General features: G+C 51.4%; 40 protein-coding genes, 1 long non-coding RNA gene, 3 other non-coding genes and 1 pseudogene across 147 annotated transcripts; 21 read left to right on the forward strand and 24 right to left on the reverse strand.

Moving 5' to 3' along the window:
- Positions 1–1275: 1275 nt before the first annotated feature.
- LY6G6F (lymphocyte antigen 6 family member G6F) lies at positions 1276–4003 on the forward strand. Its single transcript, XM_067752577.1, is given in 6 exon segments — positions 1276–1333; positions 1839–2168; positions 2253–2516; positions 3382–3537; positions 3679–3745; positions 3879–4003. Coding segments are annotated over 6 exon segments (900 nt in total). The 3' UTR covers positions 3904–4003.
- Positions 4004–5718: 1715 nt separating this feature from the next.
- LOC137231835 (lymphocyte antigen 6G6e-like) lies at positions 5719–7306 on the reverse strand. The gene is given in 4 exon segments (XM_067752587.1): positions 5719–5868; positions 5871–6146; positions 6253–6378; positions 7074–7306. Coding segments are annotated over 4 exon segments (489 nt in total). The 5' UTR covers positions 7132–7306; the 3' UTR covers positions 5719–5839.
- A 1494-nt stretch (positions 7307–8800) lies between these two features.
- LY6G6D (lymphocyte antigen 6 family member G6D) lies at positions 8801–11362 on the forward strand. Its single transcript, XM_067752584.1, is given in 3 exon segments — positions 8801–8952; positions 8955–9113; positions 10282–11362. Coding segments are annotated over 3 exon segments (522 nt in total). The 5' UTR covers positions 8801–8813; the 3' UTR covers positions 10506–11362.
- A 2-nt stretch (positions 11363–11364) lies between these two features.
- On the reverse strand, positions 11365–14134 carry LY6G6C (lymphocyte antigen 6 family member G6C). The gene is made up of 3 exons (XM_067752585.1): positions 13977–14134; positions 12488–12598; positions 11365–12033 (listed from the first exon to the last, which is right to left on the reverse strand). Exons 1-3 carry the CDS (start codon positions 14026–14028, stop codon positions 11819–11821), a joined length of 378 nt encoding a protein of 125 aa, XP_067608686.1. The 5' UTR covers positions 14029–14134; the 3' UTR covers positions 11365–11818.
- A 1659-nt stretch (positions 14135–15793) lies between these two features.
- Positions 15794–19149, forward strand: MPIG6B (megakaryocyte and platelet inhibitory receptor G6b). The gene is given in 6 exon segments (XM_067752586.1): positions 15794–16149; positions 16152–16518; positions 16677–16767; positions 17128–17168; positions 17299–17378; positions 17508–19149. Coding segments are annotated over 6 exon segments (1044 nt in total). The 5' UTR covers positions 15794–15891; the 3' UTR covers positions 17715–19149.
- A 356-nt stretch (positions 19150–19505) lies between these two features.
- On the reverse strand, positions 19506–22854 carry DDAH2 (DDAH family member 2, ADMA-independent). 4 transcript variants are annotated; one of them, XM_067752576.1, is made up of 7 exons: positions 22622–22854; positions 21420–21783; positions 21205–21304; positions 21006–21079; positions 20709–20828; positions 20076–20169; positions 19506–19830 (listed from the first exon to the last, which is right to left on the reverse strand). In XM_067752576.1, the coding sequence occupies exons 2-7, from the start codon at positions 21714–21716 to the stop codon at positions 19811–19813; spliced, it is 705 nt and encodes a 234-aa protein (XP_067608677.1). In that variant the 5' UTR covers positions 21717–21783; positions 22622–22854; the 3' UTR covers positions 19506–19810. The 4 variants fall into 4 exon arrangements, with proteins under 4 accessions (XP_067608677.1, XP_067608674.1, XP_067608676.1 ...); XM_067752573.1 differs by having other exon boundaries at positions 20020–20169; positions 22622–22853; XM_067752575.1 differs by lacking the exon at positions 22622–22854 and adding an exon at positions 22221–22467 and having other exon boundaries at positions 20020–20169.
- Positions 22855–23511: 657 nt separating this feature from the next.
- On the reverse strand, positions 23512–28567 carry CLIC1 (chloride intracellular channel 1). 2 transcript variants are annotated; one of them, XM_067752578.1, is made up of 6 exons: positions 28333–28567; positions 26111–26220; positions 25792–25917; positions 25528–25634; positions 24875–25056; positions 23512–23909 (listed from the first exon to the last, which is right to left on the reverse strand). In XM_067752578.1, the coding sequence occupies exons 1-6, from the start codon at positions 28369–28371 to the stop codon at positions 23748–23750; spliced, it is 726 nt and encodes a 241-aa protein (XP_067608679.1). In that variant the 5' UTR covers positions 28372–28567; the 3' UTR covers positions 23512–23747. The 2 variants fall into 2 exon arrangements, with proteins under 2 accessions (XP_067608679.1, XP_067608680.1); XM_067752579.1 differs by lacking the exon at positions 28333–28567 and adding an exon at positions 27886–28087.
- A 3093-nt stretch (positions 28568–31660) lies between these two features.
- On the forward strand, positions 31661–49218 carry MSH5 (mutS homolog 5). Of its 29 annotated transcripts, none has more exons than XM_067752552.1 (26): positions 31661–31729; positions 32139–32289; positions 32577–32700; positions 33155–33235; positions 33421–33483; positions 34196–34317; positions 34504–34613; positions 34870–34905; positions 35229–35311; positions 36441–36486; positions 36803–36967; positions 39609–39747; positions 39863–39925; positions 44643–44771; positions 45069–45141; positions 45302–45411; positions 45648–45728; positions 45961–46048; positions 46299–46488; positions 46594–46720; positions 47135–47284; positions 47631–47708; positions 47910–48053; positions 48255–48392; positions 48667–48740; positions 48963–49218. In XM_067752552.1, exons 2-26 carry the CDS (start codon positions 32152–32154, stop codon positions 49072–49074), a joined length of 2664 nt encoding a protein of 887 aa, XP_067608653.1. In that variant the 5' UTR covers positions 31661–31729; positions 32139–32151; the 3' UTR covers positions 49075–49218. The 29 variants fall into 29 exon arrangements, 19 of the variants coding, with proteins under 19 accessions (XP_067608653.1, XP_067608654.1, XP_067608652.1 ...); XM_067752553.1 differs by having other exon boundaries at positions 31711–31773; XM_067752551.1 differs by lacking the exon at positions 31661–31729 and adding an exon at positions 31751–31908.
- A 151-nt stretch (positions 49219–49369) lies between these two features.
- On the forward strand, positions 49370–51924 carry SAPCD1 (suppressor APC domain containing 1). 2 transcript variants are annotated; one of them, XM_067752583.1, is made up of 5 exons: positions 49370–49715; positions 49968–50108; positions 50611–50706; positions 50807–50896; positions 50991–51924. In XM_067752583.1, the coding sequence occupies exons 1-5, from the start codon at positions 49602–49604 to the stop codon at positions 51084–51086; spliced, it is 537 nt and encodes a 178-aa protein (XP_067608684.1). In that variant the 5' UTR covers positions 49370–49601; the 3' UTR covers positions 51087–51924. The 2 variants fall into 2 exon arrangements, with proteins under 2 accessions (XP_067608684.1, XP_067608683.1); XM_067752582.1 differs by having other exon boundaries at positions 50807–51924.
- VWA7 (von Willebrand factor A domain containing 7) lies at positions 50696–61500 on the reverse strand. Of its 8 annotated transcripts, none has more exons than XR_010946744.1 (16): positions 60587–61007; positions 59981–60262; positions 59398–59494; positions 58690–58800; positions 58034–58229; positions 57750–57919; positions 56022–56134; positions 55411–55527; positions 54733–54918; positions 54137–54269; positions 53866–54018; positions 53663–53755; positions 52803–53325; positions 52426–52600; positions 52091–52320; positions 50696–51324 (listed from the first exon to the last, which is right to left on the reverse strand). XR_010946744.1 is itself a non-coding variant. In XM_067752546.1 (16 exons), exons 2-16 carry the CDS (start codon positions 60824–60826, stop codon positions 52147–52149), a joined length of 2763 nt encoding a protein of 920 aa, XP_067608647.1. In that variant the 5' UTR covers positions 60827–60841; positions 61120–61500; the 3' UTR covers positions 50696–52146. The 8 variants fall into 8 exon arrangements, 7 of the variants coding, with proteins under 7 accessions (XP_067608647.1, XP_067608646.1, XP_067608648.1 ...); XM_067752546.1 differs by adding an exon at positions 61120–61500 and having other exon boundaries at positions 50696–52320; positions 60587–60841; XM_067752545.1 differs by adding an exon at positions 61120–61500 and having other exon boundaries at positions 50696–52320; positions 60587–60858.
- Positions 61501–61606: 106 nt separating this feature from the next.
- VARS1 (valyl-tRNA synthetase 1) lies at positions 61607–75748 on the reverse strand. 3 transcript variants are annotated; one of them, XR_010946742.1, is made up of 31 exons: positions 75473–75748; positions 74858–75279; positions 73503–73637; positions 73269–73407; positions 72914–73038; positions 72744–72831; positions 72440–72540; positions 72177–72304; positions 68688–68852; positions 68359–68440; positions 67747–67866; positions 67559–67667; positions 67372–67466; positions 67044–67134; positions 66666–66790; positions 66478–66581; positions 66234–66392; positions 66030–66120; positions 65813–65918; positions 65665–65735; positions 65450–65575; positions 65044–65148; positions 64893–64961; positions 64734–64812; positions 64484–64611; positions 63946–64101; positions 63606–63812; positions 63410–63521; positions 63234–63314; positions 62989–63144; positions 61607–61751 (listed from the first exon to the last, which is right to left on the reverse strand). XR_010946742.1 is itself a non-coding variant. In XM_067752542.1 (30 exons), the coding sequence occupies exons 2-30, from the start codon at positions 75242–75244 to the stop codon at positions 61683–61685; spliced, it is 3798 nt and encodes a 1265-aa protein (XP_067608643.1). In that variant the 5' UTR covers positions 75245–75279; positions 75473–75746; the 3' UTR covers positions 61607–61682. The 3 variants fall into 3 exon arrangements, 2 of the variants coding, with proteins under 2 accessions (XP_067608643.1, XP_067608644.1); XM_067752542.1 differs by having other exon boundaries at positions 62989–63314; positions 75473–75746; XM_067752543.1 differs by having other exon boundaries at positions 62989–63314; positions 72744–72828; positions 75473–75745.
- A 759-nt stretch (positions 75749–76507) lies between these two features.
- On the reverse strand, positions 76508–80983 carry LSM2 (LSM2 homolog, U6 small nuclear RNA and mRNA degradation associated). Its single transcript, XM_067752581.1, has 5 exons — positions 80567–80983; positions 79877–79944; positions 77274–77304; positions 77096–77155; positions 76508–76986 (listed from the first exon to the last, which is right to left on the reverse strand). Exons 1-5 carry the CDS (start codon positions 80966–80968, stop codon positions 76861–76863), a joined length of 687 nt encoding a protein of 228 aa, XP_067608682.1. The 5' UTR covers positions 80969–80983; the 3' UTR covers positions 76508–76860.
- Positions 80984–81637: 654 nt separating this feature from the next.
- On the reverse strand, positions 81638–96695 carry LOC137231836 (heat shock 70 kDa protein 1-like). Of its 4 annotated transcripts, none has more exons than XM_067752590.1 (2): positions 96077–96695; positions 81638–84149 (listed from the first exon to the last, which is right to left on the reverse strand). In XM_067752590.1, the coding sequence occupies exon 2, from the start codon at positions 84134–84136 to the stop codon at positions 82211–82213; it is 1926 nt and encodes a 641-aa protein (XP_067608691.1). In that variant the 5' UTR covers positions 84137–84149; positions 96077–96695; the 3' UTR covers positions 81638–82210. The 4 variants fall into 4 exon arrangements, with proteins under 4 accessions (XP_067608691.1, XP_067608693.1, XP_067608690.1 ...); XM_067752592.1 differs by lacking the exon at positions 96077–96695 and adding an exon at positions 85699–85820; XM_067752589.1 differs by lacking the exon at positions 96077–96695 and adding an exon at positions 85307–85401.
- On the forward strand, positions 85803–88235 carry LOC137231837 (heat shock 70 kDa protein 1B). Its single transcript, XM_067752593.1, has one exon. It carries the CDS (start codon positions 86021–86023, stop codon positions 87944–87946), a length of 1926 nt encoding a protein of 641 aa, XP_067608694.1. The 5' UTR covers positions 85803–86020; the 3' UTR covers positions 87947–88235.
- Positions 96696–96804: 109 nt separating the features above from the next.
- Positions 96805–99287, forward strand: LOC137231838 (heat shock 70 kDa protein 1B). The gene has a single exon (XM_067752594.1). The coding sequence runs from the start codon at positions 97005–97007 to the stop codon at positions 98928–98930; it is 1926 nt and encodes a 641-aa protein (XP_067608695.1). The 5' UTR covers positions 96805–97004; the 3' UTR covers positions 98931–99287.
- A 3335-nt stretch (positions 99288–102622) lies between these two features.
- Positions 102623–126583, reverse strand: NEU1 (neuraminidase 1). Of its 3 annotated transcripts, none has more exons than XM_067752595.1 (7): positions 126225–126583; positions 125594–125786; positions 124614–124876; positions 123822–124004; positions 123412–123634; positions 109939–110081; positions 102623–107878 (listed from the first exon to the last, which is right to left on the reverse strand). In XM_067752595.1, the coding sequence occupies exons 1-7, from the start codon at positions 126384–126386 to the stop codon at positions 107678–107680; spliced, it is 1368 nt and encodes a 455-aa protein (XP_067608696.1). In that variant the 5' UTR covers positions 126387–126583; the 3' UTR covers positions 102623–107677. The 3 variants fall into 3 exon arrangements, 2 of the variants coding, with proteins under 2 accessions (XP_067608696.1, XP_067608697.1); XR_010946755.1 differs by lacking the exons at positions 102623–107878; positions 109939–110081 and adding exons at positions 115491–115940; positions 122104–123306 and having other exon boundaries at positions 126225–126576; XM_067752596.1 differs by lacking the exons at positions 102623–107878; positions 109939–110081 and adding an exon at positions 118050–123306 and having other exon boundaries at positions 126225–126576.
- On the forward strand, positions 104072–104134 carry LOC137233181 (small nucleolar RNA SNORD48). The gene has a single exon (XR_010947347.1). It is a non-coding gene; the product is annotated as a small nucleolar RNA SNORD48 (small nucleolar RNA).
- LOC137233180 (small nucleolar RNA SNORD52) lies at positions 104556–104622 on the forward strand. The gene has a single exon (XR_010947346.1). It is a non-coding gene; the product is annotated as a small nucleolar RNA SNORD52 (small nucleolar RNA).
- On the forward strand, positions 104959–105028 carry LOC137233195 (small nucleolar RNA ZL8). The gene has a single exon (XR_010947359.1). It is a non-coding gene; the product is annotated as a small nucleolar RNA ZL8 (small nucleolar RNA).
- Positions 126584–126823: 240 nt separating the features above from the next.
- SLC44A4 (solute carrier family 44 member 4) lies at positions 126824–140387 on the reverse strand. The gene is made up of 21 exons (XM_067755746.1): positions 140354–140387; positions 138693–138741; positions 138154–138227; positions 137941–138019; positions 136889–136988; positions 136681–136806; positions 136465–136525; positions 134848–134932; positions 134681–134764; positions 134169–134404; positions 133980–134079; positions 133385–133477; positions 133013–133115; positions 128877–129130; positions 128710–128804; positions 128487–128590; positions 128302–128375; positions 128023–128093; positions 127830–127924; positions 127630–127714; positions 126824–127038 (listed from the first exon to the last, which is right to left on the reverse strand). Exons 1-21 carry the CDS (start codon positions 140385–140387, stop codon positions 126920–126922), a joined length of 2121 nt encoding a protein of 706 aa, XP_067611847.1. The 3' UTR covers positions 126824–126919.
- A 499-nt stretch (positions 140388–140886) lies between these two features.
- Positions 140887–155475, reverse strand: EHMT2 (euchromatic histone lysine methyltransferase 2). Of its 9 annotated transcripts, XM_067752603.1 has the most exons (28): positions 155377–155475; positions 154664–154730; positions 154349–154567; positions 154000–154253; positions 153242–153326; positions 153113–153153; positions 152738–152893; positions 150538–150675; positions 150303–150417; positions 150044–150145; positions 149675–149823; positions 149447–149590; positions 149125–149360; positions 148862–149044; positions 148656–148738; positions 148077–148183; positions 147874–147996; positions 147685–147786; positions 145782–145886; positions 145529–145683; positions 145276–145443; positions 144725–144869; positions 144270–144347; positions 143779–143894; positions 143588–143674; positions 142008–142086; positions 141693–141868; positions 140887–141368 (listed from the first exon to the last, which is right to left on the reverse strand). In XM_067752603.1, exons 1-28 carry the CDS (start codon positions 155416–155418, stop codon positions 141188–141190), a joined length of 3636 nt encoding a protein of 1211 aa, XP_067608704.1. In that variant the 5' UTR covers positions 155419–155475; the 3' UTR covers positions 140887–141187. The 9 variants fall into 9 exon arrangements, 7 of the variants coding, with proteins under 7 accessions (XP_067608704.1, XP_067608706.1, XP_067608703.1 ...); XM_067752605.1 differs by lacking the exon at positions 150044–150145; XM_067752602.1 differs by lacking the exon at positions 155377–155475 and having other exon boundaries at positions 154664–154962.
- A 1293-nt stretch (positions 155476–156768) lies between these two features.
- On the reverse strand, positions 156769–159878 carry ZBTB12 (zinc finger and BTB domain containing 12). The gene is given in 3 exon segments (XM_067752616.1): positions 156769–158075; positions 158077–159035; positions 159538–159878. Coding segments are annotated over 2 exon segments (1380 nt in total). The 5' UTR covers positions 159016–159035; positions 159538–159878; the 3' UTR covers positions 156769–157634.
- An 18615-nt stretch (positions 159879–178493) lies between these two features.
- C2 (complement C2) lies at positions 178494–191170 on the forward strand. Its single transcript, XM_067752611.1, has 18 exons — positions 178494–178839; positions 179001–179210; positions 180441–180626; positions 182451–182624; positions 182705–182803; positions 182997–183130; positions 184235–184373; positions 184987–185127; positions 185950–186039; positions 188750–188890; positions 189015–189109; positions 189206–189317; positions 189435–189600; positions 189711–189787; positions 189929–190020; positions 190225–190351; positions 190524–190573; positions 190724–191170. Exons 1-18 carry the CDS (start codon positions 178794–178796, stop codon positions 190898–190900), a joined length of 2256 nt encoding a protein of 751 aa, XP_067608712.1. The 5' UTR covers positions 178494–178793; the 3' UTR covers positions 190901–191170.
- Positions 191171–191587: 417 nt separating this feature from the next.
- Positions 191588–197713, forward strand: CFB (complement factor B). Its single transcript, XM_067752613.1, has 18 exons — positions 191588–191772; positions 191870–192103; positions 192532–192717; positions 192854–193027; positions 193248–193349; positions 193461–193597; positions 193902–194040; positions 194364–194495; positions 194776–194877; positions 194968–195105; positions 195616–195713; positions 195850–195967; positions 196189–196342; positions 196451–196527; positions 196738–196850; positions 196951–197083; positions 197164–197213; positions 197515–197713. The coding sequence occupies exons 1-18, from the start codon at positions 191709–191711 to the stop codon at positions 197659–197661; spliced, it is 2298 nt and encodes a 765-aa protein (XP_067608714.1). The 5' UTR covers positions 191588–191708; the 3' UTR covers positions 197662–197713.
- Positions 197714–197717: 4 nt separating this feature from the next.
- Positions 197718–203743, reverse strand: NELFE (negative elongation factor complex member E). Of its 2 annotated transcripts, XM_067752622.1 has the most exons (11): positions 203586–203743; positions 203067–203149; positions 201629–201698; positions 201382–201527; positions 200849–200923; positions 200684–200721; positions 200185–200498; positions 199918–200062; positions 199704–199758; positions 199353–199455; positions 197718–198030 (listed from the first exon to the last, which is right to left on the reverse strand). In XM_067752622.1, the coding sequence occupies exons 2-11, from the start codon at positions 203139–203141 to the stop codon at positions 197933–197935; spliced, it is 1119 nt and encodes a 372-aa protein (XP_067608723.1). In that variant the 5' UTR covers positions 203142–203149; positions 203586–203743; the 3' UTR covers positions 197718–197932. The 2 variants fall into 2 exon arrangements, with proteins under 2 accessions (XP_067608723.1, XP_067608722.1); XM_067752621.1 differs by lacking the exon at positions 199704–199758.
- Positions 203744–203766: 23 nt separating this feature from the next.
- Positions 203767–213752, forward strand: SKIC2 (SKI2 subunit of superkiller complex). Its single transcript, XM_067752610.1, has 28 exons — positions 203767–203885; positions 203963–204066; positions 204887–204996; positions 205096–205213; positions 205305–205419; positions 205524–205598; positions 205895–205948; positions 206053–206243; positions 206411–206539; positions 206758–206903; positions 207256–207402; positions 207534–207618; positions 207800–207906; positions 208242–208388; positions 208463–208559; positions 208744–208956; positions 209039–209149; positions 210261–210491; positions 210820–210957; positions 211108–211245; positions 211387–211491; positions 211833–211980; positions 212076–212202; positions 212323–212533; positions 212684–212794; positions 212871–213089; positions 213273–213413; positions 213509–213752. The coding sequence occupies exons 1-28, from the start codon at positions 203864–203866 to the stop codon at positions 213707–213709; spliced, it is 3741 nt and encodes a 1246-aa protein (XP_067608711.1). The 5' UTR covers positions 203767–203863; the 3' UTR covers positions 213710–213752.
- A 56-nt stretch (positions 213753–213808) lies between these two features.
- Positions 213809–216188, reverse strand: DXO (decapping exoribonuclease). Of its 4 annotated transcripts, none has more exons than XR_010946759.1 (7): positions 215918–216188; positions 215312–215713; positions 214913–215148; positions 214606–214825; positions 214347–214482; positions 214103–214226; positions 213809–214017 (listed from the first exon to the last, which is right to left on the reverse strand). XR_010946759.1 is itself a non-coding variant. In XM_067752619.1 (7 exons), exons 2-7 carry the CDS (start codon positions 215665–215667, stop codon positions 213867–213869), a joined length of 1194 nt encoding a protein of 397 aa, XP_067608720.1. In that variant the 5' UTR covers positions 215668–215673; positions 215918–216187; the 3' UTR covers positions 213809–213866. The 4 variants fall into 4 exon arrangements, 3 of the variants coding, with proteins under 3 accessions (XP_067608720.1, XP_067608719.1, XP_067608721.1); XM_067752619.1 differs by having other exon boundaries at positions 214103–214197; positions 215312–215673; positions 215918–216187; XM_067752618.1 differs by having other exon boundaries at positions 214103–214197; positions 215918–216187.
- Positions 216189–216304: 116 nt separating this feature from the next.
- On the forward strand, positions 216305–222796 carry STK19 (serine/threonine kinase 19). 2 transcript variants are annotated; one of them, XM_067752623.1, is made up of 7 exons: positions 216308–216555; positions 216713–216849; positions 220424–220519; positions 220809–220948; positions 221799–221896; positions 222008–222155; positions 222357–222796. In XM_067752623.1, the coding sequence occupies exons 1-7, from the start codon at positions 216456–216458 to the stop codon at positions 222400–222402; spliced, it is 765 nt and encodes a 254-aa protein (XP_067608724.1). In that variant the 5' UTR covers positions 216308–216455; the 3' UTR covers positions 222403–222796. The 2 variants fall into 2 exon arrangements, with proteins under 2 accessions (XP_067608725.1, XP_067608724.1); XM_067752624.1 differs by lacking the exon at positions 220424–220519 and having other exon boundaries at positions 216305–216555.
- A 126-nt stretch (positions 222797–222922) lies between these two features.
- Positions 222923–237967, forward strand: LOC137231841 (complement C4-A-like). 2 transcript variants are annotated; one of them, XM_067752601.1, is made up of 41 exons: positions 223389–223535; positions 223677–223878; positions 224083–224275; positions 224474–224544; positions 224629–224717; positions 224924–225006; positions 225190–225286; positions 225457–225562; positions 225675–225807; positions 226811–226926; positions 227037–227213; positions 227331–227513; positions 227644–227829; positions 228001–228159; positions 228426–228552; positions 228728–228802; positions 229079–229276; positions 229367–229478; positions 229571–229641; positions 229906–230045; positions 230154–230363; positions 230609–230660; positions 230762–230851; positions 231001–231210; positions 231390–231465; positions 231631–231787; positions 231888–232001; positions 232097–232268; positions 232480–232712; positions 232788–232955; positions 233325–233384; positions 234204–234297; positions 234375–234561; positions 234679–234769; positions 234903–234977; positions 236375–236477; positions 236614–236703; positions 236786–236884; positions 237052–237135; positions 237418–237550; positions 237696–237967. In XM_067752601.1, exons 1-41 carry the CDS (start codon positions 223471–223473, stop codon positions 237835–237837), a joined length of 5223 nt encoding a protein of 1740 aa, XP_067608702.1. In that variant the 5' UTR covers positions 223389–223470; the 3' UTR covers positions 237838–237967. The 2 variants fall into 2 exon arrangements, 1 of the variants encoding a protein (XP_067608702.1); XR_010946756.1 differs by lacking the exons at positions 234679–234769; positions 236614–236703; positions 236786–236884; ... (1 more) ...; positions 237418–237550; positions 237696–237967 and having other exon boundaries at positions 222923–223535; positions 236375–236414.
- A 136-nt stretch (positions 237968–238103) lies between these two features.
- Positions 238104–243393, forward strand: CYP21A2 (cytochrome P450 family 21 subfamily A member 2). 2 transcript variants are annotated; one of them, XM_067752614.1, is made up of 10 exons: positions 238104–240994; positions 241081–241170; positions 241287–241441; positions 241527–241622; positions 241730–241831; positions 241933–242019; positions 242195–242395; positions 242657–242835; positions 242917–243020; positions 243112–243393. In XM_067752614.1, the coding sequence occupies exons 1-10, from the start codon at positions 240787–240789 to the stop codon at positions 243375–243377; spliced, it is 1488 nt and encodes a 495-aa protein (XP_067608715.1). In that variant the 5' UTR covers positions 238104–240786; the 3' UTR covers positions 243378–243393. The 2 variants fall into 2 exon arrangements, with proteins under 2 accessions (XP_067608715.1, XP_067608716.1); XM_067752615.1 differs by lacking the exon at positions 238104–240994 and having other exon boundaries at positions 241114–241132.
- A 12-nt stretch (positions 243394–243405) lies between these two features.
- TNXB (tenascin XB) lies at positions 243406–302893 on the reverse strand. Of its 3 annotated transcripts, XM_067752598.1 has the most exons (42): positions 302757–302893; positions 294344–294754; positions 292227–293966; positions 291646–291761; positions 287953–288109; positions 287506–287769; positions 285932–286684; positions 284428–284796; positions 283148–283441; positions 281231–281521; positions 280572–280877; positions 278648–278980; positions 277937–278257; positions 274401–274706; positions 266185–266484; positions 264602–264889; positions 264032–264328; positions 263197–263511; positions 262748–263071; positions 262037–262357; positions 259764–260060; positions 257717–258049; positions 257006–257326; positions 254863–255195; positions 252499–252822; positions 251792–252112; positions 250885–251172; positions 250243–250521; positions 248658–248945; positions 247331–247654; positions 246677–247012; positions 246270–246392; positions 246017–246160; positions 245704–245823; positions 245456–245599; positions 245236–245366; positions 244979–245111; positions 244733–244884; positions 244546–244642; positions 244293–244454; positions 244042–244205; positions 243406–243696 (listed from the first exon to the last, which is right to left on the reverse strand). In XM_067752598.1, exons 2-42 carry the CDS (start codon positions 294744–294746, stop codon positions 243595–243597), a joined length of 12414 nt encoding a protein of 4137 aa, XP_067608699.1. In that variant the 5' UTR covers positions 294747–294754; positions 302757–302893; the 3' UTR covers positions 243406–243594. The 3 variants fall into 3 exon arrangements, with proteins under 3 accessions (XP_067608699.1, XP_067608701.1, XP_067608700.1); XM_067752600.1 differs by lacking the exon at positions 285932–286684; XM_067752599.1 differs by lacking the exons at positions 257717–258049; positions 259764–260060; positions 262037–262357.
- On the forward strand, positions 301492–305658 carry LOC137231853 (uncharacterized). 5 transcript variants are annotated; one of them, XR_010946761.1, is made up of 6 exons: positions 301492–301578; positions 301977–302133; positions 302240–302996; positions 303733–303823; positions 304145–304640; positions 305417–305658. It is a non-coding gene; the product is annotated as an uncharacterized lncRNA (long non-coding RNA). The 5 variants fall into 5 exon arrangements; XR_010946762.1 differs by lacking the exon at positions 301492–301578 and having other exon boundaries at positions 301875–302133; positions 302240–302489; positions 302892–302996; XR_010946760.1 differs by lacking the exon at positions 301492–301578 and having other exon boundaries at positions 301875–302133.
- Positions 305659–308968: 3310 nt separating this feature from the next.
- On the reverse strand, positions 308969–318772 carry ATF6B (activating transcription factor 6 beta). The gene is given in 19 exon segments (XM_067752612.1): positions 308969–309456; positions 309459–309665; positions 310186–310270; positions 310412–310523; positions 310743–310813; positions 311017–311098; positions 311284–311391; positions 311553–311732; positions 312185–312276; positions 312369–312554; positions 313217–313350; positions 313512–313643; positions 313734–313869; positions 314010–314095; positions 316998–317133; positions 317656–317747; positions 317998–318076; positions 318215–318294; positions 318668–318772. Coding segments are annotated over 19 exon segments (2100 nt in total). The 5' UTR covers positions 318750–318772; the 3' UTR covers positions 308969–309436.
- A 546-nt stretch (positions 318773–319318) lies between these two features.
- Positions 319319–320789, reverse strand: FKBPL (FKBP prolyl isomerase like). Its single transcript, XM_067755816.1, has 2 exons — positions 320625–320789; positions 319319–320452 (listed from the first exon to the last, which is right to left on the reverse strand). Exon 2 carries the CDS (start codon positions 320376–320378, stop codon positions 319344–319346), a length of 1035 nt encoding a protein of 344 aa, XP_067611917.1. The 5' UTR covers positions 320379–320452; positions 320625–320789; the 3' UTR covers positions 319319–319343.
- Positions 320790–332512: 11723 nt separating this feature from the next.
- On the reverse strand, positions 332513–335925 carry PRRT1 (proline rich transmembrane protein 1). Its single transcript, XM_067752659.1, has 4 exons — positions 335769–335925; positions 334323–334858; positions 333783–333968; positions 332513–333605 (listed from the first exon to the last, which is right to left on the reverse strand). The coding sequence occupies exons 1-4, from the start codon at positions 335785–335787 to the stop codon at positions 333429–333431; spliced, it is 918 nt and encodes a 305-aa protein (XP_067608760.1). The 5' UTR covers positions 335788–335925; the 3' UTR covers positions 332513–333428.
- A 1599-nt stretch (positions 335926–337524) lies between these two features.
- On the forward strand, positions 337525–346847 carry PPT2 (palmitoyl-protein thioesterase 2). 13 transcript variants are annotated; one of them, XR_010946765.1, is made up of 10 exons: positions 337526–338195; positions 338681–338893; positions 339137–339290; positions 339755–339850; positions 339944–340051; positions 340852–340935; positions 341055–341139; positions 341415–342995; positions 344175–344229; positions 344410–344491. XR_010946765.1 is itself a non-coding variant. In XM_067752652.1 (10 exons), the coding sequence occupies exons 1-9, from the start codon at positions 338061–338063 to the stop codon at positions 346171–346173; spliced, it is 984 nt and encodes a 327-aa protein (XP_067608753.1). In that variant the 5' UTR covers positions 337527–338060; the 3' UTR covers positions 346174–346199; positions 346719–346847. The 13 variants fall into 13 exon arrangements, 10 of the variants coding, with proteins under 10 accessions (XP_067608752.1, XP_067608753.1, XP_067608751.1 ...); XM_067752652.1 differs by lacking the exons at positions 341415–342995; positions 344410–344491 and adding exons at positions 346120–346199; positions 346719–346847 and having other exon boundaries at positions 337527–338195; XM_067752651.1 differs by lacking the exons at positions 341415–342995; positions 344410–344491 and adding an exon at positions 346120–346248.
- EGFL8 (EGF like domain multiple 8) lies at positions 346722–348950 on the forward strand. Of its 7 annotated transcripts, XM_067752646.1 has the most exons (8): positions 346722–346847; positions 347061–347183; positions 347291–347403; positions 347504–347599; positions 347706–347876; positions 347967–348046; positions 348124–348277; positions 348577–348950. In XM_067752646.1, the coding sequence occupies exons 1-8, from the start codon at positions 346747–346749 to the stop codon at positions 348624–348626; spliced, it is 888 nt and encodes a 295-aa protein (XP_067608747.1). In that variant the 5' UTR covers positions 346722–346746; the 3' UTR covers positions 348627–348950. The 7 variants fall into 7 exon arrangements, with proteins under 7 accessions (XP_067608747.1, XP_067608742.1, XP_067608745.1 ...); XM_067752641.1 differs by having other exon boundaries at positions 347291–347599; positions 347722–347876; positions 348124–348950; XM_067752644.1 differs by lacking the exon at positions 346722–346847 and having other exon boundaries at positions 346936–347183; positions 347291–347599; positions 347722–347876.
- On the reverse strand, positions 348882–358358 carry AGPAT1 (1-acylglycerol-3-phosphate O-acyltransferase 1). 5 transcript variants are annotated; one of them, XM_067752665.1, is made up of 7 exons: positions 358226–358358; positions 351912–352108; positions 351529–351662; positions 351082–351257; positions 350831–350926; positions 350634–350706; positions 348882–350119 (listed from the first exon to the last, which is right to left on the reverse strand). In XM_067752665.1, the coding sequence occupies exons 2-7, from the start codon at positions 352097–352099 to the stop codon at positions 349935–349937; spliced, it is 852 nt and encodes a 283-aa protein (XP_067608766.1). In that variant the 5' UTR covers positions 352100–352108; positions 358226–358358; the 3' UTR covers positions 348882–349934. The 5 variants fall into 5 exon arrangements, with proteins under 5 accessions (XP_067608766.1, XP_067608765.1, XP_067608763.1 ...); XM_067752664.1 differs by lacking the exon at positions 358226–358358 and adding an exon at positions 357766–357990; XM_067752662.1 differs by lacking the exon at positions 358226–358358 and adding an exon at positions 357434–357580.
- A 330-nt stretch (positions 358359–358688) lies between these two features.
- Positions 358689–361092, forward strand: RNF5 (ring finger protein 5). Of its 2 annotated transcripts, XM_067752666.1 has the most exons (6): positions 358689–358876; positions 359831–359849; positions 359946–360058; positions 360168–360222; positions 360299–360416; positions 360522–361092. In XM_067752666.1, the coding sequence occupies exons 1-6, from the start codon at positions 358737–358739 to the stop codon at positions 360617–360619; spliced, it is 543 nt and encodes a 180-aa protein (XP_067608767.1). In that variant the 5' UTR covers positions 358689–358736; the 3' UTR covers positions 360620–361092. The 2 variants fall into 2 exon arrangements, with proteins under 2 accessions (XP_067608767.1, XP_067608768.1); XM_067752667.1 differs by lacking the exon at positions 359831–359849 and having other exon boundaries at positions 358737–358876.
- A 171-nt stretch (positions 361093–361263) lies between these two features.
- On the reverse strand, positions 361264–364796 carry AGER (advanced glycosylation end-product specific receptor). 7 transcript variants are annotated; one of them, XM_067752635.1, is made up of 11 exons: positions 364381–364796; positions 364088–364194; positions 363746–363938; positions 363505–363569; positions 363308–363395; positions 362997–363212; positions 362756–362886; positions 362196–362337; positions 361894–361920; positions 361651–361777; positions 361264–361528 (listed from the first exon to the last, which is right to left on the reverse strand). In XM_067752635.1, exons 1-11 carry the CDS (start codon positions 364430–364432, stop codon positions 361429–361431), a joined length of 1248 nt encoding a protein of 415 aa, XP_067608736.1. In that variant the 5' UTR covers positions 364433–364796; the 3' UTR covers positions 361264–361428. The 7 variants fall into 7 exon arrangements, with proteins under 7 accessions (XP_067608736.1, XP_067608735.1, XP_067608734.1 ...); XM_067752634.1 differs by having other exon boundaries at positions 362979–363212; XM_067752633.1 differs by having other exon boundaries at positions 363030–363212; positions 364381–364447.
- A 136-nt stretch (positions 364797–364932) lies between these two features.
- Positions 364933–370147, reverse strand: PBX2 (PBX homeobox 2). Its single transcript, XM_067752648.1, has 9 exons — positions 369912–370147; positions 368840–368913; positions 368353–368600; positions 368063–368253; positions 367746–367881; positions 367473–367626; positions 366997–367085; positions 366788–366874; positions 364933–366665 (listed from the first exon to the last, which is right to left on the reverse strand). Exons 1-9 carry the CDS (start codon positions 370130–370132, stop codon positions 366573–366575), a joined length of 1293 nt encoding a protein of 430 aa, XP_067608749.1. The 5' UTR covers positions 370133–370147; the 3' UTR covers positions 364933–366572.
- GPSM3 (G protein signaling modulator 3) lies at positions 368920–373232 on the reverse strand. 2 transcript variants are annotated; one of them, XR_010946768.1, is made up of 5 exons: positions 372864–373040; positions 372549–372657; positions 372140–372339; positions 371562–371891; positions 368920–369881 (listed from the first exon to the last, which is right to left on the reverse strand). XR_010946768.1 is itself a non-coding variant. In XM_067752668.1 (5 exons), exons 2-5 carry the CDS (start codon positions 372903–372905, stop codon positions 371754–371756), a joined length of 489 nt encoding a protein of 162 aa, XP_067608769.1. In that variant the 5' UTR covers positions 372906–372908; positions 373143–373232; the 3' UTR covers positions 371119–371753. The 2 variants fall into 2 exon arrangements, 1 of the variants encoding a protein (XP_067608769.1); XM_067752668.1 differs by lacking the exon at positions 368920–369881 and adding an exon at positions 373143–373232 and having other exon boundaries at positions 371119–371891; positions 372864–372908.
- A 1123-nt stretch (positions 373233–374355) lies between these two features.
- NOTCH4 (notch receptor 4) lies at positions 374356–397398 on the reverse strand. 6 transcript variants are annotated; one of them, XM_067752626.1, is made up of 30 exons: positions 397190–397396; positions 396307–396388; positions 395828–396120; positions 393876–394223; positions 393654–393767; positions 393311–393547; positions 393038–393193; positions 392384–392578; positions 390604–390717; positions 389413–389526; positions 389201–389323; positions 388189–388348; positions 387379–387524; positions 386866–387018; positions 386528–386645; positions 386202–386289; positions 385685–385838; positions 384186–384370; positions 381970–382222; positions 381608–381720; positions 380111–380634; positions 379156–379539; positions 378872–379047; positions 378110–378329; positions 377849–377930; positions 377612–377750; positions 376802–377097; positions 376412–376559; positions 375766–375863; positions 374356–375597 (listed from the first exon to the last, which is right to left on the reverse strand). In XM_067752626.1, the coding sequence occupies exons 1-30, from the start codon at positions 397254–397256 to the stop codon at positions 374908–374910; spliced, it is 5970 nt and encodes a 1989-aa protein (XP_067608727.1). In that variant the 5' UTR covers positions 397257–397396; the 3' UTR covers positions 374356–374907. The 6 variants fall into 6 exon arrangements, with proteins under 6 accessions (XP_067608727.1, XP_067608726.1, XP_067608730.1 ...); XM_067752625.1 differs by having other exon boundaries at positions 393654–393776; XM_067752629.1 differs by lacking the exon at positions 393876–394223 and having other exon boundaries at positions 393654–393776.
- Positions 397399–412877: 15479 nt separating this feature from the next.
- Positions 412878–424793, forward strand: LOC137232880 (butyrophilin-like protein 1). The gene is made up of 10 exons (XM_067755747.1): positions 412878–412943; positions 413188–413319; positions 414877–414942; positions 415882–416239; positions 418564–418845; positions 418961–419161; positions 419430–419450; positions 419544–419570; positions 420648–420674; positions 424759–424793. The coding sequence occupies exons 1-10, from the start codon at positions 412878–412880 to the stop codon at positions 424791–424793; spliced, it is 1215 nt and encodes a 404-aa protein (XP_067611848.1).
- Positions 424794–454053: 29260 nt separating this feature from the next.
- Positions 454054–461178, reverse strand: LOC137232881 (sorting nexin-3 pseudogene; annotated as a pseudogene).
- Between the last annotated feature and the right edge of the window lie 87656 nt (positions 461179–548834).

The following is a 548834-nucleotide window of genomic DNA, read 5'->3' on the forward strand; positions in this document are numbered from 1 at the left end:
CTTTTGTGTGTTTTTGCACTTTATGTAAATGAATCATACAGTACGTGCCCTTTGTTTCTGGCTTCTTTACTCTCATCATGTTTGTGGGATTCAACCTTGTTGCATGTCATTGTGGTTTGTTCATTCTAATTGCTATCAAGTGTTCCGTTATGTGAATATACCACAGTTTATTTAGCCAATATACAGTTGTACATTAGATATAGTCTTTGGTATGCATGAAATAGTTCATCAAAAACAATTTTTAAAAAATAGCCTTTAAAGATTAATAACACATTGGGACTTCCCTGGTGGCACAGTGGTTAAGAATCCGCCTGCCAACGCAGGGGACACAGGTTCGATCCCTCGTCTGGGAAGATCCCACATGCCGCGGAGCAACTAAGCCCGTGCGCCACAACTACTGAAGCCCGCGCACCTAGATCCCGTGCTCCGCAAGAAGAGAAGCCACTGCAATGAGAAGCCTGCGCACTGCAACGAAGAGTAGCCCCCGCTTGCCACAACTAGAGAAAGCCCGCGCTTAGCAACGAAGACCCAGAGCAGCCAAAAATAAAAATTAATTAATTAATTAATTTAAAAAATAAAGAAATGCTTTACCAGGAGCCTTTTTTTTTAAATAAATAAATAACACATTCAAAACTATTAGAGCAATATGAAGAGCTGCCTTAAGAGAGTCCTTCCTGAGGCAAAGGGATGAATCAGTGAATTCTCCAGGCCCCTGCTATCCTTCTCCTTGAGTAATAACTTAATATACTCATCAGGGGCTCAGAAGAAGTCTGTGATGTGCCAGGCAGCCACAGAGAAAGTCATTCTAAGTCCTTTAGGGAGTACTGACTGGATGTGCAGTCTTGCGCTGGGTTCCCTGGAAACCAATATGAAGACTCAGCTTCTTCCCTCATGGCTGGTGTCTCTTGGGCTGGAGGAGAGAATACGGAATGTACTTCCAGACTGATGGGAGGTGGACAGCCGTGACCCCTTCTGCACAGGCTTCTTCTTAGCTCATAGAGTCTTTTTTCTGAGTCCTTCAGCTGGTGTGGAGTCTGAAGGGTGAAGAGGTCATCTTTGGAGTGGCCTGAACTTGGTCTTCTCCCTCTTGGCACAGAAAGGTGGTTGTCACTTTTTCCCCCATTAGACATGCAGCTGGGCTTTATCTCCCCAGCATTCCCATCCCCTTCAAAGGCCCATGTCACTCCAGACTAGGGAGTATGGGCCTTTATCTGGGCTCTGTTTCCTCCCTGGGGATAGCAGGTCCCAGGCAAGAGAACTTGGTAAGCTCTCCCCATGGCTGACTTATTCCTCCTCCTTCTGTGCCTACATGGGCTCCCCCAGGCCGCTGCAGGTAAGGAGCAGGAGTTGAAGGGTCCTTCACCTATTCACAGGGCTGGGAGGGACTGCTGCTGTTTCTCCTTAGCGGCCTGGGGAAGGCATCTGTCTCAAGAAGATAGATTTACCCCAGTTGACCTCCCCCTGCCTCTAATACTGGGAAAGATCCAGAGTCAGCGAGGGTCCAGGTCAGGTACAGTTTCCTTTAGAAAATAAGAACGGACAAGTGAATGCTCATCCAGAAGAGGAGAAACAAAAGGGAGGGGGATGGGCATTTGTCAACTATTCCAGCCTTTTCCCTCTTGCCCTCAGATTCCCTCACTTGCCAGGAGAGGTGGGGAAAGCCCCGCCCTCTTCTCTCCACCTTACTTTTTTGTTGCTGTCACTCGAGAAAAGTGCTCACAGTCAGGCCCAGTGCTGGGGGGGACCCCAGAAGGGGAAGAAGCCAGGGGTAGGAGGTTGACGGGTGGGGTTGTTGACCTGATGGAGGTCTCTGGTCTCACACAGCCCCCTCCCCACAGACAACATCCAGGCCATCTATGTGGCATTGGGGGAGGCAATGGAGCTGCCATGTCCTTCACCACCCACCCTGGATGGAGACGAATTTCTGTCCTGGTTCCGCAGTCCTGCAACAGGCTCCTCCACTGCTTTAGTGGCCCACGTCCAAGTAGCCAGGCCAGCCCCAGACCCTGGGAAGACTGGAAGGGAATCCAGGCTCAAACTCCTGGGAAACAACTCTCTGTGGCTGGAAGGGTCCAAGGAGGGAGACGCTGGGCGGTACTGGTGCGCCGTGCTGGGTCACCGCCACAAGTACCAGAACTGGAGGGTGTATGATGTCTCCGTGCTCAGAGGTGAGTGGGGAGCATGCAGATCAGGGGCCACTGGGAAGCAGGGAAGCCCAGACAAAGAACTGAGGAGTCCCTCTCTCCCTCCAGGATCCCAGTTCTCTGCGAGGGCTGCAGATGGATCCCCCTGCTCTATCCTCCTGTGCTCTGTGGTCCCCACCAGACGCCTGGACTCTGTGACCTGGCTGGAGGGGAAGGGTCCTGTGAGGGGGCGTGTGCAGTCCTTCTGGGGTGATGGAGCTGCCCTGCTCTTGGTGTGTCCTGGGGAGGGGCTTCCTGAGCCCAGGGGACGTAGACCAAGAAACATCCGCTGCCTCATGCCTCAGAACAAAGGGGTCAGCTTTAGCCTGGCAGGTAAACTGATGGACACTAAGGGAAGGGATGTTGCCTCCGACACATCCCGCACTGCTAGCTAGGGGAGGGGGCGAATCTGTTATTGGCTGTTTTTATCCTCCGCTGCCTGGAGGAGGAGGGCTTTTTTCTCACTGACTGAATCTGTAACAGAGAAGGGGGCTGGTTAAGCCAGCTTTCTGATGGAATAGACCATCAGTCAAGAGGGAGAAGAGGAATTCTGGTGGAATATACCTTTGTTTAGAAATAGGATAATCTATGACCTTTGTGGAATATCCCTTAGCAGTGAGGAAGAAGGTAAGAATTATTGCTGGGGCGGTTGTCTTTTGAAGAAAGGATATATGCACTGATGTTATAATGGCCCATTGATGGTGGAGGCAGAAGGAGAAAAAATATATAATTGTTTTACAATAAGAAGTCCATTATACAGAGAAGGAATGCTATTGGATGTAGAACAACCCATTTACAAGGCAGGAGGGAGGAGCAAATGACCATTATTTTCGTAAGCAGAGGCCAACTAACAGGCAGTGACTGGGTTCTATTTCCCTCTACATCCTCACACCTAGTCTGGGGTCTGGCATGTGGTGGGCACTCAGCAAATACCTGTGGAGTGGATGAATGGAAGAATGAATAAACACAAGGCATTTTCTTTTTTTCTTAAAAGGGTGGATTACTGTGAAGGGCTTGAGGAAAAAATCCCAGTTATGGCTGGTGGTCCACCCTGGAGTTAGCCATCCATGTGTAGCCAGGGGGGCATCACCACTCTCTATCAATGTTGGTTTATGGGATCAGGGTGAGAGGCCTGGAAACAGGCAAAATGGGGCGGTGGATATTGGGGGCAAGGAAGCCTTCTTTTGGAAGAGCCCAGCAGACTATGGGGGAAAGCCTTTCTTTGGGGCATGAGGGACAGAGTGGGGTGCACCCTGGATCCTGATGCTGCTGCTCATAGTGGGCCAGGGGTTCACCATCGTGGTCCTCAGCGTCATGCTCTGGAGGCGGAGGGTCCAGGGGACTAAGCACAGAAGTGAGTCCCTCCTTCCCAGAGGGGTGGGCTCATATCTTGCCTCTATACCCTGTCTTCTCTAGGGGAGGAGGGGAGTAAGGAATATAGCTCTGAGTTATCTGTGACTTCTCTGCCACACCTCATATGGCTCTTTCTCCCCAGATGCCTCGTTTCCTCAGTTCAAACCCGAGATCCAGGTCTATGAGAACATCCATTTGGCCCATCTCAGGTGAGGAACAACTAGGGGGCAGAGGCTTAAATCCCAGAGGAGACTGAGGTTGGGGTGGGGATGGGATGCTGGTTCCTGAGGACGTGGAGAATAGAAGTATCCTTAATGTCTTTCCACTTTGCAAAACCCACAGGCCACCTGCCCCTAAGACCAGGTGATCTCAACGACATCTGCTGGGAAGTGTGACCTGCTGTCTCCCTGGCCATCTGGCACCTGAAAGATTCCCGAAAACCTTGGCAAGCGGGCAGGGGCTGGGAGTGCTACTTCACAGTCCAGCTGATCTCCAGCAGCCAAGCTTTCTCTGTGTGTGTGTGTGTGTGTGTGTGTGTGTGTGTGTGTGTGTGTGTGAAGGGGCTGGGGGCTGAAGGAAAGGAGAAGCATTATTCTGTGATGTCACCTATGAAAAGTGTGGTTTCCTGTCTCACAGAAGCCAGTGGAGGGGTGGCCCTGAGCCTGCAGTACCATGGGGTTGAGGGGAGCTTGGGGTAGCTGGAAGGGGTTGAGGAGGAGTGGGGATGAAGAAAAGAGACAGAGGAATCCAGAGACTTGAGCAGTGGTGGAGAATCAGTTATGGGGGAACCAAAGGACAAATGGGGGAAACTGAAGAAGAGAGAAGGGAAGAGGCCCAAGTCAGGGTAAAGGGAAAGAGATGGAGAGAGAGAGAGAACAAATAGAAGTACAAAGTGGGAGGACTGAGGGACAGAGAGAATGGAAAGAAGACTCAACTTGCCTCTAAATTAAGCCAGATCCCCACCCCTGTCTCATCCTCGCAAAGAAAAGAAATTGAGAGAGAAGCACCTCTAATCAGACCCCAGACTTCCTCAGATGGAAGTGGAGGGAACTGAGTCAGGATGGGGGTACCTGTGCCCCCCCTTATCCTAGGCGCTCCACTGTGGCATCCGGAGCAGGGAGCAGCTTACCACCCTGACATCCTGGGGGCCCCTGGGCAGGAGTGTCCACCGTGCTGGGTGGGCGAATTCCCTGGTGGGGTGAGTAATTGGGCCCTGCGTGCTTGGCTGTCAGTGAACCAGGACAAGTCTGGGCTGGTGAAGCGGGGGAGGGCACCGGTGCTCCCAGCTCCTAGCCTCACACAGAAATGAGCTGGTCTCCCGGCCATACCCTCACCACTCCACGAGGGGCCCCTCTGTGTGTCTACTCAAGCTTAGGCTTCACTGGAGAAAAGCTTTCTCAGAAGTCTTACCTAAAGCCTTCACGCTGCAGTGGCTTAAGCTAAGTTAACGGCAAGAAGGAGGATATCAATGACAGATGGAGGATGATGTGAAAGTTGTGGTTCACGTGCCAGCACCCCAGCCCAACCCACCAAGCAGGTATAGTTTGCTGTTAGAGCACATGTGTGTGCGCATGCACACACACACACACACACACACACACACACACAGACACACAGACATGGAGCAGTGTTACTGAACTCCCAGATAGTACTTTTTTTTTTTTTTTTTTGCGGTACACGGGCCTCTCACTGTTGTGGCCTCTCCTGCTGCGGAGCACAGGCTCTGGTCGCACAGGCTCAGCGGCCATGACTCACGGGCCCAGCCGCTCCGCGGCATGTGGGATCTTCCCAGACCGGGGCACGAACCCGTGTCCCCTGCATCGGCAGGCGGACTCTCAACCACTGCCTCACCAGGGAACCAGAGTCCAGCAGGCGGACTATCAACCACTGCGCCACCAGGGAACCAGAGTCCAGCAGGCGGACTCTCAACCCCTGCTCCCCAGATAGCACTTTTATTATATTTACTCTTCATAGTTCCCCAAGCCCTCCTTACTGACCTATGAAATTAATCTCTCCTAGCAGGACCCTCATCCTCATCACACCTGGTGCCCCTTCGATCCCCTTGCCTGGGACCCACAGCTCTGTCAAACGCCTGCCTTGCCAGAGGGCTGGGGCTGAGAGACTGCATCAGCCACAGACATTTAGAAAAGACTGGAGATTTAGAACAGGTGTTCTGTATGAGGCTGGGCTCCGGGTAGGTGCCTCTGGGCAGGAAGAGGCTAGAGCAGTGCCTGTAGGAATCGGGTTTGGGGAGGGGTCCGTGAAGGTGCTGGGCCCAAGGGGTGTGAGGTCTCTGTACAAGATCAGGTTCTTGGGCAGATCTCAGAAGTGTCTGTGCAGGTGTTTCCAGGGCCATGGCGATAGTGGAAGAGTCTTGGGCTGCAGGCTGGTGGAGGAGGTGGGCTCCCCAGGTGAGGCTGGCCACGAGGATGAGCGGGGTGATAAGGAGGAGCCTGGGGAGCCGATGCGGCATGGTGGCTGCATCGCACAGGTCCTGCTCGCAGCAGTGGTGCCGAGGAGTGTAGGAGAGTGACCGGTAGGTGGCATGGCCCTGCAGAGAGCGCCGGGTCCTTGGGAGGCAGGCTTTCCGCTCGATGACCTCACTGTTCTATGGGACAAAGAGGGGATGCTGAGGCAGGGCAGGAAGGAGGCAAGGGCCAGGAGGCCACAGGAAAGGCAGGACGGATGGCGGTGGGGAAGGCCTAGGGAGTCCTCCCTGAGGTACCAATACTGATGCCACAAACTTCATCATCCTGACACTCGGTAGGAACAGGGTAGCAGGGTTTGGCGAAGTTGCAGGTGTAACAGTGGAGCCGTCTCCGGGCAGGGGAAGTGGCGAGACCTGTGGGGTCGGTGGAGATCAGGCAGGGAGGAGAGGCAAACAGGACAGGTGAGAGGCTGAGCCCAGATTTGAGAACGGGATGCACAGACAGAGGTGATACACAAAGTGGGGAGAGAGGAGCAGTGATGTGGAGGGAAAAATAGACAGAAATAGAAAAAGAGACACAGAGAAGGGAGGGGGGATAATACAGGAAAAGGAAACGACGCAGAGGCACGAGGGATACAGGGAGTGTGAGAGACACACAGACATGAACAGAAGCCAAGAGAATCAGAGATGAGCACAGAGAATGACACAAAAAACCAGGCCGGGACGGGGAGGGGTTGCCAGTGAAGGAGTTAAGCAGATGGTGCTAAGTCAGATGAGAAAATAGGAATTAACATTGACCAAGGGGCCCAGCAAAGAAACAGGAGGTGAGATAAGGGTCAGGGGAGACAGAGGCTTGTCAAAGATGCCACAGGAAAGAGACAGTTATTCTCAAATGCCTTTGAAAGGAAATTTTTCTTGTTCCACCTCATCAGGCTGTCCTGAGACCATTCCCAGTAGCTTTTCTTTCCAAAACCCCTACAACTCCCTCCTTGGCATTTCTCAGCACCCTCTCCGCCACCCCCCACCCCCAGACCTCAGGCTCCTCCACAAGCCCCTGCCAGCACCACCACCCCACCCTGCACCCAGCCCCCAAGGATTCCCCAGCCCACCCTTATCCAGTGCCCCACCGAGGAACAGAATGCAGAGGAAGATGCTGGAGGTGCCCATGGCTGGACCCGGGGCTCAGGAGTCTGGGAGAATGTGACCTGCACCCAGAGATCCTAGAGTTGGAGAGATGGAGCATCTGAGTGAGACAGGGAGGGAGCAGTAAACAAACACACCTAGGGAGTGAATCTGAGGGTGGGGGACCAGATTTGGCAGACTGACAGAGCAGGGACCCTGTTCTCACAATTCTCACATCCTCCCTGTCTCCTACTAGAGCCTGCTCTTGCCTTAAGGGTGTTCTCCATTCCCGCAGCGTTGGTCTGTTACTCTTAGCTGCGTCTGTCGCTCCTGAACCGCTGTCTGTCAGCGTCTGTCACTTCCCCTCCTACTCCTTTCCCTCCCTCCCCTTGTCTCAAGCTGTTCTTTGCTCTCTCATCTCCTTGTTTTTGTTTCTCTGTCTTTTGTCCTTCTGTGCATTTAAGTCTGTCAAGGTCACTCTCCTTGACCTTGAGCCCCGGCCCAGAGTTGGCGAGCGGTGTTTGAGTGTGGGCTCAACAATCCCCCACCCACCGGCCCACACACAGAGCCCAGCTGCAGCTGCATAAGGGAGGACGCCGCCCAGCTTCCCATTCCTTTGATCCCCCCAAGCCTCAACATTCTTACCCCGTAATTATCTCTCCCAGCCTTACTGCATTAGAGGAAGGAATCATGGGTGCGGCCAGAGGGACTGATGTGTTTCCACCGGTGCAGGGATGAGGGTCAGAAAGACCAGGAAGGAAGGCAACGATAAGATTTGGGGAGTACGGGTGGTAGAGTCTGGAAGACGGGGGCTTAAGAGATTGGGGAGAAGAGCTGCACCTGGGGAATCAGGGCAGAACGTACTGGGAGTAAGAGGCAGACAGGGTGGGGGAGATGTGAGGTGGAGGTGAGGCAGAGGAGACACAGTTATCCACTGAGCAGCAGTTTTCAAAACATTTGTCTCAGGACCTCTTTACACGCAAAAATTACTGAACACCCCAAAGAGCTTTTCTAATGTAAGTTATATCAATATTTGCTATATGAGAAATAGAAACAGAATATTTTAATAGGTTCATTTAAAAATAAAAAAACAATAAACTATTACGTGTTAACAAAGCATAGTTTTGCGAAAAATAATTCCTTTCCCAACAGTACAGTGGGAAGAGTGGCACGGCTTTACCCTTTGGGGAATCTATTTAATGTTGGGCTTAATAGAAGAACTAGAAGATGGCTGGGTTTTCACATCTGCTTCTGCATTCAACCTGTTGGGATTTGTTGTTTTGATTGAAGTATCTGAAGAAAATCTGACAGATATGTAGTTGGAAGAGGAAGACGGTGGAGGACCCTCTAAAAGGGCCTTAGGGACCCGCAGGAGGTCTGGGGCCACCGTCTTAGAATTGTTCCTGAGATGGAAGAGTTTGGGGATGCCAGAGGATGCTGAGAGCTCTTTCTCCTGTGGGGGCCCCTCCCTGTCCCCACTGGGGCCCCGGTGGCTGCTGGAGGAGTCTCTTTCCTCCCTTTTTATTGCCCTATAAAGCCCAAGGCAAGCACAACTGGAGAAATCCCGCGCGCAGCAACGAAGACCCAATGCAGCCAAAAATAAATAAATAAAATAAATAAATTTTTTTTTTAAAAAGCCCAAGGCAAGGGGGGTAAAAGGCTGGCAGAGCAGGGCCAGGGAGGCGGGTGGGCGGGAGGGAGAGGCGCTACAGACACAGGCAGACACAATGAACCCCCTGTTTGCTGGGATCCCGCTCAGCGCCCTGCTGTGGGCTGCCTTGGGTAAGGAGGCAGCCAAGGCGCCTGTCACAAAGGCCCGTCGCCCTGTGCCAGCCGCCCCCCACCCCCGCCCAGTTCCAGCACCTCTTCTCTCCTGCCAGGAAACCGCAAGCGGTGCTATGACTGCGGTGGAGGCCCCAGCGGCTCCTGCAAAGAGACCATGACCACTTGCGGCCAGGGCAAACGCTGCGGCTTCCTGGAGGGCAAACCCCAACCAGACCTGAGACAGACCAAGCCATCTGGAAACCGTGAGTCCTCCGTTTGTCCCCCTGCCTCCAGCCCCTACTACTTCAGTCCTTCTGGCTTCCAGAACCTTCCAGGCTCAGTCTGGCTCTGGGCAGATGGTGCCGCTGTCAGAGTGGAGCGGTCTGTAGCCCCTTCTGGCTCCTGGCACTGAGCCCCTGGAAGCCCGCTGTCTGTGTGGCCCCACCCCCTCCTCTTTACCCTCCAGAAAGACTCTCAGAGGCCCATTCACTCACAAATGGGTGAAAAGCTCCCTTGAAGGCAGGGACCGAAACATTCAGCCAAACTTCAACTTGCAGGCATCAGCTAAGGACCAGGGAGGTATGTGTGTGTGTGTATTCTAATTTTTTTTGTTTCTAAATAATTTTAGGTTGACAGAAAAGTTAATTTTATTAGAAAAATAGTACAGATCAGTACTGTATAGCCTCACCCAGTTTCCTCTAATGTTAATGTCTTATATAACCATAGTACAATTAGCAAAATCAGAAAATAACACCGGTACAGTACAACTAACTAACCTACAGACCTTACTCAATTTAGCCAGTCGTCCCACTGATGTCCTTTTTCTGATCCAGGACCCACACCAGGATCCTACATTGCCTTTAGCTCTCCTGTCTTCTTAGTTGTCCCCACTCTGGGACAGTTCTGAGTCTTCCTTTGATTCCATGATCTTGACATTTTTGAAGAGTCCTGATGAGTTATTTTATAGAACGTCCCGCAATTTGGATTACCTGATATTTTCTCATGATTAGACTGAGGTCGTGAGCTTTTGGCAAGAAGTGATGTTGGTCCCTTTCAGTGCATCCCATCAGGGATTCACTTGGTTTCAGGGAGGTGTTTTTTTTTTTTTTTTTTGCGGTACATGGGCCTCTCACTGCCGTGGTCTTTCCCGTTGCGGAGCACAGGCTCCGGACGCGCAGGCTCAGCGGCTGTGGCTCACGGGCCCAGCTGCTCTGCGGCATGTGGGATCCTCCCGGACCGGGGCACGAACCCGTGTCCCCTGCATCGGCAGGCGGACTCTCAACCACTGCGCCACCAGGGAAGCCCGACAGGGAGGTGTTTTTTGAGGGGGCAGAGGATCCCTTTGGGCTCCTTGGAATCACATCTGCTCTGCCCCAGAAGGCAAGTCCTCAAGCCAGGACTCCAACAGCCCAATCTCATTCTCTCTCTCAGCCTCAGTGACCTTGATTCATCACCATGCAGCCTGCGTGGCGGCCCATCATTGCAGTCGAGTGGAAACAGAGGTGGTGGGAGACGTGACTTATATGACCCACAGGGACTGCTGCGTCTGCGACCTGTGCAACAGTGCTGTGGCGAGCACTGCAGCCCCCGCGTGCATCGTGGCTGCAGGGGTCACCGCCCTAGCCTGGCTCTTGCCAGGACTGTGGAGAGGGTAGTGGGAGTAGGGGAAGACAAGGGAGCAAGGGAACAAAGGGGATCTGAGGTGAGAAGATAAACACTCCTCTGTGAGCCATTAAAATCTACCGACCACTCTAGAGCTGACTGGAAAATTCCATATTTTGTTGATGGGAGGGCTGATGGAGTAATGTGGGGCAACCAGGCTCTAGTTTAGGGGTTATCAAGGATCAGTGGACTTAGTTGCAATGGTGCACTGCTTAACCAACTAAACCCCAAAGGACAATGGAGAATCTGCCCTATGTGACTCCTGCACCCTGTTGCTAGGGAGAATCTTCCTTAGCAACGAGGATCACTGAGGGGAGCAGGCTCTGGGCTGAGTGGGGGCCACCAGGAATCAATGAGCCTTGTTGTCTGGGCTTGTTCCCCTTCCCCGCATTTGCAACTTGGCTCCCAATATGACTACTTGGAATTGAGAAAGGAAATGTAAGCACTGTGATAGGAGGGTGGCTTGGTGCCCCACATACTGGGCCAGGTGAGGCCTCTGGATCTAACCTGAGGGACTGAGGCCTGGAAGAGGGTCCCAGGTCCCATCCCCATGCAACTCTGCTACCCTTTCTGAGGAGCCCTCAAGCCAGACTGCACCTCTTTCTTGGCAGTACGTCAGAGGTGTGGCCTAAATTTAAGGTAAATATTGCTTCTCCAAACACTGGGCCCTGTACGCCACCCCCCAGACACTGGAAGAGAGGATGGAAGCCTGCAAAACCTGTTTTTCCGTCTGCCCCAGCCCAGCGTCTGAGAGAAACTCCCTGAAGGGTTCTTGGGTGAGTGGTGAGTGTGAGGGCTGAGAGTGTTATTTCCTGGGAGGGCGCCTCTGACAATAGATCTTCTGATACACAATTGATCATATACAGACATTTATTACTCAAAATGGAAAGGGGTGAGCAAGGGGATGAGGTACGTATGGGAGCCAGGGTTTGGAGAATCAGCTCATACAGTGAGGTCATCAGGTCCTTCCTGGGAGCCTTCACTGGGGACAGGACAGAAACCCCATTTCAGGCCCAGATTCCAATCCCTCCTCACATAGGGCACAGGGGAGTTCAGGAGGCAAATTGCGGAGCCCTTCTAGGAGACGATGGAGGATCTGGAGTGGTGTCAAGGGAAATGGAAAGAGACTCCAGAGAAGCAGAGTGGAGGGTGTGGGATGGAAGGATGGATCGGGGGACCACCGTCTAATTAAAGAAATGTGAAGGGTCTGGAGAAATGCTTTTCTGAGCAAAAGGAAGCAGAGGATACGAAGACACAAGAAGAGAGGCTAAGGCAGGTAGGAGGAGGGGCAGCCATGGAGCAAGTCTCAGTGCAACAGCCAGAGGCTAAGGCCAGCCAAGGAGGTAAGGAGGACAAGGGCCAGGGCCGGGGTGGGCCGAGGGGCTGGGTTATTGCAGTTGTCCTTGTTGCAGCAGGTGGTGTTATAGGTCAGGCCTAGCTTGTGGTTGGTTTGGTTGAAGGCCTCTCGACAGGGCTCTTCTGGTGTGCCACAGCGTAGGTTGGAGAAAACCCACATCTTCCCTGGGGTTAGGAGGGGGCAGTGGGGACAGTTAAGATGGGCACCTGGCATTCCTGTGTCCACCTCCCCACCCGTGCACCCCACCCAGGCTTCCTTCCTTCCCAACTCTGCCCTTGGCCTTCCCCTTCTGTATCTCTTCTCAGTCTGACCTTTCTCCTGCACTTCCTTACCCTGCCCCTCACCCCAATCCTGGTCCTATCACTTGCTGCCCATGACGCTTTGGACCTGTTACTGTCTCTTTTTGAGGCTGTTTTCTCAGTATAATAATAGCACCCACACTTCATAGGGCTGTCATGAGCATTAATTGAAACAATCCTCGTAAAGACATAGGATGGTGCCTGGCACGTAATAATCCTTGGCCAAATATTATCACTGATGTAATTCTCTGTTCCACCTCAGCCCCAGCCATAGAGTCTCCCACTGGGCCTCTCTCCCCACTGAAGAAAGGAATGTTACCGAGGTACACATTTGTTGTCAGGCATTGCTGTCCTGGTTCCAGGTGGCAGGACTGCCGGTCCACACAGCCCAGCAAAGGGACCTTGTAGCAGGAGTGACAGCGAATGTCAGCTGGGAAGACACAAGTCGGGCTGAAGTGACGGAATGTCTGACTCACCTGGGGATGAGCCCAGCTGGTGGGCACGGTGGAGAAGAGCCAATCAAGTAGGTATTCTGACCTGTTTGTTCTGGTAGGGACAGAGAGGGTGAGTGATGCAGAAAAAATGCAAGTTGGGTGAGGGTGGAGTTGCTCTGTGAATGGCCCACACCCTAAATATCTTCCTTCACTCCACCCCATCTGGAGATGAGTCGAGAGATGCAGAGTTACCAACAATGGGGCTGGGGACAGATGAAATGTGAGAATACCACGGGGAAGGAATGGAGGTGGCGAGGGAGGAGATGAAGGAATTCAGAAGAGGTCACAGATGGAGTCTTGAAATAGGAAGAAACCTTAAAAGTAAAAATCATGGTGGTTACAACACTTGCAGAAATGGCTTGGAACTTGAGGCTGGCAAGAAAGCCACCTGGGGCCAGATTAGCAATGTATTCTTCACCTCCTGGGGCCGCCAAGAGCATGGGAAGAGGAACCAGACTTGAACTGAATCCTCCCACCCCAGTAGCTCTCTGACAGAAAGGAGAAGTATCTGGGAGACAGATCATCAGAATCCATCCGAGCACTTTGCCAAAATGGAGAGGATGGGTGCAGAAAGGCAGAAGGTGGCACCCCGAACGTTTCTGCCGCATCCGATTCAAGGTTTGAGGGACGGAAGGGTTCAGTCAGTCGGTGGAGGAGCCTGGTGACTGCACCTCAGTGAAACCCACCTCACCCTGGGGGTGAGCAACCTTGGCATTCCCTCCCTAGAAGGCCGGGAAATCTCCCTGGTTCCCTGGGAGGTTCTGAGAGGTCACTGGAGCCCTCCAGAAAGCTTGTGTTCCTGGAGGTATGCACCTCAGGGAGGAGCAGGGGGGCGATCTAGGAAAGGCCACTGCTCGAGGGACTGAGCACAAAGTCCCTGATGGAGTAGATGGGAGGAGGGGTCGCAAAAGAAGCCCCAGACTGGTTGCCTAGATTTCTGGGAGGACGCCCTGGCTGAGTGCAGGTGGTGAGAGGAGAAAGCAGGTAAGCTGGATCCTGGAGAGTTCTGTATCAGCGTGGGGCTGGCAGGGGAACTGGATATCAGGGTTTCCAAGGAGTGGGGAACAGGGGACCTGGAACCCTGGGCAGGTTAGAAGAGTGCGTCTTGGAGGTGGGGAAGAGTCGGAAGATGGAGACACGGGTCCTTGAGAAACAGAGCAAGGACCCTGTCACAGCGGGGCACAGGAGAGCTGAGCCAGTTGGGTCTGGGGGCGCTTGGGATCTTGAGTAGCGGGTAGTGTAGGGCAGTGCCTGGGGCAGGGTGTAAAAGTCCTAACCAGGTGAACCAGGTCCTCGGGGCCCCCAGGTGCTCACCTGAGACCCAGCAGAGCAGAGAAGACAAGGTGATCAGCAGAAGGCCTTTCATGGTGAGGGTCCTGAGAACGGTAGCAACAGCAGCAGCTGACAGAGTAGAATTCCAGGGATCCTGCTCTGGGAGTTGAGTGGCCTTTTTGGAATTTATAGCCACAACAGTCCCGCCCTACCTGGCCTCTGGGGGCCCCTCCTTCCCCATTTAGGGACGGGCTAAGCAGGACCCAGTGGGGCAGTAGGGATGGGGATGGCAGAGAGAGGTGGGGAGGGTAGGTAGGTGCACTAGTGGCCAACTCCATTTTGGTTCTTGGTTTCAGTCCAAGACACACCCTCCTGGCCCCCAGGAGTAACATCCCTGTCTGCCCAGTCCTCTGAAGAAGTATCACCAAAGGCCCCTGTGATGTTACAGTGGCTGTCGTGGTGGCAGTGTCTGCTGGTTCCTGGGAAATGGACAATGGGGTGTGGCCCAAGCTGACTGCAAAATTTTGCTCCCTGGGGGGCATTGGTAGGGGTATGTGGGCAGAAATTGAGCACCAAATTAATCTCAGTCCACTTAGTTTTCCCAACCCCTCCTCAGCCACAGGATGGAGGAGTACGATTTGTGATGTGACCAAGAGCTTCTGTGATGTCAAAGCAGCAGAGGCATGGGCTGGAGCTGCCTGTTAGGGAGGGGCTGCCTCAGGCCCCCTGAAGGTTCTCAGGACCTCATCCTGACTCCACCTGGGCTTGGCCTGGCCTTGGGTGCTCCAGTGCAGTGAGGGCTGATGAAGTCCTGGGTGTGGGGCTGTGCACCTGCTCCAAAGCACCTCCCCAATCAAAACCTGCCAATTTGGGCGGGCCACCTTGGGCCGGGAGGGACGAAGTGGGCACAGAGGGGTGAGGTAGCAGCTAAAATAAGAATAGAAATAGTAATAATGGCAAGCATATAGTACTCCTATGTCTTTGCCATTGTTCTAGGCATTTACTGGGTATGACTTTATTTAGTTCTCACAATACTCTGCGAGGTAGGTGCTTTTATTCCCATTTTACAGATGAGCAAGCAGGCCCAGAAAGGTTAAGCGACTTGCGCACATCACGCAGCTAGAAGGTGAAGTCGAGATTTGAATTCAGACAGCCAAGATCCAGAAACTGTGGTGTTCCCGGCAACTGCTATGCTTCAAGAGTTAAAGTCAAGGGCTTCCCGGGCGGCGCAGTGGTTGAGAGTCTGCCTGCCGATGCAAGGGACACGGGTTCGTGCCTCGGTCCAGGAAGATCCCACATGCCGCGGAGCAGCTGGGCCCATGAGCCATGGCCGCTGAGCCTGTGCGTCCGGAGCCTGTGCTCCACAACGGGAGAGGTCACAACAGTGAGAGGCCCGCGTACCGCAAAAAAAAAACCCAAACCAACCCTTGGGGACTTCTCAGGTATAATAGTATCGTAGGACTTCCCTGGTGGCACAGTGGTTGAGAATCTGCCTGCTAATGCAGGGGACACGGGTTCGAGCTCTGGTCTGGGAAGGTCCCACATGTGGCTCAGGCCCGTAAGCCACAACTGCTGAGCCTGCGCATCTGGAGCCTGTGCTCCGCAACAAGAGAGGCCGCGATAGTGAGAGGCCCGCGCACCGCGAAGAGTGGCCCCCGCTCGGTGCAACTAGAGAAGGCCCTCGCACAGAAACAAAGACCCAACACAGCCAAAAAAAAGAGTTAAAGTCTGCTAAAGTGCTTGTGTAAAGGGCCCCAGCATGAATTCTAAGTGAGCATTGGTTGAGGGCTGTGAACCTGCCTGCAAGGATTCCCAGAGGGATGTGGGCAGCTGGTGGCCCCTCCCCCACCCCTTATCGGAGCCCCCAGACCTGCGGTCTCCCCCTTCACCCCCCTCTGATTTCCCTCCGGTCTCCTTCGCTGATTCACTGGCCTCCTCTTCCCACCACATCGCAGCCATGGCCTTGGTTCTGCAGCTGCTGCCGCTGCTGCTGTCGAGGGCCCAGGGGAACCCCGGGGGTAAGCCATCCCAGGAAAGTCGGAATGGGCGAGGAAAGACTGAGGCAGGAGGAGGAGGAGACCCGGTGCGGGTAGTGGGGGGGATGAGATGTGTATGGGAAGATCCAGGCTGGCGGGAGGGTAGAGGAGAGGGAAAAGGCGTAAGGGGGAGGGGCGTCTTGCTCTGTGGACTTGCCTTGACCACCGTCCCCCGCAACCCCCTCCCCCGCCTCCCCTAGCTTCACTGGACGGTCACCCCGGGGACCGGGTGAATCTCTCCTGCGTAGGGGTCTCGCAACCCACCCGCTGGGTCTGGGCACCTAGATTCCCGGCTTGCAAAGGCTTGTCCAAAGGACGCCGCGCGATCTTGTTGGCCTCACCGAACGGGACCCCCACCGTGTCTCCCGTCCAGCCCTTTGCTGGCCGCCTACGTGCCCTGGACCTTGATATCCGGCGGCTGGAGCTAATCCTGAGCGCGGGGGACTCGGGCACCTTTATCTGCAAGGGCCGCCAAGAGAACGAGAGCCGTACGGAGCTTCACGTGCTGGGGGACCGGGCCTATTGCAGAGCTCCGGGGCCTACCCACGGTAGGTCCAGGCCTTCACACAAAGGGGACCTAACTCAGACACACGCCCCCGTCAGGGAGGAAGCCTGGTCTGGGGGTTCCTGAGTGGGGGAGCTAGCTCTCTGTCCCCGCACCCTGACCTCGGCATCCACCGCTACCCCGCTTCCAACGTTCCCGCAGGGTCCGTGTATCCCCAGACTCTAATCCCGCTGCTGGGCGCTGGGCTGGTGCTGGGACTCGGAGTACTGGGCTGGGCCTGTTGGCTGCGCAGGTGAGCTCTAGGGGCGGGGCCTGGTTGAAAGGCTCTCGACCAGAGGCGGGAGGGGCAGCCCCAGAACTTTCGCGGGCCAAAACTACATCGGGAGCCCTCGGGTGTGGTTCGGAGACGAATGGGGGAGGTCGGAACTTGCGGGCGAGGCCATGGGCTGGTGGGTGGAGCCCTAGCTAAGGAAGCCAAGCTAGAGGCCGAGCTGGCTCCAAGCGTGGGCGGAACTATCTGTGCGGGTGGGAACCTAGGTTGTTTTGCTGGTCAGAGCCGGCCTGTTGCTGGGTTGTTGTTGGCGCGTCCTGGGGCCCAGAACAAGCGAGACAAGATTAGTGGTTCTTAGAGACTCTTATCCATCCCTTACAGGCGCTCGCCCCCTCACCCGCCTCGACCACCCCCCAGATTTGGTGAGACTAACTCCACCCCATTTGCCTTCCCCGCACATTCCCCACCCAATTCCTGAGTCTGAGCCCTTGCTGGGAGCAGACAAGTTGGTCACCTTCTCTCAATCCTTCAGCTCTGTCCCCCCCCACATAGTTCCATTCGTGAAAGCGGAGCCCCAGAGGCCAGTAGAGGAGGAAGAGCCCAAGATTGCAGGGGACCTGGACCAGGAGCCGGTAAAGGTTTGGGGGTGGGATGGGGGCTGGCCAGAATCCGTGAGTAAAGTGGACCAAGAAAGACAGAGGCTTGGATCCCCAAGGGAGTCAGACATCTGAGACCCTCCTACCTTCCTCCCCACCTTTCAGAGCCTGCTCTACGCAGACCTGGATCATACGGCCCTCAGAAGATCCTGCCGACTGTCCCCAGTGGTCCCTGCTGATGCCTCCACCACCTATGCGGTTGTAGTTCGAAAGGAAGCCCTTACTACCTCACAAGCTGGGGGCTCCCAGCTCTCCATAACACCCCTCCCCTTCTTGGCCCTTCACCTGGAAAAGGAAGGCACCATGGGATAGAAATGAGCACTAGACTGGGAGTCAGGAGACGGAGGATCCAGGCTATCTCTGCTGCTGATTTTGGTCCCCATCTCTCACACAGCTTTCAGGTCTCCTTCACCACTGATGTCCTTAAACCTGATCAAGCCCTGTCTCCCTATCTTAAGACATCAACAGCTCCTAGATTTTTGCCCTCTCTTCCCTTCTCTCCACAGTCAAGCTCTTTGAACCAAGGGCCTACACCTGTCTCTTCCATTTTTCTCTTCACTCCACTCCCACTGCTCACGTGCTCGCCATGAGATTGCCAGTGATGTCCTAATAACCACACCCACTAGACATTTATTAGCATTCATCTGGCTTGGCCTTTGATCGCTCTTATTTAAGCTGTTTTTCTTTAATGCTGTTGTCTTCCTTCTGGACTCCTCATCCTTGCTCCCTACCCCTGCAGTATTCTCCACCATTCCAGGTTTGTCTTTTTCTTTATCTGCCTTCTCCCTCTCCTGGGATGCTGTCATCCACAGCCAGTCCTCAGCCTTTTTCTGTGCAAGCAACATCCATAACTCTCTCCAGTTCAGATCTCTGATACGAGATTTCCAAACTGTCCCTCAGACATCCCTGCCTGGCTGGCCCTAGGCATTCTGCACACAGCAGGTCCAAAAGCCAACTCACTGTCATCTCCCAAGCCACTTACCTAATCCTTCCTCCTCTGCATTCTCTCTTGATCAACCCCATTGCCCAAGCCAGAAATGGAGAGTCATGTAGACCTCCTTCCTCTCACTCCCACAAGATAAACCAAGTCCTGTCTTTCTATTTTAATGTCACTGTCAAATCCACACCCTTTTCACACCCAGCACTGCCACCTGAATGTACTCTTTATTTCCTCCCTGGATTACCCATAGCCCCACCTCATCCTCCTGCCCTTGTTCTCCTCCCTGAAACTAGAGGTATTCTCCCCAAATGCTAACCTGCTCCTGACAGCCTATATTTCAGCAGTATTTCAGCTCTGGACCCATGGGCCTCAGCTTTGGGTTCAAGGTGCTACAGTACTCTACTTACTCTCCAGGCTCATCTCTGTCACTCAGTGCCTAGAACGGGACAGCCTTAGAGAAATTCTCCCCAGCCCCCAAATGCGCCTTTGCCCAGTGCAATTCCTTCTTCCTGGATTAGCCTTTGCCTCCTCCCCACTATCTGCCTGGCTAATTCTTATTTATCCTCAGGACTCAGTTCAAGTGTAGCCTTTGCTGGGAAGCTATTTCTGACCCACTTTGCCCACCCCTGCATACACTCTGATGCCCTACAGAGCCCCCTTATTTCTCTCATAGCAACAGCCTCCTGTGAATTGTTCCATTACAACCTGTATTTCAATTTATAAGAAATTTTCACGTGAGTCCCCTGATATCAGGAGACTGACCCTTTTTATATCACCGCTAAGCCTCAGTAAATGAGTGAAAATGAATATCCCTGGAAATGTCATTTCCTCCTATCAACTAGGGATGGGCTGTTGATCTCCCAGTCTCTGAATCATCTGACATTTAGATAAATTCAGTGAGTGATTCACCCATATTTTTTCTCTGCCCTGTACATGCTCCCCATCATAGAAATTCTGTCCTGTCCGTCTTGTGCCCAAGCAGCTATGACAGGGCTGGACAATGAGTCAGTGAGCACTGAATGATGAATGAAGGAGGCCTGATGAATGAAGGAGGTTTGATGAATGAAGGAGGCCTCCTTCCCAGCACTGACCCCAACCTCAGGTTTCAGCCCTGCCCTTGACCCCCTGCCCCAGTAAGACACCAGTCGCAGCCCAGTCGCAGCCCGGTCTAAAAGGTCAGTTCTGTTTTATTAGTTCTTGAGGAGAGGATTCACCCAGTGACCTCCATCCTTTTTCTCACTCTATGCCCTCCCCCTACCTTGGGGCCATCTCCCCACTACTACCTATTCACTGTCCTCTATCTAACCTTCCTTCCCCTTCTACTCCTATGCCACCCTGCCCCTGGTCAGCCAGGACCCCAAGGCCAGGCTCTCAGCTGTGGGGGCGTGTGCTGAGCACCAGGCAGAGGGAGCTGAGCCCAGCGCCTGCCTTCTCCAGTTCCGAGCAGGACACAGGTACCAGGGTGACGTCAGAGAGCTTCTGCAGTGCCTGCAGGGAGGACAGTGTGTGGGGAGAAGGGAGTAAGACCCCAAGGCCCACAGCCAGGGCCCCATTTCAGCCAGCTAGAGTGGCCCCACCCTGGCTTCTAGAAAAGGTACCCCTTCTTCCTCCCACTAGGGAGGCCTGAGCCCCATTTCTCTGGTTGTTGTTGGTGGTGGAGCTCCTGCCTTCTCTCACCTCCTGGCTGTTGGGCAGGTCCCCGCCTCCACGGTGCAGGAGGAAAGGGGGCATACCAGGCAGCCCAGGACGCAGAAAGAGACAGTCAGCCGCTGCATCATCTGGGAGGGTCAGGGAGGCATAGGGGTGATCCGTCAACACTGCCATTGCCTGGGGGAGAGGAGAGAGGAAGCATGCAAGGCTCAGAGCCTCTCCACAACTGAGTCCGGCTGCCCTACCACTGCTAAGGGCTGGGGACAGAGTTACATTATTGTGGAATAATAATGACAGCAATCACATAGCACTTACTATGTGTCAGGCACTAAGTGCTTTAATTAACTTGTCTAATTTCCACCTCGGACTCACACGCAGTTCTTTCCACCTGCTACCCACTTCTCCCCTACTTCAGATCCCACGGGTCGGTCCTGTCCATCCTTCAAGACACAGCTTGGGTGCCCTTTAGGGAGTTTCTTGAAACTCGGGAAAACGGTGTTAATTGCCCCTGTTCCTCCGTGTTGCAGCTGTCTGTCCCGTTTATAATAACTTCTTGTTTTCACACGTGTTTTCACATAGATGGACAGCTCCATGAGGGTAGGGGTTGGAGTTAATTCTCAGAGCCTCCCAACTCCCCGCCTCCCAGGCCCGGAGCCACGCCCACTTTTGTTGGCCGCGCCCCAACCTGCCCCACCCCAGCCCCAACCCCTTCTCACCCTGACAGCTTTTTGGGCAGCCTCGCTGCTACCTGCCACCACAGTGCGGGGTCCCCCCATGCCGCAGAGGCCACGCAGGTGGGAGGGGCTCGAGACCGGCACCGTGGAGACGGCAAAGTCCTAAGGGGAACAAGGGAAAGTATTCAGGGACGCGGGAAGGGTGAGAGGATACCCTCAAACACAGGCTGCTCTCAGCCTCTTCCTCCTCAGCGCGGCCCGCCCCGCGCCCCCGCCCAGGTCCCTCAGACCCCCATCCGCTCCCTGCTCCCCCCATCCAAGGCTGGTCCCGCTCCTCACCCGGAACGTGTCCGCCACGATCTCAGCTCCTCGGTGATTAGTCCACCTGGAGAGGCCTACGAAAAACTCCCGGCCTGAGCCCAGGGAGGCCGTCGAGGTATGAGGCGGGAGTGGGTTGGAAACAAGGCCCGAGATGGCCCAGTCTCCCAAAGTCTGCTTCCCTGTGCCAAGCCCCAGGGTGCAGGCATCCCAGCCTCACCGGTGAAGAGAACATCAGTGCCATCCAGCGTCGCGTTCTCGTCCCCCATCTCCACAATTCGGAGCCCCAGGTCCTGGAGGGCTTTGCGGACGCCATCGACCTTAGGGCAGGAAAAGAGGGCGCGAAGCGGAGACATTCCCACCCCCATTCTTCCCTTAAGCCCCAGACGTCCAGATCCTCCCGTCCCCCTACCCCACCCGTGCCCAGGCGCTCACCTCCGGCCTGCGGGCGGGGCTCCAGGGCCGCGTGATTAGGGCCGTATCCCCTTGGATCACAGCGGTGTCACCAAGCAGCGGTCCCAGCGGCAGCGACTCTTCAGGAGGCAGTTCTAATAGCTGCAGCCCCAATCGCTGCCTCAGTTTACCCCCCAGCACCCCATGCTCCCTCTGAGCTTTGGCTAGGTCCAGAGCCGGAAGGCCAGCCCCCGCACCCTCCCCCGACGCCAGGCTCTCCGGGACCCCCCGGATCAGGGCATGGGAACAGCGGCCCAGCCCCTCCCCTGGCGTCCCCATCCCATCCACACAGACGCCCCCTCCGGCTGCGCTGATTTCTCAGTTGTCTCTTTTTAACTTCACCTGTCTGGGAGAAGAAACAGAACGGGGGTAGGCAGAGAGAGACATGCAAAGAAGGGCATAGGGGGATGGTTAAAAGCGCCCGGGTCTTCCTCCTGCCATCTCCGGGCGCCCCTCCCACTCCGCCCCACCCCCTCCAGACCTTCCTCTCCTGCCGACCCCACTCCACCCCGCATCCTCGCGGGTCTGCTGCTTTAGGGGAAGTCCGAGGAACGAGATCGGGATCGCTAGTCTCCAAAACACCTGTTGCCCCTGCTCGGGGTCTTCGAGAGGTCCCTGCCGGGCGCCCCTCTTGGCAGCCGCTAGGATGCGCTCACTCCCAAAAAATGCAGCGGCCCCGCCCCCTTAACCCTCTGCTGCTCGCTGCCTTAGGGACTCGAAGTGCGGCGAGGAGCCCACAAGGGTTATGGGACAGGAGGAGACAGCTGGGGAGAGAGTCAGGACCTGGGGGATGAAAGTCCTGGGTGTCCGAACGAGAACGGGAGAGAGGGACAAGGAGGGAGGAATTAGAGCCTAAGGAGTTAAACATCCTCTCTACCCTGGCCGGTCACTCCGTTCCTAGCGCGACCCAGTGTAAACCAGACTGAGTCCCGGAGGACTGGGAGAGGTCTAAAACTAAATCCGAGGGGCGGGGAAAAGGGGGGGCGTGGTTCTGGGGAGCAGGCACCGCTCCGGGCGCCAGGACCGGGTGCCCCAGTCTCCCGATCCATCTTCCCCAAAGTCCACCCCGACTCAGCTCCGCACGCAAATGTCGACCCTCTGCACTGTCCGGCGCAGGCACGGGCCCAGCACCCCCAAACTCCCCCCACACACACGGTCCGAGGAGCACCTCCCACCAGACTCACCTCCTGCGGCCACCCCCACTCTTGCAGCTCTGTGCTCTTGGCTGGGCCCCCACCCCCTGAGGACAGAGTTGGTGAAGAAGAGAGTCCTAGTCTTCAAGCCTAGGGGATTGGAGCTTTGGCTTTGAGGGGTCCCCGGGTAGGCGCGCTCAAGTACTACAGTGGGTCGGGGGCGCGACGGTCTGGCGGCTCCGGGGCATTGTCTAAGCGGGACGGGGCGGGGCTCCTCGATGTCACGCCCATTCCGCCCTGCTTTGCCGCGCCCACTCCACCCCGACTGCGCCCCCCCTTCTCGGAATTCGGCCCCGCCCCACGAGCTCTGCCCAGACCCACCCAGATCTGGTCGGCTCTGGCGGCTGGGCCGCGAGTGCTACATGGAGCACAAAACAGCGCTACGGTGGACCCGCACTAAAAATGGCAGCCCCGTCACAAGCACCCCTCTTCTAAATTCCCGGTTTCTGCCAGGAGTTCGAGGTCATTGACCCACTCTTCATTCCGTGTTGCTCACACTTCAAGTCCCCTTTGTGTAAAAACACTAGATTTTCTTTTTTCCTTTAAAATTATTTATTTATGTTTGGCTGCGTTGGGTCTTCATCGATATGCGCGGGCTTTCTCTAGTTGCGGAGCAGGGGCTGCTATTCTTTGTTGCGGTGCGCGGGCTTCTCATTGCGGTGGCTTCTCTTGTTGCGGGAGCACCGGCTCTAGGCGCGCGGGCTTCAGTAGTTTTTGCACCCGGGCTCACAGGCTCTGGAGCACAGGCTCGGTAGTTGTGGCGCACAGGCTTAGCTGCTCCGTGGCATGTGGGATTTTCCCGGACCAAGGCTCGAACCCATGTTCCCTGCATTGCCAGGTGGATTCTTAACCACTGTACCACCAGGGAAGTCCCAAAGCACTAGATTTTCATTCTGTACTTTATTACTGAAATACGTTGTCCTACCCACCCCATAGTAAAAATCTCACCCAGATCCCCCCTCCTTTCTCCTCATCCCCCCCAGCAAGCCCTGCACAGGTGCTCCAGGATTCTATGCCCACTGGCCATTTTGGAGTGTGTCCATTGGGTAACCATGTGGAAACCACCCAGGGCCTTTGTGGAGAAAATGGAGGGGGGCGAGGGAGCTCCAGGAGGGGCTTATTTGAGGGCCTTGGCCACTTGCTCATAGGCCAGCTCGATCTCCTCATCATCTGGACAGGTGGAGGCAAACTCTTCCCGAGCATAGGCATTGCGCAGGTACCTATGCACTCCCCGAAACACATCCGGAATGGAGAATCCTCGGTACTTCTTACATACCACCTAGGGGTGGGGAGAGGAGAACCAGTAGGTTTAGCTTCAGGAAAGTGACATTGGCTGCCATGCTCTTGGTCTTTCCCTTATCCCAAGGCTTCATGATAAAATCCAGGCATTCAAGTAGGTCCACTATCTGGTTTCTCTTCCGATGATTCTTATCTCCCATATAAATCATCTTCAATCATCTTTCTTAACTCCTCACTGTCTTGTAAGGCCTTCACCCATCCTCTCCGCTTACTGAAATCCTGGCCATTTATAACCAGCCCCTTTTCAGGCCACCCCAGTCCATGGTGCTAGTTTTCCCCTCTTGATTTTGAAATATAATTCACAAACCATAAAACTCTCCTCTTGAATTTCCACAGCAACTTTTTTCTACTTTTCATTTGGCTTTTAATCATGTATTATTAATCATGTGAATGTTTTATCTTCTCAGCTAGATTTCAGATCCTTTGAGGGCAAGGACCAATCACCACATATCTTGTCTTTCCGTGCCTAGTACAGAGATTTTCAGTACACAGTTCTGCAGCAGACTGACACTGGGCCCACATTTCAGAAACTAAACCGTAGCTTTGAACTATGACAAAAACACGGGAACCAGCAGTTTTCATCTTCCACAAGAGGAAGTGGAGACTGAAGCTATAGATTTAAAACTTTGATTTTAGGAAAAGCCTGCTCTCTGATCTGGGGATCTGGGAATGACAGAGACAGGAAGAGCATTCTTGAAAGTAACACTGGGATGTGTTACCCTAGGCCAGTCTGTTTGCACCCACACCTTGCATCGTGGAATGTAATTCTCTCAAGTAGTGGTCTTGCCAGCAAAGACAGCAGAGAAGGAATGGGGTGGTGTCTGCTATTGAAAACCACCCTAAGAAAGAAAGCACCTTTGGAGTGATTGTCATGGGAAGCCTGCGTGGGAGACCCTTAAAGAGCCACCCCAGCGACCACCCTCTCCTCCCGCAGTGGCCACTCACCTGTACTATGTGGAGCTTTGGCAACAGGTTGCAGTCAGCCAGAGTGAGCTCATTGCCGTCCAGAAACTTCCTCTGAGAGATGCCCTCATCCTCAGCGCTGGTCTCATCTACTTCATCTGGGAGAGGGCATGTCAAGTAATTGTCTAAAACTTTCAGGGCTTTCAGGAGTCCCTTCTCCAGGTCTGTGCAAGAGAAGGGAGTTGGTAAGAACATCAGAAGACTGACAGAGTCCAAGAAGGCCCATGAGGGGGTGAACACTAATGGTGAGGCCAGTCCAAAATAATAATAGCTAACACTAGTGTAGTTCATTTTCTCTGTGTTATTCTAAGCAATTTACACACAAAAACTCATTTAATTCTCACATCAACCCATGAAGTAGGTACTGTTATCCTCATTTTATAGATCTGGAAATGGATGTACAGAGAAGTTCAATGAATTCCCCAAAGTCACACAGCTACTAGAATTTGTACTCAGGTCATCTGGATCTAGAGTCTCTCTCTCTCTCTCTCTCTCTCACTGACTCTCTTTTTTTTTTTTTTTTTAATTGAAGTAAGATTTGCCAGCATTCAGGGTATCTGAATGTCCAGGTGCCCCTAATCACTGGATCTTTCCTATTCCTCCTAGGACCCAGGCCTCCAACCCACAAGACTCACTATCATTGAGAGCTGGGTTTGAATTCTTGATGTAGGCAGAGAATTTGGCAAATATGTCCAGCCCAGCTGTGTTGGATTCAGGGTTCAGAGCTGCCAGCTTGGGGTACCTGGAAGCCAATGGGACAAACAGGATAAGATATCTTCTGAGGAGGAACCTCAGCTCCCCTGCCACAGCCCCACCACCATCTCTGTTTTTCATTTCTTCAACCTCTCTCTCCCAGAGTCTCCCAGCTCCCCTACTCCCCTTTCCAAGTTCCTCTATACCTGGGAGGGCACAGCACCGCCTCCAGAAATTCCTCAATCTTGTTGGTGTCTGTGTGCACTTCAGTGCCATACAGCAGGAATGGGAGCTGCCCTCCTGGGCACAGCTTCTGCACCGTCTCAGTCCGCCTGGAGGAGAGACCAGGCATTAAGACAGGAAAAGGGAGTTAGGGAGACCCAGAAAGGAGAGATGGAGACACATGGAAAAGAGACTCCTGATAGAGGGGAAAACAGTTCAGGATGGAAGGACTCAGGTGGGTGAGTGTGTAAGTGTGCATGTGTGTGTGCACAAGGGAGTTTAGAGGAACAGAAGTGCACCTACCTTTTGGTGTCAACAGTGGTGACATTGAAGGTGACTCCCTTGAGCCAGAGCACCATGAACAGTCTCTGGGAGAAGGGGCAGTTCCCGATCTTGGCCCCATCACTGCCAGCCTGGAAAGCAACCCCCAGCCCAAGGTTAGGCCTGGTGCACCCCACTCATCCCCAGGCCATTCTCTGCATCTCCTACTCCCAGACCTAGCTGGTTTCTGCCTAGTCATGACACATACTCAGTCTCACCGCTAAAAGCACCCCTCCAGAACTGGGCTCTCTACCCTGGGGTCTGGGTCAAACCTAAGATGCAGAGAGTATCTTCTGCAAAGGTAGGCTTCTGGTTCCCCAGAGAGTTGAGGACGGATGGAGGTAGGCAGAGGGAATGGGCTTTGGAGAACTTGGAGGATTTGGACCCTAGAGAGGGAACACTAATGGTGATGTAGTTAGTTTTCTCTGTACTATCCTAAGCACTTCACATACAAAAACTCATTTAATTCTCACATCCACCCATGAAATAACGCCTAGAGAGGGACTTTGGTGAGGCTAGAGTTGTGGGCTAGAGGCCTGGATTCCTGAATGGAGTAGAGCCTGAGAACAGGAGAGGTGGGGCAGGGTTTGGCAGCAGGAGTTCTGGTTCCCTATACCTCTACCCAAGCAGCTGGGTGGGGAGTCAAGGGGCTCAGAGCCTCGTCCTAGAGATGTGGAGGGCCTTGCAGAGGGGGGCTGCCCTCTAATCTGCAAGTAGTGACCTCATCCCCCAAAGGACACCTCCCCGTTAGCTGAGGGTGATTCATCTCACTGTGTCTCCGGTCTCAGCAGCTTCCTTCCTGGCAAGCAGTGGGGGCAGGGACCTGTGAGGCTGGTCCCTGGGCAGCGAAGGCCAGGGCCTGGGCAGCGAAGGCCACCTCCCTCTTCCCTGGGCACAGCTGGGGTTTCCCAGGACAAGTCCCCTGGCTCTGGATAATCTTCCTCACACAGGACCCAGGGCTGGAATCTCTAGAGCGCAGACTCACCCAGGAGTAAAGATAAAAATAGCCCCCGAGGCAAGTGTGAGAGTGAGTTGGGGACCACACCTAAGGGGGTCGACCCAGGCATGGCTGAGGGAGAGGGAATGGCTACCGGAGAAGCCCCAGCATAAAGGAGAGGGAGAAACGGGCTGGAACACACAAAGGCTAGATGAACAAAAGCGGGGAAGTGGAGAGAAAGGAGGCAGGAAAGCGAAGGGTGGGGAGAATGTGTGAACCGGGAGTTACCGACGGAGGGGGAGGTCGCTAAAGGGAGGGAGGGGCACAAAGAAGAGATCCAGAGAGGGGAGAGAATGCAGTGCTAGTGGGGAAGGGAGCGGGGAGGAAACGGCAGCCTGCGGTTTCGATATGCAAATGCCTTGGGACCACCTCTCCTCATCCACACCCGCAGAGAGCACAGAGCTGGGGCGACTCTTTTTCTTCTGTTTTTGTAACCCCCAAACCCTAAACGCCCTAACTCAGCTCTCCTCCTTCTGCTCTCTCCCCATCTACCCTCGCGGTAGCCACAACTCAACTCTCATCTCCTCGCCACCACCCTTTCTCTCGCTTCTCCAAGTCCTCAGAACACTCATTCTCGACCCCATCACCTCTCTGAGCCAGCTTCTGGAACTCTACTCCCCCTCTCCCGTCTCTTTCCACCCCACCAATTCTTCCCAGTTCACCTGGTCCCACTCCCAGGCCTCCGGACCACACCCTCTTCCTTGAAACCTCCCCCGCCCCGACACCCCCCCATCCAAGTCTCCCCCACTATGCTCCTCACCCTCTGATCTTCTTGTAGGGCCCTCATCCGGATGTTTCCCTCTGTCCCACCCAAAGCCTGTAGGTCTCCTGCTGCCCCCTTCTCTCTCGGTCCTCCTATCAGCTGTCCCCCCACACCCACTCCCGTCAATCTTCTCAGCTCCTGGGAACCCTCCCTTTTCTCTACTTTCCTGTCCTTCAGGCTGCTGGAAACTTGCAGTTCTACAAACTTTTCAGGGTTGAGCCTAGATTTCTCATTACCCACGCACACATCAATTGTCTTCCCCTCCCAAACCCCGGCCACCACCACCCCAGGCCCCTGCCACACACGCCCTAAAGACTGCACGTGGGCTTGGGGGTGGGGATCAAAGAGAAAAGGGATTAGGGAGTTAAGGCTAGAGCTGGGGAAAAGTGCAAGTTGCCTTCCAGTAACTCGGAGGGGGGCCTAGGAGGGAGAAGGTGTTCTTACCTTCACGAACAATTCGACCTGCGGTTGTTCTTCGGCCATGGTTGCGACGGGGACCAGGAAGCGGCCGTCTCTGGGGGAACTGGGAGGGGGCGGGGCCAGGGAGAAGGCGGTCTCACAGAAAAGATTCTCTCCCCCAGACCTGGGACTACTCGCCCTGCAGCACCGCAAGAGCCCGATCAGACACGCTCACTCCAGACGCGGCCTTTCGACCAGTCCAGCGTACTCCACACCCAGCGGATCTAGCTCTACCCCCTCCTGGGCTGGATCTGGGAGCTGACTCACGGACCGCCCCGCCCTGAACCTGCGGAGGGGACAGGCGCGGGGGCGGAACACGATGACCTAGGGAGTGGGCCCGGAGGGGTGAGCCTCAGGTCTCCCAGATGATGGGGAAGGGGGTGTTGAGGAGAGGGAATCCTGGGAAACTTCTTGTGTCCCTGCCAGTCTCCTTGAACAAGGGACTTTTTTCTGCCTCAGTTTCCCTGCTTCATTAATCAGATTACACTCCCACTCAACCCTCACACAAGAAATCTGACACCGACTGCTTGAGCACGTCCCTGAGGGCCCAGAAAGGGAATAAATTATAGAAGGGAAAGGTGGTCCTTTATTACTTTCTCCAAGTTCCCTCGGAACTCCAGTCCAAATTCTGGGTTGCTAGGACTGTGGCCCAGGAGAGGGACTTGCAAGTGGAAGCCTGGGTTGGAGGAAGAGAGCGGTGAGAGGTAGGGCAGGGGTGGGGAAAGGAGATAACCAGGCCTTGTGCTGGGGAAACCGGAAGCTGAGCCAAGGGGCTTCATCACTGGCGGAGGTACTCTCCCGCTCCGTAGCCTGGTCAGCTTTAATGCTTCTACTTCTGCCCCCCGCCACCCCGGTCTGGGGCCCTTTCCTGTGCCCCTTGCCCTTTTATCACTGACGGGTTGCCTTGGAGTTAGGGTGGAAGCATGGGGTTATTATGGCCCCAGAGTAGAGCTGCACCGATGCTAGGGGCTGGTGGTAGTTGGTCCTATCATGGGGGAAAAAAGTGAAGATCAGACAGAATAGTGTGAGTGGAGTTCTCAGAAGGACTAAGGACTCCGCAACAAGAGAAGCCACCGCAATGAGAAGACCGCACGCACAAATGAAGACCCAATGCAGCCAAAAATAAATAAATACATAAAGAAAGAAAGAAAGAAGTAGGGAGGACAGAGGAAGAAGAGCTCTCTCCCTCCCTCCCCAATAACCTTGATTTTGGAGGTTCTATCAAACCCTTTATGATCTGCTGAAAAATAGCCCAAAAATATGTCCTCCAGACTGGACATATGCCAGCCTCCACATTTGAATCTCTCTCCTATCCAGCCATCCCTTTCTTCCTCACCACCCTCTGTCTAACAGGACACCTACAGTTTCAGAAAATCATGGTGGAATGCAAGGACATAGGAGCAAAACAGGGCTTGAAACTTAAAGAAAGGGAGAGAGTTGGGGGAGGAGGGGGTGGAGTGAAGAGAGGTGCTGGAACCAGCAGTTAGCGGTTTCCTCTCATGCTTCCTCTTCTGTGGGTTTTCTCCTCCATGGAGGAAGGCCTTTCTCTGTCCTCCTCACAGAGGGGATATATTTGGTGTTTGCTCCCTTGAATTGTAACATCTGATAAGGATGTAGAATGATTCAACGAGTATGTGTTTGTTGGTGGGGAGTCTCCTCCAGGGTGACCCTCAAAATCTGCACACATGACCCCTTCCATCTGAGGAAGGGAGGTCAAAGCAGCGCTACTTCTCAGGGTCCTTTTCTGCTCCAGCTGGTCCATGTCCACCAGAGAATCTGCCCCACAAAAGTCTCCCTTCTGGGAGAAGCCTCAGGCAAATGGGGCCAGCCCTGAGCTCAGACAGGTTTGACAGCTTCTCCCCTGCCTCTCTTTCCCTACAGCTTTTATAGCTAGAGCTGCCTTGATCAATATTGACTTTGGCTAGCTGGCATGGCTACCCACAAAGTATTTTTCCTTAACTTCTCAGGTAACAACAGGTAATGCTGCCCTCTCCTGGTACCATCCATCAGTGCCGCATGGGTTTGAAGCCAGGGGCTATACCCCCAAATCCTGCATCAAAGAAGTTTCCCTCCCATCTCAATCTCCTTGCCCCTGCTTTTCTCCTATCTCAGTATCTCCCCTTTTCTTCCCCAGCCTTTCTTTCCACTCCCTCCCCTTCCTCAGGTTGGTAAACCGGTCCCTAATCTCTTCCCACCCCAGATTGGAACGTGTGTCCCTCCCCAACACTCCTTAGAGCTGTCACCTGGCCTCCTTCAGGTTTCCATAGCCCCATTGCTAAACAATTTGCCAGGGGTAACCATTAACCTAGCCGTTAACTCACTCCCCCACCTTTCTCACTAGAAGGGATTTTCCAATCATTGGTTAGCAGAGCCAGGTTACCATCTTTCCTAAGCTCTTGGGTGGGATCTCCGCATCTCAGAGTACCCAGAACAAAGCTGGGGGTGAAGATGTATTTTAAGAGGTGTTTTTAAAAGTATATGATTGTTTATTTCTTTCTCCTTCACTATCTCCTTGCTTCTCCTCCCCTCAGACACACACACTCAAAAATTAGGCTCATGGAGTAGGGATTTAATTACGTTCCCTGTTTTGAGTCCACCACCTGGCCCAGAATGAATGAATGACACCCTTCGGTCCTTAGGGGTGTGTGTGTGTGTGTGTGTGTGTGTGTGTGTGTGTGTGTGTGTGTCGAATGCTTCCAACTTCTCTTGGGGCGCTGAAATTATTAATTAGGCCCTGTGGTGTCCCTATGGGAGTGATCATACTCTGCACCCAGGAAACAGGCAAAGGTGGGCTGAGATAGGAGTCTCGCTTATTTCCGCTTATTTATTTAAAACACTCACGTAGTTCTTACTATGTTTGCCAGGCACTGTTCTAAGCTCATTATAAATATTAAGTTAGAATTGTTGGCATAGGTTGAATTAATGTTGCTTATCTCCACTCTCCAGAAAAAACAAAAACAAAAACAAAAACCGCCCCAAAACGTGTCTCTGTTCCTTTAAGGTCGGCCTCCTCTCCAGATTACCCAACGCCCCTAGACCCGTTCCGCGGGCTCTGACTCCAGCTCTGCTAAGGACCTTCTCACAGGCTCCACCCCGTGTCAATCAAGGGCCAGAGGCCCGGTTGCTAGGCAACAGCAGAGGGCGGGAAGTTTGAACGTTCTGGCACCGCCCCATATGCGAATAGGCCAGTCATCGTCCAGCCTTCTCTGCGGTCCCCTCCTCCCTCTCGCTCTGTTGGATCTCTAGGCAGGATCCGGGTCTCTTCGACCAATAGCGGCTAAGAAGGCGGGGCGTGTGCGCGCGCACCCCGCCCTCGCGTCGGCGCACCCTCCCGCAGGCCCGCGGCGTTTAGTGACGCGGTCTCGCGCACGTCGCGACCCAGGTGACTGAAAAGGCGGGAAAACGCCGCGAGCTGTCCGCAACTGGGTGGGGAAGTCAAGAGCGTGAGGCTGTGATCTTGGGGGCTTGGTTGGCAGGGGCGGAGAGAGGAGGCGTGCAAAACTTGTCCCACAGGACCCTCAGACTGTCTCCAAATACAACCTCCGCGTGACAGGAATAAGGGTGGGGCGAGTGGTGTTTTCCACAGTCTGTACTTTAGTTAAATACCCGAGAAGTCGCCCCTCCAGATGCCCTGCACCTGTGACCACAGCTCTCGAAGGCCCTAGCAGCCCTGCCCCTCAGCCCTCTCCCATTAGTTCTCAGTGGAGTTGCATTTCTGTGCGCCCCGCGACCCCCGCCTCCTCGCGGGTGAGATCTCGCTCCTGAACCGCCTTCATTTGCTTCATCCACAGAGCCTCCAAGGCCATGGCCTCCGTAGGAGCGACCCCAGGCAGGACGCCGCAGGGACCGGGACCCAGGGAGGCCTCGGCCAGCTTCCCCAGCCCGGCCCCAGTGCCGGAGCCCCGGGAGGCCGAGGAGGAGGACGAGGAGGAGCCCGCGGAGGTCTGGGGGCGGGGTGGAGAGGCGATGTCTGAGGGGCCAGAGCTCGAATCTGGAGAGCAGGGAGTTGATAGGAACGTCTGATTGGTAGCCTGTAACGGGGCTGGGAACAAGAGAGGGGCCAGTCACTTCCCTCCGCTGAATGTCGCTTTCACATTGACTGAATGGGGGTGACGATGCCTATCTCAGAGAGTTGATAAAATAATTAAAATTAAATAAGGCATGCCTCAACCCTGCACTTAACGAGTGGTTGGTTCAAATATTAGTTTCCTTTCTTCCTTGCCGGACAGATTCATCTGTGTGTGCTGTGGAGCTCAGGGTACCTGGGCATTGCCTACTATGACACTAGTGACTCCACCATCTACTTTATGCCAGATGCCCCAGACCACGAGAGCCTCCAGCTGCTCCAGAGAGGTGAGGACGGAACTAGGAATTCCTCTCTGGGATTAGAAGCGTATTTCACTCGTAGGTCCTTACCTGACTCAATCTATTTTTATTAGTTGACTCCTAGAGGCCCCCTTTGTTGTTTTTAGGAATTCATCTCATTATTCACAAATGTACCAGGAGCTGGAGATACGGTCCTGGGCAAATCAGTCATGTCTGTCCTTTAAGGGTCTACAGTCTAGTGATAATCTCCTGGGCACCCCTCTTCCCTCCCACCACCCCATCAGTCTTACTACTCCTTCCTTTTCTAATCTCATGTCTGACTCCGACTTATGCTCCCAATGTGGGGGGCACTCCCTACTCTTAGAGGGAGGAAATAAGTTTCTGAGGGGTGAAGGGAGATAGCAAGGGGAGGGCTACGGGTTCCCTCTTAGTCAAAAGATAAAGATCCTTGAACTCATTTGGTCTCCATTCTCATTCCGAGTTCTGGATGAAATCGATCCCCAGTCTGTTGTCACGAGCGCCAAACAGGATGAGAATATGACTCGGTTTCTGGGGAAGCTTGGTAAGGACTGGGTAAGGGAGAGAGGGAAAATGGGGAAGGACTAAATTATGGAATGTTCCAGGAGACTAAAGGGTCTTGGGGGGAGCTACAGCCAGGAGACCAGAATTGGGTGAGAGGGAAAGTGGGACAGCGGCAGAAGGACTGAGATGTACAGACTGATGGCTCTTTCTTTGCCTCCCTCACAGCCTCCCAAGAGCACAGAGAGCCTAAGAGACCTGAAATCATACTTTTGCCAAGTGTGGATTTTGGTATCTCCTCCCTTTTGCTTTGCCCAATCCCCCATCCCGGTTTTCTGACCCTTTCTCCTAACTCCACCTTCATCATCAGAGGTCTCCCCTCAGCCCTATCTCATTCTAAACCTTTGTGTTCTTCAAGCCCCATGACCAGTCTCCCCACGATCTCTCCTAATCCCTAGCCTTTAATAACCTGCAGCTTAGGCTTGTCTAGGGATGAGTGCCTTCCGTGAGAAGAGGGAGTAGTAACACTTTTTGGTCAGCTTTGATTGTTGGCATTTTCCCCTTTAAGCCAAAGCCATTTACCCATTAAAAAAAAAAAAAAGGCACTGTCTCAGTGACCTCGTTCATCTAGAAGACACTTCCATAACCTTCCCGGGTTTTGCAAAAAGGACAGGGAATGTTCTATCCTAAATTAGATGTTAGGGCATTCATGTTATTAGTTCCTCTGTTAATATGATTTTTTTGACCCCAAGTCCCCAATTCCAGACAGATATCTTACTCTCCTGAGCCATTTATCTTTCTCAGTTTATGTTCCCAGCCAACCCTTTTTAAAGTGTATGTAGAATAAAGAGTCTGAAAATTTGGCTCTTGTCTCAGCTTTCCATTAGCTGCCTGTGTGAATTTGGCAAGCCACATCATCTCTCTTGCTTCTGTTTTCTCATTCTTAAAATAAGGTGAAGAATCGGGCTATAAGATCTTTCCCTCCCTTCTTCCCTCAAAATAGGCCTGGAGATAAGCAAACAGCGCCTCCTTTCTGGAAACTACTCCTTCATACCAGACTCCATGACCGCCACTGAGAAAATCCTCTTCCTCTCCTCCATCATCCCCTTTGACTGCCTCCTCACGGTGAGATGGGTCCCGCAAGGTAAGGGCTGGGTTGCAGCAGGTTAGAGAAAGGCACAAGCACCTGGAGACTAGGTTTGAGTCCTGGGAGATACTAGCCCAGCCCTGGAAAATAATAGTTTTCCCTGGTGTCGTCCAGCCTCCAAGACGTTGGGATTTACCCCACCTCCATTACTGATCCCCTCCTAGGTTCGAGCACTTGGAGGGCTGCTGAAGTTCTTGGGTCGAAGAAGAATCGGGGTTGAACTGGAAGACTATAACGTCAGCATCCCCATCCTAGGCTTTAAGAAATTTGCGTTGTAGGTCATTTACCCTAACCTCAACCAAAGTAAAGTGGGATTGGGAGGCCTGGAAAGTAAGACGGGATGGGGGGCATTGGCAGTGACCCATCTGGTAAAGTGCTCTAGGACACACAGGAACTCCTGAGGGTGTGGAGCTCTGGGGAGAAAACTGAGACAGTACTCTTGAAGGAGAGCTAAGCGGGTATAACTTAAGAATGAACTCACACCTCACATACCCCAGCCACCTTCCTTTCTGCTTGTTTTCTGTCCTCAGGACACATCTGGTGAGCATAGATCAAGACACTTACAGGTAAGGAGATGGAGGCAGGCTGTCATCTTTGGGGAGGGAGAAGGATTAAGCTTAATGCTGTAATAATCCTTAACGGGGCTCCAATTTCTTTAATCCTGGGGCTATTAAGAGCTCTCTCCCTGAAGGAAAGAGAAGGGGGGTGAGGGGAGAGAAGAAGAAAAGCACAAAGTGTCACCCTCCTTTTCTAAAGGGAGAAACTGAGGCAGAGAGCAGTGAGGGACAAACCTTACATCAAGACTTCATCTCAGGAGGTGTTCCCAATCCCCATTCCATTTTCTCAATTGCCTTTTAAAATACAAATTACCCTAATTTCTCCCTGATAGTGTTCTGCAGATATTTAAGAGTGAGCCTCACCCCTCAGTGTACAAAGTGGCCAGTGGACTCAAGGAGGGGCTCAGCCTCTTTGGTAGGTTTGCCCCCTCCCTCATCCCACACTACACAGGCCTGCCAGAAAAACAGCTGCCTCCAAAGATGTATCCCAGTCCCTCTCTTTCCACTTCACCCCATTGCCAGCTGTCTCTTCTGCTCCAATCCAGCTTCTTTTTTTTTTTTCTTAATTTTTTAAATTTTTGGCTGCCTTGGGTCTTCGTTGCTGCACTCAGGCTTTCTCTAGTTGCAGCAAACGGGGGCTGCTCTTCACTGCAGTGCGCGGGCTTCTCATTGTGGTGGCTTCTCTTGTTGTGGAGCACGGGCTTTAGGCGCGGGGGCTTCAGTATTTGCCACGCGTGGGCTCAGTAGTTGTAGCTCGCGGGTTCTATAGCGCAGGCTCAGTAGTTGTGGTGCACGGGCTTAGTTGCTCTGCGGCATGTGGGATCTTTCCAGATCAGAGCTCGAACCCGTGTCCCCTGCATTGGCAGGTGGATTCTTAACCACTGCGCTACCAAGGATGTCCCAATCCAGCTTTATTATCCTCTTTGTACCCTCCCTCAGTTTGGGCATCTTCCTGAAACCTTGTCCAGTATAGTTGTCCAGTGTCATTTGCGTATCATTTCTTACTCTACCAATTCCATGTTTATTCCTTGGGTTTGTATGAATATTTCTACTAGTGGTGTACCTGTCTAGGGACTTTGGGAGGCCCTATGTATAGAGGAGAGTTATATAACTGTATAACTCCCATGTTTGCTTTGCATAGAGTCTTTATCTCTTATAGTTTCAGGCTTTAGGGTGTATTGGGGACATCACCCCAGGTAACCACATGGTTTCACCGTGCATCTCAGTGGGTTGTGTCTAATGTTTACGTGTATGTGTTGGGCTTTTTGTGAGTCTAATTATGCCTGCTCTGCATATTTTTCTGGCTGAGTGTTCCTGTGAGTGCCCATTCCTCCCCCAAGCCCATGTAAGGTAATCCCGGCTCAGACTTGTGGCCACACTCTGGCTTTGGCTGCCTTTGTGTCCTGTATCTGGGGAACGCTCCCCAGGCCAGCCAGCTGAACACCCAAACCTCTGACCCTGATGCCTCAGCTTAGACACATCCATACATTCCTTTCCCTGACCCTGCTTATAACAGGCTCACTCCATACCCCAACTCCCAACAGGAATCCTCAACAGATGCCGCTGTAAGTGGGGAGAGAAACTGCTCAGGTGAGTAAGAGTCACACACGTGCTACAGGTTAATGCAGGCAATCTGTAGACTCAAACACACCACCCTTAGTAGTAATGAAAACAACTGCCCTTTCCTGAGTGCTGGCTAAATGCATTTAATCCTTACAACGACCCCACGTGGTAGCTAGTGTTATTCTCATTTTACGTTGTCAGCACAGGTGCACATGTACCCACTGATGATACACGGACTTTCACACATACACGCAGCAGAAGCAGAATCACAAGACAGCAATGTACACATGGTAATATCTTTTTTTTTTTTTTTTTGCGGTACGCGGGCCCCTCACTGCCGCAGCCTCTCCCGCCGCAGAGCACAGGCTCCAGATGCGCAGGCCCAGTGGCCACGGCCCATGGGCCCAGCCGCTCCGCGGCACGTGGGATCCTCCCGGACCGGGGCACAAACCCGTGTCCCCTGCATGGCAGGCGGACTCCCAACCACTGCGCCACCAGGGAAGCCCCGGTAATATCTTTAATTATTAAAAACACACTTCAAATTTGAGCTGTTCTCTGAGGACTCTCAAATTTGTATCTCTAGTTCCGAGCTCCATACGTGGAATGCTCTTTGCACATCATCGCCACCTGCAATTTCCACAGGCAGCTCAAACTCAGAGCATCCAAACTGACACCCACTGGCCCTGTTCCTCTTCCTGCATTCCCTTTTCTGGTTAATGGCATTGCTGGCAATATAGCTTCTCAAGCTCTGAACCTTGGATTGATGCTTCTCCCTCACCCCCCATATTCAATTATTCCCTGAGACCTATTGATTCTATCCAGAAATGTCTCTCAGCCATCCCCTTCTCCCTCTTTCCTCTCCTCTAATTCTGGCTATCTTCATTTCTAACCTGGAGCATTGCATTCACCTTCAAATTGGTCTCTCTGCCTCTAAACGCTTCTTTTTCCAATCTGTTCTTCATTCCAAAATAGAGGTCTGAGCATGTCACTCCCCCACCCCCTTTTTTTTAAGCTTAAGTAGAAACAAAACATAAACCTCAGGAGGTTTCCGCATTACCTGCATAATTAAGGGTCGCATCTTTAGCAGTATGGCATTCAGGGCCCCTCAATTTTAATTTCCAGGCTTACCTCCTCATACCCATGTTTTGTTTTGTTTTGTTTTGTTTTTTCGGCCGTGCGGCTTATGGGATCTTAGTTCCCCACCGAGGGATTAAACCCAGGCCCTCAGCAGTGAAGGTGCGGAGTACTAACCACTGGACCGCCAGGGAATCCCCCCTCAAGCCCTGTTAATGCTGTTCCCTCTGGAAAGTCTTTCCCCTGCTCTCCACCTGTCAAAATCTTACATCCTCTTGCAACCCAACTATCACCTTTCTGGTGAAGCTTTCACAGGCACCTCTGAGGAGACTGACGTGCACTTTGCTGTGTGGTCACATAGTGCTTGTTTATATTTTCTAGTTGCACTATCACAGCAGGTTGGAATTAGTTGGTGAATCTACTTGCCCTCATAGCTGTGAGTGAACTCTATGCAGTGGCCCATTCCTGTTAGCTCAGCACATGGCCTTGTATGCAGTAGAATGCAAACACACTGGTTACATCATCTCTAAAAACTCAGGAAACCTTTGCTAGCCTGCAGGTGTACAATCTTTTCCCCATGCCACCTGCCCTGCAATGTATGTCTTTTGGAGGTTAATTTAGCATTATCTCTGAGGCCATCTCCAGGTAATTGGCGGGGTGATTTAATTACCTCGAAGTTCTCTAGTGCTTCAGGCGCAGATCTGTAGTCTCAACCAGGGATGAAAGGGAAGGAATTCTCAAAGGAGAAGAGAACTGAGTTAAAGGTGAGGGAGGGGTGCAGATTCCTTAGATAGGATCCTGCAGGGCATAGAATCACAATCTGATGATCAGACAGGGCACCTGGAAGGTGACTAAATGTCACAGTATGCTCTAAAGAGCACTGTCCTAGCAGTCTGGAGACCTGAGTTTGAGATCCAGTTGTACTTCTTACTAGCTGCATGACTTTGGACAATTTGCTTACCTTCTAAGGGCCTCATCCCCTCAGCTGACTTGAGTCTGGCTCGACTAAGACCTCCAGGCACTCGAAGTACATGAGTCAGAGCTACCCAGGTGTTTTATAAGAAAGTCTGATGAGGCTCGTGCTCTCCAGGTGGGGAGGGTATTCACAGACTGGCCCACACTGCCTCAGACACCTCTGCTCCTTTGTGGCCAAGGAGCAGAGGTGCCTAAAACCCACCCTCGAATCCACATGAGTCTTCCACTTCATTCTAACCTGGGGTGTTCTAACCCAGGGTAACTGGCCGTAGACTACAGTGTGAGATACACATCCTTAGGCCCCAGTGTCTCCACAGGTTGGCTCTTACACAAAATGATATGCCTAATGGCTTGCTCTAATGTGGGAAAGAATCCATGGGCTCCCAGGTCCTTGTAGAATCTCACACTCTTCATAGCCATAGGGAGATAGGGATACCCAGAATTAGACCAACACAGATGAGACATTTATTTCTGTATAATAATTTAATTTATTAGGAAATAACCTCAGACACAGAAAAGGTAATAATAATATAAACCTCTGTGTTTCCACTAGCCAATTTAAAAATAAGACAACGTTATTGAAGCCCTTTAAGTATCTCTACCCAATACTTTCTTCTCTGCAGGGATGAACATTATCACGAATTGAGGACTTATTCTACATGGAACAGTTATATACTTTCACAGGAAGAACATGAAAAGACATGAATGTCTGTGCTATTTCACAGCTAAATACGGATATACAAACTCTTTCTGACTCACTCCTACTCAGCTGCAGAGAGAGCTAGAGTGTTGGCATTCATATGCCTCAACACACTGCTCTCCCTCTAAAATATTGACAAACTCCATCACATAGCCACATGGAATGACACATGGTCATATCCATCAAAACCGAGATACACACAGTTGTGCTCGCATCCAGAGATTTTCAGTAGATGCAAGTAAACACACCTGCATAGATAGGACACTGTACTTACCAGTGCAGATACATATCGCCACAATCCCCAGGGACCTCCAAATGCACATTTTTCACAAATTGAGATCAAGACAGTGATGAGAACAGAGGTAATTTCTGGTCTCCTCACTCCAACCCTCACTTCCAGGCTATGGTTCACACGTCCAACCCAGGACCTGGAGGAACTAAATTCCCGTCTGGATGTCATTCAGTTTTTCCTGTTACCCCAGAATCTGGACATGGCTCAGATGCTGCATCGATTGCTGGGTCACATCAAGAACGTGCCTGTGAGCTCGGGGTTGGGGGCAGGGAGGTGGGGAAGGAGGTGAGGGATGCTGGGCATCTTGAGGGGCATTAGGGTGGGAGAAGGAAAACAGCGGCTGTCTCCTTGTTTGACTCTAGCTGATTCTTAAACGCATGAAGTTGTCCCACACCAAGGTCAGTGACTGGCAGGTTCTCTACAAGGTAAGACCTCCCTTCTTGAATCTAGAAGTCCAGGTTAAGACCCCCAGCATGTGTTCCAAATCCTCTTTACTCTCGTCACCCGGTCCAACTTTATCCCAACACCTTTAAAAAAACTTTGCACTGTGGAAATTGTCAAAAAAAATTTAGAGAGAATAATACAAAGAACTCCCATGTACCCACCATGTAGCTTTAACACTTTGACTCATACAAATGTTGTTTCATGTATATCTTCTCTCACTTTCCTTTTCCTGTATTATTGTGAAGCAGTTCCCAGCCATCATATCATTTCACCCATAAATATTTCAATATGCTTTCTAAAAGAAAATTATTTTTAAAAAAGAATAACAATGCCATTATCTTATCTAAAAATTAATGTAATTCTTTAATATTAATTATCTCATGTTTAAATTTCTATTCATCTCGTAAATGTAATGATTTTTTAAAATTACAGTTTGTTTAATTAGGATCAAAATATGTTCATATAGCGATGGGATGATGTCTTTTTGAATCTCCTTTATGGGTTCCTTCTCCATTTCACCATTCTCTCTCTCTCTCTCTCTCTCTCTCTCTCTCTCTCTCCCTCTCCTCCTCCTCCTCTCTTCCCCTCTCCCCGCCTCTCCATATATATATCTTTTCCCCCTTGCAACATATTTGTTGCAGAAGCTGGATTATTTGTCCGACAGAGTTTTCCTTAGCCTGCATTTCACTGATTACATTCCCTGTTTTGTTTGTTTTTTTTTTTTTTTTTTGCAGTACGCGGGCCCCTTGCTGTTGTGGCCTCTCCCGTTGCGGAGCACAGGCTCCGGACGCGCAGGCTCAGCGGCCATGGCTCACGGGCCCAGCCGCTCCGCGGCATGTGGGATCTTCCCGGATGGGGGCACGAACCCGTGTCCCCTGCATTGGCAGGCGGACTCTCAACCACTGCGTCACCAGGGAAGCCCACATTCCCTGTTTTTGACATGTTTCTCTCTCTTCTAGAATTTCTGTAAATTAATAGTTGAATCTAGAAGCTTGCTCAGGTTCAAGTTTAATTTTTTTCAATAGTGTTTCATAAATGGAGGAACATAATGTCAGTATGTCTGACTCATTTTGTGATGATAGCAGTCTTTGATGTTTAATAATTAAGTCCATTAGTTCTTTAGAGATTGCAAAGTAGTGTTATTCTAATTCTGTCATTCTTTCTTCATTTATTAGAATGTTTCTGGAAGGAAGACTTCCTCTCATCTACTCTTTGGTTACCTAGTGATATCACAGAACATTGCTTGATTTTTCCCCCTGATTTTATCTGTCCAGCTATCAGCAAATACGAAATTAGTTCCATAATCCTCCAAGGCAACCAATGAGTTTTTTTGGTTGCTGTTGTTGTTTTAGTATCATTACAAACTTACAGATTTCTTCCTGCTTCAGGCCACTGCATTTTTAATCTTTACACATGTTCGAGATATTCCATCTTTGGCCAATGGGAGCCTCTTCATGTTGGCTTCTGAGTCCTTTAACATGACACTAGTAGACTTGGATAACTTCCCCACTCTCTGGTTTGACAAGATGTACCAGATATACCACTTACATGTACCGGTTCTGACCTGGAACCAGACATTTCTCTGAGGAGCCCTGGTTCCTTTTAGTGAGAAATGGTATTTCTGTATACCATGGTGAGTGCTAGAGGGTACTCAGCATGTTTGGATTATTGCTTGTAGGCCTTTTCTGTGGACAGATCTAGAAACTTGAAAAAAAATAAAATACATGATAAATTAGTACTGACATCACCTATTTATTTTATTTTAGTTTTTTAGATATTCAGAGATCACTATATCTATATTCTTTTTTTAATTAATTTTTTTGAGTATAGTCGATTTACAATATTGTGTTAGTTTCTGCTGTATAGCAAAGTGAATCAGTTATACATAAATATATATCCACTCTTTTTTAGATTCTTTACCCATTTAGGTCATTACAGAGTATTGAGTAGAGTTCCCTGTGCTATACAGTAGGTTCTTATTAGTTATCTATTTTATATATAGTAGTGTGTATATGTCAGTCCCAATCTCCCAATTTATCCCTCCCCCACCGTTTCCCCCTTGGTAACCATTAGTTTGTTTTCTACATCTGTGACATCACCTATTTAAATTCAGCACCACAGGGTTCTTACCTTGTATATTCCATTTTTATCCTCTTCAGTATTTCCTTCTTCCATACTGGAGATTCTGTGTCTCAATAACACTAGGAATGAGAAAATCAAAGTATCACTTATTTGCTTTTTCCTACATTACATCCACAACAATCTTAGAATAGCAATATCACCATTACTACCAAAACTATATGATTATTGAACACTATTTAACATTTTTTGGGGGGAAGGAGGGATAGTTCTTTCTGTTCTCCCTAGGGATATACAGTCAAATTGCTGTGTTTTAGTCACTATTTCAAGTGGTTATGTCACTATCTGGGTATACATTATGTTCATTTGTTTCATTCTTTTTTTGATTTTTAATAATTGCTTCTTAAAATTTAATCTTATAATTATGTAGAATATTTACACAGTTCCAAAGTCAAATCTCCCAAACAAGGTATAGTCAATTAATTGTAACTTCTATCCCTTTCCCCTCTCTCCACCTATAGATAACCTTTAAAAAAAACTTTTTTTGGCTTAAATAAGTTTATCTTTTATAGAAAAGGATAAAAATAAGCAGTCCGTGATTGTTGGGTGGTTTCATAAAGTCCTCAGTGACCCAGTCTCCTTCTGTCTTCCTGTTCTGCCATCCTCAGCATGTGGCTTCTACCACTAGCTCAAGATAGCAATGTGAATTCCAGCTGTAACATCTGCTTTCCAGCTACTACTCCTCCACCGCTATTCGAAGTTTCCAGTGACTCTCTGAAGTTTCTCTGTGCATGGTTTCAGTTTTCAGCTTTTTTGCTGCAGCAGCTGCTGTAGTTCTATTCCCAGTGAATTTGAGGTTCTTGATGTCTCATTGCAGAAAGAATTCAGTGAGAAACAAAGGTATAGTTAAGAAGTGGATTTATTTAGAGAGAAACACACTCCACAGAGTGTGGGCCATCTCAGAATGCGAGAGAGCCTAAAAAAATTTTTTTTAATTTAAGTTTATTTATTTATTTTTGGCTGCATCGGGTCTTTGTTGCTGCGCATGGGCTTCCTCTAGTTGCGGCGAACGGGGGCTACTCTTCGTTGCGGTGCACGGGCTTCTCATTGCGGTGGCTTCTCTTGTTGCAGAGCACGGGCTCTGGGTGCGCAGGCTTCAGTAGTTGTGGCATGCAGGCTCAGTAGTTGTGGCTCATGGGCTCTTGCGTGCAGGCTCAGTAGTTGTGGCGCACGTGCTTAGTTGTTCCGTGGCATGTGGGATCTTCCCCGACCAGGGCTCGAACCCGTGTCCCCTGCATTGGCAGGCGGATTCTTAACCACTGTGCCACCAGGGAAGCCCTCTACAGTATATTTACCTAACATGTAAAGTAGTTTCAGTTTTATTTTACGTGAGCAGATGTGTGTGACTATTTGTATATTCCCTCCCACTACTTAACATTTATCCTTGGCTTCAGCCAGGCCAGGCTCCGCGTTCAAGCACTCTGCCTGGGAGACCCACCATATTCCTGCTCAGGATAGCATGGTGGTTAAAAGCCAGACACCTGGGCTCAATTCCCAGCTCATCTATTTACTCTCTGTGAGACCTTGAGCAAATTGTGTTACCTCTTTGTGCTTCAGGTTGCTCACCTGTAAAATGGAGTCATGCTAGTCCCCATCTCCTAGGATTATTTTGAGAATTGAATGAAATTAACACATGTAAAAAGTTTAGAATATTGCCTGGCGGGTAGTAAACATTCAATAAGTGTTAGTTCTTATTCCTACCTCTATTCATTTGCCCATGCTCTTGCCCCCACCCAGAATACCCTTCTCCCTTTGGAATTGCCTTATTCAAGACCAAGCTTATTTCTTTTTCTCTGCAAAGATATCCCAACTATTTTAGCCCATATTAGTCTTATTCTCTGAACTTCCTTAGTAATTTTAGTCAGTTTCACAACTTGGTCAATCTTTTTTGTGGGTAGTCATTGTTTTTGTTGTTTGTTTCCATCATGGCTAGATTATAAACTCTTTGGTTTATACACTTTATATATCCTCTGTCACAGAGTGAGGCTCAGTCAGTGTCCTTTGGATTGGGTTTATCCACTCAGTCTAATCCCTGTTTAGAGCAGCCACCTCAGGTCACTGACTTGCACGCTGGAGAATTAATTCTCGGTGACTCTCACCCATCCCCTCTTCCTGCTGTCTCTTACCCAAATGCTGTCATTGCCCCTTCTGCTCATTTACTTCTTCTCTGCCTTTCATATCCCTATTTCTCTTTCTCCTTCCTCTGTACAAACTTCTCTCTTGGGATATTGTACAAATCTCTTTCAAAGCAACTACCACTTTATTTTTAAATCTTCTGGGTGTATTTGTCTTCCTTACTAGACCACGAGCCCATCTAGGACAAGGGACCCAGTTGTCTTTGTTGTCTTTGGAGCCTTAGTGTTTAGTGTGGTGCCTGGTGAAGAGTTCTGCAGATACCATTTTCTCTCTCACTGTTTCTTTTTTGCATTTGAGATCTTCTCTCTGTCTCTGTTATTGTGTTTTTCCCTATTGGTCTTTGTTCTTCTCAGTCCATCCCTGTCCCCTCGCCTAAGCCCGGCCTGGGTATGGGCCACCCTCCTCTGTCCATTTCTCCTACAGACAGTGTACAGTGCCCTGGGCCTGAGGGATGCTTGCCGCTCCCTGCCCCAGTCCATTCAGCTCTTTCGGGACATTGCCCAAGAGTTCTCTGATGACCTACACCACATTGCCAGCCTCATTGGGAAAGTGGTGAGTGGAAGGAAAGAGGCAGAGCTCCTGGGAAACTAGGGGAGGGATGGGTTTGGGTAATAGAGAACGACGGGGCTCTGGGGAATGTGGTGTGGAAGATGGGGATGCATGGGAGACACTGAGGTCAGCTGGATGACCAAGGGATGGGATGGTGAGAGGAGATGGCAAAATATCAGGGATCTGCTTGGGGGCTTGGAGGGTTAGGGTTGAAGCAGGGACTGAAGGGGCCCAAGTAGAGGTGAGGAACAGGACGAGATGGTGCTGGATGTAAAGAACCTGGACTTCTTGTCTCCTCAGGTGGACTTTGAGGGCAGTCTTGCTGAAAATCGCTTCACAGTCCTCCCCAACATAGATCCTGAAATTGATGAGAGTGAGTGTTAGGTGTACGGATGGGCCTATGAGCCCTGAAACATGAGCCTGCCCAGTGATGGGGTACCATTCTCAGTAGGCGGCCACTACAACTGGGGATAATCATCACAACCAGAGCAGGAACCTTACTTTTGATATCCACGTGTCTTTCACCCTCCTAGAAAAACGAAGGCTGACAGGACTTCCCAGTTTCCTCACTGAGGTGGCTCGGAAGGAGCTGGAGAATCTGGACCCCCGTATTCCTTCATGCAGTGTCATCTACATCCCTCTGGTGAGGGCAGGAGGGTGGGTGTGCTCCCCAGGGGTTTTTTAGGGGGACATTAGGCTTATGAAGGACACATTAGTAGATAAGAAAACCCTGGAGAAATCTGAAGAACATGAATACTTTTTGGTGGCTTTAGCCCCCTGAGGGAAGCATTGGGGGATATAGGGGACTCTGGCTTCCTCTAAGGAAAGAAAGTGCCCAGTACATCACTCTCTGCTTTCTCTCTTTTCTACTCTCCGCAGATTGGCTTCCTTCTTTGTATTCCCCGCCTGCCTTCCATGGTGGAGACCAGTGACTTCGAGATTGAGGGTCTGGACTTCATGGTGAGACCCTTGACCTCTGTAGGGGTTGATAAGGAAAGTGAATGAGCAGCTGAGAGGAGGGCCTTACCCCATCAGCACTGCCCAATGTGGGATCCCTCTTCTGTTGTTTTACTCTGATCTTTACCAGCTCTGAGACAAAGGAGAAAGAAATCAAGGTCAGGGCTGGAGCGGGGGTTAGATAGGATGAGGATCGAGAGAAGCAAAGCCCATAGCTTTGAACCCTTGTATCCAGTTCCTCTCAGAGGAGAAGCTTCACTATCGTAGTGCTCGAACCAAGGAGCTGGATGCATTGCTGGGGGACCTGCACTGCGACATCCGGGGTGAGGAGAAGCGAGTGGCTGGAGCGGAGCGGGCAGCATGGAGATGATTCTGATAGGCTCCTTTCCTTCCTGCCATTGCTCTCTCTTTCTCTCTCTCTCTTTCTCTCTCTGACTCTGTCTTTTCTGAATGTCTCTGGGTATTTCAGATGGTATCTGCAAGCCTGTTTCTGGGTCCCTCTGCTGGCCTCTTTGTCTCTCCTTCACTTTCCCCTGGAGCTGACCCCCAGCTCCCTCCCTTACCTGCCCCCAGACCAGGAAACCCTGCTGATGTACCAGCTGCAGTGTCAGGTGCTGGCACGGGCAGCTGTCTTGACCCAGGTGTTGGACCTCGCCTCCCGCCTGGACGTCCTCTTGGCTCTTGCCAGTGCCGCCCGGGACTATGGCTACTCAAGGCCCCGTTACTCCCCACGGCTCCTTGGGGTACGAATCCAGAATGGCAGGTGAGAACAGAAAAGGGTGGAGGCATAGACAAGAGGGGCCCAAAGGCCCCATCTTCTGCATCCACAGGCCATGTGCAAGGTACCTCTCCACCCACTCCACTGCAGGCATCCTCTGATGGAGCTCTGTGCCCGAACCTTCGTGCCCAACTCCGCAGAATGCGGGGGGTACAAAGGGAGGGTCAAAGTCATCACTGGACCCAACTCCTCAGGGAAGAGCATATACCTCAAACAGGTAGAGGAATCCCTACAAACTGGGCCTCTGGAATGTTCTCCATTGTCTCCATCCCCCACCTGCCAGTCAACCCAGGTCCCTACAGCTCTTCTCCCTGTGTTCTGACCCCAGCTGTCATGAAAAGACCATAGCCCACACCCGCCGCTCCTCTTCCTCGCAAGTTCTCATTCTCTACCTGAGGGAGAGCCATGCTCTAATGATCGTTCCATGGCCTGAATTCTCCTCCCCCACCTCTGAATTAAAGTGTGCCTTTGCTCACTCCCTGCCCTTTACTGATTCTAAAGCGAGCAGAAGGGGCTGTGATCTTCTATTAAACTGTGTCCATCTCTCTTGATCTATTGTTCTCCCCTCAGTTTAGCCTCACCTTCACCTCAGCCACACGAGGCACCGGGCCCTGTCTCCTCCCCTATTCAGGTAGGCTTGATCACATTCATGGCCCTGGTGGGCAGCTTTGTGCCAGCAGAGGAAGCCGAAATCGGGGCAGTAGATGCCATCTTCACCCGAATCCATAGCTGTGAATCCATCTCCCTTGGCCTCTCTACCTTCATGATCGACCTCAACCAGGTCAAAAGGAGGATGGGTTGGGGGAGGGGGATAATGGGGAAGGAACCCTACCCGTGAAAAATGTCAGGAAAAACGTTCCTTCTGCCTGCTCTCTAAACTAGGGGCAGGGAGCACCCAATTCAGAGACCAGGAGAATCAATACTGCGAACCTTTATCTATCCCCGGCTTTGTGTGAGGCACTGTTGGCAATGAAAGGATGAACAAAACATGTGTCTCGCCGTTAAAGAACTTGCAGTCCTGTTGGGTGGACACATACACAAGCAGCTTTACTGCCAGGCAGACTGTGGTCAGTGCATTACAGGCCTCGAATGTTTCTGAAACTATCCCTTGTCCACCTGGTACCCAGCAGGTGGCGAAAGCAGTGAACAATGCCACCGAGCGGTCGCTGGTCCTTATTGATGAATTCGGAAAGGGAACCAACACGGTAAGGGGAGAAGCTGTTGAGGATCTAAGGAGGGGAAAATGAAGGAGGGCTAAGGAACAAGAGGGTGCGGCTGCGCCTCTGGAAAAGAATAGGGGTGTGTGGGTAGAAAAGAAACAGTGTGAGGCGGGAGAGGCCTGGCAGGAGGAGAGGGGTGCACGGGGCACCTGTGGTTCCACAGCCTCACCGCTGCCCTCTGCACAGGTGGATGGTCTCGCGCTTCTAGCGGCCGTGATCCGACACTGGCTGGCGCTTGGGCCCACGTGCCCCCACATCTTCGTGGCCACCAACTTTCTGAGCCTCATTCAGCTACAGCTGCTGCCACAGGGGCCCCTCGTGCAGTATTTGGTGAGGAACCAATCCAGCTCCTTAGGGGCCCCTAGGCCGAGCATTTCCCAGAGCTGGGAACTGGCTTCTCCGTCAGAACAGGGGCTCCTTGAGCACAGGGACCACGTCCCTTCCTGTTTCTCACTCTCCACAGCAACTGACCAAGGGACTGGGGCAGGAAGCAGAATGACTGATAACATTCCCCTTTTATTCTCTTTTAAGACCATGGAGACCTGTGAAGATGGGAATGACCTTGTCTTCTTCTATCAGGTTTGCGAAGGTGTTGCCAATGCCAGCCATGCCTCCCACACAGCTGCCCAGGCTGGGCTTCCTGAGAAGCTCGTTGCTCGTGGCAAGGAGGTGAGGTCCAAACAGCAGCCACCTCCGCCAGGGCTCCCTTCCACCGTCCCTGCTTCTCCGAGGGGCCTGGATTCTGACCTACTCTCTCCTCTTACCCAACACCCACTCCCACCCCTGCCCCTTCCTGCTTCTCCGAGGGGCCTGGATTCTGACCCTACAACACCCACTCCCACCCCTGCCCCTTCCTGCTTCTCCGAGGGGCCTGGATTCTGACCCTACTCTCTCCTCTTACCCAACACCCACTCCCACCCCTGCCCCTTCCTCCTTGTCCTAGGTCTCAGACTTGATCTGCAGTGGAAAGCCCATCAAGCCTGTCAAGGAGCTGCTAAAGGAGAAACAAATGGAAAAGTGAGTGCAGGCCCAGGGTCCTTGTTCTCTCTAGCATGTTCTGCAGCTCTTCTACCCCTTTCAGGGACTCAGACAGTCTCTTGCCCTTTAAAGATTCAAAATTTCTTCCTGCAATTTCTAAATTCTCAAGGTCTCGGGTTTCCTGTGCTGCATCCTCTTCCCTCTGCTCAGGGATTCTGTTATCCATGCTTCCATAAATCTCACTGTTCTCTCTCCCCTCAGTTGCCAGATGTTAGTAGACAAGTTTCTGAAACTGGATTTGGAAGATCCCAGTCTGGACCTGGACATTTTCATGAGACAGGAAGTGCTGCCTGCTGCCGCCACCATCCTCTGAGAGTCTTCCCTGGGCTCTCCTCCACATCCCAAACCCCGGGAGGCTGCCAGGCCCTCTTTGTTTCCTTACCTCCTTCACACCCAGAGTTCTCAGTTTCCCTGGAAATTTTGTTTCATGTTAGTAATAAAGTTTATTTTGGAGAAAGTTATTGTTTCCTTAGACGAGCCAAAACAAAACAAGAGAGTAGGAAAGAGATGAAAGAGGAAGCAGCAGGCCACAGAGGGACCTGCCCTGCCTCATTAAAAATAAAGTATCACTGCTGGAGGGAGGCCCTCGGGTTCTACCCAGGGGGACTTTATGAGAACCAACCACTTCAACAGACCCTACAAAAACAGATGAGAGAGAAGACAGGAGCCCAAGGGAGATGTTCTTTCCCCTCAAAGTAGGAACACCTCAGCCTGAGACAGACCCAGCAGGAAGGGCTCTGGGAGGCTGAAAGACTAGGCAGGACCGGTGCAAGGCTGGGGGAAAGGGAGGGACCAGCCCTGCACCAGTGGGTGTGGCTCCACCCTTCCCACCTCAGAGCCATGGGGAGCCGGGGTCCTGGTGGGCTGCCCCTGGTGCAGGCCCCCTACACGGTTCTGCTGCTGCCACTGGAGACAAGCCGCCAAGACCCAGGGGCCCAGCGCTTCTTCCTCTGGGTGAGTATCAGTCCCGCAAGAGGTCCCGGGAAAGCCCCTCTCCCTAGATCAGTCTCCTGCAATTCCACTCAATTTTGAGGACTCGTAAGTTCAGCCCCTTGCTTTCCCTTGCCCTCCAGGTCCTCAGTGGCCAGTCTGGGTTCACACTCAGTGACCAGATAGTGAACTGAACCACGGGTTAAGAGTAAGGGCCATGCATGGCCCAGAACCCTGCTGTGGAGTGAGTCAGCCTCTGCTTCTTGCCTTTTTCAGCTGCAGAGGATGCAGGCTCTGGAGCGGGAACAGGATGCCCTGTGGCAGGGGCTGGAGCTGCTGGAGCATAGCCAGGCCTGGTATGAGGGCCGTCTGAGGGAGGCCCAGCAACAGCAGCTATATCTGGGGGCCCTTGGTGAGGTATGGGGCTGACCCATGGTATGTGGGGGCAGGGGTAGCAGGGACGTGTGGACACAGCCTGACACCATCCTGGAAAGGCAAGAGTTAATGGACAGGGATCATCAATTGGAAGCAGCATTGTAATGACAGGATGCCACCAAGTGTTAGGTCGGTTCATTGTTGGGCCTAGAGGAGGCTGGTCTGCATTCCATTCAGAGGGACACAATTTGGCTCACTCCATGGAGATGGGGGAGTGGTCTGGATTGTTCCAGTGAGTCAGGGATGGACAGCAGGGAGGATCCAAAGAATAGAGAAAGCGGGTACTATGCTATTTGAGGGGGTTGGAGGAACTGGACTACTGAAGAGATGGAGTGGAGAGTACTGGAATTTCCCACCTGCCTGGCAGGGAACTGGGATGAGGGGATCCAGATGGAGGAGAGGAATGACCTGTGGTGATAGGAGAAGAGTGGCAGATGGTACTCGAGCTTTCACCACGTTGTCTGCCTCTAACTCCTCCTTTTAGAATTTTCCAACAGATTTACACTCAGAGCCTGGTGGCCCCCAGTTAGTCCAGATTCAAAAGGTGAACATCTGTTTGCAGAATCTGATTCAGGGGAAGGTGAGTTTATTGTTTTTCGTTTACTCTTGGGAAGTGGGGGTAAAGAGGGGACTTGGGGTCAGCACTGGTCTAACAAAACAACGAATTCCCCCCCCAACAGTTCTCCCCACATCCCCTGAACAAAGATAGTTCCTGCGCCACCCAGGACTGGAAGGGAAGGCCAAGGAAGCAGAAAGTGTGGCAGCAACACGTAAGCAGTAGAGGAGTGGGGGGAGGGCGGAAGCCCTGGCCCTCAGTGGGAGGGAGGGCACAGACACCCAGACTGTCTCCCTCCTCTTCTCCAGGTAGTATCAAGGCAGCAGAAAGGAGTCACTAAGCCAAAGGGGGAAATGGCTCAGCCAGGCTGCCCCAATGGACGGAGGGGCCCTACCCGTGTCTAATGTCTCCTCTGGTTCCCCTCAGTTGTGCTGGCAAGGCTGAGTGAGAACCCCCAGCCTCCTTATTCTGCTTCTTGACTCAATAGCTAAATGGCTCCAGGTGGCAGGTCAACTGAAATCCTGACATCTTGCTGTGAAATTTCCTCTCCACTCCTGAAAACTTCCATTTCGTCTTTTTGGTATCTTACGCTCTCACTCTTCCCTATATGATGTGCATAAGTGATCTTTCTTTGAAATCTCTCTGGGGAAAAGACATGTTTATTGGCACTGTCCTTTAACTTTAAATACAAAAATAAAATATAAGCATCTCCAGAATTTCAAAAATAAAATAGAAGCGTCTCCAGAATTTCAATAAAAGCAATTCTATAAATAACACTTTTCAGTAGGAGGTGGGGTACCCTCCTCCCCACTTCCAATCTTAGTCACTGCCCCATGTATCTTCCCCTCTACCTGAGCTTGGGAGAGCATGAATAAGTAGTGGAATAAAGATGCTACAGAGGGCTTCCCTGGTGGTGCAGTGGTTAAGAATCCACCTGCCAATGCAGGTGACACGGGTTCGAGCCCTGGTCCGGGAAGATCCCACATGCCACGGAGCAACTAAGCCCGTGTGCCACAACTACTGAGCCTGTGCTCTAGAGCCCGCAAGCCACAACTACTGAAGCCCGCGTGCGTAGAGCCCGTGCTCTGCAACAAGAGAAGCCACCGCAATGAGAAGCCTATGCACCACAACAAAGAGTAGCCCCAGCTCGCCGCAACTAGAGAGAGCCCGTGCTCAGCAACAAAGACCCAATGCAGCCAAAAAAAAAAAAAAAAGATGCTACAGAGAAATAGAAAGCAACTTTCTCCAAAAATGAGTCTGGTTTGTTTCCCACAAGGGTTAGGGAAAGTGCATTGTGGGAAAATCCATTGCCTTCTATCCCAATCTTGGAAGGGCCAAGTGCATGAGAAGGAAACCCTCCAACCCACCTGGGAGAGGTAGGGTCCGGAGGCCCATGTTACCTTCTTACCAATGGGGCAAGATGGCAAACGGTGCCGGAGACCCATCCCTCTAGGGGCTGTTGCGTCACCAGGAGGCCAGGCCTAGCAGGAGCAGCACCGCTCCAACTGTGCCCCACCAGGGGTTGCCCACCAGCCCTCCCCCAGCCCTGCCCGGAGTCACCAAGGTGGAAAGATGAAAGGCAGGGCTGGTGGTTGTGAGGACAGGGTCAGTCGAGTGGACGGGGGCAGGGAGCTGGTCCTGGGGAGAAGAGGGAGAGGCTGTCAGGGTGGCTGCACCCAAATAAGTCTGCAGCGCCCTCCCCTCACCTTGCCTATCCTGCAATGGAAAGTGGGGGCACCTCACCTGCGGGGTGGGGCCCCGCACCAGGAGCCGGAGGAAGGTATGGGTGGGGGGTACTGTGCTGGCTTCTCGATCCATCGCGGTCACAGTCACCATCACCACGGAGTCTGAGGCGGCTGTGTCTGGTACCTTCAGCCACAGGCACCCCCAGGCGGACTCGTTCTGTTCCAGGCGAACCCTGGGGAGTGGATGCCAAAGTCCGGCTGAAGCCGCAGGCTCTGAATAGCCGAAAGCCAAGGGGTGGAGCTAAGCGCAGTCTGGGAGGGGAGCGAGGAATCTGAGCGCCAATTCGAAAGAGCCAGAGGAGCGAGTACCAGATCCCATGCCCTGGGAATAGAAAGATGGGACAAGAAGGGAGCAGGAGGTTTCAGGGGCTTCACCTGGAGAGGTTGGAGGTGAGAGCGAAGCTGGGGTTGACGGATGTCCTAAGATCGAGATCCTGAGGGCCCGAGAAGCTGGCAATGCGGAGGCTGAGCGGGGCCTCGGTGCCCGGCGCCAGGAAACCCGGGGGACCACTGAGCTGCGGAGGAGGGCCGGTCAGGGGAGGAGCAGCAGGCCCTGTTCTCTCCAGCCGCAGCCGCACCTTCCGCTGGCATCTCACCTCCAGAAGGACAGGAACTACAGCACAGGGCTGGGGGGCCACCCGGTGCAGGCCCTGCCCCACTCCGTCCTGGCCAATCAGCTCCAGAGAGAAGGGTCCCGCGGTGGACAGAAGCGTAGGCGGTAGCGAGGCAGCGAGGAGACCTCGCTCCCGGGGTCCCATGGGCTCCAAAGGCACCCGGCCCAGCTCAGCACCGTGCGGGACCCCTCGAAGGACGACGTGGGAGAAATGCGGCAGAGGATCTCCAGGGTTTCCTCTGGAGCCCAGCCCTGTCACTTCTACCAGCAGCTGGGTCTGGAGACCTGGGACAGGGGAGGGGAGGAAAGAACAGTGGCTGCGTGAGGTTTGGAGACAAGGAGAAAAGCATGAACAGCTTTGAATAGGGGTTAGTTCTCGGGGTATGGATGGGGAAAAGGGGTTACCTCTACGGGTATTGATGGCGAGGGCCAGGAGGGAGTGCTGGGATGCTGGAAATGTTCTATAGCTTGAACTGAATGACGGTTATTTTTTATTATATAAAATCCACCCAGCTGTACACTGAAGTTTAGTACACCTTATTAAATGTTATAACTCAATGAAAAGCTACATATATAATTTATATATATACACAAAGCAAGTTAGGGGTGGGGACAGATGTACCTGCAACTGGTTGAGTCAGGGGGTAGAGGCCAGGGTGGGGTCCATCCTCCATGGGGATCCCAAAGTGGAAGAGGAAATCCAGGGAGGTCTGGGCTGAGGGAGGGCGAAGGCAGTCAGAGACCTTCCAGAGATGAACGTGACTCATATTGCTCTCTGAGCTCTGCAGTCTCCCCTTCCTTTCCCAGGAATATCTCCCTCCTTACCTTGCACTCTCACCCGGGGGGTACCCTTGGCTGTGACCTGGATCTCCCAGGTTCCTGTCTGCAGGGGGTCATTCATGCGCACCATCCAGAACTGCCCGAAGCGGCGAGTATGACCTAGAGGCCCCTCACCTTCCTCCTGGCCCTGGGAGACCCCTGGATGGGTATTGGGGGCAAGAGATTGTCACAGGAGAATTCCTTTCCCTTAGTACATTACCCCTCATTCTCCAGTCTCCATTCTTGCCTCCGCCTTGAGACACACACATGGAAGTACCTGCAGGGTTTCTGATCCAGAAGCTGCTGACCTCCCCATGGATCCGGACTGTGACCCTCTGGAGCAGCCCATCCACACTGAACACAAGTGGCCTCTCAGGCACCACAACAGGAGGCTCCAGGGGAAGGGTCACCTTGAGGGGGCAGGACCGAAAAATGGGGGGAAGATAAGGCATGGAATGAGGTGGGAACAAAGACAGGAGAAAGAAAGGTAGAGACAGAAAAAAACTAAGTAACACATGGGATACCAGTGAGAGAGGAAGGACCAGGGATAAAGCTATGATCAATGACAAAGTTGGAGGCAAGGGATTAAGGATGAGGTAACCACTTCTTGCCCCCCTTAAAAGATGGCAGGACTTCCTAGAGTAGCCGTGAAGACAGAATACTGGAGGCCAAGACTGAGGGTGGTAGTACTAATGTGGAAGGAGCAGTGTAGAAGGTGGGCAGCTGTGGATCTCGGAGGGAAAGAAACTTCCTTTCCCACCCTCTGTCTAGAATGGCAACTCAGCAATGGGAGCCATTTGCTTTCTTCTACAAGAAAGAGAAATGCAGTGTCACCATCGTCCCCTCAGTTCTGAGCTGAGCCCCCACACTTACCAGGTCAGCTACGCTGTCCCCAACAATGGCTGCCACATCCTGAATGTACTGGTCTTTGGTGAAGATCACCTCTCCTCCTGAGGCCAGCGCCACCGCTTCATACGGCTCAAAACGCAGAGGGGACAAGACCTCACGCCGAGGTCGGCCCTGAACCCTAGATGGGTCTTCAGTCAACAGGAATGTGACCTGTGCCCAGAAGAAAGGCCAGGACTTGAAGTTTCCATTTGCCATCTACCATTGTAAATAAGGATCTCCTGTGCTCAAGCTTTCTACAGAGCTGATGATTGGTGGTAAATTCTCTGTCTACCCTCTGGCTGCTACAGCAGGGTCTCCCAGTGACACAACCCCTGGGCTTCAATTAGAAGTTGCCATTCCCTGTAACTGTCACCATACGTCATCCACATAGTGGATTGCTGGCAGCCAAATCTCCAGTTCTTCAAACGGTTTATTGGGGGCAGATTCATATAAGAATTCAGCATCATTAAGGGTAGGGCCTTCCACTCTTTAGTATTGTTAAAGGGATCTGGAAATGTTATACTCATGGTTCACTTCTCCCACCTCCAAGCCAAGTCTGGTTTAACCACCCTAGTGTGAGTGTGACCCTTGTAATGAGAGTTGTCCTGCAGTTTCCCACATCCCCGGGTAGCTAACACTGAGTCTCCCACCAGCTATGCTTACTCTGCAACGCCGCTCCTGAGTCAGAGATTCCACCCGGTTGGTGAGAAAGGCATCCTTGGGGGAGGCGTCAGTGAAGACGAAGATGTCTGAGAGTGGAGGTGTGTGTTGCAGGGCCAGCTGACAGGGGAGGGAAAAAACTGGTGTTAAAAAATGGCAGCAGTGGGACTTCCCTGGTGGCACAGTGGATAAGACTCCACGCTCCCAGTGCAGGGGGCCGGGTCTCGATCCCTGGTCAGGGAACTAGATCCGACATGCATGCCGCAACAAAAAGTTCACATGCCACAACTAAGGAGCCTGCCTGCCGCAATTGAGGAGCCCATGTGCCGCAACTAAGGAGCAGGTGAGCCGCAACTAAGGAGCCCACCTGCCACAACTAAGACCTGGCACAACCAAATAACTTTAAAAAAAAGTGGCGGCAGTAGGGGAATGGGCAGAGCAAGGGAGGGCAGAGTAGAAGGCAATACGGCCCTGGAACCTGGAGTGAAGCGAGTGGGACTAGGTTCTGAAGATGGGGTGGAGGGATGAGGTCCCAGGGAAGCTCTAAGCTCCCTTGATGGTGGGGCCTGGAAAGGGGTGGCGGGAGAAGAAGGGAAGGGGTGGGGAGGGCAGACCTCCAGGGCTGACAGGCACATCTCGGGCTCATCTCCACCTCCCAAGGCATGTATCTCATTGAGTTGTTGCCAGAAGCTGTCAGGGTCACTGGTTGTAAAGACGGGGCCAAACCCTGGGAAAGGAGAAAGGAGATTGAGATAAGTGAGAGGAGGGCTCCCCTCATTCCCACCCATGGGCATCTCCCCAGTCAAGGAGCCCCGCTGTGCTCCTTGGGTGGACAAGTATTGAGATAACAATATTCCTTTATATTTATACTGACAGGGTAGAACAAGGCAGGGGCTAGGTACCTCTGGTGGGAAAGTGGACCTCATTTCCTCACAAAATGGTGGCACTTCCTGTGGTCCTGAGTGGGCCTTTTTGGGTATATGTGTAACTATAAAAAACAACCGAGGGGACTTCCCTGGTGGCTCAGTGGTTAAGAATCTGCCTGCCAATGCAGGGGACATGGGTACGATCCCTGGTCTGGGAAGATCCCACATGCTGCCGAGCAACTAAGCCCGTGTGCCACAATTACTGAGACTGCGCTCTAGAGCCTGCGAGCCAAATCTACTAAGCCCACGCACCACAACTACTGAAGCCCGCACGCCTAGAGCCCGTGCTCTGCAACAAAGAGAAGCCACCATAATGAGAAGCCCGCGCACTGCAACGAGGAGTAGCCCCCCGCTCGCCACAACTAGAGAAAGCCCGTGCACAGCAACGAAGACCCGACGCAGCCAAAAAAAAAAAAAAGCCAACATAGATAACCAACAAGGACCCACTGTATAGCACAGGGAACTATACTCAATATCTGGTAATAACTTATAATGGAAAAGAAACTGAAAAAGAATATATATAACTGAATCACTTTGCTGGACACCTGAAACGTTGTAAATCAACTATACTTCAACTAAAAAACAACAACAAAAAAAACTGCGTCCTCAGTTTCCTCACAGAAAAGACAGAGAAATAATAGTACCTACCTCAGAGAGGGTTATTGGGTGATTAAATGAGTTGATTTTGTAAATCTTAGAATAGTGCTTTGACACATAATAAGTGCTAAATTCTTAATTATTCACTTACTTGTACCTTTATCAAATATGTGATAAACCCCTTTTGAATGTCAGCTACTATGAGATTTATATATGCAGATTAGACTCAAACCCTGCCCTTAGGGAATTCTCAATCCAAATTTTATTTGATGATCATTTTGACCCTGGGAGATAGGCGGGATAAGGCAAGTACTAATCCACTTTATGGTTGATGAAATTGAGGAAAGAGAGGTTAAACAATCAGCCTAAGTACACACAGTAAGTGCTGGTCAACCCAGGCCAGATGATCTGACTTCTAATTTAGTGGGGAGAGGAATATGATGTAACTAGCTGTCTTAGACATTTCACAGAGGCCTGGACCCACCAACCCGCCCCCCATCTTCATCCCAACCTCTGTCTACAGGAAGTGGAGAGAACTGAAAATGACTTACTAGAATGGAAGCCTAAGAAAGCAGAGGCTACTCGCCTAAGCACCCATAATGATTAAACTCATATGGAAAGTGCTGTCCTGTTGGAAGCAGTAGAAGAAGTGCTGATTGTTTCCAATATGCACACAAGTACCAGTAAAGACTCACTCAGGACCCTAGGAAGAGCCTCCCTTTTATTATGGAAATGAAGCCATTAGGCCCACTTCCCTACCAGTGGCATTTATCCCTTGCCCTGGACTTCCCTCCACTATTCCTGCCAGACCCCAGTTACCTGGGTCATGGAAAGGCACCAGGACATAGTGGGTGGGCTCCATGGGGCCACCCCGTCGCTGCTCCACAATGTGGCGAGCCTGGATTTTGGCAGCATTGATCTCCTCGCCCATACTTCCTGTGGTATCCAGGACGAAGCTCAGGCTGGAGGCTGGGGTGATGTCCAGCAGCCTGGGAAGCAGGCCAGAGATACAGTGAAGGGTCTGCACACTTGTCCCCAGGCCCTGGTTTCTCAACTCTGGAGCACCTACCTATTAAGGAGCCCATCCCCAGGAGGCCACTCACCTGGAGAAACCCCTGTCTCCCAGGCGGCTTCGCAGGAGGCTGAAGGCCTGGATGGAGGCCAGAAGGGCCAGGTTTGCAGCCTGGAGGTGCAGCATGTGGTGTGGGGAGAAGCCTGGGGATGTGCTATCCTTGTTGATGCCTCCCCGTGGTGGCTGGGAGCTGCTCTGGTCAAAATGGCCCCCATGGCTACATTTCCCTGGGTTGGGGAAAGGGATCTGGAGGGTGGAGGTAAAAAACCCACTGCCTCCTAATAAAACGAGGCCCTCTCTGACCTGCCCTGACCCTCTCACTCCTCAGCAAAGGATAAGCAGAAAATTATGATATTTTGCAGAGGGCAAATCTGGAGTAAATCTGGAATGATTAGTTACCAAAGCACACGGTAGATCCCTCGATCCCTCCAGTTAGTCCCCAAAAGCTGCCCTCGGGCACTGAAGTCTTATCGGCAATGTGAGAAGCTGCTCCCACCACCCCAACAATCACGGCCACCTCAGTGGGCCTTCATCCACCCGCTCCCCTCCCAGCATCCTCTCCTTCTTCCAAGAAGTGATGCCATAGGAAATAGGACAAGGGCTACAGGACTGAGGTCCCTAGGGACAGGGTCAGGGGAGAGGAAGTGACTTTCTCCCCTTACTTCTGGGGGCTTTCCTGTCTGGTACCTGGAGGTTTGGAGGGATGAGTTCCAAAGTAGCCAGAGGTGAGGAGTGTGAAGCCCAGCAAATTCCCAGGGCAGCTCCACTCGTCACAGTCGGAGCAGGTAGGATCGTCCACTGGGAAGAGAGGGCAAGGGTCTGGCACCCAAGATTCTGCTGCCCCTGACCTTTACCCCTGTCCACCCGAACTTCTTCAGCTTCTCCTCTCAACTGGAACAAGGTAAAAGCCCCTAGGTACCCTTTGCTGGTACCCTTCCAGGCTTTCTGAACTAAAACGTGGAGCTCCTGGCTGGCAATGAGACCTAATATTTGAGACTGGGACTGTGCTAGAAAACCCGGAAGTGGCGGGGGGACCAATCCTACGGGAGTGTGCCCTCTGTGAGCTGTGGACAGGAAGTGAAACTGTACTAGACAGGAGGCAGCTTCCGGGTCACAGTTCAGTTGGAAGGATGAGGGGACTGAGAGAGAAAGCCCCCCGTGTGATCCAGTGCGGGGAGGAAGCCACGTGAAAGACAGAGAACTCCCTGACGTCGCAGATCTGGTCCTGGCCCTGTCCTCTGCTGCGTGACCTTGGGGAAGCAGCTGACTGGCCTTTGGCTGAACCGAGGGACCGCACAGGTGGTTCCAGAGATGAAGCCATGTTGCACCCTATTCGACCCCAGGATGCGAGGCGGCTCTGTGGGCTCACCCTCACCAGTGGGGTCCCGGCCGTACCTTGCGCCAGGTTCCGCAGCCCCTGCCTTGGCCAGAGGAGGTGAGGGTGTGGCTGCTGCTCCCCCAGTTCGACCCAGTTGCTGTGACTGTAGAAATCCTGGTCCCAAGAGAAAGGAGAAGGGGAAGAAGCACTAGCTCACTGTTCTCACCGTCTCCAGCCCTGACTCCCCTTCCTCCCAGTTCCCCAGCCTGAAAGCCTCCTCCACCCTGCTACGCCCCAGACACCCCAAGTCCCCTCCACTGCTCTCTCCCTTGCCCAGAATAGAGCTCGGCCGAAGTGGGAGCCTCCCACGTTTCTTCCCATCTCACTCAGAGCCCAGCCAGAGGCCTTTCAGTGGCCTGCACGGCCCACCTCTTGACCTCAGCACCTTCACCTGCTCCAGCCGCCAATGCCTCCCGGCTGTTCCCACAGGAAGCTGCCAGTTTGGAGGCGGGGACTAGGGAATAGCCCCAGGGCCTTGGCAAGCAGCGCCCCAGCCCCTTCTAGAGTAGGGGGAGGCATGGCTAAGGAGGCACCATTCAGGAGACAGGAAGACTGGAAACGAAGACCCCTCTGACCACAACCCACCAACTCTGTCCTCACCTGCAAGGCATGAAGCGCAGCCCCGAGGCGCTGGCGGGCCAGGCTGTGGTCAAGGGCTCTGGCCGCCACCACAGTCTCCCCTAGAGCTCCCACCAGGCGTGCGCGCCCCTGGCCCAGCCGCTCGGCATCAAAGTGCAAGTCAGGGTCATTCCTGGAAGTCGGCAGGAAGTCCTGGGCGGCATTGGCACGAGACACCTCTCCTAAGGCTGCTCGGAACCGCCGGGAAGGAGACCCAGGTCCGAAGTAGGCGGCAAAGAGGTTGTCGGCAAGGAGAGTGCGGCCCTGGAGGGTGGTAGGGGGCAGGGGTTCCAGGGAAGCCCCTTGGATCGGACCACCGCCTACATTTCCTCAGCTCTGTCACTCCAGGCCGGGTGTGGGAGGAATTGAGGGTGCTGGGCCCTACAAGGGAGGGGCAATCCTGGACATTCCTAAGGAGGGGGACTCCTGACTGTAGGACCAGGACTCCTGGGTATTGTTGATGTCAGGAGGGGAGGAGGGAATGTGTGCGTGGGGTCCCTTCTCTGGGCAAGCAGGACCCTCAAGTAGTATAAGTCCCCCAGAATGGGGGAATCCACCTGGGATGTGACCGGACCCAGGGACGCTCACCAGGAAGTCCTCAAGGCGAAGGGGGGGCCGACCTGGGGGCGGCTGCTCCAGGAAGAGCTGCAGGGTGACGTTGAGTGCCGCCTCCTCGGTCAGGTCCTGGTGGGTGATGGAGCCGGGGGCAGCCAGGAGGCTCCAGATATTGGGGAAGAAGGCAGATGCGGGGGCCAGCAGTAGCTGCAGCTGCAGCAACAGCAGCAGTGAGGGGCCCAGGTGGGACAGGGGCTCGTCCGTGGGGAGCATAGCTGAGACATGGACCTGGGGAACAGAAGGCTCTCCAGAGAGCAGGAAGCAGCAGAGATTTCAGGGCAGGCCCGGCTCTGTCTCCATGGGCACCTGCTTTGGCCCCTTAACTGGCTTCCCCGCCCTCTCCCTTCAATCATCCGGACAACCTGAGGGCCTCTCAGACCAATAGAGACTTACACCTGCAGGGGAAGGGTCTGAGGCTCCTCCCCCACCACCGCACCGCCCCCCACCCCACCCCTCGGCTAACGCCCCCATGCGGAGGAAGTCTCCTCTCTAGGCCTCTCCCCTACCTGGTTGCTGGGTTCTCCAGGCAGGGCCGGGGGGGGGGGCGGGAGGGGGAGCAGGGTGTCACAGGGCACTTAGGTCAGAGTTATAATTAACCTAGGCCGGATTCAGTGGAGGGAGGGAGAGGGAGGCCCCGGCAGGGTGTGGGCAGGACAGGCGGCTCCTGGCCCCTCTGCTCCGGCCTGCCCAAGGCCACAAGCAGCAGTCAGCACCAGGGCGGGCCTCCCACGGCTGGATGGCTGGCTGGCCGCAGTGCGGAGGTGAGGGAAGAGCTGGGAGGAGGAGGCAGCAGGAGGGGGGAGCTAGCAGCGTGACTCAGGCCTGGCTCAGGGCCAGGGCCAGACCCAGAGAGACGCACCTCTCTACCCGCAAGGACCCAGTGCCTCACGCCCAGCCTGCTGCCCTCCTGTTCACGTTGGCACCTCAGAGGATTCAGGAACCCAGCGCCTCAGCACCCCGTCCCCAGCCCCACCACACACAGCCAAGAGATGGTTTTGTGGCAAAATATTTTATTGCTGCCATCCCCAAGGTGGAACACTGGGAGTTACGAGGGTTGGAGTTGGGTGTATCACAGCATCTTCTGAAATAGGGAGATGGCCTCATCGACCTTCCTGAGCTCTGCTTCTGTCTGCTGGAGCTGAGGGTGGAAAAGGGGGTGAGTGGTGAGACCCAGGGCCAAGAGAAGAGAACCCCAAAGGCCCACAGGAGCAGAGAGGTCAGGGACTTCCCTGGTGGCTCAGTGGTTAAGAATCCACCTGCCAATGCAAGGGACACGGGTTTGACCCCTGGTCCGGGAAGATCCCACATGGCGCAGAGCGACTAAGCCCGTGCGCCACAACTACTGAGCGTGCGTTCTAGAGCCTGTGAGCCACAACTACTGAGCCCACGTGCCAAAACTACTGAAGCCTGCACGCCTAGAGCCCGAGCTCTGCAACAAGAGAAGCCACCGCGACGAGAAGGCCGCGTGCCGCAACCAAGAATAGCCCCCGCTCGCGGCAACTAGAGAAAAGCCCGCGCGCAGCCACGAAGACCCAACGCAGCCGAAAATAAATAAATTTATATATGAAAAAAAAAGAGCAGAGGGGTCAGAGTTGGAAAGATGGGTGAGGACCACGGGCAGGGAGTAGTCTGGGGGAACTGTGTGCTTGGCTAGCCTGCTTCCCCCTAATTCCCCACCTCCCTGTTCTCTTCCACCATCACTGGTCTGCTGGGTCCTGTCTTTTCCCAGAGTGGTCCATTCCCAAAGACAAAGGGGCTTCAGAGCTCATGTGTGCCACCCAGTGGCTCAGCCCCAGCCAGTGACTGGGGAAGCAGAGCACAGTGGTTAGGAACAGAGGCTCTGGAAGATGGTGTTGGTAATACTGCCCTGCCATGAGAGGGCTACCGGGACAATCACGTGAGACAACCTGCTCAGCCGCCGAGGCTCTGTAACTCCTCGCCTCCACTCATGTCTCTTTTTGTCCCTGTGGTTGCCTCCACTCATGTTTCTCTTTTTGTCCCTGTGGTTTACCCCATGGCTCCTCCCTGCAGGGGTCCCAGGTGATCTGCTAAGCTTCCTGACTGTATTGGGTCAGTCCCTATCCCAGCCCCCCGGCATGTGGATACCAAGTTCTGGGAAGCGGGTGGTGCACGAGGGGTCTGACTGTGAGGAAGGATGGATGGATGGTCTGCTTCCATCTTCAACTTGCTGTGTGACCCTGGACTGTGCCCCTGCCCTGGCTGTTCTTCATGTGTGAGAGCGGGGATTACATGGTCCCACCTGCTCCTCCATGGATTGCCTGGGGACCGGCAGAGCAGGCGCAGGAGGGGGTTTGATGGTGGGGGGAGTGATGGGGTGGGAAATGGGGACGGAGACGCCCACCCACACCACACACCTTGGCTTCATCTGCCTCCTGGACTTTGAGGGGCACCTTGACAGCGTAGCCCGAGGCAGCGCGGCGTTCCCGTAGACGCTGGGCCTGCCGCTGTGCCTCACTGCGCTTGGCCTGCAGTTTGCCCAGCTCCCGGGCCGGCTCTACCAGGCCCTGCAGCTGCAGGTGGACAGAGCAGCGGTCAGAAGCCAGGGCCACAGCGCAGCCCTGGGGTGCAGGAGCCCCCAGCGCCAGGACAGCCACTATACCCGCGCTGGCCAGCGTCTGCACATAGCCCGACACTGCTGATGCCAGGGCGCCTGTGGCCTCATCAGCCACTTCCAGGAAACCTGCGTGGGAGGGAGAAAGGAGACGAGACAGCCACACTGGACACGGGTCCCAGAGTGGGCTGAGGGGACGGGGGACGCGGGGGCCTGAGGCTCACAGTCGGGCCGGATCCGGGTGAGGTTGTAGTCGGCACGCAGGGAGCGCACGGCTCGAGTGATGCTCAGGGCCAGCTCGAAGGCGCCTTCCGCCTCAGGGTCCTTCCAGGAGCACTGTGGGGTGGAGGAGCGGGTGAGGGAAGCTGGGGGCTGGCTCTGCACAGCTACCCGGAGCCCGCGCCAGGCCACACCCCATACCTCCGAGGGCTCCGGGTAGGAGGTAACGCAGAGGCTAGGGGGAGCTTGTGGCGTGCGCCGGGGCAGCCTCTGGAACAGCTCCTCGGTCACAAAGGGCATGAAGGGCGAGAGCAGCCGCAGGCCGACGTCCAGGCAGGTGTAGAGGGTCTGGCGGGCGTGCTCGGCCGCCACCTGGTCCACCCCACTCAGCACAGGCTTCAGGCACTCCTGGGGAGGGGGAGGCACAGGGCTCAGGGCTGGGGAGGCCTGGCTTCCAGCCCTCGCTGAACTGCTGAGGACGGGGAGGGGGACAGGCTGGCTCAGGTCTCATGCCAACCCCGGCCCCTCGGCCCCTCCTCACCAGGTACACATCACAGAGCTCGTAGAGCCAGAAGCTGTACTGGGCGGTGGTGACAGCTGGGAAGTCGTAGGCCTGGAAACCCTGGTTGCTGAGCCTCACAGCTTCGGTCAGCCGGCTGCGGATCCAGCGGTCCACCAGGCTCCCGCGGCCTCCAGGCTTGGGGGGAAGCACCGTATCAGGCGGGGGGCCACCACATGCCCAGGCGGAGGGGAGCCAGAACCCCATGGGAACGGGAACCATGGGGAAATCTGCATTCCAGGAGCCTGATGGGTCCAAAGCAACCACCATGTGCCCAGTGCCTGGGGGAGAAGGGGTAGGCCCCCCGCCACCTTGTGGGAGGACCACAGTGCCTGAGGCTCTCCTGATGACAATCTGTCCCTATATCCTTCTGTCCCCTCAGCTAGACAGAGGCTCCTTGGGGGCAGGAGCCGGGCTTCCTGACTCTGTGGCTACAACCCTGAAACAGCATGGGCCGTGCTTGATGGCAAGGATGCAACCTGTGTGGGTGCTGCCCACCTCGCGCCTACCAGGCCCTCACCTCAGAGGTGGGTGAGGGCACAAAATCCTTCCCCAGGCCACGGAGGGCAAACTTGGTGGCGTTCCAGAGCTTGTTGCAGAAATGGCGGTACCCCAGTATCCGGTTCACATCCAGGTTGATGTCGCGGCCTGGGTGGAGGGGCAGCGTGAGTCCGCACCGCTCTCCCTCCCAGCTCGCGCCCAGGGCAGAGGAGAGAGCTGTGCCTCAGGGAAGGAGGACGACGCAGCTGAGACAGGTTTAGGGGCCGTACCCTGGGACGTGTAGGCGCACAGTCCAAACCGGAGAGCATCGGTGCCACACTCAGGGATCCCCGCCGGGAAATCTGCCTTCTGCGGGGAAGGAGTGAGCGTCCTGAGCCAGCCTCACCTGCCTTCTGCCCGAACTCCAGCCCCAGGCCCACCCTCTGTACCTGCCCTTCTTTAGCCTTTTCCACCTCGCTGGGATCCAGGTTGCTGTTCAGTAACTGGTCGTGGAGGCCCTGAGGGTGAGGTGGGAGTAGTCAGAGGCCCGCGGCCACCACCCCACAGCCCTTCCCGGCCTGAGCCCGCGTCCAGCCCCACCTGCAGGGAGACTCCGTGGATAACGTCCAGGGGGTCAATGACGTTGCCTAGAGACTTGCTCATCTTCCGGCCGTGGGCATCCCGCACGATGGCGTGGAGGTAGACCTGTGAGGCAGGGAAGGGAAGGCCTGTGGGGATGTCTCCCCACCTAGACCCCAATGCCTGTCCCCCTACCCCTACCTCTGGTTTGCCCTCCTCTGAACCTCAGGCCCCTCGGTGTCCCTGCCAGCCCCTTCAGTGCCTTCGTGTGAATTAGAAGTGCTCCTTCCTCTAGGAAACTGGGGTGCAGAATCACCTAGTAGGGCCCAGGTGGCTTTGAGACCCCACAAGCCTCCTTGGCCAGGCCCACCCACAGCTGCCCGGGTGAGGGAGGGGACAGTGGGAGGGGTCTCAGCAGTCTCCACACCTCTCTGAAGGGCAGCCTGCCAGTGAGCTTCAGGCCAAGCATGACCATCCTGGCCACCCAGAAGAAGAGGATATCGTGGCCCGTCTCCAGCAGCGTCCCCGGGTAGAACACACTCAGATCTTCTGACTGGGGGCAGAGCAGGGCGTGAGTGACGGGGAGCCAGGCACCCACCCCCACGACTCCCACCCCACCCTGCGCTGGCCCCGGGAACGTACCTGGTTGGGCCAGCCCAGGATGGAGAAGGGGAAGAGGCCAGAGGAGAACCAGGTGTCCAGTACGTCTTCATCTGAGGGGGGCCAGAGGTCAGACGGGGTGGAGGTGAGGATCAGCCCCCACTGCCCCCACCCCAAGGCCCCGCCTTGCCTTGCTGGAGACTGATCTTGTCCGGGGACACTCCGAACTCCTCGGCTGCCTTCTCCAGAGCCTCGGCCTTGGTGCGCCCGCTCACCCAGTACCGCCCATCAGGGTCCTGCCACAGGTGGAGTGAGTATCCAATGGGGCACCTCTCCCCCCACCAAGATCCAATGAACCCAGAGCCCCCTCGAGGTGTGCCAGTACCCAGCCCTGGCCCAGTTCTCACCTCCCCTGGGGGTACAGCTGGGTCACTGACAGTGACGAAATAGGCTGGAATGCGATGGCCCCACCACAGCTGCCGGGAGATGCACCAGTCCCTGCAAGTGGCAGGGGGAGGAGAGGGAATGAAGGAAGGGCAGGAGGTGCCTGTCCTCTGCCCCGCTCGGCCCCTTGCCCAGTCGCCATCCCCACATCGAGGGGCCTGACGCACCTGATGTTGTCCATCCAGGCATGCCATGTGCGTTGATGGGCCTCGGGCAGGATGCGGAGGTCGCCCCGTGTCACAGCAGCGCTGGCGGCCTGAGCCATCTCCCCACAGCGCACGTACCACTGCGGCCGCAGGAGAGGCTCCACCACATCCTTGGAGCGGCTGCAGGTACGTGTGGGTGGGGAAGCTGGGTGGTGAGCACCCCGAGAAACCCGTCCCCGCCCCCTTCCCTGGCCTCCACCCTCACTTGCAAAGTGGCACCACCATGGGGTTGTCCTCAGTGCCACGGAACAGTCCCCGCTCCTTCAGCGCCGCCAACACTGCCTTTCTGGCCTCAAACCTGGGCAGGCCCTGGATGTGAGACAGGTTCTGTCACGGCCGTGCCAGGTACCCCGCCGTCTCCTGAGCCAGCCACCACGCCCCAGGCAGTCTCACCAGGAAAGGTGGGGGCACGTTGACAAGGGCCCCTTGGGCGTCCATGATGCTGATGGCCTCCAGCCCATGCCGCTGCCCAACCTCATAGTCATTCTGGTCGTGTGCAGGGGTGATCTTCACCGCGCCTGGGGTGTGCGCCGGGGTGCCAGGGTCACGAGGGACTCAGAAGAGTCTCTGCCCACACGCACCCCCCCTTTTGCCGACGGATGTGGCTCTCAGACCACCCCTGTCCCCCATCCCGCTCACACAGTCCCCTGAGAAGCAGCCCAACTCCTGCCTGCTCAGGTGAAGCTTATTTTTTTCTTTGAAAGGGGAGACGGACAGCAGGAGCGTGCCTCGTGGCTCCTTCCTCTCCCCACAGGACAGCCCCGTGCTCACCTGTGCCGAACTCCATGTCCACAAAATCATCGAAGATGACGGGGAGGCTCCGAGGCACGAACGGGTGGGTCACGCTCTTCCCCTTCAGGTGCTGGGGACAGAGGGAGATGCCGAAAACGCACGAAGGGCTGCACCCGCCTCCCTCCTACGCAGGGTCCTGGCTTTCTAACACCCAAATTCCATCTACACGTCCAGAAAACAGCCAGCAGATGAGTTTCTGATCCAATTTCTCTCATCAGCTGGGCGCTCAGCACCCATCCCCCCACGTAGCGTGGGGGCCCCTTCAGCCAGCATTCATCCCCCGACTGCGGGCAGCACACCGCCGCACCTGGTATCTGGGGTCTTTGGGGTGCACGGCTACGGCCACGTCTCCCAGCATCGTCTCAATCCGAGTTGTTGCCACCAGCACCTCCTCGTCGCTGTCTGGGGGGACAGGAGGCCTTGTGGGCTCAGCGCTGGGCCCTTCCCACCCCCCAGCCAACCCAGCCCAGGACCCTGGTACCCCTGGCTCCTACCTGAGCCTTGGACCTTGTAAGCAAAGGAGACGAGGACCCCAAACTCCACCTTCTCCTTGTAGCCAGGCACAGAGAGCAGTGTGCGGCCTGTCAACTCCTTCTTATCCACCTGTGAGGCGGAGATTAAGAAGAGTGGCCCAGGGACTGAGGGTGGAGATGGGGAGAGCCAGGGGAGGGAAGGGGCACACCTCGATGTCCGAGATGGCAGAGTTGAGGGTGCAGGACCAGTTGACAAGGCGGGTACTACGGTAGATGACTCCTTCCTCATGGAGCTGGACAAAGGCCTCCGTCACGGCTGCTGACAGTTTCTAGGGGGGAATAGAGATGGGCCAGAGATGGGCCTTGGTGTCAAGGCAGCAGGGGCCAGTGAGACCCGGCTGGCCCAGAGCCCCACTGCCCGGCACACAGACCCCTTTAGGGGCTAGAGGAGAGAAATACTTTTCTTGAGGGGGAGAGGGCACTATGGGAACACAGATTGGCAACAGCCTGGTGATACTGTAGATGGCAGGGAAACCACTCAGCTAGGGACAGGTGCTAATGCAGAAAATCCTGGGGGTTCAGGCTCCAGGGGAGGGTGAGGCCCCACCATGTGCCACTGGAAGGAATCTGAGCTCCTAAGGTAGGTGACAGGTAACACAAAGGGCCATGACACGGGGTAGAAAGTGGCATTTGCAGCTGAGCCCTAGTGGTTTCCTATGAGTGGGCCACCTCTTGGGGGAGGGCCCTGGGCATATGCTCTCTTCCGTGGGGAGCTTCCTACTCCTACCCCAGCCCCGAGACCCGCCCCTATTCCTACTCACAGGATCCATGGTGAAACAGGCTCGATTCCAGTCCAAGGAGCTGCCAAGCTTCTTCAGCTGGTGGTAAATCCGGTCACCTTTCCTGGAAGTGGACAGAAAGGCCGGGATCAGCGTTCAGGCCTGGGCTGGAGGGAAACACCAGGCAGCTAATGGGGCAGAATATGGGGATCACTCATCCCTCTGAAACGGACGTTGTCCCTGGGGCCAAATGACCCTCAGCCTCTGTGGGAGGGTCTGACCCTGCAGCCAGGGTTGCAGGTGACAGAGATCTTATCTGGACAGGGGACAGGGAGGCAGGGCTGTGATGTCTGCAGGGACGCTGCACTCACTCCTCCTTCCACTTCCAGACCTCCCGCAGAAAGGCCTCTCGGCCCAGCTGGTGCCGACTCAGCCCCTGCTCCCGCCAGAGTTTCTTCTCCACCACCACCTGGGTGGCAATGCCCGCGTGGTCACAGCCAGGATTCCACAGGGTGGTCTCCCCGCGCATGCGGTGCCTGTGGGAGGAGCACGGAGGAGCAGAGGTGAGCAGGCAGTAGAGCTGCCCCGAAGGAAGAAGGGACTCCAGGCAGGCAGTCGGTGAACTTGAGAAAGAGAGGGGCGATGGGGCAGGACTCTCCCAACTCTAAAATCACTGTCAGACAGAGATATGTGAGGACAGCCAAGGCAATTTGGCAAAAGAAGGACAAAGAGGAGGCTCTCGCCCAGCTAGATATCAACACATGTGAGAAAGTTACGATTATTAAAAGAAGTTTTCACAGGAACTAGGAACAAAGTTATAGATTAAGGAAACAAAACAGTGACTGGAAACAGATTCAAGCATATTTAGTATTTGTTAAAGGTGGCATTTCATATCAGTGGAGAAAGGACAAACTATTCAATAAATTTGTTTGGGACACTAGCTAATTGGTTGGAAAAATCGCCCTACTTCCCCAAAGCCACAAAAATAAACTTATTTACTTTAAAATAAATCTAGGGCTTCCCTGGTGGCGCAGTGGTTGAGAGTCCGCCTGCTGATGCAGCGGACACGGGTTCGTGCCCCGGTCCAGGAGGATCCCACATGCCGCGGAGCGGCTGGGCCCGTGAGCCATGGCCGCTGAGCCTGCGCGTCCGGAGCCTGTGCTCCGCAACGGGAGAGGCCACAACAATGAGAGGCCCGCGTACCACAAAAAAAAAAAAAAAAATTAATTAATTAAAAAAATCTAAATTTAGTTTAATTCTAATTTAGTTAAAAAGAAAAACCGTCAACTTTAAAAAACAAAACTATAAGAAAAGCATTAGAAAATGGTATCGTTTCCAAAAATTAAAAAAAAGAAGAAAATAATAGGTGATTGATCATGTTTGTAACTTGGAGGCAGGAGAGATTTTCTTTAACAAGACAGTAAACATTAAGTCAAAGAACATTGGTAAACTGACTAGGTTAAAACATAAAACCTCAGAACAATAAAATCTCTGAGTTGAAATTCAAGGACTAGACTATTTTGGAGAAAATGACTGAAAGCTAGTAATATTTCAGGGAATTAATCAGGGGATGAATTAGAGAAATAGAGATGGTAGTATCGTGAGTCTTCACCTACCATATTCTGGTACAAGTAAATGCAGTTTACTCTTAATCAAGCTCTGTGCTGATGTGGCCCATGAAGCATTAAACTGTAATGAACTTTTTTTTTTTTTTTGCGGTACGCGGGCCTCTCATTGTTGTGGCCTCTCCCGTTGCGGAGCACAGGCTCAGGACGCGCAGGCTCAGCGGTCACGGCTGACAGGCCCAGCCACTCCACGGCATGTGGGATCTTCCCGGACCGGGGCACGAACCCGTGTCCCCTGCATCGGCAGGTGGACTCTCAACCACTGCGCCACCAGGGAAGCCCCTGTAATGAACTTTTTGGTGACCTTTGAGAAGTACATTTTAAAGTAGGAGAGAGGACCAAATTAATGTCAGCTATTATTACTGTTATTAAAAAATGATACATGTTGGGCTTCCCTGGTGGCGCAGTGAAATAACAGCCATAGGTATCTATGATTCTAAAACACTGACGTGAATCTATTCCAGTTAAGTAATGGGAGTTTCTAATATTTGATTTAAACCATGCTCATTAGAAAAAAATGTTAGCTTAAGTGTTTCGTAAGAAGTGTTAAACCTTTCCTCACGTAAATAATCTGGCTGTTATATGTATTTAACACAACTCTGTTTTTCCAACTCTTCATTCCTTGCAAAATGCTAAGTCTGACGTATCCCAGTGCCCTGAGCAGAGCTGGCACATGGTTATGTCCTGTAAATATTTTTGACCAATTAATTGAGCTAAGTAGGACACTAGAAAAACTTCTCAAAATTTAAAATATAATAAATAAACCCTAGTTTCAATAGATAAAATGCTGTTTTAAAATATTTTTTAAAAGAAATTCGTCACCTGAAATATTAGCCTTTGTGGTTGTTAACTAGTCAAAATATTAACAGTGGGGGAAAAAAGTCAACTGCTAGAACAGGAGAAAATGTTTATAACATATATAACAACAACAAAAAAAATCAATAGCCAAAATGTATACATACACTCTATAAAGAATCTTCTCACGAAACAATTAAAAAAGTAAACAAACAAACAAAGAACAATAGAAAGATGGGCAAACAACAGGTTCAGACAATACATATAAAGAGAAATCTGACTGGCCAGGATACATGAAGAGACACAGCCTCACTAGTAATCAGCAGTAACAGAAATAACCATTTTCCCCCCCATCAGATTGGCAAAACAAAGACAGATAATGTCCAGGGTTGGCAGGGGCACACCTCACATGCAACTCATGGAGTATAAACTGGTAAAGCCGTTTTGGAGGGCAACTTGCCAGCTTCTATTTGTACTCAATAAAGGCAGGCCCCTTGGACACAGAGATTTCACTTCTTGGTATCTACGCCAGAGATATGCTTCCACAGGAGCTTGAGAAAGCATGTATAGGAAATGTGCATTCCAGCAGTTTTCAACAGAGAAAAATTAGGAACATCCATTAATAAAAAGTGACACCAGGGCTCCCCTGGTGGTGCAGTGGTTGAGAGTCTGCCTGCCGATGCAGGGGACACGGGTTCGTGCCCCGGTCCGGGAAGATCCCACATGCCGCGGCGTGGCTGGGCCCGTGAGCCATGGCCTCTGAGCCGGCACGTCTGGGGCCTGTGCTCCGCAACGGGAGAGGCCACAACAGTGAGAGGCCCGCGTACCAAAAAAAAAAAAAAAAAAGTGACACCATTATGTAGAGCCACACTAAGGAGCAATGAGGAGAATCAAGTCAGTCTACATATAAGAATGAGGAAAAATCTCTAGATAAACTGTTAGGAGTAAGAAAAAAGTTATAAAATAACAAGTTTGGTGTGAGCCCTTTATGTTACAGAAAAGAAAAACCCATTTACCAAAAGGAAAACTACACATTTCTATGGGTACACGTACATGTGAGCAAATAGGAAAGATCTGGAAAGATACACATCCAAGTGATGCCAATGCTGTGTGCTAATTCTTAGGAGGAAGTAAATCTGGAGGAGGGTGGTCAAAGAAACTTGAAGTTTTAAATTTCTTACAAGAATATATTCACATATTTCTTGCTAAATTCAAAATAATGTTATTTTTAGTGGCAAGAGAAGAGAGTCTGCAAGTGGAAGTGCTGGTTACTTGACCAGGAGAGGATGCTAAGTCATCAGATGGGAGTGACCCAGAGAGAAGTGTAGCACCACCAGGGGACAGAGCTGAGGGCCCCAGTCGGCAAAGAGAAGGGAACCACAGGAGTGTGGAGCCAGAGAAGGCAGAGGGAACCAGTTGGAGGGGAGGACGGGAGCTCACCATCGGGTCAGGGAGTCCTGGATGGCGTTGGTGAGCGCGTGGCCCAGGTGCAGAGAGCCTGTCACGTTGGGGGGTGGAATGCACATCATGAAGATGCCCCGAGGATTTGGTGCTGACACACTGGAACGCTGACGGGGAGGAAGGATGGGTACTTACTAAGGCCTCATGTCACCTCTTCTGGTCTGCTCCCAGGCAATGTATCCTTCAGCCCTGTCCTTCCCCGCCCCCATCCCCTCCAGGCCTGGGCAGCAGTGCCCACTCACCCCATACTCGGGCCTGAAGAAGCCCTGCTGCTCCCACCAAGGGTACCAGGCAGCCTCCACATACTGAGGGCTGTAGGAGTCAGGCATGGTGCCACTGACATCTGAGGGTGAGGAAGGGAAGGGTCAGAGCTGAGGCTGGGAGCAGCTGGGAAGGGGACGAAGGGCCAGCAGAGAAGGACCTGGGACTCTGCAAATCCTCACTAAGCAAAGTAGTGGGAGCAAGGACAGAGCAAAAGGCGTAAAAAGAGAAGAGACAAGGAGGGTAGACGTGAAGAGAGGAGGTCTCTCTTCCCCCTCCTAGTACCTTTCTTTTCTCCAGGTGGGGTTGGGAGGTCATAGGTAATGACCCCAGGATCCCGTTTCTCCCTCTTCTCTGGTTTTGGCTTCTTCTGCTTGGGAGGGAAAGGATATAGGCCCAGATACCAGCCGCTCACCATGGAACCAACCCTCCATCCAGCTCCACCAGCCTCTCACCTCCCCAGGGGGTGGCTGCTGCTGTTGGACCTTCTGCTTCTGTTGGAATTTCTCTAGCTTCTCCCGTTTCTTTGCCTCTTTCTTGAGTTGAGCAGCTGTCTTTGGGGGTGCAGGGACCTCAGAGCCTGGAAAGAGGCACAGAAATGCAGACCTGCTGGGGACCCTCTGTGAAGAGTGCTATTACGTCTCAGATGGCCTATTTCAGCTGCCCAAAGGCTCCCCCGTGCTGACCTCCCACCTACCCCCGCCCAGCTCCTGTCCCAGTGATTCTGCTATTCCTAAGAGACAAAAGAAAGTGAGCTGCATGAAAGGCCCCAGAGGAACCCCTTCGCTCCCATCCTCCATGCTTCCTCACCTGGCTGTTGGGAGAGAGGCCTGGCCCCTGAATACACAGCCACCTCTCCCAGCACGGCCCGGAATTCTGGCTGCTGGACACATGTGATAAACCAGCGAGTGACATTACCCCAAATCCGGCGGGCAGAGGGGTCCAGGACCTGGGGTGGGGAAAAGAAATGAACTATCCTTACTCACCCTATAGTGAGGTCTAAGGGAACCTGCCCTCATTCTTCCCCAAGCCCCAGTGACTCACATAACGGAAAGGCAGCAGCAAAGCTGTGACAGCCGCCAGGTCAGCCAGAGTGGGGGCCTCTCCAGCCAAGTAGGTGTGCAGCCGAAGCCACTCTTCCAAGGGGCTCAGGGCCCTGCCCAGGGCCGCAAGTGCAGCCTAACAGGAAGGAAAAGGGGTATGAGATAAGGCTCGGCCCACCTCAATCCCCAGCCCCATTCAATCCATTTGGCCTTCCATTCCCACGAATCACGTTTCTTCTTCACTGAAATGATCATAATAAAAATACTTCCCATTCATTCAATAAATTCCTACTGAACACTTTTTTTTTTTTTTTTGGCCATACCACGCAGCATGCGGGATCTTAGTTCCCCAAAGAGGGCTCGAACCCGCGCCCCAGGCAGTGGAAGCGTGGAGTCTTAACCACTGGACTGCCTACTAAACACTTATATGTCAGATACAATATACTAAGCACAGGAAGTTAAAGGTTACATGAAGCAACACAGTAACTGCTTCAACAAATATTTTTTAAGTACTTACTGCATGCCAGGCCTTCTCTAATGAATGAGGAGACAATATGAACAGATGGAGCCTCTGACCTGTTGAAATTTACATTCTAGGGGCGGAGACAATAAATGTGCAAATATATAATGTATTACCCTATTTTCCTCCTAAGTGCTATGAAGAAAAATAAATGAAGCTGAGGGGGAGAGAGAATTCCAATGAGGGGGGCCGCTATTTACATAGGGTAGTCAGGATATGAGGGAGCAAACCAGGATCTAAGTCATATATTCATTTCATTCATTCATTCATTCAAAAAATACTAGATATCCACCATGTCCTCAATACTCTGCAAGGAGGTGGTGTTATAAGGGCAGTAAGGCACAGCTCCACTCAAGAAGAATTTAATTATAATCTGGTGTGATTCTCTCTCCTTTCTCCTACTTCCCTTCTTCCTCATTTCATTTCTCCTCCATCTTCTCCCAGCAACTGTCATCTCTCCAGGCCTGACTGCCTCTCCTCATCTCTCCTTCACCCAATCTTTTCCTACAATTCACAGTAACCTCTAACTAACCTCATCAGTTTCAGATTCATCAAACGCTTACTCTGAGACTTTAAAACACCTGGCACTAGATTATGTGCTCTGCACACATCTTTTCAACTTCTCAACATGTTCTCAATTTTTGTTTTCATAGACATAGAAAGACCAAGGCTCAAAGAGTTTAAGAAAGCTACCCAAGATTACCATAGCAGGTGGCAATCTGGAATACGATCAATTTTTTTCTACGTCTGACATGCTGAGTTCCTGGCTCACCATCCATTCCAAGTCTTGCTTCCTTCTTCTAAATTTCCCCCTTCCCCTCTGCGCTTCTTCTCACCTGGGGGTCCTGGCCAGAGCTTCGGAGTCCCAGGGCTGGCAGCGTTGCCCCACAGGCAGCTGGTATCAGCTCCGTGTCTGCGTAACTGACCCACTGTTGGACGAGGACGGCTGCCCGACTACCCCCAGGGCCCCCCAGGCCTGCTGGCCACAGCAGCTGGGCCACAGCAGTGGCCCCCCACACCCAGAGCCCACCGGGCCCCTGTTCCAGGGCGGGCAGGCGGGGTGGCGGAAAGGGACTCCTGCTGGTCGGGGGCGGCTGGAGACAGATGCGGGGGTGGGCTCCTCCCCATCCCGGACCCTCCCCATGCTCCCCGTAGCGAGCAGCTATAAGGGCTCGGAGGCTGGGGAAGGCATCGGGGTGAGGAGAGACGTAGAGAACGGACATGGTTATGCAGGAGGTCCGAACGAGGTGGAAAAACCCTAAGGAGAAAGAGACAGGGTAAGACCAAGGGACCCAGGAATCTGATTGGACTTCAAGAGCCGAGGACCCAGCTCTCGGAGTGGCAATGACAGTGGGGAACTTCCCGTGACCGCGGGCCCTCGGGGAGTGTGGGAAGCTCGTAAGAACCCCTCAGCGGCCGGCAGGACGCGGGTTCGGGATGTATGTACGTACTGGAGGGAGGTGGTCACACTGAGCCTGGTATCCACCTCATAGCCGGGCGCCGGCCGAAGCTGGACTGGTCTGGCGGCTGGAGCCGGGGAGTCCAGCGGGCGTCGACGGCGGGCAGTTGTCCGGGCGACCGTAGCTCCCTGCGACAGCAGCCCGGGCCGTCGGCGCCCACGTGTGACTGCAAGCGTTTCCGGGCCCGCGGGTCCTGGCGGGGGCAGCCGTGCCCCGCCTGAGTGTGCGGGCGCTGCCCTGGCCCGACCCTGGCCCGGGGACCGCGCCGCCCGCCGCACACCGCGCTCCGGAGGAACAGCGAGGGGCGCGGGCGCGGGCACGGGGTGGCGACGCGCCCGGGAACCGCGCTCCCGTCAGGCACCGCCGCGGGCACCCCGCGCGGGTCCTCGGCCGGGCGGGAGGGCGGTGCCGAGCGGGCAGCTGGGGAAGCGGCAGGGAGGGCGGCTCCTGACGCGGACGCGGGTCTATTTGGCGAAGGTCCCTGGTGTCCAGGTCCTCCCTGGTCCTCATTTCCTCCTATGTGGGAAGAGGGAGTCACGCTGGATGGCCTCTAAGGTCCCTTCATGCTGAGAACTCATATCTGTAGCGGCAACTCTTGTTCGCTAAACGAGTGAAAGTTAATTTCCAGTTACAACTCTCCACAGTATTTTGTCACTTGTATTTATTTATCTGCAATAGATATTGGGAAAGAGTGTACTGGTTTGGCTGGGCTGAGGAAGAAATCCAGCAGCATTAAACGCATTTTGGTGTCTCATTAGCTTTCATGGTAGTAGGACAGCAAGCACTCATAGGTACGGGATAAGCAAAAGGCTGCGATAGGTAGGCCATTTAAGTAGGGGAATGTTCAGGAAACACGTGTGGTCTAATTGAGGTAATGATATGGTTTATACCAAGGAGAGTAGCAGCAGATAATGCCGGGATGGGGTGGATTCTTGGCTGGGGTAATGAGAGTAACAGGGCTTGGATGAACTTAGCACCCCTTTCCCATTCTCCAGCCCCCTTCCCAAAACACACACAGAACCAGAATTTGCGTCATAAATTTTATTCCCGATGCGGGACAGATTTCTTCCATCCCCAAAATGAATCACGTGCTACCCTGGAGAGATCTGGGAGATCTTCCCACCATCTCCAGGGAAGAAGTGAGAAAGGCAGGTGCTGGGGCCAGGGAAGGCTTCGCAGTTCCCAGCCTACTTTTCCTCCCCTTCTCAACAGAGGATAGCTGCTCCCTACTATTATTCCTCTCATCCACATCCCTTAAAAAAAAAAAAGCCTTTGCTATGTAGAAACAAACAACACCTCAAGTATGGGAGGGAGGCCTCCCGGGCTGGGACATGAGGTTAAGGGTCACCAGTGGAAGGAGGGGAAGGGAGGAGGAACCATCACTGCTTCTGCTGCAGGGCCTCCTTCCTTGCCGCATCCTGTAGCAACTGTGTGTCGACCTCATCTGCTGGCAGCTGCACATAGCGAACTACTGAGCCCCGGATGAAGCAGTTCTTCACTGATAACTGGACAAAGATAGACAAATGTGAAAACACCCTTAAAAAATGTCCTCTATCCACCCAGGGACCTCCTGCTTTGAGAGGTGTTTGCTCTTTTCTACCATCCACAACTCACCATGTGAGGGTATTTCTCAGGGTCTGTGACACTGATGTCAGTTAGTTTGATGTTGAGATACTAAGAAAAGAAGATGAACACCATCATTAGAACTAGAGACAAGATGAATGTACGCAGCCCTTAACCTCTCCCATCTCCTTCCCCAAGACCCCATTCAGGGCCCTTACTATATTCTCACCTGATCCACAGAATGGAGGGTTCCACAGATGCTGTCAGGGGCAGAGAGAGGGTAAAACCCAATTAGTTTATACCAAAGTCAACACAGAGGTGACTGCAGAGCAGGGATAAGAGCATGGTTGGGGGGAAATAAAGGACTTGAGGTGGGCTTCCCTGGTGGCGCAGTGGTTGAGAGTCCGCCTGCCAATGCAGGGGACACGGGTTTGTGCCCCGGTCCGGGAGGATCCCACATGCCGCGGAGCGGCTGGGCCCATGGACCATGGCCGCTGAGCCTGCGCGTCCGGAGCCTGTGCTCCGCAGCGAAAGAGGCCACAGCAGTGAAAGGCCCACGTACCGCAAAAAAAAAAAAAAAAAAAAATCCTTACCTTGCCAAAATTCAAGTTGTCAGTTCTCTGTTGGCCCTAATTTTTGTAAAATTCTAAGTGTCTGAAATCCAGTGTCTGAGACCAACTGCCTCAGTGGTGGTTTTACCACATCCCTGGCTGCTAAAAAACTTTTGACAGCGCCTTATCACCAACTGCAGCAATGCAATAACTTTCAGGAATTGCATAAGGTGGTAACATTTCATTCAGTCCCTTTAGAATGAGATATTTAGGACAAAAGTGGTCTGACAACCAGCACAAGAGAAAGAGCTCTTCTCCCACCCCAATGGATTACCTTTGAATCTTTTAAGTCCTTGATTTAGGATCTGGGGCTATAACATAACAGTTATTCTTGCCATGTGGAAGACCCAGGAAGAAGAGGAAAATCAAAAAACAAGTCATCTCACAGAATTGCTGAGGGTAGTTGTGCTTTCCACACTTGTCTCTATATGGACCCAATCTATCAATATATGCCATCAATACCACATGCATTGTCAGTGCCATAAATCGAAATCTCTGATCTAAAAGGCAAATTCCTTGCCTCACCATTCCCTGCCATGTCAATGCCTCCCCCACTAAGAAATTATCTCACATAGAAATAAAGAAGAAACCATTGGGGAGAGAATACATTCATTCAAACTTTCTAAAGGACAATCAGGTAGTATGTATCAATATTTTAAATGTACATTTCACTTAAAGGATTTTTTTCTAGTGAAATGAGATGTATACAAAGATGTACGCATGAGGATGTTCAGGGCAGTATCATTTATAAAAGCAAATAATTGGAAACAGCCTAAGTGTCCAAAAGCAAGGTTTTGGTTAAATTAGTTCTAGCCAGCTAAGAAAAATGCCATTCAGACATTAAGAACGTTAAAACGCTAAACATCAACTTTATTGACATGGAAAATATCTGCAACATACCATTAGGTGAAAGCAAGTTTCACAACTGCATAGAAACTATCACCCTGTTTTTAATTTTTAAAAAGGGGTCGGGGGGGCAGACAGAATGGGATTTAAGTTCTGGCTTTGTCTTTTAGTATTTGTGTAGACTTAACCAAGTTTCTTAACCTATCCAAGCTTCAGTTTCCTCATGTGTAAAACAGGAACAATAGTATATATCATGTAGAGGTGTTCTGAGAATTAAATGCGTTAACAAATGTAAAGGATTCAGAGTAGTTCTTAGCCTCTAGGAGGTTCTCAAATGTTGGCTATGTTTTTTTCCTTCAGCACACATTTATTAAGCACCTACTATATATTGATACCAGGCCCGTGCTGGACATTAGTTACACAGTGGTGAGCTTAAGCATGGTCTTGGCCCTGTAGGAAAGATAGATCCTAAACAGTAAATACATTTCTATGAAATCACAATTTGAGAAGCCACTAGGAAGAAAAAAAGACTCTTTGACAGAAGAGTCTATTTGGCTAGGGACTTCCCTGGAGGTCCAGTAGTTTAAGACTCCATGCTTCCAATGCAGGGGGTACAGGATCAATCCCTGGTGGGGGAACTAAGATACCACATGCTGCGTGGCACGGCCAAAAAAAAAAAAAAAAGAAAGAAAAGGAAGCGTCTACTTGGCTAGAAGAAGAAGAACCAGGAAAGTCCAAGGATACAGCATTTAATCCAACTCCTGAAAAATGACTACAAGCTAATGATACAAGGGGATAGGGGATGTAAAAGCAGTGTAGACAGAAGGGGCTGCATGGGTCTTCTGTTTATATTTTCTTCAACAAAAAGGAGATAATGCCACATATACTATTCTGCAACAGCTTTCCATATTAATACATCTCATTTCTATGTGAACAGCTATATTATATGGAAATACCACAATCTAACGCATTCCCTGTTTATGGCTATTTTAATTTTTCCCCCAACTTTTGGCTACTACTACTACAAAAAAAATCTACCAACATCTTGGTACATACATCTTTACTTGAGGAACCGATACTTACATTTCTAGAAGTTGGGTCAAAGGAGTATATAATCAGAAAAACAAAACTACGTTTTGTAAAAAATGTTATTGATGCGTCTGCCCTGTCTTCTCTCTAGTACTTACTACTTACATACTTTGTATTTTTTTCCAGTACAAGATACAACTCCTCAGCTAATCTGTAAGCTTGAGGCACAAGTCATTTATTTCCTTTGTATCCCTCCCACCTTGCCTAGCCCTCAAATACTTGTTAAAGAAGTTCCAGGGCGCTGGGCACATCCACCCCCTACAGACTTGGCAGAGCAGGCACCTACCTCAGGTCATTCTTGAGTTCCACGACCACATCCTTGCCCACAAGGGACTTGAAAAAGGAATAGAAGAGCTATTGGGCGAGAGGGGGAAAACCATCATATGGGAAGGGACATGGTAAGAGGCGTGTCCCCCTGCTAGTATTACCAAATACTGGTATTGGGATCCCCGCCACATTTCTGGCAGTTCTCAAAACTTCACAGGAAGGAACACTCGGATGAACAGCTGGAGCCCAGATGATTATGCACACTACCTCGAGCCCCTGACATAAAGCCCCGAGAGAGGCTCTGCGCTACACACCTCGGGCTCGTCTCTCAACGGACGACCTCTCCTAGGGTCCTGTCCACGCCTCCCAGAGAACTGTAGAAAGTATTCCACCCGCACCCGCACCCTCCCGGAGCCTGTTCTCCGTCAGGGAAATGATCCTTGAGGTCTAGCTGTTCCTACTGCGGTCTCCGCCGACTCTCTCTGTTTTTTTTTTCCTTTTTTCTCATGGGGGAAAAAAAAATCCTATTTGCTTCCAGGTCTCTCCTCAAAGAACTTGAGGCGCAGGAACTAAGGATGGAGGGAAAAGTCCTAGGGCCCAATGCCAGTCCAGAAGAACAAAGCCCCCAGAGGGACCCCCGCCCCGCCCCCAATCGTCTCAACCGCCCGCGCTCCCCGAGGGCGCCCCCTTGTGACGTCACGGTACCTACCATGGTGCTTGCGCCGCTGGGCGCCCGCCGGACCGGGAGAGCAAGGGCCGGGTGCAGTGGACCGAAGGCCTGGCGGCAACTGGAACGCGAACCCGCGCGTGGGGCGGGGCGGGGTCGCGCAGGCGCTGCGGGAAGCACCGCGGAGAGCTCCGAGGGGTGGAGGACAGCGCCCCGCGGGCTCGCGGCTCGGGGAGGGTGGGGGGGATAGAGCCGAGGGGAACGCCAAAGCCGGGAAAAGGGCGGAGCTTCCCGCCTTCGACTTCCTCCCGGAGTGGCAGGCTCCCACCGCGCAGGCGCGGGCCCCAGCTGCTGCACGAGCGTCGGGGAGGGCGCCTCAACGCCTCTCAGGGGTTTTTGTTCCTTTCTATGACAATAAGTACAGTTCCAGCATGATTTGCTCATGCTCTAAAGATACTTCCTATTGCAAACTGCTGGGGAGCTTGTGAAAACCCATGATGATTTGTACACTTTTCTATGTATGTTACACTTTGATAAAAGTAAAGAAAAAAAAATGTTGAGAAGTCCCGGAGATGAGGAGCCTGCGCACATATCTCGATTTTATCAAAGGTTCCCAGTAAAGATATTACTCTCTCGGTCCACATTTCTTTTACGGTTTTGCCTAGGACTGTCCTGTAAAGGACTGAGTAAAACCAAACAGTCTGGCTCGGGGCTAGAAATACCCATTCTAAAATTGTCACTTAAAAAATATTTCCCTCTCAAACAGAAAGGGACACAAATGCAGTTACACAGTTACACGTACTTCTATACTCGGGTCCCCAAGGCTTTATAAGTATGCGATATTATGCCACAATAAGTGAAAATATTTTTTAAAGGAATAAGATTGTAATACATCTTCCATTTCTCATCTTGCATAAAAGTACACATTTGTTAGGAGTTTGTTGTAGAAATATTTTCAGCATGTAAAGGACTGTAATAATGAACTCTGTGAGTGCACAGACGCTGGATCTCCTAGGCCCCACCTGTAAGTGACATCAGGACATCAAGCAGAAGTTTGGGCCCTCACCACCGCCCCACCCACCCACCCCTGGAAGCAGCTGAACCCTAAGCACAGAAATCAGTCTATCACTGAATATAAGCAGTAACTAATTAGCAACTACTCTAACTGGGGCTAAAGGTGCCTGATGATCAAAAGTTGTCTTTTCTTGAAACAACTAGCTCATGAAAATTCAAATACTTTGGCCTTATCAGCTTAATCATTCACAATTAGCTCACAAACAGACCACAAATGGTCTCTCCAGGAGCTCTCCTTTTCCCTACTTTACAAGATACACTCACAGTCTAAAAATACCAGCAGTAATTTGCTTTAGGAACAAATTTACTGAGGGACAGATAACCATCCACACAGGAAGAAGAAAGTTGGGGAGGCTGGAAATAAATAACAGACATTCAAATTCTTCAAATGGTTCAGAGAGAGGCCTAGTTTTCCTAAGAGTCTCAATCCAGAGTCAGAAACAGGATGTTGGAGTGTGAAGAGATGGTATATGAGACTCCTCTTTCAGAATCCAAAAGGTATGGTAACTTAGCTTCAGGTCCAGTCGATTCAGGAATCATAACCATGTATAAAGATGAGGGGAACAAAATTCATCTTAGAGGCACCCTAGAACCCTCCAGCTCCAGAAAAGATTAATCTACTTCTTCAATGGTGGGGCCTGTGGCAGCCCTTCCAGGTGTATACCCTGTTGCACAGGAAGGCCCAGTGCATCCTCCCTGGTAGACCTTTGTGATGACTGGGTTACACACCTGCTCCAATTCCTTTCTCTTATGATCAAACTCATCTTTCTCAGCCAGTTGATTGGCCTCCAGCCATGAAAGGACCTCACTGCATTTACTCAGTATTTTCTTCTTATCAGACTCATTAATCTTGCCCTGTAGACCTTCATCACTCACAGCACTCTTCATGTTAAAAGCATAGGATTCTAAGGCATTTTTTGCAGCAATTTTCTCTCTCTGGACCTCATCCTCAGCTTTATATTTCTCAGCATCCAGAACCATGTGCTCGATCTCCTCCTTGCTCAGCCGGCCCTTGTCGTTGGTGATGGTGATCTTGTTAGCCTTGCCTGTGCTCTTGTCCATGGCTGTTACACTGAGAATACCGTTAGCATCGATGTCAAAGGTTACGTCGATCTGGGGCACTCCCCTGGGTGCAGGAGGGATTCCACTCAGATCAAAGCGCCCCAGCAGGTTGTTGTCCCGCGTCATGGCCCTCTCACCCTCGTACACCTGGATCAGCACGCCGGGCTGGTTATCTGAGTAGGTGGTGAAGATCTGCGTCTGCTTGGTGGGGATGGTGGAGTTGCGCTTGATCAGGACAGTCATGACACCCCCAGCTGTCTCCAACCCTAAGGACAGGGGAGCCACGTCCAACAAAAGCATGTCCTGTACCTTTTCAGACTTATCCCCCATCAAAATGGCTGCCTGTACTGCAGCCCCATAGGCAACTGCCTCATCGGGGTTGATGCTGTTGTTGAGATCACGACCATTAAAGTAGTCCTGCAATAGCCTCTGAACCTTAGGGATGCGGGTGGAGCCCCCTACTAAAACAATGTCATGGACTTTAGCCTTATTCATCTTGGCATCCCGAAGAGCCTTTTCCACAGGCTCCAGTGTGCCCCTAAACAGGTCTGCACACAACTCTTCAAACCGGGCTCTGGTGATGGATGTGTAGAAGTCAAAGCCTTCATAAAGTGAATCAATTTCCAAGTTGGCCTGGGTGCTGGACGACAGGGTCCTCTTGGCCCTCTCGCAGGCAGTGCGCAGCCGCCTCACCGCCCGCTTGTTCTGGCTGATGTCCTTCTTATGTTTCCTCTTGAACTCTTCTACAAAGTGGCTCACAAGCCTGTTGTCAAAATCCTCTCCACCCAGGTGGGTGTCCCCAGCTGTGGCCTTTACCTCAAAAATCCCATCATCTATGGTCAGGATGGACACATCAAATGTGCCTCCACCCAGATCAAAGATCAGGACATGTCGCTCTCCCTGCCCTGCTTTATCTAAGCCATAGGCAATGGCAGCAGCTGTGGGTTCATTGATAATTCTTAGCACATTGAGACCTGCAATCACACCTGCATCCTTGGTGGCCTGGCGTTGAGAGTCATTGAAGTACGCTGGCACGGTGATCACAGCATTGGTGACATTGTGGCCCAAAAAAGCCTCAGCAGTCTCCTTCATCTTAGTCAGTACCATAGAAGAGATTTCCTCAGGGTAGAAAACTTTTTTCTCCCCTTTGTAGGACACCGTTACCTTGGGCTTGCCTCCTTCATTGATTACTTGGAAAGGCCAAAGTTTCATATCTGACTGCACTACAGGATCATTAAATTTCCTGCCGATCAGCCGTTTGGCATCAAAGACAGTGTTCTGCGGATTCATGGCTACCTGGTTCTTGGCCGCGTCACCGATGAGCCGCTCGGTGTCCGTGAAGGCCACGTAGCTGGGGGTGGTGCGGTTGCCCTGATCGTTGGCGATGATCTCTACTTTGCCGTGCTGGAACACCCCCACGCAGGAGTAGGTTGTGCCCAGGTCGATGCCAATGGCCGTTCCCTTAGCAGAAGCCATGGTTTTCCTAGGCCTGTGGGAAAAGAATGAGATAAAATTTCAGAGAGAACTTTTAATTTTTATTTATTTTTAATTGTGGTAAAATACACACAACATGAAATTTACCATCTGAACCATTTTTCGGCATACAGTTCAGTAGTAAGTCCATTCACATTGTTGCCCAACCACTCTACAGAGTTTTTTATCTCTCAAAACAAATTCTATACTCATTAAACAACTCCCCATTTCCCCCCTCCTCCAAGCCCTTGGAAACCATTAGCCTACTAGTGGTTTTCCTTTTGGCCTACTTTTTGTCTCTCAGAATTTGACTACTCTAGGTACCTCACATTAGCGGAATTACACACTATTTTTCTTTTTGTGACTGGCTTATTTAACTTACCATAATATCCTAGAAGTTCATCTATTTTACAACGTGTCAGAATTTCCTTTTTACGGCTGAATAATTTTCATTGTATGTATATACCACATTTCTTTATTCATTCCTTCTGTGGCACTTGGGCTGCTTCCACCTTATGGCTATTGTGAATAATCCTGCCACATACTGTGTGTGCAAACATCTCTTCCAGACAAGGTTATGTACAAGGTAGACAGAAGAACTCCTAGCCACCTCCTAGGACAGCGTCATAATGCTGTTTTCAATTTCTCACAGGGCCAGACTCAACTGTCCTGTTCCTCTGTCTGTGACTTTTTTTATTCTGGCATTGTACCTGCCTCCTGCTGAACTCTGATTATTTGAAGTTCTTGTCTCCACAGGAGACATCAGTCACATGGGTTTAGCAACCCTGCTGATCGCCTTTTACCCTCTATTAGGGATTGGTGGGAGTACATTTGGGCCAGTCTGAAGACGGCTGCTAGGAACCCAATCAAGCCCTCATGAGTTTTCTCGGGTGAGGTGGTGCTCTCAAAGGCTGTCTCTTTCTCTAATCTTCTTCCAAATAAAAAACTGTTATCTGGAGACAATAACAGACCAGCTCCTTCACTTTTTTCTGGCAGCTCTAACCAATCCCAGCCACCTTGGCGGTCCTTAAACGATCCCCCTTCCCTGGCTGGCCCACATCCCCATACCTTAGATTTAAACAAACTAGAGAACTTTCCCAGCACTTCCTCAAACAAGGACTTATTCGTCTTGCCTATTCCCAGCCCATTCCAATCAGAGTACTCGTGGCTCACCTAGTGTCCCACCGCCTTCGATGCAGTTTGATACGGTTCGTTTTGCGGAGCGCCTATAACTTGGGGCTCCCTCAATATCCAAACTGCACAGCCAGTGTCCCCCCACCCCCCACCCGCCCTGCCCTACAACTTTGAGCAGGGCCCAGACAGGTTATCCTGACTCCCTACTAGCCCATGAGGTCAGACGCAGCATCTCCATTGTAACGCAACTGCGTGGACTACGTCAACGCCCCCGGCCCCCCTCCGAAGCCGCCAGCTCCTCCCACTCCTTCCCCACCCACTGCCCCCTCCCCCAGCCAGTGCCAGCCAGCAAGCCCCAGAAGAGTCTGGAGAGTTCTGGGAGCGGCAACACTCAGGGCGCTGATTGGTCCCAGAAAGCCGGGGGGCAGGACCTGAGGAGAAACTCCTGGAATATTCCCGACCCAGCAGCACACTGAGCTCGGTGATTGGCTGAGGAGGGAAAAGGCGGAGCTTGATGAAAAACTATAAATACAGAGCAGCCCTCAGAGAAACTGCAAGTCCGGAGAGACCTGCTAGGATTTGTGTGGTTGGTGAGCGCAGCTTCCGCGGAGACGCTATCTGCGAGGACTACCCCGAGCAGAGCCCGCGCGTTCAATTTTCGGAATCCGAAAGAACCGAGCTCCTCGTCGCTGAACTCGTTGGCCGTTTTCAGGTCTGAAGTTCGTTGCGGAGCCGAGAGGACAGGACACCGGCATGGCGAAAAGCACGGCCATTGGCATCGATCTGGGCACCACCTACTCCTGCGTGGGGGTGTTCCAGCACGGCAAAGTAGAGATCATCGCCAACGATCAGGGCAACCGCACCACCCCCAGCTACGTGGCCTTCACGGACACCGAGCGGCTCATCGGCGACGCGGCCAAGAACCAGGTGGCGCTGAACCCACAGAACACCGTGTTCGACGCGAAGCGGCTGATCGGCCGCAAGTTTGGCGACCCTGTGGTGCAGTCGGACATGAAGCACTGGCCTTTCCGGGTGATCAACGACGGTGACAAGCCCAAGGTGCAGGTGAGCTACAAGGGGGAGACCAAGGCGTTCTACCCCGAGGAGATCTCGTCGATGGTGCTGACCAAGATGAAGGAGATCGCCGAGGCGTACCTGGGCCACCCGGTAAGCAACGCGGTGATCACTGTGCCGGCCTACTTCAACGACTCGCAGCGCCAGGCCACCAAGGATGCCGGGGTGATCGCGGGGCTGAACGTGCTGAGGATCATCAACGAGCCCACGGCTGCCGCCATCGCCTACGGCCTGGACCGGACGGGCAAGGGGGAGCGCAACGTGCTCATCTTTGACCTGGGCGGGGGCACGTTCGACGTGTCCATCCTGACGATCGACGACGGCATCTTCGAGGTGAAGGCCACGGCCGGGGACACCCACCTGGGTGGGGAGGACTTCGACAACAGGCTGGTGAACCACTTCGTGGAGGAGTTCAAGAGGAAGCACAAGAAGGACATCAGTCAGAACAAGCGGGCCGTGAGGCGACTGCGCACCGCCTGCGAGAGGGCCAAGAGGACCCTGTCGTCCAGCACCCAGGCCAGCCTGGAGATCGATTCCCTGTTCGAGGGCATCGACTTCTACACGTCCATCACCAGGGCGCGGTTCGAAGAGCTGTGCTCGGACCTGTTCCGGAGCACCCTGGAGCCCGTGGAGAAGGCTCTGCGCGACGCCAAGCTGGACAAGGCTCAGGTCCACGACCTGGTCCTGGTGGGGGGCTCCACCCGCATCCCCAAGGTGCAGAAGCTGCTGCAGGACTTCTTCAATGGGCGCGACCTCAACAAGAGCATCAACCCCGACGAGGCGGTGGCCTATGGGGCGGCGGTGCAGGCAGCCATCCTGATGGGAGACAAGTCTGAGAACGTGCAGGACCTGCTGCTGCTGGACGTGGCTCCCCTGTCGCTGGGGCTGGAGACGGCTGGGGGCGTGATGACTGCCCTGATCAAGCGCAACTCCACCATCCCCACCAAGCAGACGCAGATCTTCACCACCTATTCGGACAACCAGCCCGGCGTGCTGATCCAGGTGTACGAGGGCGAGAGGGCCATGACGCGGGACAACAACCTGCTGGGGCGCTTCGAGCTGAGCGGCATCCCACCGGCGCCCAGGGGAGTGCCCCAGATCGAGGTGACCTTCGACATCGACGCCAATGGCATTCTGAACGTCACGGCCATGGACAAGAGCACGGGCAAGGCCAACAAGATCACCATCACCAACGACAAGGGCCGGCTGAGCAAGGAGGAGATCGAGCGCATGGTGCAGGAGGCGGAGAAGTACAAAGCCGAGGACGAGGTCCAGCGCGAGAGGGTGTCTGCCAAGAACGCCCTGGAGTCGTACGCCTTCAACATGAAGAGCGCCGTGGAGGATGAGGGGCTGAAGGGCAAGATCAGCGAGGCCGACAAGAAGAAGGTGCTGGACAAGTGCCAGGAGGTGATTTCGTGGCTGGACGCCAACACCTTGGCCGAGAAGGACGAGTTTGAGCACAAGAGGAAGGAGCTGGAGCAGGTGTGTAACCCCATCATCAGCAGACTGTACCAGGGGGCGGGTGGCCCCGGGGCTGGCGGCTTTGGGGCCCAGGCCCCTAAAGGGGGCTCTGGATCTGGCCCCACCATTGAGGAGGTGGATTAGGAATCTTTCCCCAGGTCGTTCATGTTTATGGAGACAGTTGGGATCCAAGATTTTGCATTGCCTTACGTATATGCCTTTCATCAGTTATCAGCTATGCAAGTTGTTTGCAAAGTTGAACTGTGTCTCTTTGTGAAGTTATGAGTTGTTTTTCAGCGTGTGAGTGTAAAGATGAATGTATACTGCCATCTTCTGTCAATTTTCTGCTTTGTAATACTCATGCCAAACTCAGGCTTCCCCCCCACACTTTTTAACTGATTACTTCAAAGTAAATAAACTCAGAAGAATTCGAGTGATGTCTGTCTCTGTTTTATTTTGAGGGCAGAAGGGTCTGCATAGGTTCTCTTTCTTACATAATGGCAATTTGCCTCTTAGATAAGGTCAGGGATCTGGAAAGTAAGGATATGTATTGTATTGTGACACACGTCTTTTAGGCAAATAGTATTCTTGGGAGATACAAAACTGCGAATTTGAATGCTTTGGGTTTGGTGGGTCCAGAGAAAATGTTAAGAGGTACGGCCATGGTGGCCTCACGGTGGCTGAGGGGGTAGAGGCTTTAAGGGTGGCCTCAAAAGGAGCTTGTGCGTGGGAGCGTTCTGGAGAAGCAGCCAAATAGAGGCAGTTGGATTGGAAGGTCATGGCTCCTGCTTCCTGTGAGTACACGTGATACGTTAGAGCCCTGTTACTTAATCTGGATTCAGCATGAAAGAGAGGCTAAATCGGCAGTGAAGAGATGTGAGTTCAAGCAATGGCTTGACTAGTTATGCATGAATGCATTCTCCACTGTGATCCCTAGTTCTCATATTTTAGAATGGAAGGGTTTGGCCTCATGCCTCAATCTATATTTCTTATTTCTGAAAAAATGCTGAGATAAACATGCCACATTTCCAGCAGTGGTTACCTACATTTTAAGTATCCCAGTGAGTACCTTAGGGAGGTGTCATAGTTTCATGCCCCAGCAGGGGGACCCCAGTATTTCAGTGCTCTTACCTACCGGGCACTGTACAGGGGCCTTTTAGGTGTTTATGAATTCTCATTCCACTGCACTGAGTATAGGTGGTGTTTGACTTCCACAGGTGAACATATGGGGAGACTTAAAAGTTACTGGCTTAACTAAAATTTATTTCAAGGTTAAAAAAAATCAGTTCAGCAAAGATGTTGAACCTGGATTCCAACTCTGGGTTTATTGGTTTTTGCCCTGCTGCCCCAAGTCCACAGGGCTTTGTGTGTGCATGTCTGGTTCTGGGTTATGTTTCTACTCTGGATTTCACAATCAGTATTCTTTCTGCTTTAACTCTGTATGATCGAAACAATTATGTCAGATAAACAATAGGGTTGATGACAGAGGTTTAGTATTTGTTTATTTTGAAGAGTGATAGAAAAAACTTGCAGCCCTGTACCAGGAAGACTTACCACAGACTTGCTTCCCCTTGAGATGCTTCATACGCTAGCTGCTAGCATCCTAGAAGTAATCTCCTCCACAGCCTCTTTGTTGGAGAAGGCCTGGCACAATCCTCAAGGCTTGGGGAGTGAGCCCTTTTAAAAGTCAGTTGTGTCTGGGGTTTACAAAGATTTTGGAACTAGGTAGTGGTGGTGATTGCATAACATGGGAATGGGCTAGGTACCACTAAGTTGTACACTTTAAAATGGTTCATTTTATGTTATGTGAATTTACTTCGCCAAAAGCAGAAAAAAAAAATTGTGTCAACATTCTATAAAAGCATTTTGTGAATTTGTATACTTCAAGGCCCACCAAACCTTTCACTAAATACTTGCCTTTGAAGAAAATCCAATATTATGGGAATAACATGTATAGGTAGACCTTGCCCTGCAAGTTTGGAAATGGAAATGCTTAGACTTACAGGACAGTTTGTAAAGACACGTTTAATCCTCAGGGTAGTTGAACTGTAGCGCTGTGGAGTCTAGCCACAATGTAAGTCAACCTTTATGGGGGTATGCATTTGCTACAGGACCTCCTCTACCCCATAGAGCTGCAGTAACATTTGCGACTGTCATCTGCACACAACACAGTAACTCTTCAAGCAGCCACTACCACTACTTTAGGGGGAGGTAGCAAGGGTTGGGGGAGGGTGGGTGGAAAAGGGTGGAGACTGGGAAGGACCTAAGAAACACCTTTGATAGAGAGGTTAGGGAAATCTCCAGAAATTACCTTGGAGAAAATGAGTTCCTATGGCTAAATCAGTTAAGGTTATTGAGGGTGTTTTATTGATACTAAGAAGTCAGTATGTTATTGCCTTGATAACATATACCCTTGCACGGAGTACTTTGAAAATAATCACTTTTTAAGTTCCAGATGAAGCTGAGGGAATTGCAGAACTCGCAAAGAGAATGCAATGCCATCCCTGGAGAAAGTGGTGTTTTGGGTAGTAGCAGGAACTTTGGGGGAGAGGAGGTGCATCGAGATAACTGTAGATGAGGAAAGAGTTTTTTAAATTTAACACCTTCCCTAATTCCAATCTCACCTGTCTCCCTATGCCAGCCCTCAGAAGGCAGGTGGCTATGGTAATGCGACTAATTTTATGTCTTTTAAATCCAAGATATTGTGTGATTAGTAACATACATACTGTTACTCCTGGTGTTTAACAGGGTTCTGTCATCAAAAATGAAGAAAAGATACCAAAACAACAAAAACGTTTATAAATGTGAAAGAAGTGGGCAGAAGCATGGGCTTTCAGTTAAAAGAGGTTGTTTCAGGTGAAAAACCAATATTGGCGATTTCTGAGGGGGAGGTCCTCACGCTAGGAATAAGAAACGGTAACTGTCATCATACTTTACGCCAACTGATCGCCTTAAATCCGCCCCCGAGGGTCACCCGTAAAGTATCCAGTGCAGTTCTGTGAGAGCAACCCCACCAGCCCCCTCGCCCTCTCCTAGCTCCAGCTCATTTAGAGACGTTAAGGGATCACGTAGCGCTGCGAATTCGGGATGCCGAGGTCAACCCGCCCCACCCCGCGGGCCCCTGTCCAGCCCAGCAGAGGATCGGAGCAGAGGGCACAGAGGGGCAAACAGGGTGGGAAGGCGGGGGAGTGCGGAAGGCCAGAATCACCCCCGAGGGTCTTCAACCATTTTACCCCTCGAAACGTCCCCACGAGAACCAGGGACTAGAGTCGGGTGGGGAAGCGGCAGAGACAAGCCAGCAAGCTCCCATCTATGGCCTGTCCTTGCACAGGGCGGTGGGGCCTTCTCCCGTCTGGCCACCCAGTTCATCCGGCTTCCTAGTATCAGTTACGAACCTTTCCAGTGTTTTCATCCAATAAATTAGCGAGTTCGAGTGAAACTCTAAAGGTCTCTCCTTTCTTTACTTCTTTAATCCCATTTTGAAAAAACAACCGAAAAACGCCGGCACCGGACAGGCAGCTCCGCGGCCAGCCCTACCGTCAGGCCCCGCCCCGCCCCATTTTCTCGGGGTCTTAGGGCTTCTGGCTCCTTGCCCCCGTTTCAGGCTGTGCCAGGAACTTTCTGGAGTTCTCTGGGCTCGAAGGCGGGGACTGACTCGTAGGAACAGCCCTTAACAAACAAACTGCCCCACCCATGTCTCCCTACCCCCCAACCCCACTCTAGGATATCAAGCTTAGTCACGGCTCTACATTTAGTTTCCAGGAGATTCTTTGAACTGGGTGCCAGCCTAGCCTTACTAACGGGGCTCCCCCTCCTTTCCCCTCATAACAACCGACCAGTCTGGGATGAAGGGAAGAAGAGACGGTTCTGGGAGAAGCTGGAAGGGTGGGGTGGGGGTGGGGCGATGGGGGAGATGGTTGCGAGTCAGAAGCAACAGCCTGGAGGGGAATACCTGCTGGTCACACACCCCCCATGGTGCCCAAGATGCGGGCAGAGCCCTGACATTCACGCTTAACTATCTTCTATGGCCATTTGTTTTCTTCTTTTTAGAGTGAAAGGGTAAGGTCTACGTGCCAGCATCGGGAGGAGTCCAAAATAGAAAGTATGAGGACATGTAGGTTCAGTCACTGGTTCTGTAATTATCTGTCTAGGTGACCAGACCAAGCCACTAAATCTCTGCTCTTTTGTGCTTGTGTTTGAAAATGTAAAGGTTTGGCTGAAGGGCTCTGCCTAAAAATCTTAAGATAGTTTCTATGGTAAACTGAAAGTAATACTATAGTCCTGGTATTAACCCCCCACCTTCAGTAAGAATGATTGAGATATAACAGACCTGAGAGGGTGTGGGACCCCAACAAAAGAAGGGAGAAGGGAGCAAACTTTTGAACACTACTCTGTCACTGACACTGAACTAAGGCCTTATAAGTATTATCCTTGTAGTCGTCATCCTATGAAATAGTTAATTCTAATTTAGAGATACAGAGATGTGTAATTTAGTTAACTTACAAGTACTTCATTGTGAAAGAAAGAAAAACAGCTTCAACAACGAAGTAGAGTCCAGATGCAAACCCAGGTTTTTTTCCATGCTGCTGGAAATTAGCAGGGTTCCCAGGTCTTTGAAGCCTTTGCCATTTGATGGTTAAAAATGCCTGGCTCATAAAAAGAAACGAAATTGAGCTGTTTGTAATGAGGTGGATAGACCTAGAGTCTGTCATACAGAGTGAAGTAAGTCAGAAAGAGAGAGACAAATACCGTATGCTAACACATGTATATGGAATTTAAGGGGAAAAAAATGTCATGAAGAACCTAGGGATAAGACAGGAAAAAAGACACAGACCTACTAGAGAATGGACTTGAGGATATGGGGAGGGGGAAGGGTAAACTGTGGCAAAGCGAGAGAGAGGCATGGACATATATACACTACCAAACGTAAGGTAGATAGCTAGTGGGAAGCAGCCGCAAAGCACAGGGAGACCAGCTCGGTGCTTTGTGACCGCCTGGAGGGGTGGGATAGGGAGGGTGGGAGGGAGGGAGACGCAAGCGGGAAGAGATATGGGAACACATGTATATATATAACTGATTCACTTTGTTATAGAGCAGAAACCAACACACCACCGTAAAGCAATTATACTCTAATAAAGATGTAAAAAAAAAAAAATCCTGGCTCTAGGTTTCATATCAGTTATCTCTTTTGCGTTCTTCTGATAAACCTAGAATTATACTATCTTTTAAAACAAATAGAATTGAGGAGAAAACGATACTGTTTGAAAAACTGTAGGAAAAAGGAGAGAAGAAACAAGATCCCGCAGCCTCGGGGTGAGAAAGGTTCCCCTCCCCCAAGCTTCCTGTCGCCGGCGGTCAGCTTTCTTGGCACTCTCTCTCCCATCCCCCACCCTTAAATTTTACCTGACAGCCCGTCAGGCTTGGGGAAACTGAGCCTTGATCCTTCCAAACACCAAACCCGATAAAAACCTAATTTCAAAGCTAATCAAATTAAAGTTCTGAAAAATCTCTTGGGGTTCATATAATCTCCTTAGACACCAAGTAAACCGGTAACTGAGTTTCTGCATTCGGAAGTGTCCAGTGCAAAAGGAAAGACAAAATTCAGGAGACTCTCCCCTTGTAGGAAATGGAAAAGGAATACAGATGCTTAGGTTTACAGGCCAGTCCACAGAGAGAAACTTAATGCAAAAGGTAGGTCAAATACGATGTGCGGCTGACTACCCGATTCAAGAAAAACAGCATTTTCGAGTGGCTTTTTTTCTGCTAAGCCAGCAGCCACAAGATTTGAGGCCCTCTCACATCCTCTACCTGCCTGGCAGTGGAGACAATGATACCCTTTGCTTCAAACCAACAGAGGAATACAATTGCAAATTTGGAGAGAAGGAAAGAGTGAATCCAGAAGTGCTGCTGGTAGCAGCTGATGGTGAGGAAGCTTCCAGAAGGAGGGGGTGAGGTTAAGGGTCTCTGGAAGTGTTCCTATACTGGGCAGCTAAGATGTAAGTTTGGGGAATCCCCAGCCAGATATTGCATAAAGAAATGGAAAATTCCTGAACTTTGGCCAGTTTGACTAGATTAAGGAGGTGATTCATTAGGGGGTCACATCTGAAAGTAAAAAAAGTTATCACCTACCTGCACAGAGAAAGACACACAGGTTTGTTAAAGCAATCTTTTTGCAACATCAGTTTAGTTTAGCCTGAGCAAATTACAGAATAAACAAATGAATACCCTTGGATTCCAGGAAAAGGTGTTTTGATGGACAGGTGTGTGTGTAAAGAATGCCAATTGAGCAAAAGTGTTCAAAAGCGAGATTTCTTCCCTTCATCAGAAACTGCCTGCTGGGCTTCCCTGGTGGCGTAGTGGTTAAGAATCCACCTGCCAAAGCAGAGGACTCGGGTTCGAGCCCTGGTCGGGGAAGACCCCACATGCTGCAGAACAACAAAGCCCATGCGCCACAACTACTGAGCCTGTGTTCTAGAGCCTGCGAGCCACAACTGTTGAGCCCACGTGCCACAACTATTGAAGCCTGCACACCTAGAGCCCATGCTCCCAACAACAGAAGCCACCCAATGAGAAGCCCGCGTACCACAACGAAGAGTAGCTCCCCGTAACTAGAGAGAGCCCCCGCTCAGCAACGAAGACCCAACACAGCCAAAAATAAATAAATAAATAGATTTATATTAAAAAAAAAAAAGAGGAATCTGCCTGCCAATGCAGGGGACATAGGTTCATGCCCACATGCCGTCGAGCAACTGAGCCCGTGCGCTACAACTACTGAGCCTGTGCTCTAGAGCCCGTGTTCCACAACGAGAGAAGCCACCACAATGAGAAGCCCGCGCAGCACAACAAAGAGTAGCCCCCGCTCACCGCAACTAGAGAAAAGCTTGCGCTCAGCAATGAAGACCCAAAGCAACCAAAATAAATAAACAAATAGAAAAAAACCCCTGCCTCCTCCCACTTGTGCTCTTATGTTTTCTATGCTCAAGACATGTGAGTACAGCAATGAGTCTATTTTTCTATGGGTTGTGAACCCCGCACTGTTCCTTTAATGTCCCTCAAATTTTCATTTTAGCCGCCTAACAAGGGGTCTGGCATTTCACACAAAGGATGAAGAAACAAGGCCAAAACAAATTACCAAATATAAAATTGTATCTAAAACAGGAAGAAAGGTAACGCACAGAAAGTTGAAATCCAGGCTAAAAAACTAAGTGGAAGAATTACGTGCAGAGCAAATAATGTGAAGTTTTAAAGGAGCTAGAATCTGGGTCCCGCCAACCTCTCCCACTTTACAGCACCATCCCGACCAGTTTGCTTTTAAGTGAGCCACCTGCCAACCTGCTGTAGCATATGATGCTGTTAAAGAGGAGTGAACATTCCCGCCCCGCCCTCGCAGGCTCATCACCACATCACATTTATTTTAAAGCGGTGGACAGCCTAGAGGCTGCAAGTGACAAGGCAGAAGGCCGAATTCCGGACTCAGATTAATCCTGGCACCACCAATCATCCGAGGCTGAACCGGGAATGAAGAAGGCAGAAAGGGGCATCCCTGGTGGCGCAGTGGTAGAGAGTCCGCCTGCCGATGCCGGGGACACGGGTTCGTGCCCCGGTCCGGGAAGATCCCACATGCCGCGGAGCGGCTGGGCCCGTGAGCCATGGCCGCTGAGCCTCCGCGTCCGAAGCCTGTGCTCCGCAACGGGAGAGGCCACAATAGCGAGCAGGCCCGCGTACCCAAAAAAAAAAAAAAAAAAAAAGAAGGCATAAAGGAAACAGGGGGGTGGCCCGGAACACAGGCTGGGAAAGATGAGGAACTGGGAGAAGCCCCAAAGGCCTAATGATAGCTGAATTTCTTTCTTTTTTTTTTTTTTTCTTTCTTTTTTTTTTTTTTTTTGCGGCACACGGGCCTCTGTTGCGGAGCACAGGCTCCGGATGCGCAGGCTCAGCGGCCATGGCTCACGGGCTCAGCCGCTCCGCGGGATGATGTGGGATCATCCGCGGGATGATGTGGGATCTTCCCGGACCGGGGAAGGAACCCGTGTCCCCTGCATCAGCAGGCAGACTCTCTACCACTGCGCCACCAGGGAAGCCCGATAGCTGAATTTCTATAGAGATCATTTTTCTTTCTCAAGTCCCAGTCCAGCCCGAGGAAAACGGGAGCGATTCTGGGCGGGGACAGGGGCGCGGTGGATCCAACCCTGCCCTTCCCTCCCCACGCCCCTGACCGAACGCGTCCCTTTTAAGGCGTTGGGAACTTCTCCAATTTAAGAACCGTCTGTTTACCTGATTACTTTTCTTTTGAAAATTCAAATTCTCCCATCCCCAGATATTCCATCCATATAGGGCTAAAGATGACGCCAAAACTATACTTCATTATCTCTTTCCTTGTCCGTCCTACTTTAAAAATAAGATGGGAAAAACGCCGGGAGGGCCAAAGCAATTCTCAGGCAGCCTGGCCCCTCCGCGAACCGGTCCAAACGTGGCTGCTTCCATCAGCGTCAGGCTCCAATCAGCGTCTCTTTGGGCCACAGATACCCCACCCTCTTAGAGAAACTCCGGATCTTTCTGTAATTTGGGTCTCCCCGGAATCGTGTACCCCCTAATCCTACTTTAAACAACCAAACTTATTTGAGCCCCACGAGCCTCTCACCGCCCTACTTATTACAAGCCTAGGACTCATCCTTCCGGTCGACAGCCAACTACTTGGCAGGCGGCTCACCAGGGAAACGGAGACTGTGTGGGCGGAGTCAACAACGACTCTTCCCAGGGCCTCTCCCCCCTCCCCTTAGGACTCCCGTTTCCTCCAGCGAATCCGAGAAGAGTCTGGAGAGTTCTGGGAGGGGTGGCACCCACGGGGCTGATTGGTCCCAGAAAACCAGGGGGCAGGACCTGAGGAGAAACCCCTGGAATATTCCCGACCCGGCAGCCACACTGAGCTCGGTGATTGGCTGAGGAGGGAAAAGGCGGAGCTTGTTGAAAAATTATAAACACAGAGCTGCCCTCAGAGAAACGGCGAGCCTTGAGAGAGCTACTAAGATTCGTGTGGTTGGTGAGAGCAGCTTCTGCAGACACACTCTTTGCGAACACCACCCCGAGCGGCACCGGCGCGTTCGGTTTCGGAATCCGAAAGAACCGAGCTCCTCGTCGCTGAACTCGTTGGCCGTTTTCAGGTCTGAAGTTCGTTGCGGAGCCGAGAGGACAGGACACCGGCATGGCGAAAAGCACGGCCATTGGCATCGATCTGGGCACCACCTACTCCTGCGTGGGGGTGTTCCAGCACGGCAAAGTAGAGATCATCGCCAACGATCAGGGCAACCGCACCACCCCCAGCTACGTGGCCTTCACGGACACCGAACGGCTCATCGGCGACGCGGCCAAGAACCAGGTGGCGCTGAACCCACAGAACACCGTGTTCGACGCGAAGCGGCTGATCGGCCGCAAGTTTGGCGACCCTGTGGTGCAGTCGGACATGAAGCACTGGCCTTTCCGGGTGATCAACGACGGTGACAAGCCCAAGGTGCAGGTGAGCTACAAGGGGGAGACCAAGGCGTTCTACCCCGAGGAGATCTCGTCGATGGTGCTGACCAAGATGAAGGAGATCGCCGAGGCGTACCTGGGCCACCCGGTAAGCAACGCGGTGATCACTGTGCCGGCCTACTTCAACGACTCGCAGCGCCAGGCCACCAAGGATGCCGGGGTGATCGCGGGGCTGAACGTGCTGAGGATCATCAACGAGCCCACGGCTGCCGCCATCGCCTACGGCCTGGACCGGACGGGCAAGGGGGAGCGCAACGTGCTCATCTTTGACCTGGGCGGGGGCACGTTCGACGTGTCCATCCTGACGATCGACGACGGCATCTTCGAGGTGAAGGCCACGGCCGGGGACACCCACCTGGGTGGGGAGGACTTCGACAACAGGCTGGTGAACCACTTCGTGGAGGAGTTCAAGAGGAAGCACAAGAAGGACATCAGCCAGAACAAGCGGGCCGTGAGGCGACTGCGCACCGCCTGCGAGAGGGCCAAGAGGACCCTGTCGTCCAGCACCCAGGCCAGCCTGGAGATCGATTCCCTGTTCGAGGGCATCGACTTCTACACGTCCATCACCAGGGCGCGGTTCGAAGAGCTGTGCTCGGACCTGTTCCGGAGCACCCTGGAGCCCGTGGAGAAGGCTCTGCGCGACGCCAAGCTGGACAAGGCTCAGGTCCACGACCTGGTCCTGGTGGGGGGCTCCACCCGCATCCCCAAGGTGCAGAAGCTGCTGCAGGACTTCTTCAATGGGCGCGACCTCAACAAGAGCATCAACCCCGACGAGGCGGTGGCCTATGGGGCGGCGGTGCAGGCAGCCATCCTGATGGGAGACAAGTCTGAGAACGTGCAGGACCTGCTGCTGCTGGACGTGGCTCCCCTGTCGCTGGGGCTGGAGACGGCTGGGGGCGTGATGACTGCCCTGATCAAGCGCAACTCCACCATCCCCACCAAGCAGACGCAGATCTTCACCACCTATTCGGACAACCAGCCCGGCGTGCTGATCCAGGTGTACGAGGGCGAGAGGGCCATGACGCGGGACAACAACCTGCTGGGGCGCTTCGAGCTGAGCGGCATCCCACCGGCGCCCAGGGGAGTGCCCCAGATCGAGGTGACCTTCGACATCGACGCCAATGGCATCCTGAACGTCACGGCCATGGACAAGAGCACGGGCAAGGCCAACAAGATCACCATCACCAACGACAAGGGCCGGCTGAGCAAGGAGGAGATCGAGCGCATGGTGCAGGAGGCGGAGAAGTACAAAGCCGAGGACGAGGTCCAGCGCGAGAGGGTGTCTGCCAAGAACGCCCTGGAGTCGTACGCTTTCAACATGAAGAGCGCCGTGGAGGATGAGGGGCTGAAGGGCAAGATCAGCGAGGCCGACAAGAAGAAGGTGCTGGACAAGTGCCAGGAGGTGATTTCGTGGCTGGACGCCAACACCTTGGCCGAGAAGGACGAGTTTGAGCACAAGAGGAAGGAGCTGGAGCAGGTGTGTAACCCCATCATCAGCGGACTGTACCAGGGGGCGGGTGGCCCCGGGGCTGGCGGCTTTGGGGCCCAGGCCCCTAAAGGGGGCTCTGGATCTGGCCCCACCATTGAGGAGGTGGATTAGGGGACTTACTATTGTTTCCCTGTATTCCCCTTTCAGACAGAGGAGACCCAAGGACCTTGGTTATTTCCCTGTATGTTAGTCCGCTACTATATCAGTTCATTCTAAGGTTAGCTTTTAACCTTTAATAATTAGCTTGCTTGTCTTTGTTATTTCTGTATGCTATAACCAATGTGTTCACCACAATTATTTGCGTTTCATGTAAGTTGGTAGTGTAAGGGGCGCTTTCCTTTTTTTTTCCCCCTGTCAAATGGATTAACACTGCCACCTTCTGTCCTATATTTTGCTTTGTAAACATACCAAAACTCATGGAATTAAAAATGTGTATGCTTAAGGAATAAGAATAAAATGTTAAATATGTATGTCTGCTTTTATTTGGGGAGAGATAATAGTTTCTTCTCTGAAATGCATAGACCATGAAAGGGCTGTACTTCTGAAGAGAGTATCATACGTATTTGGAGCCGTGGGTATGGCTGTTTTTGTTGGGACTTTATTGTAGGTGGTAAATCACATCCATGACAGAAAACAAATTCCAAGTGCCCATTTTGATTGGGGTGGGGTTTGTTTTAGGTACAAGTAGGGATGGGAGCTGCCGTAGGGTTTTGGGGAGGAGAGATTGTTGTGGTGTTAAAGGCAGTGTTGAGAGGGGTTCATGGTTCCTTAGGGTCTTGCACTCACTGTGTGCAGAGCTGTTCATTTCTTACTAGACCTGTGAGTCTTCCAGTCTTTTATTTATGAATTTAGGGGTGGACAAAACAGTAAAAATGAGATGCAGATTCATACTCTGTTTTATAAATCCCAGTTGAGTGAGTTAGTGCAAATTATTTAGCCTCTTAGTTTTGGTTGCCTCCTTTCAAAATAAAGCATTTGTCTGAATGGCCTCAGTTCCAAAGATCTAGATCATTTTGAGCAGAAATGTGCTGTAGGAAAGCAACATGTTCAACGAAGGTCACTGGAGCTGCAGTTATTCAACTGAGGGTCTGGGGGAGTGAGATACTGAGAGTTGGGGGGCATGGCAATAAAGAGGAATGGGCCAGGCACTGCACCTGTTTCTCTGAGTCACTCCAGTAATCCTCAGTTGTTCTCATCACACCACCCTCTAACTTAGGTATTGTAAAGTTTCTTTTTCATAGGTAGCCATGTGGAGGTGGTCACTTAAGCTATATCCAGAGCAAAACTAGGGAGGAACAAGTGATGATCTGGGGGCCAGGGTTTTTTCACACTGCCTGAACACTGGGGCTAGTGTGGGTGGTTCCTGTCTGGCTGTAAGTGGTGGTTTTACCCCAGTTTTAACAATCAGTAGCCTTTTTGTTCTTTTCATGGACAGTCTCAAAACAAAAGCAACTTAATAGCACATTTAATTATGAACGAAGAGGAAATAAAAGCTGCGCAGCATAGATCTGGGAAGACGGGGAGATGGGCGTTCCTCCCACACAAGCCCTTCCTTTCCTAGGGGCTGCTTCTCACTGGAGCAGTTAAACATCCTTAACATTTCCTCTAGCCTGATAAATCCCAACCTTCTTTTTCCAAAAACTGAGCCTGGGAATATCTACTCCAGAATCAAATTAAAGTTCCCTGTGTTTTATCTTTCAATAAATCCTTCCTCTCTGGGAAACTGAAACATCTTAGGAATGACAAAGTATGGGAAGCCTTGTAAAAGAAAAGCTTGTAAAGGAAATAGTATAGTTTTGGTTCCTGGGCCAATTCTCAAAGGCCGGTCTTACTTACAAGATAGGTGAACGGTAATATTATAGGCTCTGACCATAGCATGTAGTATGTGCAGTTTAACTGCTGCAGCAGCAGAAATTGGGGGCTTGCTTAACTTTTAAAAAATTTAACCAGTCAGGCAATAGACGGAATAAACCTTGGTAACTTCAAATCATTGGAGCCATGGTTCTCCAGCCCAGTGGTATATTGAGATCATTTGGGAAGCTAAAGAAATACTGATACCAGTCCCGCAAGAGTCAGGCCAAGAAATTGGCCTGGAAGTAGGCCAACTAATTGTATAGAATTAAAATTGTCTCAGTGTTTCAGCCAAAGTTGAGAAAAAGCCACTGCACCAGATGATTATGTTTTTAGAGGTATGGGGACCCAAGAGAGGCAGGACAGGAAGGTGTCAGTGCTTCCAGGAGCAGCAGCTGGTGGCAAGGGGCTTTCTGCTGTGAACCAGAGCTGGAAGCCTTCCAAGGCCTTAAAGTGTTGAATCACTGGCAGCAGCAGTGATGATAAAGGTTAGGGAAATCGCCAGCAACGGTTTAACGGGCCAAAGAGAATTCCTGAAGCTGGGCCAACTACTTTCATGAGTCCTCATTAGGGAAATGGTTCATTAAAAGCAACATCACGAAATTCCCTGGTCTCCCAGTGGTTAGGACTCGGCGCTTTCACTGCGGGCCTGGGTTCAATCCTAAGATCTTGCAAGCGGCGCAGCACAGCCAATAAAAACAGCCACTTTAGAATATGAGAAGTCATCACCTACCTGTACATATACACTTCCTGAAACTTAAAGTCATTTTGCAACATCAACCACAGGTGGAACTCAACCACTGGGAGCTGAGAAATATGTCAAATAAACAGATGAATACTATAGGATTCTTGGAAGAGGTTTTCTAAAAATACTTATTTTCGGCTGCGCCGAGTCTTCGTGGCGGCACATGGGATCTTTGTTGCGGCATGTTTAGTTAAATTCATTAACTTGAAATGTCTGGTTTTCTTTTTTTTTAATTTAATTGTATTTATTTTTTATACAGCAGGTTCTTATTAGTTATCTATTTTATACATATTAGTGTATATATGTCAATCCCAATCTCCCAGTTCATCCCACCACCATCTCCCCTGCCACTTTCCCCCGTTGGTGTCCATACGTTTGTTCTCTACATCTGTGTCTCTATTTCTGCCCTGCAAACCGGTTCATCTGTACCATTTTTCTAGGTTCCACATATATGCGTTTATATACGATATTTCTTTTTCTCTTTCTGAGTTACTTCACTCTGTATGACAGACTCTAGATCCACCCACGTCTCTACAAGTGACCCAATTTCATTCCTTTTTATGGCTAAGTAATATTCCATTGTATATCTGTACCACATCTTCCTTATCCATTCGTCTGTCGATGGGCATTTAGGTTGCTTCCATGTCCTGGCTATTGTAAATAGTACTGCAATGAACATTGGGGTGCATGTGTCTTTTTGAATTATGGTTTTCTCTGGGTATATGCCCAATAGTGGGATTGCTGGATCATATGGTAAGGCTATTTTTAGTTTTTTAAGGAACCTCCACACTGTTCTCAATAGTGGACATATATACACTACCAAATGTAAAATAGATAGCTAGTAGGAAGCAGGCCACCTAGCACAGGGAGATCAGCTCTGTGCTTTGTGTCCACCTAGAGGGGTGGGATAGGGAGGGTGGGAGGGAGAAGCAAGAGAGAGGAGATATGGGGATATATGTATATGTATAGCTGATTCACTTTTTATAAAGCAGAAACTAACACACCATTGTAAAGCAATTATACTCCAATAAAGATGTTAAAAAAAAAAGCTACAATGAGGTATCAACTCACACCAGTTAGGATGGGAATCATCAGAAAGTCTACAAACAACAAATGCTGGAGAGGGTGTGGAGGAAAGGGAACCCTCTTGCACTGTTGGTGAGAATGTAAATAGATACAGCCACTATGGAGAACAGTATGGAGGTTCTTTAATTATTTTAATTAATTAATTTTTTATTTTTTGGCTGCACTGGGTCTTCTCTGCTGCGTGAGGGCTTTCTCTAGTTGCAGCAATCGGGGTCTACTCTTCGTTGTGGTGCGCGGGCTTCTCATTGTGGTGGCTTTTTCTTGTTGCAGAACACGGGCTCTAGGGGCACGGGCTTCAGTAGCTGTGGCACGCAGGCTCTAGACCACACGCTCAGTAGTTGTGGCGCAGGGGCTTAGTTGCTCCCCGGCATATGGGATCTTCCTGGACCAGGGATCAAACCCGTGTCCCCTGCATTGGCAGGCAGACTCTTTACCACTGCGCCACCAGGGAAATCCCTAGTTTTCTCTAATTGACAGTAATCTTATGAAGTGCCGACTACCCGATCTTTCTCGCAAAAACTCTTACGTAGCCTGGCTCCTCCCTTACCTCTTCAGGGCTGAGAGGCTGCGACCTGGGCCTAAGTCCTCAGTTTTATCCACCAAATAAAACAGATTCTCAACGTTTAGGTCGTGCATTTTTTTTCAGTGGACACAATTATACCTTAATAAAGGTGCTTAAAAAAAAAAAGGACAGGAAGTTTAATGTACCTGACAGGTCTTGCAAATTCAGATTTCGCTGGCTAGACAGAGCAGGGTGACAGTCCCTTGGTGTGACCCCCGAATCCAAACCGGGACAAGTGAGAACTAGAGAGTAGTCCTTTGGTTACACAAGCAGGGACTAGACCATCTGGGAGGCCATCCAGGAAGAGCGTTCAGCTGCGCGCGCACCTGGCAGCGTCGGGGACGTTCTCCGGCCTGGCCAGTAAAGTCGCCTGTTTTTTGTTTTTCAAAATTCACAAAACATCTCCGAATATTTGCCCAGAAGAATGTGAAACGTTCACTCATGGCCTCTCTTTCACTTAACTTTAGTCTTGTTTGGACAAGCTATGGGGAAAATTCTGAGGGTCGAGACAGGCATCTCAGAAGACAGCTATAGGCCCGTCAGGCCCCGACGCCACGCCGCCGTAAATAAAAGGCCTGGCCCAGGCCTCGTTGTTCTCTTTGTGCAGTGAACTCGTGGATGGGGAAGATGGTGGGTTTGGGATCCGCGTGGCGGCAGCTGTGCAACCTTCCGAGAGGAAGGCGACCGCCTGCGCCGTCTTTGCACAGCTGCCGGCGTACAGGTACCTCAGTACCTCAGGGCCGTGTTGGACACTGAGGGGACCGAAGTCTCGGGCTGAGCAGGATGAAGTATCATTACAGACTAGAATTTCTGATGTCTCTGTGACTCCACTGCTTGGAACTGACCCGGCCCAGGGCAGGGAGACTCGTCTGGTAGTCGCCCTGGCTTCTGCTAACTCACTGGTTTCTTCCCAGGCCCCTGATTCTCGAAGGAGGGTCCGCAGCGCCTCGAAGGTGAGTGGATTGTGCGATACGGAGTGGCTCGTGGTTGTCCTGGAGGAGGATGGGGGGTGATGATGATCCCAGGTGATTCTGAGTGTCTCGCTGACGCCATCACCGCAGCGCGCTGAGCACCTCCATCCCCCGGGTTGGGATCCCTAGTATTTGGCCTCGGGGAAGCCACTTATTCGTGTGTCTCGTTTCTCCATTAGGGGTTTAAGACGTTCACCGGTGTGTTATTTTTGAATAAAGGTGAGTGTTAGGTGTGCGGGCGCTCTTAGTATCTCTCACGTTTTTAACTCCCCAAAGTTTTGTTTAAGCCTTGCTACACCTGTTTTGTCCACTTGTTTTTCTACTATAAACTACCTTGCATGCTGGGCCTCCTTGATGGAGCTGTTCTCCGCAGTTCTAAATTTGTTTCCTACTCCTTTTCTCTCCAGAACTTCCCATCCCTGAATTCTTAATTTGCTAGGTCCTTGTACTGGGGCTGTTGTCTTTGAATGTTGTAGATTCCTTCCCATAATGGCTTCCCTTGATCCAGGTCTCCCTAAATTGGGGATGATGATTTCTCAGACTAGAGTCTCTGATGCTGATTCTGATGTCAAAATTAATTTCTGACTCATTTGGGGAACTGGATACTTGGAGTTTTGAGAGGAGCCAATGGGAGGGCTGTAACTCTGCTTGTATTTCTCATTGGTGGTCCTGCTTTCATCTTTCTAGCTTGAGAGCTTTGGAAGCCCAGCAGGGGCAGTGCCCCTTCACAGAGATTCAGGGATAGCCTGGTGACTGAAGGCCTAAAGTTTGGAATTTTCCTCTTGGAGAAGTGCTGTTGGGATAGCTGGGATGCCCAGGTAATGGTTCCTGCCACTTCATCAACAAGCTGTGACAAGAAGTGGAGAGTAGCGTGCCTTCTACCTGGGTACTGTGGTAAGTCTCTTGCTGGTTTTTCTACCAGCTCCAGAGTGGTGATGGTGACCTGGTTGGACTAGAGTCTCTGAGGATCTTTGAAACCACCTGATTCACTCTATGCTTCTTTCCACACTGTGTGGCAATTCCCCTGCCCACCCAGACTTTTCTTTTTTTAAAGTAAAACTGGTATATAACTACATTAGTTTCAGGACCATAACGTTTTGTACATTTATGTACACTAGAAAGCGATCACCACCATAAATCTAGTCACCGTGCAGTTGATCCTTTTTGCCTAACCACCTTTCCCTCTGATAACTACCAACCTGTCCCCGTATCTATGATTCATGCTTTTTTTATTTTTAATTTTTTTATTTTTTGCGGTATGCGGGCCTCTCACTGCTGTGGGCTCTCCCGCTGCGGAGCGCAGGCTCAGCGGCCATGGCTCACGAGCCCAGCCGCTCCGCGGCATGTGGGATCTCCCCGGACCGGGGCATGAACCCCTGTCCCCTGCATCGGCAGGTGGACTCTCAACCACTGCGCCACCGGGGAAGCCCCATGCTTTTTTTTTTTTTTTTAATTTTATTTATTTATTTATTTATGGCTGTGTTAGGTCTTCGTTTCTGTGCGAGGGCTTTCTCTAGTTGCGGCAACTGGGGGCCACTCCTCATTGCAGTGCGCGGGCCTCTCACTATCACGGCCTCTCTTTGCAGAGCACAAGCTCCAGACGCGCAGGCTCAGTAGTTGTGGCTCACGGGCCTAGTTGCTCCACTGTATGTGGAATCTTCCCAGACCAGGGCTCGAACCCGTGTCCCCTGCATTGGCGGGCAGACTCTCAACCACTGTGCCACCAGGGAAGCCCTAGATTAATGCTTTACTGCCAGTCGCTTGCATGTTACTAATATGTGTTGCTTTTATGAAATTTTAGAATTTTGCTGACACAAAGGATATTCTTTACCTGGTGTCGGACAGATCCTTGGAACTTTCCTGCATTAACCCGCGTGAGCAGCTGTCAATCTCCTGGGGTGGAGGAGACTGCCTAGAAATTTGGGGACCAAAATCAATTAGGTGGCCTTTACTTCGTCTTACCCAAAAGACTCCAATAAAATATTTTAAAGCAAATAAAAAATAGATTGGTCTCAGTGAAAACAAGACGGTACAGAAAGGTTTAGGGACATGAAAGGTTAACCACCAGTGAATGAGCATCACAGTTGACATCTAGCTGTACCTCTTGCAGCCACATACAAAAAGTAGATTTGCCAATGTTAAGGATTTCTAGATTGATTGTGGTAGTATTCTTATATTTGAGATTTTTATTACGCCATTGACACAGACATCCAATTTGCCTTTTAATCAATTGGTGAAAACATAGGTTGTCCAGATACATTTTAAAAGAATATACTGGTGGTTGCCAGGGGCAGGGAATGAGGAAATGAAGAGTTGCTGTTCAATGGGTATAGAGTTTCCATTTTAGAAGATGAAAAGAGTTTACGGGGATGGATGGTGGTGATGGTTGCTCAATGTGATGAATGTGTTTGTTACCACTGAACTTTATGCTTAAAAGTGGTAAAGATGGGGGAGGGGATAGATTGGAAGATTAGGATTGACACATACATGCTACTACATATAAAAAAGGTAACTAATAAAGAGCTATTGTATAGCACAGGGGACTCTACTGAATACTCTGTAATGGCCTATATGGGAAAAGAATTTAACAAAAAAGTGGATATATGTATACCTGATTCACTTCGCTGTATACCTGAAACTAACATGACATTGTAAATCAACTATACCCCAATAAAAAATTTTTAAAAAATGGTAAAGATGGTAAATTTCATGTGTATTTCACTGCAGTAAAAAAAAAAAAAAATGGGGGAAAAGCATACTCTGCTCCTATTTGTCATCTTCATAAAGGAGATTTCCCCACCAGCGTGTAAAGAGTATGTTGCTGTAAGGCTGTATTGTACATTAGCCAGCTTCTGGTAAGGGGGCATTTGAGTTCCTGGTCATGGTATATACCAGTGCTGATTCCCTATTAATTTGCACCCATTTGAAGTTGTGTTGTAGAATACATTTCCAAAAGTAGAATTTCAGAGTCAAAGGATTTGGGCATTTAAAGTAATGATGTATGTTCCATAAAGTTGTCCCAGTTTATACTCGTAACAGCAGTCTCCTTCAGAGTGCCTGTTTCTCTACCTGCCATCACTACTCCAGGTGGATTGTACCAGTTTGTGTACCTAATAATTCATTTTTTAAAAAATAATTCATCTTTTAAATACTGCACATCTTTTGCATCTGTTTTCCTATGGAACGTTTCCATCTTGGTCCCCACTCAGCAAAGATTTTTTCCAACTTTTATTTTCCTTAATCGTCTCTGCCAGGCCTTTTTTTTTTTCCGTCCTTGAAATTGCCCTGTTTGGTACTCTCTACAGGACACAGTTACCTGCTCCCATTGCTATTCCCTGACCACGGGTTCTGTATAATCTTAGCAGCCACCATATATTTAGTGCTTTGGTCTGTCCTAGGCTTTTTATGTGTTTCACTTCATTGAATCCTTAAAACCTTGCAAAGTAGATATGTATCTACCCTACCTTGCAAGCAAGGAGAGGAAAGCTCAGGGATGTTAAATTTGCTTAAGGTCACAGAGGTAGGAGGTACTGAGGCCCCTGGGCTGGACACTGGTGTTTGTCAAGTGGAGTAAAATTGAAGCTCGGTTCTCACCCAGACACTCAAGGACAAAGCAAGTGGCAGAAGCTGAGCTCTGCTGAAGTTAAGAGATAAGATGACCACTCCTGAGGTCAAGGTAAACTTCGCTGTCTACACATGAGCAGGAAGGCTCCTTGGGGGTCAAAAAGGGAGGGGGCACCACCCCATAATAAGTGTGGACATACCCCGCACAGGCCTCTGCAGTGGAATCCATCTTGGCAAAAAGCTGCACTCGCATCTTGGGGAGGGTCCTAGGACTGGTCAGCTGTGAAAAAAGAAAACGATAATTGGCTAAAGGTAACCAAAGACCCGGAAGACCCGTCCTATATGTGATTTAAATCGCCCTTTTCGCTACTCCTCAGAGAGGATGCCCATATCCTTTCTCTCCGTGTATTTCTGCCTTGCTTCTGTCTTAAATAAACTGTTTCTCTGTGTGCTGTTCTCCCAATTGTGTTGTGTCTCTAATAATAAACTTTGTATCTGTTCTTACAGTTTTTGCCTCCTTGAAACATTCTTGCTTTCAAATGGGGCAAGAGCCAGGGAACTTTGCTTCTAGCCTCTAGCCACTGGTGGACTAGCTGCTAGGTTCTATTCCCGGGCAGGAACTAAGATCTCTCTTCAGGACCACTCACTGGTCTCTCCAAGGTCAGTGTCAGTCAGGATTCAAATTCCTTTCTGTCTAGTATATAATATACCTACGGCCTAGCTTTAAACATTTCCAATAACTGAAGCAAACCTTTCTTTGATTCTGTTTTTCTTTTTCTCCCTCCCACTCAGAGGATGTCACCCAGATGAATTGTGGCTGTATCATTCTTTGGCTTTGTACTCTGATTTCAATGCGTCCCTAAAATATTGTTTGGTTTTGTATTTTGTATCTTTTTGAGCTTCATAAATACGGACTAATACTCCACGTAGTTACGTTGCAGCTTGGTTCTTTTTTGTTCACATACTTCCCTATAGTTTAGATTCTACACTTCCAAACACATTTCTGCCCATTTTTATTTAGGCAAAAAACAATTCCAGGTTGACGGGTGTCTCTGGGTAGCGTACATGAGGACTTGCATTTGTAAGTGCATTTTTCTAGGGCGACAGTATCACACACGAAGCACAGGGGACTGGTTAAGATGTAGGGAGCCAGACTGAATACTTACAGCTGTTCAACTTTGGCTGAGTTACTTAGGCACTCTATTTCCTCATTTGTAAATGGATAAAAGCATACCTACGCTTACGGAGTTGTTAGGTTTAACTATATGTAAATGCACTTAAAACTGCCTAACATAGAAAGCCTTATTTAGGCATTAGCTACAATTAGATTATTCCAAATAGCTTAGACATTAGCTAACATAGCCTAGTCAGTACCTCATCCAGTTTTCCTTAGTCCTTGACATGACTATAAAATGGTCAACTTCATTTCTTGTCCATAGGGTCTCTTCTGCATTCTCTTGCCCTTATTTGTATGATCCAAGTCCTGCCCTAGGTGTTCAGACCCTCCTTCCTGTGTCAGTCCCAGGTTTAGAGTATAAGACTGAGGGACTTCCATGGTGGTGCAGTGGTTGAGAATCCAGGGGACAAGGGTTTGATCTGATCCCTGGTCCAGGAGGATCCCACATGTCACGGAACAACTGGGCCCGTGCGCGACAACTCCTGAACCTGTGCTCTAGAGCCCGTGAGCCACACTGCTGAAGCCTGCACACCTAGAGCCCGTGCTCCACAGCAAGAGAAGCCACTGCAATAAGAAGGCCATGAGCCGCAACCAAAGAGTAGCCCCCGCTCACCGCAACTAGAGAAAGCCTGCGTGCAGCAACGAAGACCCAACGCAGCCATGAATGAATGAATGAATGAATGAATGAATTAAAAAAAACTGATTGAGCTACAGCCATGGTGAAGATGGTCACGTGAACTTTTCTTAATTCCAGGCATGGAAATCACTTTGCAGTCCTCTCATTCTTGAGCCCCACAGCCTCTTCACAGGGGTGACAGTGATTTGATAAGACCCCTACCCCAAAGCACACTGAATCTTCTTCACCCCCAGGAGCACTTTCAGAAGTAACCAGTCCTCCCAACCCACTAGGCAGATCTCACAACTCTCTAAAATTAATCTACGCAGAGCCTGGCCTGCCATCTCAGCTACTGAAGACCGTGAGCCTCCCAGGCCTGTTTCCCCAGGCCTCTCATCCCTGGAATCCTTAGCAACTGGCTAGTGCGCAAGCCCCTCCAGAATGATACCTCTACCTACCTGTTGCTTGTGCCCGAACCCTCGGAGTCTCCGTGAGTCCTGTTTGCATATTCTATATCCAATTTGTCAGCAAATCATGCTGGCGATACCTTAACACCAAAATTTGGCCGCATCTCACAACCCTGCTGCTCCTTGACTCTGGTGGGATCCACCATCGGCTCACTTCGCTCCTCTGTGTGATGCAACAGCCTCCAACAAAGCTTCTGGATATAATTTGGTTTGTGAGGAAATCCTAGAACCAAGAAATAAAAACTGTTTTGGACATTGTTTGCAGGAATATAACTTTATAGAATCCCTTTGGAAAACAGTTTAGCAGTACCTACTAAAAAGGAGGCATGCTCTCTTCAACCCAGTGTTTCCACTTCTGGTCATGCACCCTAAACACTCACATACAGATACAAGGATTAATATACACATCCTTGATAGTACTGTTGGTTAAGGGGGAGAAAAAAAGGAAACCAAGTGTTCTCCAATAGGGAAATGGGGGTATATTCGTAAAATACACCATGTGTTACATGCACCAGTAGGATGACTAGCATACCAGAATGGATTAATCTCACAATGTGAAGAAAGAAAGCAGATGACAGAAAAACAGTATGTCATGCTTAAAACATTTACCACTAAACAATATATTGTTTAAAGTTCCTAAGTTCCTACTGTATAGCACAGTATATTCAATATCCTGTGATAAACCGGATAGAAAAGAATATGAAAAGGAATATATATATATATATATATAAAACAATCACTTTGCTGTAGAGCAGACATTAACACAACATTGTAAATCAACCATACTTCAATAAAATAAATTAAAAATATATACATATTGTTTGGAGTTAAGTATCATAGTAAAAACAAAAAGAAATGCATAGCACTGGGGCTTCCATGGTGGCGCAGTGGTTGAGAATCCACCTGACAATTCAGGGGACATGGGTTCGATCCCTGGTCCAGGAGGATCCCACATGTCGCGGAGCAACTAAGCCTGTGTGCCACAACTACTGAGCCTGTGCTCTAGAGCCCGTGAGCCACAACTCCTGAAGCCCACGCGCCTACAGCCCGTGCTCCACAATGAGAGAAGCCACCACAATGAGAAGCCTGCGCACTGCAACGAAGACCCAACACAGCCAAAAATAAAAAAATAAATAAATTTATATATATATAAAAAGAAATGTATAGGATTGCTAAATGCTAAATTCAAGATGGGGTGGGCAGGGACAGTGATATATTCAAGGAGGTGTATAGTCAAGGAGGCTCTATGGGAGCTCGTTGTGTAATTCATATTTTCATATGTCAAACTACTTCTGAATAACTTAAAAAACAATGTTTGGGACCTGTGAATCCCAGAGGGCTGAGCACAGGCAAAAGCTTAAGTCAGCCCCAGGGACACCTCCAGACACAGGGAGCTCCCTTGGAAGACAACCGTTCTCAAGATGAGCCAGAACATCCCCAGGAGAACAAGTCAGGAGTCGCAATAACAGGTGACTTTACAACTAAGAAACTCAGATGACAGCACGCTTGGAGACTGAAGATGTTCAAAGAGATAAAGGGGCTCATTCAATCCATTGTGCAGAAGAGGGCATTATAAAGTAGCAGATGGGTTTGAAAAGGAAACAAGTAGCAATTCTAGAATTGAAATAAACAGGTAAATTCATAAGAAGCACAACAAACAGGTTAAATAACAGACCAACTGGATAGAGAATTAGTGAACTGGAAGAAGAAATCATCCATAATGTGGAGCAGAGAAAACAGAGATGAATATGAAAAGGAGTTTTTAGGAAGGGTGAAGTGAGATGCTCCAACATTTGGCATTGTTGCCTTCACCTTGCTGGTTTGTTAGAATGCTGCAGCCAGAACAGGCGCAGGCACCATGGTTAGCTCTGTGCAGTGGCATCTATGGGCATCTGGCTGTGAGAAGCTCAGGGCCATCTATTACTTTGTTTATTGTAGTACTTTCTCGACCATTAACATCCTACTTGCCCAAGACAGTCTTTCAATTGTGTTATTTCCCAAAGAGTAAGGACAGAGAGATTATCCTAAGGGTTAAAGTACCTGCTGATGCTTAAAACGTTAAATTTTATTGCCCCCAGTCAGGTGAATCTCAGGTGGAAATGGATCACATTCCAGGCTGGCTATTGCCTGTCATTAAACCATTAAATTCTAAACATAGTGAAGATAGAGATGTCAGCCAATAATCAAACCCAGTTATGTGCTGATGGGTAACAACATGGGAGAGGGAGCTGTCTTTAAAGGGCCTTGCATCAATGGGGGCACCACCCTGGATTGGGAGCCTCCCGTTTCCCAGCACGCAGAGAGAGGCCTTGCTCCACAGTGGGTTGATTTCTTCTACAGGAGGCTGAGCAACCATTACAAAAGATTGCTTTTTAAACTTTTTATCAGGAGACTTTTCAAACAATAGGAAGAATGTAAACACCCATACACCCACCACCTAATCCAACAATTGTCAACATTTTTCCATATTTGAAAATATGGCAAATGGCAAAAATATATACTAAATTATATATGTGCATATATACATATACATACATATAAATATAAAATATATATATTTAGCGGCTCATTTCAATGTGAATTATAGAGATCATGACATTTTATGCTTAAATATTTCAGCATGCATATCCACAATCTAAGGACGTTTACCTGCATATATACTTTTTTTTTTTTTTGTGAGGCTTGCAGGATCTTTTTTTTTTTAATATATAAATTTATTTATTTATTTTATTTTTGACTGCGTTGGGTCTTTCCCTGTGTGTAGGCTTTCTCTGGTTGCAGTGAACGGGGGCTACTCTTTGTTGCGGTGCTCGGGCTTCTCACTGTGGTGGCTTCTCTTGTTGCAGAGCATGGGCTCTAGGCTCGCAGGCTTCGGTAGTTGCAGCACGCGGGCTCAGTAGTTGTGGCTCGCGGCCTCCAGAGCGCAGGCTCAGTAGTTGTGGCGCACAGGCTTAGTTGCTCTGTGGCATGTGGGATCTTCCTGGACCAGGGCTCGAACCCGTGTCCCCTGCACTGGCAGGCGGATTCTTAACCACTGTGCCACCAGGGAAGTCCTACAATACTATTATACCTGAGAAAATTAATAATTCCTAATATTACTTAATAGTTAAATCAATACTCAAATTTTTTCAACTGTTCCCCAGATATCTTTTATGGTAATTGTTCTTTTTTTTTTTTTTTTGCGGTACTTGGGCCTCTCACTGTTGTGGCCTCTCCCGTTGTGGAGCACAGGCTCCGGACGCGGCTCACGGGCTCAGCCGCTCCGCAGCCTGTGGGATCTTTCTGGACCGGGGCATGAACCCGTGTCCCCTACATCGGCAGGCGGACTCTCAACCACTGCGCCACCAGGGAAGCCCGCTAATTGTTCTTTTAAAGAGCCAGTATTAATTGATTCAAGGATCAAGCACTTTCTTTTACTGTTATATCTTGTTAGTCTCTCTCTTTTTTTAATCTTTACTTATTTACTTTCTTATTTTTGGTTGTGTTGGGTCTTCATTGCGGCAGGCAGGGTCTCCGTTGCGGCACGCGGGCTCTTCGTTGTGGCGCACGGGCTTTTCTCTAGTTGTGGCGTGCGGGTTTTCTCTCTCTAGTTGTGGTACACGGGCTTAGTTGCCCCGTGGCATGTGGGATCCTAGTTCCCCGACCAGGTATCGAACCTGTGTCCTCTGCATTGGAAGGTGGATTCTTTACCACTGGACCACCAGGGAAGTCCCTTGTTAGTCTCTTGATTCTAGAACAGTCCCCTTCTTTCTGTGACAATGATCCTTTGAAGAGACTAGGCCAGTTGTCTTGTAGAACATTCCACATGTTGGCTTCATCTAACTGTGCTCTCTTGGTGTTTTTAACTTGTTCCTCAACTTTCTGCATTTTCTTTAACCTGGAAGTTATACTTAAAGGACTAATTAGATTTTTTTTTTTTTTTGGCTGCACCACACAGCCTGCGGGATCTTAGCTCCCCAACCAGGGATCAAACCACTGGACCACCAGGGAATTCCCTTAAAGACCTAATTAGATTCTGATTACATGGTTTGGGCAAGAATACTTCATGAACGACACCATGTATGGCTGCTGTAACAAATTACCACAAACTTGGTGGTTTAAAGCAACAGATATTTATTCCTTCACAATGCTGGAGGCCAGAAGTTCAAAACAGTTTCACTGGGCAAAAATCAAGGTGTCCACAGGACCTTGCCCCCTCCAGAGACACTATGGGAGAATCTGTTCCTTGTCTCTTCCAGCGTCTGGTGGCTGCTGGCATAACTTGGCTCATGGCCACATCACTCCAATCTCTGCCTCTGTGTCATGCTGCCTCCTCCTCTTCACTTGTGTGTATTGCATCCTCTTCTGCCTCCCTCTTATAACGATATATGCAATTTCATTTAGAGCCCTCCCAGATAATCCAGAATTATCTCCCCATCGCAAGACCCTTGATTTAATCAATCTGTAAAGACCCTCTTTATCCCTGTATAAGATAGCCTTCACAGGTTCCAGGCGTTAGAGCATGGATATCTTTTAGGGGATCATTTTTTCAGTCTACCACGTGCTATATACTTCACAGGGCCTTGTGTCAGGGGGATTATAAAGTCTATTTGTTCCATTATTCTTTTTTATTTTTAACTTTTAACATCTTTATTGGAGTATAATTGCTTTACAATGGTGTGTTAGTTTCTGCTTTATAACAAAGTGAATCAGCTAAACATATGCATATATCCCCATATCTCCTCCCTCTTGCATCTCCCTCCCACCCTGGTTCCATTATTCTTTTTTTTTTTTTTTTTTTTATTCTTGACCTTAGTTTGATCGCCCGGTTACAGTAGTGACCCCCAGGATCTCTTCATTGTAGAGGTGCTTTTCCCCCTTGTGAGTGGCAAGATGGGTTAATTCTTTGGCACTGTTACCAAACCAGGTTTGTTTGCCTGATGCGCAGCAAGCCAAACGCTAGGTTTGCAGCAGAGAGTTTATCCACAAGGCAGCCAACTGACGGGATGAGAGAACAAGTCTCAAATTTTCTTCCCAAAAAGGCAAGGGGCTTGGGGTATTCATAGGATAAAGCTGAGGTGCGGGGAAAGGTAATTAGAGATAAGAGAAAGGTGCTCAATCAACGTTCTGCACAGACACAACTAAGCTACAGGTTTCTTCTTGGGACCTATGTTCAGAAAATGGCTGTGTTAGTATGCGCTGAGGGTGAATTTTTTGTCCTTCTGATGTCAAAATGTCACGGAGCAGACACTCTGTGCCCAGACACTCTGCATGCCCAGATGGAAGGTCAGTGGTCTTAACCAGTCTTAACTGGTTCTATCTTGAACTGGACACAGACAACTCCAAATCTCAAAAAAACAATTTGGGCAAACACTGTTTAGGCTATGTGATGCTCAGAGGACATGCAAGTTTTTTGTAAAAATGGAGTGAGCTTGATCAGTGAAGGCAGGTTACAGTTTATTATTTATTAATGGCTAATGGCTGACTACCCTTGGTTTCAGCATCTTGTGAATGAATATCCAGTCTCCATCAACCTTAACCTAATGATTTTGGCATCCACTGATGATCTTTGCCTGTGTAGGGGAGGAAATAGTTTTCCTTGACCCTCTTAGGGTCCCTGGCTGGGTTTGAAAATCAACCTGACAAAGACAGATTAACAGGAGAAAAGCATACACATTTATTTAAGTTTTACATGACATGAGACTTCATAAAGAAATGAAAACCCAAAGACATGGCATACTTGCTTTTACGTAAGGTTGAACAAAAGAGACAATTGTGGAAAAGTGTCTAAACTATGGGGGTTGGCTAAAGAAGGTAAGAATTACTTTTAACAAGCTCTGTGTTTTTTTTTTTTTTGGTGGGATCTTAGTTTCCCAACCAGGGATTGAACCTGGGCCCATGGCAGTGAAAGCGCTGAGTCCTAACCACTGGACTGCCAGGGAATTCCCAACAAGTTCTGTTTGTATAGAATTCTCTTGGTCGCCAACTTCTTGTACTCCTGGTTCAGGGAGGGCACCTTTCAAATGGGAATTTTCACTCAAGTTTGCAAAATGATGATTTTCCACTTTGATTATTCTTGCTACACTTATTTGCTGACATTCTTCTGTAAAACAAGTAATAAGTCATCTCATCAACTCGTACTTTGTCTAATTTGAATTATTTTTTCCTACTGCAAACGTAGGAGAAATGATTCATTCTTTTCCTGTATTTACAGTATTGTGTGTGTAAGAGGTTGGTGTAAAATTGTCCTCCAGGGGTGGCAAATGAATTCTCCCTCTTTTTTGTATACATGGGTCCAGGAAATTTCCCTGTGGTACCCTTGACCTTATCAAATGCCTTGCTGAGACTCAGATGTGCAGAGACACTGGCCTTCCCCTGACCTCTCCTTTTAGAATCTTGGCCAAGGAACATGTTAGCTGCTCTCTACCAGGCTCCCACCTCCAATGGCAAGGGCATTAAAACGGCTTCAGGGATTCCAAAATACCAAAACCAAGCTTGGTGGAGGTTAAACAACACACCTCCCTTAAATTGGTTGATAGGAACATCACAAAGTTAGGTGGACTTAAGATACTGAAGCATAAAGCTGATTATGCATCTTCACTCTTCCCTCCAACCTCATCCTCTCTTGATGCACATTGGCATTCGCTCTGGACACCACCTTTGTGGCTGTATTTTTTAAAATATATATATTTATTTATTTATTTTTGGCTGTGTTGGGCCTTAGTTGTGGCATGCGGGATTTTTTGTTGCAGCGTACAGGATCTCTAGTTGTGGTGCATGGGCACTCTAGTTGTGGTGCGTGGGCACTCTAGTTGTGGTGCGTGGGCACTCTAGTTGTGGAGTGTGGGCTTAGTTGCCCTGCAGCATGTGGGATCTTAGTTCCCCGATCAGGGATCAAACCCGTGTCCCCTGCATTGGAAGGCGGATTCTTAACCACTGGACCACAGGGAAGTCCCTTTGTGGTTGTATTTTTGCCAAGTTACCCAGAGGTCTCCATTTATCTTTTTCCTTCTATTTATTTATTTGTCCCTTTTATTTCTTTCTATTTCATTTTATTTTATTTTAAATTTTCCTTCTACTTACTATTATACACAAAAGTGTATATAATAATTACGTACAATTTAAAGAAGACTAATAAACAACATGTACTCACCACTGAGCTTAAGACCAGGTACTGCTAAACGTGTGGCTGGCAGATTTGGAGGCCACAGGAAATGTGACTTCTGGTGTTAATCCCACAGGAGTATGAACTTTTTGTTAGGAATTTTCCAGATACTTTTATTTATTTTCCTTTTCTTTCCCCCCCTCTATCCAGAGCAAAGATGGAGGCCAGTTCGCACACTGAAGATGCGGCCTTTTGATACTTTATTTACAAAGAGTAGTCAGCCTGTGAGCTGTAGTTTGCCAATTTGACTTTTTTTTAATTGCACTAAAACATGATTTATCTTGATTCTTGAGTTTTTTGGTGTTCTCTTAAATTTTGCACCCAAGGCAGTACTGCTTTCCCACCCCGGGGCGGGGGTGGGAAAAATGCTCTTTTTTAACTTTGTCAACTAAAAAAAAAAAAATAGTGCAGGAGGCTGCAAATAAGAAAAGAGTTTATCTGGAGTCTTAAGAATTGCAGTTAGGGAGACACAGATTCGGGTAACCCCGAAAATGTGTTCCAAGGAAAAGAAAGAGTCAGGGGCTCATAAAGACACAAAGCCACAAGGTTGTTAAAAGTTGCCTGGCGAGAATTATGATTGACTAAGTCAGAAAATATTTGTCCACAGGGAATCACAGGTTGTTTTAGGGTAGGGGTCTGATAAGTAGACTGTCACGAGTTACTTTATATGTATCTTGAGTTTCTAGCAGGTGTTCTGGATGACTTCATAAGGTCAAAAGGTCAGATTCCATCCAGGCTGAGATGTGTATAAGTCACATTTCCTTAATGGCCTCCCAGCTCCATTTTAGAGAGCTCTCTTAGCAGTACCAACTCCATTTGATTTTCCTTTCACAATTTCCAGAACTTTTCAGGACCTTGGCTTTATATCCTGACTGCAAATCTGTGATCCACTGTAATCCTGATTTGGTCACTGAGCATTGACTGATGTCCTCAGGGCAAATGCCAGCTCCAGGGCTCATTTGTTTTTCTGGGTTCTTGCTGTCCATTATTTATGGTTTTTGAAGATTTCCCTTACTTTCTCACCAACAAAGCCCTACAGTAAAAATGTGTTTTTTTTTTTTTTGGCCGAGCCACGTGCCTTGCGCTATTTCAGTTCCTGGACTAGGGATTGAACCTGGGCTCTCGGCAGTGAAAGCGCAGAGTCCTAACCACTGGACCGCCAGGGAATTCCCTAAAAATGTGTTTTAAAAAATATTCTATCCAGAATATTAGGAAAGGGAAGATCTACCCTTTCCTTGTGGTAAATTTAAGTCCGTTTTTGTTTATTTTGTGTGTGTGTGTGTGTTTGTTTTTTGTCAAAAAGAATTGCAAGCCTATGTCTTAGAGCTTCTTTCCTAATCCTTTTTTTGGGGCAAAAATGATGTACCTCGTCCTGCTCCTTCCTGATAATGACTTCTGGTTGTGAGGACTGAATTGGTGAGAAACTGTACCTGGTGCCTGGTCCCTGGTATTTGCTGCTCAATATTACCTGTTAGGCTCCTTCTATTGTTTAAGGGCAGCCTGATAAACAGGGAGAGCCCAGAGCCCTTTCAATGCCGAGCCAAGGGGCTGGGGGGAGGGGTGAGAGGCTTCGAAGGGGGCAGAAGGGCCTGTGTTAGGGGGTTAGGGCTCCATGCTAGAATTTCACTGCTGATCCAGGTGGCACTCACCAGGCTGTAGTTTTCAAAGTCCACTTTGTCCTATTTGTACAAATAAGCACATACCTTCCCCTTTCAGTCTCCTGCCACTCCTTCTAATTCCTCTTTTATATTAAAAGAAAAAAAGCCAACCAACCAACAATTCTTCAATCCTTTCTGCACCCCTGACTTGTGTTCTAACCCTGGCTTTCAAACTTGAATGTGCATTAGAATCCCCTTGTTAACACACGGAGTGCTGGGGCCCACCCCCAGAGCTTCTGATTCTGCAGGTCTGGTGGGGAAAGGGGTGGTCAGTATAGGGGGAAGGTCAAGCGTTTCTAACATGTTCCCAGGGAGTGGCTGCCACCTACCTGGAACCACACTCAGAAACACTGGCCCAGCTCCTTACCCATGCTGGACTTGTCTTTCCTCCTGTATTAAGCATCCACCATGTGCTAGGTGTTGTGGCGGGGTTTAAGATGCCCAGGTAAACAGGCAGGTTCGGTCCCTGCCATCTTTTATAGTTATTGGTGTTTTTTAAACACAAATTCTTCCTGTTGAAACAGTTTCTCTTTTGAGATCTTTTCTTCAATGTTTTGAAATCTAGTCTTCCTAAGTCTAGGCTAAAACGTCTAAGAGACAGTTTCTCAAAGTGCAGCCCAAAGACCGCAGTATTAGACTCTCCTGTAGTTCCTTTTAAAAATGCAAGGCCTGGATTTCCCTGGTGGCGCAGTGATTTAAGAATCCGCCTGCCAGCGCAGGGGACACGGGTTCGAGCCCTAGTCTGGGAAGATCCCACATACCATGGAGTAACTAAGCCCGTGTGCCACAACTACCGAGCCTGGGCTCTAGAGCCCGTGAGCCACAACTGCTGAGCCTGTGAGCCACAACTACCGAAGCTCGCACACCTAGAGCCCCTGCTCCGCACAAGAGAAGCCACCACAATGAGAACCCCGCGCACTGCAACGAAGAGTAGCCCCTGCTCGCTGCAACTAGAGAAAGCCCGTGTGCAGCAATGAAGACCCAACACAGCCAAAAATAAATAAATTTATTTAAAAAAAAAAAGCAAGGCCCTGCAAAGGAGGCAAGAATATACAATGGAGAAAAGACAGTCTCTTGAGCAAGTGGTGTTCGGAAAGCTGGACAGCCGCATGTAAATCAATGAAGTTAGAACACACCCTCACAACAGAGAGAAAAATAAACTCAAAATGGCTTAAAGACTTAAATATAAGACATGACACCATAAAACTCCTGCAAGAAAACATAGGCAAAACATTCTCTGACATGAATCATACCCATGTTTTCTTAGGTCAGTCTCCCAAGGCAATAGAAATAAAAGCAAAAATAAACAAATGGGACCTAATCAAACTACAAGCTTTTGTACAGCAAAAGAAACCATAAACAAAATGAAAAGACAACCTACGAACTGGGAGAAAATATTTGCAAATGATGTGACCGACAAAAGCTTAATTTCCAAAATATACAAACAGCTCATATATCTCAATAACAACAAAATAAACAAAACAAAAACAACCCAATTGAAAAATGAGCTGAAAACCTACATAGATATTTCTCCAAAGAAGATGTACAGATGGCCAACAGGGACATGAAAAGATGCTCGACATCACCAATTATTAGAAGAATTATATGTGGAATCTAAAATATGACACAAATGAACTTATCCACAAAACAGAAAAAGACTCCCAGACACAGAGAACAGACTTGCGGTTGCCAACGGGGAGTGGAGGCGGAGAAGGGATGGATTGGGAGTTTGGGATTAGCAGATGCAAACTATTACATATAAGATGGATAAACAACAGGGTCCTACTGTATAGCACAAGGAACTATATTCAGTATCCTGGGATAAACCATAATGGAAAGGAATATGAAAAAGAATATACAAACGTATAACTGAATCACTTTGCTGTACAGCAGAAATTAACAACATTGTAAATCAACTACACTTCAATAAAATATATTAAAAAAAAAAAAAAGCAAGGTCCTGGACTGATTCTAGAGACACTGAACCTACAGGCAGGTTTGGGGTAGGGCCAGGACTCTGGTTTATAATGACTCCACTCCGCCCCCTCCAGCGGGGGAGATCCTTCCTTGAGGAGCCTCTCTCTTAGCTGAGGGTTCTTGGCTATGAAGAAGGAACATGATTACTTCCTTACAAGCCCCCTGCCATGTCTACTTCACGAGGCAGTAGCTCATGTGGCAGACATTCATGGTATCATTTCCTCTATCTCCTCCATTATTTCTGATAAAGTTGTTAGCAAGACTTTCTCAGATGTGCATTTTTAGCGGCAGTGGATAGCAGATGTCCCAGTTGCTGCAGATGCCACCCCCCTCACTGCACTTCCTGCGTCATATCTATTCGTCCACCTGTGTTAGAAGAGCAGAGCCCGCCCTCCCCGGCCATGTTGCCTGTGTTCGTCTCCCATAGATTCTGCCTCTGTTTGTGTGTCCTGTGTGGCAACAATGTGGTTTACTGGCCAAGGTAAAATATTACATCAGGTTACTCTGAGACCTGGCAAGTTAAGGGGAGAAATGAAGCATTTATCCTGACTTTCCCATACAAATCATGCTTCAGGGTAACCCAACAGCCTTGATGAGGGACAGTTCCTTTTTACTAAAGAATTCCAGCTAATAAATGAGGACAAAATAATAGAATTCAAAAACCAACATTTCACAACCCCTCATGAAATACTTGATTCAGGCAAAACTCATCTGTGGATGAAACTGTCAGTTGGAAGGTTGATGGGGAAACCTTACAAAGGAGGGGTCAGGCTATGGCCATCTGAACCCATCACTCAATTCAGCTTTACTCAGAGAGGGACAAGCGGGCAGCACTTGCTTCCTGAGGGAGCACAAGAGGAAACAAAGAGCACCTGGGAAGGAATCTTGTCCCCCCCCACCCCCCACTTCCCTCACCCAGTGGAATCTGAACCTAATTAAACCTTCAGGTTTGATAACTGGAAATACAAGAGATGGAGGAAAAAAGTTAAATGACACTCTGAGGAAGAAACAGATGAATCCAGAGAGTGGAACGTTCTACAGGACAAATGAACATATTTCTGTGTAGACGGTATCAAAAAGAAAAAAAAAAAAAAGAGGGAGAGAAAGAAGAGAGGATAGGAGGTGTACCTACTGTAAACTGAGATTTAAGAAACATCAAAATGCAATGTGCAGGGACTTCCCTGGTGGCGCAGTGGATAAGACTCTGCACTCCCAATGCAGGGGGCCCGGGTTTGATCCCTGGTCAGGGAACTAGATCCCACATGCATGCTGCAACTAAGAGTTTGCATGCCACAACTAAGGAGCCCAGGTGCTGCAACGAAGATCCCACACCAACAACGAAGATCCTGCATGCCAGAACTGGAACTAAGACCCGGCACGGCCAAATAAATAAATAAACAAGCAGGCAAACAAATAAATAAATAAATATTTTTTTAAAAAGAAAAGAATGTCTTGAACATTCCTACCGTCTCATCCGGGCATTGCATTTTCTTTCCATATGGAGAAAAGCTGTGGCTGTCCCACTCAGCTGTTCTTTTCACAGCATCTCCTTTAGGATGAGATGTTGTTGTGTCACATAATTGCCACAGTGCTCATTTCTCTGCCAGGCTGGCCTGGGAGAGGCTTCTCATCTGCATTTAACACACCTGCTCCCTGTTTCATGGAGGACAGTATCTCACCCCACCTTAGAAATACAAAACAGCCAGTTTTTAATTATCTTATGAGGCTCCTCCTCCTTCCCCTCATTACACTTGTTAAGAGCAAGTTGTATTTCTGTGATAAGAAGGAATGCGAAAAAGAAAGGAGGATCTGATTTGCCAAAGTCACAGATTTTCACAGGCAATAAGCACACCAGCTTCCTCCCCAAAACTCACTCCCAGTCCCACAAGTGTGCACGAGGAAAACAGACATGAAGATGTGCACTGACAGAACCACAGAGACTCTGCAAATATTCATTCTCCTTCATTAAGAACGTTAAGTTATAAACATTTTGATTCATACATAGTCAAAGTGGGTGGTGCACCTCGTTCCTTACCTTGAAACCAAATGTCCTGCCCTTCTGGAACTTTCACCAACTCTCTCCAAAGCCAGTATCTTACCCCAAAGAGGTAAGCCTTCCCCAATTCCCTGAGTTCACATTTATTTAATGCTACAGGCCCACCTAGCCCTGTCCAAGAAAAGGACCAATCATTGCCCTGAGAGGGCAGACCCAGCAATGTGGAAGAGAAGTGCTCCCACGTGTGGGCAGCTCTTCCTATGTGGGAGAAGCCAGGTTTTTAGTCCTAAGGAATGATTTCCCTGTCAAAGAGAAGTTGATTTTGCAAAACGCTAGACTCTAAAGGAAGGTGGAACCGTCTTCTAGGCTCCTCCAGTAGACCCTCTACAGACCCATGGTCCTGAGGCTGAGTCCAGGGCCTTCTATCCCCTTGGCAGGTGTACAGCTCAGAGTGTCCCATAGACGCTGACTTTGGCCAGGGAGATGCTCTCTATGTACTGTTTCCGGCCTTTCTCATACAGGACATAGAGTTGCGGGGCCTGGTCCTCCCCGCCCACACTGCCCTCCAGGGTTGCCAGTGAGGAGTAGCCACTGGGCCCCGGCCACAGCTGAACCGTCTCCTTCTGCCATGAGGTGCCATTGCTGAAGCTCCAGCGCAGGGTCAGGTTCACTCCTGGGAACAGCAGCAGAATCAGGGGAAGGAAGGTCTCCCCCTAGAGAAGGCCTCCTTCTCTAGGTCACGGGGGCTCCTCGCCGACCCCACCTGGCAGATACTCACGGAACTCTGGATGGGCTGGGTTGGAGAAGAAGACAATGCCGGAGTTGGTGGCCACAGCTCCTGCGGCTACCACAGGGTCCACGAGCTCAGGGTCAAAGGTCACATCACGGGGCCTCAGAGTATCACAGGCATCATAGCTGCGGAGGATGATTCGGCAGCGGCAGTGGTAGTTGTTCTGGTTCCGGGCATTGATGACCACTGAGCCATCGGGGAGCTCAAAGGGCTGAGCGGAGAGAAGAGGGCTTCAGGAAGACGCAGGGTGGGGGCGGGGCGAAGGGCCCTGTCCCTGAGGGAGCAAGGCTGGGTGGCTCGGAGCTGGGCAGCCAGGCCCGGGGTCTGTGAGTGAAACGGTGCTCTGGAGGACAGAGCAGGTTGAGCGGGTGGGGGACAGCCCATGGACTCCTCCTGACCTGGCACTCGTCGGGGCTGAAATCATTTTCCCGCTTGGGCTGGCCATAGGGGATGCCGCTGACCCCACTCCCATAGTGCCAGGAGGCGCCGCGGTCATCGCTGAGGAGGCAGAAGACCCCGTCCCGCTCCAGCGTCCCGTGGCCACACACAATGAGCCGGCCCTTCCGAGGCTCCCGCTGTTTCTGTGGGAAAAGGACAGGGGTGCCACAGACGGAGACATTGAGGGGGCTCAGAAGCAGGGGAGGGGAACCCACCACCTCCTAAGTGTGAGGCACACGTTGTCCCCTTCCGTTCTGTCCTTGCTTGCTGAGGGTTCCACAAGCATTACAAACACCCACTGTCTGAATTAAGAAGCTCTTTGGCAGAATAAGCTCCTTCGGGACATCCAGGGTGTACTCTGGACAGGCAGTGCATAGGACAAGGGGGCCCAGCCACAGGGGGAGATGGGAGCTTAAACCCAACCTGTGTTCACAGGCCAAGCTGTGGACCATGGCACAGGCTTGTGTCTGCCCAAAGGAGGGCTTTCTTCTAATCTGCACAGGACTTTCTAACTTTTTTTCTAATCTGCACATGGATCAGTGCAGCCCTGTTGACAACCCCCAGATGGGAAGCCAATGGCAAAATTCCACCTTCCCTTGGTAGGGTGTTCCTCCCAGGATGTCCCTTTCTTCCAAGGAATGCCACCTAAGACAGAAAAATCTGACTTCACAGGATCTTCTCTTTGCAAAGGAGTCCATAACGGGGCAGACTCTCTATGAGGCACCTCCCTCCACCCATCTCAGGACAGAGACCTGAATGCCAGAGCCCGGTCCGGGGGCAAACATCTCAGTGCCTATGTCCAAGGAGAGGTTCCGAGGCGAACTCCAGGAAATGCCGTCATCCTTGCTCCACACCAGCATGGTGGAGGCCACCTGGCAGCCAGCCTTGTGAGCACAGAGGGAGTAGAAAAGGAAGACCACTCCTGTTGTTGTATCGCTCACCACTGCCCCCAAGTTCAGCCCATCTGGGCTCTCCCCATCGTCCACAATGAAAGCTGTTGGAGACCATGTGCTGCCTAAAGAAAAAAGGGAAGAAAACCAGGGTGAGCGCTCTGGAGGCTCCCTTTCCACCACTCGCTGCAATTTTCACCTCCTGCTAGGGACCCAAGGCCTTATGATGGCCCCACGAGACCTGCCCCTCCTTACCTCTCAGACCTTATCTATTCTACCCTTGCTCACTCCATCCAGCTGTACAAACTCCTTCTCATTCCTCAAATACTCCCCTCCTTGCGGGGGGGGGCAGTGAACTCTGTCTAAGCTTGTTACACCTGCCTGGCTCTTCTTCCAGGTTCACTTACCTCCTCTGAGTCTGCTCAAATGTTATCTACTCAAAATTACAGTCAAATTCTGGCACTCTCCATGCCTCTTGCCATGTTTCATTTTTCTCTACTGCACGTATCAGCTCAAAAAATACATTTACTTAGTTATTATGTTTATTGTCTGTCTCCCCACACCCCAGTAGAATATAAGCCCTGTGAAGGCAAGGAATTTTGCTTTGTTTTGTTCATAACTGTATTCACAGAACCTAGAACAATGCCAGGTATATAGTAAGTGCTCAGTAAATGTCTGAATGAATGTTTAACTCCTTGGTGAGCCCAATTTCCAGATCACTGCCCTGGACACCTTCCCGCCTTAGGTTCCCTCTACTCTTCAGGGATCCAGCAGCCTCAGGGCCCTAAAGCAGGTCAAGCTCCCCACCCATCCAGCCTCTTGTGACCCAGGCATCTTTATACCCTGGTCCGTGGACCTCCGCAGAGCAATGAACTTAGCTCCTTTATCCGATGCTGACATTTTCCTGGCCTCAGCAAAGGCAAGGAGAGTGCCCCGAGGAGTGGTGGTGATGAGCGGGATGCGGAAGGTGTCCACAGAGCCGATCTGCTTCCCGCTCACCCACAGCAGTTGCTCCATGGTCACAAGCGGACGAACCTACGAAGCGAGGAGGAAGGATCAACAGAACAAACGTGACTTGGGGTTTTAGGGTGAATGAATAGCGGCTCGGAGTCAGGTTCCCCTGGGAGAGGCAGGGTGATGGGGATCCCGAGTGGGAGAAGGGGTCCCAGAACAAGGAAGGGGAACCCTGAGGAGAGTTCGGAGCGAAACTGGGGGCTCGGAGAGGGGGAGGGACTACGAGGGGACAAGGAGCCCTCAGGGACAGGGAGACCTCAAAAGGGTAAGGAGCTCGAAAGAGGAGACTCAGAGGGAAAGAGGACAAGGGCCCAGAGAGGGAAAGGGACTGGGAAAGGAGGGAAAGGGGTCAGAGAGTTTCTCGGAGGAGAGGGGGCTCAGCAGCCTAGGTCCCGGGGTACAACTGGGCACAGACCGCCTGCGTGAGTCGGGGATGGGGCTATGCGAGGGGTGACTCACCAGACTGAAGTCGTCCTTTGCCCTGGCCCCGACTCCTGCTGAAGACAACAGCAGCAGGAAGATCGCGGCAAACACCTGAACCCTACAGACTCCCCATGATCCCAGCATTCGCGGTCTCCCGGGTCTGCCCAGGGGCACTGTGCCGGGTCGCTCCGCAGTCATCTCTCCCTCGCGGCAGCAGAGACCCTGGCCCCCCAGGACTAGACGCGGGCTGGATTCGTCAACTGACCCCGGCCCTTTAAACGCTCAGCTGTCACCCTCAAACCCGCCCCAATCCCAGCCGGCCCGCCACGCTTCCGCGACTCTCTTTGGCCCTGGCACGACTCCCCACGTGACCCTTCAGCGCCTCAGAGCTTCCTCTTTCCAATTGGCCCCCATTGAAGCGCCGGAGCGCGTGACCCCGGCCGGAAGCGTATTGGCTGGGGTGAAGAAGGGGGCGGGCATTACTCCTCAAGAGCCTTTTGATTGGTCGAGGCACCTGGGTCACGTCGTAGGGGCGGGATCTATTTTAAAGAGCCAGGCGAGGTTAAAAAGAGCAGCATGTAGGAGGAAATAAAAGTCCCAGAGTTTTTGAGAAAACAAAAAATATCAGTCTTTTAATAAAATCTTTTTACTACAAAATCGAGATCTGGAAGGCGGGTTGAGGCTGTGAGGCTGTACAGGCGGCGTGCAGTCCTGGATCAGAGCTACGCCTCTCACTTCTTCCTCTTGTCTCCTGGGGGCACCTCGTTCTTCTTGCCCAGAATCTTCAGAAGGGCCTTGGACATGTAGTAGGGCCGGTCCACGGAACCGTCGTTCCGCTCCAAGTCTTCCACTATGGCACGACATAGACTCATAAGAGCGCACCGTTGGGAGCCAACCCCACTCCCCGGGAAAACCAGGGACTAAGAGACAGCTCCCTGGTTTCCAGGCTGCGCCACCACGGGCTGATTTTGGGGGGCAGTTTTTGCAACCTACTGGGTAGGTTATGTAATAGTTTCCTCATCTGTAAAGGTGGGGGGGTGTCAAAAATATTTCACAGCGTGATAAGGATTAACGGAAAAAACACATGTCAGTTGCTTAGGGCAGAGCCCGGTACACATGAAACCCTGAATGAACGCATACAGTAGGGTGAGAAAATCCCCACTCACTACAGCCACCTGCTGGGAAGAGTCCTGTGGCTAACTTCTTTCCCAGATTTTCTAGGGGAAGATACCAGAGGCCTCTCCCCTGGAATGTTCCTTCTTGGGAGAGCCCAGGAGCCTGGGAGCTCACTCCCTCCTTTCTTCCCAAACACCTGCCCTGAGGATGTTAGAAGAGCCTCTGGCTCCTGTAACTCACGAGGTCGCTGTTTCTAGAAGCACCAGAAAAGCCTGAATGATCTGGTACCTTTAAGTTGAGGAGAGGAGGTAGAGGTGTGACTCACAGAAACAGAGGAAGAGAGTGTCCACACACATGCCGAAAACGCTGAAGAAGCCATTGGCGATGACATAGGCCCCCAGGATGGAGGTCTGCAAGAGGCAAGGTTTCCCTTAGGGTTCCTTTGGAGAGTTGGAGGGTGAAGCGGGCGTCGGGGATGGGGTGGGGTGGAGGGTGGGGCTGGGGGGTTTGGGGGGTGTCACTCACCATCATGGGCAGCCAGTAGTAGTTGAGTTGGGGACTCTCAATGTCTTTACCCAGTCCCTGGATGCGACCGGTGAAAAAAAAGAAGGACAGGACCCCTGTGAGAGAGATCTGGAGGTCAGCATCACTCCTCTGAGGTCACCTCTTAAACTGCCCAGCACCCCTGTCCTCTGTAACTCCCTGCCCTGGTCCTTACCAACACCTCCAACCACCAGCAGCTTCCCAAAGAACAGTAGCAGGTCTGTGACTTTGTCCAGGACGACCACCCTGTACAAGGAGTTGGGGTAGGTTGGGGGTAAGAGGCCTGGCAGGGGTGGGAGTAGAACTGGCTATATAATTGGCCGTGACAGATGCAAAACAAAAACTGTTCACATTTCAAGATGGAGGCAGCAGAGATTAAACCCAGCTCAAGGCCCTTCTGAGCACAGCATGCTTATGGGTGGGAGAGCACGGAGGTGGGGGGCCACAGCCTGACCTGACAATGTTCCGCATGAGCAGCATGAAGGCGTTTTTGGCTGAGACACAGAAATTCTTCCCGTAGATGGCAATCTGGGTGAGGTGGAAAGTTCAGGGTTACCTGTGGTGAGCTTACCTAGGCCAGGGTAGGAGACCTGCATCCAGGGCCCCCAGAGCAAGGGGCTGCTCATGTAGTGGGCTCACCATGATGTATGCATTGCGGTTCAGGAACTTGATAAACTTTTCCAAACACCAGAGGCAGCACTTGAAGCAGCACATGATACAGCGGGCCACAGGGTTCTGGCTTCCTGGGGGTAAGGAGGGCTCATGTTTGGGCACTGGCCCCTGACCGCATACCGCCCCCGCTCCAGCGCCCAAGGGTCCAGCTGATCAGCCTAGCCTTGCCCAGCCCCCAACCTCGACTCACCTCTCAGTTTGTTGTCAATGTACTCCAGGATGACCCTGGCTATCTGCACCAGGGTCAAGATGAGGGCTCCAAAGGCTAGCGACCCGGTGTGGTAACTGCACAGGGGTTAGTGAGGTAGTCAGAGGACTCCCGGGTTCATAATTCCCAGCCCCCTGCCCCAGGCTTACCGGAGTGTGCGCATGAAGGCAGAGCTCAGGGGAAAGGTAGGGATGTCCCGGGGCTTGTGGAAGGCCCAGTAGAAGGAGGCAAAGGCCCCAGCCAGGACACACTGGCCCAGGGCTAGCACCCAGTTGATGGTCCAGAACAGCCCCAGGACCCCGTAGATTTGCAAGTTGAAGAGAGAACGTTGTACTAGGCCTGTGGACAAGTAGCCCTGGAAGACGCACATCAGCCCTGGGCAGGAGGAGTTCACCGGCTGGTCCTGGGAAGGCAGGCAGAGGAGGCTCATTCCCAACCAGCTCCTGCCTTCCCAGAGCAGAGGGTGGTAACAGCCTCCCCAGAACTGGGGAAGCCCATTCCTTCCAGGAGATCCATCTCTGGGTTCAGACAGGGTTCAGCTTGCCTATTGTGTGAGTGTAATTAGTTTCCTTCAGTCTCCAGTCTCTGGACGGCACAAGAGCTCCCAGGCCGTGTGGACCAAGCCTTAATGGTATGAAGGCAGTGTGACCAATGCCTAGCTCTCCTTTGCACTTGAACAGCTTGTCCCCTCCCAGAGCAGCCTCTGCAACTTCAACCAAAGCACTTTCTAGCAAAATTGAACAGACTGGGTATCAGATGATGCTAAGGAACCATTAATTTTGTTTGGTGTGATAATGGTGTAGTGGTTATGCTTTTATTTAAAAGTCCTTATCTGTTGAGATCCATCCCGATATATTTAAAGGTGAAATGGCACAATGTTCAGAATTTGCCTTTAAAAACTCGAGGGCTTCCCTGGTGGCGCAGTGGTTGAGAGTCCGCCTGCCAATGCAGGGGACATGGGTTCGTGCCCCGGTCCGGGAAGATCCCACATGCCGCGGAGCGGCTGGGCCCGTGAGCCATGGCCGCTGAGCCTGCGTGTCCGGAGCCTGTGCTCCGCAACGGGAGAGGCCACAACAGTGAGAGGCCTGCGTACCACAAAAACAAACAAACAAAAAAAAACTCAAGAAAAATAAATTGCATGGGGGACTTCTCTGGTGGTCCAGTGGTTAAGACTCCATGCTCCCAATGCAGGGGGCCCAGGTTCAATCCTTGGTCAAGGAACTAGATCCCACATGCATGCCACAACTAAGAGTTCACATGCTGCAACTAAGAGTCTGCATGCCGCAACTAAGAAGTCTGCATGCTGCAACTGAAGATCTTGCATGCTGCAACGAAGATCCTGCATATGGCAATGAAGATCCTGCACGTGACAATGAAGATCCCACGTGCTGCAACTAAGACCTAGTGCAGCCAAATAAACAAATAATTTTTTAAAATTGCAAGGGGTGGGGGATGGGTAGGGAAATAGATGAAACAAGAACAGAAGGCTGAAGGTTATGGAATCTGAGTACAGGGATTCTCCATGTTTGTGTGTGTCTGAAAATTTCCCTAATAAAAAGTAAAAAACACAGATTCGTCTCTTAAAGCAGAGGAAATAAACAAATGGGATTTAATTAATCTTAAAAGCTTTTGCACAGCAAAGGAAACCATCAAAAAATGAAAAGACAACCTACTGAATGGGAGAAAATATTTGCAAATGATACGACCAATAAGGGATTAATATCCAACATGTAAAAACAGCTCATACAACTCAACATGAAAAACACAAACAACCTGATTTAAAAATGGGCAGAACGGGGCTTCCCTGGTGGTACAGTGGTTAAGAATCCGCCTGGCAATGCAGGGGACATGGGTTCAAGCCCTGGTCCAGGAAGATCCCACATGCCGCGGATCAACTAAGCCCGTGCGCCACAGCTACCGAGCCTGTGCTCAAAAGCCCGTGCGCCACAACTACTGAAGCCCGCGCGCCTAGAGCCTGTGCTCTGCAACAAGAGAAGCCGCCACAATGAGAAGCCTGAGCACCTCAACGAAGAGTAGCCCCCACTTGCTGCAACTAGAGAAAGCCTGCGCACAACAACAAAGACCCAACTCAGCCATAAATAAATAAATATATTAAAAAAAAATGGACAGAAGAACTGAATAGACATTTTTCCAAAGAGGAAATGCAGACGGCCAACAGGCACATGGAAAGATGCTCAACATCGCTAATCATCAGGGAAATGCAAATCAAAACCACAATGAGATATCACCTCACACCTGTCAGAATGGCCATCATCAAAAAGAACACAACAAATGTTGGCAAGGATGTGAGGAAGAGGCAACACTTGTACACTGCTGATGGGAAAGTAAATTGGTGCAGTCACTGTGGAAAGCAGTGTGAGAAGTGTCTCAAAAAGCTAAAAATAGAACTACCATATGACCCAGCAATTCCACTTCTGGCTGTACACCTGAAAAAAAAACACCCCAAAACCACTAATTGGAAGAGACACATGCACCCAATGTTCATAGCAGCATTATTTCCAATTGCTAAGGAATGGAAGCAATCTAAGTGTCCATCAACAGATGAATGGATAAAGAAGATGTGGTACATAAATACAACGGAATACTACTCAGCCATAAAAAGGAATGAAATGTTGCCATTTACAGCAACATGGATGGACTTGGAGGGCTTCCTGGACTTGGGTGGCTATTTCCTTTCCCATGTTAGGGAAGTTTTGACTATAATCTCTTCAAATATTTTCTTGGGTCCTTTCTCTCTCTCTTCTCCTTCTGGGACCCCTGTAATGTGAATGTTGTGTTTAATGTTGTCCCAGAGGTCTTTAGGCTGTCTTCATTTCTTTTCATTCTTTTTTCTTTATTCTGTTCTGTGGCAGTGAATTCCACCATTCTGTCTTCCAGGTCACTTATCCATTCTTCTGCCTCAGTTATTCTGCTATTGATTCCTTCTAGTGTATTTTTCATTTCAGTTATTGTATTGTTCATCTCTGTTTGTTTGTTCTTTAATTCTTCTAGGTGTTTGTTCTTTTTTTTTTTTAGGTGTTTGTTCTTTAATTCTAGGTCTTTGTTAAACATTTCTTGCATCTTCTCCATCTTTGCCTCCATTGTTTTTCCGAGGTCCTGGATCATCTTCACTATCATTATTCTGAATTCTTTTTCTGGAAGGTTGCCTATCTCCACTTCAGTTAGTTGTTTTTCTGGGGTTTTATCTTGTTCCTTCATCTGGTACATAGCCCTCTGCCTTTTCGTCTTGTCTATCTTTCTGTGAATGTGGTTTTCCTTCCACAGGCTGCAGGATTGTAGTTCTTGCTTCTGCTGTCTGCCCTCTGGTGGATGAGGCCATCTAAGAGTCTTGTGCAAGCTTCCTAAGGGAGGGACTGCTCTGTTTGAAATTTTATAACAAGAATTTATAACCACTTTCCACTTTGTATGTAATTGTGGGTTTGCGTCAGTCCCCACCGCTAGGTCATAAGCAAGTTGAAAGCAAGAAGTACTTCATTTGGGGCTTTGTATAGCCAGTGCCTGGCACATAATGGGTCCTTCTTAAATGTAAACGACCTCCCTCTCCTTTTTTAGAGTGGGGCTGACGCCTGTGGGCACAGCCCATGGTCCCAGTTCTGATGTGGTGGCCACATGAAAGCTTTGACAGTAAATACCCAGCAGTGCAGCCTCACTTCCTGGGAACATCACAGGGGAGAGTTTGGGGTAGCAGCTACTCTCCCAGGCCCCCAGGGAGCCCACCTGCTTATCGCCTAGAACAGTGTGTTCTGAGGAAGCCTAACTAAAGATAACCTAAACAAAACCCATCTACAGTTATCAGCTCTTATCAGGTGCCAGCCATTATACTTTCATGTGCCCAGTGTCCTTTAATTTTCTCGGCCACGGCCAGGCCACGGCCATGCTGAGGCACAGATATTAAGACTATCTCCATTTTACAGGTGAGCAGACTGAGACTGAAAGGGTGAAGTGGTTAATGGTTCTCTAGGCAGAGGAATGTCCTGGGGAGGGATGGAGAAGTTCTGAGATCCACCTGCCCCAGGGCGTGGTCCTGCCCTTGGGCACAGCACGCATCCTCTTGCAGCACAATGGGTGGCTCAGCGGGAGATCTGGAGTCTGCAGACAGACTCCGTTTCTGGCTCCGCTAGGGGCCTGCTCTGTGACCCGTGAGTGAGCCCCTTGCCGTCTCTGGTCCTCAGTCTCCTCTGCACAATGAGGGATTTGAACCAGTTGTTCTCTAAGGTCCCCTCAGCCCTACTGGTGCCCCTCCACATCCACCCCAAATCCTCACCATGGGGTTGCATGATGTATTCATTGGCACATTCTCACAGCTGGACAAGCTGATGTTGGGCGCCCAGAACACGTACTGGGGTTGCCCAGATGTGGCCAGGTACCCAGAGGGGAGTCAAGGAAAGCATGGTGACACGGGGGCCTCCACAGTTCCCCTCCTCAGCAACCGCTTCCCAGGAGCTTGAGCAGGTTGTTCACTGCACAGAGGGGCTCAAATTCAGCCTGTGCTCGCTCTTTCAAGGCGGGGCTGTGTCTGCTGGGAGGAAGGGGTGCCTTCTTCCAATCACACTAAGGCATACTGTCTACAAAAGTATTGCCCTGCCCCCCACCCCCAAGGGCTCCAGGAGGGCCCAGTCATGTGGGCAAAGGATACAGAGCAGTCATGGCCCAGTAGGCAATGCAGACGAGCAGCAGGACAAAGGTGAACAACGGGTAGAACATGGTAGACATCATCTGTCCTACAGCTCTGCAGGGAGATGAGAGCAGTACACGAGTGAAGCTAGCCCCCCCGTCCCCACCCATCCTCTCACGGTGCCGACCCTGGCACAGGCCACACCTCTGCCCTCTCCAGGGCCTGCTCCTTCCCCCTAAGGCTGGGCACATAGCAGGAGCTCCCTAAAAGAACTGAACTGAATAAATCAGGCTCAAGGGGACTTTAGAGGAAACTAGAGCCACAGAGAAGCCACCAGGGGCAGCTTCAGGGTGAGTAAGGGCTTGTTTCATGTTTTAGGCACTTGACAAGACACTAATTAACTTAATCCTTATGAAAACCCTACAAGGTAGGAACTATTATTACCCCCATTTTACAGATGGTTAAACTGAGGTGCAGAAAGGCTAAGCCGCACAGCAATGTTAATCACTGTGCTATGCTGCCTTTCTCCTCCAGTGCTCTGCCACCTTTCCAGCACTCCCATCCTGGGCCCACCCCCCTGCCCTCTGCCCCTTCTCCTTCCCACATGGGCCCTGACCTGCTGGCTTCCTCCAGGAGGGCGATGGCGATGCGAATCCGTTGCCGCAGGAAGATGAGCACCAGTAGCAGGATGCCTTCAAGCACGGCCAGCACGATCACTGAGGGTGGACAGGGGGCAGAGTGGCCTGGGTCATGGCCAGGGCAGCCCTTGGGTGGCTGGTGGTTCATGGGTGGGCAGGGCACTCACGGGCTGCTAGCCAGGTCTCCTGAACGCTGCTGTAGGCGCTGAGGTTGGTGGTGAAGCCCAGCTGGGAGATGGAGGCACCCTTGTCCCGCAGTACGCGGTATTCCTCCCAGGAGTGATAGATGCCGTACGCCAGCACGCCCAGCACCCCTATGATCAGCACAAACACCAGGGGCCCGGCCACCAGGCGCAGAAGCAGAATAAACAGCAGGCTCAGGACCAGAGCCACGCCTAGGGCACTGCGGGCAGGGAAACATAGGTGAGGGTCACCCCACATCCCCCATACCTTTCCCCTTTCAGAGGCCCCCAAATACCTTACCTCAAACCCCAATGTCCCCAGATCAGAACCCCCCCACACGCTTTCTCTTATAAATCCTGTTGGACTTGGGATCCATTCTGAGCTCTGGCTCCACCTCCCCTGCCCAAAGGCTCTGTTTCAGACGGTGGGCTAAGGGATAGAGGGTCAGAGTCGGGGGAAGGGAAGGACGAGAGAGCAGGGGAATGTGGTGACTCACATAAGAATCCAATACCAGGATTGGGCAAAGTCTTCAAAGATCTTGACACTGATGTCACGGGCGTTGAGGCTGTCAAGAAGACCACTGGTGGGGAGAGACAGAGTCAGATGGGGCTGTGAGTGGGAAGGGGGAGCGGGACAGAGATATAGGGGCAAGGGAATGCCCACCTGATGCCCTGGGCGATGGACGTGTTGGAGATCCCTGGGAGCTCAGGCACAGTACTATTGGACCATGGAAAACAACGCCCCAGAGCTGGAGGGAGAGAACCGGGCGACTGGGTGGGAGGGCCCAGAGTTTGTCTTGAAAGTCTCTGGCCCCCACCCCAGCCCGTCGTGCCCTTAGGGACAGAGTTGAGAAGGGCTCTGCCCCACTCAGAGGGCTGCTCTTGATTCCACAGCCGAAAGGGAGCTCCTGGCCCAGGAGCCCATGCTTCCTTCACTGTCTCTTAATGCTCCTTCCTGCCCACCCTGCCACTGCCTGGGTTCAGACCCTCCTGTCCTCTGGCCTGCCTCTTACAGCACCTCCACGCCCACCCCTGCCACCCTTCAATCCAGCCCCTGCCAGAGTGCCCGGGAGACATGGCACAGCCCGGACCTTGGCATTCCAGGGCTCTAGGTCACTCTGCTGCCCAGACACCTCCAGATGCCTTGCCCTGGAGAGTGCCCACGCTCACGGCCAGGCTTTAAGGCCCCATCGTCTGAGCCCAGCCACTTTCCCTTCCCCTCTGTACCTTTGTGCTTCCTCCTCCAGAAATCCCATCCATGATGCCCTGTTCAGCTCCATCTCCATCTCACCTCCTCCAGGAAGCCTTCTGGCCCCACCCCTATCTCCTGTGGCCCCTATTATGTGCCTACAGAGCCATTTATCTTGACCCTCACAACAGCTTTCCCAGGCAGACTTACTTTGCATTTACATTCTAAAGATGAGGAAACAAGGCTCAGAGAGGTTGAGTCATTTTCCTAAGACCACACAGCTGGAAAGTGCTGGAATTTAAATCCAGATCTATCTGACCCTGGAGCACTCATTGGAGATACTTCCTATTGTACCTACTGAGAGCTGGATATCTTTTCTCATGTTATAGTTACATTTTTTTTTCTATTAAAAATAACATTTAAGGGCTTCCCAGGTGCTGCAGTGGTTGAGAGTCCACCTGCCGATGCAGGGGACACGGGTTCGTGCCCCGGTCCGGGAGGATCCCACATGCCGTGGAGCGGCTGGGTCTGTGAGCCATGGCCGCTGAGCCTGTGCATCTGGAGCCTGTGCCCCGCAACGGGAGAGGCCACAACAGTGAGAGGCCCGCATACCACAAAAAAAAAAAAAAAAAAAAATTTGGGAAAAAGAGCAAAAAAGAAAAGTCAACTGTGATCCCACCACCCAGCGTAGTCACTTTAACATTTGGGTGAACATCCTTCCAGTCTGTTTCCTGTGCCTGCACATAAATGCATGTGTGTACATTCATCCACGTATGTTCTCGTGGCAATCTCATGCAATCGCTTCGTGAACATCTCTGATCTCACCACCTAGGATGTAGTCCAAAAGGGGAGCAGTTTTCATCTTCGCTTCACCTGTCCCCGGTACCTAGCACACAGCAGGTACATAATAAGCACTGGTGATCTGACTGTAGGATGGTCATGCAGCAGAGAAAAAAAACGAAGACCTGGTGCTCATTCCGATTTTGTCACAGACAAGCTGTGTGACTTGCCTCTCTCTGAGCCTGGTTCCCTTGTTTGAGGGAAAAAAATCTAGGACTGGATGATGTCTGAGGAAGCAATGTGGCTTCTCACCTGGAGTGGAAGGGAGGAGGAAACTGGGGCAGAGCTCCTGTCTCAGGCTTTGGAGCACTTGCTGGAGGGTGGGGGGAGGACAGACAGACACACAGACACAGAGCAAGATGAAGGAGTGAGTCCCCTTTCTATCACCACGATCATCTACCCAACTCCCCCTCCCACCCTCCCTCATTATGGACCCTCCTTAGCAATGACATTGGGAACAGCACTCACCATGTCCCCAGGCACCCCTGGCAGACAAAAGTTCCTATTTGCTGCATAGAAGACCTGCCCAACCGACTGTGAGAGCTGGTCCGTTTCCACAGTCCATGGGACCTCTGGGCAGGAGGACACACACACCTGGGGGCAGAGAGCGTGCTGAGGGGCTGGTATCCAGACCCTGGGGGAGATCTGGGGACAGAGGCAGGTCCCAGACTCTGACCTGGGGTGTGGGGCACGCCAGGCCATTCTGGGCGATCGTGATGATGTTGGTGGTTAGGACGCAGCTGAAGATGTTGAAGTATAGGAGATATGGTTTATCTCTGTAGGAGAGAAGGAAGCGTATGCATAAGGGCTTGGTCAAGCCTTGGGGAAAGAGAGGGACTGCCAGGGCTGTGCCTCAAGAGTGCAATGGGCGGCTTCCCTGGTGGCGCAGTGGTTGAGAGTCCGCCTGCCGATTCAGGGGACACGGGTTCGTGTCCCGGTCCGGGCAGATCCCACATCCCGCGGAGCGGCTGGGCCCGTGAGCCATGGCCGCTGAGTCTGCGCTCCGCAACGGGAGAGGCCACAAGAGTGAGAGGCCCGTGTACTGCAAAAAAAACACCAAAAAAACAAAAAAAAAAGAGTGCAATGGGCCCAGTTCCTGGCCTCTGGAAGCTCAGCTCAGCTGGGGAGGTATGGGAGACACCTGAAAGATTGCCCAGAGTAATTCAGCATCTCCACTGCTAACAAAATGGTTAAGAGCTTGAACTCTGGAGCCAGCTTTATGACCTTGAATAAGTCATCTAACCACTCACTGCCTCAGTTCCATCACATGTAAAATTATAGCACCTACCTCACAAGGTTTAGATGAGTTTGTGTGTGTAGAGTACACTGCCTGCCTGGAATGCCATATAAAGGTTAGTGCTTTTATTATTTACTGAACGTTTCCTGCATGCTGGGACTGATAGCCTTGCTTCTGGAATCATCCTTGTGTTTCAGAAGAAGAAATCAAAGTTCAGAGATATTGAGTACCTTGCCGGAGGTCACAAACCAGAACTTACTTAGCCCAGTTGGGGATTCAAATGACCATCTCTGAACCCTAAAACCTGTGCATTTAACCATGACTCTTTGCTGCCTCCTAATTCTAGGAGGATTCAGAAGCCACTGGCCAGCAGTGGAGGCTGTTCTACGTGGCCTGGACTGGTGAGATTCAGGGAGGCTGAGGTGGAGTGGTCCCCTACCCATCCCCCATCTCATCTCCCTCCTGCCCCCTCTTCTTGCCTTCATACTCACTTGTTTTCCCCGATCCCGCAATAGGCCCCAGTAGAGTTCCTGGGGTAGAGGACTTGCTGGGGGTCTCCATACACCCAGGCTGGAGACAGAGACACACAGATGAATCACTGGAGTGCGGCAGGGACTTAAGAGGGAAAGGCTGTGGGTGTGGTCCCTCCTTGGGACAATAATGTCCCCCAGCCACTGCCCAGCTCTGCACTGCCAGAAACTCACCCACAAGCCCCACGGCGATGTAACCCAGAATGAAGAGGAAGAAGAGGACACAGCAGATGATATCTGTGCAGCTCCTTGGAGAGAAATGGGGGAAACCTTTGGAGAGGGGATGCTGGGGAGGGGGGGGTAGCATGGTCTGGAGGAGTCGTGCTTTGGAGAGTTGGGGGATGCTGGAAAGTAGGCATAGGTAGCTTTCATTTTATTCTCTTTAAAAAAACCTTTTTCTGGGTGGGTAAACTTTCTTCTGAAGTTTAAAACAGGAAAGGGCACAGTTCAGAAGTGTTCAGCTGGATGAATTTTCCCAAAGGACACATGCCTGTGTAGCCAGCTCCCAGGCCAAGACACAGAACATCACCAGCAGCCGGGAGGCCCCCTTGTGGCCCCTCCACTCACAACAGTCTCCCCAGGGCCACCACCCTCCTGGGGCAGGAGGTTTTTTCCTCACAAGTTTCTTACCAATATTTCAGCAAATACGAAGCAAAACCCAGACACCGCCCCCATCCGCCCCCCCGCCCAGCAGCACAGCGCCCAGAACTCACCTGTTCTTGATGGGGCCTCGGAAGGAGGGGTCATATTTGGCTGGTTTCCCTGAAGGGCAAGGGGAGGAGTGTGGAGAGTGAGGCATTGAGAGGGGTCTCTCCCCCCATTTCCAGTCCCTCCAGACCCTTCCCCACAGCAGGAGCTACCCTGTACCAGGGTCCTACCTGGCCCTCAGGAGTCTGGGGGGAGATAGACAGGGGCAGGGCTGGCAGGAGGGGAAAGTAGAGAACAGGAAAGGTAGGAGCAAGGCTTGGTCAGCAGCTGCACTGATCACTGTGAACTCCAACCGGGCGGCCTTGGAGGGAGGGGAAAGGGCAGCTTTTTATGGGTCATTTACAGGTCACACCTCAAGGCCCTCAGCCAAAGTCATCGATTCCCGCAGGGACTGGGCGGGGGGCGCTGTAGACCCCCACCCGGAAGGGAGCTTAGTCCCCAGGCTACTGCCAGTCTCTGGGAGAGCAGTCAGGGTGACACCTGAGCCGGGCAGCTTGTGGCCCGTCCTGTTCCTGGTCCTCCCTGAGTACACACAGGGAGGAAGTGAGGCCAGGCAGCCAGGGTCCGGTGTGGGCGGGGAGGAGGGAGGACAGAGGGCCGAGCCAGAGAGTGGAAAGGGGTGCGGTCCATTCTCCCAGGTGCTCTGGACCCTTGTCCCTCCGTGGTTCTCAGACGCGATGTTGATGATTGACCCAAAGCTGCTCCAGGAAGTCTGTGGAGTGTCCCCATTGCTCCCTCCTCTACTCCCTTCGGACCAAGCCTCGCCTCTGGAAGGTCCCTCCCCTGGGGTTCCTTCCTTCCCTAGCCCTCACTGCTCAAAGGGATCCCAGAGGCTGGTCCCAGCTCCCCCTCCCTGTAGACCCCTCCACCCTGCCCCCTGCCCTTGTCCTCAGGACCCCTCGGGGCAGCCCCCCAGCCTTTGCCCCTCACAGAGATGCTGGAGACAGGCTGCCCGCTCCTTCTCCTCAGGCCTTACCCTTCACAGGAGCCCCAGAACTCTGCTGCCCCTCTTCCTAACCCACTCTGAGATAGACTCCCTCCTAGCAGAGAACCCAGGGGGCTGGTCCCCAGCCCTCTCTCTCCACCAAGATCTGCAGCCCCTACTCCTCTCAGGGACCCCCAGCAGAACCCCCTCCGCCGCCACTCCTCACAGACCCCGGCAGGCAGATCCCCAGCGCCTTTTCCCCTCAGAGACCCAGAGTCCAGGCTGAAAGTCCGCCTCCTTCTCAGGGACCCCAAGCTGTCCCTCCTGACAGCGGCCCAGAGCCCAGCTCGCTCCTCCCAGCCCCTGAGCCCCTTCCTCTGCTCAGGACCCTGACCCTGCCTCCTTCAGGCTCTGCTTCCCGGGGCCCTGTCCTGAGGGGCCCAGAGTCCAGGCGTGGCATCACCCCCTCGTCCCAGGGACTCCAGCGCCCCTCCTCACGCAGACCCCAGCTTCACACCCCAAAGGCCCCTCAGCAATGGCTCCCAGCCCCTGCACCCCATCCTCCTCCGAGGACCCTGACTCTGTCTCCTTCCATCAGCTGTTTCCTGGGCCCTCCCCTCGGGGACCACGACTCCCCTCAGCTCCTCTCCCTGGTGCCGGCCCAGCCACCATTCCCCGGAGCAGGCCTCCCCTCCCTCGCCGGGTCCTGGGCCCCCACCCCAGCCTCGCCCCCAGCCTCACCGTAGACCTCATTCTGGTCCTGTTTTCCCCCCATGGCTCAGTCTCCAGAGTGATTGGAGCCTGGGAGACCTGGCAGCTCACCTGCCACCAGCCCCGCCCTCCCGCCCTCACGTCACAGCCCCACCCCTGCCTGTGGTCCCCGACACACTCTAGTTCCTCCTTCTAGACTCCGTGCTGGAGGGCTGGAAGCTGGAAGGCAAGCCCGGTACGCGGGTCAGGTCAGGGCTGCTTGCTCGGGCCTCATGGACCATGGCCTGAAGGACTCCCACGCTCTAAGAAAACCCTTCAGAATTTTGCAAACTACTTCAATCATAGTACAGTCACGCCTACACCCTCCTGCCAAAGATTAAGTGTGGAGATGAGATTTGCCCTTGACTAGACCCTGCCCCCCAGTAATCCCCTCACAACCCTCCCCCTCCCCTGGAGGGTAACCACACCAGCCACACCTGTCCAGCCTGCTTCTCATCCTCTTTCTGCCCCTTGGACCCACATTCCCTCTGGCTGTGTGTGCTTTTCCGCCAACAGTCACCCAGTTTATTATAAACCCAACATTTATTGAGAACAAAGGAAACCGATTAGCACAGACACCCAACTTCAATTCATTAGACTTCAGCTGAGGGTGGGGAACAGGGGTGTGGCCAGCCCTGAAGTCACCCTCCCAGGGAGGAACCAGCTCTGGGAGAGAGGGGCTGTCAGACCTCCAGGGCCTGGCTGGGATCTAACTGAGGAATGTGCAAAGGGGTAGGGGGAGAGGAGACGGTAGCACCCCCAGGTGTGGGCAGCAAGTGGCGGAGCTGGCTGTCCAGGGCTTGGGGTGGCGGTCGTGGTCCTCTCTCAGGGGTTGACGGGGGGCAGGGAGCCGAGCTCAGGCAGCAGCTCGGGGTGGGGATCCAGGCGGGCCAGGCGGCTCTGCTCCAGGGCAATGGCCTCAGCTGAGTGCTTGCACTTCTCAGAGCCACACTGGCAGGTGAAATATTTGCTTTTGATGTCCCAGAAGCGGTCACCATAGTCAAACCTGTCAGAGAAGCACAAGAGGTCTGTGGGACCCAGACCCACTCCAAAGCATCCACCCCCATCTTCGGAGGGGCTCTAAGCCCTCCTCTGTTCTAATGCACCTGCGGCACCAGCACTGCCTGGTAGCTTGTTAGAAGTGAAGATTCTTCAGGCCCCATCCCAAACCTACTGACTCAGAATCTGTGAGGCTCAGGACTGTTTACAGTGACATCGGACAAGCTCTGCTCTAATCCATGCCTGGAAACCAGGCACTCGCCAGCCGCCCGCTTTGGGTCCTGGGCTCGCTGCATCTCCCACACCCTGGCCGAGCCGCAGGGCGCCTCACCCCAGTTCCTCCCCGGCCCGGATGTCTCGGGAGCTGAAGAAGGCAATGCGTGGAAATCGCAGGTCTTGGTGCAGCATGAAGACCCGCACGGGGATGATGTTGGGGTCACACAAGTGGTTGATGAAGCGGCTGATGTTGCCGTAGTAACGGGCGTCGATGCAGTACACCTCTCCATCCTGATGGGAGGGCGTCATTCGTCACATCTACCACCACCCCGCTGGCTGGGCCAACCTCCCCACCCCGCTGACCACCCAGCCCCTCCTCCTCGGGTTTCCATCTGCTGAGAGGAGGGCGGCAGAGGGGTCTCCTGCCCACCTTGTTGTCTAAGTCGAAGAGGTAAGAATCATCCTCTCTCACGTCAGCCTCAGCATCGGAGATCAGCTCGCCGACATACCTGTTGGGCAGGGAGTGGTGGTTCTGGAGGTGAGCAGGCATTACCGGGAGCAGGCTCCAGGCCCTGTCTCTCCTCACAGCCCCAGGATTCCTCTTCCACTGTTCGTCAGCTGTCTGTGAATCTCACAGATCAGCACAGCTGGGACTGGGGTGGGCGACCCAAGGCACAGTGGGCCCCCAAGGATAGCGGACATCATCTGGGAGGGAGGGGGTGGGTGGCCCCCACCCAGAAGGGGGGTACAGGAGGAGGAACCTGGGGACACAGGCACGTGAGGGTACACACAGGACACACTCCCGCCACTGGGGTCCCACCAGACAACTAGATCAACAGGCAGGACCGACAGAGTGGGGCCAGGGATGAGCTGGAGAAGCAGTGGTGGGGAAGTTAGAGGGAGGGGCTCGAGCCGCACCAGAGGATGACTCGGGTGAGCGCAGCGGCGCCCAGCCTCTGGGGTGAAGGGATCAGTATCTGTGGGCAGTCGGCCTGGGTGGGGAAATCTGTTCAGGCGTAGACACGGGGGTTTGTGGACTAGGGATCACCCAGCAGGTGGGGGCAACGCTGGGCTGAGGACAGGAGAGGGGTGAGGACAGCAGGGAGGGGACGGAGCCGCAGGAGCTACGAAGAACTGGGGGTGAGCACACCCACGTTTGGAAAGTAGAGGGAGAGGAGCTGGTGAAGAGGAAGAATGGATGGGTCGCAGGTGAGGACGGTGTCATGGGAGCCAGAGCTGAGGGGGGTGGCAGGTGCCAGGAGAATGAGGACTGAGACACACGGGTCAGGGAGTGGGACTGCTGCGAGGCGGCATCAGCAGAGGGGTGAGGGTAAAGGCAGATGTGGACAGGGATGAGCAGTGAATGGATGATGGGGAAACTGAGGCCCAGGAGGCAGGGGTCGCTTGCCTCAGTCAAATTGAGAGATGACATGATGGAGGAAAAATGAATGGTCTCTTAAATAGGCAATTGGGGCTGGAGGACTCTTTCTTTTTTTTTCTTCTTTTTTTTAAGGCCAAAGGAGACCTAGATTACGTTTGAAGGCTATGGAGTAAAAGCTAGGGGAAGGAAGAGGTAACGGATAATGGGAAGAGAAAGAATTGATGGATGGAGAGGCCTGAGGCCCCTGATGAGGTGGACAGAAAGGCAGCTGTTATCACCTCCCTTTTGCAGACAAGAAAAATGAGGCTCAGAGAGGTTGTGAACTTGGCCAAGGACACCCAGCTCTGTCTGTCTGTGAAACCGGGGCTTCCCGCAGTTGGGAAGGGCAGGGGAGAGGGAGTGTGAGGGTCGGAAATACACCGAAGGGGAGGGAGAGACGCAGGCACTGCGGTCTGGCCAGAGCGGAGGCTTGGGGATGGGGGTCAGAGGAGGCTGGCTGGAGTGGGGGCAGCAGGAAGAGCTGGGACCCATCAGGGAGGAGGGCAGAGAGGGAGGCCTGGGAGTCAGCCGTGGCCCTGCATCCAGCCCCACGCCCCCAGGAGCCAAAGTACCCCTTCCCCACCACTCACTCGCAAATGAAAGTCCCCTGGGGAATGGTCTGCAGGGCTCGGACCCCCCAGCCCATCTTGGCTGTGCGGTAGAGCTGCAGTCGCACCCTGGGGGTAGGAGAGAGGGTGATACTCAGTGGCGTGACCTGGAAGCGCCCCGAGGGAGAGAAAGGAGAAAGGGGAGCGAGGGGAGCTGAGGGGCTGGGCCTCACTTGATGCCACTCTGCACTACCCGGTTCTTGCAGTTTCTCCAGCAGGAGCACGCCTGGTTACACTCAAAAATCAGCGGGGGCTCGATCTTGTTAAATTCCTGGAGCAGCCGCCCGTCCTGGGGTTGAGGGAGGGGAGGACAGTGGTTTCTGTGTGGTGCCCACCTCAGCTGCCCAGGACTCCCAAGACTTCACAGAAAAATCCACTGCTGACCCCAACCCAGACACAGGGAGGACAGGCTGGGGGAGGCCACATATGCTCTTAGTTTATCCAACAGGAAACACGCAACCCTCGCCCTGTGTTTGCATATATCTGGGCCAGGCCCCTCTCTGTCCTGGCAACAGCCTAGGAATCCCAGGTCTCGCCCTGCCCTCTTTGCTGCTTCCCCCACAGGGTAGAAGGTGAGGGACAAGGTCCCAGAGAGTTGGTGTCAGAGGCCAGCTCCCCCAAAGGAGTGGATGAGTGTGTGTGCGGCCAGGGCGAGGGCACGTACCTTGTCATACCAGCAGCGAATGCTGAGCTGGCCACACAGGCAGTTGGAGCTGGAGCAGTCATCCACGCATGTGCAGTGCTGGGGCGGGAGGTAGGGTCAGCTCACCCCCCAGAATTGGCCTCGGCCCCTCAGCTTCCAGTGCTCCCTGCCCCACAACTGCTGTCCTTTCTCTAGGGTCCACCTTGTAGGACAGTGATGGTGATGGTCCCGGGATGAGGGGGAATCAAGATGTTGCTGATGGGGGTGTCTCTAGGGCCACCATGAGCCCATGTGATACCTTCACGTGTCCTAGAAAAAGGACGCCCTCCCTAGGTGGATGCAAGCCCACATCGGAGCTCCCTTTCAGCCCCACGACCTTGGCCAGGTGCCCTCGTTGGCCCACAGTGTGCCCAGCTGTACTTGGTGGCTCTGGGTGTCCCTTTGGGAGGAGGGCCCAGGGAGGGCCCTGCACTCACCTGTAGGTGGGTGATGTTGCGGTCGATGTTCATGGTGGACGTCTCGCAGTTCTCCGAGATGTACTTGTAATCCTCGGGGCAGGGCTCCCCGTCCACACCGTTGACACAGGGAATGGGCACGTTCTCATAGCCCCGAGCCACGTCCCTGGCAGGAGGGGAGATGGAGGTGGGTGAGGACTCCCCTAGGTGGGGAGAGGGCTGGGTGAGGGAAGAGGGTGGTTCTGGGGGTTCACTGGGGCGTGGGGAGTAAGGTTCCCAGATCAAAGGCAGGACACTCAGTGAAATCTGAATTTCAGGGTATCAGGGAACAATTTTTCAGGACAGGTATGTCCCAAATACTGCACGGGACCCTGCTAACGTTAAAAAGTATGCGCTGCTCACCCGAAATTCTAATTCAGCGGGATGGTCCCTGTTTTTATTTGGTGCATCTAGTTGACGTGTGCGTGTGGCAGGCGGATGGGGGGCAGAGGTGGTTTGGGGGGCTCAGAGGATTCTAGGGGCCAGGGGAGGGGGCGGAGGTCGCTCCGGGTAAAGAGAGAGCCCAGGCTCACCGGCAGATGATCTTCTCAGTGCGGATGGCCCGATTTCCCACCCCGAGCCGCAGCTTGCGGTTGAGCTGGAGTGCAAACCACACGTCAGAGCGCTCGGGGGTCAGGTCCCACGCCGTGTCCCCCTCCTTGTTCCGCAGCTCAGGGTTTGCCCCGCGTGACAGGAACAACCTGGGAGGGGACGGGAAGCCTGTGGGGTCCGGGGCTGTGAGAGGGGGCAGAGGAGTGTCCAGGTGGGGGAGGGGTGGAGACTCACAGCACGCAGTCGTGGTAGCTCTCCCGGGCTGCGATGTGTAGGGGCGTGTCCCCGTGGTAGTTGACAGCGTGGAGGTCGCAGCGGGCATTCAGGAGAACCTCTGCGATGGCGGCGCTGCCGGTGAACGAGGCCCAGTGCAGGCAGATGTTCTCCTCCTGTGGAGGTGGCAGGGGGAGAGGTGTGAACCCAGCCGGCACCTTGCTCAGGGGCGGGGGGGCTGAACCCACCTCCCGTATCCCGATCAAACTCTCACATTGTCTGTGAGGGTGACGTCGGCACCCCGTGTCAGCAGCATGCGGATCACCTCGATGTGCTTGTGCTCTGCGGCCCAGATGATGGGCGTCCACCCCCCACTGTCCTGTGGGTGGGGGGGAAGGAGGAGCGTGGAGAGGCAGCTCCAGCCCTGCTCACCCAAACAGATGGGGTCAAGAGCACAGGCTCCGGAGCTAGACTCACACTCAGAGTCCCACCACTCACAGGCTGTGGAACCCTGGGCAAATCATTTAACGGCTCTGGGTCTCAGTTTCCTCGTTTACAAGATGGGACTAGTAAACGTCTATTGCTCAAGGCCGCGAAGTGATTTTTCTCTTTTTAAAAAGTATGTATTTCCTTGGGACTTCCCTGGTGGCGCGGTGGTTAAGAATCTGCGGGCCAACGCAGGGGACACAGGTTCGAGCCCTGGTCCAGGAAGATCCCACATGCCACGGAGCAACTAAGCCCGTGCGCCACAACTACTGAGCCTGCGCTCTAGAGCCCGCAAGCCACAACTACTGAGGCCACGAGCCACAACTACTGCAGCCCGCACGCCTAGAGCCCGTGCTCCGCAACAAAGAGAAGCCACCGTAATGAGAAGCCTGCTCGCCGCAACAAAGAGTAGCCCCCGCTCACCGCAGCTAGGGAAAGCCCGCGTGCAGCAAAGAAGACCCAACACAGCCAATAAATAAATACATAAATAAATAAATTAAAAAAAAATAAAAAATTAAAAGAAAAAATACATTATTTCCTCGATCTGCCCACTCAAAAGTCCTAGAAGCAGGGACCCAACGACAATGACCACCCCTAGGTACACAAACTGTAGTCTCTAAAAAATATTTCCCATTTAAAGGAACCAGAGTTTCTTAGAGAAATGGTAGATCCTGAGTTGGGGGCAGGATAGGTGCTGAAAAGGATGCTCTCAAAGGCCACTGGGTCATTTCAAAAGTCACAGGAGCCTATGGCAAGGGGCTTCTTCTGGACAAGGGACAGAATAATTCAAAGATCAAGAAGGGCACCCCAATGTTCACTGCAGCGCTATTTACAACAGCCAGGACAAGGAAGCAACCTAAGTGCCCATCAACAGAGAAATAGATGAAGAAGATATGGCACAAAGATACAATGGAATATTACTCAGCCATAAAAAGGAACAAAATTGGGTCATTTGTAGAGACACGGATGGACCTAGAGAGTGTCCTACAGAGTGGAGGAAATCAGAAAGAGAAAAACAAATATCGTATATTAACTCATATATGTGGAATCTAGAAAAATGGTACAGATGATCTTATTTGCAAAGCAGAAATAGAGACAGACGTAGAGAACAAATGTGTGGATACCAAGGGGAGGGTGGGAGGAACTGAGAGATTGGGATTGACACATATACGCTATTGATACTATGTATAAAATAGACAACTAACGAGGACATACTGCATAGCACAGGGAACCTAACACATGTGGTGACCTAAATGGGAAGGAAATCCAAAAAAGACAGGATGCATGTGTATGTATAGCTGATTCATTTTGCTATACGGAAGAAACTAACACAACATTGTAAAGCAACTATGCTCTAATAAAAATTAATTAAATAAAAAAACCCAAAGATCAAGAAGAATGACACAGACTAAAACACCTCCAACACACGAAAAACTGACTTAGTAAGGAATCTCACTGGACAGTTCCAGAGATGAAGGCCGCAACTCATTTTGAAAAGTGATAAGCAGAAAAAAGAAAACAGAAGAGAATGAAGAGAAATACAAATGAAGGGGGAAAAAGAGACGGGGACAGACTGGAACAGTGTGAAATGCAGGGAAAGGGTCGAAGGTCAGACGAGGGAGAAAGGGGACCTAAAGCCTGAGGCTGAGGCAAGGACCCCAGGGGGCTGGGCCAGAAGCCCGGCCGCTGACCTGGGCGTTGACGTCCACCTGTCCCGTGCCGAGCAGCAGGCTGACCATCTCCAGATTCCCAATTTTGGCTGCGTGGTGGAGGCAGGTGGAGCCGTCTTCCTCCTGAGGGCGATGCAGGCAGATGAGCCGGCTGGCTGGCACCTCAAGCCCAGGCCTTGAGCCCCGGCCCCGGCCTGCCCGGCCGCGCACCTTGCTGTAGACGCAGCCCCCGCGCTGCACCATGTAGCGAGCCACCTCCAGGTGGTTGTTCACCACGGCCTCCATCAGCGGCGTCCGCTGCTGCTTGTCCACAGCATTGATGTTCGCCCCAGCCTGCAAGGAGGGGGCACGCAGGCTGGCACCAGGGAGGGGCTGGGCAGGGGAGGGGGTCCTAGGGCTGGGCCCGCGCTGACCTGCAGCAGTACGTGGCAGATCTCCACAGAGCCCTTCTGGGCAGCCGCGTGCAGGGGTGTGCGCTTGCTCTGCTGGTCGCTCTGGAAGTTGGGGTCCAGGTTGTCCACTGTGGGGAGGGCCCGCCACACCGGGAGAGGGAGGGACAGGTGGTAAGCAAGCTAGGGGGCGGGTGGCACCTCCTCCAGGAAGGTTTCTCAGGGCCCCAACCTGAGTCAGGGGCCCTCCTGGGCCTTCTTTGTGCTCACCTGCACTGCAGCACGGCACTGATCAGGGTAAGAAGTTAAGAGCACCAGCTCTGCCTGAGTTCAAACGGCCCTGCCCCTGCCCCTTAGTACTGCTGTGCACTGGGCAAGGTAGTTAACCTCTCTGGGCCTCCGCTGGGAAGATTTAAGTGAGTGAACGTGCAAAGCACTCAGAACAGTCCCCAGTCCCCATCATCACAGGTTATTCCCCCACCACACGAAGTCCTTCAGGGCAAGGACGATGTCCCTCATTGCTGCCGTCCTGGCCCCGAGTCCAGTGACTGGTACATAATCGGTGCTCAGGCAGGGTTTGCTGAACGAAGGAGTGATACTCACACAGCATCAGGATCACCTTCTGCAGCTCCCCCTGCTTCACGGACAGGTACAGCTGCCGGGGGTGGAAACGGAGTTTCTTCCGCCTGCCGTGGTGAGGGAGGGAGAGGGGGTTGACTCCCCAGATTCAAGCATCGGTCCCCACACCTGCAGCTCCACACTTCCAGCCCCGGTCCTAGCTGCTGTGCCCGAGGGAAACCCCTACTCACCTCTCTGACTCCTGGATGACCAGGGCCTTTTCCAGGGCCTCCCGGCCTGGGCCAGGTGGCAGCCCCACAGCTGAGAGGCAGCCCCCATTGGGCAGGGTTAGGGAGGGCCCCGAGCTGTCGATGGTGTCAGTCAGGGGGTCGCAGGGTGGACGCCGGGGCTCCCCCTGTCCTCGCATCCGGGCGCTGTGGGAGAAGGCGTGAACGTTCAGGGGAGACGGGGACTGGGGCAGGGAGCAGACAGAAGGGAAGGGCAAAGCCAGTACCTGGGCTGGGAAGTGTCCGCTCTCCCAGGGGCATCCTGGGCCAGGGGCGGGGGGGCAGGGGCTGCAGTGCCAGCCGGTGGGGTCACCCCATCCCCCCGGGGGATGGTCACCTCCTGGGCCTCAGATGCATCCTCCCCACAGTGGGGACAGAAGACCATCCCGTTCAGCTGGGACACACAGGCCTTGTGGAAGCGGTGGGCCACTCGGAAGTCGGGGTGACACTCCAGGAAGGTGCCCTGGGGGCAGGAAAACAATGTGGCCAGGCTCTGGGAGCCCCTACCCCCATGGGGCATGCTGCCTGTCTGCCCCACTGGTCACTCACCGCCGTGCAGAAGTAGCCACAGCCTGGGCAGCAGTGGTGTTTGACCATGCGGGCACGGTGGGTCTCACAGAGCACCATCAGTGCCACGCGGCTGGACGGTCTCATGGTCTCCCGCTTCAGGATTGCAGCGTTGCAGCCCGACAGCTGTGTGCAGTGAGGATGGGTGACAGAAGGTGAGGCTGGGCTCTGGGGCTGGATGCCCTGTCACCTACCAGCCCAGAGGCCCACCTCTCCATCCACGCTCTCCGTGGCCATGCACTTGTGCCCCGCTCTCTCGCTGATGCGGTCTATCTTGGGTGCCTCCATGCGGCAGCTGCAGAGGGGCAACTCCTCAAACCCACGCTCTGTCTCCAGCGAAGATGTGTCATTGGACACCCCTTGGATGGAGGATAGAGGGAGCTGAGGGAGGCCCAGCCTCTCACCCACCAGGACCCCTCCTGGGGCCTCTCACCCCCACCCTGACTTTCCCTCCGTGCTCCAGAACCCCCAAAGTCTGGCCACGGACACCCCAGCTCCAGCGGGGTTCCCCTCCTCCCCATTCCCTCCGGCCCCGAGGGCGCCCCCTAGTGGCTCCCTATCCCGGCAATTGGCAATTACCAGCGTGGTTGGGAGAGAGGGTCCCCTCGCTGGGCAGCTCCAGGGACCCCAGAGGGACCTCCATGTACTCACTGGGGCCTGAGGAGCCCACACCATTCACTCCTGACACAGAGACAGAGAGAGTGAGAGTGCGAGCTCACAGGTGCCTGGATGCGGGGGTACATGCGGGCGTGCATGCTAGCGTGTGTGTGCGTGCATGCTCTCTGGGGACCGGGAGGGGGCTGCAGGAGGGGACCCCGAAACAGAGGAGCCTTCTCACCTCGTGGCTCCTTGGCCCTCGGAGGCTCCCGCTTCCGCCGTTTCCGTGATGGCTTCACCCACGGGCTGTCCTTCCGCCATTTCTTTTTGGCTTTGCGCCGGCCACTGGAACCACTCTGGGGGGGAGGAAGAGCGTTAAAGAGCCCGGCCCCCAGCCCATAAACGCCTCCTTTGAGGACTCAGACCGCTGTCCCCAAAGTCCCCACTCCTCCGGGGACGCCAGCCTCCAGTTCTACCCTGTCAGACTGATTGCCTGACTCTTCATCTTCCTCCTCCTCTTCCTCTTCCTCCTCCTCCTCTTCCTCCTCCTCCTCTTCCTCCTCCTCCTCTTCCTCTTCCTCACTCAGTTGTTCAGCCAGAGCTTCGACCTCAGACTGGAAGAGAGGCAAAGTGAGGCTGAAGAAACAGTGACCCCCAGGCCACAGCTGTCTGCTGGGGGGAACATGGGAGACAGGCAGAGCAGGACACATCCGACCCCCGGGACTCAGAGAATGAGGCTGGATCAAGAAAACAACAATTCTCCACGGATGGCTCCGTGGTGATGATGAGTGTGAACAGGAAAGGAAGGAAAGGGCTGGATACGGAGAGGAGGTGTAGCATATTATACTGTAATAAAAAATAAGGTGCTGGGGCTTCCCTGGTGCCGCAGTGGTTGAGCGTCCGCCTGCCGATGCAGGGGACACAGGTTCGTGCCCCGGTCCGGGAGGATCCCACATGCCGCGGAGCGGCTGGGCCCGTGAGCCATAGCCACTGAGCCTGTGTGTTCGGAGCCTGTGCTCCGCAATGGGAGAGGCCACAACAGTGAGAGGCCCATGTACCGCAAAAAAAAAAAAAAAAAAAAAGGCGCTATGGTGACATGCAACAACATGATGAATCTTTGCAACATAATAGTAAACAGGAAAAGAAAGGAAAACGTTCTAGATAACACACGTATAGTAGAAGACTCTTGATGAAGCTCATAAAGAGGCAAGACTGAATACACTAAATGAAAAACGAATTAGAGGGGCTTCCCTGGTGGTGCAGCGGTTAAGCATCTGCCTGCCAATGCAGGGGACATGGGTTCGAGCCCTGGTCCGGGAAGAAATCACATGCTGAGGAGCAACTAAGCCCGTGCGCCACAACTACTGAGCCTGTGCTCTAGAGCCCGCAAGCCACAACTACTGAGCCCACGTACCACAACTACTAAAGCCCGTGCACCTAGAGCCCATGCTCTGCAAGAAGAGAAGCCTCTGCGATGAGAAGTCCACGCACTGCAACAAAGAGTAGCCCCCGCTCGCCACAACTAGAGAAAGCCCACGCAACGAAGACCCAACACAGCCAAAGATTAAAAAAAACAAAAAAAACTAGAAACGCTATAATGAAGTCAGGCTGATATCCCCTGAATCCACTGATCTTAACTTCACTAATAAAAGACCAAATGTTCCACGCCTGATGGGATGCAACATTGGGCAGAGAGTTATGTGTTAATCCCCACCCAAACAGCCAACTCCTAAATGTGAAGAATTCTGCAGGATAACCGACTTGGTTTCTTCAATAAATAAATGGCAAGTTTTGTTTTTTTTTTTTTTAAATAGGGAACCTATACATCAAGAGAGACCTAAGAAAAATAATCAAATCAATGTGTGGACCCCACTGAAACCTGACAGACGAAAACTCATTTATGAAACAACCGAGAAAATGTGAAGACTGACTGGTAGCAAGGTGATGGTGTTAAAGCATCATTTGTAGGGACTTCCCTGGTGGTCCAGTGGAAGGGCTCCCCACTTCCACTGCAGGGGGCATGGGTTTGATCCCTGGCTGGGGAACTATGATCCCCACATACCGCACGGCGGAAAAAAAAAATTATTTGTAAATTTTTTAGAAACAGAAAGAGGTCTTATGTTTAGAGATACTTGTGGAAATATTTCTAGATAAAATGATATGGTATCTGCGATTTGCTCTGAAACAATCCAGTAAGTGTGGGTGTTGGGGAGGAAGAGATGAGTCAAGGTCAGCTGTGTATTGATAATCCTTAGAGCTGGGTGATGGCTACCCGGGGGCTCACTATTCTATTCTTTTGTGTATATTTGAAAGTTTCCACGATAAAACGAATGAAAAGCAAAACAGGCAAGACTAAGCATTCTGCTGCATAGACAGACATATATGTGAAATAAAACCAAACAAGGAACAAAGGAATAAACAAGCAAACAAACAACAAATAAACCATAAAATGGGATGTTAAACCCGAAGTCCAGGATGGTGATTTTCACTGTGGAGAGGTGCAAGGGGATGGTATGGGGTAGAGCACACGCTGGAAATAAGTTACAGACAGTATGGGGCAGTGAGTTAGTGGGTGTTCAGAAAAGGAAAGAGAGAAGAAAGTGGGGCAGGAAGATTGGAGAGCGAGCCCTGGACGTGGGGGAGCACTGGCCGGGAGGGCGGCTGGCTCCCTCTCACCTTGCTGTCAGAGTCCACCCGCTCATCCACAGAGTAGGAATCGTAGTAGAGGCTGAAGTCATCCCCCACCACCGTTTCCCACTCCTCCAGGGACCCGGGGTCCCCCTTCTCCAGGGTCATTTCTCTCGAACCCCGTGCAGAACCCAACTCCTCTGACTAGAAAAAGATTTAAAGAAAAAAATTGAAGCTGCTGGCACTCCCTCACCAACACCCCATTTCCCTTGAGGGCGAGATGGAGCCCCAGCTCCTAGGATCACCTCCTAGCAGCACCCCATTTCCCTTGAGGGCGAGATGGAGCCCCAGCTCCTAGGATCCCTCCTAGCAGCCCCCCAGGAGGAGAGGCCCAGGCCCTGTTCCCTGCCTCTCCTGGCTCACCAGGCCACCTCCTGAGTTCAGCTTCCTCCTTTTGGCCACATCTGGAAAGAGAGAAAGGAGTGAGGCCTGTACTCTAAACCCTTAGCACAGGCCATAGCAAGCCGCAGGTAGGTAGGGGGTGGGACTGACCTGAGGTCACCTTCCCCAGCGAGTGCACGTCATCACTCATGCGGAAATGCTGCACTTCAGGGGGCCGCTTCTCAGGGACTGGGGGCTGGGGGCAGAGAGGGAGCACGCTTAGGGGCAGGGAGCATCTATGGTTCTGCCTGGATTAGCTTAGAGCCAAGCCCCAGGTCGGGGTGGGGTGGTGAGCCACACCCTCAAAAAATGCCATCTGAAGTTCTGCGCCAATAATAAGAATTGTGTCAAGCACATCCCACATCTAACACTGATGCCAAGAGCCCTAAAAACACTGTCATAAAGCTTCTGAGATTCTGGGGCTCTTGTCATTTCCCTCCTCGGATGTTTCTGTGGCCCTCAGCTCCTTCCCTGTAGAGATTCATAGTAAAACCTTTAGAACAGCAGGGGCAGTTTCAAAGAAGGGAGAAGTTCCCTTGGGGCCTGCTTTGAGGTAGAAAGGAAAAGTGGTTTGAAGTTTCTCTAGTCATTATTATAAGAGTAATTAAGACATTAACTACATAATTAACTCTTTAGCATTAGTGTTTTCTACTCCCCTCTGCCTAAGAATGTAAACCCCAGGAAGATAGAAACCTGTCTGTTCCAGATTAAGCCCCAGTAGAGAAACTGACACACAGTAGCCTTGGCAAATATGTGAAGCAGTGACTGGAGAAGAAAACACCTGAAGGTAAATTGTAAAAAAGCGGCCCACAAGAGTTTTACGGTTACCCTGTCTCTCCCACCCCCGCAAACCTCCCCCTAAGCCTCACCTGTCCATTTCCTGGTTTGGACATGGTTTTCCTCGCTCGATGGACCTTGGGCTGCCCCTCCGGGCTGGCTGTGGCCGGAGGGGGTTCAGGCCCTGCTGCTGTTGCCCCCTGGGCCCCCGGCATACTCAGCAGCCTCATAGCCAAACTCTGGACTGATGGGGGTGATTTTCCGGCCCCTGTCATTGACATCTTGGCTCGGCTGGGACAAGCACCCCCCTTACTGGGGGAAGACGGGAATGACTTCGTGGCATGGCCTGAAAAACACAGGCAAGCAGGCAGGAGACAAGATAAGAGGGAAGACAAAGTCAGAGAATGCCCCACCTCACCCCCAGGCTCCCTGGCCTCTCACCCATCAGGATGCGGCCCCCATGGAGGTCCCCATCTCCCTCGAGATTCTCGGGTTCATCCCCAATGAGTGGTGTGGCCCCTACAGGTGTGTCAGCCCCCTCATCGCCGACGGTGACCGTGACAGAGGCTGGGGATGAGGGACCAGCAGTCTCCAGGGAGTCGGGGTTGGCCTTGGGCAGGATCTCCTCACTACGAGGGGTGTCCCCCAAAGAGCCATGAACTGTAATGGAAGAGAAAAAGTTCAGGGCTAAGGGCTCAAGAGATCCTGTGCTGGCGGAGGTGAAGGTCCAATTGGGCCTGTTTCTGCTGCACTCACCTCTCTCGGTGGCTCCTCTGGGCTCCTTCTCCAGCACCAGCGCCCCCATCTCAGCGGGGGCCTCCCCCTGGGAGGGGACACAAGGGATAGGAGAGCTGGTCAGTCCCGTAGGAAGTTGAGGGGCCCAGGACGCCTGGGCCCTGGGAAGAGACAGGAGGCTCCGGGGCCTACCTCTTCCTCTATGGGGCCCCCCCCTTCCGCGGCCACGGCTGCCCGGAGGGGCCGCACGACCCCTCCCCCGGGCCCGCATCAGCCCCCTCCCTCTCGGTAGACCCCGCATCTCAGGGACCGAGAAGAGAGGAGGGGGAGGGGGCGGGGCCTCCGCACCCCGGCCCCGCCCCCTCCTCCCGGCTGCACGCGCCTCTCCCCCTTTGTCCCCCAGGCCGCGGGGACCCCGGGCACCAACCCCTCCAGCACCCGCTGTCCCCCAGCCCGGTGGACGGCCCCTCGTGCCCCTCGCGCGTGTTCCTGGGGCGCCGGCGCCCGCTGCCCACTCGGGGGCAGCCGGCGGCTGCACGCGCGCCTCGGTGCCCACTCCCCCCACCTCCCACCCCCTGGTCCCCTCATCCGCCCCCGGTGCTGGCCCTCCGGATTGCTGCAAGTCTCGCCCGGGCCCCCCGGCCCCGATGCACCCCCGGAGCATTGCACGGGCGCGCGCTTCCCCCGGGCGCGCGCGCGGGCATGCACCCGCCTCTCCCCCTCCCCTTCCGCACCTCGGCGGCCGCCGCCGCTGCAGCTCCCGCCGCCGCCGCCATCGCCGCTTGCGCTGGGGGCCGAGCCGGCGCGCGGCCGCCCCGGGTCACGTGGGCGAGTAGGAGGGCTAGGAAGAGCCTTAAAGGAGCCACTACGCATTTTCTGGCCATTTTCCCCGGAGGGCGGCCTCAGACATGGCAGTTCCTGTACTAAGCTGGGGGCTGCCGGGGAGCATTCCTGCCATTCCTGGCCTCAGCTTAGCTGGGAACCGAAGGCGAGGCACGCGTGGGTCCAGGTGTGGCTTCTCCATCTGCCACCTGGCTTTAGGTAACTAGCGGAGCGACTGAGCCTCCCGGCTCTCGGCACTGGCTGTATTTCCAGTCCTGCCCATGTGTGCTTCTCCCGCTTCTGGTTCCTTTCTAGCTTCTCGGTCACTAGATAGAAGACTCGGCCTCAGTTTTGGCCTTGCTTCTCTAACGAGCAAGAAGGGGGCGATGGGGACGCGCGGAGGACACCTTTACTCTTCGCTGGTTCTAGCATGCAGTTTCAAGTGTCCCCCGGAGCAGCGATCCCTTTTGAAAACCTGGGGCTAAATGTCTCTTCCATTTATGCCAGACATGTCACGCCACCACATGCACTAGAGATCCAGGTAAGCCCCCAGAGGCCCGAGTCATTACTGTCTGGTAACACTCTAATAAGTAAACTTTTTTTGCCAAACACTTCACAAGCACAGCAGGCACTCCGTTGGTCATAGCCCAGCCGACAGTGGAAGTATGAGTGATATTACACCAGGACACACAACTTTGAAAGCAGTATTTAGAGTACCATCTCTTTAGGTATTTACATCTGGTCAAAGTTTGGAAAATGGCTGTATCTCACATGCGATATTTGACACAGGCAAGTGGATAGGGTATAGGGCATCTGAGGCCAATTCAAGGCCTTCTGGGAACTGTAGTTCTCTTCGGTTAAGAACTATTCCAGAGCTTTCTGGGAATTGTAGTCTTCTCCGCATCTTAACCCAGTAGTTTTTATCTTTATTCAGGACAGGAACCCGTTCCCCAGACCAAAAACGCCCAAACTCAGGCTCCAGCTTACAATTTTGGTGGGCACAATGATCACGCCTATGCCCCATCCCTAGCCCTGATACCAAACTCAACTAGAGTAGGTCATTTGTTAACACCTCCGCCAAACAATCACGGAACACTTGGGCTGTGAGGTATCTGCCAGGAGTTGAGGATGCAGAACTGGGAGGGTCTCTGGCCAGAGGAGCCCACTTGTCACACTCCCCTTCCCCTCTCAAGGCTCCTTCAGGCATGAGACCTGCGTGAGTTGTGTCCTCTGGGTACTTAGAAAATTGCTTCAGAGGGTGAGGTGGTCTAGGGTGGGATAGTCATTTACACGCAGTTGCCAGATAGAGTATAAAGAAGAAAAAGTTTTTTTTTTTTTTTATTTTGTGGAAAACAAAAGCAGAAAAACTAAAACCCCAAACTCCAGAAAAAATCCTAAAAAATACGTTTTGTTTTCTTAAAAAATACTGTATAAGTCTCTACTCCTCTCCCTCCCCCACCGCAACAGCCCTCCTTGCCGCCTCTCATCTCAGTGCCCTACCCCCCACCCCCACCACTATTCGTAGTTCCTGCTATTGTACCCCCCTTCCCAGTATCTACCCAGGATGCTCACCCCCGTATTCTCTTACCTGCTATCTTCCTTTGTTCTCCCTAGAATTTTGGTGAGCCTTGTACCCATCCCATTTCCCCAGCATGCAAGAACTGTCTCCCCCTTCCTTTTCCGGAATTCAATAATCCTTTCTCCCTACCACTCCCTCTCCCAAGGATCTAGTCCAAGCAGGAGCAGGTAAGCTGCCTCCTGCCAAATTCCCTCCCAATTCCCACCCACCCACCCCCTACCTCACGAAATGCCAGAACCTCTTCCTGGGCAGCCGTGGCCAGGAATAAAATATTTTCCAGTCTTTTTCCCTCCTCATCCCACAGGACGTTTTCCCTCCCTCCACATATCCATGCACCTCCAAGAGAAGAAAATCTTTCTCTGGGACCCCCTATTCCCTTGGCCTTCTCAAAGAACTCTCTCCCTGTCCATCCTTTTCTTCTGAAGAGGCAAGGTCTTCTAAGGAATCTTCGGCCCCTCCCTCAGGATGTGTGTGTCTGCTCAGGCTCCCCACCGTACCTGCCTGCCCCTGCCCCCCACACCCCCCTATTCTCCTGGACCAAGGAGCCCCCTTCCCCCCCAGCCCAGGGACCCAGCGCCTGCCACGCTAGCGCTAGCGGATGAGGACGTTGATCTCAGCCACGCTGGCCTCCAGCACGTTCTCGGCCGTGGTCTTGCCGTGCTGCTCCTTGAGGTGCCGCCTAATGGCAGGCTTGTGAGCGAAGCGCACATCGCAGTAGGAACAGCGATAGGGCCTCGCTCCCGAGTGGAGGTTGAGGTGGTCGTGCAGCGTGGACTTCTGTGTGAAGCACTTGCCGCAGATGCCACACGAGTGCGACTTGACGCCGCGGTGCACGTTCATGTGGCGGTTGAGGTTGCTGCTGTGGTTGAACTGCTTGCCGCAGCGCGGGCACATGAATATGAAGTGCTGCGCCCGCATGTGGAAGACCAGCTTCTCCACGCCCTGGAACACTTCCGGGCACTTGGTGCACTTGATGTTCTTTAGGGGATTGCCACTGGAAAAGCCTCCGGGCAGGGGTCCCCGACTGCCCCCCCGCCCCCAGGCTGCCCCCCGCCCCCCGGGCAGCCATGGCCACCGCTGCTGCCTCCACCAGGCCTGAGGTGGCCCCCACACTGGCCCGGCCTCCTGGGATCAACAGCAGGCCCTCCCCTTCTGCGTCCTCGGACAGGCTGTAGCAGGCTTTCACCACGCCCTGCGGTGGAGCCACAGTGCTGGGGGGCACGCTGCTCTGGGCCAGCTCGCCAAGGTGGCTGCCCACAGAGCCTCCGATGCCCAGGCCTCCTCCCAGGCCTCCGGGAGGTTTGAGCCGGTGTGCCACCTCCAAGGCCGATTCCACCTTGACGATGCAGATGTCAGACACGTCCTCGTCCTCATCCTCATCCTCTTCCTCGGCCTTCAGCTCTAGGTCCTCATCCAGCGGGAACTCCAGCTTCACAGGCCGCAGGAGTGGAGGGGGGAGAGGGGGTGGGGGTGGGGGTTTGGGGGCTGGCTTCGGGGTCCTGGCGGGAGGGAGGAGGGATTTGGTGGCACTGACACTGCTTACAAGGCTGGCATCGCTGACCCCATCCTCTTTGAGGCCTATCTTGGGCTCGATGAACTGGCTGAGGGCATTCCGGCATTTCTCCACCACGTGCTCCATCTGCAGGTAGGAGGCGGCCGTCAGGTAGTTAACAATGTCCCTGACGGCGAATTCCAGGGCGCCCGTATAGCAAGAAAGGAGCAGGTCAGCCACTATGCGTGCACTGTGCATCAGGGAGACCTGCAACTCAGAGCTGGGATTCAGCAGGAACTGGTCCCGCAGGAACGGCGAGCAGGCGGCCAAGATGACCTTGTGGCCGCGGAACTTGAGGCTGTCGGCCACAATGGTCACGTCGCAGAACCGCTCCTCTGCGCGGAGCTGGTTCATGTTCCGCAGCGTAGCGGCCTCGTGGCCGGGCAGCTGGAAGCGCAGGACTTCCACCCCAGAGGCCATTGTGGCGGGGGTGGGCCACCCTGGTTGGGAAGGAAACCGGTCAGAGACAAAGGTCTCCGGCTTTCCTAGGCCAAGGCTCCAGGCCTCGCACCCCCATTCTTGCCGGGCCCTCCCAGCATCAGATCATCCAGTTTTCAAGCCTCTTCCTCAGTTTCCCCAGCCCCCGGGGAGGCGCTGTCCCTCCGAAAGGAGGGAGGCGTGGTTCCCGGGGGCGGGGCAGCGGCGTCCACACCCCCCAGCCCGACAGCCCGCGAAGATGGGGCGAGCCCGCGCGCCCACGGGGGAAGGCCGGCGGAAGCGGGAGCAGAGGCCTGGATTCTAGGGTGGCCCCGGTTGCAGCCTCTTCTCACCCCGCCCCCTTTACCCGCTGCCTCATTCCTCCACCCCCCCTTGCACGTTTGCACGCGACTTTCACGTCTCCTGCCTGCCTGCACGCGTCGTGCACGGCCCCCCCCACAACGTTCAGAACTCCGTGGCACGCCCCCCCCCCGCCCCACGACCCTGAGTGCACGCGCCTCTCACCTGGCCGGGTTCCGCGCGCTGTTTTTTTCCCCCCCTATTTCCCCCACCCCCCCCGGGGCCGACTGCGCCCCCACACACGGGCAGGGCCTGGGCAGCGCGCAGGCGCGGGGGTGCACGGGGCGCGCGCGCGGGGCCGGCTCCGCGTGGGCGTAAGGGGGGAGGGGCGGGGGCGGCTCGTGGCGTGTGTTCCAGGCCCCGCGCGCGGCGGCGTCGGCGAGAATTCGGGGAGGAGGAAGAGGGGAGGGAATTAAAGGAGCAGGATTCCCCCTTTCCCGACCCCCCTTTCTTCACCAGCCCCCCCCCACACGGTTAAAGGGCCGGACGGCCTGGCCTCTCCTTTGGCCGGTATTATTTGTCCGCCAGAGCGGAAATACGTTCCGCACCCCCCTCTTTCTGGCTCCCCCTCCTCTGTGCCTCGGGGCCCCGCGGCCCGTCTGCGCGTGCGTGCCAAATACCGCGCGGAGGCCCGCTCACTCGGGCCCGCCTCCCGCTCCCGGCTGCCCGCGGCGCAGCCTGCTCCTCTGCCCCCAATGCGCGCCGCCGCCCCCGGCGCTCCCCGTCTGCCTGGCTCCCTGCGGGCGACGCTGCCACCTGCTCGCGGGAGTGGTGCTGCTCTGGCCCAGCTGTGCGGAGCGGGGCCGGAGTTGCAGCCACCGCCCCTCCCGGGGTCCCAGACCGCCCCGTGGCTATCGAGATGTTGGTTGCTGTTGCCCACGCCTGCATCCCTTGTTGATTATGTTCACAGTTCCTCCAGCCACACTTCCAGATTTTTCCAACTCTTCTGAAGCTAGTAACCACCTCAGCACTCCCGGCCTAAAAGATATTTTAACTTTCTGCAAGGCCCAACAATCCAGTGTCCTCAACTTCCTCTCCTCTGTCTCAAAATTTTATGAAATCACACCTATCCTCCCCTTCCCCCCATTCTCAGAATTGATCCCAATTTCTTGCCAAGGCAAACGCCCTCGTAAGGTCGATGACCTTGACTATTTCACCCCTACTATATAAATAGACCTAGTACTAATTCTTCTAATTATGTGAATATTTATATTAGTATGATATTTATATTAGCATCCTTCCCATCCTTGCCTCCTCCACCAGACTGATAAGGTCAGAGCTCCACTGCCCTAAACAAAACTTTCCCTCAACTCTGCACCTTTGCCTTCTCTTTCTCTGTCACTCCCAAACTGAGCTGCAGTCTCCATGGCTTCATCACCAGCCTCGAAGACTGGCTCCCTTCCCTCCCTCTTCCTTGCACCTCTCATACCTACCCTCACTTCCCCACCCAACCAAGTCCAGGTGAAGAAGCCCCTGTTTCCTGCCAACTAGATTTGTTTGTTACATTCTCCAGGAGACTAGAGCATTTTCCTTACACATCAAATTTGGTGGAATGTGTTCAATATCTGATTTCCCCGTTGGATTGTAAACGTCTTGATTGCATGAATTATGTCCTGGGTTATGTTTTGCAAATAAAAGTCATACAATAAAAGACTGTTGAAGTCATTCCTCTTCAGTCCAGCCAGCATCCACCCATAAAATGTTTGTTCCTGACTTAAACTGAATCCTGAACTCAGGGGATGCCCTCTGGTAGGGGAGTGGGGGCAGTGTTTAGATGGTGCCTCTACTCTTTGCCTTTCCCTTTTAAATTCTCTGACTTTTTTTGCCTTCATCTCGTTCTCTCTATTCTAAAATGCCCTCTTTGTAGAAATATCTTTGTTGTCAGGCATTTGTGTTGGACACAACACCTAGGCTCAAAGCCATATTCCACTACTTATGAAAAGGGCCCTTGGGAAAGTTACTTAATTCTCTGAATCACAGAGTCTTTATCTTTGAATTGGAGGGGCCCTGATTCCTCACAGGGCTAATGTGAAGTTTAACTGAGCCTGGCATATAGTAGGTGCTGAATCAATGAGAGCTCCCTTCTCCTTTGCCTAATTGGGGGACAGACTGAAATTTCAAAAGAACTTTAACTAAAAATCTGCTCCCATATCTTATCTCTTCTTTCCCTCACTGCCAAACTTCTCAGAAGAATTGTTCACACTCCAGTGAGAGCAGAAATTTTAAAAGTTGTCAAGGTAAGAATTTAAGTTTGTAAAGTTTTGTATCCTGTCCTTTTCTTGCTGCTTTTCCTTTCTGGGAGTATGAATGGGACAGGGGTCCTTATCTCAGTTTAGAGTTTAAGACAGGTGGTCCTAGGTGGCAGGTAGGGTTGACAGCTGCTGAATCCTTCAAATGCCCAGCCCACCCAGTTGCCATTTTATATGGAAACAAGCTGTAGTGCACAAGCCTGTCTCTTCCTGTACAGTCTGGTGGGGAGATCTTGTAGGGCTGTTTTCCCGCATACCCCATGCAGGGATGTCTAGATCCTTGGCCTTTGGCCCCCAACTTCTGCCAATGTAAAAGGAGAGGCCCTCCCGTCCTTGGGTGGCAGTGCCAAACGCCTTGGCATGGTGTCAAGAACAGATACATTCAGGATTCTTAGTGGGACTGAGAAATAAAATCTGACCAAGGATTCAAGAAAGAACTAGGGGGACTTCCCTGGTGGCGCAGTGGTTAAGAATCCGCCTGCCAATGCAGGGGGCATGGGTTCAAGCCCTGGTCCGGGAAGATCCCACGTGCCATGGAGCAACTAAGCCCGTGCGCCACAACTACTGAGCCCACGCTCCACAACTACTGAGCCCACGCGCCTAGAGCCCATGCTCTGCAACGAGAGCCACTGCAATGAGAAGCCACAATGAAGAGTAGCCCCCGCTCACCGCAACTAGAGAAAGCCCGCGTGCAGCAGTGAAGACCCAGTGCAGCCAAAAAAAAGAAAAAGCTAGGGAACAGTAGATCTAGGTTCTAGTCCAGGTTTGAAGTCCTCAAGGCCCCAGAGGTTTCAGTATTCTCTTCAATGAAATGGAGGTTTGTCCTCTGAAGCCTCTTCCAGCCCTGTCAGTCCACAAAACTTCAACCTGAAAAGAGGTGTATGTATTTTTGTGTGTATGTTTGGGAGAAGAGGTCAAGGACTAGTGAACTCAGGGCTTAGAGCACCACTCTTGGTTACTAATGGAGGTGAGCAGTGGCCTAGTAGGAAATGTCTAAGCAGTAGGAAAGCTTAGACATTTCCCTGTGACATTCAAAGTATTTTTGGCAGTGGGTTTACTTTTACAATTGTACTTCGCCCAGACTGAAATAACTATATTCCTTGAGCAACCAAGAGAAAGGAGGAGGGAAGTCAGCCTGGGTTTTTTTTCTTTTTTGGTACGCGGGCCCCTTACTGCTGTGGCCTCTCCCGTTGCGGAGCACAGGCTCCGGACGGGCAGGCTCAGCGGCCATGGCTCACGGGCCCAGCCGCTCTGCGGCATGTGGGATCTTCCCGGACCGGGGCACGAACCCGTGTCCCCTGCATCGGCAGGCGGACTCTCAACCACTGCGCCACCAGGGAAGCCGCAGCCTGGGTTTTTTTTAATCCATAGGCTGATAAGACTTTCCTGTGTTACAACAAAAGCTCCAACTTTTCCCCCTTTCTCCTTTGCCCCACACTCAGCTCTGCCCTCACTGTAGGAATCCTGGCAAAATGGCAGCCTGTTCAGGCAATGGTGACAGGGGCTCACAGCTTGAGAAAAGAAACCCTACAAAAACAAAAGGCCCACACCAGTCCCCTCTATTTGTAAAATCACCTTTCCTAAACTCCCACCCGTCTCCTGCAGCGGACTCCATTCCTCGACCTTTCCTCAGTGCTGGCACCTTCTCCAGTAACCTGTTCCCTCCACTCTTTGGAACCCTCTCACAGCCTCAGCCTCCTGATATACTCTTCCCTCCCCCTCCTGCTTTAGAGGGAATTCAGTTCTCCCTGCAGCCCATGATCTTCCCCCTCCTCCAAGTCACACTCCCACCTCCCCTCCTCCCTCCCCCCACCCCCCCTTTGCTCAGCACTAGGTCTGGGAAAACGATGGCCATGGCGGATTCTCCTAGCTTCTTGTCAACCCCAGGAACAGGACTCTTCCACTTCATGCCAAATACCCTTTCCTTCCAGCCTCAAGAGTCCTCCTCTGCTACTCCCTGCCTCTGCTTGTTGCCATGAGCAACTGGCTTCCAGGCCTGCCAGTGTCCATGCAAATGACCTAATCCACACCCCAATTAAAATTTCTTTTTGTTTATGTTTTCACAGAATCATTTGTATGGTTCAAAATTCAAAAAGTATAAAAGGGTACATTGTCAAAGTCCTCCCTCCCACCCCCACCCAGACCCCATCCCTGTGTTACTGGTTTCTTCAAACCTTCTTGACCTCCTTCCAACAACTTTTATCTTGACTCTGTCTCATCCACTTTCTTCCCAGAATCATACTCTGGCGAATATCAGCGCCTGGGACTACATCCTCTCTGAAATTTAAAATGCCAGCATACCATTCTCTGAGTAGCCCTCAGACTGCTCCCTCCTAGAGGGCAGCGAGTTTACCTGCTTCGCTTCCCCAGGGGAACCTCCAGTCACCAGGGCTTTCCTTTTCTTTCAGGCCCTCCTCCTTCTCTCCCTCCCTCGCTTCCTTCCCTGTCCAGCCAAGGTACCACTCACAGTGCATCGCTTCAGCTGGGCTCTGGGTGCCACTCTGTGCACCTGGAAGAGCCCCTCCCCCTCCCACAGCTCCCTTCCAACGCTGTCCTCTCTCCTGAGTCCCCCACTGCACTCGGGATCCCCTTCTCTGCAGGCATCCCGCTCAGCAAGCGGCCCTGTCTCTTAACTGAGGCTCTTGCTTCTTCATCCTGGATCCTCTCCAGCTTCCTCCCCTCTTCCCAGCACAGCCAGCGTTCTGAGTTCCTCACTCAGCCTCTTCACTCTCTCTCCACACTCATCCTCTCTCCTAAAAATATTTATTGTGAACATATTATACACATAGAAGCATGTATAGAATGAACATGTATAGTTAAGGATGAATGTAACAGAACCCCTGGGTATTTGATCGCAGCTTAAGAAATAAATTCCCTTAGAGCTGAATCAGTGTGCTGTACACCTGAAACCAACACTACATTGTAAATCAACTATACTCCAATATAAAATTTAAAAAAATCATAATTCACATACACACACACAAAATGAAATAAATTCCCAGGACCTCAGATGTCCCATGTGCTCCACGATGACTGCATCCCTCTCCCTCCTGGGAGAGTGAACTCCACTCTGAATTCCTTAGGTTCACTTCCTCTGTTTATCTTCATAGTTCCACTATCTATGTTCCACTATCTATCTATTCCTAAACAGTATACTGTTCAGTTTTGCCTGTTTGATCTTCACAGGGATAGAATCATAGGAATCGTACTCCATGTGTTTTTCTGAGGCTGGCTTTTTTACTCAACATTATGATTGCGTTGACTGTGTAGCAGTAATTCATTCGCTTTCTTTCTGTTGCATGCTTACACTGCAATTTAGAAATCCCTTGTCCTGTCAATGGACAATTCTTTTTGTTTAAACTGGTGGTTATCACCACAATGCTGCTGTGAGCCCTCTTTACTCTTCTCTGGGTAACTTCCTCCAGGGCTACAGCCTTCAAACTAGGCATGTGTATCTCTGATGTGAGAGGACTGTCCAAGGGTCAGGTGGACCTGATATAAGGGAACCGTTCTCAGGTCTGACACTCCCATATGAGTTGGGACGCTGGTGGGCCCAAGAGGGCCCCTAAGAAGGAGTAGGTATCCCTTTCCCCTCCCCTTGCCCAACCCTTCCTTACCACAGAAAGAAGGCCCGAGGGGGAATCCAGGAGGGTAAAAATGCCAGGCACCAAAGGGACAGTTTCAAAATCTCACTGAGAAAGTGAGTGACCTAGTGACATCATTTTGCAAGTCAGATACTTTTTCTTAACTTTCAACAAAATTGAAGGAAGCTTCACTGATTGTCAGCCGATTGGTTACTTTTTTCTACCCTTTATGTTATTGAGGTGAAATTCACACAACCTAATTATTTTTGTTTTGTTTTTTGGCTGCATTGGGTCTTCATTGCTGTGCGCGGGCTTTCTCTAGTTGCAGCGAGTGGAGCAACTCTTCGTTGTGGTTCATGGGCTTCTTACTGTGGTGGCCTCTCCTGTCGAGGAGCACGGGCTCCAGGGCTCTAGGTGCGCAGGCTTCAGTAGTTGTGGCTCACGGGCTCCAGAACGCAGGCTCAGCAGCTGTGGCGCAGGGGCTTAGTTGCTCCGCGGCATGTGGGATCTTCCCGGACTAGGGCTCGAACCCGTGTCTCCTGCATTGGCAGGCGGATTCTCTGCCACTGTGCCACCAGGGAGGTACCTAATTTTTAAAAAATTAGTTAATTAATTAATTTTTACAGTAGGTCCTTTTTGGTTATCTATTTGATAACACTGGTTTTTTTAAAAAATTATTAATTTATTTATTTTTGGCTGCGTTGGGTCTTCGTTGCTGTGCGTGGGCTTTCTCTAGTTGCGGCGAGCGGGGACTACTCTTCGTTGCGGTGCACGGGCTTCTCATTGCGGTGGCTTCTCTTGTTATGGAGCACAGGCTCTAGGTGCACGGGTTTCAGTAGTTGTAGCTCGCAGGCTCTAGAGCACAGGCTCAGTAGCTGTGGGGAACCTGCTTAGTTGCTCCGCGGCACGTGAGATCTTCCCGGACCAGGGCTCGAACCTGTGTCCCCTGAATTGGCAGGCGGATTCTTACCAACTGCGCCACCAGGGAAGCCCTGATTTATTACTAACGCTACCTATTGGGTCAGTGGAGTGGTGCTGGGGGGCTCTGATGGTCATAGTCGCTCGGGGTCCAGATTAAAGGAGGCTCTGTCAGAAGAGGGCGCTGCAGCGTGTCACACTGCATTGGCAATGGCCGCTTCTGCCAGTAGAAAACAACACATTCGGCTTGTGTTCATGCCTTGTTGGTGAAAGCAAGCTCTGTGGTTATGCCTAACCTCAAGAGCGCTGAGAAATTCATCTACTATGTGTCTGGAAGGCAGAAAATGGCAAGACTGGTGAACAGCTTCAATGACTACCATGGCCGAGTGCAGTGCTGACTAGCTTACATGTCTCTCTCCTTGGGGACACAGAGGGATCCCAAGCATGTCCCAGGGTCCCGGCCCTTGAGCAGTTTGTGCTGCAGCAATGTGGAGAGACCAGTAAATCGATGGATCCTAACTCTCTGTGTTAATGTTATAGTCCAGGGGTGACTGGGGTGTTGGTGGGGGAGCCCATGAAGGAAGAGCAATGGGATATGGGAGAGAAGGATCGGAAAGGGACTGTCTTAGTTTGAGTTCCCTGAAAGCAGAGCCTGAGACAGAGGTGTAGGCAGGCAATTTAGATGATTCCCGAAAGCAGAAGTGAGGGAGTGTGAGATCATGAAGGAAGAAAAGCCAACTTAGGACAGTGACAGCGATTCAATTCCACTGGAACTTTCTGAGGAGAGAAACAGAATGTCTCCAGAAATTGTCCACCTGAAGGATGATGAAAGCAGGAGCATCTATTCCCCCATTTCCATTCTTCAACTGATTGCAGGTTGACTCTGGGGCTTAGTTCCCCTGCCTTTCCCACTCGTGTGTGCCCTTTGGGCATCGAAGCGCCGGAGAAGGCCCAGGTTGGGATGATTAGCACAAGGTGAAACTGAGCTGCAAAGAACTGCACACCTCAGCCAGTGTGGAAAACAGAGGTGGGCGAGGAGATGCAGAGTACCGGAAGTGGCTGCTACAGGGGCCTGCTGTTGCATGACGGCTTCCTGTCAGTTGCTGTGCTAGGTGCTAATTTAGTACATTTTACCCTCACTTAGTACAGCAGCCTTATGAGGTAGGTTTTGTGGTAATTTATAGAAAGACAGTAGCATGTCATCTGGAGAAGGACAACAGGTGACCCTGGCAGGGTGGTTTTACTTTTCTATGGTCATTTTCCAAAGGGCTTTATGAACTCAGAAAGGGGATTTTTAAAATGTCCGCAGAATGCCTGGTCCCCAGGGAACCGACTCATGATAGTAAAACTCACGAAAGACGTGTGAATGGCTCATTTACTAGTTTCAGTGGTAGATGTAACTTGCAAGATGATTCAATACTTACGTTCCCTGAGTTACATTTATCATCCATTCATTCGATATTTTCGGCAGTGCCTATTGTGTGCCAGGGTCTTGGTGTCTTGTCTGGTCTTTTTAGTGCTGTGTTTAATCTTAGTCACTTAATGGTCAAAGAGTGTTTAAAAATATTTTATTTTTAACTTTTTATTGTGGAAAATTTCAAACATAACAAAAGTAGGGAGAATAGTATACAGAACTCTCATGTATAGTCACCTGGCTTCAACAATTTTCAACAGCTTGTCAACCTTGCTTCATCTGGCCTCCCCCTCCCACTAGAGAATTTTAAAGCAAATGCCAGACATCGTAACAACTAATCTGTAAATACTGCTGTTTGCACACCTAACATCAAAAGAATTTTAAAACAGTATCACCGTGCAGATGTACTATACAGCATAAGGAATATGGTCAATAATACTGTAATAGCTTTGCATGGGGACAGATGGTTACTAGACTTATTGTGGCCATCATTTCATAATGTATGCAAATGTTAAATATTTATTTGTATGTGGTACACCTGAAACTAACATAGTATTGTATGTCAACTATATTTAAGTTAAAAAAAAGCCCACAGTGTCACCATTGTACTGTAAGGGGTACTCCTACCATTTTGCTATTTCTTTTCTATAGGCTTTCTGACTTTTCGTCCCTCATTTCCTGCATTACTGTCTTCTTTTGTGTTTAGTTGATTTTTCATAGTGAACTGTTTAAATTCTCATTTCCTTTTGTGTATATTCTATAGCTATTTTCTTTGTGGTTACCATGGGGATTACTTTTAATATCCTAAAGTTATAATACTCCGATTTGAATTTATACCAGCTTACCTTCAATAACATACAAAACCTCTTTCCTTTCCAACTCTGCCCCCACCCCTTTTGATTGTGGATGCCACAACATTATGAATGTATTTAATACCACTAAGCTGCACACTTAAAAATGGTTAAGATGGGGCTTCCCTGGTGGCGCAGTGGTTGAGAGTCCGCCTGCCGATGCAGGGCACGCGGGTTCGTGCCCCGGTCCGGGAGGATCCCACATGCCGCAGAGAGGCTGGGCCCGTGATCCATGGCCGCTGAGCCTGCGCGTCCGGAGCCTGTGCTCTGCAACGGGAGAGGCTACAACGAGAGGCCCGTGTATGGCAAAAAAAAAAAAGGTTGAGATGGTAAATTTTATGTTATGTGTATTTTACCACAATAAAAAATTTTAAAAATAGATTTGATAATGCTGATATTAAAAAATGTGAGAATTGTATTATGAATGTGTTTTCAAAAAAGTGTCCTTATCTTATAGAGGTACATACTGATGTATATTTACAGGTAAACTGTAATATGATGTCTTGGGTTTGTTTAAAAATAATCCTGGAAGGAGTGGGTGGGTATACAGAGATAAACCAGGATTGTCTGTAGGTTGATGATTGTTGAAGCTGGGTGATAGGCACACTGGAGGTTCATTATATTATTTTCTCTACTTTTGCATATGTTTGAAGTTTTACAAAATAAAACTTGAGAAGTCTGCAGAGAGACTGCATCAGGTTCTCCTGTTAGTAGTCCAGCAGTGTGCTTCTTTTGTTGCCTGGTTACATGTAGGTAGATATTCAAGCCGCTTTTTCCTGTAAAAGGCTTTTACAGGGCTTCCACTGGACACACAGATTGAGGACACAGAAGGTGCCAACTCCCTCAGAAACCTCCTGCCCGGTTCCAGAGCTTTCTCCTGGCCTCCCTGTGTTTCCCTCCATCTGTTTAAATAGGAACCATTCATACCCAACAAAAAGCTCAAAGAATAATAAAGGGAATTTAATGAAAAGTAAATCTCTGGGAATTCCCTGGCGGCCCAGTGGTTAGGGCTCTGCACTGTCACTGCCGGGTTCAATTCCTGGTTGGGGAACTAAGGTTCCACGAGCCAAGAGGTGCGACTAAAAAAAATCATCTCAGGGGACTTCCCTGGTGGCGCAGTGGTTGGGAGTCCGCCTGCCAATGCAGAGGACACAGGGTCGATCCCTGGTCGGCGAAGATCCCAAATGCCGCGGAGCAACTAAGCCCTTGCGCCACAACTACTGAGCCTGCAGACCACAACTACTGAGCCTGCATGCCACAACTACTGAGCCCATGTGCCACAACTATTGAAGCCTGCGCGCCTAAAGCCCATGCTCCCAATAAGAGAAGCCACTGCAATGAGAAGCCCGCGCACCGCAACGAAGAGTAGCCCCCGCTCATCACACCTAGAGAAAGCCAGCGCACAGCAACAAAGACACAACGCAGCCAAAAAAACAAAAACTCTCTCCTTGTCCCACACCCCATTTTCCAGCCTCCAGTTCTCCCCAGAGGCAGCTTTCCTGTCTACTTTCCCGTCGAAACTTCCGGAGAAATTTCACACATATAAAGAGCATATATGGCTACATCCTCTTTGTCCCCCCTTTTGCAATCAAGGTGGCATCCCATACACACGGTTTTGAATGTCTACTTAGTTAAAAAGTACATGTTATATTACATATAATATCCTGAGACATTCCACTTCGTATGTACAGATAAGCCTTAAGCTTTCAGAGGCTGCAGAGTTTCCATTTTCCAAACCACAACATACTGCGTGTCAGTCCTCTGGTATGGACGTGGGTGAGTCTCAGACTTTTCCTCTTGGTCACAGTGAATGCTGCAGTGGCTGTCTTTGTACCTCACCCTTCCACACCTGTAGGGGAGAAGATCCTCTCATTTTGTTAGTCCTAATTTAATTCTCAGAGGTACTCTTAAGGGCAGTGTATTCTGCTGTGTGTGATAGGTGACAAAATAGGGTGAGTAAGGTTATGAAACAGCTAATAGATTCTCCAAGCTGAACCTGAGATTGCTGGGCTGCGACCTTTCATCTGAGTCTGGCAGGAAAGCAAGGCATGAATGTCTGTCCTGTTACACTGGAAAGTTCTCTCCCTGTCCCTGGGCAGCACTGCGGGGTGGGGGCAGCAGGCTGCCCATCTTCCAAGCCCAGGGCTGCCCTTTTGGTGGGAGGGACCTGGTATCCAGAGGCGGGAAGAAGACGGATCATCCTCCCCACACTCCAGGATACAGAGGAAAACATTAGAGAGGCATTTTGAATGAAAGGGCAGAGGAACTGCAGTTAGGTCTCCCCTGCCACCAAAGCTCAGTCCAGACAAGGGGGGAGGATTGTGGGGTTGATAAGAGAGGAGCCAGGGATGTTACAGCCAGGGGCCATCCCTCCCCTTACCCTTTTCCAGCTGACCCCTGACTACATGGGCCATGATCACCCTCTCACCTGGGCTACACAGGGCAGCCTCCCCGTAGGCGGCAAGAAGTGGGGGAAGGGGGATGACAGGCACCACTGGCACCCCAGGACTGGAAGACCCCAGAGGGGTGGGACGGACATGGGTGAGGCAGGGGCTGTGTTGTGGGCAGACAGGCACACTGGCAGAGCCCAGGCCTAGCTGTTCCCATGAGCTAAGTTTCATCTGAAGGAGATGTGGCCCCTTATAGAGGTCTGGGACGGGTTTTCTGTTTCTTGGGAGGTCCCCTCTCCCCACTTGCTTAATTCTCAGGCATTGTTTGTGCAATGGATGGGTGAGGAGAGGAGGTTTAGGGTCCCGACCTAGAGTCTGACCTTGTAGGGTGGCCTCTGGGCCCAGGGGCCTGGAGGACCCTGGGGGTGGGGGAGGGGCCAGGGGCTGGGTGTAACCCTTTTCTGGGTTCTCTAAGGATGATTAATGTAAAAGGTTTCCCAAGGTCACATTTGGGCAATTTGTTCAAAGAAAGTAGTTTGATGCACAGTAGCATGGGTGTGGTTGTGTACCTAGTGCTCTAACAGTAGGGTGTGTTAGAAGAAGAGGGTGGGGACTGACCCAAAGTAAATATTTTTATTCAAAAAGAAATGGAAGGAATAGAAACCAAAGACACTTTTTTTTTTTTTTTTTTTTTGCGTTGAGTATACTTCCCTGTGCTCTAAGTTTACTTTTTTTTTTTTTTTTTTTTTTTGCGGTATGCGGGCCTCTCACTGTTGTGGCCTCTCCCGTTGTGGAGCACAGGCTCCGGATGCGCAGGCTCAGCGACCATGGCTCACGGGCTCAGCCGCTCCACGGCATGTGGAATCTTCCCGGACCGGGGCACGAACCCGTGTCCCCTGAATCGGCAGGTGGACTCTCAACCACTGTGCCACCAGGGAAGCCCCGAAAGACACTTTTGTTGCTGACCTAAAGGAGCTTGGAGTGAGGATAGAGCTGGGGAGGAGGTTTTGGGTATAATCTGGAGTCTAGGGTATAAACATCAGCCTTGACCTTATCCATGGAGCTCATTGTTTCAACAACTCCTGGGATCCTTCCTCTGGAGAGGTTGAGATAAGCACACACATAACTAGAAGGCAGTACAGCCTGTAGACAGGGCCGTAGGAATCTGGAGGACTGAGAGCTCCTCGGAAGTTGAGGGATTTGAGAAGGATGGAGAAGGTGTTTCAGGAGAAGGGGTAGCAAGAGGCAAGCGCTTAGGGGAGAGAGGGCTGGGGAAGGCGCAGTGCAAGGGAGTGGGGGAGGAACTGGGACTTGAAGGAAGTTTGGGGATCTCAGAAGAGCCATTGCAGAGAGGATGTTAGGAAGAGGCACGAAAGCACAGGAGCTGTGAGTGTAGACTCAGGAGCCATGCTGTCTTGGTTTGAATCCAGCTCTACCACTTAGTACCTGTGTGAATCGGGTGGGGGGGCATTTAACGTTTCTATGCCTCAGTTTCCTCATCTGTAAAGTGGGGGTAATGATAAAACCTGTGTCTTAGGCTTATTTGAAGATTAAGTGAGCTCCTACATAGAAAGGATTTAGAACAGTGTCTGGCACACAGTAATTTCTGTTAATATGACATCTTCCTCCCCCAGAAGCAGCCCCAGGACAAGGATTCAAGTGCACATAGTGCATTTGGGAAGCGCTCCCAGGAAACATGGGTAGGGGAGTGGGAAAGTGGGATAGGGAAGGAAGGCAGCCAATAAAGTGTGTGTTATCAAGCGAACTTACCATTGCGGGTGAGTGGAGATTAGTCCCACTCAGGAACCCTGGAGTCGTGCAAAATATCAGAGTTATCCTGTGGTGGGAGCGAGCAGGCTAGGATATTTACATTCCCAATCCACGCAGTCACAGCCTGAGGGCTGCTTTCAGGGAGCCTTAATTCTTTGGCATTTCCAGCTTTCTGTGCACAGGTGGGACAGGACACCGGAGAAACCCTCAGGCAAAGAGATAGAGATGCTGCTATCGGAAGCCAAGGCACAACCCAGTGGTGAGGCCCAAGGGATGTGAGTGGGGCAAGGATGGATCCTCTACCAACACAGAGAGGCTTGTTGAGTAACACTGAATCCTCAGCAGCGGGCTTCGAACCAGGCCAGGTCAGCCTAGTTTCCCAAACTGGGAGTTGATCTGGAAATGGGACTCAGCCCTGCAGTTGCCATGGAAGGTTGAGGGTGGCAGATCCTGGGAGGTCAAGTCCATGTCTAAGTGTCCAGACTGCACAAGGAGTAGACTGTGACCCAGTGGAGACTATACTACAGTAGCTCTGCCTGTCTTAATGACCAACCACTTTTCCTATGAAATTTTCAGCTTCGAGGCGCTGAGCTCCGCATGGGAGTAGTAAGGCCTCCTGAGAGGCTATCATGCCACCATTTCCTTTTTCTAACCTGTGAATAGCAGATGAGCTGCAGAATGCGGATGTTGCTTTCTTTTCTTTGGAATTGGTCTCCTGGAAGTAAATATTAGAAGCCTTGAACTGATAAGAAGAAATTTGGCCAAGAGGGAAGAAGCTGGCAGGAATGGAAGGTCTGTCATTTTAGGCAATACTTACCTTCTTCCTTTCATCTGGAGTGAAAATACAGGTTGCATTTGCCAGGTTTTTTTTTGTTTGTTTGTTTGTTTGTTTGTTTTGCGGTACGCGGGGCTCTCACTGCTGTGGCCTCTCCCGCTGCGGAGCACAGGCTCCGGACGCGCAGGCTCAGCGGCCATGACTCACGGGCCCAGCCGCTCTGCGGCATGTGGGATCTTCCCGGACGGGGGCACGAACCCGCGTCCCCTGAATTGGCAGATGGACTCCCAACCACTGCGCCACCAGGGAAGCCCATTTGCCAGGTTTTTTAATGGGGCAAAAAAATAGATAAGCCACCTTCACCTAATGGGGGTCTACTGAAAATCTACTTGGGAGCCTAGAGAGGGGAATAAAGATCTAGTGTCTTTAGCCCCAGAGGCTCTCAGGTCATGGCCCTTCCACATTGGACTGGGCCCCATGGAGAACTGGACCAGTGGACCCACTCTGGTGACTCACTTTCCCTTTGTTCACCTTGATTTGCCACCGTGCAATGTGATGCTCCCGTGGACAGTTTCCTATCAAAGTTGATCTCCTCTTGCACATTGCTTGTTGTCTTCCCAAATCCATTCTCTTCTTATATAGTATCAGAGTTCTAGTTGAGCTCATGATAGACAAACTAGAGACCACCTTTCTCAGCCTCCCCTTTAACCAAGTTTTTTCCAACAGAATATGAGTGGAAGAGTTAAGTGAATTTCCATATCGTTACCTGCCCCCTGCTTCTTCTTTCATGGCCCTTCCTTGGGACTGGAATGCAGACTTGATGGAAACGTGTTTCAGCCACACAGACAAGGACAGTTATCAATGGTTATGGCAAAGCCACAAGGTGGAAGGAGTCCTGGGGCCCTGACTGTTGCTGATGAGCAGCACTGCCCTTCCAGCCAGGGCCACCCTTTGCGGTATCAGCCCTGCCAGCTTACACTGAGGCTCTTCTTTGAGAGAGGAGTAAACTTCTATCTTATTTTCTTTTTAAGATTTTTTTTGACGTGGACCATTTTTATAGTCTTTATTGGATTTGTTACACTATTGCTTCTGTTTTATGTTTTGGTGTTTTGGCCGCGAGGCATGTGGGATCTTAACTCCCCAGGCAGGGATAGAACCCGCACCCCCTGCATTGGAAGGTGAAGTCTTAACCACTGGATCGCCAGGGAAGTCCCCTGTCTTATTTAAGTCAGTATATTTTGAGTTCTCTTTACTGCAGCAGTTTATTTAAAAAAAAATTATTTATTTAGGCTGCACCAGGTTTTAGTTGCAGCATGCGGGATCTTTAGTTGCAGCATGCAGACTCTTAGTTGTGGTATGCATGCAGGATCTAGTTCCCGGATCAGGTATAGAACCCAGGCCCCCTGCACTGGGAGCGCGGAGTCTTACCCACTGGATCACCAGGGAAGTCCCTACTGCAGCAGTTTAGATTATACCCTGATAAACACATGTCCCTGGGTGTTGCCTTTGGCTCCCATGTTGATTTCTGGCTAAGACTATAGTTAGGTAAAGGTTTGGCTGCTAAAACAAAGGATAGAATAACAATGGCTCAAATGGTCTGAGCATAAGAATTCTGGGGCATTTATGAGAGCTCTAGAGGACTGGGGAGCAGGGCTTCTGGAACTTTATTGTTTGTCATTATCAACATGACTTCCACCTTGTGGTTTGGGGTGGCTGTTCCAGCTTCCACCAGTCTGTCTGTATTCCAGCTAGCCAGTGGGAAGGGGAGAAGAAAAATTGAGGAGCACACCCCTTTCTCAAGAGCATACTCCATGGGTCCAGCAAAAAACTTGAGAGTTTTTCTACTTAAGAAAGAAGGGAGGAACTTCCCTGGCAGTCCAGTGGTTAGGACTTCGCCTTCCAATGTAGGGGATGTGGGTTCGATCCCTGATCAGGGAGCTGGGATCCCACATACCTCGCGCCCAAAAAACCAAGACATAAAACAGAAGCAAGGGCTTCCCTCGTGGAGCAGTGGTTGAGAGTCCGCCTGCCGAGGTAGGGGACACGGGTTCGTGCCCCGGTCCGGGAAGATCCCACATGCCGCGGAGCGGCTGGGCCTGTGAGCCATGGCCACTGAGCCTGCACGTCCGGAGCCTGTGCTCCGCAACGGGAGAGGCCACAACAGTGAGAGGCCTGCATACTGCAAAACAAAACAAAACAAAACAAAAAAACAGAAGCAATATTGTGGCAAATTCAGTAAAGACTTTAGAAATGGTCCACATCAAAAAAATCTTAAAAAAAAAAAAAGAAGGGAGAGTGGATTCTGACATGCTCTGCAGAGTTTATTTAACTCAACCAATATTGGGAGAAATTCATGAAAGAAAGGCCCTTTCTTTTCAAGGCAGCTATTAGATATGAGTTGGGCTGATGTATTATTCTGCTTGGACTGCCATTAAAAAAAAAAAAAAGGGGACTTCCCTGGTGGTTCAGTGGTTAAAAATCTGCCTGCCAATGCAGGGGACACGGGTTGAAGCCCTGGTCCAGGAAGATCCCACATGCCGCGGAGCAACTAAGCTCGTGTGCCACAACTACTGAGCCTGCCTTCTAGAGCCCGTGAGCCACAACTACCGAGCCCGTGAGCCACAACTACCGAGCCTGCGTGCCACAACTACTGAAGCCCGTGTGCCTAGAGCCCATGCTCCACAACGAGAGAAGCCACTGAAATGAGAAGCCCACACACCGCAACGAAGTGCAGCCCCCGCTCGCCACAACTAGAGAAAACCTGCGCGCAGCAACGAAGACCCAGCGCAGCCAAAAATAAATAAATTAATTAATTAATTAAAAAAACACACCACAGACTGGGTGGCTTAAACAGAAATTTATCTTCTCGTAGCTCTGGAGACTGGAAGGAGGAGATCAAGGTGCCATTGTGGTCAGTTTCTGGTAAGAGCTCTCTTCCTGGCTTGTAGGTAATCCTCTACGTGGGGGCAGGCGGGATGTTATGTGTGTGGAGAGAGAGAGAGACAGGAAAGGAGGAAGGGAGAGAGGAAGAAAGAGGGAGGGAGAGAAATCTCTCTGGTATCTCTTAAAGGATACTTAGCCTGTTAGATCAGGACCCCACCCTTATGACCTCATTTAAGGTTAATTACCCCTTTACAGGCTGTGCTATCTCCAAATACAGTCACATTGGGGGTTAGGTGTTCAACATACAAATTTGGCGGGGGATACAATTCAGTCCATAGCAGCAGCTTTAAGAGGCACCCAAAATTCAGCGGTTTAAGTATTCAGTCAGGTGAGGATTCATTATGTCCTGATGACAACCCCCCAATCTTGGTTGCCATAGTGCCTTGCAAAATATGGCTATAAATCTCTCCTATTCTGGTGTGCATGCCTCTTTGCAAAGTGACTCTGCCACTCCTCCCATCAAGAGGTAGTTTCCCCTAACCTTAAATCTGGGCTGTGACATGGTGGAAGTGATGTCATGTGACTTCTGAGGACAGGCCTCAGGAGACCTTGCAGCTTATGCTCTGGATTTCTTAGAATGCTGTCCTGAGACTGCCATGCTGCAAGGGGCTGTGGGTGATAGGCCATGGGTCCTCCTGTTCCCACTGAACTCAGCCCTCCGCTGACTGTAGCTGCGTGGGTGAGCCCAGCCCAGAACTGCCTGGCCAACCCACAGAATCATGAGAAAGAATAAATCATCTTTTTAAGCCCCTAAATTTGGGGTGGTATTTTTTTTCCCTACAGCAGTGGTAATGCAGTGGATTAAAACAACAGAGGTTTAGCTTTTGCTCACATTGCATACCTGCTGAGGGTCAGCAAAGGTTCTGCTTTTGGTGTCACCCAGGGCTGATAGAGCAGCCACCATCTCAAACGTGCCATAAAGAGGGAAAGAGAGCACGAGGAAGACTGCATTGGCTCATAAAGCTTCCATCTAGAAGTAGTCCATGTCACTTACAGTCACATTTCATTGGCCAAAGCAAGTGGATGGGGAAGTTCAAACCTACTATGTGATTGAAAGGAGATGAAGCCAGAACGTCTCTAATACTCACCGCTCTGAAGGTAGTTTATTTCTCTCTTGTAAAAATCCGAGCAGGTGGGCAGGGCTGGTATGACATCAGCACAGTGTCAGGGACCCAGGCTCCTCTGTCTCTTTGGTCTATCATCTCCAGGATATTGCTCTTGAGTCACCATCAGATTTATATTCCAGCCCATGGGAGTGTGTGTGGGGGGATGTTACTTTACCTACCTTACTTGTAAGTTACACACATCAGTTCTACTCACATTCTATTGGCCAGAGTCTTGTCACTTGGCCATTAGCTGCAAGGGAAGCTGGAAAATGTAGTCTTTATCTGGGTGACTGTGTGTTCTGCTAAACATCTCTTACTGTAGAAGGAGGGAGAACAGATACCGGGTGCAAGGGAGGCACCAGCAGCTCAGTCGCAGTGGCAGCTTTGGGACCCCCAACACCAGGGGTGTCATGGTCTTCCTGCATTCAGTCGATTCTGTCCAAGGAACTGACTTTGTGTATGTTCACTTTGTGTATGTGCGTTTCTGAGAAGTTATTTGTAAATCAAAAGAGTTTTCACAAACTTAACTGATCACTTCAGAGGCGTTTCATCTTCATCTCTGATTGATCTTATTTACTCACACCCCACATTGTTTGACAAATATTAAAGAGACTTCTGTGGGATGGGGAGGCTAACACACTAGCTTAGAGTTTCTTTGCTTTCTGCATTTCATACAAAAGGCCAGTTGTAATTTAAAGGCACATCCCAATTCCAAAAATACTTTCATTCCTTTGAATCACCAACCCCAGATTTATTTATTTTATAAGTTGGGGATTTTATCTACTGGACTTCCCGTAAAAACATTCTCAGTATTTTTCCCAGTCTCTAAAACTAAGTGTTGATTTCATTTTTCTCCCTAGATTCTCTCTGCGGAAGGACTGCAGGGAAGAAAAAGATGGTGAATCCTCCTAAGTATCAAGAATTTCTAGTTTAATCCCTTGGGAGTTTATGTTCAAGAAGACAGTACTACTCTAGACTCTGAGGAAGTAAAATCCACTTGGGAAAACCCAAAGGAAAACTCAAACTTTGCTTAAATAAACTGTTTTGCAATATCTCGGTTGGTTTGTGGGTTTGTGTGCTTTAAACTCTTCATGTGAGAGCATGCGTGCACTTGTGTCTGTGAGACGGTGGAAGTGGGGAGCAGTGTACAGAGCCTGTGGTGCAGATCAACTGACTCTATGGATGTGTCAGGATTAGGGAGACAGACCGGAAGTTTCACCCCCTCAGCTCAGTCCCCAATCCCTGATTATTTTTTCTCCTAACGAGAGAACATGCCCCCTACCTTCTGCCACTCCCTAGTTTTCTTTCTCTGGCAGCAGAGAAAGAAAAGCAGCTGCTGAGCCAGCTCTGGTTTTCGGGAAGTCAGATGACCTTTTCCCTCTCCCGGCTCTCTGCCTCTCCGTGCCCCTAAGGTAGACACCATGGACCCACTGATGGCCGTCCTTTGCCTGCTGCCCCTGTACCCAGGTAGGAGCAGGGGAGGGGGGATGCTGGGGTCCTGTGGGGCAAGGCCAGTGCTACCCAGATTGAGTTTCCATGTGTGAAATGGACAATCTCTTCTGCTCTCCTTTTCTCATCCGTGCCTTCCTTCTTTTCTTCATTTCTGTGTCGTGTCTCCATGTCCGCAGGCTTGGCTACGACTGCTACCTCCTGCCCTCAGAACGTGAATATCTCTAGGGGCACTTTCACCCTCAGCAACGGCTGGGCCCCTGGGAGTATCCTCACCTACTCCTGCCCCCTGGGCTTTTACCCGTACCCGGTGGCGACAAGCCTGTGCAAGAGCAACGGACGGTGGCATTTCCCGGGATCCACCCAGCGGACAAAGGCGGTCTGCAAACGTGAGGCTTCCCACCAGCGACCACCCCAGGACTTCTACTTAGTTTACTCAGGGTGGGGCTTAATATGACTAGATGGGGTGGCAAAGCTTCTTTTCCACAGGGCTTTTCAAAATAGTGGGAAAATGTCAACTGCCCAATAGCAAGGCATCGGAGGCAGGCTCTGATGTAGATTGTGGGGTACCAAAGCCAGGGATGATTTTTTTTAAAATAAATATATTTATTTTTGACTGAGTTGTGTCTTAGTTGCTGCCCACGGGCTTTCTCTAGTTGCGGTGCGCGGGTTTCTCACTGGGGTGGCTTGCTGCGGAGCACGGGCTCTAGGTGCACGGGCTTCAGTAGTTGTGGCACGTGGGCTCAGTAGTTGTAGCTTGCGGGCTCTAGAGCACAGGCTCAGTAGTTGTGGTTCACGGGCTTAGTTGCTCTGTGGCATGTGGGATCTTCCCAGACCAGGGCTGGAACACGTGTCCCCTGCATTGGCGGGAGAACTCTTTTTTTTTTTTAAAAATAAATTTATTTATTTATTTATTTATTTATTTTTGGCTGCATTGGATCTTAGTTGCTACACGCGGGCTTTCCTCTAGTTGCAGCGAGCGGGGGCTATTCTTCTTTGTGGTGCGCGAGCTTCTCATTGCAGTGGCTTCTCTTGTGGCAGGGCACAGGCTATAGGCACATGGGCTTCAGTAGCTGTGGCTCGCGGGCTCCAGAGCGCAGGCTCAGTAGTTGTGACACACGGGCTTAGTTGATCCGTGGTATGTGGGATCTTCCCGGACCAGGGCTTGAACCCCTGTCCCCTGCGTTGGCAGGCGGATTCTCAACCGCTGTGCCACCAGGGAAGCCCAGGGATGATTGTTAGAATACTGAATAATTAACTGCACAGTACTGACCATTCGGGATGGATGCTGAATGGTCCTGGCATCCCCTGTTGTACCAGGAGTCACCCCTCTAGTTATCCACTCATGGGACGTCTGAGGACCCCAGGGGAGGGGCTGGGGTGGACATGGCCCTCAGGGGGCTGAGAGAAGTGGCTGTTTCTCAATCTATTAGGTTGAACTGTGTGAAATTGCCAATATTCAACCAACTGCCCAAAGTAGCAATTTCACAGACATCAACCTAATGTTTTGACAACCACCTGGCTCTACCCATGCATCCAAGCTGAACTTTACCCAGTTAGTGTCCAGCCCAGCTGTTATCCCTCCATCCTTATATTCTCATGCCCTTCTCTCCCTCCAGCTGTTCGCTGTCCAGCCCCTGTTACCTTTGAGAACGGCGTATACACCCCACGGCTGGGGTCCCACCCTGTGGGCGGCAACCTGAGCTTCGAGTGTGAGGATGGCTTCACACTGCGGGGCTCGCCGGTGCGGCACTGTCGCCCCAATGGCATGTGGGATGGGGAGACAGCTGTGTGTGACAACGGCGGTGAGTGCCCTGACAGATGGCTGCATGGGGGCAGGGGTCTCCCAGGAGCCCTGGAACCAGATATGTGTGCAGGGAGCCTCTGTGGGGACAGGGGCCTGGTGTTTCTGGTGCCAAAATCATATTCCTAGATTTTGGTCAGTTGAGGTCTATAATCACACATCTCTGGCCTGTGGGGATCCTGGCTCAAGGAAGTTGGTGCTAAGCTTCAGATCCAACACAAAGGCTCCAAATACTCTGTCCAGCTTTTCCAAATGCCTCAAAGCCAGATTGGTATTTGGGCGCCCTGGGCTATTGTAGGGAAGATATGATGAAGGGAATCAAGTGTCCGCTTAGGTGCCTTGCCTCAGGAGCAAGTTTGGGTTCCAAGCCTGGCTCTGATTTTGACAGCCTTTGGACAGGTTATTTAACCTTTCTGTGCCTCAGTTTTCACATCTGTAAAATGAGGATGGTAAGAGTACTGACTGCATGGGGTTGCCGTGTGGATCAAGTTAGTTGCATCTGGAACAGCCCCTGGAATGTGCTAAGCACCACATATACTTTTGTCATGGTCATTACTGCCCCTGTGAAAGATGGGGGGGGCTCTGCTCGACAGAAGTGGGGTTCCTGGGATTCCCTGGAGCCACATTTGCCTGTGGGCCTTGGAAGCTTCCTGGATCACAGTTCTAAATACACAATACAGAAGGTTCAGAGTCCATGAGATGGCAGGCCCATACCCTCACCTGGTGCCCAGCTGTTGGCTCCCTATTTACGTCCTTGATTCTTTGACAATAGCCATTTATTCAAACATAAATATAATTCATTTGAAAATTGAGGTTTAAACTACCTAAAGCATACAAATCTTAAGTATTCAGCTTGATGAACTTTTATACCCACAAGCATCCTTTTATGTGTATCCACCCACGTAATCACCACCCAAGACCGAGGGTCCATTATATCAGGAGGTTGCCTCCTGTCCCCTCCCACAAGGTAACCACTCTTCGGACTTCTGTCTCCACAGATTCGGTTAGCTTATTCTTACACCTCATAGAAGTGGAATCATACAGAATGTGCTCTTTCGCATCTGTCTTCCTTTATTCAGATTCTGCCTGTGAGACGTATCCATGTTTTCCTGGGTATCAGCAGTTTGTTATTTTTTATTGCTTTGTAGTTCCATTTCATATTACAGTTTATCTGTGCATTCTCCTGTTGATGGGTATTTGGGTTATTTCCGGTTTTTGGTTATTGTAAGTAAAACTCTATGAACATCCTTATGTGTCATTGGGTGCACTAGACACATTTCTCTTGATCATATTATCTAGGAGTGGAATTGCTGGGTCACACATTGGCATATGTTTTCTTTCAGAAGAGGCTGCAAACAGCTTCCTGATTGACACTCCAGCAATGTAACAGTTCTGGTTGTCCCACATCGTCTCTGACACTTGGAATTACCCATCTTTTTAGTTTTAGCCATTCTGGTGGGTGTGTGGTGATGTCTCATTGTTTGCAGATATTCTCTGTGGAGAGGTAGGGCTCCTTCCCTGAGGAAGCCAGCACCTTCCCTGAGGCTCTGGGATGGATACAGGCAGAGTCCCTGGGTTGGGATGGGTATGCTTTAGCTGGAAACTGGGCCACTGAGTTCTAAATCTTTTTCCCTACTTCAGGTTTTCTATCCACACACCTGGGAGGCACAGCTGTGGTGTCTCCCAAGGGAGAGGCCAAGGGACCCACAGAGGCTCTGAGGGTCTGTAGAGGAGGAAAAGCCTGGCGGGAAAAGGTGTCCGAGCAGCACCCAGAGGCTGAGGAGGCGGGTCCCTGCTCATCTCCATCTTCCTTTGCTCCTCACAGCCAGCCACTGCCCCAACCCGGGCATTGCCGCGGGTGCAGTGCGGACGGGGTCTCGCTTCGGCCTCGGCGACAAGGTCAGCTATCGCTGCTCCTCGAATCTGGTGCTGACGGGGTCTGTGGAGCGAGAGTGCCAGGATGACGGGGTCTGGAGTGGGATGGAGCCCATCTGCCGCCGTGAGTAGCTGCTCTGACGCTCCTGAGACTCCTGGGCCCCCACCCCTGACCGCAGCTGACCCCGGTGTCTCTCCCCACAGAGCCCTACTCTTACGACTTTCCCGAGGATGTGGCCCCTGCCCTGGGCACCTCCTTGTCCCACCTACTTGGAACCACCAATCCCACCCAGAAGAAGAAGCGTGAGTGCTTGAAGTGGGGGTGGCAGGGTGCTGGGCGGGTGCAGGGGAGGGGCAAGCTTCCGAGGGGCCAGGAGCCTCCGGTGGGCTCAGCGGGACTGAGCTGACTGGAGGGGAGGTAGAGGGGCCTGATTGCCTTGGCAAGAGAGTGGGTAGGAGGTGGAGTCTGAATCTTCCCCTTCCACATTTCTTCCAGAAAACGTGGGCCGCAAAATACAAATCCAGCGCTCAGGTCACCTGAACCTCTACGTGCTCCTGGACGCATCTCAGAGTGTGGAGGAAGAGGACTTTGAAATCTTCAAGAAGAGCGCCTCCCACCTGGTGGACAGGGTCAGGAAATAGGAGCTCACACATACCAGCAGCCTTCCTGCACTCACGGTCTCTGTCTCCTTCCCTTCCTCAGAATCCCACTCACAGCCCACCTCCTCCAAGAAGTCTTCCCAGATTACACACATGCCATGCAGGAATCACGGATTTAATTTAGAGGATCCTATTTTTCATTCCACAAACATTGTTGGGGTAGCTACTCTATGTCAGGCACTGTTCTGGGTGTGGGGGGACCTCAAAGATGAACAAGGCTGAGACCCCACTTTCCAGGAATTCATCATCTAGAACAGTGGTCTTCACAGAGGGGTACCCCAAATAAGCTTCTGGCGTGTGGCAGGAAAATACTGGTATCCATGGTGAATGATTGTAATTTAACTTAAATTAAGAACTTAATAATTTCCTTTTAAAATTTCAATATTTTCTATATGTTTTAAAATGTGTATAATATATTTAAATAGTGATACACTTTATAAGTATGAGTATACTTTATAAATACATATACCTATATTGAGGTACGTGCTCAGAATGTTTCGACTGACGAGGTGCATGAACGGAAGAGTTTGGAAACACTTGGTTCAGATTCCTTGCCAGGACTTTGCTTGGTAGTTATGCTTTTCACAATAGTTTGTGTAGATATATGTTTTCCCTCCCAGCTACGTTTGAAAGAAGGCAGCTTTTGTGCTCCTTAGTGTCTCTCTTAAGACGTAAAGTTAAGTAACTCACTAAGCCGTGAGGCTGCAAAGCTCGACAGACAAGTGCCGTTATGTTTGAATTCTACCTCCACCTCTTACCAGGGGTGTGATCTGGGGCAAGGTAAACAAGCCTCAGCTTCCTCATCTGTATAATGGGGACCATCACGACCCTTCACAGCATTGAGGTGACGATTAAATGAAGAGTGAGCCAGTCAAAGAGAGGAGAGGACCAACGAATGTCACTTTCCTGGCTTCTTCAAGCAACCGTTTCCCAGGAAGGGACTCTCCAAGGGCCTTGCAATCCGTCAGTCTCTGTCCAGGCTCTCTGCCTCCTCCAGGGCCTTTTGCTGGCTCCCTTACCAACTCCCCTTTGGTTTGGGAGCCTTTCACACTACCTCTCATTTGCCCTTCACAGATCTTCAGCTTTGAGATCAAGGTTAGTGTCGCCATCATCACTTTTGCATCAAAGCCCAAAGTCATCATGTCTGTCCTGGACAACAAATCCAAGGATGTGACTGAAGTGGCCCACAGTCTGGAAAACGCCCACTATAAAGGTATGATGTCATCAAATGAAGGTGATGGAAGTGGGGGCAGGGGATGAGCTCTCTGTGCCTGCAGAGATACTGGACAAGTTTGAGAGAGAGTGAGGCTTCTTGGTGGCACTCAAGCCCAAGGGCTCTGGGACTAAGGTTCCTTGGGTGTGGTGGCTTCCAAGTCAGGTTCATGGTCGGGGAGTCCCAGCTCCTACCAGCTCCGGGCTTCCTCGCACGTGCTACGTGTCCAAATGCATCATGCGGGTCTTTGGCTTCTCCCTGATGCCAGAACCACATGGTCTGGTTTTCATAGTCTCCTCATGTCATTAGGAAACTACCTGGGCGGTAGGTAGCAGACGGCTGAAACAACCCACTTCCTTTGGAAACCTCATCTTTGAATCTTGGGACTTTAGGATGGCCTTTAGTGGGGTTATGCAATGAGCATTTCTAAAGGGAAAGGCTTTTAATGTCTGAACGGGCAATGATGCCAAATCTCTAACTGGACGTCAAAAGTCTGTGTTTATCAAGTCTATTGATAAATGCGTTTCCAGTGTTTGGGGAAAATAGAGTGACTCCCTTCTCCCAGGTGGTAGGTGGGAAGTTTAAGAGAGCTTTTCGTCTTCACATATTCCAGACCATGAAAACGGAACCGGGACCAACATCTACGAGGCCCTAAATTCTGTCTATATCATGATGAATAACCAAATGCGACGGCTCAGTATGAACACGGCGGCCTGGCAGGAGATCCGACACGCCATCATCCTTCTGACAGATGGTGAGTATCGGCGTCTCTGTGAATGAGCCTGGCATAGTGGCAGGAGAAGCAATGTGGGGTCAGAGACCTGCATTCTGGTTCTCCCCTTGCCACTTAGGGCCTTGGTTTCTTATTTATAAAGTAGAAATAGTGTCGATGATGACGGTAATGACAACCGCAACAATTACTGATAATGGAAGCTGCCCTCCTTTCCGTACACAGTTTTGTTGTTGTTGTTTATTTTTTTTAATTTTTTTGGCCGCGCCGCACGGCATGTGGGATCTTAGTTCCCTGACCAGTGATTGAACCCTCGCCCCCTGCAGTGGAAGCACGGAGTCTTAACCACTGGTCTGCCAGGGAAGTCCCCTTACACAGTTTTTATGAAGAGCAATTTAAGTACTTTGTGTAAAAGTGCTTTATAAGTGTTTGTTAGTTATTGTTATTACCTGGGAGGTCACATAGAGGGAGCTGGATGGGGAGGCGTGACTCTGGACCAGTGATGTCGAAGTCCACCGATGGAAGGGCAGACTGGCTAGTGGATCTGGGCTCTGCCATTTATCTCTTGATTTTGTCCAAATTACATGGCTTCTCTAGAAATCAGATTTCTTGTCTATAAAATGAGTAGACTCACACTTACTGGGGCTTCATGAGAATCAAATGAGGTAAAGTGTAGGACGCCCCTGGCCCAGTGCTGAAGAACTTCAGTAAATAATGTATCTTGAAACTCGAGTAGGGAGTGTAGGTGTTGAGGTTCCCAGGATGAACGCTTCCCCTCTCTTCCAGGGCTGGGGGGAATCGTGATACATCACCCAGATGGACAATTCTTTTCCCTCCTTGTTCTAGGAAAGTCCAACATGGGTGGCTCTCCCAAGGTGGCTGTTGACAATATCAAGGAGGTCTTGAACATCAACCAGAAGAGGAAAGACTATCTGGGTGAGCCTCCGCCCCCGCCCCCGCCCCATCTGTGCTGCCCTGCAGGGAGGCCCAGGGCCCACAGCCAGGGGTTCTAGCATCTTGGCTGTATTTCTGTCGAGACCCCAGGCTGTGTTGTTCTGTATGAAGGCAGCCGAGTGTCACACTGAAGAGTAGTCAAACTGCCCGTGGTTTCAAACTTGGGTTCATCTTTGATTGGCTGTGGCCATGGGCTGTTTCTTTACTTGTCAGGATACAGTACAAGGACCTACCTCACTGGCCGATAAGGGCAAATGCTCAAACATTGCCTGGCACAGACAAACACAGTGTGCGGTGGCGGCCACCACCATCGTCGTCGTCATCGTTTACATTCACCATCTGATGTTCCACAAACCTCTCCAGGAAGAAAAGGCCTGGATTCCTTATAGGGACTGTTCCTGGCCTTTCTTCCCTTGGCAGTGCAGATAACTAAGGCTCTGGAAGTTGCAGTCTCTGAAAGAACAGCTCCTCTAATCCAGACTAAACAAAAATTGCACTGACCTTTGACCAGAAAAGAACTTCAAAGAGAAATGCTCCAGATAAGGGAGGGCAGTTGGTTTTGAGGCCCCAAGTTTTACTTTCCCCTGGGTCCTCTCGTTTCTGTTCATGCCACCCACTTCACCTGCCCCTCGGAGGTAAGCGTATTCCGCTTGAAAACCCTGGCCTGAGGAAGGCAAATCACAAACTCCACGCCCTAACTCCTTAGCGTCACTGGGCCAGAGTTAAATGCTTGAACACACCTCATGAAAAAGAGGCAGGAACTGCAGGGAAATAGAGAAAACACGTGGGGCGTGATAACTGTCCAGTTCCCATCATAACTGCAAAAAAGGCCCATGAGGGGTACAAAGGGTGGGAGAAGACCAGACGCTATGGTCCACCCCAGGGCAGTTCTGACTGGCACCCACGCTGGCTCAGAGCCTGGTGTGGATGGCTGTGTGGGCCCAGGTTCTCCTGCGGGAAGAGATGGCTCCAGGGTCCTCTCCTAGAGCCGACATCTTGCAGAGGAAGACCAGATCTGAAGTTTTGCCTCCATGCTACATCATGAGTTCTTTTTTTTTTTCTTTTTTTCCGGTGTGTGGGCCTCTCACTGTTGCGGCCCCTCCCATCGCGGAGCACAGGCTCCGGACGCGCAGGCTCAGCGGCCATGGCTCACGGGCCCAGCCGCTCCGCAGCATGTGGGATCCTCCCGGACCGGGGCACGAACCCGTGTCCCCTACATCGGCAGGCGGACTCTCAACCACTGCGCCACCAGGGAAGCCCCATGAGTTCTTTTTATTCATTTAGTCATTTGAAAGTACTCACTGAGAGCCTCTCCTGGGCCAGGCATCACTCTAAGAATGCAGCTGTAAACAAAACAGAGGGAAATGCCTGTTACGTGGGGATGTCATTCTGGAAGGGGGCAATGTATCAGTTTTCTAGGGCTGTGGCAACAAATTATACAAATTTGGGTGGCATGAGACAACAGATATTTATTCTCTCATGTTTGGGAGGCCAGAAGTCCAAAATCAAGGTATCAGCAGGGCTATGCTCCCTCTGGAGGCTCTAGGCAAGACTCCTTCCTTACCATGTCCAGCTTCTGGTGGCCCAGGCACTCCTTAGCTTGTCGTAGGATCACTCAATCTTTTTTTTTAAAATAAATTTATTTATTTTATTTATTTTTGGCTGCATTGGGTCTTCGTTGCTGCGCGGCTTTCTCTAGTCGTGGCGAGCAGGGGCTACTCTTCGTTGCAGTGCACGGGCTTCTCATTGCGGTGGCTTCTCTTGTTGTGGAGCACAGGCTCTAGGCACACGGGCTCAGTAGTTGTGGCACACGGGCTCAGTAGTTGTGGTACACGGGCTTAGTTGCTCTGCAGCATGTGGGATCTTCCCAGTCCAGGGCTCGAACCCGTGTCCCTTGCATCGGCAGGCGAATTCTTAACCACAGCGCCACCAGGGAAGTCCTGGATCACTCAATCTTTGCCTCTGTCTTCACATCACTTTCTTTCCTGAGTGTATCTCTGTGTTGTCACATGGTTTTCTCTCTCTCTGTGTTTGTGTCCAGATTCCTCTATTGTTATAAAGGCATCAGATTATCACCCCTCCCCACTCCTGCCTCCATCCAGCATGACCTCATTTTAACTGATTATATCCACAAAGACACTATATCCAAACAAGGGCATATTCACAGGTCCTGGGGGTTAGGACTTGAACATATCTTTTGGGGAGACACAATTCTACTCACACTAGGCATTAAACAAAATAAATAAGGAAACCATATGGCACGGTAGATAGTGACACGTGCTAAGGTATAAAATGAAGCAGGGAAGGAATCGAAGTGTCTGGGGCCTTGCAGTTTTACACAAGGAGGCCAGGGAAGGCCTCCCTGAGAGGGTGACATTTGAGTCGAAACTTAAAAAGGTAAGAAAGTGAGGCATGTAGAAGTCTGGGAGGAGGAGTGAACCAGGCAGAGACACAGTTCATACAAAGGGCCTGAGGTGGGAGTGTGCCTGTCAGTTTGAGGAACTTCAAGGAGGCCATGTGGCTGGAAGAGAGTGAAGGGGGAGGAGTGGTAGGAAATGAGGTAGGTCGTGGGGGGAGGGAGGGGGATCCCGCTCATGTAGGGCTTTGTAGGATGCAGTGAGTTCGGAATTACAGTCTTCTGTCACGGGGTAGCCCCTCAGCCACAAGATTCTGGTGATTTCCTCCCCATCAGACATCTATGCCATCGGCGTGGGCAACCTGGATGTGGACTGGAGAGAACTGAACGAGCTGGGGTCCAAGAAGGATGGCGAGAGGCATGCCTTCATTCTGAAGGACGTGAAGGCTCTGAGCCAGGTCTTTGAGCACATGCTGGGTGAGTGTGCTTTGCCCTCTCCAGAGCGGTGTGGCCAGTGTGGAGCTGGCCAAGGGTCCACGCTGGCACCTGCTCACGGCGCCCTGCACCAGCCTCCTTCACCATCTGCTCCTCACGCCCACAGATGTCTCCCAGCTCACGGACACCATCTGTGGGGTAGGGAACATGTCTGCCAATGCCTCTGCTCAGGAGAGGACACCCTGGCATGTCACTATTAAGGTACCAGGAAGGAGGGATGGGGCTTGGATCCCAGAGGTGACAGCGGCCATGAGCCAGAGACACAGCAGTCCCTGAAAATCACCTGTTCCCCTGCAGCCCAAGAGCCAGGAGACCTGCCGAGGGGCCCTCATCTCGGACCAGTGGGTCCTGACAGCTGCTCACTGCCTCCACAACGCCGAGGCCCGCCCCCTGTGGAGGGTCAGCGTGGGTAAGGAAGGGCCTGTACCCGCTTCCCGACCCCGTGGGCAGAGCTCCCACCCCTTGCCCCTAGCCTCTGGCCCCTTCAGCAGCCCTGGTCCAGCCTAATCTGCCACATTGTTTCCAGGGGATCCCAACTTCCAGTGGGGCAAAGAATTCCAAGTTGAGAAGGCGGTGATCTCCTCGGGGTTCAATGTCTTTGCCAAGAAGAATCAGGGAATCCCGGAGTTCTATGGTGATGACATCGCTCTGCTAAAGCTGGCCCAGAAAGTGAAGATGTCCACCCACGCCAGGTGCCGGAGTCTGGGATGGGAGGGTGCCCTCTGGGCGAGAAGTGCTCTGGGGAGTGCTGTAGGAGGGGACACCAAGGACGGGCCTCTGTGACCCTTGTCCTTCTCCTCAGGCCTATCTGCCTTCCCTGCACGGTGGGGGCCAATCTGGCTCTGCGGAGACTTCCAGGCAGCACCTGCAGAGACCACGGTGAGTGCTGGGCTTAGGGTGCATGAAGAACTGGGATCAGGGCTTGGGGGTTGATGACGTGGGCTGTGCTGCAGTTCCCAAGTCGGGAGTCTGGACGCTGGGTAAAGGGACCAGTACTGACATCCTTTTCCTTGACTGTAGAGAGTGAACTTCTGAACAAATTGAGCATTCCTGCTCATTTTGTGGCTTTGAATGGGAACAAGCTGAACGTTAACCTCAAGACAGGGTCGGAGGTAAGGGTCTCGGGTCCAGTATGCTGTGGGGGGATGGGATCCCCCTGTGGCAACTTCCAGAACGTCTCTCTTCATCCCCTAGCTCTGAGCGCTTTCTCCATCTGACTCCAAGTCGCCCCTCCTCCAGGCCTAGTTGCACTTCCAGGTGTCCCCCGGGCCTGCCTGCTCACTCCATCCTTCTGTCCTATTCCACCCCTACTGCAGTGGGCAAACTGTGTCAAGGTCGTCTCCCAAGACAAAACCACGTTCCCCAACTTGACAGATGTCAGAGAGGTGGTGACAGACCAGTTCCTATGCAGTGGGATGCAGGGGGATGACAATCCCTGCAAGGGTGAGCCCCCTCCCCCCACTTCTCATCCCCAGTCCCCACCCTGGAGTCTGGATTCCTGAGGGGAAGGCCACCTGTGTCCCTCTGGCCAGCTCGCATGCCAGGACACCGGTGCACCACCCTGATGCGGCGATGAGAGTCAGGATGACAGTCTCTTGTCCCTCCTTTCTGGCAGGAGAATCTGGGGGAGCCGTTTTCCTTGAGCGGAGGTTCAGGTTTTTTCAGGTGAGGAGAGAGGGGGGAAGCTCGCAGGACTGGAGTTACAGGATCTTGGCCTTGCGGAGGCACGAGGCAGGCCTTCGAAGGAACTAAGGAGGTTGGGGCTTGGGGCTGGGACCGGGGCAGCGTCCCCACCCCAACCTCTCCTTCTTTCAGGTGGGCCTGGTGAGCTGGGGTCTCTACAACCCCTGTGGCAGCTCTGATAAGAACTCCCGCAAAAGTGCGCCCCGTGGCAGGGTGCCACCGCCACGAGATTTCCACATCAATCTCTTCCACATGCAGCCCTGGCTGAGACAGCACCTGGAGGGCGTCCTGAACTTTTTGCCCCTCTGATCACAGCCACTGAGCCCTTTGCTGTCCCACCAGGACCAGCCATCTCTCCCGTCTCCTACCACCGAACGTCCACCCTCAGCCTCCATGACCCATCCGCACGCCTTGCTCTGAGCGCGTGCCTGCTTCCAGGATCCCGAAGCAGCGGCACATCCACGCTGGGGAAGCCCTGGCGCTCCTGCCAGTGCGGACCCCACCCTCTGCTTTACTTGCCTCACTCTCCTTCTGCTTTCACAGGGAATTACCTGGCTATGAAATTAATAAAAATCAATGATTTCCACATCTGTCTGTGCCTCTGCCTGGGAGCTGGCCTGGGGGGAGAGAGAGGCCAGAATGATTCCAGGAACGGCAAGAAGGCAGGTCAGAGACCCTGCTGGACAAACAATGGCTGGACTCTGCTCCATAACAGAGTCAACAGGGGAGCCAGTGAGGGCCTTATATCTAGTCCCCAAGGGGGAGGTCTGGGCTTGTTGGGGAGGAACTGGAGCTGAGAGGAGGTGCTGACAGGCAGAGTCCTGGACCTTGGGCAGCAAAAGGTGGGGTTTTGCAGTTTCCATTTCCTTGATTGGCAGTGGGGCCCTCCCACTCGGACATTCCGGAAAGTGACATGGGTAGGGTGGGTGGAGCGGGCAGCAGGTGCGAGAACACAGATTGCGTAAAAGGCTGGAGGCTGTGAGGGGCAGGGGAAGGACGTGTGACCAGGCTCAGGTCTGGAGTTTCAGCTTGGCCATCGAGCCAAGCAGACACGCAGCAGGAGCCAGGAGAGGCCACCCTGCCACCAGCCCCAGTTTCTCTCCTGTCTTCTGTCACCATGGGGAGCAAACGCAGCCCCCAACTCTGCCTGGTACCCTTGATCCTGGGCCTCTTGTCTGGAGGTAAGTGAGGTCACAGCCCCCCTCCCCCCCACCCCTGCTGCCCCCAGGATCTTTCCTTGGCCTTGTGAGGCTGGGCTTCACCAGCCTTTCTCTTTAGGTGTGAGCATGACGCCATTGCCTGAGGCTGGGCCCCAGAGCCCCTGCTCTCTGGAGGGAGTAGAGATCAAAGGTGGCTCCTTCCGGCTTCTCAAGGCGGGCCAGTCACTGGAGTACTTGTGTCCTTCTGGCTTCTACCCATACCCTGTGCAGATTCGTACCTGCAGATCCACGGGATCCTGGAGCACCCTGCAGACCCAAGACAAAAAGATTGTCAAGAGGGCCGAATGCAAAGGTTGGAGGGCAGTGAGGATGGGCCTGGGCCAGCGGAGGGACGGAGCAGGTGGTGGCCAAGGTCCAGACCTGGATAAGATTAGACTTGTGTGGAGACCAGGCAGGCTGACAAGTTGGGCTGAGCAAGGGTAGGAGCTGAGCAAGGGCTGGAGGTGGGATGGAGGGAGAATGAAGGGGAGCTAACCTTTACTAAGCATTTACCCCGTGCCAGGCAGCCCTGGCAGTTCAAAGAACACTCAGAAATGGGGAGGGGGGAGTGGCAGGATTCCCCAGGGGTTGAGGTACCCTCCAGGGGTCAAGGGTAGCAGCTGATCCTGTAGGACCGAGAAGGCGCTGTTTCTCAGTGACAGGGTCCCTGAGACTAGGAGGGATATCCTAAAGGGCAGTCCTTCCATCTCAGTAAGGTCTACTTGTTCTCCTCCCCCAAAGCAATTCGCTGTCCCAGACCGCAGGACTTTGAGAACGGGGAGTACTGGCCCCGGGCCCCCTACTACAATTTGAGTGACGAGATCTCTTTCCACTGCTATGATGGTTACAATCTCCGGGGCTCTGCCAATCGCACCTGCCAAGCGACGGGTCGGTGGGACGGGGAAACGGCCATCTGCGACGATGGAGGTGAGAAGCGCCCCCCTTTCCCACGACACGACCTTCTTCCCGACCACCCTCAGCCTGAAGAACTGGCACCGTAGCTCTTGTGCTCTACCTTGCCCTCAGGCTTTGGCCCTTACCTCCATGTCTCATGCTTCTGCAGCGGGGTACTGCCTGAACCCGGGCATCCCCATTGGCACAAGGAAGGTGGGCAGCCAGTACCGCCTTGAAGACACTGTCACCTACTACTGCAGCCGGGGGCTCACCCTACGTGGCTCCAAGCAGCGAACATGTCAGGAAGGTGGCTCTTGGAGTGGAACGGAGCCTTCTTGCCAAGGTGACCCTTGATCCGTACCCTCACGTCAGATCCTGCTCTCCCATCCTCACATTCCCACACCAGAGCACTGCCTTCTCCCCCTACTGCAACCCAGCTCCTTCCTCACTTCTAAACCTCCCCGAAGAACTTCTGAGCCCTTCCCACCCTGGAAACCCACCATCTCTCGTCACTATGTCCCTGACCCTCCCAGACATTTGACCTGCTTTCTGACTTCTCCCAGACTCCTTTATGTACGATACCCCTGCAGAGGTGGCCGAAGCCTTCCTGTCTTCCCTGACAGAGACCATAGAAGGAGTTGATGCTGAGGATGGGCACAGCCCAGGTTTGAAGATAGAGAGGGGAGGCAGGGCAGGGAATTGGGGGTGGGAGGAGGATGGAGAAGGGGCAGGAGAACCATGCCTCCTGGAGCCTGAGTGTCTCTCTTGGCACCCAGGGGAACAACAGAAGAGGAAGATTATCCTGGACCCCTCAGGCTCCATGAACATCTACCTGGTGCTGGATGGATCAGACAGCATTGGGTCCCACAACTTCACAGGGGCCAAGAGGTGTCTCAGCAACTTCATTGAGAAGGTGGGGCCCCCTCCCCCTGAATGTGGGGACCCTGAATGGACCTCACTGCCCTGCCAGGACTAGCTCCCTGATGCTCCCAGCCCCTCTGAGCCACAGGGTCCCAGAAAATCTCCAGGTCCTATTCTGTCTTCCTTTCCTTTTACTTGAAGCAGTTTCTTGATCTTTAACCCAGACTCCTCCATGATCCCCAGGGTGATGAGTCTCTTACGATGTCCTTCACTGTCTGTCCCAGTAAAGCTGCTGAATTCTCCCAGCCATATATTCTACTTTCAGTGCCATGACCCCTTGCTCCCCTCACCCACAGGTGGCAAGTTATGGGGTGAGGCCAAAATATGGTCTAGTGACATATGCCACAGACCCCAAAGTTTTGATCAGAGTGTCTGACCCAAAGAGCAGCGATGCAGACTGGGTCACAGAGCAGCTCAACCAAATCAACTACGAAGGTCAGAAGTCAGGGAAGGGAATGGTGGGAGGTTCGCTTTGGGGTCAGAGAGGTCCAAAGTTTCAGGAGTGTTGTGGGGAGGGCAGTGAGACAAGGAGGACTACTTTTTAATCCATGGATGGGCAGCAGGGTCATTGGAAAATGGGGGGTTTTGGTGGGAACCCTTTGGAACTGAGATGGTCACTTTGTTGTCAAAGGGAAGTCACTGGGGTGACGATTAACTCAAAAAGTTGACAGATGTGGATCTCAGTTGCTGCTAGGCCTCTGGGGTCAAGGATGGCTCGGAAGTCCAGGTGGAGGTGATGATTTCTTCCCTTTCCACAGACCACAAGTTGAGGGCAGGGACTAACACCAAGAAGGCTCTCCTGGAAGTATACAACATGATGAACAGGGAAGTGAACAAACTCCCTGAAGCCTGGAACCGCACCCGCCACGTCATCCTCCTCATGACTGATGGTCAGAGGGACTGTTCCCCTGCCTCTGACTCCCCACCCTCTCCAACCAGCGTGTGGCCCTGAAGTCCACGTGTAGCGCTGGGCTCACGGTTGGGGGCCTGAATGCTGCCCTTTCCTGTGAACCTTTATGAGGAGGGACCCTTCTCGCCACCATCTCTCACGTCCATCTCCTCCCCAACCTGCTCACTCCGCTGTATATGTCACTCCTTCTGGCCAGTTTATCTTCCTTGACCCTCTTCCTTCCTTGTCTCCCACCTTCATGGTCCTGGTCTCTCCTGCAGGCTTGCACAACATGGGTGGGGATCCAGTCTCTGTCATTCACGATATCCGGGACTTGCTGGACATTGGTAGAAATCGCAAAAAGCCCAGGGAGGATTATCTGGGTGAGTTTTATTGCCTAGGACTCAGCACCCCACTTTCTTAGCTCCTGCCCCCCAGGGCTTGGACCCTCACTCTCCCTTTTTCTCTCCCAGACATCTATGTGTTTGGGGTTGGGCCTCTGGTGGACCAAGACAGCATCAATGCTTTGGCTTCCAAGAAGGATAAGGAGCAACACGTGTTCAAACTCAAGGACATAGATAACCTGGAGGATGTTTTCATACAAATGCTTGGTAGGAAGATATCAGAAGGGGATAAGGAGATGGTCAGGAAACTCAGCTCTCCCCAGACCCCTCAAGGTCACTCGTTCTTCCACGCCTCCTGAAGCCCTGGCAGTCTGCAAGTCCTTTCTCATTCCTCCTTCTCTACCTCCGTGTCATTATTCTTGCTTCCTGGTACTGCCCACTCCCTGATCTTAGAATCACAGAGTTCTGAATGATGCAGAGATCTTTCCTAAGTCCCTCGTTTTACAGATGTGGGAACTGGGGCCAAGAGAGGTCAAGGAACGACAAGTTAGCAAGAGCTGGGCCTGAAAACATCCAGCTCTCTGATCTTTGTTCCCCGTTCTTTTCACGATACCACAGTGGTTTCCTGCCCTCAATGTAAGGAAACAAGTGCCCCTGCCTTCCCTTTCCTCCTATGGCATCTGGTCCCCATAGACATGTAGGCATCCCTCCCCGAAAGGCTGCTGCCATTCGGAAATGAAGTGTCCCGGCTTTCAGTACAATCTCCTTTCTTGCCAGATGAAACCCGGACTCTGGGTCTTTGCGGCATGGTTTGGGAGCACAAGAAAGGTACTGACTATCACAAGCAACCATGGCAGGCCAAGATCTCAGTCACTGTGAGTGCAGTGTCCTGGCGGCGGGGACTTATGGGAGGGGAGGTCAGGGTGAAACGAAGGTCGGGGGAAGGGCAAAGTGTTCATAGATGGTGTTGTCTGTGAAAGCCGAGCTTTCCCTCTGCCGCTCTCTTCCCAGCGTCCTTTGAAGGGACATGAGAGCTGTATGGGTGCTGTGGTGTCTGAGTACTTTGTGCTGACAGCGGCACACTGTTTCACTGTGGATGACGAGAAACACTCAATCAAGGTCAGCATGGGTAAGGATGCAACCAATCAATCCTGAGCTTCAGCCATGCCCTCTGGGCAGAACCTCCCACTCTCTTCAAGAGGCCACACTCCACCTGACCTCAACGCAGCCCCTTCCCTTGCACGCTGGACCACTTAGGGATGAGGAAGACTTGAGTTAGGGATGACATGGGGGCAGGAGACTGCCTACAGAGTAGTGGGTGGTCTAGAGGTACCCACTCTCCTACTTCAGGAGGGAAGAAGCAGGAGTGGGAGATAGAAGAAGTCCTATTTCACCCAAACTACGACCTCAATGCGAAAAAAGCAAAAGGTATTCCTGAATTTTATGACTATGACGTGGCCCTCATCAAGCTCAAGAAGAAGCTCAAGTACAGTGAGACCATCAGGTGAGCCATCTGGATTCCCAAAGAGACAAGGCTGCGAAAGGCAGGGCTGGAAGACTGGGGTAGGTCCAGGGTTCACCATCCCCAAATTTTCCCATCTCTCCTCAACAGGCCCATTTGTCTCCCCTGCACTGAGGGATCGAATCAAGCTTTGAGGCTTCCACATTCAACCACGTGCCAGCAACAGAGTAAGACAGTATCAGGGAGAGTAGCGTAAGGGTGAGGTTCTGAGAGACAAGGGAGGCATGAGAGGGAGCTGCAGGAAGGGCAGGTGATGCCCAGCCGTCTCTAGCTCACAGGAAGGGGTGGAAGAACATTTGCTGAGTGACAAAGACAAAGGACAAGGACAATGGGGGAAGGGAGAGTGCTGAAATGACCCAGTCTGTCTATTCGTCCAGTGCAAGAGCTGCTCCCGGCAAAGGATATCAAAGCTCTGTTTGTGTCCGAGCTGTCTAAGGATCATAAGAAGACACTGATTCGGAAGGAGGTCTACATCAAGAATGGGGAAAAGGTGAGGAATGTGGGATCCTGAGGTCCTTTAAGCCCCAATTCTTCCTAAGCAAACTTTGTTCATCACTCCTCTCCTGCGTGCATCCCCACCTCACCTACAGAAAACTGGCTGTGAGAGGGATGCTCTACGTGCCATAGGCTATGACAAAGTCAAGGACGTCTCTGAAGTAGTCACCCCCAGGTTCCTTTGCACCGGAGGGGTGGCTCCCTATGCTGACCCCAACACTTGCAAAGGTGAGAGAAGGCTCTTTGGTTGTGATCTAAGTTCCTGAGGCCCAAGACTCTTTTCCCCTACAGCTTCTCCCTCCCTGTAGGTGATTCTGGTGGTCCCCTGTTTATTCACAAGAAGAGTCGCTTCATTCAAGTGAGTTTCCCCTTTCCTCTCTGTGGGGAGATGCCAAGTAGTCAGCATGGCCCCCAAAGCAGGAAAGCTCACTGCATGTGGCTGGAAAGGGGAGGGTGGAGCCTGCCTCACCTTTGGACTCTTCCTTGAACTGGCCAACGTAGGGGTGTGTGTCTGATCTGTGTGCCAGGGGATAGGACTGAGCTGGGCCCCTAGTCTAACCCTCCCAGGTCAGCTCAGATGCAGCTGGGAGTAGCTGCGCTCCCTGGGATTAGGAAGGAAGTCTACCAAATGGTTCCTGGGACGCCCTCGCCCTCTTCAGGTTGGTGTGATCAGCTGGGGCGTTGTGGACGTCTGCAAGGGGCAGCAACAGGTACCTGCTTACGCCCGAGACTTTCACATCAACCTCTACCAAGTGCTGCCCTGGCTCAAGGAAAAACTCCAAGATGAGGATCTGGGTTTTCTATAAGGGGTTTCCTGTTGGAAACGGGCATGAGATCAAATTAAAACAACTACGACAACACCTGTGTTCAAGATCCTTTTGGGGTAAAGGAGTGGGGAGCGTGCACTGACCATGTTGTTACAACTGAGATCGAATCTAACAGCCGTTTTTAAAGGCTCAACCCCAATCCCAAGTGCTGAAAAACCAGAGGCTGAGGGAGGTGTGTGAGCTTCCACCTCAGTGTTTTACTGAGACCAGCGCTGGGCCAGATGAGGCACACGGAATCCAGTTCCACTCCCTAGAAGCCGTCCACAAGGTTTTCCTTATAGACGTCATCACTGTAGACAATCTGGGTCCTCTTGTCCCGGTGGCAACCCTTAGGGCTATTCTGGACAGCTAGGGAGGGAGGAGAGTATTCATTAAGGTCTGAAGGAGGGCACTGATGAGACCTGAGGCCCAGAGTTTGACCGCCTCAACTCTAGCCTCTGGCCCTTGGATGCCCAGTTTCCATGCTGCCCTCTGGTGGCCGGGATGGCCTTTCTATTAATACTTTTAGCCCCCTTAGGCCGGCGGCTACCAACCCGTGGCCCCAGCAAAAAAGAGTGTACACTGTTATCATGGCACATGCAAATACCGTAATGAGTGTTTTGTTCTTAGAAAAACGCCAAATGTTATCGTTGAGACGTGTGAATAATGTTAGCCCACAACTTTCAGTCAGTACACGAAAAATTAAAAAATCTCTATAGTCCTTTGTTGACGTGCTGGTCCTTTTTGGTTCCTGCTTGTACAGAGGACCACTCTTGCTCTGAACTCCCTTGTGCCCACTCCTTTACGTGAAAATCTATTTCAGGTAAAACGGGTTACTCACTCCATCAGGAGAACTCATTCTGGGTGTAGCTTTGGCCCTCGAGCCGTCCCTTCCCCTTCCTCTTTCCTCCCTACCCCCAGTGTGTCCCCTCTCTTCACCCCACCTCCAAGGATTCCATCCCTGCCACTCTGGGGCTAGAGTGAACCCCCCATACAAGCCCCCATTCTCTTGGAGCTTTGTATCTTGACTCCGCTGATCACTTCCTCTTTCTCAAAGCTTGTACCCTTTGGCTGCAATGACCCAGGCCCCTCGGGTGCTGCTCCAGGCCCCATGACCTCTCCTTCTGTCTCCTTTGCAGCATCCTCAACTTCAGCCTAACAAGTCAGGATGGCTGGGGACGTGTGGGGCATGAGGAACACAGCCCAGCTTCCCACCATATCCCCTGATTATTCCTCAAGCCCAGTCCCGGTTCATCTTCTCTTGAAATTCAGTCTCCCCTGCCAACGCTATCGTTCTGCAGCTACCCCGTGATACAGATGGCTCTAGTCTACATTTTCATGCCTCACCTCACACCTGAGTTCCAGATCCCTAATTTCAAAGGCTTATTTTATAACACCAACTATACTGCAACTCAAAATGAATAAGGCTGCATGAGATGCTCACCTTCTTCACCAACCTCAGTCACTTCCACTTTTTCCCCGTTCCAGTCAGTGCCTTGGAAATTGTTTTCCATACTTTTCTCTCCTTCTACTTCTAACTGACAGAAGGCCTGACGATTCTCCTTCCAATCCCCACAGCTGCCACACAAATCCAGACCTCTATCACCTCTACAGAACCCAGGGACATGCCGGGGAACAAAAAGGGGTGAGCTGTAGGGGACAGAATGAGAGAGGAAGAATCCCATTCTTACCCAGGGAGCCCCAGACAGACTTGCCAGTGGCAGCGTCCAGCATGGGCTGTTTTCGGGCAATGCTGACTTTGAGCTGTACGGACTCCACTTGGGTCCCGTTGAGCTGGGGCAGAAGAGGGGAGGGGGCAGAGGATGGGGGGAAACATTATAGACAAACCAAAGGAGAATTTCCAGGAGCTACCATCCTAGGAACAGACTAAGTAGGGACTTGAGAATGCAAGGTTTCCTGCGTAAATAGGGAGAGACCGTCTCTGTCAAGAGGAAATGACTTCCTCCTGGCTCCCAGTATTTTAGAAAGAAAATATAAGGATGGCAGGAGGGATGGGAAGAACAGATCTGGGAAGTCCCAACCTCAGCAACGGCCTGATCTGCTGACTCCATCTTTTCATAGGTGACGAAGGCACAGCTGGGATGAGAAAACACAGGGTCAGTAGAGGGCCTATGGGCTCCTCGGGACCCAATCAAACCCAGTGTTACAGGCTGTGGAGACAGGCTAGCTTCCTCCCTCAGGTCTCATACCCCAGGTCCTCCAAGGACTATCATCCTGCCCCGCTGTCGTCCTTACTTTCTGGGTGGGTCCATGGAGAGGTCAATGATGTTTCCAAAGGGAGAGAAGGCCCCACGGAGGAGGGTGGGCGTCATGTCTTCTCCATACACATAGAGAGTGTTCCCCTTCCGAGGGGCCCGGCGTTCAGGGAACGAGTCCGACCCTACAGGACAGAAATCAGTAACGAGACATAGTCTAGCTCACCCTCCACTTTAAGAGTCCACTTTAGTAGGACCCACCTAAACCTTATCTGAAGTCACTTTCCCACCAGCCAAGATCACTCACTGCGGAAAGGGCCCTCTCGGTCCCGGTCCCGGTCCCGGTCCCGGTCTCGGTCCCGGTCCCGGTCTCGATCGCGGTCTCTGTCTCGCTCGCGGTCCCGCTCTCGGTCTCGATCCCGTTCCCGGTCTCGGTCCCGGTTCCGCTCGCGGCTGCGGTCCCGGCTGCGGCTTCGGGGAGGGGAGCCTGAGGAGCGGGCACTACCACGTTCTTCATAGCCCCAGTCGAAGCTTCGAGCAGGGGCATCACCAGCCCCCGGGCGCTCCGCCTCTTCTCCATCTGGCCCCAGTTCCCGAAGCCGATCGCTGGAAGACACAAAGCTGGGGAGAGGTAGACAGGGAGGATCAAAGGGGGCCTCTGCCTCGCCTTCCCAGAGCCTGGGGAGACTCAGCAATCCCTCTGTAGCCCCAGCTCCGCCCACTCCAGTCCCAAACCTCCTAAGGACCCAGGCAATCCCCCTGGCCCCACCGCCCGCCAGTGGGACCCAGTCCTATCTTTCTCTAACCTCTCATACAGAGATTTCCTCTGTGGACGTCTAGACGACTGAAAAGGAAACCAAGGACAGTTAAGATGAGTCCTAGCTGCCGGCATGTGGTCCCAAATATGTGGGTCGCTCATTTTTCTCAATCCCCCAGAAGCCGCTCAGAGACAGACAACTGGAAACCATTACCTCCTGCAGGTCATCATCGGCAGATATGCTCCTCTGGAACGGCTGGAAAGTGGGGACTGGCCCCTTCTCAGGGTCCTGGGAAGACGGCAGAGACCCACCTCAGTGGGGAGCAGGAGGCTGCCTAACCACGGGGCAGAAGGAGGTCCTCTTCCCTCACCCTCTTCTCGGCTCCCCTGGCCTATCTTTTCTTTCCTTTTACATAAAAGATTTAATACACACTTAAAGCAGTTAGTTTACTTAAAAATGTCTTAAGCCTGACGACATTCTCAGCCTGCTCAACTCCTCTGAGCACCACACTCCAGGAGCTCTACCACAGGATGCATCAGAGTCACAGAATGCGTAAACGGAGGAGAATCTAGGAGTCATCCAGTTTCTTCACTTTACAGATAAGAAACCTGAAGCTCAGGGTGGTGTAGCAACCTGCCCATGATTAAACTGGCGTTACTTTCCCCCTAAACTTACCTCCATTCCAACTTGCAAGGATGCCCTCTGAAGTCAAGGAGTCCCTGAACAATCTTTCTGCCTGTGCTCACCTTTAACTTCCCCTCTAGGGTCCGGGAACGTTTGAAGCCTGAGTTCTTGGTCTCAGCCTTGATGGCACTGATGGCTCCTGACTTCACCAGCTGCTTCGCCTGCTCTGTTGCCGTGGCTGTGTCCACCACAGGCTGCTCTGACAGTGCTGGAGTGGCGAGGGAAAGAGACATTATGTTGGCCAGGCTGTGACACAGGTCAGCCCGTGCTGCTCACTTCCAGTCTATCCCCGCCTCCCTTGTCACTCACAGCGTTTGACGCCGCCTTGGCTGGCTGTGCTGCTGCTGCTTTGCTTCTTCAGAGCCAGCAATGCCTTTTTCTGGGAACAAGAGTGAGAAGAGAGGAGTTGGTGAGGGCCAATCCCTGGCCAGGTCCTCTCCCAAGGCCCCTGGGCGCATCACTCCGGGGACACCGTGCTGAGAGAAAACAATGCAAATGGTGCCCCTGGAGTGGTACATTGAGGCTGCCCTGCCTCTTACATAGTCCCCCAGATCATCTACAAAGCCAGCCACACATAATCTATTCAAACCATGGCCTCCAGAGGCTTTCCAGTCTCATGTTTTTCAAGTTGAAAACAAGGCATTCAATCATAGACCAGAGCCCCCGGATATAAGCTGCAATGAAATATAAGCCTCCGTGCCTTCTTAGGGACTTCATCCATCCACCCCTACGTGTTTAATAAGAACACACAATTGCTCTGAAACACGGATATGCAAAAGCATGAGACACAGATCCTCCCCTCAAGAAGCTTACAGTCTGAGAAATTAGATGACGACTAGGTTGAATTTTCAAGACTGATCGTAAGTGCAGATTGTAGCTGAGAGCAAGTAAGATTTTTCTGATGCCAAATGGTTATTAGACTGGGTCCTGGATACAATCTGCATAACACAGACTGAGAGGAAAGGGCATTTCAGACAAAGAAAACAGGGTGGCAAAGATGCAGAGATAAGAAAGCTTTGGGAAGGCATGTTTTGGGATCAAGGAATAGTTCTACAGAAAGGGATGCCTGATTAAGGCTTTGTTTTATAGACAATGTGAAACCACTGAGTTTTGAGAAAAAAAAGAGCGGTGTTTTGTGTTTTCAATGCACCATTTTAATAGGAGTGAAGAAGTCTGTCCAAAAAAAGAAACTTGTTGAGAGACCATTACGACAGGCTAGGTGAGCATCAGCAAAGACCTGATCTAGGGAATAAACAGGAAAAAGTAAACGGAAGCAATTACTTCAAGGGAAGAATCAAGACGACTTGGCAAATGTCTGGCTATGCAAATTGAGCAGAAGACAGAGATAAGACTTTCATCCCAAACACATGGGAGAAGTAAATGTAGTCAGCCCTATTTGGAAGACCAAGTTTAGAACAGACAAGATGATAGCTTCAATTTTGGATATGTGAAACTTATCAGTAAAACACTAGATGGAACTGGAAAAACCAAGCTCGGGATCGCCGGCTCTTAGGTGGTACTAAAAGCCATGGAAAAGGAAGAAAACTCCATGGCAGACTGCATAGAAAAGAGAGAAAAGAAAGTACACACTTGAGAAAGTCCATTGCTGAAACTACACTGAGAGGTGGTATGTCGCCATGTATGAGCTAGCTGAATCCCCACCCACCCCAGCCCCGCACACTCACCCCAGGTGTTCTCAGTGTAGAGTCTTTGAAAGTTTGGGTCATACCCGCACACACTCCCTCACCTTTTTCTTGAGTTTGTTGAATTTCTTCTGCAGAGCCTCCTCCTCCTCGCTCAGTCCGGGGGGTATCACCAACATGGTGGCTCCTGGTTCAGGGGCAGGGCCCAAGACATCTTTCTCCACTGTCACCGCCCAGGGGTCACACGCCGTGCACACTGACCCCAGCCCCACCCCTCCAGGCCTGCCTACTCCTGTCTTCTGCCTCTCCCTACCCCTTGCTTAAACCAGGCTGCCGTCCAAACCCCCGCTCGTCGGGATCAACCAGCATTCCCTTCTCTCTTCAGGAATCACGGATACCAGCGCCTAGGGGCACCATGTGGCCCAGGAAGGGAGAAACACCCCCTCCGTCGCCAAGACGATGGCACCAGACCCCCCTACCTCGCTGGGGTTAGTATGGCAATCGCGGGGTCCGAAAAGCAGAGGAGGCAGTGGAACCCGCGCAGCGCTTTCAGAGCAACCAAAGGGGCAAGAAGACAGAAGGAGCTCGGAAAAAAGGGACGAAGGCTGAGGAGAAGGCCTTACCTGAGGGGGCGGCAACCGAAGCCCCACGGTCTCGGGCGGCGCCCAAGCGGGCAGCGGATCGCGGGCTCGGAGCGATGACGTAGCGAAGGGCGGAGAACGCGGTAACCAAGGCGGCCCGCGGCGCACACACTTCCGCCCGGCATCCCACCAGTTTGGGCCCGCCCCTCGGTAGCACTCATCCCCGCCCCCGGAGGGGTTGTGCCGGAAGTCGCTTCTACTTCCGCGTTTCGGCTCCTCCCTACACTTCCGGGCTGCCAGGTAGCTGCCGAGGCTCCAGGATGATGGAGACGGAGCGAATCGGTGAGGGGCAGTGGGTGGAAAGGAGGCGTAGACAGGGAATGACCCTTGACCCCTGACCTGTGACCTTTCCCCCGTAGTGCTACCTCCCCCAGATCCTCTGGACCTGCCCCTTCGGGCCGTAGAGCTGGGATGCACAGGGCGTTGGGAGCTGCTGAATGTGCCTGGGGCTCCAGAGAGCACCGTGAGTGACTTTTGACCCTAACCTTGACCCTCATTGAACTTAGAACCTCCTTCACCCTCATCACAGTAGGATCTAACTTGACCTGGCTCTCCTGTCTCTGGACGCCTGTCGTCCGGGCCTAGACTGGTGCTGGACAGACTCCCAACCCAGTGGACCTGCTGTGGGTCAGAGCCCATGGGAGGACAGAGCTGGAAGCCCTGGGGATACCTTAACTCTGAGAACTGCTCTTTCAAATGTGTCTTTTCTCCTTGGAGTCTTTTTCTCTCTCCAGGGCACTTGTTGGTGGCTGAGATGCTAGCCTTTGAGCACCTGGCTCTTCATCCTTAGGTCTGGGCCCCTTTTCCTAAAACTAGTGATTCTGAAATATTAGTGTGCCTCATGATTAGTAGGGGACTTTTTCCATTTTTTATTGGAATACAATGGCTTTACAATGTTGGGTTAGTTTCTGCTGTACCACGAAGTGAATCAGCTATATGTATACGTATAACCCCTCTCTCCCATCTCCCCCCATTACGCTCATCTAGGTCATCACAGAGCACTGACCTGAGTGGGGGAGCTTTTTTAAAATACAAATTCTTAGGTCCATAGGTTCTGAAATCCAAAATCTGTATTATTAACCAGCACCCCAGGTAATTCGGTTGCAGGCCGTTTGTCCTGTAAAGCAGAACCACCTTTGGAAAATAGTCCTTCAGCCTGACTGTCCTAGTCTCTCTGGGACATCTCCCATTTCTGATCTAAGTATGAATCCTATCACCTTCTCTTTGCTCTGTGTCTTACTCTCTTCTCTTACCTTTTGCGTCTCATCTTGCCCTTGTTCCAGCTTCCCCACGGCCTCCCTCCCTGTGCCCCAGATCTGCAGCAAGAAGCAGAGCAGTTGTTTCTGTCATCTCCTGCCTGGCTGCCTCTGCACGGTGTGGAACACTCAGCCCGGTGAGGGGTCTAGAGGGGCCTGGACTAGGGAGGTGGGTCCCTGAAGAAAGCTGGGACACCAGAGAAAGAAGACCTGAAAATTACTTTCCTTCTGTCCAGAAAATGGCAGAGGAAGATGGATCCTTGGTCTCTCCTGGCCACACTGGGGGCCCCAGTCCCCTCCGACCTACAGGCCCAAAGACACCCAACCACAGGCCAGATACTAGGCTACAAGGAGGTAAGAGGTCACGGGCCACGAGAAGCAGGGTTGGGAAAAGGGGAGTCAGAGGCAAGCTCAGCCTCACTGGCGCTCTGATCTCTTGCGTCAGGTCCTGCTAGAGAATACAAACCTGACGGCCACGACCTCCTTGTCTCTTCGCCGGCCACCCGGGCCCATCTCCCAGTCCCTGTGGGGGAATCCAACACAGTACCCTTTCTGGCCAGGTGACGCTTGTGGAAGTGGGATGGTAGGGAAGGAAGCCCTTAGTCTCCACCCCTCCTGTGTCACTCCCACCCCATGAATCCCTGTTTGTTCAACCTCTCCCCAGGGGGAATGGATGAGCCCACCATAGCAGATCTGAGCACTCGAGAGGAGGCTGAGGAGGAGATAGACTTTGAGAAAGGTGAGGTGGTGCCGGGATGGACCCTTGGGAGGAAGGGCTCTGAGTCTGGGCCCTGAGGAAGAGGGGCCCGGGCCTGTCACTGGGTCCTTGCTAGCTCTTCCATTTCCCTGAGCAAATTAGGAAAAGGTACCCCTTCCATAACAACCTTTACTGTCATCTGTTGGAAAATTGTCGCGATAAATATCAGCAACCGCGACGTCTGTGCCATGAAGGACGTCCTTTAGGTTAATGTACCACGTGACTTATAGGGCAGTGTGCAGGAGCCCAGATTCTCTCTCTCTGTCCCTGTCCTCCAGATCTTCTTACTGTTCCACCCGGCTTCAAGAAAGGCGTGGACTTTGCACCAGAGGGTGAGTTTTAGTTTTGAGATGGGGGCGTGTAGGGGAAGTGGTGCCCTTCTTCTTCGGAGCAGGGGTAGACATGACCAGGCCTCCGTGTTCGCCTTGCTCCTCAGATCACCCAGCCCCAGCCCCCGGCTTGCTCAGCCTCAGCCGTCTGCTGGAGCCCCTGGATTTGGGTGGGGGCGATGAGGATGAGAGTGAGGCAGTGGGACAGCCAGGCGGTCCCAGACGGGACACTGTTTCAGCCTCTCCCTGCAGTGTTCCCCCGGCCCGAGCAAGCAGCTTGGAGAACCTAGTGTTGCAGGTTGGTGGTTCTGGGCGGTTGAGGCAGGAAAGAAGGGTCTTGTCACAGACAGGGTGGGCTGGCCTGGTTGGGTCCAAGGGGAAGACTGGAGCATCTTTTGGGAGGAGTGGTAACAGAGAGGTTTCTGACTGTATCTTTATTGACCCTACACCCCTTTCCCCTTCCAGGAAGCGTCCACAGCTGTAGCTCCCCCAGAGCCTCCCAAGCCCCCCCCTCAGGAGCAGTGGGCCATTCCTGTGGATGTCACCTCCCCTGTCGATGATTTCTACCGACTCATTCCCCAGCCAGCCTTCCGGGTAGTGTGGCCCAGTCCTCACGTGCTCCCCCACCTCCTCCCAGCCCACTCCCTATCTCCTCTCCCCACCAGAGGCCAGATGCCTTCAGGCCACCTTGGACCTCAGTCCCAGACTGGCCTCACTCTGGCCTTCTCCCCGCTGCCCTGAATGTCCTGTGGGCTGGAGGCAGGAAGACCCTTCTCCCTTCTCCAGCCCCCATCTATTTCTCTCTCCCACAGTGGGCGTTTGAGCCAGATGTGTTTCAGAAACAGGCCATCCTACACTTGGAACGGCATGACTCGGTCTTTGTTGCGGCTCACACATCCGCAGGGAAGACGGTTGTGGCTGAATACGCCATTGCCCTTGCCCAGAAACACATGACGCGGTACAGTCCCGTCCCCAGCTTCCCCTTCACCAGCCCTGTTCTCTCCTGCAACCTAAGTCTCATCTCTTCTCCACCTCCCTACTTCCTCCTTTAGATGAGAGTTTTGGGGGAGAAACTTGAGGCAGGGGTCCAGGGGGAAATGAGAAAGTGTGGGGAGTTTAGTTAGTTTCGGAAGGGATTGGGGGACAGAATTTTTCCTGGGTAATTCCATGAAGGGGAACATGAGGGAAGTTAGGGTGAAGGGGGGCGCCTGAGCTCTGTGGCAGGCTTCTGGGAAGGCTCAGGGTGGGAGAGGAGGTGCTGACCACGAGTCAGCGTGGAGGGACCGGCTAACTTCATGCTCTTCTCCCAGCACCATCTATACTTCGCCCATCAAGGCTCTGAGCAACCAGAAGTTCCGGGACTTCCGAAACACATTTGGGGATGTGGGACTTCTCACTGGGGACGTGCAGCTGCACCCAGAGGCCTCCTGCCTCATTATGACAACAGAGATCCTTCGGTGAGAGATGGGCACTCAACACGGGTGGGCTTTTGGTCAGGAAGGTGAGGCTGCTCTGGAGAGCATGTTGGCTGAGTTGAGGGTAGAGACAGGAGCCACTGGGAAGTCAGCCTTGGGTCTCTTTCTTCCAGCTCCATGCTATACAGTGGCTCGGATGTCATCCGAGACCTGGAGTGGGTCATCTTTGATGAGGTTCACTACATCAATGATGCTGAGGTAGGAGGAACGGGGTCCCCAGATCCTGGCAGTCCCCTCCCGTGGGGCTGGTTCAGCAGCTCCTCTATTCCACACACCCCGCGAACCTCACTGCCTCCTTTGCCCCGACACGGAACCCTGTGCCCCTTCCTAGGGGCGGAAGGGCAGCCCCCTCTGAGCTGTCTTCCATCCCTGTGCGCAGCGCGGAGTCGTGTGGGAGGAGGTGCTCATCATGCTTCCTGACCACGTCTCCATCATCCTTCTGAGCGCTACTGTCCCCAACGCCCTTGAATTTGCTGACTGGATTGGGTGAGACTTGTGTCCTGGGGTGCTTGGGTGAAGGGGGCTGTAGCGTGCCTCAGTCGGGGCCGGGGGCATAGACTATCACAGCAGGGGGAGTGGTCAGGCCTTGGGGGTGGGGATGAGAAAGGGGTGCAGCCGGGGAACATGTCCAGCTTGGGAGGCTGAGGGATCCCACCTGGGTCCAGATCGCTTCGCAAGTTGAGAGACAGGATGACGGGGACAGCCTTTCAGTCTGGCTCCCAGAAAAGACCAGGTGAAGCCAGAGTGGGGGAGGATGGTGGGGATGTGGGTTCCTCCCCGCACTCCCACCCCTGATCGTCTGTCTTCTCCTCCTCGCTCAGGAGGCTGAAGCGTCGCCAGATCTATGTGATCAGCACTGTTGCTCGCCCAGTCCCCCTGGAGCATCATCTCTTCACGGGGAACAGCCCCAAGACCCAGGGGGAGCTCTTCCTGTTGCTGGACTCCCGAGGCACCTTCCACACAAAGGGGTGAGCCTGAGTTGGGAAGAGTCTCACCTGGGCTCAGCTGGGTGTGACTGATCACTGCCCCTCCCCTGCCCCAGGTACTACGCGGCTGTGGAGGCCAGGAAGGAGCGGATGAGCAAACACGCCCAGACCTTTGGGGCCAAGCAGCCCACGCATCAGGGGGGGCCTGCACAGGTGAGAACTGGCAGGCTTTGTACCCACCACCGCCTGTTTCTCCCGTGTCCTTCTCCCCTCATCCCCTAGGTGTTTGGAGTTGAGCTTTGAGCACTGCCTGATCTGACTCGGCTTCAGTTCCTGCCACTTCGGCCCCCACTGGTTCAGGGACTCAGTCTCCACTCCCTTCTCCCCACTTCCCCAGGACCGTGGCGTGTACCTGTCCCTCCTGGCCTCCCTCCGCACCCGTGCGCAGCTGCCCGTGGTGGTGTTCACCTTCTCCCGTGGCCGCTGTGATGAGCAGGCCTCGGGCCTCACCTCCCTTGACCTCACCACGAGTTCAGAGAAGAGTGAGATTCACCTCTTCCTGCAGCGCTGCCTCGCTCGCCTCCGAGGCTCTGACCGCCAGCTGCCCCAGGTATGGAGGGGGGACCCAGAGACTGGTGGGGATTGGGTGTTCCATGACCCCATCCCTGATCTTGGGCCTCGGCCCCCAACAGGTTCTGCACATGTCTGAACTCCTGCACCGCGGCCTGGGTGTGCACCACAGCGGCATCCTGCCCATCCTCAAGGAGATCGTGGAGATGCTTTTCAGCCGTGGCCTGGTCAAGGTGCACATGCTGGTGGGAGAGGGACTCCCCGAGGCATTCGTTGCCCACTTAGGGGAGGGGAAACCTTTTAGGCAGGACAGTGCAGTGGTTAAGAACTTGGGCTCTGGATCCAGGCTGCCTGGGTGTGAATCCCAGCTCCACCACTTACTCACCGTGTGACCCTGGGCAAATTACTTCAAGCTCCCTGAACTGTAGGTTGCACGTTTTAAGATGGAGGTGTCTGAGGTATGAACACGCAGTATTCAGAAGAGAAACCCCCAAAGCTAGCAAACTTACGAAGGTCATTAGTCATCAGAAGAATGCAAATTGAAATACTCGTGAGATAGGACTTTACAGTTATTAGACTGGTAAAGTATAGGCAAGTGGCTAATGCCAAGTGTTGCCCAAGACGTTGGCGACTGCAGGATCACAGGAACCCTTGCACAGGTGTGGCCAGTCTCAAGTGCATCCTGGCACTCTGGAGGCAAAACTAAGTACATACATCCTCTTTGTCCCTAAGTTCCACTCCTGAGTGTGAATCGCAATGAAATTCTCAACCCTGGTCCTTGAGGGAACACGCCTGCTCTTCCTTTGCTGGCTGTACGCTTGCGGCAGGGTGTTGGTGGTACCCCTTCACTGGGAGAGCCGGTAGGTAGGTGTACAGCACGCACCCCACAAAGCGTTCTGCAGCAGTTGGAAGCAGTGGATTAGATATAACCACAGGAACGTGGACGGATGTTGAAAACACTACATGGAAGAAAAGAAGGAAACAGAAGGAGATGTGTAATCGCCTTTACGGCAAATTGTAAATTATACACAAAATAAGACACATTTTATAAAACACATTCACGCAAAAAGGTACGCGTTAAATACAGCGGGATGATTGATATTGGGGGGATGGGAGTGGGATATAGGGGTAAAAGGAAAGGAATAGGCAGCTAAATAAATACAACAAAGAAAACGACAGCACACACTGTAGATTTGCCTTGAGAGTTAAATGAGGTCCTGTGAGTGAACCGTCTGGGACTGGGCCCCGTGCCTTCTTAGCCTTGGCTACAAAGTGAGGTGGGCTTGGCCAGGGCTGGGCCACAGCTGCGTGTAGCCCCTTTGCTGATCCCCTCCCCCGTCCCAGGTCTTGTTTGCCACGGAGACCTTCGCCATGGGTGTAAATATGCCAGCCCGGACAGTGGTGTTTGACTCCACGCGTAAGCACGATGGCTCCACCTTCCGGGACCTGCTCCCTGGGGAGTATGTGCAGATGGCAGGCCGGGCGGGCCGGAGGGGCCTGGACCCCACGGGCACCGTCATCCTGCTCTGCAAGGGCCGTGTGCCCGAGATGGCGGACCTGCACCGCATGATGATGGTGAGCCGGGGCAGCGGAGGCAAGCTCTGGGCCCTGCTAGATTCCGCCAGCCCTCTTCCCTTCTCCCCGGGAGAGGCCAGGGTAGGAGTGAGCAGATCCAAGGATGAGACTGGATCTCCTCTCCTCCAGTCTTTTTTCACTGTGAATATGGAGCTAGGTGGGACCTTGGAGAGTCTATCTATTTAGTCTCACTCCCTTGTTTTGCAGAGGTGAGCGAGCAGTTTGTCTAGGGCCCTGTGGTTGCGGAGCTGGGACTAGAGCTGCTGGGAGTAGAGCAGCCGAGCAGCAGGTCTCCCCTCGCCTCACTGGCTTCTTTGGCCCGGCCCAGGGGAAGCCGTCCCAGCTGCAGTCCCAGTTCCGCCTCACGTACACCATGATCCTCAACCTGCTGCGGGTGGATGCCCTCAGGGTGGAGGACATGATGAAGAGGAGCTTCTCTGAGTTTCCATCCCGCAAGGACAGTAAGGTGAGGAGGTGGGCGTGACCAGGCTGCTGTGAAGGATGTGGACGAGGGAAGCCAGGCCTGGACGAGATGGGCATCCAGAGGCCGGTGGGCGAAAGTGGAGGGTTCTGGGCCTGGAGTCTCTTGCTGCACACCCACACTGGCTTCTCCCAGGCCCATGAACAGACTCTGGCTGAGCTGACCAAGCGGCTGGGGGCCTTGGAGGAGCCTGATGTAACTGGCCAACTCGTTGACCTGCCTGACTATTACAGCTACGGGGAGGAACTGACAGAGACCCGGAGCCTGATCCAGGTACATGCGTGTGAGTGTTGGGGGCAGGGGTGGCAGACAGCGAGGAAGAGACTGTGACACTTTGGGTACTCCTGAACTTAGTCCTAGTGTCTCTGTGACACTTCCTCCCTTATCCCCTGTCTTCACGTCCCTGCCCTTCAGCGACGCATCATAGAGTCTGTGAATGGGCTGAAATCTCTCTCAGCGGGAAGGGTGGTGATTGTGAAGAATCAGAAGCATCACAACGCACTGGGTGTGATCCTTCAGGTGAGGGCGATGGGAATTTGAAGCCCAGAGGCAGGGAGGGAGGGGCGAGCCCTATCTCCATCTTCCCCACTTGGTGAGGGGCCGGTTGTATTCACCAGTGCTCTCATCTTTGACTCGAGCCCTCCTTTCCATCCCATCCCCACCACTTCATGCTCACCTCCTTGTCCTTCCCCCAAGCTCTTCCCCCAGAGTCTGCTCTGATCACTTGGCTTGGTCACCAGTCCATACTGGTGGGCTCTGCACGGCTGCACCACAGTCCCTGCCTGAGGTTGGTGATCTGGTCTCTACCTTTGACGTCCACTCCTCACACTGCCCTGTCCTGGCCTCCCCGCCTCCCCTAGGTCTCCTCGAGCTCCACCAGCAGAGTATTCACGACTCTGGTCTTGTGTGATAAGCCCATGTCTGAGGACCCACAGGAGAGAGGGCCAGCCTCCCCCAGTGTGCCCTACCCAGATGACCTCGTGGGATTCAGGCTGTTCCTGCCTGAAGGTGGGAGTGGGGCAGACGGCCGAGTTCCTGACAGCAGCAGAGCTGGGATGCCTGGGCCCACGGCAAGGTCTGACTCTGCTCTCCCCTTTTCACAGGGCCCTGTGGCCACACTGTGGCCAAGCTCCAGCCAGGAGATGTGGCTGCCATCACCACCAAGGTGCTCCGGCTGAATGGGGAGAAGATCTTGGAGGACTTCAGCAAGAGGCAGCAACCAAAATTCAAGTCAGAGATGCTGGGGCGGGGACCATGTGATGGGGGGTGGGGAGGTGTGGTTGGGCAGGCTCCCGCAGCCTGAGGAAGAGAAGCCTGTGCCCCAGGTCCCAAGGCCTGCTCCTTTCTCAGGAAGGAGCCTCCCTCTGCAGCCGCGACAACTGCTGTCCAGGAACTACTACGTCTGGCTCAGGCCCACCCAGCGGGACCCCCTACCCTTGACCCTGTCAATGACCTGCAGCTCAAGGATGTGTCGGTGGTAGAGGCGGGGCTCCGGGTCCGGAAGCTGGAGGAGCTGATCCGGGGGGCTCAGTGTGTACACAGTCCCCGTTTCCCTGCCCAGGTAGGTCCCTGGATGCCAGCTTCCAAGCTGGGAGGGGGACTTTTCCTCTCATTCCCTGTAGACTGGCCACCCCCATCGCAGCCCTTGTCCTCAGTGCACCCCTGCTGAGGGCGAGGAGGCTAACATGCTCCTGCCGGTGGTTCCCTGTAGTACCTGAAGCTGCGGGAGCGGATGCAGATACAGGAGGAGATGGAGCGGCTGCGCTTCCTGCTGTCGGATCAGTCGCTTCTGCTGCTCCCTGAGTACCACCAGCGAGTAGAGGTGGGAGGGCAGAGATGGGGCTGGGGGGCTAGTGAGGAGGAGGTCTGCAGGCTCCCAACACCCACCATCCTTCCAGGTGCTCCGAACCCTGGGGTACGTAGATGAAGTGGGCACCGTGAAGCTGGCAGGGCGGGTGGCTTGTGCCATGAGCAGCCATGAGCTGCTCCTCACTGAACTCATGTTTGACAACGCGCTGAGCGCCCTTCGGCCCGAGGAGATCGCGGCCCTGCTCTCCGGCCTGGTCTGCCAGAGCCCCGGGGACCCTAGTGATCAGCTCCCAAGCACCCTTAAACAGGTAGGGACGCCCACCTCCGTCCCACCCTCGGCCGTGGCACTTCCAGTCCCGGTCCCCATGTATTCCCCACGTGCCCCATCCAGCCCTGCAAGTGCCGCTAAGAGCTGGAACTGTTTCTTCCTTGATCTGGGTCTCCTTCCTGGAGTAGGAAGGCAGGGCTGAACCTCTCCTCCCCATCTGCAGGGGGTGGAACGTGTCCGGGCTGTGGCCAAGCGGATCGGTGAGGTGCAGGTGGCCTGTGGCTTGAACCAGACAGTGGAGGAATTTGTGGGAGAGCTGAATTTTGGCCTGGTCGAGGTTGTGTACGAGTGGGCCCGGGGCATGGTGAGTAGCTGGGGTTTGGGGCTTTGTGGACTCCTGACTGGGGAGAGGCTGCCCAGGCCCTACCGTATTCAGTCCCCACCCTACTTCCCCCACAGCCCTTCTCTGAGTTGGCAGGGCTCTCGGGGACCCCCGAGGGCCTGGTGGTCCGCTGCATCCAACGCCTGGCCGAGATGTGTCGCTCGCTTCGGGGGGCGGCCCGCCTGGTGGGCGAGCCTGTGCTAGGTGCCAAGATGGAGACGGCAGCCACCCTGCTACGGAGGGACATCGTCTTTGCAGCCAGCCTCTACACCCAGTGAATGACGCCTGTGTAATAATGTAACAATAAAACAGCAAACCACCTGTGTGAACCTGAGGTGTTGGGCGGGGATGACAGCTCAAAAGACAGCAGGGAGAACCACCTAGAAATATGCCTTTATCTGTGCACACAGAAACAGGACCAGCCCCTGCGAAGCATCAGTCCTTGGGGGAGGGTGTCTTGGGGGGTGACAGGAGGTCCTGGGTCATGGCTTCCACATACCATGTAGGCAGGAAGGCATGGGGTGCATCTCGATGTTCAGACACTGTGACTGGGCTGCCAGGCTCCCAGGAGAAGAGGTAGACGAGCCTGCGGGGCAGATGGAGTCCCGAGTTGAGGGCTGGAGGCTGAGCTTCTGGGACCCGGAGGGGAGGGACAGAGCTGAATGCCTCACCTGGGGTCATCCTGGACAACTGTGTTCTGGGCAAAGCTAAGGAAGGCAGCACAGAAGTTCATGCACACGGAGGGATTCCAGCCATCACGGTCATTCTGGAGAAAGCCCAGGAGGATGCAGAAGACTGGCAGTGAGGGCGAGGGTGGGAGAAGGGGAAGGTGGACTACAGATCCCTGGACACTGGACCTGTGGTCTTGGCACAGTGGGGGGGATACAGGTGGGAGCTGTGACACCATTGCCTTACCCTGACGTATTCAAACATCTCCATGGTACGAAAGGTCTTGAGGGAACAGACAAAACCCTCTGGGTTACGGAAGCCAGCAACAACATTTGGGACCCCCGGAAGGAATGACTGAGCCCACCATTTCAGGAGCTTCCGTCTGTCAGGAAAGGCAAGGGGTCAGTGGGACCCCTCCACCACCCTCCAGCCTCCTCCTCTTCCCCCAAGTCCCCTTCCCAGCTGTCAATCCTAGGCTCTCAACCTGCCCACCCCCATCCTGAACCTGTAGAAGCTCTTCCGTTGGCCAGGGCTGTGCATCTCCTTGGAGGTCTTGAGCTCCACATAGCAGGTGGGGGGCTGTGTGGTTGGGGCCTGGGGGTCTATGCAGTCTACCTCCCCGGAGAAGAGCAGAGGATGGTTTCCCAGGCGGCTGCGTAGCACAGAGCAGAAGGCCACGTTGGTGTTGACCTCCCCAGAGGGATCTGTGGAGCCTCCAGGTTTGTCTGCACAAGAAGAGAAACAGGAGCAGGGCTGGGGTCTCAGTCTCTGGGGAAGGGGGAGTGGGCCACAGAGCTGGGGGCAGTTCTCACCTGCACACATGTACTGCTCGAACTTGTACCCCATGTACATAAGCTCCTGGAGGACGGGTGGCCGGGTGAGCCTCTGAACCCGAGCAGCCGGCGTCTCCACCTCACTCAAGTACAGTGTCCCCTGGAAGCGGGAGGCCGCCAGCTGCCAGCCTTCCTGCCGCTCATATGGTGTCGTCAGCAACTTTGTCAGGTGCCCCCGCCACGTCACTATGGCCCCTGCCAACCAGCCTGGACCCCTGAGAGGGAGGAGTTAAGGGCTGAAGGTCTGACACAAGCATTGGCGCACACGGCTCCCCCAAAGAATAGCATAAGGGCTGACCCCACTCCCGCTTTGGCTCTCCCAGTTTTACAGTGTAGGTGTAGGTCTCTAGAGCTACTTGTGTGCTATGCTTTGCTCACCCCTCTAGCCGGCCTCGGTGCTCCAGGACCCAGCATAGCAGGTGGTCCAGCCTCTCTTGGACCTCTTCATCCCGGGGCCTGTATCGATCAGGGTATCCGTCTCTGAGGTCAAAGTTGGGGCTTTGACCATTAGTGGGAGGTGGGCAGTAGTACCGCAAGGCTCGAGCATCTCCATGGTACTGGCGTTGTGCATCCAGGGAAAAGCAGCCCAGTTCAGAAGGGCGCCGGTAGAAAGGAAATGGTCCAACGTAGAGGGCAGGGTCTGTGGGCAGTGAGGATGCTGGAAGGAGGACCTTGTTCCAAGGCTCGGCTTCCTCTATCTTTTCGGCTCCTCTCTTAGTCCCTCTGGACTCCATGAGGTCCTGAGAGACGACGGGGAAGTTCCCTTTTTAAAGAGAAGGGCTGGAGAAGAGAGACTTCTAGTCAGGACTAAGCCTCCAGATGGCCAGGCTCTGGATCTGAAACATGCAGGCCCCATGTCCTCAAACAGAACCATGGCCAGGTGCACATCACACCTTTTCCCTTGACCTATACCCCCACCCCCAGTTCCTCCAAACGCAGTGAGGTTAGGAAGGATGTCTGGGCTCAGATCAAGGATCTGGTTACCTCAAATCCCGCCAACCTCGACTTCCACCTTCACAGAGCTATGACGTCATGGCAGGTACCTCACATGTCGAAGAGGGACGCAAAGGTGGTCCGCCCCCCGACCCCCCCCCCCCGCTCTCGATGACGCAATCACTCAGCGACAGTGGCGGCCTAACCCTTCTGGGGGTGGGGGGCGCCAGTGCGCTTTACACCAGGAAGGAGATCACAGCGTGGCCACCTGTGCCCCTCCGCACCTCCCAGGCCTCTCCCGACGTGTGGCTCTCAGAGGAAGCCAATCAGCAGCGGACGTGGGGCCTCAGCCAATGAGGGTGGCGCTTGTATCTGTATTGGCACCGCCCCTCCCAGCAAGGGCCAAAGGGATGACAAGTTGACGCCCCTTTCGTCACTACGTCGGCCTATTAAGACCGGGCTGACTGGTCTCGAAGGGGGGGACGCCCAGGGAGCCCGTGCGTCACTCCTCTGCGCCGGATGACTATTTTCGTGTTCTCTTCCTTCAGTATCTGTCTACCTCTTCCCCGCATCCACAGGATCCCGGGATATGAACCGGAAGAGGCATCGCCTGGTCCCGGAGGCCTTCGGACAGAAGAGGCGGCGGGAAGGAGGGGATGTAGAGGCAGATCCTTTGCGGGGAGAGTCAGGTAACTATGGCAACCCCGGGGCGAGGCTAAAGACCCCCAGGTGGGAGCGGCTTCACCTCTGGTAACCCTGTATGTTGGGACAACAGCACCCCCAGGGTCGTACCCCCGCTTCTCCCCGCCCCCGTTCACGTCTCAGTGACCCGGTCTCTCCTCCCAGGGTCTGCGCGTGCGGCAGTTGCGGAGCTACTGCGGCTGTTCCCGCGAGTCCTGTTTGAGGATGCGCTACCGCCCATCGCGCTGAGGAGCCAGGTGTACAGCCTAGTGCCCGACCGGACGGTGGCTGACCGGCAGCTGGTGAGGGGCGTCAGAGCGACCGACCGAAGGCGCTTCCGTGCCTTGCGGGCACTTACGAGGTTCTCCCCATCACTCACTCGGTCCACCAGCTATTCTGCCATTCAGCAAGCGTTGGGTCTTTCTGGGCCAGGCATTGCGCCAGGCACTGCGGTGCCAAGGAGAATGCTACCGAGAGCATGCCAAATCATGAAGGTGGAAGAGCGAAGCTTTTGGGGAAACTGAGTCACCGTGCGTGGTTCGAGCCTACAGCGCTAGGAATGCAGGCAGACGTCAGATTAGGACAGGCCTTGTACGTCAGTATTTCCATCTTCCATTGAAGGCGGTGAGCTGGTAGAGAATGTTCAACAGGAGAGAGAACGGTGTTTTGCATGGATTGGAAGCAGTGAGATGAGGTAGGGAGATCAATTAGGAAGATATTGCAGCTGAGAACAGGTGAAGGCCTAAATGAGGGCAGTGTATAGGGAGGGAGAGGATGGGTGAGGAATGTGGAGAGTGGGAAGAGGGAGGAATCCAGAATAACTTTCGGATTTTCTGGATGACTGAGTAGTTGGTGGAGTGAATAGAGTAGGAGAACATTGAATTGTTGGGGGCAGATGATGTGTTTGATTTTGCACAAGTTGAGTTGGAGGTGCTTTTGGGGCATCCAAAGGCAACTGGGCAGTAGACAGTTGGGTGAGGGTTTGGAGAATTCTGGGCCACTCATACAGAACTGGAAGTCATCGAGATGTGAGCAGTTGTTCAGTCTGTGGATATGGATGAGATTGATAGGAAGAGGGAGGAGAGGAGCAGTTTTTAACCTTTTCACAAACTTTAGAAGACAATGAAAGCTATGGCTCTCTCCAGAAAAATGCATATATATATATATATATATATATATATATATATATATATATGGCATGTGTACAATTTGGGGGGGCAGGGGATTGTTTCACAGATCCTCTGAGGCCAAAGGTTAAGGACCCCAGGTTTGCAGTGACAGTTAATAGAGCCAAATTCCCAATGCTGGGAGATACCAGCATTTAAGGCAGTGTTTCTCAGAGTATGTCCTGAGTTCTACATGTACCAAATTACCTGGACTGCTTATTCAAAACTACAGGTTCCTGGGACTCTCTCAGTGCGAATGAATTAAGATTTCTTGAGGTAGGACCTTGGAATCTACATTTTAAAGCTACTGCCTCAAGTGATTCTTAATGTGCCTTAAAATTTGTGGTTCAGTGGCAGTGTTAGAACCTGTGATTCAAGGCAGTGGTCTGTGATGAGGTCAAGTAAAATAATATCCAGTTGGATTTAGCACTTGGCAACCTGTCAGGAAGAAAGAATAGAAGAAAAGGAAGATGGAGACTAGCTCCAGTCTCTTAAGGAAGCAAGTTAGAACCACTCCTTATAGAGTATTTGTTGTTTTTAACCTATTGGTGTTAGCTTAAATTTTAGAAAAGCTTTAAAATTGCACAAAAGAAAATATAAACACACACAATTTAAAGAATGTTTATAAAGCAAATACCCACTTAACCGTCACCCAAGTCAGACTGTACAACACGACCAATAACCCACATATATCGTTCTCTGATCAAAATGTCTTAAGTCCCTGGGAGGTGACATACTTGACTGGTATGATAATCATTCCCTTGGTTTTCCTTATGCCATCTATATGTTTATCCATAAGCTATATAGCTTAGTTACCTAGTTTTGAACTTGATATAAACAAAATCATACCATATGTATTTATTTACATCTCGTTTCATTAGATGAATATTTTTGAGATTCATCCGAGTTGTTACATGTAGCTATAGTTAATTCATTTTCATAGATTTCCGTTTTATGAATATATCCCATTTTGCCCATTCTAGTGGAAGAAATTGTATTTTTTAAGAATTTGTCAATTTCATCTAAATTTTCAAATTTATTGGCATAAAGTTTGTAATCTCATTTTATTGTCTGTAGAATCTTGAGTGATGATCCTTTCTTCATTCTTTATGTTGGTTATCTGCTTTTTCTAGGTTCCCCTTTCCCCCTTTTTTCTTGGTCAGTCTCACCAGGGTTTATCAATTTTAATAATCTTTCAAAGAATTATCATTTAGCTTTGTTGCTCTCTCTTGCATGCATGTTTTCCATCTCATTTATGTTTCCCCTCTACTGTTGGGTTTATTATACTTTTTTTCCCCATTAATTTTTATCCTCTATTCTTTTCTAATAGATGCATGTCAGACTGTAGTTTCCCCCTAAGTTCTGAAATATATCTATATCATCTGTCAAGTTTTGGTATATGTTTTCATTATCATTCATTTCAAAATATCTTCTAATTTCCTTTGTGACTTTTTTCTTTGACTTACTGGGTTGATTAGAAATGTATGTCTTACTTCCTAAACATTTTCTAATAACCTTGTTGTTAATGATTTCTGGCATAAATGATATTATGGCCATAGGACGTACACAATATGATTTCAGTCATTTGAAGCTTATTGAGACATGCTTTGTGCTATGTGGTCAGTTTTGCTAAATATTCTATGTATTTGAAAAGAATGTGCATTATTCAGTTACTAATTTCTTAGTAACTAAAATTATTGAAATCTTTCATTTCCTCACTGGTTACTGTTTTGTCTATTCTGTGAGTTTATACGAGTTGGATTAATGTACTTTTGTGATTTTGTTATTGGCTCTTCAAATACTTCCCATACCTTATTATCTCTTTTTTTAAAAAATTTTGTTCATTTATTTATTTATTTTTGGCTGCGTTGGGTCTTCGTCGCTGCATGCGGGCTTGCTCTAGTTGCTGTGAGCGGGGGCTACTCTTCGTTGTGGGCTTCTCATTGCGGTGGCTTCCCTTGTTGTGGAGCACGGGCTCTAGGCATGCGGGCTTCAGTAGTTGTGGCTCGAGGGCTCTAGAGTGCGGACTCGGTAGTTGTGGTGCACGGGCCTAGTTGCTCCGTGGCATGTGGGATCTTCCCGTACAAGGGCTTGAACCCGTGTACCCTGCATTGGCAGGCAGATTCTTAACCACTGTGCCACCAGGGAAGTCCCCCAATTACTTCTATGAGTTCTTGTTTTCACTTAGATATTATATTAGTCTGGTAATTCCTTATTATCTTGTGAGCTCTTTAATGCTTAAACAATTTTTAAATAATATTTTTTGCAGCATTTTACTTAATTTTCAGTGGGTAAGTTAGTCTTGCTATATTCCTAGAAACACAAGTCCTGGTTTATTTTTATTTGTTTTAAACATTTTATCCCATATTCCTCTCCACCTTCTCCACCCAAAATCTAGACTGTTAATCCTTGAGGGCAGGGCCCATGTCTTAATCACTATTTTATCTTAGTGTCTGCCTATGATTGGTCTTAGAAAATATGTATTGATTGTTTAACAGATAACTGATAAGGTGAGTGGGTGAAAGACTAATTGGAAGAGACTATTTGGTGATCCACTTGATTCTCTCTCTCCCCATAATTTTTCCTTAGTTTTTTAGAGGAAAAAACTCCCCAATACTTGCAAACAAAATCTCCCTGCACAGGTGTCCAGAGAATAGCAGAGCATCTTACCCTGACACCCTTCTTTTCATTGTCATCTCTGTGGAGACAGAAGGCGCTTCAAGAGCAGGGGGAGATCAGAATCATCCAACTAGGCTTCGACTTGGACGCCCAAGGAATCATCTTCACTGAGGACTATAGGACCAGAGTGCGTGTGACTGTGTGTGTCATGGGGGCCAGGGGAGGGGGTACAGGGAAATTAGGGAATGGAAATAAAAAGAAGAGAGACAAGTCCCCCCCCTCACATCTCACAGAGAGGGCACAGGTCTCTGGTAAGTATTGGTATGAGGGAGAGGAAGAAGAGGAAGAGGAAAAGCATGAGAGGTAGAAGGACCTGATTAGAAGGAAAAACATAGGAAGAAAAATGTTGTCTTGGGGATAGAGGTCAGTTGGGGGTGAAGGTGGGACCAGACCTTGTGTCTCATTTCTGGTTCCAGGTCCTCAAGGCTTGTGATGGCCGCCCATACGCTGGTGCAGTGCAGAAGTTTCTGGCTTCAGTACTTCCAGCCTGTAGTGACCTTAGCTTCCAGCAGGACCAAATGATTCAGACCTTTGGCTTCAGGGACCCAGAAATCACGTGAGACCTGCGGGACCAACAGAATCAGGCATCTGGCCCCTCCCTACCTCCCTCCAGTCCCATCCAGCCTTGTCCTCTTTCTTCTGGTGAACCTGTTAAAAACGCTGACTCTTCTTTTTAACAAAATGACCTAAATTTGTGCTCCGCCCCCAAGAGAAGAGGCCTCTCCCATCTGGGGCCTTGGAAAGAGCCCTGGACTACAATTTAAGAGATCTGGGTGGCTAATCAAATAGAGAGAGAGGCCTGGCAGGAGCCATAAATGCCTGATGGGAATCATGCTGAGACCAAGGGAATAGAGAATGGTAGCAGCCGTGATGCCCCAAAAGCATTCACATTCAAAAGAACAACAACCGGGCAAGGGCTAAATAGAAATATCGTTTCAGGAGGCTGGGTCTGGCTCCAGCTCCCTACTTTGTAACCCATGGTATACATGAAAGCATTTTATAAACTTTTTTTTCAGTAAGATGCGGGAAGAGCTATGGTGGGGTGTGCGTAGGAAGTGGCAGGAGCTCGGGAGAAAGGCCTCTGTTTCTCCCCTGGTGGTGGGACTGAGAGTGTGTCAGGGCGTGTGGTCAAGGAGGGCTTCGGAGAGGAGGAGCTGTTTTAGTGAACATGTAATGATAACAGGAGAAGAAAGAGTTGGGGGAGGGCAGTCAGGTAGGAGAACAGAGCAAGCAAGGGCACGGGGCACTGAGCAGCATGGTGTGAGCAGAGAACTGCTCCAGGCTCGGCTTCTGTCATCCAGTCCCTTTGCCTGGGTGCCCAGGCTTCTGGAGACTTAGTGTCCAAACATTAGTGGGCGGGAGGAGAGAGGGTTCTCAGAGCGAATGCCTCATCTCCCCCTTCTTAGGCAGCTGGTGAATGCCGGGGTCCTCACCGTCCGAGATGCTGGAAGTTGGTGGCTAGCCGTGCCTGGAGCTGGGAGATTCATCAGATATTTTGTTAAAGGTATCCTGTCTGCAGCTCAGGCCCGCGACCCCTCAAGAACACTTTCTGGTGACTCCTCAGGCCTCCAGGCCTTACTCACCGTTCCCCTCTCCCGTGCCACCTCTCCTCCAGGGCGCCAGGCTGTACTCGGCATGGTCCGAAAGGCCAAGTACCGGGAGCTGCTCCTTTCAGAGCTCCTGGGCCGGCGGGCACCTGCCGCGGCACGACTCGGCCTCGCTTACCATGTGCATGACCTCATTGGGGCCCAGCTGGTGGACTGGTGAGTCTTGCCCACCCGCCTCCGGCAGATGGCGGTGTAATGACCCAAGGTTGGGTTTTCTCCCCACTCGCGCTTCGTTCACTAGCAGAGCCCAGCTCCTCTCTCGTTCTCTGGAACCCGGGAACATCCTCGGCCAGACTCAGTTCTCCTCAGACCTTAGGCCTAGGTATCTGGCTCCAGCCTTGTCTTTCTCTTGCACAGTGTCTCCACCACTTCTGGAACCCTCCTCCGCCTGCCAGAGACATGAGGATTCTGCTCGTCGTTGCACAGCTCCCCGGCGTGGGGAGCAAGGGGCCCAGGAGTGCTGGCTGCCCTGGCTGAGACAGGGTCACCTTGGGAAGGCTTGGGAGCCGGGATGAGTGTTGGGCTCGCGTCTCTGCAGAGGGTCAGATGTGACTGCTGCTGTTTACCTGGGCTCTGACCCAGTGGGGGGTTTGGGCAATGCTTCTCTGCCCTTTCATGCAAGTGGAGCCAGAAACGGCGCCAAGGCCATGGCTGCTGCCTTTCATGCAGCAAGGTGCTGCCACTGTTCTGTCTTGGGATAGGAAGGAGGGGTTTCTGGTGAGGCTGCCAATGGAGGACAGGGTTCTTTTCCCTACATGTTGGGTTGAAATTGCCAAATAAAGTACTTCTGCCTGTGATATTTTCTGGATGTCTTTTGTTTAATGTGACACGTGTGTTCGGGCACCTCGTTTTGGGGGTAGAGGTAAAGCCAAAGTTGGGCCTGAGCTTTGCCTCGTTGTTCAGAGATTAAAAAGGGACACTGAGGTCAGTTCCCCCTCTGGCATGCTGAGGGTGTGCCTGATCTCCGAAACCACAGAATTTCTGTTAGAGGCTTTCAAAAAGCAAAAACCTAGCGTAGTTCAGTTTTTATGGGGGTTTTAGTAAGAGGCAAGTCTCTTAGTACCTTGTTTGGTGGGACCAACAAAGGAGCCACGTGTCTCCAGTCGCTTGCTGAGCCATGCGGGGCCCTCCTGCACCTACATACGTGTGTATATGCTATATGCATACACACGCCCAGATACATGCAGTAGGTGGAGGTGCCTAGGGCATTGGGATGGGAGGGGTTAACAGGGAAGGACTGAGTCTCTGGGCCATGATTTCTTCAGATTCCCTCAGAGACCCAGGTGTCCAGGGTGCCCCCCTCCCAATACTGGGCCTGGGGCCAGTTGCAATTCTTGGTTGTCACGTGGTTTCCCGGCTTAGCTGGGCCAGGGGAGGAGCAAGGTCCAGAGTCAACTCTGCTCCAAGCCCTAAGTTTACCAGAAACGAGCAGGCGGACAGACGGGTCTGATCCCTCTTGGGTCCTCCAGCCATGAGGCTCCTCTGGGGGCTGATCTGGGCATCTGGCTTCTTCGCCTTGTCTCTGCAGAAGCCCAGGTCCCGGACACAGGATGCTGGAGAGCTCGAGCTGGGCCAGGGCTGGCGAGGGGAGAGCAGGCGCAGAGGGACCTGATTCAGGGGTGGTGGTGGAGGGGCCTGAGGGGAGGCTGGCCACTGACCCTCACCTGTTCTTCCCAGGTTGCTCCTGTTTTCTCCTTCTGTGGTTCACCTAGGGGTCCCCCTGTCAGTCGGTGTGCAGCTCCAGGATGCTCCTTCAGGACAGGTAGTGAGTGGATCAGTGTTCCTGAGAAACCCATCCACAACACGTCATGAGCTCTGCTCCCCAAAGGTGGATTTCAGCCTCAGCTCAGACAAAGACTTCATCCTCCTCAGCCTCCCGGTAACTGGCCGCCACTCCCTCCTGCTGCTGCCCAGCGCCTCCCACTCCGTCCTCCTCTGTCTTCTTGTAAACATCTTTGTCTTTTCACCGGCCCCCCCTCCCTTCCCCCCTCCCCTCCCGAGTTGTCTTCCCTGTTTCTAGCTCAGTCTCTGTCTCTCTCCTTCTGCTCTGGCTCTGACCCACTCCTGTTCCCTCTCCTGACAGACCTCCCTGAAAGGCGCGGAGGACTGTCGCCTCCATCTCCTCCACAGAGCCCCCGAGGTCCAGCTGGTGGCCCAGTCGCCATGGCTAACAAACAGACAGACAGACAGGCAGGGTGTCAACCTGTTATTCTCCTCTCGCCGGGGACACCTCTTTCTGCAGACTGACCAGCCCGTTTATAACCCTGGCCAGCGGGGTGAGTCTCAGCCCCAGGGCCCTCACCTTTCACTTCTTCCCTGCCCCTTGAGTGAGAAACCCCGAAGTGCCCCACAGGAAGGCCGCTTTGCAAGTATTTGTTCTCTTCCCCGTCGCTTCCTGGGGGGGATGAGGGGCCCAGGGCCCACCCTCCCTTGGCCCATGGTCTCCTGCTCACCTCCTCGCCCTCCATTTCCAGTTCGATACCGAATCTTTGCTCTGGATCAGAAGATGCGCCCGTCCACTGATACCCTCACGGTCACGGTGGAGGTGAGTCCCTGACCTCTGACCTTCCTGATCGGCGAGGGCTGCTGATCTGACCTCCAACCATGACCCCTTCTACTCCCATCGCAGAACTCTCGTGGCTTGCGTGTGCGGAAGAAGGAGGTGTATGTTCCCTCCTCCATCTTCCAGGATGACTTTGTGATCCCAGACATCTCAGAGTGAGCTCCCCACTCCTGCAGATCGCCCCCACCTACACCTCCCCAGCTCCCGCTTCCCCCAGCTGTCTGCCTCCAACACACGGTCCAGTCCTGAGCTCCCTGAGCCTCTGGTTCACCCCTGCAGTCCTCTTCCTAGGGACCTGGTTACTGACTCCCAGTGAGCCTCCTGCACAAGTGGGCTGAGTCCCTCCCTTGTCTGTCCTCAGGCCAGGGACTTGGAAGATCTCAGCCCGATTCTCAGATAGCCTGGATTCCAACAGCAGCACCCAGTTTGAGGTGAAGAAATATGGTGAGAACTGGAGACACGAGGAATAAGCAGCCCCTTTTCTGCAAGGAATAAAGGGTGGGAGGAGAGGAGGGGGTGTTGCAGGGCAGGGGCAGGGTGATGCGGCTGCCACAGCCCAAAGGGGAGGAGAGTTTTAAAGGGTCCTTTCACGAGAGTCTGACCTGCCCTCCATTCGCCCTGGGTCAGTCCTTCCCAACTTTGAGGTGAAGATCATTCCGGAAAAGCCCTACATCCTGGCAACGCCTGGCTTTCTTAGTGAAATCCAAGTAGTCATCCAGGCCAGGTAACTCCCCCTCTGGTCCCTCACGCTGGGCCCTGCTCCCAGGGCTCCCTATTCAGTATGAACGTGCTATGGAGCCCCACTTCCCTCCCTTGCCCCGGGCCTCCTCCCTCTGTTCCATTATTTCCTCCAGCCCTCAGCCCAGCCTCCTCCGAATCTCTCTGTGGTGGCAGGTACATCTACGGGAAGCCAGTGCACGGGGTGGCATATGTGCGCTTTGGGCTCCTGGGTGAGGACGGTAAAAAGACTTTCCTTCGGGGGCTGGAGAATCAGACCAAGGTAGGAAGGAGCGTGGGGGGTGCATGGGTAGGTGAGGAGAGGGAGGGAGGGTGAGGAGGTGAGGTGGGAGACTCAAGTCTCATTCCCTGTCCTGTCTTCTTCTTTGCCCCAGCTGGTAGATGGCCAGTGCCGAATTTCTCTCCCAAAGGCTGAGTTTCAGGGTGTGCTGGAGAAACTTAATATTAATATTAACGACCTCCCAGGGCTGCACCTCTATGTTGCAGCAGCGATCATTGAGTCTCCAGGTTAGTGGCTTCCCCTGATTATAACCCCAGACCCTCGCCTCTGACCTCTGAGCTGACCCTCTGTTCTCCAGCACCAACACCACCCTTCTTCCCTTCATCTGAGACGCAAAGCCAGGAAAGACCCAGGAGACTATCTCTCTACAACTGATTTCTGGGTGGTTTCTGGGGAAGGGGGAGCTTCCCCCGTCTCAATGTATTTTTTTTCACCCATCCATCTATCCACCCAACCACCCATCCATCCATCATCTATTCATCCATCCATCCATCCATCCATCCATCCATCATCCACCCATCCATCCACCCATCCGTCCATCCATCCATCATCCACCCATCCATCCTCCCATCCGTCCATCCATCCATCACCCACCCATCCGTCCATCCTCCCATCCATCCATCCATCCTCCCATCCATCCATCCATCCATCATCCACCCATCCATCCACCCATCCATCCATCCATCCATCATCCACCCATCCATCCATCCATCCTCCCATCCATCCATCCATCCATCATCCATCCATCCATCCATCCATCCTCCCATCCATCCATCCATCCTCCCATCCATCCATCCTCCCATCCATCCATCCATCCTCCCATCCATCCATCCATCCATCATCCACCCATCCATCCATCCATCCTCCCATCCATCCATCCATCCATCATCCATCCATCCATCCATCCATCCTCCCATCCTCCCATCCATCCATCCATCCTCCCATCCATCCATCCTCCCATCCATCCATCCATCCTCCCATCCATCCATCCATCCATCCATCCACCCATCCATCCACCCATCCACCCAGCAGACACATGTTATGCACCATCTGTGTGCTGCGTCCTGTGTTGGCCTCAGCAAACATAGAGATGGATAGGAGGCGTCTTGTGCCCTGAAGAGTTCAGCCTTGTGGGCAGGAAACACTTGAGCACCACCCGCCGCCCCGGGCTCTACTTTTCCTCTCTCCCCAGGTCTCTGTCTCCACCTCTGTCCGCCCTGTGTCTTGCAGGAGGGGAGTTGGAGGAGGCAGAGCTCACATCCTGGCGTTTCGTGTCATCTCCCTTCTCCTTGGATCTAAGCAAAACCAAGCGACACCTTGTGCCTGGGGCCCCCTTCCTGCTGCAGGTTTCTTCTGGAAGGGGGAGGATGAGCAGTGGGGGGAAGGGGCGGGGTGGTCAGGAGGGCACAGGGTCTCACTGACTGTGCTCTTCCCTCCGCCCCTCCCACCTACCTAGGCCCTGGTCCGTGACATGTCAGGCTCACCAGCCTCTGGCATTCCTGTCAAAGTTTCTGCCAAGTTGTCTTCTGGATCTACTTCTAAAAACCAGGACTTTCAACAGAACACAGACGAGAGCGGCCAAGTCGTTGTTCCCATTATTGTCCCTCAGACCACCTCAGAAGTGCAGCTCTCGGTAGGATTCCCCCTCAAGGGAGAGGGTGGGCTAGGAGAGAGGGTTCCCAGGCTGGGGGGAGAAGCTGGGTGCCTGGGTCCTTGCCACTGACCCTGCCACCCCTGCCCCTCTCTCCAGGTGTCTGCAGGCTCCCCCTATTCTGCCATAAGCAAGCTCACCGTGAAAGCCCCCCTGTCCAGAAGATCCGGGTTTCTGTCCATTGAGAGGCTGGATTCTCGACCCCCTAAAGTCAGGGACACTCTTAACCTAAACCTGCGAGCCGTGGGCATCAGTGGGAGCTTCTCTCACTTCTACTACATGGTATGCATGAGCTGGGTTGCAGAGGAGGACAGGGGTGCAGGAGGGTCTCAGGCAGGAAAGAACCCTTGGGGTGGGGTAGCGGCTTCAGGGCTGAGGATGTGCAGTGAAGAAGACACTGCTCTCGCCCCAGATCGTATCCCGGGGCCAGATAGTGTCTGTACATCGAGAGCCCAGGAGGGACCTGACCTCTGTCTCCGTGTTTGTGGACCATCACCTGGCACCCTCCTTCCACGTTGTGGCCTTCTACTATCATGGGGGCGTCCCGGTGGCCAACTCCCTGCGAGTGGACGTCCAGGCTGGGGGCTGTGAGGGCAAGGTAACTGGCATCGGGAGAGATGGTGTGTGTATATGCCGGGCGGGCTAAGAGAGAAGGAAGACAGGGTGATTGCAAACAGGGCGTGGATTTAGTTTGGGGTACACTGAAGTTGCACAAGACCGAAGGAAGTTCTCCCCACTCTGACTGCCCCCCACCTCCTGCCTCTGCCAGCTGGAGCTGAACGTGGATGGTAGCAAGGAGTATCGTCCTGGGGACACTGTAAAACTCAACCTGCGAACAGATTCTCCAGCCCTGGTGGCCCTGGGAGCCGTGGACATGGCTCTGTATGCTGTGGGCGGCAAGTCCCACAAACCCCTTGACATGGTCAAGGTTTGTCAAGCCCCTCTCCCTAATCCTCCCTCCCACCCATGGCTCACCCTCCTGCTGCCCTGAGCCCTGGGCCCTGGGCCAGCAGGTCGATCTCACTCATGGACTCATCCCAGCCCTCCCTGAAGCCTTGGCCCCCGTGGCCTCTGTTTCCCCACTCTCTGTGTCTCTCGTACTTGTCCGTACCCTGCCCTCTCACCTGCAGCTGAGTGGCCAATCGTGCCTACAGCCACTCTTGTCTCTGCAACATCTCTGCCTTTTCTCGCCAGGTCTTCGAAGCTATGAACAGCTATGACCTTGGCTGTGGTCCTGGGGGTGGGGACAGTGCCCTTCAGACATTCGAGGCAGCTGGTCTGGCCTTTTCTGATGGAGACCAACTGACCCCAGTCAGAAAGAGTGAGAACAGAGGAGGAAGGGGAGTGGGTGGTGGGCAGATGAAGAAGAAGGAGGGGCCTGAGGGGGTAAGACAGGAAGAGGAGGGGTGGGAAGGGCTGGACCGGGAGAGGGGAGCAAGGAGGGGAGGTGGGAGGCCCTGCACCCCACAGCTGGCTGCGGTCCTGCTCTCTACCAGGTCTAAGATGTCCCAAGGAGACAAAGGTCCGGAAAAAGAGAAATGTGAACTTCCAAAAGGAGATTCATGAGAAGCGTGAGTTGTGGGTGCCTGTGAAGCTCTCCACACTTGGGCCCACGGGTCAGGTGCGGGTCTGCCTTTTGGCTCCTGTGCTCCTGAGAGAGCCAGGATATGGTGTCGGGGCCAGAGATCCCAGTTCTGGGGTCGAAGGTGGGTGGGCCAGAGGCTCTCTCCTTTGGCCTCTCTTGAGTTCCCAGTCTCTCAGAGTCCTTGTGTATGTAGAGGTCAGGCTGGGCGAAGAGGCGTGTCTCGTTTTTGTTTCCTTGTGCCCACCCTCACCTGGCCCTGCAGTGGGCCAGTACGCTTCCCCCATAGCCAAGCGCTGCTGCCAGGACGGGCTGACGCGACTGCCCATGGCACGCACCTGTGAGCAGCGGGTGGCCCGTGTGCAGCAGCCGGCCTGCCGGGGGCCCTTCCTGTCCTGCTGCCAGTTTGCTGAGGGTCTGCGCAAGAAGGCCCGGGCGAGGGGCCAGGTGGGCCTTGCTCGAGGTAAGGGGCTGAGTGGGGTTGGGGGAGCGACAGGGGTGCCTGGAGGGGCAGAACGGCACCCTCCTCATGGCCCTGCACTGTGGTCCCTAGCCAAGGAGCTCCTGCAGGAGGAGGACCTGATCGATGAGGATGACATCCCTGTGCGCAGCTTCTTCCCTGAGAACTGGCTTTGGAAAGTGGAAGCAGTGGACCACTCCTCCCAGTGAGGGCATGTGGTGGGCCCGGCCTTGTCTCTGGGCTGTGTCTGGGGCGGCTCAGCGTGTGACAGGGCTTCTCACCTTTCCCACCACGCAGATTGAGACAGCTGCTCCCGGACTCTCTGACCACGTGGGAAATCCATGGCGTGAGCCTGTCCAAAAGCACAGGTGCGGCCACCCTGCCTGGGCCGATGGCCTCCCTCGCCCATGCCCCCTTGACCCAGGCTCCCTGCTTAGTCCTCTGCTCTTAGTAGGAGCAGAGACCTGGAGAAGTCTGCACCCCATGCGCCAGGGCTGCGAGGCCAGAGAGCAGGGCCGGGCGGGGGTGGGGTGACGGGGCGGGGGGAGCTGGGGCAGCTCCCGGCCCTCACTGCTGGGATCCGCGGCTGGGATGCCTGCAGGCCTCTCATATGTGCCCCCTCTCTCCATCAGGCTTGTGTGTGGCCACCCCGGCCCAGCTCCGAGTGTTCCGTGAATTCCACATGCACCTCCGCCTGCCCGTCTCCGTCCGCCGCTTTGAGCAGCTCGAGCTGCGGCCTGTCCTCTACAACTACCTGGATACAGATATTACCGTGAGGCCCCTCGGGGGCTGAGCACACGGTGTTGGTGGAGGTGGGCCTGGGGCAGGTGAAGGGTGGGGAGCCTAACTGGGCTGGCCCTTCCTGTCTTCCTGCCCCCAGGTGAGCGTCCACGTGTCCCCAGTGGAGGGGCTGTGCCTGGCTGGGGGCGGAGGGCTTGCCCAGCAGGTGCTGGTCCCTGCGGGCTCTGCCCGGCCCATTGGCTTCTCTGTGGTGCCCATAGCGGCCGCTGCTGTGTCCCTGAAAGTGGTGGCTCGAGGATCCTTGGATTTCCCTGTGGGGGACGCAGTATCTAAGGTCCTACAAATTGAGGTGAGTGGAACACCCCTGAATCTAGGTCCCCAGGCTCCCAGATTTACCCCCCATTCTGGCACCCTCCCTGCTGGCCAGGCCAGAGGCTTAGCACCCAAACCCAATGCTTTGGTCTGTTTGCACCTCCTACGATTCTGATCCAACTCTGTCCCTGAAGTTCAAACTCTAAGTCCTGAGGAGTCTGCGCTGGGAGGGGCAGGGTCTAGCCTGTGTGATCTCTCACAGCTATGTTTCCTCCGAGACAGAAGGAAGGGGCCATTCAGAGGGAGGAGATTGTCTATGAACTCAACCCCCTGGGTGAGCAACACCCACGCCCAGCCATCAGTGTCCTAAGGGGGTCGTAGGGGGCAGGGGATATGGACAGCAGGACAGACTGCCAACTTCCCTCATCTCCCCAGACCCCCGAGGCCGGACCTTGGAAATTCCTGGCATCTCTGATCCCAATATTATCCCTGAAGGAGATTTCAGGAGCTCTGTTAGAGTCACAGGTGGGAGTGTCCTCCGGTCCCTTCCCAGTGGCCACCCTTGGATTCATGTGAAACCTGCGGACCCCTGTTTGAGCCCATGACTCCATGACCCTCTGACCCTGGGCCCCCAGCCCTGCTCTCTGATCCGTAACCCTCTCCCTCCCTTATAGCCTCAGATCCATTGGACACTTTGGGCTCTGAGGGGGCCTTGTCACCGGGAGGCATGGCCGCCCTCCTGAGGCTTCCGCAGGGCTGCGGGGAACAAACCATGGTCCTCTTGGCTCCAACACTGGCTGCTTCCCGCTACCTGGACAAGACAGAGCAGTGGAGCATGCTGCCCCCCGAGATGAAGGACCACGCCGTGGATCTGATCCAGAAAGGTTCTGGGTGCAGCGGCAAGCAGGAATGGGGGCCAGGAGAGGACGATTAATGGAAGATGGGCAGCCTGGGTGGCTAGAGTGGGCAAGGGAGGGGGCAGCCAGTGGAAGAGGGGAGCGTGGCCTCGGCACAAGTAGCGGGAGAGTCAGTGTCCCCTGAGCAGCTGCCTCTCCTCTCCAAGGCTACACGCGGATCCAGGAGTTTCGAAAACCAGATGGTTCCTATGGGGCCTGGTTGAAGCGGGACAGCAGCACCTGGTGAGCTTGGGAGAGTGGTTCTGGGTTTCTGAGAGGGGCCAGGGCTGGTGGGGCAGAGGTGGGTACTATGCGGGGGTAAATAAATAACCAGGTGCCTGGGGGAGCGGGGCCACGTCGCCTACAGGGACCAGTCCCTATTCCTAGCCCTCCCTTCCTCCCCTCTAGGCTCACGGCCTTTGTGCTGAAGATCCTGAGTTTGGCCCAGGAACAGGTGGGCGGCTCACCTGAAAAGCTGCAGGAGACGGCCAAGTGGCTGCTATTGCAGCAGCTGGCTGATGGGTCGTTCCACGACCCCCATCCAGTTATTCACAGGGGCATGCAGGTACAGGGCTGGGAGGCTGGGCCGCGGAGCACAGGAGGGAAGGCGCTCCCTGCCCCTCCCCCTCCTGGTCGACGTCTCCTTTTCTCCCCGCTTCAACCAGGGGGGCTTAGTGGGAAATGATGAGACTGTGGCGCTCACAGCTTTTGTGGTCATCGCCCTTCATCATGGGCTGGCTGTCTTCCCGGACAAGAATTCAGAGCAGTTGAAGAGAGTGGTAAGGCACCCAACGTGTGTGCCCTTTGCTGATCCCCTTTCTCCTCAGGAATCCAGGTGTCCAGCCCGCAGACCTTCCTCCCCACTTTCTTCCAGGAAGACTCCATCTCAAGGGCAAACACCTTCTTGGGGGCAAAAGTAGGTTCTGGGCTCCTGGGGTCCCACGCAGCCGCCATCACGGCCTACGCCCTGTCGCTGACTGAGGCCCCTGAGGACCTGCGGGATGTTGCCCACAACAACCTCATGGCCATGGCCCAGGAGACTGGCGGTAAGGGGGCCTTGGCAGTGAGCCTGGGGCTTGGAGAACCTTGAGACCCCTGTGTCCAAAGGGAGAAAATGAGTGAGGACACCCGGAGGGGATCAGAGCATAAGCAGGGATGGTTGGGGTAGAATCAGGCGAGCCTGATGGGGGGAGTGTCAAAGGGGCAGGCAACTAAGATCCTCCCCCTGTTCACCTGTGGGTCTCCTTTCACTCCCAGATAACCTGTACTGGGGCTCAGTCCCCAGTTCTCAGAGCAATGTCCTGTCACCCACCGTGGCTCCTCACAGCCCGGCAGACCCCGTGCCCCAGGCCCCGGCCCTGTGGATTGAAACCACAGCCTACGGCCTTCTACACCTGCTGCTTTGGGAGGGCAAGGGCGAGTTGGCCGACCAGGCTGCATCCTGGCTCACCCGCCAGGGCAGCTTCCAAGGCGGATTCCGCAGCACCCAGGTAGGGGCTGCCCTGGGGCTCTGGGGGTGGGTGGTCCTGAGACCAAGTGCCTGAGTCCTGGCCCATCCTCTGCAGGACACGGTGATGGCCCTGGATGCCCTGTCTGCGTACTGGATCGCGTCCCACACCACCGAGGAGAAGGGGCTCAACGTGACCCTCAGCTCCGTGGGCCGCAGTGGACTCACATCCCACGTGCTGCAGCTGACCAACCACGAAGTTCAGGGGCTGGAGGAGGAGCTGCAGGTGAACCATTCCCTCCCCTGGGTCGCCAGGACACCTGCGCCTGCCTCGGCCAGACCAGAAGCCACCCCCTGTCCCCCACCCCTGCAGAATCCCCCGGCACCTGGTTCTGATACCTTTGTGGGAAGACTTACTGGCTCTGCTACCTGTAGAAAGTCACCTAGCCTCTGCGCTTCATTTTTCTCATCCGAAAATGAAACGTGCAGAGTCTACCCGACAGGGGTTTTTAGGAGATGGCAGTGAGATAATGCAGGTGAAGGTGAAACGTTGTGGAAAGCTGGGGAGAGGAGGTGGGGTTGCTCTTAGGGAGGAGATAAGTCGGAACAACAGGGTGCCATTCTGACGTCTCTTTCCCTTTTCTGTTTCCAAAAGTTTTCCTTGGGCAGCAAGATTAATGTGAAGGTGGGAGGAAACAGCAAAGGGACCTTGAAGGTGAGAGCTGGCAGCACTGCCCGCCCGGGCCCAGCAGGGTGAAGCCGGGCTGTTCAGTGGGAGACCTACCGGCAGACCTCACGGCTGGGGAGGGAGGAAGAGACACCTGGGGTAGCGTTCCCTGTGCTCCGTCCTGGGCAGGTCCCCCTCGCTCTGGTCTCCACCCTCTCTGGGTGCCTGTCGTCCCCTTCACCCCCCTCAGTGCTGATGCTTGAACACACCCAATGCCTCAGCCCAAGCCTTTCCCCTGAGCTCTGGGCCCCTGTGTCCCACAGCACCTCAGACGTGGCTGTGCCCCAAGCTCCTCCTTCCTCCTGGGTCCCCTTATCTGGCTGATGGAGTCCCTTCCCTACAGGAGCCCAGCTGCCACTCTGGGGGCCATCTTAGTGCCCCCCCAGCCCCAGCCCCTCCTTATGACCCCAGTAACTCCTCCTCTGCTTTCACCCCAGCCCTGCCCACCTCCCCAGCCAGCCAGATCCACCCGTCTACACAGGTCTCCTGCCCTTGAATGTGCTTCCCCTGCTGCTTGTCCCACGTGACACACTCATTCTCCTCCTTCAAGCCTCGGTCGGAAGCCTTTCCTGAACTTTCCATTCCAGCGTGCTCACCCCCAGGCCAGGCCCCCGCTCCCCACTCTGTCTCACCGTCTAACCCAACACCTGGGCCCGTTCGCATTCCTGGACTGGTCTGCGATGGGGATGAGAAGGGGCTGAAGGCCTCAAATCCCTTAGCCCAGGGAGGTGCCCTTCGGTGTGGCTCTGGAGAGAGCTCTGTGGCCCCAACTGTCCCGTGTCCTCCCCCCACCCCTTGCTGAGCCAGGTCCTTCATACCTACAACGTCATGGACGTGAAGAACACGACCTGCCAGGATCTTCAGATTGAAGTGACGGTCGTGGGCCACGTCCAGTACACAAGTGAGTGTTGGGGTCAGAGGCCGTGGGTCCCTGCGGGGCTGGTGCCAGGCCTGAGCCACGGTGCTGTCCCCGCTCAGTGGAAGCCAACGAGGACTACGAGGACTATGAGTACGAGGACCTTCCGGCCAGGGATGACCCGGGGGCCCACTCCCAGCTCGTGACGCCCCTGCAGCTGTTTGATGGCCGGAGGAGCCGCCGCAGAAGGGAGGCCCCCAAGGTGGCTGAGGAGCAGGAATCCAGGGTGCAGTACACCGTGTGCATCTGGTGAGCTCTGGGGGTTGCACTGGCTGAGTGGGGTGCTGTGGGCTGGCCCAAGGCTGGGGCTGGGTGTCTACAGCCTGACACACGGCGACCCGGACGACAGGGCATGTGTCTCCACAGGCGGAATGGCAAGGTGGGGCTGTCGGGCATGGCCATTGCAGACATCACCCTCCTGAGTGGATTCCACGCCCTGCGGGCGGACCTGGAGAAGGTGTGGCCAGACACCCTGAGGCCCCTGTGCCCTCGGGAGCCCTGCGCCGTCCCCGAAGCACCCCAGCTGCTGAGCCCCTCAGTGCAGGGGGGCCCAGGGCTACCTCCCTGTGACCAGCTCCCTTTCCCCACAGTTGACCTCCCTCTCTGACCGTTACATGAGTCACTTTGAGACCGAGGGGCCCCACGTCCTGCTGTACTTCGACTCGGTGAGCAAGGAGGGTGACAGAGGGGGGCACATACGGCACCGGGTTTTCTGAGCTCGTGTTAAGAGGTTTCCCAGGAGGCAGCTGTACCAGCGTCTAGTGCGCTTAGAGAGAACTCGTGATGTGAGCAGGGAGACAGGACAGGAGTGGCCAGAGCAGAGGCCGGGGAGGCTCCCTGCTGCCTGTCGGCGGGCAGGGGCTGAGCCCCTTGTGGCTTGGGGGCCAGTGCCAGTGCTTGGGGTGAGCCTTTTGTAAAGCTGAGCTGATTCAACTTGAGGGGCTGCTTTTGTTTTTTTGTTGTTGTCTCCCTTCCCGGTTTTTGTGTGTGTTTGTTTTGTTTTTGATATTAAAGTGTATTCTGTTTTTTAAAGTGATGGTGGTCCTAGACGAGTTGTTTTTGTTTTTCCACAGCCTTATCTGGCTAACACAAAGTTATCAACCCTCTGACGGCCCTCAAAAGTTGTTTTTGAACATTTCCTGTAACATCTTGGAGAAAATGTGCAAAAGGCGTGTTAATGCTGTGATACCATTAGCCAAGTGTTTGTGGTCAGGGGAGACCCTCCTGCCCTGTGTGTGCAGAGGGGACAGACCCTATTAGCTTGAGAAGCCAGGCAGAGGAGTCTGGTTGGACACAATGGAAAATGAGGAGCCAGGAGGATTGCAAGTCGGGTTGCTGACCACGCAGCTTAGGAGGGAAACCTGCGGGATACCAGGCTGGACTGGACCAGCGTGGGCACGAAGAGAGGGCTCTGGGCCTGGACATGAATGGCTGGGCCGCGTGGGAGCACCTGCTGTCGGGTTATGGCAGATGAGGCAGGCCTCCGCTGTGTCAGTGAAGGGAGGCTGTCCAGAGGCCGAGTGGGTTTGGAGGGCAGGCAGAGGGAGTTTGGAGAATGTAACACATCCTGCAACAATCCCAGCGCAAGAGCAAGGCTGAAAGCTTGGTTCGGGAATCGCCAGTCTGAAGGGTTTGGGGAGAGCCAGGGAGTGGTGAGACCTCCACAGGGGAGCGCAGGGGAGGGGAAGGGCCAGGGCTGGGCACTGTGCTTCTGGGGGGGAGGGAGAGGGATGTCAGAAGTGACCAGGTCAGAATCCGGGCTGGTCCGGAAGCTAGCCCCGAGCTTAGGGAGCGTTTCATGGAGAATGTGTCCATGATTTGAGACTCTGCAGAGGGGCCCAGGGCTCTGGAGACTGGGATGAGGTCACCACGTGGGCAGTGAAGTCACCAGAGACCTTGGGGAGCAGTTTTTAGAAATCCGGAGGCTGGAAGGTAACAAACTGTGAAGGACACTGACGATAAGATCAACCGGAACTGAACAGGCCAAGGAAATACATCAGAGCAGCCTGCAGGGCCCAGAGGTGGGTGCCTGACCTCTCCGCCCTCCCCCCGCCCACGCCAGGTCCCCATGTCCCAGGAGTGCGTGGGCTTCGGAGCTGTGCAGGACGTGGCCGTGGGGCTGGTGCAGCCAGCCAGCGCTGTCCTGTATGACTACTACAACCCTGGTGAGCACACCGGGGACACTCGGGAGGTTTGGGATAGGTGACAGGGAAGGGTGGCAGGGAAGTCCTGCGGCTCCATGGGACTGGAGAGCAGAGAGGGGGGACTGCGCCCTAACGCCCCGGTCTGCTTTTTCTCCAGAGCACAAATGTTCTGTGTTTTACGGGGCACCAACTAAGAGCAAACTCTTGTCCACTTTGTGCTCTGGTGACGTCTGCCAGTGTGCTGAAGGTGAGACCCAGGGCCCAGGGGCAGGGGTGGGGAGGCGGCATGGTTGGGGCCTGCACTCGCTCATCTGGGCCCCCGACTTCAGGCAAGTGCCCTCGACAGCGCCGGGCCCTGGAGAAGGGGCGGCAGGATATGGATGGTTACAGGATGAAGTTCGCCTGCTACTTTCCCCGAGTGGACTACGGTCAGTCTTCCCGCCCGGGCCCCGGCCCGACCCTGGGCCACCCTCAGGGTCTCCTTGCTTGTGCCTGCTCCTCTCGGGCCACGGGCAGCCTTTTTGCTCTGCACTGACTTACAGCCCTTCAGCCTCCGGCTAACTAACCTTCCCTCCCTTCTCCTAAACCCCCACAGGCTTCCAGGTTAAGGTTCTCCGAGAAGACAGCAGAGCTGCCTTCCGCCTCTTTGAGACCAGTATCACCCAAGTCCTGCACTTCAGTGAGGAGACAGATAAGTGGGCGGGGCTGGAGGGATACAGAAGAGCTGAGCTCTGGCTTTGGGGCCTTCGCGCCTGGGATAGTGAGAATTCAGCCATTCTGAGCCCAAATCCCCTCGGCCTCTTAGAAGTTCTGGGCTCGTCCATAAACAGGAAAGCAGCCGCACCTCCCCGTCGGGAGCGGTGAGGGTCAAATGAGAGGCTCGGCGCAAAGCCCCTGGCCCCAGCGCTGTCCAGCCCCTTCTCTTCCCCTCTGACGACTCTTGTGGACGCTCTCCCCTCAGCCAAGGATACCAAGGCCACTGCTGCTCAGACCAGAAACTTCCTGGTTCGAGCCTCTTGCCGCCTTCACTTGGAACCTGGGAAAGAATATCTGATCATGGGTCTGGACGGGACCACCCATGACCTCAAGGGAGAGTGAGTTCTCCGGGCCCCTCGGTCTCTTGCTCTCCTCACACCTCATGAGGGAACGGATCCCCTGTCCCCTCAGAAGCCAGGTGCCTTGGGCTTTTCCACCTGACCATCCTCCTGACCCCTGCTGCCTGCCCCTTGGCCCCTGCAGCCCCCAGTACCTGCTGGACTCGAACAGCTGGATCGAGGAGATGCCCTCGGAGCGCCTGTGTCAGAGCACCCGCCAGCGGGCAGCCTGTGCCCAGCTCCGAAGCTTCGTCCAGGAGTACGGCATGCAGGGCTGCCAGGTGTGAGGGCTGCCCTCCCATCTTCCCCAGAGGGCCGGAGCCAGGGAAGGATCTCGCCTGGATCGCTGCCGCGCCCGGCCCCCCGCACGCAGCCCCAGGCAGCACCAGGGACTCAATAAAGGCCTGTGGCAGCAAAGTGTGAGTGTGTAGCTCCAGCACTGAGACCGGCATCCCCGCGGCCCCTTCCAGGGTCTGGGGCGCCCAGGCCAGGGTTTGCATAATCTTAGGCTCTCAGAGCCTGGGTGACCCTCGCCGTGTCCAGCTCTGCCTGAATCTCCCCCCGCCAGATGACCCCCTGGGAGCTCAGTCCCTCATAGTGACCACCCCAGGCAGATCACCCTGCACTCCGAGGATCCAGTGTCCACACCAGAGCCTCCCTTTCACGGTGCCTGCAGGGCTCCCCGCGCCCATACAACCCATCACTGTGGCCTCAGGCGGGGCTGGCGCTCAGCCAGCACCTCAGCTCTTCTGCTTCGAGAGCAGCTATTCAGCTACGCGTCTCCCAGTCTGTCCTCACGCAGTTGGCAGTTCTGGGGTCTGGCTTGTAGCTGAGACCTGGTCTGCCGAAAGCCCGTTTGACACTTGATCCCTTTATCAGCGGTATTAGGTAACTTTCCCAGAATTGTGCAATCCTCACATCTGATGATGTCTTCATCAAAAGGCCAACTGCTGTTCGACTGGGGTCAACCCTCCCCACCCGCCTGCCTAGCCCTCCCCCTTTGGCAGCACCCCTTGGGTCTGCAGGGCTGACCTAGAAATTCATCTAGAGAAATTTGCTGAGATCAGTTTTGATGAAAACTGAGACAGTTCAGCAGCCTGCCATTCAATCATTCAACAGAAATCTGTGGAACTCTCACTCCGTGCCATGCCCTGTGCCAGGCTCCCATCCTCTGTGAAAGGTGTGATGTCGGGGAGCTACATGATCCTATGGAGCACATAGTTTGGGCATCTGACCCAGTCTGGGGGAATGTGAGAAGTGGGCAGGGGAGGCTTCCTGGAGGAGGTGACATCTAAGTGGGATTCTGAAGGCTGAGGAGTCAAGCAAAGAGAGTAGGGGTAGATGAGGGTATTTGAGGTAGAAGAAAGCATATAAAAGACCCAGAGGCTGGGGGCAGGACAGAGCACAGAGGCTGGGGGCAGGACAGAGCACATTCGGGGGCACTGCGTGTCATTCATCATGTCTGGAATTTGGATTTGGAGGTGGTGTGGAAAAGATGGGGCTGGCAAGGTAAATGGTGTCAGTTTATGAAGGGACACTCACCGGCATGCCAGCATTCCAGGTCACTCTCCTTTTGAATGGATCCCCTCCTATTCCATGCAACTTCGAGAAGTTCTGACCTTCCCCAGTATTTCCGAGGCTTCCGAGGGCTGTTGTCTACGTGGCCTGGTCATTGCCCATCAGATCTCTCCCCAGAGCTGGTCAGCATGGTGGTGGCATAAACCCACCTATGAGAGCCAAAGAGTCAGCTATAGCTGTCAGCTATGAGGAGGCTGCCAGCTGTTGCTGCCCAATCCCAGAAGGCCCATGTTTTCTCCTCCCCAGTCCTGGGCGTGGATCCAGGCTGAGCCCGAGCCTCTCCATCGGGACCCCCAGAAGTTAACTCTTCAAGCTAGTGGGTAGCACAGCTGGAATCTCGACTCAGGCTCTCTGGTAGCACAGGCTTGCTCCGGTTAAAGCTCTGAGGTTGGTTCACAGAGCCAGGGATGGGGAATTGGGGGATGCGTGGACCGCAGGTCATCTGCCAGCCCTCACCCCATCCCCTAGGTGCCCCAACCTCTCATGGAGCCCCGCCTCCCCTCTTTCGCATGACCTCTCCTAAGCCCCTCAACTGCCTCCTCACCCATAAAAGTGGCCCCTGATAGCCCTACTTGGTCCACTAGGACCCCACCCCTTGTGGCAACGGCTCCCAGAATAGGGCTGGACCCCTGATCCCAGCTGTGGCTATCAAGTTCCTTCCTGCGGACTTTGGAATCTATGGGGGGCATGTTCATTCATGCTGGGAAACCCCACTTGCCCTGGTGCTAAACCTGTAATCTGTGGACTCTAACCCGGAAGGCAGTCCTGTTCTGCCTGCACCTGGAAGCACAATCAGCTTGACGGCAGAGTGGGAGGAGCAAAGAGTGAGGGAGCAGCCCCGTCTCTAGGGCTTCTTTGTTCCCTATCCCTGGCCTTCCAAGGCCAGCGAGGTCCCTTCTACTTTCCTGCTCTTGGGTTCCGTGAGATACCCCTGTATTTGTATAACAATTCTTAATTTTGGCTCAAGCCAGCTCAAGTGGGTCTCTTTTGCTTGCAACCAAAGAGCATTAGGTACACGGTAAGAGCTCCAAATTAAGGGACCATTTACTTGTTCATCTTCAACTTTTGAGAGTGAAATGAGGCGCTGTTAGTGATTACACTGGGACTACAGGTATAAACTGGGATAACGCAGGCAAACCAGGACATCTGGTTCCCCTATCTGTAAGTGAAAAGAAAAACACACAGATCACTTTCATCTCCTTTTGTTCTTCAGGCAATCTGGGAGGGCGTATTAGGCGGGGGTTTTCATTTTTCTCTCTGAGACAAAGTCCGTGGCAGAAGCTGGTCCGAGGTGGCAGGGTTGGGGGGCGCGGTGGGGATCCGGAGAGGCTCAGGCCCAAGAGTGGACGTGTTTTCTTTCTTGCCTGGTTGATGTGGAGGCGGAAAGCTGATTCTGGCTGCTGAAGAAGGTCAGGGCTGTGTTTCCCGTCCTTTCTTGATAGATGAATGGGAAAAGGCCTGCTCTTTGATATGTGGATTTTCGAAGGCCAAGAGGGTTGGTGCCATTCCAGGAATATACTATTTTGTGGGCGGGACAGTGGGCAAGGACCTGAGGGAAGGAGTCAAGGGAGGCCTCAGAACAGCCCAAGTAGCCAGATGGCTGGAGGTCTCAAGAGCTCCAAGTGGCCAGGCTTGGGCCCCTGCCCGCATCTCCAGCCATGGTACTCGTAGGGCTGCTGCTGCTGCTGCTGCTGCCCTTGCTAGTCGGCACTCGCCTGCTGTGGGGCCAGTGGAAGCTCAGGAGCCTCCACCTCCCACCTCTTGTCCCCGGCTTCCTGCACCTGCTGCAGCCCAACCTCCCCGTCTATCTGCTTGGCCTGACTCAGAAACTCGGGCCCATCTACAGGCTCCGCCTCGGGCTGCAAGGTGAGCATCTGCTCCCTCCCTCGCCCCACAGCGGTGTGGAGGTGGGGTCCTCTCCCTGCTGACACCCTGCTTTTCCTCTCCCCCAGATGTGGTGGTGCTGAACTCCAAGAGGACCATTGAGGAGGCCCTGATCAGGAAGTGGGTGGACTTTGCCGGCAGACCCCAGATACCATCCTGTAAGGGGTGGGGGGCATTTCTTGATGGAAGAAGCAGGGGCTATGGGAGGCAGGGAAGGTCAGGCCCCTGGCTTCCTTGGTCAGTTCGACCCCCTGCCCCCAACCCCTACTCACAGACCAGCTGGTATCTCAGCACTGCCAGGACATCTCACTGGGGGACTACTCCCTGCTCTGGAAGGCCCACAAGAAACTCACGCGCTCAGCCCTGCTGCTGGGCGTCCGCAGCTCCATGGAGCCCCGGGTGGAGCAGCTGACCCAGGAGTTCTGTGAGGTGAGGCTCGACTCCCACAGTTGGCCCAGGTCAGCTTCACCCCTCCCGGCAGCCTCCCTATTTAATTCATGCTGCTTCTCCTCAGCGCATGAAAGCCCGGGCAGGTGCCCCCGTGACCATCCAGAAGGAATTCTCTCTCCTCACCTGCAGCATCATCTGTTACCTCACCTTTGGACACAAGGTCAAGGTTCTCTTGCCCTCACATAGGCTTGGGCCCCATCCCCCGCCCAGCCCCTCCCGTACCCTCTCCTGGTCCTGAACCGAAAGGATTCCCTCCTTTTCTGGCAGGAGGACACCTTAGTACATGCCTTTCACGACTGTGTCCAGGACTTGATGAAAACCTGGGATCACTGGTCCATCCAAATTTTGGACATGGTTCCCTTTCTCAGGGTGAGGAGGTGAAGCCCCGACACACCTGGTCCTGGGAGACAGGGCGGAGGTGGGCAGAGGCTCCCTTCCCAGCGGCTAAGCTCTCTTGCTGTCTGCCCCAGTTCTTCCCCAACCCCGGGCTCCGGAGGCTGAAGCAGGCCATGGAGAACAGGGACCACATTGTAGAGAAGCAGCTGAGGCAGCACAAGGTGGGAACCGTGCGTGCACCGGGCTCCTCCTCAGCTCACAGCAGTGATGCTACTGCCCCAGAGCTAGGCAGCTTCTTTGGCGCCCCACCAGTCCTGGACCTGCTGCCCCCTGCTGAACACTGCCCCCCGCCCCCCGAAGCCAGGCACTCAGGCTGGCTCCACCTCCCCTCTCCAGAAGAGCATGGTGGCGGGCCAGTGGAGGGACATGACGGACTACATGCTCCAGGGGATGGGGAAGCAAAGAGTGGAAGAGGGCCCCGGGCAGCTCCTTGAAGGGCACGTGCATATGTCCGTGGTGGACCTTTTCATCGGTGGCACTGAGACCACAGCAAACACCCTTTCCTGGGCTGTGGCGTTCCTGCTTCACCACCCTGAGGTACGCCCTGGAGGCAGGCGAAAGGCTCCTTCCTGGCAGCTTGGCCAGGGCAGCGGGAACCCAGCTCGCTGAACCCGCCGCGGGCTGTGTTGGGAGGGGGGTTGGGGGCGAGTGAGTCTGGGGCGGGCTGGGAGGGGGTTCTCCTACTTGGCACAGAGTCTCCGGTGAGCTGCTCCAGGGAGTGGTGGGAGGCCGGGCAGCCGTGGGTCGGCCAGCGGCAGGGCTTGGGCCCCGGACCTCGGGCTTGCCCCACTTTCCCAGATTCAGCGGCGACTGCAGGAGGAGTTGGATCGCGAGCTGGGCCCCGGAGCCTCGGGCTCCCGAGTCCCATACAAGGACCGCGCTCGGCTGCCCTTGCTCAACGCCACCATCGCTGAGGTGCTGCGCCTGCGGCCCGTCGTGCCCCTGGCCTTGCCGCACCGCGCCACGCGGGCTAGCAGGTGACTCCCGAGGGGGGAGGGCCGAGTGGCAAAGGCCCCAGCGGGGTCCCGGCGGGCCTCTAACTTAACCCTACCCCTCAGCATCTTTGGCTACGACATCCCCGAGGGCATGGTTGTCATCCCCAACCTCCAAGGTGCCCACCTGGACGAGACCGTTTGGGAGCGGCCGCACGAGTTCCGGCCCGGTGCGTGGCGGGGCGGGTGCCCACGGCGCGGGGGCGGCGGAGGCCGAGTGCAGGCGGCCGCTGAACTGCAGGTCCGTCCTTCCGCCCGCAGACCGCTTCCTGGACGCGGGCGCGAACCCCAGCGCGCTGGCCTTCGGCTGCGGGGCGCGCGTGTGCCTGGGCGAGCCGCTGGCGCGCCTCGAGCTCTTCGTGGTGCTGGGGCAACTGCTGCAGGCCTTCACGCTGCTGTCGCCCGCGGGCGCCCTGCCCTCGCTGCAGCCCCATCCCTACTGCGGCGTCAACCTCAAGATTCAGCCTTTCCAGGTGCGGCTGCAGCCCCGGGGCGGTGGAGGCCGGGGCGTGCGCGAGCACCAATGACCAGTGACAGAGCCCAGACTCACTGGCCTCGGTTTCTCCTTTTATTGCTCCCGTACAAACCCCTTCCCTCCCCCCTGTAAACATGGTGCTGTGAGATCGCGGGTGGAGAAGGCTTCCTCCGGTGGCTGGATGGTGAAGGTGGCCCTCGGCTCTTCTCTGAGCGCAACCCCTCAGTGCTCGGCAGTCATAGTAGGGCGCTGGAGGGGTGAGCAGCGGCTCAGCCTCCCCTGCCCGGGGGCCGGTAGCTTCTTGGTCTCAGCTTCATTTCCGTGAAGGGCACAGAGAAGTCAAAGCCTTTCCAGTAGTACCAGCTCACTCCCTGGGAAGGGGTTGTCGAGAGAGAGAGTCAAAGCCTGACATCCCATCTGCTCCCACCTCTGCTCCCCTCTGGCGAGATGGTTCCCACAAATCCATCAAGGATCCTCCCTCCCTTTATCCTTCTTAAACCCTCTATTACAAAGGACTGAGGCTGAATCCTGAGCTGTCCCTTTACATCCAATAAATCATCTCCTCGAGAAAACTTGGAGACTGGCATTACTGTTCCATTTCACAGAAAAGGGCCCTGGGGCGCTGAGCGGCTCAGTAACTTGTCTTGTCACACTGTGCGTCACAAACACCCAGGTGGGCTGAGCCCCCGCTCCGTGCTGCCTCCTGGACCTCTCACCTGGTGGTCCACTGTGCTCCCGTAGAGCCCGTTGAGGTTGGCATAGTGGCAGTTCTTATACCACCAGGCCCCTCGGTAAGAGACGGCACAGGAGATGAGCAAGTTGTTGGGGTCTCGGTCACGGGCAGAGAAGACACTGCCGCTGTGGTAGCTCATGGAGTCCCCTGGGCAGGGCGTGGAAGGCGCAGTGAGGGCCTCTCCTCCCCATTCCCACCCCGTCCCTGCCCCCCACCCCCAGGCCCACCCCTCACCTGCAGTGCCGTGGTAGCCTTCCAGGTGGAGGCGGTAGTACTCATCGGCCGAGTCTACTTGGAAGGAGTCGTACTGGGCAAACACGGCCTCGTCCCCATCCCGCAGGTCCACACGCAAGGAGTAGTCGCCGGCTTTGGTCAGGCTGTGCAGGGCGTCGTTGCCTGGGGGTGGGGAATGTGTGCTCGTCGGGGTCCTTGTGTCCACAGGGCCCCCATCCCTTCCCTGGTCCCGCAATCCCTATGAGGCACTAACCCAGCCAGAACTCCTCGGAGATGTTCCCAAAGCCATGGGCATAGTCCTCCCAGTCTCTCCAGAAGTCAGTTTTTCCATCCATGCGGCGCTGGAACACCTGGAAGCAGGTGGGGGCACCATCAGCCTATGGCCCCGGGCACAGCCACCCTGCCCTGTGCAGACCCCTGGGCTTCTGACTGCCACCCACCAGCCAGCCACCCCCATCGGTCTCCATGTCACAAAAGACGTTCAGGGGCCGCTCGCGGTTGCCGTTGAGGAAGATGGTGGTGGTCCTTGAGGTGCTGACCCCGTTCTGCATCTCCTCCCCACAGTCCCGGGGGAAGGGGATCCGAAGTCCACCTGGGGAGAGGAGAGCGAGGGTCCAGTCCTTCTTCCAGATTCTAGACGCCCACTACCCACTCAGCCCCAACCTCAGGTCCCAGCGCCTGAGTACCAGTGGTGAAGGAAGTGGACACGGGGGGAGTGAAGCTGCGGTCCCACATGGCCCGGAGCCACGCGCTATAGAGGGTGGAGGGAAAGAGGCCGTGAAGCTGGTGAGAGGTGACCCCTCCTGGGAGCAGGATCTCCTGTGGAACAGACAAGGGGCAGGTCAGGGGAGAGAGAGGTGGGCCCCACCCGGGAGGCAGAGGCAGCACTTCCCGGACTGGAGCCCAGGGAGGGAGCTGGCCAGAGTGGCAGGGGTGAGGGCACCTGGGTCTGTCCACCAGGGGTGTTGAAGCTGAGCAGGTAGCCAGTTGGGGGGACTTCGGGTGCAGTCCAAGTGAGCAGGGCTGTGCGGGGGGTCACCTCCTTGGCCTCCAAGTCCTGGGGGGCCTCCAACCCTGGGAGGGGGAGGAAGAGAAGATGGAGATGAGGCCCATCCTGGCGCTCTCGCTTCTTCCCCGCCCCCAAACCACCTCACAGACCGTACCTGTGGTGAAGGTGATGCTGGCTGGGGAGGTGAGGTTGGGGCCCCGAAGGCCATGCAGGGTCGCCGTGTAGTTGGTGTGGAGCACAAGGCCTTGCAGGGGGTAGTCCACGGCGTTGCCAGGGGCTGAGTCCTGTAGCGAGGGGGCTGGGAGAGCGGGTGCGGCATCAGCGGCTGCCCTGCCGGAGCCCAGCCTGCCCTCTGCTCTCCCACCCTGACCAGTCCCCACCAGAGGCCTCAGCCCTGCTTACCTCCTGGGGCTGTGACCTTGATGTCATAGGTATCCACCGGGGCCTGGGGGGGCTGCCAGAGCAGCAGGGCGGATCCTTCCGTCAAGTTCAGTGCACGCAGCTGGGTGGGGCCGTCAGGAACTGGGAGAAGGGAGGGGGCCCAGAGCTGTTCCCTGCTGCTCTCCCCACTCCTCGCCTTCCCAAACTCTGCTGGACCTCTCGTCTGCCATTGGCGCCTCCAACACCCCCTTTCCCTTTCCCCGTTCACTCTCAACTCCCACCCGTGCCCGCATTTTCTCCCGCTACTTCCTGCCCGGGGCCCGGACTGTCTCACCTGTGGTAAGGAAGCCTGTGAGAGGCTCACTCTCCTCAAAGCCACGGACGGAGACCACGGTCACGTCGTAGCGAGCGCCTGGGACGAGCCCCTCGAGTTTCTGGGTCCGGGCTCGGCCATCCACCTGGACACTCTGTGGCTCCCCTGAAAACACACTGGGCTGGGGAGGCGGCCAGGGAAGCAAGGAGGAGCTGCAGGGTGGGCAGGGCGCAGGAGGAATGGGGCAAGTGACACACGGGCAAGAGGGTATCACCTCCATCTGCCAGCTGGTAGGAAACTTTGAAGCTGTCCACTCTGGACGGCGGGGGCATCCAGCTGACCTTGGCTGACGTCTCCCCGATCTCGCTGAACTGGAGGTCACGGGGGCGCTCCAGAGCTGACGGGACAGATGTGCCAAGGAATCATGGTGAGGGCAGAGGGCAGGGAGGCTCCTGCCCCGGGCTTCCCAGCCTCCTCCTTCTCCCTGGGCCCCACGGCCTCCGCATGTGCTCACCACCCCGCCTTTCCTCTGGGCCTAGAGATGGAAGCCGCTCCGCAGACTCCAAGCTCGTCACCACTCACCAACTTCCCCTCTGGCTGAGGCACTAGGTGCCACCCTAGGGAGTACAGAGACCCCCTACTTCGGGGCAGCATGTATATGTGCCCAGCATGGGGCCTTACCTGGGCTGAGGGTCCGGGCTGTGCCCTGGATGCCGTCGGCCTTGTGAGGCCCGCGCAGCCCATACAGCGTAAGGGTGTACAGGGTCCCTGGACTCAGGTCCCAGAGCATGGCCGAGCGCCGTGTCCCTGGCACCGTCAGCTCCCGCTGCAGCGGGGGACGTGGATGCAGCTCCAGGGTGCTCAGTGACGGGACCCCAAAGCGGAGCAGGAAGGAGTCAAAGGCCTCGGGTGGGGCCTCCCAGCTGAGCCGCAGCGAATTGGTGGTGACATCAGTCACCGACAGGTGGGACAGGCGGGGCCCTGGCTCTCCGGGGGTCTGCCCAGCAGGAGCTGGTCCTGCAGAGTGGGTGGGAAAGAAGGCTTTGGAGACTGAAGCACACCAGCTAGGCGACCTGCTGCTAGATCCCTTCCACCACCCCACCCTGGCGCTCATTTCCTCATCTGCAAAATGGAGCTAACGAGGGGCTGGCATCCACAGGTCGGACATAGTGACGACATGTACGTGTAGAGCCGAAGGCTGTGCACGCGCCCCTTCCTCCCTCCGTGGCGCCCTCGCGGTGTTCCTTCCCCATGGTCACTGCTTCTGGGTGCCCCCTTTCGCCTCTTCAGTCCCAGACCAGAGGCAGGCAAGGCCAGGCCCTACCCTGACGGTACCTGTGGTGCCCTCGGCTGAGACGGGCCCCAGGCGCTTCCCTTCACGCAAGCCGTAGAGGAAGAACTTGTAGGAGGTGCTGGGCTCCAGGCCTGACACGAGGACCTTGTTCTGGTCGCCACCCACGAGCAAGGCCTGGGGCTCCCCACCTGTGCTCTGATACTGGACCACGAAGGAGTCAAAGGGGCCCTGGGCCACGCTCCATGAGAGGCGCAGGGAGTCTGGGGACACGTCCTTCACTGCCAGTGCCCCTAGGCGGGGCCCTTCAGAGGGCTCGGGGGCCTCCGTGGCCAGGTGCGAGGGTGCGGGCATGTCCTCTTCTGGGGCTGCGTGGGAGAAGCCCAGAGAGAAGCTGAGCGGGGCTGGGGGGGGCGGGGCCCTCCCACTCCATCTCACCCTCCAGAGAGGTGATCGGGGCTGGCCGAGGCAGGGGACCTCATGGTCCTGGCCACGGCAGCGTGGAGAGAAGACAGGACTGAGGCTCTCCTAGCATCTTCCTTCTCTTGAATCTGCCACAACCCTGCTTGGGCACTGACTCCTGCCGCCCCTCGGCCTCTCTTGAGTGCCAGCCCAGTGGCCCCATGACCTCTTTGTGGGGCTCCTTTGCTGTCTGAATCCGGTGCTTGCTTTCTCCGTCTTCACCCTGATGTCTGAGTGCGCCCCACTCTAGATGTCTGCACGGGCCCTGTTCCCTCCCCAACCTGCCAGGGCGCCTGGTGCCATGGCTTGAGGCAGGACTAACTCAGTCCCTCCCTGAGCTCAGGGCACGTGGTCCTCCCTGCCGAGAAGAGCTGAGGATGGAACTGGCTGGTGAACTCGAAGGGCGCATCCCGCCAGCCAGGTCGGCCCCGCCACCACCAGGCTGATTTGAGGTGGGTGTTAGGAAATCTGGACGGGGAACTCCATCAGTGCAGCCACTCCTGTTGGTTTCTATGACCCTGGCCTGCTTTGTTTTCCAGTAATTTTCCGTTTGAGAAAATGCTCCTGACTCATCCACGGGAGGGGGTTTGCCCTCATCTGGCCAAGGCCAGCATGCCAGGAAGTAAGAGCCGCCCCAGTAGAGTAATGGGGAGCAGCTGGCAGCACTGGGGCTGGGTGGGGGTCGCAGATTAGGGACCACTGCCAGGGCTTTGCCTTGCCACCCGTCCTGGCTCCTGCTTCGGACTGACCCCTCGATCACGCTGGTTCCGAGGCTCTTCCTCCCGAGCCCCGTGCAGGGCCCCCTTACCGCTCTACCTCGCCCACTCGTGCCAGGCCTTCAGCACAGAGGTGTGAGGACACCCACTCAGGCCGGCTGGCTAGGACCAAGCAGGACAGCCTCCTGCTCACCTGTCATTCCCAGGACAGAGACGGGGCCCAGGTGCTGTCCTCTGAGGAGCCCATAGAGCAGAAACTTGTATTTCCTGCCAGGCTCCAGGCCCTCTATGGTGACCTCCCTCTGGTCTGCGGCCACAGGCACCGCCGAGGGCTGCCCATCTGTGTCCCTGTACTGGACCACAAAGGAGTCAAAGGGGCCCTGGGCCACTGTCCACAAGAGGCGCAGAGAATCCGAGGTCTCATCTGTCACTGTCAGCTCCCCCAGGCGGGGTGGGCGCTGCCGCTCCTTCTTCAGGGGAGCTGTAGGGAGAGCGGGGGCGAGGGAGAAAACCTAGTTAAGAGCTGCCTTTACCTCAGCCCCGGCAGCTTCTGGGGGGAGGGAGGGTCAGCCACCTGGGGAGACAGGCAGGCTGCTGCAGCCCTGCCTTGTATGAAGGAGCCCAGTTTCCTCCTCTGGAGGCCGCTGCCCAGACTCCTTCCTGCCCCCACTCCCCCACTCTGAGATCAGCGTGCAGAAAATGCATAAAAGAGCACCTCATGAGAGAGCTGCGGCTGGGATTGCAGGAAGGGCCTCAGTTTCCCTCTGACCCCCAGTCCCCCAGAGCAGGAGTGTGGCCAGAGCTGAGAAAGGCTCCCAGAGGGTGTCTGGGTTGTCAGGGAGATGCCCCCAAATAGTCAGAGCTGGGCGGGACAGCCAGCCAAGCTCACGGGCTCCCATTGCCCAGGCATAAACTCACCCTCACTCACCATCAGCCTGGGCCCGCCTTTCCACCTGCTTCCCCAGCTCTGCACTCACAGCACTAGACCAGGGCGGCTGGGTCGGGCAGGGGGAGAAGCCAGGGGCAGAGCTGAGCGGACAAAGGGCAGAGCAGAGCACAAAAGAGACTTGTCTAGGTGGGTGTGGGTACTGACTGATGGGGGTTGGAGAAGCCTGTATCCAGTCTCCACAATGAAGGTCTGGGGAAGAGAATTACGGAGCCTGAGAGCCCCAGGCCCCAGCTGGCTGTGCGCCCCATCCTTGTCTGGCCAGGGTGACTCATGGTCCTGGAGGTGGGGTAAGGGTCAGTGACCCACCTCCATCCCTTCCTCGGGGGCTGAGTATTGGGCACAAGACACCAGATTTTTCCATAGTCTTTTTGCAGCCAAACCCTCCCATATTTTCCACTTCTTGCCATAGGGCTGGAATGAAGGGAGGAAGATGTGAACATTTATTGAACCCCAGCAGATTTTAGTCATAACCGTCATGCAGGTGTGGAAACTGAGGTTCAAGGAAAAGAAGTGGCCTGCTGAAGGCCACACAGCTGGCGGTCAGAATTTGAACACAGGCCTGCTTGGCTCCAAAGTCTGAGTTCTTCTTATTATACTGCTAATCAGTGAATGAAGGAAATAAATGCTTGGAACAGTGCCTGGCATTCAGCAGGGACTCAATAAATATTTGCCTTTCGTGTCAGGATTGTCATGCCAAGGCTGAAGGGAGGAGAATAAACTTTGCGGGAAGGCCCCGGGGCCAACTCTGGGGGCTCAGATGAAAGGAAGCTCTGGAAAAAGGCGGGGGGGGGGGCGCGGGGAGTGGGGTGGAGGCAGGGCCAGGGCTCACCCGTGCTGCCTTCAGCAGAGATGGGGCCCAGTCGTTTCCTGCCTCCCAGCCCATAGAGCAGAAACTTGTATTTGCTATTGGGCTCCAGGCCGGGGATGGTGATCTCGCGCTGGTCTGAGGCCACAGGCACCACGTGGGGCTGCCCGTCCCTGTCCTTGTACTGAAGCACGAAGGAGTTAAATTCGCCCTCGGGGACTGTCCAGGAGAGGCCCATGGAGTCTGGGGTCACGTCCGTCACTGTCAGCTCCCCCAGGCGGAGAGAAGGTTTAGTGTCTGGGACTGGAAAAGAGAGAGGTGCATGGAACGTGACAGAAATGAAGCCGACAGAGCCTCCTTGGGGCGCTAGGGCTCTGGGAGCTGGTTCTGGGTGCTGGGAGGGGGTGACCAGGTCACATGTCAGGAAGAGGGAAGGCAGAGGAGTAGGGATAAAAGAGGAGCCAGGCAAGAAAGCACGTGTCCCTCGGGATGTAGGAGGAGTAGGATGGGAATGAGGGGGTAATGGGGTACTCAGGACCTGGATTTCACTGGACCCAGTAAATAAATGGGTCTGGAGTGTGGAGCACAGAAACGTGAAATTCCACAAGGGAGTGGAGGATGGGCAGGGGGCTCCAGGGTTAAAGGCGGCCTCCAGCCCTCACTCACGGGTCTTTGCGTCTGCAGAGACGGGACCGTGTTGTTTCTCATCCTGGAGTCCGAAGAGTAGGAACTTGTACTTGTGGCCCGGGGCCAGACCCGAAACCGAGACCTCTCGGAGGTGGCCACCCACGGGCACTGCCTGGGGCTGCCCCTGCACATCCTTGTATCGGACCAGGAAGGAGTTGAAGGGGCCCTGGTCCACTGTCCAGGACAGGTGCACTGTGTCTGAGGTCACGGCTGCCACAGCCAGCTCCCCCAGGCGGGGTGCCACGGGGGGCTCTGTGTTCAGGGAGGCTGGAACAGAGCAGAGGAGGCTGTGGTCAATGGCAGGACCCTGGGCCAGAGAGGGAGGGCTGTTCCCTGGCTATGAAATGAACATTTGTAGCAAACTCTTCTAACTGCTTAACACGTCCCAGGCATTGCTGTAAGCAGTTCACAAACAGTACACTTAATCCTCACACAACAGATGAAGTAGATGCTTTTATCCTTATCACCCTCATTTGACGGGCATCTGCGGCACAGAGAGGTTAAGAAACATTTGAAAATCACACAGCGTCTTAGAGCAGGATTCAAACCTAGAGAGCCTGACTCTGTAGCCACGCTCCGAGCCACTAAAATGCTTGGTTAGGGAGACTGAGGAAGCCACACGTGAACAACTGAGCGAGCTTGAGCTGCCAGATCCAGAAGACAGGAAGAAAGCCGAAACGCATGAGGCACAGGCTACTTGCCCAGCTGCCCTGAACACACTGTCCATCAGCCGCCACTCAATTCAAGGATGAGGCGGGATCGTCAGCACCACGTGAGAAAAGAAAGGGACCCAGAGGCCCATCTGTGAGGAGTGCTGAGATCCAAAGGGGGAAACAAGAGAGCAACAGAGGGAAACCTGGGAGTCAGGGCCTGCCCCCTCACTCACCGGTCACGCCCACGGTGGACACGGGGCCCACACGCCGCCCCCCGTGCAGGCCATACAGGTGCATCTTGTACTTGCGCCCGGGCTCCAGGCCCCCAGCGGTCACCTCACTCTCCTCGCCCCCGACACGCACCACCTGGGGCCCGTCCCGGCCCTTGTACTGGATGGTGAAGGAGTCGAAGTGGCCCTGGGGGACGGTCCAGGAGAGGCTCAGCGAGTCCGGGGAGGATCCTGTCACCGTCAGCTCCCCCAGGAGGGGCTCCTCGGGGGCCTCCGAGGCCTCTGTGCTGGGTTCTGTGGGGCTGGGGGTGTCTTCCTCTGCAGCTGAGAAGGAGAGACACAGAGAGGGTGAGGCAGGGTCCCAGTTGATGTCCTTGGGTCTCCCCCCAAGGCTTGGCCCCAGCTCCGGGCCCTGCAGTTCAGAGAAGCCCGTCCTTGGGGCTGGGTGGTCCTGTTCAGCTGACATCTCATAAACATGCCTGGAGCCTCCGGGGTCAGCTGTGGGGGACCAGGGCAGCCACCAGCATGGCTCACAGAGGCCCTTCCCTGCCCAGGGGGACACACTGGTCCTCAGGGAGCCTGGAGGAGGCACATAGGGCACCATGGCTCAGCCTCGAGTAGAGGGGCCTCCTGCACCCCACTCACCCATCACCTGAGAGAGGGTGATCCTCCCACGAGGTCCCACCCTGGGGCTTCCACCATCCACTCACTTGTCACCCCGATGACAGAGACGGGGCCCATGCGCTGGCTGTCATGGAAGCCGTACAGGTTCATCTTGTACTTGTGGTCTGGCTCCAGGCCCGAGATGGTGACCCCGTCCTGGTGCCCTGGCACCCTCACTACCTTGGGCTGCCCGTCCCCATTCTTGTACTGGATCAGGAAGTGGTCAAACTGGCCCTCGGGGATGGTCCAGGAGAGGCTCAGGGATTCGGGGGTGGCGCCTGTCACTGTCAGCTCCCCCAGGTGTGGCTTGACGGGCGGCTCGGGGGGCGCAGTGGATGGGGCTTGTGTGGTCATGGCTTTGTTGTCTGGATCTGGACAGAGACATACAAGACAGGTGAGGTCTCCTCAGTCCTCAGTTCAGCATATAAAGCGGTGTATTACAAAATTAAAATAATAAGGAACAGGATGTGTCCACAGTAGCTCTAACTCTTATTCTTTCTGCTCCCTATATCGGCCTTCCTGTCACCTTACCCTCATCCGCCCTGCCCTCACCCCCTACCTACCAGCACCCCTCCTAGGACACAGGCTCACATGGCCACTGTGCTCTGGGCCTCCCTCCACTGGGGTCTCGTTGGCATCTTACTGCCTTTGGCTAATGTCTTGCCTCCCAAACAGCTCAGAACCCCTGCCCCACATCTCCAGTCAGAAACCTGGAGTCTTCCTGGATCTGTTCCTGTCCCCAGCTGCCATCAGACTCAGAGCGTCCAATTCTCTCTCCCAAGTTCCTCCTGTGTCTCCTCACTCCCCACACCTGCAGCCCCACCGTCCCTCTCTGGGCCGCCCTTACCTGTCACCTGGGTTATCACCCCCCCATGGGTCTCTCTGCCTCCCTCCTCCATCTGTTCTTCACAGGAAGCCAGAATGAGCCTTTAGATGCACATCTGATGGGGTCAGTCTCAGCTTAAAACTGTGCAGCAACCCTCTTTATCCCCTGGAGAAACCCCTGGCTTCCTGAGCTCTCCACCCCTATCTCTTCCTACCTCTCCACCCCCATCGCAAGACTATCTCCCCCACTCAGAGGATTTTGCACAAAATCCCCTCATGTGCCGTGATGTTCCTAGTTTCCAGGCTTTGTACCAGCTGTGATGTTGATCTGATGCACCCTTCATCTTATCTCTAGGTGTCACCAAGCAACGCCTGCCCGACCTCAGGTCTCAGCTGTCCCGTGGGAACCCGTGGGCAGGCAGGTGGGCGTAGGCATCGCTGCCCAGTCTTGGTCTGGCCACGGGGCTTCCTGTCATATACACATCCTCCTTTGCTCCATTTGCTGGTTCACAGCCTGTCTGTGAGCCCCAAAGGTTAAGAACTGGTTTCTCCGCCGTATCCAAGGTTTCTCTCAGTGAACTTCCTCAGTACTTGGCTCAGGCCACCCACATCTTTGTTGAACCATAGGCGTCATAAGTCTGTTAATACCCAAACGATGAGGCTAGGGGGCGTTTCAGTCAAGACACTGCATTCTGAGCATGCTCTGTCTTCCTCCACAGCCTCCAGTCAACTACACAGAGGCTGAGCCTCTGAGAGGACTCAGGGATGCAAGTATGATTCGTTCAATAGATTCTAAGAAAGTGTCCAGTTCCTTTGCTGTGAGGAGTTTTAGCAGTGTGGACCAGCAGCATCAGCATCATGGAGGATTTTATTTGCTTTTTTTTTTTTTTTTTTTTTTGCGGTACGTGGGCCTCTCACTGTTGTGGCCTCTCCCGTTGCGAAGCACAGGCTCCGGACGCGCAGGCTCAGCAGCCACGGCTCACAGGCCCAGCCGCTCCGCGGCATGCGGGATCCTCCCGGACCAGGGCACGAACCCGTGTCCCCTGCATCGGCAGGTGGACTCTCAACCACTGCGCCACCAGGGAAGCCCCTATTTGCTTTTTTTTTTGGCTGCATCAGGTCTTAGCTCTGGCACGTGGGATCTTGTTGTGGCATGTGGCATCTTTCATTGTGGCACATGGGCTTCTCTCTCTAGTTGTGGTGCATGGCCTCAGTAGTTGTGGCATGCGAGCTCTCTAGTTGTGGCTCGTGTGCTCGGTAGTTGCAGCGCATGGGCTTAGTTGCCCTGTGGCATGTGGGATCTTAGTTCCCCGACCAGGGATTGAACCTGCGCCCCTTGCATTGGAAGACAGATTCTTAACCACCAGACCACCAAGGAAGTCCCTCATGGAAGATTTTAGAAATGCAGAATCTCTGGCCCAGCCCAAATCTGAATCTGCCCTTTAACAAGATCCCCAGGCCATCTGATGTCCTAAAGAAGAAGTGCTGTCTAGAATATTTATGTTTTCACAAAGATGGTAATAAAGGGAAACTCTTCCAGGACCTGGCTTCCCCACCCTGCATCCCACTCCCCCAAATTCACTTACCAGTCATGCCCACGGTGGACACGGGGCCCACACGCCGCCCCCCGTGCAGGCCATACAGGTGCATCTTGTACCTGCTCCCGGGCTCCAGGCCCTCAATGGTCACCTCACTCTCTTCGCCACCGACACGCACCACCTGGGGCCGCCCATCCTTATCCTTGTACTGGACGGTGAAGGAGTTGAAGCGGCCCTGGGGGACGGTCCAGGAGAGGCTCAGCGAGTCCGGGGAGGATCCTGTCACCGTCAGTTCCCCCAGGAGAGGCTCTTTGGGGGGCTCCGGGGCCTCTGTGCTGGGTTCTGTGGGGCTGGGGGTCTCCTCCACAACCTCCTGGAGGGCTGAGAAGAGAGATTGGGGGCAGAGGCTTAGATGGTGACTTGCCCTGATTGCATCCAGCAGGGTACTCCTCAGGCTGCAGGGCCGGAGGCTGGCTCAGCCTCTGGGTGCGCCATTTGGTGACTGCATGCTAGAGAGACTGCGACGGGCTTGACTCCATCTCATACTGGCTGGCAGGCACCATGAACCTTCAGAAGGCAATTCGGACATACACGTCAGGAGCCCAAATACTGCTCATTTCCTTCGACCCAATAATCTCATTTCTGGGCAGCTATCCTAAGAAAATTATTAAAAAGCAGGAGAAGTTGTATCACAGGAGTTCATTTTGGGATTAGTCATGACAGCGAGATGTGTCAGGGCCCCAGAGGAGCCGCAGAAGCAGATTAATTTCGTTAGGGCACTCTCACCACAAGGCGTCCAATAACCATTCAAATGATGATTACTGCAGGCTGTGCGGCCACAGGGTAAATGCTCTCAGTGTAACGTGCGTACGAAAAAAGGAAGAGCCAAGAATTACATGAACATTCTGCCACCTTAAAACATGAGCGGCATGGAAAATGCAGAAAGAGAGGATGTGTTACGTACATTGTTATGAATGGTGGTTCTTGGGTCAGAAGGTGGTCTGGTAAGAGATTTTTTTCCCTACTTTCCAAACTTTCCATCATGTTGCTATATTCTTTTCACAGAAAAATACAGACTTAAAAAGAAATCCTGAGTTATAAAAATTAGTAAGTCGGTGGAGGATGTGGATGGGGACATGGGTCCCTCTGTACTTCGCATGTGCTTGTGATTTGCATGATAGAGGGTTCCTCTGTCTGGAGTATCTTCAGGAGAGGAGAGTGAACCTCCCAGAGGCAGCGACGCCCCCAGCAAAAGACTGACTCAAAGAGGGGCTGTGTTCTTCCACATGCAGAGGAACTCTGGTGAAAAACTGTCACAAGGCATAAGAATCTGGCTGACAGTGACTTAGAGAAGCCAGCCTGACTGCAATTTTGGAATTTAATTCACCTTGTGATTTTTTTCTCCTAATTTCTTAGAGACTAGAAATTGTAACTTTTTCATAATCAGAAATAAGTTGCAAGAATGATGAGGGGGAAAGACAGAAGGAATACAAGAGAGGAGAAGACATTTTGAAAAAATTTTTTTCCTGATTATAAAAGAAACGCTTGTCATTTAAGAAAATGTAAAGGACACATAATGGAATAAAACAGAAACAAAAGTCCTGGGACATTCTATCCTGTCTCACAAACCATGCATCCCACGGGCGTTTCCTTCCAGTTGTCTTACCACGCAAGTTATTTTCAGGTGGTTGTGATTAGCCTCCTTACAAAAATTTTAAACTCTTTCTTTATTGTAATAATATAAAGTAATTGTCTTATGTTGAAACATTTCAATGATGCCATAGTAGGTCATTTTAGAGATGTTGTTTAATTACTTAATCATCTCAATGTGGTTCGATGTTGGGTTGTTTTTTCTTCCTTTTTTTTTTGTTTATAACAAAGAATGCTGTGATTTGTATTTAAGATGGAAAGAAAAGAAAACTCTAGTAACGTCACGCTTGCTCTGTGCCTGACACATTTCACCCTTGGAGGGAGCCAGTGACTGACCATCAGAGGAGGCCACATTACTGTGAACAAGGAGGCTGTAGGTTGGCAAAGGCCAGGGCACTACACATGGGTCATGGCCCAGGGCCATGGAGGGAGGACATAAAAGGGGACCAAAGGCTGGTGAAAGAGCAGAACAGTCAACCAGCTCACCCATGAGGAAAAGGTAGCTCTCCCCCAAGACCGCCTGAGCCCCACCCTCACTCACCGGTCACGCCCACGGTGGACACGGGGCCCACACGCCGCCCCCCGTGCAGGCCGTACAGGTGCATCTTGTACTTGCGCCCGGGCTCCAGGCCCCCAGCGGTCACCTCACTCTCCTCGCCCCCGACACGCACCACCTGGGGCCCGTCCCGGCCCTTGTACTGGATGGTGAAGGAGTCGAAGTGGCCCTGGGGGACGGTCCAGGAGAGGCTCAGCGAGTCCGGAGAGGATCCTGTCACCGTCAGCTCCCCCAGGAGGGGCTCCTCGGAGGCCTCCGAGGCCTCTGTGCTGGGTTCTGTGGGGCTGGGGGTGTCTTCCTCTGCAGCTGAGAAGGAGAGACACAGAGAGGGTGAGGCAGGGTCCCAGGTGATGTCCTTGGGTCTCCTCCCAAGCCTCGGCCCCGGCTCCAGGCCCTGAAGTCAGTTCAGAGAAGCCCGTCCTTGGGGCTGGGTGGTCCTGTTCAGCTGACATCTCATAAACATGCCTGGAGCCTCTGGGGTCAGCTGTGGGGGACCAGGGCAGCCACCAGCATGGCTCACAGAGGCCCTTCCCTGCCCAGGGGGACACACTGGTCCTCAGGGAGCCTGGAGGAGGCACACAGGGCACCATGGCTCAGCCTCGAGTAGAGGGGCCTCCTGCACCCCACTCACCCATCACCTGAGAGAGGGTGATCTTCCCACGAGGTCCCACCCTGGGGCTTCCACCATCCACTCACTTGTCACCCCGATGACAGAGACGGGGCCCATGCGCTGGCTGTCATGGAAGCCGTACAGGTTCATCTTGTACTTGTGGTCTGGCTCCAGGCCCGAAATGGTGACACCGTCCTGGTGCCCTGGCACCCTCACTGCCTTGGGCTGCCCATCCCCATTCTTGTACTGGATCAGGAAGTGGTCAAACTGGCCCTCGGGGATGGTCCAGGAGAGGCTCAGGGATTCGGGGGTGGCGCCTGTCACTGCCAGCTCCCCCAGGTGCGGCTTGACGGGAGGCTTGGGGGCTGTGGTGGGCAGGTCTGTTGGGGCTGCGGTCATTTCTTGGTCTTTTTCTGAGTCTGGATCAAGAGACAAAGAGAATGGGTGGACATGCTTTGTGGGTTCCCTCCTAACAGGGGATGGATTTCTCCCAGACACACCAGGGACCCTGCAGCCTGGAAGCCAGTGCTCCAGGATTAAGACATCATTTCCAGGACTTCCCTGGTGGCACAGTGGTTAAGAATCCGCCTGCCAATGCAGGGGACACGGGTTCGAGCCCTGGTCCGGGAAGATCCCACATGCCACGGAGCAACTAAGCCCGTGCGCCACAACTATTGTGCCTGCACTCTACACCCCGCGAGCCACAACTACTGAGCCTGCGTGCCACAACTACTGAAGCCTGCGTGCCTAGAGCCCGTGCTCCTCAACAAGAGAAGCCACCGCAATGAGAAGCCCGCGCACCACAACAAAGAGTAGCCCCCGCTCGCCGCCACTAGAGAAAGCCCTCGCACAGAAACGAAGACCCAACGCAGCCAAATAAATAAATAAATACATTTACTCACTAAAAAAAAAAAAAGACATCATTTCCCTGGTTTGAATGTTCACTTTCTAGCAGACAGAGCACACACTTGTGGAGATGTCAAGATGGTAGGGTGGGACCCCTATGACCTCAACATGTGCAGCATGGAACCTGTAGGAGCTGCTGAGTAAATTCATTTAGTGGGAAGGGACTAATGCTTTGTAATAGCGCCACACCTAACCGAAACGTCACATCAGGAGGTACATGTGCTCAGGTTCGTATTTTCCTTTAATACCTCCTCTGGTTTAGAAGTCTTTTCTGAGCATTTGAGAAACTAATTTAGATTTCACAGTTGAGGGCAAAGAGATGAGACCACATGAGATCATCTTTGTAGATGGGTTGCTTTTGGACCTTGTATTAATTCTCTTGCCATCTTACAGCAGGGATGACCCATCACGCCCACAGATTTTTTTTGTCTTTTCTGTTCTGCACAGGGTTTTATTCTGCCTTAATAGCTGAATTACAAAATCATCGTGTTTCATAACTCCATTGTGTTTGGGAACCAGGTTTTAAGCATGTAGAGGGTAACAGCTACAAAAGAGCTTAACGAAAGCAACCAACAGCCATGTCAGGGAGTAATTAATGAAGAGAAAATGCCTTGTTAAGTTGCACATATGACTAATATTCACTATTGAAGTAATAGTATCCATGTTAGCAGGATCCCATGTTGACACAGCATACATGGGTATCAGTTTGGGGGTTGGGGAACAAATACAATTGTACCCACTGAAATCAATGATAATTATAAGAATTCACCCCAAGGGTTTTCAAGAACTAATCTTCTTCCTCAGAAGGAGGGAGGCTGTAGTTACCAAACGTTGTGTGTGAGACAAGCCACATTCATGCCCACCCTGCCAGACAGGTGTGGTTATTCCTTCTGTGTGGATAAGGATAGGGAGGCACAGAGAGGTTGAGTGACTCCCTCGAGGTCACACAGCTCTAATGGGCTGAGGCTAGGGCCAGCCCCAGGTCTGCCTGAGTCTGTGCTATTTCTCTGGCACACTGCCTCTTCGAGGACTCAAGAAGCCCACGTGTAAAGGGTGAGACAGCTAAGGTGACACCAAAGGCTTGGAGTGCAGACAGGCACAGAACTGCTCCCAGTAGCCTGGGAGGCTCAGTCTCAAAAACAGTGGGAGAAAAACACCTGGATACTGGCAATAAAAGGGAAACTGAGTCCAGCTCAGGGCAGGGCCAGTGTCCTATTGTACACTCACCAGTTAAACCGACAGTGGAGACGGGGCCCACGCGCTGGCCGCTGTGGAAGCCGTACAGGTTCATCTTGTACTTGTGGTCTGGCTCCAGGCCCGAGATGGTGACCCCGTCCTGGTGCCCCGGCACCCTCACCGCCTTGGGCTGCCCATCCCCGTTCTTGTACTGGACCAGGAAGTGGTCAAACTGGCCCTCGGGGACGTTCCAGAAGAGGCTCAGGGAGTCAGGGGTGGCGTCCGTCACAGTCAGTTCTCCCAGCTGTGGCTTCAAAGGGGGGCTGGCAGGGGGCTCCTCTTTAGGGGCTGGGAAGAGATGCAAACAGAATCGTTCCTGTTGCTGGAAGGAATTGTTGAGGCCCTGCTCTCCTGGATTCAGGCCCGAAGGTGGGCCAGCTCTGTGGGCCTGACTTAAGATGCATTTCTGCTATGAGCATCAAAAGCTCTTTGTGGCCTCCTTATGGTCCATCAAATGTGCCAGGCAGCTTATTGCCTCAAGGCGTTTGCACTGACTGTTCCCTCTTCCTGAATGTTCTTTCCCCAGATGTCTGCATGGCTCATGTTCACACTTCCTTTCATTCAAATGTCACCATCCCTTTAGGGCCTTCCCTGACCACCCTATTTAAAATCCCAATTCTCCCAATTTCATCCTATCTTTCTTACTTGGACCTGATTCCAACAACAAATTGCAAAATAACAATTATGACACAATCAGGAAACTGTAGCACTATCTGGATATCTGATTTTTAAAGGTACAACCATTGTATCATGGTTATTTCTAAACAGTCTTTTTGAAAAGAGCAGTACACTTAAATATGTAATAACGGGGACTTCCCTGGTGGCGCAGTGGTTGAGAATCCACCTGCCAATGCAGGGGACACAGGTTCGATCCCTGGTCCGGGAAGATTCCACATGCCGCGGAGCAACTAAGCCCCTGTGACACAACTACTGACCTCGTGTGCCACAACTACTGAAGCCCATGCGCCTAGGGTCCCTGCTCTGCAACAAGAGAAGCCACCGCAATGAGAAGCCCGTGCAGCACAACGAAGCCCGCTCGCTGCAACTAGAGAAAGCCCACGTGCAGCAGCGAAGACCCAACGCAGCCAAAAAAAAAAAAAATGTAATGATGAAGTAAAGAGTGTATGGAATAAGTTTAAAAATATTGCAGCAGTATATCCATACAATGGAATATTATTTGGCTATAAAGGAATGAAGTACTGCTACATGCTACAACATGGATCAACCTCAAAAATGTGCTTGGTGGACTTCCCTGGTGGCGCAGTGGCTGGGAGTCCGCCTGCCGATGCAGGGGACACGGGTTCGTGCCCCGGTCCGGGAGGATCCCACGTGCCGCGGAGCGGCTGGGTCCGTGAGCCATGGCCGCTGAGCCTGCGCGTCCGGAGCCTGTGCTCCGCAACGGGAGAGGCCACAGCAGTGAGAGGCCCACGTACCGCAAAAAAAAACAAAAAAAAAACCCCAAAAAACAAACCGAAAAAACCGTGCTTGGTAAAAGAAGCCAGACACAAAAGAACACGTATTGTATGATTCTAGTTACATGATGCGTCCAGAAAAGGCAAATCTACAGAGACGAAAAGTAGATTAGCGGGACCGGAACTGGGCGTGGGAATGGGTCTGGGCACCAGGTTTCTTCTTGAGGTGATGGGAAAGTTCTAAAATTAGTAAGTGATGCTGGTTGTACAACTCTGTAAATACACTAAAATTGGTAAGTTGTATACTTAAAACAGGTGAATTTTATGGTATGTAAATTATACCTCAATAAAGCTGTTAATAAAGAAAACATGCTAGTCGGGGAGGGTGGGAAGTGAGTGGGGTCTGGATGAGCTAGACTGGCCAGGGGTTGAGTTTTGGTTGAAGTGGGGTGATTGACATATGGGAGTTCATTATGCTATTCTTTCTCTTTGGGTATATGTTTGAAATTTTATGTAATAAATACTTGTGGAGAATTAGCATTTCATGGCATTTGTCCCAACACCCAAAAAGAGCTCTTTTCAGAGTTCCCAGGGAAAGCAGAGAGCCACAAACAGGTCAGTGCATGGCTGACTTGGAGGCCTCAGTCCCCAACGGCCTCTCTCAAATGGGCAAAGCACTTCCCTGGAGCTCGTTCTTCCTGCCCCCAGATCACACCTGTCCTGAGGTGTTGAATGGACAATGGTGGGCTAGAGGTTCAGGAGTTTTAGGGTCCTGGGTCTTCAGTGGAAGACGCTCAAGAGGCTCTACTATCAGACCTTTCCTGAGACCTCATCCCGAGGGCCCTCACTCACCGGTCACGCCCACGGTGGACACGGGGCCCACACGCCGCCCCCCGTGCAGGCCGTACAGGTGCATCTTGTACTTGCGCCCGGGCTCCAGGCCCCCAGCGGTCACCTCACTCTCCTCGCCCCCGACACGCACCACCTGGGGCCCGTCCCTGCCCTTGTACTGGACGGTGAAGGAGTCGAAGTGGCCCTGGGGGACGGTCCAGGAGAGGCTCAGCGAGTCCGGGGAGGATCCTGTCACCGTCAGCTCCCCCAGGAGGGGCTCCTCGGGGGCCTCCGAGGCCTCTGTGCTGGGTTCTGTGGAGCTGGGGGTGTCTTCCTCTGCAGCTGAGAAGGAGAGACACAGAGAGGGTGAGGCAGGGTCCCAGGTGATGTCCTTGGGTCTCCCCCCAAGGCTTGGCCCCGGCTCCGGGCCCTGAAGTCAGTTCAGAGAAGCCCGTCCTTGGGGCTGGGTGGTCCTGTTCAGCTGACATCTCATAAACATGCCTGGAGCCTCCGGGGTCAGCTGTGAGGGACCAGGGCAGCCACCAGCATGGCTCACAGAGGCCCTTCCCTGCCCAGGGGGACACACTGGTCCTCAGGGAGCCTGGAGGAGGCACACAGGGCACCATGGCTCAGCCTCGAGTAGAAGGGCCTCCTGCACCCCACTCACCCATCACCTGAGAGAGGGTGATCCTCCCACGAGGTCCCACCCTGGGGCTTCCACCATCCACTCACTTGTCACCCCGATGACAGAGACAGGGCCCATGCGCTGGCTGTCATGGAAGCCGTACAGGTTCATCTTGTACTTGTGGTCTGGCTCCAGGCCCGAGATGGTAACCTCGTCCTCGTACCCTGGCACCCTCACAGCCTTGGGCTGTCCGTCCCCGTTCTTGTACTGGATCAGGAAGTGGTCAAACTGGCCCTCGGGGATGGTCCAGGAGAGGCTCAGGGATTCGGGGGTGGCGTCTGTCACTGCCAGCTCCCCCAGGCGACGCGTGACGTGAGGCTCAGGGGTGGTAGAGGGAGATTCTGAAGGTTCATTCTCTTCCTCATTTGGGGCTGAACACAGACATGGAGAGAGAAGGACCTGAGAGAGGGGCACGGTGTCCATGGGGACTCTGCCCTCCTCTGGGCCCTCACAGCCACCTGGAAGGAAGCCGAGTGGGCAGAGTTCTTTTGCTCACCTGTCAGGGCCTCGACGTGCACAGGACCCACACGCTGCCCATCGTGGAGACCGTACAGGCTCACCAGGTATCTGTGGTCGGATTCCAGGCCAGAGAGGGTGATGATATTCTGGTTGCCCCCTAAATGGACTACTTGGAGCTTCCCCTCCTCGTCTGTGTACTGGACCTCAAAGGAGTCAAATTCTCCCTCAGTCACGGTCCAGGAGAGATGCAGGGTGTGTGGGGTGCCCTCCTCCACAGTCACCTCCCCAAGACGGGGCTCAGATGCTGGAGGGCTGGGGGCCTCAGTCTCAGCTTCGACTTCTTCCCTGGGGGCTGGTTCAGAGAGACAGGTAGAGATGGGTGACTGGTTTGTCACTGCACCAAGACTCTCCAAGAGGATGGAAGGAGGGGAGGAGGTGAAGACAAGAGGTCAGTAATAAAAAGGACCAACTACTGATACACACTGATGAATTTCAAAAGCATTATGTTAAGTGTAAGAAAACCACAAAAAACTGTGTACTGTATGATTCTGTTAAAGGAAAAGCTTAAAAAGGAAAAACTATAATGATAGAAAGCAATTAGTGACTGTCAGAAGCTGGGGGTGGGGAAACTGACTGCAAATGAGCATAGGGAAACTTCTGGAGTCAATGTTTTATATGTTTGTTGTGGTAATGGTTTCACTGAATTATGAGCTTAACATGGGTGAATTTTATTGTATGTAAATTATGCCTCTATGAAGCTGATCCCTTCCCCCAAAAGAAGGAGTATAGGAAGCTCTGAACTCGTGTGTCTCCACCAGACCAGGAGAGCCAGGCGGGCAGGAGGCACAGTGTGTTCCCCCAGCTGCACTCACCGGTCATGGCGACGGTGGAGATGGGACCCACACGCTTGCCCTTGTATAGCCCGTAGAGCAGCAGCTTGTACCTGCGGGCAGGGTCCAGGCCTGAGACACTGACCTCCCTGAGGCTGCCCTCTACGGGCACCACCTGGGGTTGCCCATCTCTGTCCTTATACTGGACCACAAAGGAGTCAAACTGGCCCTCAGGGACCGTCCACGAGAGGCCCACGGAGTCTGATGTCACGCTGGTCACCTGCAGCTCCTCCCCCAGACGTGGTTTTGTTCCAGCCTCGTCCACAGCTCTCCGGGTCTCTGAGATGGAAACACAGAGAGGAAATGGTTGCGTTGTTTCTTGAAGGCTGGGTGATGCTGAAGGGAAGGACTGAGAGGTCTAAAGACAGGGCTGTGCGATGGCTGCAACCTGCAGGGCTGGATCTTCCGGCTTGTGCAAGGAGAGGGGGCACTGGATCCCAGCCACAACAGCTGGAGCCAAACAACAACCGTGATGGCAGCCACCGTAACTGACCACAGGACCTTCCCCTGGCCTCCAGATCAGAGATGCCCCCCTGCAGGGGCTGCCCTCACCTGTGGTGCCCTCGGCGGTGAGGGGGCCACGGCGCCTCTTGCCCAGGAGGCCGTAGAGGAGGAATCTGTACTTGCGGCTGGCGTCCAGAGGGCCGATGGTGACTGAGCGCTCGTGGCCCTCTGCAGGCACCACCCGGGGCCCGTCCCTGTCCTTGAACTGGACCACAAAGGAGTCAAAGTGGCCCTCGGGGACTGTCCAGGAGAGGCGCAGTGAGTCTGGGGTGGGGTCTGTCACCCACAGCTCCCCGAGGCGGGGTGGGGCTCCTGGGCTGGTGTCACCTCGAGCAACTGACAGAGAGGAAAGGTTCTTGTGTTTATTTTTTTTTTCCAAAACGACTCCTTGACTGCCTCCCACTGGAGAATGGAAAAACCCAGAACTGCCCAAATGATCAGTGCTTCCCCCCAATATTTCCATCACCCTCCCATGCCTGCCAGCATCCCCAACTGGCCCTGCCTCTGTCCACTTAACCAGCGCAGGGAGGGGTCTTCTGTCCTGAGACATCTCTGGGAGAAGAGATTCCCTAGCTAGCTGTTTATCTTATTCCTCTTGCTGTCCAGGCTCTAAGCACCTAATAGAGACTATTTCCTTAGCAGGGTGCAGCTTATCACAGGCTTGGTCTGCTTATTTCCTTTGGCCAAGGAACCCACTCTTTGTGATCTGACTGCTCCCTGGGGAAATCCAAGGGTCCTGGGGATGTCAGAGGGGGAACAGGATCCCTGATGGGGACAGACAGCTGGTGGGGAGGTAAGGTATTACGATGGAGGTGACCCTCATAGGACCCAGTGGAGGAGTGGGGGCTGCCTATGTGTGAGGCGGGTATGGGGAGAAGAAGGGGAGCTCACACGGGAGAAGGATCTGGTATCTGCCCAAGAGGCCATCCCGAGGCCTGAGAAGGAGCTGGCCTTCTGACTTCTTGGATAGCAAGGATGCTGACGGCATTGTTATTGTGAGAGTTTTCTGGCAACAGGGAGCCCCCAGGGGCAGGGGAGTGCCTGGACCAAAACCCAAGACAGGGGCACAGCTGGGCTGGGTCTGACTGGGTCTGACTGGGCAGCCAGTCTTGGGCTCCTCTGGGCCCCAGTTTCTGAAGCTCCAGGAAGAGGGCAGAGGAGGAAAGGGGTCCCTCTGGGGAGGAAGATATGGGACCCAGTGTGTCTGGGCCAGTAGGTGGGAAACTGGGTGAGAGTCAGAGGGAAGACTCCTCAGGAGGTGATGGCTACACAGGGCTGAGGACTCACAGGCCAAGGGAGGTGGAACGGCTCCTGGCTCCCTCCCCCGTATCTAGCCCTGCTGTTTCTCCTGTTCCACCTTCCAGGAAGGGGTCTGAAGGAGGCTCCCCCGTTCAATAGAAGTAGGAATTATGAGAAGAGGGGAAAAGTCAGCAGGGGAAACTGATCCAGGAACTGGCCCCATTTTCCTGGTTCTCATCTGCCTGGGATCGGGGCAGGCAATGTGGCTTTTCAAATAAAACGGAAGAGGTGGATGAAGCGGAGACCCGGCGGAAGGGAGAGGTGATAGGGCAGCATGAGGAAGGGCAGCAGGGCTGGGGCCTCAGGCTCAGCTTCGTGGGGGTCCCTCTCACCTGTCTTTGCCTCCACAGAGACTGGGCTGTGGCGTTTCCCGTCCTGGATCCCAAAGAGCAGGAACTTGTACTTCCTGTCGGGCTCCAGGTCGGCGATGGTGACCTCACGCTGGTCTGCAGCCACAGGCACCGCCTGGGGCTGCCTGTCCCTGTCCTTGTACTGGACCACGAAGGAGTCAAATTCACCCTCGGGGACTGTCCAGGAGAGGCCCACGGAGTCCGGGGTCACGTCCGTCACTGTCAGCTCCCGCAGACGTGGCTCAAGGGGGCGCTCTGTGCCCGGGGCTGGAGAGAGCGGAGCTAGGATCCAGGAGGACAAAGAACATGGCTGAGACCTCTGGCGGGAGAAATCCCCCCTCACAGGGCTGCTGGGCTCCGAGGGCCTTAGAGGGCTTTGAACTGAGATGGGAAACAGTTACATCTCTTTTGCACTGATCTCTAAGTGAAATGTAGCATTTCTTTCAATGATGAATATAGGAAACCAACCACGGTGGTACTAGCAGTAATTGTAACCCTGTCACCAATAGAAATCACAGAGATTGTCACATCACCTTAAAATTACTGCAGAAACTTCAAAATACCCTTTACAGAGATTGGTTCAAGATGGCGGAATAGAAGGACGTGAGCTCACTCCCTCTTGCAAGAGCACCGGAGTCACAACTAACTGCTGAACAATCATTGACAGGAAGACACTGGAACTCACCAAAAAAGATACCCCACATCCAAAGACAAAGGAGAAGCCACAATGAGATGGTAGAGGGGCGCAATCACAATAAAATCAAATCCCATTAACTGCTAGGTGGGTGACTCACAGACTGGAGAACACTTATACCACAGAAGTCCACCTACTGGAGTGAAGGTTCTGAGCCCCACGTCAGGCTTCCCAAACTGGGGGTCGGGCAATGGGAGGAGGAATTCCCAGAGAATCAGACTTTGAAGGCTAGTGGGATTTGATTGCAGGACTTCGACAGGACTGGGGGAAACAGCGACTCCACTCTTGGAGGGCACATACAAAGTAGTGCGCACATCAGAAACCAGGGGAAGGAGCAGTGAACCCAGAGGAGGCTGAAGCAGACCTACCTGCTAGCGTTGGAGGGTCTCCTGCAGAGGCCGGGGGTGGCTGTGGCTCACCATGAGGACAAGGACACTGGCAGCAGAAGTTCTGGGAAGTACTCCTTGGCATGAGCCCTCCCAGAGTCTGCCATTACGCCCACCAAAGAGCCCAGGTAGGCTCCAGTGTTGGGTCCCCTCAGGCCAAACAACCAACAGGGAAGGAACCCAGCCCCACCCATCAGCAGACAAGTGGATTAAAGTTTTACTGAGCTCTGCCCACCAGAGCAACACCCAGCTCTACCCACCACCAGTCCCTCCCATCAGGAAACTTGCACAAGCCTCTTAGATAGCCTCATCTACCAGAGGGCAGATAGCAGAAGCAAGAAGAGCTACAATCCTGCAGCCTGTGGAACAAAAACCACATTCACAGAAAGATAGACAAGACGAAAAGGCAGAGGGCTATGTACCAGATGAAGGAACAAGATAAAACACTAGAAAAACAACCAAATGAAGTGGAGATAGGCAACCTTCCAGAAAAAGAATTCAGAATAATGATAGTGAAGATGATCCAGGACTTCGGGAAAAGAATGGAGGCAAAGATGGAGAAGATGCACGAAATGTTTAACAAAGACATAGAAGAATTAAAGAACAACAAACAGAGATGAGCAATACAATAACTGAAATGAAAACTACACTAGAAGGAATCAACAGCAGGATAACTGAGGCAGAGAAAGGATAAGTGACCTGAAGACAGAATGGTGGAATTCACTGCTGATGAACAGAATAAAGAAAAAAGAATGAAAAGAAGTGAAGACAGCCTACGAGACCTCTGGGACAACATTAAACGCAACAACATTTGCATTATAGGAGTCCCAGAAGGAGAAGAGAGAGAGAAAGGACCCAAGAAAATATTTGAAGAGATTATAGTCAAAAACTTCCCTAACATGGGAAAGGAAAGAGCCACCCAAGTCCAGGAAGCGCAGAGAATCCCATAGAGAATAAACCCAAGGAGAAACACGCCAAGACACATAGTAATCAAATTGGCAAAAACTAAAGACAAAGAAAAATTATTGAAAGCAGCAAGGGAAAAACGACAAATAACATACAAGGGAACTCCCATAAGGTTAACAGCTGATTTCTCAGCAGAAACTCTACAAGCCAGATGGGGGTGGTATGACATATTTAAAGTGATGAAAGGGAAGAACCTACAACAAAGATTACTCTACCCGGCAAGGATCTCATTCAGATTCGATGGAGCAATCAAAAGCTTTACAGACAAGCAAAAGCTAAGAGAATTCAGCACCACCAAACCAGCTCTACAACAAATGCTAAAGGAACTTCTCTAAGTGGGAAACACAAGAGAAAAAAAGGACCTACAAAAACAAACCCAAAACAATTAAGAAAATGGTCATAGGAACATACATATGTACATAGGAACATATGTACATAGGAATGTACATTACCTTACATGTGAATGGATTAAATGCTCCAACCAAAAGACACAGGCTCGCTGAATGGATACAAAAACAAGACCCATATATATGCTGTCTATAAGAGACCCACTTCAGACCTAGGGACACATACAGACTAAAAGTGAGGGGATGGAAAAAGATATTCCATGCAAATGGAAATCAAAAGAAAGCTGGAGTAGCAATACTCATATCAGATAAAATAGACTTTAAAATAAAGAATGTTACATGAGACAAGGAAGGACACTACATAATGATCAAGGGATCAATCCAAGAAGAAGATGTAACAATTATAAATATATATGCACCCAACATAGGAGCACCTCAATACATAAGGCAACTGCTAACAGCTGTAAAAGAGGAAATCGACAGTAACACAATAATAGTGGGGGACTTTAACACCTCACTTACACCAATGGACAGATCATCCACACAGAAAATTAATAAGGAAACACAAGCTTTAAATGGCACAATAGACCAGATAGATTTAATTGATATTTATAGGACATTCCATCCAAAAACAGCAGATTACACTTTCTTCTCAAGTGCACACGGAACCTTCTCCAGTATACATCACATCTTGGGTCACAAATCAAGCCTCAGTAAATTTAAGAAAACTGATCTCATATCAAGCATTTTTTTTTTTTTTTTTTTTTTTTTTTTTGCGGCATGCGGGCCTCTCACTGCTGTGGCCTCTCCCGTTGCGGAGCACAGGCTCCGGACGCACAGGCTCAGCGGCCATGGCTCATGGGCCCAGCCACTCCGCGGCATGTGGGATCTTCCCAGACTGGGGCACGAACCCGGTGCCCCGGGTTCATGCTTGATATGGGAAGCCCCATATCAAGCATTTTTTCTGACCACAACACTATGAGATTAGAAATCAATTACAGGGAAAAAAATTTTAAAAACACAAACACATGGAGGCTAAACAATACGTTACTAAATAACCAAGAGATCACTGAAGAAATCAAAGAAGAAATCAAAAAAAACCTAGAGACAAATGACAATGAAAACATGACTATCCAAAACCTAAGGGATGCAGCAAAAGCAGTTCTAAGAGGGAAGTTTATAGCAATAAAAGCCTACCTCAAGAAACAAGAAAAATCTCAAATAAAAACTCTAACCTTACACCTGAAGGAACTAGAGAAAGAACAAACAAAGCCCAAAGTTAGTAGAAGGAAAGAAATCATAAAGATCAGAGCAGAAATAAATGAAATAGAAACAAAGAAAACAATAGCAAAGATCAATAAAACTAAAAGATGGTTCTTTGAGAAGATAAACAAATTGATAAACCATTAGCCAGACTCATCAAGAAAAAGAGGGAAACTACTAGAGAAGGGACTTGAGGATATGGGGAGGGGGAAGGGTAAACTGTGACAAAGTGAGAGAGTGGCATGGACATATATACACTACCAAACATAAAATAGATAGCTAGTGGGAAGCAGCCGCATAGCACAGGGAGATCAGCTAGGTGGTTTGTGACCACCTAGAGGGGTGGGATAGGGAGGGTGGCGGGGGGGAGATGAAAGAGGGAAAAGATATGGGAACATATGTATATGTATAACTGATTCACTTTGTTATAAAGCAGAAACTAACATACCATTGTAAAACAATTATACTCCAATAAAGATGTTAAAAAAAACAAAATAAAATATGACACAAATGAACTTATCTATGAAACAGAAAGAGAATCAGGGACATACAGAATAGACTGGTGGGACTTCCCTGGTGGCACAGTGGTTGAGAATCTGCCTGCCAATGCAGGGGACACGGGTTTGATCCCTGGTCCAGGAAGATCCCACATGCCATGGAGCAACTAAGCCCATGCACCACAACTACTGAGCCTGCGCTCTAGAGCCTGCGTGCCACAACTACTGAAGCTCGCATGCCTAGAGCCCATGCTCCGCAACAAGAGAATCCACCACAGTGAGAAGCCCGTGCACTGCAACAAGAGTAGTCCCTGCTCACGGCAACTGGAGAAAGCCCGCGCGCAGCAACAAAAACCCAACCCAGTCAAAAATAAATAAAATTAAATATTTAAAAAAAAAGAAAAAGAGGGAGAGGACTCAAATCAATAAAATTAGAAATGAAAAAGGAGAAGTTACAACAGACACTGCAGAAATACAAAGCATCCTAAGAGACTACTATAAGCAACTCTATGCCAATAAAATGGACAACCTGGAAGAAATGGACAAATTCTTAGAAAGGTATAACCTTCCAAGACTGAACCAGGAAGAAATAGAAAATATGAACTGACCAATCACAAGTAATGAAATTGAAACTGTGATTAAAAATCTTATAACAAACAAAAGTCCAGGACCAGATGGCTTCACATGTGAATTCTATCAAACATTTAGAGAAGAGCTAACACCCACCCTTCTCAAACTCTTCCAAAAGTTGCAGAGGAAGGAACACTCCCAAACTCATTCTATGAGGCCACCATCACCCTGATACCAAAACCAGACAAAGATGCTACAAAAAGAAAATTACAGACCAATATCACTGATGAATACAGATGCAAAAATCCTCAACAAAATACTAGCAAACAGAATCCAACAACACATTAAAAGGATCATAAACCATGATCAAGTGGGATTTATCCCAGGGATGCAAGGATTCTTCAACATATGCAAATCAATCAATGTGATACATCGTATTAACAAACTGAAGAATAAAAACCATATGATCATCTCAATAGATGCAGAAAAAGCTTTTGACAAAATTCAACACCCATTTATGATAAAAACTCTCCAGAAAGTGAACATAGAGGTAACCTACCTCAACATAATAAAGGCCATATACGACAAACCCACAGCAAACATTCTCAATGGTGAAAAACTGAAAGCGTTTCCTCTAAGATCAGGAACAAGACAAGGATGTCCACTCTCACCACTATTATTCAACATAGTTTTTGAAGTCCTAGCCATGGCAATCAGAGAAGAAAAAGACATAAAAGGAATACACATTGGAAAAGAAGAAGTAAAACTGTCACTGTTTGCAGATGACATGATACTATACATAGAGAATCCTAAAGATGCCACCAGAAATCTACTAGAGCTAATAAATGAATTTGGTAAAGATGCAGGATACAAAATTAATGCACAGAAATCTCTTGCATTCGATACACTAATGATGAAAAATCTGAAAGAGAAATTAAGGAAACACTCCCATTTACCACTGTAACAAAAAGAATAAGACACCTAGGAATAAACCTACCTAGGGAGACAAAAGACCTGTATGCAGAAGACTATAAGACACTGATGAAATAAATTAAAGATAATACAAACAGATGGAGAGATATACCATGTTATTGGATTGGAAGAATCAATATTGTGAAAATGACTATACTACCAAAGCAATCTACAGATTCAGTGAAATCCCTATCAAATTACCAAAGGCATTTTTACAGAACTAGAACAAAAAAATCTTAAAATTTGTATGGAACCACAAAAGACCCCGAATAGCCAAAGCAGTCTTGAGGGAAAAAAACATAACTGGAGGAATCAGACTCCCTGACTTCAGATGATACTACAAAGCTACAGTAATCAAGACAATATGGTACTGGCACAAAAACAGAAATATAGATCAATGGAACAGGATAGAAAGCCCAGAGATAAACTCACACATCTATGGTCAACTAATCTATGACAAAGGAGGCAAGGATATAAAATGGAGAAAAGACAGTCTCTTCAATAAGTGGTGCTGGGAAAACTGGACAGCTACATGTAAAAGAATGAAATTAGAACACTCCCTAACACCATACACAAAAATAAACTCAAAATGGATTAGAGACCTAAATGTAAGACTGGACACTATCAAACTCTTAGAGGAAAACACTCTTTGACATAAATCACAGCAAGATCTTTTTTGATCCACCTCGTAGAGTAATGGAAATAAAAACAAAAATAAACAAATGGGACCTAATGAAACTTAAAAGCTTTTGCAAAGCAAAGAAAACTACAAACAAGACAAAAAGACAACCCTCAGAATGGGAGAAAATATTTGCAAACGAATCAATGGACAAAGGATTAATCTCCAAAATATATAAACAGCTCATGCAGCTCAATATTAAAAAAACAAACAACCCAGTCCAAAAATGGGCAGAAGAACTAAATAGACATTTCTCCAAAGAAGACATACAGATGGCCAAGAAGCACATGAAAAGCTGCTCAACATCACTAATTATTAGAGAAATGCAAGTCAAAACTACAATGAGGTATCACCTCACACCAGTTAGAATGGGCATCATCAGAAAATCTATAAACAGCAAATGCTGGAAAGGGTGTGGAGAAAAGGGAACCCTCTTGCACTGTTGGTAAGAATGTAAACTGATACAGCCACTATGGAGAACAGTATGGAGGTTCCTTAAAAAACTAAAAATAGAATTACCATATGACCCAGAAGTCCCACTACTGGGCATATACCCAGTATATGAGAAAACCATAATTCAAAAAGACACATGCACCCCAATGTTCATTGCAGCACCATTTACAATAGCCAGGTCATGGAAGCAGCCTAAAGGCCCATCAACAAATGATAAAGAAGATGTGGTACATATATACAATGGAATATTACTCAGCCGTAAGAAAGAACGAAATTGGGTGATTTGTGGAGATGTGGATGGACCTAGAGTCTGTCATACAGAGTGAAGTAAGTCAGAAAGAGAAAAACAAATATTGTATATTAACGCATATATGTGGAACCTAGAGAAATGGTGCAGATGAACCGGTTTGCAGGGCAGAAGTTGAGACACAGATGTAGAGAACAAATGTATGGACACCAAGGGGGGAAAGTGGCGGGGGTGGTGGTGGTGGTGGTGGGATGAACTGGGAGATTGGGATTGACATGTATACACTAATATGTATAAATTGGATAACTAATAAGAACCTGCTGTATAAAAAGATAAAATAAAATTCAAAAATTAAAAAAAAATACTCTTTACACTCATCACTGCTTCTAAATGTGGGTAGGTTATTAAACATGCCACTAAGTCTTGCTATTTAATGAACTAATGATGAAGTTCCTGTATTACTGAATCATAAATTCGAGTTTTAAAATATTTTTGATAATCGGTTAATCAATAGAATTGGTTACCTTTGTAATCCTATGTGTTTTACTTTATGGATTTTAAGACATTGCTCTGAAAGGGGTTCACTGGTCTCACCAGACACCATAGCACAAAACTGGTGGCAACCTGTGCCCAGGAAGCATGAGGGGCGGGAGAGGCTGGGAGCCACGAGCAAGGGCCGCTTCCCTGAGGGAGCGAGATTCTGGCTTGGCCAGAAGGGAACACAGCTCAGGCCAGGGCGCTGAGGGCCCCTGAGAAGAGATTCAAGGGATGTGTGTTCTTTAACCCCAATGAAAAAGGGCAGCAGGGGGAGGTGGTAGCTGGGTCCAAGTCACAGCAGGTTGTAAAGAGAGGGAAGGAAACAGCTGTGGACAGTCAGAGAGACAGCGTTTGGCTAGACTCAGGTCAGATGGGAGGAAGACAATCCTGCCTGGGGGAGGAGACAGAGTGGAGGTGGAGACTGGAGGGTAGGCAAGGTTCCTGCTCAGGAGAGGAGCCAAGGGCTCAGGTAATAGACTGGGGAGGACCTGCAGGGGCCACTGAGGCAGGACCTGAGAGAGAGGCTAGGGGAGGGGGTGGCCCCGGGTAACCAGGGATGGGAACTACCTTTACCCACGCTCACTCACCAGTCATGGCTACCACAGAGAGGGGGCCCACGCGCTGCCCACCATGTAGCCCGTACAAGTTCATCTTGTATTTGCGTGCAGGCTCCAGGCTGGGGACAGTGGCCTCTCGCTGGTCTGCGGCCACAGGCACCGCCTGGGGCTGCCCGTCCCTGTCCTTGTACTGGACCACGAAGGAGTCAAACTGGCCCTCAGGGACTGTCCATGCAAGGCCCACGGAGCTGGGGGTCACATCTGTCACTGTCAGCTCCCCGAGGCGTGGCTCCCGGGGGGGCTCGGTGGCTGCGGGAGTCTCTTCTGGTTGTGGAGCTGAGATAGAGATGGTGGGAGGCTGTTAGGAAAAGCCCCTCTTCCCCTTGTAGTAATATGTGTGTTGTTTTTGTGGTGCCCACCGGGTGGTTCTGATGTAAGACTACACTGATTGGCGACATCTGTCTGGCCAACAACCCTTCACTAAATCCCTGCCAGAATCCGGGGCTGTGCTTGCGGGGAGGGGTGTCAGCCACCACTGAGATCCTGGGAAAGTGGCTGAAGTTCCATCTGTGCATCTCTGGCTCCAAAGACCTCCCTTCCAGACCTCCCTGCTGGCCCCCAGACTTGTGTTTGCTCAGCATCTTCCTTGGGTGCCTAACTGATGTCTCAAACTCAACAAGTCCAAAACCGAGCTCAGGGGCTGCTGCCACACCTGCTCCCTCCCCAGCTTTCCCACCTCAGCAAAACCACAGCTTCATTCTCCGAGTCATCCCTGAGTCCTCTCTTCCACCCCTCAGCCGGCCTGCGAGGAAATCCTGTCCGCACTACCTTCAGAAGCTGACCCCCTTCCCCCTCCCCAACTCCACCGCCACCATCCCTAAGCACACATGCTCTTACTGGACTATAGCACAGTCTCCTAAATCCCCTCCCTCCTCCACCCTCATCCCCTTTGCTCTGTTCCCCACTGTTAACACATTAGTCAGAGTCTGTTCCCGCAATGGCTTCCATCTCACTCAGAGAAAAAAACAGGTCCTTACAATGACCTCCAAGGCCCCACCTGTTTATCTCTCACATCACCCTCCCCATTCCAAAACACTCCTCACTGGTCCACAGACATTCAGGCACCTTCCCTCTGCTCCGGATGCTCTTCCCCAGAGGCCTGCGTGGCTTGTCCTCTCCCTCCTGCAGGTCCTTTTCTCAGGGAGGCCCTTTCCTGCCTGCTTCCCGCCCACTCACCATCTCACCTACTGGGCTTTGCTTTTCTCCCCAGCTCTTGTCACTGTCACATACGGTCTCACTGACATATTTGTGCAATTTGGTGCCTGTCTCCCTCTGACAGAATGTGAGCTCTCAGCAGGAGCTTTGCCTTGTTCGCTGCTGTGTCCCCAGCACTGGCACCCAGTGGGTGCTCCACAAATGTTTGTTAAATGAATGAATGGTCTGCACGTCTGGAAAAGGCCAAGCTCAGGACCTGCTGGTCCCCATTGCCCCAGAATGAGCTGAGTCTGGGAAGCCCTGCTCATTAGTGACCAGCCTGGAAGGTGGTCCCAAGAGGCAACTGGCAGAGGGGTAGCTGGGTGAGTGGGGTTCCCAAGAGCTTGTTTCTCTGGCTCCTGTGGGAGGACAAGACTAGGCTCTGTACTGATAAAACCTGCTTTAAAAACAGGCTGGGGGCTTCCCTGGTTGCGCAGTGGTTGAGAGTCCGCCTGCCGATGCAGGGGACACGGGTTCGTGACCCGGTCTGGGAGGATCCCACATGCCGCGGAGTGGCTGGGCCTGCGAGCCGTGGCCACTGGGCCTGCGCATCTGGAGCCTATGCTCCGCTACGGGAGAGGCCACAATGGTGAGAGGCCCACGTACCACAAAAAAAAAACAAAAAACAAAAAAAAAAACAGGCTGGCATGGGACTTCCCTGGTGGTCCAGTGGTTAGGGCTCCACGCTTCCACTGTAGGGGGCACGGGTTCAATCCCTGGCCGGGGAACTAAGATCCCACCAGCCGTGTGGTGTGGCCAGGCTGGAGTTGAGGCCTCAGGAGGATAGCAATAAGTCTGAGTGGGGAGGGCAGGGATGCAGGCAGCTGAAGGTGGGCCAGAACAACCATCACGTACTGAGCTTCTCCCAGGTACAGGTGCCAGGCCACGCGTGCGTTGTGTTTCATTTCATTTGCCTTCTAGCTCTGCTGGTTCCTTTAGCATCCGTTTCCTGCGTCTCTGTACTTCTTTCCATGAGAGAGAAACTGTCCCTCACCATCAAGCCTTATCATTGGTGGTCTGGCTTAACTGGGAAAGGTGGAATGATAGCTACCCATGAGTACCGCAGGCCCTATGCTGCCTTTGGCATAATCCTTTCCCAAGTTAGCCATGTTTCTAAAGCTGCATGCTAGTTCTTCTCCTAGCAGCGGTTCACCACGCGCTGTGTGCCAGGGGCCGGCCCTGGGTCAGCTCCGCGGGCTCCAAGCTGCCTATCACCTTCCTGCTCGGACGATGAGCGCCATCGCACAGCTAAGAGCTGAGAAGCCAGGAATGGAACTCAGTTGCTCCAATTCCAAGATTCAGTTTTCCTCTACTGCACCGCCTCAGTCAGTGCCCGACACTGTCCATCCTTACCCAGGGACCAGTGTGGCTGCCTCGGACAGATGGACGGACTGAGGGTGGCTCCAGGAAAAACCTCGGCCACATTTTCTGGGCCTGGCATGAGCCTCCATCCTGCTACTTCAGGCCTGCAGGACAGGACCTCAGGATTTCCCCTCTCCCTACTCTCTGTGCTGACTAAAGAAAGAAAAGAAATCGGGAGTGGAAGCTTCTGGAAACTAAGCCAACCAAGTCCCTTTGAGAAGTACAGAAACCATGCTCTGGAAACCTGTTTCTCTGCTTTTTAAAATCTTCCCCTTTATATTAAAAGTTGCTTTTGAAAAAGCTGTGTCTTTGTTTCAGTGAACAAAGGGGAAAAGAGATGCCCCTTGCTGGGGCCAAGCTGGGCAGATTAGCAGGAGGGTCCCAGAGGCCTGTCTGTGATCTGGCCCCTCACGCTGGGGCTCTGGAGAGTAGGTGCCCAGGCTGGTCCTCCGTGGTGGCTGAGTGGCCCTGTACCCGGGTGGAAGGGACATTCTTCCTTGCTATAACCACTCACTGGATGAGCAGTAAAGAAAGTTTCCAGCTGCACTGGTGCAGAGGGCAATGTCTCATGGACATTCTGAATATTTAAGCTGAACCAGCCAAAGGGGACAGAGCAGACCCCAGGCTAAGGACAAATGTAGTAACCATAGCAGCAAACATTGCCAGCATGTTTACTTGCTGCCAGACCCTTTCTTAGGTCTGTTAACTCATTTAATCTCACAACGGTTCTGTGAGGTAGGTGTTACTATCCCCATTTTACAGCTGAGGAAACAGGCACAGAAAGTTTAAGACTTGCTCAAAGTCATGCAGCTGGTTGTAGCCCAGTCCCCCGTGAGCTGTTCTTTCTAGGTCTTCCACAGGCAGGTGGGGAAGGCAATGGAGGGCAATGCCACAGGGAGGCTGGGGGCCACTGGTGGGATGAAAACAAACAAGCCCCCGGCCTCACTTACCGGTCACGCCCACGGTGGACACGGGGCCCACACGCCGCCCCCCGTGCAGGCCGTACAGGTGCATCTTGTACTTGCGCCCGGGCTCCAGGCCCCCAGCGGTCACCTCACTCTCCTCGCCCCCGACACGCACCACCTGGGGCCCGTCCCTGCCCTTGTACTGGATGGTGAAGGAGTCGAAGTGGCCCTGGGGGACGGTCCAGGAGAGGCTCAGCGAGTCCGGGGAGGATCCTGTCACCGTCAGCTCCCCCAGGAGGGGCTCCTCGGGGGCCTCCGAGGCCTCTGTGCTGGGTTCTGTGGAGCTGGGGGTGTCTTCCTCTGCAGCTGAGAAGGAGAGACACAGAGAGGGTGAGGCAGGGTCCCAGGTGATGTCCTTGGGTCTCCTCCCAAGTCTTGGCCCCGGCTCCAGGCCCTGAAGTCAGTTCAGAGAAGCCCGTCCTTGGGGCTGGGTGGTCCTGCTTAGCTGACATCTCATAAACATGCCTGGAGCCTCCAGGGTCAGCTGTGGGGGACCAGGGCAGCCACCAGCATGGCTCACAGAGGCCCTTCCCTGCCCAGGGGGACACACTGGTCCTCAGGGAGCCTGGAGGAGGCACACAGGGCACCATGGCTCAGCCTCGAGTAGAGGGGCCTCCTGCACCCCACTCACCCATCACCTGAGAGAGGGTGATCCTCCCACGAGGTCCCACCCTGGGGCTTCCACCATCCACTCACTTGTCACCCCGATGACAGAGACGGGGCCCACACGCTGGCTGTCATGGAAGCCGTACAGGTTCATCTTGTACTTGTGGTCTGGCTCCAGGCCCGAGATGGTGACCCCGTCCTGGTGCCCAGGCACCCTCATCACCTTGGGCTGCCCATCCCTGTCTCTGTACTGGACGGTGAAAGAGTCGAAGTGGCCCTGGGGGACGGTCCAGGAGAGGCTCAGCGAGTCCGGGGAGGATCCTATCACCGTCAGCTCCCCCAGGAGGGGCTCCTCGGGGGGCTCTGGTGCCTCTGTGCTGGGCTCTGTGGGGCTGGGGGTCTCGTCCATGCCTTCCTGCGGGGCTGAGAGAAGAGATTAGACTTTACAGGTGATGTGCTTTGTGGTGATGTTAATCGTGACAATAAAGTACATTTGGCAAATATACTCTTCAAGCTGTCAGCTTAGGGGTTCCTGTAGCCTTTGTATTAGCCATTCAGTAACTCATCAAAGGAGACAGGGCTGAGACAGGCCCCTAAACCTCGTCAGTGCTGGACGACTGCACTGTGGGGGTAGGGGGCCACCTCTCACGTCTGAGAAAGGAGACGAGCTGGGAAGAGAGGGAACTCTGAGGGATGCTTCTCTGCTGTGTTCATGGACAGTGCTGAGCACAGGAGAGCGAGGGGGCAGTAAGGCTTCTTCCCACTGTGTTCCTCCCTTTCAGCTCCACTGACCAGGACAGGAAATGGGATGTGCTCCGCTAAGGCTTCCCTGGGCAACCCTGCCTCTCCCTCCACTTCAGACAAGAGCGGGAGCGGGGCGTGCGCGGGGGAGATGTTGCGGATGGCGCTGGGGGCTGTGGAGGGCCGTGCTCTTCCCCGGCCTGGGCTAGAGTCACAGCCCCGAGGCATCTGCCCACCGTCTGCAGCAGCTAGGTCTTTGCTGAGGCTCCATGGGGCGGGGAGACTGGCACAGGGAAGCCAGCCCTTCTGTGACTCACTCCACGGTCCATGGGGGACTGCTAAGGAGATAGGAGATTGAGGAGGCAGCAGGCAAGAATGATAACCCAGGCAAGGATGGGGAAGGTGGGGAGGTGAGGGAGAAAAAGGATACTGGGAAGCGAGAGGGTCAGGGAGAAATAGTAGCTCACTCTTCAATGGCAGTTTTGATGTGCCAGGCACTGTTCTAGGTGCCATATGTATATTAACTCATTTAATTCTAACAACTCTGTGAAGCTGTTACCATTATCATCCCCATTTAACAGATGAGAAAGCTGAGGCCCAGAGAGGTTCAGTAACTTGCACAAGATCCCAGAGCTAGGATTAAAATCCAGGCAGTTGGCTCTAGAGCCCATGCTCCCAACCGCGATGCCACACAGCCATGGAAATGGTGCTGGATGGGGGAGGCTGGGCCCATGGAGGAATGCAGGGCAGGGGGGCTGAAAGTGAGCCCTTTGCCCTGCTCCAAGCTGGCTGGGAGTCAGGGAGTCAGGGGGCTGGGAGGAGGCTGGGGAAACATGGAGCTCATGTCCCTTGGATTTGCCAGCTCTGAACAGAGCAGCTATGGCGGGAGGGTGTGGGCAGCAGGCAACAGAAGCTCAGAAATGACCACAACCTGAGCCAGGGGAAGAAGGCCAGCAAAGACCGCGGGGAAAGAACACAGGGGCTGAGGACATCCACAGGGAGGACAGCCCGGGACGAAGGGGTGATTCCCAGTGCTCAGAATGTGGGAAATGGGGTCTGTTCTTGGAGATGGAGAAGCAGGGCCAAGAAAGTTTGGTCAGGGGCTGGCGGCTGGATGCAAAGTCCTGGGATGTCGGGAAGTAGACTGTGGAGGTTTGGCAGAACTGGAGCCGAGAAAGAGAAGGTGGAGGGAAGTGTGAAGGATCCCTGGTCAGGTCCTGCTCACAGGGCTGTGGGTTGGCCAGGGAGGGAGCCCCGTGCAGCCCTGACTCACCTGTGGTGGCCACCACGGACACAGGCCCCACGCGCTGCCTGCCATGAAGCCCGTAGAGGTTCATCTTATACTTCCGGTCAGACTCCAGGCCGGGGATGGTGACCTCATTCTCATGCCCCCTGATGGGCACTGCCTGGGCCCGCCCCTGCGCATCCTTGTACTGGACCATGAAGGAGTCAAAAGCGCCCTGGGCCACCGTCCAGGACAGGCGCAGGGAGTCTGGGGCGCTGCCGGTCACTGTCAGCTCCCCCAGCAGGGGCTGCTCAGGGGACTCTGGGTGGCGGGGCTCCTCTCTCTTCTCTGGGGCTGTAAATAAGAGGATCCAGGCAGGGCTGAGCTGGCAGAACCCCAGGATTGGGGCCTGGGGTTTGGACAGGTTGTCACACCTGTGGGAGTCTCTACGCAACTAGCACGAGTGATGAACTCTGAGAAATCTGGCGCAACCAGGGTATGACACACCTTCTGGGCCTTGGGGAGCAGCTGAACAGGATGAAAGGGTCCTAGCAGTGCGGGGGAGGCTGGCTGGCCCTGAGCCCAAAAGCAGGGCCAGGATTCGGAGTCAGCCATCTCGCTGGGAGGCCCCAGCTGGTTCCTGGCTGGGGGCAAGCGTGCGGGAGACTGGGAGGGGTCACATGGGGGCTTGGGTGGCCGCTACTCACCAGTGGTACCATCGGCCGTGAGGGGGCCGTGCCGCTTCTTGTCGACAATCCCAAACAGAGTGAATCTGTACTTGTGGTCAGGGTCCAGCGGGGAGACAATGACCGAGCGCTCGGGGGCTTCCACGGGCACCACCTGGGGCCGTCCGTCCCTGTCCCTGTACTGGACCACGAAGGAGTCAAACTGGCCCTCAGGGACAGTCCAGGAGAGGTGCAGCGAATCTGGGGTGGGATCTGTCACCCACAGCTTTCCCAGGCGAGGTGGACTCACTGAGCTGGAATCCGTCTGAGGCACTAGAAAGAGCAGGTAGAGAGAAGGGAGGGACACAGGTCAAAGGATAAGAAGGAACCCATCTCCCACCTGGGGATGCCGTGTGAGGTTGTACAGGCTGTTCACTGCACAAAAGGTGCGTGGTGGAGGGAGCACGGAGGGGCTGAAATCCAGCCAGTGCTCTGCTTGCCAACCCTGGCAAAGGGCTATGCCCACCTGGAAGAAGGGGTGCTTTCTTTGATGGGGCACAAAAGCACTGTATGGACTAGTGTGGCCCTGACTCGTTCTGCAGCCTGGAAAGGGCTTCAGGGAGACGGGAGCCCAGCCAGCCCCTTCCACATCTCCACGGCCAGGGAAGTCTTCCAGGACAGCCTCTACTGTTTCCAGGCCTAACAACCAGCTGCTTTCTTCTCCAAGAGAGGGAAGCTTGGTCTTTGGCGCGTTCTTGCGTGGGAGAGCCCCCACACCTGCGCTCTGGGCCCCGCCCCCTCCTTTCCTACCCTCCCTCCCTGGGCTGTGCCACAAGCATTTACACAAGCTCCTCCGCGCAGCTCCGTCGCCCTCCAGCCTCCACCCTCCCTCTCTGCTCTCTAGTCCCAGCCCAAATTCCAGAAGGAGATGTCTACACTGCTTGTAGTCATGTCCTCACCTACCTCACCCTCCCAACCCAGCTCCACCCTCCACCAGCCGCTCTCACCGGGGTGAGTGGTGACCTCGCCATTGCTAAGTTCTGTGGACACTCTGTAGCCTTGAATCACTCTTACGGAATCTGACATGTCTGACCGCGCCCTTCACTTTGGCATCCCTCTCCCCAATTCACCCTGCAGGCAACCCTTCCTCTGCTCTTGCCCTGAGTGTTAGCCATCTCCAGGGTTCCAGTGGCCATGTCTCTTCTCCCTGCCCCCCGGCTTCTGCCTGTTGGGACACCCACACCCCCTCTTCAGGCCTTTCCTCTGCTCTCCAGGCCCATGAGGGCAGCAGGATGACCCTATGGCCCCGTCACTTTCTGCTTGAGTCACCTGGCCCTCTCTGCGCCTCAGTTCTCCTCACCTGTGACATGAGCATGCCTCACAGGGCTGCTTATGAGGGTGAAGTGCGATGATACACTTAGAACATCTTGAACACATCTGACACTTAACGAATGCTCGAAAGATGTTTAACTAAGTGTCCCCCGCTGCACTGCTCCTCACATCCGTTGCCCCTTGCCTCAGGGAATAGGACTGCCCTCTCCAGCTATCCTCTGCAGCAGCCTCAGTGTTATTTGTAAGATAAATATTGAATTATGTCACTCTCTCACGTAAAGCCCTTTGGCGGCTCCCTAGGGTCCTCAGATGAGGTCCAAGTGACTCAGTCGGACACATGAGACCAGTGAGATCAGTGCCCTCAGCTGCCAGGTGCCCTGCCCCTCGCCCAGAGGAAAGAGGCTTTGATTCTCTTACAGGGCCACACTCTCTCCTGCCTCACTCTCCCTCTGTTTGCTCTACCCTCCTCAACCTCCCTGCCTGACCACCACAATTTTCCCTTCAGGATTCATCTCCGGCACCACATTCTCCAGGGAGCCTTCCTGGACTTGCCGAAGCACTGGGCAGACCCACTTCAGGACTGTGCAGAGGGCAGAGGCAGGGGTGTGTGTGACCCCTCTCACTTACAGATCTTGGCTTCAGCCACCAGGGGGCCATGCCTCTTCTTGCCCACGAGCCCGTACAGGACGAATTTGTACTTGCGGCCGATGTCCAGGTTGGAGATGAGGGCTGAGCGCTGGGGTCCCTCTACAGGCACCACCTGGGGCCTGTCCCTGTCTTTGTATTGGATCACGAAGGAGTCAAACTCGCCCTCAGGGACCGTCCAGTGCAGAAGCAGGGAGTTGGAAGTCATGTCCGTCACCATCAGCTTGCCCAGGTGTGGTGGGGCCAAGGGCTGCCCAGGCTTCTCCCCATCCCTGTCTGGGGTGTGGGGCAAAGCAAAGCACGTGGGCTCAAGCACTGCCTTGTCCCCAGGCTCCTTCCCTCTCCTCTGCCCACTGGCTCACTCCATCCTGGACAGCTCCCTTCCCAGAAGCCTCCATTCCCCGCCCTCTGTTCTCCGGGACCAGCCTTTCTAAGAAGGTGGGCATTTCTCCCCAGTCTCTGCTCTGGAGTGAGAGCTTTGGCTCTGCCCTTGCGATAACTGCCTCCCCGCTCACAAAGGTCCCAGTCCCTCTTCACACCAAGGTCTCTGGGGGAGCTTCAGGTCCCCTGTGGTTTTCCCTGAGAGTTCAGAACCTTGCCATTGCTGTTTCAGAGCAGTGTGAAGACGCCTCGGTCCACCTGACCTCCTCCCTCCCTTACCGCCCTCTCCCCAGTGGTGAGCTTGATCTGGAGCTGCAGGGAGAGCTGGCTAATGGGACCAGGGGGTGCTGTCCACTGCAGGCTGGGCTCGCAGGGTGAGGGGCAGCGCCACTGTCCTAGCCTGTCCAGGGAGGGGATGGCAGGGGCTTGGGAGAAGGGAAAGGGAGGAGAGGGCTGAGGGTCAGGATCCTCAGGGCCAGACGCCTCCCCACACCCACCCTGAGAGACATAGTGGGCGGGCTGGGGCAGAGGAGTAACCAGGAAGTGGGGGCAGGGCGATTCTGCACAAAGAAAGCTGTAAGCGGAGAGCCAGGGGGCCAACAGCCTCTCTCCTTGAATCCTCGTCCCATCCTTTGACTTTTGTCCTCTCATCTACTTTGCCTGGAGTACTCCCCTCCCTGGCCCACCCTACCATTGTGCTAAGACCCCCTCCATCCCTCTTGCCTCTGAACCCTCAATTCCTTTTCTCTCCTTGTTTCTCCTACCACCCTGACCCAAACACCAGCCCTGCCCTTCAATCTCCACCCCACCTCTGAAATCCTAATGGCCCAGCCCCTCCCCCAACCTCAGGACATTGGTCTTGAGCAGAATCCAGGTTGTACCCATAATGCCTTGGTAGATGAGAGGAGCAGAGGGCTCGCCCCCGGAGGGCACCCCACGAAGTGACAGCTCATAGGGGGATCCAGGAGGGGGTGAGGGCAGCAGAGCCTGACGGGCATCCCCTGGCAGTAGTTCCTCATGTGCCCCAGGCCCTTCGGGCACCCGTAGGCGCAGCTGGAAGTGGGCAAAGGTGTCAGGCTGGGCAGTCCAGGCCACGCGGAGGTGCCCTGTCTTGTCTCTGCCCAGCACCCTCAACTCTGCCAGCTCCTGGGGTCGCTGCTGCAGGACAGGGGCCTGAGCCCCTTGAGTCGTTGAAGGGCCTGAGGGAGGAGGCTCATCAGTGGCCCCCAGGAGGTCTGAGGGGGAGGACCCTGGGAAGAGGCAGGGGGAGAAAAAAAGGAGAGTGGAGTATGAGAGTCAGAAAGGAAACCCTGGCCCCCAGGCTCTGCCCTCTAGCCTCTAAGAGCCTACAGACCCTCCCTTTTCTGCTCCTGGATCACCCCCTGGGTCACCTCATCATCCCAAACGTGCACCACAGTCCTGCACAGACAGGCCCGCAGGTAATAAATAAAAGAAATAAAGTCTGCCATCCCTCGTCCCACAAGGCTCCTGTGACCTCCAGCCCCGACAGACCACCATGTCCCTCCCCACAGGAACCCCTTCCCCACTGGGTGGTGGTCGTGACTTCCAATAGTGCTGCAGTGACAAGCCTGGAAGAAAGGAGGAGACGGTGGTGTTAGGGGAGGAGGGTACAGAGAGAGTAGGTAGTGAGAAGAGAGGGAAGAGGGGATGGGGGGATGGACATCCAGCTCAGGTGGCATCTGGGCCCTGTGGGGGAAGAAGAGGTCCAGAACCCTCCCCACGACAGCCACAGAGCGCCCCTTCCCCGAGCCAGGACGTCGTTCCTGTGGGAGAGACAAGTGTGAAGTGAGCCAGGAGGTTGGAAAGGCAGCTCAAGAAGCAGTGGTTTCACCTCTCACACACACATGCTGCCTGATGGCTTCAAGGCCACCTCCAAGCAGCTCCGATGTGTCCCTTTGAGGTTGGGGCCAAATTGTGGGAAACAGTAACCATGACCACAGTCTTCAGCCGCTCTCACCACTGTGAGTCAGAGTGGAGAACCACTGGTTTCTCTCCCTACCCGACCCAAACTGCTCCAGACACTGCCCCTCCCACCAAATGCCCCTTCTGTTGCCTAGAACAGGATTCCTGGCAGAAGTGTCCTAGGAACCCAAGTGAAAATCAGACAGTCCCAAAGAACAGGTCTCCTTGACCTTGGGTATCCACCAGGACCCTGAGGGTGGAGGTGGCGTCTAGGGACGTGAGAAAGTGCGCTTTGTTGGGGGGGTTCTCTTGGAGCCTGGACCAGGTAGGGCTTGAAGACAGAGCGTGCGGTGGGGTGGCAGCCGGAGCAGTGAGGCAGCGGGAGGAACTCATGGATGCCGACTCCAGTGGCAGGTGAGACTGGGCAGGAGATGGGTGGTCCCGCGGCCCCACCTACACTACCTGTGGTTGTGATGAAGGCGTAGGACTTGGAGGTCTGCCCTGCCCGCACCCCGTGGACCTCCACGTGGTAGGTGGTACCGGGCTTGAGATCTGGCAGACTGACGGTGCGCGTGGTGCCCGGCACGGTCAGCTCCCCGCCGGGGCCCTCTGCGGGCGGCTGGGGCCGCCAGCGCAGCACCACGCGCTCGAAGTAGCCGCGGAGCCCGTCGAGGGACACGAGTAGTGCGCCGTCGGCGGAACTGCCCAGCACCTCGGGCTTGGGGTGGCGGGGAGCAGCCACCCGGTCGACGCCTTCGGGCGAGAGGCCGTAGGTGCCCTGGTTGGAGTCCCGCTTCCAGGTGCCCGAGTCGGGGCTGGAGGTGGGGTGGGAGCGACGGGCCGGGGGTGCGGGGGAGCTGGTGGGGATGGCCGCCGCCAGGCGACGCCGCTGCAGGTATTCGTGGATGTGGCGCGCCACCGACGTGTAGGTCTGGTTGGCCCGCAGTGGGTAGCCGTGAGCCCGCAGGTGGCGCTCCAGGTCCTGCGCGGTGCCGCGGAAGCGGCCCAGCTCTTCCGTCAGGTTGCCCCACGCCCGCCGAGGGGGCTGGGGTAGGTTCGGCCCGGGCCGAGACTCCGCCTCCCCCTCCTCCGCCGGCCGCGAGGGCCGAGGGGGGACTGGTGGGCGCGGGGGCCGCGGGGCCGGGACCGGCCGGGGCCGGGGCCTGGGGGACGGGGCTGGGGCGTGCGCCTCCGGGTGACTGTAGTGGCCTGGTGCTGCCGGGGCGGAAAAAGGGGGAGGGGGAGAGCCGGTCAGTGGCAGCCCCCCACCAATCCCTGCACTCCTCCCCGCGGCAGTTCCTCCCACCGTCCCTCCCACCGTCCCTCCCACCGGAGCCAGAGGCCTCCTCCTGTGCCCCAGCCCCACCTGGAAAGAGAATCGAGAGAAAGGAGTTAGTGTCCCAGGATTCCCTCACCCCGTGCCCTCCAAGCCCGCCACTGTTGGTGCCCTAGAGAGAAGAAACCAGCGGGTGGGGCCCTGTGTCTGAAGGAGAGAAAGGGGAGTGGGAGGAGAGACTGCGAGCTACAGCGAGGTGGGCGTCCCTCTGTCACAGGAAAAGAAAAGAAAGATCCAGGCATCTGTTAAGAGACCTTGAGGGTTAGTGGAAAATTACTGCTGAGACCTAAGTCCCCCAATCCCCAATCCTAAAGTCAACAGGAGTGCTGATCTCTCATCTGCCTAATTCCAATCTCTCCAAGATCTGACCACTGACTGAGCTCAAGGGCTGTCCCTGTGTCCAAGTTTGGATCAGAACCTTCCCCATCTGGGTGGGTCGGACAGCATCTCCTATTTACTGCTTCTTTGCATGAGGCAGCTCCTCCCAAACTCCAGCCCACAGCCTTCCTACAGTACTCCAAGCACCTGAGAACTCCATCTCCGCAGAGCCCTTGGTGCACAGCAAGGCCCCCCAGCAGGTGCTTTGGGACTGCCACACACCCTGTCGGTGCGTTCAGAGCAGCCTGTGAGCCGGACATGTGGACTCCCTAGGAAGTGGCTCCTATGCTCAGAAACTTCCCTAACCCTTGGCCAGCCATACCTGTGTTGGCCCTGACAGAAGCCGGGTAGCTTACTGCCCGGCCCCGCTCGGCAGTGACGGTCACCACGTATTCTACGCCTGGCATGAGGCCGGTCAGCAGCGTCCCGTCTGCCTCAGAGGGCACTTCTAGCCGCACCCTCTGGTTGCCGGCACTGACGTAGGACACCACGAACTGGTCCACCTCGGCCTGGGGGCGCAGCCAGTTGAGCTCCAGCGTGGTTGGCGTCACAGCCACCACTCGGAGGTCCTGGGGGCCATCGATCACTAGCCAGGTCAGAGAGAGGAGGGATCAGGTGGGAGTCTGGATCTGCAGTCACCAGCTTTCCTTCTATGAGCCTTGCCCCCAGCCAATCCCTCCCCTCTGCCCTCTTGGAGGGCATATTCCCAGCCACCCCTCTCAAATCCAGATCTCCACCCAGGACCCCACCCCACAGCCCCAGCTCTCACTGGTGGTGATGGTCTTGGAGGCAGGAGGGCCCCAGCTAGTCCCTCGAAGGGCACGGACAGTGACCTGGTACTCCTGACCGGGGGCCAGTCCTCTCTGGTCATAGGCTGAGGCAGAGCTGGGTACCCGTGCTGTGAATGGGGGGCTCGGCCCCTCTGTCTGCAAGAGAGAAAGCACCAGGTGGATCAGGGCTGCCACTCTCACCCCTGCCGCTCAAGCCCCCTTATCCTTTCTCCAGTTCCAGGCAGGGTCAACATGCGACTGTGTAGAACTTGGCCCTATACAGCTGGGGCGCGTGGGTGGTATCAGCAAACACATGTAGAACACCTACTCCATGCCACGTACTATTCAAGGCGATTTATAGATATGAACTCACTTAATCTGCTTAAGAATCTGATGAGGTAGGTCGTATTATTCCCAACGGACAGATGAGGAAACTGAGGTACAGAAGGATTAAGTGGCTTGCCCAAGGTCACCAACACCAAGAAAGTGGCAGGGATTTAAACCCAGGCAGTGTGACCTCAGAGTCCCCTCTCATGGGCACTACCTTTTTAGCCTGGTCATCAGCTCTCTGCCAGAATTCTGACACATGCCAGGACTCTTCTTCTGGGGAAACAGGAGGAATGGACATTTGTGAGTAGTCTAACAGCCCAGCATTTCGCTGGGCTGTCTATCTAGGACAGCTAATAAAGACGTTCTGTTCTGTTTAGCTATGTTGGCCGCTATGGGGACACCTCCGTTCAGCCAAGTAGGATTGGAAATTTCAGAAGGTGCTCTCCCAAACCAAGAGAATTGTGGGAAAATCCGCATCGTAAATACCAAAGCATAAAACCAGACGAGAGTCCACGTAGAGCCTTCTGGGTTCAGGATGAAGTCAAGCTTTCCTGGGCACACAGGATCCCCAGCCCGCTCCTGCTCACTCTGCCCTAGGGTACCCCATCCTGGGAGGCCTGGGACTGGTGTCAGCTCAAGACCTGTGTGCTTCTCCTCCTTCCCAGAACGTATTCTCTGTCCCCTTATTCCCCCAACACACACACACACACACACACACACGAATACACATACACACACACACGAATACACATACACACACGAATACACACACACACACGCACACACACACGAATACACATACACACACACACGAATACACATACACACACACACGAATACACACACACACACACACACACACACGCTTTGAGTACTCCCTGATGATGTCTGGTCCTTTCAGCAAGAGAAGCCCACCCCCAGAGTTCTCCTTCTCCCTTCAGACCACCTACATGAACCTTTTAAACGCTTTGTAGTCCCTCCTGAGACCCATTTGGGAACGGTCCCCTGAAAAGTCCCACTGTCAGTCTAAGTCACATCTCTCAGCACCATCTGTCTGGTCTGATGCAGGCTCTCTAGCCAGATGCTAGCAGCTGGTTCTGCCCCTTGGTGAGAGTTTTGGCCGCTTCACTGATGTCCTTGGCAAGCTTCTAACTCTATTCTCAATATCAACCTCATGGCCCCAGGTGGGCGACTCCACTTTGGCTGGTCCCTGGAGCTCACCTCATCCTCACCCTGCTTTTCAGACCAGACCAAACAAACTTTTCTCAGGCTGCAAGGGCCTGTGTCCCAATGAAAACGTGGCTTAGCCCGTTTCCAGGCTGCAGAATACACCCAGACAGGGAATACTTGAACGTCTTTCTGTTCGGGGGTTCACCTCCCTCAGTTTCTTCATGCTTTCTCTCACATTCATAGAAGACCTTGCCTTTTGCAAAATAGCAACATTTCTTAAGTTAGTGGTCCTTGGGCTTGGGGTGCACCAGAATCACCTGGAGGGCTTGTTACAACACAGGTTACTGGGCTCTGCCCCCTAGAGCTTCTGACTCAGTAGATCTGGGGGTGGATTCTGACAATTAGCATGTCTAGTGCTCCAGGTGATGCTAATGCTGTAGGTCCAGGGAACACACTTGGAGAACCACTGAGTCAGAGGAACAATGCCACGTATGCAGGGAAAGGAGGAATGTTCCTCTTCTGTGTTCTGAAAATCATTCCAATAACTAGGCGTGTCCCTTAGCCAGGGATAGTAGAGTTTGGGCTTTGAGAGAGAAGTGGTTCTAGAAAAGGGGAGGGGATAAGGTAGAGAGAGGCTTCTAGGAAGATGGCAGTGGCCAGAGGACAGCCAGCTACTGAATGTCCTCTGTGCCAACAGAAATGGATAGAGAGTGCTGGCAAAGGCAAGAGGCACAATTCTAGGGGCCAGCCACAAAAAGCATAGAAAGCACAGTCAGAGGGCCAGTAGCACAGGCTGATGTGGAGTCCAAGGGAGGAGTCTGGGGACCAATCTTACAGGAGCATCTTCCACACCCAGGCTCAGAGAGGACCCAGAATGTGACAGAGGCCCATACCCAGAGCAAAGCAGATGAGCTAAGGGCATGGCCAAGCTGGACCCAGGCCAGCTCAACACCAGCCTGGCCCCACGGAGAGGGAGAAAGCCTAGGGCTGCAGCGGGGAGGCTGCACCCCCTGAGAACACCAAGGATAAGTTCATATTTACTAAGAGCGGGAGATGATGCTACCCTGTAAGCTCCTTCTATCTCAAGTGTTTATTTTACTTCTTCTTTCCCTGAAGTTCCTTAGAAAAGTTCTGTTTAAAAGTCCTACCCTCTCATGGGCTTCCCTGGTGGCGCAGTGGTTGAGAGTCTGCCTGCCGATGCAGGGGACATGGGTTCGTGCCCTGGTCCGGGAAGATCCCACACGCCGCGGAGCGGCTGGGCCCGTGAGCCATGGCCGCTGAGCCTGTGCGTCCGGAGCCTGTGCTCCGTCCTCAACAGGAGACGCCACAACAGTGAGAGGCCCGCGTACCGCAAAAAAAAAAAAGAGTATGTAGTTGAATGTCTTCTTTTTTCCTTCTTTCTTGTCTTCCTTCCTTTTTTCTTTTTTCCTTGTTTATATTTTTTAAAGTTTCTACACTGAGCCTATATGACTTTTATCATTAAAAGTTACTTAAAAAAATCAAATGTGATCAAAATAACTGACAGTTTGTCAGTTATGAACTGACCACAAGTTCATATACGTCAACTCTGAGAAAAGTGCCAGGGTAGCCAGAGTGAGCCGGGGGAACAACTGGGGTCCTCTTTGCTCCCACATTTTGATGGGGTGGGGCACATGCAAAAAGCAGGAGGTATTAGAGGAGGAAAACCAAAAAGTGAAGGATTCAGAGAACAAAGCATTAAGAAAAGGGGAGAAGAAACCAGTGGATTTGGCCTGGAGGGAATGAAGGGTGACGCGATGGCTGATGTCTCCAAATACGTGAAAGCCTATGCTGTAAGACACAGGAAAAGAAAAATCGCGTTCTGACGGCTGGCGAAGGCCCAGCTAGGGCCAATGGACGGATGTTAGAATGGGGCAGATTTGGATCCAGCAATAACAAAAAGAACTGACTACAGTGATGAACAAAAATGGAGTCGGCAGCCTCAGGAAGTCTGAGCTCAAAGTCACCAGGATGTTCCAGCAGCAGTGGGCCAATGCCGCAGAGGCTTCTGCAGCGGGTGTGGGGCAGAACGAGCAGGCCTTTGGAACAGCTTCGGGAATCAGCCAGCTGCGTGCAACCACCGGTTACCTGGGACTCCTGCTTGAGGTGAGCAGGAGGGAGCCCCCTCCCCGCAGTCCTGCCCACTCAGCCCCCTCTTGGAGCTTGGCTCTCACCGTGGGGATGAACTGAATTTCGTAGGCATCCACATTGCCAGGAGCCCGGGTCCACTCTGTCCGAACCATCGTCTCCTCCAGGAGGTGCATCCTCAGGCCCTCAACGGCTGGCACCTCTGTCCAGGAGAATAGGATGTGAGAAGCTGCTTAGCCCAAGGCACCCCAACCTCCACCATCACAGGCCCCTCCTACTCAGGGCCGCTCTGAGAGATCCACCCAAGCCCTGACTCCTCTCTGGGGGTGGGACAAAGCCGGCAGCGGCCTGAACAGACCTTGGGTCTCATTTACTGCCCCCCATCTCCAGGAACACAAAATCTCCCTAAAAGCAACTAAAGGGGCCCCCAATCTGCTCATCAGAGATCTGAAGGCAGGTCCCGCCTGCAGGCGTGCCCCCACGGTTCTGCAGCCCCTGGTGGACAGTGGCTCCCTGGCTCCCCTGACTGCCCCGCCCCCCACCCCAATATATGCCCCCCCCTTCACTCTTCCTCCAGTTCTCTGGGCTCCTAGGCCTCAGACTCAGGCTTTCCCACTGGCTCCAGTTTTCCAGTCCCTTTTCCCACTGGGAAAGGCTGCCCACTCACCTTCCCCGCAGTCCTCCCCTGCATAGCCATCTTGGCAGACGCAGCTGCCCTCACGACACTCTCCCCGACCGCGGCAGTCCCCGGGGCACGTCTGGATGGCGCAGTCGGGGCCTCGGAAGCCCTCGACGCATACACACTGGCCTGCGCGGCACAGTTCCCGAGGCCCGCAGCCCCCAAGGCAGGCGCTGGCGGGAGGCCCTTCCTGCCCGCAGTCCTCGCCGCTATAGCCCGCGTGGCACACGCACACGCCCTGCACACAACGTCCACGGCCCCGGCAGTCCGCCGGGCAGGTTCGGGTGGCGCAGTAGGGGCCGGTGTAGCCAGAGTCGCACACGCAGCGCCCGTCCTCACAGCGGCCGCGCCGGTGACAGTTGGAGGGGCAGGTACGGAGGCTGCAGTCCTCGCCCGTGTAGCCCTCCCAACAGGCGCACACACCATCCTGGCACACGCCGCGCTGGCTGCAGTCGCGCGTGCACCGTCTCACGCCGCAGTCTTCACCCTCGTAGCCGTCGTCGCACACGCATCGCCCCTCCAGACACTGGCCGCGACCTTGGCAACCCCTGGGGCAGCTGCGCACGCCGCAGTCTTCGCCCTCGTAGCCCATGTCGCACAAGCACACGCCATCCTCGCAGCGGCCGCGACCACGGCAGTCCCCGGGACACCGTCGGCTCCCGCAGTCCTCGCCTGTGAAGCCCGGGTTACACACGCAGCGGCCGTCCACGCAGCGCCCGCGACAGTCGCCGGGGCAGGCGCGCGTGCCACAGTCCCGGCCTGTGTACCCGGGCCAACACACGCAGCGGCCGCTCTCGCAACGACCCCGGCCGCGACAGTCCCCGGGACAGCTGCGCACGCCGCAGTCCTCGCCGCTGTAGCCCGCGTTGCACACGCACACGCCGTTCTCGCAGCGCCCGTGGCCCCGACAGTCGCGCGGGCAAGCGCGGGCGCCGCAGTCGGGCCCCGAGTACCCAGGCCAGCACACGCAGCGGCCGTCCTCGCAGCGGCCCCTTTGGTTGCAGTCGCCCGGGCAGCTGCGCACTCCGCAATCGTCCCCGCTGTAGCCTGGGTCGCAGATGCATTCGCCCTCCTCGCAGCGCCCTCGGCCCCGACAGTCGCGGGGGCAGGTCCGCGTGCTGCAGTCCTCGCCCGCGTACCCGGGCCAGCACACGCAGCGGCCGTCCACACAGCGCCCGCCCTCACCACAGTCCCACGGGCAGCTCCGAGAGCCGCAGTCCTCGCCAGCGTAGCCAGGGTCACAGACGCAGCGCCCGTCCTCGCAGCGCCCCTTCTGGCTGCAACCTCGGGGGCAGCTCCTCACCCCACAGTCCTCGCCAGTGTAGCCCGGGTTGCACACGCAGCGCCCGTTCTCGCAGCGTCCCCTCTGGCTGCAGCCCCGAGGGCAGGAGCGCAGGCTGCAGTCGGCCCCGGAGAAGCCCGCGCGGCACACGCACACGCCCTGCACGCAGCGCCCGCGGCCGTGGCAGTCCCCCGGGCAGGAGGGCCAGCTACAGCTGGGGCCGGTGTAGCCAGGGAAGCACACGCAGCGACCACGGACGCAGCGACCCTGATCATTGCAGTCATCTGGGCAGGACCGGGAAGCTGAGGGGGGAGAGGAGGGGGGCGCCGCGGCATCTGTGGGGTCTGAGCAGGTGGGCCCACCCCAGCCTGGCTCGCAGGAGCAGGCACAGCGGCTCAGGTCAAACACGCCATGGAGACTGCAGAGGCTCCGCACGTCCGTCTGGCCTGGAGTAAGAGCAAGAGGTGGGCCTCAGTCTCTCTGCGGGAGCGGCTGACCCTGTATCGTGCTCCTCTGAGTCAGCTTCTCCAGCAGAGCCAGCCTCATTTCCTAAGGCCATCTTAGTTTCCAGCTGCAACTTGTCAGTATATGTGGCCTCCCAGTGCCCTAACATACGCTGGGGAGGAGAGGGCTGACATCTAGTCACGTGGCTCCTATCTCAGAATTGTTCCCGGGCTGCACTCACCGCCCCCAAGGGGGAGGCAGGCATGCCTTTTTCTAACTCATACCGAGGTCCTTTATGGACTAGCAATGCCCACCCAACCCTAACCCACTTCTCCACCTTCCTCTTTTTCTGTGCCCCTTCCTGGGATCATCCGCTCACCTGTGCCAGCCTGGGCAGCAGCAGGACAACATCCCCCAGTGCACTGTTCCTTGAGCCCCTTCACCAGCTCCTCCAGGATCTCCAGCCGGACCCTCAGGGCCTGCACCTCTGAAGCAGGGACGGGGGGCTCAGTGCCTGGGGGACAGCCACAGCTACCTGAATTGGGCAGGTTAATGCGGTGGGTGAACACCACCTGCTTCTCCCCTCCTTCCACGGTGTGCTCATAAAGCTGAGAAGAAGGGCCTCCCACTCCTGGCTGTTCTGTGCGGCCTCCTGGCTGGGGAGGAGGCCGTGGGGCTGGGAGTGTCACATTGGACCGTGAAGAGAAAGGCCCTGCTCTGACTGTGCCCAGCAGCACCAGGAGGGCCAGGCTGGAGGTTAGGGAACCTTGGGCTGGCATCATTCAGGAGGCTGCAGGGAGAGAGGGCACATATGAGAGCAGCTTCACAGAGAAGGAGACAAGATGAATGCCCTCCTTCCCCAACACACACACCCATAGTCCCACCACCCACGACTAATCTACCCAACTCACATGTTGGAAAATCCACGTTCAGCCCAACCTTAACGGATACCCTCCTTGGGCAGATCTGTCTCTACCTCGTTTTCTGATATCATTTGGTCACCCTGCTCCACCCCCTCCACCCACACTGGTCTGTTTTGCTTGTTCCACAGACACTACAAGATTACATTAGACTAAAGGGCCTTTGCACTCTATGTCTCCTCTGTCTGGGACGTTCTTCACTGAGCTCTCGGAGGCTGTCTCCTTGTTCAGATCTTAACTCACATGTCATTGAGCCCCAGAGGTTTTCCTTGATGCCCCGTTGGAGCAGCCTTTCATCACTCCCCAGCACAGGGTCCTCTGCTTATGTTCGTAAGGCATCTACTGCTGCCTGAATCAACTGTTTGTGTGGCTACTTGTTTATCTTTCTCCCACTGCTAGGATGGGAACTCCTTAAGAACAGGGACCTCATCTGTCCTGGCACTGCTGTACGCCTGTGCCTGGCACGTGGGAGCTATTCAACACATTTTTGTTGAATGGATCAGTGGATGAATATAAAAGACTAATCCTTCCACAAGCACCTGGGTCCCAGCTTCTATTGTCTTTCAGAAACCTTAAGGTGTAGATTATCCTCTCTCTCTTTTATTCAGCCCCTTACTCTCAACTAGATCCTTCCCGTCAGCTTCCCATATGAGCTCAAAAAGCTCCTGTTTAAAACAAAAAACAAAAAAACCCCTCTTCCTCAGGACTTACATTCCTGAATATCAAATATCAAAACATTACAAAGGTGCAAGGATAGAGAGAACAGAATAGGGTCCAGAAACAGACCTACACATATGTGGTCACCTGATTAATGAAAAAGGTACCACTGCAGTTAAGAGGAGAATGAATTGTCTTTGTGATAAATGGTCCTGGGTCAAATGAAGATCCACATGGGAAAAAAAAATCTATCTCTACCTTATGTCCACCTACAGAAATTAACTTAAAATGAATATATAGGGAGTTCCCTGGTGGCACAGTGGTTAAGAATCTGCCTGCCAACGCAGGGAACACGAGTTTGAGCCCCGGTCCGGGAAGATCCCACGTGCCACGGAGCAATGAAGCCCGTGCGCCACAACTACTGAGCCTGCGCTCTAGAGGCCATGAGCCACAACTACTGAGCCCACACGCCACAACTACTGAAGCCTGTGCACCTAGAGCCCGTGCTCCGCAACAAAGAGAAGCCAACGCAACGAGAAGCCCGCGCACCGCAACTAGAGAAAGCCCGCGCGCAGCAGCAAAGACCCAACGCAGCCAAAATGAAAAAAAAGAAAAAAAGGATTTCTTAAAACCTAACCGCAAAACTTAACCATAGAGGTCATCAAAAGACACCATTAAGAGAATAAGAAGGCAAGCTACAGAGTGGGAGAAAATAGGTGAGATATGTCAGAATATGAATATATATGTATATAAATTATATATGAAGGGGAGAGTAGGACACAGTTATTGAGAGTGAGAGAGAGGATTAAAATCTAAACTAAAGGCCTCTCACTGTTGTGGCCTCTCCCGATGCGGAGCACAGGCTCCGCACGCGCAGGCTCAGCAGCCATGGCTCACGGGCCCAGCCGCTCCGAGGAATGTGGGATCTTCCTGGACCGGGGCACGAACCCGTGTCCCCAGCATCGGCAGGCGGACTCTCAGCCACTGCGCCACCAGGGAAGCCCAACCCGTTTTTGAAAGTGGCAAAAGAAACAGGCTCTCCAGTAAAGAATACAGCCAAAGGGCCAATTAATATATGAACAATAAACATATGTATGTGTGGAACAAAACCAGTAATCAAGGAAAGGCAAATGAAAACCGCAACAGGATGCCATTAAATATCCACCAGCACGGCTAAAATTAAAGGGACTGTTGTTGCTCAATATTGGCAAGAATGTGAGGCTACTGGAACTCTCATTTATTGCAAGCAGGAGCAGATATTAGTGCAACCGGACTTCCCTGGTGGCACGGTGGTTAAGAATCTGCCTGCCAATTCAGGGGACACAGGTTCAAGTCCTGATCCGGGAAGATTCCACATGCCGCGGAGCAACTGAGCCTGTGAGTCACAACCACTTAGCCTGCGCTCTAGAGCCCGTGAGCCACAACTACGGAACCCATGCGCCACAACTACTGAAGCCCGCACACCTAGAGCCCATGCTCTGCAACAAGAGAAGCCACCACAATGAGAAGTCTGCGCCCCACAATGAAGAGTAGCCCCCACTCGCCACAACTAGAGAAAGCCTGCGCACAGCAATGAAGACCCAACGCAGCCAAAAATAAATAAATAAATATTATTTTAAAAAAAGAAAAAAAGAAAGAAATTAGTGCAACCACTTTGGAAAACCAGTAAGCAGTTTCTACTAAGCCATACAGCCTATAACTTAGCAATTCCACTTGTTGGTAAATATCCAACAGAAACGACTGCGTACATCCTCGAAAAGACATGCACAAGAATGTTCATGGGATTTTTTTCATATTAGCCCAAACTGGAAGCACCTCAAGTGTCCATTAATAGTAGAATGGATAAATAAATTGGGCATAGTCATAAAATGGAATACTATACAAAAACACCCTCTTGGGACTTCCCTGGTTGCACAGTGGTTAGGACTCAGCGCTTTCACTGCTGGGCCCCAGGTTCAGTCCCTGGTCGAGGAAGATCTGCAAGGCGCACGGTGAGGCCAAAACCAAAACAAAACAAATAAACAAACAAAATGAAAAAACACCCTCTTGTTACATGCAACAACATGGACAAATTTCGCACACATAACACTAAGCAAAAGAAACCATACACAAAAAAAGAACGTTGTAAATGATGCTATTTATATGAGGTTCAAAACAGGCAGAGCTAATACAAGATAGGATAGAATTACTAGAAATAGTTTGTACCTGGAACTGGGTGGTGGTTAAACATATGTATACATGATCAAAATTAACTGAGCTATACACTTAAGATATGTGCATTTCACTATATGCACAAAAATATACTTAATACACAAAATATACAAAAATATACTTAAAATTTTTTTCCCCAATCTCACACTCCCTCCAACCACCACATATTTTTCTTCTCCACTTCCTGGCCATAGTTGTCAAAAGATTTATCTGTACTCGCTATTTCTATTTCCCTATATCCCATGCATGCCTCAATCTGTTCCCACCTGACTTCCCGATCTCCTTTCAACCCAAAGGTTACCAAATAGCCCTCCCAAAGGCCTCCCAATGATCTCAGTGTCACAAAATCTAAAAGACGTTTGTCTTCACCTTACTTGCTCTCTCTCAAAATCACTGGATACTGTTGGCCACATCCTCCATTTTAGACCATTCTGTATCTGTGCTGTCAATAAGGTAGACAGGAGAGATCACTGACTCTCGAACACTTGAAATGTGGCTAGAGTGACTGAATTTTCTTTAGTATTTTTAACAGCTCCCCAGGTGACTGCAGTGTGCAGCCAGAGTTGAGACCTACTGCAGTAGTCGTCCACCCAGGTACCTTCATCCAGACCCACGACTTTAATTTCCAAACTATACCCCAACATATAAACTCTCTCCTCTTAACTCCAAGCAATATATCCAACCTCCTATTTGGCCTCTCCTCTTGGGCACCTCAAATTCAACATGTCTAAAACTGAACTCAACGTTCATCCTTCCTGTACTGCATCCCCTCTCAGTGTTCCCTACTGCAGCTCATGGCCCCAGCCTCAGTCATCCAGCCTCACGAGCCAGAAACCCAACAGCCTGTTCAACACCACTGTATTTCATCATATTTACCCATATTTTATTGTAAACATCTCTTTAATCTGCTTATATCTCTCCCTCTAAGCATCATTATAGTCCAAGCTACTATCTACCTTTTGCTTGACAACTGCAGTTGCCTCCTGGCTGGTCGCTCTGCTTCCATCCTTGCCCCCTTATAATCTTGCGAAGGCAACTAGAATGTCCCTCTCCCCCTAAAACTCTTCAGTGTCGCCCTTCCGAATACTCTTCAAACACTGACAGACAGCCCTGCAGCATTCGGCCTCTGCTGACCTCTCCCACCTCATCCCCCATAAGACTTCCCTCCCTCTCTCCACTCCAGTCTCACTGGCCTTAAGTCCCCCACAGTCTTCCCAGCCCCGGACCTTTGTATCTATGGTTTCCTCTATGTGGAATGCTCTTCCCTTTTTTCTTGGCTTCCTCATCCTTCAGGTGTCAACCCCACATCACTTCCTCAGGAAACCTTTCCTGCCCAGGTCAGGTTCCCCCTATCACGTGACATCACAGCATTGTGTAACTCCCATTTGTAGTATTTATGACAATTTATAATCATACATTTATTTGCGGGATTATTTTATTACTTCCTTGCCCACACTCAATCTTGCCTGCTAGACTGTAAGGTCCATGGGGGCAGGCGTAGCACCTGCTTCTTTTCTTGGCTGCTATATCCTTGCATCTGGCACATAGTAAGTGCTTGATAAATACTTATTGACTATATAAATATTTAGTCAATTTACATAGCTCAACTTAAGCCCAGGACTAGCATCAGGGCTGGAACCAAGGACAGGACCAAGGTCAGGGCTAGGACCACGGACAGTGTCTGGGGCTGTAAGTTGGTTAGAAAGAGCAGCTGGGGCAGATGCTGACCAGGGAGCAGGCCAGGTGTGGATCCTGGCAGGGCTGCATGGTACAAGCACTTTGGAAAACCATTTGGCACAATCTACCAACTCTACTAGAGCTATATGCCAACCCTATGACCTGGCACTTCCACTCCAAGGAATATACCCACCACAGCAGTACTACTCATAATAGCCTCAAACTGGGAACTACCCAAATGTCTCACATAGGTAGAATGGATTAAATAAAGTGTGGTTTGTTCACACAGTGGAATGAAATAAAGCAACGAGAACAAGCTACAACTATATGCAATAACATGGATGGGTCTCCCTAACATGGGGTGGAGCAGAGAAGTCAGACACAAAAGAGAATGTGCTGAAACATTCTATTTGTGTGAGGTTTGAGTCTAGACAACGTTAAGCGTCAACTGGTAGTGTTACAAGTCAGAAGTGTGGCACTCTCGGGGGAGTAGTGACCAGAGGGGCATGGTGGGGAAATTCTGCGGCGCTAAGAACATCCTGTTTCTTGATCTCAGTGCTGGTTACCAAGTTGTGTTTGTTTGTGGAATCCACTGAGGCAAGAATTGGGGAGCACAGGGAGACAAGGGTTAGAGAGGAAAGGTAGTGGGGCACTCGGGGTGAACCAGGAGAGGGGGCTATGGTAACAGAGAAGTGTGCAGGGGGCAGGTTCAGGCGAAGGGTTAAGGAGAGGTGTTAGCAGGTGCCCAGTTCTTCCAGACCAGAGAGGCTGGAGTGGGAAGGAGGGCAGGATGAGTGGTGGGAATGCTGACTGGTGAGGAGGGAAGGGACTGTGACCCGCACCTCCTTGCAACACGCACACATTTCCTGGCTTCCTACACTTAAAATTCTCCTCTGAGTCTGAGAGAAAGAAGTTTCCGGGGCTACCAGCCATCATACCCCGCCACCACCCCACGAGAGATGGAAGGGAGCTGGACTAAGGGACAGAGCGTTTCCACACTGAGAGGCACCCTGCCCGACAAAACCTGGGCAGAGAGACCTGGCAGGCACAGAGCTGCCCTTCCCTCGGCCCCTCAGCCCTTCTCTCAGCTTGGAGTGTAGCCTTGGGCATGAGGTGGGCTCTGACCTAAGCCTAAGTGGCCCTGTGTCTAAGGCCGTGCACATCACCGGGTGCGTGCACACACAAATACACGTACACAGACAAATGGACTCATGTGCGCTCCTCCACAAATACAAATATGAACACACTTCTTGTACACGTATACTCGTATTTATCCAAAGAAGCTTGCATCTTTGCAGGCACACACACATAATCTTCTCTTCACATTTCCTCCACACCTAGTCATTGGCTGATGCCTAAAAAAAGCTGATTTCTCACTGGCTCACAGGGCAGCTATGTGAGTCAAAGAACTTAGTTGGAGTGAGGGGAACCACACAGGAGGCCCTTCTCCAGTGGGGAGCAGAGGATACAGGGTGCCCCACACCCCGGGAGGCCTTTGGGAGCTGTCCAGTCTCCCTACCCCAACAATCAAATCCTGCATCTCTCCCCACGTGGTGGGGGGAAGGGGCAGGGTCTCTGCAGCAGGAAGGAAAGCAGCAGGAAAGCAGTGAAGCTGGTCTGAGAAGAGAGGAGTTGCCCCCACAGGCCACACCCCCAGAGCCTCCTTCCCAGTACCCATCTCTGGCCGGGTCTCCACCACCCCCCAGCTCCCCATTCCCAAGTCTTGGAAGAATCCCGCTCCTCTCTCAGCACTAGGAAAGCAGAAAACTTGGGTGTCCCTTGTGTTTCCCCCTCATCACCCTCCCCTACCGCTGCATCTGGGGTGCCTCATCTTCTCGGCATCCTCCCCAGCGTTGGAGGGCTGGCAGGGACGGGGGGGGGGCATCTTCCCAAAAGCTATGACTCAGCATGCAGGCTATTCATGTCGTGGCCAACTTTGACACTTCGCTCATCAGGGACTGTAGGTCCCAAGAAGTGGGGAGAGGGGCTGGCTTCCGTGAGGGAGGTTCCAAAAGTGGAGGATTTTGGCCCCATCCCCATGCTTTTCTCTGTTCCTCATGGCACAAGAGGAGTGAAGGTAGAAGGATTCCAGGACTGTGAGATGAAGGAGGGAGATGAGGGCGGGCTCCAGATACTGGGTTGGAACCAGGTGACCAGGAGATACCGGGAGAGGGGGGAGTTGGAGGATCCAGATGCCCCTTACTCTGGGGAGCTAATGGGCCAGAGAAATGGGAAAATTAAAAGAAAGGACTTCCGGACCCCCAGGGGGAAAGAGTTTTGGGGGCAGTGAGAGATAGAAGGTGGGTTCTGGTCGCACTGAGAGACCAGGACTGAAGGGAAAGGAAGGTTGAGGAATTGAGGTGCTGGGTCCCCAGGGCTTTGGAGGCAGGGCCAGGGAAAGAGGGGAGGGGCCGAGGGTCTGGGAAGTGGGCGGGGATTGGAAGCCGACAGACAGCAGCTGCGGTGTTTCCATGTTTCCGAGTTGTTTCCCAGTAGTTCCTCTCAGTTCCATTTCCAGTTGTTTCCAAGCCATTAAATTCTTTCCAGGCGAGATAAGGGTCCCGCCTGTCCCACCCAGGGTGTGTCACGTGTAGGGGGGAGGTTCAGACGAACAGAAGCAGGAGAGCCTGGAAGGGGGATGGAGCGAAGACGGAGCCCCTGTGCCCCTGGAGGCATCTCTCAGTCGTCACAGCCCCGCTGAACCGTGAGTCATGGGTGCAAAGCTCTCTGCCAAGAACAAGTTTTAGGATTCTCTCTGCAGACTCCGTGCCCTTCCCAGACCTGAGAGTCCTGACTCTGCTTCATTTCAGCACTTCCTAAAGGCTCCAGACCCCCAGAACTCCCTCCCGGGCCTTGCAGTCCACGTGCTGCCACCTGGGGAGTCCCCACCTGGGTGCTCAAAGAAGCTCCCTAGGGCACCTTCCTGGAGCTCCGGCTCAGCGGTTCCAGCCAGAGCGCTTGGGGTTCCACCAGCACTTTCCTCCTGAGGTTCAGCTGGCCACCAGCTCCAGCAACTCCAGGGCCCAGAGTCCCGGCTCACCGATAACCACCTCCACCTTGGTGCCATGCCTAGTCCTGTCCAAACCCCAGCATCTGCCTCGCCCCCACCCCTCACCAACACCCACACTGACTTGTCCTCCCAGACACACCCTCCACAGGGAGTCCAGTCCCCAGCGCATGGTCCTATTCCTTCTGCCCCGACGGAAAGTCCCCGCTCTGGGAGGCTCTCCTGGGAGGCTCTCCTGCCAACCTTCACCTGGGGTGGGGGGACCGAAGTCCCCGCCTCTCCCGGCTCCTCCTTCCTTCTCCCAGAGTGCCGTTCCTTACCTGAGTAACAAGCGGCTGCGGTGTCTCTGCACCTGCTCTGTCCCCGACCTTGGGAAGGGGGTTCTCGGGGCAGGGTGGGTGGGCGCCCCTTGGCAGCCCTGGGCTCCTGGATGTCCCTTTGCTTGTTCCCTGCAGCAGGGGCTCACCGAGCCGCCACCCGACCGTCGATCTGGGCTGCGACAGTGAGAAGGAGGGAGTCTGCAGCGAGCAGGGGGAGGAGAAGGGGAGGACCAGCATGAGGTCAGGGAGGGGAGCGGAGATAGGGCAGGTCCTCCCACCCTCCCATCCCTGCCAGACCCTCCCAACGTCATCACATGCCACCCCTCCTCTCCCCCCGCCGTCATCCCGACCCCCCCGACGCCCCCCATCTGGGATCACTGGTCCCACAATCTCACCCCTCTCACTGGTCCCTCATCTCACCCCCTCCAGCCCTCGTCCAACCTCCCACATCCTTTCCTTATCCCATTTTTACCCTTCCTCCTCGCCCTAATTTCTGTCCAACTTGACAGCCCCATCCTCATGCCACTTCTCCTTTTCCCCCACCATTTCTCCACATGTTGCCCCTGTTCTATGTTTTCTCCTCTCTAGCAACACCCTTTCCCATGTCCAGGCCCTCTCCCTCCTCCCTCCCCTGCACCTCCCCACCTCTTCCCAGCTGCCACAGTGCTCCAGCTTGGATCTTGCCCCATCTGTCTGTTGCCCAGTACCCACTCCTTCATCCCCCAACCAATTATCTCCCGGCAGGGCAGGGAGCATAGGGGATGAGTGGCAGGAGGAAACCTCCCTCCCAAGCCTACATCTCTCTCCAACAGGGGCCTTCCCTTGTCCCCACCTCTGCCCCTGCCCGGCCCCATTGCTGCCACCTGCACTCTCCCCTTTTCTTGCCTTGTCCCCGTGCTGCCTCTCCCCATCTGTACTGTTCAATCTCTGGTTCTGGGCTCAGGATCAAGGACCCCTTTTCATTCTCTCACCTCAGCAAATTCCTGGAGAAATGACAGATGAGGCTTGGGCACTGGCTGGACAAGGGCTTGGCTGAAGACCAGGACATAGGAGACTTGGGAAAGAAGGTGGGGTTCAAGGGAGACAGGGAAGGGAAGCCCGAAAGTTAGGAGGTTTAGGGATGGAGAAAGAGCAAAAGGCAGGTGCAGATATGGGGGTGGGGGCACAAATGGTGAGGTGACGTTCTGGAAAGTGGAAGAGGGCTAATGTCTGGGTGCTGCAGGGGAGCAGGGGTAGGGAGAGAGGCATGGGCTGGAGGAAGAGGTCACTTTGATATCGGGCAGAGACAGGAAGACTGACCAGAGGGCAGGGTGGCAGACACACCCACATCAGGCTGCTGGGCTGCTTCTCTGGTCTCATTTCCCCATGTGCTTTGCCACTCTGACAAGGGGCTGAAAAGGAGACTTTGGCCAGATGAGAAATATCCAGGCTGAGGGAGACCCCATCCCAGGCTTCACACGGAGGATAAAGTTCTTGCCACCCAGCTACAATCCTCACCATTGAGGAGTAGCTTGGTCAAGTCACAGGTCATGGGTGAAAGGGACGGGCAGGAGGCTGTGTGTGCCCGATTCTGCCGCTTGTGTTGGGGCACAGGTGTCCGTACCCTGGTCAGGTCCCCAGGGTCGTGGGTGTGGTGATCCTGGGTCAGGGTGCGCTGGCCCAGCACCTGGCTGTGCCCTATGCCCTGCGAACTCCCACTGGCTGAGGGCGAAGGCTTGCATGTTCCCTCGCGTGGGTGTCCCCGTGTGTCCGTGTGTCTGGGTGTGTGTGTGGCTGGGTTTTTTTTAGTGGCTTTGATGGGGAGGATGAAATCAGCTTCTTGGATAGAGCTGGGCTCAGCTTCCTTCCTCTGCCTTGGCCCGAAGCCCCCAGAGCCTGGAATAGGTAACAGCTTCCCTCAGATCTCCAGGCAGGGGTTGGGGGAAAGGAGATGAAAGGACGAAGGAGGGTCTGAAACAGCATTATGTGGAGAGAGCAGACTGCAGAGAACAGATATTCTCTGATACCACAGATTCTAGTAATTCTAATGGTCATATCCTTTTTTTTTTTCTTTTTGGTCCTATACCCTGTCTTTGTTTTATTTATTTTTTGTTTACTTTTAAATTTTTATTTTATTTATATTTTTGGCCACACCACATGGCATGTGGGATCCTAGTTCCCCAACCCGGGATCGAACCCACACCCCCTGCAGTGGGAGCATGGAGTCTTAACCACTGGACCGCCAGAGAAGTCCCTTGGTTTTATTATTTAGGAAGTATGGTCACCACAGGTATACTTGGCCCAGACAGTGACCAGAAGACCCTGGAGAGAAAGAAGCAAGAGCTGAAAGGATGGCCCTGGGGTGTTTTGGAAGTCCACTTCTGAGGGGAGACGGGATGCCAGAGTCAGAGAAGGGTGCGGGACTCCAGACATTCACAAGCTCACAGGGCATTAGAAGAAGCCACTGGAGGCCTGACAGACATAATTCCAGGTTCTGAGATAATCATTACCCAAAATGTCATCCACGCCCTGGATTTCAGGCTCTTGGAGGAGCTTATGTCTTATATATGTTTGCATTTTATCAGAAAAGCACTGGGCCTCGCATAGAGCAGGTGCTTCATAAACGCCTGTCAAGGGCTTCCCTGGTAGCACAGTGGTTAAGAATCCGCCTGCCATTGCAGGGGACACGGGTTCGAGCCCTGGTCCAGGAAGATCCCGCATGCTGCGGAGCGACTAAGCCCGTGTGCCACAACTACTGAAGCCCGCGCTCCACCACAAGAGAAGCCACCGCAGTGAGAAGCTCACCCACCGCAACGAAGAGTAGCCCGCGCTCTCCACAACTAGAGAAAGCCCGCGCGCAGCAACGAAGACACAACGCAGCCAAAAATTTTATAACTAAAATAAATAAATAAATGCCTGTCAATACTGAGCTGTGAAATGACTGGGAGAGGAGGGTGTGGCAAGAGTGTCTGGCAGGGAGCCCCAGGGCAAAGGCAGGGAAGTCCAGTGGTCAGAGACGGCTTGCCTTCACTGAGGTGTCCCAGGCGATGGGCAGAAAGAAAGGCTGGGGTCTTAGCAAGAGCCGTCTGCATGCTCTGGCTGTTCTCTGAATCCTCAGTCCAGGTGTCTTCAGCTCTGGACCTCCATCCTTGAATGAAGCTCCAAGTTCCTGTCCTACCCTCAGGAGGATAAGGCATAAAAGGTACAGCAAGGAAGGAAAGGGAAAGCCAAGGAGGAGTCAAGGAAGACACAGAAGAGTAAGGGCAACTGAGGGCAAGGGCCTGAAGGATGGGGAGAGGGAGCAAAGAGAGGCCAGGGGCTGCGATCCAAGGAAGCAGTCCCAGACTCGGGAAGATAGAAAACAGTTGTACTGGGCTTCCGTTTACAAAGCCCTTCCTACACCGCAGCACGTTATTAATCCCACTTTGTGCTGAGGAAACAGAGGCTCTTAGATATTAAGGGACTTGTCCTGGGGACTTCACTAGTGGTGGTGAAGGTGGGCCTCAGCCCAGGTTTTCTGATTTCAAAGCCTGTATTCCTCCCCTCCCACAAGAACAGCCCCAGAGAGACTGAAGACTTAGGGAAGAAATAAATGAAGGGGCTTCCGATGGACTTGTTTGAGAAGAAAGGGTGGGTGATGTGGATTTTTGAAACTTCTTTCCACATCCAGTTTTTATGTAGATTCAGAAGAAATTGCCAAGTATAAGTCAGGGGGCGGGCAACGCTCCATTATTGAGATCTGGGGGGAGGGAGATGGTGAGGAAGGGGAATGTGGAGAGAAAAGATTGAGCCTGAGATTAAAGATGGGAGAGAACTAAGAGGTCGGGGCTGAAAAGGGGGCAAGAGAGCCACAGGAGGAAGGGTTTGGACCCTTAAAACTTCCTTTGCCTGGAGACATGGGTGTAGGGCAAAGGGAGGGGGGAGGACATTTCTATCTCATGACAAAAGAAAGTCACACAATTATTTTGTTCTCTGCTCTGGGGCGGGTGGGCGCCCATATTTACCAGAGGGACCGAGGTCGCTGTAGCAACCACACATCTGGGCCCCGGAATCCAGATGTGCTATATCCAGAAGCCATAGCAGAACGATGAGGCAAACATGTGAGGCTCTCCAGTGCTGGCCCCACAGCTGGGAAGAGGACAGAGGACCGGAGTGGGGAGGTGAAGGGAGAAGGGGGGGCAGAAGGAGGAGGAGAGGGCTGAGGCGGGGAGAAGAGAGGAAGTCATGGAAGGGGACAGGGAATGTGGACAAAGGAGTGGAAAGGGCCATGGAAACGGGGTGGTGCCCACAGGGTTCGCAGCAGGAGGAGATGAGAAGACCCAGAAAAAAGGAAGGGAGCAGACAGTGAAGCAGAGGGGGAGGAAGGGAAAAATACAAAAACCGGGAGAAACAAACAGGTGAACAAAGAATAAAGGGTCTGAAAGAGAAGGTGATGACTCGTGGTGGGTAGAGGGCAAAGAAAGGCAGGAAAGAAGTCTAGAGAAAAAGAAGAGGGAGAGACAGTGGGTCAGGGGTCATAAGAGGAACGAAGGGCAGACTCTGAGGAAGGAAAGCAGCAGAACTGAAAGATAAAGAGGGTCTGAGCCAGAAGGGGGCCAACAGGAGGTGCAGGAGTGACAATGGCCAGCATGCTGCGGTGGCCTTCGACGGGGCTGCAGCTGGAGACCCACGTGGGCCTGAAGGGCGGCAGACTGACCTGCCTTCCCCCTCCACAGCACACCCACTCTCCACACCTCTCCTGGTCCTTCCCACCACCCATGCCCTTGGCCAAGAGTCTGACTCTCGGTTCACACCACAGTGCCAGCTGTCCCTTGCCACTAAGCCAGAGGAGCTGTCTGCCCCACCCCAGAGCACCCAGTCTGAGATGCCAGTACTTCAAGCACTTTCCTGAGCTGGGGTCAGGAAAGAGAAAAAGCGATGGGACAATGAAACAGTGATGGACCCAGATGGGAGAAAAGCGGAACTGAGGAGAAAAGGACAATGTAAATGGAGGGAGAAAGGAGCAGGGGAGGAGAGAAAAGTGTGTCCACTAAGGACCAGGCAGCCTGCACGTCATCTTTCCTCCCCACATCAACCCTGAGAAGTAGGTAGGAGTACCCCATTTTACAGATGAGGAAACTAAGGCTCAGAGTGTTTGTTACCTACCAAGGACACCCACTAACAAAAGGCAAAGCAGGGGCTCCAACTCAGGTGCTCTCCCTCCAAAATCCCTGTTCTCCTTGCACTCACTGCCTGGATAAGGCTGGAAACAGCTGGAGGGACCTTGGGACAGGAAGTGCTGGCGGAGAAGCCAGGGCTGCCCTCTGGAGGGAGGAGAGGCCTAGTTCCTGGGGGCCCTAGGTTCCAGGTTGCCATAGTTACTTGGTCTGTTTTCACCCCAAACACAGTAATGGGGAAGCGGGGGAGCCTGGCTGAACACGTGAGGTTCTTCCCGCTTTCAGCCCTCGGCTTATGGCCCGGGCAGCCCCTGTCCAGCCACCTGGGCATTGAGCCCAGGCCTAGCCCACACCCTCCCGCTGACCCAGGACACTCCTGCAGGGCCAGGCCCGTGGTGCTGCTGGACAGGAGCTGCTGATGGAGATCCCCCCGAGGCTGAGTGAGACTCGGCCCCTCACACGTTGCCCTGTTCCCCTTCCTCCTAATTAGAAAACACAGCCTTTCCTGCTGGCCCCGTGCTCCTCCTTTTCTCTCAACTGGACTCTCATGTTTTAGTTTCCTACAGTTTAGGGCTAAGGAGATGCTCCTCAACGTGCCCCTTCCCTCCAAACACTGCCCCCTTCTCCACTGTGTCTCCTTTCTGGGCTCACAGCCCCTGGCCCCACCTCCACTGTTAGTTCAAGCTGCTAGTCCTGGAAAGCAAGGTGGGGGAGACCCTGCAAGAATGCACAGGACCCAGGGAGGACGCTCACCCTGAAGGGCGTGGGGCCCCCTGTCCTTCCTGTTTACTCAGACACATTCTGGGAGCTGCATCCTCCAGCCTGTCACGCCATGGGACAGCCCTCCCCCACTCCCCCACTCCCCCGCTCCCCCGCTCCCCCGCTCCCCCGCTAGACAGCAGACATACCCGCCTTGCAGGGGTGGGGATAAGGGGATGACGTGAGCTCTGCGATCACACACCCACCCCACCCCAGAGCCAGCCATGTCTTCAGTACTTGATTCTCTGAACACTGGCCCTATGCAAGTCACTTTCCCCAGAATTCCCCGTCACGAGCCAGTTAGGCAGGCACCATTCCTTCAACTCCCTCCAAGTTGTTTATTTAATAATAAAAAAGAAGATATGCACATACATACACCTGACCTCCCTCCACCTCTCCTCCTTGACTCTCAGGAACTAGCTCCAAAATGTAAAAACTTCCCTAGTCCCGCCTGGGGACTAAATTCCCACCTCCACCCCCCAAACAGAAACAAAAGAATAAAGAGTGTACAGGAGCCCACCTACCCCAAAACTTAAGCTCATTCAACACCCTCAAAGAAAGAAGCAGGGACACGGGGTTCACAGAAGTGAGAGGAGCCCTATATTCCAAAAAGGGGTGAGAAGAGAGGAAAACTTCCCCGCACCTCCAAATAAGTGCTTAACCCCCATACCCTGTCTTTCCTTTACCAATTGCCCCCAGCCCAGGGATCAGGAAAATTCGAAACAGTCCCACTTGGTCGCCCCCACCCCCTGCCCCCCAGTTCTAAGTCAGTGTGAGTCGTAGAGGTCAGGGATGATTGAGGTAGAGGGCTGACGGGCGGCCTGGTGGGCCTGGCTGGCTGCAGAAGCTGGCAAGGGGCCACCTGTGGCATTGCCCGGGCTTGAGGACGGCTGTTTTCGGAGTGAGGGGGGCACCGTGGAGGTCTTGATGTGGATCACCCTGGTGTCCATGACCTCACACTCGATCTGCATCATCTCCTCATAGTCTCCCGGGGGCCCCCGGCCTGACAGGGTCTCTGTGAGAAGCGGGGAGTTAGGGAAGAGGAGAAGGGGGAGACAGACGGAGAGGAGGGGTCAGAACAGTAGAGGTGGACAGCGGGGGAAGGGCAGTGACGAGGAAGCAGAGCCCCAGTGGGAGTTAAATGAGAGGGGAGGGAGGGAGTTGGTGCAGGGAGAAGGAAGGAAGTCGGGGAAAAAATGACACTGATAAGTGTGAGGTCACAGGGGAGAGGACAGCAAGAGAACAAAAAGAAGAGTCCGGCGGGTTCCCAGCCCACACCCCTCTGCCCAGCACACCCTAAGCAGTTTCACCTAGGGAGGACCCGCACCCTCATCTTCCTCCCAGCAGTGTCCTGCATTTTATTTTTCTATCCAGTCATTTCTGGCTTCTTCTCACCCATGCATCTAGCATCTCTATAGAATTACCACTCCTGTCCCCATCTCCCCCCTCAACTCCTCATGCTGGGTCTCCCCACTGGAACTTCCTTGTTCCTCAATTTCAGGACCCCTCCCCACACTGGGCAGAGAAAGAATTACCATTGGGGGCCATGGCGGGCATCACCAGGGACATCTTGGGCCGAGAGGTCTTGTTGTGGCTGATGGCTGGGAGCAGCAAGTGGTCCTGGGAAAAAGAGGGGCCAGGCTGGGAGGGTGGAGGAAAAGATGTTGACAGGCTCCCCGGCCCTACTCTACAGCCTCAACCTGCAGGCAGACTGCTGGGGAACCCAGGGTGACAGGGATGGGGCCAGGAGGAGAAACTCACCCTTCGGAAGGAGACAACATAAAATGTGTCTTCCCGTCGGTCAATTGCATCCAGGAACTCTGGCTGTGAACGGTCTGGTTGGCGATATAGCTGCAGCTGGCCCACAGCATCCCTAGACGGGCAGGGAAACGGGATTGGCGAGGAACTAAGCCCAGTGCCCAGTTCCCAGTGCGGAAGGGGGAAAGGATGAAAGAAAGACAAGAGACCCCCAGGGGATAAGGGGAGCATCACGCCATCGGTGGCAATGATGACGAGCACAGGACAGCTCCTTAGGGTATAGCTCTTTAGAGTGGAACCTCACTTAACAAATAAGTGCCCCCCCAAGACTCACCTTTCTGGGGGCCCAGGGGGTTGGGTGGGGACTGCCTTAACTGGAGGCGACTTCTTCCATAGCTGAGACTTCTGGAAGGAGAAGTATCTGAGGATTTGAAGAGGGTGGAGGGAAAAGGGAAAAGAAACAGACAGCCCCTGGGAGCTGACGCCACCGCACACCCACCCTCCTACTGCCCCCAAAGCCCCATAACAAGATGCCCTCTTAAAATCCCCAGGACATTCAGCCCTTGTTTTCAAGTGGCTTTCCTTGAACCAGCCCCACCCCCTCCTACCTGTCTCTCCTGGGGCCTCTGGGGCATCTTCCGCCGGCCTCTCTGGTGGCGCTGGACCCAGCCACTCAGCTCATCAGCAAGCCTGGGGAAGCAGAGGACGGGTAAAACCTCTGTGCCAGGCCAAGACTCCCACTCTCCTCGCCCACACATAGGAGGGGAGAGAGAGGGCACAGAGAGCTGGTGCTTCAGCACACAAGGACAGCCAGGCCGTCTGCGGAGGCGCCTCGGGACAAGAGGGAAGGCGCCCCGGTTGTGAATGCCCCACACCTCAGGGACTCGGTCCTGTTGAAGTGCCGGCAATCAGAGGAGAGGAAGAGCTGGTCCAGGTCTCTCAGCAGCAGCTCCTTGGTGCCCCCAGGGAAGGCTGTCAGGTTCCTGGAGTGAGGCAGGGACGAGGCAATGACCTGAGGCTGCCCAGTGCTCTCCCATCAATGGAGAAGGTCATGCTGGCAAGAGAGCAACTCCAGCTCCCCTCAAAAGGAAAGGTCACTCTGGGGGAGAAGACACACTCAAAAGAGAGAGGGCCCTTTCCTCACCTGAAACTTGGCTGGCCCGTGGAGCTGGGCTGGGTCTCCTTGGGACCCTGGGAGGGATGCTGGGGGTGCTCGACTCTGTGAACTGGCTCTTGCGCCGAGAACTCCAGCAAGTGTCTCTGGGGTCGAGGCTCCTCTCTGCTCATCCGAGGAGAGATGGGAGCTGGAGGAGGCTCACTGATGCTGTGGATAGGAAAGGACAGAGCACGAGGAAGAATTCCAGCTTTACTGAGGGGCTAGTTAAGGGGGAGGGCTCTACAGATAGTCCGCCTGGTTCCGATCTGTGCTACAAGACTGAATCTCTTCATCTGTAGGACGGAATGAGAACAGTCCCTACTCATCGAGCCAGAAAACACGAGGAAAGGAGAGTGCTTAACCAAGGGCCCAGAACTCACTAAGCACTTAATAGTCACTATTTTTATCAACGTTCTCACCACCATCTCCTCCAGGACATAACACTTATGAGAGCAATGAGGGAACAAGAAGGGACTGACTGGATACACCCACCATCAGCGCCAAGGACATCAGAGCTGTCTGTGTGCAAGTAACGAAAGTGACTGTGCCAGAGCAGGCAATCGGGCAGCCGGGGGCTGGGCTCCACCCAGAAGGCTCTGGGGAGGCAACGAGCGTCTCACCTGACAGGCCCAAAGTTGAAGGCAATGAAGAGAAGGAAGACCATGATGCAGACCACCTTCCTGTTTCCAGACCCTAACTTGAGCTCGCTGTTCTAAGATGCAGAGAAAGAGAGAAGCCAGAGAGGGGGAGTCATTCCAAGGAGCCCGTACTCCCACGGGTCTCCCAAGGACACCCGGGTCTTACCTCAGCCAGCAGGGCCTCCAGCCGCCGGCGGAGGGCAGCATTCTCCCGCCGGAGCTGCTGGTTGTCGGCCAGCACAGCCTGCAGCCGAGCTTCCAGCCCCTGCAGATACTCTTTCTTCTTCCTCCGGGACTGGCAGGCCGACTCCCGGTTCTTGATCATTCGCTGCTGCCGCTTCAGCAGCTTTGCCTAGGCACAAAAGGGTCAGAGAGACAGGGAAAGAGGGGAGGGAGAGGGGCATCACACCCTCCAACTCCAGGGACCGATCACCCAGAGCTCACAGGGGCCACTCTCCTGCCTTCCTAACCTCTACCTACAGAGCCAGAGAGAGGTTCTTCCTCTCTGCCAAAACATTCCAGGGAAGGGGCCCTTCTCTCAACCACTCCCTAATGCTGTTCCTCAGCACTGAGAGAAGTTAGACTATAGGAGGAACTTCCCCCATCCTGGTTCTTCGTGGAACCTCAGTTCCTTTCCTTGATGGGTGGTCTTCCTTCTTCTCAATTCTCCTTTTTAGGACCCGAAGTTGACGCCTGCTAAAATTAGAGAACAGTTTACCTGGTCTTCCCCTAGGAAGCAGCCTCCCTCTTCTCTAACACAGGATGACTCCCCTGCCTTTGATGTACTAAGACCACGCCCACTTCTCCATCTGCAGGGGTAGCAAACCCAAGGATCCTAAAACTACACGGAGTAGATACTCATATATAAAAGAGGTCCACGTTAACCTTCAGGACCGTCTTATGGGCCTGCTTCCTCACTTTTTGCTCCCTTCTCACTCCACAGTTCTCTCCCACGACAGTTCTCTTCTCTTCCCATTACTAGCCCTACTCCTCTCCTCCCCAGTAAATGCTTACATCCACCTCAGGCGGGCAGGAGTTCCCAGGCATAGGAGCTGGAACAATGCTCTTCCTCTCAGGCCGTGGAGCAGGGGGGGTCAGTCCCTCAGGCTGGACTCGAATAGCACCTTGGATGAGAACAACTGGGGACACTGGGGCAAGTGGACAGGAGAAGGAGGTCAGAGAGCTGGAAGTCAGGTGGGTTCCTTGTGTCCACACCCACACCTGAGCACCCAAGTGTCGGGAGGCTCAATGGCTGTGAGCCCCCTGAGAAGGTCAATCCAGGCCACCTCCTTCTCTCCTTCTTTAGTACCTGGGGGTGGCTGGACAAGGGGCTGCAAAAGGACAGTGGTGCTGGGAGGCACAGCTCTCGGTGGCATCGGGACAGTGGTTATCACCACAGGTTTGGGCTGCAGTGGTGGCTTCCGGGCGGGCAGGGGTTTGCCTGAAGGAAGGTGAAAGGAAGGAAGGAAGAAGAAATGTCAGGACTATAGGCCTCTTGCGAGAGACTCCAGGTGTCAGGAGGCCTCATTACCTGAGGAGCCATCAGAGGACAGGCCCATGCTGATCTGGACAGCTCCAAGTGGGGGGCCTGAGACATCCCGCAAGAGACACCCTTGAGGGGATGGGGACTCTGTCTTCACTTCCAGTACCTCCTCTCCTATAAAAGCCTACGTGGGGCATTCCAGAAGATATGTGAGTCAGGAGGAGTGCTGAGGAGACGGAGCTGAAGAAAAGAAAGCTCTCACACCTCTGAGAGCCAGAAGGAACGCACCGGCGTGCTGGAGGGAGGAAGGAAGTGGATGCTCACCTGGTTGGGGGACTCCGCAGAGAGCAGGGAAGCCTCTGAGTTGATGGAGGAAGATGGAGAGACAGGCTCTATCTTAATCTGAACATCTGTGGGACAGTGGGAGGAGACAAAAAGCTGGATATCAGACAAACACTGAAGGAGAAGAGGGCTAAGATGGGGAAATGGAAGACATGGTCATTTCTCCTTGTACCTGCAAGGAAAACTCTTCTGGCCCAGGAGGGCAATCCAGAGGAGGGGCACCATGGAGCTGCTAATCTGCTGCCTCTCCTCCAACCTCTTTACCCAGGACTCCCTTTCTCCTTCCGTGGCCCCTATCAGTTGTTTTCACCGCTGCTCAGCTTCCCTCAAGGCTGTCCCTGTGCTTCTGCTCTCCCTCTTTCTTCCTCACACACCTTGTCCATTCACATGGACGAGGCCCAAGCAGGATTCGGCAGCATTCGTAAGGGCCCAGATTCCTGTCTGGCTGGATTTCCACCTCATCCTGGCCCAACGCGATCACGCGTCGCCACACTGACAACTGCCCAGTCTGCATCTCTACCCTTGACTGCCCCGCTGCACCGTGATCCTGACTCCCAAGTTGCCTGCTGGTCACTTCCTTTCTCAAGCCTCGCCGTTCACCCAAATTCAACTGGCCTTAAACAGGGCTCACTGCTTGTCCCTTCATACAGATTCTCTTCCTTCTGTCAGCCTTCAAAGCTCAGTCACCTCTGAGCCTTCATGGCTTCTGTTAAACCTATCTATAAAAATAAAAAACAAAGAAAAAAACCTATCTATAAGACCTGTTGATTGCCCCATGGAGGTGAACCCGTCCGAGGGCCAGATTCAGCCCCGAGGTCAATGGTCCGCTACTACCTCTGGTCCACAGCACGCATTTTGATAGTTAATTATATGATTGCCTCTACTGCTATTTCAAAATGGCATAACTACTTACCTATTTTGATAGGTAATACAGTCATATGATACAAAATCCCAAAGGAAGGAAGGGGAATTCAGTGAAAAGGAAATTTCATTCCCTTCCTTGTCAACCAGACACCCAGATCCCCTCCTCAGAGGTGACCACTGTTTGAGCTATTAACCATGTGTTATAAACCTCATGAAACTCTCCAAAAGCAAGGACTATGTCTTATGCTTCATGTCTGTCAAAGTGAGGGGTAAAGTACAGGCCCTCAAAAAATACCTAAATACCAGGGGAGACTCTGACTCCAAAAACACTAGCCTTTGCAAAACCATCAATAATCTTTTTGCTGTTATAGACTTTTCAATCCGTTATTTTGTTTGTCCTCTTTGTAACATTTAATCGTATGCTGGATATGAGCTGTTTGTCCCTCCAAACCCACTCTCCATCTTTCCCTGCCCTACTCTGAGGCCCGGGGGAAAACATGAATGGAGTGCACCTTGGGGCTCTCTTGCCTTCTAGCTTCTGGTTAAAGTTCAACCAAAGGGAGGCGGTGCTAGGAAACCCTGAAGTCGCTTTGAAATCAATAATCAACATGGGGGCTTCCCTGATGGCGCAGTGGTTGAGAGTCTGCCTGCCGATGCAGGGGACACGGGTTCATGCCCCGGTCCGGGAGGATCCCACATGCCGCGGAGCAGCTGGGCCCATGAGCCATGGCCGCTGAGCCTGCGCGTCCGGAGCCTGTGCTCCGCAACGGGAGAGGCCACAACAGTGAGAGGTCCGCGTACCCCCCAAAAATAAAATAAAATAAAATAAATAAAATAACCAACACGTCCCACACTGAATTCACCACGTGCTCCCTGACCAGCGGGCTCCTGCTCCTGCAGGCTCTATCCAGTGGTCGGTACCCTCACCCACCGGGTGGCTGCCCTAGCCAGAAACCCAGGCACACTCTTTCACCCCTATCTCTCTTCAACGCCCAGGAGGGTCACTGCACTCATCCATTCTAATTCATGCTTCCTCAAATCTGCCTTCTTCTCAGCAGCTGAGTATCTTACTTGATTAACCGCATGAACCTCTTTCTTGGTCCTCCTTCTGCTTCCAGTCCTGTGTCTCTGCAATCCACTCTCTACTCTGCCACCAGAGTCCTCTTCCTAATAATATTGCTCTCCTGCTTGACTCTTCAAAGGCTCCCAACTGCCCACAGGAAAAAAGCTAAGAGTCCCTTAGCAGGGTTCCTACCTGGCCCTGCAGCCTCTGCATCTCCTGGCCTTTCTTTACTACCCCACCTCACATCCTCTCTAAAGAGATGCACGTTCCTTACAAACACAACCAGTCCCCACGTTCTCCTTCTGGCTAATTCCTATGTGTCCTTTGAAACTCGGATCAGGAAACCCCTCTGCCTAGAGTACACCCTTGAGCCAGCCCCAATCGGGTGAGAGGCCCCCTCTTGTGAGCTTTCAGGGTGCCTGTGACAGGCTCTATCCTAGAATTAGTACACCTTGCTTGGCTTTCTTCCCCCCACCACACTACAGGGGCCTCAAGTCAGTGTGGTGGTTAACCTGTTCTTCACCTTTGCAACTCCAGCACCGTGTCCAGTATCTGGCATGGAGTAGCTGCTCAATAAACATATAAGAGTAACTAAACTCAATAACGCTTTTCAAAACAGCACAAACAATGTTACTTGTAGAATCCAGGAGTTGGGTATATGGTATTCCAACTTTTCTGTATGTTTGAAAATTTTTATAATAAAACCTTCAGGGGGAAAGTCACATAGATAAAAATGCCCTAAACTGTCTGCAAGTTTATGCAAAGCAACAGGAAGTTAAATCACACAACAGGTGACTAGGAACAAGAAAAGAAAGAAAAATCATCCCCATTTCTTCCGTGCTTCACTGGCTGTGATTTCCTGAAATCCTCCCTCCCGCTCCCGGCCTCTCTCTTGGTTATCTGCCATTTCTCCTCGCCACCTTTTCCTCCCTGTCCTGCTGACTGCACTCCCGCTTCCCATACACACATGCGCGTGCACGTGTGTACACACATACATACACTCTACCTTGGTAAAGCCTGAGGATGGTGCAGGCTGTTATTACCTGAGGCATCATCAGAGGTGGGGCCCACATTGATCTGGACGGTTTCAAATGGGGATGTTGGATCATCTCCCAGGAGGCAGAGTGAGGGTGTCAAGGACTCTGACTTCACGACCAGCACCTCCCCTACACCAGAGGCCTGGGTACGAGTCAGGGTAAATCAGGGGGACAGAAACAAGGAAAGAAAACAAAGGACGTGTTGAGAGTAAGAGCAAGAACAAAAGCTTTCGAGCTTACAAACCACCAATTACTTGACATTCATACTCAGCATCTCCCTAGGCTGTGTCTGGCCCCTGGTTCTCTCTTTCTATTTTATTCCTGGGAGGGGTGATAAAGTCTCATGATTTCAAATATTGCCTTCGCGTGGACAACTCGGACAAGAAAAGTTCCAGAATTCTCAGCAGTTAACAACTCTCTTCTTCCCAGGCCCCCCATGGCTGCCACATTTCTCTGTATATTAAAAAACTCCACCTTCAATTCTAGACAACCAAAGAATGGAAATGTGAAAAATGAGGATATAAAAGAAATGGCAAAGGCAGAAAAGAAGCCCCCCACCAACACCCCATGACTCGCAGCACACAAATCATTTCCTCAGCATCTATAGGTGAAGTCGAGGGAGCTGAGTCCCTGCCACAGACAGTAGGAGGGAGATGACTCTCACCTGGCTGGAGGGCTCTGCAGAAAGGCGCGAGGATTCAGAGCTGAGGGAGGAGGACGAGGAGGGGGAGGATGGCTCAGACTTCACCTGAAGATCTGGAGAGAAAGGGGTTAGAAAATAACCTGGAAGCAGAGCCTGACAAGAGTCCAAAAAGTGCCCAGGATTTTATGGGGTAAGGACCCCTCACTGGGGCAAGGGGGAACGAACACATATAAAGAATCAAAGAGGGAGAAGAGTACACAGGCAATCAGGTGGAGGAAGCGTGAGGATAAGAGGAATTGCAGTTTCTGGGAAACAACGGAAGCTCAGGGTTTCTGGATGAGGGAATCACACAGGGTAGCTTACCTGGGAAGATGGGCAGAGAGTCCCAGGGGGGTTCAGGAGGGCTGACATCCATCTCCAAGTCCAGGGAACTGCTGTCAAACTGAATAAGGGAGGATATTAGATGGCAGGAGTGTGAAGATGACGGGTGGCTCCAGATGACCTCAGGCCGGGGGATGAGTCCTGGTTCTGCGACCACCCTCACCCACCAAGCGTAAAAGACCAGGCTGGGGACCGATACCGGGACATCCTGCTCCGGGCAAAGGAAGAGCTGCGTCTGCTCCTCGGCCACTTCATCCAGGCCGGTGTATAAGGTGCTGTCTGCAAGAGGTGCGGAGGGTCGGGGGGTCTTCCGGTAGCGCAGCCTCCGGATCCACACAAAGCCCTCGACCCATCCCTCATTGGCTCGGCTCGGCCGGACCCACCGCCCGCCCACTTGAAAAGTGATATAGCCAAAGAACTTCAGCCCCTCCCTCCCCGACCCCGGAACAACTCCATATTTCCGCAGGAGCGGAGGTCTTCCCCAACTCCCGCATCCCCCGAAAGCACAACTAGCCTCCCGTTCCGCCCTCCTTCAGGGGGTGCATTCCGTATTTGCCCAGCCTTCCTCCTTGGGCCTCCGCTTCCTCCTGCGTGCCTCAGGGTCACAGTACGCCACAGCCCTTTCCCCTCCCCGAGGCCTCACTCCGCGCACCCCAGTCCTCCGGGCTCAGCAAATTGTCGGTGAAAAAGCGCGTCGGGTCCGCAATCTCGCTGAGGAGCATCAGCTCCGCCATCTTTCCCCCCCGCCCCCCCCAACCGTGAGACGGCTCCCAAGGCCCGCCTCTCCCCATCATCAACTAATCAGTTGGCTCTTAAAAAAAAGGGGGCGGCCCGGAAGCTCTACTGACCAGTAAGAGACCTGGGCACTGAGCACGTGAGTCAATAGAAGAGGAGGCTGTACAGGCCGGGCCAATGGGAGTGCGGCAGGAGGCTAGCACCTCCGCAGCATCGGGCAGTGAAATTTGCGCATGCGCCAAACAGGACGCAGCCAGAAAGCGCCTAGGAAATGGAGCTACCAGGTTTTGAAGTTTCGCTGTCCACCCCCTCCCCCCAGCGTGTCCTGAATTTAGAAGTGTAGACGGCTTCTATTCATCTTCGGAGATGGATAAGCCCCCCAAAACATAGCACACGTGACCATATGGCTTTTTAATGGTAAAAGGGTAAAGGGGGACACTGAGACCACTGCTACCTCCCCTAGGAAGGCAAAAGCTGAGAGTGGGATATGGGTGAAACCCTCCCTCTGGGCCACCCCCACCCCCACCCCCCAAATCTCACAGCATAGACCACACTTCACAGGTTCCTGTTTCTTTTAAGGTTTTAACTTTTAATCAGCCAAACATCTTGCGCAGTCCCTGAGCCAGCCCTGCATCCTGTTTCTTTCCCTGAATGATCACCTTTCCCAGCTCCTCCTGGGCTGCCCTGTTTTTTGGGTCTACCGCCAGCACCTTCTTGAGGTCAGCAGTTGCTTTTTCCAGGTTCCCAAGAGCAGCCTGGGCAACCCCCCTTCGGTACAAGGCCTTTAAATGGCCAGGCTCCCGTTCCAGAACCCGGTCACAGCTCTGGGCTGCCAAATGGGGCTGCCCTAGCAGCAACTGACAGGCAGCCAGGTTGGCATGAAGGACAGTTCGTTCCGGAGAGCCAGGTGGGGGTAAAGTCAGCAGCAGCCGAAGAGCCCGTCCATAGCATCGGGCAGCCGATTCAGGGTTCCCAGCTCGGAATAATTCTGTGCCTCTTGCACGTTCTTCCCTGGCCAGGGCCTCCTTCTCAGTGGCCTCCAGTTCCCAGGAGTCCCGGCCCTTGGTGAAGGAGGCCAGTGTGAGCCTGACAGGAGGTCCAGAGCACCCAGGGAGCTGAAGCTCTGCCTGCTCGCCTTGACACATGGACTCCAGGCATTTCTCTATGAGCTCCCCCCAGGTTTCTTCCCTCCATGGGCCTAACCCCATAGTTACCTCTGTCCAGCCCTCTGGCAGCCCTGACCCCAAAGTAAATCCAAAAGCCTGTACCCAGCAGCGGGAGCCCAGCTTGGGTTTGTCCAAGCCATGGCCACGGATTATGATCTTCTTGACAAAGCTCCCATCCGGACAGTACCAGAGATCAGAGGCTTGAAGGGGCTCTGGCACCTCACTGGCTGATCCATGAGACTCCGAGTCTCCTTCAAGTCCAGCGGCCAGTTTTTCAGTTTCTTGAGGATTCTCTAGAATTTGGCTGTCTGAATCTGGGCTCACTCTGAGCTCAAGGATTTCAGTAGGAGGGTCTCGGGGCTGCTGCCTAATCTGAGTAGTTAAATCAAGGTTCTTTTCCCATTGTTGCTGCGGTTGAGAGGTGTCCTTCTCTCCCACTGGATTGACTGGTGGCGTCTCCATTTAGGTGCCTGGTCCTTTCCAATGTGGGTAAATAGTTTTGGTCAGAAAGGGATGGACCAGGTTCAGGTCCGCACCTGATTTAAAAAATAAATAAAAATAATGTCATTGGCAGGAATCTTATTTAGATTCCGTTCTCGGCTCGAGCCTCCGTTCCAACCCCGAACTAACCCAGAACTATAAGTTCCACAATTCCCTGCGGCTTGGGTAGCCGTCCCAACTACGGACACCGATCGAGTCAAAATGTACCTGGGCGGTCGAAGCGCCTCGCCTGGCGGCAACAGCCGGACCCTTCAAATCATCTCTCTTTCCGAAGCTAAGTGCTACTGAGGTACTGTCCTCGGAGTCTTGCCCCAGGCGGAGAGGACGGTCGGGGGTGGTGGTGGGTGGGCAGGGGACAGCTGGACAGAGACACTGACGGCTAACCCTGGAGCCCGCGAGACAGCGAATCTAGTTAAAATCCTGGCAGCCAATCGGGAGGAGGGAGAAGTCAGGTTAGCCCGCCTTTTGGGCGTGACGTCATTTCCCCCACACGCTCACTCGCCACACCCCCGTAACCGGGAAGCTCCAGGCCTTAGCAACCGAGCTAGGCCAAATCAAACCTAACTAGGCGAGCTACGGCTGGCCAGGCTACTGAGAGTGAAAATCCAGAGAAGGCCTGGAATGGGAGATTGGGGCGAATGAGAATATAGCGGGGAGTGGTGGAGCTGGTGTCACATGGCAGCGACCAGTCCTTATATCTGGCGACCTCAGGCCCACCTGTGCTATTCTCCTTGTTCCTGCATTCGGGGCTCCCAGCCAGAGTCAACCCGCCTGCTTCTTCGCCCATTCAATCCAGGGTGCTTCAAAATAAAACCTTTCTCCCCAACTGGCCCTATTCCCTTAGGGGACCACCTGAAGCTTGCCTTACCTTTCACCCCATATTCATTAATGCCTTTCAAGCTCTTCTTCCTCAAGAAATCTTAGACAGTGCTTTTCAAACTTTGATGTGCCTACACACTATCTGGGGAACTTGTTAAATTGCAGGTTCTGAATTAGGGGGTCTAAGGTGGGCCCTGCAATTCTGCATTTCTTTTTTTTTTTTTTTAATTTATTTTATTTATTTATTTTTGGCTGTGTTGGGTCTTCGCTGCTGCACGCGGGCCCTCTCTAGCTGCGGCGAGTGGAGGCCACTCTTCGCCGCGGTGCGTGGGTTTCTCATTGCGGTGGCTTCTCTCGTTGCGGAGCACGAGCTCCAGGCACGCGGGCTTCAGCAGTTGCTGCACGCAGGCTCAGTAGTTGTGGTCCACGGGTTCCAGAGCACAGGCTCAGTAGTTGTGGCGCACGGGCCCAGCCGCGCCGGGCATGTGGGATCTTCCCGGACCAGGGATCGAACCCGTGTCCCCTGCACAGGCAGGCGGATTCTCAACTACTGCGCTACCAGGGAAGCCCCGATTCTGCATTTCTAACAAGCTCTTGGCTGCTGCTGAGGCTGGCCATGGACCACAGTTTGCATAGTATGATTCTAGAATAACCTCATCCGATTCTCTTCACCCTTTGGTCTGTGCCCCTTTAGTTTGTCATATATTTTGTACCTATAACTGGTATAACCTGCTCCACTGGGCGACCCGTGGAAAATTTGTCCTCCTCTTCCTAATAAAACATGTAGGTCCCCTTTGTGATTCAGGCTTGCTCATCCAGCTCCCTGCACAGGCTGGGCTACCACAGCTCTTTAGGGAAGGAGAATCCCACTCTCCATCCTCACTTTGGCTCCCTCTTCAGTTTGCTCTCTAACACCCGGCCATTGTGCCCCAGACTACAAGGACCATGCCAGGACAGCCAGGAGGGGAGGTAATTTCATCATTAGCCACAGACTTGTGTCAAAACAGTCCTCTCCGTCTTGTGTTGCATCTCAGATCACTAACTTAGACTTTTTTTTCTCAAGTTTTATTTCTAGTTCTGTACTCTAGTAACCTTAGTCCACTGCAACTAAGGCTAAATACTCTGATTCTTGGAATCCTTATATTCCTATTGAAAATTAATCTACCTTTTCTCCCTCACTTTTCCCTGTTGCATTTCAGGGATTTCTGGGAAAGGCAGATAGTCTAGAATGAGTCGCAAAAGATTTGATTACATCCTAATCCCTGGACAAAGATTGCTAATTTGTATTATGTGTGCCTTAACTGAGAGGTCCACTCCAATGACCCTTCAAAGATTAGCTTCTCTCAATGAAAAGAAACTGTACTCTGTTACAAATGTATTGCTTTGTAATGTCTCTTACTCTTTTGTGTGTGTATGTTTCAGTTCCAACTGAACTGAAGAGGCAAGGACCTTGCCTCTATTTCTTTTGTGTTTTATCTCCTTCTTCATTCATTCATTCAACAAATATTTATTGAGCACCTGCTATGTTCCAGGCAGGATGTTAGGAACTGGGGATACATAGATGAATGAGACAGAGACAGTCCCTGCTCTCGTGGAACTTATAGTTTGGCCATGGAGAATAAGTAATTACAGTGGTATGAAGAAGCATGAGATGCTATGAGAGTGAATGAAGGATGAGGGAATATCCCTTGAGGATGAGACATTTTTGCTGCCATCTAAAGAATGAGTTAGAACTGAACCTCTGAAAACACACCAATAGACCCCATACTGAGAAACGCTGAATTAAATGGTCAACTTTATCTCCTTAGGTAACCCCTTGTCACCATCTGTGACTATATATAAAAACAAACATAGGCACCAAACCCCTAAAAACAGTAATCCAGGGACTTCCCTGGTGGTTAAGACCCCATGCTTTCAATGCAGGGGGCGTGGGTTTGATCCCTGGCTGGGGAACTAAGATCCCACATGACTGTGTGGTGCTAAGCGTGCTATGCGGTGTGGGGGGAAAGGGGGGCGGGGGGAAGACAGTAATCCAAATCATCTAGAATGGAAATATTTTTATTTTTAAAAAGATGACCCAGGGGCTTCCCTTGTGGTCCAGTGGCTACTAAGACTCCACGCCCACAATGCAGGGGGCCCGGGTTTGATCTTTGGTCAGGGAAGTAGATCTCACATGCCACAACTAAAGACTCCACATGCCGCAACTAAAGACTCCACATGCCGCAACTAAAAGATCCCACACGTTGCAACAAAGATCCTGAGTGCCACAACTAAGACCTGGCACAGCCGAATAAATAAATAAATAAAACAAAACGAACAAACAATAAAAAGATGACCCATTAAAATGAAAACACAAAAGTTAAGTTTTATAAGAGGACTGAAAAGTCCCCAGAGATGACATTCATGGATCTGTAGATTCCCCTGGGTCTCAGCTTGAGAAACACAGGTCTAGGAAGGGGCCAAGATGTGAAAACTCAGGAATGGGAAATAGCATAGGCTGTACCCCTAAAGTGTTAACTGCATGAATATTGACTGACTCTCACAGATTGCTCTCTCCCAGTTCCCTGCCCCTGAGTCCTAGTATTCTACAGCTCAGTTCTCTGGAGATAGTCACCAAGGAATCAACAAAAAAGAAGGGAAATAAGCCTGGAGGATTATATCCGCAAGCCTGTCTAGAGAACATGGGATCTCAGAGGATCTGGCCATATTCTGCTGCTCTCCTTGCCCTACCCCGTAAAGGCATTGTTTTGCCTTCATTATAGATCTAATCTGGGGACTTCCCTGGCAGTCCAGGGGTTAAGACTCCACGCTCCCAATGCAGGGGGCACAGGTTCGATCCCTGTTCGGGGAACTAAGATCCCACATGCATGCCGGTGCAGCGGAAAGAAAGAAAGGAAGGAGGGAAGGAAGGAAGGAAGATCTAATCTGATGGCAGAACCCAAGGAGAGGTTCAGGAGCTGATGCAAGGTAATTTGTGAGCTGGTGGTTGTTCCATGTTGTCTCAGCACACACGGAGCATATGACACTTGCCTTCTAAATGGGTGAAGTAACATTCTGTAAGCAGATAGAGTGGGGGGGGGGATCCCCAGAAGAAAAGAACCAGATAATAGCTTTTTTTTTTTTAATTTATTTATTTCTGGCTGCGTCGCATCTTCGTTGCTGCGCGAGGGCTTCCTCCAGTTGTGGCAAGTGGGGGCCACTCTTCATGGTGGTGCGTGGGCTTTTCCCATTGTGGTGGCTTCTCCTGCTGCGGAGCACAGGCTCTAGGCACGCAGGCTTCAGCAGCTGTGGCGCATGGGCTCAGCAGTTGTGGCTTGCGGGCTCTAGAGCACAGGCTCAGTAGTTGTGGTGCACGGGCCCAGCTGCTCCGCCGCATGTGGGATCCTCCCGGACCAGGGATCAAACCCGTGTTCCCTTCATTGGCAGGCGGACTCTCAACCACTGCACCACCAGGGAAGTCCCCGATAATAGCTTTTTAACATAAGAGAAGCCATTTTAGGCCTAAACCATATTGTGATCTAAGCCTTGCCACAGTGCTTGCCCTTGAACAGGTCTTAGTATTAATGATCTTAAGAAGTAACAATCCTTGGACTTCCCTAGTGGCACAGTGGTTAAGAATCCGCCTGCAATGCAGGGGACACCGGTTCCAGCCCTGGTCCAGGAAGATCCCACATGCCGCGGAGCAACTAGGTCCGTGCACCACAACTACTGAGCCTGCGCTCTGGAGCCTGCGAGCCACAACTACTGAAGCCCGCGTGCCTAGAGCCCGTGCTCTGCAACAAGAGAAGCCACTGCAAGGAGAAGCCCATGCACCTCAATGAAGAGTAGCCCCTGCTCGCTGCAACTACTGCACAGCAACAAAGACCCAACGCAGCCAAAAATAAAGAAAGAAAGAAAAAAAGGAAGTAACAATAGCAAAGATAATAAATCAGTTGTAAAGACTCCCAGTTCTGTTTCAATGATAAGAATTAGCCAGAAGCACTTTCTTGAGCCGTTTTGCAGAATTTAACACCCCTCATAAGCGCTCAACCACTAGATCAACTAACACCTGAAGGATGCTACTGTTTCTGACCCTAATGACTTCAAACTAAAGCTTGGACTCTGTCGACCTTTGCCCCAATTCTGTGCTCAAGCCCCTTCAAGAGTATGCATACTATGCCCAAGCCCCTTCATGAGTATGCACCCTTAGCTGAAAACTTCCACAGTTTTGCTGTTTGAGAAGACACTGCTTTGGGAAAGATTCCTGGTGTTCTCCTTACTTGCTGTAATAAATCCTTCTTCTACCTATCCTTGGCTAGGTTGTGTCTTCTGGCTCAACACACCAAGAGCTGAACCCAGTTTGGGGGTAATAATTCTTTTCTTATCTATTCAGTAACCCTTACTGAGTACTCAGGATTAGTCAGTGAGACATGGAAATAAATACAGAACTCCCCATCAGTAGGCTAACAAGGGTAAAGAGTTATAGTTAACGAAACTCCAGATGCAAGGGCAAAAGTGATAAGTGGAAGGGAAGCTATTTCCAACTGGGGGTGATCTGAAAAGGTCTCCAAAGGGTTGAGCCTTGGAGGATGGCCATAATTTTGACATGTAGAGATTGAAGGGATTTATTGCAGGTGGAGGAAGCAGCACAAAGCAGGAGATATAAGGAAAGGAAAGCCACTTTACACCCATGCTATTCATCTCTGGCTTGTCAATTTCAGCTTCTCCTATACCCATTCCTGCTGCCCTGTCACCAGGCATCAAGCTGGTTGGAACTTTTTACACCCTCACATTCCCCTGAATTCCATACTCACCACACGGAACCATATGCTGCACTTATTTTCTGCCATTTAGCATCAGCATAAGAGACAAAAATTCTAGCTTTCCAAAGGCTAAATCCATTTCCCCTTCTGTTTAGCTTTGGTGGTTTCTGTGGTTTTTAGTTCTGCTGGGATTTATGTCAAAATAGGTCCTCTCCCCTCTCGGTTCCCAAACCATTTTGCTTGTGCTTCCCTTATAGCCAGAGGTTTCAGGCAGGATGAGGTAGTGAAAGGCAGCCTTTTCCACAGTGAAATGTTTAATTCTAAGAGCTGGTCTTTACCAACACCTGACCACAATACCAGACATTTCTTTAAGTGTCTTATGTATATTACCTCATTTCTCTTCACACAACTCCATGAGCTACTTATTCAGTCATTCAGCAAATCTTTACTGAGGGCCTCCTCTGTGCCAAGCACTGTGCTAGGTTCTGGGAATAAGGCAGTGGAAAAAAGCCCTGGATCTCTTGCAGCTTATATTCTAGTGAAGATAATAGGCAATAAAAATCAACCAATAAAATATAATGTCAATTTTGTACAAGGTGGTATTAGATAAATAACTACACCAGAAAGGAAAAAATAAAGTAGCAAGTGCTATGAACACAATGAAGCTGGGTAAGGGAATGGACAGAAAACGCCCCCAGGTGTGCATGGTGCTGTTTTGAATCATATGACAAGGGAAAGTCTCCTTGTGGAGGTGATATTTGTGCAAAGACATAAATGACATAAGGGAGCAGGCATGCAGATATCTGAAGGAAGAGTGTCCAGGGTGAGAAAAACACAAGCACAGAGGCCCTGAGGCAGGAAGGAATTAGATTTTTATGCTAAATCATAGCAGCTAGAAGAACAGCAAGGGGGCCAGAGTGGGTGAATCAGAGTAAGCAAGGGAAAGAGTAGGAGGGGATGAAGTCAGAGAGGTGGGGAGAAGCCAGGTCAGGTAGGCCTCATGAGCCAACGTAAGGGTTTTGTTCTAAGTGTGATCGGGAGCCGTCAGAGGGTTTGAGCAAGGTGAGTGATATCATCTGCTAAGTTAAAAGATTACTGTGGTCTCTTCCTGAAGGAAGGACTGTATAAGGCAGAAACCCAATTAATCAGAAAATCCAATTAAGGGGCTAGCCAAGGGACAATGGTAGCACAGGACCTTGGATTAGGGTGGAGGACAAGGGCCAAGGGCAGAGTCCTGAGGCCCTCTAATATTTAGGAGCCTGAAAGAGTCAATGAAAACTGAGAAGTAGCAGCAAATAAGGAACTAGGGGACACTTTCTTAAGCTGGATCCAGAAAGAGTAGAAGTGAAGAAAGCATTTCAAGGAGGAGGGAGTGATCAACTGTGTTAAATGTTGCTAATGGTTCTAGACCAGAGTTTCTCAACCCCGGCACATATAGGTTCCAAAGTAATTAAGTGGATATCTTGCAGCTTAAGAAATAAAATCTTTCTGCTATTGTTGACGCTCCCTGTGTATCCCTCTCCACTCAGGATTCTCCTGGGGGAGGGGCGGGTGGGAGAGGGATGGATTGGAATTTGGGGTTAGCAGATGCAAACTATTATATATAGAATGGATAAACAACAAGATCCTACTGTATAGCACAGGGAACTATATTCAATATTCTATGATAAACCATAATGGATAAGAATATTTTTAAAAGAATGTATATATATATATGTATAACTGAATCATTTTGCTGTACAGCAGAAATTAACACAAAATCAACTATATTTCAATTAAAAAATTGAAAAACAAAAGAATTCTCCTCCTGTCATGAGGTAACCACTATTCTGAACATTGTGCCTTTACTACATAGGTGAGTAGCAAAAGAGTTTTTGGGACTTCCCTGGTGGTCCAGTGGCTAAGACTCCATGCTCCCAATGCAGGGGCCCTGGGTTCAGTCCCTGGTCAGGGAACTAGATCCTGCATGCCGCAAAGAAGATTCCGCATGTGGCAACTAAGACCTGTCACAGCCAAATAAATATACATATATATATATATTTTTAAAGAGTTTTTCCCCCTTATTCTCAAAGATGAGCTGTATTATTGCAGCATGTTTATATTGGTGATGGGAATGTTTCAGTAATGAGGGGAAAGCCGATTATGTGGGAGAGATAGGGGATAATTTCAAGAGTCCCATTTCTGTGCAGGTGAGAAGGAATGGGATCCCAGCTCACAGATGGGATGGGGGCAGTGAGCAGGTCAGCTTCTCTGCAGTAACAAGGGGAAGGCATTGAATTCAATAGAGATGCAGGTGGCCTGGTAGATTTGGAGGTGGGACCATGAGGAAGTTCTTTTCTGACAGTTTCTATTTTCTAACTGAGATAGGAAGAAAGGTTGTCATCTTATGAAATTGTGGTCTCAGATTTGAGGAATGTGGGAAAATGCAGGCTTGCAGGCCACACTGAAGGCGGAAAGGAAGCGAGACCAGTCGGTATGACTGTGTGTTTTTTCCCCAGACACATTCAGCTCTTGGGAGCAGGTGTGGTGCAGGCAGAGTTGGATTTAACCAGGGATAAAATGTGTTGAAGGGAGAGGGACCAAGAATACAGTGCAAGGCCTGAGACGCAATTACAGTGTTGAACCTTGGGATCTGCAGTAGGTATTGAGGTAAGTAAAAAATGAGGGTATCTAGCGGCAAAGAAGAGTGAGAGAGTCAATGAATGGGAGGTCCAGGTGGGGTTGAAGAATTTTTGGAACAGGGATACTGAGTGAAGGAGGAGGGGTGACATGAAAAGACTGAAGAGATTTTGGAGGGGAGGCAATTATTTGTGGTAACCAAGTCAAAGACGTGACACAGGGAGACAGTGGCTGGGGAGGGGGGAAACATCATTGGAGTTGAGGAAGGGAAGGAACTGACGAGGGTGCTGTATGGTTATCTACATGGATATTGAAGCCACCAAAAATAATGAAATGGCAGAGGTAGATGGTAGAGAGGAATGGTAGAGAGTAGATGGCAGAGAGAAAGGCAGTAAGCTAGATACTGAATCTTCAATGAGGGTTCAACAGGAGAGTGATGATCCAGAATCGAATCATGGGGGAATCAGAGCTCCCAATAGCTGTTAGAGGGTCCAAAGACTCTCCTCCTGGAGGATAGAAGCTCTGTTGTTAGGAGGACAAGAGCCACGGGCATCCTTGCTCTTGGAGGGAGTTGAGGTAAGGTAGGAGGAGAAATGAATTGGAATACGCCTCCGAGGGAGAAATCTGAGTGAGGTGATGAGAGCTTGGAGAAGTCATTTTCATTCACTTCTTTCTCTGCTTAATTCCTTTCCATTCAATTGAGTTCAAAGATTGATAGAAGAGGTTTTATCTGTGAGGGTCTGAAAACCAGAGATAAGCCAGATTTGGCTCCTGCCTTCAAGTAGCTGACAAGGTAAGGTGAGGACATCAAGATCTCAGCCGGAAGAGATGGGAAAAAATCCAGATAAAGTGAACAATGGGGATGTTTTAGACCCAGATACTTTCTCCTAAAGAAACTTGCTCTAGTTGAAGCTACACCTTTCGGCCTCTCCTCTCTGCGGTGGTCCCCAAAGTGCCTCTAAGCTTGTGATTCCCAACCTTGGCTGGGATCCCGACCTTTGGAATCACCTGGGGATGTCTTTAAAAATATTGACGCCTGAGTCCCAAGAGATTGTGATTTAATTGGTTTAGGATGCGACCTGGGGTTTGGGATTTTTAAATGCTCCCCAGATGACTATAATGTACAGCCAGGGGTAAAAATCATGGCTCCAAGGAATGCCTGGAGCTATGTTTAGAAACCCACTGCTTTAGTCCAACCCGTAATAGAGAGAGATTCCCTCTTGCTGGAGTGAAGGGATCAATTGATCTGAGCCTTGAAGGATAGGTACATTTTAGCCAAGTGAAGAAGCAGATGTGAAGGGAAGGAGAATATCGTGAGCAAAAGCTTAGATGTGGTCTGAAACACATGACAAGCAGCAAACACTTTGGTTTCTAACAGGCAGAGATTGGAGTAAGAGGTCTTAGATTTGAAGAACAGCTGGGTAAAGACCTGAAGTGGGAATGGTGAATAGTACAGTTTGGTTCCAGAGAAAGCTGGATGATTTCAAATTATGGAAGAGGTTGAAGGCCAGATTAAAATTGTGTAACCGGGTGAGTAAACAATAGGGAATCTTGAAGGGCTATTGAGAGGTGTGTTAAGCGGCTGTGAGAAGTGTGTTTAGGGAGGATAACCTGACAGCAGTGTCAAGGGAGACTTGAGGTAGGGAGAGGTAGGAAAGGAGAGCTGTTGCAATAATCCTAGATGAGGTCATTTTTCCAGCAAGAGTTGGGAAAAAGTTACAGATTCAAAAGACATTGTGATGGCAGAATTGACTGGGCTTAACAGCTCACTAAAAGTAAAGGCAGGAAGGAGGTGGAAGGGGCGTCACGTTTTCAGATAAGGGCGCCCAGGAAATGGTGCTGTCTACAAAGGTAGGGAAGCAGGTTTTCAGTGGCATTTCGTCTGTTTGGTTTGGAACCTGCTGAGTTTAGAGAACCAGCAACCATCCGTCCAACCATCCGTGTTCCACAAGCACCAGAAGAATGTCTGCCTATAAATACATAGGTTGCAGAATGTCTTAGTCAACTTGGGCTGCTGTAACAGAATACCATAAACTGGCTGTCTTATAAACAACAGAAATCAATTTCTCACAGTCCTGGAGGCTGGGAATTCCAAGATTAAGGTGCTGGCAGATTCAGTGTCTGGTGAGAGCTCCTTCTGGTTCATAGACAGCCTTCTTCTAGCTATGTCCTCACATGGTGGAAGGAGCAAGAGAGCTCTCTGGAGTCTCTTTTATAAGGGCACTAATACCATCCATGAGGGCCTACCTTCAAGACCTAATCATCTCCCAAATGCCCCATCATCACATTGGGGATTAGGCTTCAACAGATGAATTTTGGGAAAACACAAACATTCGGTCTGTAGCAAAGAAGCATCTGGTTACAAATGACGTCTGAGTTTGGAGTGGACGAGATTTTTTCAAGGGAAATTCTCAGAGAAGGGAAAAGAAATCCAGATATAGATACTTAGGGCACATGAGAGGGTTCAGAGAGGCAGTGTACTGTGAAAATGCCATTGATTTTGGCTCCTGGTAACTTTTGGTCATTGCGTACTGTTTGAAAGAACAATTTCAGTAGAGTTGGGAATGGAAGCGCATTTCAAAGGGTTAAGAAGCAGTGGGTATGAAAGAAAGACATTTCTGACAACAATACACCCTATTCAACAGGGGAAAAGTGAGTAGGTAGTGAGGAAGTGCAAGCTGCAGATGTCAGTTCTTTTTTCACGAAATTGGGTCCGGAAGGCACATGAAACCTGAAACATCCAAAGGAGAACCCATGATTTCCATACTCCATCCCATCCTCATCCCATGTCTCCTATCACAGTGCATGGCTTTCCTTCTAGATTATAAACTTCATGAGCTTCAGTGTTCATACCTGCTGTCTCGGACAATGTTTCAGCAGTATCCTGCATGGAATACAAGATAGGACCCTGTCCTGCAGGTGTACAACTGAAGATACCAAGCCCACCGCTTGTGTCTCCTCCCCCTCCCCAAGAGGTCTCCTGGTTGATCACAGGATAGGAGAGAGCAACTAGCCCCAGGCAGACTTGAGAGGCTCTGGACTTCCTCCCTGGCACTCAGCTTTGGTCAGAATGTTTGTGTGCCCTCCCCTCTCCCCCAATTCATATATTGAAATTCTAATGTGCAATACAATGGTATTAGGAGGTGAGGCCTTTGGGAGGTACTTAGGTCATGAGAGTAGAGCCCTCATGAGTGGGATTAGTGCTCTTATAAAAGAGACCCCAAAGAGCTCCCTAGCCCTTTCGGCCAAGTGAGGATACAGTGAGAGGTCTACAGCCCAGAAGAGGGCCTGCACCTGACTGTGCTGCACCCTGATCTCAGGCTTGCAGTACATTTCTGTTCTTTATAAGCAATCCAGTGATGGTATTTTTGTTATAGCAGCCCGACTCCCACAGCTCTTTGCTTCCTTTGCCTTCCCTCCACTGGTACAACACACCAAGTAGGGCTAATCCAAGTTGTCTGCCACCCTTCAGCCTGCAAGCAGGAACAGCTGTGGGCAGATGGCATTTTTCCCTGCCCCATGCCACCCTACCCCTGGCCAACTTTTTCAGAATGGTCTGCCTTCTTTCCTCCTGACTTCCTGGAGTTCTGGGGATAGATCCCTGGGTCTGCTTGTAAATCTTCCCTCCTCTCCAAAGCCTTAAGCCCAGTCTGGTAAGGAGTGGAAAAGGTGTGCTGGGTAAAGAAATCCCTACCAAGGATGGATCTCAAGGTCTTCCCCAGTAGGATTCCCAGGGAGGCCCCTTCCCCCCATATTTGTGTTTGTCTCTCTGGTGTCCTGGGAATCTGTCTCCTCTCACTTTTGTCTCTGTCAGTTTTCTTCCCCCACTTTCCCCATGCCCCAGAAGGGGAGATGAGGGGAGGTGAAAGGGGAAACCAAAAAAGCAGGGTCTTCGCAAGGCTGCAGTCTTCGGAGTTGCATGTGATAAATCCACTTAATCTATTTAATATTGTCTTTCAGAAATTCACACACACACTCACACACAGATCAGAACAAGGTGAGGACTACCGAGGGGACGGGGAGGGACCGGCTCCCTCCGGACACTGGAAGGTTTGTACCCTAGGTTCCCTTCTGCCCGACCGCCCAGGAGTTGGGATAGGAGGAAGGGAGTATTTACAGAGAACGGGGACGTAATCTTCATCCCAGGGTGAAGGTTCTGAAACTGGTAACCTCCCAAATCTCATTCCAAAAAAATCAAAAGTAGACAGAGGTTCCGGGATTAGCAAGAAAAGAGGCGGGGATGAGGTGGAGGAGAAACGGAACTGTACTCGCAAAAATGGGAGTGAGCGTGGGGGCGTGGCTACCCTGGGGCTCGGTTCTCGCGCCGGGCAAAGGGGAGGAGTCTGTCAGTAAGGGGGCGAGGCCTGGCGCCACAAACCCAATCACCGGACTGAATCACCCCGCAGGGAAGAAAAGAAGGCGGAGCCTGCCGACCTGGAGGCGGGGCTTTATCAGAGCCGGGGCGGAGCCTATACAGGAGGCGGGGCTTTAGGGACAAGTTTCCAGGCTGGGGAGCAGTGACCGAGGGAGTTCGGCCGGGGGCGCTGTATTTAGAGGGGTTGGGGGCCTGGAGCGACTGAGGGGCCTGGCATTTGGCCGGAATCCCAGGAAGCGGTGTCCCTGTTAGTGTGGGTTTTGGCGGGGTTCCTGAGGAACTGGATTCGGAGCGTGCCCGCAAGGCGAGAGTTTCTGTAGAGGCCTAGTTTAGGATGTAACCAAGTCCGGTGGCCCCAGAAGCGGGTGTGCAGGGCGCCCGCTGGATCCGCGGCTTGACGGCAAAACGCGCTTGGAAGGTCGAGGGGCGCAGAGTGGGGCCGGGCCGTAGGCGTCCTTACGGATCCCAATAGTTCTCGTGGTGCTGTGCAGCAATGATGATGACTACGGTGAGGATGGTACAGAGCACCATGGCTGCTATGCCCACGGCCAGGGAGATGAAGGAGAAGTTCCGGGCCTCTCGTGAAGCGATCTCGGCTGACACCATGTCTCCGCGGGCCAAGGCCGTGCGCACCTGCGGGGGAGGGTGGGGGAGAGCAGATCAGAGAGCTGCTACCTCAGCCGCACGCCTCAGTCTCCCTCTAAGGTGCTCCCCAAAACGTCCAGCACTCCATGGGATTAAGGAAGACCTAGTGAGCCCTCCTCTCCATACTCCGCCTCCATTCCCTCCCCCTCCCACCCCCCCACGCACCTGCACTGCCTTGAAGATGGCAATGATGCCCGTAGGCCAGAAGCAGCAGATGGTGGTCAGCACCGCGATGGGCATATAGTCATGGGGCGGGCGCCTCGGCTCCAGCAGGGCCAGCCCTGGGCCTTGGGGCGGCGGGGGAAGCGTGGAGGTTACTCCCGTTCCCCCCGGGGTCCCGCCGGCATAGGGCTGTGGAAGGAAGGTTGTGGGGAGAAGACGTCACTCTTACCCTCCTTGAGCCCACCAACTTTCCACGTCTGGCAGAGAAAGAGGGTTGTTTCCTTCTTTCAAACCTCCTCTGGACTTTTAGGCTGTTTCCCCTGCCAGGCCTTGATCTTTGACTCCAGCTGACCACCAGACCACTCCCTCCCCGCCTCGCCCCATTCCCAGGCTTTTCCTTAGTCTCTCCTCTCCCTTGGCCCCAGAACGCCGCTTGGTCCCCTGGCCCTGTTTCTCTATCCCACCAGCCCCTCAGTGTGTCCCCAATTCCAGGTCCTGTTCCATCCCCCCCTTCCCCCAGGCCCCTGTCCGCCCCGTACTCACCGCGCCCACCGGGTAGACTGGCACGTAGGCAGTGCAAGGCTGCAGCTGTAAGGGGTAACCAGGGGCTACGTAGCCCCCCAGTGACAGCGTGCCTACCGCTCCAGTGTGCGTGGGCACCACGAAGCCCGGGGCCTGGGCAGTGTGAGCGGGCGCCGGCGGGGGCGGGGCGGCGGCGGCGGGCGGCGGCGGGGGTAGTGGGCCCTCGAAGCGAGTCTCCTGCAGGTAAGGGTCGGGTGGCATGCGGGGCAAGGTAGCGCAGCCGGGTGGGGGTACCCCAGCGGCCGGGCCGGGCGGGACGTGATGCGGAGGCCTCGGCAAGGTGGCGGAGGACGAGGGACCGCGCAGAGCGGCGGCCCCGGAAGCCAGGCCCCCAGCCCCTAAGCGCGGGAGGGTGGCAGTGCCAGACTGGTGGTAGTGGTGGTGGTGGTGATGGTGCGAGGAAGGGGCTGTCTGTGGGGGCGGGGCGGGAGGTTCGGCCGGGGGCTGGGGGGCATTGTAGGGTGGTGGAGAGGTGTGAGGGACTGAGTCGGGGAGGCCTGGGGGCGGTGAGCAGAGGTGTGGGGAGAGATAAGACAGATGAGATAAGGAGGGGCAGGGGGAGACACAGAGGGTCAGGGATGGAGGAAGATAATGGGAGAGACAGAGAGGAGATGAGTGAGAAGCCATCTCTCATTCTTGGGGCAGCAGAGAGGTTGTATCTAGGCCATCAGCTCCCCCCCCGCCCCCGCTTTTCAATCTAGTTTTGAGGTCATAACTCTCTTCTGATCCTCTCCCTTCCTCAGCAATGGGCACACAGCTTTAACCTGCAGACCCAAATTCGTATGCTCCTTGGCTTATGGCAGCCTTTGGGCTAGCCTATGCGAGCTGGTCCTGTGTGTGCACGTGTGTAGACATGCAACACTGTTAACATGTGCTCAGTTCAACAGTTGTATAAACACAGGTAGGATAACATGTTCCTCTCTGCCATTCCTTCAGTGGGGAGGGGGTGCCCTAGTCTCTTAGGGAGTCTCAGTACCACTTTTAGGACAGATTAAAGAAGGGTCCTCTGGATTTTACTCCCCTGGCAACCCCCATCTGATCATCTCTCCATATTTCCCCGTTGGATGTCTCCACGCGAGCCAGTGTCATCTGTCCATCTGTCACTTGCAATGATGCTATCCATGCAGTACCTGGCTGATGCTAAGTCACTCTTGTACTTCCCTCGCCCTCTCAACCTGCCCCCCTAACCCATGTTGTTGGCAAGGGACTGAGGCTGAGACTGGCAGGAGGAAAGGAAGAGAAGGGAGGGATATAAAAAGAGGAGGGGGGTTGGGGGTCGGGGTGTGGAGAGCTGGATACAGGGGGAATGAAACAGAACCAACCGCTAGGGAGGGGTAAGGGAGGGGGTGGGGGGGGAAGAGTCAGGAGACACTGGAGAGGGCTGGAGGTTTTGTTGTTGTTTTCTACCTGACTTTTCGGATGACATGCCTGCTGTCTCGCTGGGACAGGATCCGTGCAACCGGAGTCTGGAGTCAGGATCCCTGGCTCGCACCGGAGTCTGGGTGCGCAGATTGCGCAGCCGGCAGCAGCGCAGAGATGGAGAGATGAAGACTGTGGCGGCGGGGGGCGGAGGGAAAGCAGGGAGGGGGGGAGCTTAAAGGGACCGAGGCGAGGGAGGGGGAATCCTCCAGACGCATCCCCACTCGGTCTCCGCTTTTGGACTACGTCTCGCCTCCTCTCACCCCGGCATTCAAGCCCCCAGTTTGGGCTCCTTTGGAGTTGTCATGGAAACTGGGAGGCAAGCAAGACCAAGCAAGGCGGGTGGTACTAAGGGAAGGAAGGAGGGAGAAAGAACTCTCTAGAGTCTTCCCCTCCAAGACTGGCCCTAGTGATTATATTGTGGAGGCAGCGAACAGGCGCTCAGTGGATTCAATACCCCAGTTCCCTCTGGATCTTGTTCAACCCAGTCAGGCCTCCCCCTCCTCAGCTTCCCTCAGAGTCCCTGTAAGATCTCAGGATTTTCTCCCAAATCCTTGGCTCTTAGTTTTCCCCTCTGTAGGAGAGATGACTGTATGAGAGATGACGGTATGAGAGAGAACCGTAAAAACAAAACCAAAAACAAACAAACAACAAAACAAAACAAAATAGAGAGAGAGAAAAAACCGTGTGCAGAGTTGAGGCCGGCCATGACCTGAAAAGTTCCCAGGGTTATGACCTTGACCTGCCACCCTGGCCTGGGATGAATCGGGAGGTAAAGTGAGAGGCTCTGGTCTATAGCAGTTCAGAGGTAGGAGGCCTATGGTGTGTTGGGGGCTGGGGGTTGCAGTGTAGGGCGAAGAGGAAGCTTGGGGGATATATAGATACCTTTCCTCTCCAGGATGAAGGAGCTAAAGCCCGCTGGGAGGAGGGGACGGATCAACTGCTTATTGCTGGCAGCTCGGTTTGGGAACACGTGCTTGGTCCCCCTTCCCCCTTTTACTTATTGGGCTTCTTAGAGCTTCCAGGGCCCTCAGTGTTCAGATCCATTCCTGAAATCCCACCCACCCACCACCCCCGCCAAGACGCAGCGCCATTGCCTGAGTCGACCTGGGGGCACAGCGGTAACTGCAGTCTTTTTATTTTGCTTATTGTATCTTGGGAGCTTGTACGTGGGGATAGGGGGTGAAGATCAGCAGTCAGCCAAGATTGACCAGAGTTGGGCTTTTTGCAAAAACGTAACTGGGAGCCATTATTACCCATCCCACCCTCCCCCTTTAGACTAGTACTTCCCGGCCCCCGTCTGAGGCAGTCGCCCTCCGGAGCTCTGTCCTTCCCCTCTGACTCCAGGCAGAAACTACAGAGTTGTAAGAGAGGCGCTTGCCAGGGCGATTCCCAGGCCCCAGAGATTTAGATCACAGCCCCATACCGCTCACTTGGCTTCTAAGGCGTTCGCGTTCGCGTGAGCCCCGAACCCTCTACCGCCACCCCATCCTCTACACAGCTCGGGACGCAAGTTGGTTTTATTGGGAGAGACTTAGACTGGCAAAGACCTTGTGAATAGAGAGAGGAATTCAGAGAAGTTGCGATTTTTTAAAAAAAAAAATCAAGGGAAACGTCTTTAAATGCTAAGTAAAAGCCCTAACCCGGGCACCTGGGTATCGGTAGGGGTCACAGGTGGAGAGGTGCGGGACGCCTGGAGTTCAGAAGTCCAGACCGAGTGGGAAGGTCTGAGTAAGGAGCCGCCCACAAGGAGCTCCAAGTTCAGGGCGGGGCTGTGGAGTCGCTCTGGTGGAAAGACTCATCCGAAAGCAAACGAGCCTGAGTCAGCGCTGCCCTAGGGTCCCTCCGCCCCTGGGGGGCGGGGGTGGTGTCACAGATGGGCCCCGGAGTAGAGTAGGGCAGAAGAAACTGGGCCAAGCTGCACTTTTACCTCGAGGGGCCTCGAGGGCTCTCCGTGTCTCTGGAAACAAGGGCACTACAAGCACTTCAGGATGAAGAGTTGTAAGACGCAGATCCGGCGCGGGCGGGAGGGAAGGGGTTAGGAGTAGGGTCCGCCTGGGCTACCTTCAGCCCTCATCAGACGGACGGCGAACTGCGAAGGACTACCTTTCCCCAGGCTGTTCTCCCAGCGCCTCCCTGGGGAAAGAGAACTAAACTCCGTGTTCCTTTGCGGAGCCGGACGCCTGAATTGGGAAGTAGGGCGAATCAAGGCCGGGAAATGGGACCCTTGGGTCGCTGCTGCCGCAGGGACTGAAGAGGCAGTCTCTCAATTCCCAGGACATGTTTGCTGCTTCTGCCTCTCCCCGCCGGTCTAAGTGGATCGCTCCACCTATTTCCTCCCCCGCTCTTTCGGCGCAATGGATTGTTCCATTGCCCCTCCAGTCTCGGGCCTGCGTTGCGGGGGACACTGGCACGGTTGGTAGGGAAAGCCCCGGACGTGACGGCTGAGTGCGACCCTGAGCAGTCTCCCCTCTCCCATCCGTCATTCCCCTGCGCGCGTTCTCCTTACACCCTTCCCCTCCCCCACGTGGGTTCCAAGCTGCAGGGAAGTAAACAGCGGGCAGAGCGAGGCTCACGGACCCAGGCCAGGTGGGCCTTTGCACTCTCCAGGGGTCCTGCGCTGCTGCTCAGGGGTCTTTCTTGCAAAACCCCCGTCTTGCCTGGCTGGGATGATGCATTAGGAAGATGCTGGCCTGGGGACAGAGTCCCCGCTGAGTTAGGGGCGGGGCTTGGGTGAGCGTCAGTGCGTTTACAATGCGGTTGGGGGCGGTGTTCGTGGGGAGAGGACTAGAGTAAAAGTAGGATATTTTGTGACAAGGACCTGGTGTGGGAACGGGCAGGGGAGGCTTGATTGCCGACGTCTGTTCGGAAGGCAGGGGGTGTTGTCATCTCTCTCACAGGCCCTCATCGCCCCCTTCTCAGGCGGGAGCATGCTGGGGCTCCCGGGGCTGCGGCTCCCTCCGGCGGGGTTCCTGCTCCTGTTGCCGTTCCTGCTGCTGCTGCTGCCCGCAACCCCCGCGCCCCATCGGGCTTCCTACAAGCCGGTCATCGTGGTGCATGGGCTCTTTGACAGCTCGTACAGCTTCCGCCACCTGCTGGAATACATCAACGAGGTCTGGCAGGGGACCTCCGGTTGTGGGGCGTTGGTGGCGTCTACAGAGGCTGGGGAAGGAGAATGGGGAATTGAATGCTGGGCCTGCCAACTTCCTCGGGGAGCTGGTGCTGGCGTGGGGAAAGTCTGGGGACGAGATCCTTGGTTCTAGCAGGGCACAATAGGCATGTGGGCGCTGGCCAGGGGTCGGTGTGGAGGGGTTTCATCGTCCATCCCCGGTTGGGGCATTGCCCCCTTCCCACAGACACACCCTGGGACTGTGGTGACAGTGCTCGATCTCTTCGATGGGAGAGAGAGTTTGCGGCCCCTGTGGGAACAGGTGCAAGGGTTCCGAGAGGCTGTGGCCCCCATCATGGCAAAGGCCCCTCAAGGGGTGCATCTCATCTGCTACTCGCAGGGTAGGCACCGTCTCCCACCCCAGCTCCTAAGCCCTATCTGAGGCTTGATCCTTATCTGAGGGACACTGCCTAGTGTTCCCTTTTTTGAGCCACATTGCTTCAGCCAGAGCCCTGATACTTGAGCCCTCCTTTTCTGACTTCCCTCAGTACCTGGGTCTTATCTCTGTGTGTGTCCTGAGTGGGAGGGAGGCTCCCTGCACTTCTGCCCCTTTCTTTGCCCATTACCCATGGTTCTTGGACATAAAAGGTAGTGGGACAGTAAAAAGCACCCTACAGTTAGTCGGGACGCCCAGTGTCGAATTCTGGCTCTGTCACTTACATGACGTGGATGTTTCGACACGGTGTGTGCCTTCTCTGGGCTTCAGTTTCCTTTAGGTACACTGTGTGTGTGTGGGGTGCGGACGGGGGGCAGTGTTGGCCCGGCTGTCCCTAAGTGCCTGCCCAATGTGGTGTTCCGCCTGCAGGGGGCCTGGTATGCCGGGCACTGCTGTCTGTGATGGATGACCACAATGTGGATTCTTTCATCTCTCTCTCCTCTCCACAGATGGGACAGTATGGAGGTGAGTGGGCACTGTGGGCTCCATGGGGGGGGGGGGCCCTGAGTCTTGAGGACACAAGTTTGGAACCACCTGGCACTGCTGTTCTCTTGCCAGACACGGACTATTTGAAGTGGCTGTTCCCCACCTCCATGAGGTCCAACCTCTACCGCATCTGCTATAGCCCCTGGGGCCAGGAATTCTCCATCTGTAACTACTGGCATGGTGAGTAGGACATGCCAAACTGGGGCCTCCATGGAAAGGGCATCCTGGAGGATAGGGCCTGCTGCTCCCACCTCTACCATAACCAACAGCAATGATAACGATAACTTAACAGTTATTGAGCACTTACTATGTGAACAGACACTGTTCAAAATGCTTTATGTGTATCACCTTATTTGCCTTAGAGAGCATAGCCTGCTGCAGGGGTCGGCCGACTGTATCCTTAAAGGGCAAGATAGTAAATATTTTGAGCTTTGCAGGCCGTAGTCTCTGTCACAACCACTCAGTTCTGCCACAGTCATGTGAAAGCAGCCATATATCTTATGTAAATGAATGAGTGTGTCTGTGTTGGCAATAAAATTTATTTACAGAAACAAGCAGTGAACTGGATTTGGCTAATGAGTCATAGTTTGCAAACGCCTGGTGTAGTTTTTAAGACCATGGATGCTGCTGGGTCCAGACTGCTTGGGTTTGAAGCCTGGCCCTGCGGCATGACTTTGGGCAAGTTACTCAACCTTCCTGTGACTCAATTTTCCTCATCTGTATAATGATATAGTACATACCTTATAGGGTGGTTATGAGGATTAAATAAATTAATGAATGTAATGTACTTTGAACAGTATCTGGCTCATAGCAGGTGTTAGAAAAAGGTGTTTGCTATTATGTTTACAATTATCGTGGCTACTATTATATTACTATTCACCTTGTCTATTACTTTAGCCTCCAGATTGGTCTTCCAGCCTCTGGTCTTGCCTCTTCTCCCTGCTTCTCTGACAACCTTTCTAACTGCTGTTTGTACCCAGACCCCCACCATGATGACTTGTACCTCAATGCCAGCAGCTTCCTGGCCCTGATCAATGGGGAAAGAGACCATCCCAATGCCACTGGTAAGACCCCAGGCTCCTACCCTGGTCCCATTTTCTGCTTCTCTGACCCGCCGTGTTCCCCTCTCCAACCTGGCCTGACCCCTGTGACTGACTCAGGCTCTCTTCTTCCCACTCTGCAGCTTGGCGGAAGAACTTTCTTCGTGTGGGCCGCCTGGTGCTGATTGGGGGCCCTGATGATGGTGTCATTACCCCCTGGCAGTCCAGGTAATAAGGGACTGTGTGGCCTGAAGATTGGCTAAGGACACTCCAGCCCCCACCAATCTTTATCTCATTTCTAAAACTGGCCTGCTGCTTCCACTGGGTAATACCCCTACCCTCCACTCATCTTGTCACCCAAGACCAAAACCTGGGAGTCATCTCCTAGCCTCTTATATGTAGCCAGTCACTAAGCCCCGCTGACTCTACTAGGTAGAGTCTGCTTGTTCTCCATCCCTACCAACCCCCCTTTGTAAAAACTTTTAACTTTGAAATATTTACAGATTCGTAGGAAGCTGCAAAGATAGTTTAGAGAGGTCCTGTGTATCCATCACCAAGTTCCCCTCAATGGTTGCATCCTATGTAACTACAGCACAGTATCACAACCAGGAATATGACATTGGTACGTGTGTATAGCTCCACATGCCATGTAATCACATTTCCTACCACCTCTTTTACTTACCTGGACTACTGTAATAGCCTCCAGCTCATCCCCTCTATCCTATTCCTCAGGAAAATTCATGGCTTCACGGCACTCTGTGCCTGCCTTTGATCATCATGAGTGATCTGAAATGTCACCTGATCTACTTTAGTCACTCAACAAATACTCTGTGTGCCTAGGCACTGTTCTGGGTCCTGGGGATGCAGTAGTAAATGAAAGAGAAGTCCATGGTGTTACGTAGCTTACATTCTTGTGGGGGAGACAGATAATAAATGTAAATCTATATGAAGTGGTGATAAAATAAGGCAGGGGAAGGGATTAGAGGATGGCCACGGCCTATATTAGCTGATGGCCAGAGAAGTCCTTCTGGAAGAGTTGCCATTGGAGCAGAGACTGAAGGAAGTGAGGGAAAGAGTTGTGCATCAAACTGGGGGAAGCATCAAACAACCCAGGGGACAGGAGTAGCACCTGCAAAGGCCCTGGGGCAGGTCTGAGGAATAAGGAGGTCCATGTGGCTAGAGTGCAGGGAGCTATGGAGAGGGTGGGAGAGGAGGTGAAAGAGGTAGCAGGGAGCCAGTTACAGAGAGCCTTTGTGGGGCACAGTAAGCACCCCCCCTTTTTTCCTGAAATATACACAACATAAAATGTTACCATTTTTAAGTGTATAGTTCAGTGGCGTCAAGTCCATTCACATTCTTGTGTAAGCATCACCACTATTTATCTCCAGAACCTTTTTTTCCTTCCCAAATTGCAACCCCATACCCTTTAAAGAACGGCAACTCCCTCATCCCTGCCCCTCCCTGGCCCCTGGCAACCATGGCCCTTGCTTTTTGAAAATTCTGAGTGAGAGGAACACGTTGGAAGGTTTTAAGTGAATGAGTGACATGCCTTATAATAGTTAGAGGTGGGATTTATTTTTTATCTCATTTCAAACAATCCTGTGAAGGTAAGAATGGCTCAAGGTTATATAGCACCTTTTATGTCCCAAAGCATTATTCCAAGTACTTTTCAAATAAAGCTCATTTAATTCTCACAACAACCCTATAGGGTAATTACTACTATCCTCTTTTGACATATAAGGAAACTTAAGTACAAAGAGATTAAATAACCTGCCTACATTCATAGAGTTAGTTAAGTGGTGAAGTCAGGCTGTCTGACTTAAGGACAATGTTTTCTTCTTTCTTTTTTTTTTTTTTTCTGGTATGCGGGCCTCTCACTGCTGTGGCCTCTCCCATTGCGGAGCACAGGCTCCGGACGTGCAGGCTCAGCGGCCATGGCTCACGGGCCCAGCCGCTCCGCGGCATGTGGGATCTTCCCGGACCGGGGCACGAACTCGTGTCCCCTGCATCGGCAGGCGGACTCCCAACCACTGCGCCACCAGGGAAGCCCAACCACAATGTTTTGCTTCCTCTCTACAAAGGAGGTATTCTTATACAGGGCCAAGAATATAAGCAACATGATCAACCACACACAGTGGGGAGTGTGTGGCAGAGCTGGAGTTTAAAATCCAGGTCTTTGTGCCCCTACTGCTTTCCAGCCCTTCAACAAGGCCTCCAGGCCTCCCACCCAGCACCCCCCGCACCCAGCTGTGCCTTACCTCTGTGCTGCTCTTGCTGTTGCATTTGCCTGGGACAGCCTTCCTTAGTCCAAGGTAATCGCTGGGAAGCCTTTGTTGATGCTCTAAAACTAGGGTAGTAGCCTCTCCTCTTTGCTCCCATAGCCCATGCTGGCATTTGTTCAGTTATTTATGGCCTGTGTCCACTCAGTGCCCATGCCAGTTAAATATTCTTAACTAAAAAAAATTTAAGAACTTTTTATTTTGAAATAATTTCATACTCAAGAAATTACCAAAGTAGTACAAAGCAATCTTGTATACTCTTCACCTAGGTTTCCCAAATGTTAACATCTTGCCGAGTTTACCTTAGCATCCTCTCTCTCCCTCCCTCTCTCTCTCTCTCCATATATATATATACACATATATATATATATATGTACGGAGTATGTGTGTGAACCATTTGAGAGCAGGTTGCATGATATCTCTTCACCCTTGAAAACTTCAGTATGTCAGTGTCTATTTTCTATGTACAGGACATTCTTTTACATATCCACAATAATGATCAAAATCAGGAAATTAACATTGATACAGTACTCTGTAGACCTGATTCAAATTTTCCCAATTGTCCTTATAGAAAAAAATCCAGTGCAAGATCCAACCCAGGATCCTGTGTTGCATTTAGTTGTCATGTCTCTTTAGTCCCTTTTAATCTGGAATACTTTCTTGGTCTTTGTACACGACGTTGATATTTTTGAAGCGTATGAGCCAGCTGTTTTATAGAATGTCCCTCAGTTTGGATTTGTTGGCTATTTCCTCATGATTAGATTCAGATTGTGCATTTTTGATGGGAATTCTGCAGAAGTGATGCTGTACCCTCAGTGCATCACCTCATGAGGTACATGATACCCAGTTAAATATTGGTATTTTGAGTGTCCTCCTTGCTACTTGTGTCCTCAACAGGCCATGAGTTCCTGAAGGACCCTAGCCCACCTTGATTTTCTCCAGCTCTCCTGATAACCTCCCCCTTACCCCCCAATCTTTTTGTAGCTTCTTTGGTTTCTATGATGCAAATGAGACGGTCTTGGAGATGGAGGAGCAACTGGTGAGTTCGTTGGAATTACCTTCCCTTTCTGCACGCACTGTCCCAGCTGTCTGTGGCTCTCTCTGCCACTGACATGGGAGTTGAAAGGTTCACCCTGTGGGGAGGGGGTCTGGGACACCAGCAGGAACTTACTTTGTCCTCCCTATGTCTTTCTTCCATGCCCCTTTGCCCACCTTGAAGGTTTATCTGCGGGATTCTTTTGGGTTGAAGACTCTCCTGGCTCGGGGGGCCATAGTGAGGTGTCCAATGGCTGGGATCTCCCACACGGCCTGGCACTCCAACCGTACCCTTTATGAGACCTGCATTGAACCTTGGCTCTCCTGAGGGATCCCTCAGGAACTCCCCAGCCCAGAGACCAGGTGGTAGCCTTGGATGTCAGGCCTTGGTGTGCCCGTGACCACCTCATCGCTCTCCCACCAACCAGGGCTCCCAGGGCCCCTTCCTCCGCTCTTCTGTGAAAGGCAAATCCTGGTTTCCGCCATCTCGTGTCCTCTCGTTTGGGGCTCGCTGCAAGCTCCCCCACCCTCTTAAGGCCAAGCTTGGGAAGTGAGAAGCCAGGTTTACTCGTGGCTGCTCCTCGACTCTGGCCGGAGGCGCAGAATCCAGCTCCTGCCCACCACAGGGGTCTCCTTCCAGGCCACTCAGGACATTTTTAGCTTCTGTTTTCCCCATGTTCCCTGTTCGTCTGAACTCCCCTGTTGTGAGCCCTCCCAACCCCCAGGAAGGACCACCCATGAGAGTGGGGTTCTGAGGCTCCCCTATGGGGACATTTCCATTCTTGAAGTGTCAGTGTTGGGGAATATCTGTGGCCCGTGAGGCCCATCTCAGGTTTGGGGATCCCCCAGTCCCTATGTTCAGTATTGGGGTGCCCTTGGGGAGCCCAGTTTATTTGAGGCTCCAGCCCCTCTTTTAGCTACCCTTGAATGGGTGTTACCCCTGTATTTATGGAAATAAAGTTCCATTTACTCAGTTTGGCTTGACTCATTTCCAGGTGAGGGAGACCTGGCTCCCCAGGGAGGGTGGGGATGGAGAGCCTGAGGCCCGGGTGCCCGGATGCCTGGTCTGGGGTGGGACCCCCTTGGTGTTTCCGCTCTCTCAACGCCCATTCTGTGTGGGTTCCTGATTCTCTGCGGGTTCTTTCCTGCTGAGGACAATTCTCTTCCTGTCCCAGCCTGTGATTGGGGGACTGAGCCCAGGGCTCTAGTGGTTTGGGCCCCAGCCTCATGGGTGGAATGCGCCAGCCAGCCCCCAGGCTAGACGAGGGGGCTAAGGGTCAGGGTAGGCATTTGTTGTGCCCCTTTTTGACCTTTGTAGGCCAGAGCTGGGTGAGGGGCTGGACAATGAGCCTCCTCTTCCTGAAAGAAGGAATCTTGGTGGAGACAATAAGGCCCTGTCTGCTCTGGCATGGGGGGCGGTGGCTGACTCAACTTTGCATACCCCCCACCAGGCCCTAACAAATGTCATCAAGAAATGGGGGCAATTTTCCCTTTACCGCCCTGGGCAGTCCCCACCGCACCCTTCTTTCTTTTCTCATCTGCTCTTGCCTTTTCTCCCATGACTTGACCCCACTTTGTTCTCTGCCAGCTCTGACTTTTCCTGCCCCTCAGTTCTTCCCTAGTCTGTGTTGGGTTGAAGGATGGAGGGCAAGGGCCAGGGGTGCTGCTGGTGTTTAAAGCTAGTAGTCTCTGCTGATTTGGGGGAGTTCCAAAAATAAGGGGCCTCATAGGGTTGAGAAGAGACTTCTGAGGGGCCCTTTGCTTGGCTGGGGGGGGTGAAGGGAGTGGGATCTGGACCCCACTGAACTGACCAAGCTCCAGCTGTGGAGGAGGCTTGTGGGAGGGGGCAGGAATGGGAGGGCTCTGTCTGGCCCGCCCCTCCTCTCCTTTGCAGCCCGCGCAGCCCGCCCACCAGTCTGAGCTGCTGCTTCTGAGGCTGGTGGCCTGAAGTCTCCAGGAGAGGGGGAAAGACAGGTGGGGAGAGAACGTCAATGGGGAAAGACTGGGGGTCACTCAGAGTCTTAGAGTTGAGTGTGAGTTGGGTGTGTTGTCTGAGTGAGGGGAGTGGGTCCAGGGTGTATGTGGTGGTGTGGGTGCGTGAGGGTAGCAGGAATGTGTTTAAGGTGGGGTTTCCAGGTGTGTGGGTGTGTACAAGGTGTAAAGGGGTGTAATGGTGCATATCTGATATTTTGAAGGTAGGAGGATTAGGATGGAAGAGGGCACGTCAGAGACAGGAGGGTCATGAGGGGAGGTGGAGGGAGTGTGTCGGGCTGTGAGCTTGTATGGTGCTGCATGGACCATGATGTGCTAAAGGAAGGGGGGTGTTAGTTAAATGTAACTGCGGGTGTAGACAATCCTGGTGGCTAGTGCAAGCGTGCAAATGAATGTCCTGCCCCACTTAAAGGGCACCAGCAGACTGCTCTTGGAAGGGTTGGAACTGGAGAAGTTAACAGGAGAGGGGAAGGACCTCCATTAACCTCTTCTTGCCTGCAGCTGGCAGAGTCTGAAGTCAAGGAGAAACATGGGGTCCAGGGCTGAGCTGTGCACTGTCTTAGGCGGACTCTCATTCCTCCTGCTACTGATGACAGGCGAGGGGGCCAAGGGTGGATCCCTCAAAGAGAGGTGATAACAGAGGGGGCAGGGCCAGGGGTGAGGTCTTCATGAAACCTGCTGGGGCTGGGGTTTCACAGGTGGCAAAACAAAGTTCAGAATGGGGGGGAGGCTGTCATTTTTAGGGAGGGTGGGGCCTCAGTGGAGCCTGAAGGGAAGTGGGGCTCCTGGCTCCCCAGGGCCTGGCCCACTCAATGCCTCTCACTTTCCCCCGCATGGGTGCAGTCAGGGGGTCTGCTCCAAGCAGACGCTGGTGGTCCCACTCCGTTACAACGAGTCCTACAGCCAACCCGTATATAAGCCCTACTTGACTCTGTGCTCTGGAAGGCGTGTCTGCAGCACCTACAGGTGAGGGGTGGGGAGCCTGGGCTCTGGGGTCTCTCAAGAGGAACGAACCCCCAGAACCGGGACCAGGACCCATATGCCAATGTCCAGAGCCCGGCGCTGTGTTCCAGGACCACGTACCATGTGGCTTGGCGGGAGGTAAGGAGGGAGGTGCAGCAGACCCACGCCGTGTGCTGCCAGGGCTGGAAAAAGCGGCATCCCGGGGCGCTCACCTGTGACGAAGGTGAGGCTGGGTCTTCCCAGGCCTCGGGGGAGGTGCGCCCGGCCGGGCTGGAGAGCCAGGCCTTCCGCTCGGTTCTGAACCCCGCTTCCTGCGCCCGCAGCCATCTGCGCCAAGCCCTGCCAGAACGGAGGCGTCTGCGTGCGGCCGGACCAGTGCGAGTGCGCCCCGGGCTGGGGTGGGAAGCACTGTCACGTGGGTGAGTTGCCTCGCCCTCCCTCGGGGTGACGCCAGAACTTCCCTACCCGCTGTGGTGCCCACCTCCGCCCCGCCCCCCTCAGCCCCCTCCTCTTTCCGGTAACTAGACGTGGATGAATGCAGGCCGGGCGTCACTCTCTGCTCGCACGGATGCCTCAATACAGCAGGCAGCTTCACCTGTGGCTGCCCCCAGGGCCTGGTGCTGGGCCCGGACGGGCGCACTTGCGGAGAAGGGGCCCCAGAGCCCCCAACCAGTGCCAGCATCCTCAGCGTGGCCGGTGAGTGGGTGGGTGCGTGGGGCACGCGGAGGGCCGGACCAGAGGCGGGGCCGGGGCAGTGGTCACTCTCGGCTCGCTCCTTTGTCCCAGTTCGGGAGGCTGGACACGATGAGCGTGCCCTGAGGCGGGAGATTCGCGAGCTGCGAGGGCGCCTGGAGCGGCTGGAGCAGGTGAGTGGAGATGCCTGGGGCCAAGTCTGGGTGGCAGACCCCACCCCCAACACCCTGAGGTGTCTCTTCCTTTGTAGTGGGCCAGTCAGGCTGGAGCCTGGGTCCGAGCAGTGCTGCCCATGCCCCCAGAAGAGCTGCAGCCCGAACAGGTGGCAGAGCTGTGGGGCCGAGGCGACAGGATTGAGTCTCTCAGTGACCAGGTTCTGCTGCTGGAGGAGAGGCTAGGTGCCTGTGAGTCCCCATGCCCCTCTCTGTGGGGACCCCCATCTCCCCACAGCTGCCCCCAGCTCTTCCAGACACCTTTTCCCAACTCAGTTTTCTCTTGTCCAAAATCTCTTCTCCTCCACTCACTCACCCCATACCTTCCCCAGATTCCCGCACTTTACCACCCCTTCTCCTGGTCTGTCTCCAACTTGGTGGTTCCACTTATTGGTGAGCGAGACTGTCAATCCTTCAGTGTCCAGGGCCCACTCCAGGCATCCAAGAAGTCCACAGTCAATGTGTCTGCCTGTCTCCTTGTCATTAACCAGGCTCCTGCGAGGACAACAGCCTGGGCCCAGGCCTCAATCGGCGGAGCTAAGGAGCCCCTGCAGAGCCCCTGCCCCACTAATTTATACAGAAACTGGACCCACTAATCCTCTGGGATGGGCCGGCTGGGGAGCTGCAGATAAGGCTATCTGCCACTAAGGAGCAATGAACAATGGAAACTTTGGAAAGCTGAAGAAAGGAGGAAGGCGGGTTGTCTTGGCCTGCCCGAGTCTTCCGGCTGGGGCAGGGGCCTGGAGGAGAACTGCTTTTTTAACTCCTTAACAAACGCAGCCAGAAAGTGCCCAGATCTCTCTCAATCTTTATTCTCGGTTTCTTGCTGTTATCCAGATAATTAATAAAAATCAACCACGCAAAACTGGGTCCCACCCTCTCCTTTTGCTCCCAGCCCACCTCCGTGGTTGTGAGCACAGGTCTGGGGTGGGAGGCAGGGAGTGGCTAATGCCACAGGGAGGAAATGAAAACTGGCTCAGAGAGGGGAAGCCTCAAAAGAAAGAGAAATAAATTAAAAGCCCTCCCATCCCCTCCAGCCAGGGTTCAGTTCCTTTCCCCAACTCCCCAGGGTGAAGTGAGTGCAGCACCTGATGTCTGCCTCTTCCCCTTGTGTCTGGTTAGAATGGTACAGCAGGGCTGTAGGGGGCTTGGTGGGGCCAGGACCACTGAACAACTATACCCAGGGGATGAGGGGAAGCAGAAATGTGGCATCCAAGAGTGTGCTCAACCCTGGGCACTTGGACAAGGGCAGGGATGAGACCTCTGAGTGACAGAGTCCAGCCCCCACTGACAGGAGGCTCCACGGGAAGGAGGGAGAAGGTGCTGAGGAATGTTTCCAGGATGAGCCTGGGAGAAGTATTCCAGGCATCAGCTTCCAGCCACAGCGTGAGGAGTCGTCCTCACAAATGGATGAGTCCACTGAATCCGTGGACATGGGAGTGAGAAATTGTTCCACAGAATGGATGAATCCACTGGCCAATGTGGGGTGGAGAGGTAGAGAAGACCACAAAGGAAGAGGGTCCACTGGGGACAGAATGGAGTGTTCCTACCCTTGTGTAGGCTGAACCACTGAAGATGAGGGGGAGGCAACTGTCCCACAGACAGGATGGCACGGAAGGTGGGGTTCAGAGTGGAGGCCGCACCTAGGCAAGAGTCTGTTGGGGGGCGGTGCTGGGAAGGGGGCAGGGAGCGGTTCTGCAACCACATTCACTTCAGAAGTTGAAGATTCCAAAGGAGAGAACAGGTGGGGAGAGGGGAACTGAGGAACAGGGCTTGGCCCAGCTTCGGGCCCACTGGGCTGGTAGGTGTGGAGACGGCGGTGGGGGGTGGGGATAGATGGGAAGGGAGCTCAGAGCTGGGCCTCGCCCACCCCTCCAGGCTTCTTCAGATAGTCACCACCACCCCTGCCATCAGTGGAGATTTCCCGGAAAACGGTGAGCATGGAGTGTCGGACTGTGTCGGCCAGAGCTGGGACGTCATCTGGTGTCAGCCCTTCTGTGGGCACTGGGGGCAGCACCCGTACCTGACATCGCCCTGGGAGGGGGGTGAGCACCATCATGGCCTGTGTACCGGGACTCTGCCCACAGGTGGCGCCTGGCTTCCGAGCTCTCCTGATGCTTAGTTCCCTGCTCAACCTTTCAGTTCTCTGCCGTGGACAACTCCCCCTCAGCTTACCAGCTGCCACCTGTTCTCTGAGGCCCTCCCTCGCAAAGCCTTCCCCAGCCCCAGTCCAGGCACCTCAGCACCCTGCCGGCCCCACTGTCTGGGTTTAGTGTTCACCGCCGAATGCTGTAACTGCGCACACAGGCTTTATCTTTCCGGCTAGACAGTAATGGCCTCTCTTGGAGGGACCAAGTGTTACCCATCTAGCAGGGTATAGGGGTGCTTAATAAATACTTATTGGCTGATGTGGGGTCACTTTAGATAATCCTGTGGACATCTCAGTGCTGACGCTGACTGAAGCTCCTGCCCCACGGGGATCTCCCTCTAGCCTCTCCCATGGCCCTTCTGGCCACCCCCGAACCCCAGATCTGCACAGAGCCCTCACCTGAAGTGAAGCGGCGCTCCTTCTTGCAGTAGAAGTCTTGATAGGAGGACATGACTATGGGAACAATGGGAACCTGAGGGAGAGGAAAAGCGATCAGCCCACGGCTCCCTTCTGAGGTGCCCAGGACCAGCCTCTGCCGAGAGAGGAAGGGATGGTGGGGGCTTGAGGGGCAGTAGTGGACGGGAAGGAGTAATCACCTGGGCCTGCACTGCGAGGTGGAAGGCGCCACGTTTGAAGGGCAGCATGGAGCCATTGTGGTTTCTCGTGCCCTCAGGAAAAACCCAGACCCGTACCTGGGAAAGAAAGAGAGTCAAGGAAGACACACATATGGAGGGATCAGAAAATGGCTGTGATGCTGTAATGGGACTTGTGAAGCCTGGTGGCCCTGCACATCAGTTTATTTACAACTATTCTACTCCATAACCCCCATTCCCCCGGGGTGACTCACATCCTGTGTGAGCAGGGTCTGGGCGACCTCAGACATGACACTGATGGCATCCCCAGTGCGCTTCCGGTCAATGAAGATGACTCCCGCCAGCCAGCAGGCCAGCCCGGCAGAGCCGGCCCACAGTAGCTCGCGCTTGGCAATGGGCACACAGCGGCCTGGCAGTACCTCCATCATCCCTAGGGCAGAGGTGGGGGTGGGGTGAGGATACCTCACCCAGGTCATCACCCAGGGACTAGAACTAAAGGAAGAGGCAGACCTGGGGGTGAGGGGTGGGGGAAGCCCCAGAAAGTAAGAAAAGGTGACTAAAGGTGTATTATCTTGCTTATGAGGGCAGCTCTACCCCAGGCAGAGGCCTGCAGGGGGAGCAAGGGGGCAACGCCCCAGGTGAGGGAGGGGATCCCAGGGAGGGCTGCAGGAGGATGGGCGTGGCTAGGGGAGGCTGCTCACCAAGCAGGTCGAGGGAGCTCTGGTGGTTGGAGACAACAACGTAGGGCTGTGAAGGAGGGAAGTGGTGAGCCCCTCGCACCTCCACTCGGATCCCGTACAGGTATTTGATGTGGAGCAGCATCAGACGCAAGATCCTGTGGAGGTTCCACAAGGCAAGGGGTTCCCGCGGGACCTGCTGCCGTCCACCTGCAGGCCCCAGCCCCCCTTCCCGGCCCCCCCCCCCCCCCCCCCCCCCCCCCGTCTTCCTGGGCATCTTTGCAGTCTTCTCCGCTTCCTTGTCCCTGGACTCGCTCAGTGTCTCCTACACACTCAGTGCCCTCCCCAGCCCCTGCTTGCTTCTGACCCTAAGGTTCCCTCATCACCCAAAACCCCTTGCCCCTCACTTCATGTTCTCGACGTTGCGTCCTCGCACGGCACACACAGGGATGGCGAGCACAGCCAGGAAGAGGATCCAGCCATTGTAGAAGGCCATCTTGAAGAAGTACTTGGCACTGGGGCTGCAGAACCACAGAGTGGGCAGCAGCAGGGAGAGCAGCAGCAGTAGAGGCCACACCCCTGGCCACAGCTCCATTCTGGTCACCTGCAGGGGACGGGGCAAAGGACAGAACTAGTGGGCCTGGTTCCTGGATTGGGGACGGGGCGGGCAAGGTGCAGAAGGCAGGGTCTGGGGGGGCTCTGGGGGCCAGGGCTCCCGTTAAAACCTGTCCAGAAAGCCTCTCTGGGATGGGGGCGGTGGGGATGGGAGCTCAGGACTGCTCTCCCACCCCTCTCCCTGAAGGATCCAGATACATTCAGACATGAGACACAAGATATGGACATCCACAACTCACAGACACAAGACAACAACAGGACATTAATAATAGCTAACGCTTGTAGCTGGTAAGGATCTTATAATGGTCTATCCCTCTGCTGTCCAATATGGTAGCCACCAGCCACATATGGCAACTGAGCACGTGAAATGTGGCCTAGTCTGCACTGAGGGGTACTTAGAGATATAAAATACACATCAGATTTCAAAGACTTTGAAGGAAAAACAGAATGTAAACTATCCCATTAATAATCTTTTATATTGATTACATTGTGAAATTATAACCTTTTGGACATACTGGGTTCAATACACTAAAATTAATTTCACCCTGCTACTTTTACCTTTTTTATGTAGCTACCAGAAAATTAAAAATTACATATGTGGCTTGCATTATAGTTCTGTTGGACAGGGCTGGTCTATATACTATGTTAAGTCCTTAAATATGAAACACCCGATTTACATTTTAAAGGAGACACACCCAGAAAGGTTAAAAAACTTACCTGAGGTGATATGACTCCTAAGAGGCACTTCCTAGCTTAAAGCTAAGCAGCTTGTGCTCCTAACCACTTGGTTATGCTGCTGCCTGTATATATACACACAAATGCACACATAGCACGCAGCAGATACAGTGGAAATGACAAAACACAGACATTCTCCGGGGCTGACTGGCGAGAATAAAGGCTCTTGTCACTAACGCAAACACAGACACACACAGCCATACAAAGACTGACCTGTTCACACACATACGCAAACTTACAATCACACCCATGACCGATAAAGGATGGTAAATTCATACCCATTAAAACCCCTCTCCACCCAGGCAGGCTCCCTGTTCCCAGATAAACCCATGGACATACCTATATCTATTAATCCTGCTTCCACAAACAGGCAAACAAATCCCACCACCCACTTCCCTCCCTCCCAGCAACACTGCAGGCAATGTGGTCAGACATGCAGTGTGTAAGGCTTCACCAAGCGAAAAAAGGAGGGCAGAGAGTAAAAGGGTCATTACACCACCTGCCCTGGGAGAGGAAAGAGTTCAGGAGGAAGAGGCTCTTCCTCCTTCCTCCACTCTGCCCCACGGTTTGGGGCAGGGTCACAATTCACACAAATGGTGTTCAGGCAAATATCTGTCACTTGTATCAAGGCCAAAGGCACGCGCTTCCAATGACAGAAGGGCTGTGCTCCAAGGTAAGTCCATTGCCAAGGGTGAAGGTAACAGGTGATAGAGGAAATGGGACTCTGCCAGCTCTAGGACAATAGGCTTTCTGAGTTGCTTCATCCTACTGCCCCCGCAAGTTGGAACAAGCACTTCTCCCCTGGACTATTTGCAACAGGCTCCTAACTCTTCCCCTTCAATCCATCTTCCACATGGCAACCACAGATGTTTCTGTGGCACAAATTTGAGCATCTCTCTTGCCCAAAGGCCCTTCTTGACAAGTTGACTTCTGCTTACACCTTTGGCCACATCCCTACAAGAGCCTTTTCGCTCTAGTCAAACTGACTTACTTCAGTTCCTCAGACACACCATTATCTTTCACGCTTCTGTGCCATGAACACGCTGTTCCCTTTGGCTGGAATGTTCTTCTGCCTCTTCACTTGCCTTATACAGTTCAGTGTCACTTTTTGGAGGTCTTCCTGAACCCCTCCAGGCCTGTGTTTTCATTACACTTTTACCTTGATCACTGATTCTCCAAGTGCAGAAAAATAAATCCTTGGACCTCACCCCAGATTACTGAATCAGAAATTTAGGCCGTTGGGCCCATGCATCTGTATACTATTTTAAACAAGCCATCCAGGTGAGTCTGATGTGCACATAAGTTTGAGAACCACTCATCTTGACACTAGACAGGGTGTAACCACTTGAGGTTATCTTTGTTTCCCTCCCTAACGTGTAAGCAGCTTGAGGACAGAGATTTTCTCATTCCCAATGCCCAGGACAGAAGGAAGCAGGGAAGATGCTCAATAAACATTTGCTGAACAGATTATAAGGCTGTGTACATACCCACATAGCCATAATTATTGAGACAACAGTTCTGAACACCAATCAGATAGCTACCCTCTTGAGGACTATTAACTATGAAAAGAAAAGCCACCAAGAAAGCAATGAGCACACCAGGCTAACAGTAACCTACTCTGGATAAAAATACACAATACAGGGTCACGGTGAAGGCAGAGTGACAGCAATCTAGACAAGATGGCACATACAATCTTGCACACAAGAGAAACATACAGAAAGGGGATTAACATGCCACAGGGGAAAGATGCCGCTGTCATCAAATACATGCCAACAGTGCAAAGAGCGGGGGACAGATAATGTACATGGCAGAGCTGACGCTGTGCTATGCATCGAGCTCCATGGACACGGACTGTTCACAGGCACCGGATGTAACGTGTATGAAGAGACACAGGCCAGCGGGGTCAGCAAGGTAAGGCGCATGGGGATGGTTCTTTAGGGACATGGAGGCCCAGTTACATTTTCCTCTAATATGTGACATTAAGTGACTCTCTCCAGAGCAGGGATGTCCGAGGATTTATAAGCACAATGGAGTGCCAAGTGAGTTAATGAGCATACAGCTCACAAAATATATTGGCAATAAAATTATGAAATAAATAGTATATGTAACCAGAAGCACACAAGCTGTAGACGTGTCACATCAGCACATTATGCGAAGGGGCACACATGTGTGCGGTGTGAATTGGGACTGGGAAAACACATGCAATAAACAGGCCAATACGATCACAACATGAGTGTGCGCTAGTAGCTAAGCCACGAGATCCCACACACGAAGACGACTGTATATGGTGGGACTATGCACATAACCTGTGAGTCCAAACAAAATAAGGTATGATCTCTACATGCTAAAGTAAACATAAGATGTGCAAGAAACATGAAACCACATAACAGATGCAACAGATGAAAACACACACATGTGAACACGTCAAGACTGGACATGAGACACGGACATAAGATATGAGAACAGGCAATTCTGATGGAAGATAACACATCATTTCTCCACAACCCATGGAGAGCACAGGACAAACTAGCCACACACAAGCCATAAACCACATCAAAGGCACACCCACTCAATGTAGAAAACATGGTCCCCCACAAGGCATCTGTATGTCAGTAAGGGTCGAACACAGCATGGAGGCCACTGAGAAACAAGAGGTCCCGTGCCTTGAGAGAAACAGGTGTCTCAAGGCATCCCTAGGAAGCAAATTCTGCTGGGGAAAGGAGGGCACTAAACTGCCTTCTGCCTGCCACTACCCCGCAAGGGTCACGTGGGGCCAAAGGGCAAGAAAAGGAACTGGGGAAGGTGTTGGGGCTTTCCTCTCCAAGATTCCCTGTCCACACCCCCATCTCAAGTTCACAAGGTCTCCACCTCTCCTCCCTCGTGTCTCTTCCATCCTTCCTCCCTCTCAGGCCCCCTCTCCTTTCCCCAGCAACCCTCTCCCAAGTCGGCCCGTATCCTTTTCCCACCAAGCCTCTCCCCTGCCCACCCTCCCAGACCCAATCTTTCCCCATCCCCTCCTCCACATCCCTTTTAGCTCCCTCCTCCCTCCTCCTCCCATCCCTTTCCTGCCCCCACCTCAGTGGGGTGGGGGGCCTGGGGGGCTGGCCCCCTCCCCAGCCAGGCTGCGGCAGCGGTGGTGGCGGGTGGCTGTGTCTCTGCCTCAGTCGGGGTGTCGGTGCCAAGGGGGCGACAGGATTTGGGGGTGTCCTAGCCCCGGCCGATGGAGGGGAGGTGAGAGTGGGAGGCTGGGCCCATAGCGGTACGAATGGTGGGGGGTTGTCCCCCCAGCTCCCTCCCTCCCTCCCTTCCTGCTGTCTCTCTGAGGGCTGGGGCTGCTGCTGCCGCTATCCCCCACCACCCCTCCCCACGCCCGCTAGTTTCCGGGGCTGGCCAGGAAGTAGGGGGCGGTGATGGGCGCCCTGTTTTGCCAATCGCCTCCCGGGGACCCAGGCATCTCCTCCCCACATCTTTCAGTCTCCTCTTGCTAGCTCCACCCTACGAGAGCTCAGCTGGGCTCCGTCTCGGTCTCTCTGGCCTTTTCTGGCTCCAGCTGCACCTTCTTTTCTCCAACTTCCTTTCAGCACACATGGCTTGCGTGTCCCTTGGTGCTGTATTCCTTCCTTGGCCCGTTCCTTCTCATTCTCCATCAGCTCTCCTCTTATTGTCAACTTGTTTCTTTTTTTCTCCTTAACTCCCACATCTGCTGCTTATTCCCTCCAACTCCAACCCTTTTCCATCTCCCTCTTCCTGTCCCCCCATTCAAGTCCAAATATTTATCAAGCACCTACTATATGCCAAGCTCTGAGTTCTTCACCTCTCTTCTTTTTCTCTCCAGGACTCCATCTCACCCCACCTCACCCTCCAGCCCTCTTGTCTGGTTTCTGCCCTTTGTCCCTGCCACTATCTCCCAGCAGTCCAGCTCCCTCCTCCACTGGCCTCCTCCCACCCCCCACCCCTTCCTGGTCTTTGGAGAGAAGGGACACTCTCAGGCCCTCTCCCTGCCCGTTTCCTTCTGTGATGTACTTTAACCTCAGTACCTTTTCTTTTCTAGTTCCTTCCTTCTTATCAGTCTCCTTACTCACCCAAGCTGAGACTACCCCTCTCCTCAACGTAGAAAAAATGTACTCTTCTTCCAGTGGAAACTGGGCATTAGGGTTGCTTTCTTGAAAAAATAAGTGAGGAAGAATGCTGATTCCTCTGGGATAAGCATGCCTCCTTAATTTTGTAGTATGTGCCTAGCTCTCTCTCCAGCCCCTGCTGCCCTCTCCCCCATACTCCCATCATCCCCTTATCAGGATCATTCCATCACTCCTCCCTTCTTGGTCTCCACTTCTGCCTCTCAATAGGGTTTTTCCCTAAACCTCTACACGCTTCCCGAACATTAACCTCCCCTGCCGTAGGCAGCTCCTAACTTCTCACCGTTCCTCACTGAGTCACGTGGGACCTTTTATCAGGATGTTGTTGAAGAACCCTCAGCTTGTGTCTGGCCTCCACCCCCGCTAGATACCTTTGCCCTGAAAGAGTTTACACGCCCTGAGGAACAAGATGTAAAGAACACTGGTAATGGGAGGACTGTTACCTAGTTCTGCTCCTTGAGCCACAGTGAGGGCCAGTGACTGTAGAAAAGGCCCAAACTCTGAAGCAGCTTGCCCAAGTCCCAGGGGTCCAGCCCAGGAGGAAGACCCCAGTTCTGCGGGGCACAGTACAAGAAGGAAGGGGCGGGCCTAACCCCTTTCCGCCGCGGGTCGCCTAAAAGGGGGTGGATCTTGCCTCTTCACCCACTCACAAAGGGGTGGAGCAAGACCTTTTCGGCTCTTAAGGTTTAAAACGGTGTCTAGGGCAACTCTGTTCTACTCTGTGTCACATTAAAAAGGGGATGGGCCTTTACTTCATTTCTGCTCTGTAAATCACCTAAAGAGGGGCGGGCTGAGTCGTCCAGCCGAGGGAGATGTTAACACCAGCGCCGCAGATCGATGCTCGCACCATCCAAACGTCGGGCTAATCCCAGTTCTGCTCCCTTCTTCACTAAGAGGGAGGGGCGGACCCAAGTTCTGCTCTTTACGTCACCGAAGGAAGCCGGAGCCATTTTGAACCCTGCGACCCTAGCATTTGTCCTCTTTTCCAAGCTCTTCGCCGTCTTTTCCGACCTCGGCCAATCAGGGGCGAAAAAAACGGCCCAATCAGTCGAGAGAGACCGCAGTCGGAGGACCCGGATGAGGCCAAGACAAGGCTTTTGAACCCCAAATCCCGCCAATTGTAGAGCAGTCACCATGGCGACAATATAGCGGTGAAGGGGTGGGACCAGAGAAAGCTCAACTCTCATAGGATTGGCCCACCCCGTCCCTCCTCCTACTGCGCACGCGCGCTTTACCTGGCCTCCATTTTCCGTCGAGTTCTAGCCAATTAGTTGCTTTGGAGCTATACGCTCCAAAGTCCAAAGGAATCCGGACGTTCTCTGAAAGAGGAAGTAAAAGGAAGACAGGGGCTTGTAGTGGGCGAGGTCTAAGTAGCCTTGAGCCAATTGCTTCTGGCCTTTGGTTATGATTGGCAACTACTCAGACGAATAAAGCCCTCCCTGGCCGGGGCGACAGGACGTATGGAATATTTACCAATCCCATGGCACTGCAAACTGACCGTGACTGTTTTAGCCAATAGTCATCGTGCAAGGGCGGGACCGCGTAAACCTCTTTCCTCCCCCGCCCTTTGGACCAGTCCTTTCTTTCGATTCTGTATGATTGGCAGGCACTGAGACCAATAGTGATTAGAAAACCTTGAAGCCTGCCAAAAGATCGTGGGCAGGAGGCGGTTTCTCGTTTGTTGCGGCGTCTGTATGTGTGTTTCGGGGGATTAAGGGGCACGCGGGGGTCAAAACAGTACCGGCCATGGCAGCAGCGGAGGAGGAGGACGGGGGCCCCGAAGGGCCAAACCGCGAGCGGGGCGGGGCGGGCGCGACCTTCGAATGTAATATATGTCTGGAGACTGCTCGGGAAGCTGTGGTCAGTGTGTGTGGCCACCTGTACTGGTGAGAATCTGAGAGGGGTGCGAAAAGGAGTGGGGCTCAAATTTATACTGGGGAGGCTGGGGCCGGGGGGGACCATACAGTCATACAAATAATCGGAGGGCACATTCTCATAGGTGAGGCTTGAGGGGGGTTCTTACGTGTTTTGGGGTATGTGTGGGCGAGAGGGTCACGTCTGTACAGAGGAGAACTGTGGAAAGGAAAGTCATAGCAACTAGGAGCCAACCTAGTTGTGTTAAGAGGTGCGTTAAGAGGAAGTGGGGCGCAGGGGGTGGGCACTGCACATCTGTGCAGGCGAGACGCGAGCCACCTTACCCCAGGGAAGGGAGGGGTCTTAGCTGTACAGGTGGGATCGGATTAGACTCAAAGGTTAGGGGAGGCACGCATCAGTTGAGTAGGGGGACATCTAGGGAAGGTGGGATCACATGCAGGTGAGATATGGCAAGGGGTGGTATGGGAAACTTGGGGACAAGGGCACTGTGGAGGGGCAGCCCCCAAAGGTTAAGGAGTTGTGGAAACAGGGACTTTGTTGGGCATAGGAGAGAGGAAAAGGAGTAGCGGGAGAAGGTGCTGGTAAAGGGGGTTTGGTCTGGGAGTGATGGGGGCAAGGGTAGGGCTGGGGCTGAAAGAGGAGACCTGGAAATGGGTGGTTGAACAGGACTGGAAATTAAGTCGAAAAGCAGAGAAGGAAGGGGTGAGGATTTGTGTGTGTGTGTGTGTGTTTGCTGGGGGAGAGAAGAGAGAAGAGGGTTGAGTATGTTGAGGATGGATGTAGCTTTAGGTGTTGGAAGATCAGAGAAGCAGCAAGGCCAAGTTGGCTAGTATGGTAGGGGTTGTGGAAAATATGAAAAGAAACAGCAGGTAACACCTGGTAAGAGGGGGAAAGATGGGACCCTGAGGTGGGGTCTGTGTCTCTCTTTTGTGTAACTGGTTTGACCTTTCTCGTTCCCCTTCCAGTTGGCCCTGTCTCCATCAGGTGCGTACGCAGAGGAGATGAAGAGGGAGATGGGGAGGTCTGAGGAGCTGGAAGACCCTTCTGTGTACTGGAAACCACTACATTTTTTTCCCCCAGTGGCTGGAGGCACGGCCAGAGCGGCAAGAGTGCCCAGTGTGTAAAGCTGGGATCAGCAGAGAAAAGGTTGTCCCCCTTTATGGGCGAGGGAGCCAGAAGCCCCGGGATCCCAGGTGAGAGAGGGGAGGTGATGCTGAGGGAAGGTGGAAGGTTCTGCTTGGGGAGTGGGGTGTGGAAGAGGAGGGACTACTTCCTGCTGATAGGCCCTCTCCTCTTCCTCAGATTGAAAACCCCACCCCGCCCCCAGGGCCAGCGACCCGCTCCAGAGAGCAGAGGGGTGAGTCTTGTCTGATTGTATTCCTTCCTTGCCAGAGACTTGCCCCGTTCCCCACTGACTTTCTTCGTCTCCCTAGGGATTCCAGCCATTTGGCGATACTGGGGGCTTTCACTTCTCATTTGGTGTTGGCGCTTTCCCCTTTGGCTTTTTCACCACCGTCTTCAATACCCATGAGCCATTCCGTCGGGGTACAGGTAAGAGCCTTCCCTCAGCTCCTACCAGCGAGCCCCCTGAATCTCCTCAGCCCCGCTTCCAGCCTAGAGTGGATGTTTCTTCCACAGCTTTCCTCTCTTCCACAGGTGTGGATCTAGGACAGGGTCACCCGGCCTCCAGCTGGCAGGACTCCCTCTTCCTGTTTCTCGCCGTCTTCTTCTTTTTCTGGCTGCTCAGTATTTGAGCTGTGTCTCCTTCCTGCCCACCTCCAGCCAGAGGAAAATCAGTATTGGGGGTCCCTGCTGACCCTTCCTTACTCCCGGACCCTCCCCTGTAAGCCCTCCATTTTTGTTGGCTAAGGGCAACCCTGGCCACTTTCCAGGAGGGTGTGGGGAGGAGTGACACCTGTGCATGGAATGGGAGAACCTTTGCTCTGAACTGCTCGCTCAGTCGCATCGTAACTCCCAGCTCTGGGAGAGGAGGACGGACTGAAGACAAGGTCTGTCTCCCCTCTCTCCTGATCCTTTGCTTTCCCCCCCATTTCTTGATTTGATGTTGAAAGGTGGGCAAGGCTCCCTCTGACTCTCCCCCATATTCCCCTTGTTGATTTAATTTAATTTTTCTCTCCCCGGTGTCAAATGTGGGTCCTGACTCGTAAGTGCTTCCTTCCCCTCACTACCTCCTTTATTACAAATTCAATAAACAAGTTGAGATGTATTCACGGGAACTCTGCCCACCTTTGTCCATCCCTCCTTCCTTCCAAGACAGGAGCATTTCTCTCCAACTTCAGTAGATGTCGGTGTGGTGTGGTGAAGTGTGGGGGTGAGACCCTCTCCTTCAGGGCTCTCAAGGGTGCAGGGGGTGAGGGCATCACACATACACAAGAGCAAATGTGTCAGGTGTTTACTCATCACTGTTTGTGAGAGGCTCTGGTTGTGGAAGAAAGTTTGGGGAGGTGGGGTAGAGATTATACAGGGGAGAACTGGTCTGGGGCCAGAAAAGAGGGTGGGAAAAAAAAAGGGAGCTGATGGATGGGGTCTGGCTGTGGGCTTCTCAAAGCCCTCCTGCACTGCTTTCTGCTGCCTCAGGCCCCTCGGGCTGATTCAGCTCCGTGCGCTCCTCCTCTTCCTCCTCCTGGTTTTCTGGGACCTTCCTGGGGAGGAGGATTGGGGAGAATTCTGCACATGGTTCCCAGCACTCCGTCATTTCTCTCCCCACACCCCTCCTTGCTGCCTGGAAGCCCTTAGTTGGAGGTGTCTGGCTTCCTCCACTCACCTCTCCTCTCCTCTGCGTTGCCGCCTTTGCCACATGATGACCCCAATGAGCAGGGCGGCTGTCCCCAGGCCTCCCAGGATCCCCAGGGCCAGGGCTAGAGTTCCCAGCTCCGGCCCTTCCACAGAGCCTGTAGGGAGACGGGGAGAACTGAGGGCACAGCCCTCACAGTTCCTTTCTTGTTGCCCATCCCCTCAGTCATGCTGAGGTCTGTCTGCTTCTCTCTGACTTTATCCAACCCCTCACCTGCGGTTGGCCCCTCCTCGCCTGTTTCTGGAAAACAAAGTCAGAAGGGAAGGCTTCAGTTTGGGAGAAGGCTAGTGGGAGCCCCGGCGGAGCCTTTCCCTTTCTTCAGTTTAGAGGGGAGAGGGGACAGGCTGGGCTCTTCTCTTGGGTTGTGTGGGGCAGAGAAGGCCTGGGTGTGGCTGCACTGAGGGAAGCATGGGGTGGCTCTCGGGGACAGTGTTAGCATAGGGTAGGGAATTGGAACCTGCACTGTCCCTCAGCCGCCCCCAGGGTCCCTGGGATTTGGAGAGAGGTCTCCTCACCGATGATGCTGACGCTGACAGCATGGCTCTCCTGGGGCCCATGGCTGGGATGGGTGGCCACACAACTGTAGGTTCCCTGGTCCTCAGGCCCTACCTCAGGGAGGAGCAGCACGGAGCTGGTGGGAAGGGGCAGGGGCATGCCCTGGTGGGGAAAAGGGGACAGGAGACTTTTTTTTTTTTTTTTTTTTTTTTTTTGCGGTACGCGGGCCTCTCACCGCTGCGGCCTCTCCTGTTGCGGAGCACAGGCTCCGGACGCGCAGGCTCAGCGGCCATGGCTCATGGGCCCAGCCGCTCCGCGGCACGTGGGATCTTCCCGGACTGGGGCACGAACCCGTGTCCCCTGCATCGGCAGGCGGACTCTCAACCACTGCGCCACCAGGGAAGCCCCGACAGGAGACTCTTAAAACCCCTGCCAACACATCCCATACTGCTGTCTTTGCCTCCACATTATCAGACACCCTTGTACCTCCTCGCCTGCCTCGCTCTCCATGAAGCCCCTGCCCTCCTAGTTGCCAATGACGTATCTCGCTACCTGCCAGCCCCCTCTCCAGGTCACTCACATCCTTGATCCAGTGGATTTGAGGAGGGGGCTGGGCAGGGGCTTCACAGGTCAAGGTCACGGTACCACCAGGAGCTACTGCTCCACCTTCTGGCTCCACCACCAACAGGACTTCCTCCAGTGGCACAGGCTCTGGGGGTGGGGAGGGACATGAGGTTGAGAGTTACACCTGTCTGTGGTCCCAGTGGCCATGGGCTTAACCCTCTCCTTCCTGAGGGTCATACCTTCCGACAGGTGCTCACCCAAGTTGGGGCCCTCCCCAGTTCTGTGCTCACCCCAGACCCTGAGCTGGATGGGGGCCGTGTGCAGGGCTCGGCGCCGGGGAAGGCCAGGGCTGAAGCTACAGGAGAAGGTGGGGTGGGGAGCTCCTCCCCGGGCTGGGGTCACCATCAGCTCCGAACGGAGTGTGAAAAGCCCTGTCTCAGGGTGTCTCTTGGTCTCTTCCTTCACAGACACTCCTATGGTGAGGGGAGGACAAGGCAAGACATTCCAGGGTGGGTATGGGAGAGCAATCAGAAAGAAGGCAGCTAGGAGGGGAGACGCTGGGACTCACCTTTGCCATCAGGTATCAGGGTTTTCCCATCCAAGTGCCAGCTAAGAGTCCCTTCAGGGTAGCCCCCCTTGGACACACATGTTCCCACCTGGGGAAAAAGTGACCTCATCGTCTTTGAAAATAAGAGAATGCACACACACAGCTACACTCCCCTCCCATTCTCAGGACCCCTTTCCACATCTCGCCTTTTCTTCTACCTTATCGGGGACACCAGCCATGAGTTCAGAGGCAGGATCAACAATTTCTGGCTTCCCAGGAATCTCTGAAGGAGGGAAAATTCCAATCAGAGGCTGCAGCTTTGAAGATACACCCCAGCTGTGGGAATGGGGGCAGCTGAAGTCAAGTTCTCACATGCCAGGGCCCGGGAGTCAAGGGCTGGGGTAGAAGGCTTTTCCTTAGATGAGAGGTGGGCTGTGAACAAGGCCCTGGAACCCTTACGATAGACTCGGACTCGGTAGTTGGACTTGGTCTCCTTTCCATTCCGGCTCATTGCCCGGCACCGGAAACTCCCCTCATCCTGGATCCCAACAGCCGGCAGGAGGAGGGAGCCGTTGGGGAGGACACGAGCCACGCTATCCCAGGGGCCTCCCTGGGGAGATAGGACCTTCCAAGCTTCTGTCCGGCCTGTGTTCTGGGGACAGAGGAGAGGGGCCTCAACAGTGCAAGCCGTTTGGGAAAGGGCTCATGAGGTAGGGAGGTAGGGAGGTAGGGAGGTGGGGAGGAGGAGATGCGAATCGTCATTGGTCTCTCCGGAAGTGGGGAGACAGGAGCCCCACTTACCAGTTTCCATTCCAGCTGCTGGGGTGGTTTCTTGGGGGCCCCCTTACAGTTCAGCACCAGTGGCTTCCCGATCCTGGCTGTGATGTTTTGATCCCCTACTACTGCCCCTGGGAGACAGCACCACAATGGAAGGGCAGGAAGGGAGATGGGAGCTAATAAAACTATAACAGGGTGGATGAAGGAGATTGAAAAGCAGTACCCAGGTTCCTGGAAAGCTGTGGGGAGTTTCGGGGACAGGGGCAGAGTGCTTTCTGCGGGGAGGATTGGTGTGGGGGTGGGGGGGCAGGGCTCACCCCACAGACTGAGGACCAGCACCCAGGCTCCAGCTGCTGCCCCTGCTGCCATCCTGCTTCCTTCCCAGGCTCCTGGCTCTGTCTGCCCCTTGCTGCTGTGGCCACCACCCTAGGTGGGGCTTGTACCCTCTCCCCTGCCCCCATCTCCCCCGTCTTGTCCCGTCACAGGGAATGCTAGGAATTCATGCCTCTCTCAGACAAGAGTCCTTCAGGTACTGGGAGAAACAGCTGTCACCCCACCCCTGGGCACTACCAGCCTCTGGGTACAGCCACATCCATGGGGGTGGGGAGTGCATCTCCTAGGGTCTCTTCATCCCCTCAGGACCCCCAACCTATTGCACCAGACCACCCAGGGCTACTGGACGACTAGGCAAGGTTGCTAGGCAACAGGGTTCAGGTCTGGCTGTTTCCCATGGAGAGGAGGCAGGGGTGAAACCTGGGGCCTGGGTGGTGAGGTCAAGGCCGGGGAACTCAGGGGAAAATCCTGTTTGGGGCTTTATGAGAGAAAAAAAGTTCTCATGTTTTTGAAAAGAATTCTCAACTAAACCCAGGGAAAAAAGAAACTTCTTTATTTAAAACTGCGTTTTTTGTTTTTTTTTCTGTGAAACTACAAGTTTACAAGTGAGGAGAGAACTGCCCCAGGCCCACGCCTCCCACCCCCACCCATCACACTCCCGACCTGCCTCCCAGTCCTGCCTAGATCTTTGACGGGAGGGGTTCCCTACTGACAGTCTTGTGAAATCCTGAGGATATCTGAGGGGTTCAGATAGTAGGGTTCAGGGCCGAGGGTGGGACAGTGGTCATTTTACATTCCCTCATACCTGGCTTTTTGCAGCCTCCCTCCTCTCTCTCCCCACCCTCTCGATTTTGGACTGAGAAAAAAAAAAAAAAGATACCTCGTTTCTGGGGAAACTGAGGGAGATACATACACAAACACCCCAACCCATATTTAACATATTTGGCAATAACCCCCCTCCCCATTCTTCCCCCTCCAATCTGCAAATAGTGGTTTAAAAGAAAGATTTTAGATGTGTCACTCACAGGGGAAGGTGACATTTGCTCAAAATTACCGAGTCTAGCCCTGCCCAAGGGTGGTGGGGAACAGGCTGGCAGAGCAAGCCCTGACTGCTTCCACAGCAAATGCAGCAGAAAGCTGCCTGCACGAGCAAAGAACACCTCGGTGGCCCTGGAAGCAAAGGAGAACACCTAAGTGATTTCAGGGGGCAGGCTTGGTGCCCTGCTAAACGTACTTCCTGATGAACAGGAGTGGAGGCAGGCAGGCCTCTTCACCAGTTCTATTTGTTCCCCTTTTTCTTATCATGACCCCTTTGGCTATCACCCCTAATGTGGGAAAGCAAGAAATGAAAAAAAAAAATCAGCATATTTATAAAAACATCTACTTCCCCAAACTAAATTAAAAATTAAGAACCACCACCACCACCAAAAATCCCCGAAATAAAAATTAAAAAAAATACAGATGGATCCCAGGGTTAATTTTTCTTTCCTTTAAAAAAAAGTTCAACCCCAAAGCCCAGTCAACAATTCCCTAAAGTAGCAGAAACTCCCTCCGAGGTAGATATCTGAGTCAGACACTCCCGTCCACCGAGCGATTCTATTGGTTTAAGATGAGCTGCGTATGAGGTAATAAAGCCGTCTGGGGGGGCAGGGGGGTGGGGAGGCATAGGGGGCGTGGCCCATGTCCTCTGTCCAGAAGTCATGTCCCCATTTTTGGCATCTCTGGCTGGGCAGGGCTGGCATCTCCACAGATCCCAAAGCAGCTAAGTGGGGTGAGGGGAGGAGAGTGGGGGAGCCCAGAGAGAGAGAGAGAGAGAGAGAGAGAGAGAGAGAGAGAATAGTTGTATGTGCGTGTATGAGAGAGGAGGAGAGAAAAACTCTGAAAAATAGGATTCTGGGTGCGTGTGTTTCTATGTGAGAGAAAAAGGGGGAGAAAAAAAGAATGAAAAAGGGAAAAAAGGGGGAGACAGACCCCACTCTCCCCTTAAGAGGCCCCATCTTCCCTGCCATGTAGTCAGCACCCCCAGCACTGAGAGTCTGGCCAGGGAGGGGATGACCCCCGTTTGCCCTTCTCTATCTTGTGCTTCTCCTTTGTCTGGGTTTTGTCCTCTGGATGCCTGCGTCCTCTTCAAGAGGTGCCTTGTGAGCCCCTACCCCTGTGGCCCTGAGGGGCGAGATCAGTTGGAAGTGTCAGAATGAACGCTCCCTGGTCCCTCTGTCGGGGATGTCACTGAGGACGGGGTCACAGCCTCCTGCCAGCCACCGTTTGCCTGGAAAAAGAGGCAGACAGTTGGGGTAAGGCTTTAGGAAACCCAGCACAGGGGACAGCGCTGCCAGGGAAAAGGCCCTCCCATCCTGGTGAGAGGTGGAGAGAGGGGCTTCAGGTACTCACCCTCATTTCCCGAGGGCTATACATCTGGCCTCCCCCGAGGTTATCCCCGTAGCCCCCTGGCCCCATCGAGTGTCGGAGTGATTCCACCTGCAGGCAACAAAGGAGGATAGGACACAGTGAGAAGCCTCAAAGGAAAAGAAGTCTCATATCCTAAAGTAGGGAAACTGAGTTTGGGAAAGCCCTACTCAAGGCGAGATGGACCACCTGACCTGGGAGGCAGAGTAGGAATCTCCGTTGAGCCCGGGCATCCCCAGAAACATGTCACCGGATCCTGAGAGATTGAAAGAGCCGCCAGAGCCTTGGGGGAGCAGAGGGGGAATGAGGGAAGAGTGTAACAGAGCCTGTGATGGCAGACGGGAGGCTCATCACAGCTCTCAGTTTTCAAAAAGCCCCCTGAACTAGCTCTCTGGGGGTTGGGCCACCGTACGCAAATTCTCTACCAAACAACACTGCAACACTCAGAAGGAGCAGGCTGTTCCTAAGCCTCCCCTGGCCACTTGCTGGAGGAAAGGCAGAAGTAGCTTCACTAGAGTGGCCTCTGCCCCCTGATATCCCCACCCCATCTCAGCTTGGTCCCTCTCACCCCAGAAGGCCCCCTCTCTGCTATGATCCTGCCTAGATAGGAAGTTGGAACAAAAGCAGGAAGCGCGCAGCAACAGCCAGCCAGGGTGGCAGCGGGATCCACCTGCGGAGGAAGGGGGCGTCGGGGAGCTGGTGCGGCTGTGGCCTCCCTGGGTGACTGACACAGCGGTCTTGACGGCATAGATGTTTGCCTCCTCTTGGAACTTTCCAATATTTTTCTTATAGCGAATCCGCTTGTTGCCAAACCAGTTGGAGACCTGTGGGGTGTGGGGCAGAAAGGAGGGTCAGGTGGGAACCTGTCCCTCTGTAAACACCTTAGTCAACAGGATTGGAGAGCGCTGTGCCCCCAAAGCCCCTCCCCACGCCTCCCCAGTACCTGAGAGACGGTGATCCCGCACTTCTTGGCGAGCTCCTCCTTTGCCTCCTCACTAGGGTATGGGTTACTCAGGTGGGAGTAGAAATACTCATTCAGGACCTCAGTGGCCTGTTTGCTGAAGTTACGGCGTTTCCGTCTACAGGGGAGAGGGGGTGGTGAGGAGGATGCTGGTGTCCCGGCAGGGCCACCACGTTGATCAACTCCAGAGAGCACCACTGTCATGGGGTATACGGTGCTGTGTTGCACAACCTGGCGGCCCAGAGGCTTGGAGAAGGACGTGCAGGGGATGGGGGCTGGCCTGGGGCCCCGGGCCGCACCTGGCGTCCAGGAAGCGGGAGCGCAGGATCATGACGGCCTCGCAGGTGCTCTGCTTCAGCTGCATCTGGATGGCGCTGAACTTCCGGTGAATGATGCCCACCATGCGCTCCATCTCCTTGGGCGCCACGGGCCGCGTGCGGCTCTGCTCCCTCAGCAGGTTCATGACGTGGGTCGTGAACTCGTTACACGCCTGCAGTGGGGGCCCGTGCCCTGGTGAGGAGGAGCCCCTTGGCCTTGGGATTCCCCCTAAGGGCCTCTCCCTCCACCCACTCCAGCTTCCTCTCCTCACCTGCTCATACTTCTCCAGCTCCGAGTGGTAAATGTGGCGGATCTGGGCAAGTTTGCTGCGATAGTCCGAGTGTTCGATGGAGTTGTCAGGGGACACGCCGCCTCCGGAGGCTGCGGCGGCCGCAGCTGCTGCGGCTGAGCCACCCCCTTTCTCAGGCCCTGCCACACCCTCTGCCAGAAGCATGTTGTCCAAGCGCATCAGCTGTGGGTCCACAGGCTCCTCCTCTTGGGAGCTTCGAATGCTGAGGCCTAGCATGCAGGCGGGTGGACTTAGGGACCCAGGGACCCCACAACCAGCTCTCAGCCCTCCTGGTGCCTCCTGGAGACCCAAGCCTCCAGGCCTGGGTTCCCTCCCAGGCGCCCCCTTAGCAATCTTCCTGACCCACACTTTCCTCAGGGCCCCAAGTTGTCAAACTCGTAGCCCCAGTTCTATAGTGAACAGGGTTCTGTCCCCAGAGTTGAGGAATCAGAAGGGGTGACCCACGTACCAGTTTTCTCCTTGATTTCACACAGGACGCTAAAGAGAGCAGGCTTCATTCGGTGGCAGTTTAGGGCGTGTTTCCTTGGGAGCAATGGGAGAGAAAAGTTGAGAGGCTACAGAAATGGGGGAGTGGGAAAGACAACCACAAAGCGACACACCCATGAGGCTAAGAGAGGGGAGCCTGGGAATAAGGGAGGTGGTGGTAAATCTGTGGTGGGAGAAAGCAGGGTTGGAGGCCGAATGGAGCTGGGAGGTTCTTGGGAAGAGCTCAGCTCCCAGTGTGGAGACGTGGGGAAGCTGCTTGGCTTTGGCCGGACAGAGGGAAGGTGCAGCAGGCTAAAGGCACCGTGGCCAGGTGGAGGTTGTGGGAGATGGTCTAGAAGCGTACAGAGGGGATTTGGGGAATGGCTGCAGAAATGAGAGATTGGGTAAATTTCAGCGGAGACGGGAGGCTGGGGAGAAGAGTCAGAGTTTGAGGTGCCAGAGGGGGCTAGGGGTGCTGAGCTAAAGTGGGTAGCTCAGTACAGAGGTGTGTGAAGGGTCCTGGGACCGAGCAGGCTGGGGGCTCTGATGCTCCTAGTGTCAGCTGAGCAGGGGCAAAGGGTGAGTGAGGGCCCTTGGAGGCTGGGCCATGCATGGAGAGAAAGGGTCACAGCCCTGGAAAGGGATGTGGAGGCCCCTAGGATGAGGGTGGGCTGGAGAGTTAGGGGAGAAGACAGCATAGCTGTTTCTTAGTGTGGGAGCCAGAAGAGGGCTCTGGAGATGGAAAGATGTTCCAGGGGAGTGAGTGAGTGAGTGTGTGTGTGTGTGTGTGTGTGTGTAGGCGGGGGTCAGTGACAGACCGGGGTGGGGTGGGAGTGAGACCATCTAGCGTTCCCCTTTTTGAAGGTTTCAGGGACTGGGGGTGAAGGAAGGTTTAAGAGGGATCACTTATCTTGGGGCTCCCGGGAGTAAGGAGAGGAGAGAAGAGCTGTAGTATCCTGGGGAGGGTCCTGGAGTTGGGGGGCTCCCAGAAGATTCAGAGCTTGTGAATGGGGCTTCTGCTGGGTCTGTGTGGGGACCGGGTTGGGGGCACTCACTTGGCCTGGGCCTCGTCCAGGCTCTGGTCGGTGATGGTCATTATCTGCTGCAGAATGTCCCCGATGTCTTGCTTCCCTCGGCCTCCCGGGACCCCCCCGCTACTCCCACCGGGGTCTCCACCACCGGGAGGTTCGCCAGGGGCCCCAGGCTCCCCACCCACCAATCCAAGGCCCCCCCGGCCCCCGCCTGGAGGGGGCGGCCCCAGCAGCCGCTCGTCCATAGTTGGGGGGGGGGCCTGAGGCCCCCTCCCTGCTCCGCCCCTCCCCCCCGCGCCTGGTTACTTCCCCCCCAAACTCGCTGGGGCCGCTGCTCCCTCCGCCCCAACCCCCGCCCGTCTCCCCCCCTTCCCGGCTCTCCCGGGGGTTCACCCCGGCCCTGAAGGGAGACCTGGGGTACCGTCTGGGCCCCCCACGGGAGACCCCGGCCCCCGGCGGCGGAGAAAATGGAGCCGGAGAGGGAGAGAGAGAGAGAGAGAGAGAGAGAGAGAGAGAGAGAGAGAGGGAGAGGGAGAGGGAGAGAGAGAGAGAGAGAGAGAGAGAGAGAGAGAGAGAGGGAGAGAGAGAGGGAGAGAGAGAGAGAGAGAGGGGGAGAGAGAGAGAGAGAGAGAGGAGGCCCAAGCGGGGGTGTGTGTGAGAGAGAGGGAGGAGGGAGGAGAGAAGAGGGGGGGAGCGAGGGAGGGAGGCTGGGGGAGGGGAGCCGGGGAGGAAGAGGAGGGGAGAAGAGAGGAGGAACAGGGAGGAGCTGGGGGCGGAGAGAGACACACAGAAACGTAGGAACGGAGACGAGTGGAGGAGGGGAGAGGGGACGAGGGGAGGAGACTAGCCCGTGGGGAAAATAAGGGAAGGTCCCAGGGGCTGGACTTCTGTGGCCTTGAAGAGGGGGCGTGTTGGAGGCTGGGGGGCCTTGCACCTGGGTTCTGAATCCGGGATCTAACTGATGAGGACTCTGGCCGCTGGAATGCCTGGGTTCACAGACAGCTTAGTTCATATTTCGTATCCTAATGACTCCCCTCCCTGTTCTACTTAATTAAAACCAGGAGAGGGGGGCTGGGGGGATAATTAGGGAGGTCTCCAGCCGCTGCTTAATGAGCCAGTAATTAACCAGCCAGGGAGGGAAGCTGGCCTCTGGCCAGACTGGGGAGAGTGGTGGCCTCCGGCCTCACCCTCCTACCCTCCACCCCGCCACCCGAAACACCAGTCTTCAGTCCAGAGGGGAATTACATTTATTCATATAACCAAACATCAGACAGCTTAGAACAGCAGTGGGAAGGGAGGGTGGGCAGGGCTAAATGTCCATTCACAGCCTGTAGGCCCCTCAGTCCAGGGGCTGGGTGTGCTGGTGATGGAGGTGGGAGAACAGTCTTTATGTCTTTGCTGTGCCCTCTCTTCCTTTCTTCTTACTGAGAAGGAGGGTGGAACTGTCTCTCAGGTGAAAACCTTGGGAGATTTGCCTTTCCTCTGGGAAATGAGCACCTCAGATCCTGCCTGGTGGCTTGACTACGGGGGGTGTCCCCACAGTTCAGGACCAAGACTCCCAGCCACTCCCTGAGATCAGAGGAGAGGGTGAGGTGTCCCACTGTGGCTGGGATCCTCTCATGGCCTCAAGCTCCTACATACTTGGTCATGGAGGGAGTTCAATGTCCATCCTACCTTGACTATTCCCAGGGTTTGAGGATTTCACCCGCTCCAGTTCCCAGGAAAGGTGGATGAGGGCGATGAATACTGAGATTTCTGCTGGGTCTTCCAGTCTCTGGTGCCCCTGCCTGGCAGGGTTGAGGGCATGCAGTGGGCTGCCCAGCTTTTGAGCCTCAGGAGTGCAGAGGGGCTGGTGGGGCTCAAGTCTCAGCAGGTGTGTGGGGGGGGCTGGGACCTTTGCTCCTCCATTCGACCCCCACCCTGAACTCTCAGCAGCAACTCCAGGAGCTCCTGTCCCCCTGGGGGTAAGGGAGGCTCTGACCGCTGGGCTTCCATCCGCTGGCTCTGGAGGAGTGGAGGGAGGGGAGGTTGTTGGTGAGGTTCTAAGAGGAGCAGGGCTTGAAAGGAGCCAGAGCTGGTGTGAGGGGCTGGTGTGAGGACACCTGTGATGGGGGTAGGGGGAGTAGGACCTGGCGGGGCAGGGGGGCAGATGCCTGAGGAGAAGGAGGGGTAGGACCCCCAAAGAGTACAAGGGCCAAGAGACCAAGAAGCCTGGGTCTTGCCTCCTGGTGGAGAGGGGATGGGTGTCTCACCTGGTGACTGAGGATGGTGCTGTAGAGCTGTTCTCTGTCCTCAAGAGGCCGGGGCGGGGCTTGGCCTAGGCTTGGACGGTTCTGGGGGGGATGGAAGGTGGCCCTCTGCTCTTCTAGGCGGCGGGACTGGGCCTCAGCCACCAGGTCCAGAAGGAGCTCAGTCTGCAGGGAGAGCAGGGAGGCCGAGCGGGGCCCCAGGGCTGGGGAGAGGAGGGGGAGGGCTCAGACACCCAGAGAATTGGCAGACAGCAGTGGTGGGTGTGTGTGTATGGGGGGTCAGAGCTAAGGGGGTATGATGGGGAGTCCGGAGGAGGTGGGGAGAGAGCCCATGATGGATTGGGCCTTGGTCATGGGATCAGGAAGGATGTGGGCACCAGAGTCAGGGAGCTCCTTGGGTGGGTGGGGGTACCTGTGTGGCGGGACCCTGGAGGAGGAGGGGACGGAGGAGCAGATCGCCAAGGCCGATTGCTGGTGTTCACAGTGGGCCAGCCATGCTCATCCTGATGGGGGCCCTGATGCTGAGAGACATCCGTTCCAGTCAAGTGGGGGTGGGGTGGGCAGAGGGCTAGGCCAGCAGCCCATTTCCTCTCTCTGCGTCTCTGTTCCTGCCTCTGTGCCCAAGCCTGTCCAAGTCCCTTGAGTCCACCATTACTCAGTCTCTGCCTCAGGTCCTCTCACCTCCCTCTCTCCCAATGCCAGCCTCCCCAACCCGGTGCCAGCTCACCTGCTCGCCATCCTCTTCTTCCTGGGGTCTCTCAGCCTCCATCCCCTGGAGGGGAGAAACCGATAAGGGAGGGGTAGCTGGGATTTGGGAGGAGGGCCGGAACCCTGAGTTCCTGAGGGGAGTAGGGGCTGAAAGGGGTGGGGGTGAGCCGGGGGCTGGATGCCTGGGTACTGAGCAGGAAGCTGGGTTCCTGGTCAGCACCCCCCCGGGCCCCGCCCATCCCTGTCAACTTCCTCCAGTTCTCTTTTCCCACCCAACGGCTTGTTTGACCTCTCTCACCCCGGGGGAGCACAGAGACTGGAAAAACTCCTCCAGCTGCAGTAGGGATGGGGGTTCAGAGGGGGAAGGACTTTTGGCTTTCTCATCTCCAGAGCCTCAGGAACCCCCTAACCTCCTGCTCTGTTCCCTCCACCCCCCTCCTCCCCTTCAGTTCTGTCAACACAGGAACTAGCTACAGAGGAAGTGGTTTCACTCCTCAGAATCCCCCCACCCCCCCCACTCCTTACCCCAGGTACCTTCCCTAAGAAGGACCTGCCCCCTGCTTCCCAGCTTCCCTCAGACTTATTGGGTCGGGGAGGGGCATGTTTCCAGTGGGAAGCAGAGGACTCAGATCCAAGGATGTCAGGCCCTCAAACATACATATACCCCTAGCACTGTCTAACAAATATGTGTTAAATAGTTATCATTGCCCTATACGTGCTTAGAGTCTACTTAGGGCACAAAATATGCACCAAACGTAAGAGATGCAGGGGAAGCTTTCCTTTCGTCATGAAACGGAAAAGGGAGAGGGGACCACAGCCTGCCCTGGTCTTTGATCAATGCTGGTCAGGCTGGCTGGCACCAGGGTGGGAACAGGACAGAGACATTTGTGACCTCTAAATGGCAGCCTGTCATGTTAGCTGAGTGAGCATGAAATACGATGAAGAGGTCAGGTTCTGCCACTTAGTGCTTTGCAATCTTGGGCAAATACAATCTCTGTGCCTCAGTTTCTGAAGGAGTAAAATGGAGGTTTTTTTTAATAGCGTTGGTATGAGGATCAAATGTGATAAAGCATTTGGCACATAGTGAATGCTCATAAATGGTAGTTATTATTCGTTTTCAATATGCTTCATGTCTCCGTGTCTCAGGTCTATCGCCATGAAAGAGGTATAACCATATGGCTGAATGGTGGTTAAAGTTTGAGGTGCTCTCTCCATCTCCCTCCACATGAGGGCTCAGGAATCTCCCAAGTGGCTATAAAAGAATGCCCTTGGAAGAGGGACAAAGGGTATGCATGGTTTAGTGTGTGTGTGTGGTTTCTCATCGGGCTACTAGAGACTCTTGCCTTTAGATGATACCCTAAATTAACATAGGACCCCAAATCTACTCATTCCTGCTCTTAAAACTATACTCAAAGCTTCCATCCAAATGTTGAACCTAGGGCACAAAATTCTGAAAACACTCTGCAGTCAACTTCGTGTTTTTTCCATTCCCCAACCCCTCCAAAAGACGGTAACACTTCAAATCAGCTTTATTATGGGGTGACAGATTTGGAGTTCTTAGCTATAGTGGTGGCTAGAAGAGTGGCACTTCATCCCTGCAATGGTTTGTTTGGGGGTGGGGTGAGGTGGGGAGAATGCAAGGAGTCATCAGCTGGAGTGACCCTTGGCCCTGCCTTCTGTGCCTACACAGTGCCTGGCACACAGGAGGTGCTCAATAAATATCTGTCAGCCGTTTATACAGGAAAGAACATCTTACATTCTATCTGTCTGCAGTTCTTGGTTCAGGGGTACTTCTCCCATTCCACTCCATCCTCCTGTAACACCTCATCCTTATTTTCTGTGAGAGAGGCTGGGCCTGCTTCATCCCAGCACCCCAAACCCTCTTTCCAGGGCTGCAGTTTCTCCACGTGGAAGACGATGTGGCATACACCATTTTGGGAGAGACACTACACTCATGACCCCTCACTTTTGAGGCTCAAGGACCTTAAAATCTGGAGGCCTTCCATACTGCTTGCCATTTAACGAGTACTCACTTTTAGAATCCCTCCCTGACATGCAGCCTTTTATTTCTCACCCTCGCCTCCCGCATTTAAGGGTATTACTTGGTGGGCTGGGGGACCCCATGCAACTTGAGGGGATCCCCGCTCAGGGGACGGAGTGAGGCAAGGAGGCGGGATTGGAGTGTTAGAGGCGGGGCCGCAGGCTCCTAGAGCCACCCAATCGCAGGGCCAGTCAACAGCTGAGGCCACACCCCCGCTCCCGGCCGCGACCCCGGATCTTCCTCGCACTATTGCAGGGTTGGACGGAGGCCCGCGCATGCCTGCAGAAAACCTACGGCCGCGGAGGGGCGGGCCTTCTCCTGCTCCTTTCGATAGGCTTCGGCAGTGCGAATAGGCCCCGCCCCCATGGGCGGCCAAGTCTACGGACAAAGTCCGGGCTTGAGGATAGGCTCCGGCTGACAGCGTCCGGCAGCGCGGCTGAGCCCCGCCCCCATGCGGGGGCACGCTTCCTGATGCAGTCCGCGCGCGCTGCAAGGCGCCGGCGCCGCGGCCTGGCGTCGCTTTGTGACGAGCTTCCGGTGGTCCCGCCCCTTCCAGCAGCGTCAGCAGATCCCAGTGGTTGCGCTGGCGTGCGATGTCCCCGGGCGCTAGCCCGGCTTGGTCCCGCAGCCCTCGGGCGGCTCCCAGCCCCAGCAGCAGCTGGGCTACCTCCATGGCTCCTTCTCGGGCCGCCAGGAACAGCGGCGTCTGCTCCTGCCCGGGAGGAAACAGCCAGCGGGGGCGGTCAGGGAAGGCCGCGCCCACAGGACTGGCCCTCCTATTTGACTGGTGGTCCCTCCCCCTTCAGGTTTTTCGGAGTTCCGGCGCTTTGCACCTCTCCCGCGTCAGCTTAATTGTTGGGGGCCCGCTACCCGGTCTAACCCTGCCGTCCAGTGCGTCTTTATCGGCTCCGGCCTGGAGAAGGGAGCGGGCGGCCCGGGCGTTGTTCACGGCGGCGGCCCAGTGCAGCGCGGTTTTTCCTAGGGCACCACGTGAGAGGTTGTTACCCCGAGGCTGGGGGCCCGACGCCTGGGTTCCTGTTTCCCACGGATTCTGGACTTGGGGGAAGGGCTATTCAGCCCGCCGGGTCCCTCAAAGGCGGAAGAGTTGCCCGGGTGACCGCCGGCTTGCAGGAAGCGTTGCCCCAGTGACGTCACCGGCGCGCGGGAGGGACAATGGGGCATTGTTCTGGGGTCAATGGGACCGGCAGACCACGTCCCTCCCACGAGACCCCCTCCCTTCTCACTCTTCCGCCATCCTAGTTCCCAGTGGACTAGGGTTGTGTGTGTGTGTGTGTGTGTGTGTGTGTGTGTGTGTGTGTGTGTGTGTGTTTGAGGATGATGAGGGAAGACTCACTTGCTGCCTACTGCCACCGGACTGTGCAGATTTACCACCTTGACAGCAGGGTGGGAGGGAATGCCCCAGTTTCCAGTTGGTCCCTCTGCTAACCCCCCTTTTTTGCATCTTATCTCACACCCCATTTGCTCAACTTCTTGATAGCACAACATCAACTTCCCCAGATCCATACCCCATTTATCTCTGGCCCCCACATCTGCTTGGGCTGCAATCAGTTCTTCAACCAGGTCCTCAACAGCTAGCCTGGCGGCCAGCATCAGGGCTGTGGTCCCATCCTCTGTCCGCGCATCTATTGCAGTCTGTCGGCTGCGGAGTAAGAGCTGGGGCGGGGTGGGGTTGGGGCGGCAGAGAGGGCCAGTGACCCTTGGTATATCTGAACTGCTAGCTAAGGTCCCTCACACTGTTAAGCACCTCCGAATCCATATTCATCCATCTGTTCTTGTTTCTCTTTCAGTCCCCAGTCTCACATCACCTTCCTCTCTGCCAGACCCAGAGGATGCTATTGCCCAGCCTTACTTGCAAGTTTGTCCCGTTTCCTTTAGCAGCCCCAGTGTGCACTGACCTGGCAAACCTCCCGAGCATCAGCGGCCACAGCGGTGTGAAGCGGGGTGCGCCCTGCCCGGTCTGGCTGGTTGGGGTTGGCTCCTGCCTCAAGGAGGCGGCGGGCAGCGGTTGGCCGGGAGAATCGAGCAGCCAGGTGCAGGGGAGTCTCCCCAGTGCCCACGGTGTGAACCTGGGGACAGGCCCCTCCACCCAGCAGAGGTTCCCAGGGCTCAGGGCTTCCCAGCCATGTCTCCTGATAGGTCCTGGGCTCCACTCCCCCACAGCAGACTGCTGACATCAGGGGTGTCACCCCATCTGTGGGTGAGAGACATGAAGAATGGGAGACAATTGGGGAAGGGGGAGAACATGGAGGCTCAGGGAGAATCACAGCTTGAGGTGTCAGGAAGCCCAGCTTGGGTTCTTGATTTTGTGTGGCTTTAGTCAAGTGACTTTCTACTTTGTTTTTCTCTGGGCTTTGGTTTCCTCATCTGTAAAAGGAAGCATCAGGCCTTAATACTCTAACATTCTAGGGCCGTGATTCTCAAACTTGAGTCCTGGATCAGACTCACCTGCAGGGCTTGTTAAAACACAGATTCCCCAATATTTTGAATTTCTGAATCAGTAGCTCTGGAGTGGAACCTGAGAATTTATATTTCTAACAATTTCCCTGGTGATGCTGATTCTTCTGTCCTGGGACCACACTTTGAGAATGGCTGTTGGAAGCACTCACTCTAATATTAGTTTCTCCAGTTCTGATATCAGAGGACTTTCTGATTCTAAAAGGGTCAAAGGGAGTTTTCATTTTCTTGGTCTGGGGTGGCTCACATACCAGGTCCACGGGTGTCCACATCAGGGACATCCATCTCAGAATCCTGGGGAGGAGTCAGCATGGCTGCCTGGGGGAGCTCCTGACAGTCACTACTCAGAGGCCAGAGCTGGCACTTGGAGGGTGAGGCCATTTCTTCAGCCTTGGGGATCAGGACAAGCAAGGATCAGTGAAGGAAGGTTGACTTGTCCCTTCAACCCCTCCGTCACTTTAGGACCATTCCTGCCCCAGTGCTTTCACCTGGTCCGCCTCTTCTCCTTCCTTGGGGCCCGAGCACATCACAACTCCATCCTCATCAACTTCTGCCTCTGGTTTCAGTGCCCTGGAAGGGGATGGGTGGGTAGAGGACCTTCAGGGTCCCTAAGATTTCCAGCAGTCTTCCCACCCCTCTCCCCTTCCCGTGTCTTCAACTTCTGCATAGCATCTCTTATTGCTTCTGATCATAAATATCTCCACAGGAAAGAGTCCCCTCCCTGAGCCCCAGTTCTTTCTCACTCTCACTTGAGGCCGATGCTGTCCTCGCCCAGCGGGGGCCGGCGTCGGCGGGGAACTGGCTGAGTCTGAGACCTTCGAGTGAACCCAGGGGGCAGCCAGAGGGCCCCATGCTCTCGGCGCTTCCGGCGGATGAGCTGGAGGACGAGAAGAGCCCCGAGGGCCAGGAGAAGCACCCCGGCCACCGGCGAGCACAGTACAGGCCAGGGAAGCTGGTTGGCGGGGGGCTCTGGTGGAAGAGACACAGTCAGAAAAAGAGGCCATTCCTGGTGAGGCTGGGTACTCTGGTGAGACCTTTGGACAAGTGCAGTAACCTCTTTTTGCCTCAGTTTCCTCAACTGTAAAATGGGAATAATAACAGTACTTGCCTCATAGGGGTCGTTGGGAGGATTAAATAAGTTAATACTGTAAAATGCTTAGAGCAAGGCCTGGCACGTAGTAAGTGGTATATAAGAGCTATTATTCTCTCATGTGCTATGAACTGTTGATACGGGGATGGTTGGATACTCTCGGCTTAGTAGAATAGACCAGAACCCAAGGTTTGTGGGCGGTCTGTGATAGAGGTTAGAATAAAGTACTGAGGGAAGTAAAGGAGATTGCAGAGCAAATGGGCCATGAGGAGATCTAGCTGGAGAAGAACGTTAACAAAGGTAAGTCTCCACAAAGAACATTTGGGGTTCCAGTGCTTCTGTTTCATTTGACTTCATTGCTGGTTGCTGGCGTGAAAGCTGGCCTGGGAGCAAAGTCAGGGGAAATGACGGGGCCACCTACCGGTGCCTGCACGAGGGTGGGCAGCCAGCAGGGGTCCTGGCAGTAGGGGCTCCAGGGCCCCCACTGCGGCCATCGCAGCAAGGAAGCGGAGCAGGAGCCCAGGGTCCCAGGGACAGCGGGATGCAGGATGGTCGGGGCCACAGCGGGACAAGTCCACATCCATCACCACCACAAACCTGCGGGGAAGGCACCTCAGAGACCCCTCGGTTGGTCCCTGCTTCCCTTCCCTCTGCTGGTTAAAAACTAATGTCTGCCCCCTCTTCCCCGCCTCCCAGCCTTCTTACCCAGTGCTGAGGGAGTCCGTCTCCTTGCCTGTAGGCTGTGTTTGAGGGGTTGCTCTCTCATGGTGAGAGGGGTCTGGGGCTCCTCCTAGCTCCTCTTCGGCCTGGGCTCCAGGATAGGGGTACACCATGTTCCTGCCATCCCTATCTTTCCTTACCCAAAGCCCTACCCTCAGAGTCAGGGACAGCACCCGGGCCAGGGCAAGCAGCTGCTGGTCCAGGGTTGAGGGGCTCAGCACCACCAGCAGGGCCAGGGAGGGCCCCCACTCCAAATCCCCGTCTTCGGGCCTGCAGTCGCCCCCATCCCAGCCACATTCTGCAGTGTTGCAGCCCTTCTCACAGTGTCCATTGTGGAAGTGATCACGGCAGTACTGGTCATAGGCTGGACTGTGGGTTGAGGAGACGGGGACTCAGGACCCCCAAAGAAACCTGACTTCCTCATCCCAGAGAGGATTCCTGATACTCCACAGCCTCTAGGGCTCTGGTTGCTAAGTGGGGGCAGCTCTGGAGTAATGGACTTAGACCCCGAATGGTAGGTAGTCCAGACACCCTAATGTCTACTGACACCTTTGTTTCCTAACACTGTCCCCACTCTCTACCCTCCCAAACTCCTGTCTCCCTGAAGTGAAGCCCTTTTCCCTCAGGGATGCTAGTTGCTAGGGGAGATACTCCATGGCAACAGGGCTTAGAGAAGCTTGAGGCCAGAGATCCCACAGCTCTCAGAGGGTAGCTCTGAAAGAGGCAGCGCCCTCTTTCTTGGTCCCCACATTAAATATTCATGCTGCCCCATTCCTCTGGGTTGGAGTCTAGCGTCTTATACCCCTAATTAGCAATGGTTATTAGGGTGGAAACTCCCTGAAGCTTGAGGCTGTGGTCATGCTGTAACTCAAGAGATATCTATGTGCTTCCTTCTACCCTCACCCTGCCCCCGTCCAGCCCTTCAGGGTTTCAGACTCACGTGCAGGCTGGAGGAGTCTCACAGTCATAGCCGTCAAACAAACACTCTTCAGAGTCACACTGTGGATGGCACTGCCCATCCCGGAAGAGAAGCCAGCACCGAGAATGGGAGGGGCAGCCCTTCCAGGGGTCTGGGACCCCCAGGGAGCAGTCCCCACCATCCCAATTTCCTCCTGGGCCGCTGCAGCCAGCGTCGCAGGCCCCATCTCCACTTCTGCCCTCACATCCCTTTGCTCCAGGCCTCTGACACCGGGGCCCTGGAGAGCTGGGAGGGCAGGAGCATCGAAAGCCTGGGCCCCCCAGCCCAGGGGTCTCTGAGCAGCTGCCATTGTGTAGGCATGGAGAAGGAGGGCCACAGCCTGGAGGGACGGGTGGGGTCAGGCAGTCAGGGCCCCCATAGCCATTGAGGCAGGCACAGCGGGGTGGGAATCCAGGCTTGTGGGAGGGCAGACACAGGCCACCGTGGTGGCAGTGATGGAGACCGCAGGAGGGGGCTCTGTGGCTGCAGGTGGGGCCTTCAAAACCCTGCGGAGAGGAGGAGAGAGATTGGGGGAAGGACCTTGTAGTATTCTCCCCACCTCCCCTTAAGCTAACCCCTGCATTAAGATAACTCAGAGGGTCCTAGATTCTCATATCTGGAAGGGGCCTCAGAGAACATCAAATTCATCATTTTACAGTAGTGGAAACCATGTCCCCCCCCCCTTTTTTTTTCACACAGTGACATATTGCATAGTGGGGAGAATGGATGAAACACAGCTGTTCGCAAGAACGTGGGTGAAAGAATGAATCTATGTACATGTATAACTGAATCACTTTGCTGTATACCTGAAGCTAACACAGCATTGTAACTCAGCTATACACCAATTTAAAAACAAAACAAAACAAAACAAAACATGGGTGAACTGTCATCATGATGTGAGTCCTGGAAGACGAAACTGTTAACAGAGTAATAGTAATTGAACTAATACTATATTATCTTGATCCTTAGAGATAGGATTATGTACTTTCTCTTCCTCTGGAAGGGGAACAGGATACAGGAGGACATAAGTACATGGAAGTTATTATTAATATTGTAATTCTTGTTTTAGGTTCATGGGTGTTATCTTGTAAGGATAATTAAAAGAAGGCAGTACCTAAACTAATGTTAGTTTGCATGTTAGTGTATCATGAACCAAGGCTTAAGACGAACCCACTTTTATGCATCTGAGGTCTATAAACAAATACACACACGGAGTTAAAAGAACTTATCCAAGCTCACCCAGCTGGCCTTGGGGACCTTCCCTTAGGCAGTGCCCGTGGTTCCTGAAAGTTCCATTCATGCTACCACCTGATCCTGCCTTTCCCCACGACTGCTGCTGAGAACCACTTACCACTGTGGACATGAGATGGCTTTCTCCAATAGTTGCCACTCCAGTGCTCCCCCAGGTTCCCGGCTCAGGCATTCTCACCTTACGTCAGCGTTGGGGGCAACAGAGAAAGCAGCTTTGTGGTCTCTCACCTGGGGGCAGTGGCAGGTGAATCCTGGGGGTGGTCCTGCTGTGGCCTCACAAGACCCTCCGTGGGAGCAGGGCTGGCTCTGGCAGGGGTCTAGCTCCACTTCACACCACTGGCCTGTGGCAGGGGTGGGGTTAAACATAACACTCTGTTTCAGTCGCTGCCTCCTTGCTGGCTCATTCCTGGGAGACAGCCCAGCACTAGCCGCACAGGCAAAGGGGTGGTGGGCATGTTCTCTGGTGTGGGGTTTAGAGGCAGGGGGATGGACCAGGTGACTAGGCTGCCTCATGGGTGGGGATTGTCTGGGTTTCCATGGTCAATTCAGCTGTGCCCAGAAATGCTCATACCCCCTCTCTCGGACCTTACCTGTGTGTCCAGGCAGACACTGGCAGTAGAAGGCATTGGCCAGAGAGTGGCAGGCTGCAGTGCCTGTGGGGTTACAGGGCTGGTCCAGACATTCATCCACGTCCCCCTCACAGCGCAGCCCCACAAAGCCTGGAGGGCAGGCACAGTGGAAGCCTCCAGGTTTGGGGGTGCACGTTCCATGGTTGTGACAGGGCTGGGATTGACAAGCGTCAGGTTCCTTTGAGCAGTTCTGTCCACTGTAGCCTGGTGTACACTTGTAGGCAAAGGGGGTCAGACAGGGAACCAGTAAATGAGCCCATCCTGGCACTCTGGGGGACCCAGCTCCAGGTAGTTTGCCAGCACCCCACCTTCCAACTCAGAGCATCACTCAGCTCACCGTCCATCACAGCCACGTGTAGCTTAACCCTTGTACCTCAACTCCACGTGATACACAATTATTTGATAATACGCAACTTAACCACTTCCCAGTCCCAAACAAGCTCTTTGATTCATTGCCAATAGATATAGCTCCGATTTTGAAAAATCCTTCTTCCCCCAGCCACACACCCACTGGGTTCGCTCATGCTTAATTAATTTATAACCATTTATTGAACGCCTGCTTTGTTTTGTGCCAGGCACCTTTTCAGGCTCTAGGAATATAGAGAAAATTAGAACTCATCCCTGCGTCTATGAAATTCTCAGTCAACCAGAGGAGAGACAGCTAGCACTGATTGCATAATTTATATACATAACCTCATAAAACCCTCCTAACAACCCTCTATATGGATCATCTCATTTGAGTTTCACTTTGCAGAAAAGGAAACTGATTCCTTGAAAGATGAGTGACTTGCACAAGCCACACAGTTGGTAGGTGGCAGAGCTGGGATTCAATGCGTCTATGACTCCATAACTGATGACCTTAACCATTTTCTGATTATCTCATATCATTTTGCTAGTGAGAGAAGAGTCATTGATGAGGTCTGTATCATGTGCCAAGTTCTTGCAGGAGGAAGGAGAGTATGCAAGAATGGAGTACCAGGAAGACTTCAGAAAAATGGAGGAAAAGGGATTCACACAGCATCCGAGGAATGGCCAGAGAGCCGGAAGAAACAGACGAGAGTCGTGCTTGGAAATTTCTGGAGGAAGGAGTTTCATGAAAGAGGAAATAGAGCTGAGTAATGGGTACACGGGGGTTCACTACTGATCAGTACGCTGCTTTTGTGTATGTTTGAAAACGCTCGTAATAAAAAGTTAAAAAATAAAATTTAAAAGTTAAAGAAAAGGCTTCCCTGGTGGCGCAGTGGTTGGGAGTCCGCCTGCCGATGCAGGGGACGCGGGTTCGTGCCCCGGTCCGGGAAGATCCCACATGCCGCGGAGCGGCTGGGCCTGTGAGCCATGGCCGCTGAGCCTGCGCGTCCGGAGCCTGTGCTCCGCAACGGGAGAGGCCACAACAGTGAGAGGCCCGCGTACCACACACACAAAAAAAAGTTAAAGAAAGAGGGCGGTTAAAGGATCATGCCTTCTATCCAGTCTCATGTTTGTGAGTACAGGGATCAGGCTGCTTGGACTTGAGTCCCAGCTTTGCCTTCCCGTCCTGCTCAGTGACCTGAACCACCAAGGTAAGGCCCTGACCCAGTCTGGAGAGAAGTTAGGGACATTCCCCTGAGGCAGACGCCTCCTGGGCACCATCCAGTGGAAGAGGGGTGAGGAAAGCCCCCAGAGAGCCGGTCTGGGGTGTAGGGAAGTCAGCTGCAGGTTTGTGTTGCTGGAGCAGGGTTAGGGGTTGGCGGAGAGAGGTGAGGCCTGAGAGGCAGGCAGGGCTGGGTCGTGCCGGGCTTGGGACTTCACTGCGAAAGAGGTGGGCAGCCACTGAAGGGTTTTAAGCAGGAGAGTGACAGGCCAGCTTAATATTTTCAACGGAGCACCCTAGTGGTGGAGTAGAGGCCGAACCTTTAGGAGGACAAGTGTGGGGGCAGGGGTGACACTTAGGAGGCTGATGCAGGCGTCCGGGCGGAATGCAACGAAACTCTGGACTAAGGCAGTGGGATGAGGGTGAAGGGGCAAGGACAGAGTTGAGAAATATTCAGGAGGTAAAACAACCTGACTCGGTGGTTGGTTGGATGTGTGGGGTGAATGAAAAGAAGATGCCCTCTCCCCCTCCCCTTTCTGCCCCATGACTGCTGTTTCCCACATCCAGCCCAAATTTGTCTTCCCCCACCTCCTCTAGACCCTCTCACCTGGCAGAAATAACCATTAGTTTGGGCCATGCAGGTGGCCCCGTGCTGGCAGGGCCTGGACTCACAGGGGTTCACCCTCTCCTGGCATATACTGCCTTGGAATCCAGGGGGACAGTGGCAGAAATGGGAGGGGCCGCTGTCGATGCAGATGCCTCCATTCTGGCACACGGAAGAGACTTCTGTGCCTGGGAAGAGAGACACACAGGGATCGATAAAGCTAGGTGGGGTGGAAGGATGCTCAGGGGCTCCAGACAATGAGCAGAGAGGTCCATGGAGGGGCCACTGACATTCCTGGGGTGGGTGGAGGCCACTCGGGGCCTGAGGAGTCAGTAACTCTTGACCCTGAAGAGATTAAAGCATCAAGTTCCCGACATGGATGGACCTAGAGATTGTCATACTGAGTGAAGTAAGTCAGACAGAGAAAGACAAATATCGTGTGATACTGCTTATATGTGGAATGTAAAGAAAAGGGTACAAATGAACTTATCTACAAAATGGAAATAGATTTACAGATGTAGAAGACAAACTTATGGTTATGAGGGGGTAAGTCGGGGAGGGATAAACTGGGAGACTGGGACTGACATATACACACTACTATATATAAAATAGATAACTAATAAGGACCTACTGTATAGCACAGAGAACTCTTCTCAATGTTCTGTAATGACCTATATGGGAAAAGAATCTAAAAAAGAGTGGATATATGTATATGTATAACTGATTCACTTTGCTGTACACCTGAAACTAACACAACATTGTAAATCAACTATACCCCAACTTAAAAAAAAAAATCAAGTTCCTCCTCCTGCCTGTTTTGTCAGAATGGAGAGAAATATCTCTTCTTTGGCTTATCAGGGCATTATAAGCAACTATATTCTTGGCTTTTAATGTCTCAAGCAAGAAAGAACTCAAGAGAAACTTCAGGTGGGGACACCTGAAGTGGCTTAACTAATGGTCTAAGTCCATCCCCTGGGTTTTGCATCCTCTGATGTTCTCTCACAGTGATTCCCATCAGCCATCCCCTAACCTCAGAATGGTCTCTTTCCTAAGTGCTTCTCATAACAAAACTTATTTGAACAAGAATGGTATTCTTTTACCCAGAGGTTGGCATAACATCCAAGTGAGTGGGGCATGGCGAAGTGTGTTGAGTGTAGCTGGTTAAATGTGGTTCACTCTAGTTGAGTTATGATGGTAAAGACAGTGCTGAGTTGTTCCACGCTGGATCACTGGGTTATGTCCCTGGTGATTGTGTTAAACTGGAGTCTGGTTGACTGGGCTGGGTGGTGTTGCTTGTATTGTGTTGAACGTGGTGCTAGGAGTTGAGTTGTGTTAGGCTGTCCTGGGTGTTGAGCTGCAGCATCAATAACTGGTTGTCTGTGTTGCTTTGACTCTTGGTCCACTGTTTGTCCAAATGCTGTGTGTGGATGTCCTTAGGGGTGGGGTAGAGGAGGACACTCTTTTGCTCTTCATCTGCCCCATAGTCGGTCCTGGGTCAGTACCTTGGCTCAGAGCAGCCTTCTGGCAGGAGGACAGCGGTAGGTTGCAGAGAGGCCCAGTCCATCCCTGGAGGCACAGGCACTGGAAGGAGGGCCCAGTCTGGAGGCAGTGGGAATTGTGTGGACAGGGCTTCTGAGCGCATGAGTCGATCAGCGTCTGAGGGTTAGGAGGGAGCGTGAGGCAGGAAAGAACACCAGGTTCCCAGGCCTAGAGATGGTCCCCTGCCAGTGTCTCAAAATCCCTTACCCTGAAAACTCCCTCCTGAAGTCTGGTCTGGGACTAGGTCACTCTCCCTGGATTCCTTGGATACCCACATCCCAGAACAGTCGCTGGGATCAGAAATCCTTTCAGTGAACCATACAAATCTCAAGTTAGACCTCAACTCCTAGACTTCCACACCTCCTTTCACGTGGATACCCCTCCTAAGCTTCCCTGCTGTCACCTTTTAATACCCGAGGCCCTCTCACTAGAGCTCTCCTGCCCCTCCCTCCTCAGCACACCTGGCTCAGTGCCCCTCACCTGGCAGCTGCCTCCTGTGTAGCCAGGGGGACAGAGGCAGCGAGGACCCTGAGGGCCGTCTTGGCAGGTTGCCCTGTTCCTACAGGGGCTGGATAAGAAAGAGAGAGGGCACAGTAGGAGGAAGGCCCAGGCAGCAAGGGGAGGGAGTGTGTGATGTGGTGGCAGGCAACCACTGGGGAGATGGGAAAGTAGGAGGGAAGGCAGAGTGAAAGGATGTGGGACGTGGGATGAGAGGCAGCATGGCGCCCCAGAGGAGATGGAGAGGAAGGGTGGTGAGGGCTCCCTCCCTCCCTCCCTCCCTCCAGGGGTCTCTGTGCCCTGCTCACCTGTCCTCACAGCTGGGACGGATCCTTCCCTCGCAGCGTGGGCCCTGGAAGCCCGTGGTGCAGAGGCAGGAGTAGGTGCTGGGCCTGTTCACACAGGTGCCCCCATTGAGGCACGGTGCTGGAGAGAGGAGGCTGTGAGGGGTTGGGTTCCTTGCCTGTAACCTGGCCTGTGGCCTCAGTCACACCACACACGGGGCACCCCCCGCCACCCGCAACTTCCCCACCCAAACAACGGCTCACTGTGTCCAGTTAATTTTTTTTTAAATGTGGTACAAACATACCCTGACCAGTTTCTCCATCCTCCTGTGGCCCAGACCCAGGGCATGGTGGGCACTCACCAGAGGCACAGTGGTCAATGCTGGTCTGGCAGCGGAGCCCGGTGTGGCTCAGAGGGCAGGTGCAGGAGTAGCCCCCAGGGCTGGGGCTACAGGAACCACCGTTGAGACAGGGCCCTGAGTGACAAGCTGTCACCTCCTCGCTGCAAGTGGGCCCTGAGGGAAGCGGGTGGGGTCTGAGAAAGGGAAACCTCCTTTTCTCTTCTTTTCCTGCTCTTCCCTTTCCTTCCCTTCCTCACCCCCATCCCCCAACCTCTTTTCTTTTCTCACCACCTCTTACGTCACCCCGTGGGGCACGTGGGATCTGAGTTCCCTGACCAGGGAGGGAACCTGCACCCCCTGCAGTGGAAGTGTGGAGTCTTAACCACTGGGCAACCAGGGAAGTCCCAGCCCCTGCCCAGTTCTTCTTGGTGGTGACTGAGACCCAGAGCCCTTTGGACACATGTCTCCACTGGCCTTGCCCTTGATTTAGATGGTGGTCAGCCCAGGGTATACACGGTTTAGGGAGCACCTCACCTGTGTAACCTGTGGGGCAGGTGCAGTTGAAGCCAAAGGGTTGGGGGTGGCAGGTCCCTCCGTGGGCACAGGGTGTGGAGACGCAACCCCCCAGCTCTGTGTCACACTCCGGTCCTGTCCAACCCACATCACACACACACGAGGATCTGGTCATAAAAAGAAAGGGGGGTTTTCTCTTCTCCCCTCCCCGTTGGTCAGACCCCTATGACTTCTTCTTTTTTGGTCCTGGGACTCTGGCCCCTTTCTCAGCGTCTTTGCTCTCAGCATTGTCCCCCTTCTGCCCTACCTGCCCCACTCATTTTCTCCAACTAGATCTATCTATCTGTCTATCTATCTATCTATCTATCTATCTATCTATCTATCTATCTATCTATTCATCCATCCCTTCTATAACTTGTTTATTGTCTGTCTTTCCTCATTAGAACCAAAGCTCCATGAGAGTAAATACCTTGTCTCTTTTGTTCTGTGTTGCTCCCCCAATGCCTGGAAATGTATCCACACATAGTAGATGCTCAATAAATATTTGTCTAATGAATGATGAGATGAATTGGTCCTGGGATTTAATACTCTTCTTTCTGCTTTGACCTCCCTAGTCCTCTGTTTCCCTCTTTATTTATGAACTCTCCCCTCATTGGATAACACTCACCAGTCAAACCCTCTCATTGGTTGTGATCTCAGAACTTTGCCATCTTCTTCCCATTCCCCATTGGTCATTTCCTACAGACTCACCCCTCACTGGCTCTTTTCTCCTGCCTTAGCTGAGGAGGACCCAGAGGAGACTATGAATGGGGAGGGCCTGGAAGATGTTACCTCTGGCAGTGCCCATGGTGGCAGGTGCAGTTGTCTTCAGCTGGGGCACAGCCAGGGCTTCCACTGGGGCAGAGGCAGTGGGCCTCTTCCTCCGGATCCTGGCATCTTTGCTTGGGCTGGCACAGGTTGGGGGCACACAGGGGAATTTCACAGAGATGACCTGGGGTGGGGAGATTGGTCAGAGAGAAAACAGAGTCCCTCCCTGTCCTTGATGGGGCCAAAGGCCGCTTCTTATGCATGACTTGCTCACTCTTCATGAACCTGTCCTTCAGTGGCTCCCTAATGCCTCAGGATACCAACTTCTTCAGAATGCCACATGGGGTCCTGCATGCCATGGCCTTCCTACCATTGCTATGTTTCTGACCTTCGCCCCATTGTAGCCTAAGCTCTGGATGTCCTACACTCCCTTAAGCGGGGTGTGCTTTTCTTCCCTCCGTGCCTTTGCACATGCTGTTATCTGCAGTTAAAACGCGCTGCCTAGCATTCTGTCTTGACAAACTCCTACTCAGTCTTTAAGACTCCGTTCAGCCATCTTTTCTCATCTCTAGTCTGGGTTGGCCAGTCCTTTGTGTTCCTATAGGATCCTGTGCATTCCTCTCTCAGAGCATGTCTCTGGGCCATAATCACCTTGTTGGTCTCTCTACAGTAGATTTAAATCCACTTGAGGATAGCAACTCTTGCTCAACTTAGTGTCTGTGTCTGGCGTAGTAGACACTTAATAAATGTTTGCTAAATAAGCAGATGAATGGCTTGCCTTTGAACCTCATCCTCTGCTCCTGTTCCCCCGTCATGCCACTCATGTTGGGCCTGATGTGGGTCCTACAGTAACACTCACCCTCAGCTCCTGTACGGTTGTGCAGGTTTTGCACTGCATAAATTTAAGGGATTCCATTCGCATTCTGTTCTCACATCCCAATGCTCAAATACCCATCAGTGACCTCTACTGTACCCCAAATGGACTCCAGTTACCCCAAATACCCCTCCAGTTCTTTCCAATGCCTCCCCTGCTGACCTGTAAAGCCAGATGGGCAGAGGCAAAGGAAAGCTCCTGGGAGGTCAAGGCAGCTGGCTCCAGTGGGGCATGGGCCACTCAGACACTCGTCCACCTCCGCCTGACAGCGTGGGCCTTCAAAGCCTATGGCACAGCAGGAGGGTCAGGGACCTGCACGGAGGAAGTCTGCGCCTGCCCTCACTCTCACCTCCAGAGTTTGAGCCCCAGTTTACCTGGGAGACACTTGCAATGGAAGGATCCAGGCTGGTCCTGGCACTGCCCACCGTTGGCGCAGGGAGAGCTTCTGCACTCGTCGATGTCCTCCTCACACCGGGGGCCAGTGAATCCTGGTGGGGTTGGGAGTGAGAGGGGAGAGATGACCAAGGTCTTTTTTTTTTTTTTCTCTTCTTGACTTTCTCTAGATCTATGAGGGAGTTTGTTACAAATGTTTGAGCTTTACAGGCATGATTTCATGGATTCAAACAAGAAATTAGGAGTTAACACTGGTATTTAGCCTCCTCTTTACAAATACAGCAATAACATTGCTACAAATTGCAAGGGAGAGAATCTTGCTTCAAATGGTTTGGTTTGGGGTTTCGTCTAAATGCGTCATTATATAATGAAGGCACCAACATGGGAGCTTCTCGAACAGTGATTTGGATTTCAGGACGAAATAGAGCACAACTTGGTAACTTTAGTCTTTATATAAATAAGGCATAACTGGATATGTGTACTAATGCTGAAAGTACATTTTATCAAAAGAATAAATACAGGTCCTGGCCCTTTCCCTTGCTAGGAAAGGTGAACCTGGAGGACTTCCAGAGAAGACACCTGGGACAGGTGGAGATGACAGGAGGGTGATGCATAAAGGTGAAACAGCCACCTGCCAGCCGTGTGACTTTGGGCAAGCTACCCAACCTCTCTAGGCTCCACTTTATTCCCCCGTAAAAGGGAAATGATCATATAAACTACTCATGGTACCACTGAGAGAATTAAATGAGATAATGCCTGAAAAGTACATAGCCAAGTGCCTGGCTTAGAGTAAATATTCAATAAACATCAGTTATTATCGTAACAGGGAATAGAGGGATGTCCCGTGAAGCTGGAGAAGGAAGGCCTGGGGCGACTTTCCCTGCATCCGTGGCGAACAGTGCCAAGACCAGCCGGGGACCCCCGGCATGCAGGGGGAGAGTACAGAGGACTCTGCAGGAGGGCTGGAGAGGAGGGATATTTGGGTGACTTGGCAGGACAGAGATGAGGGTGGGTGAGTAAGCAGGGGAAGATTTGGAGGACGTAACAGAAGAGAGTTTGGAGAAGAGAGAAGGAGTTGGAGAAATGGGGCGCTCCTCGGTCTGGCCCGAGAGAGCTTCAAGAGGCCACAGGCGATTGCTAGGCTGGAACCGTGGAGTGGAATCTGCACTCACCGGGCCGGCAGACGCACCGGAAGCCATTGAGCAGGTCGTGGCAGTCAGCCTGGTTCAGGCAAGGGGCAGAGGCGCACTCGTCTGTCTCTACCTCACAGAGCCGCCCTTCTAAGCCTGAGGAGGGGTCAAGGGCGAGGCTCAGCCAGGCCAGCCTTGCCTTAGCTGCTCACCCCTTCTGTCCAGGAGGCCTGGGTTCTAGAACCAGCCCTGTCCCTGACCTGCCCTGTGCCCCAGCAGGCAGCCTCTCCCAGGAGGCCGTCTGCGCGTGGGTTGGAGAGATGAACCCGAGGCCCTGCTACTCTGCTGTGTTTGGCTCTACCCCCCTCAGGTGTGAAAGCTCAGGGAGCAGGGCACCTGCCGGGACATGTGGGAGGGCTCTGGGGAAGTGCCTTTTGGGGCCATTCCTCTGTGCAGAGAAGGCAGGGCTCACCCGGGAGGGCTGACCTGCCTGGAGGTCCTCGAGGTACCAATGTGACAAATGGGCATCTGCTTGGAGGTGGTTCACTCCTCTTGTTCTACCTGGGCAGACCTCTGTGCCAGGGAGACCAGGCATCCCCAAGGTGGGGATTTGAAGGGCGTCTGGGGACCTGTGTCACTGCCATACTTGTCCTGCTTCTTCGACCTCCTCCCGGTCCTCACTGTCTCACCCTGAACTGAAGCTGGACCTCGGCTGCCTCCCTCTTCTTGCCTGGGGAACCTGCCTCTGAAGCTCCTTGAGATCTACAACCTTGTCCCTTGGATTAGTGGATAGTTTTCTCAGCATTTTTCTTTGGATGCTTCTCAGCTTAGGAAAGCTGTGTAGTATAGTGGGTAAAACTATCAAAGCTCTGGGGTTGAATCCTGGCTCTGCCACTTACTAGCTGGGCAACCTTCAACAAGTCACTTAACCTCTCTGTGCCTCAGTGTCATTTATAAAATGGGCATAGTAACAATGCTGACTTCATAGTGTTATTGTAAAGATTAGATAATGCGTGTAAGACGCTCAGGCACAAAGTAAGCTGTTATTTTCCTGGTTTTATTCAGCTCCTTGATATTGGCTCTCTCACTGTCTCCCTGAGGAGATGTTTACCCCCCTTAAAACTAACTTGTAGGTAGGTGCAGCCTTGCAGCATTCCTTTCCCATTGTACCAAATTCAAGCACACAGACCCTTTGGGATTTTTTTTTTTTCCGGTACGTGGGCCTCTCACTGTTGTGGCCTCTCCCGTTGCGGAGCACAGGCTCCAGACGCGCAGGCTCAGCGGCCATGGCTCACAGGCCTAGCCACTCCGCGGTATGTGGGATCTTCCCACACCGGGGAATGAACCCATGTCCGCTGCATCGGCAGGCGGACTCTCAACCACTGCGCCACCAGGGAAGCCCGACCCTTTGGGATTTTAAACGTTTACTTTCAATCTCTACAAGGGAGAGGTTCTGTGATTGGGATGAGCATTCTGGGTTGGCATAAGCAGAGGCTGCAGCATGAAAAGTTTATTCACTGCTGCTCTGCTCTCCCTTGATGGGCCTCTGTGTACAGTGGACCAGTTTGTGTACCCTGCGGTGTCTATGAAATGAATGCAGAGTTGGGCAGTGCACAGCCTCACTACCATCTGTGGCAGTCCTTCTCCCAGGGCCCGTCAGTTTCCCAGAGTTTTCATCTGGGGGGTGAGGAGAGGAGGAGAAGCATTCTTTGCTGTCTGACCCCGACCGGCCTGAGGCTATCTGTGCCCTACAGGGGTCACGTCCAGTGGGTTCGGGATTAGTCTCCCGTCTCCTCTACTTGAGGGCCCACTCAGCTGGTACCTGGTGGGCAGAGGCACTGGAAGGTGGCGAGCAAGTCCAGGCAGGTGCTGCCAGGGTGGCAGGGCTGCGACAGGCACTCATTGTGATCGGCCTCGCAGCGGGATCCCGTGTAGCCAGGGGGACAGAGGCAGTCAAAGGAGCCGGGCGTGTTGAGGCAGGAGCCGCCGTGTTCACAGGGACTGGGGCCTTGCTGGGCTAGGAGGAGAGAAGATCCGGGGGTCCGCAGGGGTCAGCGGTGGAAGGGCGAGGAGGCCAGAGTGGCAGGGAAGGTGTGGGGACCCTGTTTGTGGCTGATGAGATCAAAGTGGGCAAAGGGATTGTGGCTTTAAAATGGAGGAGGACTAAATGGGGCCTCGAGGGCTGAGGATTGGTGAGAAGACCGTGTAAGGCAGAGATGCCAAAAATGGGCAAATTCAGGAAAAAGAGATGTTTACTTATTTACGTGGCCACCGTGTGGCTTGCGGGATCTTAGTTTCCCAACCAGGGATCGAACCCAGGCCCTTGGCAGTGAAAGTGCGAGGTCCTAACCACTGGACCGCCAGGGAATCCCCAAGATGTTTATATTTTTAATTTGGAAAACAATTGGCCTGTTTCCCTCCTCAGTGCAGAGGCTGTCTGGGGGCTCAGAGAGGGTCTCATGTGGAGGTGCCTCACCCATCTGACACTCGTCCAGGTCCTGGTGGCAAGTGGGCCCCGTGTAGCCAGGCTGACACACGCAGAATGTGGAGCCCCTCAGGGGGTTGGTGTTGCACTGGGCTTCCCGGTGGCACGGCTGGCTCAGACACATGTCCTCCATGTGGCACAGGAGGCCTGGAGGGCAGGGTGGAGGCGAGGCTCTCAGAGGCCACTTGAAGCTCCCAGCTCCCCTCCTGGTGCTTCTGTCACGTACCATCTCCACCTCCCGCCTCCCTGTACCCCGTGTCACACCTGTGCGGCCAGGTGGGCAGAGGCAGGAGAAGGAGCCCACACGGTCGATGCAGGTGGAACCTGGGGCACAGGTGGCGGCAACACAGTCGTCCAGGTTCTCCTCGCAGCCCGTGCCCCCCCAGCCGCTCACACACACACAATGGAAGCCGCCAGCTGAGTTCTGGCAGGTACCCCCGTTTCTGCAGCGAGGGGGACCCTGAGCCTCACATTCGTCCACATCTTCAGAGCAATCCCAGCCTGCCAGGGGGAAGGGGACAGGTGCTGGAGCTGGGGGCCCTGTGAGGAGTGGGGAGAAGGGCTCCACTGGGCCACTGGTGCTATCAGCTTGGCCGAAACGACTCACCTGCCCAGGCCTCTGGGCAGAGGCACGTGTAGGTGCCCAGCCCATCCTGACAGGTGCCCCCGTTCTGACACTGGTGCCCGACACAGTCATCTGGATTCACCTCACAGCTTGGGCCTGTGAAACCTGACAGGGTCATGCGATCAGCTGAGGGAAGGGGACCCATGGGAGACAACCTCCGTGCCCAGAGAGAGGGGCTGCAGGAAGACCCCTGCGAGGACACACCTGGGAGACACAGGCAGAGGTGGAAGGTGGAGTCTCTCCCTGGAACCACTTGACAGGTGCCCCCACTGGGACAGCCCCTGGGGGGGCAGGGTCCTGGCCGGAGCTCACAGCGTGGACCCCCCCACCCAGCAGGGCAGAGGCACTGGAAGGACCCCAGGGTGTTATGGCAGGAGGTGCCCTTGGGGCAGGGTCCTGGGTCCAGGAAACACTCGTTGACATCGCGTTCGCAGGCATGGCCCTCGAAGCCAGGTGGGCAGCGGCACTGGATCTGGGGGTATGTGGCCAGACACACCCCTCCGTTGACGCAGGGGTTGGCTGAGCAGAAGTCCCGGAGCTGGCAGTGCTCACCTGAGGCAGAGGACGGGGGGGGCATTTTCCTAGCGCTGCACAAATTCCAGCTCCTCTGAGATGACCCAGCTCTCACTCTGGATTATCTCTGTGTCGAATTTCCATATTTTCTTCCCTTCCCTCCCATACCCTCTCTGCCCTATTCCATCACCCTCACTTTTACCATTCTTTGGGAGGGTTATATCTGGAGTGACCACATTTTTCAAGCTGAAAACTGAACATGTAGCTCTTGGTGGGAGTATTGTGAATCAGCCCTGCTTGGGAAAATCTGGGACGGAGGGTTCCTTTAGTGGTGACCTTGGTGGCGAATTAGAAAGCATGCAGCCTCTGCAAGCAGGAGACTTAGCCCTTTGCCTTGCCCCCCCCCCCCCCCCCCCCGCCAGCTGTGTGCCCTCGGGCAGTCATCTTGCCTCTCTTATCCTGATTTCCTGATCTTCAGGTGGGTGTAATGGTCCGGATAACGATAAAGAGACTCACTTCACAGCCGTGTGCACCAGTGGGAATGGTGGCGCTGGCGGCGGTGGCGCTGGTACTGAGCTAAGTAAGCACTTCCTGAGTATCGCCCCCTTTCTTCCCGACAACAACCTTATGAAGTGTGGACGTCGGCTGACCACCGAGGACCCAGACAGCTTAAATATCTCATGCAAGGTCACATGTCTAGTCAGTGGCAGAGCTGGCAATAGACCCGAGGAGGGGGCCGCCCGGAGCCCCTACTCTGAAGTACAAGGCGTGGCAAGTTGCCACTGACCATCCTTCTTGTCACATACGCTGGTCTCTCACACCCGGTCTCAGGCCCCGTTGCCTCAGAATTTCCTCGTCAGTTAAGACATCTCCATGTCCTGGGCCCACCCCAGGTGCACCAGGGCAGGCTCTCTGGGACAGGGCATTGGTCTTTTTAAGGCTTTCCAGGTGACTGCTATGCCTACCTAAGTTTGAGAATCTTTGTCTCCAGTCCACCCCCTCCTGGATGCACCCACATCCCAAGCGCTCTCTGACCTCGTGGCCTTTGCTGCCTGGTCCAGCCCTCCCCATCCTGGTGAGGTGTTGTGGAACCTTTCCGTCCAGGGCCTCGCAGCTCTGTCCAGGCACCCCTGACCACTTCCTCATGGTAGCACACCCTGCCCATCGTGTGTCCTGCTCTCTCGCTCCAGGGCTGCACCCACGTCCCGTCACACCGCCCACCACTGCAGTCTTCCCGGGTGACAGTGTGGGCTCCCGCCACTCAGAATAGAAGCCATTCAGGTGCTCAGAATGCAGAGTCCTGGAAGTCCCCTGCTGTGCTAGGCATTAAGCCTCTAGCTAGTGGACCGATGGGAGGTTGAGGGGCTGGGAGAGGGGTCAGGTTGGTGTGCGAAGGGAGCTGAGGCGGTAGCTATTTACCAGCTGGCTTGGAAACACCTCAACATCTTCGCAATCGGTACTATCCTGTCGGTGAATGTCAATCTTGGGTAAATGGTTCACCAAGAATTGGCTTGTTGATTCTCTCGGCCTCTCTCCTCAAAGGGCTCGCAGTCTCTCAGGCTCTATTTCCATCTTTCCTACCTCACAGCCCAGCCCGTTGCCCCTGCCTGTCCCCCTTCCTCGCCGCCCCCATCAGTGCTCACCTGTCCATCCCGGCATGCAGGAGCACTGTGGGCGGCCCGAGGCCTGGACGTGGCAGCGGCCCATTTTGGAACAGAAGGAAGAACAGGGGTCCTTGAGCTGGGCCTGGCACCTCTCACCAGTGAAGCCAGAGGGGCAGGCGCAGAAGAAGCTGGGGGCCGAGGGAGAGGGAGGGCTGGGGGGGCTGGGAAGGGTGGGAAGCAGGGCTTGACAGCTGCCTCCATTCCGGCAGAGCTGGGCACCCTGGCAGGGGTCCGGAAACTGGCATGTCTCACCCAGGAAGCCAGGGGCACACCTGGGCAGGGGAGGAGACAGGAGAGCTTACTTCCTGGCCCTCTGCTTTCTCTCCTCCCTCCCTCCTTTGCTTTCATTTGTCTCCCTTCATCTGCTTCACCTCCTCCCTTTCTCCTTCCTTCCCATTTCTCCCCGTCCCCTCCTCTACTCCCCTTCCCAGTCTCCCACTCCCACAAGGTACACTCACTGGCAGGTCCCTTGCCCCTGAGATAGGCTCAGGCAGGTGCCTCCATTGGCACAGGGTTCTGGGAAACTCCCGCACTGCAGCCCTAAAGATGGAGATGAGGATGAGATGGGAGCAGGTAGCATTACGCTCCACTTTTCCTCCCCTGGATGCCCCGGAGGGACCTGCCTGCAGCAGCCCCGCACAGGTGCTCTGAACCCCACCATTGCCTGGATACTCTTGTTCCTAACCCCCACGTGGTGCTCACTCCCAGCCCCCCAGATCCCAGGCCTCTCAGTTACTAATCCCCACCCCTCCTTTCCTGTTTATTCTCTGGCCTCCCAAGTCTAGCTTCAGGCTCCATCCCTCGGAAGCAAGACAACAGGAATAAGGAGGGGGGCGCTGAGGGGACTCCTGGGAGGTGAATGGCTGAAACATTGAAGGGATTTCCTCCCGGAAGGGCCCAGCATTGAGCCATCGGGGGGGTGGGGACAGCTGGACCAGGAAAGGGACTTTGTGGGCCCTTGACCTTCCCATGTCTCCATCTCCTGTTCCCTCTCATCTCTTCCCCTAGCAGGTGGTCCCTCTTTTCCCTCTCTTCTTCCTAAACGTGACTGTAAGAGCACGCTGTCCCCCAGTTCCAGGGCCAACTTGGTTCTCCCTGGGGGTGGGCACCTTCTCGCCCATCCCCCCTACCGTCACCACCCCTGGCACAGGGCCCATAGCCTGGGTCTGTGTAGCTGCAGGGGCAGAGTTGTCTCTCCCTGCCGGCAGCCCCATTTGGGGCGTGAGAATCTTCTCCATCCAGTGTCGCCTCAAAGCATGCAGATTGACCCTCTGTCCCCAGCCCACTGGACATCCTCCTAAGGAAGGTGGGTCCCCTCACTTCTCCCACCCCACGCCTCACCTCTGGTCTGGACGACTGACTGGCACAGCAGCAGCAGCAGCGGCAGCAGCAGTGAAGGGGGCTGCATTCCAGAGCCCCTGCCCAAGCCCAGATCCCCCCTGCCTCTTCCAGTGGGACCCTCAGAGCCCTCACTGAGGCAATAACCACCCACTCTGCTCCCACGGCCCCTTCTTCCTCCTCTTCGGCCTGCTGCGAACCTCACGTCTGAGCTGTTTCCTGAGTCACACAATGTCCTGGACACCCTAGTGATGGGGGGGGGGCAGAGTGGAGGAACATTGAGGGGGATGAGGGAGGGGCCTTCTGTCCCTGACAACCCCTGGGGAGGTGGCGAGGAAGGACAGTGTGGCTGGAGTGCAAGTGATAGAAGGGGGAACGGGGCCCCCGGGAGCAGTCCTAGTCCTTCTGTTGTTGTTGTGGTCTCCCCTTTCTAGAGGTGGGAACTGCAAGGTGGCTGCCCTATGCCCTGGGGGCGGGGTGGGGTCAGGACCTGGAAACAGAGGTGTGGGGTGATGAGAGATCTCCTATTCCCCTTGTCTGGAGAGGATGCTTGTTTTGCGAGGTCAGTACAGATGTTTCTCAGAGAATCTGCACGCTTCCACCCACTCATCTTGGCAGAAGGAACACAGGGGACTTCTGGGTCTACCCTTGGCCCTTGCTGGGCTGTTAGATTTCTCCTTCTGGGAAATGGAGAAGATGCTGGGCTGGTTTGGGGGGAACTGTAGGCCTTCTTTTGGAGGGGAACGTGTAAGATCGTCATCAATGATAAATGAACATTGTCTCCACTAAATTTTGCAGTCTGGATTATCCATAGCGAACACTGCATTTGTGTGGGTTTCCCTCCTCCCATGTCTCCCTCCCTCCACCGCAGAGGTCCCTGGGATGCAAGGAATGCCAGTCACTGAATTAAAAATTGGAGTAAATAAAATCAGAAAAGAGAATGCAGGGCCCTGACTCGTTCAACCTTCTTGAGTCAACCCAGGACAGCTTTGGGGTCAGCCACACACCCAGTTCCTCTAGTAGCTCAGAGAACTGAGAGTCCAGGGTGGTTAGAGGTGTCAGCAGCAGCTGTGCACAGCCCCAGCATTGGTGCACCCTGAGTGCCTTTCCACGCCGATAAGTATACTTTGCCAGCACAATTTTTTTAAATTACTACCTTTTTATTTTGAAATAATTTAAAACTCACAGAAAGGAGGCAAGAATACTAAAAATTATTCCAGGATATTCTTCACTCAGATTCACCAATTGATATCATTCGACCACATTTGCTTTATCATTATTTTTCTAAATACACATTAGTATTTTTTTCTGAACCATTTGAGAGTAAGTTGCACACAGTATATCCCTTTCCTCATAAATACATCGGTGTGAATTTCTTAAGAACAGGAACCTTCTTTTTGTTTTTTTCTAGAGATTTTATTTTTTCTAAAGAAGGTTTATTAATTAATTATTTTTGCCTGCGTTGGGTCTTCGTTGCTGCACGCGAGCTTCCTCTAGTTGCGGCAAGCGGGACTTTCTCCTCCTTGCAGTGCGTGGACTTCTCATTGTGGTGGCTTCTCTTGTTGCGGAGCACGATCTCTAGGCGCGCAGGCTCAGTAGTTGTGGCGCACGGGCTTAGTTGCTCTGAGGCAAGTGGGATCTTCCTGGACCAGGGCTCGAACTCGTGTCCCCTGCGTTAGCAGGTGAATTCTTAACCACTGCAGCACCAGGGAAGTCCCAAGAACCTTCTTTTACATAACCACAGTACAGCTATCAAAATCAGGAAACTTAGAGTGATACAATACTATTAGCTAATCTACAGTCCATGTTCAAAATTTGCCAATTGCCTCATAATGTCCTTTATAAAGTTTTTTTTTTCTTGGTCCAGAATCTAATCTAGGATTATGCATTGCACTTATTTGTCATGTCTTCTCAGTCTCCTTTATTTTAATAAAATAAAAGGATACAGTTCCTTAGATTTTGTCTTTCATTATATTGATACTTTTGAAGGATACAGTTCAGTTACTTTGCAGACTGTCCCTAAATTTAGGTATGTCTGCTGTTTCTTCAGTTTATGCATTTCTGACCAGGAATACCACAGAAGTGATGTTGTGTCCTCACTGCAACACACCAGGAGACACGTGAGCCAACATCATTCTTTTTTTTTTTTAAATTAATTAATTATTTTATTTTTGGCTGCATTGGGTCTTCGTTGCTACGTACGGGCTAATTGGGGGCTACTCTTTGTTGTGGTGCGTGGGTTTCTCATTGTGGTGGCATCTCTTGTTGTGGAGCACGGGCTCTAGGCGTGCGGGCTTCAGTAGTTGTGGCTTGTGGGCTCTAGAGCACAGGCTCAGTAATTGTGGCCCATGGGCTTAGTTGCTCCGCGGCATGTGAGATCTTCCTGGATCAGGACTCGAACCCGTGTCCCCTGCATTGGCAGGCAGACTCTTAACCACTGCACCACCAGGGAAGTTGGAGCTAACTTCATTCTTAATGGTTGCCTAGTATTCCACTGTTTGGTGAACTCTAGTTCACTGAAACCAGTTTCCTATTGTGGGGTGGCACTTAGGTGGCTCTCAATCTTTAAAAATATGAGAAACTATGCTGCAATAAATATTCTTTTTTTTTTGCAATAAATATTCTTGAACTTACATACTTGAGTGGTTGTCTAGTTATTTCCTTAGGCTAAATTCCTAGAAGAGAATACTGAGCCAAAGGGTCAAAGGATAGACTTAAAATTTTTTTTTGGCTTTGAGAAGAATTAGGACATATATCTACTTGTAAGTCTCCTCCATTTTTCAATACGACATATTTTAAACATTCACTGTAGTTAAATACACAGTGTCTAGCACTAGTTACATCTTTCTAAAACTACAGTCATTTGTGACCACCCACACCATACCTGCACACCACAAGTACTATAATATGTTTTATATATTTAAACAGTCTACTCCCTTTTTTTTTTTTTTGGCTTTGCTGAGCAGCTTGTGGGATCTTAATTCCCTGACCAGGGATTGAACCTGGACCCTCGGCAGTGAAAGCACCGAGTTCTAACAACTGGACCACCAGGGAATTCCGCCCATTTTTAAACTTAGGTTTTAAAGGGAATCTTTTTCTGTCTGATTGTAAATAGAGAGTAGGCATCAAAAACTTCAGTGAAAGCAAAACAATGTTAGTAAATTCCAGACTGATTCTCTTCCCTGCAGAAGGAGGCTCCAAGTGAGGATAGACTTATTTTTAAAGATTTTGGTACCTAAGTGTCATTCTCCAGAAAGCAGTGCAGGACTTTATATTCTTGGTAGTAGTGTCTGCACATGCCCTTACTCTCACCAACCCTGAGAATCAGGGTCGCCATCTTCCTGACCTCACACCTTTTGTGGAAAAGTAGGCTGGGGCACTAGGCTGCGACTTGAGAGAAAGAAGAGGAAATGGTAACGGAGACAGAGAAGGAGTGGTTAGGTAGCAGGGGAATCCAGAGGGTGGTGGGCAGAAACTGAGTTTAAGGACAATGTCAGGAAGGTGCAGAGCCCACTTCGTGCCTTATCTCTGCCTAAGATCTTGGGTCAGACAATGATTTCTTACATATGACACCAAATGCACAAGCAACAAAATAAATTGGACTTCATCAAAATTAAAAACATTTGCTCTCCAAATGGCACCTCAAGAAGGTGAAAAGACAAGCAACAGAATGAGAGCAAATATTTGAAAATCATATATCAGATAAAGGACTTGTATCCAGAATATATAAAGAACTCTTATAACTTGGGACTTCCCTGGTGGTGCAGTGGTTAAGAGTCTGCCTGCCAATACAGGGGACACGGGTTTGAGCCCTGGTCCGGGAAGATCCCACATACCATGGAGCAATTAAGCCTGCGCACCACAACTACTGAGCCTGTGCTCTCCAGCCCATGAACCACAACTACTGAGACCGTGTGCCACAACTACTGAAGCCCGCGCACCTAGAGCCCATGCTCTGCAACAAGAGAAACCACAGCAATGAGAGACCCGCGCACCTCAAAGAAGAGTAGGCCCACTCTCCACAACTATAGAAAGCCCACACGCAGCAACGAAGACCCAATGCAGCCAAAAATAAATAAATAAAAATTAAATTAAAAAAGAACTCTTATAACTCAATAATGACAATTTAAAAATGGGTTTCAGTCCCATAAATCTCTGAACCTCTGCTCATTTTTTAGTCTATTTTTTCTCAGTTGCCAAGATTGGGTAATTTCTGTTCATCTACCTTTAAATTCACTGAATCTTTCCTCTGTCTTCTCCACTTTCCTGTTACGCCAATCCATTGAGTTTTAAATTTTGATTATCGTATTTTTAAGTTCTAAAGTTTCTGTTTGGTTCTTCTTTATAACTTCTATTTCTTTGCTAAGACTATTAATTTTTTCATCTGTTTCAAGAAAGTTTTTCCTAGGGACTTCCCTGGTGGTCCAGTGGCTAAGACTCCACGCTCCCAATGCAGGGGGCCCGGGTTTGATCACTGGTCAGGGAACTAGATCCTACATGCTGCAACTAAGAGTTTGCATGCCTCAACTAAAGATCCTGCATGCTGCAACTAAAAAGATTCCACATGCCACAACTAAAGATCCCACGTGCCACAACGAAGATCCTGCATGCCGTAACTAAGACCTGATGTAGCCAAGTAAATATATAAATAAATAAATATTTTAAAAAAGAGGTTGTCCTTGCTTGTTGCAGCATTTTTAATATTTACTTTGAAATACTTGTCTGTTGTAAATATATATCATATATTCCAACATTTAGGTCGTCTTGAGTGTTGGTGTCTGTTGAGTATCTTTTCTTATTCAATTTGAGATTTTCCTGGTTCTTGGTATAAGTGCTTTTCTATTGTATCCTAGACATTTTGGGTATTACGTGATGAGACTCTGGATTTTATCTAAATCTATTTTAACGGATATCCTCTGATGCTGTGCCAGTGGGGGAAAGAGGGTGCTGCCTCATTGTTGTCAGGTGGAGGTAGAAGCCCAGTTTCCTCACTTGGCTTCTGTTGACATCTTGCTAGTGCTGGATAGGGTTGGGAGTTCGGGCTACCTGCTAGGCCTCTTCTAACACACATTGACTGGGAGAGTGTGAAACACATTATTACTGCTTCCATTTGGTTTCCAGTGACATTGTGATGGAGAGCTGAAAGTCCCAGGTAAAAGTCCCAGCTCACCAACAGGGAATAAACCTACCTAAGGGGGTAAAAGACCTGTACACAGAAAACTATAAGACACTGATGACAAGAAATTGAAGATGACACAAATAAATGGAAAGATACACTGTTCTCATGGATTGGAAGATTTAATGTTGTTAAAATGACCATACTCCCAAGGCAATCTACAGATTGCAATCACTATCAAAATACCAATGGCATTTTTCACAGAACTAGAAAAAATAATTCTAAAAGTTGTAGAGAGACACAAAAGATACTGAATATTCAAAACAATCTCGAGAAGGAAGAACAAGCTGGAGGCATCATAATCCTTGATTTCAGACTATATGACAAAGTTACAGTAATCAAAACATAATGGTACTGGCACAAAAACAGACACACAGATCAATGGAACAGCACAGAGACACAAGAAATAAACCTATGCTTATGTGATCAATTAACCTATGACAAAGGAGGCAAGAACATACAATGGGGAAAAGGCAGTTTCTTCAATGAACTGGGAATAAGATGACACAGGAGTTACTGTTAATGCTGTGATCTGGACATTGTGATTATGTCAGAAAATTTACTATTTTTTAGAATAGTACACTGAAGTTTGTGGGGGTAATATGACAAAATGACCATGATTTGCTTTAAAATACTTCAGGGAAAAAAGAGGGATGGATAAAGCAAAAGTGACGAAGTTGAAAATTCTAGAATCTGGGTATGAAGAGTTAATTATATTGTTTTTAGCTTTTTTTTTTTGCGGTATGTGGGCCTCTCACTGTTGTGGCCTCTCCCGTTGCGGAACACAGGCTCCGGACGTGCAGGCTCAGTGGCCATGGCTCACAGGCCCAGCCGCTCCGCTGCATGTGGGATCCTCCCGGACCGGGGCACGAACCCGTGTCCCCTGCATCGGCAGGCGGACTCTCAACCACTGCACCACCAGGGAAGACCCCTATGTCCAAGTCTTGGTTGTGGGAAGGGACAAGCAGGCTGACCCCTTCCTGCCAGGAGGTGGAAGTGTGGCTCTTCAGAAGCAGTGGCGGAGCCTGGCCCCTGGGAGAGGAACTGCATACCTGTGCTGGGTGCAGCTCCAGGGTGACACGGGACCCTCACCCTGCAGTGAGGGAAGCAAACGGGAAAGACCAAGGCCGGGGAAGGGTAGGTCGCCTTGGGGCGAGGCAGCCTGCTCTTCTGCATTTTTAGCCAAGGAGAAGGTATCACTTCCGAGGAGGGAAGGGATAGAGTGGGAAATGGTGACCAGGGGCAGTGGACAACTTGAACCTCTGGATGTGAACTAGAATTTTCTAGTATCCCTTTGGGTCTCCTACCTGACACCTGATAGCAGGGGGCTGAGGCACTGGGCTTCCCTGAGCAGGCAGGTGGGGCAGGGAAGTCCTCAGGCGACAGAGGGACACCTGCAGAGAGAAATGGGGAAGAGCCTGGGAGTTCACTGGAGTCAGCTATTTGGGGAAAGGAGTATGTCGATATCTTTGTGGGGGGAGGGTTGTCTTCTGGCAGAAGCAATAGGTGGGTCACCTGGGAAGGTGCTTGTGGTAGAGACATCAGGGTGGCAATTCTCATGTTACCCCCTCCCCCAGGCCTCTCTGTCCTTTGTTGTGTTACTCTCCATCTGCACCTCCCCCCCCAATCCTTTCTCACTCTTCCCTACCCTGCTTTGTAAACTGGGAGACTGACCTCCTTGGATTGATCACTGGGAGGGGGGACTTGCTGGCGGCGTCTCACCGGGTTTGGCTAGTGGGAGGCACCAGGGGGAGACCTGCTGTGGAAGGAGAGAGGATGGGGTGCTTCTCTCACATTCCTTCCCTGTCAGTGTTGGGGTCCTCCCCTTGTCCCCTCAGGTCTGGGGTGTGTGTGTGTGTGGGGGGGTAAAGGCTGCCCAGTGCCTCAGAATCCCCTGCTGTTCCCTTCACCCAGTCCTCGCAGGGGCTGGACGAGAGCTGAGTTTCTCATGGGCTGGGGGCGCTGGGTGAGGGGCGGTGGGGAGATCCCTCCCCCCTCGCTCAGGACTGTGCTCTTCCTCAGCACAAGCTGGAGGGTGGAGTCTCCAGCTTCACCCTCATCTTCCAGCCTCCTGGGATTCAGCCTTCAACTCCTCCCTCTACCTTTGAAGCCCTGGTTCCAGCTCTCTGAGTCAATGCCTTCTCAGCAAGGAAGACGTCTCCCCAGAGAGGTCAGGCTCCCACCAGCCATTTTCAGCTTCGTTCCAGGAATTCGGAATTTCCCCAGGGGAGCCAGAGCTGAAACTGACGGCCCAGGGCCTCCCTTAGCTGTGTTTTATCTTTGGTGTACCTGAGGGGTCTCATGTTTTGTGATTTTCTCCACTTCTTCTGTTCTGTCATGCATCCAGGCTGTGAGGCTGCCTGAAGCAAGAGACTTCCTTTTTCTTCCCGAGGTGCTGTCAATAAATGCCCACTGAACCGGTGAGTGTAGGGAGTGTGTCCTATAGCCTTTTAGTACGGATGCCAGGAGAGGTGAAAGGGGAGGGGGCAGGTGGAGGAGGAAAGCTTTTGATTTGGGGGAAATGGCAGAGCCAAGGCTGGGCCTTTTGCAAAGTCAGGATGTACGTGTGTGTGTGTGTGTGTGTGTGTGTGTGTGTGCGCGCGCGTGCACACACAGGTTAGCGAGGAGGGGTCCATGAAGGGGGAGATCCTCACCTTCTCAGGCTTCAGGGAGCAATGCGATTGGGGAGCGTCGTGGGATAGTCGAGTGAGTGGGGACTGGGTTGGATGGAGATGCTGTCGTTGTCCCAGCACTGTCCTGTGGGAATTCAGTTTTGTTCTTAAAACAAACACTATTTTATAAAAAATAAATAAATAAAATAAAAATAATAGATAAAATGAATAAGAGCTAACTCTTCAGTAAGTCAGTAAATATTTGAATTAAGTCCCCCCACCCCAGGACACTCCCTGGTGTCCCTTCCTGTCCTAACTACCCTTTAGCAAGGCAGGGAACCCATCTGACTTCTGCCACCACAGACGCATTTGCCTGTGCTTTAACTTCGTATATCAGGGATCCTGTAGCGTGCAGTCTTTTGTGTCTGGTTTCCTGTGTTCCGGTCCACTTTTCTAAGATTCCTTGTCTGCTGCTCCATTCCTTCCCTCAGTGTCTCCACCCGGGAAGCGCTCTGCCAGTCCACCCCGCTGGCCACAAGGGGGCAGCAGAACCCGGTGGAATCTGGGCTGATCCAGCGGGGCAACGCTTCTCTTGGCCCCTGGGCTCCTCCCACCCAGGTAGCACCCTCTTCCTGGGCTGCCTCCCAGGCAGCTGCTGCAGGTGGTTCTGCTGCTTCCCTCTCTGACACCTGCTGCTTTAGAGAGGATTTCTGGACTGGAAGTTTGGAGCTTGGGTCTCCAACCTCTTTGGATCACCCGCTCCTTCTGGTAATATATTTTGAACATGCAGCTATCAAATACACACAAATGTTGTACAGATTATAAAAACAAACACAAGTAACACATGGAAAGAGATAAAACTAAAGCATTTATAACAGAACTTTGAATATTTCTTCTGCCTCCCCTCCTGCCCCCAGATCCCTGGAGCACCCCTGGGGCTGGTTCACCCCTACCTGGTGGTCCCTGGTTAGAGCTCAGCTGAGCTTTTTTGGGGGGTGGGGTGGAGCCTGTGGGTTTGACACACAAAGGTCTGACCCTGGGCAGGTTCCCTAATATTGTTGAACCTCTATTTCCCAGCTGTAAAATGAGCAAAGTTAAACTTTCCTCTGAGGATTATAATAAAGTATGTAACGTTCAGAGTAAAATGGCACTGGGTGAACAGTGTGCCTGAGTAGTTGGTGACACTCATTAGAGAGCAGGGCCCAGCCGCAGGGCTTCAGCCTGCAGCTCAGCCTGTGGAGACAAGTCTCCTGACATGAAGGAACAGGGCGGGCATCCTGGGGGCTGTTGGAATCGGCCTCTGAGGGTTGTCAGGGCCTCTCCTGCCTTTACTGCCAGGTCTCTCTCCTCTGATTCTCTCAGGGACAGAGGCCAAAGCGCCAGAACTCCAGGCCTTTCCTGTACGTTGGCGCTCAAATCCCTCCGAGCAAGACTTGCCTGATTAACTCTTGACTGTGGGTGGGCCTGACCTATGGGATTGAGAGACTGAGTAAATACTTCCCAGGTTGCTGAGTGGGTCACCCATGTGGGCAGTACAATAACTTTCTCTGCAAAATTCACTGACATCTCAGTGACTAGGGAACGTGCTTGAGACACTCTGGGCAGATGTGTTCATTCAGGTGTCCTGTCCCAGATGTGCCAGGGCTGAATGCCAGGGGGATCCTACCCCTTCCTTCTTTCCCCTTCCTCCCTCCCTCCCTCCCTTCCTTCCTTCCTTCCTTCCTCTTTCCTTTCTTATACTATCTTTGTGTTTCCTTTCCTTTTAATCTCTTATTATCTTTTGTTTATTCATTAATGTAATAAAATATTACATTTTCCATAAGAATGTCTTTCTCCCCAGTCTCCCTCCTTTACCTTTATACATCTCAGGGCTCGGGCGGGAGTGACGCGTCTTTATGTCCCCAGGAATCTCAGACTTTGGAAGCAGAGTAGATTGTCTACTCAGAGGGTGGTGGGGTAGGTGCTATGGTCCAGGTGGGTTCTGCAGCCAACCTCTGGGTGGGCCCGGGCAGCACCCACTCTTGGGAATGAGTAAGGGGCCTAAGGAAGTCTGTGAGCCACCTTTGGTTGGATATTTCAGTTTTGGAGATGACAGCCTATTCTGGGAGGGGCTGTCCTTCCTCAGCAGAGGGGCAGAAGTGCAGGTTCAGAGGAAGGTCATGGCCCCAATTGTGCCCTTGGGGCTCTGCTCAGCAGGCTTCCAGGGCAGAGCTTAGTCCACCAGCCAGGGTCATTGTTGTTAGAGAAGGAGGGAAACACTTTAACGTTGGAATAAAATCATTGCCTGGTGTGTGTGTGTGTGTGTGTGTGTGCGCGCGCTCCTATTTTTTAAAAAAATAAGTATCAAAGGAGTTGTTTAAACTTTTCCTACAGTGTAAATTAATCCAGTGAACACTTCAACTTAACAGTGTCAAGTAAAATAAGCTGTACCGATTGCATGTTTAAGAAAAAAGGGGATTAATTCTTTCCATCCACTATGACATTTTTAAAATTAATTTTTATTGGAGCATATTTACTTTACAATGTTGTGTTAGTTTCTTGCTGTACAGCAAAGTGAATCAGTCATATGTATACATATATCCACTCCTTTTTAGACTTCCTTCCCATTTAGGTCACCACAGAGCAATGAGTAGAGTTCCCTGTGCTATACAGTAGGTTCTCATTAGTTATCTATTTTGAACATAGTAGTGTATATATGTCAGTCCCCATCTCCCAGGTCATCTCACCCCGACTTCCTTTCTTGGTAACTATAAATTTGTTCTCTACGTCTGTGACTCTATTTCTGCTTTGCAAATAAGTTCATCTCTACCATTTTTCTAGATTCTACATATAAGTGATATTATACGATATTTGTTTTCCTCTTTCTGACTTACTTCACTCTGTATGACAATCTCTAGGTCCATCCACGTCTCTGCAAATGGCACTATTTCATTCCTTTTTATGGCCGAGTAATATTCCATTGTATACATGTACCACATCTTCTTTATCCATTCATCTGTTGATGGACACTTAGGTTGCTTCCATGTCCTGGCTATTGTAAATAGTGCTGCAATGAACATTGGGGTACATGTATCCTTTCGGATTATGTTTTTCTCCAGATATGTGCCTAGAAGTGGGATTGCTGGATCATACAGTAATTCTATTTTTAGTTTTTTAAGGAACCTCCATACTGTTCTCCATAGTGGCTGTACCAATTTACATTTCTACCAACGGTGTAAGAGGGTTGCCTTTTCTCCACACCCTCTCCAGCATTTATTGTTTGTAGATTTTTTGATGATGGCCATTCTGAGCAGTGTGAGGTGATACCTCATTGTAGTTTTTTTTTTTTTTTTTGCGGTACGCGGGCCTCTCACTGTTGTGGCCTCTTCTGTTGCGGAGCACAGGCTCTGGACGCGCAGGCTCAGCGGCCATGGCTCACAGGCCCAGCCACTCCACGGCATGTGGGATCCTCCCGGACTGGGGCAGGAACCCGTGTCCCCTGCATCGGCAGGCCGACTTTCAACCCCTGCGCCACCAGGGAAGCCCCCTCATTGTAGTTTTGATCTGCATTTCTCTAATAATTAGTGATGTTGAGCAGCTTTTCATGTGCTTCTTGGCCATCTGTATGTCTTCTTTAGAGAAATGTCTATTTAGGTCTTCCACCCAGTTTTTGATTGGGTTGTTTGTTTTTTTGTTATTGAGCTGCATGAGCTGCTTGTAAATTTTGGAGATTAATCCCTTGTCAGTTGCTTCATTTGTAAATAGTTTCTCCCATTCTGAGGGCTGTCTTTTCATCTTGTTTATGGTTTCCTTTGCTGTGCAAAAGCTTTTAAGTTTCATTAGGTCCCACTTGTTTATTTCTGTTTTTATTTTCATTACTCTAGGCAGTGGGTTGAAAAAGATCTTGCTGTGATTTATGCACTGTAACATTTTAAGAATCACAGTTCATTTTATATCACCATTGCTTTATGGCTTAGGTGTTTATCTGAAACTCTTTTGAAAGCACTTGAAGCGAATTAAAGATAAGAGGTACTATGTGGCTGTTACAGAAGAAAGTAAACTATTAACCCCACTAGCATTAGGATAATTTATACCTTGAGAAAGAAAAATCATCTGTGGCTAGGGAGCAGCCTTTCTTGTTAAAGCGGCTGGAACATGACCCTGATGTCTGGGAGAGGGCAGTGAAGTATGTTGTTTGATATCCATCTTGCCAGTGTGTTCCAGTGTCCTTCCAGTGTGCTTCCAGAAAATCTTCCCTGTACTTTGTCATCCCTACTGCTCTTCCCCTCCCAGTATGGAATCAAAGGGCTGGCATTCAGGGTGAGATAAGCTTTCCGGCCAGATCATCTTGTGGCATTGTGGAGTCCAAGGTCCCTTTTTGCTCCTGCTTCCTGTGGAGTTGTGTGTGGAGCAGGGGGCTGAGCTGGGCGGGGTTTGAGGGCTGGAGGTGGTGGGTGGGGCAGCCTCCCTGCATCTCTAGCCCTCCGTCCTCTGTGAGGGGCCTGGACTAAGTGTCCTCAGTGGCAGGGCTCTTAACTTACTTCATGTCTGTGTGCATGTGTGAAAATGATGTGGCGTAAATTCGATTTGTGTGACTCAGTTCCTGGCACTTAGTAGGTATTCAGTCAAATTTAGTTTTCATAAAATTCCTCTAATGTTTCTCAGGCCTTGAAAAATCTCCTTGTGGGGAAAGGATTGGTGGAGGTAGTGGGGCTGAAGTTTAGGCAGACCCGGAGGCTAATATTTGTTCTCATCTAATTAGGTACTTTTGTGTTAATGTGGATTCTCCAAATACTCCTGAGTGTAAGTAGATATTAGCAAAGATGGGATTTTGTGGGATGCCAAAGGGGGCTGTGTTCGGGTATATCCAGAAGTTCTGGGTAACAGCTCATGCCAGACTTCGGGCAGAAACCAAGCATCCCAGGCATCAGCGGGTCGGTCAGTCCTTGTTCCATGAAGGTAAATATAACAGGCTGTTCAGAACAACCCAGAGTGAACGCAGGTTGAGAGATTTGCTGGGTGTGTGGTTGTCAGTCTGAGATTTGATTTCCTCGACTGTAGAATGAGGATAATAATGACAACCGCCAGGCAGAAGTGAGGTGTGAGAGACACTAGGAAAGTCACTTTACTGTGAACCCCCGACACTGGGCAGGCTTGAGGAAGCATCAGAAGTGGTTGAAGCTGATGGTTCTGGCCAGGGCTGTACTCAGTGATGCGTTTATTTCTGGGGTAGATAAGAAAAAAGAGGGGCAGATGGTGTGGCTCTTGCATCTGTCCAGGGGCTGACTTTCAGGGTTAACGGTCTTTGTGTTTCTGTGGACTAAAATGTTTTCTGAAAATGGGCGAGGCTGAGTAGCCCATGCGCTGCTGAAGAGATTCCTGAAAATGAGCTCAAGTAATGTTTATTGAGTGTTTACTACGTGCTGGACAGCTGAACAGGACACACAGTGGCTCCTCTCCTGGATTCCCCAGACATTCCTCACCTGAGCACAGGTCAGGGCTGTGGAGGAGACAGGGTGCAACCAAAACCCCAGAAGCATGTGTGTGGGGCCCACAATGGGGATCGGGAAGTCAGCAAAGGGTCCCCCGAGCAAGGTCATTTTAGGTGAGAGCTGGACGTGAGGAGGTTGGGGGAGGAGGGGGCGGGCAGGAGCATCCAGTGGCTGGTGAGGAGGTCCTCGGCTGGGAAGGCTCGGGGAACTGGAGGATCTCACCTGAGGCCAGTAAGGGAGCACCTGGGAGAACCAGGGGATGAGGTCAGAGAGGACGTTGGAGGCCTGGGAGCCACAGAGGAGAGGTTAAGCGGGGAGGTCCCTTGAGGGGTGAGCCAGAGAGTTGACAAGAGACGATGTGAGAGGATCATGACCTCGGAAGGCAAATGAACTGGAGGAGGCGAGGCTGGAGGTGGGGTGGGGGTGGGGAGACCCACGAGGAGACCACTGCTTGAGGCAGCTGAGAAATGAGGGTGGCTTGGAAGTCGGTGCTGGCCGTCGACGTGAATTTGTGAAAAATCTTGAACTTTTTGGAAGTAGACTGCGTGGGAGAGTGGGGTATGAAGAATGCCTCTCAAGTTTCTGGCAGAGAAAACTGGGGGAACACAGGTGCCCTTTACTCAGTAAGCAAACTGCAGGTGAGGGAGGGGCAGGAGAGGAATTGCCAGTCTCCCTGGTTTTTCTTTGGAGACCAGCCTTTCCTGGTGTTCACTGCAGCCTGTCAGGGAGGGGTCTGAATGGTTGTACCCAGGCCATGGGTGATATAAAGCCTTAACAAGCCTTAGGGCACTGTCCATTCAGCATGGGCAGGGCCAGTGTCCTGGAGCTGGTTGTGGAAGCTCCTGAGGCTGCCAGGTTGTGGGGAGCTCCTGGGTCATCTGTTGGGGAAGAAGAGAAAACAGCCACACTGGGGGCTGTGTTCCGGTGCAGTTTACCGGCTGACATTGATCGTCTCAGCAGTGAGCCCCTGGTGCACACAGACCAGGCAGGGGGCCAGCTAGTACTCTTGGCTGTGCCACACACATAGTCCCCACTGCCGAGGTTAGGAGCCAACCCGGAGTGCAGCACTTGTCCAAATTACGGTTACCGAGTCTGTGAGTCTATCTGTCCCGCTCAGGGTGGTTTCAGCTTACTTGTATCTACTCTCTTTTGCTGCTCTGATCATGCTGTTTCCTTTGTGATCGCTGGGTGACTGTCCAGAGGACAGGGCAGAGTCTGCTGGGATTGCTTTTTCCAAGTTTCACTTTCAAATAGTGGAAGGAACCAGAGAAAGGTGGACTCAGCTGTCCGGGATCGTTTCAGCGGGGTCCCCATGGTCCCCGTTTCAGCGGGGACACCCCTGTGCCAGGCTCTGCTGCTTCTCCACTCTGCTGGGAGCCGCCTGCCCCTCAGACGTGAGGAACTCAGGTTTCGATCTGGAATTAGGGTTTGGGGCTCAGAGTGACTAACTTCAGGTGCAAATTTTGAGGGCAGATTTGGGGTCTGCTGGGGTCCCTGAACCTTCTCACGCTGCTGAGTTGAGAGACGCTTCAGAAGCCCCAGCCTTTCCAAGCAGGTAGGTTGGTTTCGAAGACACCTGTGGGCCAAGAAGAGAAAGCAGGGAGCAGCTGGCTGTGAGGAAGAGGATGAGAAGGAGGTGGGGCTGGGGGCAGGGGTGGGTGGCGCTGGATGACGGTGTGGTTCTAGGAAGACCCAGGACAACTGCGGTGAGGGGTGTACCTTCCTTCCTTCATTTTAATGTCGTATCTCTGGCACTTAGTAGTAATAGGCCCCGTTCTAATTACATGTAGTGACTCTAGATATATAAATTCCTGGGATTCTCATGAAAACTTTGGGCTCTAGATGCTGTTAACATGCACATTTTGTAGATGAGGAAACAGGCAGAGAAGGTTGAGAAACTTGGTTAAGGTCGTCACACAGACAGTGCCCCAGCTTTCGGGGACTCAGCAGTCGGCCCTAAGAATCTGTCCTTCCCAGGACCCTAAGCTGCCTCGTCCCCCACCCTGAACACTAAGTCATTTCTCGGACCAGGACTCATTTATCTCCTCGGCTGCTCTGTTTCCACTGGGATCTTCTACCCCAATGCAGAAATCTTCTTCAGAGGCAGTGAGGGTGAGGATTAACCTGTCAGTGGGGATTGGCTGGGCACCGGGGTGCAGGGCCATGTCCTTGGTCCCTCTCAGGAAAGGGCTGGGTGGGATTGAAGTTCAGGTCAACTAAACAAGCAACAGAGGCAGCACAGGGTACCTGTGACGGACCCACAGTCTCCTTGAGGAGGACGTAGTGTGTCTCTGGGGCTTCTCAGTGATTCCTGGTCACTCTGGGGGGCCACAGAAGGACACCAAGTGAGAACTGGCCTGTCCTTCGTGGTGAGGGGCCTGAGTCTGGGTCTCTGTCCCGGGGCATCACCGGTGGTTGTGAATAATGGGGAGATGGAGGACGTTTCCACCACAGGGCCCCTGGTGCTGAGAAAGGAAGCACCTGGTTTTCTGGGCAGAGTGGGTTGTGCTGCAGGTGCCATTGGGGTGGGAAGGGAAGGACTGTGTTTTTCCCAAGCAAAGCTAGTGGTTGTCTAGCCCCACAGAGGCTTGCTACAGGGGTGGGAAGCTCCAGACCCAGGGCTTTCTTGGTGTCAGGGTTGTGGGAGGCCACCACCTCACCAGCATAGTGATCAAGCAGGGGGCTCTGCTGCTGGGGGGACTGTTGCTGGCCCTGAGCCCTGCCTCCCCTCTGGGGCCCCAGAGCTCCGGGCCGGCCCTGCCTCCTGCCCTGTGTCCCCAGCTGATGCCATGGGAGATCTCTCCAGCTGCTGTGCGCTCTGCCCCCTCACCTCCCTGCTCCTTCTCATCCAGCTGCCCACTGGGGGGTCTGCAGGTGAGTGTGCCCCACCCCTCGTCCTGTGTCCTCGTGGGTGAGTGGATCCCCGGGAGCTGGGCTGGTTCAACTCCACCAACCATCAGGAGTGGGTTGCTATTTGAGGAGTCCCTTCTCTAGAAAAATCATGATGCTTCCCCAACCAGTAATTGTTATTAAATATTTAACAAGAGTCTCTAAACCATAAAGTAAGGGTAAGGGACCTCGACATTTGTTCAGTTATGAACTTATGATGTTTTAAAACATCAACTGTCAACAATATGACCATACTTTTCCAGTTAACTTTTTTTGGGGGGGGGCACACCGGCCCCTCACTGTTGTGGCCTCCCCCATTGCGGGGCACAGGCTCCGGACGCTCAGGCTCAGTGGCCATGGCTCACGGGCCCAGCCGCTCCGCGGCATGTGGGATCCTCCCGGACCGGGGCACGAACCCGTGTACCATGCATCGGCAGGCGGACTCTCAACCACTGCGCCACCAGGGAAGCCCTCCACTTAACTTTTGTTTCCCAGCTTTATTGGTATTGAAGTTCTTATTCATCCATTACTTCACTTCATTCTATATATATTTATAAGGTGTCGACTACGTGTTAGGTACTGTACTTGAATAAAATAGAGAATCCCTGTCTTTTTAGAGCTTACACTCTAGCAGGAGGCCATGAATAATAAATGCAAGAAACAGCTATATTAGACAGCTTGTTAAAAGAGATGAGAAGAGGATTTCCCTGGTGGCGCAGTGGTTAAGAACCCGCCTGCCAATGCAGGGGACACGGGTTTAATCCCTGGTCCGGGAAGATCCCACATGTCGCGGAGCAACTCGGCCTGTGCACCACAAATACTGAGCCTGCGCTCTGGAGCCCGCGAGTCATAACTACTGAAGCCCCTGCGCCTAGAGCCCGTGCTCCGCAGCAAGAGAAGCCACCACAATGAAAAGCCCCTGCACATCAAAGAAGAGTAGCCCCCGCTCGCCCCAACTAGAGAAAGCCTGTGCTCAGCAACAAAGACCCAACGCAGCCAAAAATAAACCAAAAAAAAAAAAAAAAGAGAGAGATGAGAAGAGGGGGGCAGTGAAGCCGTGTGCTGAGGTGGGGGGGAGTCAGGGGTGTGGAGGTGGGAAGCGGGCAGCAGCGTGTTCAGTGAGGTGGTCAGTGAAGGCAAGGAGATGAGAGCAAAGACCTGGAGGAGGGTGTGAGCCTGTGAGGGGTCCCTTGGAAGGATGGTTTCTGCAGGAAAGAACAGCCCGTGAAAAGCTGCCCGTGTGCCTGAGATGTTCAAGGGACTGTGGAGGAAGTGTTGGCTGGAACAGTGTGAGCGAGAGGGAGAGATGCAGGAGTTGGGGTCAGAGAGGCCCTGGGGGTCATCCCCACCGGGCCTGTGGTCCACAGGCGCGGGGGGGGGGGTGGTGACGAGAAGCCATGGCAAGGCTTTGAGCAGAGTAAGGACATGGTTTCCAGGTTGAAGAGTCGCAGACACAGGACTGGGGAGAGGAAGACACAGGCAGGGAGTCTACTGTCATCCTCCAGGTGAGGGACAAGGGTGACTCAGACCAAGTCTGAGCAGCTCAGGAGTGAGAAGTGGTTCTTTGGAGATCCAGCAGGGCTGTGCTGCAGAAGGGTCATGTCGTGGCCCATCCACAACGCCTCAGAAGGCCAATGGCTCTGAGAAGATATCGGTGGGGTGAATATGGGCTCCTGTGGACGACGAGAGTAAAGGCAGGTTTTTAATGAAAATAGCATTTGCGTCTAGTTTTTAGTGCACTTGTAGTTCAGTTGAGGAGAAAGTCATGAGCACAAATAATTAAGTTAGGGGAGGCAGTGGGGATGTTTCTGGATGTGGCTGAGTGATCAAGGAGTTCTGTCCTAGGCCACAGGTATTCTCTTTCGTCAGGGTTCAGTCCTGCCCAAGAGGGGCCAGGATAGAGCTATCGTTCTCAAAGTAAGGTCCCTGGAACATAAGTTTCAGCATCTCGGGGAATTCTTTTTTTTTTTTTTTTTTTTTTTGCCTCTCCCGTTGCGGAGCACAGGCTCCGGACGTGCGGGCTCAGCAGCCATGGCTCACTGGCCCAGCCACTCCGCAGCATGTGGGATCTTCCCGGACTGGGGCACGAACCCGTGTCCCCTGCATCGCCAGGCGGACTCTCAACCACTGCACCACTAGGGAAGCCCTCGGGGAATTCTTTAGAAATGCAGATCCTTGGGCCCACCCCAGACCTACTGAATCAGAAGCTCAGGGCGGGGGTGAGGGGGCAGCACTGTGTTTTATAAGCCCTCTTGCTGATTTTGCTGCATGCTGAAGGTTGCCAACCACTGACTTAGAGTTTTCCATGAAAGAGTGTGAAAACAGCAGTACAGATGGATGAAGGATTCTCTGTGACATCACTTCTGGGTCATAAAATTGTGATCAGGATGTCTTGCGGAGATTCAGAATCATCACAGCTCAATCCCTCAGGTCATGATGGCTCATGTTATCCAACACCTGTCCCCAGCCTGCCCGGGCCTTCCCACCAGACTGTGTGTGTTTCCTGCCCTCACTCTGTGTCTCTCTTCCTTTCTCACTCCTATGTCTGTGTCCACAGTGGGGTTCTTCGTGACTGGCCCCTTGGATCCCATCGTGGCAGTGCTGGGCGGAGACACCGAGCTGCCGTGTCATGTGTTCCCACCCATAAGTGCAGAAGACATGGAGCTGAGGTGGTTCCGCTCCAAGTCTTCAGAAGCCGTGTTCATCTATCAAAACCGAGTCGAGCAGAATGAGGGGCAGATGGCTCGTTACGCAGGGCGGACCTCGCTGGTGAGCGACTTCCTTGCCCAGGGGCAGGCTGCCGTACGCATCCAGAGGGTCCAGGTTTCAGACAATGGGCTGTACACCTGCTTCTTCAGAAAGGGAGGCTTCTACGAAGAGGCGAGTTTGGAGCTGAAGGTGGCAGGTTGGTGACTTGAGTTATGTTTTTGACCTGGAATACTGGAGTTGGGAGGAACTTCAGGGACCATGTAAACCAGCCCCTCATTTTACAGCTGAACAGGAGGCTCATGTGCTCATTCCGTTATTCAGTGCAAATATATCGAGAGCCTACTCTGTGCCACATCCTATTTTGGGCACCTGGGATACATCAGTGAACCAAACAATGTTCCCTGCTCTGTGGAGTTTATATTCTAGAGGCAATCCATAAATACTAGATCAATAGGTTTTAGCGCTTTTGTATGTATGGGAAGATGCAAGAACCTGGGTTCATTAAATTTTTTTCCCCTGAGATATCTCTAACTATCTAAGGGGCTTGTTTTTCCAAAGTACAGAGTGCCTTATCCTATTTTTTGGTCCTGAATTCCTTTCGGGGTGTACTGTCAGTGAGTGACTACAGTGCTAATGACTTGATCCTTGTAGAATTGCGTGGTGGGCAACGTTCTTTGTTTTACATGTGTCATCTGTTGCCATGATAATGCTGTGTAACAAACAGCCACAAAAATCGCAGTGGCGTATAACAATGACCATGTATTTAATTCAGGCATGGAGGGAGTACAGCGAATCTGGACTGTATTTGACTAATCTTACCTGGGATTATTTATACATCTTTGGTGGTGTTGGGGAAATACAATTAAAAACAAAATCTCCCAAACCAGAAATTTTCTTCACAAAGTTAGTAGAGAAAGAATACAGTTTTATTACTGAATGGGCATTAAACCAGAGTGTGATACACATCACAGGCAATCTACTAAGAGATCACAAAGACAGAGAGAAAGCGCCCCCTTTCATAAAGTCAAGCAGATACAACCCATTACATACATGTTTTCAAGGTAAACAGTAACTAATCCTCAGGTCAGAGGACTTGATAGCACCATCTGTCACATAGTTCACCCTCAATTTTCCTGGTAATTGAGGTGACTATGTTAGCTAACTGGCTTTATCCAGAGGAAAAACAAATTCTTATGCCTTTATGACAGAAGGTGGTTTTACAGCTTAGAGTTCAGTGTCCACTGAAGTCTGGCTCCTACCCTTCCACAGGGAAGGCGAAAGTTGGGTGCTGTCTCCCTTAACATTTATATTTCAAAGAGATGTTTCCCAGGTCCTAGAGAAAGGCATTCGTGGTTTCCAAAGCTGGCAAGAGGCCTATCTAGTTTTCAAAAAGGATTTATATACATTTCAAAGTGGAGGGGGTGACTTCCCTGGCGGTCCAGAGGTTAGGACTCTGCCCTTCAAATGGAGGGGCTGCGGGTTCGATCCTGGGTCGGTGAACTAGGATCCCACAGGCCGTGTGGCATGTAGCCAAAAAATTAAAAATCAACCAAAAAAATAAGGAAGTGGGGAGAAAATACCTACAATTACAGGTGTTCTAAAGCAAGTGTTCTAAGAAAAAGGATGGGAGGGGAATCTCTTCCTTCATTTTCAATGCAGAGAATGACGCCTCTTAATTTTAATTCTTATCTGTCCTTACAGTCGGCTGAGGAGGCCACCATAAGGACCTTTGCTGGGTTTTTTCAACTGGGTGTTGGTTGATCTAGGAAAGCTTCAGCTGAAAAGGCTGCACCAGACCAAACATGGCCTCCCTGTGGCAGAGGGTAGCCCAATGGCACGAGGATGTTAGAACCTCTGCTTGAGTCACATGGCCTAGTCTCTCACTGGCTAGTTGAGTCACCTGACCCGGCCCAGAGGCAGAGTGTGAAGGCGTCAAAAAGTGTGTGGCTGAGGGCCAGCTGGATATAAAGAGGGAGTGACGATTTGGGAATCTTTTACAATCAATGCATCACAGATGGGGCAAAATCACGTATTCAGTTCTGGAATTTTAAGTTTGACGTGTATGTGAGGAATCCTGGTGGAAATAACCCACTGGATGTGGATGTATGGAAGGGGAGTTCAGGGGATAGGGTTGTCATCTGATCTAATTTTGGTGGTGATTTTCAAAGAGAGGCAGTGGGTGTGGAAGCCGATGCCCTGGGAGAGTGTGTGAGGTGAGGAGAGTCGAGGATAAGGCTGGGACCTGGGACCACATTCCTCCTGTTTCCACTGGGTGTCAGCCCTTGCACCTGCATGACTGGGGAGAAGAGCCCCAGCGCTCTGAGCCCCCGGAGGTCCCCACACCCCTTCCTTGTGTTCCCCGTGGCAGAGCGGCTGCCTTTCTCCCTGCAGGGAACAGCCTCCCCCAGAGCCCCAGATCGCAAGGTGAAGGGCTCCCACTGGAGTTGTGTGCACGTAGGCACTGCTGGGGTCCCCAGGACCCAGGCGGCCCCCCTGGGCTCTACATCTTGCCTCCCACAGGTGTGGGCTCTGCCCCTCAGGTGCGCATCACAGGGCCCGAGGAGGATGGGGTCCGTGTGGTGTGCACGGCCTCAGGGTGGTTCCCGAAGCCCCAGGTGCAGTGGAGAGACCTCAGCGGAGAGAAGTTCCCGGCGTTCTCCGAGGCCCACAGCCAGGACGCTGAAGGGCTGTTCAGCGTGGAAGTGGCTCTGGTGGTGAGAGACAGCTCTGCAGGGAACGTGACCTGCTCCGTCCTCAACACTGTCCTGGACCAGGAGAAGGCCATGGCCATTTTCATCCCAGGTCAGCGCTGTTCCCTGCTTCCCGCAGGGCTGGGGGAGCGGGCCGGGCGTTCTTGAGTGTCCTGGGCTTGGGTGTCTTGGTGGTGGCCCTGACGGGGCCTCTGGCCGGGCCGCAGAGCCCTTCTTTCCCCAGGCCTCTCCCTGGAAGCTGGCTTTCTTAGTGAGCCTGACTGTGCTGATGGCCCTGCTCCTTGGGGCTGGATATTACACCCGGAGAGAACATTTCAGGAAGTTGCTGGTGATGCAAGAAAAGGAGAATCTGCGCCTGGATAAGGAGCAGGACTGGCGGACGAAGGAGGAGGTGCTGAAGGACACAGGTAAGGCAGGACAGTGGCCAGGGCTGGAGAGCATGGCAGCCGCACTGAGATGGATGACCGACCACAGGGCCTTCCTGAGTGCAGGGCTCCAGGGAAATCCGGGCCCAGGGCAGGTGGCTGGGGAGACCCAGGGTGGATGGCTGGAGCCAGGGAGGCCCCGATGGGTCTGGGGTTAGAACGTCCTCCAGGTTACACACAGAGAGGTGGTATTTTGTGGACGCTTTTTCTTAGGGATGGGAGCTCATGCTTCTTCTGCACTCTCTTTCAGATGAACTCCGGACAGAACTCGGTAAGTTCTGCTTTTCCCCCGAGCTCTCTGCGTACCCGTCAGAGGAGACATTCTGCTTCTTAGTTCACCTGCTTCCTGTGTGTTGCCTTTCAGGCTGGAGGAAATCCGCTTACCTGGCTGGTGAGTGACTCTCCTGATGTCCTTGGGTTTCCTGTCTTCCTGTGACAAGGCATCCCTCTCCTTGCTTCTGTCCAGACACAGCCGTGTGGACCCCCTCCCTGGGGCGGAAGTGGAGGCTGCTGGGAGGCAGAACCCAGCTGCAAGGGCTCGCCCAGATCTGGGCCGCTGATTCCCACCCAGTGCTTGGGAGCCTGGGTGTGATGGTGACCCCAGGGTCCATCATGCACCCTGCGTCTTATTCCAGCCTTGACTGGCCCACCATATTGATAGTTTTCTAGCCTTGAATGCCCCTGGTTTTCAGACAGTACCTGGAAGCAAAAGTCATGTGCTCTGAGATTGCATTAAAGGAGCTATCCAGATCAGCGGGCTGATTCAGCTTAGGAGTGTGACCTCCTGTCTCCACCCCAAAACAGCATCCAAAGAGGGTCTGTTCCCCCTAGTTTCTTTGGGTGATGATCAAAAAGTTATGGGGGCATAGCTGGGCTGACCATGCGTGGGAATGTGATGGGAAGGGCTGTCAATGCCCCAGAATAGTGATGTTTACCTCTAGAAATATTTCATCTGGGAAACATTAGCCACTTTTACCCCAGAACTCAGCTCACATTCCTGTCCTTAAATAGTTCGCATTTCAAGTTATTTCCCAAATATACCTTTGCCAGAAAAAAACTGAATATGATGATGCTTTCTTACAATTATTGAATAATTTATATTGTTTCCCTAAAATGTTTTCACACATAGTAGGAAACATTTTGATCCTTAGCGGCAAAAGTCAATGTAAGTAGAATAAGAATTTTTGAGGTTTTTGAGGCACAGAACAGCTAAGTGACTTGCCAAACATCACACAGGAGCAGCGGGACAGTGGTGTAAGCCAGCCTGTAATGCAGGGCTCCTGACCTGTGGTCCAGGGAAATTCCCACAACACCTGCTGTCTGCACATAGCAGGGGTCACCTCCCCTCCAGCCTCTCCACGACTGTAGTTAGTCTCACCTGCAGAGCAGAGGGGAGGCACGGGCCAGGGGATTCACAGCGAGCAGGCTCGTTCTGGCTGAGGTCTCACCAGGGTGTGTTCCCTTTCAGCCTGGAGGAAGGCCCAGCTGTATGCAGGTAAGTGGCTCTGAGTTCCTGTAGCCTCCCCTCCCCAACCTGGACTCTTCCCTCTTCTCCATCAGGGGACACATGAGGGTGCGATTGGTGTCCCTGGTCTCCTTGTCACTTCTGTAACCTCTATCCAGAGACCGCAGGGACTTCTCCTTGGAACACAGATCTACCTTCATTCCGGCCTGTCCTCTGCTGCAGGGCACTGTCAGGGTTAGCAACGCCCTCCCCAAACACCTGGCCCAACTGGAACTGCTCACTGGTGCAGTGACCACGGAGAGGTCAGTTGTGAGGAGGGACAGCAGCAGGGAACGACCGTGTGGATCACGAATCGCTCACCTCTGGAAGATTTCAGAGATCATGCTTGCCTGCTTAGGACTCAGGTCTTCCCAAGGGGGCCCTTGGTTCTTGATCCCTCTTGCTCCAAAATTCCTACCCCTTTTGGCTCTAGTTTTGGTTTTCCCGCTTCTTCCTGGTCCTCTGGGATACTGGTCTTCTCTCTGCTTCCTCTGACTCCCTGTCCAGGCTCAGTTTCTTCCTCCAAACCTCCTTGGTTGCTGAGGAATTAGTTGCTCTAGAGCAGGTGTTCTGGATCTGGGGTCCAGAACTTCTGGGATGTTGATGGACTCCTGGGGTGAGGGTCTGTGAAAGATCTGAAATTATATGAAAAATCCTGTGTATATGTTTGTGTAATAGGAACAAAAATGTAACAACCATTATGTCTCCTTTTCGGAGAACTCTGTGTTCACTGATAGGCTCATTCCTGGTTAGGTTTATTCGGGGCAATGTGTGAAGGAACATAGAGGAGTCATGATTCTTTCCCAGAGAATGGGTGTGGAGCAAATCAAGGAAGACAAGACCAGAAGGAGGAAGAGAGGAGGAGATGAGGAGGAAGTAGTGTGTCTGAGATTTGTCTTATAGAGATTGGGGTTGCCTGTAGTGGTGGAAGAGAGACCACAAGGCACAACCATGGTGGTTTGAGTTGGGGAGCACACAGAGGGTGTGCAAGTTATTTGGGTGCACGAAGTGTAATCAACTCCTTGATACCACTTTGAGAAATTTCAGTCAAGACACATTTATTTTTAAGCCATTTTGAGGTAACCCTCTAGTTGAGTTTGCCTCTGATAATGAGACCATCGCAATCTTCCCGTAGTGGTCAGGGCAGGAGTGTGGTATGGGGCATCCTAGTGCAATGTAAGGTTGTCCCAAGGACCCTTTAGCTTTGGGGTGAGTTAAAGATCTATACCCTCAAAGCCTGTGTAACACGCCCTTTCCCTGCTTGGAATGTTTTTGTTTACAGTCAGGAGTATAGATCATGAGAGACAGAGAGGGGTAAACCAAGGGGTGAAGAAAGCATGAGGACTGAGGATCTCGTCTTAGGGATTCTTACCGATTCTCCCTGGGATTTCTATGTTAAACAGGAGGATCAGATAGTCCTCTTTTACCATCCCCCCTACCTGCTAGATTAAAGAGCATGTGCGCTAATGTGTATCTTGTAAACCCTTCTATTTTGTAAGGACAAATCCCATTACACTAGAGTCAACATTTTCGTATTGACAGGTTCATAGTGTGAGGTGAACAAATGTTTGATCTCTTTTTATTCATAAAACTGGCAAAACAATTTGTAATTTAATGATTTGCTGTGGAAATTAAGTGAAGAATAGCATCACACTCGATACATTGTGGAGTCTCACAATTAAATGCCAACTCTCTTTTCTCCTCCTCCCCCTTCTTCTTGTTAATCTCTATCACTCGTGATACAGAAATTTATAGCTGGGTGTCAACTAGTGTCTTGGTGAAGAACAAGTAAGTTAAAGTTCATTTTTTTTCTCAAAGGGTCACATGGGTCAGGCCAGTTTTTGTGATCTTATTTCCATCAATCAAATGAACAGAGACGGAAATGCCAATTTCTGCATGAACCTGTATTACGTGGGGATGGTAGTCACAAATTTGCACCCCAAATGTGCACGGAAATGTCATTTACACACTTCTACAAATGTTCTGATCTTGTTCCCGAGTCTTCACCCTGTTGGAGGCAACAGCTCTCCCAGTGCAGACATTTCAGGGTCCCATGACTCATATAGGTTCTGCTTTGGTTGGCGGCGAGCCTCCTTTCTTCTTCCCAAAAGGGAGTAAGGAGGTTGGAAGAGATTATGTGGCCTTGGGTCAGTGGAGGAAGGGGTCCCTCTGCTCTCCCTTAGTCATATCAGGCCATCATCCTGGGGGGACTAGCCTGACCTGGTCCTTAAGATTCTTGGTCTGGGGTCAGCCGAGGAGCGGCAGGTCCTGTCTAGCTATTTAGGCACTGTTGTTTCCCGCCTACCCTTGACCCCATCCCAAGGTTCTTAATACATCCATAAAGTTCCCTTTACCACAACATATTTACACATTTTGGGGTTTAGAACATGGACATCTTTGGGGGCCTCTCACTGAGGTTCTCCTGGAAGCTTACAACCTCTCTGGGCAACTATAGGGGGAAGCAGATGACTAGTTCCAGTATTTTGGGTTCTCCCTCACATATAGGGGTGTTTTTGCTTCACTAACCCTGCGAAAAGGGGGAAGAGAATTCATTAGTGTCTTTCCTCTTACTGAATGTGTGTCTTTCTCACTTTGAACATCTGTCTCCCTTCCTTGAAACCTTTCCGTTGCCTCCTAACTGGGCAAGATTTCTCTGATGCTGTATCCCGAATTCTCTCCACTAATGGTTTATAGTCAACTTTCGAGTTCAGTTAAGCCAAGTTGTATTCTCTCTACTGCTGGCTTAGAGGTAACCTGCACGTTCAGCTCAATTAATTCTTTTTTTTAAAAAATTATGCCATATTTTACTTCATAAAAATAAAATACTTCCCTCATCAAAACACCATAATACAACAACAAAATACAAACAAACAAAAATGGCAAAAAGGAAGAATACTTGCCCTGGATGTGATATACAAAGGCTTAAAATGCTAAATAGAGAAAGACCTAGTGTAAGTCAGTATAAAATTACCCCCCCCACTGGAACTGGCACAAACATGCAATTCATAAAAGAAGAAATTCCAAATCAATAAACACATGAACAAACATATATCTTCACTACCTATCAAAAGATGGGATGAAAAGGTAGTTTTATAACTGACGAAAGGAAATAATTAAGTACAACATTCTAGAGGGAAACTTGACATTCCATGTTATAAGCTCTGTTTTTTGTTTTTTATTTTTATTGGGGTATAGTTGTTTTACAATGTTGTGTTAGTTTCTACTGTAGCTCAATTAACTCTTTTTTTTTAAAGTAATTAATTTATTTTTGGTTGTGTTGGTTCTTGGTCTCTGTGTGCAGGCTTTAGTTGCAGTGAGCAGGTGCTACTCTTCCTTTTGGTGTGCGGGCTTCTCATTGCGGTGCCTTCTCTTGTTGCGGAGCACAGGCTCTAGGTGCACGGGCTTTGTTAGTTGTGGAACGTGGGCTCAGTAGTTGTGGCTCGCGGGCTCAGTAGTTGTGACTCGCGGGTTCTAGAGCGCAGGCTCAGTAGTTGTGGTGCACAGGCTTAGTTGCTTCGCGGCATGTGGGATCTTCCTGGACCAGGGCTCGAACCTGTGTCCCCTGCATTGGCAGGCGGGTTCTTAACCACTGTGCCACCAGGGAAGCCCCTCGATTAATTCTTTATAATTACATGAAAGCCTTGGAAATTTTGATATCCCCAATTCTTTCTCCAGAAAACCTAGTTTTCAGGATGGATGAGTGGCTAGGGACTTCAGAAAGCTTCATTTTATAGTGAAATCTGGTGAAATATCAATTTATGTTCAAATTGATATCAGGCCTCTCAATCCTTCAGTATTAAGGTCTATGGCTTAGCCTTCAAGGGAGGCTGAAGCATGATGGTTGCGTGTGTGTGTGTGTGTGTGTGTGTGTGTGTGAGAGAGAGAGAGAGAGAGAGAGAGGGAGAGAGAGAGAGAGGGAGAGAGGGAGAGAGAAAAGAAATACATGCATCAGTTGAAAGTTTCCAAAACATTTTCCTTTATACCTCTCACATCAGTATGCTTCCGAAGACTAAGCACTGACCCTGATATGTAGTCTCTGCAAACCCCTGATATGAAACGTGTGGTTCTCTTGTAGACTGGCGGAAGGAGAAGTTCCAGGCCTGTGAGTGACTTCGTGTTCTTTCTGGATGTTCCTCCTGCTGCCCCCGTGGCCTCTCCTTCAGTTCTCAGTGGTGATGTGGATCCGGGCACCATCAGTGGTGGGGGGGTGTTGTGGTGCTGATAGTCGCATAGGTGGGGCTGGTGGGTGTGACTGATATTGGATGCTAAATAGATATTTTTCAGTCTTTGAAGTCCAGGCTGGTCCTCAGGGCCCTGTGACATATGTAACTCTGAAATTAGTCTTGTGGATCCTTTTCCTGTTTGGAAGGCTGTGAACTTGAGTCACAAGTTTCTAATCTAGGGGGGCTTAGCCTTCTCCCCATGCAGCTGAGAGTCCAGCTTCGGGGGTGGTTGTGCGCTCTTATTATGGGGCAGGGGAAGGCCTTGCATGATAGGCAACTTTCTCTGCAGGGCCTGTCACTCTGGATCCAGGATCTGCCCATTCAAACCTTGTCGTCTCTCATGAAAACACGACTGTGGCCTGGAAGGACACCAATGGGAGCTCAGAAGACACCTGCAGCGTATTGGGCTTTGAGAGCATCACATCAGGGTGCTGTTACTGGGAGGTGGAGATCAGGGATGGAGACCGAAGCGAGTGGGCTCTGGGGGTCTGTAGGGGAAACGTGAAGAGGAACGGCTGGTATGCAGAATCCCCAGATAAGGGGTTCTGGGTTGTGGGGCAGTATGAAAGTGGATTTTGTGCCCGTACTGTACCTCTGACTCAGCTATCCCCCAGACAGGTTCCCCACAGGGTAGGGGTGTTCCTGGACCATGAAGAAGGGGATGTCTCCTTCTACAACATGACTGATGGCTCCCACATTTTCTCCTTCCCTCGGGTTTCCTTCTTTGGGACCATCTTTCCATATTTCATGATCAAGTCAGGAGATGTGTCCCTGACTGTCTGTTCCAAGGAGGGATGGTCTGAGGGGCACCCTGTGCCCCATAATAGTTCTTTTCTGGAGGACCCTGTGAGCCTCCCAGGGGAGGGGTTCAGCTCAGGCTCTGCTGCTAATGCTGCACCAGTGGCTGAGACTCCATTACTCCCCTGCAAACCGGAGGCTGTGTCCCCATAGGGCTCGTCACTGTCCTGGACCCCTCGCTGTGGGTCTTCATGGAGCTGCAGACCCCATGTTACAGAGGCCTCTGCGGTGAGTCCTGGATGGCTGGGAGTCTTGCCCTGTTGCTGTGGAGGCAGACTCCTGGGTGTAAGGTTATGAGAACCATCAGTTCTTGCCTTGTGCTCAGGGAGCAGATTATAAAAGCTGACTCTGAGCGCGTTTCGGGGTAGCCTGAATTTTACTCTGGGAAGTTGTTTTTGTTTCGGTAATGAAAAATATTTCATGAGGGTTTTATACTGTTTGGATGTGATAGATTGAATTACTCTGCAGAATAAAGTGGTGTTTGCTGTATCCAATTTGAGTTTGTGCAGAAGAACCCAGAGACTGATGGTTGGTCCCCAGATCTGTTTTGGGGGATCTTTACTATTAAGCCAGAAAATGTGGTCATCCAAAAATTTCCAGGGAAACGGGTGGCAGATGGACTTCTAAGAAGTCTAGTATTTTATTTTATGTATTTCATATTCTGTGATGGATGAAACACACCCATTTTTCCAAACCTCAGTAAATTTCTGTTACCTGTGAAAAACGTGTGTTGTGTTCATTTAAGGAATTAAGGAGAAGGATCTGGGTTTTTCATTTCTGTCAATAGCAGATGGAAATAAAAGAATTGATATCCAAATTAAGATGTAAATGAAGAAGAGAATTTTCAGGGGCAAGGTGAATTGTAGAAAGCTTTGACCATGAGCATGGAGCCGGTAATCAATGTATTGCCTCTCAGTACTTCCAAGTCCAATGGTAAATGTTAATGGAAAACCACAGCAAACGAAAGGAAACGGGACTATTAAGGAGCCAGACCTTTGGGAATGAAGTTGTGGTCACTCGACCCGGTAGAGAATCTGACCTGTGGTTCTGGGGTGAGAAGACAGAGGGTAGGAAGTGGAAGAAGGCAGTCATGGATACTGATCTACCCTGTGATCAATTACAGAAAGAGGACTTTAATAGCTTTGCATGTTTTCTCTTTCTTGTCATGTGTATGTGTGCGTGTGTGTGTTGATTTCTATTTATTATCCATTTTCTTCCTCTTTCTTCTTCTTACCCTTGTGCTTTTATTCAAGTTGTTGGAGGTTATGTTTGTAATACAGTCTTCAGGGAGCAGAAGAGTCAAAGGTATCGTGATTACATTTGAGGAGCAGTGTGGATCCAATGTCTGGGTCTGTCTGTCTCCTCGTTTGGGAGAAAGGGTGAGAACGCCTTCCCCTGCAAGGCTAGCTTTGTCTTGATCGGTGAGAAGGCAGAGCTGTGGTGCTGTTACGTGGAAGTTCAATTGTGTATAAAATGGTGTGTGTGGAAGCTGAGTGGCCAAAGGTGCAGGGCCTTCCTCAGCCCTAGAGGTAGCGTGTTTTCCCCACATCTGCTATTTCTGTATTCCTTAGAGCTTTCTTTCCCTTCTTTAGAAGCTAACTACCTTTTGGTAGTTAATAGTTCTTCATCTCAATTTTCCCCTTTCAAATGACTGATGTGGTTTTTGTCTCCTGACTGGACTCTGATATAAACATCTCAACTGTAGTGTGGCTTAGAGGAGGGCCCTGCCCTGCCCCCAGGGCGTGGGAAAGAGTAGTTGAGGCATTGACAGATTCATTATAATGGTTACCCCAACACTGAAGTCACACAAATGTACTCTTTGGGGTCCTCATGTGGATTTTAAGTATTCTTTATGGTAATATATTTCCTGTTATATTTATCCCCTCTTCCATTTATCTTATACCTTTATGACACTATATTACTTTTGGATAAGCTATGGGCATATTTCCTTTGCAATAGAGAGAAAAGGAAGATGTTCATGTGATACGAATTATCCACACAACAGAGGAGTAATCTTTTTAAACAAGGGGACCAGCTGCCTAAGTATTTCCAGAAAGAATGATTAAGGTCATCAGTATGGTAGTGCTTTGTCAGAATTGACTGATATAAATGTTATGTAGATGTATAATTTTGTTATCAGTTTTTTTGAAGTTATATTGGTCAAAGTTGCAAAGTACTTTTCTGTGTCTTTTATTATGTTGTTTAGGAAAACATTTAATTAAACAGAAAGGGTTTTTTTCGTGGCTAATTTTTTTTGATAAGTTTATTTATTTGTTTTTGGCAGCGTTGGGTCTTCATTGCTGCACGTGGGCTTTCTCTAGTTGAGGCGAATGGGAGCTACTTTTTGTTGCGATGCATGGGCTTCTCATTGCGGTGGCTTCTCTTGTTGCGGAGCACGGGCTCTAGGCCGCGTGGGCTTCCGTAGTTGTGGCACGCAGGCTCAGTAGTCGTGGCTTGCTGGCTCTAGAGCGCAGGCTCAGTAGTTGTGGTGCACGGGCTTAGTTGCTCTGCGGCATGTGGGATCTTCCCGGACCAGGGCTCGAACCTGTGTCCCCTGCATTGGCAGGCGGGTTCTTAACCACTGCTTCACTAGGGAAGTTCCCCCTTCCCCATTTTATTAGCTTGCTCATCCACAGCTGAGTACTGTCCAGCATCCATTTAATCAAAGAGTCCTTGGCTGGCATTTCCATTGCCTCATTCTCTCTATTTGATTTGATTGTTGCCTCTCACCTTCTACACTCACCTGTCTGACACTGTGTGGTCTCAGTGAAGACTGTATGTGATGGAGTGCAGAGTTCTTTAGTCAGAGGGGGAGGAGTCCGCAGAAGGAAGGTCAGGGTGTTTCCGCATGAGGCCACATCCCCAAATGACTTCTGCTTCCCCTTATTGAGACCCCCTGCGTGTCCTCCCACCACACAAAGCTCTGTGGGGAAAAACTCTCTCTCTCAGGTTAGGCTCAGACTGGACATCTCTTCCTCCGCACTGGGGGAGTTCCCTGGCTTATCTTTCAATTCCACGGAGTCCCACCTTCTTTCCTCTTTTCTTTCTCTCTTTTTCTTCCTCTAATTTTCCATACCACATGGCTTTTCCCATGGAGGTGGTGGGATACTGTAATAATCCTGTGTTGATCAAGATTAACACCCATGTGTCAGCTAAAATCATCCTCTCAGGTACCACCAGAGACATGAATCTCACATCTGGGAGTGACTGGGAATACTGCCACTCAGTACTTTACAAAAGCTCCTGTGAGAGGAGCGCTGTGCTGAAGGGCACACACTTATCTGGTCCTCTATGCACTTGCATCTGATCCAGCCAGGTTAGTAGAAAGCCAGGTCCCTGGTCCACTTCCTCTCATCCTGTCTGGAGATTGCTTCTCTGACCTGGCTTTTGGCATTTGCCCTGGTCCACACCAGGGAATGTCATAAAGGATGACCTGACTGGACTTATGGCTGGGCTTAGTGTAGGGATTTTTTTTTTTTTTGCTGTACACGGGCCTCTCACTGTTGTGGCCTCTCCCGTTGCAGAGCACAGGCTCCGGACGCGCAGGCTCAGCGGCCATGGCTCATGGGCCCAGCCGCTCCGCGGCATGTGGGATCTTCCCGGACCGGGGCACGAACCCGCGTCCCCTGCATCGGCAGGCGGACTCTCAACCATTGCGCCACCAGGGAAGCCCTAGTGTAGGGATTTTTAAAGGTACCTTTCTCAACCTATTAACTGGTATGTCCTCTTTCTGAGGAACCCCTAGGGTTTCTCTGGCCTCAGAGTTTGGAAGAAATGGTTGAATATCATAGGAATGCAAAGAAGTTCAACTATGAATTTTCTGCAAGAGGAAAGAAAAAAGAACCAAGCAGAACAAGGCAGCAATGTAAATGGAAAACTATTTCACTTGACTCAGGACACGTCAACCTTGTTTGAATGTGAAAAGGGAGATGTTAACTCTTGTTTGCTGATGAGACCTCTGTTCCCCAGGGTATCTCACCATTTGAGCCTGTTCAGGCACTGAGTGTGATTTCGATGTTTAAAATGCATTTTTTCACTTACTGCAACCCTGTTTGTAATATTATGTTCATTATTATGAAATTATACCTTCACATGTTTTCTTTATGCATAGGGTAGTCCAAACCTAGGCATGTAGCTGTACTTGATGAGTAATATAAAGGATTTTCAAGGGTTATTGTGACCGTGCGTAAGTTTTACCTTCCTGAGAACCAAACTCTTTGTGTAAGATGGGGCTACATACTAGCGGCATTGCTATGGAGAAACAAATTTATTTTTTCATCTTACTGTCTCCTCTGAACTCCTTCTCTGGTTCATTGCTACTTATTCAGCTGATCCTCAGGCTCTCTCTCAGTCTGAATGGGATGCATTCATTATTCGGTCTCACAGAATTCCTTTCCTTAACTTTGGAGCAGTTATTTCAGTTTCTAGTTAGTCCTAATTACTTGATTGATGCCCAAGTCTCTTCCAGAGTATAAGTCCCGTAAGGGATATGGATGCCCAAAGCCTGGGATTTCAATGCCTTTTATATCATGGCTGCTTATTAAATATTTGTTGAATGAATATAATTGATCATGTTTCCCTCCTTGTATTCACTGCTAGAAATTAAGGTCCATTTGTGGCTTATATATTTCTAATAATTGTGCATTTTGGATATAAACTCTCTTGATTTTATTTTACATTTTAATTCTTGTTTTTCATTTTTCTTAATTTCATTTCTTTAGTATTGTATTGTTGTTTTGAAAGAATTTTTAAAGAGCTGTTCAAAATTGTTGTTTAGAATAAGGTAGCATATAAATAAATATGTAAACATCCAACCAAACAAATATGAATGAAATAACTCATCTAGCTGAGGAATGGGACTTTCCCGATCACAGCGTTCTCCTTGTCACTTTCTCCTTGTTGGCTTTTGCAATGTCAAACCCTTCCACTTATCTGTCTCAATCATTTGTTTTTCCTTGCAGACGCTCCTTACACTGGCTTTTAAAATGTTTGTTTCCTAGGATTCAGTCCTAGATTCTCTTCTCTTTTCCTCCTAAATATTATTTCCCATCTACGCCTTAGAAATCAGCTCTCACCCGCATATTCGTGACTCCATATCTACATCTCCTGTTCAATCTCTTTCTTGAACTACAGAACTGCATTTCTATTTAACTTCTAGTCACCTGAGGTGTCATGTGGCCCAAGATATTGCTTTTGTTTTTCATTAAAAGAGGAGGTAAATTGATTGGCAAATAATTTCCAAATTACATTTTATTTATTTATTTATTTTTGAATTTTATTTTATTTTTAATACACAGGTTCTTATTAATCTATTTTATACATATTGGTGTATATATGTCAATCCCAATCTCCCAGTTCATCCCCCCCTCCACCACTTTCCCCCTTGGTGTCCATACGTTTGTGCTCTACATCTGTGTCTCTATTTCTGCCTTGCAAACTGGTTCATCTGTACCATTTTTCTAGATTCCACATATATATGTTAACGTACGATATTTTTTTTCTCTTTCTGACTTACTTCACTCTGTATGACAGTCTCTAGATCCATCCACGTCTCAACAAATGATCCAATTTCATTCCTTTTTATGGCTGAGTAATATTCTATTGTATAAATGTACCACATCTTCTTGGGGAGCCAGGATATACAGGAGTTTTGCAACAAAGGGCAGGTAGTCGGGAACGTCTAAAGATTATTGTTAATTAAAGAAAACCAGATATCTCAAATTAAGGAATTTAGCTCTTTTCTATGTATGGGAAGATGCGTACATAGATGAGTCTGGGCTCACTGAAATCGCTCCTTTGATGTGCACCTCAGCTATCTGGGGCCAGTATCTTGTATTTTCACACCCTGAGTTTCCTCAGGTTCACCTCAGGGAGTGGCTGCAGTCTGACAGCTGCTAGATTGCAGGTATTCTTTTCAACGCTGAGTTTCCTCAGAGCTCACCAGCTCATGTTGGAGGGCTGCAATCGTTGACGACTGTGACATCCTTTGTTTATTGATATGGCAAGAAATATTCCATTTATAAATATTCCATTCCATTTATAAATTTTCCCTTTATCAGATACAAAAGAGTATAAAATAAAAGGTATTCTTCCCTTATTTCTACCTTTGTCATTTTAAATTTGTAATCTTAAAGAAATTACAACACTGTATGGGCAATCACATGCACTAGTTTCTTACGTATATTTACAGTGATAATATGATTATATTATATGAGCATATATATATATATATATAAAAAATAGTGTTTTCATTACACATACCATAAGCAACACAGTTTTTTACCCTGCACCATGCTTTGGGGGAGCTGTTTATGAAGAATATAAAAGGATAAGGACAACCATAAAAATGGATAAGAAAAACTAATTTGCTTCTGGTCTAGAAGTCATGTCATGATCAGAAGCTTCAATTCACACTGACCTGCAGCTTATATGATACTCCTAGTACAGGGGATTCTGTGCTGCTTCAGGCACTGGACAGATGGTCAAATGCCCTGAATCACTGGACCAAAGCCTGAAAAAAGGCTTTAAGGGCCCATCAAAGGAGCCTTGAGACAAGGTGTGAATATGGGATTTATCTATCATATTATAAAATGAGATACGCCCCTCCTCATATTCTAGGAAAATACACACCCTGGCAGGGTGCTCCTTTAGAGTAAGTTGCGTTTCTGGAGAGGTGAGTGCCCAGTACTCACCCTTATAAAACCTGATGGCCCAGAAACCATTCTCAGGTGTGATGCAAATCCTCCCCTTCCTCATTACATGAGGCCTACAAATTCCCAGGTCCCAGGCTCCATGGTCTCCGACTTCTACTTCCCAGTAGCACTTCCTGGAGGTGAAGACCTGATGACCCAGCACACAGGGAAGGGAATAAAATCTCTGTGGGTCCTCAGGTAGATCTTGAGACTTCACTCCCCAGGTTACACATCTGTTCCCTTCTGACAAGGTGAGGGAAGGATGTGCTGTGGCTGGATCCAGAGTAATATTCACTGCAAAGACAATAACCCTTTTAATCTCTGAAGAACAGGGATCCTGGAAGCCGAGAAACTATTTGTATTAGCCTGAGATATCTTTGAGCTTGTGGGACATGCATGTACTCCCACGTGGACTCTTTCATCTACAAATCCTGAGACTGATCCTGAGAGTCAGGAGTAGAGTCCCTCTTCGGCCATCAGGGAATGGACTCACCAGCCTGGAACAATTCTTTCCTCCAGTCTGAAAAGAAAAGAAATATGTATTATTAGACCTAGTGCCTGAACTTCCTGGTACAAGAGGTAATTTTCTTTCTTTCTTTTGTTTTAAAATTTATTTATTATTTTATTTATTTATTTATTTTTGGCTATGTTGGGTCTTCGTTGTTGTGCGCGGGCTTTGTCTAGTTGTGGTGAGCAGGGGCTTCTCTTGTTGCGGAGCATGGGCTGTAGGCGCATGGGCTTCGGTAGTTGTGGCTCACGGGCTCAGTAGTTATGGCTTGCAGGCTCTAGAGCACAGCCTCAGTAGTTGTGGCGCACGGGCTTAGTTGCTCTGCGGCATGTGAGATCTTCCCGGACCAGGGCTTGAAACCGTGTCTCCTGCATTGGCAGGCGGATTCCCAACCGCTGTGCCCCAAGGGGTAATTTTTTCTATTTGATACTTCTTTTGCTAAGGATCCAAATTTATTCGATAACTTTTGCTTGAACTAAAGTTTCCACTGCTTTTCTTATTAAATATTCTTATAAGAATTACTTCCTCTAGCTTATACTTTATGTGGTGCAGACTACAGGCATTCCCAACTCACAGTTACCCTCTTCTTAAGCAAATAGCAAAATTACATGTCTGCCTCTCACCACCTTCACTGCATTTAGGTGAGACTATGTGACTGAGTTGTGACTGATAAAATGTGCTCAGCAGGGAGCCATATCATTTCTAGGCTTGACAAGAAAATTGTTCATGTGATTTTTTTTGTTCTTCTTCTCACTGTAACACTTTCCCACCCAATTCCAGAACTAAAAGGCCCTTAAAATTGAGAATATAGAAGACTGGGGAAAAAAACTTGTTCTCAGAATTACTATTTTGAAGAGAGTTGCCCAGGAGAGCCACTGACCCAGGTATATTCATAAAATTTGTATGTGTGGTTAAACCACAGAGATGTGGGAATTGATTTTTGTAAAAATCAAAGTTAATTACACTGCTCAACGCAGAAAGTGCTGTTGTTCTTGCAGCAAAAGTAGAAATGAAGTTTTCCCTCCCCTGATAACAAGGAAAATAAAGGGAACAGCGAACAGGCTAAAGAAACGTAACCTGGCCTGAAAGAGTTAATCACTCCTTGGTTTACTTTAACTGTCACTAATTTGTACTAACTAGATTTGTACTTGACAAAGCTAACCTCACTTCCTGACACTATGTAATTTACATTCTGTACCTATCACCCCTAGCTCTGTGTGAATTACAACCCGTGCCCCTTACTCCTAAGCTTATTAGGTCCCAGCACTTACATTCTGTACACCCCTCGTAACAAATCACCCCCTATAGTTTTTGCATTTCAGAAACAAGGTCACTGAACGATAAACCAGAGGCAAACGGACACAATTACCAGACTGCAGGACCCCAATTACCGAGCGGCCTGACACCAGCTATGACTGTTTTGAAATAATGCAAAGGAAAGGAAGAAGGCAAGACCTTCACTACTTTGATTCTTATCATATACCCTGGACTTCGAGCCCCACATATAACATCTTCCCTGATTCCCAAGGAGTGGGGGGGCACAGTTCTTGAGGCGCTAGCCTGTTGTGTCTTTCCTGCTGCCTGGAAGAAAAATAAAGCCGTCTGTCTCTTCCTCCAAAATCCCTGTTTCCGTATTTCTGTTCCGCCTCGGTGCACAGGGAAGCTGGTATTTCGGCAACATTGTTAAATGAAAGCAAAATATCATAACCAACACTTAAAAAGCATGTGGTCTTGGTTTAATGCTTAGGCAATAGAAGTGACAAAACAGATAAAACTGACTGCATGTAGAGACATCCATGATAAGAAGAGACAAAACAGTTGCTAAAACTGTTTCCTATGATCATTTAGGAAACATATCGTGTGCCCTAAACAGGACTACAGGAGTTAATTTGAAAGAGAGTATTCTTGGATCTGTTATTGACATCCTATTTTAAAAAAACTATTCATTTAAAAAATAATTATTCACCTTCTTTTCAAACATAAATCAAAATAAACGAAAAACTCCCCAAATGTGTAAATTTTCAAGTTTAAAAGGTGATTTTTTTCTAGACCAAGAGTCAACAAATTATGGTCCAGGAGCCAAATCCAGCCCACCCCATGTTTGTGTAAATACAGTTTTATTGTTGCACAGTGATGCTAACTCTTTATGTATTACCTGTGGCTGCTTTTGTGCTAAACGGGCACAGTTGAGTAACTGTGACAGACCATATAACCCACAAACCTTAAAGTATTTACAATCTTGGCCTTTACAGAACAAGTATGGCAATCACTTTTGTAGGCCAGCTAAAATAAGAGATGAAATTAAAAGTGCACTCAGCTCAAGGGAATAGTGCATTGAACAAAGTGTTGTAGGAAAATCAAGAATGAGCAAAAATCAGGAGGATGGACTTTTTTCAGTTTTACCGGGTAGCTTCAAGTGCGCAATCATAAAGGGAAACATATAAGAAAAAAAATGAGATTGACAAATATGTCTAAAGTTGTATTTTGGATATAATTATTAACACATGAAACTGTCAGGAAATGTTGAGAAGCCTACTAAATTTGGAGAAAAATGTCAAAAATAACATGAAGAGTTCTTCTGGAATGGCTGAGTAAATAGCTCAGCAAATCCTCTCACCGAAAGCAACAATTAAGACTGGAAAAATTGTCAGAAATAATCACTTTACATGGAAAGTAACAAAGGCACACATCAAATTGGGACTCACTCATTCATGAAAAAATATTTCAAATGATTAATAAAAGAATGTCCGTAAAAGGATGATCTCTTGTTACAATAAAATTAAATTAGGAATAAAAAACAGAAGCAAATTTTAGATATAAACCACATTTGGATATTAGTCAATATATTTATAAATAATCTGTGGATCAAAAAGGAAATCAAAAGAAAATTTTGAAAATATTTTGAATTGAATAAAAATGAAAACACTACCTACCAAACTTTATTGGATGCAGCTAAAAGTAGTGCCTAGAGGGAAATTTAGAGCTTTAAATGTCTGAAGTAGAAAAGGAGTATTATCTTAAACCAACAGCCTAAGCTTCTCCCTGAAAGGACTAAAAAAGAAAAGAGTAAACTAAATTAGAGCAACAGAACAGAATTTTGAGTCCAGAATTCAGTTTATGATCAATTGATTTTTTTCAAAAGGGTCCAATGCAATTCAATGAGGAAAAGTACACTCTTTTCAAGAGTTGGTACTAACACAATTGGATATCCACATACAAAAAGACATATTTAGATCTTTCCCTTAACGCACACAAAACAATTAACTCAAAATGTGTTATAGACCTAAAGGTAACAGCTAAAAATATAAAATTTTCAGTAGAAAAATTAGAGAAAAAAATTCATAACCTTGAGTTATGCAAGGAGTATTGATGTTGTAATATAGTAAGCATAAATAAAAATCACAGAAGAGAAAATTATACTCTGCTTTCATTTCTTGGTATCTGCTTTAATTAACTTGTGTCTTGTGAGATGGAGGTGAGAAAGAGATGAGAAGAAAAATACTTTAAAAATGATCATTTTTTGCCATGTTTGCTATGGGCCACAAGTTGTGCTTTCTATATTTTTCTCCATCATGTGGTAGTTAGCATGATGTTTCATAGAATTTAGGAGCTTAATTAAATATCTTAGAATCATCTTCAGGCCAATGTACTCACCGGGGTACAATGATGTCTTCTGCCAGCCTGCAAGTGAACAAAATGAGAAAATGTTATTACCCTTCCCTGGTCCTTCTCATATCTTTTCCTCTCTCATCACTGGCATTCTCTAAGTATTCAGTTACTTATTTATCTCTCTGTCCCTTTCCTTCCTCACCATAGTGTGACCATCCCTTTAATTTGAAAATGGTTGGGTTTGTGTATATGTACAGAAAAAAGGTAAAGTTAGAAGAAAAATCAAGCTACAAGCAAGAGAAGGAAGAAAAGGGAAAAAGGGAACATAGAAAATAAAGAAATGATGGAAAGAAAGGTGGATAGTTTGAGAAATGAAGACGGAAAGAAAGAATAATGGACGAAATGGAAGGAATGCAAGGAGGAAAGGAGAAAGGTAAGGAATTAGGAAAAACAGAGGTGAAAGAATAAAGAATTGAAAAGGTGAGTCAAAGACGGAAACAGGAAAGAAAAGAGTGGTGAGGGAAGTGAAGAGAAAGGAAGGAAAGCTTGGGAAATATCCATCAAAACAATTACATTGTTTTTCTTTTCCATCTCAGTAAAAAAGATACTCTAAGAAAGAAAATGAGTTAACTCACTTTTACAGATTCTCTTCCATTTATGTTTCTACACAATGAGCACATGCAATGGTATATTACTCCTGACTTTTTCTGGGAAGGAGGTTTAGAAAAGGGTAGGTGTCTTATTATTTGTGGAATTTGATTCCATGAAAGAACTTCTGAGTTACTTACCATTCCTAAATTGAGCTTTCCTCTCATCTGAAAGGAGATGCACATGTAAGATGGGGACTCCCAAAGAGATGAAGATACAGAAAAAAAAGACATGCATTCTTCTGAGGAGTTTATCATAATCATTTCTATCATTAGTCAAGCCATTGCTCCCTTCTGAAATTATTTTCATGGATAAAATAAAGTTGAATCACATGATTTTAAGGACTTAATCAAGGTAAGCAGGTAAATTATTCCTAACATGATAGCTGCAATATACAGAGGCAAAAGGGAAATGCAAGAGATACCTAAAATAAGGAGTTAAGGGGAAAGAATGAAGAGAAGCAAGGGATCACCAGAGGAGGACATAATCTTGCAAATAGTTAACTATTAGAATACAATTACCAATTTCCTTTTGCAATTTTTCTGAAAAACAAAAGTAAAAACTTCATTTTAATGTTACAGAGAAAAGAAAAATTAAACTCACTTGGAAGGATGATATACTGTTTTCTCCAACACATTTCAAAAAAAAAGAAAGAAAACATATTATGTGTTAATATAGACAATTTTACAGTTAAAATTCAAGAGGGAAATTATCAAATTCCTCCATGAAGTATTCTTTCTAATCTAATTTAGAATACTGAGAGTCATGATTATCATCACCTGCAATGTTGTCATGCAATACAAGCTACAACTTATGCAATTTTCCAGTGACTTAAATATTTGCTAAAGGCTTTATGTAATTAATACTAGCAAAATAATTGTGAAGTAGTGCTCCTCTGTTCAAAACAGAAAGATCTGAGAATCAAAGGGGTCAATAACATGAAGAAGTTTCTGTTGGTAAATGGACAGATCAATGATTTGAAACCAGGTCTGTTTAAATGCAAAACGAAGACTCTGTAACACTATGCCCTAAATCTCCACCCCTGGGGCAGCCAGTTGAGGCTTCAATCACAAGGTAGAAAACAGTGGCGTTCTCTACAAGGAACAATCGACTGTACTTTTTAAAAAGTGTCCTGCATAGAAGAGCTTTTGAATTTTTCTTAGAATCAGACTGTGGGCACAGTAAGCACCACAAGAGCTCTTTCAGATATATTCTCATTAACATTTTGCTCATCTCAGAGCCATGACAAGGAGTTATTGTTGGCATGGAGAAAATCAAAAAATAATACATTAGATAAAGAGAAGAATGATGGGAAAAGTAAGTTAACTGACAAGAGAAGAACAAAGAGAGAAACAGGTAACGGAAGTTGTAATACAGTAAGGATGAATAAAAATCACGAAAGAGAAAATTACACAGAGGAGGTAGGAGGAACGGAAAAGGGAGGAAGCAAGAAAAATCACTATAGAAAGATCACATCTTATAAATTGTCATTAAAGTTTACCATTTTCTGGGCTTCCCTGGTGGTGCAGTGGTTAAGAATTTGCCTGCCAATGCAGGGGACACGGGTTCAAGCCCTGGTTGGGGAGGATACCACATGCCGCGGAGTAACTAAGCCCATGTGCCACAGCTACTGAGCCTGCGTGCCACAGCTACTGAATCTCACGCACCTAGAGCCCATGCTCCGCAACAAAAGAAGCCACCGCAATGAGAAGTCAGTGCACCACAGTGAAGAGTAGCCCCCCTCGCCACAACTAGAGAAAGCCCATGCACAGCAACGAAGACCTAACACAGCCCAAAATAAATAAAAAAAAGAGTTTACCGTTTTCTTTCCTAAGTTGATCTGAAAAAATAAAAAGAGTAATATAAGAATTCTTATGAAACAGCTAATATGATATTTTGTAAAAAATCATTAAATTTACCGTTTTCTTTCTTAATTTGATCTGAAAAATAAAAAAGAGTAATATAAAAACCACTATGAAACAGAAACAAAACAAACACAAAATCTTCCCAAAAATCTCTTCACCTATTCTATATATAAAATAGGTTAGCCACTTTAGAGGGAAAAAAACATTTATTTTCTGGGTGTTTTACTGTAAAATATATAGGGGTCAACATTGCTCTTTGCCAAGTGGTAAAGTAGATAAAGAATTTTTAATTTATCATGACTGAACTTAAAATCCCACAAAATGATTTCCTAAAGTCCTTATTAAGACTTAATAACATCATTGCTATCATCACCATCATCACCACCATCATGACAATTACCATTGACATTCATTGAGTGCTTTCCCCATACTAGACTCTGTGATACATGCTTTAGAAGTAGCATTACATTTGATCATCAAAAGTGCTCCGGGAAAGTTATTAAACTTACGCAGAAGTGTAAACTGAGGTTACAGCAAGGATACATTACTTGCTGAGCTCCCCACAGTTGCTTATTTCAGAGTCAGAACCTTATCCAAAGTCTGTCTGACATCAAAATTAACTATTTTATCCAATAAAATAATCTGTTCTCTGTATTATCTCTGGGCAGCTCAGCATCATTTTTTAAACATTTATTTATTTACATTTTATTTCTGGCTGCGTTGGGTCTTCATTGCTGCACGCGGGCTTTCTCTAGTTGCGGCAAGCAAGTGCTACTCTTCGTTGCGGTGTGCGGGCTTCTCATTGCAGTGGCTTCTCTTATTGCAGAGCACGGACTCTAGGTGTGCAGGCTTCAGTAGTTGTGGCTCGCGGGCTCTAGAGCACAGGCTCAGTAGTTGTGGCGCAGAGCTTAGTTGCTCCACGGCATGTGGGATCTTCCCAGACCAGGGCTTGAATCTATGTCCGCTGCATTGTCAGGTGGATTCCCAACCACTGCGCCACCAGGGAAGTCCTCAACATCATTTTTAAAATTAGCTTTTCAGGGCTTCCCTGGTGGTGCAGTGGTTGAGAGTCCGCCTGCCGATGCAGGGGACACGGGTTCGTGCCCCGGTCCGGGAAGATCCCACATGCCGCGGAGCGGCTGGGCCCGTGAGCCATGGCCGCTGGGCCTGCGCGTCCGGAGCCTGTGCTCCGCAACGGGAGAGGCCGCAACAGTGAGAGGCCCGGGTACCGCAAAAAAAAAAAAAAAAAAAAAAAAAAAAAGCTTTTCATCCTCTTTGTTGAACAACATGTCAAATGATGGGTGAGGCTTAGTAATGAATTCATATTTAAAAGTAAGGCCATTTAAAAGCAAACTGGACATCCTTTGTCTCTGGAAATAGCTCTATAAAAGGTGAATTCCTCCTTAGGATCATAAGACGTAGAGCCAGCCATTATTTTGGAGCCCTTCTAAGTAGCAAATAGTTAAGAAAGTTTTTTCTTTAGAGAAATTCAATTTTTATAAAGATGAAGTATTAGTTGTCTTTTGTTTGTGTGATGAGCAAGTTCCTAGATTATTGAGTATATGGCAGTAAAATTCATACTGGGAAAATTCATAAAAGTTGTTTCCATGTACACCCTATTTTCAACTCCATGATGCACTCTAATTCTTCATTGCCTTTGACATTGATATGTCTGGAAATCGTTAAAGGTTTATACAGGAGAGTAGGCCTCCTCTTCTGTTTTATGATCACTGTTGCTCTGCTATGTACTAATAATACCGATTTTCTATTTTCTATAAAATGTAAAACTGTTTCATCTGCATATGGCCCCTCTCTCATTCTCTTTGTTATTATTTGCTTTGACTTTCATTATAATATAATTCTCCCATTACCAGGTCTCTCCGGTAGAAAGTTTTAAGCATATAATTGTTAGTTATTTTTAACCAATCTACTCCAATGATTCATAAATAATTTATTTTCTTTTAATTTAACTTAATATGTGATAAAAGAGAAAAAATGGGGCATGCATTTGCCTGTGTATTTTGTTTTTAGAGAAAGAAATTTACAATAGAAGAACGAAGCGTTAGAGTACAGCAGCACTCTCAAATCCTGATACTATGCAGTGCTATGTAATACTGTGTAATACGTAGCAAGACTATGGAAAGAGTTTGGCTGACCCTCAAAAAGTTAAACAGAGTATACTACATATTTTTTTTTTATTTCAACCACATTATTTGAAAATCCAATTAGTCATTTAACATCATGAAAAACCTCTATTAATTCATGTAATTAATTCACTCTCTTATTCACTGTTTTATGTTCTACTACATTCATAATATGTACTCAAAATGAATCAGACTTAAATACAAGAGCTTAAAACTATAAAACTCTAAAAAGAAAACATAAAGTTACATTTTCATGACCTTGGGTTTGAGAATGGATTCTTAGAAATGACACCAGTGCACAAGCAACAAAAGAAAAAACAACAGAGAAATTGGACTTAATAAAAAAATTGAAAACTTCTGTGCATCAAAAGACGAAAAAGTGAAGAGACAAGGTACAGAATGGGAGAAAATATCTGCAAATTATATATTTTAAGGGCCCAGTATCAGAAATATATGTAGGAAAAAAGCTCTTACTGCTCAACGACAAAAAGAAAAAGAACCCAGTTTAAAAATGGCAGAGAATTTGAATAGGTATTTCTCCAAGGAATGCCAATTAGCATATGAAAAGATGCTCAACTTCTTTTGTCCTTAGGGGAATGCAAATCAAAACCACAATGAGATACCACTTTACAGGCACTAGTATGGCTATAATTTTAAATATTGAAAAATAACAAGTGTTATTGAGATTGGAGAGAAACTGGAACTCTAATACATTGCTGATTGTAATGTAAAATGGTGCCATCTCTATGGGAAATAGTTTAGCAGATTCTCAAAAAGTAAAAAAATTGTACACCATATAACCCAGCAATTGCTAAGTATGTAAACCCCCAATTCTTGAAAACAGACATTCAAGCAAATACATGTATAGAAATATCCAGAGCAACACCATTCACAATAATCAAAAGGTATAAAAAGCCCAAATGCCCATCAACAACTTATGGATAAGCAAAATGTGGTATACCCATACAACGAACTTTTACTCAGCCTTAAAAATGGATGAAGTACGAATACACGTTACAACATGACTGAACCTCAAACACTTTATGTAAGTGAAAGAAGGCAGACAGAAAAGGGGGCATATTGTATAATCCCATGCATATGAGATCACAGAGACAGAAAGCAGACCAGTGGTTGCCAGAGACTAAGGAGCAGGGGAATGAGAAGTGACTTCTTAACGAGTACGGAATTTACTTTTAGGGTGATAAAATTATTTTGGAACTAGATGGAAGTGATAGTTACTCAATATTGTGAATGTACCAAATGCCACTGAACTGTACACTTCAAAATTGTTAATTTAATGTTATATAAATTTTACCTCAATAGAACTAAAAAATAAATCAGTAGAAGAAATCTACAAATGAAATAACAGAGGGTCTAATCAATTCATTTACTCATGAACAAGGCCCTTGGTTCTAACAAAATGCCAAAATACCCAGAGTTACTCTCATAGAGTCAAGGGCTGACATTGCTTTAGCTACATAATTTATATTTATGTGAAGATAAAAGGCCTACCTTGCTCTGGCTTATTTTCTTCCTTCATTGTCTCTGAAAAAAAAAATTAGACAAAAATTTTGACAATTTGGAAAAACAAATAGGGACAAACTTATTACAGATTAAATGGAAGCAAATTGCAAATAGAACAGAGTTTCAGATAGATTGGTATACCAGGGGGAAGTTTTTCCTTATACAATGTGAAGATACTGGAACCCTTTCCTTACTATTGTCTAAAACTGGGTTTGCTGCAACGATATCTTTGTAAGTGGATCAAAATTTGAAACTCACCATTTTCTTTTATTTTCTCTGCAAAACAAGTAAGACAAATATTGATTAAAATAACTGAAGTAATTCATAAATAAAATTACAGAGGATCAAATATTAATTCTTGTATGGACAAAACTCTATTTTACATAATGCCAAGGTACTAAACATTGCTTTTATACAATCCAAGTCTGAGTTTTTCTTCAGGTATGTATTTTCCACTTGGGTGGAGATAAATTCTCCTTTTCCTTCCTTCCTTTCTCTGAATAAACAGATTAGATAAATTTATTTGTTTCCAATAAATTGATACAATTTACAAATGAATTAAGAAGTTTAAATTGATTAGGTTATTAATTAATCAAATCCTTTGTACATAGACGAAGATAAAATACCTTTCTCTTTCTTCATGTCTTCTAAAAAAATAGAAGAAATTTTTAATTTTCAGAATGAAAACTGAAATAGACAAACTCTTCATCTTATTTCTATCCACCATGTCCTTCCTTTCCTCTCTATTACTCCCTCTGGTGTCATTTCCCTTAAGCTTGCAGAAATTCCTTTACAGTTTCTTATTAAACAAATATTCTGATAAATTCCTTGACTTTCCTTCCTTTCGTGCATGATTGTCTTAATTTTGTCTTTATCACTGAAGGAAGTCTATTTTCACTGGATATATAGACTACTGGGTTGACAGTCTTCTCATTCAGCATTTGAATGCTATTGATGCACTGTATTCTTACTCCTATGATTTCTGATGTGAAACCACCTGATCTTAAATCATTTCTTCTCTGCTGTTTTCCTTTAGAAACTTTCAGGGGTTATTTCTTTACCTTTGGTTTTCAAGAATTATGACTGTGATGTATCTAGGCATGTAGCTATTCTTGAAGTTTATTCTTCTTCTATGTTGCCAAGCATTTTGTAACCTTAAGTGTAAATCATCACCAAGTTTGAGAAATTTTTGACATTCTTTTCAAGGTATATTTTATGCCTCAATCTTGCTCTCTCCTCTGGGAATCTCATGATTTTTGTGTTAGAACTATTGGTATTACCTTATAGTTTCTCCACAGCTCTCTTCATTGTTTAAGTATATTTTCCTTTTTATTCTTCAGATAAAAAAAAATTCTATAGATTTGTCTTACAGTTTCTGGTCTTTTTACTTCATCGTCTACATTCTGCTATTGTGTCAATTAAGTAATATTTACATTTTAGATATATTTTTCAGCTCTAAAATTTTGATTTGGCTGGGTTTTTTAGTTTCTTTTTCTCTGTTGTGAATTTATTTTTCTTTCATTTCTAGTTTCTTCTACTTTACCTGATACAGCATGGCAATCATAGCCTTCTTTTCCTGCCTTTTTTTTTTTACATATAAAGCCCTGTGTGTCCTTTATCCATATTCCACTAATGATAGATAACATCTTTATAACTATAGCAAAATATCAAAGCCAATACGTTAACATGGGTACAATATTATTAACTATACAACATGTAGCATTCAGGTGTCACCGTTTTGCCATGCATTGATGTGTATGTGTGTCTGGGTGTGTATGTACGTCTGTGTTTATGTAATGTTCCACCCTATACAGTGTCAAGTTACTACCACCACAATAAAGATACAGAAATATTCCATAACACAAAGAAAATATCTCATACAATCTCTTTATATTCCTACTCCACAACCCTGTTCAGCTCTTGTACCCTGTCAACCACTAATCTACACTCCATCTTTATAGTTATGTAATTTTTCAAATGTTATTCAAATAGAATGACGTAATATATAATCTTTTGAAATAGACTTTTTTTTCACAAAGAACAGTGTAAGTCCAAAAGGTTTGCTGTATGAATCAATAGTCTGCTCTACTTTACTGCTGAATAGTATTCCACTGTATGGATGTACAACAGTTTATTTAACCTTTCATCTATTGAAAGGTATTTGCTTTGTGTCCAATTTTCTGCTAATACAAATAAAGTTACTATGAATATTTGTTTCTCTTCCAACACTCAGAACAGAGAGTTAATATTTATGCAGATGTCACAGGAATAGGCTCTGGGGACAGATGGGCAAGCTTGCCTCCATTGCAGGCCCTCTCACTGCACAAATGAGAACCTCCTCCTCTTTCCCACAGCTACAGCCACTGATGTCACTTCTGTTGCTGTTGCCACTGCTGCTGTCACAAATCTGGACCCAGGTCAAAACCCCATTGGAGGATTTTAGTGTTTCCATATCCATCTCTTTTATCAGCCTAAGAGAGTAGAACGGTAGCTTTCCTGTTGCCTGTTCTATAATAGTCCTCAGTGAAATATTTGCAATTAACCCTTCCATAGCTATGATGTTTGAATTCCTTCAGTTGGATTGTGTGGCTCTATCCTTTGAAGTAGATTCTAATACTATATGGATTGCTTTAATCTATTATTAGGAATTTAAAAAGATATTTGTTCAAATTTTGCTTCCTGTATTGTGCCAATAACCATTTTTCTGTTGCGTTGACTGTGTTCATTTAAATTGAGTTTTAAAAAATTTTGTCTTGATTTTACTTAAGAACATTTATTTAAATTCAGTGTGTTTGTTTTTAGAATAAAATATTTTTGTGGGATTTCATTCATTAATACTCATTGATTCCTAATGCCATCTAGGAATCTATACTGAAAAAAATCCCAGTGTGTATCTTTGAAAATTTCTGCATATTCAGGATTTTTGAATTTGTAAAATATTGCACATTTTATTTTTCTAAGGAGATAATAATTTTTTTCTTACAGCAACTTTAAAAAATTGTGAAAACTCTGTGGTAAAATTTTTCTTAACATCACCCTACAAATCTTGCTTGAGAATATAGGATTTCTTCTTTACACTTGCACATTCTTTACGATAAAATATATTATAATTCAATCCTCCATCTGATTTAGAAATCTACTCTTTAATATAAGAAAAACAATTCCTGTGTATGACCATTAAGATTTCAATTAAGTGGTATCAGTGGTTAGTCAACTCATGACCTTTTTTTCAGGTATATTAAATAATGAAAAAGGTCTCACCATTAAAATATTTCCTTATATATAGAGCTCAAATATGACTCTTTACAACTTCAAGCAGTTATTTCTTATGCTAACAGTTGAGATAACTCTGAAGAGAGAGAGAGAGAGAGGGAGAAACAGAGACTGAGAGAATCTACTCTCAATGAAGGGTTATCAAAATAGTTGAGAAATTTCAACTATTTATTTATTTATTCTGTTAATTTAAAAGAAATGTTTTTAGAAGCTTTGCAATTTGGGGGAATGGTACACTTGATGACTTGCAGTTTGTCAAACTCTCTTAAACTGTGTTGTCCAGAACTAAATGAATGAGCTCCCATCAAAAGCAACAAGTAAACAATGGAATGAGACTGCCACATCTCTTGGCTCCAATTCTGCTTTTATAATGAGAAGTTCATACTCTGCTCCTCTCTGTTATCATCACCACTCAGGAACCATGTCAAAGTCTGTCAGAGTAGTGGACAGTTCTCTTAAGATGTCATGACTTTAATTATTTAAATATTTAGTAACTTACCATTTTTGCGATATTCCTCCCGGGATACATTGATAATAAAGAACACCACTAAGAGGCAGAGAAGGTGAGTTGCAGGGAAAGTGTCTACGTCATCTACTTTGGGGTAAGATTCTGAAAAAGTTATGCCAGAGAATTTTCATATTACCATTCAGCTCAATCTTACTGCTGTTTCTACAATAGAAGTTTTATTCTATACTTCAAGTAACCTGTAGGTCTATGACCAAGTTTCAATCTTCATAGATAGACTTGAGGGATCTCATTACTTCTAAGTATCACAGGGGTGGATTGCAGCAGCCACTCAGAAAACAGTGTGGGATTGAATATCTCATTGTAGACCAGGGGTTAGAGAAGTGCTTCTCCCATGGGTTGTGAAGGGTTGCTGAGTGTGGACACTTCACAGTAAATGAGGGGATCTCTGCCAGATTCCAGATATGCCCTCATCACTTTGCTGTATCCTATGAAGCTAAACGTGATCTAGGGCAGGGATTGGCCAACTCAAGTCTGACATACATTTTTGGAAGGCTTGTGATTTCAGAATGGATCTTACATTTTTATATCATTGGAAAAATGAAAAGAATAGTATTTGTGACACAAAAATAAAAAATTCAAATTTTGCTGTCCACTGAACTCAGCTATGCTTATTCATATACATATGGTCTATAGCTGCCTTTTCACTACAGTAACAGAGATGAGTAGTTGCATCAAGACGAAGTGCAGTGACACAGTTATAACTCCACATCATTTTGAGTGGCTGGACTGTCACAGCACTGCAACACTTTATTTTATATCTTTGTTTTATTACCAGGGAACCATAATCATGTCAAAACAAGTAAAGGAGAAAAAAAGTAGACTTTGAATAAAACATTTTAAGGTACATTAGGGTGTGGATTATTTTATTATTGAGTTATGTATTTATTATGCAAAGATACTGTAGCTTTGCTAAAGGTTAACAATATACACTGGCATTACCAGACTAGCATTCATTATAATATTTTCAAATTATTGTAAAGCAACTGTGGTAAAAATTATAAAATTTAAAATCTCATTATAGAAAAATTTTTTTCATGGAAATATAAAAGGAAAAATCACGCTGCAACCAAAAAAATTTTTAATAACTCAGGTTTTAGTCAAGTAAGAGACACCATCAACCAAAGGTGAGTGAGATAAATTGTGTTTGATTGAAGAAGCCAAAGAAATGTGTCCAGAGAAAATAAACTCAAGTCTATTAATTGTTTGGTGAGAATGTTTGTTCAAATGGTTGAAGACATTAGAAACAATATTATCAGTCAATTAAGAAACCAAGGGATTACCTAGTTCCGGGACAAAATGGAATAGACACACTTTTTCCTATTCCTCATAATAACTGAAGCCTAAAACTGTACATATATATATATATATATATAAAACAAATACAAGAAGACTCTGAAAGGTGTCAAAAATACACGTAGCGAGTTCTCTGTTTTTTTTTCTTTTTCCTTAATATATCCCTGGCTGGGTGCTGGAGAAGCCAACAACCCAGAAATGCCAATGGGCGAAGACAAACTAATCCCCAAGGAAAGCCTGCTCTTTGTGATCACAGGACCAGGAATAGGCAATCTAACAAAATGAAAACTTTTAGACAATAACTCCCCTACTCCAACCAAACACCACAGAGAAAACTGTAGCCCCACTCCCGCTATTCAGCAAAGACTGAGGAGCCTAGGGGTTCACCTTCACTCAGCTAACAATGTGCCCCTTCTCGTCCTGGCTGTTGTCAGTGAAGGCAAAGAGGAGAGCTGGAACTTTCATTCCCATCCAGCAGCAGTGAGGCCAGTCCCGCTGCCTTGCCACCAAGTCAACGGAGATCACACAGAGAACAGTAATGAGGTGGCCCTCACTCTACCAGGTGAGGTTGTGTCAGCAGAACCCCAGAGCCCTACACAGCAGTAACAAAGTGCCTCTCTCCTTCCACAGTGTTAATGCTGAGTGGGGGATCTGTAGTTCCACCTTCACTTAGCAATATGAGATATCTTCTTTTTCTCATACATTTGGTGCCATTTGAGCCTTGATAAAACAGATGATGTAAATAGAATCCATAGTCTCGTAACATAAGACCCCAAATGTCCAGGATACAATAGAAAATCACAATTCATACCTGGGAGAACCAAGAAAATATCATCTCAAATTAAAAAAAGACAATCAGGGCTTCCCTGGTGGCGCAGTGGTTGAGAGTCCGCCTGCCGATGCAGGGGACACGGGTTCATGCCATGGTCCGGGAAGATCCCACATGCCGCGGAGCGGCTGGGCCCGTGAGCCATGGCCGCTGAGCCCGCACGTCCGGAGCCTGTGCTTCGCAACGGGAGAGGCCACAACAGTGAGAGGCCCGCGTACCGCCAAAACACACACACACACACACACACACAAAATAAAAAACAAAAAACCCAAAAAACCCCCCATCAAATCAATAAATTGTACACTTGAAACTAATATATTGTAAATCAACTATACTTCAAAAAAAAAAGAGACACAGTAAAAAATGATACACTTAAATATTTCATTTATGTGTGTTTCAATTCTATATTTAAAATACCTAACTGCAGACTAATAGAGGTTAGGAGATGAGTTACCTGAAGATTTAAATTTGACTAAAAATCCAACACAATTTTGAATAAAGAGTAATAAAAGAACTCATCTATCTTTTCCAATTGATTTCCTGGAAATTAAAATTTGAGTACGTGTCAGTACTTTAAAATAATATATAAAAGATGAAATACGAAATTTTATTTGGTGAGGTAAATGCGTCACTATGTGGTGACAATCACATCGAAGAGAATCAAATTTTATGACAAAAAGCAAGAATCTGAGAAATGAGCAATAAACAGGGAAAATCCTTTTTCATCTTTGAATCTGATCTTTACTTTGAAAGCCTGTATGAAAAAACTCATTCATTCTTTTTTTATAAACAATTTTAAAGGAGGGAGGGGCAATACAGGAGTGGGGCAGTGGGAGGTACAAACTACTGAGTGTAAGACAGGTTGCTAGGATGCATTATACAACACAGGAAATATATTTTTCCTGTGCCAATGTTTTGTAATAACTGTAAGTGGAGTGTAGCCTTTAAAAATTATAGAAAAAGCTCATTCATTCTGAATGTAAATTCTACAGGTTTAAATTTTTTTCAGAAAATGCATTTGAAGATAATATGGTCTCATGTCATTCAGATTATTTAATTGTTGTTTTTTTTAATTGTTGTTTTTTAAAAATAATTATTTAAGTAATTGAGACAAATTCCAAGAATTCCAAGAATTTAAGTAACCAAGATGTAGCCATCTTTACTTTATTAAACTGGCTATAACATGACTCAGTTATATTCTCACTTCCTGTTTATATTATCATTTTTCTTCTTGCTAGAGACCAACAATTTTCTACTTATTTCTCAGCCAAATGCCTGAGAAATGCCTGTGAGAATTGGATTTATTTACATAATTACTATTGGTACTGTTTGAGCAGAAAGTTTGGTCCAGCTCTCCTAGATAAATTGTCATATCATCCGTTGGTATCTTTGTTCTTGCATCCAACCTTCTTCCTCAAAAAATTGCCAGACCACCTGCCTTTGTCTTTTCTGTCATGTATAATTACACTTTTTCTCCTAATATTACACTGTAAATTCACTGGCAATGGTCAACAGCAGTGACATCGCTAAATCAGCTGCTCACTTTTCAATGTTCTTCAATTTTCTACAATCTGAATATCTTCCACTCCATTCAAATTGATTTGTCCTTTTATAACAACATCGTTTCCTGCATCTACTCCTGCCCATATGACTCTCATTTTCTGTCACTTTTTGGTCCTCATATTTTTCCACTATTGAATATTGCTTTGAAATTAAGCATATTATTATGTGTATGACATATATATAAAATCATAATAAGGCAATGAGAAAAATTGTGTTAAATTTCTAAAGTGATATATAAACATCATTGAGGAAGAGAACATAAACTGCGTTTCCTTTCCTGTTATATTTGCATAATTTTAGATTCTAAATAGATAGTCAACAATAGCAAAAAAAAAAAAAAAAGCTCATGTAATAATATGGTCTTGTACATAAGAAAACACAGGGGAGGGCTTCCCCGGTGGCGCAGTGGTTGAGAGTCCGCCTGTCGATGCAGGGGACGCGGGTTCGTGCCCCGGTCCGGGAAGATCTCACATGCCGCGGAGCGGCTGGGCCCGTGAGCCATGGCTGCTAAGCCTGCGCGTCCGGAGCCTGTGCTCCACAACGGGAGAGGGCACAACAGTGAGAGGTCCGCGTACCGCAAAAGAAAAAAAAAAAAAGAAGAAAACACAGGGGAAATTTACCTGTACAATCCAACCATTCTACTGAAAAAATAACAGTGACAAAAAGGAGTTCATTAAATATTGCAAAACACTTAAATGTTTAAAGTTAACATCAAAGTAGTCCAATACCACATTCTTGCATAAAAATTTTTTAGAGCAATATATAAATCTTATGTTAGGATAATTTGAATAATACCCCACTGATGGCCAGAAATAACATTTTCCACTCTCTATCTGTCCATGAGTTGTCCTTGTTTATTTTTCCAAACAGAGAAGGTTAATTACTTACCCACAGTCTCATTATACATCAGTTTTTTTCAGGATTTACTATGAATCAGAATATTAGCCACTATAGGTTGGATCTCTACTCCTAAAATGCCCAATTACTGCACATTAAAATGTATTTACCATGAATATTAAAAGCATCTTGGAATTCCACAGCAACACGTTCCTTAAAAGAAGCTTTTATTTCATTATTACAAAGAGTGGCCAGTATAAGAGTATTGGTTTTCAATCCTATAAGGTAATTTTTCATGACTTTAGAATGCAAATAGCACACTTATTAATTGCTAATTTCTGGTTATATTTTTGAAATAAGTAATGTTCTTATGACATATAGAAAAGGATGTGTGGCAGTCAGGTGGATCAGACTTGAGAGAGTAAAAGATCTAAGTCTTATGTCTTGTACCCTCAGGTCTGCTCTATCTTTGTGACTCAAATACTTCTCTTAGAAGCACTAGACCTAGTCTCTCTGTCTCTCTGTCTCTGTCTCTCCTACACACACACACACACACACACACACACACACACACACACACACAGACAAGCACAAACAATAACAGCAATATTTAAAAATAAAACTCACCCTCATGATTTTCATTAGTCATAGGAAATCTTCTGCAGTGCTCTATTGGATAAGTAAGCATCTTTGGCAGGAAATTGTTTCACGACTGTCACTTGTGGCCCATAGAAAATTCTCAACTTGGTTCTGAGTTGTGTTGGCAGGATTTTGAAATGTTTTTGTGTCCCCTCTACAAACACAGGGGGAAGAGATTATACCACCCAAGGCAAGATCCTTGGGTCAGAGAGAATTTTCGGTCATGCAAATCAGGTTTCTGGCTCCTGAGCTCTGTAGCTAGGTGCGGTATGGAATTAATCAGAAACAGGAGGAGACTCTGGACTCTGGACCTTACAGGATTATAAAGCTTTAGTTGCAGTTGTTCATTTGCTCACTTGAATAAATGCACAAATAACTGCTTATACACAGAAAATCAATTGATAAATGGGAGGTTAGATTTCTTTTTTTTATATTTCTCTTCATGCAAATCAACCTGAGCTAGCGTATCTATTGCTGAAAGAGGAAGAAATTTTATGTTCACTTGATAATTTATACAGACCAATAAAACTAAGCCAGGATTGTTACAGAATAGGTTCCTCTTCTTTTTTTCTCAAAACTTTATCCACTGACACCAGTCTCCTTGCCTCAAGCGTTTTCTTCAGCTGCCCAAATTCAGTCCTAGGCGCTTTGCTCCTCAGATTGTGTGACCTTCTGAACCCTTTCTGCTATGTTGGACCTAGACTCTGCCATGGGTTCTCCTTGCACCTCTAATCCTTACGTTGGTCCACTGGGTTCTTCAGTGGAGTCCCTGGGACTCCATCTCTGACCTCATCTCACACTCATTTGATCACCTGCTCTAATCAGACCAGTCTCCTTGTTGCTCCATGAATACTCCAAGCTGCTTTTGTTTCCTGCTTACTCTTTCCTCCACCTGGAATACTCTTCCTCCAGATATTCCCACGACTCTCTCAGGTCTTTATTCTCCTTTCCAGTGGGACTCTCCCTGGACAAACAGTCTAATGTTGCCACCCTCATGCAACCGTTATCTACCTTTGCTACTTTATCTTCTCCTCAGTATTTATCACCATTTAATACACTCTGTATTTAACTTTTTTTAATGTTTATTATCTCCCTTCACAAGAATGTAAACTCCTTAAAGGTGGGAATTGGTACCTACTTTCTTCCCTGCTCTATACCTATAGTGCCTGTATAGAACATGAATTAATCCAGTTTTTAAATGAGTTAATTTGCAATATTACTATTTTTCTTTGTTTACTGCTCTAGTGAGAACCTCCAATAAACTGTACAATAGACGATCTGGTATTTTACATCCTTACTCTGTTTTCACATCTGGCTAACTCCATTGCCTTTTGAGACTTCTACTTGCGTCAGGTAAGATATTGAAGCTCCAGAATTCAAGTCCTTACTTTTCTTTCAGGTCAATCACAATCTTGTTTGGGGGACAGATTAGTACAAAGGGCAGCAAAACACATAGTGATGTCACATAGTAATATCTCATAAAATATTTGTATTTTTAATAGAATTATATGTTTATCGTATCGGATATAATCGTTTATTAATATCGATATTTTCCCTAGTGTTCTTGTCACTACAGGCATACATCAGACATACTGTGGGTTCAATTCCAGACACCTCAATAAAGTGATTATTGCAATAAAGCTAGTCATACTGATTTTTTGGTTTCCCAGTGCATTAAAAGTTGCACTATACTGTAGTCTATTAAGTACGAAATAGGATTATATCTCAAAAACATACATACCTTAATTTTAAAATATTTTATTGCTAAAATATGCTAACCATCATCTGACCTTCAGCAAATCTTAGTCTTTTTTCAATAGTAACATCAAAGATCACTGATCACAGATCACCATAGTTAAGTTTGAAATATTGCAAGAATTATCAAAATGTGTCACAGAGACACTAAATAAGCAAATGCTGTTGGGAAAATGGCACTGATAGACTTACTGTATGCAGGATTGCCACAAACCTTTAATTTGTAGAAAAAAGCATTGTCTGAGAAACACAATAAAGCAAAGCACAATAAAATCAGATATGCCTGTATTTTAACTTCAGTGAATTTTATTTTTGTGTATCAGAAATGCATTTTTATTTTTATTTGAAAACAACCTAAATTTTTAGACAAATGATTTTAGTATATAAATTTGATTTTGTTTTTATACAGAATATAAAGATTTTCCTCATTGATCTTCCATGTGAAGGGGATTACAAGCCTGAAGGGAGATACCTTCTGCACACAAGTGTGTATCTTACGTGTAGGGTACTGGAAACCAATGTGTAGTAGCTTCCACACATAAATTAGGTCGTGACACCACCTATTAAAAAGGGGATAAGAGAAAAATTCTATTACTCAGATCCGAGAAGCAAACATGACACAAAAACTGCAGGTGAAGACCAAATGAGTAATTTTAGTTAGGACACTGCAGGTTATACTGGAGTAACAGGTTTGTGAAACTACAGTGTGTACCACATTAAAACAGCAAGAAAGGGCTATTTATATGGAAAGGCTGGAATGAGGGATTTTTTTCACTAAAGCAAATTAACTTCTTGTCAACTGCCAAAACAAAACAGAACTGAGCATTATGTTAGTATACTGAAGGCATATTACACCAGTTTTTGTGCAGCATACTAAAGTTAAAACTTCTTCACTGGTGCGTATGAATCATTAATAGTCATGGAAAGTTTTTTTGCCCCTTCTTGCCAAATTTCAGGCATGTCTTATTTTTGATGGAGCATTACTTGTATCTATAATTTCATCCTGTAAAAACATATGAAGACAACGTCCATTCTGTGCCAAAGGATAACCAGCGACCTTGTTCATAAACTGCTCCAGTCCTTGCTTCCTTTCTTCAATAAAATTGTCAACAAATACTACATCATCTCTTCTAAAAGAAAGTTGACGCAAAAATGCTTTCCCAGGGACTGGGGGAACTACAACCTTGATCTCTCTTTCTAATTCACTTCGCAGCTACTCAAAGTCACTGTATCTTCTTCTAACGGCAGATTCCTTCAGCTTGAAAATAGGCAGATTTGTCTTGACCCTGCTTTCGTAGGTGGTGAACCGACCCTGGCCTACCCGCACTGTCTAAGGGTTGCTCACATCGACCTCGAGGAAGCTGCTGGGAGGCCCGCAGGCGTCGTTTAGGTTCTGCGGCTTGGTGATCAGCCGCCGGGTGCCCGCCACGGTCTCCGCCGTTTCACGGCTGTAGCCGCCGCCGCCGTCGCCGCGGGCTCCCTCCACCCCTTCCGCGTTCGGCCGACCCCGCCGCTGGGACGCCGAGCTCGCGCGCAACTTTAGTGAATTTTACAGTGCATTTTTTTAATACAGTAATTTGAAAATAATCGTTTTCAGTAAAGACTTTCTAATTAATGAAGGATGAATAAAAAATGATTCATCTACTGTTGCTATTCTGTTTCTCTCTTTTCTGTTTTCCTGTGATCCATGCTTGCTTCCCTCTGTTTTAAAGGAAGTTAAAAATGAGTAGTTGTGATCTTTTTTTTTTTTTGCGGTACGCGGGCCTCTCACTGTTGTGGCCTCTCCCGTCGCGGAGCACAGGCTCCGGACGCGCAGGCTCAGCGGCCATGGCTCACGGGCCAGCCGCTCCGCGGCATGTGGGATCTTCCCGGACCGGGGCACGAACTCGGCAGGCGGACTCTCAACCACTGCGCCACCAGGGAAGCCCCTGTGATCATATTTAATGATCTTTTTTACACTTTCTCGGTGTCATGTTGAGTGGACTGTGTCTAATTAGAAGTTAAAACCTCTCTTCTCTCTCTCTCTCACTGTATTTCTCTTGCTTTTTCCTGCTCTCTTCCTGGAATCCATGAATGTTACTTCATATTTACAAAATAAAACATATCAAGGTCATATAATGGATTTCTGGGGGAGAGGAGATTTTTCTTTAGAAATGTTCTTTTCTTGATATAAATTCTGTTGGATATAAATTGTTGGCTGGTTGGATAAGAGGGTCCTTGAACAATGCATTTTCTATCACCTCACCCTGTCTTGAGGGCTCAGCAGGAGCTGATAGACAAGGGGTAAGAGGCATGGAGATGGCAGCCTAGGCCTGTGCTTCTTAATCCTGGGTGCACAGTATAATCACTTGAGACTAATTTTTTTTTAAGTTTTATTGGAGTATAGTTGATTTACAGTGTTTTTTAGTTTCTGCTATACAGCGAAGTGAATCAGTTATACATATACATATATCCACTCTCTTTTAGATTCTTTTCCCATATAGGTCATTATAGAGTATTGAGTAGAGTTCCCTGTGCTATACATTAGGTCCTTATTAGTTATTTTATATATAGGAGTGTGCATATGTCAATCCCAATCTCCCAATAAGATTATTTTTAAATTACTGATTCATAGCCCTGTTCTTTTCCTCCCTTCCCCCTCCCCTCTCCCAAGAAATTTCTGTCTGATTAGTCTATGATGGTACTTTTTACAAACACTTAGGGTAATTTTGGACAGGACAATCCTGTGTGCTATTTCACAAATTTTACATGTAAATGAATAATCCAAAGAATGGAAAGTGTTTTAAGTCTTTTGACAACACTGGAAAAAGAAAGGGAATTTCTCCTCTTTTCCCTAAAGGTCTTACATAATCTGTTGATGGGGAGGAAAAATTTGACCAGAAAGATTGTCATCAGTGCTAAATTCCAAGAATGTTCACCCAAAAACTAAAGCATAACTTATCTATGCTACCTGCCTCAATCTTTCTTAGCTTGAAGTGACTTACTGGAGAATTACCCTCTTCAAAAATTCTTACCTTTCTAGCTTTATGAAAGGAGGTTGTGTGTTCTTATTTTCCCAACTTTATAGAAAGATCAGAGGTAATCCTAAGAGAGGCAGTCCCTATTGTTTCCACTGTTGTTCTCCTTTTTTTAAAAATTGAAGTGCAGTTAATTTACAATATTATATTAGTTTCAGGTGTACAATATAGTGATTCAATATTTGTATAGATTATACTCCATTTAAAATTATTACAAAACAATGGCTATCATAGCAATCAGAGAAGAAAAAGAAATAAAAGGAATCCAAATTGGAAAAGAAGAGGCAGAACTGTCACTGTTTGCAAATGACATGATACTATACATAGAGAATCCTAAAGATGCTACCAGAAAACTACTAGAGCTAATCAATGAATTTGGTAAAGAAGCAGGATACAAAATTAATGCACATAAACCTCTTGCATTCCTATACACTAATGATGAAAAATCTAAAAGAGAAATTCAGGAAACACCCCCATTTACCATTGCAACAAAATGAATAAAATACCTAGGAATAAACCTACCTAAGGAGACAAAAGACCTGTATGCAGAAAACTATAAGACACTGATGAAAGAAAATAAGATGATACAAATAGACGGAGAGATATACTATGTTCTTGGATTGGAAGAATCAATATTGTGAAAATGACTATACTAGCCAAAGCAATGTACAGATTCAGTGCAATCCCTATCAAACTACCAATGGCATTTTTCACAGAAATAGAACAAAAAATTTCACAATTTGTATGGAAACATGAAAGACCCTGAATAGCCAAAGCAATCTTGAGAAAGAAAAAAGGAGCCGGAAGAATCAGACTCCCTGACTTCAGACTATACTACAAAGCTACAGTAATCAAGACAGTTTGGTACTGGCACAAAAACAGAAATATAGATCAATGGAACAGGATAGAAAGCCCAGAGATAAACTCATGCACCTATGGTCAACTTATCTTTGATAAAGGAGGCAAGAATATACCACGGAGAAAAGACAGCCTCTTCAATAAGTGGTGCTGGGAAAACTGGACAGCTACATGTAAAAGAATGAAATTAGAACACTCCCTAACACCATACACAAAAATAAACTCAAAATGAATTAAAGACCTAAATGTAAGGCCAGACACTATAAAATTCTTAGAGGAAAACATAGGCAGAAAACTCCATGACATAAATCACAGCAAGATTCTTTTTGACCCACCTCCTAGAGAAATGGAAATAAAAACAAAAATAAACAAATGAGACCTAATGAAACTTCAAAGCTTTTGCACAGCAAAGGAAACCATAAACAAGATGAAAAGACAACCCTCAGAGTGGGAGAAAATATTTGCAAATGAAGCAACTGACAAAGGAGTAATCTCCAAAATATACAAGCAGCTCATGCAGCTCAATATCAAAAACACAAACAACCGAATCCAAAAATGGGTGGAAGAGCTAAATAGACATTTCTCCAAAGAAGACATACAGATGGCCAAGAAGCATATGAAAAGCTGCTCAACATCACTAATCATTAGAGAAATGCAAATCAAAACTACAGTGAGGTATCACCTCACACTGGTCAGAATGGCCATCATCAAAACATCTACAAACAATAAATACTGGAGAGGGTGTGGAGAAAAGGGAACCCTCTTACACTGTTGGTGGGAATGTAAATTGATACAGCCACTATGGAGAACAGTATGGAGGTTCCTCAAAAAACTAAAAATAGAACTACCATATGACCCAACAATCCCATCACAGGGCATATACCTTGAGAAAACCATAATTCAAAAAGAGTCATGTACCATAATGTTCATTGCAGCTCTATTTACAATAGCCAGGACATGGAAGCAAGCTAAGTGTCCATTGACAGATGAATGGATAAAGAAGGTGTGGCACATATATACAATGGAATATTACTCAGCCATAAAAAGAAAAGGAATTGAGTTATTTGTAGTGAAGTGGATGGACCTAGAGACTGTCATACAGAGTGAAGTAATTCAGAAAGAGAAAAACAAAAACCGTATGCTAACACATATGGTTATATGGAATCTAAAAAAACAAATATGGTTATGAAGAACCTAGGGGCAGGACAGGAATAAAGACGCAGATGTAGAGAATAGACTTGAGGACCCGGGAAGTGGGAAGGGTAAGCTGGGATGAAGTGAGAGAGTGGCATGGACGTATATACACTACCAAATGTAAAATAGATAGCTAGTGGGAAGCAGCCGCATAACACAGGTAGATCAACTCAGTGCTTTGTGTCCACCTGGAGGGGTGGGATAGGGAGGGTGGGAGGGAGACACAAGAGGGAGGAGATATGGGGATGTGTGTGTATGTATAGCTGCTTCACTTTGTTATACAGCAGAAACTAACACACCATTGTAAAGCAATTATACTCAAATAAAGATGTTAAAAAAAAGTTAGATCAAAACAATGGCTATATTCCCTGTGCTGTGTAATATGTCCTTGTTTCTTATCTAGTTTTTACACTGTATTTTGTGCCTCTTAATTCCAAACCCCTATCTTGTCTGTCCCCTTCCCTCTCCCCATTGGTAACCACTAGTTTGTTTTCTATACCTGTGAGTCTGTTTCTGTTTTGTTATACACAGTCATTTGCTTTATTTTTAGATTCCACATATAAGTGATAACAGAGTATTTTTCTTTATCTGTCTGACTTATTTCACTAAGCATAATACTCTCTAGGTCCATCCATGTTGTTGCAAACGTCAGAATTTCATTATTTTTTATGGTTGAGTAATACTTCATTACACACACACACACACACACACACACACACACATATATATATATACCAAATATTCTTTTTCATTCATCTGTTGATGGACATTTAAGTTGCTTTTATATCTTGGCTATTGTAAATAATGCTGCTATGAACATTTGGGTGCATATTTCTTTTCAAATCAGTGTCTTTGTTTTCTTCAGATATATACCCAGGAGTGGAATTTCTGGGTCATATGGTAGTTCTATTTTTAGTTGTTTTTGGTTTGTCTGTTTGTTTTTGGTTTTGTTTTTTTGGCCACACCCCTCGGCTTGCAGGATCTTAGTTTCCCGAACTCCAGGCCCATGTCAGTGAAAGCGCCGTGTCCTAACCAGTGGACCACCAGGGAATTCCCCTATTTTTAGTTTTTTGAGGAACCTCCATACGGTTTTTCATAGTGGCTGCACCAATTTACATTCCCACCAACAGTGCACAAGGGTTCCCTTTTTTTCACATCCTTGCCAATATTTGACTTTTTGATGATATCCATTCTAGTAGGTGTGAGGTGATATCTCTCAGTTGTTTTGATTTGCATTTCTCTAATGATAAGCAATGTTGGACATCTTTTCAGGTGTCTGTTAGCCATCTGCATGTTCTTGAATTGGGCTATTTCATAGCATCTCTTGTCCACATTGGGTGGAATGAGAAGACAGGTAGAGGGAATGAGGTTAGGGAAAGAACTGCACAATTCTTCCATTCCACAGTCATCAAGAAGTATATAATTAATCTTAAACCATGCTCAGTAAAGATACAAAAATCTTCTTGTTTTTGGCCAGCGAAACAGCCTTGTATCAAGCTTTATTTTTATTGCTGAGAAATACATATGCTGAGTGATATGCACAATCAAGTGTGTGTCAGAGTCCATTTGGCTTCTCAACTGGTTTGAAATATTAACCCTATTTCTAGATCAACAGATCTCAACTCTAGCTACCCATCAGAGGCAGCTTAGAGCTTTGTAAAAAGTACCATCACCCAGGTCCCACCTCAGACTAATCAAATAGAAATTTCTTGGGGTGGAAGGAAGGAAGAGAAGTTAGGGCTATGAATCAGTAATTTAAAATACATTCTCAAGTGATTATACTGTGCAACCCAGAATTAAGAAACACGGTCCAAAGCTGACATCTAGGGGGTCCTAGGCTGTCCATGCCTTCTACCCCTTATCTGTCAGCTCCTGTTGAGCCATCAAATCAAGGTGAGGTGGGAGGGAGTGTATTGTTCAAGGAGTTCTTATCAAACTAGCCACTTCCTATCTAAATAAATATTTTGAACTCTGTTCTTCTCGTTAAGAGTTTCAACCACAATTAATTGAGTGGCCTTTGATCCATATCACTATCTTCATTATTATAAAGATACTGTGGTGCCTTACCCAAAAATGTGTTATATGCCACTAAAAAACAGTATAATAGTAGTTTAGTTAATGTATAATTGGTCTCTGAGTAAAGGTAGGGCAGAGTCCTTTCAATCTTGGATGTAGGATTTCAACTTCCTTATTTTCTAAATACTCTGACTTCAAAGAATATATAAGGCCAGAGTGAGCTTTGAGATGAGATTACAAAAATAAGAGCTAGCTTGTGAAGAAACTGAAGGTCATTCCTCTGTAATTGCACCGAATAAAATGTACTGCTATCTTATATATAGAGAGAAGCCATTCCAGATTTCCTTGCATCTGTTATATTAACTAGTCTATTTCAGTTTTTTTTCTGTGTCGTTTTAAATAAAGTTGGATGGCAAGCTACACCTGTCATTCTAGTAGGTTAGTTTATGAATCAATTCTAGAGAATCTTCTGGTCAGAAATCCCCCTCTTACCTGATTTTCTTTCTTTTTTTTCTCATTGATTTCTAGTACCTATTCATATATACCAGATATTAAACTGTTATATAGTTGTAATATTTTCTCCCAGCCTCACATTGGTTTTCAAATGTATTTTTCAATATTGTTTATGGTTTCTTTTGTCATAAAGAAGTTTAAAGTTTTGTTTACCTTTTTTTTCTTCATGGGTTTATGATTTTTTGCTTTTTTTTCCTTTTCTTTTGAAAGTCCTTTCAAGTTTATAGTTTTTTGTTTTTTTACATTTAGCCGTATATAGCATTTTATTTTTATCCATAAGTTTAAATAGTTAGCTTTATTTTTTCCCTTAACTATAGGCAATTGCCGCAGTGTTGTTCATTGACTAGCACACTCTTTACCTGATCTTTTGAAATGTCACTAAATTTACCGTATTCTAAATTCCTATATGTATTAGATTGAAAGACACAGATATTTTTAAAGGTGTTTTTTTTTATTGGAGTATAATTGCTTTGCAATGGTATGTTAGTTTCAGCTTCACAACAAAATGAATCAGTTATATATATACATATATTCCCATATCTCTTCCCGCTTGCGTCTCCCTCCCTCCCACCCTCCCTATCCCACCCCTCCAGGCGGTCACAAAGCACCGAGCTGATCTCCCTGTGCTATGCGGCTGCTTCCCACTAGCTATCTACCTTACGTTTGGTAGTGTATATATGTCCATGCCTCTTTATCGCTTTGTCACCGTTTACCCTTCCCCCTCCCCATAGCCTCAAGTCCATTCTCTAGTAAGTCTGTGTCTTTATTCCTGTTTCACCCCTAGGTTTTCCATGACATTTTTTTTTCTTAAATTCCATATATATGTGTTAGCATACGGTATTTGTCTCTCTCTTTCTGACTTACTTCACTCTGTATGACAGACTCTAGGTCTATCCACCTCATTACAAATAGCTCAATTTCGTCTCTTTTTATGGCTGAGTAATATTCCATTGTATATATGTGCCACATCTTCTTTATCCATTCATCCGATGATGGACACTTAGGTTGTTTCCATCTCTGGGCTATTGTAAATAGAGCTGCAATGAACATTTTGGTACATGACTCTTTTTGAATTATGGTTTTCTCAGGGTATATGCCCAGTAGTGGGATTGCTGGGTCATATGGTAGTTCTATTTGTAGCTTTTTAAGGAACCTCCATACTGTTCTCCACAGTGGCTGTATCAATTTACATTCCCACCAACAGTGTAAGAGGGTTCCCTTTTCTCCACACCCTCTCCAGCATTTATTGTTTCTAGATTTTTTGATGATGGCCATTCTGACCGGTGTGAGATGATATCTCATTGTAGTTTTGATTTGCATTTCTCTAATGATTAGTGATGTTGAGCATTCTTTCATGTGTTTGTTGGCACTCTGTATATCTTCTTTGGAGAAATGTCTATTTAGGTCTTCTGCCCATTTTTGGATTGGGTTGTTTGTTTTTTTGTTATTAAGCTGCATGAGCTGCTTATAAATTTTGGAGATTAATTCTTTGTCAGTTGCTTCATTTGCAAATATTTTCTCCCATTCTGAGGGTTGTCTTTTGGTCTTCTTTATGGTTTCCTTTGCTGCGCAAAAGCTTTTAAGTTTCATTAGGTCCCATTTGTTTACTTTTGTTTTTATTTCCATTTCTCTAGGAGGTGGGTCAAAAAGGACCTTGCTGTGATTTATGTCATAGAGTGTTCTGCCTATGTTTTCCTCTAAGAGTTTGATAGTTTCTGGCCTTAAATTTAGGTCTTTAATCCATTTTGAGCTTATTTTTGTGTATGGTGTTAGGGAGTGATCTAATCTCATACTTTTACATGTAGCTGTCCAGTTTTCCCAGAACCACTTATTGAATAGGCTGTCCTTTCTCCACTGTACATTTCTGCCTCCTTTGTCAAAGATAAGGTGACCATATGTGCGTGGGTTTATCTCTGGGCTTTCTATCCTGTTCCATTGATCTATATTTCTGTTTTTGTGCCAGTACCATACTGTCTTGATTACTGTAGCTTTGTAGTATAGTCTGAAGTCAGGAAGCCTGATTCCTCCAGCTCCATTTTTCGTTCTCAAGATTGCTTTGGCTATTCAGGGTCTTTTGTGTTTCCATACAAATTGTGAAATTTTTTGTTCTAGTTCTGTGAAAAATGCCAGTGGTAGTTTCATAGGGATTGCATTGAATCTGTAGATTGCTTTGGGTAGTAGAGTCATTTTCACAATGTTGATTCTTCCAATCCAAGAACATGGTATATCTCTCCATCTATTTGTATCATCTTTAATTTCTTTCATCAGTGTCTTATAATTTTCTGCATACAGGTCTTTTGTCTCCTTAGGTAGGTTTATTCCTAGGTATTTTATTCTTTTTGTTGCAATGGTAAATGGGAGTGTTTTCTTGATTTCACTTTCAGATTTTTCATCCTTAGTGTATAGGAATGCCAGAGATTTCTGTGCATTAATTTTGTATCCTGCTACTTTACCAAATTCATTGATTAGCTCTAGTAGTTTTCTGGTAGCATCTTTAGGATTCTCTATGTATAGGATCATGTCATCTGCAAACAGTGACCGCTTTACTTCTTCCTTTCCGATTTGGATTCCTTTTATTTCCTTTTCTTCTCTGATTGCTGTGGCTAAAACTTCCAAGACTATGTTGAAAAAGAGTGGTGAGAGTGGGCAACTTTTTCTTGTTCCTGATCTTAGTGGAAATGCTTTCAATTTTTCACCATTGAGGATGATGTTGGCTGTGGGCTTGTCATATATGGCCTTTATTATGTTGAGGAAAGTTCCCTCTATGCCTACTTTCTTCAGGGTTTTTAACATAAATGGGTGTTGAATTTTGTCAAAAGCTTTCTCTGCATCTATTGAGATGATCATATGGTTTTTCTCCTTCAATTTGTTAATATGGTTTATCACATTGATAGATTTGCATATATTGAAAAATCCTTGCATTCCTGGAATAAACCCCACTTGATCATGGTGTATGATCCTTTTAATGTGCTGTTGGATTCTGTTTGCTAGTATTTTGTTGAGGGTTTTTGCATCTATGTTCATCAGTGATATTGGCCTGTAGTTTTCTTTCTTTGTGACATCCTTGTCTGGTTTTGGTATCAGGGTGATGGTGGCCTCGTAGAATGAGTTGGGAAGTGTTCCTCCCTCTGCTATATTTTGGAAGAGTTTGAGAAGGATAGGTGATAGCTCTTCTCTAAATGTTTGATAGAATTCGCCTGTGAAGCCATCTGGTCCTGGGCTTTTGTTTGTTGGAAGATTTTTAATCACAGTTTCAATTTCAGTGCTTGTGATTGGTCTGTTCATATTTTCTATTTCTTCCTGATTCAGTCTTGGCAGGTTGTGCATTTCTAAGAATTTGTCCATTTCTTCCAGATTGTCCATTTTATTGGCATAGAGTTGCTTGTAGTAATCTCTCATGATCTTTTTTATTTCTGCAGTGTCAGTTGTTACTTCTCCTTTTTCATTTCTAATTCTATTGATTTGAGTCTTCTCCCTTTTTTTCTTGATAAGTCTGGCTAATGGTTTATCTATTTTGTTTATCTTCTCAAAGAACCAGCTTTTAGTTTTATTGATCTTTGCTATCGTTTCCTTCATTCCTTTTTCATTTATTTCTGATCTGATTTTTATGATTTCTTTCCTTCTGCTAACTTTGGGTTTTTTTTTGTTTTTCTTTCTCTAATTGCTTGAGGTGCAAGGTTAGGTTGTTTATTCGAGATGTTTCCTGCTTCTTAAGGTGGGCTTTTATTGCTATAAACTTCCCTCTTAGAGCTGCTTTTGCTGCATCCCATAGGTTTTGGGTCATTGTGTCTCCATTGTCATTTGTTTCTAGGTATTTTTAAATTTCCTCTTTGATTTCTTCAGTGATCACTTCGTCATTAAGTAGTGTATTGTTTAGCCTTCATGTGTTTGTATTTTTTACAGATCTTTTCCTGTAATTGATATCTAGTCTCATGGCGTTTTTGTCGGAAAAGATACTTGATAAAATTTCAATTTTCTTAAATTTACCAAGGCTTGATTTGCGACCCAAGATATGAGCTATCCTGGAGAATGTTCCAAGAGCACTTGAGAAAAATGTGTATTCTGTTGTTTTTGGATGGAGTGTCCTATAAATATCAATTAAGTCCATCTTGTTTAATGTATCATTTAAAGCTTGTGTTTCCTTATTTATTTTCATTTTGGATGATCTGTCCATTGGTGAAAGTGGGGTGTTAAAGTCCCCTACTATGAATGTGTTACTGTCAATTTCCCTTTATGTCTGTTAGTATTTGCCTTATGTATTGAGGTGCTCCTATGTTGGGTGCATAAATATTTACAATTGTTATACCTTCTTCTTGGATCGATCCCTTGATCATTATGTAGTGTCCTTTCTCTCTTCTAATAGTCTTTATTTAAAGTCTATTTTGTCTGATATGAGAATTGCTACTCCAGCTTTCTTTTGGTTTCCATTTGCATGGAATATCTTTTTCCATCCCCTTACTTTCAGTCTGTATGTGTCTCTAGGTCTAAAGTGGGTCTCTTGTAGACAGCATATATATGGGTCTTGTTTTTGTATCCATTCAGCCAATCTGTGTCTTTTGGTGGGAGCATTTAGTCCATTTACATTTAAGGTAATTATCGATATGTATGTTCCTATTTCCATTTTCTTAATTGTTTTGGGTTCGTTATTGTAGGTCTTTTCCTTCTCTTGTGTTTCTTGTCTAGAGAAGTTCCTTTAGCATTTGTTGTAAAGCTGGTTTGGTGGTGCTGAACTCTCTCAGCTTTTGCTTGTCTGTAAAGGTTTTAATTTCTCCATCAAATCTGAATGAGATCCTTGCTGGGTAGAGTAATCTTGGTTGCAGGTTTTTCTCCTTCATCACTTTCAGTATGTCCTGCCACACCCTTCTGGCTTGCAGAGTTTCTGCTGAGAGGTCAGCAGTTATCCTTATGGGGATTCCCTTGCGTGTTATTTGTTGTTTTTCCCTTGCTGCTTTTAATATGTTTTCTTTGTATTTAATTTTTGACAGTTTGATTAATATGTGTCTTGGCATATTTCTCCTTGGATTTATCCTGTATGGGACTCTCTGTGCTTCCTGGACTTGATTAACTATTTCCTTTCCCATATTAGGGAAGTTTTCAACTATAATCTCTTCAAATATTTTCTCAGTCCCTTTCTTTTTCTCTTCTTCTTCTGGAACCCCTATAATTCGAATGTTGGTGTGTTTAATGTTGTCCCAGAGGTCTCTGAGACTGTCCTCAGTTCTTTTCATTCTTTTTTCTTTATTCTGCTCTGCATTAGTTATTTCCACTATTTTATCTTCCAGGTCACTTATTCGTTCTTCTGCCTCAGTTATTCTGCTATAGATCCCATCTAGAGTATTTTAAATTTCATTTATTGTGTTATTCATCATTGCTTGTTTCATCTTTATTTCTTCTAGGTCCTTGTTAAATGTTTCTTGCATTTTGTCCATTCTATTTCCAAGATTTTGGATCATCTTTACTATCATTATTCTGAATTCTTTTTCAGGTAGACTGCCTATTTCCTCTTCATTTGTTAGGTCTGGTGCATTTTTATCTTGCTCCTTCATCTGCTGTGTGTTTTTCTGTCTTCTCATTTTGCTTATCTTACTGTGTTTGGGGTCTCCTTTTTGCAGGCTGCAGGTTCATAGTTCCTGTTGTTTTTGATGTCTGTCTCCAGTGGCTAAGTTTGGTTCAGTGGGTTGTGTAAGCTTCCTGGTGGAGGGGACTAGTGCCTGTGTTGTGGTGGATGAGGCTGGATCTTGTTTCTCTAGTGGGCAGGTCCACGTCTGGTGGTGTGTTTTGGGGTGTCTGTGGACTTATTATTATTTTAGGCAGCCTGTCTGCTAATGGGTGGGTTTGTGTTCCTGTTTTGCTAGTTGTTTGGCATAGGTTGTCCAGCACTGTAGCTTGCTGGTCGTTGAGTGGTGCTGGGTGCTGGTGTTAAGATGGAGGTCTCTGGGAGATTTTCGCCATTTGATATTATGTGGAGCTGGGAGGTCTCTTGTTGACCAGTGTCCTGAAATTGGCTCTCCCACCTCAGAGGCAGAGCCCTGACTCCTGGCTGGAGCACCAGGAGCCTTTCATCCACACGGCTCAGAATAAAAGGGAGAAAAAGTAGAGAGAATTAGTAGAAGTAGGAAGAAAGAAAGAAAGAAAGAAAGAAAGGAGGGAAGGAAGGAAGGAAAGAAGGAAGGAAGGAAGGAAGAAAGAAAGAAAGAAGAAAAGAAGGAAAGAAGGCAAGAAGGAAAGAAAGGAGGGAGGGAGGGAGGAAGGAAGGAAGGAAGGAGGGAATGAAGGAAAAAAGACAGAAAGAAAGAAGATACAGTAAAATAAAATAAAGTATAATAAAGTTATTGAATTAAAAAATAATTATTTAGGAAAAAAAAAGGGACGGATAGAACCTTAGGACAAATGGTGGAAGCAAAGCTATACAGACAAAATCTTACACAGAAGCATACACATTCACAAAAAGAGGTAAGGGGGAAAAATCATAAATCTTGCTCTCAAAGTCCACCTCCTCAATTTGGGATGATTCGTTGTCTAAAGGAGGGAAGGAAGGAAGGAATGAAAGAAGGAAGGAAGGAAAGAAAGAAAGAAAGAAAGAAAGAAAGAAAGAAAGAAAGAAAGAAAGAAAGAAAGAAGGTAAAGTTATTAGAATTAATTATTAAGAAAAAAAATTTAAAAAAAAACCAACAATGGACGGATAGAACCCTAGGACAAATGGTGGAAGCAAAGCTATACAGACAAGATCTCACACAGAAGCATACACACACACATTCACAAGAAGAGGAAAAGGGAAAAAAATCATAGATTTTGCTCTAAAAGTCCACCTCCTCAATTGGGGATGATTCGTTGTCTATTCATGTATTCCACAGATGCAGGGTATATCAAGTTGATTGTGGAGCTTTAATCCGCTGCTTCTGCGGCAGCTGGGAGAGATTTCCCTTTCTCTTCTTTGTTCTCACAGCTCCCGGGGCTCAGCTTTGGATTTGGCCCCGCCTCTGCGTGTAGGTCGCCGGCTCAGGCCGGGGGTCGGGGGGGGGGGAGGGAGGGGCACGGCGTGCGGGGCGGGCCTGCGGCGGCAGAGGCCGGCGTGACGTTGCACGAGCCTGAGGTGCGCCGTGCGTTCTCCCGGGGAAGTTGTCCTTGGATCCCGGGAACCTGGCAGTGGCGGGCTGCACAGGCTCCCCGGAAGAGGGGTGTGGAGAGTGACCTGTGCTCGCACACAGGCCCCTTGGTGGCGGCAGCAGCAGCCTTAGCGTCTCCCGCCCGTCTCTGTGGTCCGCGCTTTTAGCCGCGGCTCGCGTCCGTCTCTGGGGTTCGCGCTTTTAACCGCGGCTCGCGCCCGTCTCTGGAGTTCCTTTAAGCAGCGCTCTTGAACGCCTCTCCTCGCGCACCAGGAAACAAAGAGAGAAGAAAAAGTCTCTTGCCTCTTTGGCAGGTCCAGACTTTTCCCCGGACTCCCTCCTGGCTAGCCGTGGTGCACTAACCCCTTCAGGTTATGTTCAAGCCGCCAACCCCAGTCCTCTCCCTGCGCTCCGACCGAAGCCCGAGCCTCAGCACGCAGCCCCGCCCGCCCCGGCGGGTGAGCAGACGAGCCTCTCGGGCTGGTGAGTGCTGTTCGGCACCGATCCTCTGTGTGGGAATCTCCTCGCTTTGCCCTCCGCACCCCTGTTGCTGTGCTCTCCTCCGCGGCTCCGAAGCTCCCCCCTCCGCCTCCCGCAGTCTCCGCCCGCGAAGGGGCTTCCTAGTGTGTGGAAACTTTTCCTCCTTCACAGCTGCCTCCCACTGGTGCAGGTGCCGTCCCTATTCTTTTGTCTCTGTTTTTTCTTTTTTTCTTTTGCCCTACCCAGGTACGTGGGGAGTTTCTTGCCTTTTGGGAGGTCTGAGGTCTTCTGCCAGCATTCAGTAGGTGTTCTGTAGGAGTTGTTCCACGTGTAGATGTATTTCTGGTGTATCTGTGGGGAGGAAGGGGATCTCCGCGTCTTACTCTTCCGCCATCTTCCCAGCAGCCCCCCTCCCTTTTATTTTAAAGAAAAAAAGAAAAGAAAAGACAAAATGTGCGCAAAATATGCCTCTTGAAATTGTCCTCTTGAAATGTTGACGTCTTTGGAATTTTCTGGTCGATTTACGACCCCAGGATTTTTTTTGATGGCAGGTGTCATGTACAGGCCTGCAATTATTTTGAATATTAAGTGAGCATTAGCGCTGTTGTGTGAAACGGCCAGAAGGCGGCAGCACTTCTCCTTACCAAATCTGGTTACTAGGGCAACAGAGCCATAAGGGAAGTTGTGCTGTAGGTTGTAAATTAGAACGGAAAATGCCAGGGAAAACTCCTTAAGATTATGTCTCATTACTTCTTGTACGTTTTTAAATTTAATTTTTTATCACAACCAATTTGATTACAATGTTTTTTTTTTGTTGTTCTAGGTGTGCAAGATGTGGTTCTTTTACACATATACATATATCTATTCTTCTTCGGATCCTTTTCCCATGTGGGTTATGGCACAATGTTGAGCAGTCTCCTCTTGGTATGCCGTAGGTCTTTGGTGATTTTATACTTCACGTGTGTTTGTATATCTCTGTTCACCCCAATATCCTAATGTATCCAATCCTCACACCTTTCCCTTTGGTCAAGCATAAGTTTGCTTAATGAATCTGTGATTGGATTTCTCTGTGGAAATATCTTCATTGGTATTAACTTTTAGGTAACACCTATAAGTCATATCATAGGATATGTGTCTTTCATTTTCTCACTTACTACAACTTGCGTGATTGCTTCTAGACTCATCTATGGTGCTGCAAATGGCATTGTTTCATTTTTTCCCCAGCTAATATTCCATCTCTACTTGTAGCAGTTCTTCTCTGTCCACCCATCTGTTGCTGGACTTTTTGGTTACTTCCATATCTTGGCTATTGTAATCCTGTGTAGTGCAGATTTGTCTGCGTGTGTCTTTCCAATTCTGTCTTCTTGGTTATAGGTCCAGGGATGGCCTGCTGGATCCTATGGTAGGTCAATGTTTACGTTTTAAAGGCATCTCCATTCTGTTCTCATTAGTGGCCCTTTCCAGGGTGCGTCCCACTTAAAGTTGAGGGTATGCATTTCTCCACAACCACTTCAGCATTTGTAGTTTATAGTTTTCTTGCTGATGGTTATTCTGAGTGGTGTGAGCTGATACCTCTTTGTGGTTGGATTTGCATGTGTCTCATAATCCTTTGAAATTGAGCTTTCAGGCATGTCCTTTTATTGTTCAAACTGTTATTACAGCTTACTTCTTCAAATTGTTTTCTTGAAACATGTGCCCCATTTTGAAATTTTTTGGCCTTTACCTGCGTCAAGACATTTTGAGGGCATGTTTCATTTACAGGCCTGCAGTACTTGTACATATGAAGTGACCATTAGCACATATTTTCAAGCTGCTTTTGCAGGTATCGGCCAGAGGTCGGCAGCATTTCTACGTTCCCCACTCTGGTACCTAGGGAAACAGAACTTCCTGCCTGTGGTGTTCCTCAGATATAATTTAGAGTGCAATGTGCCCTGATTAACCCCCAAAAGCTTACGTCTCTTACTTATGTTTGTTTTTAAATTTGATTTATATTTTTTAGTGGAGTAATATTCCATTGTGTACGTGGACCACTTCTAATGTGTGTATTCCTCTGTTGATGGACATTTTCGTTGCTTCCAAGTGTTGTCTATGGTAAATATTTCTGGAGTGCAGTATTACCAGCCTGTGACTTTTGATTCTCATTTTCTCAAGTGATAGGCCCAGCAGTGGGTATGCTTCATTAACTGGTAGCTCAGTGTTTACCGTTTCAAAACACCTCCATTGTGTTTTCATTAGTGGTTCTTACCACGTCCCCCTTAGAACCGAGGATACCCATTTCTCCACAGCGCCTTCAGCATTTATTTTTTGCAGAATGTTTTCTCGTGGCCATTCTGACTGGTGTGAGCTGATAGGTTTTTGTAATTTGTATTTGCATGTCTTTAATAATTCCTAATGCTCAGCATCTTTCCACATCTTCCTCTTTGCTTTAAGAAAAAAAAAGAAAAAGTGTGTGTACAATATACCTCCTAAAATTGTCTTGGAGGGGTGCCCTCTTTTGAATTTTGTGGTCGATTTTTGACCACAGGATTTTTTTTGAGAGCAGGTCAGGTGTCATTTACATACCTGCAATGATTGTGAATATTTAGTGACCTTTAGTACTGGGTTTAAAGCTTGTGTTGTGAGAAAAGGCCACAAGGGGGCAGCATTTCTCCATTCTCAAATCTGGGTACTAGGGCAGCAGAGTCTTTCTGGAAGTCGTGTTCCTAGGTTGTAAATTACAATGGAATGTGCCAGGAAAAGCCCCTGAAGTTTATGTCTCATTAATTATTGTTCGTTGTTCTAATTGTTTTAATCGGGGTAATGATTAGAATACAGTTTGTCTTGGGTGTACAGAATCTGGTTCATTTGTACATCATATATATCTATTCATGTACAGATCCTTTTCCCATGTAAAAGATTACAGAATGTTTCATAGACCTCCCTTGCCATGTGCTTGGTCTTTTTAGATATATGTACTTAATCTGTATTTGTGTAGGTATGGTAAATCGAATCTTAATTTACCCATTTCCACCACCTTTGGTTTTAGATATGCATAGTTTGTTTTTTAAGTCTTTGTGTGTCTTTCTCTGTGGAAATATGTCCATTTTTGTCAGGTCGTACGTAACACCTATAAGTGATACCATCGGATATCTGTCTTTTGCTTTCCAGCTTACCTCACGTTCTGTGATTATCTCTAGGCTCATCTATGGTGCCTCAAAGAGCAGTGTTTCATTGTTTTCCATGGCTAATAGTCCATTGTATACGTGGACCACTTTTTCTTCATCTGTTCATCTGTTGATGGACATTTAGGTTGCTTCCATATCTTGGCTATTGTGAATAAGGCTTCAGTGCAGCTTTTGCAGCCTGTGTCTTCGGGATTCTGGTGTTGTCACGCGAGAGGCCCAGCGGTGGGTCTGCTGCATCGAATGGTAGCTCAATTTTTACTTTTCAAAGCAGCTCCTTTCTCTTCTCATTATTGGCTCTTACCACTTTACATCTCACCAGCAGCTAGAGGGTACACAGTTCTCTAAAACCCCTTCAGTGTTTATTGTTTGTAGACTTTTTGCTGATCGTCAGTCGACAGGTGTGAGTTGAAAGCTTTTTGTAGATTAGATTTGCATGAGTCTAATAATTCCTGAGGTTGAGCTTTTATCCATTTTCCTTTTTTTAGAAAAGAGAGTGAGTCAAACTTACCTCTTCATACTATCTTCTTGAAACATTTGCCTGTTTTGAATTTTTTTATCCATTCCCTACCTCAGCACAAATATTTAGGGCAGGTGTCCTTTACAGCCCTGAGTCCTTGTGAATGTTAAGTGACCACTAGCTGTGGGCTTAAAGCCGCTCTTGCGGGAAACGGCCACAAGCCGGCAGCATTTCTCCATTTCCAACTCGGTGTTTGGGCAGTAGAGCCTTCCTGGAAATCGTGTTAGTAGGCTGCAAACTTGAGTTGAATGTGCCAGGACAAACCCCAAGAGCTTATATCTCCTTACTTCTTGTTTGTTTTTTAAATTTAACTTTTATTAATTATCAGAGCAAATTTGATAAAAAGAGTTTGTTTCTCCTAGGTGTACAGAATCTGGTTCATTATATCAATGTATCTGTCTATTCAGCTTTGGATCCTTTCCCGTGTAGGTTATTACAGAGTGTTGAGTAGACCTTTCTTGGTATTCCATAGGTATTTTGTGATTATATATTTCATATGTATTAGTACATGTCTGTTAACCCCCATATCCTAATTCATCCATTCCTTACAACTTTCCATTTGGTTAAACGTAATTTTTTCTTAATCCATGCTTTTCCTTCTCTTGGAAATTAGTTCGTGGGTATCAATTTTTAGGTAACACCTATAAGTGACCTCATAGCATATCTGTCTTTCAGTTTCTTTCGTACTTCAAGTTGGGTGATGATCTTTAGGTCCTTCTATGGTGGTGCAAATGGCACAGTTTCATTCTTTTCCATGGCTAATATTCCATTGTGTACATGGACCACTTCTTCCTTGTACATTTTTCTGTTGATGGTCATTTTGATTTCTTCCAAGTCTTCGCTATGGTAAATGTTCCTGCAGTGCAGGATTGCCAGCCTGTATCTTTCTCATTGTGGTCTGCTCAGGTGATAGGCGCATCTATGGACTTACGAGATCACACGGTAGCTCAATTTTTACCCTTAAACGCACCTCCATTATGTTCTCAGTAATGGCTGTTAGGGGTTTACATCCCCCCAGCAGCTAGTGGGTACACAGTTCTCTGAAACCCCTTCAGCATTTATTCTTTGTAGACTTTTTGCTGAAAATCTTTCTGACGGCTGTGAGGTGAAGATTTCTGTAGACTGGATTTGCATGGCTTTATTAATTGCTGATGTTGAGCATGTTACCTTTCCCTTTTATTTTAAAGAAAAATAAAAAAAGACAAAGTGTGCGACAAATATGCCTCTTGTAATTATCTTTCTTGAAATGTTGACGTCTTTGGAATTTTCTGGTCGATTTACGACCCTAGGATTTTTTTTGATGGCAGGTGTCATTTACAGGCCTGCAATTATTTTGAATATTAGGTGAGCATTAGCGCTGTTGTGTGAAATGGCCAGAAGGTGGCAGCTCTTCTCCTTACCAAATCTGGTTACTAGGGCAACAGAGCCCTAATGGAAGTTGTGCTGTAGGTTGTAAATTAGACTGGAAAATGCCAGCGAAATCTCCTTAATGTTATGTCTCATTACTTCTTGTTCGTTTCTTAATTTAATTTTTGTTTTTTATCACAACCAATTTGATTACAATGTTTTTTTTTGTTCTACGTGTGCAAGATGTGGTTCTTTTACACATATACATATATCTATTCTTCTTCGGATCCTTTTTCCATGTGGGTTATGGCACAATGTTGAGCAGTCTCCTCTTGGTATGCCGTAGGTCTTTGGTGATTTTATACTTCACGTGTGTTTGTATATCTCTGTTCACCCCAATATCCTAATGTATCCAATCCTCACACCTTTCCCTTTGGTCAAGCATAAGTTTGCTTAATGAATCTGTGATTGGATTTCTCTGTGGAAATATCTTCGTTGGTATCAACTTTTAGGTAACACCTATAAGTCATATCATAGGATATGTGTCTTTTGCTTTCTCACTTAGTACAACTTGCGTGATTGCTTCTAGACTCATCTATGGTGCTGCAAATGGCATTGTTTCATTTTTTCCCCAGCTAATATTCCATCTCTACTTGTAGCAGTTCTTCTCTGTCCACCCATCTGTTGCTGGACTTTTTGGTTACTTCCATATCTTGGCTATTGTAATCCTGTGTAGTGCAGATTTGTCTGCGTGTGTCTTTCCAATTCTGTCTTCTTGGTTATAGGTCCAGGGATGGCCTGCTGGATCCTATGGTAGGTCAATGTTTACCTTTTAAAGGCATCTCCATTCTGTTCTCATTAGTGGCCCTTTCCAGGGTGCGTCCCAGTTAAAGTTGAGGGTATGCATTTCTCCACAACCACTTCAGCATTTGTAGTTTATAGTTTTCTTGCTGATGGTTATTCTGAGTGGTGTGAGCTGATACCTCTTTGTGGTTGGATTTGCATGTGTCTCATAATCCTTTGAAATTGAGCTTTCAGGCATGTCCTTTTATTGTTCAAACTGTTATTACAGCTTACTTCTTCAAATTGTTTTCTTGAAACATGTGCCCCATTTTGAAATTTTTTGGCCTTTACCTGCGTCAAGACATTTTGAGGGCATGTTTCATTTACAGGCCTGCAGTACTTGTGCATATGAAGTGACCATTAGCACAGATTTTCAAGCTGCTTTTGCAGGTATCGGCCAGAGGTCGGCAGCATTTCTACGTTCCCCACTCTGGTACCTAGGGAAACAGAACTTCCTGCCTGTGGTGTTCCTCAGATATAATTTAGAGTGCAACGTGCCCTGATTAACCCCCAAAAGCTTACGTCTCTTACTTATGTTTGTTTTTAAATTTGATTTATATTTTTTAGTGGAGTAATATTCCATTGTGTACATGGACCACTTCTAATTTGTGTATTCTTCTGTTGATGGACATTTTTGTTGCTTCCAAGTGTTGTCTATGGTAATTATTGCTGGAGTGCAGTATTACCAGCCTGTGACTTTTGATTCTCATTTTCTCAAGTGATAGGCCCAGCAGTGGGTATGCTTCATTAACTGGTAGCTCAGTGTTTACCGTTTCAAAACACCTCCATTGTGTTTTCATTAGTGGTTCTTACCACGTCCCCCTTAGAACCGAGGATACCCATTTCTCCACAGCGCCTTCAGCATTTATTTTTTGCAGAATGTTTTCTCGTGGCAGTTCTGACTGGTGTGAGCTGATAGGTTTTTGTAATTTGTATTTGCATGTCTTTAATAATTCCTAATGCTCAGCATCTTTCCACATCTTCCTCTTTGCTTTAAGAAAAAAAAAGAAAAAGTGTGTGTACAATATACCTCCTAAAATTGTCTTGGAGGGGTGCCCTCTTTTGAATTTTGTGGTCGATTTTTGACCACAGGATTTTTTTTGAGAGCAGGTCAGGTGTCATTTACATACCTGCAATGATTGTGAATATTTAGTGACCTTTAGTGCTGGGTTTAAAGCTTGTGTTGTGAGAAAAGGCCACAAGGGGGCAGCATTTCTCCATTCTCAAATCTGGGTACTAGGGCAGCAGAGTCTTTCTGGAAGTCGTGTTCCTAGGTTGTAAATTACAATGGAATGTGCCAGGAAAAGCCCCTGAAGTTTATGTCTCATTAATTATTGTTCGTTGTTCTAATTGTTTTAATCGGGGTAATGATTAGAATACAGTTTGTCTTGGGTGTACAGAATCTGGTTCATTTGTACATCATATATATCTATTCATGTACAGATCCTTTTCCCATGTAAAAGATTACAGAATGTTTCATAGACCTCCCTTGCCATGTGCTTGGTCTTTTTAGATATATGTACTTAATCTGTATTTGTGTAGGTATGCTAAATCGAATCTTAATTTACCCATTTCCACCACCTTTGGTTTTAGATATGCATAGTTTGTTTTTTAAGTCTTTGTGTGTCTTTCTCTGTGGAAATATGTCCATTTTTGTCAGGTCGTACGTAACACCTATAAGTGATACCATCGGATATCTGTCTTTTGCTTTCCAGCTTACCTCACGTTCTGTGATTATCTCTAGGCTCATCTATGGTGCCTCAAAGAGCAGTGTTTCATTGTTTTCCATGGCTAATATTCCATTGTATACGTGGACCACTTTTTCTTCATCTGTTCATCTGTTGATGGACATTTAGGTTCCTTCCATATCTTGGCTATTGTGAATAAGGCTTCAGTGCAGCTTTTGCAGCCTGTGTCTTCGGGATTCTGGTGTTGTCACGCGAGAGGCCCAGCGGTGGGTCTGCTGCATCGAATGGTAGCTCAATTTTTACTTTTCAAAGCAGCTCCTTTCTCTTCTCATTATTGGCTGTTACCACTTTACATCTCACCAGCAGCTAGAGGGTACACAGTTCTCTAAAACCCCTTCAGTATTTATTGTTTGTAGACTTTTTGCTGATCGTCAGTCGACAGGTGTGAGTTGAAAGCTTTTTGTAGATTAGATTTGCATGAGCCTAATAATTTTTGATATTGAGCTTTTATCCATTTTCGTTTTCTGTTTAAAGAGAGTGAGTAAAACTTACCTCCTCATGTTATCTTCTTGAAAATTTTGCCGGTTTTGAATTTTTTTGGCCATTCCTTACCCCAGGATATTTTTTGAGGAGAGGTGTCCTTTACAGCCCTGAGTCTTGTGAATGTTAAGTGACCACTAGCTGTGGGCTTAAAGCCGCTCTTGCGGGAAACGGCCACAAGCCGGCAGCATTTCTCCATTTCCAACTCGGTTTTTGGGCAGTAGAGCCTTCCTGGAAATCGTGTTAGTAGGCTGCAAACTTGAGTTGAATGTGCCAGGACAAACCCCAAGAGCTTATATCTCCTTACTTCTTGTTTGTTTTTTAAATTTAACTTTTATTAATTATCAGAGCAAATTTGATAAAAAGAGTTTGTTTCTCCTAGGTGTACAGAATCTGGTTCATTATATCTATGTATCTGTCTATTCAGCTTTGGATCCTTTCCCGTGTAGGTTATTACAGAGTGTTGAGTAGACCTTTCTTGGTATTCCATAGGTATTTTGTGATTATATATTTCATATGTATTAGTACATGTCTGTTAACCCCCATATCCTAATTCATCCATTCCTTACAACTTTCCATTTGGTTAAACGTAATTTTTTCTTAATCCATGCTTTTCCTTCTCTTGGAAATTAGTTCGTGGGTATCAATTTTTAGGTAACACCTATAAGTGACCTCATAGCACATCTGTCTTTCAGTTTCTTTCGTACTTCAAGTTGGGTGATGATCTTTAGGTCCTTCTATGGTGGTGCAAATGGCACAGTTTCATTCTTTTCCATGGCTAATATTCCATTGTGTACATGGACCACTTCTTTCTTGTACATTTTTCTGTTGATGGTCATTTTGATTTCTTCCAAGTCTTCGCTATGGTAAATGTTCCTGCAGTGCAGGATTGCCAGCCTGTATCTTTCTCATTGTGGTCTGCTCAGGTGATAGGCGCATCTATGGACTTACGAGATCACACGGTAGCTCAATTTTTACCCTTAAACGCACCTCCATTATGTTCTCAGTAATGGCTGTTAGGGGTTTACATCCCCCCAGCAGCTAGTGGGTACACAGTTCTCTGAAACCCCTTCAGCATTTATTCTTTGTAGACTTTTTGCTGAAAATCTTTCTGACGGCTGTGAGGTGAAGATTTCTGTAGACTGGATTTGCATGGCTTTATTAATTGCTGATGTTGAGCATGTTACCTTTCCCTTTTATTTTAAAGAAAAATAAAAAAAGACAAAGTGTGCGACAAATATGCCTCTTGTAATTATCTTCTTGAAATGTTGACGTCTTTGGAATTTTCTGGTCGATTTACGACCCTAGGATATTTTTTGATGGCAGGTGTCATTTACAGGCCTGCAATTATTTTGAATATTAGGTGAGCATTAGCGCTGTTGTGTGAAATGGCCAGAAAGTGGCAGCTCTTCTCCTTACCAAATCTGGTTACTAGGGCAACAGAGCCCTAATGGAAGTTGTGCTGTAGGTTGTAAATTAGACTGGAAAATGCCAGCGAAATCTCCTTAATGTTATGTCTCATTACTTCTTGTTCGTTTCTCAATTTAATTTTTGTTTTTTATCACAACCAATTTGATTACAATGTTTTTTTTTTTGTTCTACGTGTGCAAGATGTGGTTCTTTTACACATATACATATATCTATTCTTCTTCGGATCCTTTTTCCATGTAGGTTATGGCACAATGTTGAGCAGTCTCCTCTTGGTATGCCGTAGGTCTTTGGTGATTCTATATTTCACGTGTGTTTGTATATCTCTGTTAACCCAAATATCCTAATATATCCAATCCTCTCACCTTTCCATTTGGTCAAGCATAAGTTTGCTTAATGAATCTGTGATTGGATTTCTCTGTGGAAATATCTTCATTGGTATCACTTTTAGGTAACACCTATAAGTCATATCATAGGATATGTGTCTTTTGCTTTCTCACTTAGTACAACTTGCGTGATTGCTTCTAGACTCATCTATGGTGCTGCAAATGGCATTGTTTCATTTTTTCCCCAGCTAATATTCCATCTCTACTTGTAGCAGTTCTTCTTTTTCCACCCATCCGTTGCTGGACTTTTTGGTTACTTCCATATCTTGGCTATTGTAATCCTGTGTAGTGCAGATTTGTCTGTGTGTGTCTTTCCAATTCTGTCTTCTTGGTTATAGGTCCAGGGATGGGCCTGCTGGATCCTATGGTAGGTCAATGTTTACGTTTTAAAGACATCTCCATTCTGTTCTCATTAGTGGCCCTTTCCAGGGTGCATCCCAGTTAAAGTTGAGGGTATGCATTTCTCCACAACCACTTCAGCATTTGTAGTTTATAGTTTTCTTGCTGATGGTTATTCTGAGTGGTGTGAGCTGATACCTCTTTGTGGTTGGATTTGCATGTGTCTCATAATCCTTTGAAATTGAGCTTTCAGGCATGTCCTTTTATTGTTCAAACTGTTATTACAGCTTACTTCTTCAAATTGTTTTCTTGAAACACGTGCCCCATTTTGAAATTTTTTGGCCTTTACCTGCGTCAAGACATTTTGAGGGCATGTTTCATTTACAGACCTGCGGTATTTGTGCATATGAAGTGACCATTAGCACATATTTTCAAGCTGCTTTTGCAGGTATCGGCCAGAGGTCGGCAGCATTTCTACGTTCCCCACTCTGGTACCTAGGGAAACAGATCTTCCTGCCTGTGGTGTTCCTCAGATATAATTTAGAGTGCAATGTGCCCTGATTAACTCCCAAAAGCTTATGTCTTCTTACTTATGTGTGTTTTTTAAATTTGATTTATGTTTTTCAGTGGAGTAATGTTCCATTGTGTACATGGACCACTTCTTCTTTGTGCATTCCTCTGTTGATGGACATTTTCGTTGCTTCCAAGTGTTGTCTATGGTAATTATTGCTGGAGTGCAGTATTACCAGCCTGTGACTTTTGATTCTCATTTTCTCAAGTGATAGGCCCAGCAGTGGGTATGCTTCATTAACTGGTAGCTCAATGTTAACGTTTCAAAGCACCTCCATTTTGTTTTCATTAGTGGCTCTTACCACGTCCCCCTTAGAACCGAGGGTACCCATTTCTCCACAACGCCTTCAGCATTTATTTTTTGCAGAATGTTTTCTCGTGGCCATTCTGACTGGTGTGAACTGATAGGTTTTTGTAATTTGTATTTGCATATCTTTAATAATTCCTAATGTTCAGCATCTTTCCACACCCTTCTCTTTGCTTTAAGAAAAAAAATAAAGAAAAAGTGTGAGTACAATATACCTCCGGAAATTGTCTTGGAGGGGTGCCCTCTTTTGAATTTTGTGGTCGATTTTTGACCACAGGATTTTTTTTGAGAGCAGGTCAGGTGTCATTTACATACCTGCAATGATTGTGAATATTTAGTGACCTTTAGTGCTGGGTTTAAAGCTTGTGTTGTGAGAAAAGGCCACAAGGGGGCAGCATTTCTCCATTCCCAAATCTGGGTACACGGGCAGCAGAGTCTTTCTGGAAGGCGTGTTCCTAGGTTGTAAATTAGAATGGAATGTTCCAGGAAAAGCCCCTGAAATTTATGTCTTATTAATTATTGTTCGTTGTTTTAATTGTTTTAATTGGGTTAATGATTAGAATACAGTTTGTCTTGGGTGTACACAGTCTGGTTTATTTGTACATCATATATATCTATTCATGTACAGATCCTTTTCCCATGTAAAAGATTACAGAATGTTTCACAGACCTCCCTTGCCATGTGCTTGGTCTTTTTAGATATATGTAGTTAATCTGTATTTGTGTAGGTATGGTAAATCGAGTCTTAATTTATCCATTTCCACCACTTTTGGTTTTAGATATGCATGGTTGTTTTTTAAGTCTTTGTGTGTCTTTCTCTGTGGAAATATGTCCATTTTTGTCAGGTCGTACGTAACACCTATAAGTGATACCATCAGATATCTGTCTTTTGCTTTCCAGCTTACCTCACGTTCTGTGATTATCTCTAGGCTCATCTATGGTGCCTCAAAGAGCAGTGTTTCATTGTTTTCCATGGCTAATATTCCATTGTATACGTGGACCACTTTTTCTTCATCTGTTCATCTGTTGATGGACATTTAGGTTGCTTCCATATCTTGGCTATTGTGAATAAGGCTTCAGTGCAGCTTTTGCAGCCTGTGTCTTCGGGATTCTGGTGTTGTCACGCGAGAGGCCCAGCGGTGGGTCTGCTGCATCGAATGGTAGCTCAATTTTTACTTTTCAACGCAGCTCCTTTCTCTTCTCATTATTGGCTGTTACCACTTCACATCTCACCAGCAGCTAGAGGGTACACAGGTCTCTAAAATCCCTTCAGCATTTATTGTTTGTAGACTTTTTGCTGATGGTCAGTCGACTGGTGTGAGTTTAAAGCTTTTTGTAGATTAGATTTGCATGAGCCTAATAATTTTTGATATTGAGCTTTTATCCATTTTCGTTTTCTGTTTAAAGAGAGTGAGTAAAACTTACCTCCTCATGTTATCTTCTTGAACATTTTGCCGGTTTTGAATTTTTTTGGCCATTCCTTACCCCAGGATATTTTTTGAGGAGAGGTGTCCTTTACAGCCCTGAGTCCTTGTGAATGTTAAGTGACCATTAGATGTGGGTTTAATCCGCTCTTGCGGGAAATGGCCACAAGGCGATAGTATTTCTGCATTTCCAATCTGGGTTTTATATTTCATAGAATTATTATCCCTGAATCATAATTCTGTTAGTACACCAGTACAGAGATTGTTTCTTAATATTTAGGTGAGAACAATTTTCTTCTGTGCTTGAGAATAATTCTGTAAACTCATTTCCAGTAATGGCACTCTTCCCCAAATCCAAGGTTCAACAAGGGAGATCAAAGCTGAATAATGATGAAAACACAAAGCAATACAACAGCAACAAAAAAATTTCTAACTTCCAATAACAACTCAATTTAGAAGTGGGTTTATACGTTCAGAATAAAAGCATTCCTCCTTGACTTTCTAACCAGTCAAAATCTCTGTATATACAGAAAATATGCGATGTTATTCCCATAAAACTACTCTTTAATGCTTCTGCCTCCATTAGAATTCCTAAGCACTAGTGTTTTAATTTACAGGTTGAAAACAAAATCCTAATGTGATTTACTTATAATGTGTGTGTTCTTTGTCTTATCCTAGTGTCTAAAGTCCTCTCCATGGCTGGACCCCAAATAATATTCCTTTACATGCTAAGTGATATCTGGAGATTGGGAGAGGATTAATAAATACACTAACCATAAAGCGTACCCTAATCCTAACCCTAACTCCTAACGTAACAGTAACACATACACTAACCCTAACCGATACAGATACACTAAGCCTAATCCGTAACCAAAACCTAACCCATACCCTAACCCTATCCCGTACCCTAAACCTAACCCATAGCTGTACCTTAACCTGTACCCTAAACCGTACCCGTTCCCTAACTGTAACCTTAATGCTAAACTGTACTCTGACCTGTACCCTAATCCTAACCCGTACCCTAACACTAACATTCCCTAACCCGTACCCTACACCTAACATGTAGCCATACCCCAAACTGTACCCTACCCCTAACCCTAACCCTAAACCATACCCCAACCAATACACTAACACTAACATGTACCATAAACTGTACCCTACCTCTAACCTGTAGCCATACCCTAAACTGTACCTTAACCGTAACCCATACTCTAACCCTAAAGCTAACCCTAAACCTAACCATAACCTGTACCCCAATCTTAAACCGTATCCTAACACTAACTCATACCATAACCTGTACTGTAACCCTAAACCGTGGCCATACCCTAAACTGTACCCTAACCCTAACCAGTAGCGTAACCCTAATCTTAACTTGTACCCTAAACCATACCCTAATCCTAACCCATACCATAACACTAACCCGTAACCTAACACGTACCCTAACCCTCACCAGTTGCCGTACACTAATCTGTTGCCTAAACCCTACCGGTGCCCTAACACTAAACCTAACCCTAGCCCTTACCCTAACCTGTACCCTAATCCTAACCTGTACACTAACACTAACCCATACCCTAACATGTACCATAACCCTAACCTTTAGCCATACCCTAAACTGTACCCTAATGCTATTCCGTACCCTAACCCTAACTCTAAACCATACCCTAACCTGAAACCTAATCCTAACCTGTAACCTAACACTAACCCATACCCTAACCCGTATCCTAACCTTAACCCATAGCCATACCCTAAACTGTACCCTAACCCTAACCCATACCCTAATCCTAACCCGTACCATAACCCTAGCCCATAGACTAACCCATACCCTAACCCTAACCCGTAGCCATACCCTAACCTGTACCCTAAACCATACCCTAACATGGATCCTATCCCTAACCTGTACCCTAATCCTAACCTGTACCCTAACCCTAACATGTACCCTTCCCATACCCTAAACCCTAATCCTTACCGCTAACTTAAATTTTTTGTATTTTAAAATATATTTTTCTGGGGTTAAAACAAATTAGCAGAACAACAAAATAAAACAGAAAGTAACCTGAGTGTCCCTCAAAAAGCTAAGTCTGAAATACTTGGTATTTCTGTTCTATGGACTGTTATGTAGCCTATAAAAAGTGAGAGAGCTAAATTTGATTTTCTACAGTGAGAAACATGATGTTCCAGATGTAATGAACTCCCGGATAAAATGAGAAAGCTACACATTATGCTGGTCGTTTCAGGGAGTGGGAGAACATGGTATGTGGTAAAATATTTTCTTTTCTTTAATCCTTTTAAAATTCACTTGTTACAAAGAACTTGAATTATAATTGTACTTTTGAAATGTAACAATGGACACTTAAAAGAAAAGAATATATATATTGTGTTTAATTACATTTCATAGAATTGTATCCCTGAATCATAATTCTGTTAGTACACCAGTATAGAGATATTTCTTAACATTTAGGTGAGAACAGTATCCTTCTGTTCTTGAAAATAATTCTGTTAACTCATTTCCAGTAATGGCACTTTCCCCAAATCAAAGGTTTAACAAGGGAGATGCGAGCAGCATAATCATGAAAACACAAAGCAATACAACAGCAACAAAAAATTTCTAACTTCAAATAACAGCTCAATTTAGAAGACGGTTTATATCTTCAGAACAAAAGCATTCCTCTTTGACTTTCTAACCAGTCAAAATCTGTGTATTCTACAGAAAATCTGTGATGTTATTCCATAAAACTACCTTTTACTGCTTCTGCCTCCATTAGATTTCTTAAGCACTCGTGTTTTAATGTACAGTTAAACATTAATGTGATTTACTTATAATGTGTGTGTTCTTTGTCTTATCCTAGTGTCTAAAGTCCTCTCCATGGCTGGACCCCAAATAATATTCCTTTACATGTTAAGTGATATCTGGAGAGTGGGAGAGGATTAATAAATACACTAACCTTAAAGCGTACCCTAACCCTAACTCGTATCCTAACCCTAACCCGTAACCTAACCCTAACCCATACACCCAGCCTACCCCCACCCTAATCCTAAACTGTACCCTAACCCTATCCTGTACCCTAAACCTAACCCATAGCCATACCCTAAACTGTACCCTAAACGGTACCCTAACCCTAAACCTAAACTGTACCCTAACCCATACCCTAATCCTAACCCATACCCTGACACTACTGTTACCCTAACCCGTACCCTACCACTAACCTGTAGCCATAATCTAATCTGTACCCTAACCCTAAATCGTAACCTAACCCTAACACTAACCCTAACCCTAAACCATACCCTAAACAGTACCTTAAACCTAATCCATACCCTAACACTAACACGTACCCTAACACGTAACCCAACCCTAAATCATAGCCATGCCCTAAACTGTACCCTAAACCTAAACCATACCGTAACCCTAACCCTAACCCATACCCGAAACTGTACCCTAATCCTAACCTGTAGCGTAACACTAACCCATACCCTAACACGTAGCATAACCCTAACCCATCGCTGTACACTAACCTGTACCCTAAACTGTACCCATGCCGTAACGCTATCACTAAACCTAACCCTATACCTTACCCTAACCCCTACCCTAATCCTAACCCATACACTAACAATAAACTGTACCCTAACACCTACCCTAACCCTAACACATAACCATACCCTATACTGTACTCTAACCCTATCCCGTACCCTAACCCTAACCCTATCCCGTACCCTAACCCTAAACTGTACCCTAACCTGTACCCTAATCCTAACCCGTACCCTAACACTAACCCTTACCCTAACCCGTACCCTACCTCGAACCCGTAGCCTTACCCTAAACTGTACCCAAACACTAACCTGTAGACTAACCCTAACCCTAAACCATATCCTAACACGTATCCTAATCCTAACCCGTACCCTAAAACTAAACTGTAACCTAACATGTACCTTAACCATAAACCCTAGCCATACCCTGAACTGTACCCTAACCCTAACCCGTACCATAACCCTAACTGTAACCTGTACCCTAAACCGTACCCTAACCTTACTGTAACCTAACACTAACCCGTACGCTAACATGTACCCTATCCATAACGCATTGCCATACCCTAACCTGTACCCTAAACTGTAGCCGTGCCCTAACCCTAAACCTAAGCCTTACCCTAACCTGTACCCTAATACTAACCCATACACTAACACTAACCCGTACTGTAACACATAACCTAACCGTAACCCATAGTCATACCCTCAACTGTACCCTAACTCTATCCCGTATCCTAACCCATACCCTAATCCTAAACCGTACCCTAACAGTAAACCATATCCTAAACCGTATACTAACCCTAACTTGTAGACATACCCTATCCTGTACCCTAAAATGTACACTAACCCTAACCCTAACCCGTACCCTAACCCATACCCTAATCCTAACCCGTACACTAACACTAACCCATACCCTAACCCATACACTAACCATAAACCGTAGCCATACCCTAAACTGTACCCTAAAACCTAACCCCTTACCATAACTGTAACCCTACCTAGTATCCTAATCCGTACCCTAATCCTAACCTGTACCCTAACTCTAACCCATACCCTAACACTAACTGGTACCCTAACACATACCTTAATCCTAATCCATAGTCATACCCTAAACTGTACGCTAAACCTAATCTGTACTGTAACTCTAATCCTAGCCCTAAACCGTACTCTAAACCATACCCTAATATTTATCCATACCCTAACACTAACCTGTAACCTAACACATACCCTAACCCTAACCTGTTGTCATACACTAACCTGTACCCTAAACCGTACCTGTGCCCTAACACTAACCCTAAGCCTTATCCTAACCCTTACCCTAACCCATACTGTAATCCTAACCCATACACTAACACTAACCCATACCCTAACATGTACCCTAACCCATAGTCATACCCTTAACTGTACCCTAACCCTATCCCGTACCCTAACCCTATCCCTAACCCTAATCCTAACATGTACCCTAACAGTAAACCATACCCTAAACCATATCCTAACCCTAACCTGTAGCTGTACCCTAACCTATACCCTAAACTGTACACTAACCTTATCCCTAACCCTAAACCTAACCCTGACACTAACCCGTACCCTAATCCTAACACGTACCCTAACACTAACCAGTACCCTAACCCATACACTAACCCTAACATGTACCCTAACCCGTATCGTAACCCTAACCAGTAACATAACCCATACCCTAAACCTAACCCATAGCCGTACCCTAACCTGTACCCTAACCTGTAACTAAACCTAACCCTAACCTGTACCCAAACCCATACCCTAACCCTAACCTGTACCCTAACACTAACCCATACCCTAACTCATAACCTAACCCGTACCCTAAACCCTAATCCTTACCCCTAGCTTAATTTTTTTTTGTATTTAAAAACATATTTTTTCTGGGGTTAAAACAAATTTGCAGAACAACAAAATTAAACAGAAAATAACCTGATTGTCCCTCAAAAAGCTAAGTCTGAAATACTTTGTACTTCTGTTCTATGGATTATTATGTTGCCTATAAAAAGTGTGAGAGCTAAATTTGTTTTTCTACAGTGAGAAACATGATGTTCCAGATGTAAGGAACACCTGGATAAAATGAGAAAGCTACACATTATGCTGGTCATTTCAGCTAGTGGGAAAGGATGGCAAGAGGTAAAATATTTTCTTTTCCATTAATCTTTTTAAATTTCACTTGTTACAAAGAACTTGAATTATAATTGTACTTTTAAAAAGTAACAATGGAAATTAAAAAAAAATATATAGTGTGTTTAATTACATTTCATAGAATTATTATCCCTGAATCATAATTCTGTTAGTACACCAGTATAGAGATTATTTCTTAATATTTAGGTGAGAACCATTTCCTTCTGTTTTTGAGAATAATTCTGTAAACACATTTTCAGTAATGGCACTCTTCCCCAAATCAAAGCTTTAACAAGGGAGATGCGAGCAGAATAATCATGAAAACACAAAGCAATACAACAGCAGCAAAAAAATTCTAACTTCTAATAACAGCTCAATTTAGAAGAGGGTTTATATCTTCAGAACAAAAGCATTCCTGCTTGACTTTCCAACCAGTCATAATCTATGTATTCTACAGAAAACCTGTGATGTTATTCTCATTAAACTACCCTTTACTGCTACTGCCTTCACTAGGTTTCCTAAGCACTAGCATTTTAATGTACATGTTAAAAACAAATTCTTAATGTGATTTACTTATAATGTGTGTGCTCTTTGTCTTATCCTAGTGTCTAAAGTCCTCTCTATGGCTGGACCCCAAATAATATTCCTTTATGTGCTAAATGATATATGGAGAGTGGGAAAGGTTTAATAAATACCCTAACCCTAAAGCGGACCCTAAACCTAACCCTAACTCATACCCTAACCCTAACCCATACACTAAGCCTAAACCATACCCTAAGCCTAAACCATACACTAACCCTATCCTGTACCCTAACCCTAATCCATAGCCATACCCTATCCTGTACCCTAAACCGTACCCTAACTCTAACCCTAACCCTAATCTGTACACTAACTGGTACCCTAATCCTAACCCATACTCTAACCCGTACTCTATCCCTAACCTGTAGCCATACCCTAAACTGTACCCAAACCCTAACACATACCCTAACCATAAAACTAAACCTAAACCGTACCCTAACCTGTACCCGAATCCTAACCTATACCTTAACTCTAACCCATACCCTAATCCTAACCTATACCCTACTATAACCTGTACCATAACCTGTACCCTAACCCTAAACCATAGCCATACCCTAAACTGTACCTTAACCCTAATCCATACTGTAAACCTAACCCTAACCCATACAATAAATCATACCCTAATCCTAACCCGTACCCTAACACTAACTTGTACCATAACATGTACCCTAACCCTAACCTGTTGAGGTACCCTACACTGTACCCTAAACTGTAACTGTGCCCTAACCCTAACCCTAAAACTAAACCTTACCCTAACTCTTACCCTAATCCAAACCTGTAAACTAACACTAACCCATACCCTAACACGTACCCTACCCCTAATTCGTAGCCATACCCTACACTGTACCCTAACCCTAACCCATACCGTAACCCTAACCCTAACCCATACCCAAAACTGTACCCTAATCCTAACCCATACACTAACACTACCATGTATCCTAACACGTACCCTACCCTAACCCATTGCCATACACTAAATTGTACTCTAAACCATACGCGTGCCCTAAACCTAACCCTAACCCTAACACTTACCCTAATCCTAACCCGTACACTAACACTAACTCATACCCTAACACATACTCTAACACAAACCCGTAGCCATACCCTAAACTGTACACTAACCCTATCACATACACTAACCCTAAACCATACCATGACCCTTACCCTAATCCTAACCCATACCCTAACCTGTAACCTAACCCTAAACCATAGACATACCCTAAACTGTACCCTAACCCTAACCTGAACCCTAGCCCTAAACCTAACCCTAACTCGTACCCTAACCTGTACCCTAATCCTAACCTGTACCCTAACACTAAAGTGTACCATAAATCTTATCTCAACCCTAACCCATAGACAAACACTAACCTGTACCCTAAACTGTACACTAACCCTAAACCTAACCCTAACACTAACCTGTACCCTAATCCTAACCCATACACTAACACTAACCCATACCCTAACCTGTACCTTAATCCTAAACCGTAGACATACCCTAAACTGTATCCTAACCCTAACCCCTTACCGTAACCCTATCCTTAAACTGTATCCTAGACTGTACCCTAATCCTAAACCATACCCTAGCACTATCCCATACCCTAACATGTACGCTAACACTAACCCATTGCCATACCATAACCTGTACCCTAAACCATACACGTGCCCTAACCCTAACCCTAACCCTTACCCTAACCCATACACTAAAACTAACCCATACCCTAACACGTACCCTATCCCATTGCTGTACCCTAAGCTGTACCCTAAACTGTAAACGTACCCTAACACTAACCCAAAATTGTACCCTAACCCAAACCCTAATCCTGACCCATAACCTAACACTAACCCATAACCTAACACGTACCCTAACCCTAACAAGTAGCCATACCCTAAACTGTACCCTAACCCCACACTGTACCCTAACCCTAACACTAAACCTAACCCTAAACCATACCCTAACCTGTACCCTAATCCTAAACAGTACTCAAACACTAACCTGTACCCTAGCCGGTACCCTAATCCTAGACCATAGCCATAACCTAAACTGTACCCTAACCTGTACCCTAATCCTAAACAGTACTCAAATACTAACCTGTACCCTAGCCAGTACCCTAATCCTAAACCATAGCCATAACCTAAACTGTACCCTAACCCGTATCCTAACCCTAACCTGTAGCCAAACCCTAACCTGTACCCAAAACCGTACACTAACCCTAACACTAACCCTAACCCATATCCTAAACCGTACCCTAATCCTAACCTGTACCCTAACACTAACCCATACACTAACACATACCCTATCACTAACCCATTGCTGTACCCTACTGTGTACCCTAAACCGTACTGGTGCCTGACCCCGAACTTTAATACTAACCCTAACCCTAAACTGTACCCTAACCCATACCCTACTCCTAACCCATACCATAACGTTAACCCATACCCTAACACGTACCCCAACCCTAAACCGTAGCCATACCATAAACTGTACCTTAACCCTATCCCATACCCTAACGCTTACCCTAAATGTAACCCTAATCCATACCCTACCACGTACCCGAATCCTAACCAGTACCCTAACCCTAACCCAAACTCTAAACCGTAGCCATACCCTAAACTGTACCCTAACCCTAACCCATACCCTAACTGAAACCCTAACCCTAAACTGTACCCTAAACCATACCCTAATTCTAAACCGTACCCTAACCCACATTCTACCCAGAACCTGTAGCCATACCCTAAACCGTACCCTAACGCTAACCCGTACCTTAACCCTAAACCTAAACCGTACCCTAACCCATACCTTAATCCTAACTTGTACCCTAACACTAACCCATACCCTAACACGAACCTTAACACTAAACCATAGCCATACTCTGAACTGTACCCTAACCCTAAGCCGTACCGTAACCCTAACCTTAACCCATACCCTAAACCGTATCCTAATCCTTACCCTTACCCTAACACTAACCTGTACCTTATCATGTACCCTAATCCTAACCCATTGCCACACCCTAATTTGTCCCCTAAACTGTACCCATGCCCTAACCCTAAACCTAAACATTACACTAACCTGTACCCTAATCCTAACCCGTACACTAACACTAAACCATACTCTAACACGTACCCTAACACTAACCTGTAGTCATACCCTAAACTGTACCCTAACCCTATCCCATGCCCTAACCCTAACCCTAACCCGTACCCTAACCCATACACTAACCCGTACTCTAAACTCTACTCCTTAAACCTAACTAAAATTTTTTTTGTATTTAAAAAAATATTTCCTGGGCTTAAAACAAATTAGCAGAACAACAAAATAAAACAGAAAGTAACCTGAGTGTCCCTCAAAAAGCTAGGTCTGAAATACTTGGTACTTCTGTTCTATGGACTGTTATGTTGCCTAAAAATGTGTGAGAAATAAATCTGTTTTTCTACAGTGCTAAACATGATGTTCCAGATGTAAGGAACACATGGATAAAATGAGAAAGCTACACATTATGCTGGTCGTTTCAGGGAGTGGGAAAGGATGGCAAGAGGTAAAATATTGTCTTTTCGTTAATCTTTAAATTTCACTTGTTACAAAGAACTTGAATTATAATTGTACTTTTCAAAGTAACAATAGAAATTTAAAAGAAAAAATATATTGTGTGTTTAATTACATTTCATAGAATTATTATCCCTGAATCATAATTCTGTTAGTACACCAGTATAGAGATTATTTCTTAATATTTAGGTGAGAACCATTTCCTTCTGTTCTTGAGAATAATTCTGCAAACTCACTTCCAATAATGGTACTCTTCCCCAAATCAAAGGTTCAACAAGGGAGATGCAACCAGAAAAATCATGAAAACACAAAGTAATACAACAGAAACAAAAAATTTCTAACTTCCAATAAAAACTCAATTTAGAAGAGGGTTTATATCTTCAGAACAAAAGCATTCATCCTTGACTTTCTAACCAGCGAAAAACTGTGTATTCTACAGAAAATCTGTGATGTTATTCCCATAAAACTACCCTTTAGTGCTCCTGTCTCCATTAGATTTCCTAAGCACTAGTGTTTTAATGTACAGGTAAAAACCAAAATCCTTATGTGATTTACTTGTAATGTGTGTGTTCCTTGTCTTATCCCAGGGTCTAAAGTCCTCTCTATGGCTGGATCGCAAATAATATTCTTTTACATGCTAAGTGATATCTGGAGAGTGGGAGAGGATTAATAAATACCTAACCCAAAACCGTACCATAACCGTAATCCTAACTCTTACCCTAACCCTAACCTATACCCTAAACATAACCCATACACTAAGCCTAACCCGTACTCTAAAGCAAACCCGTACCCTAACTCTATCCAATACCCTAACCCTAACCCATAGCTGTACCCTAACCTGTACCCTAAACTGTACCCTAACTCTAAAACTTACCCGAAACTCTACCCTAACCCATACCCTTATCGTAACCCGTACCATAACACTAACCCACACCATAACATGTACCCTAACCCTAACCCATTGCCGAACACTAACCTGTTCCCTAAACCGTACCCATGCCCTAATGCTAACCCTAAACCTAACCCTATCCTTTACCCTAACCCGTACCCTTGTACTAACCCTTACACTAACACTAACCCGTACCCTAACATGTACCCTAACCTTAACCCATTACCATACCCTAAACTGTACCCTAACCCTATCCCATTCCCTAACTGTAACGCTAAACTGTACCCTAACCTGAACCCTAATCCTAACCTGTACACTAACACTAAACCGTACCATAACCCATACCCTAGCCCTAAACCGTAGCCATACCCTAAACTGTACCCTAATCCTAACCCATACCCTAACCCTAACCTGTACCCTAATCTGTACCCTAATAATAACCCATACCCTAACACTAAACCATACCCTAACCCGTATCCTAATCCTAACACGTAGCTGTACCCTAACCTGTACTCTAAACCGTACACCACTAGCCCTAACCCTAACCCTAACCTGTACCCTAACCCATACCCTAATCCTAACCTGTACCATAACACGGTACCCTAACCCTAACCTGTAGCCATACCCTAAACTCTACCCTAACACTAACCTGTACCCTAACCCGTACTGTAACCCTAACCTGTAGCCTAACCCATACCCTAAACCTAACCCGTAGCCATACCCTAACCTGTAACCTAACCTGTACCCTAACCCTAACCTGTACCCTAATCCCAACCTGTACCCTAACCATAACCTGTACTCTAAACTGTAGCCTAATCCCTAATCCTTACCCTGAAATAATTTTTTTTTGTATTATAAAAAATATTTTTCTAGGGTTAAAACAAATTAGCAGAACAAGAAAATAAACGGAACATAATCTGAGTGTCCCTCAAAAAGCTAAGTCTGAAATACTTGGTACTTCTGTTCTATGGACTGTTACGTAGCCTATAAAAAGTGTGAGAGATAAATCTGTTTTTCTACAGTGAGAAACATGATGTTCCATATGTAAGGAACACCTGGATAAAATGAGAAAGCTACACATTATGCTGGTCGTTTCAGCTAGTGGGAAAGGATGGCAAGAGGTAAAATATTTTTTTTCCTATAATCTTTTTAAATTTCACTTGTTACAAAGAACTTGAATTATAATTGTACTTTTAAAATGTAAGAATAGAAATATAAAAGAAAAAAAAATATATTGTGTGTTTAATTACATTTCATAGAATTATTATCCTTGAATCATAATTCTGTTAGTACACCAGTAGAGATTATTTCTTAATATTTAGGTGAGAGCCATTTCCTTCTGTTTTTGAGAATAATTCTGTAAACTTTTTTCCAGTAATGGCACTCTTCCCCTAATCAAAGGTATAGCAAAGGAGATGCAAGGAGAATAATCATGAAAACACAAAGCAATACAACAGCAACAAAAAATTTCTAACTTCCAAAAACAGCCCAATTTAGAAGAGGGTTTATATCTTCAGAACAAAAGCATTCCTCCTTGACTTTCTAACCAGTCAAAATCTGTGTATACTACAGAAAATCTGTGATGATATTCCCATAAAACTACCCTTTACTGCTTCTGCCTCCATTAGATTTCCTAAGCACTAGTGTGTTAATGTACGTGTTAAAAACAAAATCCTAATGTGATTTACTTATAATGTGTTTGTTCTTTGTCTTATCCTAGTGTCTAAGGTCCTCTCCATGGCTGGACACCAAATAATATTCCTTTACGTGCTAAGTGATATCTGGTGAGAGGATTAATAAATACACTAACCCTAAAGCATACCATAACCCTAACCCTAACTTGTATCCTAAACCTAACCCGTACCCCAACCCTAACCCATACACTAAGCCTAAACCATACCCTAACCATATCCCATACCGTAACATTAACCCATAGCTGTACACTAACCTCTACCCAAAACCGTACCCTAAACCGTACCCTAACTGTAAACTGTATCCTAACCTGTACCCTAATCCTAACCCATAACTTAACACTAACCCATACCCTAACCCATAACCTACCACTAACCTGCAGCCATGACCTATTCTGTACACTAATTCTAATGCATACCCTAAACCTAAAACTAACCCTAACCCTTACCCTAAACAGTACCCTAATCCTAACCCGAACCCTAACACATACCCTAACACTAACCTGTAGCCATATCCTAAACTGTACCTAAACGTAACCCATACTGTAACCCTAACCCTAAACCGTACCCTAAAACATACCCTAACCCTAACCCGTACCGCAAAACTAACCCTTGACCTAACATGTAACCTAATGCTAACAAGTTGCTTTTACTGAACCTGTACCCTAAACCGTACATGTGCCCTAATTCTAACCCTAAACCTAACCGTATCCCTTACCCTAACCTGTACCCTAACCCTAACCCATCCACTAACACTAACCCATACACTAACCCTAACCCATACACTAACCCTAACCCTAAGCATAAATCGTACTCTAAAAGGTTGCCTAAACCTAAACCATAGCCAAACCCTAAACTGTACTCTAACCCTATCCCGTATCCGAACCCTAGCTGTAAATCTAGACCTAAACCATACCGTAACCCATACCCTAACCCTAACCCATACTGTAACCCTAAAACATAGCCATACCCGAAAGTGTACTCTAACCCTAACCCATATCATAACCCTAAAATTAACCACGTTGTCGTACCCTAACCTGTACCCTAAACTGTATCCGTTCCCTAAACCTAACCTTAACCATAAACTTAACCCTAACCATAACCCTTACACTAACCATACCCTAATCCTAGTCTGTACACTAACATACACCCTAACATGTACCCTAACCATAAAATGTTGTCGTACCCTAACCTGTACCCTAAACCGTACGCATTCAATAACCTAACCCTAACCCTAATCATAACACTAACACTAACCCTAAACCTTACCATAACCCGTACCCTAATCCTAACCCATACATTAACACTAATCCATACACTAACATGTACTCTAACCATAACCCATTGTTGTACTCTAACGTGTACCTTAAACCGTACCCATTCCCTAAAACTAGCCCTAACCCTAACCCTAAACCTTACCCTAAACTGTACCCTAAAACTAAGCCATACATTAACTCTAACCCATACCCTAACACGTACCCTAAACCTAAACCGTTGTCATAACCTAACCTGCACCCTAAACTGTACCCATTCCCTAACCCTAACCCTAACCCTAACACTAACCTTAAACCTTACCCAAACCCTTATCCTAAACCTAACGCATATATAAACACTAACCCATACCCTAACACGTACCCTAACCCTAATCCATTGTTGTATCCTAAACTGTACGCTAAACCGTACCTGTTCCCTAACCCTAACCTAAGATTAAACCGTACCCTAATCCTAACCCGTACACTAACACTAACCCATACCCTAACCCTAAGCTGTTGTCGTAGGCTAACCTGTACCCTAAACCGTAACCATTCCCTAACCCTAACCCTAACCCTAATCCTAATCCTAACACTAACCCTAAAAATTACCCTAACCCGTAACCTAATCCTAACCTGTACACTAACACTAACCAGAACACTAACACATACTGTAACACTAAGCCATTGTCGCACCCTAAATTGTACCCTAAACTGTACCCATTCCCTAACCCTAACCCTAACCAAACCCTAACACTAACCCTAACCCTAAACTGTACCATAATCCTAACCCGAATACTAACAATAACCCTAAATCTCACAGTAACCCATATCCTAAATCTAACCCATACACTAATACTAATCCGTACCCTAACAAGTATCCTAACCCTAAGCCATTGCCGTAGCCTAACCTGTACCCTAAACTGTACCCATTCCCTAAAGCTAACCCTAAGCCTAACACTATCCCTTACCCTGAACCATACCCTAATCTTCACCCATACACTAACACTAACCAGGACCCTAACATGTAACCTAAATCAAACCTGTTGTCATAAATTAAGCCGTACCCTAAACCGTACACATTCCCTAAACGTAACCCTAACCCTAAGCCTAACGCTAACCTTACCCTAAACTATACCCTAATACTAACCCATACACTAACACTAACCCTTACCTAACATGTACACAAACCCTTACATTTTGTTATACCTTAAACTGTACCATAAACCGTACCTGTTCCCTAAACCAAACCCTAAACCTAACCTTAAACCTTACACTAACACGTACAGTAATCCTAACCAGTACTGAAACACTAACCCATATCCTAACACGTACCCTAAATCTAACCCATTGTCATACTCTAACTTGTACCCTAAACCAAACCTGTTCCCTAACCGTAACCCTAACCCTAACCCTAATCCTAACCTTACCCTAAACCATACCATAATCCTAACAAGTACACTAACACTAACCCATACCCTAACACGTTCCCTAACCCGTTGTCATACCCTAACCTGTACCCTGAACCATACCCATTCCCTAACACTAACCCTAACCCTAACACTAACCCTAACCTTACCCTAAACCATACTCTAATCCTAAACTGTACACTAACACTAACCCGTACCCTAACACATACCCTAAATCTAACCTGTTGTATCCTAACCTGTACCCTAAACCATACCTATTACCTAACCGTAACCCTAACCCTAACACTAACCTTACCCTGAACTGTACCCTAATCCTAACGTGTACACTAACAATAACCCATGCCCTAACACGTAGCCTACCTCTACCCTGTGGTCATACCCTAAGCTGTACCCTAAACTGTACCCATTCCCTAACCCTAACCCTAACCTTACCCTATCCCGTACCCTAATCCTAAACCATACACTAACACTAAACCGTACCCTAACAACTACCCTAAGCCTAACACGGTTGTCGTACCCTAACCTGAACCCTAAAGTGTACCCACACCCTAACCCTAACACTAACCCAAACCCTAAAATTTACACTAACCCAAACCCTTATACGAACACGTACACTAACTCATAACCTAACACGTACCCTAACCCTAAACCGTTGTCCTACCATAACCTGTACCCTAAACCCTACCCATTCCCTAACCCTAACTCTAAAACTCACCCTAAAACTTACTGTAAACCGTAAACTAACCCTAACCCATACACTAACACTAACCCACACCCTAACATGTACCTTAACCCTAACACGTTTTTGTACCCAAAACAGTACCCTAAACTATACCCGTTCCCTAAACCTAACTGTAACCCTAACCCTAAGTTACCCTAACCCGTACCATAATCCTAACCCATACACTAACACTAAACCGTATCCTAACATGTACCCTAACCCTAACACGTTGTTGTACCCTAAGCTTAACCCTAAACTGTACCCATTCCCTAACCCTAACCCTAACCCTAAACCTTACCCTAACACGTATCTTTATCCAAACCCATACACGAACACTAACCCATACCCTAACACGTACCCTAACGCTAAAACGTTGTTTTACCCTATTCTGTACCCTAAACCTGAACCGATCCATAACACTAACGCTAATCATAACCACAACCCTAACCCTAACATGTTGTCGTACCCCAACCAGTACATTAATCGTTACCCATTCCGTAACCCTAACTTTAACTGTAACACAAACACTAACCCTAAACCTTACCCTAACCCGTAACCTAATCCTAACCCATACACTAACACTAACCCATACCCTAACAGGTACCCTAACCCTAAATCGTTGTCGTACACTAACCTGTACCTTAAGCCATAACTGTTCCCAAAGCCTAACCCTAAACCTAAACCTAATACTTACCCAAACCCTAAAACTTACCGTAATCCGTACCCTAATCCTAACCCGTATACTAACATTTTCCCGGACTATAACACGTACCCTAACCCTAAACCATTGTCGTACCCTTAACTGTACCCTAAATCATATCCGTTCCCTAATCCTAACCCTAACCTTAACCATAACCCTAACACTAACACTAAAGCTTACCAAGCATGTACTCTAATTCTAAGATGTACACGAAAACTAACCCGTACTGTAACACATACCCTAACCCTAAACCTTTGTCGTATCCTAACTTGCACCCTCAACCATACACGTTCCCTAACCATAAAACTAATCTTAAACCTAACCCTAACACTAAACCTAAACCTTACCCTAACCCTAACCCTTACCCTAACCCGTAACCTAATCCTAAACCATACACTAACACTAACCCATTCCCTAACACATACCGTAACCCTAATATGTTGTCGTAGCCTAACCTGTAACTTAAACTATAACCGTTGCCTAACTCTAACCCTAAATTTAACCCTAAATGTAACACTAACTCTAAACTTAACCGTAACACGTACCTTAACCCTAACCCGAACACTAACACTAAACCATAGTCTAAAACGTACCCTAAACCTAACCTGTTGTCGTACCCTAAAGCGTACCCTAAACCGAACCCTTTCCCTAGCCCTAAACCTAAGTCTGACCCTAACCTGTACCCTAATCCTAACCAGTACACTACCACGAACCCATACCCTAACATGTACCCTAAACAGAAACCATTGTCGTTCGCTAACCTGTAACCTAAAGCATACTGTTCCCTAACCCTAAACCTAATCGTAACCCTAACACTTACCCTAACCCATACACTAATCCTAACTAGTACACTAACACTAACCAATACCCTAACGTGTACCTGAACCCTAACATGTTGTCGTATCCTAAAATGTACCCTAAACCGTAGCCGTTCCCTAACCCTAATCCTAAACTTAACCCTTCACCTAATTCTAACCCTTAACGTTACGCGAATCCGTACCCTAATCCTAACCCGTACACTAACAATAACCCATACCCTTACACGTACCCTAATCCTAAACCGTTGTTTTACCTTTACCTGTACCCTAAACCATACCGTTCCCTAACCCTTACCCTAAGCCTAAACCTAACACTAACGCTAAACCTTACATGAACCCGTACCCTAAACCTAACCTGTACACTAACACTAACCCATACCCTAACATGTACCCTAAACCTAAACTATTATCGTAAGCTAACCTTTACCCTAAAACATACCCGTTTCCTAACCCTAAGCCTAATCCTAATCCTTACACTAACCCATACCTTAATCTTAACCCGTACACTACCACTAACCCATACCCTAACACATACCCTAACCCTAAATCGTCATTGTACAATAACCTGTACCCTAAAACATACGTGTACCCTAAACAAAACTCTAACCCTAACGCTAATCCTAGTCCAAACCCTACCCGTTCCCTAACCATAAACCGAAACTTAACCCTAACTTTACCTTAAACCATACCCTAATCCTAACCTGTATAGTATCACTAACCTGTACCCTAACACGTACCCTAACACTAAAACGTTGTTGTACCCTAACCTGTACCCTAAACCATACCTGTTCCCTAATCCTAACCCTAAAACTAACTCTAACCCTAAACCTTGCCGTAACCCATAACAGAATCCTAACTCGTACACTAAAACAAATTCACAATGTAACACATACCCAAACCCTAACATGTTGTCCTACCCTGATCTGTACCCTAAACCATACCCGTTTTCTAACTCTAACCCTAAACTTAATCCTAACCCTAACACTAACACTAAACCTTACACTAACCTGTACTCTAATCTTCACCGGTACACTAAAACTAACCCGTAGCCTAACACGTACCCTAACCCTAACACTTGTTGTATCCTAACCTGAACCCTAAACTGTACCCATTCTCTAACCCTAACACTAACCCTAACCGTAATCCTAACCTTACCCTAAACCGTACCATAATCCTAACAAGTACACTAACACTAACCCGTACCCTAACACATTCCCTAACACATTGTCATACCCTAACCTGTACCCTGAACCGTACCCGTTCCCTAACACTAACCTTAACCCTAACACTAACCCTAACCTTACCCTAAACCATACCCTAATCCTAAACCATACACTAACACTAACCCTAACCCTAACACGTACCCTAAATCTAACCTGTTGTTGTATCCTAACCTGTACCCTATACCGTACCCGTTACCTAACTGTAACCCTAACCCTAACACTAACCTTACCCTGAACCATACACTAATCCTAACCCGTACACTAACAATAACCCATGCCCTAACACGTAGCCTACCTCTACCCCGTGGTCATACCCTAAACTGTACCCTAAACCATACCCATTCCCTAGCCCTAACCCTAACATTACCCTAACCCATATCTTTATCCGAAACTGTACACTAACAGTAACCCGTACCCTAACATGTACTATAATCTTAAACCATTATTGTACCCTAATCTGTACCCTGAACCATAACTGATCCATAACACTAACGCTAACCATAACCCCAACCCTAACCCTAACACGTTGTCGTACCCTAACCTGTACATTAAAAGATACCCATTCCCTAACCCTAACCCTAACTTTAACCCTAACCCAAACACTAACCCTAAGCCTTACCCTAACCCATAACCTATTCCTGACCCATACACTAACGCTAATCCATACCCTAATACGTACCCTAACCCTAAATCGTTGTTGTACACTAACCTGTACCTTAAACCATACCCGTTCCCAAAGCCTAACCCTAAACCTGACCCTAATACTTACCCAAACCCTTAAACTTACCCTAACCCGTACCCTAATCCTAACCCATACACTAACACTAACCCGTACTGTAACACGTACCCTAACCCTAAACCATTGTTGTATCCTTAACTGTACCCTAAATCATACCCATTCCCTAAGCCTAACCCTAACTTTAACCATAACGCTAACATTAACACTAAAGCTTACCCAGCATGTACCCTAATTCTAAGCTGTACACGAAAACTAACCTGTACTGTAACACTTACACTAACCCTCAACCTTTGTCGTATCCTAACTTGTACCCTCAACCATAAACGTTCCCTAACCATATAACTAACCTTAAACCTAACACTAACACTAAACCTAAACCTTACCCTATCCCATACCCTAATCCTAACACGTACACTAAAACTAAACCATATCCTAACACGTACCCTAACCCTAAAGAGTTGTTGTGCACTAAAATGTATCCTAAAACATAGCCATTCCCTAACCCTAACCCTAACCCTAAACCTTACCCTAAACTGTACCGTACTCCTAAACCATACACTAACACTAACCCGTATGCTAACACATACCCTAACTCTAACACGTTGTCATATGCTAACCTGTACCCTAAACTATAACAGTTCACTAATTCTAACCCTAAACTTAACCCTAACCCTAACACTAACTCTAAACCAAACACTAACCCGTACCTTAATCATAAACTGTACACTAACACTAAACCACACCCTAACACGTACCCTAAATCTAAACTGTTGTTGTACCCTAACGTGTACCCTAAACTGTACCCATTCCCTAACCCTAACAATAGCCATAACCCTAAACTTTGTCCTAACACGTACCCTAATCCTAACCTGTACACTAACACAAACCTGTACCTTAAGACGTACCAAAATCCTAACCCGTTGTCGTACACTATAATATACCCTAAACCATATGCGTTCCCTAACCCTAACCCTAACTTTAACACTAACAATAACAGTAACCCTAAACCTTACCCTAACCCGTACCCTAATCCTAAACCATACACTAATGCTAACCTATACCCTAAACCTAAACCGTTGTCGTACACTAACCTGTACCTTAAACCATACCCATTCCCAAAGCCTAACACTATACCTAATCCTAATACTTACCCTAACCCATACCCTAATCCTAACCCTTACACTAACACTAACCCATACCCTAACACGTATCCTATCTCTAAACCGTTGTCGTACCCTAACCTGTAACCTAAGCCATACCCGTTCCCTAACCCTAACCTAAACTTAACCCTAAACCTAACAGTAACCCAAAACCTTACCCTAAACCGTACCCTAATCCTTACCTGTACACAAACACAAACCCGTACCCTAACACGTACCCTAACCCTAACCCATTGTTGTACCCTAAACTGTATCCAAAACCATATCCATTCCCTAACCCTAACCCTATTCCTTAGCCTAATCCGTACCCTAATTCTAACTCGTACACTACCACTAACCCATACACTACCACATACCCTAAGCCTAAACTGTTGTCATACAATAACCTGCACCCTAAAACGTACCTGTTCCTTAACACTAACGCTAAACCTCACCCTAAACCTTACCCTAACCCATAACCTAATCCTAACCCATACACTAACACTAACCCATTCCCTAACACGTACCCTAACCCTAACCTCTTGTTGTACCCTAAACAGTAACCTAAACCACACCCGTTCCCTAAACCTAACACTAACCTTAACACTAACCATAACACTAACCCTAAAACTTACCCAGCATGTACCCTAATTCTAAACCATAGGCGAAAACTAACCTGTACCCTAACGCATACCCTAACCCTAAACCGTTGTCGAACCCAAACTTGTACCCCCAACCATACCTGTTCCCTAACCCTAAAACTAACATTAATCCTAAACCTAACACTAAAACTAAACCTTACCCTATCTAGTACACTAATGCTAACCCATACACTAAAAGTGAACAATATCCTAACACGTACCCTAACACTAAACAGTCGTTGTACCCTATCCTGTACCCTAAACCATACCCAATCCCTAAATCTAACCCTGACCCTAACCCTAAAAATAACCCTAACCCTTACCCTAACCCGTACCCTAATCCTAACCCGTACACTAACACTAACCCATACCCTAACATGTACCCTAACCCTAACATGTTGTCGTACACTAACCTGTACCCTAAACTATAACCATTCCCTAACTCTAACCCTAAACTTAACCCTAAACCTAACACTAACTCTAAACCAAACCCTAACACGTACCTTAATCCTAACCCGTACAGTAACACTAAACCATACCCTGAAACGTACCCTAAACCTAACCTGTTGTCATACCCTAAAGTGTACCCTAAACTGTACATGTTCCCTAAACCTAAGCCGAACCCTAAACCATACCCAAATCCTAACTGTTACACTACCATGAACCTGTACCCTAGCACATACCCTAAATCTAAACCGTTGTCATACCCTAACCTGTAATCTAAACCGTACCATTCCCTAACCCTAGCCCTAACTGTAACCCTAACCCTTACCCTAACCCATACCCTAATCCTAACTACTACACTAACACTAACCAATAACCTAACACGTACCCGAACCCTAAAACATTGTCGAATCCTAAAATGTACCCTAAACCGTACCCTTTCCCTAACCCTTATTCTAAACTTAACCCTTCACCTAAATCTAACCCCTAACATTAGGCGAACCGGTACCCTAATCCTAACCCGTACACTAACAATAACCCATACCCTAGCACGTACTCTAATACTAAACCTTTGTTGTACCTTAACCTGTACTGTAAACCGTACCATTCTGTAAACCTTACCATAAGACTAAACCTAACACTAACACTAAACTTTACACGAACCCGTACCCTAATCCTAACCTGTACAATAACACCCATACCCTAACATGTATGCTAAACCTAAACTGTTGTAACATAACCTGTACCCTAAAACATACCCGTTCCCTAACCCTAAACCTAATCCTAAACCTTACACTAACCCATACCTTAATCCTAACACATACACTACCACTAACCCGTAACCTAACACATACCCTCACCTTAAATCGTTGTCATACACTAACCTGTACCCTAAACCATACGCGTACCCTAAACCAAACTCTAACCCTAACCCTAACCATAACAAAAACCATACCCGTTACCTAACTGTAAACCTAAACCTAACTTTACCCTAAACCGTACCCTAATCCTAATCTGTACACTATCACTAATCTGTACCCTAAGAAGTCCCCTAACCCTAAAATGTTTTCGTACCCTAACCTGTACCCTAAACCATACCTGTACCCTAACCCTAACCCTAACACGTTGTTGTACAATAACCTGTACCCTAAAACATACCCATTCTCTAATTCTAACCCTAAACCTAACCCTAAACCTAACCCTAACACTAAACCTTACACTAACCCGTATTCTAATCTTAACTGGTACACTAACACTAACATGTAGCCTAACACGTACCCTAATCCTAACACGTTGTAGTACATTAACCTGTACCATAAACCATACCTGTTCCCTTACACTAATCCTAACCATAACCATAACCCTTACAAGAAGCCTTACCCTAACCCATACCCTAATCCTAATCCATACACTAACACTAACCCATACACTAACACGTACCCTAAAACTAAACCGTTGTCGTACCCTAAACTGTACCCTAAACCGTACCCATTCCCTTACACTAACACTAACAGTAACCCGTACCCTAATAGTAACCCGTACATTTCCACTAACCAGTACCCTAACACGTACCCTAACCCTAAAGCACTGACTTACAATAACCTGTAACCTAAACCATACTTGTTCCCTAAAACTAACCCTATACCTTACCCTGAACCGTACCCTAATCCTAACCCGTACACTAACACCAACCCATGCCAACACGTAACCTAACACTAAGCCTTTGTCATACATTAAACTGTACACTAAACCGTACACGTTCCCTAACCATAACCTTAATGCTAACCCTAAATTTAACCCTTACCCGAAACCTTACCCTAATCCCGTACCTTAATCCTAACCCATACACTAACATTAACCTGTACCCTAACACGTACTCTAACCATAAACCGTTTTGTACCCTAACCTGTACGCAAAACTGTACCCATTCCCTAACCCCAACCCTAACCTTAACCCTACATTAATCATTAACCGAAGCATTACCCTAAAACATACTCTAATCCTAACCCATACGCCAACACTAACCCGTACCCTAACACGTACGCTAACTGTAAACCATTGTTGTACACGAAACTGTACCCTAAACCGTACCCATTCCCTAACCTTAACACTACACGTAACCCTAATCCTTACTCAAAACGTTACCCTAAACCATAACCTAATCCTACCGCATACATTAACACGAACCAGTGCCATAACACGTAAGCTAAGCCTAAACCTTTGTCGTAAACTAACCTGTACCCTAAACCGTACCCGTTCAATAACCCTAACCTTAACAGAAACCCTAAACCTTACCCGAACCATAATCCTAACCCGTACACTAACACTAACCCGTACGCTAACATGTACGCTAAACCTAAACGGCTGTCGTACACTAAACTGTACCGTAAACCGTACCCGTTCCCTAAGACTAACCCTAACACTAACCCTAACCCTTACCCGAAGCCTTACCATAACCCGTCCACTAATCCTAAACCGTACGCTAACACTAACCCGTACCCTAACACGTACACTCACCCTAAATCGTTGTCGTACCCTAACCTGTACCCCAAACCTTCCCCGTCCATAACCCTAACCCTAACCCTAACTCTAAACCTTACCCGAAGCCTTACCCGAACCTGTCCCCTAATCCTAACCCGTATGCTAACACTAACCCGTGCCCTCACACGTACGCTCACCCTAAACCGTTGTCGTACCCTCACCTGGACCCTAAACCGTCCCCGTCACCTAACCCTAACCCTAGCCCGAACCCTAACCCTAACCCTTCCCCGAACCCTTACCCTAACCCGTCCCCTAATGCTAAGCCGTACGCTGACACTAACCCGTGCCCTCACACGTACGCTCACCCTAAACCGTTGTCGTACCCTCACTTGGACCCTAAACCGTCCCCGTCACCTAACCCTAACCCTAGCGCAAACCCTAACCCTTCCCTGAAGCCTTCCCCTCACCCGTCCCCTAATGCTAACCAGTACGCTGACACTAACCCGTGCCCTCACACGTACGCTCACCCTAAACCGTTGTCGTACCCTCACCTGGACCCTAAACCGTCCCCGTCCCCTAACCCTAACCCTAGCCCGAACCCTAACCATTACCCTTCCCCGAAGACTTCCCCTCACCATCCCCTAATGCTAACCCATACGCTGACACTAACCCGTGCCCTCACACGTACGCTCACCCTAAACCGTTGCCCTACCCTCACCTGGACCCTAAACCGTCCCCGTCCCCTAAACCTAACCCTAGCCCAAACCCTAACCCTAACCCTTCCCCGAAGCCTTCCCCTCACCCGTCCCCTAATGCTAACCCGTACGCTGACACTAACCCGTGCCCTCACACCTACGCTCACCCTAAACCGTTGTTGTACCCTCACCTGGACCGTAAACCATCCCCGTCCCCTAATCCTAACCCTAGCCCAAACCCTAACCCTAACACTTCCCCGAAGTCTTACCCTCACCCGTCCCCTAATGCTAACTCGTAGGCTGACACTAACCCGTGTCCTCACACGTACGCTCACCCTAAACCGTTGTCGTACCCTCACCTGGACCCAAAACCGTCCCCGTCCCCTAACCCTAATCCTAGCAAGAACTCTTAACCTAACCCTTCGCCGAAGCCTTCCCCTCACCCGTCCCCTAATGCTAACACGTACGCTGACAATAACCCGTGCCCTCACACGTACGCTCACCCTAAACCATTGTCCTACCCTCACCTGGACCCAAAACCGTCCCCGTCCCCTAACCCTATCCCTAGCCCGAACGCTAACCCTAACCCTTCCCCGAAACCTTCCCCTCACCCGTCCCCTAATGCTAACCCGTACGCTGACACTAACCCGTGCCCTCACACGTACGCTCACCCTAAACTGTTGTCCTACCCTCACCTGGACCCTAAACCGTCCCCGTCCCCTAACCCTAACCCTAGCCCGAACCCTAACCATAACCCTTCCCCGAAGCCTTCCCCTCACCTGTCCCCTAATGCTAACCCGTACGCTGACACTAGCCCATGCCCTCACACGTACGCTCACCCTAAACCGTTGTCCTACCCTCACCTGGACCCTAAACCGTCCTGTCCCCTAACCCTAACCCTACCCGAACCCTAACCCTAACCCTTCCCCGAAGCCTTACCCTCAACCGTCCCCTAATGCTAACCTGTACGCTGACGGTAACCCTTGCCCTCACACGTACGCTCACCCTAAACCGTTGTCGTACCCTCACCTGGACCCTAAACCGTCTCCGTCCCCTAATCTTTACCCTAGCCCGAACCTTAACCCTAACCCTTCCCCGATGCCTTCCCCTCACCCGTCCCCTAATGCTAACCCGTACGCTGACACTAACCCATGCCCTAACACGTACGCTCCCCCTAAACCGTTGTCGTACACTCACCTGGACCCTAAACTGTGCCGTCGCCTAACCCTAACCCTAGCCCGAACCCTAACCCTAACCCTTCCCCGAAGCCTTCCGCTCACCCGTCCTCTCTTGCTTACCCGTATGCCGACACTAACCCGTGCCCTCACACGTACGCTCACCCTAAATCGTTGTCGTACCCTCACCTGGACCCTAAACCGTCCCCGTCCCCTAACCCTAACCCTAGCCCGAACCCGAACCCTAACCCTTCCCCGAAGCCTTACCCTCACCCGTCCCCTAATGCTAACCCGTACGCTGACACTAACCCGTGCCCTCACACGTACGCTCACCCTAAACCGTTGTCCTACCCTCACCTGGACCCTAAACCGTCCCCGTCCCCTAACCCTAACCCTAGCCCGAACCCTAACCATAACCCTTCCCCGAAGCCTTCCCCTCACCTGTCCCCTAATGCTAACCCGTACGCTGACACTAGCCCATGCCCTCACACCTACGCTCACCCTAAACCGTTGTCCTACCCTCACCTGGACCCTAAACCGTCCCGTCCCCTAACCCTAACCCTACCCGAACCCTAACCCTAACCCTTCCCCGAAGCCTGACCCTCACCCGTCCCCTAATGCTAAACCGTACACTGACACTAACCCGTGCCCTCATATGTACGTTCCCCTAAACCGTTGTCCTACCCTCAAATGGACCCTAAACCGTCCCCGTCCCCTAACCCTAACCCTAGCCCGAACCCTAACCCTAAGCCTTCCCCGCAGCCTTCCCCTCACCCGTCCCCTAATGCTAACCCGTACGCTGACACTAACCCGTGCCCTCACACGTACGTTCCCCTAAACAGTAGTCCTACCCTCACCTGGACCCTAAACTGTCCCCGTACCCTAACCCTAACCCTAGCCCGAACCCTAACCCTAACCCTTCCCCGAAGCCTTACCCTAACCCGTCCCCTAATGCTAACCTGTACGCTGACACTAAACTGTGCCCTCACACGTACGCTCACCCTAATCCGTTGTCTTACCCTCAGTTGGACCCTAGACCGTCCCGAGCCCTAACCCTAACCCTTGCCCGAAACCTAACCCTAACCCTTCCCCTCACCCGTCCCTTAGTGCTAACCCGTACGCTGACACTAAACCGTGCCCTCACACGTAAGGTCACCCTAAACCGTTGTCCTACCCTCACCAGGACCCTAAACCGTCCCCGTCCCCTAACCCTAACCCTAGCCTGAACCCTAAACCTAACCCTTCCCCGAAGCCTTCCCCTCACACGTCCCCTAATGCTAAACCGTAAGCTGACACCAACTCGTGCCCTCACACGTACGCTCACCCTAAACCGGTGTCCTACCCTCACCTGGACACTAAACCGTCCCCGTCCCCTAACCCTAACCCTAGCCCGAACCCTACCCCTAACACTTCCCCGAAGCCTTCCCCTCACCCGTCCCCTAATGCTAACCCGTAGACTGACACTAACACGTGCCCTCACACGTACGCTCACCCGAAACCGTTGTCCTACCCTCACCTGGACCCTAAACTGTTCCCGACACCTAACCCTAACCCTAGCCCGAACCCGAACCCTAACGCTTCCCCGAAGCCTTCCCCTCACCCGTCCCCTAATGCTAACCCGTACGCTGACACTAACCCGTGCCCTCACACGTACGCTCACACTAAACCGTTGTCGTACCCTCACCTGGACCGTAAACGGTTCCCGTCCCCGTCCCCTAACCCTAGCCCGAACCCTAACCCTAACCCTTCCCCAAAGCCTTCCCCTCACCCGTCCCCTAATGCTAACCCGTATGCTGACACTAACCCGTCCCCCACATGTATGCTCACCCTAAAACGTTGTCGTACACTCACCTGGACCCTAAACCGTCCCCGTTCCCTAACCATAACCCTAGCCCGAACCCTAACACTAAGCTTTCCCCGAAGCCTTACCCTCACCCGTCCCCTAATGCTAACCCGTACGCTGACACTAACCCGTGCCCTCACACGTACGCTCACCCTAAACCGTTATCGTTCCCTCACCTGGACCCTAAACCGTCCCCGTACCCTAACCCTAACCCTAGCCCGAACCCTAACCCTAAACCTTCCCCGAATCCTTCCCGTCACCCGTCCCCTAATGCTAACCCGTACGCTGACACTAACACCTGATCTCACACGGATGCTCAACCTAAAACGTTGTCGTATCCTCACCTGGACACTAAACCTTCCGCGTCCCCTAACCCTAACCCTAGCCCGAACACTAACCCTGACCCTTCCCCGAAGCCTTACCCTCACGCGTTCCGTAATGCTAAACCGTACGCTGACAGTATCCCGTTTCCTCACACATACCCTCACCCTAAACCGTTATCCTACCCTCACCTGGACCCTAAAAAGTCCCCGTCCTCTATCCCTAACCCTAGCCCGAACCTAAACCTAACCCTTTCCAGAAGCCTTCCCCTCACCCGTCACTAATGCTAACCCATATGCTGACACTAAACCGTGCCCTCACACATACGCTCACCCTAAACCCTTGTCGTACCCTCACCTGGACTGTAAACCGTCCCCGTACTCCAACCCTAACCCTAGCCCGAACCGGAACCCTAAGACTTCCCTGAAGCCTTACCCTAACCTGTCCCCTAATGCTAACCCGTACGCTGACACCAACCCGTGCCCTCACATGTATGCTCACCCTAATCAGTTGTCCTACACTCACCTGGACTCTAAACCGTCCCCGTCCCCTAACCCAAACACTAGCCCAAAACCTAACCCTAACCCTTCCCCGAAGCCTTACCCTCACCCGTCCCCTAATGCTAACCCGTACGCTCACAGTAACATGTGCCCGCACACGTACGCTCACCCTAAACCGTTGTCGTACCCTCACCTGGTCCCAAAACCGTCCCCGTCCCCTAACCCTAACCCTAGCCCGAACCCGAACCCTAACGCTTCCCCGAAGCCTTCCCCTCACCCGTCCCCTAATGTTAACCCGTATGCTGACACTAACCCGTCCCCCACATGTATGCTCACCCTAAAACGTTGTCGTACACTCACCTGGACCCTAAACCGTCCCCGTCCCCTAACCATAACCCTAGCCCGAACCCTAACACTAAGCTTTCCCTGAAGCCTTCCCCTCAAGAATCCCCTAATGCTAACCCGTACGCTGAAACTAACCCGTGCCCTCACACGTACGCTCACCCTAAACCGTTGTCGAACCCTCACCTGGACTCTAAACCGTCCCCGTCACCTAACCCTAACCCTAGCCCGAACCCTAACCCTTACCCTTCCCCGAAGCCTTCCCCTCACCCGTCCCCTAATGCTAACCCGTACGCTGACACTAACCCGTGCCCTCACACGTACGCTCACCCTAAACCGTTGTCCGACCCTCACCTGGACCCTAAACCGTCCCCGTCCCCTAACCCTAACCCTAGCCAGAAATGTAACCCTAACACTTCCCCGAAGCCTTACCCTAAGCCGTCCCATAATACTAACCCGTACGCTGACACTAACCCGTGCCCTCACACGTACGCTCACCCTAAACCTTTGTCATACCCTCACCTGGACCCTAAACCGACACCGTCCTCTAACCCTAACCCTAACCCGAACCCTAACCCTAACCCTTCCCCGAAGCCTTCCCCTCACCCGTCCCCTAATGCTAACCCATACGGTGACACTAACCCGTGCCCTCACACGTACGCTCACCCTAAACCGTTGTCGTACCCTCTCCTGGACCCTAAACCGTCCCCGTCCCCTAACCCTAACCCTAGCCCGAACCCTAACCCTAACCCTTCCCCGAAGCATTACCCTCACCCGTCCCCTAATGCTAACCCGTACGCTGACACTAACACGTGTCCTCACACGTACGCTCACCGTAAACAGTTGTCCTAACCTCACCTTGACCCTAAACCGTCCCCGTCCCCTAACCCTAACCCTAGCCCGAAACCTAACTTTAACCCTTCCCCGAAGTCTTCCCCTCACCCATCCCCTAATGCTACCCCGTACGCTGATACTAACCCTTGCCCTCACACGTACGCTCACCCTAAACCGTTGCCCTACCCTCACCTGGACCCTAAACCGTCCCCGTCCCGTAATCTAACCCTAGGCCGAACCCTAATCCTAACCCTTCCCTGAGCCGTTCCCTCACCCATCCCCTAATGCTAACCCGTACTCTGAAACTAACCCGTGCCCTCACACGTACGCTCACCCTAAACCGTTGTCCTACCCTCACGTGGACCCTAAACCGTCCCCTTCCCCTAACCTTAACCCTAGCCCGAACCCTAAACCTTACCCTTCCCCGAAGCCTTCCCCTCACACATACCCTAATGCTAACCCGTACGCTGACACTAACACGTTCCCTCACACGTACATTCACCCCAAACCGTTGTCGTACCCTCACCTGGACTCTGAACCGTCCCCGTCACCTAACCTTAACCCTAGCCCGAACCCTAACCCTAACCCTTCCCCGAAGCCTTCCCTTCACCCGTCCCCTAATGCTAAACCGTACGCTGACACTAACCCGTGCCCTCACACGTACGCTCACCCTACACCGTTGTCGTACCCTCACCTGGACCCTAAACCGTCCCCGTATCCTAACCCTAACCCTAGCCCGAACCCTAACCCTAAACCTTCCCCGAAGCCTTCCCCTAACCCGTCCCCTAATGCTAACCCGTACGCTGACACTAACACGTTCCCTCACACGTACATTCACCCCAAACCGTTGTCGTACCCTCACCTGGACTCTGAACCGTCCCCGTCACCTAACCCTAACCCTACACCGAACCCTAACCCTAACCCTTCCCCGAAGCCTTCCGGTCACCCGTCCCCTAATGCTAACCAATACGCTGACACTAACCCGTGCCCTCACACGTACGCTCACCCTAAACCGTTGTCGTACCCTCACCTGGACCCTAAACCGTCCCCGTATCCTAACCCTAACCCTAGCCCGAACCCTAACCCTAAACCTTCCCCGAAGCCTTCCCCTAACCCGTCCCCTAATGCTAACCCGTACGCTGACACTAACCCGTGACCTCACATGTACGCTCACCCTACACCGTTGTCGTACGCTCACCTGGACCCTAAACCGTCCCCGTCCCCTAACCCTAACCCTAGCCCGAACCCTAACCCTAACCCTAACCATTCCCCTGACCCAGCCCCTAATGCTAACCATTACACTGACACTAACCCGTGCGTTCACACGTACGCTGACCCTAAACCGTTGTCGTACCCTCACCTGGACCCTAAACCGTCCCCGTCCCCTAACAGTAACCCTAGCCCGAACCCTAACCCTAACCCTAACCATTCCCCTGACCCGTCCCCTAATGCTAACCCGTACGCTGACACTAACCCGTGCCCTCACACGTACGCTCACCATAAACGGTTGCGTAATCTCACTCGGACCCTAAAACGTCCCCGTCCCCTAACCGTAACCCTAGCCCGAACCCTAAACCTAACCCTTCCCCGAAGCCTTCCCCTCACCCGTCCCCTTATGCTAACCCATATGCTGACACTAACCAGTGCCCTCACACGTACGCTCACCCTGAACCATTGTCGTACCCTCACCTGGACCCTAAACCGTCCCCGTCCCCTAACCCTAACCCTAGACCGCACCCTAACCCTAACACTTCCCCGAAGCCTTACCCTCACCCGTCCCCAAATGCTAACCCGTACGCTGACACTAACCTGTGCCCTCACACGTATGCTCATCCTAAACCGTTGTCGTACCCTCACCTGGACCCTAAACCGTCCCCGTCCCCTAACCCTAACCCTAGCACGAACACTAATCCTAACACTTCCCCGAAGCCTTACCCTCACCCGTTCCCTCTTGCTAACCCGTACGCTGACACTAACCCGTGCACTCACACGTACACTCACCCTAAAGCGTTGTCGTACCCTCACCTGGACCCTAAACCGTCCCCGTCCCCTAACCATATCCCTAGCCCGAACCCTAACCCTAACCCTTCGTCGAAGCCTTACCCTCACCCGTCCCCTAATGCTAACCCGTACGCTGACACTAACCCGTGCCCTCACACGTACGCTCACCCTAAACCGTTATCGTTCCCTCACCTGGACCCTAAACCGTCCCCTTACCCTAACCCTAACCCTAGCCCGAACCCTAACCCTAAACCTTCCCCGAATCCTTCCCGTCACCCGTCCCCTAATGCTAACCCGTACGCTGACACTAACACCTGATCTCACACGGATGCTCAACCTAAAACGTTGTCGTATCCTCACCTGGACACTAAACCTTCCGCGTCCCCTAACCCTAACCCTAGCCCGAACACTAACCCTAACCCTTCCCCGAAGCCTTACCCTCACGCGTTCCGTAATGCTAAACCGTACGCTGACAGTATCCCGTTCCCTCACACATACCCTCACCCTAAACCGTTATCCTACCCTCACCTGGACCCTAAAAAGTCCCCGTCCTCTATCCCTAACCCTAGCCCGAACCTAAACCTAACCCTTCCCAGAAGCCTTCTCCTCACCCGTCACTAATGCTAACCCATATGCTGACACTAAACCGTGCCCTCACACATACGCTCACCCTAAACCCTTGTCGTACCCTCACCTGGACTGTAAACCGTCCCCGTACTCCAACCCTAACACTAGCCCGAACCGGAACCCTAAGACTTCCCTGAAGCCTTACCCTAACCTGTCCCCTAATGATAACCCGTACGCTGAAACTAACCCGTGCCCTCACATGTACGCTCTCCCTAAACCGTTGTCGTACCCTCTCCTGGACCCAAAACCGTCCCCGTCCCCTAACCCTAACCCTAGCCCGAACTCTAACCCTAACCGTTTTCCGAAGCCTTACACTCACCCGTCCCCTAATGCTAACCCATACGCTGACACTAACCCGTGCCCTCATACGTACCCTCGCCCTAAACAGTTGTCCTACCGTCACCTGGACCCTAAACCGACCCCGTCCCCTAACACTAACCCTAGCCCAAACCCTAACCCTAACCCTTCCCCGAAGCCTTACACTCACCCGTCCCCTAATGCTAACCCGTACGCTGACACTAAACCGTGCCCTCACTCCTACGCACACCCTAAAACGCTGTCCTACCCTCACCTGACCCTAAACAGTCCCCGTCCTTTAACCCTAACCCTAGCCCAACCCCTAAACCTAACCCTTCCCCGAAGCCTTACCCTCACCCTTCCCCTAATGCTAACCCGTACGCTGACACTAACCATGCCCTCACACGTACGCTCACCCTAAACCGTTGTCGTACCCTCACCTGGACACTAAACTCTCCCCGTCCCCTAACCCTAACCCTAGCTCGAACCCTAACCCTAACCCTTCCCCGAAGCCTGACCCTCACCCGTCCCCTAATCCTAACCCGTACGCTAACACTAACCCACGCCCTCACACGTATGCTCCCCCTAAAGCGTTGTCGTACCCTCACCTGGACCCTAAACCCTCCCCATCCCCTAACCCTAACCCTAGCCCGAACCCTAACCCTAACCCTTCCCCGAAGCCTTACCCTCACCCTTCCCCTAATCCTAACCCGTACGCTAACACTAACCCGCGCCCTCACACGTACGCTCCCCCTAAAGCGTTGTCGTACCCTCACCAGGACCCTAAACCGTCCCCGTCCCCTAACCCTAACCCTAGCCCGAACCCTAACCCTAACACTTCCCCGAAGCCTGACCCTCACGCGTCCCCTAATCCTAACCCGTACGCTAACACTAACCCTCGCCCTCACACGTACGCTCCCTCTAAAGCGTTGTCGTACCCTCACCTGGACCCTAAGCCGTACCCGTCCCCTAACCCTAACCCTAGCCCGAACCCTAACCCTAACACTTCCCCGAAGCCTGACCCTCACCCGTCCCCTAATCCTAACCCGTACGCTAACACTAACCCGCGCCCTCACACGTACGCTCCCCCTAAAGCGTTGTCGTTCCCTCACCTGGACCCTAAACCCTCCCCGTCCCCTAAACCTAACCCTAGCCCGAACCCTAACCGTAACCCTTCCCCGAAGCTTGACCCTCACCCGTCCCATAATCCTAACCCATACGCTAAAACTAACCCGCGTCCTCACACGTACGCTCCCCCTAAAGTGTTGTCGTACCCTCACCTGGAACCTAAGCCGTCCCCGTTCCCTAACCCTAACCCTAGCCCGAACCCTAACCCTAAACCTTCCCCGAACCCTGACCCTCACCCGTCCCCTAATCCTAACCCGTACGCTAACACTAACCCGCGCCCTCACACGTACGCTCCCCCTAAAGCGTTGTCGTACCCTCACCTGGACCCTAAACCGTCCCCGTCCCCTAACCCTAACCCTAGCCGGAACCCTAAACCTAACCCTTGCCCGAAGCCTGACCCTCACCCGTCCCCTAATCCTAACCCGTACGCTAACACTAACCCGCGCCCTCACACGTACGCTCCCCCTAAAGCGTTGTCGTACCCTCACCTGGACCCTAAGCCGTCCCCGTCCCCTCACCCTAACCCTAGCCCGAACCCTAACCCTAGCCCTTCCCCGAAGCCTGACCCTCACCCGTCCCCTAATCCTAACCCGTACGCTAACACTAACCCGCGCCCTCACACGTACGCTCCCCCTAAAGCGTTGTCGTACCCTCACCTGGACCCTAAACCGTCCCCGTCCCCTAACCCTAACTTTTCCGCGAAGCCTGACCCTCACCCGTCCCCTAATCCTAACCCGTACGCTAACACTAACCCGCGCCCTCACACGTACACTCCCCATAAAGCGTTGTCGTACCCTCACCTGGACCCTAAACCCTCCCCGTCCCCTAACCCTAACCCTAGCCCGAACCGTAACCCTAACACTTCCCCGAAGCTTGACCCTCACCCGTCCCCTAATCCTAACCCGTACGCTAACACTAACCCGCGCCCTCACACATACGCTCCCCCTAAAGCGTTGTCGTACCCTCACCTGGACCCTAAACCGTCCCCGTCCCCTAACCCTAACCCTAGCCCGAACCCTAAACCTAACCCTTCCCCGAAGCCTGACCCTCACCCGTCCCCTAATCCTAACCCGTACGCTAACACTAACCCGCGCCCTCAAACGTACGCTCCCCCTAAAGCGTTGTCGTACCCTCACCTGGACCCTAAACCGTCCCTGTCCCCTAACCCTAACCCTAGCCCGAACCCTAACCCTAATCCTTCCGCGAAGCCTGACACTCACCCGTCCCCTAATCCTTACCCGTACGCTAACACTAACCCGCGCCCTCACACGTACGCTCCCCCTAAAGCGTTGTCGTACCCTCACCTGGACCCTAAACCGTCCCCGTCCCCTAACCCTAACCCTAGCCCGAACCCTAACCCTAACCCTTCCCCGAAGCCTGACCCTCACCCGTCCCCTAATCCTAACCCGTACGCTAACACTAACCCGCGCCCTCACACGTATGCTCCCCCTAAAGCGTTGTCGTACCCTCACCTGGACCCTAAACCCTCCCCGTCCCCTAACCCTAACCCTAGCCCGAACCCTAACCCTAACCCTTCCCCGAAGCCTGACCCTCACCCGTCCCCTAATCCTAACCCGTACGCTAACACTAACCCGCGCCCTCACACGTACGCTCCCCCTAAAGCGTTGTCGTACCCTCACCTGGACCCTAAACCGTCCCCGTCCACTAACCCTAACCCTTCCGCGAAGCCTGACCCTCACCCGTCCCCTAATCCTAACCCGTACGCTAACACTAACCCGCGCCCTCACACGTACGCTCCCCATAAAGCGTTGTTGTACCCTCACCTGGACCCTAAACCCTCCCCGTCCCCTAACCCTAACCCTAGCCCGAACCGTAACCCTAACACTTCCCCGAAGCCTGACCCTCACCCGTCCCCTAATCCTAACCCGTACGCTAACAGTAACCCGCGCCCTCACACATACGCTCCCCCTAAAGCGTTGTCGTACCCTCACCTGGACCCTAAACCGTCCCCGTCCCCTAACCCTAACCCTAGCCCGAACCCTAAACCTAACCCTTCCCCGAAGCCTGACCCTCACCCGTCTCCTAATCCTAACCCGTACGCTAACACTAACCCGCGCCCTCAAACGTACGCTCCCCCTAAAGCGTTGTCGTACCCTCACCTGGACCCTAAACCGTCCCTGTCCCCTAACCCTAACCCTAGCCCGAACCCTAACCCTAACACTTCCCCGAAGCCTGACCCTCACCCGTCCCCTAATCCTAACCCGTACACTAATACTAACCCGCGCCCTCACACGTATGCTCCCCCTAAAGCGTTGTCGTACCCTCACCTGGACCCTAAACCGTCCCCGTCCCCTAACCCTAACCCTAGCCCGAACCCTAACCCTAACCCTTCCGCGAAGCCTGACACTCACCCGTCCCCTAATCCTTACCCGTACGCTAACACTAACCCGCGCCCTCACACGTACGCTCCCCCAAAAGCGTTGTCGTACCCTCACCTGGACCCTAAACCGTCCCCGTCCCCTAACCCTAACCCTAGCCCGAACCCTAACCCTAACCCTTCCCCGAAGCCTGACCCTCACCCTTCCCCTAATCCTAACCCGTACACTAACACTAACCCACGCCCTCACACGTACGCTCCCCCTAAAGCGTTGTCGTACCCTCACCTGGACCCTAAACCGTCCCCGTCCCCTAACCCTAACCCTAGCCCGAACCCTAACCCTAACACTTCCGTGAAGCCTGACCCTCACCCGTCCCCTAATCCTTACCCGTACGCTAACACTAACCCGCGCCCTCACACTTACGCTCCCCCTAAAGTGTTGTCGTTCCCTCACCTGGACCTTAAACCCTCCCCGTCCCCTAAACCTAACCCTAGCCCGAACCCTAACCCTAACCCTTCCCCGAAGCTTGACCCTCACCCGTCCCCTAATCCTAACCCATACGCTAAAACTAACCCGCGTCCTCACACGTACGCTCCCCCTAAAGTGTTGTCGTACCCTCACCTGGACCCTAAGCCGTCCCCGTTCCCTAACCCTAACCCTAGCCCGAACCCTAACCCTAACCCTTCCCCGAAGCCTGACCCTAACCCGTCCCCTAATCCTAACCCGTACGCTAACACTAACCCGCGCCCTCACACGTACGCTCCCCCTAAAGCGTTGTCGTACCCTCACCTGGACCCTAAACCGTCCCCGTCCCCTAACCCTAACCCTAGCCCGAACCCTAAACCTAACCCTTGCCCGAAGCCTGACCCTCACCCGTCCCCTAATCCTAACCCGTACGCTAACACTAACCCGCGCCCTCACACGTACGCTCCCCCTAAAGTGTTGTCGTACCCTCACCTGGACCCTAAACCCTCCCGGTCCCCTAACCCTAACCCTAGCCCGAACCCTAACCCTAACCCTTCCCCGAAGCCTGACCCTCACCCGTCCCCTAATCCTAACCCGTACGCTAACACTAACCCGCGCCCTCACACGTACGCTCCCCCTAAAGCGTTGTCGTACCCTCACCTGGACCCTAAACCCTCCCCGTCCCCTAACACTAACCCTAGCCCGAACCCTACCCCTAACCCTTCCGCGAAGCCTGACCCTCACCCGTCCCCTAATCCTAACCCGTACGCTAACACTAACCCGCGCCCTCACACGTACGCTCCCCATAAAGCGTTGTCGTACCCTCACCTGGACCCTAAACCCTCCCCGTCCCCTAACCCTAACCCTAGCCCGAACCGTAACCCTAACACTTCCCCGAAGCCTGACCCTCACCCGTCCCGTAATCCTAACCCGTACGCTAACACTAACCCACGCCCTCACACATACGCTCCCCCTAAAGCGTTGTCGTACCCTCACCTGGACCCTAAACCGTCCCCGTCCCCTAACCCTAACCCTAGCCCGAACCCTAAACTAACCCTTCCCCGAAGCCTGACCCTCACCCGTCCCCTAATCCTAACCCGTACGCTAACACTAACCCGCGCCCTCAAACGTACGCTCCCCCTAAAGCGTTGTCGTACCCTCACCTGGACCCTAAACCGTCCCTGTCCCCTAACCCTAACCCTAGCCCGAACCCTAACCCTAACACTTCCCCGAAGCCTGACCCTCACCCGTCCCCTAATCCTAACCCGTACGCTAACACTAACCCGCTCCCTCACACTTACGCTCCCCCTAAAGCGTTGTCGTACCCTCACCTGGACCCTAAACCGTCCCCGTCCCCTAACCCTAACCCTAGCCCGAACCCTAACCCTAACCCTTCCCCGAAGCCTGACCCTCACCCGTCCCCTAATCCTAAACCGTACACTAACACTAACCCGCGCCCTCACACGTACGCTCCCCCTAAAGCGTTGTCGTACCCTCACCTGGACCCTAAACCGTCCCCGTCCCCTAAACCTAACCCTAGCCCAAACCCTAACCCTAACCCTTCCCCGAAGCCTGACCCTCACCCGTCCCCTAATGCTAACCCGTACGCTGACAATAACCCGTGCCCTCACACCTACGCTCACCCTAAACCGTTGTTGTACCCTCACCTGGAACGTAAACCATCCCCGTCCCCTAACACTAACCCTAGCCCAAACCCTAACCCTAACACTTCCCCGAAGCCTTACCCTCACCCGTCCCCTAATGCTAACTCGTAGGCTGACACTAACCCTTGTCCTCACACGTACGCTCACCCTAAACCGTTGTCGTACCCTCACCTGGACCCAAAACCGTCCCCGTCCCCTAACCCTAATCCTAGCAAGAACTCTTAACCTAACCCTTCCCCGAAGCCTTCCCCTCACCCGTCCCCTAATGCTAACACGTACGCTGACAATAACCCGTGCCCTCACACGTACGCTCACCCTAAACCATTGTCCTACCCTCACCTGGACCCAAAACCGTCCCCGTCCCCTAACCCTATCCCTAGCCCGAACGCTAACCCTAACCCTTCCCCTAAACCTTCCCCTCACCCGTCCCCTAATGCTAACCCGTACGCTGACACTAACCTGTGCCCTCACACGTACGCTCACCCTAAACTGTTGTCCTACCCTCACCTGGACCCTAAACCGTCCCCGTCCCCTAACCCTAACCCTAGCCCGAACCCTAACCATAACCCTTCCCCGAAGCCTTCCCCTCACCTGTCCCCTAATGCTAACCCATACGCTGACACTAGCCCATGCCCTCACACGTACGCTCACCCTAAACCGTTGTCCTACCCTCACCTGGACCCTAAACCGTCCTGTCCCCTAACCCTAACCCTACCCGAACCCTAACCCTAACCCTTCCCCGAAGCCTTACCCTCAACCGTCCCCTAATGCTAACCTGTACGCTGACGGTAACCCTTGCCCTCACACGTACGCTCACCCTAAACCGTTGTCGTACCCTCACCTGGACCCTAAACCGTCTCCGTCCCCTAATCTTTACCCTAGCCCGAACCTTAACCCTAACCCTTCCCCGATGCCTTCCCCTCACCCGTCCCCTAATGCTAACCCGTACGCTGACACTAACCCATGCCCTAACACGTACGCTCCCCCTAAACCGTTGTCGTACACTCACCTGGACCCTAAACTGTGCCGTCGCCTAACCCTAACCCTAGCCCGAACCCTAACCCTAACCCTTCCCCGAAGCCTTCCGCTCACCCGTCCTCTCTTGCTTACCCGTATGCCGACACTAACCCGTGCCCTCACACGTACGCTCACCCTAAATCGTTGTCGTACCCTCACCTGGACCCTAAACCGTCCCCGTCCCCTAACCCTAACCCTAGCCCGAACCCGAACCCTAACCCTTCCCTAAAGCCTTACCCTCACCCGTCCCCTAATGCTAACCCGTACGCTGACACTAACCCGTGCCCTCACACGTACGCTCACCCTAAACCGTTGTCCTACCCTCACCTGGACCCTAAACCGTCCCCGTCCCCTAACCCTAACCCTAGCCCGAACCCTAACCATAACCCTTCCCCGAAGCCTTCCCCTCACCTGTCCCCTAATGCTAACCCGTACGCTGACACTAGCCCATGCCCTCACACCTACGCTCACCCTAAACCGTTGTCCTACCCTCACCTGGACCCTAAACCGTCCCGTCCCCTAACCCTAACCCTACCCGAACCCTAACCCTAACCCTTCCCCGAAGCCTGACCCTCACCCGTCCCCTAATGCTAAACCGTACACTGACACTAACCCGTGCCCTCATATGTACGTTCCCCTAAACCGTTGTCCTACCCTCAAATGGACCCTAAACCGTCCCCGTCCCCTAACCCTAACCCTAGCCCGAACCCTAACCCTAAGCCTTCCCCGCAGCCTTCCCCTCACCCGTCCCCTAATGCTAACCCGTACGCTGACACTAACCCGTGCCCTCACACGTACGTTCCCCTAAACAGTAGTCCTACCCTCACCTGGACCCTAAACTGTCCCCGTACCCTAACCCTAACCCTAGCCCGAACCCTAACCCTAACCCTTCCCCGAAGCCTTACCCTAACCCGTCCCCTAATGCTAACCTGTACGCTGACACTAAACTGTGCCCTCACACGTACGCTCACCCTAATCCGTTGTCTTACCCTCAGTTGGACCCTAGACCGTCCCGAGCCCTAACCCTAACCCTTGCCCGAAACCTAACCCTAACCCTTCCCCTCACCCGTCCCTTAGTGCTAACCCGTACGCTGACACTAAACCGTGCCCTCACACGTACGGTCACCCTAAACCGTTGTCCTACCCTCACCTGGACCCTAAACCGTCCCCGTCCCCTAACCCTAACCCTAGCCTGAACCCTAAACCTAACCCTTCCCCGAAGCCTTCCCCTCACACGTCCCCTAATGCTAAACCGTAAGCTGACACCAACTCGTGCCCTCACACGTACGCTCACCCTAAACCGGTGTCCTACCCTCACCTGGACACTAAACCGTCCCCGTCCCCTAACCCTAACCCTAGCCCGAACCCTACCCCTAACACTTCCCCGAAGCCTTCCCCTCACCCGTCCCCTAATGCTAACCCGTAGACTGACACTAACACGTGCCCTCACACGTACGCTCACCCGAAACCGTTGTCCTACCCTCACCTGGACCCTAAACTGTTCCCGACACCTAACCCTAACCCTAGCCCGAACCCGAACCCTAACGCTTCCCCGAAGCCTTCCCCTCACCCGTCCCCTAATGCTAACCCGTACGCTGACACTAACCCGTGCCCTCACACGTACGCTCACACTAAACCGTTGTCGTACCCTCACCTGGACCGTAAACGGTTCCCGTCCCCGTCCCCTAACCCTAGCCCGAACCCTAACCCTAACCCTTCCCCAAAGCCTTCCCCTCACCCGTCCCCTAATGCTAACCCGTATGCTGACACTAACCCGTCCCCCACATGTATGCTCACCCTAAAACGTTGTCGTACACTCACCTGGACCCTAAACCGTCCCCGTTCCCTAACCATAACCCTAGCCCGAACCCTAACACTAAGCTTTCCCCGAAGCCTTACCCTCACCCGTCCCCTAATGCTAACCCGTACGCTGACACTAACCCGTGCCCTCACACGTACGCTCACCCTAAACCGTTATCGTTCCCTCACCTGGACCCTAAACCGTCCCCGTACCCTAACCCTAACCCTAGCCCGAACCCTAACCCTAAACCTTCCCCGAATCCTTCCCGTCACCCGTCCCCTAATGCTAACCCGTACGCTGACACTAACACCTGATCTCACACGGATGCTCAACCTAAAACGTTGTCGTATCCTCACCTGGACACTAAACCTTCCGCGTCCCCTAACCCTAACCCTAGCCCGAACACTAACCCTGACCCTTCCCCGAAGCCTTACCCTCACGCGTTCCTTAATGCTAAACCGTACGCTGACAGTATCCCGTTTCCGCACACATACCCTCACCCTAAACCGTTATCCTACCCTCACCTGGACCCTAAAAAGTCCCCGTCCTCTATCCCTAACCCTAGCCCGAACCTAAACCTAACCCTTTCCAGAAGCCTTCCCCTCACCCGTCACTAATGCTAACCCATATGCTGACACTAAACCGTGCCCTCACACATACGCTCACCCTAAACCCTTGTCGTACCCTCACCTGGACTGTAAACCGTCCCCGTACTCCAACCCTAACCCTAGCCCGAACCGGAACCCTAAGACTTCCCTGAAGCCTTACCCTAACCTGTCCCCTAATGCTAACCCGTACGCTGACACCAACCCGTGCCCTCACATGTATGCTCACCCTAATCAGTTGTCCTACACTCACCTGGACTCTAAACCGTCCCCGTCCCCTAACCCAAACCCTAGCCCAAAACCTAACCCTAACCCTTCCCCGAAGCCTTACCCTCACCCGTCCCCTAATGCTAACCCGTACGCTCACAGTAACATGTGCCCGCACACGTACGCTCACCCTAAACCGTTGTCGTACCCTCACCTGGTCCCAAAACCGTCCCCGTCCCCTAACCCTAACCCTAGCCCGAACCCGAACCCTAACGCTTCCCCGAAGCCTTCCCCTCACCCGTCCCCTAATGTTAACCCGTATGCTGACACTAACCCGTCCCCCACATGTATGCTCACCCTAAAACGTTGTCGTACACTCACCTGGACCCTAAACCGTCCCCGTCCCCTAACCATAACCCTAGCCCGAACCCTAACACTAAGCTTTCCCTGAAGCCTTCCCCTCAAGAATCCCCTAATGCTAACCCGTACGCTGAAACTAACCCGTGCCCTCACACGTACGCTCACCCTAAACCGTTGTCGAACCCTCACCTGGACTCTAAACCGTCCCCGTCACCTAACCCTAACCCTAGCCCGAACCCTAACCCTTCCCCTTCCCCGAAGCCTTCCCCTCACCCGTCCCCTAATGCTAACCCGTACGCTGACACTAACCCGTGCCCTCACACGTACGCTCACCCTAAACCGTTGTCCGACCCTCACCTGGACCCTAAACCGTCCCCGTCCCCTAACCCTAACCCTAGCCAGAAATGTAACCCTAACACTTCCCCGAAGCCTTACCCTAAGCCGTCCCATAATACTAACCCGTACGCTGACACTAACCCGTGCCCTCACACGTACGCTCACCCTAAACCTTTGTCATACCCTCACCTGGACCCTAAACCGACACCGTCCTCTAACCCTAACCCTAACCCGAACCCTAACCCTAACCCTTCCCCGAAGCCTTCCCCTCACCCGTCCCCTAATGCTAACCCATACGGTGACACTAACCCATGCCCTCACACGTACGCTCACCCTAAACCGTTGTCGTACCCTCTCCTGGACCCTAAACCGTCCCCGTCCCCTAACCCTAACCCTAGCCCGAACCCTAACCCTAACCCTTCCCCGAAGCATTACCCTCACCCGTCCCCTAATGCTAACCCGTACGCTGACACTAACACGTGCCCTCACACGTACGCTCACCCTAAACAGTTGTCCTAACCTCACCTTGACCCTAAACCGTCCCCGTCCCCTAACCCTAACCCTAGCCCGAAACCTAACTTTAACCCTTCCCCGAAGTCTTCCCCTCACCCATCCCCTAATGCTACCCCGTACGCTGATACTAACCCTTGCCCTCACACGTACGCTCACCCTAAACCGTTGCCCTACCCTCACCTGGACCCTAAACCGTCCCCGTCCCGTAATCTAACCCTAGGCCGAACCCTAATCCTAACCCTTCCCCGAGCCGTTCCCTCACCCATCCCCTAATGCTAACCCGTACTCTGAAACTAACCCGTGCCCTCACACGTACGCTCACCCTAAACCGTTGTCCTACCCTCACGTGGACCCTAAACCGTCCCCTTCCCCTAACCTTAACCCTAGCCCGAACCCTAAACCTTACCCTTCCCCGAAGCCTTCCCCTCACACATACCCTAATGCTAACCCGTACGCTGACACTAACACGTTCCCTCACACGTACATTCACCCCAAACCGTTGTCGTACCCTCACCTGGACTCTGAACCGTCCCCGTCACCTAACCTTAACCCTAGCCCGAACCCTAACCCTAACCCTTCCCCGAAGCCTTCCCTTCACCCGTCCCCTAATGCTAAACCGTACGCTGACACTAACCCGTGCCCTCACACGTACGCTCACCCTACACCGTTGTCGTACCCTCACCTAGACCCTAAACCGTCCCCGTCCCCTAACCCTAACCCTACACCGAACCCTAACCCTAACCCTTCCCCGAAGCCTTCCGGTCACCCGTCCCCTAATGCTAACCAATACGCTGACACTAACCCGTGCCCTCACACGTACGCTCACCCTAAACCGTTGTCGTACCCTCACCTGGACCCTAAACCGTCCCCGTATCCTAACCCTAACCCTAGCCCGAACCCTAACCCTAAACCTTCCCCGAAGCCTTCCCCTAACCCGTCCCCTAATGCTAACCCGTACGCTGACACTAACCCGTGACCTCACATGTACGCTCACCCTACACCGTTGTCGTACGCTCACCTGGACCCTAAACCGTCCCCGTCCCCTAACCCTAACCCTAGCCCGAACCCTAACCCTAACCCTAACCATTCCCCTGACCCAGCCCCTAATGCTAACCATTACACTGACACTAACCCGTGCGCTCACACGTACGCTGACCCTAAACCGTTGTCGTACCCTCACCTGGACCCTAAACCGTCCCCGTCCCCTAACAGTAACCCTAGCCCGAACCCTAACCCTAACCCTAACCATTCCCCTGACCCGTCCCCTAATGCTAACCCGTACGCTGACACTAACCCGTGCCCTCACACGTACGCTCACCATAAACGGTTGCGTAATCTCACTCGGACCCTAAAACGTCCCCGTCCCCTAACCGTAACCCTAGCCCGAACCCTAAACCTAACCCTTCCCCGAAGCCTTCCCCTCACCCGTCCCCTTATGCTAACCCATATGCTGACACTAACCAGTGCCCTCACACGTACGCTCACCCTGAACCATTGTCGTACCCTCACCTGGACCCTAAACCGTCCCCGTCCCCTAACCCTAACCCTAGACCGCACCCTAACCCTAACACTTCCCCGAAGCCTTACCCTCACCCGTCCCCAAATGCTAACCCGTACGCTGACACTAACCTGTGCCCTCACACGTATGCTCATCCTAAACCGTTGTCGTACCCTCACCTGGACCCTAAACCGTCCCCGTCCCCTAACCCTAACCCTAGCACGAACACTAATCCTAACACTTCCCCGAAGCCTTACCCTCACCCGTTCCCTCTTGCTAACCCGTACGCTGACACTAACCCGTGCACTCACACGTACACTCACCCTAAAGCGTTGTCGTACCCTCACCTGGACCCTAAACCGTCCCCGTCCCCTAACCATATCCCTAGCCCGAACCCTAACCCTAACCCTTCGTCGAAGCCTTACCCTCACCCGTCCCCTAATGCTAACCCGTACGCTGACACTAACCCGTGCCCTCACACGTACGCTCACCCTAAACCGTTATCGTTCCCTCACCTGGACCCTAAACCGTCCCCTTACCCTAACCCTAACCCTAGCCCGAACCCTAACCCTAAACCTTCCCCGAATCCTTCCCGTCACCCGTCCCCTAATGCTAACCCGTACGCTGACACTAACACCTGATCTCACACGGATGCTCAACCTAAAACGTTGTCGTATCCTCACCTGGACACTAAACCTTCCGCGTCCCCTAACCCTAACCCTAGCCCGAACACTAACCCTAACCCTTCCCCGAAGCCTTACCCTCACGCGTTCCGTAATGCTAAACCGTACGCTGACAGTATCCCGTTCCCTCACACATAACCTCACCCTAAACCGTTATCCTACCCTCACCTGGACCCTAAAAAGTCCCCGTCCTCTATCCCTAACCCTAGCCCGAACCTAAACCTAACCCTTCCCAGAAGCCTTCTCCTCACCCGTCACTAATGCTAACCCATATGCTGACACTAAACCGTGCCCTCACACATACGCTCACCCTAAACCCTTGTCGTACCCTCACCTGGACTGTAAACCGTCCCCGTACTCCAACCCTAACACTAGCCCGAACCGGAACCCTAAGACTTCCCTGAAGCCTTACCCTAACCTGTCCCCTAATGATAACCCGTACGCTGAAACTAACCCGTGCCCTCACATGTACGCTCTCCCTAAACCGTTGTCGTACCCTCTCCTGGACCCAAAACCGTCCCCGTCCCCTAACCCTAACCCTAGCCCGAACTCTAACCCTAACCGTTTTCCGAAGCCTTACACTCACCCGTCCCCTAATGCTAACCCATACGCTGACACTAACCCGTGCCCTCATACGTACCCTCGCCCTAAACAGTTGTCCTACCGTCACCTGGACCCTAAACCGACGCCGTCCCCTAACACTAACCCTAGCCCAAACCCTAACCCTAACCCTTCCCCGAAGCCTTACACTCACCCGTCCCCTAATGCTAACCCGTACGCTGACACTAAACCGTGCCCTCACTCCTACGCACACCCTAAAACGCTGTCCTACCCTCACCTGACCCTAAACAGTCCCCGTCCTTTAACCCTAACCCTAGCCCAACCCCTAAACCTAACCCTTCCCCGAAGCCTTACCCTCACCCTTCCCCTAATGCTAACCCGTACGCTGACACTAACCGTGCCCTCACACGTACGCTCACCCTAAACCGTTGTCGTACCCTCACCTGGACACTAAACTCTCCCCGTCCCCTAACCCTAACCCTAGCTCGAACCCTAACCCTAACCCTTCCCCGAAGCCTGACCCTCACCCGTCCCCTAATCCTAACCCGTACGCTAACACTAACCCACGCCCTCACACGTACGCTCCCCCTAAAGCGTTGTCGTACCCTCACCTGGACCCTAAACCCTCCCCATCCCCTAACCCTAACCCTAGCCCGAACCCTAACCCTAACCCTTCCCCGAAGCCTGACCCTCACCCGTCCCCTAATCCTAACCCGTACGCTAACACTAACCCGCGCCCTCACACGTACGCTCCCCCTAAAGCGTTGTCGTACCCTCACCTGGACCCTAAACCGTCTCCGTCCCCTAACCCTAACCCTAGCCCGAACCCTAACCCTAACCCTTCCCCGAAGCCTGACCCTCACCCGTCCCCTAATCCTAACCCGTACGCTAACACTAACCCGCGCCCTCACACGTACGCTCCCCCTAAAGCGTTGTCGTAGCCTCACCTGGACCCTACGCCGTCCCCGTCCCCTAACCCTAACCCTAGCCCGAACCCTAACCCTAACCCTTCCCCGAAGCCTGACCCTCACCCGTCCCCTAATCCTAACCCGTACGCTAACACTAACCCACGCCCTCACACGTACGCTCCCCCTAAAGCGTTGTCGTACCCTCACCTGGACCCTAAGCCGTCCCCGTCCCCAACCCTAACCCTAGCCCGAACCCTAACCCTAACCCTTCCCCGAAGCCTGACCCTCACCCGTCCCCTAATCCTAACCTGTACGCTAACACTAACCCGCGCCCTCACACGTACACTCCCCCTAAAGTGTTGTCGTACCCTCACCTGGACCCTATGCCGTCCCCGTTACCTAAACCTAACCCTAGCCCGAACCCTAACCCTAACCCTTCCCCGAAGCCTGACCCTCACCCGTCCACTAATCCTAACCCGTACGCTAACACTAACCCGCGCCCTCACACGTACGCTCCCCCTAAAGCGTTCTCGTACCCTCACTTGGACCCTATGCCGTCCCCGTTACCTAAACCTAACCCTAGCCCGAACCCTAACCCTAACCCTTCCCCGAAGCCTGACCCTCACCCGTCCACTAATCCTAACCTGTACGCTAACACTAACCCGCGCCCTCACACGTACGCTCCCCCTAAAGCGTTCTCGTACCCTCACTTGGACCCTAAACCTTCCCCGTACCCTAACCCTATCCCTAGCCCGAACCCTAACCCTAACCCTTCCCCGAAGCCTGACCCTCACCCGTCCCCTAAACCTAACCCGTACGATAACACTAACCCGCGCCCTCACACGTTCGCTCCCCCTAAAGCGTTGTCGTACCCTCACCTGGACCCTAAACCCTCCCCGTCACCTAACCCTAACCCTAGCCCGAATCCTAACCCTAACCCTTCCCCGAAGCCTGACCCTCCCCCGTCCCCTAATCCTAACCCGTACGCTAACACTAACCCGCGCCCTCACACGTTCGCTCCCCCTAAAGCGTTGTCGTACCCTCACCTGGACACTAAACCCTCCCCGTCCCCTAACCCTAACCCTAGCCCGAACCCTAACCCTAACCCTTCCCCGAAGCCTGACCCTAACCCGTCCCCTAATCCTAACCCGTACGCTAACACTAATCTGCGCCCTCACACGTACACTCCCCCTAAAGTGTTGTCGTACCCTCACCTGGACCCTATGCCGTCCCCGTTACCTAAACCTAACCCTAGCCCGAAGCCTAACCCTAACCCTTCCCCGAAGCCTGACCCTCACCCGTCCACTAATCCTAACCCGTACGCTAACACTAACCCGCGCCCTCACACGTACGCTCCCCCTAAAGAGTTCTCGTACCCTCACTTGGACCCTAAACCGTCCCCGTACCCTAACCCTATCCCTAGACCGAACCCTAACCCTAACCCTTCCCCGAAGCCTGACACTCACCCGTCCCCTAAACCTAACCCGTACGCTAACACTAACCCGCGCCCTCACACGTACGCTCCCCCTAAAGCGTTGTCGTACCCTCACCTGGACCGTAAACCCTCCCCGTCCCCTAATCCTAACCCTAGCCCGAACCCTAACCCTAACCCTTCTCCGAAGCCTGACCCTCACCCGTCCCCTAATCCTAACCCGTACGCTAACACTAACCCACGCCCTCACACGTACGCTCCCCCTAAAGCGTTGTCGTACCCTCACCTGGACCCTAAGCCGTCCCCGTCCCCTAACCCTAAACCTAGCCCGAACCCTAACCCTAACCCTTCCCCGAAGCCTGACCCTCACCCGTCCCATAATCGTAACCCGTACGCTAACACTAACCCGCGCCCTCACACGTACGCTCACCCTAAAGCGTTGTCGTAGCCTCACCTGGACCCTACACCCTCCCCATCCCCTAACCCTATCCCTAGCCCGAACCCTAACCCTAACCCTTCCCCGAAGCCTGACCCTCACCCGTCCCCTAAACCTAACCCGTACGATAACACTAACCTGCGCCCTCACATGTACGCTCCCCCTAAAGCGTTGTCGTACCCTCACCTGGACCCTAAACCCTCCCCGTCACCTAACCCTAACCCTAGCCCGAACCCTAACCCCAACCCCTCCCCGAAGCCTGACCCTCACCCGTCCCCTAATCCTAACCCGTACGCTAACACTAACCCGCGCCCTCACACGTTCGCTCCCCCTAAAGCGTTGTCGTACCCTCACCTTGACCCTAAACCCTCCCCGTCCCTTAACACTAACTCTAGCCCGAACCCTAACCCTAACCCTTCCCCGAAGCCTGAGCCTCACCCGTCCCCTAATCCTAACCCGTACGCTAACACTAACCCGCGTCCTCACACATACGCCCCCCCTAAATCATTGTCGTACCCTCACCTGGACCCTAAACCCTCCCCGTCCCCTAACCCTAACCCTAGCCCGAACCCTAACCCTAACCCTTCCCCGAAGCCTGACCCTCACCCGTCCCATAATCGTAACCCGTACGCTAACACTAACCCGCGCCCTCACACGTACGCTCACCCTAAAGCGTTGTCGTTGCCTCACCTGGACCCTACACCCTCCCCATCCCCTAACCCTATCCCTAGCCCGAACCCTAACCCTAACCCTTCCCCGAAGCCTGACCCTCACCCGTCCCCTAAACCTAACCCGTACGATAACACTAACCCGCGCCCTCACATGTACGCTCCCCCTAAAGCGTTGTCGTACCCTCACCTGGACCCTAAACCCTCCCCGTCACCTAACCCTAACCCTAGCCCGAACCCTAACCCTAACCCTTCCCCGAAGCCTGACCCTCACCCGTCCCCTAATCCTAACCCGTACGCTAACACTAACCCGCGCCCTCACACGTTCGCTCCCCCTAAAGCGTTGTCGTACCCTCACCTTGACCCTAAACCCTCCCCGTCCCTTAACACTAACTCTAGCCCGAACCCTAACCCTAACCCTTCCCCGAAGCCTGACCCTCACCCGTCCCCTAATCCTAACCCGTACGCTAACACTAACCCGCGTCCTCACACATACGCCCCCCCTAAATCATTGTCGTACCCTCACCAGGACCCTAAACCCTCCCCGTCCCCTAACCCTAACCCTAGCCCGAACCCTAACCCTAACCCTTCCCCGAAGCCTGACCCTCACCTGTCCCCTAATCCTAACCCGTACGCTAACACTAATCCGCGCCCTCACACGTACGCTCCCCCTAAAGTGTTGTCGTACCCTCACCTGGACCCTAAACCGTCCCCGTCCCCTAACCCTAACCCTAGCCCAAACCCTATCCCTAACCCTTCACCGAAGCCTGACCCTCACCCGTCCCCTAATCCTAACCCGTACGCTAACACTAACCCGCGCCCTCACACGTACGCTCCCCCTAAAGCGTTGTCGTACCCTCACCTGGACCCTAAACCGTCCCCGTCCCCTAACCCTAACCCTAGCCCGAACCCTAACCCTAACCCTTCCCCGAAGTCTGACCCTCACCCGTCCCCTAATCCTAACCCATACGCTAACAGTAACCCGCGCCCTCACACGTACGCTCCCCCTAAAGCGTTGTCGTACCCTCACTTGGACCCTAAACCCTCCCCATCCACTAACCCTAACCCTAGCCCGAACCCTAACCCTAATCCTTCCCCGAAGCCTGACCCTCACCCGTCCCCTAATCTTAACCCGTACGCTAACACTAACCCGCGCCCTCACACGTACGCTCCCCCTGAAGCGTTGTCGTACCCTCACCTGGACCCTAAACCGTCCCCGTCCCCTAACCCTAACCCTAGCCCGAACCCTATCCCTAACCCTTCCCCGAAGCCTGACCCTCACCCGTCCCCTAATCTTAACCCGTACGCTAACAGTAACCCGCGCCCTCACACGTACGCTCCCCCTAAAGCGTTGTCGTAGCCTCACCTGGACCCTAAAACCTCCCCGTCCCCTAACCCTAACCCTAGCCCGAACCCTAACCCTAACCCTTTCCCGAAGCCTGAACCTCACCCATCCCCTAATCCTAACCCGTACGCTAACACTAACCCGCGCCCTCACACGTACGCTCCCCCTAAAGCATTATCGTACCCTCCCCTGGACCCTAAACCCTCCCCGTCCCCTAACCCTAACCCTAGTCCGAACCCTAACCCTAACCCTTCCCCGAAGCCTGACCCTCACCCGTCCCCTAATCCTAACCCGTACGCTAACAGTAACCCGCGCCCTCACACGTACGCTCCCCCTAAAGTGTTGTCGTACCCTCACCTGGACCCTAAACCCTCCCCGTCCCCTAACCCTAACCGTAGCCCGAACCCTAACCCTACCCCTTCACCAAAGCCTGACTCTCACCCGTCCCCTAATCCTAACCTGTACGCTAACACTAACCCACGCCCTCTCACGTACGCTCCCCCTAAAGCGTTGTCGTACCCTCACCTGGACCCTAAACCGTCCCCGTCCCCTAACCCTAACCCTAGCCCGAACCCTAACCCTTACCCTTCCCCGAAGCCTGACCCTCACCCGTCCCCTAATCCTAACCCGTACGCTAACACTAACCCGCGCCCTCACACGTACGCTCCCCCTAAAGCATTGTCGTACCCTCACCTGGACCCTAAACCGTCCCCGTCCCCTAACCCTAACCCTAGCCCGAACCCTAACCCTAACCCTTCCCCGAAGCCTGACCCTCACCCGTCCCCTAATCCTAACCCGTTCGCTAACAGTAACCTGCGCCCTCACACGTACGCTCCCCCTAAAGCGTTGTCGTACCCTCACCTGGACCCTACCCCGTCCCCGTCCCCTAACCCTAACCCTAGCCCGAACCCTAACCCTAACCCTTCCCCGAAGCCTGACCCTCACCCTTCCCCTAATCCTAACCCGTACGCTAACACTAACCCGCGCCCTCACACGTACGCTGCCCCTAAAGCGTTGTCATACCCTCACCTGGACCCTAAACCGTCCCCGTCCCCTAACCCTAACCCTAGCCCGAACCCTAACCCTAACCCTTCCCCGAAGCCTGACCCTCACCCGTGCCCTAATCCTAACCCGTACACTAACACTAACCCGCGCCCTCACACGTACGCTCCCCCTCAAGCATTGTCGTACCCTCACCTGGACCCTAAACCGTCCCCGTCCCTTAACCCTAACCCTAGCCCGAACCCTAACCCTAACCCTTACCCGAAGCCTGACCCTCATCCGTCCCCTAATCCTAACCCGTACGCTAACACTAACCCGCGCCCTCACATGTATGCTCCCCCTAAAGTGTTGTTGTACCCTCACCTGGACAGTAAACCCTCCCCGTCCCCTAACCCTAACCCTAGCCCGAACCCTAACCCTAACCCTTCCCCGAAGCCTGACCGTCACCCGTCCCCTAATCCTAACCCGTACGCTAACACTAACCCGCGGCCACACACGTACGCTCCCCCTAAAGCGTTGTCGTACCCTCACCTGGACCCGAAACCCTCCCCGTCCCCTAACCCTAACCCTAGCCCGAACCCTAACCCTAACCCTTCCCCGAAGCCTGACCCTCACCCGTCCCCTAATCCTAACCCGTACGCTAACACTAACCCACGCCCTCACACGTACGCTCCCCGTAAAGCGTTGTCGTACCCTCACCTGGACCCTAAGCCGTCCCCGTCCCCTAACCCTAACCCTAGCCCGAACCCTAACCCTAACCCTTCCCCGAAGCCTGACCCTCACCCGTCCCCTAATCCTAACGCGTACGCTAACACTAACCCGCGCCCTCACACGTACACTTCCCCTAAAGCGTTGTCGTACCCTCACCTGGACCCTAAGCCGTCCCCGACACCTAAACCTAACCCTAGCCCGAACCCTAACCCTAACCCTTCCCTGAAGCCTGACCCTCACCCGTCCACTAATCCTAATCCGAACCCTAACACTAACCCGCGCCCTCACACGTACGCTCCCCCTAAAGCGTTGTCGTACCCTCACCTGGACCCTAAACCCTCCCCGTCCCCTAACCCTAACCCTAGCCCGAACCCTAACCCTAACCCTTCCCCGAAGCCTGACCCTCACCCGTCAACTAATCCTAACCCGTACGATAACACTAACCAACGCCCTCACACGTACGCTCCCGCTAAAGCGTTGTCATATCCTCACCTGGACCCTAAACCCTCCCCGTCCCCTAACCCTAACCCTAGCCCGAACCCTAACCCTAACCCTTCCCCGAAGCCTGACCCTCACCCGTCCCCTAATCCTAACCCGTACGCTAACACTAACACGCGCCCTCACACGTACGCTCCCCCTAAAGCGTTCTCGTACCCTCACCTGGACCCTAAAACCTCCCCGTCCCCTAACCCTAACCCTAACCCTAGCCCGAACCCTAACCCTAACCCTTCCCCGAAGCCTGACCCTCACCCGTCCCCTAATCCTAACCCGTACGCTAACACTAACCCGCGCCCTCACACGTTCGCTCCCCCTAAAGCGTTGTCGTACACTCACCTTGACCCTAAAGCCTCCCCGTCCCTTAACACTAACTCTAGCCCGAACCCTAACCCTAACCCTTCCCCGAAGCCTGACCCTCACCCGTCCCCTAATCCTAACCCGTACGCTAACACTAACCCGCGCTCTCACACGTACGCCCCCCCTAAAGCATTGTCGTACCCTCACCTGGACCCTAAACCCTCCCCGTCCCCTAACCCTAACCCTAGCCCGAACCCTAACCCTAACCCTTCCCCGAAGCCTGACCCTCACCCGTCCCCTAATCCTAACCCGTACGCTAACACTAACCCGCGCCCTCACATGTACGCTCCCCCTAAAGCGTTGTCGTACCCTCACCTGGACACTAAACCCTCCCCGTCCCCTAACCCTAACCCTAGCCCGAACCCTAACCCTAACCCTTCCCCGAAGCCTGACCCTCACCCGTCTCCTAATCCTAAGCCGTACGCTAACACTAACCCGCGCCTTCACACGTACGGTCCCCCTAAAGCGTTGTCGTACCCTCACCTGGACCCTAAACCCTCCCCGTCCCCTAACCCTAACCCTAGCCCGAACCCTAACCCTAACCCTTCCCCGAAGCCTGACCCTCACCCGTCCCCTAATCCTAACCCGTACGCTAACAGTAACCCACGCCCTCACACGTACGCTCCCCCTAAAGCGTTGTCGTACCCTCACCTGGACCCTGAGCCGTCCTCGTCCCCTAACCATAACCCTAGCCCGAACCCTAACCCTAACCCTTCCCCGAAGCCTGACCCTCACCCGTCCCCTAATCCTAACCCGTACGCTAACTCTAACCCACGCCCTCACACGTACACTCCCCCTAAAGTGTTGTCGTACCCTCACCTGGACCCTATGCCGTCCCCGTTACCTAAACCTTACCCTAGCCCGAACCCTAACCCTAACCCTTCCCCGAAGCCTGACCCTCACCCGTCCACTAATCCTAACCCGTACGCTAACACTAACCCACGCCCTCACACGTACGCTCCCGCTAAAGCGTTCTCGTACCCTCACTTGGACCCTAAACCTTCCCCGTACCCTAACCCTATCCCTAGCCCGAACCCTATCCCTAACACTACCCGAAGCCTGACCCTCACCTGTCCCCTAAACCTAACCCGTACGATAACACTAACCCGCGCCCTCACACGTACGCTCCCCCTAAAGCGTTGTCGTACCCTCACCTGGACCCTAAACCCTCCCCGTCCCCTAACCCTAACCCTAGCCCGAACCCTAACCCTAACCCTTCCCCGAAGCCTGACCCTCACCCGTCCCCTAATCCTAACCCGTACGCTAACACTAACCCGCGCCCTCACACGTTCGCTCCCCCTAAAGCGTTGTCGTACCCTCACCTTGACCCTAAACCCTCCCCGTCCCTAAACACTAACTCTAGCCCGAACCCTAACCCTAACCCTTCCCCGAAGCCTGACCCTCAACCGTCCCCTAATTCTAACCCGTACGCTAACACTAACCCGCGCCCTCACACGTACGCTCCCCCTAATGCGTTGTCGTACCCTCACATGGACCCTAAACCGTCCCCGTCCCCTAAACCTAACCCTAGCCTGAACCCTAACCCTAACCCTTCCCCGAAGCCTGACCCTCACCCGTCCCCAATCCTAACCCGTACGCTAACACTAACCCGCGTCCTCACACGTACGCTCCCCCTAAACCGTTGTCGTACCCTCACCTGGACCCTAAACCCTCCCCGTCCCCTAACCCTAACCCTAGCCCGAACCCTAACCCTAACCCTTCCCCGAAGCCTGACCCTCACCCGTCCCCTAATCCTAACCCGTACGCTAACACTAACCCGCGCCCTCACACGTTCGCTCCCCCTAAAGCGTTGTCGTACCCTCACCTGGACCCTAAACCCTCCCCGTCCCCTAACCCTAACCCTAGCCCGAACCCTAACCCTAACCCTTCCCCGAAGCCTGACCCTCACCCGTCCCCTAATCCTAAACCGTACGCTAACACTAACCCGCGCCCTCACACGTACGCTCCCCCTAAAGCGTTGTCGTACCCTCACCTGGACCCTAAACCCTCCCCGTCCCCTAACCCTAACCCTAGCCCGAACCCTAACCCTAACCCTTCCCCGAAGCCTGACCCTCACCCGTCCCCTAATCCTAACCCGTACGCTAACACTAACCCGCGCCCTCACACGTTCGCTCCCCCTAAAGCGTTGTCGTACCCTCACCTTGACCCTAAACCCTCCCCGTCCCTTAACACTAACTCTAGCCCGAACCCTAACCCTAACCCTTCCCCGAAGCCTGACCCTCACCCGTCCCCTAATCCTAACCCGTACGCTAACACTAACCCGCGCCCTCACACGTACGCTCCCCCTAAAGTGTTGCCGTACCCTCACCTGGACCCTAAACCGTCCCCGTCCCCTAACCCTAACCCTAGACCGAACCCTAACCCTAACCCTTCCCCGAAGTCTGACCCTCACCCGTCCCCTAATCCTAACCCGTACCCTAACACTAAACCACGCCCTCACACGTACGCTCCCCCTAAAGCGTTGTCGTACCCTCCCCTGGACCCTAAACCGTCCCCGTCCCCTAACCCTAACCCTAGCCCGAACCCTAACCCTAACCCTTCCCCGAAGTCTGACCCTCACCCGTCCCCTAATCCTAACCCGTACCCTAACACTAACCCGCGCCCTCACACGTTCGCTCCCCCTAAAGCGTTGTCGTACCCTCACCTTGACCCTAAACCCTCCCCGTCCCTTAACACTAACCCTAGCCCGAACCCTAACCCTAATCCTTCCCCGAAGCCTGACCCTCACCCGTCCCCTAATCCTTACCCGTATGCTAACACTAACTCGCGCCCTCACACGTACGCTCCCCCTAAAGCATTGTCGTACCCTCACTTGGACCCTAAACCGTCCCCGTCCCCTAACCCTAACCCTAGCCCAAACCCTAACCCTAACCCTTCCCCGAAGCCTGACCCTCACCCGTTCCCTAATCCTAACCCGTACGCTAACACTAACCCGCGCCCTCACACGTACGCTCCCCCTAAAGCGTTGTCGTACCCTCACCTGGACCCTAAGCCGTCCCCGTCCCCTAACCCTAACCCTAGCCCGAACCTTAACCCTAACCCTTCCCCGAAGCCTGACCCTCACCCGTCCCCTAATCCTAACCCGTACGCTAACATTAACCCGCGCCCTCACACGTACACTCCCCCCAAAGTGTTGTCGTACCCTCACCTGGACCCTATGCCGTCCCCGTTACCTAAACCTAACCCTAGCCCGAACCCTAACCCTAACCCTTCCCCGAAGCCTGACCCTCACCCGTCCACTAATCCTAACCTGTACGCTAACACTAACCCGCGCCCTCACACGTACGCTCCCCCTAAAGCGTTCTCGTACCTTCACTTGGACCCTAAACCGTCCCCGTACCCTAACCCTATCCCTAGCCCGAACCCTAACCCTAACCCTTCCCCGAAGCCTGACCCTCACCCGTCCCCTAAACCTAACCCGTACGATAACACTAACCCGCGCCCTCACACGTACGCTCCCTCTAAAGCGTTGTCGTACCCTCACCTGGACCTTAAACCGTCCCCGTCCCCTAACCCTAACCCTAGCCCGAACCCTAACCCTAACCCTTGCCCGAAGCCTGACCCTCACCCGTCCCCTAATCCTAACCCGTACGCTAACACTAACCCGCGCCCTCACATGTACGCTCCCCCTAAAGCGTTGTCGTACCCTCACCTGGACCCTAAACCGTCCCCGTCCCCTAACCCTAACCCTTCCGCGAAGCCTGACCCTCACCCGTCCCCTAATCCTAACCCGTACGCTAACACTAACCCGCGCCCTCACACGTACGCTCCCCATAAAGCGTTGTCGTACCCTCACCTGGACCCTAAACCCTCCCCGTCCCCTAACCCTAACCCTAGCCCGAACCGTAACCCTAACACTTCCCCGAAGCCTGACCCTCACCCGTCCCGTAATCCTAACCCGTACGCTAACACTAACCCACGCCCTCACACATACGCTCCCCCTAAAGCGTTGTCGTACCCTCACCTGGACCCTAAACCGTCCCCGTCCCCTAACCCTAACCCTAGCCCGAACCCTAAACCTAACCCTTCCCCGAAGCCTGACACTCACCCGTCCCATAATCCTAACCCGTACGCTAACACTAACCCGCGCCCTCAAACGTACGCTCCCCCTAAAGCGTTGTCGTACCCTCACCTGGACCCTAAACCGTCCCTGTCCCCTAACCCTAACCCTAGCCCGAACCCTAACCCTAACACTTCCCCGAAGCCTGACCCTCACCCGTCCCCTAATCCTAACCCGTACGCTAACACTAACCCGCTCCCTCACACTTACGCTCCCCCTAAAGCGTTGTCGTACCCTCACCTGGACCCTAAACCGTCCCCGTCCCCTAACCCTAACCCTAGCCCGAACCCTAACCCTAACCCTTCCCCGAAGCCTGACCCTCACCCGTCCCCTAATCCTAAACCGTACACTAACACTAACCCGCGCCCTCACACGTACGCTCCCCCTAAAGCGTTGTCGTACCCTCACCTGGACCCTAAACCGTCCCCGTCCCCTAAACCTAACCCTAGCCCAAACCCTAACCCTAACCCTTCCCCGAAGCCTTCCCCTCACCCGTCCCCTAATGCTAACCCGTACGCTGACACTAACCCGTGCCCTCACACCTACGCTCACCCTAAACCGTTGTTGTACCCTCACCTGGACCGTAAACCATCCCCGTCCCCTAACCCTAACCCTAGCCCAAACCCTAACCCTAACACTTCCCCGAAGCCTTACCCTCACCCGTCCCCTAATGCTAACTCGTAGGCTGACACTAACCCGTGTCCTCACACGTACGCTCACCCTAAACCGTTGTCGTACCCTCACCTGGACCCAAAACCGTCCCCGTCCCCTAACCCTAATCCTAGCAAGAACTCTTAACCTAACCCTTCCCCGAAGCCTTCCCCTCACCCGTCCCCTAATGCTAACACGTACGCTGACAATAACCCGTGCCCTCACACGTACGCTCACCCTAAACCATTGTCCTACCCTCACCTGGACCCAAAACCATCCCCGTCCCCTAACCCTATCCCTAGCCCGAACGCTAACCCTAACCCTTCCCCGAAACCTTCCCCTCACCCGTCCCCTAATGCTAACCCGTACGCTGACACTAACCCGTGCCCTCACACGTACGCTCACCCTAAACTGTTGTCCTACCCTCACCTGGACCCTAAACCGTCCTGTCCCCTAACCCTAACCCTACCCGAACCCTAACCCTAACCCTTCCCCGAAGCCTTACCCTCAACCGTCCCCTAATGCTAACCTGTACGCTGACGGTAACCCTTGCCCTCACACGTACGCTCACCCTAAACCGTTGTCGTACCCTCACCTGGACCCTAAACCGTCTCCGTCCCCTAATCTTTACCCTAGCCCGAACCTTAACCCTAACCCTTCCCCGATGCCTTCCCCTCACCCGTCCCCTAATGCTAACCCGTACGCTGACACTAACCCATGCCCTAACACGTACGCTCCCCCTAAACCGTTGTCGTACACTCACCTGGACCCTAAACTGTGCCGTCGCCTAACCCTAACCCTAGCCCGAACCCTAACCCTAAACCTTCCCCGAAGCCTTCCGCTCACCCGTCCTCTCTTGCTTACCCGTATGCCGACACTAACCCGTGCCCTCACACGTACGCTCACCCTAAATCGTTGTCGTACCCTCACCTGGACCCTAAACCGTCCCCGTCCCCTAACCCTAACCCTAGCCCGAACCCGAACCCTAACCCTTCCCCGAAGCCTTACCCTCACCCGTCCCCTAATGCTAACCGGTACGCTGACACTAACCCGTGCCCTCACACGTACGCTCACCCTAAACCGTTGTCCTACCCTCACCTGGACCCTAAACCGTCCCCGTCCCCTAACCCTAACCCTAGCCCGAACCCTAACCATAACCCTTCCCCGAAGCCTTCCCCTCACCTGTCCCCTAATGCTAACCCGTACGCTGACACTAGCCCATGCCCTCACACCTACGCTCACCCTAAACCGTTGTCCTACCCTCACCTGGACCCTAAACCGTCCCGTCCCCTAACCCTAACCCTACCCGAACCCTAACCCTAACCCTTCCCCGAAGCCTGACCCTCACCCGTCCCCTAATGCTAAACCGTACACTGACACTAACCCGTGCCCTCATATGTACGTTCCCCTAAACCGTTGTCCTACCCTCAAATGGACCCTAAACCGTCCCCGTCCCCTAACCCTAACCCTAGCCCGAACCCTAACCCTAAGCCTTCCCCGCAGCCTTCCCCTCACCCGTCCCCTAATGCTAACCCGTACGCTGACACTAACCCGTGCCCTCACACGTACGTTCCCCTAAACAGTAGTCCTACCCTCACCTGGACCCTAAACTGTCCCCGTACCCTAACCCTAACCCTAGCCCGAACCCTAACCCTAACCCTTCCCCGAAGCCTTACCCTAACCCGTCCCCTAATGCTAACCTGTACGCTGACACTAAACTGTGCCCTCACACGTACGCTCACCCTAATCCGTTGTCTTACCCTCAGTTGGACCCTAGACCGTCCCGAGCCCTAACCCTAACCCTTGCCCGAAACCTAACCCTAACCCTTCCCCTCACCCGTCCCTTAGTGCTAACCCGTACGCTGACACTAAACCGTGCCCTCACACGTAAGGTCACCCTAAACCGTTGTCCTACCCTCACCAGGACCCTAAACCGTCCCCGTCCCCTAACCCTAACCCTAGCCTGAACCCTAAACCTAACCCTTCCCCGAAGCCTTCCCCTCACACGTCCCCTAATGCTAAACCGTAAGCTGACACCAACTCGTGCCCTCACACGTACGCTCACCCTAAACCGGTGTCCTACCCTCACCTGGACACTAAACCGTCCCCGTCCCCTAACCCTAACCCTAGCCCGAACCCTACCCCTAACACTTCCCCGAAGCCTTCCCCTCACCCGTCCCCTAATGCTAACCCGTAGACTGACACTAACACGTGCCCTCACACGTACGCTCACCCGAAACCGTTGTCCTACCCTCACCTGGACCCTAAACTGTTCCCGACACCTAACCCTAACCCTAGCCCGAACCCGAACCCTAACGCTTCCCCGAAGCCTTCCCCTCACCCGTCCCCTAATGCTAACCCGTACGCTGACACTAACCCGTGCCCTCACACGTACGCTCACACTAAACCGTTGTCGTACCCTCACCTGGACCGTAAACGGTTCCCGTCCGCGTCCCCTAACCCTAGCCCGAACCCTAACCCTAACCCTTCCCCAAAGCCTTCCCCTCACCCGTCCCCTAATGCTAACCCGTATGCTGACACTAACCCGTCCCCCACATGTATGCTCACCCTAAAACGTTGTCGTACACTCACCTGGACCCTAAACCGTCCCCGTTCCCTAACCATAACCCTAGCCCGAACCCTAACACTAAGCTTTCCCCGAAGCCTTACCCTCACCCGTCCCCTAATGCTAACCCGTACGCTGACACTAACCCGTGCCCTCACACGTACGCTCACCCTAAACCGTTATCGTTCCCTCACCTGGACCCTAAACCGTCCCCGTACCCTAACCCTAACCCTAGCCCGAACCCTAACCCTAAACCTTCCCCGAATCCTTCCCGTCACCCGTCCCCTAATGCTAACCCGTACGCTGACACTAACACCTGATCTCACACGGATGCTCAACCTAAAACGTTGTCGTATCCTCACCTGGACACTAAACCTTCCGCGTCCCCTAACCCTAACCCTAGCCCGAACACTAACCCTGACCCTTCCCCGAAGCCTTACCCTCACGCGTTCCGTAATGCTAAACCGTACGCTGACAGTATCCCGTTTCCTCACACATACCCTCACCCTAAACCGTTATCCTACCCTCACCTGGACCCTAAAAAGTCCCCGTCCTCTATCCCTAACCCTAGCCCGAACCTAAACCTAACCCTTTCCAGAAGCCTTCCCCTCACCTGTCACTAATGCTAACCCATATGCTGACACTAAACCGTGCCCTCACACATACGCTCACCCTAAACCCTTGTCGTACCCTCACCTGGACTGTAAACCGTCCCCGTACTCCAACCCTAAACCTAGCCCGAACCGGAACCCTAAGACTTCCCTGAAGCCTTACCCTAACCTGTCCCCTAATGCTAACCCGTACGCTGACACCAACCCGTGCCCTCACATGTATGCTCACCCTAATCAGTTGTCCTACACTCACCTGGACTCTAAACCGTCCCCGTCCCCTAACCCAAACCCTAGCCCAAAACCTAACCCTAACCCTTCCCCGAAGCCTTACCCTCACCCGTCCCCTAATGCTAACCCGTACGCTCACAGTAACATGTGCCCGCACACGTACGCTCACCCTAAACCGTTGTCGTACCCTCACCTGGTCCCAAAACCGTCCCCGTCCCCTAACCCTAACCCTAGCCCGAACCCGAACCCTAACCCTTCCCCGAAGCCTTCCCCTCACCCGTCCCCTAATGCTAACCCATACGGTGACACTAACCCGTGCCCTCACACGTACGCTCACCCTAAACCGTTGTCGTACCCTCTCCTGGACCCTAAACCGTCCCCGTCCCCTAACCCTAAGCCTAGCCCGAACCCTAACCCTAACCCTTCCCCGAAGCATTACCCTCACCCGTCCCCTAATGCTAACCCGTACGCTGACACTAACACGTGCCCTCACACGTACGCTCACCCTAAACAGTTGTCGTAACCTCACCTTGACCCTAAACCGTCCCCGTCCCCTAACCCTAACCCTAGCCCGAAACCTAACTTTAACCCTTCCCCGAAGTCTTCCCCTCACCCATCCCCTAATGCTACCCCGTACGCTGATACTAACCCTTGCCCTCACACGTACGCTCACCCTAAACCGTTGCCCTACCCTCACCTGGACCCTAAACCGTCCCCGTCCCGTAATCTAACCCTAGGCCGAACCCTAATCCTAACCCTTCCCCGAGCCGTTCCCTCACCCATCCCCTAATGCTAACCCGTACTCTGAAACTAACCCGTGCCCTCACACGTACGCTCACCCTAAACCGTTGTCCTACCCTCACGTGGACCCTAAACCGTCCCCTTCCCCTAACCTTAACCCTAGCCCGAACCCTAAACCTTACCCTTCCCCGAAGCCTTCCCCTCACACATACCCTAATGCTAACCCGTACGCTGACACTAACACGTTCCCTCACACGTACATTCACCCCAAACCGTTGTCGTACCCTCACCTGGACTCTGAACCGTCCCCGTCACCTAACCTTAACCCTAGCCCGAACCCTAACCCTAACCCTTCCCCGAAGCCTTCCCTTCACCCGTCCCCTAATGCTAAACCGTACGCTGACACTAACCCGTGCCCTCACACGTACGCTCACCCTACACCGTTGTCGTACCCTCACCTAGACCCTAAACCGTCCCCGTCCCCTAACCCTAACCCTACACCGAACCCTAACCCTAACCCTTCCCCGAAGCCTTCCGGTCACCCGTCCCCTAATGCTAACCAATACGCTGACACTAACCCGTGCCCTCACACGTACGCTCACCCTAAACCGTTGTCGTACCCTCACCTGGACCCTAAACCGTCCCCGTATCCTAACCCTAACCCTAGCCCGAACCCTAACCCTAAACCTTCCCCGAAGCCTTCCCCTAACCCGTCCCCTAATGCTAACCCGTACGCTGACACTAACCCGTGACCTCACATGTACGCTCACCCTACACCGTTGTCGTACGCTCACCTGGACCCTAAACCGTCCCCGTCCCCTAACCCTAACCCTAGCCCGAACCCTAACCCTAACCCTAACCATTCCCCTGACCCAGCCCCTAATGCTAACCATTACACTGACACTAACCCGTGCGCTCACACGTACGCTGACCCTAAACCGTTGTCGTACCCTCACCTGGACCCTAAACCGTCCCCGTTCCCTAACAATAACCCTAGCCCGAACCCTAACCCTAACCCTAACCATTCCCCTGACCCGTCCCCTAATGCTAACCCGTACGCTGACACTAACCCGTGCCCTCACACGTACGCTCACCATAAACGGTTGCGTAATCTCACTCGGACCCTAAAACGTCCCCGTCCCCTAACCGTAATCCTAGCCCGAACCCTAAACCTAACCCTTCCCCGAAGCCTTCCCCTCACCCGTCCCCTTATGCTAACCCATATGCTGACACTAACCAGTGCCCTCACACGTACGCTCACCCTGAACCATTGTCGTACCCTCACCTGGACCCTAAACCGTCCCCGTCCCCTAACCCTAACCCTAGACCGCACCCTAACCCTAACACTTCCCCGAAGCCTTACCCTCACCCGTCCCCAAATGCTAACCCGTACGCTGACACTAACCTGTGCCCTCACACGTATGCTCATCCTAAACCGTTGTCGTACCCTCACCTGGACCCTAAACCGTCCCCGTCCCCTAACCCTAACCCTAGCACGAACACTAATCCTAACACTTCCCCGAAGCCTTACCCTCACCCGTTCCCTCTTGCTAACCCGTACGCTGACACTAACCCGTGCACTCACACGTACACTCACCCTAAAGCGTTGTCGTACCCTCACCTGGACCCTAAACCGTCCCCGTCCCCTAACCATATCCCTAGCCCGAACCCTAACCCTAACCCTTCGTCGAAGCCTTACCCTCACCCGTCCCCTAATGCTAACCCGAACGCTGACACTAACCCGTGCCCTCACACGTACGCTCACCCTAAACCGTTATCGTTCCCTCACCTGGACCCTAAACCGTCCCCTTACCCTAACCCTAACCCTAGCCCGAACCCTAACCCTAAACCTTCCCCGAATCCTTCCCGTCACCCGTCCCCTAATGCTAACCCGTACGCTGACACTAACACCTGATCTCACACGGATGCTCAACCTAAAACGTTGTCGTATCCTCACCTGGACACTAAACCTTCCGCGTCCCCTAACCCTAACCCTAGCCCGAACACTAACCCTAACCCTTCCCCGAAGCCTTACCCTCACGCGTTCCGTAATGCTAAACCGTACGCTGACAGTATCCCGTTCCCTCACACATACCCTCACCCTAAACCGTTATCCTACCCTCACCTGGACCCTAAAAAGTCCCCGTCCTCTATCCCTAACCCTAGCCCGAACCTAAACCTAACCCTTCCCAGAAGCCTTCTCCTCACCCGTCACTAATGCTAACCCATATGCTGACACTAAACCGTGCCCTCACACATACGCTCACCCTAAACCCTTGTCGTACCCTCACCTGGACTGTAAACCGTCCCCGTACTCCAACCCTAACACTAGCCCGAACCGGAACCCTAAGACTTCCCTGAAGCCTTACCCTAACCTGTCCCCTAATGATAACCCGTACGCTGAAACTAACCCGTGCCCTCACATGTACGCTCTCCCTAAACCGTTGTCGTACCCTCTCCTGGACCCAAAACCGTCCCCGTCCCCTAACCCTAACCCTAGCCCGAACTCTAACCCTAACCGTTTTCCGAAGCCTTACACTCACCCGTCCCCTAATGCTAACCCATACGCTGACACTAACCCGTGCCCTCATACGTACCCTCGCCCTAAACAGTTGTCCTACCGTCACCTGGACCCTAAACCGACCCCGTCCCCTAACACTAACCCTAGCCCAAACCCTAACCCTAACCCTTCCCCGAAGCCTTACACTCACCCGTCCCCTAATGCTAACCCGTACGCTGACACTAAACCGTGCCCTCACTCCTACGCACACCCTAAAACGCTGTCCTACCCTCACCTGACCCTAAACAGTCCCCGTCCTTTAACCCTAACCCTAGCCCAACCCCTAAACCTAACCCTTCCCCGAAGCCTTACCCTCACCCTTCCCCTAATGCTAACCCGTACGCTGACACTAACCGTGCCCTCACACGTACGCTCACCCTAAACCGTTGTCGTACCCTCACCTGGACACTAAACTCTCCCCGTCCCCTAACCCTAACCCTAGCTCGAACCCTAACCCTAACCCTTCCCCGAAGCCTGACCCTCACCCGTCCCCTAATCCTAACCCGTACGCTAACACTAACCCACGCCCTCACACGTACGCTCCCCCTAAAGCGTTGTACCCTCACCTGGACCCTAAACCCTCCCCATCCCCTAACCCTAACCCTAGCCCGAACCCTAACCCTAACCCTTCCCCGAAGCCTGACCCTCACCCGTCCCCTAATCCTAACCCGTACGCTAACACTAACCCGCGCCCTCACACGTACGCTCCCCCTAAAGCGTTGTCGTACCCTCACCTGGACCCTAAACCGTCTCCGTCCCCTAACCCTAACCCTAGCCCGAACCCTAACCCTAACCCTTCCCCGAAGCCTGACCCTCACCCGTCCCCTAATCCTAACCCGTACGCTAACACTAACCCGCGCCCTCACACGTACGCTCCCCCTAAAGCGTTGTCGTAGCCTCACCTGGACCCTACGCCGTCCCCGTCCCCTAACCCTAACCCTAGCCCGAACCCTAACCCTAACCCTTCCCCGAAGCCTGAACCTCACCCGTCCACTAATCCTAACCCGTACGCTAACACTAACCCGCGCCCTCACATGTACGCTCCCCCTAAAGCGTTGTCGTACCCTCACCTGGACACTAAACCCTCCCCGTCCCCTACCCCTAACCCTAGCCCGAACCCTAACCCTAACCCTTCCCCGAAGCCTGACCCTCACCCGTCCCCTAATCCTAACCCGTACGCTAACACTAACCCGCGCCCTCACACGTACGCTCCCCCTAAAGCGTTGTCGTAGCCTCACCTGGACCCTACGCCGTCCCCGTCCCCTAACCCTAACCCTAGCCCGAACCCTAACCCTAACCCTTCCCCGAAGCCTGACCCTCACCCGTCCACTAATCCTAACCCGTACGCTAACACTAACCCGCGCCCTCACATGTACGCTCCCCCTAAAGCGTTGTCGTACCCTCACCTGGACACTAAACCCTCCCCGTCCCCTACCCCTAACCCTAGCCCGAACCCTAACCCTAACCCTTCCCCGAAGCCTGACCCTCACCCGTCCCCTAATCCTAACCCGTACGGTAACACTAACCCGCGCCCTCACACGTACGCTCCCCCTAAAGCGTTGTCGTACCCTCACCTGGACCCTAAACCCTCCCCGTCCCCTAACCCTAACCCTAGCCCGAACTCTAACCCTAACCCTTCCCCGAAGCCTGACCCTCACCCGTCCCCTAATCCTAACCCGTACGCTAACACTAACCCGCGCCCTCACACGTTCGCTCCCCCTAAAGCGTTGATGTACCCTCACCTTGAACCTAAACCCTCCCCGTCCCTTAACACTAACTCTAGCCCGAACCCTAACCCTAACCCTTCCCCGAAGCCTGAGCCTCACCCGTCCCCTAATCCTAAACCGTACGCTAACACTAACCCGCGCCCTCACACGTACGCTCCCCCTAAAGCGTTGTCGTACCCTCACCTGGACCCTAAACCCTCCCCGTCCCCTAACCCTAACCCTAGCCCGAACCCTAACCCTAACCCTTCCCCGAAGCCTGACCCTCACCCGTCCCCTAATCCTAACCCGTACGCTAACACTAACCCGCGCCCTCACACGTACGCTCCCCCTAAAGCGTTGTCGTAGTATCACCTGGACCCTAAACCGTCCCCGTCCCCTAACCCTAACCCTAGCCCGAACCCTAACCCTAACCCTTGCCCGAAGCCTGACCCTCACCCGTCCCCTATTCCTAACCCGTACGCTAACACTAACCCGCGCCCTCACATGTACGCTCCCCCTAAAGCGTTGTCGTACCCTCACATGGACACTAAACCCTCCCCGTCCCCTAACCCTTACCCTAGCTCGAACCCTAACCCTAACCCTTCCCCGAAGCCTGACCCTCACCCGTCCCCTAATCCTAACCCGTACGCTAACACTAACCCGCGCCCTCACACGTACGCTCCCCCTAAAGCGTTGTCGTACCCTCACCTGGACCCTAAACCCTCCCCGTCCCCTAACCCTAACCCTAGCCCGAACCCTAACCCTAACCCTTCCCCGAAGCCTGACCCTCACCCGTCCCCTAATCCTAACCCGTACGCTAACACTAACCCACGCCCTCACACGTACGCTCCCCCTAAAGCGTTGTCGTACCCTCACCTGGACCCTAAGCCGTCCCCGTCCCCAACCCTAACCCTAGCCCGAACCCTAAGCCTAACCCTTCCCCGAAGCCTGACCCTCACCCGTCCCCTAATCCTAACCCGTACGCTAACACTAACCCGCGCCCTCACACGTACACTCCCCCTAAAGTGTTGTCGTACCCTCACCTGGACCCTATGCCGTCCCCGTTACCTAAACCTAACCCTAGCCCGAACCCTAACCCTAACCCTTCCCCGAAGCCTGACCCTCACCCGTCCACTAATCCTAACCCGTACGCTAACACTAACCCGCGCCCTCACACGTACGCTCCCCCTAAAGCGTTCTCGTACCCTCACTTGGACCCTATGCCGTCCCCGTTACCTAAACCTAACCCTAGCCCGAACCCTAACCCTAACCCTTCCCCGAAGCCTGACCCTCACCCGTCCACTAATCCTAACCTGTACGCTAACACTAACCCGCGCCCTCACACGTACGCTCCCCCTAAAGCGTTCTCGTACCCTCACTTGGACCCTAAACCTTCCCCGTACCCTAACCCTATCCCTAGCCCGAA

Source organism: Pseudorca crassidens, chromosome 10 (assembly GCF_039906515.1).
Source record: "Pseudorca crassidens isolate mPseCra1 chromosome 10, mPseCra1.hap1, whole genome shotgun sequence".
NCBI classification, from domain to species: domain Eukaryota; kingdom Metazoa; phylum Chordata; class Mammalia; order Artiodactyla; family Delphinidae; genus Pseudorca; species Pseudorca crassidens.

What these genes read in the sequence shown, in the direction of transcription:
- LSM2 (XM_067752581.1), bottom strand. Translation starts at nt 80,968, where the DNA reads ATGAGCAAATCATGCTGGAACTGTACTTATTGTCATAGAAAGGAACAA. An exon ending in CCAGCGGCGCAAGCACCATG is followed by an intron (nt 79,945 to 80,566) that starts GTAGGTACCGTG and finishes CTCGCCCAATAG; the next exon opens with CTCTTCTATTCCTTTTTCAA. An exon ending in GAACTCAAGAATGACCTGAG is followed by an intron (nt 77,305 to 79,876) that starts GTAGGTGCCTGC and finishes TGCCCCTGACAG; the next exon opens with CATCTGTGGAACCCTCCATT.
- SKIC2 (XM_067752610.1), top strand. Translation starts at nt 203,864, where the DNA reads ATGATGGAGACGGAGCGAATCG. An exon ending in GCCCAGAAACACATGACGCG is followed by an intron (nt 206,904 to 207,255) that starts GTACAGTCCCGT and finishes CTCTTCTCCCAG; the next exon opens with CACCATCTATACTTCGCCCA. An exon ending in TCCCAAGCACCCTTAAACAG is followed by an intron (nt 213,090 to 213,272) that starts GTAGGGACGCCC and finishes CCCCATCTGCAG; the next exon opens with GGGGTGGAACGTGTCCGGGC.
- LY6G6C (XM_067752585.1), bottom strand. Translation starts at nt 14,028, where the DNA reads ATGAAAGGCCTTCTGCTGATCACCTTGTCTTCTCTGCTCTGCTGGGTC. An exon ending in TCTGCTCTGCTGGGTCTCAG is followed by an intron (nt 12,599 to 13,976) that starts GTGAGCACCTGG and finishes GTGTCTTCCCAG; the next exon opens with CTGACATTCGCTGTCACTCC. An exon ending in GACAACAAATGTGTACCTCG is followed by an intron (nt 12,034 to 12,487) that starts GTAACATTCCTT and finishes TCCTAACCCCAG; the next exon opens with GGAAGATGTGGGTTTTCTCC.
- RNF5 (XM_067752666.1), top strand. Translation starts at nt 358,737, where the DNA reads ATGGCAGCAGCGGAGGAGGAGGACGGGGGCCCCGAAGGGCCAAACCGC. An exon ending in CCGCTCCAGAGAGCAGAGGG is followed by an intron (nt 360,223 to 360,298) that starts GTGAGTCTTGTC and finishes TCGTCTCCCTAG; the next exon opens with GGATTCCAGCCATTTGGCGA. An exon ending in GCCATTCCGTCGGGGTACAG is followed by an intron (nt 360,417 to 360,521) that starts GTAAGAGCCTTC and finishes TCTCTTCCACAG; the next exon opens with GTGTGGATCTAGGACAGGGT.
- CYP21A2 (XM_067752614.1), top strand. Translation starts at nt 240,787, where the DNA reads ATGGTACTCGTAGGGCTGCTGCTGCTGCTGCTGCTGCCCTTGCTAGTC. An exon ending in TGACCCAGGAGTTCTGTGAG is followed by an intron (nt 241,442 to 241,526) that starts GTGAGGCTCGAC and finishes GCTTCTCCTCAG; the next exon opens with CGCATGAAAGCCCGGGCAGG. An exon ending in ACATGGTTCCCTTTCTCAGG is followed by an intron (nt 241,832 to 241,932) that starts GTGAGGAGGTGA and finishes TGTCTGCCCCAG; the next exon opens with TTCTTCCCCAACCCCGGGCT.
- DDAH2 (XM_067752573.1), bottom strand. Translation starts at nt 21,716, where the DNA reads ATGGGGACGCCAGGGGAGGGGCTGGGCCGCTGTTCCCATGCCCTGATC. An exon ending in CTGCCCAAAAAGCTGTCAGG is followed by an intron (nt 20,170 to 20,708) that starts GTGAGAAGGGGT and finishes CCTCTCCCCCAG; the next exon opens with GCAATGGCAGTGTTGACGGA. An exon ending in ACCTGCCCAACAGCCAGGAG is followed by an intron (nt 19,831 to 20,019) that starts GTGAGAGAAGGC and finishes TCCTCCCTGCAG; the next exon opens with GCACTGCAGAAGCTCTCTGA.
- SLC44A4 (XM_067755746.1), bottom strand. Translation starts at nt 140,387, where the DNA reads ATGGGGGGAAAACAGGACCAGAATGAGGTCTACG. An exon ending in GGACCAGAATGAGGTCTACG is followed by an intron (nt 138,742 to 140,353) that starts GTGAGGCTGGGG and finishes CTTGCCCTTCAG; the next exon opens with GGAAACCAGCCAAATATGAC. An exon ending in ACCGCAATGCATACATCATG is followed by an intron (nt 128,376 to 128,486) that starts GTGAGCCCACTA and finishes CACCTCACCCAG; the next exon opens with ATTGCCATCTACGGGAAGAA.
- TNXB (XM_067752598.1), bottom strand. Translation starts at nt 294,746, where the DNA reads ATGATGCCAGCCCAAGGTTCCCTAACCTCCAGCCTGGCCCTCCTGGTG. An exon ending in CTCTGCTGAAGGCAGCACGG is followed by an intron (nt 248,946 to 250,242) that starts GTGAGCCCTGGC and finishes CTCTCCCTACAG; the next exon opens with CTCCCCTGAAGAAGGAGCGG. An exon ending in AGGCTACCACGGCACTGCAG is followed by an intron (nt 244,206 to 244,292) that starts GTGAGGGGTGGG and finishes CGCCCTGCCCAG; the next exon opens with GGGACTCCATGAGCTACCAC.
- PRRT1 (XM_067752659.1), bottom strand. An exon ending in CAGTCTACCCGGTGGGCGCG is followed by an intron (nt 333,969 to 334,322) that starts GTGAGTACGGGG and finishes TTCCTTCCACAG; the next exon opens with CCCTATGCCGGCGGGACCCC. An exon ending in CCATCTTCAAGGCAGTGCAG is followed by an intron (nt 333,606 to 333,782) that starts GTGCGTGGGGGG and finishes CCTCCCCCGCAG; the next exon opens with GTGCGCACGGCCTTGGCCCG.
- AGER (XM_067752632.1), bottom strand. Translation starts at nt 364,432, where the DNA reads ATGGCAGCAGGGGCAGCAGCTGGAGCCTGGGTGCTGGTCCTCAGTCTG. An exon ending in TGGCTGGTGTCCCCGATAAG is followed by an intron (nt 363,396 to 363,504) that starts GTAGAAGAAAAG and finishes CTTTTTCCCCAG; the next exon opens with GTGGGAACATGTGTGTCCAA. An exon ending in GGGTGAGCACCTGTCGGAAG is followed by an intron (nt 362,887 to 362,978) that starts GTATGACCCTCA and finishes CCCCACCCCCAG; the next exon opens with AGCCTGTGCCACTGGAGGAA.
- NELFE (XM_067752621.1), bottom strand. Translation starts at nt 203,141, where the DNA reads ATGTTGGTGATACCCCCCGGACTGAGCGAGGAGGAGGAGGCTCTGCAG. An exon ending in CCCTAGAGGGGAAGTTAAAG is followed by an intron (nt 200,924 to 201,381) that starts GTGAGCACAGGC and finishes CCGTCTTCCCAG; the next exon opens with GACCCTGAGAAGGGGCCAGT. An exon ending in CCGAGAGGGCCCTTTCCGCA is followed by an intron (nt 200,063 to 200,184) that starts GTGAGTGATCTT and finishes TCTGTCCTGTAG; the next exon opens with GGTCGGACTCGTTCCCTGAA.
- NOTCH4 (XM_067752625.1), bottom strand. Translation starts at nt 397,256, where the DNA reads ATGCAGCCCCCTTCACTGCTGCTGCCGCTGCTGCTGCTGCTGTGCCAG. An exon ending in CCTGGACGAGTGTCAGATGG is followed by an intron (nt 392,579 to 393,037) that starts GTGAGGCACCTC and finishes CTCTCCTCCTAG; the next exon opens with CCCAGCAAGGCCCCAGTCCC. An exon ending in CGTCCCAGCTGTGAGGACAG is followed by an intron (nt 386,290 to 386,527) that starts GTGAGCAGGGCA and finishes TTTCTTATCCAG; the next exon opens with CCCCTGTAGGAACAGGGCAA.
- DXO (XM_067752619.1), bottom strand. Translation starts at nt 215,667, where the DNA reads ATGGAGTCCAGAGGGACTAAGAGAGGAGCCGAAAAGATAGAGGAAGCC. An exon ending in CAACGGAAGAGCTTCTACAG is followed by an intron (nt 214,483 to 214,605) that starts GTTCAGGATGGG and finishes CTTTCCTGACAG; the next exon opens with ACGGAAGCTCCTGAAATGGT. An exon ending in AGATGTTTGAATACGTCAGG is followed by an intron (nt 214,198 to 214,346) that starts GTAAGGCAATGG and finishes GGCTTTCTCCAG; the next exon opens with AATGACCGTGATGGCTGGAA.
- PBX2 (XM_067752648.1), bottom strand. Translation starts at nt 370,132, where the DNA reads ATGGACGAGCGGCTGCTGGGGCCGCCCCCTCCAGGCGGGGGCCGGGGG. An exon ending in TCCCGCTTCCTGGACGCCAG is followed by an intron (nt 367,882 to 368,062) that starts GTGCGGCCCGGG and finishes TCTCCCCTGTAG; the next exon opens with ACGGAAACGCCGTAACTTCA. An exon ending in GCGGGATCACCGTCTCTCAG is followed by an intron (nt 367,627 to 367,745) that starts GTACTGGGGAGG and finishes CACACCCCACAG; the next exon opens with GTCTCCAACTGGTTTGGCAA.
- GPSM3 (XM_067752668.1), bottom strand. Translation starts at nt 372,905, where the DNA reads ATGGAGGCTGAGAGACCCCAGGAAGAAGAGGATGGCGAGCAG. An exon ending in AAGAAGAGGATGGCGAGCAG is followed by an intron (nt 372,658 to 372,863) that starts GTGAGCTGGCAC and finishes GATGTCTCTCAG; the next exon opens with CATCAGGGCCCCCATCAGGA. An exon ending in GCACCATCCTCAGTCACCAG is followed by an intron (nt 371,892 to 372,139) that starts GTGAGACACCCA and finishes CCACTCCTCCAG; the next exon opens with AGCCAGCGGATGGAAGCCCA.
- EGFL8 (XM_067752640.1), top strand. Translation starts at nt 346,936, where the DNA reads ATGGGGGGGAGGCTGTCATTTTTAGGGAGGGTGGGGCCTCAGTGGAGC. An exon ending in TGGGAAGCACTGTCACGTGG is followed by an intron (nt 347,600 to 347,721) that starts GTGAGTTGCCTC and finishes GGATGAATGCAG; the next exon opens with GCCGGGCGTCACTCTCTGCT. An exon ending in GCCTGGAGCGGCTGGAGCAG is followed by an intron (nt 348,047 to 348,123) that starts GTGAGTGGAGAT and finishes CTTCCTTTGTAG; the next exon opens with TGGGCCAGTCAGGCTGGAGC.
- LOC137231841 (XM_067752601.1), top strand. Translation starts at nt 223,471, where the DNA reads ATGAGGCTCCTCTGGGGGCTGATCTGGGCATCTGGCTTCTTCGCCTTG. An exon ending in CCAGGTGGGCCTTGCTCGAG is followed by an intron (nt 229,277 to 229,366) that starts GTAAGGGGCTGA and finishes TGTGGTCCCTAG; the next exon opens with CCAAGGAGCTCCTGCAGGAG. An exon ending in GGCTGGAGGAGGAGCTGCAG is followed by an intron (nt 232,956 to 233,324) that starts GTGAACCATTCC and finishes TGTTTCCAAAAG; the next exon opens with TTTTCCTTGGGCAGCAAGAT.
- STK19 (XM_067752623.1), top strand. Translation starts at nt 216,456, where the DNA reads ATGAACCGGAAGAGGCATCGCCTGGTCCCGGAGGCCTTCGGACAGAAG. An exon ending in TCCTTTGCGGGGAGAGTCAG is followed by an intron (nt 216,556 to 216,712) that starts GTAACTATGGCA and finishes CTCTCCTCCCAG; the next exon opens with GGTCTGCGCGTGCGGCAGTT. An exon ending in GGGGCCCAGCTGGTGGACTG is followed by an intron (nt 222,156 to 222,356) that starts GTGAGTCTTGCC and finishes TCTCTTGCACAG; the next exon opens with TGTCTCCACCACTTCTGGAA.
- NEU1 (XM_067752595.1), bottom strand. Translation starts at nt 126,386, where the DNA reads ATGACTGCGGAGCGACCCGGCACAGTGCCCCTGGGCAGACCCGGGAGA. An exon ending in CAAAGGACGACTTCAGTCTG is followed by an intron (nt 125,787 to 126,224) that starts GTGAGTCACCCC and finishes CTCGCTTCGTAG; the next exon opens with GTTCGTCCGCTTGTGACCAT. An exon ending in GGCCAAATTTTGGTGTTAAG is followed by an intron (nt 107,879 to 109,938) that starts GTATCGCCAGCA and finishes CTTTTTTCACAG; the next exon opens with CTGACCAGTCCTAGGACCCT.
- AGPAT1 (XM_067752665.1), bottom strand. Translation starts at nt 352,099, where the DNA reads ATGGAGCTGTGGCCAGGGGTGTGGCCTCTACTGCTGCTGCTCTCCCTG. An exon ending in CGCAACGTCGAGAACATGAA is followed by an intron (nt 351,663 to 351,911) that starts GTGAGGGGCAAG and finishes GAACCTCCACAG; the next exon opens with GATCTTGCGTCTGATGCTGC. An exon ending in AGACCCTGCTCACACAGGAT is followed by an intron (nt 350,927 to 351,081) that starts GTGAGTCACCCC and finishes TTTCTTTCCCAG; the next exon opens with GTACGGGTCTGGGTTTTTCC.
- FKBPL (XM_067755816.1), bottom strand. Translation starts at nt 320,378, where the DNA reads ATGGAGACGCCACCAGTCAATCCAGTGGGAGAGAAGGACACCTCTCAA.
- C2 (XM_067752611.1), top strand. Translation starts at nt 178,794, where the DNA reads ATGGACCCACTGATGGCCGTCCTTTGCCTGCTGCCCCTGTACCCAG. An exon ending in GACAAAGGCGGTCTGCAAAC is followed by an intron (nt 179,211 to 180,440) that starts GTGAGGCTTCCC and finishes CTCTCCCTCCAG; the next exon opens with CTGTTCGCTGTCCAGCCCCT. An exon ending in TCCCACCCAGAAGAAGAAGC is followed by an intron (nt 182,804 to 182,996) that starts GTGAGTGCTTGA and finishes CATTTCTTCCAG; the next exon opens with AAAACGTGGGCCGCAAAATA.
- SAPCD1 (XM_067752582.1), top strand. Translation starts at nt 49,602, where the DNA reads ATGGGGAGCCGGGGTCCTGGTGGGCTGCCCCTGGTGCAGGCCCCCTAC. An exon ending in ATCTGGGGGCCCTTGGTGAG is followed by an intron (nt 50,109 to 50,610) that starts GTATGGGGCTGA and finishes TCCTCCTTTTAG; the next exon opens with AATTTTCCAACAGATTTACA. An exon ending in AGAATCTGATTCAGGGGAAG is followed by an intron (nt 50,707 to 50,806) that starts GTGAGTTTATTG and finishes CCCCCCCAACAG; the next exon opens with TTCTCCCCACATCCCCTGAA.
- VWA7 (XM_067752546.1), bottom strand. Translation starts at nt 60,826, where the DNA reads ATGCTCCCCACGGACGAGCCCCTGTCCCACCTGGGCCCCTCACTGCTG. An exon ending in CTGGATCAGAAACCCTGCAG is followed by an intron (nt 54,019 to 54,136) that starts GTACTTCCATGT and finishes ATACCCATCCAG; the next exon opens with GGGTCTCCCAGGGCCAGGAG. An exon ending in CCCCCGGGTGAGAGTGCAAG is followed by an intron (nt 53,756 to 53,865) that starts GTAAGGAGGGAG and finishes GCCCTCCCTCAG; the next exon opens with CCCAGACCTCCCTGGATTTC.
- LOC137232880 (XM_067755747.1), top strand. Translation starts at nt 412,878, where the DNA reads ATGGAGGACGTTTCCACCACAGGGCCCCTGGTGCTGAGAAAGGAAGCA. An exon ending in CATGGCCATTTTCATCCCAG is followed by an intron (nt 418,846 to 418,960) that starts GTCAGCGCTGTT and finishes GCCGGGCCGCAG; the next exon opens with AGCCCTTCTTTCCCCAGGCC. An exon ending in GGAGGTGCTGAAGGACACAG is followed by an intron (nt 419,162 to 419,429) that starts GTAAGGCAGGAC and finishes ACTCTCTTTCAG; the next exon opens with ATGAACTCCGGACAGAACTC.
- VARS1 (XM_067752542.1), bottom strand. Translation starts at nt 75,244, where the DNA reads ATGTCCGTTCTCTACGTCTCTCCTCACCCCGATGCCTTCCCCAGCCTC. An exon ending in GGACATGGAGTTCGGCACAG is followed by an intron (nt 66,791 to 67,043) that starts GTGAGCACGGGG and finishes CGCACACCCCAG; the next exon opens with GCGCGGTGAAGATCACCCCT. An exon ending in AGCTCTGTGATGTGTACCTG is followed by an intron (nt 63,813 to 63,945) that starts GTGAGGAGGGGC and finishes CCCCCTCCCCAG; the next exon opens with GAGTGCCTGAAGCCTGTGCT.
- CLIC1 (XM_067752578.1), bottom strand. Translation starts at nt 28,371, where the DNA reads ATGGCCGAAGAACAACCGCAGGTCGAATTGTTCGTGAAG. An exon ending in ACCACTGTTGACACCAAAAG is followed by an intron (nt 25,918 to 26,110) that starts GTAGGTGCACTT and finishes TCTCTCCTCCAG; the next exon opens with GCGGACTGAGACGGTGCAGA. An exon ending in AAACCCAGCTCTCAATGATA is followed by an intron (nt 25,057 to 25,527) that starts GTGAGTCTTGTG and finishes TCTCTTGCACAG; the next exon opens with ACCTGGAGAAGGGACTCCTG.
- PPT2 (XM_067752649.1), top strand. Translation starts at nt 338,061, where the DNA reads ATGTTTGCTGCTTCTGCCTCTCCCCGCCGGTCTAAGTGGATCGCTCCA. An exon ending in ACAGATGGGACAGTATGGAG is followed by an intron (nt 339,851 to 339,943) that starts GTGAGTGGGCAC and finishes TTCTCTTGCCAG; the next exon opens with ACACGGACTATTTGAAGTGG. An exon ending in TGGAGATGGAGGAGCAACTG is followed by an intron (nt 344,230 to 344,409) that starts GTGAGTTCGTTG and finishes CCCACCTTGAAG; the next exon opens with GTTTATCTGCGGGATTCTTT.
- EHMT2 (XM_067752602.1), bottom strand. Translation starts at nt 154,943, where the DNA reads ATGCGGGGTCTACCGAGAGGGAGGGGGCTGATGCGGGCCCGGGGGAGG. An exon ending in TCTGCCACGTACTGCTGCAG is followed by an intron (nt 147,997 to 148,076) that starts GTCAGCGCGGGC and finishes CCCTCCTTGCAG; the next exon opens with GCTGGGGCGAACATCAATGC. An exon ending in TTCGCTGCTGGTATGACAAG is followed by an intron (nt 143,895 to 144,269) that starts GTACGTGCCCTC and finishes CCTCAACCCCAG; the next exon opens with GACGGGCGGCTGCTCCAGGA.
- CFB (XM_067752613.1), top strand. Translation starts at nt 191,709, where the DNA reads ATGGGGAGCAAACGCAGCCCCCAACTCTGCCTGGTACCCTTGATCCTG. An exon ending in CAAGAGGGCCGAATGCAAAG is followed by an intron (nt 192,104 to 192,531) that starts GTTGGAGGGCAG and finishes CCTCCCCCAAAG; the next exon opens with CAATTCGCTGTCCCAGACCG. An exon ending in CATCCTCCTCATGACTGATG is followed by an intron (nt 194,496 to 194,775) that starts GTCAGAGGGACT and finishes TCTCTCCTGCAG; the next exon opens with GCTTGCACAACATGGGTGGG.
- LOC137231836 (XM_067752590.1), bottom strand. Translation starts at nt 84,136, where the DNA reads ATGGCTTCTGCTAAGGGAACGGCCATTGGCATCGACCTGGGCACAACC.
- LOC137231838 (XM_067752594.1), top strand. Translation starts at nt 97,005, where the DNA reads ATGGCGAAAAGCACGGCCATTGGCATCGATCTGGGCACCACCTACTCC.
- MSH5 (XM_067752552.1), top strand. Translation starts at nt 32,152, where the DNA reads ATGGCCTCCGTAGGAGCGACCCCAGGCAGGACGCCGCAGGGACCGGGA. An exon ending in GCGCCACCAGGGAAGCCCCG is followed by an intron (nt 36,968 to 39,608) that starts GTAATATCTTTA and finishes CCTCACTTCCAG; the next exon opens with GCTATGGTTCACACGTCCAA. An exon ending in CCAGCCTCATTGGGAAAGTG is followed by an intron (nt 44,772 to 45,068) that starts GTGAGTGGAAGG and finishes TTGTCTCCTCAG; the next exon opens with GTGGACTTTGAGGGCAGTCT.
- LOC137231837 (XM_067752593.1), top strand. Translation starts at nt 86,021, where the DNA reads ATGGCGAAAAGCACGGCCATTGGCATCGATCTGGGCACCACCTACTCC.